This window comes from Phascolarctos cinereus, unplaced genomic scaffold, assembly GCF_003287225.1.
Source record: "Phascolarctos cinereus isolate Bilbo 61053 unplaced genomic scaffold, phaCin_HiC Scaffold_2;HRSCAF=192, whole genome shotgun sequence".
Classification (NCBI taxonomy): Eukaryota; Metazoa; Chordata; class Mammalia; order Diprotodontia; family Phascolarctidae; genus Phascolarctos; species Phascolarctos cinereus.
The window spans coordinates 130,562,911-131,139,626 of record NW_027555625.1 but is presented as its reverse complement, the minus strand read 5'-3'; the positions used below and the strand labels follow the sequence as shown (position 1 = coordinate 131,139,626).

The window sequence follows — 576,716 nt, the reverse complement described above, 5'->3', positions numbered from 1 at the left end:
CTCTGTTTGGCATTCAAAGTCCTTTATAACCTTGCCCCCTGCTACCTTTCCAGTCTTCTCACACCTTACACCCTACTATGTACTCTTCAATCCAGTGACAATGACCTCTTGGTCATTCCAGAGCAAAATACTCCATCTCTCAGTTCTGAGCATTTTCTCTGGCTGACCCGTAGGCCTGACTCGCTCTGTCTCCTCTACTCTGACTACTGACCTCCCGGGCTTCCTTTAAGTCCCAAGTGAAATCCCGCTTTTTACAGGAAGCTGTCCGTAGTCCCTCTTAATTCTAGTGTTTTCCTTCTTTTAATTATTTCCCATTTATCCTATACATAACGTGCTTTGTACATATTTTTTGCATGTTGTCTCTTCCAATAGATTGCAAGTTCCTTGAGAGCAGGGACTGCCCTTTTTTTTTTCCCTCTTTTTATATCCCAGTGATTAGCACAGTGCCTGGCACACAGTAGGTGCTTAATAAATGTTGTTTGATTGCTATTAATGCATTAATTTTATTGTAAGGGACTTACAAAAAAGGCTCAATAACCTTCTGGAGTCAGTCATCTGATCATAATTGCACGGAAGCAGGAGATAGAAAGTCTCTCTTATGCAATTATGCTGAGCTAGCTCTTAGCTCACATTTATATAATATTTTCAGTTTAGGAAGCCTCTATGAGGTTACTAGTGTGGATATTTTCATCCCTCACTTATAGATTGGGTGATTGAGGCTTAGAAAGGTTAAATGATCTGCCCAATGTCACACAGCTGATAAATGATAGAGCCAGAATTTGAACCCAGGTCCTTTTACTTCAACCTTAGTGATAACTCAGACTTTGCTCTTCCAGAATGAGGCCAACTATATCTTCCTTGCAAGGTTCTAGGAGTGGTCCTGAGGGGACAGGGGCAATTTTGTAATGCTATCACTTCAAGCCTCCCCACTGGTATGCTTCCCCTAAGATTATCAGTTGATACTAATTGAGTCAGCCAGCCTTAAGTAGCTTTTAGAAAGGGATACTGACTAAGATAATATAGGAAGAATAGTTAGTACAAAAGATCTCCCAAAAGTCTGTGACATATTGTTCTACAAATTATATGTATGAGTGTATACATATATATGTATATATTATAGAGAAGAGAGGAGGGCAGGGAAAGAAAGGGAGAGAGAAAAAAGAGAGAGGGAAGGAGGGGGGGAAGAAGAATGGAGCGAGGAAGAGAAAAAGAGGGAGAGAGGGGGGAGGAGGGGAGAGAGGGAGGGAGAGAGAAAGAAAGAGGGAGAGAGAGAGAGAGGGAGAAGGAGGGAGAGGGAGAGTGGAGAGAGAAAGAGAGAGAGAGGGAGAGAGGGGGAGGGAGGGAGAGAGGCAGAGGGAGAGGGAGAGGGAGAATCAGGGAAAAGTGGGGTTGCTCTCTTGGAGGTACAGTACTAGGACGTTGATGGGAAGATGTGAGATGCAACATCTTCCAGATCCTTTAAAGCCAAGAGTTTCTCTCTAAAGGGAAAAGGGGAGAAACCTAAGTTGAAAGTTGAGGCCTCTCCTCCCCCTCCCCCTCAAGGCAGCTCTTTCTCAGGGGAGTTCGGCTAGAACCTCCATGTGCACTCCAATTTCTGGAATGACCTTTTCTAGCTAGCCCAATGCTTTTATATAGGACCCAGGATGCATAATGAAATCCCCCAGTCAGTTAGAACAAACCTTTTGTCTGACATCATTTCACTTTGTCAAATGGCTTTCAAAGACTTTTTGCACTTAGTCCTAAGACCTATGATTTATTTATTGATGAGATGTGTTCTCACCCAGTTGAGGTGGCGGGACTAAAATGAGGTAGGGTGATTTTTTGATACCCCCCTTACCCAAATTTAATGTTTTCCCACTTCTCACTGTGCTGTTTGGATATGATCATGGGTAGCCCACAGTCATCTCAATCAAAGGCTGATGTGAGTGAAATCCTATTTGTAATCTCCAAAGTGATTCAGGCTACATGGAAAATGGCTCGAGGCAGATGTTTGGGGGGATAATTCATAAACCAGGTTTACCAGAAGGAGAGAAAGAACTGAGTGTTGTTACAGAGAGAAATATTCGGAATAAACATGTTACACAGAAAGGAACCAGCTGATATTGTCAAACTCCATTAGGATTTCTGCAAGCTGACTTTTATAAGGCTAGAACTTTGGAGACATTAGAATAATAAAATAAAATAAAGTATTATTATATATATATGTTTATATAGCACTTTTGGAGGCAGCTGTGGTATAGTGGGAAGAGTACTGAACTGGAAGTCAGATGACCCAGGATTGAATCTCGTCTCTGACACTAACTTGGATGACTTTGGGTATTTTTCTTTTCTGGGCCCCAGTTTCTTCATTTGTAACATGGAGACCGTCTCCAAGGTCCCTTCCAACTCTAAATCCTATACTTTTCAAAGCCCTTTCACATACTTGATTTATTTTGATCCTCATAACAATCCTCTGAGGCAGAAAGGTGAAGTATTCCTATCTTCATTTTATATATGAGGAAAGTGAGGCCAAGCATTCATATGTCTCGGATATAACATAATTACAGTACATAGAGTAGGAGCAAAGACTAGAACCTGGGCCTCCTAACTGCGAGGTCTGTGCTTTTTTCTTTATTCCACAATCATCTCTTCTGGTATGGTAATAATGAGGGAGCAGAAGGGGCCATGATGTTTGGAATCCGGAGTCTAATGAAAAGAAAGTAAGCAAAATGCTCCAGTCCTCCGGCTTGTGAAAGGGGCTTCGGTATGGTCAGCTGCCTTCAGTTTCCTGTTTATAGGCCACACTCATCTCTTGGACTCTGTTTAGCTGAAGATTTTCCCCTGAATAGCTACCCCACACTTGGGGGTGAAGTGATCCAAAGCCCATGTGCCTTTCATTAAGCAAAGGCAGTGGAGAGAGCTCTGAACCAGTGGGACAAAAAGTGAAGAAAATGTCTTGCTTCCCACCCCCAGCATTAACTAAAATTGTAACCTTTAATTGGCTACAGTTTTTATCCATCTGCAAAAACACATTAAGAAAGGAGAGAGGTTGGCAGCCGATTTCAGGCCTCTTCCCCTGAGTGTAACTTACCTGACTTTAACCAGATGCTGTTTATCAGCCTGACTTTGTCCCTCGTGCTCAGTGTGTAAAAGATGGAAGAAATACAAGAGATGCTTGTTATGCTCAGTGCAAACTCTCTCTTTTTTTCCCCTTCATGCTAGCACCGGATATACAAGTTCCAGAAGAGGAATATCCATCCCCAGAGTCCTAAATCAAATCTGGAATTCATATACTCTGTAAATGTGCTTTATTAAAGGCAGGAATCAAGAAAGGCTTTTGGAATTATTCTATTGGAGAGGTTGATCGTGGAGTTAGGAATCAGAGTTAAGGGATAATTTTAGCCGTGGTAGTGCATCTAGTCTGCTCCATGGAAAAATAGACTTTGGATACTTTGGCATCAGATTTTGCTTCTACTCCCCAGGATTTAAAAAGCCGCCCAGAAACAAGCTGAAGCGAGACATTCAGAGTATCAAGTCAGCTACATTTGCCCATGGATTTTATTGTAGGGTGAGGGAAATTGTTGCAGGAACACACAGGATGTGTGAAAATTCCAGATGTCAAGCTGTCAAGTTTGAAGTTAATTTTCTCCAGTCAAGACCCTTTCACTCAACACTTAGGAGTGTTTCAGTGCAGCTTTGGGACCAGTGACAGCTGCTGTGGAGGTGAATAATAATTCACAATAATAACAACTTATATTTCTATAGTGTTCTATGGTTTACAAGTTGTTCTCACCATCATCTGTGAGCTAGGTGCTATATAATATCATGCCCATTTTCTAGATGAGGAAACTGATTCAGAGAAGAAAAAAGACCTGCCTGTGGCCATAGAGCCATGTATCAGTATCAGAGCTGAGATTTGAACCTGAGTCCTCATTCATAACAATAAAGGGATTCAATGAAATCCAATCTGACAAAATTTTATTAAACGCATACAATGTCCCACAACCTGGGAGTACAAAGACAAAAATGAAGTAATTTTTACTCTTGAGGAATAGCAGCATGGCATGGCAGATAATGAGTTGGCCTGGGATCCAGAAAGACCTGGGTTCAAATCCTGCCTCTGATGCATACTGGGTAGAGAGAGACAAAACATAAGCTTGGAAAGGCCTCTTGAAATAGATGCCACTTGGCCTGATTTGGGGGTCCTAAGAGGAGAGGAGGAAAAGGATTTTAAGCATGAGGGACAGCTTGTGCCAATGAACAGAAACATGGAAGGGAATATCACGTAGCTGGAATGGCAAGTAGTCCAGTTTGGCTGGAAAGCAGAGTTGGATTAGATGACTTTTATAGGAGCCTTCCAGCGCTCAATCTTGTGATCATTACGCCGAGTTCCGTGTTCTACCCAATTCTGAAAATGAAAAGTACTTAGTCGGGGGTTAGGGCATTAAAACAAGAGTCTGATGGGGAGGCCATTGGGAAGGGAGAACAGCCCTGGAAAACACGTGAACCTTTGTGAATTGGAAACCTGCAGCATTTCTTGGATCAGTAGCAATCTTCTCAGGGGGGGTTGCTCATAATTCCTCTACTGTCACTACGCAATGCTCAGCCAGTTTTGTGTCCATATTCATTCATCCACAAACAACATGTTCCTCTTTGCTTGGCACTAGATCTATCTGAATACCACTGTAGGCCCACAGTGTTTCTAGTGAGGGGTAGGCCAAATTAGAGGAACAAAAATATTGGGACTCATAGGCTTTCATTCCTAAGAGGGCCCAAAAGTTATTAGGTCTCCCAGATAGATAGACAGAAGCTACTTGTAACCCAAGGGAATGAAAATGGGGCTCTGGGGAGAGAAACAGAAGAGTTCAGGATGATGAAGTTCCCAAAGTGAATTTGAAAAGGAGCTCCTGGAGGGCCTAGAGGGAAAAACTAGGTGGTGGAATGGATAGAGCACCTGGCCTGGAGTCAGGAAGACTTGAGTTCAAATCCAGCCTCAGACACTTACTAGCTGTGTGACCCTGGGCAAGTCATTTAACCCTGTTTGCCTCAGTTTCCTCATCTGTAAAATGAGCTGGAGATGGAAATGAAAAACTGTTCTAGTATCTTTGCCAAGAAAACTCCAGCTGGGGTCATGAAGAGTTGGACATGATGAAAAACGACTAAACAATAATAATACTCCTAATGGTTCCAGTAAGCTGCCTCCGTCCTTGTTTTCAGTCTCTTTCCAGGTCTCCTCCCTTTTTTAACCCCTTGCAGCTTGGCTCCCATTGCCTTTTTTCAGAATAGCCTTGCACCGATGATTTCTTTGGCTTTGTGCATTAGTTACCCTACTAAAACTTTTAATTTTACTTCATCATGTCACCTGTGAAGGAATGTGTATGTAGCGACCCCTTCAGTGTCTCCCAGGTGATGGCAATAAGATCATTTTCCAACATTTCCTGTCTGTTGGAAGGGATTGTTTCATTTCAAGATTTCTGACTTCAAGTGATTGGGCGCTGTGTAGTGGGGAAGTGGGTTTCGAGATCCTGTCAACTAAGACCCTGCAGGAAGTGGGGCGACTCAGAAACTTAGACCTTCAAAACCCACTTGACCAGTGAAAGCTTTATTGTTTTTGTTTTTGTTTTTAGGCAATTGGGGTTAAGTGACTTGCCCAGGGGCACACAGCTAGTAAGTGTCAAGTGTTTGGTCTGAGGCCGGATTTGAACTCAGGTACTCCTGATTTCAGGGCCGGTGTTCTATCCACTGCGCCATCTAGCTGCCCCCCAGTGAAAGCTTTAATGCGCCCTTAACAAGATGGTTTTTAAGAGTTGTCACATAAACTATTACATTCTTTGGGTTTTCTCTACTGGGGAAATGGCTCAAAGTGAAAAGATATTGGGGGAGAGGAGGAGGGCAGGTAGAAAGCACATTGGATAGAGAGCTGGGCCTGGAGTCAGGAAAACTTATCTCCCTGAGTTCAAATCCGGCCCCAGACATTTACTAGATGTATGACCTTCGGCAAGTCACTTAACCTTATTTGCCTCACTTTCCTCATCTGTAAAAATGAGCTGGAGAAGGAAAACCCCAAATAGGGTCATGAAGAGTCAGACTCAGTTGAAAACAACTGAACAACGACACGCTATAGGATGCTAGAGCTGGGCAGTATCCCTAAATCCCACAGATGGACGGGATCCCAGAAGTCATTCTGCCCCCTAGTTAGAATCCCTTCCATACCGTCCCTGACAAATGTTTATTTAGCCTTTGCTTGTAGAGATTGTTTCATTCTTTTACTTGTGTCCCTGGTGCCTAATACTGTGCTTGGTATATATAGTAGGTGCTTAACAAACACTATAGATGGATTAACTGAGCAAAGAGAAGTAATAAAGTATCAATCCGGAAAGAGATTGTGAAGGATTTTAAATGCCAAAATGGAGGAGATACATTTAATTCTACAGGCAACGGGTGCCCCTGAAGCTTTTTGAATAAGGAAGTTAATTGCATGGTCACTCAATCTGGCAGCTCTGTGAATGATGGATTGGAGAGGGGAGAATCTGGAGGCAGGAAGATTCATTAGGAAGCTATAGGCCAAGTGAGAGGTCACAAGAGCCTGAACTAGGTAGGTGGCTAGCTATATAAGGGGAGAGAAGGGAACAGATGCAAGAATGAATGACAAATTATTGATTAAGTGTTTACTGTATGCCAGATTGGGCTAAGCACTGGGGTGTTATGGAGGTAGGATTGACAGTTGGTAATTGATTAAATACATGGGGGTGAGGGAGAGTGAAGAATTAAGGGTGACTCTGGGGTTGTGAACCTGGGTGAGTAGAAGGTAATAGTGACCTTGATAGAAAGAGAGAAGCTCAGAAGAGGGATAGGATTAGGAAAAAAGATAATGACTTTGGGTTTGGACATGTTGAATTTGGGATGCCTATGGGACATCTAGGTAGAAGTCATCAGCAAGTCGGGGTAATGGCAAGAACACCAACATTTGAGTCAGGAAGGCCTGGGTTCAAGTTAGAAAGTCATTCCATTCCCAGGGGGCTTCATTTTTTCCCTATGTAAAAGGAGAAATTTGGGCTCAGAGTTCTCTTGGGTCCTTTCTAGTTCTATCCACATGACTATGAAACATAAAGATTAGCTTTCCAGAGTTTCAGGCCCCCTGAGTTCTCATGTTTTAGGAAATTTGTCCCTCACCTTGTTTATTTGTAGCTTTGGAGCTGTTTCTTTCATTGAGCCAGGATTGACCTGCTCATGTCTATAATCCAGAATTGTCTATCACACTCCAGGAAATAGGTTCTGAACAACCCAGGAAGACTGTCTCGTAGCCTGCTATGATGCTAGATGAGGGGCTGGCCCTGAAACTCCGTGTTTGTGAGTCTGGTGCGTTTTCTCCTACTTGGCCATCTTTTTCTCTCTCTTTACACATCTAAGTTATCCTGCTAAACATAAAAACAGCCCTGGCTACTTTGCATTCATATTTTGTGACTGATTTTGAATGACATTTGTTAATATTTTATGTTTCTGTAGCAAAACAGCAGGTTTCTTGTCTTCACTGTCAGTTCCTTTGCTGTTCTCTTTGCTCATCTGTGAGAGCCACCATCTCAAGAATATAGAGAAAAGTGAGGACAGAACAGGAGTGACAGGCTAGAAGAGAAGTGAGGACAGAACAGGAGTGACAGGCTAGAAGAGAAGTGAGGACAGAACAGGAGTGACAGGCTAGAAGAGAAGTGAGGACAGAACAGGAGTGATAGGCTAGAAGAGAAGTGAGGACAGAACAGGAGTGACAGGCTAGAAGGAAACAGAAGGGTGGAGGGACTGGAGGCCACGGCGAGGACCAAGAGCAAATGTAGGAAAGAATGAGGGAGAGGGAAAGATGAAAAGGCAGGACATTTTGATTGGAAAGAGTGGTGAGTCCTTTAACCACTGTGAGATGTTTCAATCATACACACAAGCTGGGCAGAACAAGGCCGGTGGAGAAATGAGAGGAACGAGTGAGTGATCAGTCATGGTGGAGACCCTGGCAATAGGACACCAGGGAAGATTCAACTGGTATCCCAGTCCACCATAGACATCTTGGGATTTGAGTCAAGCTGGCCAGAATTTCTGTCTAACTTGACAGAATTCAACTGACCCAAGGGAATAGCAGCAACAACAACAATAATAATAGAAGCTAGCTTTTATATCATGTTTTAAGTTTTGCGATGCGCTTTACATATGAGGAAAGGTTGAGGGGATAAGGAAACACCGGGAGTGGAAACAAGGGAAAAGTACATCCAGGAGCGAGGCCGATATGTCTGAATTAGGGAAGGGATACTAACAGGGCGCTCTACAGCACCCTGTAGTGTGCTGTAGAACACTATGTAGTGTGTTCATGGGAGCACATGGCCATGCGTGGTAAGTGGGGATATGCAGTGATGTAAGCAGTTCCAAAAGACACAGAAGGCTGAGTTTCATAAGGAGGATTCAGCTTTCACTCAAGTATCTCTGACTAGTTTCCTATTTCTTATGTCAAAGCCTGGGAAATGCCAGGGATTGATTAGCAAGGCTGTTTCACCCTCGCTGGGAGGCATAGAAGATTCCAGAAGAGGGCAGAGTTTTGGGTTGAGGGCCTTTCCTGAAGAAGAAGGTAAGGAATAGGATTCTAGAGTGGAGCCAGCCTGCTGCAAAAGATTGTAAACGAAAAAAATCCCAAATAAAATCAGAATTATTTTTGAGCTACCATAGTTAGGAGCCTGACTCCTGTGTGGATAATTGACTTGAAAGTGACCCTTTGACTTATTTATTATCTATTAATAAAATTTCTTTTTACTATTTTTTTTGGGGGGGCAGAGTGCTTACAGTTGTAAGATTGGACTTTCTAGTTGAGATATTTCTCAGGTTTCTGGTGAGGGATCAAGCCAAGAGGAGTGATGTCCTCCTGAATGAAGCCAGACCCCTGTTGCCCTGGGCATCTCTGACACTGGATTACATATACCTGGGTTTAACATATTTAAATGTAAGGGCAATGCTGCCATTGTGCCAGGGTTGATGGAAGTGGCCACCAGCTTCCTACCAGGTAAATTTCATGGCCTGGCTCTGGTCCTAGAAGTGGAAGCTTGGAGTGAGGATGACTACAGTCAGAAAGCAGAGGGGTGTGAGTGTTGTTCCCTAGCCTAAAAAAGACTCACTGGGAGGTATGGAACACGGGGGAGTCATACTGCCTGGAAGACACGAATGGAATTCAGTCACCCTTTCTTAGCTAGGAGAAAGAGTTGGGGCCTCTCAGGTCAGGAATTAGAAGGTCTTGACAGTGGTAACAAGGGTGCTTTTATGGGCCAGGTAGGTGGAGGTCTAGGCCTGACTAACTAGAGAACCAGAAATGTGTCATTTAGCCCATAGACATACTGGTCCTGGCTACCTCATTGTAAGAAGTATAACACATTCCAGAGGAAGCAGATGACATTGAGGAAGGCAGCAGATATCGGCTGGAACAGGAATGGCAAGAAATTTCTGAACCAAGGAGAGGAGTTCCTAGGTCATTCCATGAGCTGTGGAAACAGGAGCTGGTAGCCATGGGCGGTTACCAATTCTATATGTAAAGATCAGTACCTATATCAATGGTTATATCATCTCTATATCTATATATATATGAACATAAATTCAATAATCTGTGCATAGGATAACCCATACAGACATATGGTAGCCACTTTGACCAAGGATAACAACTTAAAACTGTAATTTACAAAAGTCTACCACAAATTGCTAAAAGACAAAACTTGTACAAATAACATCATAGAAGAGAGTGTTATAGTGGAAACAACATTGGATTGGAAGTTTGGGGACCTAGGTTCTAGTTAATTAAAGCTCTTCCACTTACTAGCAATGTGAACTTATCTGAGGCATTTTTAAACCTCAGTTTACTAATTTGTAAAATGAAGGGTTTGGTCGTGATGACTCAAAGGCTTCTTTCTAATGTATTATTCTGTGTCTGTGAAATAATCTTTTAAAAAATCTAATGCCGTTTACTTAGAGCACTTCCATGTATATCTTCTCTATCATATTTCATTTTTTTTCCCAAAGGACATCATATTACTTTTCATTACAGGATCAATACAATTCATATTCTTTATTCAAGGGTTCATAGGACCACATGTTTAGAGCTGGAATCAACCTTGGTGGTCATCAAGTTCAACTCACTCATTTTACAGATAAAGATACTGGAATTAAGTGACACACCCAAGGTTATGTGAGTTGTTTGTCTTCTGTTTAGAAGAGGACCTTGTGACATCACGAGGCAGTTGTCAACCTCTCTCTCTTCCAGAGTCATCCAAGTCCAGTGGTAAGACAAGGGTCAAGACTACTGGTGATGGCCCAGGCTGCAGTGAATGATCTTGACATCTTCGATGTCTAACCAAGCTGTAAGGGCTCTGACAGCACCTGCTTCAGCCACATTCATGGCCATTGGAACAAATTGTTCTCATCTGACCATTCTGCTGGCGGTGTGGCCACGGTACATGTTACAGCTTGTTGGGGCCACAAGTGAGAGTTTGGTGAAAGGTGGACACCAAAGGAAGATGAACAGCCCTGAAAACAGCCCTCACACCAGAGGTAGCCCAGTTACATGAACGGTAAATGAAAGGAGCAGGATTTGAATGTAGGTCCTCTGACTCCATTTTAGTGCTCTTTCCCCCTGTAACATACAGAGCAAGTGGAGTTGTGAATTAGATAACCCCACAATTAGGCATATATACACGGGCCACTTTTTATCCATTTCCTTTAAGAGTATCATTTAAAATATTTATTAAATTTTTAGTAAGATTTTTTTCTTACATTTTGAGGCCAATATTTTTAGAGAGACAGGATGATGTAAAGAGACTGGATTCAAAATGAACTAATGCTTTACTTGATTGTAAATTCATCCATGTGTGAATCACTTACCCCCCTCTGAGCCTCAGTTTCCTCATCTGTAAAATGAGGATAAGGATACTTTCAGTATTTGCCTTATAGGTAGGGCTTCTCTGAGGCTCAAGTAGGATAAAGTAGTATACGCTTTGTGACTCTTAAACCATTATCTAAATATTAGCTGTTATTGTTTTCAAAGGACTACATCTCCAATTTAATTGTGAAAGTCAATGGAAAAGTAGGATACAATATATAGAAATTAGTTTTGCAGGCAAGTTTTTGTAAATATGTCTGTTCCATAATGTATCTATTTTTTTAAAAAATGAAACTGTCTTTCTCAGTTTTCAATGCCACTGGGCAAATCTTTTTAGAGAAAGTATTTCCTTTTTTTCTGAGATTTAGGATTTCTGTTACTGGGATTATTGATGCAAGATGTGGATGATGTGTTTTATTTCTGAACAGCAAGTAGCTTCTGCTTTCTAGTCCTTAGTTTCTTCATCTGCCAAATGAGGAGGGGAAAGCAGTGGCTTGCTTGAGCTCTCCCCCAAACCCCTCCAAATACCTGTAAAAATGGCTCTAAATGAGTCGGGGGTTGGGTTAGTTGGTCTCTAAGATTCCTTTCTCCTATGACTGACTTTATCTGAGACACCAGCATCTGGATTACTGGGACTGCTCGTGATTTTTGACTGCACTTGGAATTTGCTTGGCATTTCCCACAAAGTGAAGATTAGTTTTCTAAAAGATCTATCCACAAAAGCACTCCGTTGTAGGCCCCGTGGGGATGGAGATGGAATGGTCTTTTCACGAGAGGCGTGTAGCATAATGTGATTTTCACTTCTTATAAAGAACCATCATTCACAGAAATTGCATCTCTCAACCTTTCAAAGGATTAAATGCTCCAAGACAGACAGCATCTGGTTCAAACAGCAGCAAATCAAAGGAGTAACAATATACCAAACAGCAGAGAACAATGTGCTAAAAAACCTGGATAAAGCAAGCAAAGAGATACATTTTCAGATGAGATGACTGACCATGGGATGATGATGATGGTGATGACCCAAGTCCACACTTTCCATGTGTTTTAAAATTTACAAAGCGAGCTTCCCTTGCACATCCCTCATAAGGTAAGGAGCAAATATTATCATGTTCATTTGACAGATGAGGAAACTGAGGCTCAGAGAAGCAAAATGTACTGGCCACATACAGCTAATAAGTGTTAGAGCCAAGACAATAAATATCCTTATTGCAGATCCAGTGTTTTTCTCATACCTCTTGACATTCTCTAATTTGCAAACTCCATTTAGTTCAAATGAAGTTTTATTAAATGAAGATTTTAAAAATACATTCAATGTGTAAACTACTCTACTAGGCATTGGGGGTACAAAGGAAATAATCCCTGCCCTCAAAGAGCTTACATTCTACTTGGGGGTAGGAGTATATAAAATGTGCATCCATATGCAAATAGATAATAATTTGACAGGGAATGAAGCAATAACGATATGGGGGATCAGGGAAAGCTTTCTAGAGGAGGTAGTACTTGTACGAAACCTGGCAAATAAAAATTCAAAGAATTGGACAGTTTACCTATAAGGTGGAGCAGAGTGTGCTGACGTGGGAAATGTGGTTAGAGTTCAAGTAAAAGCCGGTATCAACATCCTTCCTAATTAATACATGTAACCCTGCCGTGAATGTAATAATCTAGACATAGCCTGGTCAGGGGTGCTGTATGTCCTTTCTTTTCTTTTTTTTTCATCCTTTATTTTTGAAGAGGACCAAGGACATCATGGGGTGATGTCTTGATTTAGAATGAATTAGATTTAGATGAGGCAGAGCCGCACAAAATCATCAGCCTCACTCTCTCTTCCAGAGCCATCTAAGTCCGGTGGTAAGACAAGGGTCAAGACTGCTGGCGCTGGCCTAGGATGCAGTAGACGACCTTGGCGGCTTAGGTACCTGACCAAACTCTAAGTGCTCCACAGTGCCTGCTTCAGTGGCCTTCATCAGGGCCAGAGTATTACAGGAATCCCAGCTCTTTCATATTGGGCACTATGTCTTCTTTAATGCAATCTAGACAATAGTCATTTTTTGGGCTGCCATTTTGTTTATTTAGAGCTGTGATTTCACTTGAGTAGGGAAAACCGGTGCAGAAACTCCCTTCACCAATGCAGTTCCTATGTAATTTAGAGTCTTAGAGAATTAGTTGCTTGGGTTACTGAGAGGCTGAGTGACTTGCCCTGAACAAACAAGTTTTCCTGATTCCTGATTTCCTGATTCCTGATTCCACGGCTAGCCCTCCTCCATCCACTATGACACATTGCTGTTATTTCCATATCACCTTGTTAACTCATATTATTCTTAAGGTCTACTTAAAACTTTCCAGACTTTATAGTTAGAAGGGACCCTTGAGAATATCTGGACCAATTTCAACCTCTATTTTACAGACTCAAATTAATGAGCCTTTGAACTGTTAACTAGCCACACTTTCCCCACCTTATACTTATGAAGTTAATTTTTTTAAAACTCAAGGAAATATTTCTCTTTATTCAATTTCATCTAAATAGATTTGGTCCATTTTTACAAGATCTTCTGGGGCTACTAATACTGTAAATCAATATGTTGGCTATCCCTCCCATCTTGCTGTCATTTACAGATATGATAGTTGTTCTGTTTCTGCCTTCATTCAAATCATTGTTCAAAATGTTGCATAGCAAAGGGCCAAAAACAGATTCCTGGGATGCTCCACTAGAGACTCCATAAAGGCTGACATCAGTCCATTCATTATTCACTATTTTGGGAGATTAGTCATTCAGTTTCTAGCATCAGCCAATCAGAGATATTTTTCTTTGATAAATCAGAGATATTTTGAGGAGCAGTGATCTTCTCAAAATCATATTGGGTAGTCAATTGGTGGCCCACTCTGTCTACAGATAATTCAAATCTAGTGAATACACATTTTTACATTGCTCTCACCTTTGTCTCAAATCAATTACCAAGTCCTATCAGGTCTATCCCTGAAATATCTCTTGTATCCATCCCCAGCTTTCCAATTATACTACTACCACCCTAATTTTAGGCCCTAATGCCTCTCCTCTATAATTTTGCATATCCTCCTAACTGGTGTCCTTGACTTCAATTTCTTTTGCCTCCAATGGATCTTTCACACAGCAGTAAAAGTAATCTACTTAATCGAGAGTTCTAACTGTGTCACTCCCCTTCTCAAAAACCCTGCATGGCTCCCAATTGTTTATAGGGGAAAATACAAACTCCTTAGCCTGGCAGGCAAAGCTTTCAGGTTCCACCGTGTCTGGTTCCATCCTACCTTTGTAGTGTTTATTTCTATCATGAACTCCATTTGCCCACCAAACGTGATTACTAGCGTCTCTAATCCTGCCTTCTCCTGCCTTTGAAACTTCACCCACAATATCTTCCACATTAAGGCTGGACTTCCCTTGACCCCATTTCTTCCTATTTCTATTCTTTCCCTCCTTCAAGGCCTAGTTCAGATGCTGCCTCCGCTGTGATGTCTTCTCTGATCCCTTCCACTAGAAGTGAACTGTACCTCCTCAAATGTTTCGTGTCCCTGTGTTTGACCTCTTGTAGCTATTTTTAGCCTTTATATCTAAATCATGAACCCATTTTGACTTTATTTTGGTATATGGTGTGAGATTTTGGTCTATGCCTAGTTTCTGCCATACTCTTTTCCAGTTTTCCCAGCAGTTTTTGTCAAAGAATGAGTTCTTTTTTAAAAAAATTTTTATTTATTTATTCATTCATTCATTTATTCATTTATTTATGTATTTATTTATTGCTTTTAGGCAATTGGGGTTAAGTGACTTGCCCAGGGTCACACAGCTAGTAACTGTTATGTGTCTGAGTCCGCATTTGAATTCAGGTCCTCCTGAATCCAGGGCCAGTGCTCTATCCACTGCGCCATCTAGCTGCCCCCAAAGAATGAGTTCTTATCCCAGAAGCTGGGGTCTTTGGGCTTATCAAATAATAGATTACTATAGTCATTGACTACTGTGTCTTGTGTACCTAACTTATTCCACTTATTGACCACTCTGTTTCTTAGCCAGTACCAAGCAGTTTTGATGATTGCTGCTTTATAATACAATTTAAGATCTGGAATCTCTAGGCCACCTTCCCCTGCATTTCTTTTCATTAGTTCTCTTGATATTCTGGACCTTTTGCTATTCCAAATGAATCTTGCTGCTATTTTTTCTACCTCTATAAAATAATGTTTTGGTAGTTTGACTGGTATGGCACTGAATAAATAAATTAGCTTAGGTAGAATTATCATTTTTAATATATTAGCTCAGCCTACCTATGAGTAATTGATGTTTTTCCAGTTATTTAGATCTGACTTTATTTGTTTTGTTAGGTAGATTCCTAAATATTTTATGTCTACAGTAACTTTAAATGGGATTTCTCCTTCTATCTCTTGCTGTTGGGCTTTGTTGATAATATATAGAAATGTTGATGATTCATGTGGATTTATTTTATAGCCTGCAACTTTGCTAAAGTTGTTTATTATTTCAAGTAGTTTTTACTTGATTCTCTAGGATTCTCTAAGTTTATCATCATGTCATCTGCGAAGAGTGATAACTTTGTTTCTTTTTTGCCTATTCTAATACCTTCAATTTCTTTTTCTTCTCTTATTGCTAAAGCTAACGTCTCCAGTACAATACTGAACAACAATGTCTTGTAGCTATTTTTATAAATATCTTTCTTCCTAGCAAGACTGTAAGCTCCTCGGAGGCAGGCACTGTGCTGTTTTTTATCTTTGTATACTTAGTGTATATCAATACTTGTTATGTCAATGTCTTAAGGTTAATATCCTAAATAATGTCAATACTTCTTTTGAACTGTTTGCTGAATTACTGAACTGAATTGAGGTTAGAAAAAAAAAATGGTGGCACAGTGGATAGAGTGCCAAGCCTGGAGTCAGGAAGACTCATCTTCCTGAGGTTCAAATCTGATCTCAGACACTTTGTGTCCCAGGGCAAGACACTTAACCCTGTTGGCCTCAATTTCCTCATCTGTAAAATGAGCTGGAGAAGGAAATGGCAAACCACTCCTGTACCTATACCAAGAAAACCCCAAATGGAGTCACAAAGAGTCTGACACAACTGAAAAATGACTAAACAATATCTCTATTTTGTCCTTTGGCTTGGCATATAGAAATAAATACTGGACCAACCCAGGAAAAGACTGTTTCATAGTTGTGGGCTTCCCATAGTAGATAAAGAGAGGAACGGAAACTTGAAATAAGCTTTTGGAACAATGGCTTTGGAGTTAAAACTGGACCATTTACTCTCATTATTTGCCAGCTCTCAGTCAATCACTTAGTGATTAGATTGCAAACTCATAGTTTTCAACTCTTAGTAGATACTGTAATTATACTACAAATTTACTGTTCAATGTTTTAAAAAGTCTCGGCATTGAAACAATCCTTTGTCAAGGGAGATGGTATGACATGGCGGGAAGAGCCCTGATTTGGGAGATAAGACCCCTTGGTCTTTGTCCTAGCTCTCCCACTAATTAGTGGTGTGACCTTAAGCAAATCACTTTACTTTTCTGGGACTCAGTTTCCTCATCTGTAAAATGGAAGCTTTTGACTGGATAAAGGGTTCCCTGTCAGTAAAGACCCATAGAGGCTGTGGAGATATTACTGCAGGCAGTCTGCAAATCAATTTGTGCACCAACCATGGCCATCAGACATTTTCTCAATCACCAAATTCCAATAATACAACAGCCATGGTGTGGGGAGCTAGGGAATTTTGTGCCATTTTAAAGAGGACCTCAATCTCAAAAAGGTTGGGAAGCATCAGACAAGATGACTTCTCAACTTCTTGTCTATGTCCAGGTGCTAATCTGAGACTCAGTAGGTAGGGCATGTTTCAGAGAAGATGTAGGGCAAGCAAGACACTGAGCAAATAGACCATGCTATGATTTGTATCACTGGCACTTCCAATGGGCTTTACTTGGCTACCTCATCACTGATTTCTGTTTTATTCCTTCATGGAAACTTGGGACCTTGACTTGCTCCTTAATTTCCTAGCTTGACCTTCTGTGGCAGGAGACCTTGGCTTTATACCTATCTAGACCTTGGGCACCTCTTGGCCTACTGGGCCCTCTCCTGGACCCCATCCCTGGTTTGTGACACCTTCCACCTCTCATATTCTATGATTTAAAATGAATGGAGGAAGAAACAAGATTCAGGGCTCTTGAGGTCAGCTGGCATAAGTAAATGGAAAATTTTAAAACCTTGCAAGATCATGATCTCAGCCTGGCTCTGGAAACATGGGGGAACAGTAAGCAAGACCCTGCAGGAAGAAGCTCTTGGAGTGAGGGAGGGTTGGCACAGAGATACAGGGATCAGCTTGGGTCAGACAGAATGGTGGTGGTTGGGGGGAAGTTAGAATGACAGGATGGATGATGCCAAGAAGCCACATCCTGGCTTAGGGAAATGTCTCCAACTGCTTTCCAAAGGCTCTGGGTTTGACAGAAACCCAAACATACTCCATCTCAGGCACTTTCCCCTTTAATTTTCAAACTGATGTATATTTTGAGGGAAATTTAATCCATGTGGTTCTGATTCATGGACAAGCAACTGGGCTAAAAGCTACCTGATATCAAGGAGACTTTCAAGTCCTTGGGACAATGGGCCATAAGATATTCCTTTGAACTGAGCCCCTTGGGTACCCTTCCGTAGGTGACTTACTGAGCCAACCCCAGTCCACTGCTCTGCCCCACATGCAAAGATTATGAATGGAGCACTGGAAATGGAGCAAGGGAATGGGGGTGGTTCAGTTTCCCTCCTCCTTCCGGGGCAGTCAGAGTAGGCCAGTCCAAGTTGCGAGGGTGTATGGTTTGGCTGGACCAAAGGAACAATGCATCTCTTCATGCTTCCACTGGCCCAGTCTTTAAATTGGTACCCAGGCACAGTGGCGGTGTTCTAGAGATGGTCGGCAGGCAGGGTTCCCAGTTCCCAGGCCAGTGTTTCTTTTGGTCGCCCAAAGTTCTCCACCCTTCTTTATTATACTGTGGCAAACCTCACAGCAGGAAGATGCTGGATTCATAGGCTCTTGCTAACCAGTGCTTGGCCCCCGCAGGAATCTGTGAGGAGAGGGCAATTATTTATTCAGGATGGGCAGCACAGTGCTCTCCTTCAGATGCTCTTGGACTCCATTGGTAAGAGAGGAATAGACCCAGCTGACCTTCCTGCTGCTCCAATATCCCTGTGGTGTACCTCACTTCCAGGAATCCTGCCCATCCCCGGGGTGGGTAGTCCCATGCACGTACTTACCCACAGTTTGCTTCCAGGAGGTGGAATTATACCACTGAAAAGAATTTCCCAGCTGTCACTTTCGACACCACAGTTTCTACATTTCCTTTGTAACTGTTTATATTTTTTTAAAATATTTTTCTTCCCATCCTGTCTTACTCTTAACTCATTTCATTTTTTTAGCTTGTTGCTGGCCAGACCTATGAAGACCAGTCCAAAGAAGTGGACGGGCCTCATCATGTGTGCCAACAGTATGTAATGGAAGAAGGGCTGACTAGGAGACGAGAGGCCTGGGTTCCACTGCTGGCACTGCTACTTGCTCTCCAGGTGTCCATGGGCAATATGCCTTGGTGTAGTTTTTTCCCTATGGCAACCATGGCAGGGAGATTCTATGAAGAGCATTATCCCCATTTTACAGAGGAGCAAACTGAGGTTCTAAAAGGTTAAATAACCTGTCCATGGTCACACAGCTCATCAGTGTTTGACATGACCTAAAGTCACTTGGATGCTTATCTAAAGAGCTGGGGCTATTATCCAGAGAGAGAACAAAGTATAATGGCATGATGGGATTGGAGGCAGGGTAATCAGTGAAGATGGGCTGCTAAGTGACACCATATTACACAGAGTGCCAGGCTAGATGTCAGGAATGCTCTTTCTGGGTTAAAATCTGGACACAGACACTTACTAGTCGTGTGACCCTGGGTAAGTCACTTAGCCCTGTTTGTCTCAGTTTCCTCATCTGTAAAATGGGCTGGAGAAAGAAATAGCAAACCATTTTGGCATCTCTGCTAAGAAAACCCCAAATAAGGTCATGAAGAGTTGGACGTGATTGAAAAAATGACTGAACAACAACAATAACAACAACAAATAAGAGAAGTTTTTTAAAACCCAGAGAAGAAACAGGAAATAGCAGTATAATGGGTTGCAGGTAGAAGTTAGGAGAGCCTTACTGCTACGCTGACAGGGGTACTTTCACCCAGCCATGGGGACTAGTCAGGGTTTGTTGAGTCCTTCATATCCTTTAACAAAGGGTAAGAGCACGTTTCCCAAAATAGGCCAGAACACAGGTCCAACTGTAAGGAAAGTGCCCCAATCCAGCAGATCAGAGATCTCCCTTGTTGACTCCCATTACAGAAGAAAGAACTGGATTTGAAATAGGAGATTTGGGTTGGAATCCCAGCTCTACTGTATTTACCGTGTATGCAGGTACGTGCTGGATCCATTTCTCACTGGCTTGCTGATGAGAACCAATTGTTAAATTTCCAGTGTGAACATTCACACTTTGGAAATTGACAAACACTGCAAGTCAAGGGCTTGACTTATTGTTTGATTGATTGTCTAGATTCAAGAGAATGATGGAGAAAATATTAATCATGCAGACTAAATTTAAAAGTGTGCCATGGGTACGTTCTACTACCACCCCCTTCCTGGCCCTCAGAGCTGATTGTTAAACCTTTATCAGCACACTCTTGCATTTATATGAAATTGGGCAATTCACTTTACTTCTTAGGGTCCTCAGTTTCATCCCTAAGGTCCTTCCAGCTCCAGGCTTCTAAATTTCCAGACTGTTGGGTTAGTGAATACTCTACTAATTACTTCAAAGATCTTATTAGCGTGGACACTCTTGCCAGTGATCCAGGTCAGGCTTCATGAGTTGCTCTGACCAATGACATTCATTCTCTGATGGCCAACCTTGCAGTGAGGCTCTCTATACTTAGCTAGGCTGGTCCTTGGGTCACTGGTCGTACTTGAAGCTTTTTGTACTTGGTGGGAGGCACCAGAATTTGGGCTCTTTGAATAAAGCCTTCAGGAGCACTGTTACCTCCATGCTATACAATGAGGCATCAGAGCAGGAGCCCTAGCTCTGATATGTGCTAACTGTGTGACCTTGGACAAGTCCTTTCCCTTTCTGGGCCTCTGTAAATGAGCCAGATTGGATGATCCCTAAGGTCTCCTCTAACATTCTTTAAATCTAAGGATTTTAATGGAGGATGTTCAAAAAGCAAATCTTAATTCCTATGGCCCATTACAATTTGAGCACCTTTTACAGCATCTTCCTAAAGAATTGTTGAAGATGTCAATAAAAATATACTTTAAAAAAAAGGATTATTTATGAAATTGGGCCCAGATGAAGTTAAAATGACAAGGCAAGGTAGTGTGTTATGAAATGTCACCAGTGCATTATTTTAGAGTCCCCACTGGACACCTGGAGCTGCCTGCACTGGTAGAATAAGGATTCCTGGGTTGTTTCTCCGTTTATTTCTGAAGCTTTAGCCCAGGGTTGGGGAATCTGTGGCCTCGAGACCACATGTGACACTCTAGGTGCAACCACTGGTGGTCACACGTGAGGACCTGGAGGGTCACATGTGATCTTAAAGCGGCAGGTTCCCCACCCCTGCTTTAGCCTTTCATTTAGCAGCTTGGCCTCATTCAATTGGTACTCCTGCCAGCTGCTATATAAGTAGCATTATCCCCACTTTTAAGAAGAGATATTAAATGCCTTGTCATTGGTCACATAGTTAATCAGCGTTTGAAGTGGCCTAAGGTTGTATGGTTACTTGGTGGTAGACTATACCCAGAGAGACAACAAGGTATACTGGTATAATGGGATTGGGGGAGCGGGGTAGTAATCAGGGGAGCTCTACTGATCCTTGCGGGAGAGGGCCTACACAGTAGAGAAAGGCATTGGTCCCATAGCTGAGGAAGGAGCTGGAATTGGTTGATTTGTTAAAACCCTGGGCTGTGCAAATGCTGACTTTTGCGAAAAGACCTAATTGATTCAGCTACAAGCAGTGTAATGAAGACCCCTGGAGAGAGTGATGTTTTTGGCTCTGAATGCCACTGCCAAAGAGGGGCCAGCTCCGTTCCTCTCCAGCCCCCTGTGTACACACACACACACACACACACACACACACACACACACACACACTTCCTCTAATGAACAGGAGAGCCATGCCAATACACACAGAGACATATGGAGTGGAAGTGGAAGGAGCAGGGGCCAGGCCTCTTAACTTCCTTCAGGAGAGCTCTTGCCAGCAGGGATTACACCTTACCCTTGTTTCCTCACAAAAAGCCCCTGTGCTTGGGTAAATGGCTGGGCCCCAGGGTGGCTGGCAGCCCAGCAGTCTGCTGGTGCTGCCTAAACTTGTCTTCTTTCCTTTTTGGAACACAGTGTTTTTCTTCACTAGCTGGAGTGGTCAGAAGACCTAAGGAAAACTTTTTTTTTCTGACGATTTCCTTGTCTTTGGACCAACTGGGTCCTGCAACCTCTGACGTGGACTCACCTGAGAGAATTAGGAGGGAACCTGAAGGTGTTGTCTAGGACTTTAAAAGCATCATGTCATCATAAATTGAAAGCTAGAGGAAATTTTAGGGGTCACCTAATTCACTCTTCTCTCCTTCCTACCCCACTCCTATTTGACAAGTGAGGAAACTGAGGCTGCAAACAGGTAAATGACTCGTCCAATGACTTACCACACTGGTGGTAAATGACAGACCCAACATTTGAACCCAAGCCTCTGATTTCCATCCTTTCCACTTTTTCCACCATACCTTACTGCCTGTAATTAATGTGATGGGACAGAGTCATCACGGCCCAGCTCTGTCTTATGCTGAGACCATGATCTCATTTCCTTGACAGCCCAGTGGCCAAGCCCTGCCCAGGGGCGCACACAACTGTCCAGTAACTCCCTAGCAATTTGATTTCATTGCTGCCTGTGCCGATTCACAGTTCACGCTTGTCTTCTCCTCTCTGTAACTCGTGTCCACATCCTTCCAAAAGTTCACCCTGTGTGCTGGGTGCCTTCCTTTCCATCTCATGACACTACACACTAATAATCCTCAGTGTGGCATTTCTAGCCCTTCCCTATCTGGCTCCAGCCTACCTTTCCAGACTCAGTTCACAATTCTTTCTTTTATGTACTCTAGATTTAAGCCAAACTGGCTTACCTACTGTTCCTCAAACCTGCCATTTCCATTTCCTGTATCAGAGGGGCCTTTTTACACAGTGTCCGGCTTGCCTGGAATATATTCCCTTCCTCCTCCACCTCTTAGAAACAGAAATTTCCCTCAAAACTCATCTCAACCTCCATCTCCTAGAAATAAAGATAATGACAATAATATTGAATAATATGTTAATTAATTAACATGTTAATATAATTAACAGCAACAACAACAATTATAATATGTGCCATGCTCTATGCTAAGTGCTTTACAAATATCTCCTTTGATCTTCACAACGATCCTGGGAGGGATGTAATGTTATTACTCCCATTTTACAGATAAAGAAACTGAGGCAAGCAGAGGTAGAGTGACTTGTCTAGGATAACACAGCAAATAAATAGCTGAGGTCAGATTTGAACTTAGGTCTTCCTGACTCTATGTCCAGGGCTTTATAGGAAGCATGGCACAATTTCCTAAATACAATCTAGCCCACTTTTCCTCCAGTTTATTCCAGGCCCAAATCACTGTCCATCCATAGTGACTAGCTCTGGGTTACCTAGACAATGATGGGTTGTCTAGATCAGTGTTGTCAAGCTCAGATGGAAATGAGGGCCTCCCTGTAGGCTACATGTTGACTTAGAAAACCACATACAATTAACATTATCTATGTTATTCATTCATTCATTCATTCATTTACTTATTCATTCATTCATTCATTCATTCACTATCTATCTATCTATCTATCTATCTATCTATCTGTCTGTCTGTCTGTCTGTCTATGTATCTATCTATCTATCTATTTATTATGTGTTTTTATTCATTTTGTTAAATGTTTCCCTGTTACATTTTAATCTGGTTGGGAGTGTTCACCTTGTGTTTGATACCTCTGGTCTAGATAATAGCCACTCTTAATCCTCTTGATTTCTTTCTTTTTTTCTTTTTTCCTATATGAATAGGCTGAACTCTTTTGAGTGATTAGAAGTCTCATTTAGGAAACTCTACTGTGTGCTAGAATTTGAAATAATCAGCTCGGCATTGTACCCAGAACAAGGCCTGAGGACTGTGCCACCTGTAGGGAATCCCTTCTTTTGGACTCAAGGTTGAACATCCTCCATGACAATTGCAAAGGTTTCAGCAAGCAGGAATTTCCTGCTGTATACCTCTCTTGATATGAAAAGCCAAAGGATCACTGAACAAAGTTACTTCTGATAAGATATCTTATAAGGACTCCTCTAGGATTCTGACATGTACATGAGAGATCACTTGTTGAAGCCTTTAGGCTAGTGTTTTGTTCAACCAAATGAAGAGTCAACACATAATAATCATGGTAGAATATTTTACATTCTTCAGTTTTTAGTTAATTGTGCAACTGAAGACATGTAGGGTAACTAGGTGGCACAGTGAATAGAGTGCCAGACCTAGAGTCAGGAAGACTCATCTTTCTGAGTTCAAATCTGGCCTCAGACACTATGTAGTCCTGGGCAAGTCATTTCACCCTGTTTGCCTCAGTTTCCTCACCTGTAAAATGAGCTGGAGAAGGAAATGGCAAACCACTCGGATATCTTTACCAAGAAAACACTAAATGGTGTTACAAAGAGTCAGACACAACTGAAAATGACTGAACAACAAAAACAATAAACATGTAAGAGAGTCAGTACATCATAGTGGATAGAAACCGACTTCAGAGACAGAAAACCTGGGCTCAGGTTCCAGCTCTGACACAAACTTGCCATGTGAACCGAGGAAGGCACCTTTCAGTGCCCCAGGCAGTTTTCTAAATCTGTAAATCCCTGGAGTAAATGTCAAATCTGCATTGGTATCAGGAGTTCCTCACTACTATGGAAAATCACTAAACTATAGCTATCACAGATCCAGCTAGGTGGGGCAGATAGAGCCCTGACCTCAGGAAGATCTAAGTTCAAATGTGGCCTCAGACCACGTACTAGCTGTGTAACTCTGGACAAATCACTCAACCTCTCTCACACTCTATTTTCCTTGTGAGTAAAATGAAGATAGTAATCACACCTACCTCCCAGGGTTGTAGTAAGGCTCAAAGGAGATAATATTGTTAAAGATCTTTGCAAACTTTAAGGTGTTATGTAAATGGTAGCTATTATTGTTGAAAAATTACTGTTTATGAAAACCTGTCCATTTTCTTCTGATTCCTTCATCAAGGATTTTTTAAACTATATGTGTAGATCATTTTCATAAAGATTTTTTAGAGATGACAAAGTAGGTTTATGGGTGGGTAGATAATATTTTCTTAACCAATCTTTTTTTTAATAGCAATAATATCCATTATTCTTTCAAGTGTTCACTTTTTCCTACTTTAAGATACCTTGAAAACTTTATCCCTAAACAGCCTTGAAATTAATGCCTATTCAGAACTGACTTCTGTGTATTCTTAGTTTGGTCCAGCCATCCTTCCCATCCTTTTTTCTTCCCACTGCCATTTTTATTTTCTCATATAGCACTGGGAATTGTATTTAAGTCGAAATGTGGTCTGTCACTGATGGAGAAAAAGAATTTGTTAGAGAACCCAATATATCTTTTCCATTTTTTTAGGGGGGGTTGGGTTTGAGGGTGGGGAGAGATCTGTCCAATTTCATTCTTAAGTGCTCTTGGCTCCTGACTTAACTGAGTCTCTCACCAAGCTTCCATCAAATTTGTTTTTCTCTCTATTGCTTCTTGCTGTTTTATGAAGTAATACTGCCCATAGTCTTCCGCTCGTCTCCTCCTTAAGATTTTACAAAAAGATTTTATATTCTGAACAAATGTTGTCTTTGGCTGCAATATCTTCCCCCTTGGCAAGGAGATCATGTATTTGCTGGCTGTAGAGGTTTCTAGGTTCTTTTGGCCTTTTTGCAGTGCTGGTTGATTTATATTTAAATTTCCTTAGGAAAAGGTAATAGTCTGTGTTAATATCTGTTCTTTTATTCATTTCACTTTTTTTTGCTTCAATAATTTTTAAAAATAGGTCAGATTGGAGCTGTTTTAATTGCATGCTATATCTTCTCATTTTTAAAAAATTCTAATCTGGCACTGATTTTGACCTTTGCTCTAGTAAGTTGATGGTAAAATAGCTGATTTGGAAATGACTCCCACATTGGTGACCAGCCTTTTTCCATCTGTTAAGACAGTTTAATTTTTGGTGATTTTTATTCTATGCTTGCCATGTTTAACATCTCTAAATCCCATTCTTATAGACACTAGCCTTTGGCCTCTTTTCTTTCTTAATCCTGAGCCATATTTTCCAAGGTATTTGGATCTTTTCCTGTCATCATCTTTGCACTGAAGGCATTGACTGTTACAGTATATGTTGATTTAATTTAGAGCAAAGGTTCTTAAATTGTGGACTATGAATTTGCTTTACAGGCAGTTAGGTGGCACATTGGATAGAGTGGTAGAATTGGAATCTGGAAGACCCGAGTTCAAATGGTGCTTGAGATTCTTATTGACTGTGTGACCCTGGGCAAGTCACTTAACCTCTGTCTGCCTCAATTTCCTCACTTGTAAAATGTAGATAATAATAGTACTCACTTCCTAGGGTTGTTGTGAAGATCAAATGGGATAGCATTTGTAAAACACTTTGCAAACCTTGAAGCACTACATAAATGCTAGCTATTATTATTTTAATTTTTTTATAACTGTACTTTAACACAATTGGCTTCCTTTGTAATCCTTTGTACTTTATTTTAAGCTTTTAAAAACATTATACTGAGAAAGGTCTATAAGCTTAGCCAGATTGCCAAAGGGGTCTATGACACATCAAAATTTAGGAATCAATGATTTAAGGGGCAGCTAGGTGACACAGTGAATAGAGCTCTGGCCTTGGAGTCAGGAGGACCTGAGTTCAAATCCAGTCTCAGATACTTAGCACATACTAGCTGTATGACCCTCAGCAAGACACTTAACCCCAATCACCTCACCAAAAAGCAAAAAAAAACCCAAAAAACAAACCAAAAAAAAATCAACAAAAAAAGAATCAATGATTTAGAGGGTCTCAATGAGTTCTTCATAGAATTTTTCTTTCTCATCTTTTGTGAAAGATATTGGTGCAATTATATCTTCATGGTGTTCTTTTTGCTCATGCTCATTATGAGCACTGCAAAAGAAAATGATCAAATGTCCTATGAAATGATGTTTCTTGCTGTCTTTGGACATGTGATAACATCAGCTCTGCCAGCTCCTTTGTGTGTCTCTTCCAGGAGAATCTTCAAACCATCCTTCCATTAGCCACAACTTTCTTATATCCTCTGTTTTTATTTAAAGTGAAAATGTCAAACGTTGATATGATTCATTTCTTCCAGAAGTATGTAGTCATTTAATGCAGCCTTCATATTTAGAATGCCGATGGTTAAGTTGATGTTTATAGATAGTCTAAAAACTTGATTTCTTAGTATCTTCTACCCCATTTTCCTCCCCTCAGCCTCCGCTGATTCAAGGAAGCCACAGGGTTAAGGGCCAGTCTGTGTTTTCCTTTGTTTCATGGGTTGCCATGGCCAAAGAATTCATCACTTAGTGGTCATCCTTAAGATGGTGAACCTCTCCTTAAGTAGCTAGGCTGTGTTTAGGAAAGCAAAGTCAATCCATCACTGGGTTACCATATAGCCCAACACAGGGGAATATGAATGTGGATATACAGATAAACATGACCAGGTCAACAGATCTCTTAGAACTTCACTGTTCTACCACAAAGAGGTCTCACTTGCCTATTCTTCTGTCAACACACTCATTTCTACAGTAACAATATAAAGGTCAATTTAGGGAACATGAGCCTGGAGGCCTTGGCTTTCCTTTTTTAAAAATGTTTTTATATAATTCCAAGGCAGCCTTGGAGTAGCTGAAGTTGGTCCCCTTATTAGGCCTGTTGGCAGTAATTGCTGCCTCCCTGCTCTAAGAGTTTAACTGTGATTCTTTCCTGAGAGTGGTAATGTAGATGGTTTCATGAAGAAGGAGAGATGTGCTGAAAGACTCAGAATGGGCAAATGTTTCTCCAGTTTTCCATTGGGTAGTATAGATTTGACAGCTAAAGACCAAGAAAGCATAATATCCATTCTTAAAAAAAAATAATTGAACCTATTTTTGCTTGAATCTCCAGATATGAAGCCAAAAAAGTAAAAATCAAGTAATCGCTTCCCCTCCCTACTGCTTACTAGATGAAGTGTGGATTCCCTAGACAAGGTATGTCCTTTATCCTCCTTCCTCCACTGAGGCTTTTTTTTTTTTTGGCACTGACTCAAGCTCACAGATTCTGGTTTGTAACAATAATGAATATCACCCAAATTGCCAACTCTGCTGTAGTGGAGTCCATACATTCAGCTCTTGGACTTGCTGTAGAGATGGTTTAAAAGGAGATGCAGACTAGAGAAGAGTGTCAGAGAGGAGAGGTCTTCCTAAGGGAGATAACACCAAAAACTGTAGAGAGGATCTCCTGAGAGAGCAGACAGCAGAAGGGTGAAAGTGCTCCTCATGGGAAAAGATGTCTAGGAGTATGACATTCCCCAGGACTTGGGAATAAAAGATGGGAAATAACTACAAGGGATATCTGAGAGTAAGGACACAAAGACCCATGAGGAGACACAGATATATAAAGAGAATTTGAGTTGTATACAGACATAGGCTTTACACTTGCTCATAGGGCCAGCACCATACAGAGACAAGCAAGATAAATGGAGACTCAACAGAAGAGAAGAGATTTGGATTCTTGATGAAAGAAGGTGGGGAAGGAGATAGAAAAATGCACCCTCACTCAGATATGGAGAGAGGGTGGCAGGTTTGACCATCTTCACAACTACAAAGGGGAAGAAGTACCAGCATTGTAGAGTACTAAGGAACAACTTGACACTGTCCTTTTAGGATGTGAGTCATGCAGATTGAGAAGGTCAGAGGGAAAGTGGGTCCTAATTAGGGAGTGTTGCTTGACCTGAGGCAGAAGAGAAGAGTTTTATTGACTGCAGAACATTCAAGTGTGAGCCCATTCTATATTTTCTGTTGACTTAAAAATACAGTACCCTATAAATTATATATTCGAGATATTTTTAGTCAGAGTGCTCGTAGAGGAGGTGAGGGCTATTTTGGAAAAGGATATAAGCCAGATTCTGGTGCTCCTAGGGAAAAGCTGAAGTGCAGGCATGAGTAAAAGACAGCTTGCCAGACATTCCTTCCCTCCCACCCACCAACAAGAGTATATCTGTATTTGGGTCCACAGAGTCAAGTGCCAGGATCCAATTAATACGCAGATTACAGATGATTAAATGGTTGATTTCTAGGTACTTAGAATGGGAAATGTTGATTGCTATAGATGACCCTTAATGGGTTCACTAATGACAAGTCATGCCAGACTAATCTCATTTTTTTGAATAGTTACTAGACTAGGAAACCAAAGGAATTATGCAGACATATTGTACCTGAATTTCAGCAAGACATTTAACAATTTTTTCCACAGTGTCTTCATAGACAAGATAAAGGGATGTGGGCTGAGTAATGATACAATTAGGTGGATTCAGAATTGAGTTGACATAATGGATTGATGTCAATCTATGGGGATGTCTGTAGTAGTGTTCTATAGGTTCTTTCATTGGCTTTGTCCCAGTCAATATTTTTCATCAATGGTTTGGATAAATCCATAGATATTACTGTTTATGAAATTTGCAAATGACACAAAACTAGGGATAACTAATGCATTGGAAGACAGAATTAGGATCCAAAATAATCTCAGTAGGCTGAAACACTGAGCTGAATTTAATGAAATGAGGTGTTTTGGAGATAAGTATAACAGGTTTGGGAGAGGAATGACTAGAGAGCTACTCATATGAAAAAAAATCTCTTACCCAAATCTAAGGGATTTAGCAGATTGCAGTTCAATAGTGTGATGTAGCAGCTCACAAAGCTCATTCTATGATTGGCTACATAAGTAGAAGTATAGTCTTCTGAAAAAAGGAGAGTGACTAGAATGTGATGAGAATACCAAACTATGGCAAATGAAGAAGTAGGAATTATTGGAAGACAGGATATTTAACCAGGAGAAGAGAAAACATCAAGGGTAATAGATGAGTGGTCAAAGGATATGAGTGGGCTAAAAAGAACTTGAAGTTACGCATAATTCCTTGAGAAAAAATTTAAGCCCTAATCAGAGAAATGAAAATTAAAGCAAACCTGAGGCATCACCTCACAATACTGTTTTTTAAAAATCACTAAAAATTATAAAATTCAATACTGGCATGACTGTTAGAAAATAGGCAGAAAATATGCTGCTGATAGAGTTGTGAATTGCTGCAGTATTTTTGAAAAACAAGATGATATTATAGAAAAAAAAAATCCTGCAAAACTGTTCAGATCCTTTGTCCCAGTAAAGCAGCCACTAGAACTCTACCCTAAGGATGTTATTGACAAAATCCAAAACTATTCTTAGTGACATAATTTGTAAAAAAAAAAAAAAAAAAAAACCAACTGATACAACCCATGTGTCTGAGAAGTGGACAATGATTAACCTATTTGAGGTAGATGCGTGTAATGGAATTATTGCATTGTAAGAGTTGGAAAATATGAAGACTATAAGAAACTATAGGAAGATGTATGAAGTGACACAATGAAGATCACAGAATCAAACAGTGTATAAGCTGACAATAACTATATAAAAACAACAAGTAACAATCTGGAAAAATACACAGGAGAAGAGGAGTTCAGAATGGTTCATGGAAAGAAATAGGATGTTTGTTTTACTATTTCATTAAAAATAGTTTAGAAATTTTAAAAAAACTAAATAAAGGGATGTGCCATAAAGATCCTTTCAGGCTTTTGCAGGACATGTGGGATATATAAAAAGGCTGGGAAAACAATTAGGAAAAAAGCAGAGACAATGAACCAATTCATGCACAAGGGAGAATGAAAGATGCTTAGAGCTCTAAAACTTGGGAACCCCAAGCTCTGGAGATGTTTTTAATAATTACCAGTCATGTAATTTGTTACCTGGCTTATAGTCTAGCCTTCAGTGATTAAAATTGGGAGGTAAATAGAATGTTTACCATAAGCTGGGGTAAGATATCCACATGATAAGGGGACTCAAACACCTGGAGTGGGTAAAGGAAAGATTAAAGGGAAGATTAAATCTGAACACATTAGCTAGTTTTGTTTTGGTGGTTTTTAGTCATTTTCAGTCATTTGGACTCTTTCTGACCCCATTTGGGATTTTCTTGGCAAGGATGCTGGAGTGCTTTGTCATCTCCTTCTCCAGCTCATTTTACAGATGAGGAAACTGAGGCAAACAGGATTAAATGATTTGCCTAGGGTCACAAAGCTAGTGAGTGTCTGAGGCTGTATTTGAATTCAGTTCTTCCTGACTCTAGGCCCAGTGATCTGTGCCACCTAAGAGGATCCTCTTCTGGTTTGAAAGATGTTGGTGCCTAAGGCTAAGAATCTTATAGTAGGATCATAATAACAGCTACTATTTATATAGGGCAGCTAGGTGGTTCAGTGAATAGGGAGTCAGCCTGGAGTCAGGAAGACCTGAGTTCAAATCCGGCTTCAGACACTTAGTAGCTGTGTGATCCTGGGCAAATCACTTAACCCTGTTTGCTTCAGTTTCCTCATCTATAAAATGAGCTAGAAAATGAAATGGAAAACCACTTCAGTGTCTTTGCCAAGAAAAGCCCCAGTGGGGTCATGAAGAGTCAGACATGAATGAACAACACTAATTATATAGCGTTTTAAGGCTTATAGAGCACTTTACATGTTTTATCATATTTGAGACTCACAACATCCTTGTGAGGTAAATGCTATTATCTCCATTTTAGAGATGGGAAAACTGAGGTTGAGAAAGATAGAGTGACTTGCCCAAGGTTAGAGAGCTAGTAACTGCGAAGCAGGATTTGAATTCAAGGCTTTCTGACTAGTGCTTTCCAGGGTAGCTAGGTGCCACAGTGCATAGAGTGTTGGGTCTGGAGTCAGGAAGACTCAGCTTCCTCAGTTCAAATCTGGTCTCAGATACTTACTAGCTTTGTGACCCTGGGCAAGTCACTTAAATTTACCTCAGTTTCCTTATCTGTAAAATGAGCTAGAGAAGGAAATAGCAAACCACTCCAGCATCTTTGCCAAGAAAACTACATTTGTCCATGGGATTATGTAGAGTTGGACAACAGTGCTCTCCTCCATGGCTGCCTAGACTTCACAGTTAAGACTTCAAACAAGAAAAAAAAGATAGGAGAACTAGAGAGGAGGGTTTTTACTGTTCCAGACAAGGCTTCTACCTTTTGTAAAACAGCCAGGAGGGGAAAAAAAGTATACAAACTTATGATTTAAACTTTAAAAATCATGGGAGCACGTGCTCATCCCTTGAGAAGGGGATAGCCACAGATCCCAGCTGAGCTAGAAACTGGAGATATTGGAGATCAGGCGTCCGGCTGAACAGCATCTAATGGAACAGCATCGATGGAGTCTATGTCAGTGTCTGGCAGCAGAGCCCGCATCTGTATGAGCAGCACCTGGGAGAGACCAAATAACCAACACAATGGAGGACCATAGGTAGAAACAAGGAAAACGGCAGAGAGCAGTTTGATGTCACGGCTAGAAGAGGCCCTGAAATATTGGCATCCCTCCCCATGCGGACCTTGGCCACATATGTTCCCTATGTGTATACCATGTGTGTTCCATATGTATTCCCAATATGTGTGTATTTTTCCAACTGATGTGCCTATTTGTGGGAGAATGTGCCCCAGGTTTGGGGGGGGGATGTTAAAATGTTTCGTGCTATTTTTCCTACTATGCCATTTCAATTAATGCTTTTGATTTGAACTAATTATGCCTTCTGGCTAACCACTAAAAGTAAAAGCATTGGTAGGTAGTAGTGAGTTATGGTTTCAGGGGATGTAGACCTAAAGAGGACCTTGAACCTGGGATAGTTATTCCATGGGGGATGTCTGCCCTAAGTGATGGGGATAGGGGGTGTGGTGGTGCTTTAGACTCTATATATAAATAGTGGAAATTTATAATTTCATGTACATTTGTTTGTGTTGGGTTTTTTTTTTGTTTGGGTTCGGGGTTGGGTTTTTTTGGTGTGTGTATTTGAATGTTTATTTGTATTGATTGTCACTGTTTAGAATAAATAAACAAATTAATTAATAGATAAATGATTAAATTAATTAATTAATGAAGGAAGGAAAGAAGAGGCCATTATCTTTAGATATTTAAAAGGACTGTTACATGGAACAGGAATTAGATTTGTTCTGCTCAGTCCCAGGGGACCGAAGTAGGATTAGTGGGTGGAAATTCTAAGGAGGCAGAGTTCAGCTCATTAGAAAGGGCATATTAAGAATAGAACAGGCAGATCTCATGAGATAGGGAGTTCTAAGGAACTAGATAGAGGAATTCAGGCAGAAGCTGGATGACTCCTTATTGGGGGTAATATAATATAATGGCGGTTCTAGTTTAGAAATAGATTAGACTAGGGGTGGGGAACCTGGGGCCTCGAGGCCACTTGTGGCCGTCTAGGTCCTCAAGTGCAGCCCTTTGATTGAATCTAAACTTCACAGAACAAATCCCCTTAATAAAAGAATTTGTTCTGTAAAACTTGGACTCAGTCAAAAGGCTGTACCCAAGGACCAAGAAGGCCACATGTGGCCTCGAAGCCACAGGTTCCCCAGCCGTGGTCTAGATAACATCTGAGGAACCTTCCAACTCTGAGATTTTATGATTCTTACCAGGTCCTTTTTCCCTTCCTTTGAATTTCAGGGTGGTCTCCATTGTTGTGAATCGAGCACAAGTCCCAGCCAAGTTCAGTGATACTGACCTCCTTCCCACACATTGTGCTGTAGAGGAAGGGGACACATTTTTATCATTTTTTTTTCTCATATATCCCATAAATCTCATCTCTCTTCTCCTCACCTTAGAGAATATGACAAAGCAAGTCAAGTATTAGCAATAGCAGGGCCTGCTGACCCAGCACAGCTGACCTCATGGAGGTGGATGGGAAAACAAGCACAAAGACTTTTCTGGAAAGCATGCTTGTGATTCCATATCAGCCAGGGGTGCAATTAATATGCTGAGGAGGCTAGCATATAGCTAGAGCAAGGAATAACTAGTAGATAGCCAATAAACTGCTATTGGCCTAGAGGACTGAGGATGCCCATCCTGTTAATAGACCTAATTCTCAGCTCATGCTCAGACCAGATTCAGTCCTGGGAGAGCCTGGCCTCTAAAGAGAGGAGCTGGGCTCTTTATGCCTCCACCCTAGAGCTCTGGGGGAAAAAAATCACTAAAAGCTTAGGTTAGGCTCCTGTGTATGGGAGTTTCCCCAAAAGGAAGTAGAAAGGTGCTCAATGTATAAGGTACACCAGAGATTTCCTCCACTCAAAAGAAATGCACAAAAGATTCAAAAGCATGCACTGAGAAAGACTTACAACTTGAAATGGTAGCCCATCTCTTCTATTACAAACTTCAGGGAGGTTGATACTTAAAACATGAGTCACTTTGTAAGACTGGTGAATAGCCATTTTTTACTTTCATCTCATTTCTTCCCTGTCCAGGCAATTCCCCCAAATTCCAAGAACTCTGTCAAGCCAGGTCTTGGCAGTCAAGTTTGGGCTCATCCTTGTCGTGAGGATCACCTTCTCCAAGAAGAATGTAGTTGGAGAAAACTCTTCCTTCTGAAGGTCATCTCTGATTGAGGAATATTGGAGCTCCCAATCTTTTGAACCCAAGATACTGCCTCTAAGGCTAGAAACAAAGGATGGCCAAAGCAGAAGAGGAGGGGCCTGAGGTCCAGGCTCAGAGAAGCATAATCATCCTTACCAGGTGAGTGCAGCCACCATAGCTATGGGGGAGAAAGGATTCCTCATGCTTCACCACTGGAAGGCCCAGAGAAAGAGTTCCATGGCACATATTCAGGAGACAAAAAGAGTGAGAGCTGCAGTTGTCTCTCTTTTTAGTCCACTGAGTAGGCAGCCCTTCTTGGTTCAGTGGTCAAACTTTTTTGATGCAGCTCCCTCCACTGCTGCTTTGAAGGGCCCAAGATACAACTATATCATGCTAAAGTCTTTCGGTGTTCATCTAAGTCCCTCAAAGAGGCTGGGACACTGGGCTCAGTTCTGAGAGTGCTACATGGCATAAGCTCTATCAGTATTATAATTTTTAATGCAACTGATACCCCCAGCTTGTTGGAGGGGGGGTCCTTCTGTGAAAGATTTCCAGGGTGATATGGACAATAACCTCACAGGATGAGAAGCCATGAACAAGTAGCTACCTGTGCCATTAGAGGGAGTGCTCATACAAATGCTGTTACAGTTCTATCAAAGTAATGACATATTGATTTCCTTTGTAACTCTTTGGACTTTATTTAAAAAACATTATTCTAAGAAGGTTTAGGCTTTCAGAGGGGTCCATGACACACACACACACAAAAGGTTAAAAACTCCTTGTATAGAAGGTAAAGAGAAAGAGACCCAGGGCAGAACATTGGGAAGCGCTCCACAGTTAGGGATCATGATGAGTATGATGAGCCAGTGAAGAATACTAAGAAAGAATGATATGACAGATAAAGAGACAAATCACAAAAGATATGTGTCATAAAAATCCAGAGAGGAGAAATTGTCTACAAGGAGAAGGTGATTAACAGTGTCATATGTAGCAGACAGGTTTCAGAAGGATTAGATCTGAGAAAAGATCGCCAGATGTGGCAGTTTAGAGAATATCAGTAACTTTGGAGAATGTAGTTTTAGTTGACATGTTTTTGGATGCTGGATTGCAGGTGAAATAAGAGGGACAATCAGCAAATCAGAGATTTGTCTGAGAAAGAAAGAAAGAATGATGGTAGGGGCTAGTTTTGTTTTTTAAAGAATGGGGATATTTTGACATGTTTGAAGGTAGTATAGGAGGAGAAAGTAAGTGGGAAAAAATCTGTCAACAATGTCTGATAAAGGTCTGATATACAAGCTATGTTACCGATTCAAGCATACAAGAACAAGAGCCATTTCCCAAGAAATAAATGGTTAAACCATATGAACTGGTAGTTGTCAAAGAAAGAAATCTAAATGATGAATAGTCATATGAAAAATGCTCCAAGTCACTATTAAAGAAATGAAAATTAAGACAACTCTATGGTTCTATCTTACACATATCAGATGGCAAAAATGACTAAAAAACAGGAATGTGACAATTGTAGGAGTGGCAGGAAAAATAGATACGCTAATGCAGAACTGTGAATTGATCCACCCATTCTGGAAAGCAATTTGGAACTATTCCCTCAAAATCACTAAGCTGTGCATATCCTTTGATCCAGCAATAATACCACTATGCCCCAAAGAGATGTTAAGAAAGAGGAAAAGGAACCACATATAAAAATATTTATAGCATTTTTTTTGTTGTAACAGAACTGGAAACAAAGGTGGTGCCCATTAGCAACAAATTATAATGTATTAATGCAATAGAATATTTTTATCTATTAAAAATGACAAAGGATGGATTCAGAATGGTCCAATGAATAAATTCATGGGCTTACAGTCTGGCAAACCTGAGTGTCAATCCTTCCTGGATTAATTAGCTGGGTGACCAGGGGAAAGTCACTTAACCACTCTTAACCTAAGTTTCCTCATATGTAAAGTGGGAATAATAATAGCATCTACCTCATAAGGTCATAAGGATAAAAACACATAAGAAGTGTTTTTGCAAACCTTAAGGTACTATGTAGGTGCTAGTTATTTTTATTGCTATTATTATTCAGAGAAACCTGGAATGACTTGTACGATTTGATGCACAGTGAAATATGAAGAACCAGAACACTTTATATAGTAGCAACATTATAAAAGAAAACAATGCTGAAAGACATAAGAACTCTGGTTAGTCCAATGACCAACTACAACTGGAGTCTTGATGATAAAGTAAAGCTACCCACCTTTTGACAGAAAGGTCAGGCTCAAATACAGAAAGAGATATACATTTTTGGACCTGGCCAACATACGGACTAATTTTGCATAAATATAAGTATTTATTATTCCCCCCTCCCCAAAAAAGGAATAGAGAAGAATCTTTGTTACAGTTAGCAACCACCGTGTCTAGGTACAATTAGATCACCATGGTCCAGGATCCCAAGAGCCTCTTCATCTGCCTCTGTGTGTCTTGTTGTGCTGCTTATCTGGAGAAGGTATCTAGGATTAGGAATTGGGAGGGAGAAAAAAAAATGTTTTTGTTCATTTAAAAAATAAATTTAATTTTAAAAAAAACTTTGAAAGACTTCATTACACTGTGATCAGCACAGGGACCAACCATAATTTCATCATACCAATAATGAACCACATTACTCACCTCCTGGCAATGATATATTTATTTTTTGGACACAGCCAACACAGAAATTTATTTTGCTTAACCATGCATATTGGTTACAAGGGTTTTGCTCTTCTTTTCAGTGAAGGCTGGGGGAGGTAAAAGGGAGAAAAATAGATTTTTGTTAATTGAAAAAAGATTAAATAAAAGAAAACACCTTCTTTTTGCATCTCTCCTCTCCTGCTCTCTCCTTCTTCTTCTCTTTCTTTTCCTGCCCTCTTCTTTCCTCTCTTATCCTACCTCCTCCTTCCTCCCTTCTGTAGGAGTGTCTGTGGGGTCTCCTGTGTGCTCTTGTAGCTAAGGGTTTTGTATCTGTGTCTAGGTACGCAATGGCGAGTTCCTTAATGGTGTGGGCACATAAAACAGCAAGAGGAAATCAGTTGATGACTATCTGAGCACCTTCGGCACAACTATTGCTGTCTGCCTGATACTCCCTTCAGAAACCAAGTCCCTTTTCCTTTGGGCATGCCTACAGCAAAGATCAGAAATTGTCTCCAGACAAATAAAATCCCCTAATACTAGGATACCACATAGAAGAGAGATAGATGCTCAGTGATACTCACATGCTTTTGAGTGGAAAATGGCTCTTTCATATTCAGCTTTTATGACCTCCACTTTCAAATACAGAATTTTCACTTCAAGATAACTGTGATAAATGGCTTACACTCATATAAGGTGTCTCAAAAATCTTAGTGCAGTTTAACAGTCAAAATAATCTTTAACAGTCAAAAATCTTAGTGGAGTTTTAAGCTTTAACAACTTAAATTTCCACTAAGATTTCTGGGAGGTCCTACATCACTTTTAAGTTAACAAAGGGTTTTATATACATTCTTTTATTTGATCCTCCTAACAATTCCTATGAGATAAGTACTATAATATCCCCACTTTACAGAGGAGGAAGCTAGTCCTCAGAGAGGTTAAGTGACTCACCCAGTGTTGCACAGCTAATAAGTGTCTGAAACTGGATTGGAAATTATGGCTTTCTGAGTCTAAGTCCAACACTTTATCCACTGCACCACCAAGCTGCTTCCTAGGTTTTTTGACAGAGCATAAAGCAATTTGCTATTGGGCATTTTACATTTCATCATAGCTCTTTACTGTCTAAACAACTCCCAGTCCATGAGATCTGGTAAGATGGCCCAAGTTGGGCCCAACTTTTTCTTGGTGACTGTCTTCTCCAAGAGTGCTTGAATAGTTTCTGGGAATTTATTAAGACTTCCATTTTTCATCTAAGATCAAGGAAGAACAAATACAGAAGAGATAGCCCAAAGTCTAGGCACAGGATACCTGTGTAGGACATCCCAAGTGCCCACAATGTCATGGTGGCTGAAGTGGGAGATGGGGCAAGATGCCCCTTCCCTATCTCTCACTCACTTTAGGAGAAGTGTCTAGAAACAATCCTGATTTTGTAGCTGGAAGGGAAGAGACCCCTGACAATAGGGAATCCCTTCCCCACACTTTAAATAGCCTCTGAGTCATTAGCCCTTCTTGCTTAGCAGCTATTAAGAAGACTCTGTCATCTCAAAGTGCAAACCCTTCATTGCTTAGTTATACATAACTAAAAACAGGCCCCAAAGATCCTGCATGTGAACCAGGTAGGGCAACCCTATGTATGCTCCATGGGGTGACCTTCACACCTAAGTGTCTACAAAATAAATACAAGGTAATTATGGGGGTGGGGGTGGAAAGATCCACTAGAAGGAACAGGAAAGAACTAATATAGGACAAATGTACCATTTGTATTTTGAATAAAACTAGGAATTATAAGATGCTGAGTTAAGGGGTGAACAGAATGCAATCTAGGAAACAAGTACAGCATGTTCAAAAGGACAGATATAGGAGGTGGAAATTCATCTGTGAGGAAACCCAAGAAGGCCAGTTTGGTTGGACTAAGAGGAGTGATGGACGGTAAGGCTAGAAAGATAGGGTACAGCCAGGTTAAGAAGGGCTTTAAATGGCAAATAGAGGAATTTGTATTTGATCCTAGAGGTATTAAGAAATAAAGGAGTAACATGTTCAGATCTGTGTTTTAGGAATTGAGTTTTGTTAGCTGTGTGAGGAATAGATTGGAGTGAGGAGAAGCATGAGGCAGGAAACCAGTTAGAAGGTTATTGCAATAGTACAGGCTAGAAGGGATAAAGTCCTGAACATGGGTGGTATAAAAGGAAAGAAAGGGAAGGATATGAGAGAGATTGTGGAAGTAGAATCAAGAAATCTGACTCACTGGTTGTATCTTTGGAACAAGGGAGGGTGAGGAATCAAGGATGACAATGAGGTTACCAAACTGGGCCACTAAGAATATAGTGGTGCCCATGACAAAACCAGGAAGGCTTGGAAGAAGAATAGGTTTGAGGAGGAAGATAGTGAGTTCTGTTGAATTTGAGAAGTCTCCTAAACACGTAGTTTGAAATGTCAAATAGGCAGATGGAGTCACAGGAATGGACGACGAGAGAGAGATTAGGACTGGATATATAGATCTGGATAGAGATGATACCTACACCTCTGGGAACTTATGAGGCCAACAATAGAGAGTATATAGAGAGATGCCTAAGGACAGAGCATTGGGGGCAGGATATGGATGATGACCCAGAAAAGGAAGATTGAGGAGTAGTCATAAAGGTAGGAGGAGGACCAAAGGGGAGTAATATCACAAAAACCCAGAAAGGAAAGTGTTTCTAGGAGGAGAGGTTGGGCCACAGCATTAAATGCTAAAAAGACCCAAAAGACCCAAAGTCACTTCCATACAGTGATGAGGCATTGGAGTAGGATATTTATAGAGGGAAACTGAAATTTTGCAGGATAGTAATTAAAGTAGGAGCTCTAATATGGTGGTAGTCATAGAACTTTTCATTTAGTATGACTACTAATCAGTCAATGAACAAGTTATTTATTAAGCAACTGATAAACACCAGATGCTGTAAAATGCTGGGGATGCAAAGGCAACAGTGAAATGGTCCCTGCCCTCAGCTACAAATGTGGGTTGAGAGTCATATCCATGTGAGTACCACAAGGAGAGAGATCTCTCATCTAGAGGTAAGAGGTAATAATCTAGAAGTAGTAGGGCCACTGTTGTTCCGTTTCCAATGACCCTTCTGGGAAAGCACAAAATGATAATTACAATAATAATAAATTACACTTTCATAGTGCTTTAAGATTTATAAGGCACTTAAAATACACTGTCTCATTTTACTTTCACAATAATCCTGTGAGGTAGGTGTTGTTCTTATCCCTATTTTATAGATGAGGAAACTAAGGCTCAGATGGATAAAGTGACTTGCCCGTGGTCAATGCCCAGTTGGTGTTGGAGGCAGGTTTCCTAACTCTAAGTTCAGGATTCTTTCCACTATACCATTTACCTCCCAAGTCAGTGGGCAAGAGATTCATTGTCTTGTGGAGTTATACAACCCAGTTCTCTTCAATCAAGTAAACCCTGACATAGTTGGAGAATATCATATGGAAGAGACATCAGCCTTTTTTCTACTTGAATTTGGAGAGTAAGGGGTAGAAGCTTGAGAGAGGTAGATTTTAGCTTACCATAAGAACTTCCCAGTGACTATAGTTATCCAAAAGTGGAAAGCATTGGCTTGAGCACCCATCATTGAAGGTATTTGTGGAGACTGGAGTCATTTGTCAGGGAGGTCAGAGATGAGGTTGCTGCTCAAGGAAGAATTGGACCACATGCCCTCTATAGCCCCTTCCAACTCTAATGTTCTGTGAGTCCACAAAGCCTTACATTCTATATGCTTCCAGTAGCAGCCAAGAGAAAACAATGCGTAAAGCGGGTACTATGCCAATGGGAGAGCAACTTTCACTGAAACATTTCTCAGCATCATTAAGGCTACCGATTCAAACTGCTCTCAAGCTAAAAGAGCCATCACGAAGGTCTTAGAATGAGCAATTCAGTCCTTACATGTCCAATATAGCAGGAGTTGAGAGCAATGGTATGCAGGTAAATGTTTAACAACCAGCTGTCCAGGGGGAGGACACACAACACAAATTATAGTTTTATCTACATTAATAACATTTTCTCTATCACATTCTTAAGTCTAGACAATCAACCTCTGATTCTCTCTCTCTTTCTCTCTCTCTCTCTCTCTCTCTCTCTCTCTCTCTCTCTCTCTCTCTCTCGGGGGGGGGAGGCAGTCGGGGTTAAATGACTTGCCCAGGGTCACACAGCTAGTAAGTGTCAAGTGTCTAAGGCTGGATTTGAACTCAGGTCCTCCCAACCCCAAAGCCAGTGCTCTATTCACTGATACACCTAGCTGCCCCTTAACCTCTGATTCTTACTGTGATTTCTGAGGTGTAAATACAATGAAAATTTAACAATAGGCTCTTAGATACTGGCTCCACCCACTCCTGGCTGAGGGTACAGTCAGTTCTGTTATAATACTTGTTTCAAAAATGTGAATTTGTTCCAACAAAATTAACTTATAAAGGAACATTCTGAGCATAACTCAAATTTCAAGTTCGCTTATACAGGATTTCTTCCTTGAGAAACAGAGAGAGAACACAGAAGATTGCATCACTTCATGACAACTCACAAGCTGTAACCCTTCTATAATCAGCTTCCACAAGCAAACTTCAGGTCTTTTTCAATGTCAGGTGTCATATTCACTGTATACCTTTTGGTCTAGTAGGAACTCTGGGCTGGGGAGAGCTGGTCCACCCTTCCCCCTTCCCTCACCTTCCATGGTGGCCGGTCCTCCAGCCCAGAGCTGTGGCTCACTGAGACTCTGACCCCCAGCCCATTGTTCTCCAGAGCAGCAGCCAGAAGCCAAGGACATTGGACTATTTATTGTAACATTTATGTATTTCTTAACCATTTAACATGTATAAAACTGTACTAGTATTTTTTATTAAATTCCTAACTTTTTAAAAATGTGTCATTGACAAAATTTTTGAGTGCTGTGCCACTAACCCCATCTTTCCCATAAGCTCTGTGCTTTTTGATTGCCCAGTTTTGCATAGCTCAGGGCTTTTTTTTGCATAGCTCAACACATGTCACAGAACTGGCTGTAGGTGTAGTTTAATAGTCATAATAATTAGAGCTGACATTTATATATGACATACTATACACCAGATATTGTGCTAAGTGTTTGACTAACTCATTTGATCCTTACAATAACCATGGGGGGTAGGTGCTATTAATAGCCTAATTTTACAATGGAAGAAACTGAGGCAAACAGAGATTAAGTGACTTGTCCAGGGTCGCACAGCTAGTAGATATTTGAGGTTAGATTTGAACTCAGGTCTTCCTGACCCCAGCACTGGCCCTCTCTCCACTGCTCCACCTGCCTTCCCGTGTTTATAGGATTACAACCTAATCTTTGGTTTCCAAGAAGGCCAGAGTAAAGAAAAAAAGGGCTTAATATAATCAGCAGCCTGAGAGTTCCATGATAAACATTCCAGTACATATAATTAGGAGCACCAGCTCTATCTCTTGCTGCTTGTGTGATTTTGGGTATTTAACATCAGAGGGTCTCAGTTTCCCTCCTCCGTGAAATGAGGGAGCTGGACTACGTAATGTCAAAGGACACCTTGTAGTCTGATTCCGTGATTCTGTGATCATTTTCATCTACAAAGGGCAGTGAGAGAGGGGAGGACAGAAATGAAGAGATGAGATTTTTGCAGCCCTTCATGAGAAAGGGCTGATGTGGATCTGGCCCTAGGGAGAGCAGAGCTGCAATTGATGTTCTGATTTTTCCTACAATGAGCAATCTGTGCTATCCATGGGAACATAGCCGTTATCTTGATGCTCAAACAGGAACCACAGGTTAGATAGCTGGTGGTTGTTTTTATGAGAGCCAGGAGGGAGGTGTTATCATGGTAGTACTGTGGGACCGGGTGTTTTACTAACAGTGACAGAGAGATAATCACACCTTTTCTGGGGATGCTCCTTTTCAGGAGCAAGCATTGTGCCCCGGAATAAGTATCAGACTTGTCAGAAGGCCTCAGTCCAATCCCCAGCTCCTCTGCTTACTAGTTATATGACCTTGAATAGCCTATTTCTTCTCAGTGCTTCAGTTTCCTCATCTGTAAAATAAGGGGGGACTAGATGATATCCGTGGTCCCTTCTACTTCTAAAGGTTTGACTTGGCTAGCAGCCATGCCTACCATGGAAACAGATTAGCACTGTTTCTGCCTACAGGGAAATCCACCCAGGGAACATGAAGAGAGACCTTGAATTCTCTACCCATTCTTTACACTTCAGTCACCAAATCACAGAGTCCCAGAGTTGAGAGTGATCTCAGGCTTTACCTGGTCCAATCTGTACCTCAACAAACATTCCCTCTAGGGATACCCACCTGTTAGGCAATGGCTAAGCAAATTATGGTACATGAATATAATGGAATACTATTCTGCCCATGAAAGGGATAGTTTCAGGGAAACCTGGAAAGACTTGGATCAACTGCTACAGAATGAAGAGAGCAGAACAAGGAGAATAAAATTATGCCCTAACAATAACACTGTAACTTTTGAAAGATTTAAGAGTCCTGGCAATGAGATGACCAACCTCCATTCCAGAGAGCCAACATTGTAGTGAGCCATCCAGGTTGAAAGAGATGCGAGAAGCTTCAGAGGCAGAATGAGCCTCCTGCTTTTGGATGTAGCCAATGTGGGAGTTTGTTTTTCTTGACTCTGCATATTCATTACAAGGATTTTATATTTATTTTTTCTTTCCCTTCAATGGTGGGAGAAGAGGCAGGAGGGAGAGAAAACAAATGCTTGTGGATTAAAACAAAAACAAAGATCCCTCTACAACATACATGGCAAATGGTCATTGAGTCTTTGAAGATTTCCATTAGGAAGGAACCTACCACCTCCTAAAGCATCAATTTCACTTTTGGACAGTTTTGATCGTTAGGATGTTTTTCCTTACATCAGTCCTAGGTTTTTCTCTTTGCAGCTTCTGCCAAATGTTATTAGTTCAAACACAGATTCTTTTGCATTTCTTTTTAACCCCAGAGCTTTGCACAGTGGCTGGCACATAGTAGGCACTTAATAAATGCTTGTTGATTGACCGAATGACCTGTAACCCTTTGCACAGAACCCAAGAAATCACAGAGATGAAGAAGTATCATTCCTATGTATTCTGTCCTGAGGAGAGAGGAAAGAAAGGGAGCATCATGTGGGCATACCTATTTCAGAAGGAAATGATGACCGACAAATGAAACTTCTATTAGATCCGTCTTCAAGAGTCTGTTCCCCAAAAGATGGCATGTGACCTTGCAGAACGTTATTAGCACATGCAAGGTAGCTGCTGCGATCAGATTAAATGCTGCTGTGGAACAGGATTATAAAAAGGTGGAATTTATGTCATGTTTTGCCTACATCATAATAGCATCTGCCATTCCTATAGTGTTTTCTGGTTCACAAACCATTTTCCCCAAAACCGTGTGAAGTTGGTAGTTCCAGTATTATATTCTCATTTTACAGATAAAGAAATAGGCTCAGAGATACAAGATAACTTGCTTCTGGTCAAATAGCTAGTAAGTGTGAGAGTGAGGACTTAGAACCAGGTCTCCTGCCTCCCAGGTCTAGTGTTTTTCTGCTACCACATGGTACCTCTCAGATCTTATTTGATCCTCATCTCACCTTTTGTGAGGAAAGGAGTACAAGTATTAGTTTGCTTTTATAGATGAAGAAACAGAGGCTAAGAAAAACTTTTTTTCTTTTTTTATAGTATTTTTTTCCAATTACATGTAAAGACAGTTTTTTAGCATTCATTTAAAAAAATTTTGAGCTCCAATTTTTTCTCCCTCTTTCCCTCCTTCCTCTCCCCTATCCCTAGAACAGTAAGCAATTTGATATAGGTTATATATGTGCAATCATGTAAAACATATTTCCATATTAGCCATGTTGTGAAAGAAGAAACAGACCAAAAGGAAAACAACCATAAAAAATAAAAAGTAAGAATAGTATGCTTCTATCTGCATTCAGAGATGATCAGTTCTTTATTTGGATGTGGATAGCCTTTTCCATCATGAGTCCTTTGGAATTGTCTTGGATCATTGTATTGCTGAGAAGAGCTAAGTCACTCATGGTTTATCATCACACAGTGTTGCTGTTACTATGTACAATGTTCTCCTAGTTCTACTCACTTCACTTTGTATCAGTTCATGTAAGTCTTTCAGGTTTTTCAGAAAAATTAAATTAAAGAAGCTACAGGTTGTATTATAAAGGCCGAACCTGAATTTGAAGGGCATGGTTCTGAATTGCAACTCTGCTCCTACCTCTGTGACTTTGGGCAAATTGTTTGCCTTTTCTAGGACTCTGTTTCCTACAGTTACCTGTAAGGTGAAAACATTGGACTAGGTTCTCTTCCAGCTCAGCTCTATGCCTAGTAACAGGCAGGGCTAAAACTTGAAATTGGCTATTTTGACTCTCTGAATTTAGACCTGTTTCCACAACAGGAGACTGCCTTGTCAAAGCTTTTGAATAGCTTTGTTCAGTCACTTGTTGGACTTGCAAACAAATGGGAAACACAGGATCGAAAAGATTCTGGAGGAAACTGAGGCCAAAGATGTGAGGCCCAAGGTGACTGATCCCGGGTCATCAGTGCCAATGGGTCATGCTCTGCCACTAGACTTTGAGGATTTAGCTTCCAATGAGAAAGAAAGCACAGTGAGGAGAAACTGAGGCTATCTTTAGCTTAATCAAAAAATGGTGTTTGTAAACCCATGAGTATATGCATGCATTTGAGTACATGTGTATGTGCACCTGAGCTCTTGACTTGACATAATCTTGGCTCTTGGCATCCTGAGCTGCCTGGCCCTCCACATATCTCATAGGTGAAGCTGCATCTGTGGCAGCATTGCAAGAGAGCCAGTGAAAAATGCTTTGTTATATTCACCCTGTCGCCCTTGGCTCCAAGAAATTGCTTCCTAAATCATGGTAGAGTTATAGTGTCCCTAGCAAAACCCAAACCACTCTCCATGCCTCAGAAAGCACAGGGATATTAATCAGATGTGTGAGCATTGCAGAAGGAACTTTTTTTTAAACAAACAGGAAAACAAGCAAGTAAGCGATGAAAAAAAGAACACAGCCTCTGGTGTGCTCAGCCCAGAGCAGAGTGCACATCGGGAACTGAGCCCAGATCAGAATATCTTCACTCTTTCACAGATACGCTGATAGAGGCACCCGTTGTCTCTGAACACTTTCAACCCATATAGGCTTTATGGCAAAAAATGATAGTGAACACCTGCCGCATAGCAATGTTCTCTTTCCAGCACAGCTGAATGGGAGCAGTGGGGGTGATCCTTCATCTTAAGCAGGATTCTTGGAAGACACCTATACCTCAGGCAGATCCTTAAATCAAATTCAGCTGGGATCTGGCAGGATTTGCTGGAAAGAAGGCAGGTATGAGCATCTCACAAATATTCCCAGAGAGTGCCCCCGCCTGACTAAAGGCAGAAGAGAGATGATTATTAACCTTCCCCCCCCCCAAATTATTGTTCCAAGCAGCCATCTGACAACTGAAGCCATCTGTGGAAAGTCCTGCTATGTATAAGGCAACACAATAAGGATGCTAATAACTCATGGGATCATAAGGATTTAGAGCTGAAAACCTGGACATCATCTCGTAAAACCTCTTCACTTGATACAGGAGGAAACTGAGACCCAAAGTCAGACCGGCACTTCTATAGCACTTTTACAAAATGCTTTACTTACAACCAACCTGTGAGGTAGGTAATGTATAATTGTTGTTCAGTTGTGTCCAACTCTATGTGACCTCTGTGAACAATGGGGTTTTCTTAGCAAAGATACTGGAGTGGTTTGCCAGTTCCTTCTCCAGTGTGTCCCTATTTTGCAGATAAGGAACTAAGGCAAATAGTGGTTAAGTAACTTGCCCAGGGTCACACAGCTAGTAAGTATGCAAGGCCAGATTTGAACTCAGATTTTCCGGACTCCAGGCCTGGTGCTTTATGCACTGTACCATCTAGCTGCCCCCCAATGTATTATTACCCCATTTTAATATAAGAGGAATGAGGGCAGCTAGGTGGTGCAGTGGATAGAGTACCGGCCCTGAAGTCAGGAGGACCTGAGTTCAAATCCGGCCTCAGACCAAACACTTGACACTTACTAGCTGTGTGACCCTGGGCAAGTCACTTAACCCCAATTGCCTAAAAATAAAAAAAAAAGAAAAAGAAAAAATATAAGAGGAATGCTGAGATATAGATTATAACAATGAGCATTATTATTATGATGATAATAGCTAGCATTTTTATATAACACAAAGGTTTGCAAAGCGCTTTACAAATATTACCTCATTTGATTCTCAAAACAACCCCGGGAGGTAGGTGCTATTATTATCCCCATTTTACAGATGAGTAAATGGAGGCAAATAAAGGTTAAATGACTTGCCCAGGGTGACACAGCTAGTGTCTGAGGCAGAATTTGAATTCAACTCTTCCTGACTCCAAGTCCAGTGCTTCAGCCACTGCATCACCTAGCTTTTCCCTACTTCATGTGTTTTAACCCTTTGTCCCCTATGCCTGCGATTTTCTCCTTCCTTATTCCCGTCTCTGCTTTCCGGCGTCCTTCAGGTCCTAGCTAGAATCCCATCTTCTTTAAGAAGTCTTTCTAGACCCCCTTTAATGTTAGTAGTGTCTTCCCTCTGAGATCATTCCCAATTTATTTGGAATATCTATATCTATATATCTATATCTGTATCTATATCTATATCTATATCTATACACACACACACATATATGTATGTATGTATATGTGTATATAAAATGCACATATGCATATATCTATTGTATATATATACACCCCTATGTACTTACACATTATTATATCTATTTATCGCTTTTGTTTGTTTATGTTTGTGTGTAGTTGTTCTGCACATTGTCTGCTCCTATGAGCTCCTAAGCACAGGGACTGTTTTTTGCCCTTCTTTGTATCCCTAGCGCTTAGCACGATGCCTGCATATGGTAGTCCCTTAATAAATACTTGTTGACTTGACTGAGACACACACATAACTGAAATGATTTGTTTCCAGTCACACAGCTAGGAAGCAATGGTGCTAGAAACAAAACCCAAGTCTTCTAACTCCAAGCCCAAGGATCTTTCCACTAAACCATGCTGCCATGGAAAGATACAGAGGACATGCTGGCTAAAATCCATTGTAAAAACATCACTTTGGGGGCTTCTACTGAAATTTTTGCACAGAGAATATTGCCTGAAATTTGTGAGCTATAGACTAGAGGATTTGGACCTGTCTTTGTTACATGGAATTTTTTTTTCTTCATGATTTTGGCTAGAATGAGATTTTGCCTGTCTTAGCCATAATCCATACATACCAGACAACACGTTAATAGGCAAAAGAGAAATGGGAGAAGCATAAATAAATACTGTATTGATAAATGTTTTTAACCATACTTATGATTTCATTGGACAAGGGATCTCCTGGTAGGGAACTTTCTCTATCAGTATAGGCTGGCACATTCTCTTCAATTCCTAGTCTTAGAGCAATGTTTTTCAAACTTTTTAAAATTCATGGCATAATATTCTTTGCTAGGAGGAATTTGAGCACAATGAATGTTTAAGTTTCAGACCCATGACCTAGGCCTTGGGATTCCATTGCCTTTTCTTCCCCTCTGCCACCCTCTTCTTTCTTTATTTCCTTAAGACTGAAAATGGAGGAGGAAGCTTTGAGTTTCCATGATAGAACCATTACTGTGACCTTTACCTAGGCTAAGACCAGGAGAACAGGAGGCAAACTGCTGCTGGGGGGAGGGGCTGGGGAAAGTGGGATGTCAGGAGAAGGAACATTATTGGACTAAGGAGGGGAAATGGGCCTTCCTTAGTGTCTAGAGAAACTCACAGCACAGAAGCATGCCTGGAATACCCATAAACCCCTTTCATAGGGACTTGCCTGGCACAGTGAGATGAATTGACTTGCCAAGGGGCAAGTAGGTGATAGAGGTGTGACTTGAACCCAGGTCTTCCTGACTCCAGGGCCAATTCGCCATCAGCTGTGACATTCTGCCTTTCAAATTATGTCACTGATAACTCATAACTAATATCAGTCTCATGTCACTTCATTCAGTCGTTTTCAGTCATGTCTGACCCTTCATGACCCCATTTGGGGTTTTCTTGGCAAAGATACTGGAGCGGTTTGCTATTTCCTTCTCCAGCTCATTTTACTGATGAGGACACTAAGGTAAACAGGGTTAAGTGACTTCACCAGGGTCACACAGCTAGTCCAAGGTTGTATTTGAACTCAGGAAGTTGAGTCTTCCTGACTCCAGGCCTGGTGGTCTCTCCATTGCACCACATAGCTGCCCTAATGTCATTAATAATGTTTGATTATCAGTGATCAATGTTACATGTTTAAGTTCTAGGAGTCAGTGGCTATTTCTTCTTCTGTAAAATGAGGGAGTCATACTCAGGTGATCTCATCACTTAAAAGAACTTAAATGATCTCTAGGTTCACATTTAGTGACAAATCCTATGATCCAGTATAATAATATTGTTACAATGTTGCCTATACTAGACAATAGTTGGGCTCTCAAGATAAGTCAATAGGCATTTATTAAGAGCCTACTGTGTGCTAAGCTCTGGGGATACAAAGAAAGGCAAAAGACAGTTTCTGTCCTTGAGAATCTCAGTCTAATAAGGGAGACTATACAAACAACTGTGCATAAACAAGATATATGCGAGATAAATTAGTGACAATATCAAAAGGGAGGCATTAATATCAAGAGGGATTGGGATTGGCTAATACCCAGTTCAAGCAAATATCTAAAAAAAAACCCTGTACTTTTCAGCATTTTTACTAATGGCTTGGATGAAGATGTAAATGGCATCTTAATCAAATTTGTAGGTGATACTAAATTGAGAGGGGTAGCTAACACATTGGGATGGCAGAACTGAGATCCCACAAATCATTAAGAGGCTAAAATTATAGGCCAAATATAATGCCACAAAATTTAATAGAAATGAATTCAAATTCTTTTATGAGAGTTCAAAAATCAACCGCATAGATACAAGAAGGGGGTTGCAGTTTGACAAAAATGTATTCAAAAAAGACCTAGTAACTCCTCTCACAGGTAAGCCCAGATAGGCCTCAGAATGGTTCCTTGGACAGGCAGCACACTTGACCTTGGGATTATTGGTTAGTGTTCTTAATGCCAAGAAATTTAGGACACTCAATTCAATTCAACAAAATACTTAAGTATTTATTATGTAACAAGGCATTGTGCTAAGCTTATGGGGTACTGTACTTGATATATGTGACCCCTGAGGTCATGATTACTCTTCTGAGGGGAGAGGAAGTAAGAACAGTGTCCCAACAAAGCAGAAATATTTCATGGAGAAGGTACCTGCAACTTTGCATGGCTACACTTATGGTTCTGACCTGGTCTTCCTTTCTCCTCTCTAGCACTCATGCTCTGGCGGATGATAGAGTCATAGGTGAAATCATCTGAAGGCCAAAACTGCAGCAAAAGCCCTGTTTCTCTGTGCTTTAATGTGCTGGCCTCTGGTAGTTTAGTGCAGGAGAAAAGCTGGTGCCCTCATCAGGGCAATAGACTATCTACCCTCACTGACAGCCAGCTGTACCACTTTCCCTTTGTATTAGATTTCTGTTGCATTTAAAGTATTAGTGGCTTGAGCTTGCCAACTAAACTTGTCCTCAGATATGGTGTTTAGAACTGGACAAAAACACTCCAGGTGGGGGTCTGCTCAGAGAAAAGTACCACAGAACTGTGACTCCGGACACCAAGTTTCTATTGAGGGAGCCTAAGATGGCATCAGCATTCTTGGCACAGTGGATAGAGCACTGGGACTGGAATCAGATGAGTTCCAATCCAGCCTCAGACACTTACCAGCTATGTGTGACCCTGGGCAAGTCATTTCACCTCTGTTTACCTCCATTTCCGCAACTATAAAATGGGGATAATACCAGCACCTACCTCCCAGGGTTCTTGTGAGCATCAAAGGATATAATATTTGTAAAGCATGCTGCACAGTGCCTGGCACATGGTGGGTGACTAATAATCATTTCCTTTCTTCTTATTACCATAGTGGACTACAAATTCATTGCAGCAGCAGGGTGATGTGGGAGCCAAAAAGGTAAATGCCACTGTGGGCTCCATGAATAGAAGCTCGGTGTCCAGAGCAATGACTCTGCTGTCCTTTGCCTTGAGCATCCCACATCTGGAGTGGTTTTGTCCAGCTCTGGGCACCACACTGAAGGACAAATTTAACTGGCAAGCCTAAGACTGGACAGAAAAGGGTGAACCAGGATGATCAAAGTAAACAAAACTGTGCCTTTCAAGGGTCATTTGAGGGCAGTGAGGACCAGAAGACTTAGGGAGACATGATTGTTGTCTTTAATATTCTAAGGGTTATCAAACAGAAGAGGGTTTGGACCTTTTCTACTTTGATTCCCCAAGTTCAAAACTAGGAGAAATAGGTGAAAGATACAAGGGAGGGAGATTTTTGCTCAATATGGAGGAACTATTCCTAAGAATGAGAACTGGCCAAATAGAGTTTAGGTCATCTTGTCAGGGTGTAGGTTCCCCCTGTTGTGGGGCCACTTGTGGCCCTCTAGGCCTTCAAGTGTGGCCCTTTGATGGAATCCTTTGGATTTTGGTTTGGATTGGATTCAAAGGGCTGCACTTGAGGACTTAGAGGGCCACATGTGGCCTTGAAGCCACAGTTCCCCACCCCTGATTGTAGCCCACCAATATCTGAAGAGGAATCCCCTCTACAAGATTCCCACCAAGTGACCACCCAGCCTTTGGTTGAAGATCTCCTTCATAAAGGGGCAATCAGCAACTTTGGGACCCAGGCCAGCACAGGCTAGGAAAACTCCTATGATGCTAGGAGAGCAGGGAAAGTTTTCATAGGGTAGTAATTGATTCTTGCTGTTCTATCCTTGAAAAGGAAAAATAGAGGTTACTTCAGAAGCTGAGGTAGAATGGGCCCTCATACCTTTAACTTCTTGTATAACTTTCAAGATAAAAGAGAACCTATCTTTCCTTCTAAATGTGTCTTTCCTCCAAAATTTGCTATTTCCATTCAAGGCATCAAATCCTCCTAGTCATCCATGTTTACTTCTGAGATATGGTGATTCCATGAAGTCCCTAACCTTGGACTTCAAATATTGGCTCTGCTGTTTAACTCTTTGTGTGACCTTGGGCAAGTCTCTTAATCAATCCAGGTTTCAGTTTTCTCAACTATTGAATGAGAGAGTTGGACTAAATGACCTGTAAGGACACTTTCAGCTCTAAATTTATGATCCAATCATTTGAATCTCTGAGCCAGAGTTTTCTTAGTTATAAGGTAACTGTCATACTCTGGGGATTCCCCGCCCCCCCCTTACCCCACCCAGAATGGATCTCCCAAGTTCAAGCTACTTTGTACAGCCCTAAAACTATTTATAGGAAGGAGAAAGGAGAAGAGACTAAATATTTATTAAGCAATGAATACATGCCAGGCATTGTGCTAAGCACTTCACAAATATTATCTTATTTGTGCTCCTCACAACAACCCTAGGAGGTAGATGCTATTATTATCCTCATTTTATAGTTGAGGAAACTGAGACAGACAAAGATTAAGTGACTTGTCCAGAGTCACATGGCTAGTAAGTGTCTGAGGTCAGATTTGAACTCAGGTCTTCTTGACTCCAGGACCAGTGTGCTACCTATTGTGTCACCTAGTTCAGGAAATGGGAACCAATGTGTTTACCTTTAATATATGGCGACCAGAGTAGAAAAGTAGCAACAAAACACCTCCCTCATAAACTTAAGGTACATTCTCTCACAAATCAGCCCAGCATCAGCAAGAAAAATGGACACAAATAGAGGTCTTGAGTAGAGAGGCATACCTCTGTAGAGGTACCATGCTTATAGAGAAAACTTACCACCAGGGCATGCTTGAGGAGCAACATCTCAAATCTCTGATGCTGCAGGGCAAGGCAATGCCCTGCCAGGTGTGGCTTCACTGTAGTTTCTACCACCTCCATATTTTTTACATCAGTTGAAGTCCTTGGCTAGGGAATTGTTATGTTCTTTGGGAAGAGCAGCAGCCCTCATCGGACTTGGTACTCAAAGTAAAACTGAGACTATTCCAGGAGAGTTCTCTCTTCTTCTCTCCTCCTCAACTCAGCTCACTCCAACTCAACTCACTTTTTCCATGATCTCTGCCTTCACTCCAGTCTTGGTTTCAGTTGGAGAACTGGCCCTTCTCCTTAACAAGGGCAATCCCTCTACATAAACCCTCGATCACATCCTTTCCTGACTTCCTCAAACAAATCGTCCCCACTATCTTCTCCCCACTCCACTCCTTATCTTCACTCTCTCTCTATCTATTGGCTCTTTCCTTGATGTCATTAGAATATAGTATAGACCATCTAAGCAGAAAGAGAAAATAGATAAGGAGTTTGGGAAACAAAGCATAATTCTGGCACAGAGGCAGGTTATGATAATGGTGGGAAACTTCATTTATCAAGACATCTGCTCGAGTTCTCTCTTTGCCAAAGGAGAGCAACTAATAACTCTTTTTTCAAAAAATGGAGGAACCAAAAAGGGGAAGTTCTCTTCTGGATGTGATGCTCTAGCATCAGGATCTAGCAGGAAGGAACCAGTTGCTAGGATGAAAATGTTGGGATCCATGATGGGGGAAGAGGCCATTCCCTCCTGTAGTTGTGATAGAGGAGAGAAAATCTAGGCATAGTTGGATATGCACCCTAGATTTGGGGAAAGCAGATTTCAGAGGGTTCAGAAGAAAGGTAGGATTCTATGGAGTAAAATGCTACAAGAGAAATCAGCCCAGGAGAGATAGGAGATAATCAAGAATGAAATTCTGAAGACACAAAGAGAAACAATTCCAACAAGGAGGAAAAATGTGAAGAAATGAAAGCAAAGGTTAGATGACCACATCGTAGTCATAGTGGGGATTCCTTCTGGTTAATAGGTCGGACCAGATGGCTGCCAAGGTTTCTCTCTGCTCTCAAATCCTGTGAGCCTGCTATCTGCCTCAGTGGAGAGAGTATCCATACCAGGATTTCCCAACACCAATAAAATCACATTTGGATGCCTCCTCTTCCTTGTCCTCCCACCCCCTGCCATTCACCACAAGGGTTAATAACATCTGCAGTACTTACCTTACAAGACTGTTGTGAATATCGAATGAGGCAGCATGTCTAAAGTGCTTTGCCCATCTTACAGAGGTATATAAATGTCAGATATTATTGATGAGGCTAAGTCAATCTCCACCCCACCCTCCTTTTTTTTTTTTTGGCCATGGCCAAGAATCAAAGGAGAACTAAGGGATGATGCCCCAGGGCAGAGATTTCTCCCACAGAAGTCTTCATGTCCAACTTACCTTAGGATTCTTTTTTTAGTGTTTATGAATGGGCTCCTGACAACTTGGTTTTGGAATGGCATGGTATAAAGGCTAGAATCAGGAAGACTTGGGTTCAAATCCTGCCTCAGGTACTTACTAACTGTGTAACCCTGGAAAAGACATTTGACTCCTAGGTCTTAGTTTCATCATCGGTAAAATCTGGGGGATTGGACTTGATGATGTCCAAGGTCATCAGCTTCAAATCTGTGATCTTATGATCCTATGAGGCATCTAGGTGACACGGTGGATAGAGTGCTTAGCCTAGAGTTAGGAAGACCTGAATTCAAATACAGCCTCTGACACTTCCTAGCTGAGTGACCCTGGGGAAGTCACTTAACCTCTGATTGCCTGAGAAGACAGAACCACTGGATCCTCTGGAGAAGCACTCCAGTATCTTTGCCAAGAAAATCCCAAATGGGGTCAAAAAGGGTTGGACACAGCTGAAATGACTGAACAAGATCCTACAACAGTCTTGTGATTTCACTTTTCATCCTCCTTTCTCCATATCAATTCTACCCACAACAAGAAGAGCTAGAAGGGAGGCATTATGGAATAGGGAAATGAGCACCTTGGCCCTGGTGTCAGGAGATCTGGGTTCAAGTCCTGTCTCTAATAACTTCCTAGCTCTATGACCCTGGGCTAGTCATTCTCCTAGCCTTTGATCCTCCACCTGTAAAATGGACATAATATTTTCACTCCTCACCTCATGGAGTTATTGTGGAGAAGGTACTTGGTAAATCTCAAAGTTCTACCGAAATGTGAACCATGATTACTGAGATAAGAACCACCCAGGGCCCTGGTTCCCTGCAAACTGATAGAATACAAGAACATCAGAGTTGTAAGGAACCTGAGAAATTCTCTAATTCACCTCTCTCATTTTAAAGATGAAAAAACTGAGACCCACTGAAAGAAAGCCTTGTTACACAAGCAGGATAATCTCTGACTCCAAGTCCAGAGCTCTTTTCACTTCAAATACATTTCCTTCCATCATTCAGCTAATTCAATTCATTCATTCAGCTGATGTTGAAATGCCATCATGTATGCAGGGCCTTCCTGATATCTGGCTCTGGGGCAAATAAAATCCCATGCCTAATCTCAAGGAGCTTGCAAACTCAGGGAATCATCCAATGTTTCAACTGAAAGGCACCTCCGAGAACGTCTGGCTCCATCCCTCAGAGAAAACAAAAACCCCATCTTGCTGCTGGGGGCCTGGTCAGTGTTTCCAAAGCTGTACGTTCAGGCTCTGTCCCATTGTTCCGTCAGAAAACAGGAGCCCCACAGCAGGGGCCCTGGGTTCTGGACTGTGGTCTCAGCGGCTAGAGGAAGTGGAAACTGGAAGCTTTGACTATGGGAAAAATTGTGGTAGAGCAAGGGATGGGGAGAAAAGGAATGACATTTACACTTACCCCTGACATAGCAGGGCTTCTCTTCAAAGTGTTTTATTTAGAACTGGAAGAAAGGGGAATGGGGTTAAGGGGGTCTTGGGACCTTTCAACCTACTTTCTAAGGGGCACACATTGCTAAAGATCTGTCCAATGAATAAAAGGGTTGCCCTACTTCTATCCTTTCTCTTTGGCCCCCTCCTTTCTCTGTTTTCCTTCCCCCCCCCCCCATAGTCAAGGTCGAGGTTGTATTCTCTAAGGCGGGCAGACCAAATATTTACCCTGGCTGCCACAGTGGCCTGTCCTAGGAACAGAGAGGCCTGAAGCAGTGAGGGCAGCAGCTCAGCTGCTTGTCAGGCAGGAACCCTGGGACGGGAGCAAGATCTGGGTTGGCCAGTTCTCATCCCCAAACCCCCTCCCCCACATACACACACCCTTGCCTGGCGCCCTACAGGCTTCTGCAGTTTCCCATGGGAGGTAAACCAGCCAGCGACATTTGGGGTACCAGACTCAGGGAAGCCGCAGTGTTCCTGCTGGTGCCACGTCACGCCCCACAGCCCCAGTTCTATTTCCCCACCCCCACCCCCCTTTTAACGTTTAATGCTGACAAGTTGAATACAGGAGGAATAACAGCCATTTGTTCTGGTTATCGCTGCTGGTATTGAAGCCAGATGTGTGTGTTACTGACATTGACATGGTACATCTGGCGGGGTTTTTGGTTTCCATCGTGGCGTTTACCACATCCACCCCAGTCTGCTGGAAAAGAGGAGGCGAACATCTGGAAGTCATTGCAGCTGTCACGCTTCAAGAAGAGAGGATCTTGTACCACAGAGAAGAGAATTCAATCCGTAACTGAGCAAAATTATCCAGCTCGTCTTGTCAGTCCGGATTTCAAACACATGCAGGAAAATGCAAAGGGCACTATAGCACCCTCCCTTCATCAGGGCTACTGGGCACTGTGGCTGCTCTCTGGCTCCCCTGGACACAAGGCCCCACCATTCTCTCCCCATGGGCTCTATTAGCAGGGTCACACCCATCACTGCAGGCCCAGGGTCTTTTGTTTACTCAGTGTTATAACAGACTTCTTTCGTGCCAGCTCTCTCTTAACCACAGTTTAATGGAGGTTTTGAAATAACCACTACCTGTCCTCCTATAATTCTCTCTTTCCTCTCATACTGCTCAGTTTCCTCATCTATAAAATGAGGGGGTTGGAAAAGATGATCTCTTAAGTCCCTTCCAGCACTGTCCCTGAGAGTCTGTTTCTAGCTCTAATCTTCCACCTTCTGACTCTGACATTCACTGTTCTAAGGCTCCTTCCATCCCTAACAGCCTGTGTTCTAAGGCCCATCTAGTGCTAACATTCTGTGTTCTAAAGTTCCTTCCAACCCTAACCTTCTGTATCCTAAGGCCTCTTCCATCTCCAATGTTCTACGCTCTAGGGGCTTTCTAGCTCTGATGTTCTCTGTTCTAATGTCCTTTCTCTATTAGTCTAAGACCTCTTCTATCACTGACATTTTTGTGTTCTGAGGCCCCTTGGCTCTGACTTTCTCTGTTCTAATGTCCTTAGTTCCTGACATTCTTTGTTCTAATGTCCCTTCCAATCCTAACACTCTGTACCCTAAGGCTTCTTCCATCTCAAATATTCTACGTTCTAAGGCCCATCTGGCTCTGAAATTCTCTGTTCTAATGTCCCTTCTGTGTTCTAACATCCCTTCCAACCCTACCATTCTATATTCTAAGGCCTTGTCCAACCCTATAATTCCATATTTTAAAGCCCCTTCTATCTCTAACATTCTATGTTCTAAGGCCCACCTAGCTCTGACATTCTCCCTTCCAACCCTAATAGTCTGTATTTTAAGGCCTCTTCCATGTCTAACATTCTACACTCGAGGGGCTATCTAGCTCTGATGCTCTCTGTTCTAATGTCCCTTCTGGCACTGGTAGTTTATGTTCTAAATCCCTTTCTGGCGCTAACATTCTCTGACTTCCCTCTCCTCAGCCTAACATGCAAAGTCTCTACTGAAATTTTATAACCCTCCCTCTCGCTGCTGTTCTGACATGAACAGTTCTTTCTGGCATCTTTATCTCCTCGGTGTCCTCTGAACAACCCAGGTTCATTCCCATCTGCAAGCCTTTGTGCATGTCATTCCTTCCACTTGGAAAGCCTTTCCTACACCCTTCTGCTCATCTGAATCCTAGCTGCCTTTCCGATAACAGCCCAAGGCAGACCACATATTGCGCCTTCCCCAGCAGCTCCAACCTGCAGTAACCTCTTCCTCGACACTCACAGAGCACCAATTGTTTGTACCTATAAGTTGATTTCTATGCTGCCAGGCATAGTTACTTCACTGTTCATGTGTTTATGGGTCTGGTCCTTCTAATAAGACTGTGAGATCCATGAAAGCCAGAATCATGTTCTATACTTCTTTTGTGTAATAAAAGCTGACATTTATGGTTACAGAGAACAACGTATTGGGGAAGGTACTAGATTTGGAATCAAAAGGCTTTGTTTAACACTATTTTGTGACCTTGGGTAAGCCACTGAACCTCCTTAGGCCTCAGTTTCCCCTGTATATAGGTGGATCCTTACTACATGTAAAATATGAGGATTGAACTGGGTGAGCAAAAAGGTACCTTCTAACTCTAACTCTTCTGATTTATTATCTTATGAACTCATGAGCCCACTTTTTCTCATTTCATGCATTTTCCCATTTAATGCTCATAACAGGTAGGTAAGTGGAATGGTAATGCATTCTTCATCACTGGAGTTTAAACAAGGTTAAATGACTCCTTGTCAGGTGTATTAGCTGGACCACCTTGTGGGACCCTTCTGATTCAAAAATTCTGTATTTCTGTTATATGCATTTTACAGAGAGGAAACTGAGACATATGAAGATTACATAACTTAGCCAAGGTCACAGAGCTAGAAAGTTTGGGAACCAGGACTTGAAGCTGGGTCTTTTGATTTTTTAGCACAACAGATAGAGCCCTGGGCCTGGAGTAAAGAAGATCTGAGTTCAAATCTAGCTTCAGGTTCTTTCTTGTAGTGTGACCTTGGGCAGACTTCTGTCTGACTCAGTTTTCTAATCTGTAAAATGGGGATAATAATAACACTCACCTCCCAGGGTTTTTGTGAGGATCAAATGAGATAATACTTGCAAAGTACTTAACACAATGCCTGGCATGATAGTAGATGCTTAATAAGTGCTTATTCCCTTCTTTTTTTCAACTACAGCTCACTGTTTCTGTATCTAAAACAGTTGTTTTTTATTGTTCATCATGTCTGATTCTTCATGACAGTTTTTGGGGTTTTCTTGGCAAAGATATTGGAGTGGTTTACCATTTCTTTTTTCAGCTCATTTTACAGATGAGGAAACTGAGGCCAGCAGGATTAAGTGACTTGCCCAAGGTCACACAGCTAGTATTTGAGACCAGATCTGAACTCAGGTCTTCCTGACTCCAGTGCTCTATCCACTGTGCCACCTAGCTATACCCATAATGAAGGGTTAATAAATTCTTATTGAATGAATGAGTGAATAGATGTAATTTTCCTCATATCTTTTTTCCCCTCAATTGGTACTTCCTTTGTTTTCAGCTTTATTCTGTTAAACATGACACATTTAAATGTTCCTTTGGAGGAAAGGAAGCTGTAGGAATCTAACACATAAGTAATAATAAGAAGCCAAAGAATCCAGCAAAAATTAATTTATCTGGCCTTCTATCAACTGGAAATCTCTATTACCTACCACTTCTACTCATCCATAGTGCAACGATGATTGATTTCTACAAATATGATGTAGTGGAAAGAGGATAGCTTAGCACCATCGAGCAATCTGAGGCCTGGGTCCAATGCAGACACTAACAAGCTGAGGAACCTCAGGTGAGATATTTAATTGCTTCAGGCTTCAGGTTCTTCATCTGCAAAGCAGGGATATTAATATTTGCACACCCCATCCCCACAGGGCTGTGGTGAGGAAAGCCCTGTTTGGGAGGACTTGGGAAGACTACTGTCAGCGGTGTTAGATAATATCTCTCCCAGCTTTGTGTTGTTTGCAAATACGATAAGCATGCCATTTCTGCTTTCATTCAAGACCTAATATATATCAAACGTATTGTAACATTTAATAAGTATTTGAAACAGCACCATTGTTGTTGCTGAGTCATTTTTCAGTCGTGTCCAACTCTTCGTGATCTCATTTGGGGTTTTCTTGGCAAATATACTAGAGTGGTTTGCCACTTCCTTCTCCAGCTCACTCTACAGATGAGGAAACTGAGGCAAACAGGGTTAAGTGACTAGCTCAGGGTCACATAGCTAGTAAGTGTCCAAGGCCAGATTTGATCTCAGGAAGATGAGTTTTCCTGACTCCAGATCCAGCATTCTATCCACTGTGCCACCTAGCTGCCCTAAATAGCACATGACTAACCTTGAGAGGCTATAGACATATTTTTATTAGTATAATAATAATTGAGAAGCATCATGGTATAGTGGATAGGGCACTGGAGTTGGAGTTAGGAAGACCTGGGATCAAATCCCATACTAGGCACTTACTAGCTGTGTAACCCTGAGCAGGGCACTAACTTCTCTGTGCCTCAGTTTTCTCATTTGTAAAATGAGGGAGTTGGTGAAGGCTTCTGAAGTCTCTTCCATGCTATTCCAATTATGATCTTATAATAGGGTATCTCTCTTCTCCTTTTGCCTTGAAAAAGACTGGACAGCCTCTATGAGATTGTCTATCTATCCTCCCATCTCTGGACAATAAATGAATTAATGAGCTAGAGGATAAAGGGAAGAAGGAATGTAAAGGAGGGACAAATACTGGACAGAGTTTTAGTCATTTGAAAAGGATTAATGATATAGGCTAGCCCATAGGATCATAGATATACAGTTAGAAGGGACCTTAGAGATCATCTAGTTCAAGCGCTTCATTTTACAGATGAGGAAACTGAGGCCCAAAGAAGTTAAGAGATTTACCCCAAAGTCACATAGACAGTAAGTGGCAGAACTGGCATTGTATGACTCCAAATCCAGCATCCTTTCCATTGTTCCATTGATACCTGGGTGACCACTTAGCAGGAATGTAATAGCAGAGATTCATCTGTCCAGCAGGGGTCTGGACCCTTAGGGCCCTTTCAGGCCAGATGTTCTGTGATTCTAATGGATCAGACTTTCGGAGGATGAGAACAAAACCAAGTCGGCAAGCATCAGAGAAGGAGATATGAGGCAGGGATTGTAAGGAGTAGGTTTTGCCCCACTCCTGCCATGGGAGGGACCACGTGGGATTTTGTCTTCTGTGTTTGCTTCAATGTTTCCTACAGACCCAAAGTATCCTGTCTCCACTCCTACCATCTGCCCTCACAAAAACATGAAGGATAAGAGGCTGGAGGAAGAAGTGGACTATGGAAGGAAATTAGGAAAAAGCAGATTGATTAGAACAGAGAAAACAAGCCTGAAGGGAGAGGAGGCACAAGAGAAAGCCAACAACTCGCCCCTTCTCCCTCTTAGGAAAGTTTTACCTTTCATTGCTTTCCCTTTCTTTTTTTGCTCTAATTTGTTTTTTAATTAGCAAGCATTAATTTTTTTCTCCCTCCCACCCACTCCCTTAATTGAAAAAAGAAAAAAAGAAGAAGAAGAAAGCCTGTAACAAATATGTAGAATCAAGCGAAATAAAGTCTTTCCTTGGCAAGGTTCAAAAATGAAAGTCTTTATTTATCTTGAGTCTTTCACCCCTCTGTCAGAAGGTCTTCCATTAACTTTTCCAAGACCTCAAAAACACACACATATATGTATATATTATATATGTGCACATATGTATATGTAATATATACATAATAAAAATAAAAAACATAATATATCCATGTGTGTGTCTCATTTGATTCTCTCAACAACACTGGGAGGTTAGTGTTATTATTACCTGCATTTTACAGGGAAGGAAACTGAGGCTGAAAGAGGCTAAGTGTGAGCTTGCCTAAGGTCACCCAGCTAATTAATGTCTAAGGCAGGATTGAATGCAGGCTTTTTGGACTCTGGGTCTCTGCATTGTGCTACATAGTGCCTTCTAAGGCCAGGGAAGAGGATGAGCAAAGGCAGAAAAATACATACTGAAATGACAGAAATAGTCTTGTTTCACTGGTGCCTAGACTATGTAAAAAGCAACATTGCATGGTGGAGAGAGAGCCCTCCTCAGAGACACAGAGCCTGGATTCAAGTCTCACCTCTGATCCTTTCTGGCTTCATGACAGGAGCAAGTCACTTAACCTTTCAATGTTCCAGGCAATGTTCTAAGACTTCAAGCTATAGAGTAGGTGCTAGCCAGTACTTATAGAAAAGGTTCCCTCACCCAAGAATTCTCTGCATCAGTGAAATCTCAGGACCAGTCCTTACCCACCCTTAAGAATATGTACGTATATAGATAGATATACACATATATACACACCCATATATATATTACATGTGTATTTATACATATATAGATATATATACACATATACACATCTATATATGTAAGATGAATATATCTATATAGATGGATCTTACCTAAGCTATCTATCTTATAGTGTATACACACATATATATGTATACACGTGTGTATAAAGATAGCTATATCTATGTATGTATCTATGTATGTATGTGTTATTGTATATTTGTGTGTATATATACATTACATATGTGTGTGTATTCCTCAGCAACTAGTACAAATATTTATTGAATTGAACTAAATTCCATTTAAAAAAACAAGCTGGTATGATATGAATATGGCCAAACAAGGAATCAGGAAGACTTGAGTTCTAATAGCAGCTCTGCCAGTAGTAACTGGTTGTGTAACCCTGAGTTGTCTCTCCTCCTGTGGGCCTCAGTTTTCTAATCTGTAAAGTGAGAGGGTTGGACTGAAAGAATCTATGATCCTTCCCAGCTGTAAGGCTCTATGATTAATGGAGGAACCACTTTTGAGCCTAAATCTGCATATCATCTCTTAACTCAATCCCAAATCCCAGCCTTAATCTGCCTTCCATTCCCTGGGGTGCCTTCTCTTCTAGGTAAGCAGCAGCGCTGGCCTCTGATGGTGACTCTGTACATTAAATTCCTGACATCTTTCTGCCTGCTTCAGCACAGGGAAGTGCAACCCATCAGCTTTCGAAGAGAACAATCATCTGGAATAGGAAGATCGCAGATTAATGACCTAGAAAATCTCTCACAAATGGAAATGGTACTTAATTAAACCACATTAAATCATTATTCTTGGTCTCTGCTTTTGGCCCCTCACTATCCAGTTGAGGATTGAATGAATCCTCCAGCCTTAGGATGGTTCAATTAGAGCATTCTTAGAGACTCATAAGGCCCTGGGGTACAACTTGCCTGTCCCCTTCCCTATCCCCTCAAAGGAATGATACCAAAAACCTCAGACTCTTTTCATGAAAGGTAATGGTTATTTCTAATTTATCTCATTTTGTGATTAATTTGACAATTTGACTAACTGCCGGAGAGCTAGGACTATATCATCCTCTCTTAAAAACCTAAGAAAAATGAAATTTAAAAAAGCTATTTAATGAAGCCCATTAGTCGGGTGAGAATTAGAGGTTAAGAAATCATGCCTCAGCTAGAAGCATCTCATCTGTGCTTACTGACTTCTCCAGGAAGAGACACAGTCAGAAGGAACTCCCAGGCCCTGTTAGAATGAACCATCTCAATCAAGTTTGTCAAGCCTCAGTTTCCCTGTTATGTCCTCTTTCCTCAGCTCCCTTTGTGGACACCTCTTCTGTTGGCTTCTCCATATGTCGGTCCAATCACTCATCCAGAAGCACAACCTAACCCAGCTTTGGCAAAGAAACTCTCTTCAGATGAGAAAAGTCCAGAGAAGTGCAGCATCATGCCAAGAAGGCAGAGTAGGGGAGAGAAACATTTCCAAGGAACTCTCATTCACCCAGGCCCCTATGTTCAAACCTTTAATATTATTTTGTGACTCCTCTTGCTTTTTTACCTCTCAGAGCAGTTATTAAGTCTTATTGATTACATCTTCTCAGAATCCCTCAAATCTATTCCTTCTTCTACGTTCCTGGAGCATTGCCTCTCTCCTGGAGTATTGCCATTGTCTCCCAATAGATTTTACTGCCTCTGCTCTTTCCCCTTAACAATCTGTATATATTTCCAGACTTACCTTTCTTATGTATGAATCTGGCCACGTCACTCCTTTGCTTAAAAATCTCTGATGGCTCTTTACTGCTTAGGGAATAAAATTCAATTTCCATTTTCTTCCACAATCTGGAGCCAGCCTACATTTTTCACCTTATCTCATGTTACCTGACTCCCCCATATTCTTAAGGGTGGGTAAGGATTGGTCTTGTGATTTCATTGGTGCAAAGAACTCTCAAATGAGGGAACCTTTTCTGCAAGTACAGGCTAGCACCTACTCTATAGCTTAGAGTCTTAGAACATTGCCTGGAACATTGAAAGGTTAAGTGACTTGCTCCTGTCATGAAGCCAGAAAGGATCAGAGGTGAGACTTGAATCCAGGCTCTGTGTCTCTGAGGAGGGCTCTCTCTCCACCATGCAATGTTGCTTTTTACATAGTCTAGGCACCAGTGAAACAAGACCATTTTCTGTCCTTTCAACATGTATTTTTCTGCCTTTGCTCACCCTGGCCTTAGAAGGCAGAATGCAGAGACCCAGAGTCCAAAAAGCCTGCATTCAATCCTGCCTTAGCTGGATGACCCTCAGCAACTTGTCACACAACCTCTCCCAGCCTCAGTGTCCTCCTCTATAAAATGAAGATAATAATGGCACCAACCTCTCAGTGTTATTGAGAGGCTCAAATAAGATAACATAATATATTATATGTTATATGTGTCATATAACATATAATACATATATGTATACATAAAATAGATACTTTATATATAACATGAGGTGCTTTGCACAAGGGAATCTCTTTGTCTAGTGGCTTGGAATCATAAGAATACACCTGGAAAGACTTCCATAGGCAAATTAATGGAGTCCAAGGACAGATTAAGATGTCTTTGAGTCCCTAGTCAACAAGATGCCAACATTCATACTAACCATACTTTTCATTTATTTTAAAGAATTTAAGTATTGGCATCAGAATTTAAAGTACAGCTATTCTGAAATGATAAAAAAAAATCCCTCACTATTATATCATTTCTAGTTCTCCCTTCTCTCCCATCCCTTGCTTTCCCTCTTTTCTCATTGCCACCACCCTTTGTGGCTTAATTACTAACCCAATCTAATCTAGTCCAATCCATCAGGCATTTATTAAGCACTTATAGTCAATGCACATTAATAAAAGATAAAATGAAAAACAGGCCCTGGCCTGAAGGAGGTTATATTCTTCTACCCACATGGACAAATTAGTTTTATAATTTCTTCCCACCTCCACTCTCTTCTACCCTCAAATCAACCTTGACGAGCTGCCAGAGAATTTTCCTTATTCCTCAGTGCATTTCCTTCCTCCCTTCTTCCCTCCTTCCCTTTCTCTCTCTCTCCCTTCTTCCTTCCCTCCTTTCTTTCACTCATTCCTTCCTCCCTTTCTTCCTCTCTCTCTCCTTCCCTCTCTCCTTCCTTCTTTCCTTCCCTCCTTCCTCTATTCTTTCCTTCTTTCCTTCCTTCCTCCCTTCCTGCTTTCTTTCCTTCTGTCCTTCCTTCCTTTCTCCCTTTAAAATCTTAAAATCCAATTCAGACTCCAAGTCAAATGCTACTGTGTCCAGGAAACCTGTTTTGAACCTTAGGTAGATTAGAGAGGGACACAATCCTTAGCAAGACTCACAGGAGGCAAGATCAGGAGCAAAGGACAGAGAAGGGCATTCAAGAACATTCCATTTCCTCCTCTCTGTTAACTTTCCAAGAATTAGGGTAATTCAATCTCATTGGCCCTGTTGGCTCGTTCAGTTAAATGCATGATTCAGCCCAAACAAAGGAAGAAGTTAGGTCTTTTACCTCTCTGATGTATGGGCTATCTGTTCATTAACATTTGCTATCTGTTCGTATTTTATTTCCCTACTAGACTGTAACCTTCTTGAGGGCAGGGATTGTGTCTTATGTAAGCTCTGTATAGCCCTCAGTTCTAAGTTATTCTGCTCCTAGAATGTATAATTATATTTATTGAATGAATATATATATATGAATGAACCCAGTCCAGCTCTGTTCCCACTTTTGTTTTTTATTCTCTTCATGCTCTGAATAAATTAAAATTCCATCTTATGCTTTTGCATATGAAATTAATGGCTGTGGTGGAGGCTGGAACTCATGATAATGATCCCCATTCTTACTCCCTGTTTGTGCTGAATCATGCCCTTGAGTGACTGAGCCAGCAGGACCAGTGAGACAGTTATCTTGGGGGCCCCTCACTATACCCTGATTCCTGGAGAGTTATCAGAGAGGTTCCAAGTTGGAAACATGTGAAGGAAGTGAAATGTTTTTGTCTTCAATTCATTGTCATTTCCTCCCTTGCCCTGCCTCTTAGGAGTCTTGTCAAGGAATTCGATCTCCTTCCTAGCCTTGCCCATAGGCCTTTAGGGGTCAGTTCCCCCTCGAGTACTTCTCTGGGTAAGTATATCTGGTTTCTAAGACTGGGAAAGAGGAAGCAATAGCCACTTCAGTTTCCATAGTCCTGACCCAGGAACTCCAGATATATAAAAGAAAAATTATCTTAGTATCAATGGAAAGAAGACATTCAAGTGAACCACTTTGCTGTCCCCTCCAGACATATGGGGCCCCTACACACATGTCCAGTATTTCTATTGAATAATGGATATACATGGTCAATGAAGTTTGTCTTTAACCCTCTTCCAGCTCCGCTTTCTTCACTTTCTCCCCATGCTTGGTACCACTCTGCCTAACCTGTGTTCTAATCCCATAAGGCTTTGGGTTCAGTAGTCATGCATCCCTAGCTAAATAACTGCTATTAGCTAATAATTAACTCCTATTTATTGATCATATACTAGGTGTTCAGTATATTTTGTAACCTATAGTGTTTCCTTTTTTGCCTTAGCTGACAGAAACTTTAGAGTTTATCGATTATAAGGGTTAGGACTAGACTATTCTAAAGGTCCATCCCTCCCAGATCTAAATCTTGTGAATGCCATAGTAAGAGGATAGGATTATAGATTTAGAGCTGGAAGAGATCTTTAGTCCCTCCTAATCCTTCTACTCCACCCCCTAAATTTTACATATGAAGAAACTGAGGGTCAGGGAGATGATTTGTCCAAGGTCACACAGTCATCCAACTCAGGTGCCTGAACACACCTGTCCCTTCTGGTTGGTTTTTTTCCCATACGGCATCTTCCATTTTGTCTTTATATTGTAATGTATAAACTAACTCATCTTTTTTGGAACTAGATGGGGAATAAAAATATTATGATTCTAACCCTATTCTAGGTGTTGTGGAGGGTACCAAAAAGCATCAGACAGGGTCTCTGCTCTCCCAGTGTTCACAGTCCGATGGAGGAGTTTGGCTTTTCACATATGAAAATATAACTCACAATACCAGGCAATGTAGGATAAGTGTTATAAAGGTGACAACATGGCATTGGGGACAGACCCATGGCTCTATGTGACTCTATGTGGAAAGAGCAATGAACTTAGAATCATGGGACCTGGGTTCAGATCCTACTTATTACTTGTTAGATTCTGCTACTTATTACTTGTTAGACCTTGGAGAAATCATTGAATTTCTTTGACCTTCAGTTTCCTTGTCCCCATCTGATTCCTTGTCATGGCATGGGGGTATTTCTGAGTTCTTTAAGACTGTGCAGGCAGGGAACAAGCTCAGAAAAGTCCCAACAAGCAGGAGAGGCTTTAAGTAGGATGAGTATGGAGGTTCATCAGATGTGGCACAGGGTGATGGGGGGTTTTTTCCATATTCCTTGAACAAGAATTTCATTTCCCAAATCCAGGCATTTTCTCTGGTTGTCTCCAATGCCTGGAAGACCCTCTCTCCTCATCTTCTTTTCCTTTATTTCCTTAAAGTCCCAGCTAAAATCCTACTTTCTATGGGAAACCTCTCCCAATACTTCTTAATTCTAGTGCCTCTCTGTTGTTTATCTTCAATATATCCTGTATATAACTTGTTTGCATCTCAGTGTTTTTCTCTTGTCTTCTCCATTAAACTAAACTCTCCCCTTGAGGGCAAGGACTGTCATTTGGCTTCTTTTGTAATGTTCTTTTTAGCTTAGCACATAGTAGGCACTTTAAAAATGGTTGTTGACTTACTGACTGAAGATCATCTACTAAGTTCTTAGAGTGCTTGCAGTCTATGTTGGTGGAGGGACTATCCACCCTGACCACCTGTAGTTTCTTGGACTGATGAAGTATTTCCTCACAACCCTGTGAGGAAGGCGGTGTAAGTGTTTTTATCCCCAACATACAGAAGAAGAAATACAGGAGAGTGTGAAAGGGGATGACTTGCTTGTGCTCACACTGGCAGACGGGAAGTTTGGTGTGGTGGAAAAATCAGAGAATTTGGGGTCAAGTTCCTGCTCTGTGACTCCATAGCTGTGTGACCTTGAGCCATCTGCTTCTGCTTTCTGGGCCTCAGTTACACCATCTTTAGAATGGGGAGGGGAGGGGAGTGATAACTATCATGTTTGTTCTAAGTCTTCTCCAGGCTTAACATACTCAGTTCCTTTCATGAGTCCTCATCTAACACGGCCTTTAGGCATCTCATCATCCTCATCGCCCTTCTCTCCACGCTCTTCAATTTGCCAGTGTTCCTTCTGAAAAAATGGCACCCAGAACCCAACATAATATTTCACATATCAAGTGTGCTATGGACCACCATTCCAGAGCCAAGCTGCTACATGTCCCCTCTGAGGATGCTAAGGGTACCCTTAGGTGGGTGGGGTGTGTCTCCTGTAATGCTATTGGCTGAATTGATATCAGCTGTGTTCCACTCAGTGACTCTCATTTTATTTCCACTTAACAAATTAACATCAATTAACTTTGACAAAGAGATATTTACTTTGAAGATACAGCAATTGAAAAAAATTCAGACATTTTCCCCCAATACCTCTAGAGAGTGGGCTCAGGCTTAGCTCATTTCCTACATAACATTGGTCCCTTGAGTTTACTTCCAAACGAGGCATATCTGAAACCCAGTTACTGCTTAGCTGGGTTGAGGTTACTCCCAAAGGTCAGGCCTTGCTCCTTGGGGCATCCATCCTAGGCTGGCTGCAAAACTTGGCCTAGACTTTGACTGTGACCTCTGGGTTTCTGACGGCTCTCTCTTCTGACCTTTTGAAACCCATAAAGCCAGAGCCTCCAGATTTATCTCCTTTACTTAAAACAAAAGAAAAAATGGCAAGGCAAAAGATTGAGACCCCTTTTCACAAGGCCACATGTTGACCTTGGAGAGACACTGCCCAAGGGATCTCTTCTTACCGTCCTTACCCCAAAACAGGCTCCCCAACCTCCCACATCAGCAGCACGCTGTGCTTGTGCCAATACCTGTTACATCCATATGTTTTCTGACCCAGCCAGAGCATCGTGAGACCATCCTAACTCCCTGCCTCCACCTCTCACTCTTTTTATAGACATCATACTCCTCTTAATGGAGTCTTTGATAATGTTAGTGTTTTGGATTTTGGTGTTTTGCTTTTTTGGGTGTTTTACTGCTATGCCACATTGTTGATTTGCACTGAGCTTGCAATTCACTGAAATAATAATAGCTAATGTTTATATAGGACTTTAAGGTTTTTGAAGCACTACGTTGTTTTTTCAGTCGAGTCCAACTCTTTGTGACCCCATTTGGGGTTTTCTTGACAAAAATACTGGAGCAGCTTGCCATTTTCTTCTCCACTGAAACACTATACAGTTTACAACTTACAAACATTATCTCCTTTGATTCTCAAACGATCCTGTGCAGCAGGCACTACAGCATCTTTATTTTATAGATGAGGAAACTGAGGCTTAGAAAGATAAAATTACTTTCCTATAGTCTCATGTCTAGTAAGTATTAAAGGCAGGATTTAAACACATCTTTCTGATTCTAAATCCAGCGGGTTTTTTCTACTACATCTCTCCCCCACCCACTCCCATCTTTGTTCATATAAACTATTATATTACCTCATATCCCTGTCTTATACTTGTGAAGTTGATTTTTTTTAACCCAAGTGTAGGCCTATTTATTTATTCTTCTTAAATCTCATATTCTTAGATTTGGCCCCTTGCCCTAGCCTGCTGGGATGTTTGGGGATCCTTGGGGATCCTTATTTTGTCATTCAGTATGTTAGCTATTCCTTGTAGCTTTAAGTTTCCTGGATTTTTGATGGGTTCCCCTTCACTAGAGGGATCTTTAAGCAGAGGCTGGTTTTTCTATTTGGGATTGTTGTAGAAGGAGATTCTTGCTCAGGGATAGGCTGGATTAAATGGCTTCAGAGGCTCTTCCAACTCTGATATTCTTACTAAAAATAGCTATAATAATAGCTAGCATTTCTATGGCACTTTAAGATTTGCAAAGCACTTGACAAATATTAATTCATTTTAGCCTCACAACAACCCTGGGAGGCAGGTACTATTATTATCCTCATCTTACAGATGAGGATTTTAAGTTTTGCCCAGAGTTACCCAGCCAGTAAGTGTCTGAGGTTGAAAGTCTCCACTCTTAAAGTTTTGCTGTCTATTTCTACCCAAAAATTAATTTAGCTTTTCCTTTAAAAATTTGGATGCTATAGCATTTGGTGCATATAGATTCAGTACTGATTTACTTTATTATCTAAGGGTACCTTTTATCATAATGTAGTTTTTCCCTTCTTATCTCTTAATTAAGTTTATTTTAGGATATCTTTGATGTGTTAAATTCAATCCAATAATTCAGAATACTGTATTAGGCTAGAGGGAGTGATATGAAGTATAGAGAAGACACTATCATTGCCCTCATGAGTACACAGTCTAGTCCAGCTTAGCGTATTGTGCCCTTGCTATGGATGAATGATAAGACCTTCATCCCTGGATGCCAACTGAAAAAGAGAGAGTCTGTCCCAGTCTGGTAGTTTTAAAGACAGAGGCAATTCCAGCTGAAAAGAGCCTGTTCCTAACCACATGGTAGGCAAATGGAGAATGTCTTCTCCTAGAAGCAGATCCCTGGCATCTCCCATATGAGTGCCTCCATCTTAGGTGATCTGGGCATTACCAAAGCTATGTTACATATATGTATGTATACATTTACATGTAAATATACATAGATGTGTATATACACATGACATTTACAAAATAGATGTGAAGTAACCTTGCAGCTGGGGTATGGAGGGTGAGATGAAAAACCTCCTGTGGAATTTAGAGCTTTAACTGAGTCTTGAGAAACTGGAAATTCTAAGAAGTGAAGATGAGGAAGGAGGTCATTTCAGGCAGGAGGGACAGTCAGTACAACATCAGGAAGAGAGGAAATACAGTGTCATGCATGAGAACAGTAAGAAAACTAGTTCAGTTGGATTGTAGAGTATATAGGTGTAGTGTGTAATAAGGCTGAAATGTAAAATAGGGCCAAACTGAAAAGAATTTAAATGCCAAACAAAAGTTTATATTTGGTCCTAGAGGTAAGAAGAAGCCACTGGAGTTTACTGAGTAAGGGGGTGACATGGTCAGACCTGAACTTTAGGAAAATCACTTTAAGAAGGCACAAACAAAGGGCTATTTGGGATCTGACTAGGGAGATCAGGAAAGGAGTAGTAGAAGAGGTGGGATTTGAACTGGCCTTTAGAGAATGGGTAGGAATTACACATGGGAAGAAGGTGGAAGCGTGTAGAGAGACAAGAGAGAGGCATATGAGACAGTGCCAGAATCTGGAATTTGAGCATTGCTTGGATTGAGGAGAGACTTGAGGAAGGAAGATCACCTGGGACAGAAGAATCAAATTCACAAACCAGAAAAACTCCTGGGGATGGCTGGAATCAGATTAAAATGTAATTGGGAAATGTTCAACAAAATGAAGAATAATACAATATTGTGGTTTTCTAAGTCAATACGAGCCCTCCGACACCACTGAATCAAGCCCTGTGCAGTAGTTTTGGGCCTGAAAAGAACTGGACCCGATCTGGGAGATCTTAGGGTCCGAATTCTTTATTTTACAAATAAAGAAGCTGAGGCCAAAGGAGGTGCTGTTATTTCTCCAGGTGTTTGAAGTGGGCTTTGAACCTAGGCCCTTCTGACTTGAAGTCCAACACCCTATCCAGCATACCTGAAGCACGACCTCCTCTGTGACCTCCTGGACACGTGATCATCCACCTCCAGTGATAGGAAAGCCGCTACCTCCCAAAACAGTCCCTTCTACTTCTGGACAATGCTAATTGTCAGCAGGTGGAGCACTGGGCCTGAAGTCAGGAAGACCTGAGTTCGATTCTGACCTCAGACACTTACTAGCTGTGTGACCCTGAGCAAGTCACTTAACCTTCTTTGCCTCAGTTCCTTAGCTGTAAAATGAGCTGGAGAAAGAAATGGCAAACCAGTCCAGTATCTTTGTCAAGAAAGTCTCAAATGGGGTCACAGAGAGTAGGACATGACTGAAACCACTGACAATAATAATTGTTAGGAAGTTTGTTTTTAAATGGAGTTGAAATATACCTCTCTGCAACTCCAACCCAAGTTCTGTCCCTGGGATCAAGCATTTAAGTCTAACAAGCAAACAAATCTCTCTTCCATATAACAGCTCTTCACATGTTCTCCGAATTTTTCTCTGCTCCAAGCTCAGCACTCCTAGTACCTTCAGATACTCCGTACTTAGCATTGTCTGCCTGGCTGTGGTCACCCTTGTCTGGATTGTTGTTGTATGGTGATTTTCTAGGCAAAGATACTGGAACAGTTTGCTCCAGCTCATTTTACAGATGAGGAAAATGAGGTAAACAGGGTTAAGTGACTTGTCCAGGGTCACGTAGCTAGTAAGTGTTTGAGGCCAGATTGGAACTCAAGTCTTCCTGACTCCAAGCTTGTATTTTATCCAGTGTGCCACATAGCTGCCCATGCTTTTCTGGATGCCCTTCAGCTTATCCACATCCTTTTTAAAATGCAGCACCCATCTCTGAACACAGCACTCCAGATATGCCTTGATTAGAGTAGTGCACAAGTGGATTATCACCTCCATAGTTCTGGACCCTGTGCCTCTTTTAATGCAGCTTAAGATTGCATTAGTTTTTATGGCTGCCATACCACATTTTTAATTCACTTTAGGCTTGCAGACCACTGAAACCCTTTGATCTTTTTCACTCAAGCTGCTGTGGGGTAACACCTCCCTTATATTCGTGAAGTTGATTTCTTGAGCCCAAATGTAAGACTTTACATGTATCCTTACTGAATTTCATCTGATTAGATGTGGTCTTTATTCTGGACTGACAAGAGCTTTTTGGATCCTGTCATTCAACTTGCTAGCTTTTTTTTCCAGCTTTGCATCTGAAATCTTGAAAAGTATGCCCTCTAATGTCTTCTTTCAAGACATTGATAGAAATGCCAGACAGTATAGAAACAAGCACAGATATTTGTGAGGAAGGAAGGAAGGAAAGAAGAATGGAAGAAAGGAAAGGGAAGGAAAAAGGGAAGGAAAGGGAAGGAAAAAGGGAAGGAAAGGGAAAGAAGGAAGGAAGGAAGGAAGGAAGGAAGGAAGGAAGGAAGGAAGGAAGGAAGGAAGGAAGGAAGGAAGGAAGAAGGAAGGAAAAGGAAAAAGGGAAGAAAAGGAAAGGGATGGGAAGGGAAGGGAAGGAAGGAAAGATCAGTGTCTTGAACTTTTTTCCTTTGGAGTTTGAGGGGAAGTGTTGGTCAAGGTGGTAGCAATGATTTGACTTTCCTGGCACACACTTCAGAGTGTTTTCCTTTTCAGCTTAACTGGCTTGGCTACTCTTGGTTGGCTCTTGGTGAGGCTGTCTAGCCCCTTCTTCGTAGGAATCATTCCCTCTTCGTTGACACCAATCCGTCAATGACCACTCTTTAGGTTTGGTTACTCAATGAGCTCCAAATTGACCTAATTACCATTTACGTCTGGTTCATAATTCTTCATTCTGACCACAAGGGGTAGCATGAGAGACTTTGACAAATCCTTTGCTAAGATTCTAGGCAAACCATAGCTCCAGTATTCCTGGATCTACCATTCTAGTAACCCTATCAAAAGAAAGACAATGGAGTTAGTCTGGCGTGGCCTGTTCTTAATGAAGCTGGTTATGATCACTGCCTCCTTTTCTAGATATTCACAAACTATTCTGTTAATAATAAATCCTGGAATTTTGCCAGAAATCAAAGTCGATCTAATTAGCTTACAGTTTACAGACTAACTTCCCTTTTTGGAAAATTGGCACATTTTCCCTTCTTTAGTGCTTCATCAATACTTCTGATGGCAGTTCATCTGGGTCTGGTGACAAACTCATCAAAGGCAATTAGACGTATTCTTATTATTGCCATACTTCTCTTGGGTAACAGCTCCTGATTAATCATCTTTGTTCTGTTCGAATCCAAAGATTGTTCTCCTTGGCAGAGAATACAGAAACAAAAAGTGGTCAGGGGGAGTACGTTGGGAGGATGGCAGGGGTGGGGGAGCAGGATTGGAGAAGGGACTACGTGTTTATGTAGCACCCTCCTATGTACAATACTATACTAAGCACTTTAGCAATATTATCTCACTTGATTCTCACAATCACCCTGGGAGGCAGGTGCTGTTGTCATCCCCATTGGACGATTAAGGAAACTGAGAAGAGAGAGAGTCTGTGATTGGCCCAGTAAGTGTTTGAGGTTAGATTTGAATTTAGGTCTTTCTGAATGCAGGCTCAGTATTCTATCCACTGTGCAACCTAGCAAATTAAATCATTTGGCATTCTGTCCATATTCTGTTATTATCATGCCACCCACCCTGATGCATGGACCTAACCCTCCTTTGATCCCTTCCTTCTGTCCCCCTCCTCCCCCCCAACAAAACCCGACCCTTTTTACTGTCTTTAGCTTTCTTTGCCAGCTTTGGTTCATTCTGAAGGTTGACAATTTTGACATTCCTTTCATAAGACTCTGCCATGTTTTTATATTCCTCCTGTGTGACCTGCCCTGGCTTCCACTTTCTCTGCAGATCTTTCATGAATCTAAGCTGATCAGTAAGTTCTCTGCACATCCACATCAAAAGCTTTAGACAACTTCCCCTTGTCTTTGTTGGAATTGTTTGTTTCTCTCTTTAGTATTTCATCCTTATGAGCTGCTTATTTTATTCCTCCTAGGTTGACTTCCCCTGAAGAATTCTAATCCACAGTATTTTACATATTCTTTCTTCCTTGCTTTTAAAAAATTATTTTTTTCCTTTTTAAAATTCCAAATTTAACAAACACCAAATAAAATGAGCATTTCCCTATACATTATAGAACAGGAGGAAAGGATTATATGCAATGCTGAAAACCTCTATTATATAGAGCCTACTTTTCTTTTTAAGTATGTAATAAATTCAACATGTAACTTTAAAAGTTGTCCTGCTTGTCTATGATTCCTTTTGGGTTTCCTTCTGTTCTCTTCTCATTTGGGATGGGGGAAGGGAATCCTAGCTAAAAAAAAAAAAATAGAAAAACAAAATCCATGCAACAAATACTCGCAATCAAGCAAAACAAATTTCCACACTGATCATGTCCAAAAATGCTTGTCTCAATCTGCATCTTGTTACTACCTATTCCAGGGGTGGGGAACCTCTGTGAAGTTTAGATTCAGTCAAAGGACTGCACTTGAGGACCTAGAGGGCCACATGTGGCCTCAAACATGCAGGTTCCTCACCCCTGATATTTTCTCCAGACCCTTTTGATTTGTTCTCAACAAACCGTGGCTGTGTGACAATGCCCAACTTTCTCTCCTCTGTCACAAACTCCAGAACGACGTGGTCATTTCCCCTCAAGGGGCCCGTCATTTCTACTTCAGCAACCAATCCCTCCTACTTGGAGAGAATCAGGTTAAAAATTGCAGTTCTCCTTGCTATTTCCTCCATCCTTTGAAAGGTAAAATGATCACTTTACAGAAGAAGAAACTGAGGTTCAGAAAACAGTGACTTGGTCATCAATGGTTGGTGTCCTATCAGGGAGTGGAACCCAAGTCACCTCTATCTAACACATCATGTTGCGTCGTTGGAATTAGTCTTCTGGGGAGCTGGGGAAACCACTAATTAATATTCTTTTTGTCTAATAAAAATAGCGACTCATATTTCTACAGGGATTTATGAAGAGCTTTCCTCACAACAACCTTGAGGGGTAAGTGGTGCTGGTGTTTTCAACCCCATTTTATAGATGTGAAAATTGAGGCTCAGAGAACTCAATTCACAGAGCTATGACTGAAACCCAAGTGTTCCGACTTCAGAGTCAGAGTTTGTTTCCACTACACCACGCAGACCCTCACTATTCCATTCTCTTCTTAGAAGTGGAAATCCTTAGCCTTCGTTTGAGCACAGAACATTTCCCCAGGAAAGAAAGCTGCTGATTGTTCATCTCCTTGTCTCCTCCAAGCACCCTCTAAATCAGACCCACGTTTCCAGTGGGAACAATGTCCCCTCCTTTGCAGCTAGTCTAAGTTTTATCGTCTGGGACATTTGGGCTTAGAACAGCTTGGAGTTCACTGCAGATAGAATAAAGCTTTAAATCTCTGGCTCTTAACAGCTTCCCCACAGCCTCAGAGGTAACCACATTTTCTCAGTTGCTTCCTCTCGTCTCTCTAAATATATCTATATAATCTCTGCTCAGTGGAGCCTGACTCCATCCCTCTGTCTGCACTGCTTTGGGCTTGTTGGAAGGGGGAAGATTTGGAAAGAAAAATTAATAGACACAGGCCCATAAAAATAAAAAGCTCTTCAAAGACCAGATGAAGAAATAATTAAACAGATTAAACTAGAGGGGGGAAAGGAAGGGTAAGAAAAGAAAGGGAAGGGAAGTAGTAAAGGAGTGGGGATGGAGGAAAAGGGGATTCAGAAGGCTGAAGCTTGAGAAGTCTGAGCTCTAATTGAGACCTATATTGTATGTTATAATGGAAACAGCTTACGGTTAGGAACTTAGATTAAAGCCTTGTCTCTGATACTTTCTGGTTGTCAGAGACTTGGGAAGTCATTCCAGCACTCAGCCTCAGTTTCCTTATCTATAAAATGGAAATATTAACACTTGTGTTACTTACACCACAGTATTATATTGTGAAGCAAGTGCTATATAAATAGGAGTTACTATTACTATTACTTTTTATTATTAATTCCTATACTGTCTTGAGCAAATTGATTCTCTTTTCCTTTTCTCTTCTGCCTAGAAGGTTGGACTCCTATCTGGAATGGTAAAAAGTATTGTGAGAGCTGGAACTATATTCTTTGTTTTTTTAAAATATAAATTTTTTTTAATTTATTTTTAGTTTTCAACATTCACTTCCATAAGATTTTGAGTTCTAAATTTTCTCCCCATCTTTCCTTTCTCCCCACCCCAAGATGGCATGCAATCTGATGTAGGCTCTACATACGCATTCATATTGAACCTATTTTCACATTAGTCATGTTGTAAAGAAGAATTAGAACCAATGGGAGAAACCACAAGAAAGAAGAAACAAACAAACAAAAAAAGAGAGATCAAATAATGTGCTTCAATCTGTATTCAGACTCCATAGTTCTTTTTCTGGATGTGACAGCATTTTCCATCATGAGTCCTTTGGAGTTGTCTTGGATCCTTGCATTGCTAAGTTAGTCATCGCACAATGTGGCTGTTATTGTGTACAACGTTCTCTTGGTTCTGCTCACTTCACTCAGCATCAGTCCACACAAGTCTTTCCCGGTTTTTCTGAAGTCTTCCTGCTCATCATTTCTTAAAGCACAGTAGTATTCCATTATATTCATATACCGCAACTTGTTCAGCCATTCCCCAGTTGATGGGCGTCCCCTCAATTTCCAATTCTTTGCCACCACAAAAAGAGCTGCTATGAATATTTTTGTACATGTGGGTCCTTTTCCCATTTGTATGATCTCTTTGGGATATAGCCCTAGAAGTGCTATTGCTGGATCAAAGGGTATGCTCATTTTTATAGCCCTTTGGGCATGTTGGATCAGTTGACAACTCCACTAACAGTGCATTAGTGTTCCAATTTTCCCATATCTTCTCCAGCATTTAGCATTTACCTGTTTTATCATCTTGGCCAATCTGATAGGTGTGATGTGGTACCTCAAGAGTTGTTTTGATTTTCATTTCTTTAATCAATAGAAATTTAGAGCATTTTTTCATATGACTACAGATAGCTTTAATTTTTTTCATCTGAAAAGTGCTTGTTCATATCCTTTGACCATTTATTAGCTGAGGAATGACTTGTATTCTTATAAATTTGACTCAATTCTCTATATATTTTAGAAATGAGGCCTTTATCAGAGACACTGGTTGTAAAAATTCTTTCCCAGTTTCCTACTTCCCTCCTAATCTTGGTTGTATTGGCTTTGTTTGTGCAAAAACTTTTCAATTTGATGTAATCAAAATTATCCATTTTGTATTTCTTCATCTTCTCTATCTCTTGTTTGGTCATGAACTCTTCTGTTCTCTATAAATCTGACAGGTATACCATTCCTTGCTTTGCCAGTTTGCTTATAGTATCAGCCTGTATGATTAACCATGATGTCATTGATCATAGAAGAAAGCATTCAGAGACGGAAGTGACCTTAGAGAACAACTGGTCAAATGTCCATATTTTGCAAATGAGGAAACTGAGGCCCAGGGGCTTAAATCCCAAGATTACACAGATAGTAAGTAGCAGAGCTATGACTCAAACCTGATTATTTTGAATCCCAAATCCAGTGATATTTTTGTTACACGAAGATGCCTCGTATTACTTATCACAAAATATCAGAGTTGACCCAACCCCTTCCTGAGCTCAACTGGGCTGCCCTCAACAACATGCTTGGCAAGTGGTCAATAAGAATCTTCTTGGAAGACTTCTAATGCAGAGGAACTCACTGCATCCTAAAGCAGTTTATTCCCATCTGGGACAGCTCTCTCTGTATCCCTCTCTCCATCTCTCTGGATCCAGCCCTGAAAAGGTGTCTGGAAAGTTGCTTTTAATTCTGAAACAACATTTCATCTCTCCTCTTACCTCACCCTCCCATCTCCCCAAGGAGCTTGCTCATTCTTTTATCCATAATCTCTTCCTCTCTATTGCCTCCTTTTCTATAAACATGCTTTATAAACACCTCCTTTATCCTAAAAAAAATGCCCCCCCAAACCCTTTCCTTGCTCGTGTCATTCCTATAAACTATTGTAGTCGAGTGGGGCTTGACTAAGTATAGTGGACACGGTGGTTACCTAAACTACTATGCCAACACTGCCTCAGCCTTGTTTCCTTATCCAGTATCTCTAAGCAGTCCAATGAGTATGGATATCTAAAAGATCACTAACATTACAGACATTATTTTTCTAATTAGCTCACCTACCACTTCAGCCTAGGTTTAGGAAAATCTGCTCTCCCTTTTGAGTTAACATTCCCTCCCCCAATCCCAAACTTCACTCTTAGAGGCTTCAACACAAGTAATTGTAAATGGCCTGATGCTTTAATAGCAGTTTCAAGTAACATAGAAATGCAAATGAGCATCCAAGGAATAGGCTTTTACTTGTAGGTTATAATGGCTGGGAACATAGGGGAAGTGGTGCAGAGGAAAAGAGCATAGAACTTCTTCCATCCACTTCTCACCAGGGGAAACAGGAAATGATCCATCAGACAAGAAATAGAAGGCAGCTTCTTCACTCCTGGGAAGCAAGGGAAAGAAAGATACTTATGGACTGAAGTCTGGTAGTTTCATCAACCATTAACAGCTGCTGGTTTCCCATCAGCTGACAATGTCTCCTCTTTGAATCTTCTGCCATACCACAGATCTCAGTTCCACTGACTTTTCCCAATTTCTGTCACAGGGATAGCATCCAATCTCCCAGTCCCCAATTGGCTCATCAAAACAAAAAAAGCATGGAGGACCAGCACATACTGCAGCTGGGGTGATAGGATCACCTTCCTCTTCTCTGCGTCTCCCCATGGCTTCTCTGCATGTCAGGTTTGTGGCTTTTTCTCAGAGAAGGACACAGAAACCAGGTTTTCTAGTACAGCGTGTGTACCTCTAGCATCTCTAGAAGAAAGGCCAACTATCATCTTAATGTCTTTTTTCCTCCTGCTCATTGACAAAGTTTTAGAAAGGGTAGTGTATGCTTGCTGCCTCTATAGTCCTTCATTCCTCAATTGCTTGTCTTGTGCCTTTCATCCAAACCATTTTATTGATACCTGGTCTCTCAAAGGTTATCCATAATCTCTTAATTACTAAATCCAGTGGCTTTTTCCTGGTCCTTTTCCTTGGCCTGTCTGCAGCTTTTGGCAATGTTGACCATTCAGTCATTCTGAAAACTCTCTCCTTGTTGTAGTACAGATATCTAGTTCTTTTATATCTTCCTGACTCTCCTTCTCAGACTCTTTCACTGGTCCATCATCCTTGTTCTGTCTCCTGTGGGTCACCAAGGCTCTGTCCTAGGTACTATTCTCCCCTCTCTTTATGTACACTCTATTGGACTTCTAAAGACAGCTGTGGTATAAGGAGGTGGTTAGAGTGCTAGATTTGGAGTCAGGAAATCCTGAGTTCTAATTCTGCCTCAAATTCTCTGGAGCTGTGTGATCCTGGCCAAGTCACTTAATCTGTATGCCTCAGGTTTCTCATGGGTAAAATCTGTAAGTGTGTGTGTGTGTGTGTGTGTGTGTGTGTGTGTGTATGTGTGTGTAACAGCACTGGAGGAGGAACTGATAAATAGAAGTATGTATAGAATAATTTTACAGGTATATACCTACTTGTATCTAATGATAGCCATCTCTAGGGTGGGGGTAAGGGAAGAAAAAAATAAATTTATATGATAATTTTGTTGTATATTTGAAAGGAATAGCAAATTGTGCATAGTAGACTTGTAGTTTCATGTGTAATCATCTTTTTATGGTAATGCTTGTTTAATTTCATAAATTAAATTAATAAATAAACAATAAACAATAAATAAATTAATAAATTAAAAATAAAATTTAATAATGATTTAAAAAATAACAGCACCTACCTCACAGGGCTGTTGGGAGGATCAAAAGAGATAATATATGTACTTTGCAAACCTTAAAGTACTATATAAATGTTAGCTATCATAATCATCATCGTTATTATTAATCTACTCTTATGGGTTTAAATCATACTTTTTACACAAATGACTCCCAAATTTATATATCCAGTCACAATCTTTTTTTCTCAGCTCCAGACCTGCATTGCTAACTGATTGCTTTTACGTACGTCTCCACCTAGCTGTCTTGCCAATATCTTAACCTTGAAATATTCCAAACTGAATTCGTTATCTTCTCCAGATACTCTTTCATTCTTCCCTATTTCTACTGAGGAATCAGTAGATTCCTCCAAAGGCTCCAAATTCCAAAATCATCTTTGATTCTTCCTTCCCCCTCAATTCATTCATTTTCCAAGTCCAGTTACCCCCACAATCTCTCCTCTATCCTCCCTCTCCTCTTTGTTCATATAATCGCCACCAATCTAATTACATCCCTACTCATTTCTCACCTAGACTATTGTTATGCAGGCTTTGTAAATGGTCTCCCTGACTCTAGGCTCTCACATCTCCAATACGTCCTCTATACAGATGCCAAAATAATCTTCTCAATGTACATATCTGACTATGCGACTCTCCTGCTCAAAAGCTGGCTCCTTATTAAGATTTTATTATCATGGGATAAAATATAAGTTCAATGCCTGACATATAAGGCCCTTTCCAATCTATTGCCACTCTACTTCATAAGCCTTGTTTCAGATTGTCCCCTTTACATGCTAAAGGGAGCTGTCCTTTCTCTCCTTCTCCTCTCTAACCCATGACCTCGATCCTTTGTCCTCTTTTAAAGCTTGTCTTTTCCCACACTTACCTCAGAGAGAGTAACTTGTGGAAGTCAGAAAGGTATTAGGCATATATGTGGTGTTTTTCAGGCCACCTCAGAGAAGACAGGCAGAAGTTGGTGACTTGGGCAAAGTCTCACCTACCCTGCCCTAATTGAATGAACAAAAAGCCTTTTTAAAGTGCTTCCTATGTGCAAAGACCTGTGCTAAGGCTGGCTATCCAAATAGAAAAATAAGAGTCCCTGGTCTCAAGAAGCATATGTTCTAATTGTGGAGACAATACATATGGAAAATTTCAGCTACCAGTCATATAGAAAGGACCTATGGTACTTAGGATATCGTTGCAGAACAGATGGTAATACCTCTTCTTTAATGTCATTTCCACTGATAAAAAAATCTTATCAGTTTCTGAGGTTCAACTACTTAACAATGTCAAACACTTTCATGGGCAAGAACTTTTCCTAGGTCTTCAGTAGCTGTGGCTGCAGCACCAGCAGGAGCAGCTGTCAGGTTCCATTTCCACAAGGGTAGTTTCCCAGGGTGATAGTGGTGGGCACTATGCTAGAAGCCCTGCTTTTGCCAAGGTTCTCAGGTTCAGAGTCCTGAGCTATCTCTATCAGGATCTGAGGGGAAATACTAGTGATGGTAGTGTTTACTTCTACCTCCTCTCTCTACCTTCAGATGCTTTACTGCTTCAGCTACTATCTTTCCTGTGGATATCAGTTGGTTGGCAACTGGTGGGGATGGCTGATTTCTTCTCCTTAGGAGTGGTTTCTCCAGATGATGGCTTTGACAGCTGGTCTACAAGCAGGACCAGTAGTCTGGGGATGCTTCCACATCCAAGGCTCTTGGTCTTATATGTTTCTTGGTGGCAGTTTGATCAACAGTTGTTGCTGGTGGCAGTGAGAAAGGAGGACACCCTCTCCATAAAGATTTCTTTCCACAGTAATGGGTGTGGGGGTCGGGCTGGAAGCTGGTCCTTTGATTTGGAGGGTACTGCTATTCCAAAGGCTTGTGGGCTCAAGGTCATTGACTGTCTCCATTGCATCTGAGGGGAGATGGTCAAGGTGATGGTAGTGGTGGTGGTGGCTTGGTTTGCCTGGTAGTCAAATTATGGTTTTGATCTTCTCTGGAGTGTTTACAGAAAGACATGGACAAAAATAGGGTGAGGGGGCATGGAGGATTATGATCAGAGCAGGATGGAATTGCAATCTGAGTCAAGTTGTTGGAGCCCTTACTCCCATGAAATCATAGATCCATCCATGCATTGAAGCATCTAGAAAGATAAGAAGTCATTGCAATAACAGCCCAGTATCCCTAAAAACTCTGCCTCAGTAACCTGACCTCAAAGGAATTTTCTCATGTTTTGTGAAGGTTAACCCGTCCAGAATGCATTCTTCCCTTCTACCTCCCCACCAACGTGTCTCCTAGTTCCAGGACATTCCAGAACACCCCAGACAATCCCATGTAACTCAAGATATCCTCCATCTGAGGACTAAGGTATCTCAACATCACAAGTAATATCCCATCTGGAATAAGGGGAAGCACCATGAAGGCTAAAGTTGGAAGTTCCCCAAAAGCATCTATCTAAGATGGTGAGTAAGGGAAAACTAGGCAAATGGAAGTCACTGCAAGAACAGCTCAGATACTCAGATACTCAGTCAAAGGAGAGGGTCTTTGCAAGATTGGACAGGGAGCTCCCTTTAAAAACTTCAGTTTTGTTTCTTATTTATTGTGCAACCCTGGCCAAGTCATTCCACCTATTTCTACACTTCAGTTTCTCATCTATAAAAGGAGGGTTGGACTAGATGGTCCCTCTTGGTTCCTTCCAACTTTTAAAGCCATTGAGAAGAGGTAGTATTTACCAGGATGAAGGTTTTCTGTCTTGAGTCTCCAGAGGAAAGCACACAGGCAGCACCAGTCTGTGCCCAGAGGCAGGGAAAGGGGCACAGAAGAGAGCATCCTGACGAGTAATGACTGCCTTCTCCCTAGCGGATCTGGTTACAGGCCAGACCCATTCAAGCCATGCCATGTCTATAAAAGAGAGAGGGGGATTTTATTTTACTTTATTTTCATTTTTGTTTTATGGCTAAAATAATTGCCCATTAGTGCCAAGGCTCATTAGATGGAGACAGGTGATACAGTGCAGACAGAGAGCCCTTGGACCCAGACAAAAGGGGGCACTTCAACCTGCTGCCAGCTGAGAAGGGATAGCCTCCATATTGACTCATCATGGAAGCTGGCTCCATGCCTGACCTGAGAAAAGCCTGGGAGAGGAAATGGACATCCATTCATCCAGGAACCACTATGGCTAAAAGGCCTCCAGATTTCACACTCCCAGGTTTCAATTACCCAGTGGAAAAGGTGAGACAGTGGAGAAGGGAAAAGTCCTGATGAGACATTGACATCCTATCCCCTGAGACCAATATGGGTATCCTGGAAAATGCCATTAATAAAAAGACTAAAGGGCAGCGAGGCCTCTTTCATTTCTCAAGAAAGACTGAGAAGTCCAGCTTTCTTCTAGGGATGCCAGATATATCTGCCCATTCCCTCCATCCCACCCTTCCCAGTTCAATTTCTTCCCCCAACAGAACTGAATTCCAGGATTTGGCAAAACTGCAAAGCAAGATAACTTTATTTTCTAGGACCCTGGCTGGGTCATTTCTTATTTGTATGCCCCTACACAAGTTACTTTACCTCTCTAGGCCCATGAAATTACCTTGTAGATGCTTTGTATATACCTGCTATGTATATACTTGTATAGGGGCAGCTAGTGGCACAGTGGACAGAGTGCCAGCCTTGGAGTCAGAAAGACTTATCTTTGTGATCTCAAATCTAGCTTCAGACACTAACTAGCTGTATGACCCTGGGCAATTCACTTAACCCTATTTGCCTCAGTTCCTTCATCTGTAAAATGAGCTGGAGAAGGAAATGGCAAACCATTCCAGGAGCTTTGCCAAGAAAACCTCAAATGGGGTCAGGAAGAGTCAGACACAACTGATCGATGACAAAATATATTTGTGTGAGTATATATGAGCATACATGTTATCTCCCTTGATAGAATGTAAGATCCTTGAGGGCAATGACTTTTTCATTCTCGTCTTTGGATTCTCTGGTGCCTAGCATAGTGCCTGTAGCATAACAGGTGCTTAAGAAATGCCTGTTGATTAATGGGTCGGTTGCAAGGTCTCAGTTTTCTCCTCTCTAAAATGATGGTAATAATATCTCACTACCTTAGCCATCTTATCCACAGGTTATAAGAATATGCAACTCCATAGGATTCTTTCAAAGTTCTTCACAATCTAGCCCTGGCCTAATGTTCGTTATTATTACTCTTTACTCCTCATTATGTACTCTACAGTCCAGCCAAAGAGCAGGGTACTCTTGCTTGTTCCTCACTTAAAACTACATCTCCTGCCTTTGTACCAGCTGTCTCCTATGTCTAGAATGCAGTTCCTCTTCACTTCTGCCTCTTACAATCCCTGGTGTCCACCAAGATTTGGTTCAAGTTTGTTCCTGGATAAGAGATGAGAAAACAGACTCTATCTTTTCATTGAAGAAGAAGGTGATTATGGGCATGGAATTTGCATAAAGTATAAAATATGGTTAATGTGCTGGTTGGTTTTACTGAACTGATTTTTAGTGGGGGGTTTTTATTTTTAATATTTGTTACTAAAGAAAGCTCTCTGGTTAGGGGAGGGTATATTTAGAAATAAACATGATGTAAATGTAATATCAATTCAACTTTTTATATCAATTGTATATCAAATGCAATTATATCAATTAAACCTTTTTTTTAAACAAAAGAAATGAAATGGAAAAAGAAAAGCTCTACTGCACTTATCCACAATGATGGATGACAGTAAAGTATTAGCTTCTTCCAGATAAAGAGGCCCTGTCTCACTTAGACTGAGTAATAATAGCTATTTTATCTCTAAGATTTATCAAGCACTTGAAATCATTATTTTTTTTATAAATCTGTATACACATTTTATTGATTTGCTCCACTCACATTTCTCATCTGGGGTTATATTCTATAGTCTTCAGCCTGGTTTAAATGTGGGAGCTTCTCTGCTGCACAAAATGATAGGAACCATACACGAGAAGGAAGAAAGACAGCATTCCCTTGTAATGAAGATTGAAAATACTTAAAAATCAAAACAATCAACTCAGCCTCCAGCACACGGGACTTAATCCCCTTCTCCCCTCCTCGGTACCGCCTCCGATTCCGGGAGGGAATTAGGCTCATAGTTTGGTTCGTGTCGAGTCCTGAGTTCTAAGCTCAGATTCCTTCCTGGGCTCAAGTCCCAGGCATCCTGGCTTCTCAGGCTTCCCTGGGAAAGCAAAACCAGTCTACATAGTGACCACAGTTGACCAGCATATGCTGCTCTATAGTTACTGAACTAAGTTATCAACCTAATTCCCTCTCAGAGAATGAGGTGGTACTGGGGAGTGATTAAGTCCTAAAATTAAGTTGGTATCTTTGCGATTATACCTTTGAGTAAATATTTCCTCGTAAAAGCTGATCTGTTTGTGATTTAATGAAACTGGGGCACAGTGGGAGAACTTGGGAGAACACCACCAGTGGGAGCTAGAGCCGTTAGATGGGAACTCAAATACCCAAACCCTCCTAGGAATACTAAAGAACCATAGGGAAGTGTGAGATGTAACATACTTGGCCTTTAGGAAATAGGGGCTGATGTAATCAGTGTCACAATTACAAAGTATTTAATTTCTTATTTTATAAATTAATTTTTTTCAGTCAACACTAATCTGTCTTCTCTCCCTTCCACATACTCCCAATCCCAACTGAGAAAGAAAGAAAAACAAAACTTTTATGATAAGCATGTATTGTCATACGAAACAAATTCCCATCTTAGCCATATTAGTTACAAAATACATATCTCAATTTGTACTCTAAATCCTTCACCTCTCTCTCAGAAGGTATGTAGGAAGGAAAAAAAGGAAGGAAATTAAGTGTTTTACTATGTGCCAGGCTCTGTTCTAAGCTCTTTACAAATATCATCTCATTCAATCCTCATAAAAATCCTAAGAGGTGGCTACTATTATTATTCTCATTTTTATAGTTGAGGAAATTGAAGTAAACAGAGGCTTAAATGACTTGCCTAGGGTCACACAAGTGACTGAGGCCACATTTGAACTCAGATCTTCCTGATATGTTTCATCATTAGTGACTGATTATTCCATTGTCTTTATGGTATTGTTGTCACTGTATAAACTGTTCCCCTGGTTCTGCCTCCTTCATACTGGATCAGTTCATACATGTCTTCCCAAGGATCTCTGAAAACATTCCCTTCGTCATTTCTTACATCATAATAATATTCTCACATTTATATACTATAACTTGTTCAATCATTCCCCAACTGTTCCCCTGGTTCTGCCTCCTTCATACTGGATCAGTTCATACATGTCTTCCCAAGGATCTCTGAAAACATTCCCTTCGTCATTTCTTACATCATAATAATATTCTCACATTTATATACTATAACTTGTTCAATCATTCCCCAATTGGTAGGCACTCCCTCAGTTTTTAATTTTTGCCATCACAAAGAAAGCTACTACAAATATTTTTATACATCCTTAGTTAAAGTACTTCCTCCCTTATTCTACCTTCCCCTTCCTTTCCCCCTTTCCCTCCTGTTTCCCAGTGGAGTGAAACATGTCTCTGTACCCAGTTTTGTGTATGTATGTATGTTCTTCCCTCCTCTGACAAGTTCAGAGAAGAATGAAGTTCAAGTATCAGCTGTTTCCCCCTTCCTCCTTGTTTTATAGACCTACTTATCCCTAACCAGAGAGCCTTCCTTAGTTCAGTTACCAAAGAGCAGCATATGCTGGTCAATCGTGGTCACTATGTAGACTGGTTTTGCTTTCTCAGGGAAGCCCTGAGAAGCCAGGATGCCTGAGACTTAATCCCAGAAGACTCTGGGCTTAGCATTTAGGACTTGTTTGCTCATTCTTTTAGCCTGCTCCCTGACTTCAGACTTTATGTTAAGTCTGGGCTCTGCACACTTAATGGAGGGAATGTCTGGGCTTTCTTAGGGACTTGAGTGTTGAGTTATTCCAGGTCAGGCTGGGACCTGCAAGCTTTCAGTGCTCCCAACATGTCCCAACCCCATCTGCTCCCCTGGTCTGAATTGGTGCCAATAATAAGAGATAATTTCCCCCATCTTTCCTCTCCCTTCTTCTCCCTTCCTCCTCCCAGGGCATTCTTCTTCCTCTCCTTTTTCATTCTTTTAAAATCATCAAAACCTAACAGAACCAGTCCCAAGGCCCCCTGTCTAATTAGATTCGACCCCTGATGATGATCATTTTCCCACAGTGGAAGTAAGCAGTTTAGCCTGGTTTGGTCCCTTATGATTGCACATTCATGTTTACTTTCTTGGATTTCTCTTGACTGCTACGTTTGCACTTTAAAGTTTCCGTGTAGCTCTGGTCTTTTCATCAGGAATACTTCATTAATAATCCCTTTTTTCCCCTTGTAGGATAATACTCAGTTTTGCTGGCGAAATCATTCTTGGTTGTTAGCCTGTATGTGTTTGGCCTTTTGGTATAATGTATCCCAACCTATCATAAGCTTTATAATGGTAGTTGACAAATCATGTGTGATCCTGACTGTGCCTCTTCTGTACTTGAATGCTTTCTTTCTGGCTTCTTGCAGTATTTTTGTCTTTGGCCAGGAAGCTTGGGATTTTGGTTCTACTATTCCTGGGAATTTTTATTTGAGGGTTTCTTTCAGGAAGTGAGAGCAGATTCTTTCTATTTCCATTTTGTCCTCTGGCCCTAAGAGATCTGGTAAGTTTGATTTCTTGAAATATGATGTCTAGGCTTTTTTTTTTTTGGTCATAACTTTCAGGTATTCCAATGATTCTTAAATGATCTCTTTATTTGTTTTCTAGGTGAATTGCTTTTGCTATTATATTTTATTCTATTTTTAAAGTTTTTTTAACTTTATTTTAATATTTCTTGTTGTCTAGTAGAGTCATTATCTTCTATTTGGTCTGTTCTAATTTTCAGGGAGTTTGTTGCTTAAGTTTTGCACCTCTTGTACAAGGCTGTTAATTTTCTTTCTGATTCTTTCTTCCATAGTTCTCATTTCTTTTCTAATTTTTCCCTCTTGCACTCTCATTTGTAAGAGCAATTTTAACAATCTTTTTAATTCTTGCTTCACCTTTTCCAGAAATTCTGGCTGAATTTGTGTCCAAACTGTGTTTTTCTTAAAGTTTTTGCTTGTAGATGTTTTAGAGTCATTCTCTTCTTCTAAGTTTGTGTCCTGACCATCCCTGTCACCATAATATCTCTCTGTGGTGTGTTTTGTTTTTGGTTTGTTCATTCTTTTAGCCTACTTCCTGACTTCAGACTTTATGTTAGGTCTGGGCCCTGCACACTTATGGAGGGAATGTCTGGGCTTTCTTAGGGTCTTGAGTGTTGAGTTATTCTAAGATCTAAGGAACAGGTCAGGCTGGGGACCTGCAAGCTTTCAGTGCTCCCAGCATGTTCCAATCCAGGGCGAAGTCTGATTTCTGCTCCCCTAGTCTGAGCTCTGCAAGTTCCTAACCTGGGTATAGGTTTGAGCAACAGTAATCTGCTGCTGAATTCTGCTACTATCATTCAAGTGGAAAGCTCCGATTGTTCAGAGTGACAGAACTCCTGGCTGGTCTGAGATTCCTGACCTGGTTATTCCACTGCAGGCTTCAGACTGGTTTGGAGGCTGGAACGGAGATCTCTGTTCTACTCCTGGGGTCAGGACCACAGCTGCTGATTGCTTCTGAACTTGCTCCTTTCTCTATATACAGCCTAAAGCCTGAGTCCACTCTTCACACTGGAATGGCACCCCTAGGCAAAGGCCCCCTCCTCAGTCTGTCATGGATCTCCGATTCACAACTGGATAGTGAGTGACAAAGTTATCATTTGGCATTTATTCCTGTACCCTGAACAAAGTTGGGCCCCTTTTTGCTGGATTTGGAACCACTTCTTGCCTTCACGCACATCCTTTCCTTGCTCTGGAATACTCCATAGCCTTTCCTGGATAGATTCCTCCCCAGTGTCCACATGCCTAGTTTTTCTCCCTATGCCAACTAAGGCTGGAAAAATGATTCACTGTGATTTTTTTCTTGGATTTCCAGATGAAGACTCAGTCTGGTACATTTTCTAGATCTGTTCGAAGGAGTCGTAGACCGGAACACAGCTTTCCTTCTTCCTATTACTCTGCCCTCTTGTCTCCATTATCATGTGGCATGATTGTGATATAGTAGAAAGAGTACTAGATTTCCAGGCATAGGACCTAGGTTTGAATCCTAGATCTGCCCCATTTGGGCAAGTCATGTAATGAATGAATGGATTGTAAAGCATTTATTAAGCATTTAGTATGTTCTAGGCACTGTGCTAAAAGCTGCAGATACAAAAACAAGAAAGAAAGAAGGCCCCTGTCTTCAAGGAGCTTACATTCTAACGGAGCAGGATAATAACATAAAAGGGACCTAGAAGTGGGGAAGGGAGACCTATGGGAGAACGGTTTGGAAATGTCTAAGAAGGGATAGAATCCTGGTTCCTGAAAAGATAAGGCAAGAGCTCACCCATTAAAGCCCAGAGCCTCTCTGGTCCTCAATTTTCTCCCCTGTAATCTAGTGTCCCTTCCATTTCTAAATCTGTGATCCTGTGATCTAAACTGAACTTCACAACAACCCTTCAAGATTGGTATTATATGTGTTTTTCATACCTTCATTTTATAAATTAGGAAATTATCTCAGAGAAGTTGGATACTTTGATTAAATATTGTCAGGGAGGACTCAGGTTTTCAAAAGTCAGGCCTATAATCCTTTCTGCTCTATGATACTTTCTATCAGCTTTAGGTTTAAGATGTTTTTTTCAATGAACAAAAATACATTTTTTCCTCCCATTCCTCCCCCAGTCCTATTCTAAAAAAGAAAAGTAAAACACAACTCTTTTATCAAATATGCAGTCAAATTTAAAAATTCTTATGTGAGTCATGTATACATGTATATTTACATATTTATATATGTATATATGTATACATATATACATATACACCTACATGTACATATATATATACATATATGTGCATATATGTCTAAATCTGCACCATAAATCAATCTCCTCTGTCAGGGAAGAGGCAGGGGGAGGTTAGTATGCTTAAACATTGTTGCTCTAGTAATATGGCAGGCCATTGTTATTAAGCCTTTCAAGGTTATTTGTCTATACAATGTTGATGTATAAATTGTTCCCCTGCTTTTGCTCACTTCACTCTATATCAATTCATAGAAATCTTCTCAGATTGTTCTGAAACCATTCACTTCGTCATTTCTTATGATACAAGGGTATTTTATCTTATTCATTTACCACAATTTGCTTAAACATTCCCCAAATGATGAACACTCCTTCAGTTTCCAATTCTTTGCCCTAATGAAAGGGATTCATTTTGGGGAGAGCAGGAGCACACAAGAAAATAGAGAACTCGTTATGTTTCTGTGGTAACATCAATCTGGAAAGTAAGTAATGAATTTTTGATCCAGTGGTTCAGCCTACTCTTGTCTCCATTCCTCCTGGCTTGTTTACAGTGGAAAGACCTATTTGGAAACATGTAACCATGAGCTTTATGGAATTTTTTCCTCTTATTCCTCATTCTTCTTCTTTTTTTCTCCCCCTTTCTTCCTTCTCCTTTCCCTTCCCTACCTCTTCCATCACTTTCTCCATGGCTTCTTCCTTTTCCTCTTTGACCCTTTTTTCTTTTTCTATTTTTTTGGGGGGGACAAGGCAATTGGGGTTAAGTGACTTGCCAGGGTCACACAGCTAAGAAGTGTCAAGTGTCTGGTCTGAGACCAGATTTGAGCTCAGATCCTCCTGACTCCAAGGCCAGAGTTCTTATAACCCACATTTTAAAAAAATCTTGTGGGGGAGGGAAAAATCAATAATTTTAAGAATATAAAAAAAGTATTGAGAAAAAAAAATTGAGAATTACTGCTTTAGAGACTAGGCTGTTGCCTGTGAAGGGATGTTGGTGAGGCATATTTCTACAACTTGCAGACTTCTAGGAGCATTGGTGACATGGTACCTTTTTTTTTCCTCATAAGGATAACAAGCAAAATGCGATATATTTGTGGAATTGTCCATTATTGGCATCACAAGAGGAGGATAATGTCCCATTGTCAGAGCATCGTGTCTCATTATCAGGCCATATCTGGGTAGTTGTATTCAGTCTTAGGTCTGACTTTTTAGAAAGTATGTTGACAAGGTATAGAATGTCCAAAGAAGGACATAACAAGGATGGTAGAGGTTACCTAAACTATACCATGTAAGCTGAACAATTTTAACAATAATAATAATAATAGATACAATGTAGTGCTTTAAGATTTGCAAAGCAAATTTATATTATCTTATTTAAATGAAAGAATTGGAGATGTTTAGCTGGAGGAGAGATGTTTTAGAGGGTGTGTAATGGTGGCAGCATAGTGTAAAGGATGGACAGCTAGTCTCAAAGCTGGGAAGAGGTGGGTTAAAGTCTTGCCTTTGACATATATTAACTGTGTGAGACTGACCAAATCGCATAACCTTTCTATGCCCTAAGACATAAGACATTTCTGTGCCCTAAGTTGCAGAGATAATCAGGGAGCTGTACTTGTAGAGGAAGTTTAGTTTCTCACCAGGGGTTCCCTAAGCTGATGAAATCATAGGTCCAGCAGCTATCTCAATGCCTATGGTAGTGGTAACATGGAAGAAGGAGATGAAATGTTCTGCTTGGCCTCAGAGGGCAGAACTGAGGGTAATGGATGCAAAATGCAAAGGGGCAAATTTAGATTTGATTATAAGGATGAATCTGCTACTTTAAGCAAACGATAAGTAAAATGGTTCTCTTGAAAGGCACTGGGGTCCCCTTACTACAGGTCTTCCAGCAAAGGCTGGACAATGACCAGGAATAGAGATGGTTAGGAAGTACTAGATGGACTCTTAGGACCGTTTCATCAGGTGCCCAAAAAAGAGAAGTGATTTACTAACACAGCTGAGAAGTAGCAGATTCAGGATTCGAACCCCAGTTTTTTGACCAATAGTACATAGTTACACTATGGGAGATGTTCCAACTTCAGGGAGCTGTCTTTGGTGATTGCTCCTGACCTGACCCCCAGGTGAGGCTGGGCCCAGGTGTATCTGAACAGAGAACAGGCTCCCTGCAATTGCTGGAAATGTCCCTAGTCCTTAGGCTTCCTCATCTCACCACAGGGAATGAAGGTACTCAAAACCAGTTTTCAGATGAGCAATGAAAGGGTCAGAGTAAAAATTTATACTCGTTTTTAAAAAATAAAGTCTTAGCCAAAGGCACCAAGCTCGATCCATTGCCCCTATCCTGCATCCTCACAGGCCCCACCCTCAAAACATTCCTCCTGTGAGGTGGCCACTAGTTGGGTATGATGAAAATATCCATCTTTTCCACTGGGGCTGAGCATGTTCTATTAGCTCATTTAATTTAAAACTGGTCATGCCAATTTGCTGTTCTTTGGGAGGAGCAGAATACAACAAGGAAGAGCATCGTTGGTGATTCAGGGAAACCTTGGCCAGGACTGCAGCAGCAGCAACAGCAGCAAAGAATTAAGTGATTTCTCTGTTCTTTGTTTCTCCAAAATGTAGTTTTCCAAGCAGTTGCTGGTCTGATGCAACAGAGCCTGCTGGGCCCCATGGTGTAAATCTTCCCGACAAGGGGGCAGTTTTCCTGCTTTTTCTTGCAAAGCTAAGGGCCTGCTCTCTTGTGGGCCAATGGAGCAGGTCTTGAATTCATTAAAGTTTGGGCCACTTAGTAAAGCTGTCTCCAGCCCTTCTCCCTGGACTCTGGGCCTGCCCAACACAACTCCCTCCCATTTTATGCAGGAGTCCCAAGCCTGCATAAAGAAGGGGAGGGCAGGGGTCTTAAAAGGGACGGGAAATGAGGGAGAGGGGGAAGGAAGGGTGAAGAGAGAAAGACAAGATGAGGGAGAGGAGAGCACAGAAAACTCTCACAGAGAATTAAAAAAGAGAAGGGGAAAGTAAAGAGAGATAAGAGGAGGCCTAAACCATTTGTGGAGAGCACAGAACCCCTAAGCAAAGAGAGGGTTAGAGATAGAGAGAATGGAGAAGACAGAAAGGAGGGTGAGCAGACAGACAAAGAAGAGGGGAAAACAGGATGAGGAAGAGACTGAAAAATAGAAAATGAGGAGGAAAGGAGAGGGAGAAGGGCACTACTGTGGGTAGAAGAGAAGGAAAGGGACAGAGACAAAGATAGAAAAAGAGAAAAGGGGAGAGAAAGAGAGAGAGAGAGAGAGAGAGAGAGAGAGAGAGAGAGAGAGAGAGAGAGCGTGCGCGCAAATCCTTAACCATTTGTTGGCTCGCTTAACTAGGAGGCAGAATTGCAAGTTCGCCTAAGAGGATCCAGGATATAGAGGATTATGCATGACTCATCTCACCAAGTTGTTCAAGGAAGCAGGTTCCTGAAAAATATTCCTTTTTCTTACTGTGGAGAGAGAAAGTTCCAAGAATGAACCCCCAGGTGGCTGCAGCTTTTCTGGATTACCATGTCTATTCCTCATTTCCCTCTTCCTTCTTTCCCTCCCCTCACTCCACCCCCACTTGGGACCAGTTTAAAAAAAAAAAGCAAAACAAAAATCCTCCTTGGCCTTTCTCCATTCCCTTCTCTTCCCCTCCCCTTTCTCACCTCTTTTTCCTCCTCCCTTCAATCTGGTATAACTGATAGAATTCCTACTTTCATCCTCTGAGCCCTCTGCTTTCCCTCTCTCACGATCTTCTTCAGGAAGCCTACCCAAAGCAACTGAACTATAGGGATGCTGACATCCTTATAAGTCTGACCATGACTAGTAGCCTCTCCTCAACTCATACCACTCCACTCCTGTTTCCCTCCCCCCCCAGAAAAAAAACACCACCCACTTTAAAATAATAAGAATACTGTAGGTCTCTTGGTGTAGTTTTAATGGAATAGCAGCCCCTAGAGGACAGGGACCATGCCTTTTCTGTATTTTGTATAATAAATTCAACATATGTGCAACTAATTAACATTCTGTCTCTGACCTTTACTAGCTGTATAACCCTGGGCAAGTCCCTTAATTTCTCTGAATTCTACCTTCTTCATCTATAAAATGGGAATAATAATACCTTACAAAATGGGTCAGTATGTGTAAAGTGCTTTGTCAACCACAGAGTGCTGTATGAATGCCAGCCATTATTTATTGAGCGGCAGCAGTTTAGTGGACAAAGCCAGCCTTGAAGCCGGGAAGGCCTCTTGAAGATCCTTCGATAGTCTAACACATACTAGCTCAGTGACCACTGACAAGGCACTTAAGTTTCTCTGTTCTCTAGGCAACTCTTTACATTACAGGTAAGTTGTTGATCTGCATCGGTGGAGGGAATTTCTACATTGGAAGTACACCACACTGAAAAAGCTGGAGAAAAATCATGAAACCAGATTAACTGGGTCCACTACAAATTTATGTTATACAAACTCAACTGGGCCATCACTGCATAAAAGAAATCCTTTTACACGTCCTTAAGGAGTTAATTCACTATCCAATTTAGTTAACTCACTATGCAATTCCCTCTAAATCTTTCATCCCCCTCCCTCAGCTGAGACCCTTGCCTCATATTTCACTAAAAAAATTGAGGCCATTCTCCAAATGCTCTGTCTTTCCTGTCCTCCTCATCTTATATCACCCAAGATGCCTTCCACCACTATTGTCACCTTCATGCCTGTCTCACACTTAGGGGCTACCCCTCTGAATTCACAAATGACCCCATTCCATCCTTTCTTCTCCACCAGATTACCCCCTTTTTCATCCCTACTCTCTCATTTCTCTTCAGTCTTTCCATCTTTACTGTCTGCTTTCCTACTGCCAACAAACACACCCACAACTTCCTCACCCTCAAACAACTCTCCTTTGCTGTTTAACCCCATTAGGTTTCATTCCATAGCTTTCTTCCCTTTTATGACCAAGCTCCTTGAGAAAGCCATCTACAGCAGGTGCCTTCACTGCCTTTCCTTTCACTCTCTTCCCAACTCTTTACAACTTGGCTTCTAACCTCATCATTCAACCGAAATTGTTCTCTCCAAAGTTATCATTGTCTCTTAATTGCCAATTCTAGTGGCCTTTTTAAAATCCTCATCTTTCTTGACCTCTCTGAAGCCTTTTACACTTTTGATCACCCTCTCCTACTAAATAGTGTCTTCTTTCTATGTTTCCCTGACACTATTTCTATCCTGATTCTCTTCTTAACTGTTTGCTCTCCTTCTCAGTCTCCTTTACTGGATCTTTTTCTGACCACTAACCTTGAGTGTCCCCCAGGGCTTCACACTGAGCCCTCTTCTCTTCTCCCTCTATGCTATTTCACTTGGTGACCTTATCAGCTCCCATTTATGCGCATTATCATCTCAAAGTTGTCAATTCTGAGGGTTATTTATCCAACCCTAACCTCTGTCTTCTAACCTCAGACTCCCATCTCTGTCTATTGGACATCTCTAATTAGACATCTTAAACTTACAGACATCCAAAATGAAGTCATTATCTTCCCATCACTATCTCTACTTACAAACTTCCTTATTACTGTGGAGGGCAACACTATCCTCCCAGTTGCCTGGGCTCACAACCTAGAATTCTCACTCCTCCATCTCCCCCCTCCCCCTATATCCAATCAATTGCCAAGTCCTGTCATTTCTACCTTCCTAACATCTCTCATATATGCCTCCCTTTTCTCCTCTGACACTGGACCTTCATGGGGTAGGCCCTCATCACCTCACTGCTGGACTATTCCTAATTGCAATAACCTGCTGGTCGGTCACTCTGCTTCAAGCTTCTCCCTGCTCTAGTCCATCTTATATGCAGCTATCAAATTTAACTTCCTAAATTGCAGATCTGACCATGCCATTCCCTATTCAATAAACTTCACAGCTCCCTGTCCACACCAGAAGAAAATATAAAATGCTCTTTGGTGTTCGCAACCTGGCCCCCTTCTTACCTTAAACATTTTATTACACTTTACTCCTCACCTCACCGTATACCATGAGCTCTAGTGACACTGGCTTCTTTGGTGTTCCTTGTACAAGATGCCCCACCTCCTGACTCCAGGCATTTTCACTGGCTGCCCCGATTCTTGAGATTTTCTCCTTCATTTCTACTTCCTGGCTTCCCTGGCTTCCTTCAAGTCCCAACTAAAATCCTACCTTTACTGAGAAGCCTATTCTGATCCTTGTTAATGCTAGTCCCTCCCTCTGTTTGTTATCTCCAATTTATCCTGTATATATCTTGTTTATGCATAGTCGTTTTGGTACTGGCTTTCCCATTAGATTGTGAGCGTGTTGGAAGCAGGGACTGTCTTTTGCTTTCTTCGTATCCCCAGCACTTGGCACAGTGCCTGGCATAAAGTAAGTAGTTAAAAATAATTATTGACTTATCATTACTCTGCTGAACTATTATTGTTACTATTATTATCTACCTAATGTTGAATCTATCTCCAAGACAAATAGCTTCTAGTGCTCTCAAGCAGAGCCTGTCCCAGGCAAAATTGTGGTCCAAGTAACTGGTATTCTAACAAATTTTAACAATTGACTCTTGGGGCAGCAGGGCAGGTGAAGAGAAAGGGGAATGTACTCAAAGCGAATTTTAAAGTTTAACCTACATTGTTATTATTTTTCCATCATTTTCTTAAATATGGACAATCAACAAAACAATAAGTCAAGCTCTGACATGTACCATTTGACGATTTGGGGGACCTAAATGTTCATAGTGAAAATTCAGCAATCAGTTTTCATGAGCTAGTCTAAGCTGGTTTCAGCACACCTCTGGACTAAGCCTCTAGTTTCTGTCCCATTTCTTCCTTCTGTGATAACTCTTCTACCTCTATAGAGGCAATGAGGTGGCACAGGGCCTGGATTCAAGAAAACTGGAGTTCCAAAGTGGCCTCAGATGCTTATTACTGCTGAAAATCATGGGCAAATCACTTCACCTCTGTCTACCTCAGGTCACTCAACTGTAAAATGAAGATAATAATAGTGCTTGCCTCCCAGAGTTTTTGTGAGGATCAAATGAGATAATATTTGTAAAGTGCTCAGTACAGTGCATGGCAAAAAGCAGGCTCTTAATAAATGCTTCCTTCCTCCCTTCCCTTCCCTTCCTTCCTTCCTTCTCTTCCTTCTTTCTCTTCCATTCTTTCCTTCCATCCTTCCTTTCTCCTCTTCTTTTCTTCTCTTCCATCCCTTCCTTCCATTCTCTCCATCTTTTCCTTTCTTCCTTCTTTCCCTTCCATCCTCTCCTTCCATCCTTCCTTCACTTCTTCCTTTTCCATCTTCTTCCTTTCTCCCATCTTCCTTCCATCATCCTTCCTTCCCTTCCTTCTTCCTTCTCCCATTCTTCCTTCCATCCTTCCTTCCTTCCTTTCCTTCCTTCTCTTCCTTCTTTCTCTTCCATTCTTTCCTTCCATCCTTCCTTTCTCCTCTTCTTTTCTTCTCTTCCATCCTTTCCTTCCATTCTCCCATCTTTTCCTTTCTTCCTTCTTTCCCTCCCATCCTCTCCTTCCATCCTTCCTTCACTTCCTTCCTTTCTCCTCTTCCTTCTCTTCCTTTCCATCTTTTCCTTCCATTCATCCTTCCTTTCCTTCCATTCTTCCTTTCTCCTCTTATTTTCTTCCCTTCCATCCTTTCCTTCCATTCTTCCTTCCTTTCCTTTCTTCCTTCCCTTCCCTCCTTTCCTTCCTTCCTCCTTTCACTCCCATCCTCTCCTTCCAACCTTCCTTCACTTCCTTCCTTTCTTTTCTTCCTTTCTCCTCTTCCTTTCCTCCCATCTTTCCTTTATTTTCTTCTTTCTCTTCCTTCTTTCCCTTACATCTTTTCCTTCCATTCTTCCTTCCATTCTTTCCTACCTTCATTTCCTTTCATTCTTTCTTTCTTTTCTTCCTTTCTTTCTTTCCTTCCTTCCTAACTTCTTTTCCATTCTTTCCTTCCTTTCCTTTCCTCCCTCCCTTTCTCTCTTCCTTCCTCACTCCATCCTTTCCTTCCTTCTTCCTCTCTCATTCCTTTCTCCCTTCTTTCCTTCCTTCTTCCCTTTTCCCCTTCCTTCTTCCCTCTCTTTCTCTTTTTCTCCCTTTTTTCCTCCTGCCCTTTCAGGCAACTAATGTCCTCCTGCTTTTTTCCTTTCTACCAGAACTTTTCAGGAGAGGATTGCATAGCCGTCATTTATACTTTAATATGAACAGGAACCCATTTATCTCTTCCAGGGAGATTTGTGTTGTAACTATTATGGTCAGATTAAGGATATGACCATCCCTACTATTCAGAATATATCATACAGTTGGATTAATCTGGGTTTTTGTTTCAGGAAGAAGCTTGAGAGTCATTGAAGATGCTACTCAATTTCTTCTTATTCAGTTTTGAGCCCAGTTCATCTACCATGTAGTGTCTGCCCAAGATATATATACTAATTGACCAGGGCAATGGGTTGTCCCTCCAATTATATGTCATCAGTTGGGACAACAGGTATCCAAAGGAATGGTCTTTCCCTTGATTTCATCAAATAATAATAGCTGACCCATAAGATTATTTTTATACATGTTTGTATAGGACATTAAGATTTGCAAAGCACTTTGCATACATTATTTCACTTGATCTTTGTAACAACCCTGTGAAGTAAGTGCTATGGATGAACAAACTCAGAGGCTCAGAGAGGTTAAGTGACTTACCCGGGTTGTATAACTAGTACATGTCTGAAGGTGGAGTCAGAGACAGGTATTCTTGACTCCAAGTCCAAAGCTCTATCCTTTAGGTTATACTGTTTCTCATTTGTTGTTGTTGTTCAGTTGTTTTCAGTCATGTCTGACTCTTTATGACCCCATTTGGGGTTTCCTTGGCTAAATGGAGTGATTTGCCACTTCCTTCTCCAGCTGATTTTAGAGATGAGGAAACTGAGGAAAACATGGTTAAGCAATTTGCCCAAGGACACACAGCTAGTAAGTGTCTGAGGCCAGCTTTGAACTCAGGAACATGAGTCTTCCTGACTCCACGCCCAGCACTCTATTCACTGCACCACCTACTGGCCACTGTCTCTCATTATCCATAACTAAATCATTTCTAGGATCCATAACTCTTAAATTCCTCTCTTTCTCTCTCTTTTTCTCTCTCTTTTTCTTTCTCTCTCTGACTAAAACTTTCTATCTTTCCATCTTTCCCCTGACTTCACTATTTTTCCAATTTTTAAACATTTTTATTTAAAGTTTTGAATTCCAAAATCTATCCTCCCTCCCTTCCCCCCTCCCTGAGATGGTAAGCAATCAGATATAGGTTATACATGCGCAATTATATAAAACATTTCCGTATTGGTCATTTTGTATAAGAAGACTCGAATAAAAAGAAAGAAATGAAAGAAAGAAAGGGAAAAATAGCACGCTTCAGTCTATATTCAATCAATATCAGCTCTTTCTCTGGAGGCAAATGGTACACTTCCTCATTAGTCCTTTGGAATTGTCTTAGATCATTGTATTGCTAAGAATAGATAAGTCGTTCACAGTTCTTCATCATACAATATTGCTGTTATCGTGTACAATGTTCTCCTGGTTCTGTTCACTTCACTATGCATCAGTTCATGTAAGTCTTTCCAGGTTTTTCTGAAATCATCCTTCTTGTCATTTCTTATAGCACAATAACATTCTATTACAATCATATACCATAGCTTGTTTAGACATTCCTCAGTTGATAGACATCCCTTTGGTTTCCAATTCTTAACCACCATAAAAGAGCTGCTACAAATATTTATATTTATACTGTATATTTACAAATATACAAATATTTATGTTTCCCTTTTTTATGTCTTTGGGATATAGACTTAGCAGTGGATTGCTGGATCAAAAGGTATGTACAATTTTATAGCCCTTTGGGTACAGTTTCCAATTGCTCTCCAGAATGGTTGGATCAGCTCACAATTCCACCAACAGTGCATTAGTGTCCCAGTTTTCCCACATCCCTTCCAACAGCCAACATTTTCTATTTTTTGTCATATTAGCCACTCTGATAGATGTGAGGTGGTACCTCAGAGTTGTTTTAATTTGCATTTCTCTGATCAATAGTGATTTAGAGTATTTTTTTCATATGACTAGAGATAGCTTTGATTTCTTTGCCTGAAAACTGCTTGTTCATATCTTTTGACCATTTATCAAATGAGGCATGACTTGTATTTTTATAAATTTGTCTCAATTATCTATATATTTAAGAAATGAGGCTTCATTAGAGGAACTTGTTGCAAAAAATTTCCCCAGTTTTCTGCTTTCCTTATAGTCTTGGTTGCATTGGTTTTGTCTGTGCAAAAATGTTTAAATTTTATATAACCAAAATTATCTGTTTTATATTTTGTAATGCTTTCTATATCTTCTCTGGTCCTAAATTCTTCCCTTATCCACAAATCTGACAGATAAACTATTCCATGCTCTCTTCCTTTGCTTACAGTGTCATCCTTTACGTGTAAATCATGTACCCATTTTGACCTTATCTTGGTATACAGTGTGAGATATTGGTCTATACCTAGTTTCTGCCATGCTGTTTCTCAGTCTCCAGCAGTTTTTGTCAAATAATGATTTTTTGTTCCAAAAGCTTGGATCTTTGGGTTTATCATATACTAGATTACTGTGGTCATTTACTATAATGTGGTTTGTACCTAATCTGTTCCACTGATCCACCACTCTTTTTCTTAACCAGTACCAGACTGTTTTGATAATTACCACTTTATAATACAGTTTGAGATCTGGTACAGCTACACCACCTTCTTTTGCCTTTTTTTTTAAAAAAATTGATTCCCTTGATATCCTTGAGCTTTTGTTCTTCCAGATGAATTTTGTTACTATTTTTTCTACTGGCTTCACTATTAAACTTACTTCTTTGTCCTGTGATCTATAGTACCTCTGCCCCATCCTGTTCTCCTAGCCCATTGCTCCTATTTGAGTCTTGTTTTCTTCCTTTCATAGTTTTCACCACCTTTTGACCTGGTCAAGTATACAGTGTCTCCTCCCATCTCCTCTCCCTTTAGCTCATCTTCAGTATCTCCTTATTCACTGGCTCATTTCCTGCTCTGACAAACATCCTCAGTTCTTCACTATGCTTCCAAAACCTTCATTTGACCCTGCCTCCCCTCAACCTATCCCCTGTATCTCTCCTCCCTTTCATAGACAAACTGCTAGAAAGGGTCATCTACATCTGTAGTCTCCATTTCCTCGCCTTCCATTTAATTCTCAATACCTTGAGTCACAGTCATTACTCAACTGCAACTGTTCTCTCTAACATGAGCCATGTCCTCTTAGCTGCTAAATCCTCAATCTTCATTTGATTTGGTCTCTTTGTACATTTGATGTGTCTTGTTATCTTGTTCTTCCTTTGTAGTCTCCCCTCCCTCACCTTCTGTGACACTGCTCCATCTTGGTTCCCTTCCCACTAGTATGACCACTCTCTGATCATCAAATTAGTTTTAGAGCCCTGGAAGGTACCTTAGAGGCCATCTAATCCAACCTCTTACACGTGAAGTGGGAGTAATCAGGGGACTCTAGTGATCTGCTTGGACTAGAACACCTCTTATGGAACTGAGCAGTATGCTCTGGTCCCTTTATATGGAATCTGTGTTCTGATCCTATGCTGAAGGACATGTTGAGATGTTGTAGAAACTCCTGCTTGGTCATCAGTGAAGAGATTTGCATTGAGGATGATTGGCCACAGGATCAATGTTTCTTACTTGGTGAGCTATAGAAGGAACTGAAGAGAAATAGCTTGCTCACTTCTTTGGAACTCTCCTTTGGACTTCCAGAAAGAAAAGAGAAGAGGGGATTCCTCTCTCTCCCCACCCCCAAAAGCAGTGGCAGTGAGAACAAGTGCTTCCCTAGGTAAGTCCAAGTCTTTGACTGCCTTCTTCTGCCTTCTGTTTTCTATTCTGAACATAGGCCAACAATCAGCAAGCCTGAGAAATGGGTATTTCCAGCTGTGGGGATAACCTTATGAGTCTGAGAAGTCAAAAATTTCTGAATTGGAGTTGGGCTGACTAGCAGGAAGTGACTCCCTCAACAGCAGGGGAGAAGGAGAGAAAAGCATCACTGCTAGGGGGATATTTCAGCTGAAAGGAACAAGAAAACCCAAGCATGCCCTGGCAACACAGGAGATCTTGACCTTAGGAGTTGCTCAAGCAGTGAAATTTGAGATGAAAGTGAAGCATCTATCTCAACACTATTATATTTCGGTATTATTTTAGGAGAGTATAATGTGTATGATAGATTATTGTCCTATGTATTTATATTTTTTAATGTGTACTTAAGAGTCTTTAGTGTTTTAAGTATTTTCAGTGGTGGAGAAAATATACCACTATTCTCTTCCTAATACTCATATTTTTACACTGAGTGTCTTTTCTAGAAGGGATCTCATTACCCATTTTTTGAGGAGACCCTAGACATGAGCCGTGCCTAAGCTTTATTTTGAAGATTTTCTTGGGCTTAGCTGGAGGAAGGAGTAATTCCTTCTTGTATAGGTCAGGCCTACTAGTGGGTATGAGTCCAGAATCAGAGTCCCTCATGGGAGGAGGCCCTTAGGGCCACTGGTGACATTCTTTAGCTTGGCAAGGAGATCAGGTGTTTGTGGGCTAAGTGATGAAAAAGGGGGCAGTGAGTACAAAGAATCACACACTTTTTCTTGGTTTTTTGACTTCCTCATTATGGCAACCACTTTACATCAATTAGACTTACACAGAAATGTTTATACTTCATGTTAATGTCTATTCTCTTATCCATTTCCTATCTTTTATGTTAATCTGTTTAAATAAGTTGGAGCTGCTTTAATAGCATGACATATCTTCTTGTCATATTGACATTTTCTTTTATTCAGCATTGATTTGATCTTTGCTATAATAAAATAAATCAATACCTGATTTGGAAATGACTCTCATATAAATAGTAGATATTTTCTCTGTCAAAATATAGTCAGTCTCAGATTGTGTCATGTTATTATGGCTAGCCTCCTGGTAATGTGCCTATCTGTACTGATTTATGCTGCTCCTTGGATAGTAGAAAAAGTCTTATGCCAGATCATACTTAGACCCTTTCTCTTCATGGTCTACTGGTTTAGTCTTCAACAACCCAGAGTTACCTCCAAAATGCAATGAAACTTTGCAATATGCCATAGGGATTAACCCTAAAAGTACTATATAAATACAAGTAATTATCATTTTATGATCTGAATGGCTCAGGTAGCATGTCCCACCACTCCTGGAATTTTCTCCCACCTTACCTTTTGTCTCTTGGTTTCCCTAGCTTCCTTCAAATCTCAGCTAAAATTCCACCTTCTGCAAGAAGCCTTTACCAGTCCTTCTTCATGTTAGTGCCTTCCCTCTAATATTATCTCTAATTTGTTTGTACACAGTTGTTTCTCTCAGTTAGATCATGAGCTCCTTGAAGTCAGGCACTGTTTTTGTCTTTCTTTGTGTCTCCAATACTTATGCACAGTACCTGGAACACTGTAGGTGTTTATTAATGCTTGTTGACTTGACTTGACTGTCTAGCTAGCTAGCTAGCTATCAGTGTATCTATGTATCTATATAGCTAGCTGTCTGTTTGTACCTATGTATCTATATATGTATGTATGTATCTATATATGTATGTATGTGTCTATCTATCTATCTATCTATCTATCTATCTATCTATCTATGTTTCTAGCTAGCTAATTAGCTTGTTTGAAAGTTTTAGTGCAGTTTTATGCTATTAAGACTTAAAAATGCACTAAGACTTTTGAGATAGCCTATATAGTATTATATGCACCATGTATAGTTAGCTAGGCATATAATTTTGAGTACTGGGCTTGAAGTCAAGAAGACCCTTGTTCAAATCTTTCCTCAGACTAGCTGTGACTCCAGGTAAGTCACTTAACCCTCTTCAGCCTCAGTTTCCTTATCTGTAAAAGGGGAATGGTAACAGTGTCTACCTTTCAGGGTTGTTATGAGGATTAAATGAGGTAACATACGGAAAGCACTTTGCAAACTTTAAAGGGTTAAATAAACACTAGCTGTTGTTATGTATACGTACGTGCTGAAAAGTAATATTGATTGTAGGACACATTCTGGTGGTATTTTTAAAGTCATATCTGAGGAGAAAAATTATAGTCTCTATTCAAACCAATAAAGCATATTTGTGCTTGGACCCAAGGTACTGGACTAGATGCCTTTTAGAGCCCAGGATTGCCCAGTCGGTTCTCGTAAGGCCTACCCCACAGTTTCCACTGGGGCTGGAAAAAACAACATCCCAAACTCCAGGGCATGGTGGAAATGCTGACTGAGACTGCATTGCATGTGGCCAGCACAGCTTTATTTGTTTTGGACTTTGATGTGCATCTTGGGGTGAGGAGGGGGAAGGGGGAGGGAGAAGTGAATTTTATCATCAATATCATCATCAAACAGTATTTATTTAAAGTCTCCAGATGTGCATGGTACTGAGAAGCAAGCTCAATGTGGTCAGTCTGTAGTATTTTGAGGCCTCCACTTCAGACTAAGCACTGTTGCTCATTAACATTCATGTGATTGTGTTCACCCTCTTCCCCTCCCCAACCCACACCCCACCCAATTTCCCTTTACTTCAAGTTTTAGTCCAAAAAGAGTAGGGGGAAGGGGAAGCTTATCTAAGCATAAACCCCAGCAGCCTTTCTTAGGAATCTCACAGAGACTGTACCAGAACCCTCATTTGAATTGAGTTGGTGATCCCTGCTGTGGAGATAATGAGTTGCAAATATTTTGCTTCAGAAGGATGAGTTGGGCCTTTGAAGTTTTGTGGAGCACACCCAGAATACCACAGCCACATAGACCACAGGCCAGCTTCCCATCAGGGCCTTTGGAAATTCCTTGGGACATGAAGGGAAAGGGAGTGTGTGTCACATGTGGGGAGCAGAACGGATCCTTCCATATTTCTCCCCTCCCCCTCCCCATCCAGGCAGCCATCCTGCTACAAAATGGGAATTATGCTTCCCACCCCCATGGAAACAAGAGCATGATGGGATCTGGGTCATTTCCAGACTAGGAAAGAAACTGATCATTGACAGATATGCCTTAAAACCACAAAAATAAGCTCCAATACACATGTCTAGGGCGGAAAAGAAATCAGACTATGTCTAAAAGAAACCAGGAAACTGGTCCAATGACTATCTGGAAAGAAAGATAAAAGAAATACATACCATCTTTACTCCTTCAGATCTTCTTCTAATAAATTATTTTTGGAAACAATGTCACGTAATCATAGACTCAGACCTGGACAGAGCCTCAGCTCATCCAGTCCATCCTCCGCCTGGGCAAGAATACCCTCTGTGACATCCCTGCGTAGTGGTCATCCAGCCAGCCCTTAACACTTCTACTGATGGGGAGCTCACTACCTGTTGAGATAAACTATTCCGCTTTTAGACAGCTGTGAATTTTTAGATGTGTGATGTCAGAAAGAGAGCCTAGAAGCACTGTGTTTAAGCAACAACTTTGAAAGATGGCTCTGCTGCTTGCAGCTGTGTGGTCATGAGCCAATCACTCTACCTCTCTGACCTTCATCTTCTCGATCTATAAAATGAGGCTAATAATACCTGCTCAACTTACCTCAAAGGGCTATTGTGAGTCTCAGATGAGATCATGTTTATTAAGTGCTACAGGAGGGGAAGTTATTATTATTTTTATAACAAGATGAAATCTGTCTCCCAGTAAATTATGCCCATTGGTCCTTGTCCTGTCCTCCAAAGCCAAGAAGAACAAATCTTCCAATAAGGCTCGTCCGTTTTCTGGGTGACAACGCCTCAGACACTTAATGGACTCTTTAGAAAGAGGAGATGATGGATTGACTGTAGGTTTCTGAAAGGAGAAATCATAAAGAATGGTGAAATGACCAGTGGGGCTGGATATGTGCATATCTTGAGGACAAGGCAGAATTAGTGCTTCCTGCTGTCACTTTGCTGAGCCAGAGTGTTGGAAACAGAACAGGGCCAGGCTGGATCTCTTAGATAAGCCATGTTATGGGAAAGGGAATAACAGCAGCAGTAACCAATCAACCAACAAGCAATTATTGAGCACCTACTCTTTGCCCTGCACTATGGCTGGAGATACAGAAGTGTGCAGAATACAGCTAGCAATTACTGAACACCTACTGTGTTCTCAGGACTGAGATTGGGGATGCAGGAGGCCAAGTCTGGCAGTAACTAGCTGCGTGACTTTGGGCCTGTCAATTTCCTCCTCAGGTCCTTATTTCCCCTATTTATAATGTGAAGAGGCTGGATTAGGGTCTCTTCCAGTTCTGAAATGTTATAATTTTCTGACCTCAAGATGTTTATAACCTAATTAAGAGATAAGACTGACGTACTTTAAATAATTGTCACTGAATACATATTACAGAACCACTGACTCGCACACTGATTCACACCGGCTCTGAGCTGTGCTTCCAGCCCCCTAAGCCCCCACTGAGCTCTCTTTTCCTGTTCTGAGATGACTAGGGATTTGGAACAGTATCCTTCAGATACGGCATCTGTTAGGGCTCTCTCTGCATTGCTCCCTGAATACTAGACTTGTTTCCTTGGAGAGGGCACTTGTACCCAGCATGCATTCAATCTGGCTAGCTTCACAGATTGCAGATACGTGCCTGTGTAAGCTGCCTTCATCTTCCTTCTCCTCACAATATCTTACTTTAGGGGCAAACCCAGCCCTCTAGGGATCCACACTGGGATCCAACCACAAACAACCAGGAATCGTAACCCAGGCTGTCCTACCAACTGCACGTGGCAGGCATATCACGTTGGCCACTTCCCCTGCTTGCTACGGAATGAGTGTAATGGCAGTTGATTGATAACAGAGAAAAGTTAAGGGTCTAATTGTTTGGGATTGACTGATTGTGTGGTAATGATGATCACTGTTGAGACTCTTCATTTTCTAGGATTGTACTTGATTTATACTGTATAGTGTAGACTATAGTGCCTCCTAGGAGTGAAAGGAGGACCAATAAATGTGAGCTGGCCCTAAGAGAGCTGGAATGTGGTCCTTGGGGTAAAAGCACTTCATCTTCCTTCCAGCGCAGTTAGAAAAACCATCAGATTGGGTGGAGGGAGCGGAGAGGGTGGTAGGGATGTAGGGTGAGACTCTGTGTCCATACACACATACAGAGAGAGAGAGAGAGAGAGAGAGAGAGAGCGCATTTCATAGGATCATAAACTTAGAGATGGAAGAAATCTTAGAGATCATCTATTACAACCTGCAAATTTTACAGATGAGATATATATGGCCCAGAAAGGAGGAAATGACTTGATGTCCTGAGTCACATAGATAGCAAATGGCAGGGCTGGCATTTGAAGCCCAGTCCTTTCTCTGATGTCAAATCCAGAACTCTTTCCACTATGTCACTGGCAAATCTTGGAAGTGACGCTCTAAAGAGGTATATCCAAAGGAAATGATTAATAAATGTTTGGTGAATGAATAAATGAATGATTTAATGAATTAATTAACATAGGTGTAACCCTTTGTGGGAAAGATGGGATGAATCTGTGAATATAGAAGCTCTTTGTGGAGAACTGCCCTGCCACCCTTAGTGCCATGAATGAGATAGTAGGCATGGCGCCCAAGGAGGACCCTGGTATGAAGAGAACCTCTGGGCTTAGACAAGGAACCTGTAAATGACATTGTATTTGCATTCTGTCTGTTGGAACCTTCTACTCCATATTGGGTCATCCCTGTATGGGGAAGTTTCCCAGCTTTCTGCATAAGGGCTCTAGTGAGCTCCACAACCACCCTCACCACCCAGGAGTGATGTCACAGCCCCCGGGCACTAGACTTTCACTCTGGCAGCAGGAGTTCAGAGAAGGAAGAAATCAAAAGGGTTATACAGTGTAGGGCTAAATAGTAGAAAGAGCACTAGGTGTGATATCAGCAACACTTATTAGCCATACGACCCTGGGCAAGTCACTTAACCCCATTTGCCTCAGTTTCTTCACCTAAAAAATGAGCTGGAGAAGGAAAGGCAAACCACTCCAGGATCTTTGCCAAGAAAACCCCAAATGGGTTCATGAAGAGTTGCACATGACTGAATAACAACCTCAGTTTAATTATTTATCACCCATGTGACCTTGGAGAAGTCCCTGAACCTCTGGGTTTCATTTTTTCTCATCTGCAAAATAATAATGACTTCCATTTTTGGTAATAGCACTTTAGTTCTACCTCTTAAGAATCATAGGATCAGGCCTGGAAGGGCCCTTTAGAGGTCAGCTAATTCAACCCACCCATTTTACAGGTGAGGAAAGGAGGATTAGAGAGGTTCAGTATCTTGTCCAAATTCACACACACAGTGAGTGGCAAAGTCAGGATCTGCATCTGAGTCCACTGACTCCAAAGCTTGTTGTATAATACCACAAAGCCGCTATAACACCACAAAAGCCCTGTGAGGTAGATGTGTTCAGTTGTTTCAATTGTGTCTGACTCTTCATGACCCCATTTGGGGTTGTCTTGGCAAAGACGCGGGAGTGATTTGCCATTTCCTTCTCCAGCTCATTACCCAGATGAGAAAACTGAGGCAAATAGGGTTAAGTGACTTGCCCAGAGTCACACATCTAGTAAGTATCTGAGGCCAAATTTGAACTCAAGCCTAGTGCTCTAACCACTGTACTACCTAGCTGCACCATGAGATGGTATAACTGTTATAATCCCCATTTTACAGATAAGAAAATCCAAACTCAAATATAGGAAATCATTTGCTCTCGGTCATAGAGATAATAAGCTTCAGAGTCAGGGTTTGAACCCAGGTCTTCTTAACTCTGGATCTCACACTGTTTCCCTGATCTCAAAAATCCTTTTAAATCCAATGATCCTACGCAAGCTTCATGGAGGGTTTGAGCTTTGGAGAATGAAGAGGATTTAAATAAACAGGAAGGATGAAAGGCACATAGCTGGGAACGAGGAGGTCAGTGAGCAGAGTGGTGAGGAAAGGGGCCTGACAAGAAGGGACATTATGTGCCAGCAATCAGTGAGAAAAAAATCAGCGAAAGTGGGAGAAGACACCCTTTTCTGCCAACAAGTTGGGACAGATTTTCCTTCCTCCTCCCTCTCTTCCATCAGCTCTGCCAAGCTCAGGAAAGCCTGGGAGCTCCCCTGCAGAATTTATAGGGATCTTCCAAACTGTGTTTTGTCAACAGGAGGCCTTTTATTTTTCTATTCAGAACAAGCAGCATCTCAGATTCCCCCACCCACCTTCCCCACTGTGGGCTTTTCCTCCAGTCCCTGCCAGTTCCAGAGGGAGCCAGCCCCAACTTGCTAACCCAAGTTGAATGCAGGGCCCTTTGGGGTTTGAGGTCCAGAGAGGGAAGTGTGTTTGGCCAAAACGTCTCTCTTCCTCTCGAATTGACAAGATGTGGGCAAGTCATAGACAGCTGCGTTCAGTATTTATATTATGCTAAAGGCCAACTCAGCCTTCCTTCCTGCCAAGGTCAGTGAGTGGAGTTCCAGGCAATTCTGCTCTGTGGGTGTCTTCTGGAGAACCCGCCTAATCTCAGGGAGCTTCTGTTCCAAAAAAGCCTTCCACTCCCTCTCCTAGGCCTCTTCCCTCCCCCCAACTAGACCAGAGGACCTCTAAAGCCCCTCCCAGGTCTACGTATATGAGGCCATGATCTTGGTCATCTTTGTCTGGACAGGCTCTCACTTGTCAACATAGTCCTCCAGACGTGGCCTGACCAGGGCAGAGGACACATGTACCATCACCACCCTTGTTATGGATGTTATGTTTCTGTTAATGCAGCTTCAGAACACATTAGCTCTTCTGCCTGCCATGGTCACACTATTGATTTTAGATTGATGTTGCAGTCCATTCAAACCTCCATACCCTTTTCTTTCTTAGGGGGATGGGAGAGCATGGAAGGGAAGGAGAGATCTGACCTGTAATTTTATTGTTGCAGGCAATGCCTGTTGAGAAAACTCTCTAGACCAATGCAGACTGGCACCTACTCAGTCATTTTTAATCTTAGAGTTTCCTGGCAGTACTGAGGGGTTAAGTGACTTGCCCTGGGTCACTAAGCCATAAAGTATCAGAGGCCAGAACTGAATTCAGGACTCCCTGACTCCAAAGCCCACATTCTATCCACTAAGCTAAGCTGCCTCTCCTCCAGAGTTTCTTCAGATGAACTTACCTAGCCAAACCTTCCCCATCTGGTCTTTCTGTAGATGTTTTTTTTTTTTAAATCCAAGTTCAAGTAGTTAAGGCCCTCTGTCCCTCTCACAGCTATCTGCCTTTCCCAACATTTCAGGCTGGCAACCAGGCTGACAGAGCCTCTGAGGACCGGCATAAATAAGGGCATGGCGGGAATGAGTAAAATGTGTTTAGCATACACCGTAGATGGACATAACAAAGCCTGGGTCATGTGTTGGGGAGGAGTGGGAAATAAGGTTGGGAAGATAGAGTGCTGAGAAATAATAGAGGGCCTGGATAAGAGTGAAGTGTTCTTCTTGACAAGAGGTCTTTATCCTGCCAGAGGAGCTGGGTTAAAGTAATGATGAATCAATTGGCACAAGGAGGCTACTCACGGTCTTATAAATCCTGGGCATCAGGAGCTGCCATAGCTATTCTCAACTGGGACCAATTCAGAAGACCCTCCTGGGTGGTATTATGTTTTGGTCCCTCCCAGCCCTAGTCCACCATAGCAATCCATGGACTGCTGCCCTATCCCTGCACATCTGTGTGGATGACACTAAGCAGCACGACCAGGTGTGGGACTCAGAGCCCAAGGGGTTAGCTCTGAGCTTTTTGTAAGTGAGACCCTAAAGGCCCCCCCGCTGAATTAGCATTCCTGCCCAGGATGAAAGCTCCAGGCTGCCTGTCCAGGCCTTGCACCATTGGTCATGGCCCATAAAGGCCACACACAAGACTCAGAGAGGAGGTGGTAGTTCCCCTGATCCTGGCCTGAAACCCTAGGCTTGGATCAAAGGCTACCCCTCCCTTCCCAGCACATATGTAAGTGACACCTGATGCGGAGCTGGGCTGTTATTCTCCAGAGCACTTGGGTTTTTACTCTCTTACTGATCATTTCAAGAGGCAGTTCCATTCCCCCCATGCTCCCTACCCCCTCCTCCAGTGCCCCCAATGCCTTTGATCTCAACCTCCTATGGAACACATGTTCTCAAAGGCTGTCTCGTTGGCATAGTTCTGCCTCTTAAGGGTGGGTAGTTGGAGAAGATTTATATCAAACAAACATTTTTAAAACTGTGAAATTTGCAGTTAACTTCAGACCAGACTTTTATGAAGGAGCCTTCAGCCCTTCGCATTTATGGTGACTGACAGTTGATCCCACCCAATAACTCTAGCAGAGACATGAAGGATGTTGGCTTGGCTGCTGGAAGAGGGATTGGGGAGTGGGAATGGATTCTTCCTAACACTACTAGCTTGAGGGTTTAAGGCACAGTGGGAGGTTGGAACAGGGGCAGGCTCCTTTTTTTGTTGTTCAGTTGTTTCAGTCATGTCCAACTCTTCGTGACTTTATTGAGGTTTTCTTGGCAAAGATACTGGAGTGGTGAAGATACTCCAGCCCATTTTATAGATGAGGAAACTGAGGCAAACAGGGTTAAGTGACTTGCCCAGGGTCACATATCTGGTACATGTCTGAGGCCAGATTTGAACTCATGAAGATGAGTCTTCCTGACTTCAGGCCCAGCACTCTATCCACAGTGCCACTTAGCTGGCAGGCCTACATGGTATCATTTTGATAGCGTACGGAAAGCCCTGGTGCCCAAAACTCTCTTTTCCCATGAGCCAGCTGACTCCAAAAATTTTACTATCAGCACAGTATACTGGAAAGGATGGTGGACTCCTAGTTAGGATACCTGAGTTTGAATTCCAGTGCTGGTAGCTACTAGCCCATCCCCGTGACAAGTCACATAATTGCTCTAAGCCCCTTCATTTATAAAATAATATTTACCTTCCATGGTCGTCATGAGGAAAGCATTTTGCACTCATAAAAGCTTTATATACATAACCTCTATGGGCTTCAGTTTCCTCACTTACAGATAGATGACAGATAAAAAGCTTACTAAGCTCTTACTGTGTGCCAGGCACTGTGCTAAGTACTGAGGTAACAAATACAAGCAAACAAGACAAGCCCTACCATCGAGAAGTTCCCATTCTAATGAAGGGGACAATAAACAAATGACTCCATATAAGATATATACAGTGTAAATGGAAGGTGAGTCAATATGCATTTATTAAGCACCTGCCATGTGGCAGGCACCCATGCTAAGGACTGAAGATACAAAGAAAAGGAGAAATCAGTTTCTCTTCTAAAGTAGCCCATAGTCTAATGGGGGAAAGAAAATGAAAACCACTATGTACAAAAGATAAATACAGGATAAATTAAAGACAATCAATAGAAAGCAGGGACGAGCATTAAGGAAGACCAGGAAAGGCTCATTATAGAAGGTAGGAATTTAGCTGAGACTTGAAGAAAGCCAGGCAGGAAGGAGACAGAGATAAAGAGGGAGAAAATTCCAGGCATATGGGACAGCCAATGAAAATGCTTGGAGTCAGATGTTTTGTTCAAGGAACAGTCAAAGAGATCAGTGTCACAAGATTGAATGTACACAGAGGAAAGATGGGGGGGGGGTTATAAAGGGCTTTAAATACCCAACAGAGGATTTAATTTCGCTCCTGGAGGAGATAGGGAGCCACTGGAATTTATTGAGTAAGGGGATGACTTGGTTGGATCTACACTTTAGGAAGATCAATGTGACAGCTGAATGGAGCACGTACTGAAGGAGAGACTGAGGCAGGAAGATTTACCAATAAGGCTATTGCAATTGACCAGGAGTGAAATGATGAGGGTTTGCATCAGGATGTGGACTATATGAGTAGAAAGAAGGGGATGGGTATATACAAGAAATGTTGTGAAGGTAGAAATGACAAGACTTGGAGACAGGTAGGATAAGTGGAGTGAGTACAAGAGAGGAGTCAAGAATGACATCAAAAAAGGAGAAGAGAGATGGGAGGATAGCCAGCAGGGATGGTGGGATCAAGTGACTATTTTTTAAAGAAGGCAACCATGAATGACTGGAAGGATGGTAGTAACATGGACAAAAATAGGAAATGTAGAAAGAGAGGAAGGACGGGGAGGGGGAAGATAATGAGTTTTGTTTTGGACATACTGAGTTTTAGACAGAACCTCCAGTTTAAGATGTCAAGAAAAGCAATTGGTGATGTGGGACTGAAGTTCAGGAGAGAGACTAGGACTGAAAATAGATCCTAAAATCATCTCCAGAGAGGATCCATTGGAGCTGAGATCACCAAGTGAGACAGTATAGAAAGAGGACAGAAGAGGGCCCAGGGCATAGCTTTGGGGGGCACCCAGGGTTAGTGGGGGTGAGCTGGATGAAGATCCAGCAAAAGACACCAAGAAGGAGCACTTGGACAGGTAGGAGGAGAACCAGAAAAGAGGACTGTCACCAGAACCGAGAGAGGGGAGAATATGCAGGAGAAGAGAGTGATCCAAACTGCCAAAGGCTGCACAGAGGTCAAGAAGAATGAAGGACCGAGAAAATACCATAGATCTGACAATTAAGAGATCATTGTTTGAACAGCTTATGGTTATAAATGTGATAGACTCTCATTGTTCTATAAGAAATGATGAAGGAGATGGTTTCAGAGAAACTTGGGAAGACTTACATGAACTGATGCAGAATGAACTGAACAATTATACAATGATCATGGTAAAGACAAATATTTTGAAAGAATTATGAGCTCTGATCCATATAATCAGCAGCTATCATTTCAGAAGACTAATGATGAAATATGCTATCTACCTCTCAATAGAGAAGTAAAGGACTCAGAATGTAGAATAAGACTTTTTTTGACATGGTCAATATAAAAATTTGTTTTAACTTGACTATACATGTTTGTAATTGAGAAAAAGAGATCGTTGGTGAATTTGAAGAAAGCAGTTTTGGTTGAATGATGAGATTTTTAAAAACCACATTGGAGAGGGCTTAGAAGATAACAAAAGAAGAGGAAGTGGAGGCAGCAAATGTAGAGTGCTTTCTCAAGGATTTAGCTAAAAAGTAAAGAAGAGTTATAGGACATTCTACCTCCAATTCTTTGCACAGGCTGGCCCCTTTCCTGGAATTCTCTGTCATCCTGTCTCTGCTTCTGAGTTTCTCTGGCTTCCTTCTAGACTCGACTCAAATTGTCAAGAGGCCTTTCCCAGTCCTCTAACTGTTAGTGCTTCCTCCTTTGAAATTTCTTTCCATCTTCCCTGTGCATATCTTATTTATATCTAATTATTCGCATATTCTCTCCCGCATTAGAACGTATACTCTTCTGGGTAGAAACTGTGTTTTTTGCCTTTCTTCGTTATCCCCAGAGCTTAGCTTAGCACAGCATTCAACACATAGCAAGCATTTAATAAAATGCTTGTTAACCAGCTAAGATATCTAGACAAAGTGGTGGGTGGAGTTGGTTGGGTTAACTATGCAAATTTGGTCTACACTGGGTGACTGGCCTCCAGAAGTAAGAAGCCAGAGAGCATGAGACTTTGCCCTCCAGTACTAACTTTCCTCTCCCAAGACTAGTCAACTCTAACTATGGGACCTTCCTCAAGCTTAAGGGGCAAGCTAAAAAAAGTTATTCCTCAGGTGGATTGGCTAAGAGGAGTGTAAGATTGGAAGGAGGAACCAACGAGTTCAAGAGGAGCTTCAGTGAATTTTGAAGGCAAGAAACTGTCTTCCTCTGGGATCATAAGGGTGGTCAAACTATCATTTCCCTCCTTCCGCTCACAAAAACCCCTAAACCTTTTAGGATAGCTTTAAAAGTTGATAGGAATTTATTCTGTTTATGGTTAGGTCTCTTGAATTTCTATATACTCTTCTCTATTGCTAATTAATTCTCAAAAATAAAACATAATAAAATAAAAATTCTCAAAAATACAACCTGATGTATGTGGAGGTAGGATGGGAAAGGAGAAGAGGGAAGATGAACCTAGAAAATGGTACCTGGAGACTATGGCAGAGGAAGAGACGCAGATGTATAGCATAGTCATCAGATGGATTCCAGAATCAGAAGACCCAAGTCAAAGTCACTTCCCCTCTCAAGACCTCAGTGTTCGTGTCTGCAAAGTCAGAGGACTGCATTAAATGATATGTAGGGACCCTTCTAGCTCTAATTCTTGCTAACATACGATCCTCTAACTGAGAAATCAAAGCTGGCTCCAAGATCAGAAAGGTCTAGAATGCTTAGACTCTCTAGTTAAACTATAGGTTTAGAGATAGCTCCATTTAATGAGGACAAATTAATAAGCACAGCAGCCCAAGGCAAAGTCCCCTGGGAAACTGTTTTACTTAGAAAGCTCATGGCTGATCAATGTAAGTTACTCCGTAAAAACCTTCAGGGCACATGTTGTGACTTTTATTTTCTTTTCCTTTTCAAGGATTCATTTAATATTGATTTCAACTGGTTAAAAATCCAATTGAGGATAGGGAGGGTGCAGCACAGTATAATTATCCCGGGGCCTAAACCTACCCAGCAACCACTGGGATCTGCATGCCCTAGGGATGGTCCTGCCTGTGGGTTTTGCACTGTTCTGAGATGCAAGTGATTTGGAGAGTAGGAATGGCCTCACAGCCCTTCAAAGCTCAGCCCGTAGCCTGGAATTATGGACCTATATTTAAACATCTGGGTGGGAAGAACTTAACCTCAATAATTAATAATAGAAATTTGGTGGGAATAGGCCCAGACCGTTTATTTATTTGGCATAGAGGTTCCTGGTGCAGGAACTTCCTCCACTGAGTCAACAACGCTGTAATTTACAAAAAAAGTTGACTAGGACACTAAGTTGAATGACTTATCCAAGTCACATAGGCTGTATTTGTCAGAGGCAGGACTTAGGGTCATAGTTTCAAAGATGTAAGATGATAGATAGATAGATGACAGATGGGAGAGGAAGAGGGGTAGGTGGGAAGATTATCTTTCTAAGAATAATAACAACCTTTCACAAGTTCACAGATTTAGAGCTGTAATGGACCTTAATGGTCACCTTATCCAGTTCTCACCTTACAGATGATTTGCCCAAGCGCAGACCAATGGTTAGTGGCAGAACCAGAATTTGAACCTCCCATTCTAAATACGTGATTTTTTCCACTGTGCCAGATATTATCCATTTATCCACTTTTCAAAGCATTTTCCTTAAAACAACCTGGTGAGATAGTATCCCCATTTGTCAGATGACAAAAATGAGGTTTAGCAAGGCTGAGAAATTCCAAATGTCTCACAGCTAGCAAATTAGAGTCCAAAGTTGAAGCCAGTCTCCTGACTCCGACTGTAGTCTTCCTCCCAGCACTTAGCACTGTGCCTGGCACATAGTAGGGGCTTAATAAATGCTTATTGACTGACTTTCCACTTCATCCTAAATCCTAACTCAGAGCAGAAGGCAAACTATACATCACAACTTGGCTTGCCTTGTTGGTATAGGCAGCAAATCTGTTCTAAATCAGCTCCCCCGAACCTGATTTGTAAAAGCCAGACATGCTGTCTGAAGCTCAAAGTCTGTTCATACTGTGAAAACTGCCACCAGCCTCTGGCCTCTGAGCTCACACATGTCTCCTAGTGACAGTGACATGGCCAGGTTGAGAACAGGTCCCCACCCTGATCACTCCAAAGTTAGACATCCCTGGAAGATAGTCCTGGCACAAGAATACATCCATCTGCTTTCCTTCAGCTAAGACCTCACTCTTTCCTCTTTTCAGACATCTTTCTATCATCTGAAATCAGGTGGCATTCCCAGAGGAAGGCACAGCCTGTCAAGCTGTTAGGAATTGGTCTCCTAAGACATTTTAGCATGACCCAGAGCAGTATAGACTGCCTGAGACAGGTGAGCAAAATATTGGAAAGCCATCTAGGCTGTTTGTTACTGTGGGGATTCTGGAAGATGCTGTGCAGCCTGAATGTTCTCAGAGGGAGTGTTTTATAAATTGTTCACTGCTAATAATTGACAGCTGATTAACAAATTGACAGCTTGAGAATGGGCTGTAGAAGGAAGTGAGGGTAAAGAGTCATAGAAGACAATGTTCAGAACTGATAGGGACCTTAGAAATTATCTAGTTCATTCAATATTAGGAAAACTACCAGAATAATTGATCATATCAACAACAAAACTAACAGAAACTACATGATCATCTCAATAGATGCAGAAAAAGCTTTTGACAAAATATAACACCCATTACTATTAAAACATTAGAGAGCACAGGAATAAATGGAGTCTTCCTTAAAATAATAAGTAGCAACTACCTAAAACCTTCAGCAAGCATCATATGTACTGGAGACAAGGTAGAAGCATTTCCAATAAGATCAGGGGTGAAACATGGAGGTCCATTATCACCGCTGTTGTTCAATATGGTATTGGAAATGTTAGCTTTAGCAATAAGAGAAGAAAAAGAAATTGAAGGTATTAGAATAGGCAAAGAAGAAACAAAGCTATCATTCTTTGCAGATGATATGATGATACACAGAGAATCCTAGAGAATCAAGCAAAACACTACTTGAAATCATTAACAACTTTAACAAAGTTGCAAGCTATAAAATAAACCCACATGAATCATCCACATTTCTATATATTACCAACAAAGCCCAACAGCAAGAGATAGAAAGAGAAATTCCATTCAAAGTCACTGTAGACATTATAAAATATTTAAGGGTCTACCTCCCGAAACAAACCCAGGAACTATATGAACACAATTACAAAACACTTTTCACACAAATAAAGTCAGATCTAAATAACAGGAAAAACATCAGTTGCTCATGGGTAGGCCGAGCTAATACAATAAAAATGACAATTCTACCTAAGCTAATTTACTTATTCAGTGCCATACCAACCAAACTACCAAAAACTATTTTATAGAGCTAGAAAAAATAGTAACAAGATTCATTTGGAAGAAAACAAAGTCCAAAATATCAAGGGAACTAATGAAAAGAAATGCAGGGGAAGGTGACCTAACCATTCCAGATCTTAAATTGTATTATAAAGCAGCAGTCATCAAAACTACTTGGTACTGGTTAAAAAATAGAGTGGTCAATAAATGGAGTAAGTTAGGTACATAAGACACAGTAGTCAATAACTATAGTAATCTATTATTTGATAAACCCAAAGACCCCAGCTTCTGGGACAAGAAGTCACTGTTTGACAAAAATTTCTGGGAAAACTGGAAAACAGTATGACAGAAACTAGTCATAGACTAAAATCTCACACCACATACCAAAATAAAGTCAAAATGAGTTCATGATTTAGATATAAAGGCTGAAACTATAAGTAAACTGGGAGAGCAAGGAATAGTTTACCTATCAGATTTATGGAGAACAGAAGAATTCATGACCAAACAGGAGATAGAGAACATTATGAAATGCAAAATAGATAATTTTGATTACATTAAATTGAAAAGTTTTTGCACAAACAAAGCCAATGCAACCAAGATTGGAAGGAAAATAGAAAACTGGGAAGGAATTTTTATAACCAGTGTCTCTGATAAGGGCCTCATTTCTAAAATATATACAGAATTAAGTCAAATTTATAAGAATACAAGTCATTCTCCAATTGATAAATGGTCAAAGTATATGAACAGGCAGTTCTCAGAGGAAGAAATTAAAGCCATCTATAGTCATATGAGAAAATGCTCTAAATCACTATTAATTAGAGAAATGCCAATCAAAACAACTCTGAGGTGCCACATTGCACCTATCAGATTGGCCAACATGACAAAACAGGTAAATGAAAAATGTTGGAGAAGATGTGGGAAAATCGGAACACTGATGCACTGTTGGTGGAGTTGTGAAATAAGCCAACTATTTTGGAGAGCAATTTGGAACTAAACCCAAAGGGCTATAAAATTGTGCATACCCTTTGACTCAGCAATATCACTCCTAGGGCTATATCCCTAAGAGATCATACAAATGGGAAAAGGACCCACATGTACAAAAATATTTATAGCAGCTCTTTTTGTGGTGGCAAAGAATTGGAAATTTAGGGGATGCCCATCAATTGGAGAATGGCTGAACAAGTTTTGGTATATGAATGTAATGGAATACTATTGTGCTATAAGAAATGATGAGCAGGTAGACTTCAGAAAAGCCTGGAAAGACTTGTATGGTCTGATGCTGAGTGAAGTGAGCAGAACCAGGAGAATGTTGTACACAGTAACAGCCACATTGTGTGATGACTAATGTTGACAGACTCAGCCCTTCTCAGCAATGCAAGGATCTAAGACATCTCCAAAGGTCTCATGATGGAAAATGCTATCCACATCCAAAGAAAGAATTATGGAGTTTGAATGCAGACTGAAGCGTACTATTTGCTCTTTTTTTTCTTCTGTATAGTTTTGTTTCCTCTTTCTGGTGGTTCCTACTATAGGTTTTAATTCTTCCTTACAACATCACTAATGTGAAAATATGTTTAATAGGAATGTATACGTATAGCCTGTATCAGATCGTGCACCGTCTTGGGAAGGGAGAGGGAGAAAAACTTAAAACTCAAAAGCTTATGGAAGTGATTGTTGATAAATCAAAATAAATTAATAAAAAAATTTTTAAAAAGAAATTATCTGGTTCAATATCTCCTTGTTTTAAAGATGAGAAAAGGCTAGTTCATATTTACGTAGCAAGTGGCAGCTTGTCATAGTGGCTAAAGAAAAAAATAATAATAGTAATAAATGGTAATATTTCTGTAGCACTTACTATGTGCTAGGCACATAGGAGGCAGGTGCTATTAATATCCCCATTTTACAAATGAGAAAATTGAGGGAAAAAAAGGTGAAGTGACTTAGCTGGGGTCATACAGCTAGAAAGTATTTGAAGTCAAGTTTGAACTCATATCTTCCTGACTCCAGTCCCAGTTCTTTATCCATGGTGCTACCTAGCTGTCTCAGGACTCCTAGAACCTGTCCTGGAGTTGGGAAGTTCTGGGTTTAAGTCCATCCTCTGACACATACCGACTAGTGACTAAATTTCTCAGCCCTAGGTAATTGACTAAGTTAAGAAGCAGGTGCAGAGCTTCGTAGATAGGAGTTTCATCAAGAGTTTTCTATGCCAATAAAATCAAGAGTATAACCATATATATATGTAACATAAAACATGTTTAAAAACATAGGTTTGTAAAACATTTCATATGCCTTACCTCTTTGATCTTCACAATAGCTTTTCGTTGTAGGTATCATTGTTATCATCTCCATTTTATAGATGAGGGAGGCAAGGCTTTAAGGTTTGTAAGAGACTTGACAAAATTATCTCTCTTGATCCTCCCATGTATATCTCGAGGATTATTATCCCTAATAAACTGGGACTCAAGAAAGTTTAATAGACAGTCCCATTTCAAGAATGCCTTATGCATAGTTATATAAGCATCAGTCCCACATCACAAACAGTCTATTGGACATTTCTAATCAGATGTACTGGAGGCATCTCAAACTCACCATGTCCAAAACCCATATGCACCCAAAACTCTCTTCTCCACACTCCACTATTTCTGTCAAAGGAACCTCCATTCTTCCATTTTACTGGGTTTGTCACCTTAATATTTATTATTCTCAACTCCTCACTCGTTTTCACCTCAAAAATCTAATTAGTTGCCAAATCTTGCTTTTTCCACCTCCTCACTGTCTTTCACATCTGACCCTTTTTCTTCAGCTACCACATTAATTCAGCTGCTCATCTCCTTTCATTTAGATTATTACAACCACCTCTTAATTGGTCTCCCTATCTTAAGAATCTCCCTTCTTCAGTCTATCCAATATACTATTTTAAAAATTTTCACATTATCCATGTTGTAAAGAAGAATTAGAATCAGTGGGAGAAACCATGAGAAAGAAGAGAGAGAGAGAGAGAGAGAGAGAGAGAGAGAGAGAGAGAGCGCAAGCAAATACTATGCTTCAATCTGCATTCAGACTCCATAGTTCTTTTTCTGGATAGGAATAGCATTTTCCATAATGAGTCTTTTTATCCAACACAGTATTGCCAATTAATATTCCTTAAGTGTAGCTCTGACCATTGGACTCCCGTATTTGTTCAACTCCACTGACTTATTATTACCTCCAGGATAAAACATGAACTTCTCTAATACCCTTCATAACCTATGGCCACAAGCCGCTTCCTCCTGCACTCTAAAGCTGGCAGCCTGGCCCCTCTGTTCTACACGTAACAGCTTCATCTTCAACATCTGCACTGGCCATCCCATATGCCTGGAATACACTCACTCCTTCACTTCCCAGCATACAGTCCTTCTCTTCCTTTAAGATGCAGCATAGGAGCAGCTAGGTGGTACAATGGATAGAGCTCTGGCCTTGGAGTCAAGAGGACCTGAGTTCGAATCTGGCCTTAGACACTTGATACTTACTAGCCATGTGACCCTGGGCAAGTCACTTAACCCCAATTGCCTCACCAAAAAGAAAAAAAAGATGGAGCTTAAGCATCATATTCTGTACAAAAACTTTCCTGATTCTCCCAACTGCTAGTGCCCTTTCTTCCAACCTATCTTGTATTTAACTTCTTTAATTATATTTTCATTTATTAACTTTATACTTAGGCTAGATATACTTATATATGGACTTTGTCTCCTCCATTAGAATGTACGATGTTGCTTGGGAAGAGGGATTGTTTCATTCTTTGTACTGGTATCTCCAGTACCTGGCACATAGCAGGCACTTAATAAATGTTTGTTGATTGATTGATTGATTGATTGATTGATTGATTAAGACCCCTAGATCTTTTTCAGATGAACTATTATCTAAATCTTACTCATTCTTCATGTTCCTATGCAGCGAAAATTTTATTTAGGTGAGGCATCAATAAATGTCTATCCAACTGAATTAAATTGAATCCACTGAGCTATAACTCCTAATGCCCACAGGCTTCAAAGAATGATCATACCTTTGGGGTGGGGGGAAATCCTTTTAGGTCTACCCACAACTCCTGATATTTTTTGACGTTGTTGTAAGTTTCTTTCAAAGTTCAGTTCAAATGACTTGCCATCTCTCTAGAAACTAGCTCCTAACCTTTAAATGACCTTGTATTTATTTTGTATATAGCTGAGTGAATGAATGGATAAAAAGGCATTAATTTTATGCCTGTATTTGTATATGTTTATCTCCTTCTGCAAAATGTAAGCTCCTTGAGGGCAGAGATTGTTTCATTTTTATCTTTGTATCCCTAGTACAATGCCTGAAATATAGTTAGTGTTTAATCAGCATTTGTTGACTAATTCTGAATCTATGACCTTTATTGATTGATTAATGACTCATGCCTTGGGTGGCCCAGGCCCATGAGGAAGTGATGAAATCTGTCCTGGGGTCTATCTTATACTGTATATTGAAGAGCTTTTGTCTGCTGCCTTTAAAGATAGTCTGGGGTTTGCAAAAGCAGCCATCTGGCCAAACTTCATTTAGGGGAAACAAAAAGAGTCAGGCCCATGTGTTCGAGGATAAAAATCAGCATGAGTCCTTAAGACACTTGGTATGGTACATTGTCCTAGACTGTTAAATTTGGACCCTCTATTTTTCTTCCAGTCTTTGTAACCTCTGCCTCACCTTAGACCAGGAGTCCTGAGCCTTATTTGTGTCCTGGACTCCTTTGGCAGGTCTGAACAATCCTATGCACCCTTCTCAGGGTCTGTTTTTAAATGCATAAAATAAAATACATAGGATTCCAAAGGAAACCAATTATATTGAAATAACAGTTGTGAAAATATCTTAAAACATGTTCATGGACCATGGGTTAAGAATCCCTGCCCTAGACTATCTAAAGTGGTGGATTAAATAGGATTCTCAAACTCCATTGATCCTCTGGTGTCTCCTTAAATTTCTGGTCTGGGCCCTGATTCCTGCCTCCTAACTATGGCCCCTCCAGTGAGCTGACCCATACTTCTGGTATTGAAGCCCTGTCTCTGACCCAGCATTCTGGGGGACCCTGTCCAAGGGGAGACTGTCTAATCACTGCCTTTCCCTTCTCTCTGGCTCACAAAGCCTTAGTCTGTGCCATGCTGGAGCTTCAGCTCTAATCTATCGAAGGTCTCAACTCTACCCTGAACAGAGCTGGGAAGAACATTATAACTTTAACCATACTGCAATAACACAGACAATTTCTATCCACAACAAGTGAGAGGTCACAGAGCCTGATCCTGCCTTTTTCCCTGATGGCTTGAAAGTGAGAACAGAAGGCAAAGTCACATCCCAGCTGCTCCATTCATAATGGTGGAGGTGACAAACAGGTGTAGACATGGACAGTTTCCATGGTTGCTTTCAGGGAAAGCCAGAAAGGACTGTTAGTTCATCCAGAGAGCCAAGAAATATGAACACTGAGGGAAATGTCACATTAACCTGCAGGGTAGATGCTGTATTTCCTGCCTGAAGTGGTCACCAATTATATCTGCTGCAAATGCAAGTTGGTATCACTCCAGAAAGAAGATGAAAGGGCTTGAAGGAATACCTCTGTACCCTCCAGCTTATTAGAGAGGATGAAGGGATCTTAGACAGGATGGAAGAAATAATCCAGGAAAGAAGCCAGGGGGAAAAAATGCAAAGTGGATAGAGGAAAAGCAATGCTAAATAAATAGTGGGTGAATGGAAATATGTAACACAGTGGAGAAAAGAAGCTGCATCTTACTAGAGCTATGCACCAGACTGGAGGGGATATCATGACAGAGTTTGTGCCCTGTCTCCAGAAGCCTAGTCTCCATAGCTATGACCGCTTAACATCTCCTTCAATCTCAGCTTAGCCTAAAGTCCAGGGATCTAACACTATTAGGCAGGGAAAATGGAAGAATCTCTGGATTCATGGCTTGGGAGCAGAGCGTCAAATCAGCCTTAATGTTCCCCCTCCCACCTCATAGCCCCATTCTAGTAACTAGGCTCTTGTCCTACTCCTCATGAACAAGTCTCAGTCCTAGTGAAAGTTTCCTGTCTTGTCCCCTGTCCTCTGAGTTCCTAATTTTACTCTCCCTGCATTTTATAGCAATCATTTCTCTCATATTGGGATCCTAGTTTGTTCCTCCAATCTTCCCAGTAACCATTCTGGACAGTCACTTCAATTGATCCAACATTCACTAAATGCCTACTGTGTGCAAGGCATTTTGCTTAGTTATAGAAATACCAACCTAAATACTCCACAGGCCCAGCTTTGAAAGAGCTTACAATCCATTAGGACAGATATGAAAAAAAAAAATCACTGCGATACAAAGTCAGAGTCTTCAATATGCTGTTTATAGCTGCATAAGGCACATCATTTGACTTCTCTGTGTCTCTGTTTCCTCATCTATAAAATAAAGGGATTAAGTAGACAATTTCTAGCTGTTTGAAAAGCTCAGTACTATACCTCCCATCTCTGCACCATCTCCCATGGCTAGAATATACTCCCTCCTCACTTCCACATCCCAGAATCCTTATCTTCCTTCAAGGATCAGTTCATGTACCACCTTTTCCAACCTTACCAACCAATGCATGCTTCCTCATTCCTTATTGGTCTTTCTCCTTTATCAGATTACCTTGCATTTACTTCTCTGTGTAGCCTAATATTTGGATTATAATCAATGTTTGCTGAACTGAATTGAAATGGTCAACTACCTACTTGTCTGGATTTCCACTTATTGCTAGTGGCTGGAGCCTTTCCAGAAAGCCTCTATTCTGATGGATGATTTAGGGCATGAGATAATGATTATAACAATTCTTTGTAACTATAAAGCATTATATAAAGCTTATATAACTATATAGCTTACAGGAATATAAGCTATAATTGTTACTATTTTCTAAAGTCCTCATGGTGTTGTATATATAGGTGACTCTGGGGTCTGAGAGGCTATACCAGGGGATCTTGAGATCTGGCAGGTCCTGTAAAAGCATTGAGTTAAGACCTGGAGATGGTCTTTACATTTGGCTCCTGAGAATCAGCCTTGTAAAGTACAGAGAGATTCAATAATACCATTGTTGGGAGACCTCTAAGATGTAGAAAACATGCTCAATTAATAGAATAATGTGGAATAGTGGATAGTTCTGGACTTAGAGCCTCAAAGACTTATAAGTTATATGGCCCTGGGCAAGTCATTTAACTTCTTTGTGACTCATTTTCCTCATCCGTAATCTATGCTCCTTTGTCCTTTCTTTATCTCTCATTCCCGATATCCAAGTATTTGCAAAATCCTGTGGATTCTCCAACATTTCTTACAGCCATCTCTTTCTTTCTACTTACATTGTCACTACCCTAATTCAAGCCCTCCTCATTGTGTCTTAGATTGAGTGCTCTTGGGGAATAGGAAAATAATCAGGGTCTTCCATCTACTTTCCTCACCATTTAGGAGCAAATGCTTTCTAAATGGATGATTTTTGCAGTAAGCCAGTAAGCACACTAGTTCAACAGCCCATGCACAAAATTTATGTATTTGAAGCCGTATTTATTGAAGAACATTTAGAGTCACAAATGACCAGATCATGGACAAAGAATACATCTACTGATTCCCATGTCAGTTGGTTTGGGATTTGGGAATCCCACAGGCTCAATAAGAACAGAAGTGAGAGAAGAAGAAAAGGAAAGAAGAAAGAAGAGAGTCTGAATTATCCCATGTTCTTAGACTATAGTCTGTGAGATTTTCTTACCTGTTCATTCCCAGAGACCCAAAGGAGAGGGGGATGCCCTATTTTGGCTTATTCCGTGGAGTGGGCATGCTAAGTTATTAGCAAGTAACAAATAAAAAATGCCATTGCTTGTTCATGGTCCAAATTTATGAGTTAATTCAATTTCCCTGAGCTAGAGCCCAAACCAGGTTGTGTCACATCTATGAGCTGGATCAGCAGGCAAATACCGAGGACTAGAAAATTCTCACCTCAACTATTGCAATAGTCTCCTACTTGGTCTTCCTGCTCTGAAGGTGTCTCCCCTCTCCAATCCATCCTCGACACAGCTACCAAAATGATTTCTGTAACATCAGGTTTGATCACGCCATTTGTTATCATTGCGTCATTTCAGTTATGTCTGACTCTCCTTGACCCCATTTGGGGTTTCCTGGCAAAGATACTGGAGTGATTTGCATTTCCTTCTCCAGCTCACTTTAAAGATGAAGAAACTCAGGCAAATAAGGTTAAGTGTCTTGCCCTGAGTCATGCAGCTAGGAAGTGTCTGAGACCAGATTTGAACTCAGGTCCTCCTGGGCCAGTACCCTACCCACTGTTCCACCTAGCTGCCCTTGATCATGCCATACCTCTGTTCAAAATTCTTCAGTGGTGGGGCATCTAGGTGGCACAGTGGATAGAGCACCGGCCCTGAAGTCAGGAGGAACTGAGTTGAAATCCAGCCTCAGACCAAACACTTGACACTTACTAGCTGTGTGACCCTGGCCAAGTCACTTAACCCCAATTGCCCAAAAACAAACAAAAAGCAAACAAAAAAACAACAACAAAAATCTTCTGTGGCTCCCTATTGTGTCTAGGATAAAATGCAAATGACTAAATTTGGTTTTTAAAGCCTTTCACAATCCAGCTCCAGTCTCTCTGAGAACTTGCTCAGCATTATTCCTCTTTACATATTCAAAATTCTGAACCAATTGACTTACTTTTTGTTTTCCAAACTCATCATCAAGCTGGACCCTCCCACACAGCTGGAATATACTAACTCTTTATTTACCCATCTTAGAATCTCTAGCTTCTGTCAAAGGTCAACATCTGTATCACCTCTTACATAGGGCCCTTCCTGAGTCTCCTAGCTGCCAGTGTCCCGACCCCCCCCCCAACACACATACCAATTGCTTTGCATGTATTTTGCATATATTTGTATATGTACATCTTATTTTCCCTTTCAAATGTAAGTTCCTTGTGGTCAGGAACTGATTTTATCTTTGACTTTGTAAGCCTAATGCTTGGGACAGCATCTGGCACATGGGAACTACATTAAGTAGACATTTAATAAATGCATGTTGGTTTATTGATCTCCATTTTACAAATGAGGAAACTGAGGCTCAGAGAGGGGAAGTAATTTGCTCAAGGTCAACCAACCACCCAGGGATTAGGGCAGAGACTCTAATCTGCTTCTCCAGACCCTTTGCACCTCACTGACCACCTCCAGAAGTCCTTTATTATAAGGTGCATATTAATGATTCAGGAAGTGGAAGAGTGCTATAAGGAATTCCTCAAGCCTCCCATTAGCACACTAATGGCCTAAGTTTATCATATCAGATAATTCCACTTGTCACATTGGAAGACTGGGACAGCTTGCATGAGAGAAGAGAGAGGAATGATCGCAGACACCGGCATTACCAGGCTTTGAAGGGGACAGGGGAGACAAATTGGGGCAAGGACTGAGGAAAGGAGGTCCAAGGAGCACTGTCCCCACAGAGGGGACTCTCTGCTCCAGGCAGTGAGGGAGGTGTAGAACATGACAGCTCCAAGCCTGAGCTCTCCTTGCCCTGGATTCATTCCTCTTGTAAGAAATGTATAGAATGAGTCAACACACAGGAATTCATTTCTTTAATTGGACTGAAAGAGCCTCAGGTCTGCACTTAAAGAACCACATTGACAATGATCCATATTAACACTCTGCTGGGCCTGACTCATCTGACTCTGAGTTAGTCCCATTAGTATGACTTCTGCAGAGGAAAGGAATGCGAAAGGATGGTCCATGGTTTCTCTAATAGAGACTGCCCTAGAAAAGCTAGTCAAGGAGGACCAGCTACAGGGACAACTTGGAGTTAGAGGACACTAAGTCTCTTGTCACTGGCTTCTTCTAGGACCTGAAGCCTGTCCTACCCCCGCACAAATCTGCCTCCATGCAGGTGTCTTGTGTTCCTTCCCCCACTTTCTTTCCTGAGCACAGGTCTGGGTTGTGTATCTCCCTAAACCTTAATTCATCACGGTTTTCCCATTCTGGCTCCAATATTCCCAGACACAAATTTTATGGTTTCAGGCATATTGGATATTATCTTAGTTTTTAATGATTTTTCCTGTGGTAACTCCACTTATCTTTTGCCCTCGTTACTAGCTGTGTGACCCTGGGCAAGTCACTTAACCCCGATTGCCTACACACATACATATGTATATATACATACATGTGTATACATACACACACACACATACATACGTATGTGTGTAGGCAATCGGGGTTAAGTGACTTGCCCAGGGTCACACAGCTGTAAGTGTCAAGTGTTTGATCTGAGGCCGGATTTGAACTCAGGTCCTCCTGACTTTAGGGCTAGTGCTCTATGCACTGCACCACCTAGCTGCCCTCTACCCATTTATATTTCTACCTATTTACGTTTTTTTTGTTTTGTTTTGTTTTTTGGTAAGGCAATTAGGATTAATGACTTGCCCGGGGTCACACAGCTAGTGTCAAGTGTCTGAGACTGAATTTAGACTGAGGTCCTCCTGACTCCAAGGTGAGTGCTCTATCCACTGCGCCACCTAGCTGCACCCCCATTTATGGTTTTTTTTAATACTTTTATCAATGATTTTTGTTTTTACATCACAATATTTTCTAGAAATATTTCCCTCTTTCCTTCTGCACCCCTCTAAAATAATGAACCTTCCCTTATAATAGTTTTTCAGTTAAGAAAATACCTATTATATGGGGGCGGTCTGGTAGCGTAAACAACATTCTGCCCCTGCCATACCCCTCCCACCTTCCATCTCAGCCAAGAGGAGTACATGTCTCATTAAATAGATAATATTTGTAAAAGTGCTTAGCACAGAACCTGGAATGTAGTAGGCACTTTACAAAAGCTCATTAGCTATTCCCTGGGGATCTTCACTGGTTTTTCTATTACTTAGAGTTCCATTTCCTTCCGGTTACCTTTTCATTTATACTGTTGTAGTCATTGTATGTATTATTCTTTCAGTTTCACTACTCCACTTTCTGCTAGCCCATGCAGATCTTCCACATTTCTCTGGTTTACTCATATGTGTCATTCATTACTGTACAATAGTATTCCATCACATCCATGTAGCACAGTTTACTTCAATCATTCTTCTATTGTTGGGCACTCATTTTGTTTCCAGTTTTCACTATCACATAAAGTGCTGCCGTGAACATTTAGGTACATCTTGCACTTTTCTCTGTCCTTGACATCCTTAGGATACATTCCAAGTCATAGGATTGTTCATTCTTTCACCAATGCATAGTAAGCGCTCATCATGGACAGTGCACTGTGACAGTTGCTGAGATAGTCTCTACCCTCAAAGACCCTGCTGATGACCTGTGTGACCTTGGACAAGTCACTAGCCCTCTCCAGGCCTCAAGTTAACATCTGTAAAATAAGGTTATTTCATGAGAAGACTCCTAAGTCCCCCCCCCCACCAGTTCTAGATCCTAGGATGAGTGCAGCTGGTACCTTCTTATTAAGCCTCTTAGAAAAAGGCAAGTCACAAACTTTCTGGATCTCAGTTTCCTCATCTGTAAAATTAGAGGGTTGGATTAAATGACCTCTAAAGTCTCCACTAGCCCTAAATCTATCATTTTATGATGCCAAATTTTAAAATATCAGGGATGAGCCTTAGATAGTCTTCTGATACTGCTCAGTGTTACTGATCCATAACCATGAGGTCCTTCAGGGCCTCAGGAAGGAGATACAAAGAAAATAACCTCATTAAAAGTAAATGTTTTAAACGAAAAAACAGACTTAATCAGCCACACTCACTAGAGACTTTAATTCAAATGATGCAGTCGTGTTTAGGCAGTTAAAAGGTAGTACTGATTACTAGGTACTTTCCCATATGTCCTTGGAGAAATCTGTGTGCAAATATTTTTCTTGGGTTTAATTTAGATGGCAAAAAGGAGGCTGTCTAAAGCATCAAAGTAGCAGTCATTTGCACCTGCTTAGTTTCTGTTTCATCCCAGAACCTGAAAGCTTCTGCTTTCCCCAAAGGTAGGACCTGTGGCAAGCAGGGGGTTGAGGAAGTGGCCAGCATCATGGTGGCTTTTCCAAGCTTGCATAAAGTCACAGTTGGACTTGGGAATCCAACTCTCATCTATACCAGCAGCCTAATTTTCCTTGTCCAAAGGGAGCCTCCATTCTTACCGACTGGCCTGATCCCTGAACCTAGCTGGAGCAGAGCCTCCAATCAAAAATCCCAGGAAAATCGATCTGTTAACTAGCAGGAGTTTGCTGAGCACTAACCTAGAATCATAACATTTAGAGCTAAAGGGGACCTTAGGAGATCATCCATAAGGAGTGTGGTGGAACTAGCTGGAGAAATGATTGTTAAATTTTCAGTAGCACTGGAAGTATCCTTCAATGGCAGGGATAATTTGCTCAATTCCCTCTATTACAGTAGTAATGAGGGACTTTGATTATCCAGACATTTGTTGAAGCTCTATGCTGAGCTAATAATTTATCAAATATAATATGATATGATATGATATATGATAGGATATAATATAGTATAATACAATACAATACAATACAATACAATACAATACAATACAATACAATACAATACAATACAATATAATAATTTCCTGACTTGCCTTGGTAACTCCATCCTTCCAAAGATGGAGAACCCAACAAGGGGAACTTCTAGACTTGATTCTCAACAACATGAAGAAACTAGTTCCTTTTTGTTGTTTAGTCATTTTAGTTGTGTCTGACTCTTTGTGACTCCATTTAGGGTTTTTTTGGCAGAGATCCTGGAATGGTTTCCCATTTCCTACTCCAGGTCATTTTACAGATGAGGAAACCGAGGCAAACTGGGTTAAGTGACCTAAGTAGGGTCACACATCTAGTAAGTGTCTGAGACTAGATTTGAATTCAGAGAGATGAGTCTTCCTGACTCCAGGCCTGGCACTCTATCCACAGTGCCACCTAGCTGCCTCAGTGAGTTCCTAGGGGTAGAAATTATGAGAACTTTCACACCTGGACTATTGCAGTGGCCTTTTAGTTGGTCTCCTTGCCTCGAGTCTCTTCCCACTCCAGTCTACCCTCCACTCAGTTGTTAAAATAATTGTCCTGGGGGCAGCTAGGTGGCACAGTGGATAGAGCACCCGCCCTGAAGTCAGGAGGACCAGAGTTCAAATCCGGCCTCAGACCAAACACTTGACACTTACTAGCTGTGTGACCCTGGGCAAGTTACTTAATCTCAATTGCCTAAAAATAATAATAATCATCATCATCATCATCATCCTGAAGCACAGATCTAACTGTGTCACTCCCCATATTCCAGTAAACTCCAATGGCTCTATCTCACCTCCGGGATCAAACATAAAATCCTCTATTTGGCTATTAAGGCTCTTCATAACCCACCCCTCTCCTACCTTTCTAGTCTATTTATATCTCACTCCCCACCATGCTGGGTGACAGTGACATTGGCCTCCTTGCTTTTCCTCGGGGAAGATACACAATCTTAGATGCTGGGCAGCTTCACCAGCTGTTCCTTATGCCTAGAATTCGCTCCTTCCTCATCTCTGCCTCCTGGCTTCAAATACCTTACTTCAAGTCCCTGCTCTAGTCTCATCTTCTATGAGAAGGCTTTTCCTTTGATTACCTCTAATTTATCCTGCACATATCTTGTTTATCTATAGTTATTTTCATGATGTCACCCCCGTTAGACTTTAAGCTTCTTGAGAACAGTCCTCCTTTCCTTTTTTTTTTGTATCCCCAGCACTGAGTACAGTGCCTAGCACATAGTAGGCACTTCATAAATGTTTATTAACTGACTGTGCTATATTGCTGGTCATATGTACTCTGATATGCATGCTAAATTTAGCAGAGTGAATTTCAAAAGGTTCAGAGAAAAAATCAGTAGGAATCCCATGTCCTAAAATTCTATAGGGGAAATCAGCCTAGGAAGAATGGAAAGTGTTCAAGAAGGAAATTTGAAAGAGGCAAAGACAGGAATGACGTGGAAACGAGGGCACTTTGTACAATCTCCAGTCCTCATTTAGCTGGGATGAATTTATCCCGATCTTTTCCTTAGAGTGGGATGCAGCAGGGAAGAGGCAGAGAGGCCATTTGGTCACTTCAGTGCCTAAAGAGAGAGAGAAAACCTACCACAGAGAATGTGGGGGGCTCCAGGTACCCAAAAGCAAGCCAGACCTCTCCCACGACCCTACCCCATCCTAAATCTTCCGTCAAGCTAGCTCTAGGAGACAACACAAGGTGTGCTAAGGGTAGTTTTCAGGTGCCATGAGACACGTGCTTGCCCTCTGTTTCCCCTCAACTAATGAATGTTCAGCTCTTGTAGATGTTTATCCAGGCAGTCCTGGGGCTCCTAATTGCTGGCCACAGTGGTTGGAGTGGCTACAAGGCTCTCCCTTTGGGTCAGACGGTTGTTTCAGACAACTTGCCCCTGGACACAAACAAAAAATAGCTGAGCCGCCTTCCAAACTTTTCAGCTGTGGGGAGGTAACGGGGTAGGGGTTTCAAATAAGAGCTATGTCTACTGGGTTTTTCCAACCTGCACAAAAGCAGTCATTACAGCAAATAGATGGTTTGGCTCTTGCAAGCCTGTAATTTCAAACTCTGATGTAACGTGTTCTCAGAGCTGTTTGTGTCTCATCTCGCTCATACGATGATACAAAGCCAGGGACAGAGCTGAAAGCATGCTCTCAGCCCAGTACCAGGTCCCTGGTGATTAGCAGGCTCCTGAAGACTGGACCCTCAGATCCTAACCAAATGGGATCCTGTAATTTCTGCATTAGGTTGCCAATCCTCCGTCTTGCCCTACTTCGTAGTTGCATGCCCCCACCTGATGCTACCACTGCTAACATCCTTCCTGATTTGAAGCTCAATCCTGAATGAATAATGCAAGTTCAATAAGAGACAAAAGGGCATGACTTCACCTGGCTTACTTTTGGGAACTTCATAGTTGTTCTTGTAGCTGCTGGAGAAAGAAAATATAACAGACTCCAGATATAGGACTGCTCAGTAAGGACAGCCAGTTCAGGGGAGAATAATGATGCTAGGTGAACCATAAAGAATAGAGTGGACCCTAATCCCTAGGCCCTGGCTCAACTCAGTACACCTCCTTAGGGCATAACCTGTCAGGAGCAGTATAAGAAAATGCATTTCAAAGATTTTGTGAATGTCTATGATTTGTTGTTTATCCCTCCTTGATGGGTAATATAACCCTTACAAGGCTTCCTTATCCCAGTTCCCACTCTCACTGATGAGTCAATCCTCTGGAGAAAGGTTAAATCTCCCTCTGGGGATCTAGACATACCCCCTGAGGGGTTGAGTACATTTCTAATATCATCAGCTCTCCCTTGAATTCTTATATAGTCTCTCCAATGTTACCTGCCAGTGATTAGCTCCCAGTATCATTTAATCAGTTAATCAATTGACTTCTACAAAGCAATATTTCCTGACAAGATATAAGAAGGAAAGTATAAACATCATCCCCTATACCTGGGAGTACACTCTCCCCATACCACTTCAGTCCCTATGGAGAGAGAGCTCAAACTTAAAGCAGTTTTCACAAAGTATGTGCCCCACAAAGTTCACTCCCAAAGTGGTACAACTGAGGGATGAGTCTAGGTGTCAGTTCCTGCTGCGCTTGGCTCCCACTAGGACTCAGGACTGTATCAGCACCTCACTTGGTTAGCAAAGTCCGGACTGCACTTCTGTCACAGGTTTGTGGGGTTCACTCTCCCTGTCTTTCTCTTTCAATTTTTGAGAATACTTTTGAAGTAAGTACTAATTGTTCTTTCAAAAGTTTGATAGAATTCTCCTGTGAATCCATCAGGGCCAGGAATTATTTTTCTTTGGTACTTCCTTCACAGCTCTTTTCTGAGATTGGATTATTTAAGATCTTTATCTGGTCCTCATTTGAGTATTTTATATTTTCAAAGGTATTCTTCTCTACCTCGTGTGTTCTCAGTTTTGTTAGCACATAACTAACAATTCTTAATATGTTCTGATTATTATTATTTCTCCTGGTTTTGTAGTGATTCACCAAGCTTATTTGCTATTTTACTCATTTGATTTTCTTTCCTCTTCTTTTTAATCAGATTAGCTAAAGTTTTGTCAATTTTATTAGTCTTTCCAAAGAACCAACTTTTAGTTTTATTTATCATCTCTATGGGTTTTTGTTTCCAACTTATCTATTTTTTCCATAATTAATCTCTCCTTTTTGTGCTTGTTTTCTAATGTTTAAAAATATATACTCAGTTCATTAATCCTCTCTTTTTCTATTTTATTAATATATGCTTATAAGAATATGATTTTCCCCTGAGGACTACTTTAACTGCATCCCAGAAATTTTGATATGCTGTTCTATCATTATCATTTTCTTTCACGGATTATTTGTTTACATCATTTGTTCTTTGACCCATTCATTATTTAGGATTTCATTATTAAGTCTCTATTTGGGTCTGTGTCTTTTGTTTGTGGTTGTGAATCCATGACTTTTATTACATGATGGTTTGTAAAGAATATAGTTACTATTTCTGCATTTTACATGTGTTTGCAATGTATCTGTGCCCTAACACATGGTCAATTTTTGTAAAAGTCTCATGTGCTGAGAAGTATGTATATTCTTTTGCAGACCCACTTAGAAGCCACCATAAGTCTTTTAGCTCTAATTTCTCCAGCAATTTGTTCAGTTTCATATTTTCCTCCCTTCTTTTCCACCTCTCCTTTTCAATCTTCCTGTTCTCCTCTCCCACTCTTCTGTAGACTCTTGTCTTCTTTAGAAACCACAGCAGTCACCATCCCCTCATTTCCAGCCTTCATTTTGACCTGGGCACATCACACATTCCCCTCAATCTTCCTGCTCCTCTCTTCCCTTTCACACACCTACCCCTTTTTGCACGGCAGTCTCACCAAACACATTGATGCACATTTAGGCAGGGTACCACCAGGTTCTGTTCAAAATGCCCCAGACCTGACCCTTTGCTCTGACTTCCACCTGACTTTTGCTTTCACCCCTTTCTCCTTGTGTACCCTTAGAAATAAGTCTCTTACTGGTCTCTCTCTGTCACTCATGGACAACCTGCTGTTGCTTTACTTGACTACTGCATTTATTCATTCCTCCTGTACTTTTATTGTCTGGGGTGTTTGAGAAGTAAATAATCTTCAGGTCCGGTTTTCTTTCTAAGAATGTTTCAAATGCTCCTTATTATTGAACATACACCTCTTTTCATTTATGAGTAACCTCAGATTTGCAGAGTAATTCACCCTGGACTGCATACTAAGCTCCATTGCTTTTCATATTACATTACTCCATTCTCTCCTGCATTTTCAGGAGGGTGCAGAATAGTCTTGTGTTTTTCAAATGACATTTCCTTTGCATTTGAAGGTCTTTCTCCTAATCATTTACAGAAATTGTTTCTGAATTGAATTGTCAAATTTAATCATTATACGTCTTAGAGTTTGTAGCCTTGGGTTGGGTTTTTTTTTTCTTGGAGACAATCTAGGAATTCTTTCAATTGGTATTTCATTTTCTATGTTAAGAAGTTATAGGAAATACTCCTATATTATTTCTTGAATTATGATGCTTGGGGTAGGGGTGTGTGTGATGGTTTCCAGTTATGGTTTTCTGGGAGACCTATGACCTTTAGATTATCTCTACATATTTAGTCTTCAGGATCAGTATGTTTAGCTTGCATAGAGACACTATTCTCTTTCATTGTTACTCTTGTTTGTTTCTTTCCTTCCAGATTGTCCTTCATTTTTGTGTATTTGTATTCCCAAACAATTGTTCTTTCTTTTGTTTCTTTGTTGAAATTTACAGTCACAGCTTCACATTTTTCTATTCTATGAATTATTTTTGCTCTGCAGGCCATGAATTCTGCTCTCATGATTTTCATTTCTCTTTTAAATCACACAGGAACAGTGTGTTATGGTTCCATGTTCCCCTCAAATTCTACAGGGTCCTTTGTCTCATCAAATATTGGATTATTTTCCTTTGTTTTTCAGTATTTATTCATAGATGTCTGAACTCATTTAGCTATAATGACTTCTCCTATTAATATTTTCCCTGTTGATTTATCTGCTTATGTTCAAGGTCTTTGAGTTTTCTTCTTCCTGAAATCTCTGGTAATTTCAATCTTTCCCCCCTTCATTTTCTCCCATTGTTCACTTTCTAACTCCCTCCCCTCTGACAGTGTTTTCCCTGGGAGCTAGATCTCAAAGTGTCTCATCCTCCTCCAATTCCGGGTAATTCAGGGTTCACAAGCCTAACTCTCTGCCCCAAGTGACTTTTGGTGGTATAAAACTGGCCCTATCTGGTTGTTGGGCTCTTTCCCTCAGGCTTAGTGTAGTGCTACACAGCACCTCCATACACAATATCCTGTCCTGCTGACTGGTTCCATTACTTTTGTTCCTCAGTTTTCTGGTCCAGCATTGACAATTCAGACTCACTGATGCTATGGGGTTGATTTCTATAGTTTGGTTCTCCAAGGCTCTGTGAGGAGGGGGGAGTTATGGTGTGGGTTTGAGCTGTTTCAAGCCCAACACATAACCTGCCCCTTTTCCTCATTCCTCTGCTCTCTTACAGAGATCTTTTGAAGTACACAATGCCACCTCAGCACTGGCTTTCAACAATCCCAATAAACACCTGTAGTTTGGAGTCCAGATCTCCATGAGACTGGAAAGAGGGACGGGACCAGGATATGGGGTTGGATTTTGTTGCAAGTTAATGGGTAGATCCTTGGATTGGCTAGTGCAGCCTTGCTGCTAGTAGTATGGTGGGTGGTGGGATAAGGGGTGCTGAGTGAGCTCAAGGCCAGTATCAATTCATTTAAAAAAAATTGGGGGGGGATTTCACATGTCCTAGACTAAAGACATCAGACTTATAACCCAGCAGCTGTAAGCAATCTGCAAAATTCTCAAGTGGATTGGAACCAAATTAAAATGTAATTAGGACATGTTTTTTAAAGTTATTAAAAATACAATATATATAATGTTAATCTGTGGTTTTCTAAGTCAAAATGTGGCCCAACGGCATCCATTTCTATTTCAACTGATACCACCATCCTAGAACATGGGTCCGGTTAAAGATGTTTTATCTTTGGCATATTATTCCTGCTTTGGAGAGATTTAAGAGGTCATGGGGGAATCAGAGAAAATGTCTAGTCCTGCATCTTGTTAGATATGTTTTTTCTCTCTACCTTTCAAAGCTAATAAGGTTGTAGCCATAATCCTTCTCCGAAAAGAAAGAAATAATAAAAAGAGACAAGGATCAGAGATCTATATTCATGGGTCACATGTCAGCTCTGGGTGGAAATGAGAAGGCCTGCCTGAGGCTTACATTATATCTTCCTAACTCAAATGCAGCCAGGTGGGAATGAATGGTTAGTGCCTTGCAATTGTACACCCACTTCCAGCTCTGCAGCCATTCAAAAGTCCATTTTTTCACCACATAGTTAGTGGACTAAAATCAGTCACCAAATATCTCTCCATGCTCCAAAGTCCACAAGGGGATTGCATCAGCTGAGCATATTGCACATACTCAAAAGGACTGGGTTTGGCCAGTCTCCTGTTAAAGTAAGATAGCAGCAACATGAATAAAGAGATCATCACTTAACCTGTTGTGTGATTGAATAGAGAAGAGCAATTGAAAACTGGAAGTACCAGCTCTTTTGTTCTAGCCAGAATGCTAACCAGGATGGGTGATTTTGTTGGGACATGTATGAATAACAAATACAAGGCTGATGGCTCTACCTTTATCTAGCCCTTTTGAACTTCCCACAGTTTTATATATGTGCTGAATAAGGACCATCAAGGAAGGTAAAGGACTTCCTCCTCACCTTAGCCCCTCTCCACTCCCCCAGGCCTGTGTTGTTTAGTTGAGTGGGAACCCTAAATGGTTTGAGGAAATACAGGTTGAACATTATGAATTTATCAAGAGTTGAAAGGAATCTTCTGATTCCAAATCAGATTGTTGGCTAGGACCAAGGACTTTGAGACAGCATAAGCAGAACAATGGTACAAAAGAAAAGATTTAATTTTAGCCCAGGGCCATTTCTTGCTTATAGCCTTACTAGGGAGGCTGGTGGTTCATAGCCACCAACTAGGTATTAAAAGACCTTTAATCCTCCGGTACCAGGGAGAGGCTAAGGAGATGATGAACCTTAGCAGATGATAGCAGAGAAAAGGTCAGTAGGGGAACAGGAACCTATGGAAATAGCCAACAAAGAGAAGAGATATAATGCCCAACAAAGACAATGTGATGCCTGGCAGACAAATAAGAGACAACATTCAGGAGAGAATAGCACAATGGTATCACGAGAAGATATTGGCAGCTGTGTAGCATCAAAGGGGTGAATTGCCCCTGCCACAATGCACCCTGGACACATGTCCCTATATGTGTATCTTCCATGCATGTGCACTGGACATATGTGTTACTAGAATGAATGCTCCTTCACAAATATTCCTGGTTCATGAATGTTCTCTACATACGTGCCCTCTCACACTGGTGGTATGGCAACTGAGAGAGAATGCATCCCCACAAAAGTATGGGGGGGGTTATTTTCTTGCCCTTTGCTATGCTGTTTGATTCATTGTCTTTTGCTTTGAGCTAATCTACACGATGGCTTAGTAAAAGTTAAGTATATCATAGTAGTTTATTATGTGCTTAGGCTTTGAGTAGATGCTGACCCACAAAATAGTTCAAATTCTTTGGGGTGCCACTGTAATGGGTAAGATACCTGTATGCTACAAAAGTAGAAAGTTATCATTCTCCAATGGAACAAATCTACTTGCTGTTCCCCATATAAGAAATTATAATGATTATTAATAACCGATTAATAATGGGGAAGAGGAATCCAGGGGTTTTTTTCCTCTTTCTCTTTACTCATTCAATGAGAATAATGAGACAATGAGACATTCTCCTCAATCTTGGACCCCACCCAATTTGGAGAGTTTATTTCTGCTGAAAGAGTAAAGACAATCTAATCTAGGTGAATTCTGGCCCATTGTTCTTCTCAGGTAGGATTGGGTGGAGATTAGATCCTTTTGTCTCTGTTGCCCAGAAGTGGGAGCGGTCTGGCTTGAGTCTCTGTCCCAAGAGGGATGACATGATCAGAGTCACAGTCAGAGTTCTCCCCAACCCCTCATTAGAATAAGACCACCTCTCATTATAATATTAATTCTCTCATTAATTGTTAACCAATCAGAGTTGATTTCCACCCATCAAGGACAACCCTTTTTCCAAAGGTATTTCACCATTCAGCAGTCTCCAACATTCATCTTTGGTTTCAAGAGAATCATTGACCTCAATTTATTGATTATTTGCTAGTCATAATTAACAAACTAATTGTTAATTACCCAGAAACTATGTCTCTTGGACTTTTCACTCATTTTAATGATCTTGTACAGACTGTCCTCCTTCCTCTGCTCCTTGGAATTCATAACTTTCTTTAAGATTTAATTCAGGGGGCAGCTAGGTGGTAAAGTGGATAGAGCACCAGCCCTGGAGTCAGGAGGACCTGAGTTCAAATCTGGCCTCAGACACTTCATACTTATTAGCTGTGTGACCCTGGGCAAGTCACCCCGATTGCCTCACCAAAAAGCCAAAAAAAAAAAAGATTTAATTCAGGTCCCACTTCCTACAAGAGTTTTCTCCTACTCCCCCTCAAACTATTAATGCTCCACCTCACAAAGGACTTTGTATTTACTTTGTTCATACTTTGTATTACTTATATGTCTTCCTCTTGTATGCCTGCAGTAGAATAAAAGTGCCTTGAAGGCAGGAACTTTTCATCATTTTCTTTCTATCCCTAACACCTAGTACAGTGCCTTGCACACAGTAGGTACTTAAAAAATACTTATGATTTGAACTAAATTTCTCAGATGATCAATCTAGGAGCAACACTGGAGAGTCAGTGAGTCAGTCAACATAACATGCATTTATTAAGTACTTACTATGTGCCAGGCACTGTGCTAAGTGCTAACAGATACAAACAGAAGTAATAAAGGAAAATAATCCCTGCCCTTCACAATCTCATATTCTAATAGATGAAGACAACACATAAAAAAAAAGTTGAAAAGTTGGAGGGAAAGAAACAAAGGTACCAAGCTTGGGAGCGTGGCAGTCCAGAGAGTATTCCTAGAGAGGGATGATTTGCACTCACCACAAATGGAGGTTCTGGGAGTAGCCATCCAGTCAGAGGAAAAGGTCACAGCAATGGAGAATACTTCCAACGTGTGAATTCCAGGGCTGGAGTGAAGCTTCAGGATGAAGAACTGGCTTATGGTAGAAGAAGTCCAGAGTGCAACCTGGAAAGGAATGAGGGAATAAATGGTATAAAAGGAGGGAGGAAAGAGAAGCATAGAGACACATGCCACAGACAGCAGAGTATTGTGAGATAATTGCTAGTGTTACAGTCCCCCATCCAACCTTTGAACATATCGCTTTGCAAGATTCATTAATTTTATTTTTGTTTCCTGTTTTATTTATTCTCTACAAAATCCCTCCTCCAGTGTCACATCATGGTGTGGGAGTGACCTTGGGCTCTAGAAAGTTATACTTGTAGAGCACATACTCTGGCAGGGATCCTGGTAGAAAAGCTGTGAGTAAAGAGTGAGTCACGAACTCCATGCATTGTCTGAGGATAAAGTCTTGCTAACTTTGGAGAAGCTCATTACCAGAATGTTGGCTACCAGGTAACATATGTAGCAAGGGCTATATACACTACACGTAGTGTGGAGGTATCATTGCGTATCTCAGAATAGACATCTCTAGTACCTTCTCTCCCCCCACCCCCACTCCTGTCCTCTCCAAGGGAGATTTTACTTATTGCCAGGAGGGGAAGCAGGAGGTTGAGTCCAGAAATTTGGCAACTCTGTTTTCCTCAGAGAGAGAGTACCAGACTAGAATTATATCTATCAGCTCCCTTAAATATTATTAATCTAGGAGATACAGTTTTTGGATTCAGCTAAATTTCTGATCACTTTTTTTTAATGGGGAAGCAGGACCCCAAGCTTTATGTCCAAGGCTTCACTCCCTTCCCACAAAATACCAGTTCTACAATGAACACACACAATAGGTAGCAAAGAAACCCATTCATCCAAGTCAATAACAAAAGTCAGAGAAAGCACATACGTAATATATTTGTGTGTGTTAAAGTGCATGTGTATGTGCATGTATACACACACACATATGTATACATTAATATATACCAGATAATACGAAGTGAAGGAGCTCTCCCATTTGGAGTGAGCTAACTCAGCTCAACCAAGAAAGTCTCTTATCTCACCCAAAGGGAAAATTCCCCAAAGTCTCTAGGGTAGCAAGTTGGGGATAAAGACATGATAGATGCCAGCTCCTTTCAGCATCCTTTCCTTCAGCAACCTGAAATGGGCTTGACCTCATTCATCTTCTCTCTCTGGAAGTTGGAAGCCAGAAATGCCCAAAGCAACTGCAGAGTCCTAAGAGCTTGAAAAGACTTGAAGAGTCTGATGCTCTCCTCTCTTCCACTCTTGCCAACTCCACCTCATCCTGTAGGTGGGTGCAGAGCATTGATCTCCACCAATGAGTCCAATACCAATGGGCTTTGAGACTCAGATTATAGCTAAGTTTCTCTATATCCAGCTCTGGGTTCCTGGACTTGCCTACCTAGGGATTAATTATTTACTGGGATAACCCAAATCCCACTCTCCATGAATCAGAAGGCCTTCAAACCAAAGGCTGCTACTAGCTTTCTGACTTTTCTTGGGAATAAGAAGATCAATTCTGTATGCCCACTTTGACCAGTCCCTTGAGACATGGTAGGCTCACTGGTTACACGAATCAATGGGAAGATGTATGATGGATATAAGTAAGCTACAGCATATTCTTTCATACAAGTCCTTATTGGCAATACTTCCAAAAGACATCATCTTTTCTGGGGCTGAAAAAGGAGATGGGACAGTCATGTGGTATTAAGGAATCATAGAAAATTAGAAGCAGCAAATGGACAACATAAGCACTCTATTGGAACTTTCTCCCCACCTCTGTCCCCCAAATGTTGAAGAAAAAAAAACGACAGGAAGACTTCCATCACGTTAGCTTGAACCTCAATATATGGAAGAATAGCATAGACCAAGAAGGTATAGAGGGCACAGCCTGCTCTGGTAGAAGGAATGATGTTGATAATGATAGCTAACATTCAAATGATGCTTTAAGGTTTGCAAAATACTTTATATATGTTATCTCATTTGACCTTTACAACGATCCTATGAGTAGCTGCTACTATTATCCCCATTTTATAAATGAAGAAATTGAGGTTGGGAGAGGTCAAGTAACCCAGGGTCACACAGCAAATAAGTGGCTAAGACAGGATTTGAATTCAGGTCTTTCTCACTCAAAATCCAGCACTCCATTCCAATACAACACCTAATTGCCAGAGTACCCAGACCTATGAAATCAAAATCTCAAATTAAGACTAGATATACCTGATATTTATATCAACAATTCAGCCCTAATCTTTTTCCCAAGCTACAGTCTCATATCACCAATGGACTTTTGGATACCTCAAACTGGATGTCCTATAGACATCTTAAAAGCTCAATATGTCAAAACATAACTCATTATCTTTCCTTCCAAACCCTTCCCTCATCCCAACTTTTCTCTTACTGTCAAGGACACCACCATTCTCCCAGTCACCCAGTCCTACAACCTCAGTGTCATCCTCAATTCCTCACTCTTACCCCACATATTCAATCTGTTGTCCAAATCTTGACCTTTTACCTTCACAACATCACTTAAATATACCACCTTCTCTCTACTCACATAGCCTCTAACCTTTGTCTTCTTACATTTTTTCTGCCCTGGTACAGACCCTCATTGCCTCTCACCTGAACTATTAAAATTGCTTGATGGCTGATCTCCCTGCCTCAAGCCTATCCTTACTCTAATCCACACCCCACCCAGATGCCAAAGTTATTTTTCTGAAGTACAGATATGACATTGCAGTAAATGACCGTAGTGATTTAGTGTTTGATAAATCCAAAGATCCAAGCTTCTGGGACAAAAACTCATTATTTGAGAAAAACTGCTGGGAAAACTGGAAAACAGTATGTCAGAATCTAAGTATAGACCAACATCTCATACCATATACCAAGATAAGGTCAAAATGGGAATATGATTTAGACATAAAGGGTGATACCATAAGCAAATTAGGAGAACATGGAATAGTTTACCTGTCATATCTACGGATAAGGGAAGAATTTAAGACCAAATATGATACAGAGAGCATTACAAGTTGTAATATGAATAATTTGATTATATAAAATTTAAAAGTTTTTTTTTTCACAAACAAAGCTAATGCAACCAAAATTAGAAGGAAAGCAGAAAACTGGAAGAAAAATTCACAGCAAGTATCTCTGATAAAGGCCTCATTTCTCAAATATATAGAAAACTGAGTCAAATTTATAAGAATACAAGGCATTCCCTAATTGCTAAATGGTCAAAGGATATCAACAGGTGGTTTTCATAAGAAGAAATCAAAGCTACCTATAGTCATATAGAAAAATGCTCTAAATTACTATTGATTAGAGAAATGCAAATTAAAACAACCTTTGAAGTGAGGGCACTTCATACCCATAATCTTGGATAATATGACAAAAAAGGAAAATAATAAATTTTGAAGGGGATGTGGGAAAACTGGGACACCAGTGCACTGTTGGTAGAGTTGTAAACTGATCCAACCCTTCTAGAGAGTAATTTGGAACTATGCCCAAAGAGCAATCAAACTGTGTATACCCTTTGATCCAGCAATACCAATTCTGGGTTGGTATCCCAAAGAGATTTTTTAAAAAGGGCAGGGAGGTGCAGGGCAGAGAACCAATTCATACAAAAACATTTATAGCAGCTCTTTTCATGGTGGCTAAGAATTGGAAATTGAGGGGATGCCCATCAATTGGGGAATGGCTAAACAAGTTGTGGAATATGATTGTGATGGAATGTTATTGTGCTATAAGAAATGACAAGCAGGATGATTTCAGAAAAACCTAGAAAGACTTACATGAACTGGTAGAACATGAAGTGAGCAGAACCAGGAGAACATTATACACAGTAACAGCAATATTATTCAATGAAGAATTGTGAATGACTTAGCTATTCTCAGTAATACAATGATCCAAGATAATCCCAAAGGACTCATGATTAAAAATGTTAACTGCCTCCAGAGAAAGAACTGATGTTGGTCTGAATACAGACTGAAGCATGCTATTTTTTTCCTTCCTTCTTTTCTTTTTTCCTTCCTTCCTTTCTCCTTTCCTTCTTTCTTTTTGGATTTTCCTACACAAAATGACTAATATGGAAATGTTTTACATGTTTGCACATGTATAACCTATATCAGGTTGCTTACCATCTAAGGGAGGGGAGGGAGGGAGGGATAGAATCTGGAACTGAAAATTTAACCAAAAAAGCCAACAAATGTTAAAAAATAATTTTTACATGTAGTTGGGAAAAATAAAATATTATTTCAAAAAATAAAGTACAGATATGATACTGTCATTCCCTTACTCAGTAAATTCCAGTGGTTTCCTATTACCTCCAGGGTCAAACATAAAATGCTCTTTTTGGCATTCAAAGTCTTTAACAATCTGGCCCCCTCCTATATTCTTTGTCTTCGTACACTTTATTGCCCTCCACATTCTGTGCCTTTTCACTGGCCATTCGCCATGCCTGCTATGCACTCCTTCCTCACTTCTATCTCCTGGCTTCCATGACATGCTTTGGCACCTCCTGCCTCTCCTCTCATATTACTTCCTATTTACACTATATACATATCTTGTAGGTACAGTACATAGTTATTTGTACATCGTCTCTCCCATTAGAATGTAAGCTCCTTGAGAGCAGAGACAATATTTTTTACCTTTTACTGTATTCTCAGTGCCTAGTACAGTTCCTGGCATATAGTAAGTGCTTAATAAATACTTGAATGTTTGAAAGGAATATGTGTGCGTATATTTATATGTGTGTATACATACATACATACATATATAAGCATGGATATATATTATATATCTTTTCAAAGGTATATTCTGGATATATTTTCTTTCAAATATAGTCATAGAAAAAACTATCCCATAAAATTGTCATATTAAAATATCTGTATTTACTAAGAAAAATATTTTCAATCTTTATTTGCTTTAAAAATGTTTTATGAACTATCTTCATCACTGCTCTTTGTCCTTGTCCTTTTCACTGTCATTCTTTTGCTAATATCCCAATTATAGGTGGCATTCAGGTTTTGTATAAACCAGATGGAAACGGGGAGAAGTGAAGTCTATATTTGGACCCATATGGTATCTATATATGCAGGTTCATGGCCCTGAACACCATGCTGGCTGTCATATATTATCCCATGCAGGCTGCTAAAAATAACTCACCCATCTGCTGACTTGCCTTTCTCACTTGCCCTGAACCTAAGTGGCTGGGTACTGACAGACAGCAGGAATCTGGCAGAGAGGGACTTCCAACAGTTCTGCCATTGCTACAAATGGCCATCAGTGCCCAGGAAAGTCAGAGGAGAAAGCTTGTTTCCAGGAGACACCAGCCTTAGACGACATTGAAAGAGGAGAAGTTGACAGGTATGTACTCTGCTGTATGCAGACTACATAGAATTAAGGACTTCCCCTCCCTGCCCACTTCTGAGAATTCCCAACGTTTGCCATGCTCTCCAATCTTGATAGACTTTTTATACCCAGTGATCAAACTCCTAGAACAGGGGTTCTTAATCTACTATCCATAAGCTTTAAATATAGATAGATAGATAGATAGATAGATAGATAGATAGATAGATAGATAGATAGATAGATAGATAGATAGATAATACACACACATACACACACACATAGCTATTTTAATATAATTGGTTTCCTTTGTAATCTTACATATTTTATTTTATTAATTTCAAGACATTATTCTGAAAAGAGGCCCATAGAATTTAACAAACTACCAAAGGTATCCATGATACACACAAAAAAGGCTAAGAACCCCTGTCGTAGAGGTTTGAGGCTGCCAGATTTCACCATAACTTTTGTTCGGGGCCCCATTGGTGGGTGGGGGAAGATGGGCACAAAGTCTTTCCTAGGTTATAGCCTTAAGACTGAAACCACGGAATCTGGGAGTTGAGAGGAATCTCAGCAGCTCTAATCCAACCATTCACTCCTCTAGAAGAAAGTGGGTTTCATCATGAGTCCTCTGGAACCATGGCTGGTCGTTACGTTGATCAAAGTTCCCAAGTCTTTCAAAGTTTCTTGCCTTTACTATATTGTTATTGTATAAATAGCTCTAATTATCCGGGAGTTTTTCCATATATCAAGCTTAAATTTGTCTCTAGGGCCAAGCAGAACAAGTTTAATACCTTTTCAGCAAGACAGCCTTTCAAGTTCTAAAAGATTTGTATTGTTTCCCTGCTGAGCCTTCTCTTCTCCAGGCTGAATATTCCCAGTTCCTTCAATTCATCTTCATATGACATTGACTTGAGGCCCTTCATCATCCTGGCTACTCTCCTCTGGATGCTCCTTAGTTTATCTATGTCCTTCCTAAACAGGGGTACCCAGAACTGCTCCAGCTGCAGTCTGACCAAGACAGATGACAGAGAAGCTATCACTTCCTTTGTCCTGAAGTCCATCTCTCAAAGCAGTCCAAGATCATATTAGCTTTTTGAACTTATTGATTCATATTGAATTCTCAGTTCATTTAGATCTACAGATTCTTTTCTTTTTTTCAGAAAAACTACTGTATACTCAGGATTCTCCCATCCTATAGTTGTGAAGGGAATTTTTTTTAGCATATTTTAACAATAGCATAAGGCTTACCATTTGTTCCTATTAGATTTCATCTTTTTAGATTAATTTCAGTTGCCTAACCTATCAAGAAATTTTTAGATCCTGACTTATCTTATGTGCTGACTATCTCTCCTGTTCAAAAATCTGATAAATGTGCCATCTATGCCATTATCCAAGTCAGTGATAAAAATGCTAACTGGTACAGAGCCAAGCATGGATCCCTGGGATTCTCCACTGGAGACCTCCTGCCAAGTTTACTTCAAACCATTCTTTGAGTCCAACCATTCAATCAGTTCTGAATCCATCTGATTGTACTATTTCCTAGCCACATCTCTCCATCTTTTCTTTTAAAGGACATTTTTTTTCCAAAACAGGATCCACTTTTTCCTTCTCCTACCTGCTACCCCCTGCTTCTATTGAGAAAGCAAGAAGAGGGGCAGCTAGGTGGCACAGTGGATAGAGCACCGGCCCTGAAGTCAGGAGGACCTGAGTTCAAATCTGACCTCAGACCAAACACTTGACGCTAGCTGTGTGACCCTGGGCGAGTCACTTAACCCCAAATGCCTAAAAGAGAGAGAGAGAGAGAGAGAGAGAGAGAGAGAGAGAGAGAGAGAGAGAGAGAGAAAGCAAGAAGAACAAACCCTTTGTTATAAACATGTATAGTCAAGTAAAACAAATCTCCTCAATGGCCATGTCAAAGATACACATAAACACCTATACATACAAACTTATACACACACACACATATACATACATACATACATACATGTATGTATGTCTGTAGAAATCCACCTCTGGGCTCTGAATCCACCTCTCTTAGGAAATGGGTAGCCTGTTTCATCATGAATCCTCTGGAATCACAGGTGATCATTGGGTTTATCAGAGTTCCTAAGTCTTTCAAAGTTGTTTGCCTCTACAATATTGTTATCATTCTATAAATTGTACTACTGGCTCTGTTCATTTCACTCTACTCTCTATCTTTTTTTAAATTATTTTTTATTTTCACAAAGCTTCACCTTTTTTCCTTTCTACTTCTACACACCCACTTTGAGAAAGCAAGAAAAATAAAGCCCCTTTTACAAACATGTATAGTCAAATTCCCTTTTTGGCCATGTCCAAAAAAAAAAAAGAACATGTACTCCAAGTCCATCACCTCTATTAAGAGGTAGATAGCATGTTTCATCATTGAGTCCCCTGGAATCCTGGTTCTCTATACTTTTCTTAAGAATAACATGAAGTGCTTTATCAAATACTCTGCTAAAATCTAGATATGCCCTAACACAGGGCATCTCCCTGATCTGGTTTAGTATCACTTTCGAAAAGGAAATAAGATTAGTCCAGCATGACCAATCCTTGATGAAGCCAAGCTGACTCTGAGATCACCACTTCCTTTTCTAGTTGTTTACTTAAACATATTCTAACCCCTTCATTTTAGTGATGAGGAAACTGAGGACCAAAAGAGGGGAGACAACTTGGCCAATGTCATATAGTCACCAAGTAAAAGAGCCTGGATTTGAACTCATGGCCCCTGATACCCAGGCACTAATAGTACTCTTTCTATTATTGTAAAGTCAGGGGACTTCCCCAAATCAGCTGGATGAGCTAGCTGATGGAGTGGTAAGGGTTTATGTGAGACTAATTATATTACCCTTTCTAGGAAGTCTGGTTTCATGGAAAAAAGCTGACCTCAGAAACAAGAAGACCTGGGTTCAAGTCTTACCTCTCTCACATACGAGTTGTATGATTCATTGCAAGTCACTTCTCAGTGCTATACTAAATTCTCTAAGATGAAAAATTAAAGAGAAGATGATAATATGCAATGGTAGAATTTTCTCACCTGGGCATTCCCTAATCCAGTGAAATCACAGGTCCAGTTTCTATCGTTAGCCTTGGAAGGGTATGGGGATGCCTACTTGACAATCTTGTTGAGAAGTCTGATATGTCCAGAGCTAGCCTAGGCATTGAATGGGAATCATTTGATTGTGTCTGGCTGTGTGAACTGAAGCCATCCTTTCATGTTGGTGCTATAAAAGGGAGCCTTGAGGCATAGTAAGACTTCTTTTCATAGGAAAGAGAGAACAGAGAGCATAGGGACTTTGGTCCCTAGAGGGCTGTGCTCTACAAGGGCCATCTTGGTCACAGAGATGATAACCTCTTGGCCCAAAAGGTAGAATCAGATGGAGTTCTGAGTTCCTGTACTCCAAGTACACATACCCAGATCTGGAGAGGCAGTAGCAAAGGCACATGGCATTGCACCTGTTTCAACTAGGTGATCCCAAAAGATGGCCACCATTTGGCCAAGTGAACTGTTGGAGCACAGCTTTCTAGAGGAAGAAGGGGAAATACTAGATAGAGTCAACCTCCCTGAGGAGAAGAAGGTTAGGATACATAGTGACTGAAACATTTGTAGTCAGTTTTCAGGTCCAGTTTCCACCACTTAAAAGCCGTGTGACTATGGTCAGGGTCACAGAACCAGTTAGGTAAAATAGTGAGTAAAATGCTGGACTTGTAGTCAGGAAGACCTAAATTCAAGTCTTCCCTCAGACACTTACTAGCTGTATGACCTTGAGCAACTCACCTTGAGCAACTGTCTTCCTTTCAGTTTCCATATCTACAAAATGGGAGTAATAATAATGCCTACCACCCACAGCGGTGAGGATAAAATGAGATAATATAAGAAAAGCATTTTGCATTCATATTCCCCACCCTCCCATTCTTCTTTTGAGATAATCCCAACATAATTGAATCACACCCAGGCCTTCAGTCTAATTAGACTCTCTCTCAGAACTCTGAGTGATTACATGTATCTTTTCCCCTTATAAGAATGTAAACAGTTTATCCTAGTTTAGGCCCTTATGATTTCTCCCTTATATTTACCTTGTTGTGCTTCTCTTGAATCTTATGTTTGAATATCAGATTTTCTATTCAATTCTGGTCTTTTTCATCAGGAATGCTTACAAGTACTCTATTTCATTAAATATCCATTTTCCCCAGTAGGATTATATACAGTTTTGCTGAGTAGCTTATTTTTGGTTGTAATCCTAGCTCCTTTGCCCTCTGGAATGTCATATTTCAAGTCCTCTGTTTCTTTATAGTGGTAACTTCTAAATCTTGTGTGATTCTGATTGTGCCTCCTTGGTATTTAGATTCTTTCTTCATGGCTGCTTGAAGTATTTTTTCCTTGTTGTGGGAGCTCTGCATTTTGGCTACAATATTCCTGAGAGTTTTCATTTGGAGGCTTCTTTCAGATGACTGGTGAATTCTTTCAATTTCTTCTTCGCCTTCTAGTTCTATGATATCTGGACAATTTTCCTTTATACTTTCTTGAAATATGATGTCAACTCTCTTTTTAGTCACGAATTTCAGGTAGTCCAACAATTCTTAAGTTCTCTCTGAAATCTATTTTCCAGGTCAGTTGCTTTTCTTATGAGATATTTCACATTTTCTTCTATTTTTTCCATCTTCAGACTTTGTTTTATTATTTCTTGATGTGTCTTGGAGACATTAGCTTCCATTTGGACAATTCCAACTTTTCAGGAGTTATTTGCTTCAGTAATAGTTGTATCTCTTTTGCAAAACTGTTAATTCTCTTTTCAGAGCTTTCTTGCATAACTTTCATTTCCTTCCACATTTTTCCTTTGCCACTCTTATTTGGTTTTATAAATCTTTTGTTGTTGCTGTTGTTGTTGTTTTCATCTCTTTCTTTAACTCTTCCAAGAATTCTTGTTAGGTGCTCAACAAATAATTGATTGGTTGACTATGATTATATGTTCTAGATTCCACATTCTAGAGGACTATATGTTCTAGACATTTATCCCTCTGCATGCCTGGTCCTGGGCCCCAGCTTCTGTGTTCCTCATTCTCTGTTCCAAAGCATCATTAAGTCGTCCTCACCAGGAAAGCCACTAGGGTGGGGTTATTTATCTCTGTGTCATATTTCCCCACGAGGGAAATCACAGCAGGTACTAGATAAAAAGTCCATTAAACTACCATCTCATCTCATTGCATGAACTCTCCTATGCACTCAAGAATGTTTATCTTCCCTTCACCTGACTGGATGGCTTTAGCTCAGCTTGGGGACAGCCATGAGGAAAGTGCTGACAGCAACCTGAGTCACTCAAACAACAGGACCAGAGGCCAGCCACCCGGGTTTAAGGGGGAGAGTCAAGGAGGCAGAGAATAACAAAAGAAAAAAAGATCCCCAGGTAGAGATGCCAAATGAAACTCCACACCCTCCCTAAATGACCCTCCCAACCTTCCTACTTCAAATAGCTGCAAATATATATGCACATTACCCCCCACCCACCCAAATTCTGCCTGACCCAATTCTAGAGCACCATAAGACAAAAGAACCAAGAGAAAAGGCCAGGAAAGTAGGTCTTCTGCTTATTCATTGAGTTCTTGTCTCAGTACAGAGTTGACCTTAGGAATAGGTGAACTAAGTGACTTCACTGCCTACCAGAGCCTATACAAGTACATGGTAACTAAAAAATATTGCATGTGTGTATGTATGTGTGTGTGTGTGTGTGTGTGTGTGTATGCATATATATATATGCATATAAATATATATTTACAAGAATGCCAAGTTTTAATGGACTGCAAGTTCAAAATGAGTCAGCGATGTATTGTGGCAGCCAAAAAAGCTAATGAGACCTTAGACTATATTAGTAGAATGACAATATCCAGAAACACAGAGGAGGGAGTCCTGCTGTCCTCTGCCCTGGTTAGGCAACACTTATAAGAATAGAACACAGTGCTGTTTAAGAGAGAAGGAGGTAGAGGAGAGGGGAGGAGAAGGAAAAGAAGGGGGAGATAGAAGGGGCAGATAGAGAGTGGGAAAAGGGCAGTAGAAAGAGGAAGTGAAAGCGCACCTAAGACAAACTTTATATACTTCCCACTTTGGGCCAGAGCCAGCGTCAGAGCTTAGACACATAGGAAGTTCCAAATTGGATGACAGTAGCTTTGGTAGGCATTCAGCCAGGTATTGGGAGAGATACTTAACAGATGTCGATCCATTTGTAGGGGTTGGTGGCAGCCTCCTTCCAGGCCCAAATTCCCAGCATAGACCCAGCAGCTCAGCAAAGAAGCCACCACATACCATGTTCACCACAAAAACAGAAGGAGTTGTTGCCAAGTAAAGTGGCTCAGAGGGTGCCACCATGTTTCTGTGCTGAGCTCAGCACCATGGGCCATGCCTCCCACCACAAACCCAGCTGCAGGAGGTAAGAATAGCCACTAAGATAGGGAAAGCCACCAATCGGCCATCCAGCCAGTTGGTGAGACTCAGATGCTCCCATTCCTTCCTGGAGCCAGGGAGTAAGGGCAAGAATATTGAAAAGGATTATCAGAGACCTCCATGTCCTTTCCTTGGGAAAGTGGGGGACATGGGCATGGAATGTTACATATGCTGCCAGATGTGGTAGCTGTATCAGTTGCTTTTTGCTTCATTTCTTGTACAGAACTTAAACACACACAAAAAATACATGTCTATATACATACTGCATATACATATATATCATAACACAAAAATAAAATTGCATAGGAACTTGCGACTTTCTTTCATACCACTTGAGTCACTTGTTTTTGCTTAGCTGTTTTTCTTTGTTGGAAGGAAAGTCTCACAGGATGAGAGACTTGGAGGCAGTATAGGTAGAAACAATTGTGATGTAAAAACCAAAAAGTAGCAATAAAACTTCTATTTTTTTTTTTAGGCAATTGGGGTTAAGTGACTTGCCCAGGGTCACACAGTTAGCAAGTGACAAGTGTTTGGTCTGAGGCTGGATTTAAACTCAGGTCCTCCTAACTTCAGGGCCAGTGCTCTATCCACTTTTAGCTGCCTCTAAAAACTTCAATTATTAATAGCAGGGGAAGAACCATTGATTCTGAAATCATAGAATCTAGGTTCAAATTCTGTTTCAGATACTTACTGCCTATGGAACTTTGGATAAGTCACTTAACCTTCCTGGATCTCTTTCCCCAAATGTGAAATTAGGAGGGTAGACTAAATATCCACTGAGTTTCCTTTTAACTCTACTTCTATGATCTTGTGAACTTTAAAAAAAATAAGCAAGTAGATAGCTGGGTAGATAGATGGATGAATGGATGGATGGATGAATGAATAGGTAGATGATAGATTGATAGATGGATGGATAGATAGATTGATAGATGGATGGATGGATAGGTACATAGACAGGTAGATAAGCATAAGAGTACCTGCTGATAATAGTGATCTTGAGATTAGCCATCTTGATTCTGAGATAACCACAGTGGGTACTAGTGGGTGAATTATCCAGAAGAGCAAGGCAGGGTTAAGGGAACTCCTCTATCTAATCATTCCTTATCTTCACATGCCAGCCTCCCTGGAGGCTCCATCCATAGGGAACCGAGAAGGGCTCAGCCCCTCTGTCTACATCCCAGGACAGCTGGGCTCCCCAGTATATGATCCCTTATTTGTTTTGTGAAGTAGTTGGGATATGCCAAGAGCATAATTTGGCCCTGCCAGGGGTCCTCAATCCACAATCCAACAAAATGAGAATGGTATCTGGTTCCCATTACTATAGACAAGGTCTACCTCTGCAAGTTTCTTTTCCTAGTTTCCAGATATAAATTCAGTCCAAAGACACCTGAGCTGCAAACAAGCATTGGATGTAGGAAAATTGTTATTGGGAGTCCTATGGGGCTCCAGACTGGGCAGGAGCTAAAATAATTTGGAACCTAGTTTTACATGAGCATATTGAACTAGGTAGAATGTAAGGGCTTATAAGGGTCCAATAATAGGGAAGTCACAGTGGAAAGACCAGGTTTAGGCTCATGAATAGTCTTGACTAAGCAGAGTAGGTGACCTGGGAAAGAAATTTGGCAGTGAGAAGCTGAAGATTTCAGGCTAAGGAACCAGATGTTCCCAGCCTTAGTGGGTCAGTCATACTTCTATATGAAATACATAAATCAATTTGCTCCTAACTCAGAACTATCATGGTATCTCTGATTGAGTCTCTCCCCTAACCCAAGCATTAAATAACACTTTATGCCAATGTGTCCTATTGTAGATATGAAGAAATCAAAAATACTGGGGGTGAAAATAAGAGATATGCAGGATTTTGCTGACCAATACTTTTGACCTCAAAAACTATGACTTCTAGGTCTCCTCATAAACTTATAAAATTGGAGAGTAAGAAGAAATCTCAGAGGAAAGTAAGTAAGCTTCTACCCCACAGCATTAATGCCACTTATAATATCCCTAACAATCATCCAGTTTCTGCCTTAAACATAACCACAGTAACAAGAAATTTATTACCACTCAAGGAAGTTCAGTCCATTTTGAGACAGCTAGAATTATTGTGGAATCCTTCTTCATGTTGAGTCAAAACTTATATCCATTGGTCTCATTAGAATGGAAGCTCTTTGAGAGCAGGGACTGTATCTTTGTCTTTATGTCTCCCCAGTGCCTAGCACATAGTAGCAATTGTTGTTGTTTAATCATTTTTCAGTCATGTCCAACTCTTTGTGATATTATTTGGGGTTTTCTTGGCAGAGATACTGGAGCGGTTTGCCATTTCCTTCACCAGCTCATTTTACACATGAGGAAACTGAGGCAAATAGGATTAAGTGACTTGCCCGGGTTTACACAGCTAGGAAGTGCCTGAGGCCAGATTTGAACTCAGGAAGATGAGTCTTCCTCCTAAATCCAGGTCCAGCACTCTATCCACTGTGCCACCTAGCTGCCCCTAGCACATAGTAGTTTAATAAATGCTCGTTGATTGATTAGTTAATCCCAGTTTGAACCTCTAGGATGAAGCATTACAAATAACCACTTTTTTTTTCTAGATGATGGCTTTTCCCACACTTGAAGATGTTTGGAGTTCTGCTGCACATTTGCTTCTCCTGTTAGTGGTAAGCATCCCAGATCCTTCATTCATTCCTAACATGGCATATCCAGTCTCTATCGCCATTGTCATTGCTTCCTTCTTGATATACTCCAGCTTATCAATGTCCTTCCTAAAACACAGCGGACAAAACTTAACCCAAAGTTGCAAATGTGATCTGGCCTGGGCAGAGGTCAGCAGGACTATGGCCTTACCCTTTACCAAACACTGCTCTTTGGCCTGGAAAACCATTGACTTCTAGATAAGTGGTGGTGTGGTCTAGTCTTCAGAGATTTCTGACTATGACTAATAATAATTAGCATAACTATTGTTAGCCATAGTTAGCATAACTACAAATTAGCATAACCATTGTTAATATAATTAGCACAACTAACAATTAGCCTGCCTATTATTAACATAACTGATAATTAGCATAACTATTGTTACTTATGGTTAGCATCACTAATAGTTAACATATCTGGTGGTACTTTAAGGCTTGCAAAGTGCTTTACAAATATTTCGTTTTATCCTCACAACAACCCTCAGAGGTAGGGGATGTTATTATCCCCATTTAATAGATGAAGAAACTGAGACAGATAAGTTAAGTGACTTGCCTATGGTCACATAGCATGTAAGGAAGTATCTGGAGTCACATCGGAACTCAGATTTTCCTGCCTCCAAATCCAACACTCTATCCATTGCACCTACTAACTGCTGGACTACAGCTGGGGAAAGCCAGACCTTTTAGGAGACAGCATGACAGAGTGGAAAGACAATTAATTGAATGTGGAGTCAGAGGACCCAGGTTTGAATCCCTACACCTCAATCTCACCTATAAAATAAGGCAGGTGGATAAGACCTCAAAGTTTCTTTCCAAGTTTAGTTCTTTGCTCCCTATGAGCTCTAACGTTCTTTGTTTTGTTCATTCTTCTTTTTTCCTCTGCAATTGGAACTGTTATTTCATCAGTGTTGGGAGCTCCTGATGAATAGCATCCTCTATCAACTCAGATCAGTTCTCTGCAACAAGAGTCTTAGAGAATCACCTGGGAGCCCTGAGAGGTTGTGACTTGTCCAGGATCAAACAGTCAGCACATGACAAAAGTGGGAACTCCAACCCAGCTCTTCCTAACCATGAAACCGATTCTCCATTTACTCCACACCACTTCTTCTATTCATCGTACTTCTCTTAATTGAGCCTCAAATCAAATTAGCTATTTTTGGCTCTCACATCACATGCCTGACTCATTTTGAGCTAAACCCTCGGGTCATTCGCACATCAACTGCTTCCTAACCATGTTCCCCCCATCCTGAGTCAGGTAGACTTTCCCTTCCCTACACTAACTAGCGAGGCCAGAGCCCTGGGTTGAGTCATCCATCAACTCAGGTAACTAGACTACTACAAGTAATGGTCTATTAACTGGCCTGGAGTCTGCCTTCTGTCCCCCTCACTTAAACCTCACTTAGAAAACAGGGGAGCTGATAAAGGAAACCTCAACTTACTCTATAGAATGTGTCTGTCACTAAGAGGTCCCTTAAGAAAGAGAAATAGGCAGTCGTCAGTTCAGTCATGTGTTTGCTAGAATCAACAGTTTTCATTCTAATTCAAACCCAGACATGTTCCTCTGACACCCATGGGTGGGAACACCCAGTTGCTCTTTATTTGGCTTACAAGCATCTCTTCTGGCTGCTCAACCAGGATGTCAGCTCCCGGAGGGAAGGGACCTTGTCTGTAACTTTTATTATGTTCTGGTAGCTAGATTGTGGGGCAGCCACGTAGTGCAGTGCATAGAGTGCTGGGCTTGGAGTCAGGAAGATTCATCTTCATGAGTTCAAATCTGGCCTCAGATGCAGCTGGGTGACCCTGGGTAAGTCACTTAACTCTTTTTACCTCAGTTTCCTCATCTGTAAAATGAGTTGGAGAAGGAAATGGCAAACCACTTCAGTATCTTTACCAAAAAAGACTCCCTCCAAATGGGGTCACAATTGATAGGATTAACAACAACAACAACTAAATGTTGCAGTGAATAGAGCACTGGGTCTGAGTCAGCAAGACCTGAGTTCATACTCAGCCTCAAACACTTCCTAGCTGTGTGACCCTGGGCAAGTCTTTAACCTCAGTGTCCCTCAGTTTCCCCAAATGTAAAATAGGACTAAAAATAGAATCTATCTCCCTGGTTTACTGTGAGGATCAAATGAGATAATATTTGTAAAGCACTCACCATAAGTCCAGGTACATAGTAGCCACTTAAATGCTTATTTTCTTCTAGCAGGTTAAGATCACAGTCATTGACTAATATGAAAATGTTTTATGTGACTGCACATGTATAACCTGTGCTTGCCTTCACATCAAGGAGGGGGAGAGAGAGAGAATTTGGAACTCAAATTTTTAAAAATTAATTTTACAAATTATTTTACATATAATTGGAGGGAAAATATTATTTTTTTAAATTGTTTTTACATATAATTAGAAAAAATAAAATATTTGAAAACATTTTTTTCAAACATCACAGTCATAGGATTTAGACCCACAAGGACCCCTAGAGATCATCAACTCCTCATTTTACAGAGGAGAAAACTGAGACCCAGAGAAGCAAAATCATTTGCTCAAGGTCACGCAACTATTAAGTAGTAGAAATGGAATCTGAACCCAGATCTTTGGATGCCAAAGCCACTAATCATTGGTCATTTCTGCCACCACAGCAGACACTATAGAAGTACCAGGGGATCCCCCAGAAGTCTATGTAGGGTGGAAGGTGCCTTCAAGTCCCTTCAGATTCTCAGTTTTTGTGACTGACCTCCAGGTGCTGCAGCCATCTGTGTCAGAGGGAGAAAATGAGTAAGCACATTTCCACCTCCGCAGGTGGCTTTCTCTTCTCTCTGTCCCCTCTACCTAATCCAGGCATTGAATCACAACTGATGTGCTGGTGACATCACGATCTGTTGCCATGGCCCTGTGTGTCTCATCGAGCTGGGGACCTGATAGAGAGAACATCAGGCTGACTAATTATTAATAGTGAAGAGGAAATTGGCAGATAAATGTGCTGGAAAGCTCTTGACTGCTGGTTTCACAGGAGGAGGGAGAGGCTGGAAGTAAAAGTCTATTTTGTGAGGGAAAAGAAGCAAGGGGAAGTGATCTCCTAGTCCACCTCCTCAATTTTCAAATGAGAAGCCTTGAGGCCCAGGAGGGCTGACTCACTGCCTAGAATCACAAAGGTACTAAAGCAGTAGAATCAGGGCTGGAACCTAGATTCTCTGACTCCAAATCCATTCCTCTTTCCATTACGCCCAACAGCTTCAGAGAGGCCAGAGTTGAGTTCTGAGAATGAGGAGAAACAAAATACAATCTCATCTCTTACATTTAGTGATTGCTTTCCCCGGAGATTGAGAGACTCAGAATGATATAGACATTGAACAGCAATGTTTGACCTTCATTTTTTATTTCTTAGAGACTAGAGTTGGCTCTCAGACAATAATTCATGTATTTCTTTCATTATCCCACTTTCTGCAAAAAGCATGGCCCAGTCCTACTTAATCTTAGTGCCGTCCCTCTTAGACTACCCCCAATTTATCCCATCCATATGTTATTTGTGGGGCAATGAGGTGATGGAGTATCCACCCCAGAACTTGTAGTTAGGAAGATGAGTTCATATCTGGCCTCAGACATTTACTAGCTGTGTGACCCTGAGCAAGTCACTTAACTTTGTTTGCCTCCGTTTCCTCCTCTGTAAAATGAGCTGGAGAAGGAAATGGCAAACCACCCCAGTATCTTTGTCAAGAAAACCTCCAGTTGGATCACGAAGAATCGGACACGACTGAAACCACTGAACAACAATAATATCTTCTTGGTACGTAATTGTTTGCACATTGTCTCCTCCATTAGACTGGAAGCTCCTTGGGAGCAGGGACTGTTTTTTGCTTTATCTGTATCCCCAGAACTTGGCACAGTGCTAGGCACAGAGTAGGCATTTAATAAACGTTGCTGATTTGACTTAACTTATTAATTCTCTATCCCATTCAAAACCTTCCCTCAAAATTTCTCTCTGCTCTACAAACCCCCAACTCTGCTCCTCCCTAGTGATCTAATTCTCCTACCATAAAGCTTGTATTGAGGTCTCATTATAGGAAAGGCTTCATTCCACTTTGGGGAAGGACCTTGATTCTCTTCATTCATAGCCCCAGACCCATAACCCTGGGACAATACATGTATAAGCCAAGGTCCAGGGCTGAGACTCTGGGTTTATAAAAGACTGGGTAGCCCACCAAAATGACTCTCTTTTTGGCTTGTTTTAGATCCACCCAACATTGCCTCTGGGAAATCTCAAGAGCATAGCTTAAGGATAATTTGTTTCTAGACCAATCAATCAATCTATTACTGAGCCGAATCAACAAGCATTTATTAAGCATCTACTAGGTCCTAGACACCATCCTAAGTTCCAAAGGATATAAAGGCAATAGCAAAACAGTCCCTGACCTCCAAAGCTTACACTTTAATAAGGGAGGCAACAGTATCTATAAGTATATGTAATACCCATTAGTATGTACATAATATATGCAGGATGAGTACAAGGCAGTTTGAGCAGGGAAGGCCTTAGCCTCTAGGGCGAACCAGAGTAAGGGCCTGGGAGGTGTCCGATCAGCGCTTTAAGACAATTGCTTTGGCACCTCAGCGGTCCATAGAAGTGGAAGAAGATTTTAGGCAGAGAGATAAAAGAGGAGGCTATCACAATAGTCCAGATAAAAAGTGATGAGGGCTTGAGCTAGAATGGGAAGTTTGAATGGAGTAAAGATCTATGTGAGAAGTGTTGTGGAAGGGGCAGCCAGATGGTGCAATGGATAGAGTGCTAAGCCTGAAGTCAGGAGGACTCGAGTTCAAATGTGAGCTAAGATACTTAATAACCATATGTGTGTGTGTGTGTGAGAGAGAGAGAGAGAGAGAGAGAGAGAGAGAGAGAGAGAGAGAGAGAGAGAGAGAGAGAGATGGCATATATGGGTATATGAGGTAAGAGAGAGTAAGGAGTCAAGGATGACAATAAGTTGTGGACTTGAATGACTTGGAAGCATAATGGTACCCTCAACCACAAGAGGGTAGTTCAGAAGAGGGATGAATTCTGGGGAAAAATAATGAGTTCTATTTGGAGCATGTTAAATTTGAGATGTCTACAGAATGTCCATTTGTTGCTGCTGCTGTTCAGTCATTTTCAGTGATATTGGACTTTTCATTACCCCATTTGGGGTTTTCTTAGCAGAGATACAGGAATGGTTTGCCATTTCCTTCTCATTTTTACAGGTGAGGAAACTGAGACAAACGAGAGGAGAGGAGAGGAGAGGAGAGGAGAGGAGAGGAGAGGAGAGGAGAGGAGAGGAGAGGAGAGGAGAGGAGAGGAGAGGAGAGGAGAGGAGAGGAGAGGAGAGGAGAGGAGAGGAGAGGAGAGGAGAGTTCCTTTCAGCAAGAGAACAATCAGCTTAACTCATGGCCCATTCTGCTTCTCCCAGGCTCTAATTATGGAGGAGTTTGAGGGACAGTGAGTGGGCAGATAAGGTCCAAGAGCCGCTGGTAGAAAGGGAGTAAACTAATCTTCTAGCTCTACTTTCTCACTTGGCTTTTTTCAAGGTCAGTGAGTTTGGATTCTCAAAACCTCTAGGCTAAAAAGAAGTCAGAGTAAGCAAGACTGAGCAGGGGGAATAGCTGTCAGAGGCAAAAGTAGAGGTGTTTTAGATGAAGAGCTCTATTTTGTTGAGAAAATCTCTCCCTGATCCCACTATACTGGTTTTCCCTCTGCTTCTTCCTTAACCTACCTGAGAGACCATCAGATGTACAATGCTCATATCTTCAGCTCCTTAGGGATGAGATCACTCTCCATGCTACCCTAGGAGATCAGTCTTAGCCATAGATTCCCTCTATTAAAATTTCTAAATATTTTTAATCCCTTTCTTAATGCTCAGAGCCCACTGCCCTCAAGAATCTGTCACCCTCTGATCACTAGCCCTAAACCATTCCCAAATTCTCTGACTCTTATCTCTCTTTCCCTTCCCCCCTGCCACCACTCTGGAATGTTTTATAAGATTTATTTATAAGGGGAGAGAATAAATTCAGAAGTAACATACACCTTTCTTCCAGTCAATCAATCAACAAGCATTTATTTATTAAGCACTTGTGCTAAATTCTGGAAGAGGAAGGAAAAGCAAAAACAGCCTCTGCACTCAAGGAGCTTACATTCAAATAGGAGAGCCGCCATGTGAGTAAATAATTATATACAAGATATATACAGAGTAGATGCAAGGTAGATTTAGTGGAGAAAGCACTAGGGCAAGAAAGACCTGTTTATTCATTCACTCATCTTCACAACCTCAGTGTCTTTCCTGATTCCTCACCCTCACTCATCACGCAGGTCCCATCAATTGCCAGATCTTCTCATTTCCACCTCCCCCAACATATCTCACATACACCCCTTTATCTCTCGGATCACACAGCCATCATTCTTGTTCAGACCCTCATCTCCTCTCACCTTGACTATTACCTCTCAGCTCTTCCTACTCCAATATATCTTCAGCTGTCAAAGTGATTCTTCAAGTGTAAGTCTGTGTGTGTCCCTCACCTACTGAATAAATTCCAGCGGCTCTCTCTTACCTCTAGGATCAAATATGAACATTTAAAGCTCTTTACAGCCTGACCCTTTCCTACCTTTCCAGGCTTTTTACCCATTTTCTCCCCTATATGATCTCTACAATCCAGCCATACTAGCCTATGAATACATAGAGATTCCTTACATATGTATATAATGAGATTTCTTTCCTAGGCTCCATGAATTTGCCCTGGCTGTTCCCCATTCCTCACTTTAACTTCTTGGAATTCACATTCTTCAATATTCTGTTTTTTTCTACCTTCTGCATCAAGCCTTTCATGATTCCCCAGCTGTTAAGGCCTTGCCTATCTCCAACAGCCTTCTATTCACTTGGTATATATTATATGCATACTTTATGTTATCTCCTTCATTAGAATTATGCTTGCAGACAAACACGTTTGGTTTTTGCCTTTAAAGGTAAAAAAAAGCCTTTTGTAAAGCAAGGACTTTTTTTTTACCTTTGTAAAGGGTTTTTGCCTTTGTACCTCAAAGATTAGCACAGAACCTAGTACCTAGTTGGAACTTAATAAATGCTTGTTGCTCCATTGATGACTAATTAATTAAAACAAACAGTTGTTTCTTGTTGCAAAGATGGTTGGCAGGGTTTGGTATTCTGTTCCTCTTTCTCATATACACTTACCATGTTTATTTTATATTGTCTAAACACCATCTCTTTTAATAGATTGAAAACTCTAGACAAGAAAGGATGGTGGCTTATACAGTTAGCCCTTCCACACCTTGGAGCTTAGGAGCATGGTGCCCTCACGATCTAAGAAATACAAGTAAAATTTTTTGGTCCTCCCTTCATAACAGAGAAGAAATTGAGTATATTTATGCTATTAAAAGATAAAATATGTTGATATCATACAACCATACATATATTTTGTGCATTTCTGAGTTTCTGAAGTTTTTCTTTGCTGTCTACTGACCTTCGTGCATCATCTGTAGCTTCTGCAAAATTCCCCAAAAATTTCCATTTAATTTCTTATGCCAACCTGCGATTTATCAAAATTGTGACAGAGAAAGTCACGATGTGGAAGGGATAACTGTATCCTAGTTAAAATGATATCTTTGTTCATGGAAGGGAGCTGTGATAATTGCTTGCTGAATTGAATGAGATGAAACTTTCCAAGACTAGAATGCAGTCCTTAGTAGATATTCCTGAGAGGGGACCTGGTAGGTCACATAGTGAAAAACCTTGAATCCAGCATGTAGTTTAGACATAACTGGGTATAACTAGAATGGAGGGCTTCACTGGGAGCAGCTAGGTGGTGCCATAGTGCACAGAGCACAGGGCCTGGAATCAAGAAGACTCATCTTCCTGAGTTCAAATCTGGCCTCAGACACTAGCTTCGAGACCCTGAGCAAGTCACTTAACTCTATTTGCCTCAGTTTCCTTATCTGTAAAATGAGCTGGAGAAGGAAATGGCAAACCACTCTCGTATCTTTGCCAGGAAAACCTCAAATTGGGTCATGAAGAGTCAGACACTACTGAAAAAATGACTGAACAAGAACTAGAGTGGAGTGCCTAGGGTTTTGTCTCAGGTTGCCAAAACTTAGAGGACACAGACAGCATTTAAAAGTCCTTCAGTTGGGGCAGCTATGTGGCTCAGTGGATAGAGCATCGGCCCTGAAGTCAGGAAGACCTGAGTTCAAATCCAGCCTCAGACCAAACACTTCACGCTTACTAGCTGTGTGACCCTGGGCAAGTCACTTAACCCAAGTTGCCTAAAAAAAAAAGTCCTTAAGTAGCTTAGAAACAACAGAGCTTAATTAACAAGAATAGTTAAAATAGGAACATAATTAAATAATAGTTTAAAATAGTTTAAAATTTAATTTAATTTAAAATAAAAAAGCTAAAATAGGAAGCCACTAGATGGTACAGGCTTCACACCCCGAATAAACTCCTCCTTGGTGCATCAATCTCAGCCCTGCCCCCAGACTCCTTGACAGGATACATTTTATGTAGCTTATCCTAAGTACAAAGATTGATAGCTATGGCTCTGGGACACAGGCCTCATTTCTAGATTTAGGTTTGAATGAAATTTGCTATGAAATAAACTTAGTTGTTTCTAGTTGCATTGATAGTTGGCAAGTATACACTGGGTGTGGCCACTGAGCCAGGTGGTTCACTGCTTCATGTACTTGAGATACCCTAGAGCCACAAGATCTCAAAGCAGTTCCCTGGGAACCCTGGAGTTCCTCAAGCAGTCCAAAAAAAAAGTTGTTATGGTAGACCAGCACACACAGTAAAACCAATGGTCTCTCCATACCTCTAAAGATCAGTTTGATGACTTACACTGGTCACAGAGCTCATCATCTTGTGGCCAGCCTGCCAGTTATGAATCCTCTGAATTTAGCTAGCCTGGACCTCTAACAATAGCTACCCAAGTGCGGGGACCCCTCTGGGCCCATATTTGAAGTCTTTCCATTTGATAGGAACTGAAATAACTTTCATTCTGCTCACTTAGTCTTCAAGAGCAAAACCATGAGCAAGCCCCACTCAAATGGTTAATTTAGCTTAACATCTAATTCACTCCCCAGTTTCACAAAAGACCTCCACAGCCTGAGCGCTCTTCTTTCAAGAATTTGTTCACAACCGGGCCAGAGATTCAAAGAAAAAGCCTCTTGGAGCTTACATTTGACCAAATTAGCCAGCAAATGCTAAATTCTTTGACTGGCTCCTTCCTCTCAAGAAGGTGATGGAGTCTGGGAACAGGAGGTTGAAAGGCGCTACTTACTAGCTGTGGCTGTGACCTACCTCAGAGGTAGGCTGTGACCCACCTGCTGTGACCCACCTCTCAGAGGTAGGCTGTGTGACCCACCTGCTGAGGGTACTAAAGAAACCCTTTTCCCCAACTGGAAAACTATTCCAAATCCAGCAACCCAGGAGGCCTAGTGAGGTCAAAAGCAGCCTTTTACTCACACCCTGCCCCTCCCTCCCTGCCTCTTCCTCCTGCCACACATCCATGCCAAGCGCCAAGAATAACCCCTCACTGGGGGAAAGAGCAGGGTAAAAAAAGACTTTAATTACAGCTGCTGTTTCTGAGCTTCCCCTCCCCTCCCCCTCTCTCCTCATCCCCAACCCCACTAAGGGAGGAGACTTTTTGCCATGGCTTGCTCTGCGGCAAGGATGTCAATCAGGGGCCACTTAGAGACTAACCATCCTAAGAAGGACAGGGTCTCTTAGCAGTGTAGCTCCAAGTCTAAGGGCCACTTGTTTTTCCCAGTACCTTAGAAGGGTTAGACATTTTCCCTCTGGGAATTTCTCTTACAAAGCCTAAGATAAGTCAGAAGTAGATTCTAATACTTTAGGGGTTCAGAGGGAAGCCATTTTTTCCCCTAAGATGGGCTCCAGTTCAGATGTCCTCCCAGCACCCAGTTTCCAAAGCTCACCTGAGTTTGCTAACCCTCTGAGTTAGACAGTGCAGTACTGTTATGCCCATTTCACGGGTGAGGAAAACAACCAAGACTCAGAGAGGTAATAGTGACTCACCAAAGTCATGCCTACAAGTGAGTGGTGTTTCGTCTCTGGTTTTGTCTCTGACTCTCCCTCCTCACAGCTGAGTGGCCTCTCAGGTTTTTCCCACCATGCTGGATCTCACCCCATTATCAGATGCCATGACAAAGAACAGCCTTATATTTGCACCCTGTCATATTCTGCTTGATGGTTAGCACACAACCCACCCCACCTTCCACCAACCTCTCTCCCCACTGCAAGCTAGAGTACCAACTTTACTGAGCAAACATTTTGTTAACCTTGCCTACCCAGAGACCACAGCTGGGTTGGGTCTGTGGGGCATGATTTGGAACCCCTGACTGCCCTCTTGAACTCCAATGAGCAAATAAGATGTGATCTTCCTCTCAAAGGCTTAGCACACTTGGCATGTAATAGTAACTTAATGAATGTTTATTTGAATGTTTATTGATTTTGATTGATTGATTGATTGATTGATTAAAGAAGCCTTTTGAAGAGTATCCATCTCATGAAATAAAAGGAACAAAGATAGATATAAAGAGATTTGGACAGTGAGCCTGAGTCGGAGTGAATAACAACAACAACAATAATAATAGTTCTCTCCTTCAAATCTTTACGCCAGATGACACCTTGGACTCAGTAAGACTAGAATTCAAATTTGGCTTCCGTTCTGCATCCCTGGGTAAGTCACTTAACCATTTTATGTCTCAGTTTACTCATTATTCCTTCCAGGGTTGTTGTGAGAATAAAATGAAATAATATTTGTAAATAATTATTTTTGTTCCCTTCATTAGACTATAAGCTTCTTAAACATCATGTGTAACGTGGTGTGGAGGATATAAAGAAATATAAGTTGTATTCCCTGCCCTCAAGGAGCTTACAATCTAATCTAGAAACCACTATACACAAATGTGAAAAGATAACTGACAAAGTGAAACAATAAAGGGTATGTGTGTAGTATATTGAGAAAAGGCACTAGGTTTGAAGTTTGAAGATTTGAGTTCAAATCTCCATTTTTAAAAAAATTAATATATTTCTTTTTAGTTTTCAACATTCACTTCCACAAGATTTTGAGTTCCAAATTTTCTCCCCATCTCTTCCCTCCCCCAACCCCAAGATGGCATGCGTTCTGAATACCCCTAATCTGCCCTCCCTTCTATCTACAAAATAACATTTGTAAAATTTGTAAAATACAAAGTATTATGTAAATGCTGTTATTGTTATTTCCTGACCACTCATCCCCAGGTGAAAGTAATCACTCTTCCCTCTTCAAATTTTTCCTAGAACTTTGCTCATACAGATGCTAATGTAGCTTTGTACAGAGTATGCACCCTGTGCTTCCCGGGAAACTTTTGGAGGCGCCAAGAATAAAATGACTCCTCACTTAGAGTCTCTAGGAGTTTCCAAAGGAGCTCTGAGTACTCTGTACAAATCCACATTAAACTTTGACCTCGCTGTGGGCCTTATCACATACTACTTTGTATAACTTATGTATAAGCTCTGGGGGTCTTTTCCAATTCAGGTTCCTGGAGCATGACATCTCCCCCTCAGGGCCCCAGAAGTAACCCTAAGGGTTTGGAGTTTCTAAGCTATTGGCTTATGCCATCATTCCATTGTGTTCTACCCCATATTAATCACTAGTTATAGTTAAATTATTGGTCAGCTTAATAATGAGTACATATCCTCCCCTATACTACCTTGGTCCCTGGGCAGAGTGAGCTCAAACTTGCAATGGTTGCTATAAAGTGTTCATCCCACTAAATTCACTTTTAAATGCAATAGCTGATGGACAAAGTCACCTTGCTTGGAAACAACAACGTCTCAGCTACTGTAGAGTTGATAAATTGCTGAGCTGGGTCAAATAGGTCTGTACTTGGTGCTGAGCCAGCTCACTGGGCCCAGCTGCTACCAAAGTCTGGTCTAGTCCCTAGACCTCTGCAGGCTCATTCTTCTAATCTTTCAAAGCTCATAAAAATCCTAGCTACCTCTAATACTCTTCCCAAAGTCAGGAAAGAATATATGCACCAATGGCAGAAAAAATAGTAGGGCTATGTGAACCCCAAACCCAATGAGAAAGGGCCCGTGGCCCCCTCACACACCTGGAAGATGTGTGACTGCAAGAGGGCTCCTGCAGTCAGGAAAGAAGATGTAATTTTGCTATTTAGTGGGGTTTTTTATGCAGAGTTCTTGCCAGCTAATCAAAAAGGTTCTCTCTTCACTGGAAACAGAGATAGAATACCACTTTACTCTCTTACATCCCTGGAAAGGAGCACATCATGCTGACCATGCTAAGCACTGAGCTTTAAATGGCCAGTCCCCGTTGTTGGTGAGTCGTTTGGTCGCTTCGTGACCCTATTTTGGGTTTTCTCCGCAAAGACACTGGAATGGTTTGCTATTTCCTTCTCCAGCTCATTTTACATATGAGGAAACTGAGGCAAAGACGGTTAAGTGACTTGCCCAGGATCACACAGCTAGGAAGTATCTGAGGCCAGATTTGAACTCAGGAAGATGAATCTTTCCGATTCCAAGCCTAGTGCTCTATCTACTTTGCCACCCAGCATTTGTATCATAATTATTTTTGTCCCCTTCATTAGACTATAAGCTTCTTAAACATTATAAGCAGGGCTTGTGTTGTATCTTTGTATCCTCAGGGCCTTACACATAGAAGAGATACCTAATAAATGTTTGTTGAATTGAGCTATTAGCTATTTTTATAGGCTTTACAGAGCCTTTGTCTCATTTGAGCCTTATAACAAAGGTGTGAGATTGACAGAGCAAATATCATTATCCCCATCTTACAAGTGAAGAAAGTGAGGCTCATACAGCTGAATTGGCTTATCCTCGATCATACAGCTAGTAGGTGGCATTTGAGGGGGCAAGCCTTCACCCCAGCAGCTCTCTTTATGGTAACATGATTTTTTTTCCAGCCAGGGACTTCACCTACTGAGATTTTGTTAACAGCCTTTGTCTTCAAGAAAGTGAGTTCAGAATTCTTCCAGGTGGTAGATAAGTGGTTGGAGGAGGAGGGGAGGTGGGGGGGGGGGGGAGGCAAGATGGGAGACTTTCATCCAGGCCAAGCCTATGTGTGCCAAGAACATAGCCCCAGCATTTCTGAAACTCACAAATACTCGCAGGACCATCAAAGCCAGGGCCAGGGCCAATAACTCACTGTTTGTTGACACAGTGAAATGCTTCATCTCCAAGTTATTACCACCTGAAACATTTTTCCTATCTCTCATCTTTTCTACATCAAGAGTACAATTGCTCCATTCATCCCAGCATAAGAATCTATCACCAGGCCCACGAGCTACCTCTACCAGCAGGCGGAGCAGGATACCAATATGCCTGACCTCCTTAACAGAGGGAGAGAGAACTGAGGATGCTGCTTTTTGCTCAATAAAGCCCCAGGTGTTTCCCCTCCACAGCTAGGAGCAATCCCCTCCTACCTACTCCCCGACAGGCCAGATCAACGACTAAACTTCATTCCTATGAACAAAGCAGGAAGATTGGATAAGAATAAGGTATTTGCAATTTCTGTCTTAATTTCAGTCAATCAATATTTATTGACCTCCTATTATGTGTAACGTGGTGTGGAGGATATAAAGAAATGCAAGTTGTATTCCCTGCCCTCAAGGAGCTTACAATCTAACCAAGAAATCACTATACACAAATGTGAAAAGATAACTGACAAAGTGAAACAATAGAGGGTATGTGTGTAGTGTATGGAGAAAAGGCACTAGGTCTGAAGTCTGAAGATTTGAGTTCAAATCTCCTTTCTTTTTCTTTTAAATTAATTTATTTCTTTTCAGTTTTCAACATTCACTTCCACAAGATTTTGAGTTCCAATTTTTTCCCCATCTCGTCCCTCCCCCCAACCCAAGATGGCACGAATTCTGAATATCCTTAATCTGCCCTCCCTTCTATCTCTCCCCCCCCCCCTTCTCTTATCCCCTTCCCCTTCAATTTTCCTACAGGGCAAGATAGATTTCTATACCCCATTGCCTGTGTATCTTATTTACCAGTTGCATGTGAAAACAAAAAATTTTTTTAACCTTTGTTTTTAAAATTTTGGGTTCCAAATTTTCTCCCTTCCTCCCTTCCTCCCTCCCCACCCACCCTCATTGAGAAGCAAGCAACTCAATCCAGGTTATACGTGTATAGTCATGCAAAACACTTCCAAAGTAGTCATGTTGTGAAAAACTACATATATTTCCCTTCATCCTATCCTGCCCCACATTTATTCTATTCTCTCTTTTGACCTTGTCCCTCCTTAGAAGTGTTTGCTTCTCATTACCCCCTCCCCCAATCTGCCCTCCCTCTATCATCCTCCTGTTCTCTTGTCCCCTTTCCCCCACCATCACCATTTTCTTTAGGGTAAGATAGCAAATCTCCATTCTACATCTTACTGTAGGACCCTGGCCAAAATCATCGTCTCCAAAAATGAAGTGGCTACATTAGATATATATCATCCCTTCCATCTCTAAATCCTATGAGTGGTCTGGACAATAAGTATTATAAGAAATGACAGTGCTACATTCACTGTGGCTAGGGTATAAGGCAATATTCATAGAAAACACATCAAAGGATTTGTGTTGGAAAGGACTTCCACAGCTATAGAGTAAACCAACCCCCATATTTTACAGATAGATGACTGAGGCTCAGAGAAATAAAGTGATTTGCCTCAAGTCAAATAGTAAGTAGCAAAGTAGAGTTTGAACCCACTTTCTCTGACTGCCAAAATTCATTCTCATTCCATCATACCACACTGTCTTTAACTAAAGAGTAGTACTCCTCTGTACAGCAAGGTCATGGTCCTTGAACTTGGGGCTTTGGGAGGGACATTCATGTAGCAACTAAGGAGAGGAAGGGGATACCTACCTAGTCAGCCTGGTCATCAACAGGTTGCTAGAAATTGCAGCCAAGATGGCTTTCGTGTCCTCTAATAGGAAGTGGGATCTGAGCTATCTCCCAGAGAAAATCTCAAATTGAAAACTGATTTATACCTCTGCAGATGTTGGTTGGAGATGGGGAAAGGGGAGTGAGGGGGAAAGGAAAGAACCAGGAAAGAGTTGGTAGCTGTTTGATTTTAACAAAGAAACCCAGTGGGTCCAGGCTGAAAGGTTGGCATGGCATCATCTAAGCCAATTCAAGCATGGCATATTGGAAAGAGGAATGGTTTTAAGTCAGGAGACTAGGATCTCCAAGTCCTAGCTCTGCCATTATTAGCTTCATGACCAATCACCTCTCTGAGCCTCTGTTTTCTCATCTGTAAAATAGGGCTAAATAATACATACATTAGGTATGTCACAAGTCGTTTTAAGGAAATCACTTCATAAACTTTAAAGTTCTGTAGAACAGCAACAGCCACGTTGTACTATGATTAACGTTGATAGATTCAGCCCTTCTCAGCTACACAAGGATTTAAGACATCTCCAAAGGTCACATCCAAAGAAAGAACTATGGAATTTGAATGCAGATTGAAGCATACTATTTGCTCTTCTGTTTTGTTTTGTTTTCTCTTTCTTGTGGTTCCTCCTATTGGTTCTAATTCTTCCTTACAACATGACTAATGTGAAAATATGTTTAATAGGAATGTATCTATATAGCCCGTATCAGATTGTGCCCCATCTTGGGGAGGGTAGTGGGAAGGAAGGGGGGAGAAAAATTTAAAACTCAAAAGCTTATGGAAGTGATTGTTGATAAATCAAAATAAAGTAACGAAAAAAGTTTAAAAAAAAGTTCTGTAGAAATGGGACCTATTACAAAGAAACAGTGAATGATTACTCCGGACTTAACGCTTTGATTATAGGGTGAGAAAAAGTGGGAGGGGGAGCAAACTTGGAAATCTGTAGTCCCTAAGAGACCCCCCACCAACCCACATCAATCCCCTGTGAAAACTGGTAACATAACAGCAAAAGCCACCGCAGGGGTCCCACCCTGTATTATGACTTGTATTGTGAATGATGGCTCCTCAAAGAAGGGGGCTCCTTTTGTCTCTGTTGTTCCTTGTCCTCAAATCAATCAACTAGCCTTCCTTAAATACCTACTACGTGCCAAACACTGACATACAAAGACAAAAATGAAACCCTACCAGCTCTCAAGAAGTTTGCCTTCTATAGGAGGAGACGTGTACATACGTAAGTAGGTACAAATGAGTATATAGAAGTTATCGAATCCGCCCCATTCAGAGGGCATTCATGGGTCTGGAACAGCCCCTCATCTCTGCCACTTGACCCCTTCCCTACCCCATCGGTTGGTTATAACCCATTTATAGCCCAGAGCTCTCGTGCTGGGCGCACCCCAGCCCATTTCTGGTCCCTGCTGGGAGCATCTCTGACCACCTGCCTAGGAATTTCTACTGGCTTTTAATATGCTGAGCTTGTTGCCTGGACCAGATCTTCCCCCTCCACCCCCTCACACCCCAGGCAGGAAGCACTCCAGAGCCTGCAGAGAACACATCTGCCTAACCATAATTGAGCTTCATTCTCAGGAGTGATTTGTGTGTCAAAAATACACCGGGGCTGTAAATCAGGTGGTAGGAAACTGTCCCCCATTTCCTTACCACCACCTCCCAACCCTCTGCCCCCATCTAAAGCCACTGGCACACGTAGCTACTGGTTCCCTGATCGGGGAGGGTCGGGAGGGGAGGGAAATGCTGATTGAAGTTACTCTCTTTGCCTCCATTTTCTAGCATGAATTAGGAGCAGCAATGACTGAGTGCAGTGTTCCTAGCCTTCCTTTGGCATCTCTTCCGGGAGTGGGAGGCAGGAAGCCTTGGCCCCTCTTTCCAACTGGGGGCAGAAGTCGAGGGGGTGTCCCTAGGCCTGACTGCCGTCACCTACCAACCCCTCCCTGAATCCAACAGCAGACACTCACATCCCCTAAGCCAGGGGTTCCCAACTTGGGGTCCATGTGCCCTTGGCAGGGGAGGTGGGAAGGGACAGAGAGGAGGCAATAAGAAACTTCTGAAGGAACATGGAGGTATTTGGTAAATAACCCCACTATCCCATTGAAGTTAGTCTCTTTATTTTATTCTTTATGTGCCTGTGCATAGTAAATTCTAGAATTTATTTCCTTTCTTATTGAATAGGGAGTAAAGGAAGGTGACACTGAAAGCTGAGTACCCTGTCCTGAACTAAGAGGCTCTTCTAGTTCTCTTTAGTCTCAACTGAAAACTCTTCAAAGGAAAGGACTATTTCACCTTGACCAATCAATTGACCAATCAACAGCACTATGTGCCAGGCACCGTGCTACATATTCCCAGTGTCTTGTAAACCTTAGAACACTATGTAAATGTCAGCTATTAATATTATCGACACTCTGTCACTTAATAGCCTTGTAACCTTCCCTTCACCTGTCTGAGCCTCAGTTTCTTAATCTATAAATGGGGGTAGGGTAGTATATTTTCAGTGCATATACCTCAGGGAGCTAGGTGGCACAGTGAATAGAGCACTGGGCCTGGATTCAGAAAGACCTGAGTTCAAATCTAGCCTTAGACACTTACTAACCATGTGACCCTGAGGCAAGTCTTCCTCAGTTTCCTCAACTAAAAAATAAGAATAATAATAGCACCTAACCCACAGAGTTGTCGTGATGATCAAATGGGATAACATGTGTGCTTAGCTCAGTGCCTGGCACCTAGTAGGTGCTTAATAAATACTTGTTTCTTTGATTCCCTTAACCTTCATGAGGATTATTGTGCAGACAGGTTTCATATAAAGTTTAAAGCACCTTTAGAAATTTGAGTTATTACTGAGGACACTGCTGAAACAACATTGAAAGTGCCTGTCATTGGAGGCCACCATGACCTAGCCAGGAGAGTAGGCTATAGGCTCTTAAGATGAAAGTTTCCTTTGAGCCTGCCTGTTTCTGTACCTCCACACCCAGACTTCTAGCTTCACAGAAGCCTGGGCCTGAAATGTCAAAGGTAGATGGAGGCTTAGTGGATGAAATGGTGGATGGAGTGTCAGGCCCAGGATGGGACAGAAGGGGAAAGTACAAGAGATCTGTACTGGCTCAAGAATGGGAGAAAATTTAATTTTCTCAGTGTGGGGCTGGGTTCATGGAGATCATAACATTTTTGAGCTGAACTCCTCTCTCAGACTAAATGACTAAGGGATAGTTCTCTGGTTTCCAGCCCCACTACCTTTTCAATGCTTAGACCCTGCATTCCCCTACTCCACCCCGCTCTGGTTTTCTGTTTCCATTCCTGGCACTGGTTTCAGCTGTGGGAAGCAGGTAGGAAACCATGATTCTGAGGGTTAAATGGAGAATTATATTTAGTGCTCACAGAAAGACAAATATTGGGTTAGCAGCCAAAATGGAAAGAAAAAAAAAAGCCCAAAGCAAACAGCAGAGGCAAGGAATTCCTACCAAACAAGGTCTCTCTTCATTCCTCCAGATCCAGGTATAGGGGGCCTAGAAGGGGGCAAGACCTATTTAGCTGGGAATACTAAGCCCATGGATGTGTTTGAGAGCCATATGCTATTCCATCTCTCACTGGCCCTATGGGAGCTGAGGGCCTCTCAGACCTCCTTCCCAGAAGTTGACAAAGCCTCTGGAGGATAAAATGTGGGAAAAAGAAAAGAAAAGAAAAGAAAAGAAAGAAAAGAAAAGAAAAGAAAAGAAAAGAAAAGAAAAGAAAAGAAAAGAAAAGAAAAGAAAAGAAAAGAAAAGAAAAGAAAAGAAAAGAAAAGAAAAGAAAAGAAAAGAAAAAAGAGAAAAGAAAAGAAAAGAAAAAAGAGAAAAGAAAAGAAAAAGAAAGGAAAAGAAAAAAAAAAGTTGCCTCCCTTGATACCTGGGATTTACAAAGCTGGAGTTTGGGGGGGAGGAGCTGAAAGGGGAGAGGCACACCACAGTGGAAGATTCTTGACATTTTCAGGGTGAGTAGAAAGAGGACTGAAGGGAGAGTCAGGAAACCCCTTTTCTAGTCCCAATTGCCATCCCCATCTCTCTGGGTCTGTTTCTTCCTCCATGAAACATGAATTAGACAATGTGATCTTTAAGGCTGATTCCATAACATTGTAGGGGTCTCTTCTATGTTTCTCTACCAACTAAGAAAGCTAATGGAATGGGGTGAGTGAAACGTTCCCAACCAACAGCACTGATCTTGATTGGTCGCTGTTGTTTGTCCTTCGTTCTCAAAAAGGACCATGACATCAGGGAGGGGATGACGTGACGTGCAAGTGAATTGGATTTAAGTGAGGGAAGGCTGTGCAAAGTCACCAGCCTCACCTTCTCCTCCGGAGAGGACACTAGGTCCAGGGACCAGACATAGATCAGGACAAGTGGAGATGGTGGTGGATGCAGTGGGTGACCTTGGAGTTTTCAAGCTAAGGTCTTTAACAGTTTGACTGAGGAAAAGCCCATTCGGTGATTAAAAAGCTTGAGGAAACCAGAGGGATTCTTTGCTTTTCCCACTCCCACTCCCACCTCCTCCTCCACTTAGCTCTCTCTGTTTATGTGCTAGGTAAAGTCTGTTTTCTGGATCTTTGGAAAGGATGAAGAGAAAAGAAGCCCTTCAGAAATCCAAGTCCCCTAGGGCATGACTCTGGCTATCACCATTGGCATTGCAGAGCTCAACCCACTGGACTGTGAGTTAGTGAGGTTTCTGAGAGAAGAGGATTGAAGGAGGGAGCAGAGGACAGCAGCTGGTTTACTATAAGAGCTGAGAAGGGGTGAGAATGGGGAGAGAGGTCATGGCCAATAGTTGTGGGGGGAGGGTATAGAAAAGAGGAAAGGGCAGAGGGAGGGGTCAAAGCTGACTTCCCAGCATCCTACAGATGGAAAGCAGACAGGTCCTGTCAAAACTTGGGCCTTGCTAAATATTCATCAGAAGGATCTGCATGAGTCATTTGCATCAAACCATTGGGTTTCTTCTCTACTAAGAGGAAAAAAAAAAACTTCAGCTCAAAGGAGAATGGAACCCAGGAATTTCTGGACCTTTGGGGATAGGGATCAGGGACTGCTAATCATGAGAATAAAAGCTGAATCCCTTGCCCAGCCTTGTACCCTCCTCCACCCTCCCTCCCAAATTCAAGGGCTTGGAAGCCCATATTCCTCTGGAATATGAGAGGGAGTATGTGTAGTAGAAAGAGCACTGAATTTGGAATCAAAAGACCTAGATTCGAGTACTAATTTTGCTACTTTCTGTGTGACCATTGACAAATTAAATAATCTCTCTGAGGCTCAGTTACTCATCTGTTAAATAGAGCTAATAGTATTTGCCCCACCTACTTCACAAGGTTGCTGTGAGTAGGTCACTTTGTAAATCTAATGGATAAAGACTAGACCTCTGAATTAATTGATGTAAGGAACACCTGGATAAGGAAATTCTCTCCCAATGCGGGTTGACACCTTGGCTATTTAAGGGTCCTAGTCCTGAAATGTTAAGTGATTTGCCCAAGGCATCTAGGTGGCACAATGGATAGAGTATGGGATAGAGTGCTGGACCTGCAGTCAGGAAGGCTCATCTTGAGTTCAAATCTGGGTGCAATTTCTGGAAGTAAGGACTGGTCACTAGTGGTGTGACTCTGGGCAAGTCACTTAACCATGTTTGCTTCAGTTCCTCATCTATAAAATGAGCTGGAGAAGGAAATGGTAAACCACTCCAATATCTTTGCCAAGAAAACCCCAAATGGGGTCATGAAGAGTCGCACAGCCTGTGGATGTGCGTTAGAGATGGGATTTGAACCTACCTCTTCTTGGCTCTAAAACTGGCTTTCTATCATACTACCCCCAGGCTACCTCTTTTTAAGGCACTATTTTAAATGTGAGACATTATTAAGAGCATGAGGATATTATCAAGTCTTCATTGTCTTCTCCTGTCTCTCAAACCCTTATATCCATGTGTTTTTCTCCTCCCTTATCTTGAATAGCTTTGTCCCTAGTGGCATCTGGGCACCCCCACAGCCACTGAGCAGGAAATACCAAATGGGAAACTGGAATTTCCTGAGTGTATGATGGATGTTAACTCCAAATGGCCCCAGACTGACCTTGTCCTTATCTACTAATTCCCTGAACACTGACAACTACAAAAGCTAGAACCTTCACTGGAGAAAGGTTCTGTCAAGCACTGCCTATCTTGTTTGATGTTAGCCTGCATATAGTAAGGAAAGAGGAAACCTCAGAAAACCACTTCTCTGGTTCAAGTCAGTAGAGTCCAAGGCCATTTCTTATCATAGCTGATTCATATCATGACCTGAGAAAGCTGAGTTTTGACCTTTAGATCTTCCCCCACTGCCCATGTACAGAAACATCAAATAGCTCTAAGATAAGGGATCCCTGCTTCCCTAAAGCATAAATAGAACCAAACCTACTTGTTTTCAAACACTATGGGAGGGAACCCCAGAGAAATAGACCAAATTAGCAGAGATGGAAACATAACCAGCGGCCATTCAAGACAAGCTAAAAGAAAAGTCTACAAGGAAGTCTCTGAGAGAGGGCTTTCACTAGGTGAATTCACCAGAAGGTGTCAAGAAGGAATCAAAGTCCAAATGCTCTGAGGCATCTTTGGGACGTAGATTCCAGAGGATAAGCTGCCTAGACCAAGATGATAAAGATTAAAATTTACATTTGTATAATTGGTGTCAAATTCAAATAGAAACTGGGCCACTAATCTGTACATAAGGACCCTTGCAAGCTTCATATTGATTTAGAAAACCACATATTAGCATTATCTATGTTCCATTGTATTTTTATTTATTTTGTTAAATATTTCCCAGTTACATTTTAATTTGGTTAGCATAGGAGTGCTGCTGGCCAACAGTGTGACCCATGAGTATTTGACACCACTGCTCTAAAACCCTGGGAGGGAAGCCACAGGTAGCAATGCAGTATCCTATAGAGATTACAAATGGACCAAAAGGATTTGCTGCCTTCCAGGTTCTTAGTGGCTTTAACTCCCTGCCTTCTGACACTTTGACCAGAAAGAAAGTCTATGTCTGTAGAGTGGAAGGACATGCAAAAACTCCCCTGATTCTCCTGGGAAAGGTGAACTATATGGCATCATAGATAGAGAGCTGGGCAGAAGCCTCAGAGGCTACCTGGACCAACCCCCTCATTTTACAAATAAGGTAACGATGGCCCAGAGAGGTTAAGTAATTTGCCCAGGGTCACAGAAGTAGTAAATACCAGGCCCACTGCACCAGAATGTGTCTGGACTCAAGAGTATCTACCTTCCAAGAGTACATTCCCACCAGCAAGCATTTCCCTCATCTGTGAAACAATGGTTGGTTATATGTAATTAAGCCTTCACCAGTCAATGCTTCGCACGCTACACCCCTCCCCTCTGAAGCTGCTTTGCCCAGGCACCAATGCATTCTAACTATTAGGTGAGCATATGAACAGTAGAGTTGAGATTCCTAGAGTGAACAGTCTTTACTCCTAGAAGCAGAACAGGCCTTGGGCAAAATTGGAAAATAAACAAATTCATGGTCATGCTCCCACTGCTCCTCTCCAGGACTTTCCCCATCCAAAGGTCTGGGTCTCTCAGGCTGCCCCAGGTCCGTCCTGACCACAGAAGAAAGTGTTACAATAAATTAATTCACATTAAGGGGTTAGTGATTTAATATATTACCCCTCCCAGGAGTGGTTACATTTTTAAAGAATCCAGGGGGGAAAAAGATAATCATTAGGCCAAAGGAATGCATCTCTAATGATGGAATTTCCAGTCACTTGCAGAGGAGCCTTCTACAAAGAGTCTACATGGGTGACCGCCTACCCTGGCCACTTATAGATCTGGTCCTGCCCAGAGAGACTATTCAGGGCATTCTCTAGAGACTAGAAGCATCCTTCCTCTTGTGGGTCCAGAGTTTCCACGGCAAAAGTTGCGAGTGTGCCACACTTTGCCATAGCTATGTTCCTGAAAATCGTTTATAAAGAACATTTTTGTCCATTGACTCCCATTTTAAATGAATGAATAAATATGCTAATACCCTGGGCAAACAGGCTATTTAGACAAATTCCACTGTGACTCCTTTCAGTAAAGAAAAAAATCATAGCCTATGGGGCAATCTCTCCCATTACAGTTGCCTGAGCCTGTGATATCTTTGATGTCATTCTGCAGATATTTTCAGTGTGTGCATGTTAAATGACTATGGCCTAATCGTTAATGAGTAAACAGAGATGCTTCCCTCTATTCCCTAAGAGGGGCCAAACAGCTGAGTTGAAAAAACAATATATCAAAGACAATCCCTTGGGGGTAAGCTTTCTTTCTCCAAAGATGCTGGGGACCTGCGACATGCTTCTTGAATAGTCCGGGGAGGATAGCTCAACCCGGACAGGCAATGTAAGTGGAGGACCAAAAGAGACAAGACTTCTGGGGTAGTTAAGGGTAGGGAGTTTAAGCCCAACCAAAAAAAGTTGGGGGAGACAGACTTTATCACATCCCCCACAGTGATCATTCTATGCTTTCTCTTCTCCCTTTCTCAATTCTAGGCAGATGTCCTAGCCTCCTCTTCTGTTTTAAGATGGAGAATATGCAGTGTGAACTCCACTTTCTCCCATGCCCTTACCCTCTTTTCCCTTCTAGTCTAAGAGGAAGAGGTGGACCTTTATTCCAAAACCAACCCTTTCACCTGAGCCTTTGATCTCATCCCCTCCCATTTCCTCTGGGCTGATTGGATCTTCTCTTTCTATTGACCGCCAAGAGAACTTGGTCTTTGTCAGAGAGATGATTCTCTGACCTATTTATCCATTCCTAACCTCTCTCCTGACCTCACCTGCCTATTAGACATCCCAAACTGGACGTCCTATAGACATCTTACACTCAACATGTCCAAAACGCAGCTCATTACCTTTCCCCAGCAAAGCCCTTGACTTTATTGAACTTCTCTATGACTGCAGAGGCATCATGATCCCTCCTCAGTCCCAGTCACCTCATTTATCCAATTTGTTGCCAAATCCTGTGATTTCTACTTTTGTAAAACCTCTCATATACACTCCCTTCTCTCCTCTCATGCCGCTGCTATCTTGGTGCAGACTCTCATCACCTCAGGGCTAGACTGTTGCAGTAGCTTTCTGGTTGGTCCGCCTGCCTCAAGTTTGCCCCAACTCCAATCCACCCTTCACTCATCTGCCAAAGAGCTTTTCCTAGCGCACAGGTCTGACCCTGTCACTATCCCACACAATAAACTCCAATAGCTCCTTAAACTCCTCTGCTTAGCTTTTAAAGACCTTCACATCCTGTCCTCTTCCTAACTTTCTAGTCCTCTTACACCTTCCTCCCTTCCATATACTCTACAATCCAGCAACACTGGCCTTCTTTCTGTTTGTCACACACAACACTCCATCTCTCAATTCTGTTTCTTCCCACTGGCCTGGAATTTTCTCCCTCATCATCTCTGCCTTCTGGCATCCTTGGCTTCCTCCATCTTCGTTTTATAGACTGAGTCCAGAAAGGGTCATAGATACAGAGCTGAAAGGAACTAAAAGGTCAACTAGTCTGACCCCTTCATTATACAGATAAGGAACCTAATCCGATAGGGGGTATCGACCCAAATCATATGTCCAGTAATGACAAAGACAGAGAGACAGACAGACAGACAGATAGATAAATAGATAGATAGATAGACAGATAATTTATTAAGCACATACATACGTACATATGTACATTCAGGCATAACCTGAATGAAGAACTGGCAAAGGGGACACAGGGAGGGTCACACAGGTAGGAGAAGAACCAGGATAGAACAGTATCACATAAAACTAGAGAAAAGACAATGTATTGGAGAGGGTTATCAACAGTATCAGATGTTGCACAGAGATCAAGAAGGTTGTTGATTAGAGAAAAGGTCTTTAGATTTGGTGATTAAGAGATCATTGGTAACTTTGGAGAGAAGAGTTTCGATTGAGATGAGGCTGGATTGCAGAGAATTTAGAAGAGAAGAAGGGGAGAGGAAATGGAAGAACCTAATGTAGACAGCCTTCTCAAAGAGTTTAGCCAAGAAGTAGAGGAGAAACATTGGACAATAGCAAGCAGAAATGGTAGGATCAACAGAAGAATTTTTTCAGGATGGGGAAATCAGGGTAGCTAGGTGGCATAGTGGATAGAGAACTGGCCCTGGAGTCAGGAGAACCTGAGTTCAAATCTGGCCTCAGACACATAACACTTACTAGCTGTGTGACCCTGGGCAAGTCACTTAACCCCATTGCCCTCACCAAAAATAAATAAATAAATAAAGGATGGGGAAACCATGGGTGTGTTTGTAGGCAGCAGAGAAAGTCAGTAGATAGTTAGACATTGAGGATAAGAGAAAAAGAGTCAGGATGATAGAGTAATCTGCTACAGGAAGATGAGAGAGGATGAGATGAAGGGTGCAGGTAGAGACATTGGCTTTGGCAAGGAGAAGGACCGCTTCTTCCTCCAAAATCTGTACAAAAGAGATAGTGGGGAAGATGTCTGAAAGAAGTGAGAAGAGGAAGCTCTGGGTAAACGTCAAATATTGTTAAAATATGAGACAGGATAGCACAGACAGTAGGAGAAGAGGGAAGCTTGAGGGAAGATAAGAATGTTTGGAACAACAGCTATGGAGAGTGGAATAGCAAATTGATTATGGAGGAGAAAGCATGTGCTTTATGTTTCTCCATTATTCATGCCAGGGGAAGGCCTAATTAGGTTATATATATTAAGTGGTAACACAGATAATTTGTTTCATCATCCACTGACTATTAATATCAAGCCTAGGTATTAATCAGAGTCCACATGGGCTCTGTGGCTACTCAGCTAGCTTGAGGCAGGAAAATTGAGGTTCCAGTCTTGCCTCTGACATATGCTAGCTTTGTGACCCTAAGTAAATCACTTAACCTCTTGGTGTCCCAGGTTTGTCTCTTAGACTACAAACTATAGATTGAGTATTGATATGCATTGACAGAGTTTCCTTACTTGGGGTTCCATATGTCAATGAAGTGGGCAGCTAGGGAGTGCAGTAGATAGAGTGCCAGGCCTGAAGTCAGGAAAACTCATCTTCCTGAGTTCAAATCTGGCCTCAGACACTTCCTAGCTGTGTGACCCTGGGCAAGTCACTTAGCCTTGTTTGCCTCAGTTTCCTCATGTGTAAAATGAGCTGGAGAAGGAAATGGCAAACCACTCCAGTATCTCTGCCAAGAAAAATCAAAATGGGACCACATAGAGTTGGACAGAACTGAAACAACCGAACAACAAAATCACAGGAACAGACCAAAAAAAAATTCTTCCAGTAATGCTATAAGCCTTTGAGTCATAGAATAACACAATTTCTGAAGAACTAAAGTTGCGGGTCAGCCAAAGATCAGTTAAGAGATGGGTGTGAGTAAGCTGTAACAGTTTAGTAGGGAAGAATTGTGAAGGAGAACTGAAATATGTCATCAGAGGGATGGATGGCTAGAGGAAAAAAATAAATAAATAACAGACTAGTCACATACTGAGAGTGAGAGACAACTAAAGGGCAGCCTGTATGCTTCATCAGCCTCCATGTGATGAGAGAGCTGGAACAAGACCCACCCACCTACCCCAGAGCTCCTGAGGAGGATTTATAAAAAAATACAGATCAGAACCGCACAGGAAGAGGAGGTGTGGAGGGGCTGTGATCTGCATGGATGGAGTACAGTATCCACATCCATGAGGTCACAGGTCCATTAAAGTATTGCCATGTATTAGACTGATGATGAAAGTCACTGTGTAGAGGCAGTGTGCTATAATAATAATAATAGCTAATGTTTATGTAGTGCTTACTATGTGCCAGGCATTGTGCTAGGTGCTTTACAATTTCATCTGCATGACAACCCTGGGAGGCAGGAGCTATTATTATCCCCGTTTTACAGGTGAGGAAAACGAGGCAAAGTGACTTGCCCAGGGTCACACAGCTAGTAAGTGTATGAGGCCAAATTTGAACTCGGATTTTCCTGGCTCCAGGCACAGTGCTCTACCCACAGTGCTACCTAGCTGCCTAAGGAACAGAGGGAATGAGTAAGGAATAGAGTTCTGATCTTGGTCCCAGGAAGACCTGAATTCAAATCTCTCCTCTGATTTTTACCAGCTGTGTGATCCTCATTATGGGCTTCAAGCAGATCCCTAGGTTTTATCCACTAAGTCACAGCTGGGTTTTAATCATTGATGGAAGCAGTCCTTATACCAGGAGTTCCATTATTGTTGTTTGTTGTTGTTATTCAGTCATTTCAGTCTTGTCCTCCTCTTTGCAACTCCATTTGGGGTTTTCTTGACAAAGATACTGGAGTGGTTTGCCATTTCCTTTTACACACGAGGAAGCTGAGGCAAACAGGGTTAAGTGACTTCCCCAGGGACACACAGCTAGTGAGTGCCTGAGGCCAGATTTGAACTCAGAAAGAGGAGTCTTTCTGACTCCAGACCCAGCACTCTATCCACTGCTCCATCTAGCTGCCCCTACATAGATGAAATCCAAGAACCATGTCTGATTTTTTTCATGAAACCTTAGCATTTCTTTTAGCTGCATATGCCTGTGACAGCTCAGTAAACACTCCTTACCTTGACGTAGCATATATTAACCTCTCCTTCATCTTCAGGCTACACTCCAGCCCTGGCTATTCATCTTGCCTCATCCCAGCCCTAGAATTCATGCATTAGAAGATCCTTCTCCCCTTGAGGCCTCTCTCTGATTGGATAGCTCCTTCCAGAACTTCAATTAAGGAGAGCAGCCAGGCCTGCCACGTCTGATTGCTCTCTGTGCTGCACTCTGATCTTTCTCTGCACCAGGTACCTCCTTCATCCCCAGTTATGCATCGCCTTCCCCCAATAAAATGTGAGCTCCCCGGGGGCAGGGATTGTCTTTCTTTCTACTTGTATTTGTATTGCCAACACTTAGCACTGTACCTGGCACAAGGTAGGTACTTAATAAGTGCTAGTTAACTGACTGGTTGACTCATGTCTGGTAGGAAATCCAATTCCCCACACTTAAAAGAAAAACTTTGCAGGTGCCCTGCTAATTATATTCAGTGATCAGGGTTAGCCATGTAAAAAGAAAGGAAGGGATCCAATCTTTCTACCATTCTATTCCTTTAAGATAAGGGTAAAAAAAGAAAGAGGCATTGACAGCAATACAGATACAGATGCCATCTTTTTCCAAAAATAGCCCTGAAACCACATTGGAGCACTCTACCACTTCCATGTATAAAAGGGAAATGTTGCCTTAACCGTGGGGCTAACGTAGGACCGCAACATGAAATAATAATAATAACAACTAATATTTATATAGTGACTTACATGATAGGTACTGTGCTAAGTGCTTGACTATCATTATCTCATTCCCACAACAACTCCAGGGGGTAGGTACTATTATCCCCATTTTACAAATGAGGAAACTGAGGCAGAGGTTGAGTGACTTGCACACAACTAGGAAGCGTCCAGGGCAGCATGTTATGCATACAAATCAGTTTAAAACTATATATACACGATGATTTTGGTGGAAGGTACCGGTAGAAGCGAGGATCAGTACCCCTCCTTTGTTCTTCCCCTCTCCGCTTTGGAGCTGTCAGTCCTGGCTCCACTGTGGAGAGTGGATGACAGTCTTATACTCTTGCTGTTTTATCCCTACTTCCCCTTCAGCGGCCCTTTGGGTGTCTTCGATTAAACGGTGAAGTTTTCCCTTAAATGCACCTAATCAAAGGTCTCAGTGCTTTCAGCATTAACTAGACAGTCTCATTCTTCTTTGAAGCCCCTCTAGTCTCAGCAGTAGGTCTCAATGGGGCTTAATAAAGGATTGATGGGTCATTGACAGAGCATTTCTAGAAACTGAATAGTTGTTTATCAGAGTTGAAGGGGACCCTATATGAGGAATTAGGACTGCTGAGGGCACAGATCTCACTGCCCAGGAGCCTGAGCAGGGTAAGATAACCACAGCCCAGCATCTGTGAGTCCATGCAGTGAGGCAGCGAGGTCGTGAGATGGTTTGATTTAGCTCCATGTAAGCTATTCGGAAAGCTACAGCTGGAGGGCCTCATGAAGCAGGAAGTCTGAGGCCCCCAGGCAACCTGAGTGCCTGTCATTGGTGATGATGACTTTTCTAGGAAAAACACTGTGAAGCCATTTGGCATCCATCACCCCCCACCACTACTGCGCCCACCACCCTGCCAAAGCAGATGGCCTAAGAGAGCTCTTCCCATTAAGCTGGAGGCTGGAGGCTGGCCTAAAAGAAAGATTTCTGGAGACATCTGGGACCACAGAATGGGTCCTCTACACTGCTCCAAAATGAACATCTCAATAGCAAGTGAAACATAGCCAATACCTGGACAAGCTTGAGGGAAAGGGAAACCTAGAAGACATTTCACAAAAATCATAAAGCATCAGAGTTAGACAGGATCTCAGAGGTCATCTAGTCCAATTCCCATCCAAATCACAAATCTACTCTTTAACAGTCTCAGCAAATGGTCTTCCAGCTTTAAGTCTGCCTCTGATGGTGGAGAGCTCACTTAGTTCCTGAGATGGCCCATTCCACTTTTGGATGGCTCTAATTGTTAGGAAATTATTCCTTGTATTGAGGGAAAAAAACTATTTCCCCAAACTTCCACACATAGCTCCTAATTCTATTCTCTAGGGCCAAGCAGGACAAGTCTGAGCTCTCTAAAGACTATATGACAACCCTTTCCAATATCTTAACTAATTTTATAGATAACTTTTGTTTTTATACCACCTTCATTTCCCCAATATATGCCTCCCTCTCTATCCCTTTTTACAAAGAATAAAGAAAGAAAGAGGAGGGGGAAAAAGGCAGTTAAGCAATACACATCAACTTATCAATCAAGTTCCACATTATATTCAGTGGTTCACATCTAGACTCTCTCCCCCTCCATCTCAGCCTGGTAAAGAAGGAAAAGAGCTGTATTCTTATAACTTCTTCAAGGTCAAGCTTAGCCATGTAAACGACACAGCATTGTTTCAATTGTTGCTCTTTCTGTTTACATTTATTATGGTCATTTTGTGTGTTGTTTTTCTGGTTCTACTTCATTTTTGGCAATGGTTCAGACAAATCTTCCCATGCTTCCCTGCATTCATCAGATTCATCATTTCTTCCAGCACAGCTATATCCCATCATATTTATATATCACATCTTGTTTAACCACTCCTCAATCAATCATCATTGACTTTGTTTCCAAGTCTTTGGCGCTACAAAAAATGCTGCTATGGATATTTTGTTGTTCATGGGACCTTTCTGTTTTTTCCTTGGGATAGATGCCTAGTTTGGATCTCTGAGTCAAAGGGTATGGACATTTTAGTCACTTTCTTAGCATAATTTCAGACTGTTTCCCAGAACGGTTGGATGAATTCATAGCTCCACCAACAATGCATTAGTGTGCCTGTCTTTCCACAACCCCTTCCAATATTTACTGTTCCAATCTTTTGGCATCTTTGCTGGGCATGACATGAAATTTCCATGTTGTTTTGATTTGCATTTTTTTAATTATTAGTGATTTGGAGCAACCTTTCATAGGGTTGATAATAAGTTGCAGTTCTTCTGAGAAGTTTATTCTCATTCTTTGACTAGCAGAGTGGTCCTCCTCTTTCAAGTATTTGAAGAAGGGCATTTATGTCCTTCCCTGTCTTCCCTTCTCTAGACTAAACATGTTCTTCATCATCCCAAAACAGATGAAGAGACTGGAGACATGAGGGAAAGAATGAGGAATAGAAAGTACAAAATGAGCAGTGAAGAGAGAGTTAGTGGAATAAATGAATATTGGATTTGAAATCAGAAAACCTAGTTCAAATCCTGCCCTACCATTTTTTAAACTATGTGACTTTGGTTAACATGAGGCATGGGAAAGAGGGCTGGAGCTAGAGTCAGAAGACATGAGTTCAAATCCCAGATCCACCACTTTTTCTCTTTGGGCTTCAGTCTCCTAATCTATGAAATGAGAGTGTTGAATGAGATGCTTCTCAAGTACCTTCCAGTTTGATATCTATGATCCTATCTCAAATCACTCAATCTTTTTTTAAAAATTTCCTCATCTATAACACAGGCATATTCTAACTTCCTACCTTGCAGGGTTATTCCAGACAACAGATATTTATTAAGTACCTAATATGTGCCAGCACCATGCCAAATGCTGGGGATACAAAAAATGTTTAAAAAAAAAAAAGATAGGCCCTGCTGTCAAGACACTCCTGTATAATAAAGTAGACAAACTTCAAACAACTATGTATAGATAAGATAGAGACAGGACAAATTGAGGATAATTTCAGAGGAAAGCTCTAAGAGTAAGGAAGACTGGGAAAGGCTTCTGCAGAAGGTGAGAATTTAGCTGAGACTTGAAGGAAGTCAAAAGGATTGTGAGCATTAAATGAAAGGGTATTTTAGTAAATGTTTAACAACAAGATCTCCAGGGGGAAATGTACCCATAACACGCTTTTAAATCTAACCTGTTTTTATTAGCTTTTTCTCCTTAAATCTAGGCAATCAACAAAACAACATATCCAGCACTTATTTGTAGCTTTTGCTAATTTCCCAAGGTGTAAATGCTCACATTGAAAATTTAACAATTGACTCTCTCTAGCCTGTACAAACAAGCTGGCTCCAGCATACCTCTGTAAGTGTCACCTATTATTATTACTCCTGCTTTACAGACAGGCACAGAAGGAGACACAGGAAGATTAATTTCATTGTCCCTTATCTCCACATTTTCAAGGGGTAGAATGGCAAATAGAATTTAGATCACCTCATTCCCATTCAATGCCATGGATCAGAAGGGGCATGAAAGTGGTCACTTGGTCTAGCCCCACCTGCCTCCAGGCTGACCAAGACCTAAACCATCCAAGACAGATGGTTGTCTAATCTAATCCCTCCCCTTGGGTTCAATACCTTATGTCTCTTTAATACCTTATGTTCAGCACTTGCCTAAGGCAAGCCTGAATCCCTAGATGATTTGGGTATATAAATTAATGAGAAGCAGGGACTTTTCTCCCTAAGATTACAAGGAGTTGAGGGGAGAGGGGAGAGAAAGGGAGTTCCTTTAAGAAAATACCCCTTCGATGCTCAGTAAGCAGAGCTTAGGAGGATTTTTACAGAGTGGGATCTTCAGTGCAGGACTATAGTTTGCAGAAATTTTATCATGATCGATCATTGTTGTTATTATTATTACTATTATTATTATTATTACTGTCATCATCTTCCATTGAAGTCTCCTCTGACTCGGAGGTGACCCTGAGATTCCAAGACTATGACATCAGAACAGCATACATGGCAGGTCCTACAAAGGTAGGAAACTTCAAACCTAGTCCAAACCTCAAACTGTGTCCAAAAACTAGCCCAGCTCAGGGTCCCTACTGGAGTTGGTCACAGCGACTCAGGAAAACCATCAGCTTAGTTGTGACTTGCTTCACTGAAGGAAGTCTTCACATGAGAGGATTTCAGATTTTTTTTTTGAAGCATCATTTTAATTACCATAATAACTCCTATTATTGGTAATAACTCATTTTCTAGGATACTTGTAAAGTTTCTAAGCATTTTCACATTTATGACCTCATTTGATCATCACGGATACCTAGCAGTCTTGGAAGGTTATTATTATCACCTGGGAGGCCTTCTGGTACAGTGGGAAGAGATACATTTGAAGTCAAAAGAAACAGGTTCAGTTCCGAGCTCTGCTTCTCACTACCTGTGTGACCTTGGGAAAGTTTCTTGGCCACTCTGGGCTTCAGGTTCCTCATCTATAAATACAGGGGAAGGGATGGAGGCTAAAACGATAATCCTATGACAATTTGGCAGATGAAAAATCTGAGAGACAAAGAGTTTAAGTGACCTGCCTTAAGTCACACAGGTCTTGAGAGAATTAAGTGACTATAATAGAGGCCTTACCTAAGGAGGGGCCATCAGAATTTTACACCAAGGCAGAAAAATTCAAGGGTATTAACACCATTATTCAAGATTAACTTCCTCCCTTGCCTTGCCCAGGTCCTGGAAGTGGTTGGGGGCCTCATTTCAGGGTTCCCTTCCCTTCCCTGAAGCAGTATAGAAATATTCCAGTACTTCCTCTCACACTCCAGGGAACTTACTTCCCTTTATAGCTTGCCTTAGGGGGAAAAATTGTCAGTGTTGGCTCTAACCATGACTCTCCACACTCACAGTCCTAGGTCCTGTTTACTAAGCTGTGCCACACTTATTTTGAGCAGTGATCAGGAGAAAGTTGCTGAGAAATATGTTCTCTATAATCCAGGATTGCAACAGGCCTCTCAACTTTTCTTTTTCCCATCATCTTGCTGGCTGGCTCCTGTATCCATGTGAAGACAGGTCATTGGCCCCCACACATTTGCTTTAGTCCCATTAACGGGAGATACACCCAGTGACTCCTGCCCCTTGAGAATCCTAGCAATTGCTTTGGAGAAGAGCCCTAGGAAATAGAAGAGGGGCGTGCTTGGGACACATAGTAGCTTTTTTCCCTCTGCATCTTCAGAAACACCAGGTGCTCACTGCTGAGCTCCCAGAGATGGGTTTTCCAGAAGACCACTAGCTTCCGCTGAGCTTCCATCTGCTCGAACCTGGAAGTAAGGGAGTGGAGAAGGGAGGATGGGGAGGAAGTTAGCAAGCTGTCCTCTTATAGTGCCCCGGATCCTGTTGTTCTGGTGGCTTTCTAAGAGCTCCCTGTCTGTTCTCTCAAACTCCTGATCCTTCAGGCCCCTTTCCCTTCATGGGTGGCAAAAAAAAAAAGAAGAAGAGACTTTTGGAGTAACTTTCTAAAGAGCTGCATTGTATCATAATTTTAATCATCAATTGAGAGATTTTAGACCGGTGTCATCATGACAATTTTTTAAGGTTTACATCATTTTATTTATTTTAGATGTTAAAAGACCAAGCAGTAATTATGCATTGTCTCTGGAAGGCTCTTGTTCTAATGCTTGTCTGTAGCTCAGAAGGTGGGGGAAAGGCCCTTCAGAGGATCTATAACGTAGTGGAAAGCATGCTGAGCTTAAGAACAAAATATTTGGAGTTCAAATCTCCAACACTTACCAGCTATGTTTCCTTATATGACTCACTCCCTATCTCTGAGCTTCATCCATAAAATGAAGGGGGTTGGACTAGACCAATAATCCTAATAATAATAGTGAGCACTTATATATCATTTTAAGGATTGAAAAGTACCTTATATATGATAATTCATTTGATCCTCACAACAACCCTGAGGAGTAGGGTGCTATTATTATCCCCATTTTTTATAAATGAGGAAACTGAGGCAAATAGAAGTTGTGACCCACCCAAGACCATACAGTTACCAAGAGTCTGAGGTAGGTTTGAACTCAGGTCTTCCGAACTCCAAATCCAGCCCACTATACACTTCACTCCTTGCCACCTTTTGATCTTCAAAGACTGTACCCCAGCACATGGGTACATTGGGATCTTTGCTAGGCATGTCACATATTTTGCTTGATACTTTCTTGCCAATAAGAGAAAATTCATGAATAATCCTGTTCAACATAAATTTTACTTACCCAACATACATAATTTGGTAAGCATAGCATTCACAAAATAAATACAATTTGCCTACAAATCAAACCTTGAATTTACAAAGTGCTCGACAAAAACAGCTGCTCTCATTGAGAAGGAGCCACGCACACACGAATCTCCCCTCTTGCTCTCTGTGTTGCCAGTTTAACGGTTCAGTGTGCCATGATTCTTCGTGGTTTAAAAAAAAATACTCTGCTTTAAGCAAAAAACAAAAAGTTTGAGAACCACTGGATTAAGTGATTTCTAGGGACCTTTCCAGCTCAAAGCACTAGGACTCTGAGTTTGAGCTCTTACAGCCTTCTCCCTTTAGCACATTAGTGCAAGAAGTTTATTAGGTTAGCTAATTGTCTCCTCAGAAAGCAGGAGAGCCTGGCCCTGAGAAATACTATTGAAGAAAGAAAAGGTAGCTGGAGCACCAAGCCCTGGGGTAGCATAGAGATAAGCCAGCCAAGGAAAGGAGATTCAAAAAGGAGATTCCATATGTACAAAAATGTGTTCGGCAGCTCTTTTCATAGTGGCAAAGAATTGGAAATTGGGGCATGCCCCATTAAATGGGGAATGGCTCAACAGGTTATGGCATATGGACATGACGGAATATTATTTTATTGTAAGAAATGATGAAGGAGATGGTTTCAGAGAAATCTGGGAAGACTTGTATGAACTGATCCAAAAGTGAAGTGAGCAGAACCAGGAGAACAATTTAAATAATAACAACAATATTGTAAAGACAAATAGCTTTGAAAGACTAAGAAATTATGATCAGCATAATGACCAACAATTCCAGAGGACTCATGATGAAACATGCCATTTTCCTCTTGATAGAGAGGTGATGGTTTCAGAATGCAGTTTGAAACATTTTTTTTTGACATAGCCAATGAAGAAATTTGTTTTGCTTGACTGTAAGTATTTGTGACAGTGTTTGTTTTTCTTGCTTTCTAAGGGTGTGGGGAGAGAGAATGAAGATCTGAAAATAAAATAAAATGGAATCTTTTTTTAAAAGTCTAAAAAAGAAAAAGGAGATTCAACCGAAGAATACCAGAGTAGACTCTGTGCTTTAGGTGATGAGGGAGGGGATTGGCATGAGAGTTCTGCACCTGAGTGCTAGCAACAGGAGGTCATCTAGTTCAAACCCTTCATTTTCCAGAGATGAAACTCATGCTCAAAATGGTGAAGTGGCTGATCTGGAAATCTGAACCCAGGACTTTCAGATCTAGCTCTTGTACTACCACACATGCTGCAGCCTGGTGTTTCCATTGTTCCTAATAAATGACACTTTTCTATGTTAATGAGACACATTAACAGCATAGGAAGAAACCAGGTCCTTTACTTTGACTAAAGAAGCCAGAGACATATAGTTAAAGAGAGGCACCTGCCTCACAGAACCTCTTTACACCTCCAAGATAAAGACACCAAAAAGATTCCTGCCAAGTCTTTCCAAGGGAACACAAAAGAGAAACCAAGGAAGACAGAGGACTAGATTGGTCTGGAGAACTGTGGGAATTAATTGTTCACACAATAGAGGAAGCTATTTCTAAGATTGCAGATTTCAAGTTGAAAGGGACCTTGGAGGTCATCAAGTCCCACCCCTTCCTTTTCCAAATGAGGAAACTGAAGCTCAGGCAGGTGAACTGACTCAGACTCGTCCAGGGTCAAAGAGCTAGTCTTGTTGTTTGTTGTTTGTCCTTCATTCTCGAAGAGGAGCAAGACATAATGAAGGTGATGCCATGATTTCCGAGTGAATTGGACGTAAGTGAGTAAGGGCTGTGCAAGGTCACCAGCCTCACTTTCTCCTCCAGAGCTATCTGGGTCCAGTGGCAAGATACAGATCAGAAAGACTAGAGATGGCCCCTGCTAGTAAATAGCAGAGGAAGGCTCGGAACCTAAGTCCACTAACTCCAAATCCGGTCTGGGAGGTGGACCAGAGTCAAGAAACAAGAGAACAAAAACCAGAAACTTACAAACAGCCAAGGAGGAGAAAGTAAGGAAAAGAGAAGGGGGAGAGAGAACAGAAAACAAAAAGGGAAAGGAAAAGAGAGGAAAATCAAGGCATTATGAGATATAAAAAGATGCAAAAGATAGTCCCCAGAAAGAACACAAGAGGAGGGGGGAAAAGAGGGAGAGAAATAGCCAATGCTGACAGCACCAATCACTTACCACTAAAGGCACAGCCAGTGCAATGATCAATCTGGGCCCCTAGTGGGTGGAGATATGCACATATCAGTCTATGTGTCACTGTGGATGTAAAAATGTAGTTAGCCGTGTGAGCATATGCGATGGTCTCTGCTGAATCATCCTCTGTGTGTGCAACCACGAGGTCAGCCAGCCGATGAATCATTTCATGTGTGTAGCAATGAGAGTCACTTGTGTATCTGCACACACCTACCCAGACACAAGGTCTCCATCTGCTGAATGAGCTCCAAACATAGCAAGTGCCAAGTCCCCCACAGAAGTGGCAGAGCAATCCCATGGGGAAATGATCTTGAGAGAGCACAACACTTCATTCACACCACAGATCATATCCCAACTCTGAGCATGTGCCAGACAACACCATCTGGCCCCTCGCTCCTTCCCAAGCAACCTCCCTGTGGAGAGGCAGCACCAAACTGGGGAGTCCTTCTCAGACCCTCACCGGGATCTTTGATGGACACATTCTTAGAATGTCAGAACTGAAAATAATTTTAAAGACCATCTAGTTGCATATCCTCTCAATTTTGTGGAAGAAAGGAGTTAAGACCTAGAGAGGGGAAATGATTTACCCAAAGTCACACAGTTAGTAGTGAGGCTTAAACCAGACATCAGAATCAACTGATACTCAGCCCATTCCTCTACACTCATGACAGAGTCACAGTTCACATCTTTCCCTGTCAGTCATAAGAGATTCTCAACACCTTCTTAAAACTTCTCCTGATCCTTCCCATGGTGCTAATCACAGCTGCCGCAACTCTAGGGTCTCTGAAATCAGTTGGTCCCACCAGGGAAAGCTAATGGTATATCAATGGAGTCCAGAGACCCTGATAACTTTGCCTATATGAACCTAACATCCCTCCCTCTCCATAGCCTCTCTTTATCCCCTAATAAGGAAGTTCTTCACTTTCTTTGTGTTGTGGATGCCTTTAGCAGTCTGGTGAAGCCTATGGACCTGTTCTCAGAATAATGTCTTTAAATGCATGAACTAAAATATATAAAATTACAAAGGAAATCAATTATATTGAAATGCAGTTATAAAAAAAATTTTTTTTAAGTTCACAGATCCCAGGTTAAGAATCTTTACCTTCTTGAGGATACATGTAGACATCTAAGTCCTCGGATGCGGCCCTTTGACTGGGTCCAGGTTTTACAGAACAAATCCTTTTATTAAGGGGATTTGTTCTGTGAAGTTTGGATTCAGTCAGGGGGCTACACATGAAGGCCTAGGGAGTCACATTTGGCCTCGAGGCTTCAGGTTCCCCAACTCTGAGTTAGGGGGAAAAAAAGAATCTTTGCCTTAAGATAACATGATTTCTAGGACGAAATCCTAGGTCTTTTTTTGTCTTGCTATCTATAATACATGTAACACTTTAGTAAGAAAATTAATGTACAGTGAAAATAACACAGGATTTATTTGACCTTAGGTTCAGATTCCAGGTCTGCTTCATATAACCTGTATAACCTTGAACAAATGATTTCTTCTTTCTGTGCCTCAGTTTCCTCATCTGAAAAATGAGAGGTATGATCCCTAAAGTCCACTCTTAGCTTTTAATCCTACCATCTTTAATTATAATCAGAACTATCTACTAATAACTTTTATGTCAGGGACAGCACTCAGGGCATATAGCAGGAAATCTGCTTCCAAATCAACTTTGCAATTCATTACATGAAAAGAATACAAGAAATAATTTAGACAAATTCATTGAGTCAGAGGGAGGAAAGTCCTCAAAACTTCAGTACCCTGGGGAGCAAAGCCTTGCTTGCCCCACCCTAGTTATAGCTCTGGTAATAGTTAACTCTCCATGAATCAGAGGTTTTGGGGGGTTTTTTGTTTTGCCTTTTGCCAAGTCTGTGAACTGTCTAGGCCTTTTCTTTCTCTCTTTTCTACTACCAGCCTTCAGACCATTTCATTGCACAAAGTCATCTGCACCATGAAAAAAAAAAGATGAAACTCAAGTTGCCTTTTAATTTATTTAGCAACAATAGGAAAAAAGGATTTGGTGGGAGAAGAAATGAAAATGATTACCATATTGTTCCAAATATGTTCTGCCCTTTTGTCCTCCAAATCTGGTGTATATAAAACCTGAGGGTGGCTTATAATTGGGTTCTTTGTCAGTGTATACTTGTAATTTTTTCTGCCTTTCAAAGAGATCACAAATTTAAGAGTATGACCTTTATTTCAGAGCAGTCTATATTTGGACCAAGACAATAATTAACATATACTTTAGGGATTATCTGTGGATTTCAATTACCCATGCCATCTTTGCCTCCCATTACTTCCAGATGGTGAAGTGGTGACTAAGACTTCAAAGAGGTAATTTTATCAGCTATTATATTTATTTGGTATTAATTAAGTCCTCATTAATTAAGCACATCGCTGCTAGAGAACATCCAGTAGGTACAGTCCCTAGATCCCTGACCTCTGCCCTAGGAGAGCAGAGATGTATTATTTCATTATCCAGGCTTCAGCATAGCCCTTTTCAGTGACTTGGGTGACTACAGACATACAAGAGGCCACAACCACAGTTAAGATGTGAGAAAAGGGGGCAGAGAGGGCAAGAGACATTCAAACAGCTAGTGTTTACTGCAACAATAGCATCAGTGAATTCCTTCTTTGGTAGGGATCCTTGATTTCATCCTGGTGGTTATTAGTCCACCCCTTAACGTAGTTTTCCCATTGTATCCTGACCAGCCCAAATGCCAGCACCCTTTACAGGCCTTCCACTATCACTCAATGAACAAATATTTATTGAACAGCTATTATTAATTCATAGATATAGAGCTAGGAGAAATCTTAGAACTCAACTACTCCAATCTTCTCACTTAACCAGTTAGGAAACAGAGGCCCGGTAAGGCACCATTGTATACGGATGGACAGACTAAACAAAAGGATGAACTTAGAAACTGTGCCACTTCAATTATCTCCTCCCCAAAATCCACTTTACAGTAAGGCAGAGCTGAAATTTGTAGACTCTGTCTGGGATGGCAATTCAGTATAGTAGATTCTGAAGTAAAAGGAAAAAAGTGTTTGATAGATACATTTTAAGTTTAATCTGCATTATTAACATTTTATCCATCACTTTACTAAGCCTAGATGGTCAACAGAACAGTAAATCAAACCCTGGTTTGCTGATTTCTAAGGTGTAAATGTTTACACTGAATATTTTACAATCAGCTCTTCCACACTGGCTGTACCATATTCCTAGAGTTTTTTGACTTCCTATTAGCACTAACATTAGTTTCACTTTTGGATGTACCCAACTCAGTCATAACTAGCAGGACCATAGAATAATTGAAGGGCCTAAAGACCCAGTTCATACTTGCTGAGATTGAAGATTTCAAGGGAGACATCCCTGGCCCCTCTGTTGGAATCACAACAAGCAAATCAAAGATCCAGAATCAGGCAGAGGAGTAGGTGCCACAAAAACCGTAAGTGAAAGGTGGAAAAGGAGTCACATAAGGTCTAAGAGACCTTGCTGGGGGGGGGGGGGTGAGGTCTGACTTTAAACTGCAGTGGATCAGTAGGGGCTCATAATTCAACACTGAGTTAGATAAAGAGGTTAGCTTTATCTTCCTCTCCATTTTTCTCCCACGTCCAGGTGAGCTAAGCCTTTTCAGACCAAGCATCCTCATCTTCAGCTTGGTCATTTTTGGAATCTTCCCCTGCCTCCCCCAGTTGTTGTCAAATCAACACATCCATGTGTGTCAATGGACTGTTCTATAGTTCCACTTATTATCTTTGTGATTTCCGTACTCTTATGTCTTTCCCCGGCAACCACTCCCCTCTAAACATTGTCTCTCTGGTTAGAATTTGCAGTCCTTCAAAGCAGAGACGTCTTGTTTTTGTGTTTGCCTATTCAGTGCTTAGAATGGTGCTTAGCACACAGTAAGTGCTTAATAAATTATTTTCATTCGTTCATTTATTCACTCATTTCCTGATCTCAGTTGGCCTTTGGGCTGCAGATGCATGCCTTTTATAGCAGGCTGTATAGATCTGGATCCGCCTTCCAATTTCTTCTAAAGTCTTTCAGCTAGAGAGCTCCTACCATCACCTCCCTCATTGTTCTCTGCGACAACAGCTTGAGACCTATGACCTCAGATACTTGAGGGCTTTCCATCTGGCTCTTGATATCTCAGGAGATGGGAAAAGGTAGTTCTTGAAGAATATAAATGCAATCTTGATTACCATAAACAAAAGGATTGACAGGGAGACTTTAAATGACTGGCAGGGAGAAATCAGTATCTACTAGGGTCCCTTCCATGTAGACTAGGCTAGTTTGTTCCCCATACCCCCAATAGTAAGGGATGCTGTCCCTGAGACTTCATTGGTTTAGAGGGTGAAGGTTCAAGCAGCTAATGTGATTTTCCAGCTCCTGAGGCACTGCCACACAGGCTAGGCTAGTTTCTCCTAAGGCCCTGCCATGCAGGCTGGACTAGTTTTTTTGTTTTTGTTTTTCCTAAAAGGCAGAAAACATATCCCTGAAATTTGATTGGTGCAGGAAGCTAAGGCTCCAGCCATTGATACTGATTCTGGGTTGCCCAAGGCATAAAAATACCAGCCCATGTGGAATCAGCACTCTTCAGACCTTATGGATTTCCCACCGCCATGCAAGTCAACACATTCTTCTAACTGGATGAGTTTCCATATGGAGACCTAAAACCAGGCTGTATCACTTGTTGGTATCTTTTCCACGCTATTGTGAAGTAAACTTCTTTTGTCAAATGTTGCATGGTCTGTGAGTGTCTCATTTTGCTCCATTCCCAAAATGAACCACCAAAATGGCCCAAGGCAAACCTGCCACCACCCAGAAAAGCAACATGGCTTAATAGGAAGCATATTGTGTGGGGAGTAGGAAGACCTGGGTTTGAATTCTAACTCTACAACTTAATGTCTAAGAGATTTGTCCCCCAAAGTTGGAGCTTGTATTCACACACAAAGTCCAACATGACCTGGTCCCCTTCTGTCTGTTTACACTACGTACTGTATGATCCAGTGACACCAGTTTGTTCCTTGTATAAGACCCTGCATCTCTGAACTCTGGGTATTTTCACTAGCTGTCCCCCATGCCTGGAATACTTCTCCTCATCTCAGCTTCCTGACTTCCCTCAAGTCTTTGCTAAAATCTCTCCTTCTGCAGGAAATCTTTCCTGATCTCCCTCCCTTAATGCTGATGCCTTTCCTCTATGGATTATCTCCATTTTATCTTGTATGTATCTGGTTCATACATAATTGTTTGCAGGTTATCTCCCCCATTATCCCATGAGCTCCTTGAAAGCAGGGACTGTTTTTGTATTTCTTCTTATTCCTACTATTTAACACAGTGCATGGTACATAACAGGCACTTAAAAAATGCTTATTGACTAACTTTGTCTCACACATACACACACACACACACACACACACACACACACACACACACACACACACACCCCAGCTTAGTATTTAATTTGTATATATTCTGCATTTGCTTCTCTGTGAACATATTGTAGACTATAATTTCCTTGAGGGCAGGGCATGGTTTATTTTGATGTGTTTTCCCAGTGTACAGTGCCTGGCACGCAAGGGGCACTTGATATATGCTTGTAGAATGATTGATCGATGTATCTGCAGAGAGCAGTTTTCAGTGCTGTGGGAAAAGAGAAATCCTTCAAAGACAGGAAATACCACTTAATTTCAGTCACTGGAGCTGCCCCTGGAAGGGGAATGACTGAGAGGCCCATCATTTCAGGCAAGGAGGAAAAAGACCTAGCCATGGAGGCCAAGACCACTGTTAGCACTATGGAAAGGGGCCCAGATGGCCTAAGGCCTCCTAATTGAGTGCATTCCGCCTTTGATTTTCCCAGAAGACTGCTTAATCATCCATATAAGCCACTGAACTGACCCCTTCCTCAGGCCTACTCAGCTTTGGGTCCCTAGAGACAACAGTACACGTCACTCAGCACTAGAAATGGCACCTCATTAGATCAGGGCCTTGCTGCATAGCTCCACAGCAGCCCATGGAATCAGTGAAAAAAATTTAAATTCTGAACCTCCAAGCAAAACTTTTCCAAGGTCCCACCTTCTGGGTCCCCCTTCTTCGAAGTACATTACATCCAGAAGCACCCCAGGCCACACACCCAGGATGTGCCCTGTTTGTTTTGTTTCATTTTGTTTTGAGGGGGCAAGCATCCCAGTCATTGCTTAGCATCAAGATGGTTGAGAGGAATAGTTAGTTTGATATTGTTTCTTTTGGGGGAGTAGAGGAGGGAGGCAGTAAGGGAAGAAGGGCCTATACAGACCATTAGGAATTAAGAGAACTGGAAATCTGAAAATCTGAAACAGAAAACATGGTGAAAGAAAAAGGCTATTTTTTATTACAACAGTTTCTATAGGATGTCAGTATTATAAGCAGCTAGGTGGTACAGTGGATAGAATACTAAGCCTAAAGTCAGGAAGACCTGAATTCAAATCCAGCCTCAGACGCTTACTAGCTGTGTGACTTTGGGCAAGTCACTTAGCCTCTATCTGCCTCAGTTTCCTCATTTGTAAATTGGGCATAATAGCAGCATTTGCCTCTCAGGGCTGTTGTGAGGATCAAATGAGGTGATATTTGTAATGCTTGCACAGTGTCTGGTACACAATTAAGTGCTATATAAATGTGAACTATTATTTTTTTAAAAGTCTTTAACAAAAGTACAAAAGTTTCAAAAACTTACACTTGAAATTCAAGTGAAATAAGGGTCTAAGAAACCTTTGGTAGTCCCCTCCTCAGTATCTCTCCTTTTTAGATTCTATGATACCCCATCATTCTAGTTCAATTCAACCATCATTTGTTAAGTGCCTACTATTTTCCAGACACAGTGCTAGACACTATGGGGATGCTAGAAAGTATAATTAGAAGTCCAATTTGTGTTGCATTTCAAAATTTACAAAGCTCTTTCCTTACAGCCACCCTGCTGGGTTAGTAATAAAGATGGGGAAACAAAGGCTCAGGAAAGCTGTGACTTGCCCATATTCACACCACCAGTAAGTATCAGAACCAGGTCTCAAATCCAAATCTCTTATTTCTAAATCCAAGGCTCAGTTCAATCTCATTGGAGTAGAGATATTCCTATAGGTATGAAACATTTAAATAATAATACAGGAAAGAATAAAGCAGTACATGGTTAAGTGTCAAAGAAATGATTCAGAATACCAGTGTTATAGGAATTCAAAGGACAGAGAGAGACAGACAGACAGAGCAGCAGCAGCAGCAGTGAGAGTCAAAGGAATCAGCAAACTTTGGAGAAGAGACGCTTGAGTTGAGCTTTAAAAGATGAATGAGATTCAGATACACTAATAAGAGGAGGGAAGAAGCCATTCTGGACAAAATGCAAGCAAATAAAAATATGCCACACATACCAGATTATGACCATGGTCATGCTACTTAACCTTGCAATGTTCCAAGTAACTCTCCAAGAGAGCTCTTCTTAAAGTGGGGTCCACAGATCCCCAAGGGTTCTGTGGATTTCAGGTGGGTCCATGAATTTGGTTGGGAAAACCCTGACTCTAAGAATTTAATTGCAAAACAGTTGCTAATCTATGCTGGTAGAGGGAGTTTCCTCATGGGGATCTCCTTAGACTGCTGTAATCAGAGGTCCAGAAAAAATAAAATAAAATAACAGGAAGTAATTGCACAATGAAGACAACAATAACAACTAGAGAAAGTGGGAAAGGTCTCATATAGGAAATGACCTCTGCACAATTTTTTTTTTGAAGGAAGGTGGTGATTCTAGGAGGAAAGGGGAGAGAGCGCTTTCTAGACATGGGAGAGCCTCTGAACAAAGGCATAAAGGTAGGAGATAAAATGTCATTTATGGGGAACAGCTAGCAGGGCAGTTTGGAATGAAGAGTGTATGAAGGGAGGCAATAAGAAATAAGATTGGAAAGGTAGCTGGGAGCTATATTGTGAAGGGATTTAAATGCCAGGCTGAAGGGTTTTTATTTTATCGCAGGGGTCTCTGCTGATTTTTGAATAGAGCAAAGATAGTTGGATCTTCAGTCAGTCTGCCAATAAACAGGTATTTAAGTGCCTACTAACAGGTGCCAAGCATGTTGCTAAGTACTAGGAATACAAAAGACAAAAGGTAAAAGACAATCCCTGCAGTCAGGGAGCTCACAGTCTAATGAGTGAGACAACAAGCAAATGTATACAAACAAGCTACGTACAGGGAAAAAATTAGGAAAAAAATTAGAAAGGCATACTTGTTTCATTAATAGCAATTTGGTAGCTTCATGGAGGATGGATCTTATGTGTTTATCAAGGGCAGGGATGGGAAGAGACTGGAAGCAAGAAGACTAATTAAGAGATAATTATAACAGTCTAAGTAAAAGGTGATGAGAGCCAGGAGTAGGATAGAAGCTGAATGTGTGGAGAGGAAGGAATAGATGCAGGAGATGTTTTGAAACTACAACTAACAACATCTGGCAACATGTTAGATACGGAACCAAAGAGGGGAGACTCAAGCGTGATCTCAAGGGTGACTGGAAGGCTGGTGATACTTCAGTAGAAATAGCAGTTTGGAAAAAGAGGTAGGGCTCTGGGGTGGGGTGGGGGAGATGAAGGAAGAGAAAAAATAATGGGTTTTGTTTTGGACCCATTAAGTCTGAGATACCTATTGCAGACATTGAAAGTGTTCTTTATGGTACCCAGCCCCAGTTCTTTCTTGGCCCCAGAATAACATGTATGGCCCTAGAAGAGGTGAATGGGCTAGCTGTAACTGAGGGCTTTTGCAGGGGATTACTGGGGGGAAAGTTTGGGACTTGCTTATAGAGGAACTTCCAAGTCTGGCAGTGTTTAGACCCCAGCCTAAGGAGCAGTGATATTTTGACCCAGGCACTTGTATTGTAACTGGTGCTTTCTCATGTGATCCACCCCAGGGGTATGCTGGAGCCAGCTCTCAGGAGCTGATTATTAAAAATTTCAGTGTGAGCAGATTTCAGAAACCAGCCAATGCTACAAATCAAGACCTGATTTATTGTTTTATTGATCATTTAGAATGAAGAAAGTGATGGAGAAAATGTAAATAAGGAAGATTTTTCCCCTCTGGAGAGCTGGTTGTTAAACATTTACCAGCATACCCTATAATACTATATTATACGCTCATAGGATTTCTAGGTATAAGGTACTTTAGAGACCACCAAATCTAATTCCCTTATTTTACAGAGGAACTGAGGCTCAGAGGCAATAAGTGACCTACCCAAAGTCACACAGATAGTGAACAGCAGAGCTTGGTTTGAGCTCTGGTCCTCTGGATCCAAATTCATGTTTGCCTCTTCAAGACCATTACTTTCTGTTAGTTTCACGGGCATGGGTGCTTCTCCATGGAAGCAAATCACAGCCCATTCCATGATTTCCCATCCTACACATAATCATTATACCAAATTATACTGCACACACATTTGCCCTGCTCCTCTTTCAGTTAATGATGATTGTAAATATGGCCCCAGGGTCGCATAACTGTGCCTAGCCACAGAGGTAGTCAAGCCCAGCAGTCATAGCAAGCCTTCCCTGCGGTGCCTTCCCTCTTTCTTCTTTCTTCTGCCTTCAAGTTGCAGCTCTTTCTTGGCCCTGGGACTGACAGCCATAACAAATCAAGCTGTATTTTGATGAGGGGAACAAATATCCATATAGGAGACTGTGATGAAACCATCAACCTGATTTCCCAGAGGAGCCCAGCAACCTCATCCACTTCGAGTTCATCTCTGTGGGGACTATCAGAGAGGGTACCTTCTAATGGAGACTCATTTAAGTCACCTTTTTTTTTAAGCCTACCCCCAACCTCTCCTGAGCAGTTAGGTAGTGCAGTGGAGAGTGCCAGGTCTGGAGTCAGGAGGACTCATCTTCCTGAGTTCAAATCTGGCCTCAGACACTTCATAGCTGTGTGACCCTGGGCAAGTCACTTAACCCTGTTGGCCTCAGTTTTTCATCTGTAAAATGAGCTGGAGAAGGAAATAGCAAACCTCTCCAGTTTCTGTCTGAATGATGGAAACCTCTCCAAGCCTGGATGCTGCTGGTACTGGGGTGGGGCAGATACTGCACCAGCAGGGGGCATGTCCCCAGTACAACCAACTAACTCCTCAGTGAGTTGGGGCAGGGAAGTGTGGTCCAGGTGACCTTCCACACTGTCCCTTCCCTACTCTCTCCATCATTTTTCCTCTATTTTAGGGAAATAAATAGTCACAAATCTATAACCATAAAAACAGTGGTATAGTAGGAAGAACTCTGGACTTAGGGCTGAGGCCAGCTTTCTAATCCTATCTAGTCACCTTCTCTGTGTCTCAGTTTACTCAGATTTCAAATGGGACTATAATAACATAATAAATTATATATTGTTATAATATTTTTATAATTGTAATTTATGATGACAATAACTACAATAACCTCAATGGAGTATTACTAGGCCTTAGCAAGATAATATAGGGTAGTACAATGGAATGGGGAGGCAGCTAGGTGGCTCAGTAGATAGAGTGCTGGGCCTGGAGTCAAGAAGACCTGAGTTCAGATCCAACCTCAGACACTGACTAGCTGTGTGATCCTGGGTAAGTCATTAATCTCTGCTTGCCTTAATCCACTGGAGAAGGAAATAGCAAACAACTCCATTTTCTTCACCAAGAAAACCTCATGGAAAGCATGGTCTATGGGGGCACAAAGAGTCTGATGTGACTGAACAGCAAAAACAATGGGGTGAAATACTTTGCTTGAAGCCAGAAGAGACTTGGAGCCGAATCCTGCCTCTACTCTTCATGAGCTACGTGACAAGAAAGGCAGTCCCTTCTTTACAGGAGAGTTGTGAGAATCAAATCGAACAACGTATGTAAAGCAGTTGGCAGGCCTCGAATGCTACGGGAATATCAGCTGTTATTATTAAAGTGTGCTAAAAGGCTTTTAGAAACACACAGCATTCCACATGTGTAAGACATTATTATTATAAATAATTCTAAAAGTGTCTGGCTGGAAGAGGCTTATGGAGGTCATTTAATCTTTTCCTCTGCCTCCAGGCAAATGAGGTTTTTTAAAAGATTTCCTCAGAGGAAGAGGGAATAAGCATTTATAGAGCACCTACTATGAGCTAGGCACTGTGCTAAGTGCTTTAGAAACTTTCTCGTTGTGATCCTCACAGCAACCCTGGGATCTAGGTACTGTTATTGTCCCCATTTTATAGTTGAGGGAACCAAGACAGACAAAGTTTAGTGACTTGCCCAGTCATAAGACTAGTAAGAGGTCACATTTGAATTCAGGTCTTCCTAACTCCAGGGGCAGCTAGGTGATGAAGTAGATAGAGCACCAAGCCTGGAGTCGGGAAGACCTGAGTTCAAATGTGACCTCAGGTACGTATTAGCTGTGTGACTGTAGACATGTCACTTAACCCTGTTTGCCTCAGTTTCCTCATCTGTAAAACGAACTGGAGAAGGAAATGGCAAATCACTCCAGTATCTTTGAGCAAGAAAACCTTCATATAGAGTCATGAAAAGTCTGAAATGACTGAACACCTCCTAACTCCATGCCTAGTGCTTTATCCACTGTGCCCTCCAACTGCCTCTGGGTACAACCCCCAGCCCCAGAGCATGGTGATAGAGCTTTTAGAACCCTAGGAGCCCTTGTCTGCACCAGTCTTCGACACTCAATCATATACTGACTCATATTATTAATTTTTAACAGGATATTCACATGCCTCTTAGCTCCCCAGTGAGGTTTAAGATAAAGTTAGGAGACTTAGTTTTTCATCTGGACTATGCTACTCCCTAGCAGTGTGACCTCATAAAAGTCACTTAACCCCTGAGCCTCAGTTTCTCCTCTAATGTTAAATGGAGGGTAAGAATACTTGCATTCCATTCTAAACATTCAAATATTATAGAACTGTGAGGTATAACTTATCCTAAAGCCCCCAAATGCACAGCCTTCTTACACAATTGTCCATCTTCTTTGTGCCTCAGTTTCCTCATGCATAAAATGAAGGGATTAGGCTAGATCACTCCTAAAGTCCCTTCCAACCTCTGGTTCCCATGATCCCCTAGAATAGTTTCCCGTGGTAGCCCATCCTAAATGATCTGTGTTCATCCAGCTTGCAGTTACACAAACAGAAACTGTCTAGAACAAAAACTTTGGAGGGAGGGGCCATGTGTTTATTTCAGAAGTTAGCTTAAAAATAACCCCTCCTTGGGCAGAGCTATGGTTAGTTGCTGAGTGCCAGGGAGCACATCCAAAAAGCAGATTGCAAAGTGCAGTATTTAAATAAAGACAGGAGACATCCATCAATCATCCTGCTTTGAAGCTGACTTTCAGAGCTCATGGGGGCCAGGAAGGGGAGTGATGGGAGCATTTTCTATGCTTTTTGTTTGGGGGCTTCCTTGGGGAGGATGGGGGAGGAGGGCATTGTATGGGTGTGTGTGTGTGTGTGTGTGTGTGTGTGTGTGTGTGTGTGTGTGTGTGTTTTAATTTTCATCCTTTATCTAGAACTGAGCAGTTTTTAGAGCCAAAGTCCAGAAGCCCCAGGCGACCTCTCTAGAGTTTGTTTGCAAACACTGGGAACTTCCCCCAGGCCGGAATTTGCTGGCAAGGCTGAGGCATTTGAGATGTAATTTACAGGCCTCCTCTCCCCAGCCAGCCTGTTGTACCATCTGTTCAGCAGGACACTGCTTTCCAAAGACCCAGGTCAGTCTTCTTGTAATTCTACCTGGGGAGAAAAGCAGTTTTGATGACCCACCTAGATCAAAGATAAAAACCCAAAGTGTTTACTGTATCATCTTTCCCTCCCTCTAGGGCCTAAACTGTATCTTTCTCCCTGGCTGTAAAACTGAACTTTGAATGAATATGCCTGTTGGCACCTCTGGGCCCCCAGGAACCCAGCTGCTGTATTTGCCCAGCAACAATGGGGAGGAGCCAGCTGATGGGGTGGGTGCCCATAGTAAGAGTAATGCCAGCCAGCCTAGCTTTGCACAGCCCTTGTCTGTCCCCATGCACCTGTTAGACTCTTGTCTTAGACTTTCTATCTCGCCTTTGTGTTTCTCCCAGAGCTTGGCACGTAGAACACTTGATTGACTGAAGGATGGACGGATGGAAGGGATACCGTTATTTCTTGGAGAAGCCAAGCTAATCTCCATGATGCCAGGCCACAGCAAGTCACTGATGCCTCTTTTCCACCCTCCCCACTGGGAAAATGATAGGCCAACAAGAAAATAACCAATGTTTGCCTGTCAGGGAGCCTAATTCAATAAACACTGATTAATATAGATCACAGGATTTAAAGCTGGGAGAGAACTGTGGTTCACAGATAAGAAATTACTTGTCCAAGATCACAAAGCTCCTAAGTGGTGAGGCTTAACCCAAGATCTTCTCACTTTGCCAGGAAAAAACAAGAACCCTAGATCTGGAGTGAGAAGACAGTGGAAAGAACAACAGCTTTGGAATCCAATAATAATAATAATAATAATAATAATAATAATAATAATAATAATAATAATGACTAGTATTTATATGGTGCTTTAAGATTTACAAAGTGCTTTACAAATATTACCTCATTTTTATCCTGACAATAACCCTGGGAGATAGATGCTATTATTATCCTTATTTTGTTGTTACTGTTTCAGTTTTGTCTGACTCTTAATGATCCCATTTTGGGGTTTTCTTGGCAAAGATACTAGAGTGGTTTACCATTTCCCTCTCTAGCTCATTTTACAGATGAGGAAATTGAGGCAAATAGGGTTAAGTGACTTGCCCAGGGTCACAAAGCTAGTAAGTGTCTGGGGCCAGATTTGTACTCAAGCAGATGAGTCTTCCTGAACTCTATCCACTGTGCCATCTAGCTGTCCATCCCCATTTTGTAGATAAGGAAATTGAGGCACACAGAAGTTAAATGAGTAACCCAGAGTCATAAAAAGTTATAAAAAACTGAGGCCAAATTCTAATGTAGGTCTTCTTGACTCCCAAGTTCAACATTCTGTCCACTGTGTCTATCACCTGCCTAATGGGATTGGATAGGATTTGAAACTGGAACCTCTGACACCAAATTCTAAAGAGACTGCTCAAACAGTCCAAGTAAGATTGAGAAATACAGCTGGTTATAGCCCAGTTGTGTGTGGCCATTCAAAATTATCTTGCATTCACTTTGCGTGGACTTATTATCTATGTGTGTACACATAGGCTTATATGTACATGTACATATACACTCATATGCACACATATATGCATGTATATAAATAAGTAAATATGAAATATATATATAGTCCCACCCTAGTAGTAGAATGTAAGTATCCTTGAAAATAGGGACTATTTCATTTTCATATCTATGTCTCCAAAGTCCTACATGGTACCTGCCACATAGTAGATGCTTAATAAATAGTACTCATATACTCCAAAATATACAAACCTTTTACTCAGAAATAGCTGATCACTGATCAGAGTGTAATTTCATATATCACTTGCATATAACTCCTACAATATCCAAACACTGAAATTCTTTCAAGTTCTCCTTTCCTTTAAATACTTTCTTTTGACCCTTGTTAAATTGGTGTTGTTGTGGATGTAGGTACAGGTGTTCCTCCATGGATAAAGATCACAATCCATCCACATCATCCCATCCTATGCATTCAAGTCCTTTTTTTTTTTTAGAAATTATTTCTGCTTGGAAGTTCAGAGAGGGACACAGACAAGCAGATCAATTTAGTGCTATTGAGCCACATTTAATATATCTACTTTTAAAAAATCAAGTAGCATAGAATAGAGATTCAAAGTTTCATATATAACCCTTTTTTCTGTTCTCTTTGATATATGGGAATATTCACGTTTGTTGATGTTTGTCAAATTCATAATATAAGAGAAATTTTTAAAAACCAATAACTTCTACTTAAGACTAGTGAGTGCTGATAATGAACTGACCACTAGATACAGCATTCCATTTAATGAGCATTTATTAAACACTCTGCTGTATGCAGATGTATGTAGGCACTGAAGGGAGATACAAAGGATAGATAGTAGCTTGGGCCAACATCCTCCAGAACTTATATCCTAATAATGCGCTAATGTTAGCTATGTCGTTGAGGTCACTACATTCCTCTCAGTCACCCAAATTCACAACTTAGGGGTCTCATCCTCAACTCTTCATTCTCACTCCCCACATCTAATTTATTGCCAAGTCCTGTGGATTCTACCTTCACATCTGTCATATATACTTCCTTCTTTCTTCTGACACTGCCACTGCTATGGTACAGACCCTCATTACCTCACACCTAGACTATTGCAATAGCCTTCTGGTTGGTCTGCCTGCCACAAGTCTCTCTCCATTCCAGCCCATCCTCCACTTAGCTGACATGTTGATTTTCATAAAATGCAGATCTGACCACATAATCCCCTCTTTCAATAAACTCCGGTGGTTCCCTATTTCCTCCAAGATCAATACCTCACCCCTATATAAAAAATAAGCTCCAAATGGGTGCTTGACTTTGATATGAAAGGTCACATAATAAACAACTTAGAGAAAAATGAAAAAATTACCTGTCAGATCTATGGCCTAGGAATGATGTTTGCCAGGTTCAAAGGAGGATTTTTCCGATGTCATTTCCTGAAATAGGATTCTTTCCCACTTGGAAGGTCCAAAAAATGTCTGTGAAGAAACCTGTTTATCTTTGTTTATCCCATTTATTGGAGTTCACAGTCTTTGTCAGTAATTGTTTGGCTTTGACCAGCTCACTTCACTTCTATATCTTAATTTTCTCAGCTAAGGAGAGCTAGAGGAGATGATTTGTAAGGTACCTCCAAGGGCATTATGGTAAATGTTTAACAACCAAAAAATGTACATAGGATGCACTTTTAAGTTTATCCTCCATTGTTAACATTTCTCCATCACTTTCTTAAGTCCAGATAATCAACAAAACAATAAAGCAAGCCTTGGTTTGCCAATTTTCAAAGTGTAAATAAATATTTGCACTGAAACTTTAACAATAGACTCTTGAGCTGGCTCCAGCACACCCCGGTACCTCCCAGCTCTAACATCCTATTACAGTTCTGGTGCGGTGGGGAGCAGGTGCCTGACCTTTGATTTCACTGGTAGAAGGAATTCTTCCACTGAATGAGATGAGGATCAGCAGCTTGTCTATAGCTTCATCTGAGGCGATGTATGTCAAAGGTAGGTCTTCCAGAGTCCAAGGCCCTCACTCTCCTTCAACCCTCTTGCTCTCATTGTGTGATGCTAAAATAAGGCTAAGATATGGCCCTTTTAAGAAATCAGATTGCATTATTGAAAAAAAGCAGTGGTTAGTGATTGAATTGGGGACAGCTAGGAACAGAGAGAGTTACATTACCAGTGTATCTTCTTTTTTATGAAATGGTTCAGAGTTATTCTGGAAAGAAACAGCATGGTAGAAACAATATACTCATGTTCCTACCAAGTAAGCTAGTTTTTCCCTAAAAGGCAATGAAACCATCCTAGAGATTTATTTGACATAGATTCCTCTTCACCTAAGTAAAGAGCTCAGTGCATAAGGAATCAGTCAGGGGTCCCTCAAGCCTGATACATGCTTCTTCTGCCATGGCAAATCCAAGGTGGTAAAGTTGTGCCTAACTAAATAAACATTGTATCTTCGCTGAATAACTTTGCCATGCTATTGTTACATAAACCTCCTTTTGTTAACTATTAGTTGGTCTATAAGAGCCTCATTTAATAATAACAATAATAATAACTGCTATTTAAATAGCAGTTTAAGGTGTGCAAAACACCTTACGTACAATAATTCACAACAACACTATGAGCTAGGTACTATTATAATTATTCCCATTTTATAGATGAAGAAACTGACTCACAGAGAAGTCAAGTGACTTGTCCAGGGTCACACATCTAAATAAGCTTCCGAAGCAGAATTTGAACTGAGGTCTCCCTGACTCCAAGGTCTGCACTCCATCCACTGTACCACCTAGCTGCCTTTCATTTCATTCCAGGCCTGATTCCTAAACGCTAGACCTGCCTAGAAGTTTTGACTGTAGTCAGCAGAATTGGATCATAATGATCTCACAGCTGACCCTTTCATTGAAGTCAGAGAAGGATACTGCTAAAGAAAGGGAGCCCCAGGTGATTGGATGACCTAACACAGGGGCTTTGTACCCTGAGCATGGCAGCCATGCTTCTGACAGCCTGGCCCTTTCCTGCTTTTCCAGTCTTGACTTCTTACTTTTACTCTCTTCCAAGCACACCACGTCACAGCCATGCCAGCCTACTTGTCTTTCCTTACACATGACAGGCATATCATCTTCTCTCTGTGTGCTTATCTCTATAATGCTCTTCCTCCTCACCTCACCTCCCTGACTTCCTTTAAGTCTCAACTCAAATTCCACCTTCCATGGGAGGTCGTTTCCCTGTTCCCCTGCTTTCCCCTCTAAGATTACCTCCCAGCTACTCAGTCTGTATTTTATATGTAACCAGTTATTTACATGTTGTCTCCTCCATAAAACGTGAGTTTTCTGAGAGCAGGGATGGTTTTTGCCTTTCTTTGTATCCTTATTGCTTAGCACAGTATCTGGCACATCTTAATCACATAATAAATTCTCTTTGATTGAATGATGTAACCTAGGGTTAGTTTTTCCCTAAAAGGCAAGGAAACCATCCTTAAGAAGTGATTGGGTAACAGCAACACTGTGTGATAATCAACTATGATTAACTTCGTTCCTCTCAGCAATACAATGATCCAAGACAATTCCAAAAGATTGAGATGGAAAATGCAATACACATCCAGAGAAAAAAAACTAATGGAGTCTGAATGCAAATCGAAGCATATTATTTTCACTTTCCTTATTTTTCAGGTTTTTTTTCCTTTGTTCTGTCTCTTCTTTCACAACATGACTAATATGGAAATATGTTTTACATGATAGCACATATATAACCTATATCAAATTGCTTATTGTCTTTGGGAGGAGGGAGGGGGGAGGGAGAAAATATGGAACTCAAAATTTTAATTTAAAAAAGAATGTTGAAAATTGTCTTTACATGTAATTGGGAAAAGTAAAATACTATTTTAAAAAAATGTTTTAAATGACTTGATTGATCAGAGAGACTAAGGCTTATAACAGTGATATAGCTCATTGCATACCTGAATACAAAAACCTAGTCCCCAAGAAGTCTAGGGGATTTCAAGTGAGACACATGTTTCTTAGTGAGCAGCCGGCATGGAGCCACCATGTGGAGGCATGCAAAGTGTTCCCAACTGAATCAATGCTGTATCTTTGCTGACTCTTCTTTCCATGCTATTATTAAGCAAATCTCCTTTTGTTAAATATTAGTTAGTCTGAGTGTCTCATTTCATTGCAATCCTGAGCCTGAACCACCAGACCAGCCTGAGGCAAACCTAGCTTAGAACTCAGGATACTTAATGCCTAGACTTGGAGAGGGTGAGATGGCTAAGATGAGGGAGAAATTAAAAACCAAGTGGGAACAGTTATTGCTTAGCAGTGAATAACATAAATGTGTTAAAGAGGTAATTAGCACCTGCATTTTAAAGAGAAGAATGTTAGCAGCAACTTGGCCAGAAGCCTGAAGATAACCTGAGAAAGTCCTAGGAGAAAGATAAATAATTAGCAAAGATGAGCTTAAAATAGTTGTTAGTGACAAAATACTTGATTATAATTAGAATTTTTTTTCTTTTAACATTTGCTCTAATTACTGTATGGTTTGGTTTATAGCGAGAAAGTGAAACTAACTTATAGGCACAGTAGAGTGCCCATTCCTGGAGTCAGAGGGCCTCAGTTCAAATCCTGCTATTGATGTTTACTATTTGTGTGACCCCGATCAAGTCATTTAACTTCCCTGGGCCCCATTTTCTGTATTTGTAAAATGCAAATATTACTAGATGATGTCTAAGGGCCTTTCTAACACTAGATCTATGATCCAATGTATTATTGTCTAAATATTCTATAAGGGTTTGTGTATAAATATGGTTGAATATACTGAGGGGGTTGCTTCTTTTAACTATATGCAACTGAAGCAAGTCTACTTACCATGCCATTTTGTTGTTCAATTGTTTCCAATACTTTGTGACCCCATTTTGGGGTTTTCTTGGCAAAGATATTGGAGTGGTTTGGTTTATCACTGTCTTCTCCAGTTTATTTTACAGATGAAGAAACTAAGGCAAATACAGTTAAGTGACTTGCCCAGGGTCATACAGCTAGTAAGTGTCTGCGGCTGGATTTGAACTCAGGTCTTCCTGATTCTAAGCCCAGGGCTCTATTCATTGAGCCACCTAGCTGCCCTCACCATGCTTGGGCTACCCTAATAAAGCACTATCTGGTGACAGCTATAGCCAGTGAAAACATAATGCCTTAGAATACCTCAAAGTCTCTACAAAACAGTGCCCCACAACCTCAAACTCTTTTTAGTGAAGACCACTTACTGTTAATATGAGCTTAGACAAGTCACTTCCCTTCATGGTATCAATTTCTTCATCTGTAAAATGAGAAGGTTGGACTAGATAATCTCTAAGGTCCTTTCAGTTCTTAATCCTGTGTTGCAATATTTTATGCCATTATGTCATGGGTTGAGGTTGGGACATTTGTTCTGGTCTTTCAATAATATCCAGACAACTCCTATATCCAAATATATCTCCAAGTTAACTTGCACTTAGGTCCATAGAATTTGGACTGGAAGGTGCCTTGGAGGTCATTTAATTCAACTCCCTTATTTAAATCTATCTATCTATTAATCTATCTGTCTATCTATCTAGACACATAATATACACACGCACACACACATATATATGTAACATGTTTTATCAATGCCTTTTGTCTTTATATCATAGTCATTCATCACACACACACACACATACACACTACATACCCATTGAACCTCTGCCTTAAGACTGAAAAAAAAAAGCAAAAACAGCTAATAAAGAAACATATAGTGTTTGTGTATATGTATACGAAACATTGAAAATATATGCAATACTCTGTGCATGTAGTTGTTGCCTACTTCTCTGCCTGGAGGAAGAGGTACATGTATTATCTTGTCATTGACAACCCCCTCATTTTATAGATAAAGAAAATGAGACCCAAGTAATTTACCTGAGGTAAAGCTGGGATTCAACTCCAGGTCTTCTCACTTCATACCTTTCCATGACACCATAATGCCCTACCCTTTTAGGTAACAACGAACTTGTGGAAGTAAGTCAAAGGCTACAAATAGAAAAGGAGAGAAAAGGAAAAAGAAAAATCAATAAGCAGATAGCAACAAGAACAGAATTGAGCAAGAAGGAATGAAGCCAAGTGTAATAGCTTAACCTTCATCTGGATTGACTCCCTTGGGGACAGAAGTCTGGATGGTATCAAGTCTTGAAATGGTCTCAATGGATGGAAGGCTCTGGGGGAGGGAGAGGATGTCAGTAGGAAGGTGGGGGTGGGGGGTGCATATTTAAGAGAGTCCCAAGGATGTTTAGTGAATATGAAATCAAGTAAGGTAGGGAATGGATGATTTGGAGAAAGTAGGAATGCCCTTGGGGTCTCACTCATTGGGCATTAGCTTGCTGGAGAAGAAGGAATCTGCAGGGAGTTTGAAATTCAAGAAAAATGTGGGAGTTGGATACTTATCCATGACAGTGAAAGGTAGTTCACCTCTTATTCCTTGCTTTTTGCCACTTAATTAGTCAATCTCTTTTTCTAATCTTACCCATTTCTTAACCACATGTTATTCTTGGAAATGTGCTGCCCCTCTACCTTGTATCTCTCCATTGTTCTCTAAGTCATCTTCAACTCTGATTTTAGGGAAAATTGCAGAGAAAGATATAAAACTATACAGCATCATCTGGGGAGCTTTTGTGTTAGAGGATGGACTATGGTATGAGGGAGCAGCTTGGTAGCACTAAAAGCCATGTCCAACTGCCCAAATGAAAGCCATCCCATTCTCTTTCCATGTGGGAGAGATCTTTTGTGGAGGATCTGTGGGAACATACAACCATGTATAGTACACCTTAAGAAGGTAAGGATGTCTACTGACAAAGGGAACACCCCCATCGATGAGATCACCCATCCATTCAATTATTGAAGGGAAAGATGGTGTGGTAAGCAGAGAGAAAAAGAGAGAGTGGAGGAAAGATAACTGTCCATTTCTATAATGCTTTAAGTTTTACAAACACTTACACACACACACAGACACACACACACACACACCCTGGGGGGTAGGTGGAGTAAGTATTATTCTTATCTAACAGATAAGCAAACTGAGGCTCAGAGGGGTGGTCACTTGCCTCCAGCTGTATAGCTAACAAATGCGGGAGACAAGACTCAAAACCAGGACTCCTGATTCTAAATCTAGTGCTCTTTCCATCTTGTCTGAGAGGAATGTGACTTATCTGGAATAACCAGAAAGTAGGAGAGTGTTCACACACATCAAAAGCCAAGGTTTCCTTGGGTAGAGAAGACTTGGATGTTCAAGTAATGGCACCTGGATAGATGGTGCTGAATACCCCTAGAGGACTGTAAAGCTGAGAACAGAGTAAGAACAGTCAAGTACTTGGTAAATCTATTCTCTCCCCATGTAAAGACGAACAAGAACGGGGCTTAAACTGAGTAAGAATTCACTCAGCTCTGCCTCTTATTTTGAGTGGGTATGAAATGACAGAATCAGAGACAGAGACAGAGAGATCTCAAATGGTCTAAAGATGAAGGAACCTACTACCTTCTTCCCTATGTTAAAACCCCAAGGCATCATGGGGAAAAGGCCCCTTGAGCTGCCATCCTGAAGAGCACAGAGCCTCAGGTCTAGGACTAGGAAGCTATAAAGAAGGCAATAGAGACACAGGGCTCTCAGAATCACTTCTAGTCAAGACTGGCTACCTAGCAACTGTGCTTTCCCCCTTTTCTTCCACACTCACCATGACTCAGGCCATGTTGCTCTTTTATGGTATATGTTCCCTCTTCAAAGTATCTCATTTTAACCAGTTGTCATCTCTTTTAAAGAGATGGGAAAGGGCGGGGGAGAGGCATGACAATGGCCCTGTGGAGGTCTATGAATGAAGCCATAGTAATAATAATAATAGCTGATATTTACAGATGGCTGTAAGATTTACAAAGAGCTTGATATGTACTTTCTTTGACAACAGGTAACTTCACCTTTGCTATACCCTCCATCCTTTCCCATTCAGGCCCAGAGGGAAGGGGATTTAGGGAGCTGAAGCTAAAAAACCCAGATTCCTATGTTTGGGGATCCTGGCTTAACCCTTTGACCTGAGCTCAAAGAATGATCCAGACATTAACTAAAATCCCACCCCCACACCAGCAGAACCAGGAAGCTCCAGAGGAGACTGTAAGTTTCTCTGGCCCCTCAGTGGACCTGGGAAAGCCTGTGATTAGGGAAGCAAACACCAGGATAGAGGTGGTAGAAGAGCCTCCTATCCTGGGAGGTGGAGCTGACTAAATTCTCCCTCCCCTTCTCCCTTCACCCTTCACCCCCAGCCTGAACCAAATAACAAAGTTAGGTTGATACTAGGACTTCTTCATAATCTTGAAAATGCATGGGGCTCAAATGAGAGTGCAAAGCATTTAATGGAGCAGAGGTTCAGCCCAGAAGGTCAGCGATGGCTCAGGAGGCGAGACTGGGGACGTTACAGAAAAGTGGCCATTTTATTCTATCCTTCTCAGAGACCATAGCCTCTGCTGGCTTTCCTCCTTGCTCCCTCCCAAATTAGCCCAGCCAGTAGGGCCACAGAAGCTCCAACAAGGAGTACCACACCCCAAGCTGATTTTTCATGCTGGGGCCCCTTGAAGGACCCCCTGGCTAAAGTCAAACTCAAGCCCCAGTCCTGCCAGGCCCTGAGCAGGGAAGGCTACCACGGCTTTTCTTTTTTGCTGAGGTACTGGCTGTTCGAGGGCTGATTCACCTGGGAAACAGCAGCTGAGTAACTTGATTCCGTCACCCTCCCTGAGACGCACGAACACGATGAGTATCTCTTGATATAGTTGATATGTCACCATGAGAGCAGTGAAAGGCATTTTATCAGGGTTTCAGAAATGGACTGGTCATGATTCTGGGGGCTGGGCCCCAACTTCTTCCTGCACCTACCAACTCCCTGACTCCCCCTCTCTTTCCTTGGGTGAGTAATAGGAACCAGTGGACAGAGATGAAGCTTCTCACACTGCCATCCACATTTCTTTTTCAATCTGGCTTTCCCCAAGTGGCTAGGCTTTCTCTGTTTGGGTCCCTACTACACTCTGCCCCTCCATGGACTTGTCCTTTACCCTGTTCCCTCCCACCCTCCTAGGGTGTTGGTTGGAGGAAAAGAGAGAATTCACTAAATCAAAGTGGTTTCCCCAGCAACAGAAAGGGAAGTAGGTTTACTTACTCCAGGTAAATCATGCATGAGCTGGGACTGAAAAATACTGCAAACAAGTTCATGTTACTAAAGGCTTCGCTGAACCTCTCAGCTCCACTTCTGGGCTAGAGTCCCAGGGGATAGGGTTGCAACTTTCCTGTTTCTCGGGCCTCCCTATCTGGAGCCCCTCCTTTGCAAAGGATTCCTTTCAGTACCTGGGTTTAATTCCTTCTTCTATATTCTTTCTTGTTTCCTAAAACAAGCTAACTCTGTGTTAGAGCAAAAGGACTAGTCATCTGACTTCAGCAACATCATTGGGCTGTTTCCCTTTGCTGTCCCTAGGATGTTCTTTTCATTTCTGCCTGTTGAAATTCTTCCCATTCCTTCAAATGCCACCTCCTCCATGAAGCCTCCCCAGATCTCCCAGTAGCAAATAATCTTTTCTTCCTTAGGTGCAACATAGCACTCTGTTGTGCACTTAGCATGTTCTAATTGGCAATAAAGTGACTTATGTATGTGTTGAGTAGTAGTTAAGTCACTTAACCTCTGAATATTCTAGAACAGCCTCCCCAGACATTTTGGTCTCAGGACCCCTTTACACTTGTAAAAATTGTTGAGGATTCCTCCAAAGTGGTTTATAGCTATCAATATTTACCATGTTAGAAATTAAAACTGATATATTTTTAAAATATTTATTAACACATTTTAAAGTAATAATAAACCTATTACATGTTAACATAAATCATACATTTTTGCAAAATGTAACTATATTTTCCAAAACAAAAAAATAATGAGAAGAGTGCTATCATTTTATATATTGTTGCAAATCTCTTTAAAATCTGACTTAAGAGAAGACAGCTGGATCCTTATATCTGTTTCTGTATTCAATCTATTTTATATGTTGTTTTGGTTGAAGAACATGAAGAGAATCTGGCCTCACACAGTTATGTACTTGAAAAAGGGAGGAGTATTTTAATAAGCAAATAAAGCTGGGGGGGGGGGCAGCTAGGTGGTCCAGTGAACAGAGCTCCAGCCTTGGAGTCAGAAAGACCGGAGTTCAAATCCAGCCTCAGACACTTGACACTTACTAGCTGTGTAACCCTGGGCAAGTCACTCAACTCTGATTGCCTCACCAAAAAGAAAAAAGAAAAAAAAATAAGCAAATGAAGTCCAGGCGTTGTTATGAAAATCATATTGACCTTGGGGACTGTTGTAGACCCCCAAGAACCCAAGGACCGTACTTTAAGAACTGCTATTCTAGACAACTTTTTAAGGCTGTAAGTTGAAGAGAAGATGCCCACCTGCATCAGTAAAGGAATTTTTCTTACCTGGAAGATCCCTATACTAATGAAATCACGGGTCCAGTCTCTTCCCTATGTATGTCATTTTTCCCTAAGAGATTATAAGCTCTTTGAAACATGGTCTTGTCATCTTTGTGTGTCCTCCAGGCCCTCATTCAGTGGTCTGTACATAGTATGCATTTAATAAGCCTGTATTGTTAAAATCCTGGGGAGGGCAGTAAATGTTTAACAACCAGCTTTCCCAAAAGCAAACTCAAATAATCTTGTGTTTAATCTACATTATTAACATTTTCTCCGTTACATTTTTAAGTCTAGAAAATCAACAAAACAATAAACCAAGCCCTTATATATATAGTTTGCCAATTTCTGAGGTATACATGCATGGCTGAAAATTTAACGATTAACTCTTCCCTGTACAAACTGACTCCAGACCCCTATACAACCAAACCAGAAACTAGTTACGTTGTGAAAGCCCCAATGCCAGGGAATCAGAGAAACTTGGGAGCTAAGTGGCTATTATCTGGTCCAACATCTTCACTTACAGGGAAGGAAAATGGAACTCAGAGAGGGTATTTACCTGCAACTGCGAAGTGATATGTTATATCAGAAAAATGCTGGACTTGGACTCAGAAGGCCTGAGATGGAAATCCATCTCTGACATTTATTAGCTTTACGCCCCTTCTCTTCTCTGAGCCTTAGTTTCTTCATCTGTCACATAGGCTTCACAATATTTGCACTACCTACTCATAGGGCCACTGGGATAAAGGTGCTTTGAGGTAGCCAGGTGGCACACAACACCTTTGTGACCCTGGACAAATCACTTAACCTCAGTTAGCCTTGGTCTCCTCAAATGTAAAATAGTGATAATTATAGCACCTGTCTCACAGGGTTGTTGTAAGAATGAAATGGGACATTTGTAAAGTGCTTGATACAGTGCTTGGCACATAGTAGGTACTTAATAAATGCTTTTCCCCTTCCCCTTCCCTAAACCATTATAGTATATGAATTGTTACTGTTAATACAGAATGCCTGAGAATGTTGGCAAAAGGACAGACAGCTGCTAATTATACCCTGGATTATTTAGGAAGCAACAGGAGCTAGGATTAGAAGTATTGTAGGGGAAACTTAGGTATGTGGAAGGGCTGGCATGTTAATGAGACCTTTGAAGGCTTGGAGACCCAGTAAGTTTGTATGAGTGAATCAGGGTGTATTTGGGAGAAGAGAGGCTCAGGATTATGGAGCAGAGAGAGAGTGAGTCTACATTTGGAGACAGAGACAGAGAGACAGATACAGACAGAGACAGAGAGGGAGGGAGGAAAAGGGAGAGAGGAAAAAGGAGAGAAAAGAAGGGAGGGGAGAGAGAAGAGAAGAGAGAGGAGAGAGGAGAGAGTCAGAATGAAGTAAGGCTAGGATCTTCAATTCCAGAAGGTACTGGTATAGGTTTATAGGTGCATGCTACTGGGAACTGAGCTGTGCTCAATTCAAAACAATTCAATTCTACAAACATTTATTACTATCTACTATGTGCTGGTCACTGGACTAGGCACTAGGGATACAAAGCAATAAAATGAAGTGGTCCCTGCCCTCAAGAAATTTACATTCTACTGGGTGATTACAATGTGGACACAGATAAGTACATAATGCAAAATTATTTCAAATATAAAGGAGCCCTAGCAACTAAGGGAATCAGGAAAGACCTCAACGGAGTGGGAGGAGGAGAAAGTGCATTCCAGACACGGAAGACAGGCTGGGCAAAGGCAAGGAGATAGGAGAGAGAATGTTTTGTAGAGCAAACAGTTAGTGGGTCCATTTGACTGGAATGCAGTGTACATGAGAAAAAGTGATATGAAACCAGCCTGGGGGAACAGGATTGTGAAGAGCCTTAACACGCCAGGATGACGATTCTGCTTCCTGCAGGATTTTCTGTTTTTTAGTAGAAGTAATAGGTAGGCATTTGAAAGAGTCTTGAAAGGGGGAATGACATGGTCAAATCTATTCCCAGAGATTATTTTGATTACTGAGTACAAGATGGATTGAAGAGGGGAGAAAAGGGAAGCAAAAAGACCAGTTAGGAAGAGGATGGATCCATGTTACAGGTGGTGGTGTAGATCCTGATCTTTCCCGTCATGCAACAGTACCAATACCAGGGAGCCATGATGAGAAAGCCTGATAAGGCTTTGTATTGTATGCATAGCACTCTCTATCCTTGAGTCTCCAAACAGGAGGAAGACACGCCCAAATAGAGCATAAAAAGACGTAGAGTGTGAGATCATCCTAAATAAGATCTCCCGACACCCAAGCCAGTGCCTTTTCCCTAGTCCTTACTCTACAACATGCTGCTACATTCCTAAATTCCCTTAACAAATCTGGGGGAATGTCTAGAGAGTCTCTGTAGCCCTGGCTCCAATTGGAATCTAGTGTAAATAAATTTGAGTCAATACAAACAGTGAAAGGACAATTTGTTTTGATAAATGGATTGACTCTCAGCAGAGATCAAATGACCAAAGACCTAGAGCTGGGAGAAACCTAAAACTATCAAGCAATCTTAATAGACATTTAAAGTATTAACTGATTGCTGCATGACCAGTCCCGTGTTTGATGCTTTGATGTACAAAAAAGGTAAAGCAGTCCCTGCCTACAGAAAGCTTACAATTTAATTGTATATCTAGGATTTTTATTTCATATATTTCCTATAGGGGGTGGCATCTGAGCTGTGTCTTGAAGGAAGAAGTATTATAAGAGATAGATGTGAAAGAGTAATTCTAGGCATGGGGGAACACCTTACATGGGCATGGTGGCAGGAGGTGGAATATTGTGTATGGGGAACAGCCAGTCTAAATGATAAAGAGTGCATAAAATAGGAGTTGGCAAAAGGAAAGGGGGATGGCAGAGGATGAAATGGATAGATAGTATCATGGAAACAATAAACATGAACTTGGACAGACTTTGAGAGATAGTGGAGGATAGAAGGGCCTGGTGTGCTATGGTCTTTGGGGGCACGAAAACAACTGAACAACAACAACAAAACAGGAGTAGTATGAAATAAAACTGAAAAAGTAGGTGAGAGTCAGATGGTGGAGGACTCTCAATAATAAGCTGCGAAGTGTGTGTTATCTCTAGAAGCAAGAGGGAGCCACTGAAAATGTCAGTTAGGGGTGTTTGTCATGATAAAGCCATGTTTTAGGAATTTTAATTTGGCAGTGGTGTGGAAGATGGATTAGAGAAGAGAAAAATGAAACAAGAAAGCCAATTAAGAGGCTATCTCAATAGTCCAGAGGAAAACTAATGAGGGCCTGAACTAGAGTAGAAGCTATGTGAGTAGAGAGAAAGAGACAAATGCAAGAAATGTTATGGAGGCAGAACCAAGGAGACTTGGCAGTTGATTGGATATAAGGGAGGTGAGGGAGAAGAAAAAGCCAAGGATGACTACACGGTGGCAACTCTGGGTAACTGAGAGGGTGACAGCACCTTTAGCATTAATGGATAAGTTTTTAAGAGGGATGGATGGTGGGGAAGGGAGTAAACAGAAGATGAGTTCAAGCTTTCGTCATTCTTTCTAGTCTAAAGGTTCTTCATCTTTTTTTACGTCATGGCCCCCTTGACAATCTGGTGAAGCCTATGGACTTCTTCTTGGAATAACGTTTTTAAATAATTGAAGGAAATGCTAAATTTCAGTTAGAGGTTAGTGAAAATAAAGATGAATTTTTTCCCATCCAAGTTCACGGACCCTTTGAAGTACCCCTATTCTAGTCAATTTGTGGGATGTCCCCAGATCCTTTGTCCCTCCAACATCAGGGTGACTATCAGAGGTTGAAGAGGGTCATGGGTTTTTAAGGAGGGAGCAAGCTGTTGTTAAGATGTATCTGATTGGTTTTCCCATCCCTGGTGTCACAAGCAAGGAAGTGCTAGACATTTGACAGTGACCTCCCACATATACAAGGATAGGGCATGAAAGTTTCTAGAAAAGGGTTGAGAGAAGGTGTTAGGCAAGAGGAAGGGGCAGGTCTGGAGCAGAGGTGGCCTGTAGCTCACGAATCTTATGGATTTCATAGAGGGCTCCCAAAACAGAAAAGCTGTTTAGACTTTTGCCCTATGTGATCTCGGGAAAGTCATTTAACTTCCCTAAGACCCAGTTAACTCATCTGTAAAACAGGAGAATTAGAAGTGATGTCTGAGGTCACTTGAAGATCTCAGCCTTTGATCCCGGGATGTCAGGCTGTATAACTGTCAATGAGAATGCTTTGACACTTAGACTTGGAACGAACACAATACAGCAGACCATCTTCAAAGGACCCCTCAGCAAAAGCAGGCAAGCCAGCCAGAAGACCTTCACACCACCTCCTGAAGCAGCTTTGCTTTTGCTCTCTAAGCAAATTTCCTCCCCTCTTTGAGACTTGACTTCTTCATATGTAAAACAAAAGAGTTGAACCAAATGATTTTAAAAGTCCCTAAAAAACAAAATTATGTGAATAAACTAATTTGTGGCTGAAGTATCAGGTGTAAGACAAGGGTTTGGTCACAGGAACATAGATTGAGAGCTGAACGGGACCTTGGAGAGCAGATCATCCACTCTCCTCATTTTAAAGATGAAGAAATTGGGACCCAGAGATAAGTGCCCAAGGTCATACAAGTCATTGGAAGAGCCAGGATTGTAAACCCAGTCTTGAGCCCAAAGCTCGATCCAATGGATATTTCTACCATACTAAATAGGGTCATCACCACTGACAATGATCACAGTCATACCATGAAGGAAAACTTTGTGGATGACAGCTTATGAGTGAACCAATTAAACCCAAGATTCAATTCAAATCAAATCAATGCAACAAGCATTTATTGAGAGCTTACTATGTGCCAGGCACTGTGGCAGGCATTAGGGAGAGAAAAAAAATAATATTAATAATGATAATAATAATAACTAACATTTATACGGCACCTATGATGTACCAGATATCATACTAAACACTTTACAAATATTATCTCATTTCATCCTCACAAAAACCCTAGGAGGTAGGTACTATTATTATCCTATTTTACAGTTGAAGAAACCAAGGTAAATGAGTTAAGTGACTTGCCCCAGGTCATACAGCTGGTATCTCAGGCTGGATTTGAATTCAGGTCTTCCTGACTCCAGGCCCAGAGCTCTATCTCTTGTGCCACCAAGACAGAAATCTACCAGTCCTTACTCTCAAAAAGCTGGTGTGCTAGTTGCTGAGCATCTACCATACTTTATATGGTGAGGTTTATTTTGCTTTGTTAGATCAGTATAGAAAACTTTTGATAAGGGAACTCCCTCTACCCATGGCAATGCAGCACACACTCTGCAGTTTACAATCTTGGGGAGTTGTCCAGGGCCCTGAGAGGTTAAATAACTGACTGAGGGTCATCCAGTGAATCAGAGACACAACTGGAACCCAGGCCTTCCTGAAGCCATTTTCTCCATTTCTTAGAGGTATTAAGCCTTTCATCTCTGGAACTTCTGCTCTGAGCACCCACCTGCCCCTTAGTGGGGTCCCAACCATGCTTCACTTGATTCCCCATGCCTGGGCCATCTTCTCATCAACTGCTTTGCCAGGATAAAAATATATTCATCATTCTTGCTTCCCCTTATAAGTCTAGAACCATGATCTGATCAGCTCTTCCATTGCTCCTGGGAGGCTGTATGTCATTCTACTGCCTTATGACCCTCCTCTCTTGATGAGTCATTTCAGTCATGTCCAACTCTTTATGACCCCATTTGGGGTTTTCTTGGCAGAAATACTGGGGCGGTTTGCCATTTTCTTCTCCATCTCATTTGACAGATGAGGAAACTGAAGCAAAGAGAGTTAAATGACTTGCTTAGGGTCACACAGCTAGTAAGTATCTGATGTCAGACTTAAACTCATAAATATGAATCTTCCTTACTCCAGGCCTAACACTCTATCCACTGCACCACTTAGCTGTCCTATGGCCCTCCCTCGTCACAATCGCTCTAATTTTCCAGAACAAAGTTTTCCTTCCCAGCCACCATTCCTCTATTGTGTTGTCTCTCCCAATGAGAATAGGAGCTTCTTCGGGGCACAAAGTAAGCATAATAAATGCGATTTCATTCATTCATTTTTTTCACATGCCACACTGCCTTTCACCGAGAGGCATAATGAGGATTATTAATAATAATTCTTTTTACCAGGCCAGGTATTTCATTTGCATTCCTCTACTAGTGCAAATCAGGGCCTGCTTTGTAACTTAGTGTCTTAGGGACTTAGCCAATATGGGTCAGAGGTGGGATTTGAACCCAGCTCTACATAATTCTGTTCCTAGTTCTCTATTCCATACACAACATTGCCTTACATTAATAATAATGACTGATATTTATATAGCATTTTAAGGTTTACAGAATTTTTCACCTATGTTTTCTTGACCTTAAATGTAAGGGAACTCATGACACATGATAAACCCAAGGTAGGGAATGATCTACAAAATAAATAACCTCCACGATGTCATCAGCCAACTGAGCAAACACTCTACTTGCTGGGTAAAATGAACAATGCAGAGGAACTTGTCAATACAAATTGTGTTATGCCACACTACCATTCCGTCCCTCCCCCATGACCCTATGTTTTTCTTCAATGGGTAAGCCAAGTTTCAGGTCTTGCTAGAGGGAGTAGGGTCACAAGAGAGGACAAATAGGAGAGGTGAAACCTAATTAAAACCTAACACTTGCTGGTGGAAAAGGGAAGGGTCATAAGTCGTAGTAAATCCATGGTATTGTACCGCGAAGTATACATGCAATGGAATTCAATGCATTGGGAAAAAACCACCAACTTTAGAGTCAGAGCACCTGAGTTAGAATCCTGGTTTGGCTCTTAGCTGTGACCTTGGGGCAGTCGCTGAGACTGGGTCTCAGTGGCTTCATCCGTAAAAGGAAAGGAGTTGGATTAGATCTCTAAGCTCCCTTCCAGTTCTAATCTATATGATCCTATAATTGCAAAACCCATATATAATAAAATAAATAACTCAGAAAGTAGTTCTTTAGGATAGGTAAAACAGATGTGGAAACTAAGGCAAGACATTCATCTCAGCGAACTGAAATGCTAAGGGTCTTTGACATCAAATCGGAAGATGGTCTATTTAGTACTTACTTTACTGGAAAGAGCACTGGATCCTGAGTTTGAATTCAAGCTCTGATCCTTCCTGGTTAAGTGACCTTGGGCAAGTCATATAAGCCTCTTTTCTTCTCTGTAAAATAATAATGTTGGACGAGGTGACCAATAGGTCCCACCCTGCTCTAAATTCTGTGCAGCTATAGTCCTACCACCTGGATCTTATCTGACCTCTCCATCTATGATCCTAGCCCAGCTATAGACTATTGTCACGTACTTGGCCAGTATGGCCTGTACTGTTTTAATGAGTTGACAACAGATTTGTCTGAGTTATAAATGTATGCTGATATTGTACCTTAGATTTTCAAAGTACAGCATTGTTCCTTTCAAAGCAAGTTCATATCTATTATCTCATTTTATATAATTTATGCTTTTACATCTATTCTCTCACTTTATCCTCCCAACAACACTGTGAGGGAGCCAAGTGCAGGTTTCAGTGACATTTTATGGATAAGAAAACAAGAACAGAGCGGTTCCACAACCTGTCCAAGGTCACTCAGTTAGTCTGCTCACCCCTCTTCTGGTCTCTGTCCAGCTTGATCTATACTAAGGACAAACATATTGCCTGACAGATAATGTACCTCCTTACTTCCAGCCAGGTCAGCACAACCAGAATTATTTAAGTAATTCAAGCCCCCAAACTGGACTTGCTTTTGCCTGAATTACTCAGACAGCCAAAAGGAAAAAGCAGAAATCTTACTGTCTCTGTGCCTTCTCCTCATGCCTGGAATGCACTCGCTCCTCACCTCTGCCTATTAGAGTCCTGCTCTTCCTTCAAGACAGAGCTGAAACACCACCTTCCACCTGCAGCCTTTCCTGATTCTCCCATTCCTGCTCCCCTGTTGCAGGTGCTCTCTCTTCCAAACTCCCCTGGTGCTAGCTACCATATCTGCAAGGTACTATATGTATACTACTATATAGTAGTCATATAGTGCTCTCCCAAACTACTCTGTTATTAGCTACTATATCTGTATGGTATACTACATATATACACTATTTTGTAATGATCATATTATAGTTACATAGTGCTCTCCCAAATTACTCTGCTATTTAAACACTTTTATTAACTATTTAAAACTATTTTTATTAACTATGATTTTACTACTATATGTATATTACTACATAACTATTACATAATAGTTATATGGGGCACTTAGGGGGAGCAGCATATAGAGTGCCGGGCCAGGAGTCAGGAAGACTCATCTCCTGAGTTCAAATCTGGCCTCAGACACTTACTAGCTGTATGATCCTGTGTAAATCGCTTCATCCTGTTTGCCTCAGTTTCCTTATCTGTCAAATGAGCCAGAGAAAAAAATGGCAAACCACTCCAATATCTTTGCCAAGAAAACCCCAAATGGGGTCACGAAGAGTTGGACACAACTGAAACAACTGAACAACAGCAAAATAGTTATATGGCATTCACTCTCCCCAACCCTACCCCCTCCCAGTATTTCACTACTGTTACATTTATTTGATTTGCAGTTATTCGGTATATATTCAGAAATCTACTTGTTGTTTCCCCTCATTAGAATGCATCATTCTTTGCAGGACCTAGCACGGCATAGAATAGGTGCCTAATAGATGCTTGTTAATTGTTGGTCCTCACGTGAGAGCCACACAATCAATCCGTCACTGGTTCTGTCCTTGAATCCCTTCCAGCTTAGTAGGACCTGCCATAGCTTGTGCATCCCTTGGGAATCCTGGATCACTCCCCAATGATGCAAAGAAGCATCAGAAGAAGTTTAGTGAAGGTTCACCTCGTATTCACCAGAGAGTTGTCCACTGTCTACCTCATTCGTGCATAAACCTGTCAGGAGACTTAGCCACTAGTCTATCAACATCACCGCCCAGGCATAGTCACACAAAAATATACGCATACCTCATTCTCCTATGTACACACATTCAGAAATCATCCTTCCCCTGGTTCTGAGTCACCTAAACACAGTCCTGCGCCACCCTCCCTTGGACCGGTGAGGGGTTATTTAGCAGGCTATGTTTATAGCATGCCAATCCAAATAGCCACAGGGAGGGCCCTACTGGGGTCCATAAGCCCTGTCTGCAACCTCAGATCAGATTAGCAAAGAGGTAGCAGAAGAGACAGGAAAGGTTTGGCAACCTGCCATGACTTGGGTCAAAATAGGAATAGTCTATAGTGGAGAGAGGAGCTCACACCTAGTTCTAAGGGGATGGTATTCTCCCTCAAATGAGCAGTTCTATTTTGGGCCCCTTAGTGTCTAGTGCTGTGCTCTCATTTTGGTTCAGAGGCGCATTTGGAAACACCAGCCTAGGAGCTCCATGGGAGTACGAGGCTGCTACTTCAGAGGGCTGGTCAGTTTGGCCTGTGGCCCGTGGTTTATCCTGTCCTCTTTTTTTGTCATTTTAAGAGAAAATGAGGAAGGAGAAGTGGGACCATGCCCCGCCTCACCCCCTAGAAACTCTATATAATACTAATTCACAGCCAGCACAGCTATAAATTACTTCTCCCATCTTAGACAGCAATATGAAACTATACCGTGAAAGTTACAAAAAACATTCACGTCCCTTTGACCCAGAAAACCATGTTGAGGTCTGTTCCCCAAGATGGCTATTAATGGCAAGAAAGAACCTATCCTAACAAAAATACTCATAGCAGAACTATTTGCAACAGCAGAAAATTTGAAGCAAATGATGTGCCAACAATGGGAAATGGCTAAATCCCCTGTGATACAGGAACACTGAAGGAGCAGACTGCGTTGCTGGGAATAATAATGAAGAATGCACAGAAATATGGAAAGACAAACAAAGTGCTCCAGAGTGAGAAAAAAAATAACCAAAAGAATGATATATGCTCTGACTGATAATAATAATGATAGCTAACATTTACATATAAATATAGCAAAATTTATATAGTAAAAACATAGTGCTTACCATGTTCAGACACTGTGGCTAAGTGTATTTCAGTTTTAAGCTCATCTGATCACCCAACAGTCCTGAGAGGTAGGAGCTATTATTATCCCCATTTTACAGTTGAGGCAGAAGCTAAGTGCCTTGCCCAGGGTCATACAGCTAGTGTGTGGGGCTAGATTTGAACTCTGATTTTCCTGACCCCAGTCCCAGCACTCTGCCTACCACACCACCAGGATGAGTACAACTATGTATATGAAGGAGATATCAAACAGAAGCAAAGCTCACAGTAAATACAATAGAGACCACGGTACTGACTTGCTCACGTTAATAGACGTAGTCATTTAATATTTTAACAACCTTTAAATAATAGAAGGGTATATTTGCATCATTCCTAGCCAGCTTTTGTCTTGTTTTTGTTTAATTGTTTTGAGTTTTTTTTTTCCTTCTTGGGTTGATTCCCCTTGGCATTTTGTTATTTTGGCTTTTTGCTCTTATTAATTTAACTAGGTAGCAAGACTTGGAGTCAGAAAGCCCTGAGTTCAAATCCTGCCCCAGACATTTACTAGCTGTGTGACCCTGGGCAAGTCACTTAACCTCTACCTGCCTCAATTTCCTTATCTGTCAAATGGGGATAAAACGGCACCTGCCTCCCAGAGTTGTTTTGAAGATCAAAAGAGATACTTTTTGCAAAGCACTTTGCAAACTTTAAAGTGCTATGTAAATACTAGCTATTATTATGATTAATAAATTGGCTATATGTGGTCTTATAAGTTGATGCTTGCTGTTTTTCATACGAGGCGACATCATGTGGTGGATGGCATACTCAGGAGCATCAAAAACGTGCGTTCTTACTATACCGGTAAACCGCAGGCAAATCACTTAATCTCTCAGAGCCTCAGGCACCTCTGTAAGATTTGTCTACTGTTCTATTAAGTCGTGCAGAGCTGTGGCCTACTGTTGGAGCCAGGCCTGACTGACAATGGCCCTCTTAGATCCTGTACACAGACCTCCTCCTCTCTCCAATGCCATCTGGGAGCATGTCTGTTTCGCAGAGCGAGCTGTTGTCTCTGGGACATCTACCAAATCTAAAACCCACTGACGTGTGGGTGGACCTTTTATACCCCTAGGTGACCAGGAAGCCACAACATGTACCCAGAGGCCACCAGAAACAGCATCAAGGGAGGCCCCAGCCTGAGCAGGGGTTAATCAAGTCCCAGCTTTATGGTCCTTAGGGAAAATCTAGCCTAATTCACGTTGGCCAAGGGCGTTGCGAGACCTGCTGGTAGACACTGGTCCTATCACATTTACATTGGTGGAGGAATTTCCCACCCCAAAGAAATCGTCAATCCTTGACTGTGAGGGTGAGTGCTGAAAGAAATTAGAACAAAAGCGATCAATGTTTTAAAATTGTAATTACCATCCAAAAGAGGAGGAAAAAAAAGCATCAGCTTGTTGAGAATTTGCCTGCTCTGCTTAGCTAACATTATTCCATTTTATGGAGGTGTTGAATTTTATTCTCCTGCGTCCTTCCTCAGTCAGAACTCTCTCCTCTCAGCTTCAAGTTTCCCTGCCTTTAAAATGTCCAGGACTCCACGTCACCCCCAGACCCTCTCACTCTCCAGGTTTTCTCTTCTCTCCTAAAAGAACATGACTAGAGTTCTCAGATTACATTCCCCAATTTAAAGGATTTAGAGCTAGAAGAGATGTTACTTAGTCCACCCTCTTCATTAATAGGTGAGGAATCTGAGATCCAGAATGATTATGTGACTTGCCCAGGGTCACACAGCTAGTAAGAAATATTTCGAATCAGTGTGGCACAGCACATAAAATGCTGAGCAGGAAGACCTGGGTTCAGATCCTATCCCTGACACTTAACAGCTGTATGACCATGGGCACTTTAATTCCCTAGCCTCAGTTTCTCTCCCTATAAAATAGGAGCCAGGGTACCTACCTCACAGCATAACTGAGATTCTAATAAAATGTTCAGGATAGGACCTCTCCAAACTGTATCCTGCTGGCAAAGCTGCTGTTCCTGTATTCTGTGAAGAAGGAAGTCTTCTCTGCCTTCAGGTTGAGCTGCTAGGCCTCTGAGAGAATAGCAGCCTAATGGCATGCAAATTGAAATTAGCTCCCATAAAGATGTATTATGCATGGAATTTCTATTAAATTTCATTTGGAAATCCATCATCCATCACCCATGCAGAGCCTGGTGTCTGAGTCAGCGGTTTCTTCTCCGCTGGAGCCTGATCGTAGATTCATCTCCCTCCCTTGTTGAACCTGAGCAGCTCAGTTGACTTCGAGCTTAAGCTGGTAGAGTCTGCAACCACCTCCACAGTCTTGAAGGCTGGTCCAGCCCTCATTAGCAGTGCCTGATCTTTAGCATGGGCAATGGAGGGGCAACTTCTACAATCAGATCTGCCTCCAGATTTCCAGAGCCATATTCTGGAGCGGCCAGCTGCCAAGAGAAACTGGATACCTTATAAAGATGGCTCCAAGCCCACTTCAGAAGAAACAGAAAGGAAGGGAGGAAGAGAAGAGAACTAGCTTTCCATAGCACCTACTATAGAGTACCAAGCTCTCTCAAATATTATCTCATTTGACCCATAGGATCCCACAGGATAACATCTGATCCAAGAAGACATGATTCATAGAGTAATTGAAGAGGTAAGGCTCTGGATAGGAGAATGTTGGCCATTTGTGCAAATATCCATCAAAGTGAGTCTATAACACAGAGCTTTCTCAGGTGGGCAATAATTCCTGAGAGCTTAACTCTTTCCCAGGAGGCAGCAGGTGAAGTGAAAGGTGTAGATTTAGAACTAGAGGACCTGTGTTTGCATCATAGCTCTGCTGCTGACTTACCTGTATGACCTTGGATAAGTGACGTTATCTGGACCTCAGTTTCAGTCAGTGGGTCAGTCAATGAGCATTTATTAAACCCTTATTACGATCATGGTCCCAACCCTCAAGGAGCTAGCAGTCTCAGAGCATAGGTACTATCATTAGGGTAGAGTGAGATGGGGGGAAGATAGAGCAAGAGAGGTCTCCTAAAGAAGGCAGGATTTAAGCTGATTTTTGAAGGAAGCCAGGAGAACTAAGAGGCAGAAGGGAATAGGGAAAGGGTTCCAGGCATGGGGGAACAGCCAATACAAAAAACAGGGAGTTCTCTTTACTGCAATTTTATTTTTTTTTCAATATTAATATAAATTTATTTATTTTTAGTTTTCAATATTCACTTCCACAAGTTTTTGAGTTCCCAATTTCTCACCCCTCCCCCCACCCCAAGATGGCATGCATTCTGAATACCCTTCCCCTGGTCTGCCTACTCTTCTATCTCTCCCCCCTCCCTTCTCTTATCCCCTTCCCCTTCTATTTTCCTGTAGAACAGGATAGACTTCTGTACCCCATTTCCTGTATTTCTTATTTCCCAGTTGCATGTGAAAACATTTTTTTTAAAACATGTGTTTTTAAAACTTTGAGTTCCAAATTTTCTCCCTTCCTCCCTCCCCACCCACCTCATTGAAAAGGCAAGCAACTCAATATAGGTTGTACATGTGCAGTTATGCAAAACACTTTCTTAGTAGACATGTTGTGAAAAACTAACTCTATTTCCCTTAATCCTATCCTGCCCTCCCATTTAATCTATTCTTTCTTTTGACCCTGTCCCTCCTCAGAAGTATTTGCTTCTGATTACCCTCTTTCCCAATCTGCCCTCCTCTCTATCACCCCCCTGCTCTCTTGTCCCCTTCTCCCCCTATTTTCCTGTAGGGTAAGACAGATTCCCGTACCCAATTGAGTGTGTATGTTATTCTCTCCTTAAGCCAAATCCTATGAGAATAAGATTCCCTCATTCCCTCTCACCTTCCCCTGTTTCCCCTCCACTGTGAGAGACTTTTCTTTTCTGTTTTTTTTTGTGAGATAATTTACCCCATTCTACCTCTCCCTTTCTTCTCTGAGTATCATCCTCTCTCATCCCTTAATTTTATTCTCCAGATGTGACCCCTTAATCTTCAACTCACCCTGTGCCCTCTGTCTATCTCTCTATATATACATACATACAATTTTTTTCCTTCAACTACCCTAATACTGACAAAGTTCTCATGAGTTACAAATATCATCTTTCCATTCTACTGCAAATTTCTTGAGGCCCCTTCTAATTCTTATGATCTGTTGGGGAAGGAAGAACACCTTTGGGAGAGGGAGAGTTTCACAGGAAGATAGGGGTGCCAAACTAGGAGCACGTGAACCTTTAGTGGGGTATGAGAAGCTAAACAAGAGGGCACAGGGAATATTTGACAAATGACTATGTTACTCTAATGAAATTAATCTCTAATTTTATTCTTTATGTGTATGTGCAAGGTAAAGTCTAAAATCAATTTCCTTTCATAATGAATGAGGGTGTGAGGCTTAATAAAAGCCCAGGGACTGAAAATGGTTGGGAAGCCCTGAAATAAGGGATCTGCAGTGTGCCCCCACATAGCTGCAGTTCCCTCTGAAACGCAGTTGGTGCGTTTGCCCTTTCTTGGCCTAGCAGCAAGGATGGTAGTGTAACACCTTTCCAGGAGACAGATTTTATGAATGACATGAAAGCAAGGGAGAACACCTTGATGAGGTGTAGTGGGTGAAGAATAGCAAGGAGGAGGTTCAGCCAAATGGGAGAATGGGAGAATGGGAGTTAAGTATGGTAAGACTGGAAAGGGAGGTTGGGGCCAGGTTGTGAAGGGCTTCAAAAGCTAAATAGAGGAGCTAATATTTGATTCTTGAGATAATATGGAGCCATTAGAGTTTATTGAACAAGGGAGTGACATGGCTGGACTTGCACTTTATGAAAAATACTTTAGCAGATGTGTGGATTGGAGAGAGAGACCAATTAGAAGGCTATTGCAATAGTACAGGCAAGAATGTTAGGGCCAGAAGGGGCCTTAGAGATGATCTATCCCAACGCCCTTATTTTACACAGGAGAAATATGCAGGGGAAGGGAATTGTCCAATATGGCTACCTTTACCATCTCTATATTCTCCCATCCTTCAAGGTCCAGCTCAAATGCCAACTCCTCCATAAAGCCTTCTGGATGGCCAAGCCTGAAGTCGGCCCCCTCCCTTCAATTCTCATGGTGCTCTGTGTCAAATTACTCTTAGGCATTTGCCACAATTTCTTTTATTTATCTGTTTGTTATATTTAAGTGTGAGAAGTTCCTCATCAGAATTGTAGGCTACCGGGTGAATTTTTTTGCCAAATCCAACATTCATTCAACAAACACTTATTAAGCACTTACTTGGGCAAAGCATTGTTCCGGGCACTGGAGAAGATTCAAAGCAATTCATTAAACCTAAGTCAGGTTGGGGCTATAATTGTATTCAGTAGATACCAGTCTGCAGGGAGGAAGAGTGGCGCATAGAAAAAAATGGAATTGAGAGAAATGTCTATGTCCCCTCTTGGATCCCAAAGCTCTTTGTGAGCAGGGTCCTTATCCTCCCACCATTGCATCAGTCTTACTGTTTAAGCGCATCATCATCATCATCACAGTTATCATTTGTATAATGCTTTAAAGTTTGCAAAGCAATTTACAAATATTACTTAAATTGATCCTCATAAAATCCCTGGGAGATAGATGCTATTGTTTTAATATTTATTTTACAGATGAGGAAACTGAGACAAACAGAGGTTAAATGACCTGCCCAGTGTTACACAGGTAGTGAGTGTCTGAGACTGGATTTGAACTCAGGTCTTCTAACTTCAGACTCAGTAGTCTGTACATTGTACCACCTAGCTGCCCTTATAAGTGCTTGATGAATAGATGAATGAATGCAAAACGGGTGGCAATTAAAATAAGTGCTATAGCTGGTCCTTGAAGGAGTTGGTGATAGGACGTTCCATGTATATGATGTGACCTGAACTGAGAGAAGCTTGGAGGTGAATATGTCTTCCATTTGGAATGTCTTATTTGCTCCTTGCTGCTCATTCAAACTCTACCCAACCTTTGAGACCAATGTAAGTCTCATCTTCTCCCTGGCCACCCCAGTCCACAGTGATATCTCCTTCCTCTAAACCGCTAAAGTACTTAATATCACAACTCCTCTCTTGGCACTTACTCATATCCTTGATAAGATCTCTTGTACTTTTGTGTTTTTTATTTTGATGTGTTATGTCTTTTCTCCTAACCAGACCATAAAATGATAAAAGGCAGGGATTGTGTCCAATTCACCTCTGTATCAACCACTGGACCCTATACATCCTGGGTGCTCAACAGATGTTAATTGATTGATCTTCATGTCGATTCCCATATTCAGTGAGGTCAGTTGTTGCAGCTGGGGGCTCTATGGTCGTATACCACGAATGGAGAGGCTAAGTGTTAAAATCCTTGTGGGGCTAGTGCTAGAGCCATTGCTGTGAGTTTTCATTCTGATTGGGATACAGCATACTATATTCAGAATCACAGGATCTCAGAGTTGGAAGGGACCACAAAGGTCATCTAGTTTAAGTCTTACCTGGATGGGAAACCCCTTGACATCTCAGACAAATGGTCTTCCACCTTCTCTTGAAGACTTCCAGCAACAGGGAGCTTATTACCTCATTAGGTTTTGTTGTTGATCAGTCATTTCAGTCATGTCCACCTCTTTGTGACCCCATTTGGGGTTTTCTTGGCAAAGATACTAGAGTGGTTTGCCATTTTCTTCCCCAGCTCATTTTATAGATAAAGAAACTGAGGCAAACAGAGTTAAGAGAGGGCCACATAGCTAGTAAGTGTCTGAGGCCAGAGTTGAACTCATAAAGATGAGTCTTCCTGATTCCAAGCCTAGAGTTCTATCCATTGTACCACATAGCTGCCCCTTATTAGGTAACTCATTATATTTTTGAACAACTCCTAACTGTTAGAAAGTTCTTTCCGTATATTAGCCAAAATCTGCTTTCTTATAAAATCCATGAATTGCTCCCAGTTTTGCCCCACAGGACAAAACAAAACAAATCTAATGTCTCTGCTATTATGATAGACCTTTAAATACTTGAAGACAACTATTGTATCTTCCCAACTATCCTCCAGGACAAAATATTCCCACTTCCTTCCACTTATCCTGATTCTCATGTGATATTGTCTTCAGTCCCCTTAACAATCTAGTCAAAAGACTTCAGCCTCTTAATATCCTTCCTAAAACACAGCATCCAAAAGTGAAGCCAGTTTTCCAGATGTGGTCTGACCACAGCAGAACACAACATGGCTATGACCCTGTCCTCCCCCTCCCCCTACACCTTGTTCTGGACATTATGTTCTTTCTAATGTAGCCTAAGATTATGCTAGCTTTTTTGGCTTCCGTTTCAACCTGCTCCTTCATTACATTCAGCATTCATTCATTTACCCATTCAACAAATATTTATTACTCTCCTAATGTGTTCAGAGTGCCATGGCCTTATGTTGAGCTTGCAGTCCCCTAAGACCTGCAGATTTTAAGAGGCTTCAAATTTAATAATTACTTTCAGCTCCTGGTATGGTTTGCAAATTATCTAGAATCAAAGATGAAATTCAATAGGGATAAATGTAAAATCTTACACATTAGTTCAAAAAATCAACTTCAAAAGTTCATAATGGGAAAGGCCTTATTGGACAGTCATTTCTCTGAAAAAAGGTCTCAGGATTTTAGTGAACTGCAATCCAATATGAATTAGCAGTGTACCGGGACTGGAGTCAGGAAGACTCATCTTTGTGAGTTCAAATCTAGCCTCAGCCACTTACTAACTGTGTGACCCTGGACAAGTCACTTAACCTGTTTGCCTCAGTTTCCTCATGTGTAAAAAGAGCTGGAGAAGGAAATGGCAAACCACTCCAGTATGTTTGCCAAGAAAACCCTAAATGGAGTCACAAAGTGTTGGATATAACTCAAAGGACTGAACCAAAAAAACAAAAAACAAAAAACCGAAGGCCGAAAAGGTGAAGTAATTTGTCAAGGGAACAGGAGCATAAACTACAAGAACTGAGATTTGAACCCAAATCCCTTGACTTCAAATTCAGTATCCTTTCCACTACATCACACAATCTGAAGAACAGGGAATTAGTATCTGTGAATTAGTATCACTGATGCAACGGATGCTGCATCCTATGGAGAAGTTGCCTTGACAACCCATCCTTTAAGGTGTTAGTAAGAAAAAGGGAGAGAGAGTGAATAGAAACAGAAAAGGTCCTTGGGTAGCAGGCAGCAAGTGTGGGTTTCCTCCTCCTCCTTGTATCCTTTCAAAGCAATGATCCTCATTTTAGGACCATGCCCCACCCCACCCCCCACCCCCAGCCTCAATGAGGAAGAAGCAGCCGTCAGGTAACGCCAAAGCTGCGTGGTTTCAGCGACACTGGCGGCAACCTCCCCATGCTAAATACAGCGGGCTCCTCGGAGCTGTCTAGACAGGAAGCGAGGCTGACATGAGGACAAGAACACTCCTCTCTCTAGGCAGTCAGGCAGGCGGGCAGTGACCCCCACGGCAGCCCCAGAAAACAATTCTTCTTAGTAATTGGGGGAAGGGAAAGAGCAAACAATTCCATTTGCCCGCGTTTGAGTCTCTCAGTGGATCGGGAGTTGAGTACCAACAATGGACGAAGAACAGGGAAGGTGCAATTATGCCTTCCTTTCAGATTCGTATGGCCAGCCAGTGGGCAGGACCCAGAAGATCCAGGAATAAGAGAAGCTACAGCCTGGAAGCCAAGGAAATGCTGGGAGGCTCAGAGGGAGAAGCAGCAAAGGGTGCTTCCCCAACCCCAAGACGCCTGGTGAAGCCTGTGCACCCCTCCTCAGAATCATGTTTTTAAATGCATAAAATAAGATGCATGATATGATAAAGGAAACAACTTATGTTGAAATGATTATCAAAATATATATGCATATTTTGTGTATATTCACATATAAAAATAAAATAGAATATTATAAATCTAAATCAATTCACAGACCCCGTGAAATCTACCTACAACCTACTTGGAGGTCCACGGACCCCAAGTTAAGAACCCCTGACTTAGCATCAATAGATAAAGAAAAAGAATCACCATTTCGCAAATGGGTCTGTCAACTCTGGCTAAAGAAAGGAATGTAGCAAATAGATTGTTCTCACTGCTTCCACTAAGGTGTAGACACTACTCATGGATTTAAAAGGTCTCCTCTACATCATTATCCTGGGGGACACAAATAAGGTTATATCCACAATAATAAGAGCCCATTGAATAGAGTAAGAACCAGCACTGGGGATTGAAGAATAAATGGTATGAACCTCCTTAGAGAGCTATAAAGAATATTAAATCTGAACTGAACTGGAGTTCCCCCTCTTCCACTTACTAGTTGTGTGGCATTATTACTTAAGCTTGCTGAGCCTCAGTTTATATCTATAAAGTGGGAATAATCATATTTCTACTAACTACCTCCCCCTATTGTTGTGAGGGAAGAGCTTGGTAAGCTTTCAAGAACTGTGGAGGTATGAGCTATTGTTATTGTTGATGATGAGGCAAAATTAAAGAGATCAGAATTTTCTGTGACACTTGCTATTCTGTCCTAGATCATTCTTTATCAAGGTTTCTCATTCCTCATTCTAGACTAGTAATTCTGATCCCCTGGATATGTGGCACAAAATACGTTGGACTGAAGGGACAGAGATGGGGACACCCAGAGGCAGCTGCTAAGAAGCCAACACCAGAGAGAGGAATAAGAAGAGCCAATCAGAGAAGAAGTTCACTTGAAGTGTGCCAGGTGTAGACCTGCCTTCATCTTCATTGTACCATGGGTGGCTTTCATGTGAGTCTCTGACTGTCAAAGTTCACCCCAGTCTTGTACAGTTATGCTAAATGAAGGGCAGCCCATACTCCAGAGATGCTGACCCAAGTCCCCAGTGTTCTGAGGTTGTCCCCTGAGATGAAAAGTGCCATTGTGGATAAGATCCATGATCTATTGCATTGGGAAGAAGAGATAATCCTCCAACTCCGGAGGAGGTTCAACACAGAAGGCACAGCAGTGGTCGTGTCCCTTGACAATATCTCAGTGATGGCCTGTAGTGGATAGGCCATCAGCATTAGTAGAGAGGTAATAGTGTTGGGATGGTAGCCATCGGCTTGGGCGGAAAATTAGGCGACAGTCATGTTGTGGATGCAGGAGAACATAGCATGGGACCAACTAAGGACTGTGATGTACTGGGATGGTTAGCCAAAGCACTTTCTAAGATTGAAGTACACCCCATCTAAATTTTAGCACCCTAAGACAAAGCCCCAGTTGCACCACCCTAGTTATGGAACTTCTTATTCTTGCTCCTCTGAGGAATTCTAGGTCCCTCTTTGTGAGCTTTATTTTCCAGTGGGATCCAGAAAAACAGCCTTTCTCCAGCTCATTTTGCAGATGAGGAAACTGAGGCAGCCTTTTTCTATGCCATACCAACAAAACAGACAGAAACACTTTCCACGTTACCAGGTATTACCAAGCTACATCATTAAAATGTCTTTTTTAAGACCAAGAAACAGCATAGTACACTGGGAATAGTGTAGGCTTTTAAATCAAGGGGCCCAGGGTTGAAATCCCACCTCTGATCCTTACAACCTATGTGACATCGGATAAATCACTTAACCTCCCAGGATAGTTTTTTTCATCTATAAATTAAGAAGGTTGGACTGCGTGAACTTTGAAGTCTCCTCCAGCTTTGGGGCTATGATCCCCCTTTGTGCTTTATCATGATAGAGAGGTGCCTCTCTCATGCTATGCTAAAGGAAAACACCCTCTGCATAGCCTATTAATCTGGAAAAGTTTAGAGTTAAGCCTGGTGATAGAGTGTGTCTGTGTCGTCCGCCACACAGGCTAGCAAATCTGAGTGGCTTGTCGCCAGAAAGCTGGCTACCAGATACATCAATAAAATTTCTGGCCACAGCAATTCTTGAAGACAGTCTCCTAAAGCATGAAGGGGTTATGATCTACAGTCAACATCAACAGGAGTAACCACAGCGTGTTCCAGATTGGGGCTATAAGCTGGCAAATGCTAGGAGTGTGCTAAAATGCAAATTAAGGTAGCCTGCCAAGGACTAGACTGAACACAACAGGAGGAGTTCTCAAAGCTGCCGAAGGTGAGATGTCAGATCCTCAGTGCTAAATAAATTGGTCCTCAGCTGATATAAAAGCTGCTAGAAATGGACAACGAAAGAGGACGTGGAAAAGAAGAAGCAAGCTACTTACCCTCAAGGAAACTCACCCTCTCCTCATCCCAGAAGTCCAAAGCATTACTATGCACTTCATAGGAAGGAAATCTGTTTTCTTAATTAAATAATACATACATGACTAAGATGGTATAACAAAAGGAAATTTATTTTAGTGTTTTATAACAGAGGTATGCTTAACTTTTCACAATAGCTATGTTCCTAAAAAGTTACATGCAGAGCAATTATTTATAAACTGTCATGTTTTGTAGGGAAGGTCAATGTTTATTATTGTTGTTGTTATTAAAAGCATTTATTAAGAGCTTACTATATGCCAGGCATTGCGCTAAGGGTTGGTGATTAAATATAAGCCAAAAAAAGTCCCTATCTTCAAGGAGTTTATATTCTAATGGGGAAAGGCAAATAGCATAAAAAGCAGCTGAAAATGGGGAGGGGATGAGGAGAGAGAATCGCTTAGTAGAGGCAAAGCTCCTGGTGTGAAAGTAGAAAAGTAGAGGAATTAAGACAGGAGACAAGTGAGTATGGCCTGGGCACCTCATGGAATGGTCATCCAAGCCAGGAATTCACCAATAGAAAAAGAGGGCCACAGAATGGAGGTAGCTCTAGGGTGAGAGGACTATTTACAGGAGCACTCCTTTTGTAAAGTAAAGAATATTTTTACTAAGTGAATACACAGAGGTACAGATACATACACACTACCCACATACATCCTACCACCACCATTACTAGTGTATCTATTTGGTAATTTAGTTATATATACATATATGGATATATATATATATATATATATATATATATATGTATATGTGTGTGTATGTATATATGTACGTATATCTATGTATATGTGTGTGTGTGTGTGTGTGTGTATAGTTATAGCTATGTATGTGTGTGCGTGAGTATAAAGAGAAACACAGAGTTGGAGGGAGGAGGAGGAGGAAAGGAGAGAAAGAGAGAGAGAGATTGAGAAAGCCTAAAGTGGGTTCCAACTTGTACTTGACTAGAGTTTCCTTAAATATAAAATTCCTTAGACATCTGTCAAATCACCACTTATTGACTGGAGATTGTACTAAAGAAATATGAGAACTAAGCCAACATGAGAAAAATAAGGCTAGAAGGGGACTTTGAGATCATCTAATCCATCCCCCTCATTTTATTTATGAGGACAAGAAGACCCAGAACAGTGATGTGACTTGCCCAATGATACACAAGAAAAAAGCCAAGACTGGAATCTCAGGCTTCTGATTCTAGATCCAGTCCTCTTTCCTCCATAACATCCTTGAGTTTTACTCAAAGATCTATGAATAGTTTTCTATGGGTCTAATCCTTTAATTCTTTTGACCACTACCCATCTTCTGTCTTCTTGGATATGGAGAAAGTGAGCTTCTCTGAGGGTAGATAGCTTGTCTTCTATACCGTCTTTGGTTGTCCACTTTGGGCAGCTTCCGTTTCCACTGGGAACCATTTTCTTTTAGCACTGGACATCTGACATCTCACCTTCAACAGCTTTGAGAATGCCTTCTATTCTGTTCAATCTAGCCTTTGGCAGGCAATCTTTTTTTTTTTAACCGCAGATGATTTTATACAAAATATACAAATTGTCTATACCTCCCTCCTCCTACCTGATATCACCTTTCTTCTTTTCCCTAGAATTTTCTGCATCTAGGATCTTCTATTTCAGTTTAGAAACTTACAGTCTCCTTGCTGATTGAGGCAGCTAATAGACAGTAGATAGAGTGGACTTGGAGTCAGGAAGGCATAAATTCAAAACTCACTTTAGACACTTACTACCTGTGTGACCCTCTCTAAACATGTCACTTAACCTCTGTTTACCTCATCCGTAAAATGGAGCTAATAATGGCTCCTACCTCTTAGGGTTATTATGATTATAAAATGAGATATTTATAAAGCTCTTTGCAAATCTTAAAATGCTATATAAATGACTCTGCCCCTGGTCTTGGGGATTATGCTCACCTGACAAGGCCCCCCCTACACCTCCCCATAAAACACCTGAACATCCTCAGTCCTGGAGTTTCATTGACCCCAGAGCTGCCCGAGCTATCCCAAAGCACAGACCCAGGCATGCCAATGAAAGCTTGGTGTAACCACGCACCAAATACTGAGAACAGCCTATCACAAGACCATTGTGGATTTTTTTTATCCTTCTCTGGCTTGAAGACCACCATGCCTAAGGCTCTCTGGCAATGTCCCTGGTCACCTATTTTGCCTGCCCTTTCCTAGGCTTGCTCTTAGGAAGGTGGGCCTCAACAATAGTGTGAGGGAGTCATTGGGTTAATGTAGTGTCTTTCTCTTGCTCTATGCTCCAGTTCTTGAATGTCTCCAGTCAAGCCTCGTGGTCTTCCCAAAGGAAGGGGCCTCTTGTATTCAGTAATGACTAACAGCTCTGATTCTTCTGCAGACCCTCAAGAGTGCTTTCTAAATTGTAAGAGAATCATCTTCAGACTGCCTCTGAAGGCCCATCTCTTCTAGAAAGCCTTCTCAGAGGGACCCTACAGCAAACAAGGAACAATTTTCCTGATTCAGCAGGCCTGAACTTAGAACTTCTGTAGGTGTTCCACTCCAACTTTCCAACAGAAGTATCCATTTATCCTATCCATTTATCCTTCTATAAATGGTACCGAAGGCTCACACTTTGTCATAGAAAGGCAGTTCAGTGTTGGTGGAAAGAATCCTGGACCTGAAACCAAAGGACATGGCTGCGTTTGATTGACAATTTCCTCTTCTATAAAATTTATTGGTACTGCCTACCTCCCAGGGCTGTTGTGATGGAAACACTTTTGTAAACCTTCAGGCACTACAGAAATAGGAGCAAGGATGATTTTTATTTATGCAATGTTCTGTAAGTTCCTGTACAGATTTCCTTAGAAGAATGAAAGATCCCTAAGATATTTTGCTTTGTATCTCCAGCACCTCAAATAATGCCTTTGCACATAGTAAGGTTCCTAATAAATGTTTACTGAATTAAATTGAATCTAGTCTTCCCAGTCACCCAAGGCTCAAAATCTCATTATCATCTTAGACTCCTTGCTTGTGCTCACTTCATATACAGAATGTTTCATCATCATCATCGTCATCATCATCATCATCATATACCAATAATAGTCAGTATATGGATAGTATCTACTACGTACTGGGTATTGCACTAAGCACTTTACAAATATCTCACTTGATCCTCGTAACAACCCTGGGGGATAGGTGGTATTTTTTTTATAGCAATTGGGGTTAAGTGACTTGCCCAGGGTCACACAGCTAGTAAGTGTGAAGTGTTTGGTCTGAGGCCAGATTTGAACTCGGGTCCTCCCAACTTCAGGGCCGGTGCTGTATCCACTGCACCACCTTGCTGCCCCAGTAGGTGTTATTTTCATCCCCATTTTACAGTGGAGGAAACTAAGGCAGACAGGTTAAGTAATCTGGCCAAAGTCACAAAACAAACAAATGTCTGATGCTGGATTTGAGCTCAGGTGTTCCAGCACTCCATCCACTGAGTTACCCAGTTGTCTCCAAGAAGGTAGAAACAAGTCTTATTGTTTCTACCTTCACATCTCTCATACATACCCCCTTCTTTCCACCCATAGAGGTGCCACCTAGGTGAAGGCCTTTGTTACCTCACACTTACACATTGGTAAACCCTCAGTCACTACAGAAATAGGAGCAATGACAATTTTTATTAATTCAACGATCTGTAAGTTCCTATTGGGGCACAAGGGGTATTCAGGGAGGACTAGCCCCTCTAGTGTAAGGGCTTGTCGAGCCCTTTTCGGGGCTGATCATGCACTTTTGGTGTCCGCCTGTCACCCAACTCCCATCTGTGGCACCAAGAAGCCACCGCATGGACGGCGGCCACGTCTCAGTAAAACTGTCTCAGCAGACGGGCTAAACAAGGCTGAAGGTAGCCAACAGGCCTCAAACCCTTTGGTAAGGTAGGGGGACATCTGACCCCAAGCACCTGAAGACTTCTTCCGGCAGAATTTGTTCCCACAGCTATGAAGGCAGCTGAAGTAGGTGCTGTGGAGCAGCTAGAGATCGGTCAGACATGGAAGATGCCATGGCGATCATCAGTCGAGTTGACTTTTGTCTTGTCACTGGACTTCGATGGCTCTGGAAGACAGAGAGAGACAGAGAAGCTGACGACTGCTCAGTTCTACCTCTCTTAAATCCAATTCATGCACAAGTCAAGACATCTCCCCGTGCTGTCATTGGTCCTCTTCAGAAGGAAGGACAAACAGGGGGCAGCTAGCTGGTGTGGTGGATAGAGCTCTGGCCTTGGAGTCAGGAGGACCTGAGTTCAAATCCGGCCTCAGACACTTGACAGTTACTAGCTGTGTGACCCTGGGCAAGTCACTTAATCCCCCACTACCTAGCAAAAAAAGAAAAAAAAAAGACAAACAGCTATAATAATGGAGAAGAAAGAAGAAGAACAAGAAGTTCCTATCCAGATTTCCTCAGTAGAATGAAAAATCTGTAGGTGCAGGGTCTGTTTTCCTTTTGTCTTTAGCACCTTGAATTATGCCTTTGCACCTAGTATGCCCTTCATTAGCTTCCTAATTGGGTCTTCCTGCCTCAAGTCTCTTCCTTCTCCAATCTACCCTTCACACAGATGCCTCAGTGATTTTCCTAAACTCAGGTCTGACCATGTCTCCCCTCTCCTCAATAAACTTCTATGACTACCTATTACCTGTAGAATCAAATACAAAATCTTCTAGTTGGCTCTTAAAGCCCTCCACAACCTGGTCCTTTCTTAGCCTCTCCTGTCTCCCAACACTTTACTCCCCTCCATGTATTCCACAATCAGGTCTCACTGGCCATCTTCCTATTCCTTGCCCATGATACTCCACCTCCTCACTCCTTGCCTTTTCATTGGCATTCCCAAAGTGAATGCTGGCTTCCTTCAAGACTCATCTCAAAGCCTACCTTCAACAGGAGACCTTTCCTGGCAGTAACCCCAATCCCCCATGCTAGGGTCTTCCCTGTGAAATTATTTACTACTTACTGTGTATGTATTTTACAAAATACACCTAGTTGTTTGCATATTGTCTCCCCATTGAGATCCATGAGTAGAGGAACTCTGTTTTTGCATTTCTTTGAGTATTTTACTTACTTTGTATCTCCAGCACCTAGCATGGGGCCAAGCACATGGTAAGTGCTTAATAAATGCTCATTGACTGATGGTCTGAAGAAGAGTGAGGAGGGCCCATTCTCTTGCTCACTGTCCCTTTTCTCTTCCAAGCCTTGTCTCTGCAAGTTTGGGGGAAAGAAACATACATTCCTTTAGTCATAACAATGACAACTAGTCCCTTAAATTATCTCACACCTCCCCTGTGAGAGAATAACACCAAACTGACCATTAGAAGATCTGGCCTGGAACTTAGGAGTGTAGATTGAGAAATAGAAGGGACCCCAGAGGCTTCCTTGTCTAGTCATTACAGGTCCCAGCTCTGATGCTAACTAGCTTCGTGACCTTGGACTAGTCACCTCTGCTCTCTGGGCTTTTTTATTCCCATCTGTCATATAAAAGATTAGAACTTGAAGCTATCTAACGTCCCTTCAAGGCCTGACAAATAATCAGAGTGTTTAAGAAAAGACGAACAGGCAGACTTCAGAAAAGCCTGGAAAGACTTGTATGGTCTGATGCTGAGTGAAGTCAGCAGAACCAGACGAACGTTGTACACAGTAACAACCACATTGTGCAATGACTAATATTGATAAACTTAACCCTTCCCAGATCTAAGATATCTCCAAAGGCCTCGTGATGGAAAATGCTCTCCACATTCAAAGAAAGAACTATGGAGTTTGAATGCAGATCAAAGCATACTTTTTGCTATTTTTTTCTTCTATTGTGTTTTGTTTCCTCTTTCTTGTGGTTCCTCCTTTGGTTCTAATTCTTACTTACAACATCACTAATATGAAAATATGTTTAATAGGAATGTATATGTATAGCCTATATCAGATTATGTGCTATCTTGGGGAGGATGGTGGGAGGAAGGGGGAGTAAAATTTTAAACTCAAAAGCTTATGGAAGTGATTGTTGATAATTCAAAATAAATTAATTAAACTTTTTAAAAAATTGGTCTTAAAAAAATAACAAGAATGTTACAGCTCAAGGCAGAGCTGAAAGGGAAGATTGGTGGGCCCCTGGTGGCATTGGAATATTGCTCTTCACCTTGGGTCATTTTTGACCAGATGCCTTGAGCCTCCACTTCGATATCCATGCTGGTTGACTTTGGGCCAATAGCTACAGGCCACAGAGAGTGGAAAGTAGATTTTTCTGTCATTAAGACGTGCACTTATTAAAGTCACATTAAAGGGTGTCCCTCATTGCATTTTCATTTGGGTCACATGCTGCCTCTGGTTCGTACCCAAGGCAGCTGCTTCTCTTACCTCACCCTTGTCTCGGCTGCAGATGGAAGGGTTGACCTAGAGATGCCCTAGTCCATCCCACTTATTGTTAGCACTGCAACCAGGGGAACCCAGCAGCACCCAGGGAAGCCAGGAAATGCCTGGCACAAGGGATGGAGCTGTCCTCCCAGAACAACATCCAGCTAGGGAATTTAAAGGGAAGGGCAATGACTATTACAAATGCGTGTAAGACTACTGCCAGTCTTGCTCCCTTTGGGCAGAATTGGCTTATTAGGGGAGAAAGTAACTGTCACAAGAAAGCCTCTGGTGCATTAGAAGAAACACAGACTATAGGGATATCCAGGCTAGTCTGTCTTTATGTGGGCATTTTTGCATGCTTTCCTGCTGCCCTGACCTTCCAGGAAGGGAGTAAGTGTAGGAGGAAAGGAACTGTAATGTGTCAATTTCTCTCCCAACAGAAGCACCCCCAGGTGTACTAAGTACTGTGGCAGTGTTTGCTACCTGTCCAGGATTACTGGATTAATCTCCCAGACAGACAAATCTGTGATGATCCATATCAGGGAGGTGCTGGTGAATGTTGATTGGCTTTTGACCATTGTACATGGTAACAGCAAGATGGTACAGTGATCAACTGTGAATGGTTTAGTTATTCTCAGCAACACAATGATCTAAGACAATTTCAAAGGACTTCATAAGAAAAATGCTGTCTACCTCTAGTGAAAAAACTGAGGAGTCTGAATGCAAATTGAAGCATACTATTTTTATTTTCTCTATTTATCTTGTTGTTTTGGTCTGCATTTCATTTTGCAACATAGAAACATTTTGCATGACTGCAGATGTATAATCTGTATCAAATTGCCTCCCTTCTTAAGGAGGGAGAAGACGAGAGCAGGAGGGAAAGAATTTGGAATCCAAAATCTATTAAAAACCAATGTTAAAAAAATTTTTACATATAACTGAGAAAAAAGGAAAATAAAAAAGTTAAATATTAGAAATAAGAAATGAAGAATTTTTCTGATTGGCTCTTCAAAAAAGTACGGGACATACTTTTAAGTTTAATCTTCATTATTAACATTTTATCATCACTTTTCTTAAGTCTAAACAATCAACAAAACAATAAACCAAGCCCTGATCTGTAGTTTTTGCCAATTTTTTAAGTGGAAATGCTCACACTGAAAATTTGATAATTTTCTTTCCAAGCCAGTCTAAGCCAGCTCCAACATACCCCGACCCATAATACAGAGACAGTTTAGGTTGCACATCTATAAATGTGATTGATCTGAGGCTCTACTTCACTCTCCCCAGGCTTGTTTCTGGGAGCCCAAGACCTAGGCATCATTTTAGCCCTCAGAGACTCACAGAGGTGGGAGGAAAAACAGATGTGACTAGAATCACAATCGACAAGCAACAGATCCAGTCCTGGTGTTTATATTCCTAGTTCAGAGCTGTTTTTCCACTAGGGCCTTAATGATTTATCAGATACCCAATTTTTAGTTGTTGGTAATCAGATGGGCAGGTGGCAGGAGGTGAGGGGAGGGAGGAAGTGGGGAGCTGTTGAGTAGTATGATGGAGCTATCAGGGTATTCAAGGACATGTTCAGAGACGACTAGGAGTTTCCCCATCACTCCCAAGAACTCCATTGATCTGTATTCCCTGTCCAAGTGACTTGATGACAAGTAGGGTACAAGTTACAGGTATCTCCTCCCTCTCATAGAAGGGAGACGCCTGTTCCAAGAATTTTCACCTGTTCTATGGAAAGTAGCTTCACCTTCCAACAGTCTGACACTATTGAGGTATTCTGAATGGAGTAGATTTTTAGGATTATAGGATCTAAAGCTAGAAAGAAAGAAAACAAGTATTTATTAAGCACCCACCCATGTGCCAGGCACTATCCTAAGCACTTATTATCTTTTGTGATCCTCACAACAATCATGGAAGGTAGGAGCTATTATTATACCTATTTTCAGTTGAGGAAACTGAGGCAGACAAAGGTTTAGTGATTTGCCCCAGGTCTACACAGCCAGTAAGTGCCTGAGGCAGGATTCAAATTCAGACCTTCCTTATTCCAGGTCCAGTGTTCCATCTACTTCACCACCTAGTTGTCTCCAAGTATCACCTAGTTCAACCTTATTTTACAAATGAGGAAGTTAGGACCCGGAAAGGGGGGAAATAACTGTTCCAGAGTTATGCCAGTAGTATGGAGAAGAGCTAGGTTTCAAACTCAGATCCCCAACTTAAATCTAATGTTTTTATTCATGGTTTGCCAGAAGACAGCTAAGAGGAGCGTGCTCTTTTGGTACTCTGAGCTGCATAGACTGCTCGGTACAAAAATGTCTATGCAATCATAGTCAAAAGTCAAATGGGCTGACTTGGGAGCTATGACTTCCTCATCACAGGATGTCTTAAGGATAGGCTGAAGAAGCACTTATCAGGTATCCTATAGAGGAAATTCCTTTTCAGATACAGGTTGGACTAGATAGCTCTGAGGACCCTTCCAGCTTTGAGATTCTGCAATTCTTCCTGACCCCAGACCCTCTACAAATAGAAATTGCCTACAGCAACCATTATCAGAGTATTTGCTGGGCTGCTCTGTCAGACTCCACCCACGATGATGTGACAGCCTCTGGAATTCAGCACCAGATGACCCTGGGTGCCAGCAGTTTCCACCAGCCACCAACAGTGTACTAGGAGGTTGGTCACTTCAGCAACCCCAGGAACAGCTCCCCACCCAGGCCCAGGGGCTTGGGCTCAGCAGGCTGACTGCTGCTTTGACAGCACACACCATGGTGTGACTGTCTGGCCCAATTGTTGCCTGTAGACAATGGAGAACCATGTGACAGGTCTTAATGAGTCCCTTCTGGGATCCCACAATAGCTAAGTGGCAAAGACTGGTTGAATAGCTCTCTTTCTTCTCAGCTCCTGATGGAAGCTGTTCTGCTCCCTCCTCTCTCATTCTTCTCCCTGGGTGTCTCTCTCCTTTTCTTTTCTCTCTTGCCATCTTTCCATTGACTTTCATTCTCCCTCTTTCCAACTGTCTCTCCCACATCTTAGTTCTCACTTCATTCCCTGCCAATGACCAATCAAAGATAGAAATTTACTTTTGCCAAGTGGAGAACCACCCTCTCAGCTCACCCTTGTATGAAGCATCTGTTCAACAGCCATCCAGGTCCCCCACAGAAGTGGCTGTTTTTAAATCATCTTTTCCCTGCCACCAAAGGAGAAGGCTTCTGTTCTCTATTGCTAGCCTTATTTCATACTACCCCTCTGAGCTACCCGCCTGTCCCCACCCTCACCCCCTCTTCTGAACTTGTGCAAGCAATCCCACATCTGGAATACAGTCAGGAGCCTTGCAAACTTTGAAGCATGAAATGCTTTGATGATTATTATTATCATTATTCCTAAAAACTCCAGCTCAGGTATTATCCCACATAGGTCACATTTATAGGCCCCTTTAAGGTTTCTTCATCCAAAAGCCTTCTCTGGTCCCCAAAGAGAAAATGATCTCTTCTTTCTCAAATGTACTTAGGACAAGTTACTCTTAGTTGCCAAATGCAATGGCCTTTTCTCAGTCCTCATTCTCCTTGACCCCTCTGCAGCCTTTAACACTGTTGATCACTCTTTCCTCCTTGCTAATCTCTTCTCTCTAGGTTTTCTGGACACCACTCTGTCCTGGTTCCCCTACCTATCTGACTGCTCCTTTCAGTCTCCTTTGCTGGATTCCCCTCCAGATCACATGCCTCTCTAACCATAGATGTCCCTCAGGGATCTGTCCTGGGCCCTCTTCTCTTCTCTCCCTGTACTACTTCATTGTGTGTTCTTATCAGCAACTGTAGATTTAATTACTGTCTCTATGCTGATGATTCTCAAATCTTCCTATCCTGCTGCATTCCCATCCCTCATCTCCAGCTGCCTTTCAGACATCTCAAACAGGATGTCCAGTAGACATTTTAAATTAGTATGTTCAAAACAGAACTCGTTATTACCTCCCCCAACCCTCCCCTGCTCCTGCCTTCCCCATTACTGTAAAGGGCAACACCATCCTCCATGTCCATCAGGCTCCCAACCTAGGAGTCATCCTGGATTCCTCACTATCTATCACCCTCCATATCAAAGCTATTTCCAAAGCCTGTCATCTTATCTTAACTAAGGCCTAGACTCTGAAATCTCAGAAATTATCCATTGATCTATAATCCACAAATTTGAGGAAGAAAAAATGTTTGGGGAATAAAGAAATTGGGGTCATCACCAGTCATACCTTCTCCTTAATATCATCACTATTTTACTTCCCATCTCAATAAAGATAACTGAACAACTAATCATTAGTCAAAACCCAATTTTCAGGGCCTCAGTTTAAAAGGCCTTCTTCTTACTCAAGAAACATATTTGGTTTGATTGTTCTTTCATTAAGAAGACAAAGAAAGCTCCCATCCTAGAAGTAAGAAAGTCAGCACAAATGGAAAACTATGAAGTCAGAAAAGCTGGGTAGTAAAACAACCCCAGCTCCTTTTTGTTTGACCTTGAGTAAGTCATGCACCTTTCCTATGACTATTTCTTCTTTATCTGTAACTGAGGGAATGATCTAGAGCCCTTGACTTCTGGATGGGGTGTAGCTGAACCTTCCACATTTTCTTAATCTCTCCCTTCAAAGATATAAGAAAAATACAAGTACAAATATCCCCCAACATCTCAGGGTATAATCTTCTGGGCTTAGACTTAGCACAGTTTCTACATTGCATTAGTTCCACCATGTTCACATCGAGAAGCCCCATAGCAGGACTACTAGATGAATCCTCATCCCAGCTACTGCTGAGCTAGGTCCCAAAGGTAACTCTCTTCTAAATTCTTAGGGCATCAGTACTGAGCTGGCCACAAAACCCAGCATTGACTCGACTCCCAAGGTTTCTGAGGGGCTAGGACACCTGATCACTCTAAACTCACAAGATGGCAGTCTCCAATCCCTTTGGCTAAAACAAAAGAACAGAAGACAAGGCATGCAAGGAACCCAAGGCCAAAGAATCAGATCGGCCAAGACCTTTTGATGCCACCCCCAGTTCCCATGTTGCATCTACAGCCAGTAGAAGAGGCTGCTGACATGGTTAGCAGACCACAAGTAGTTGCAGAATGTCTATACTTGCACCTGGGCCTTTCCAAGGTACCTCCATTACACCATCATGACAACTTCCCAGAAGTAGCTGACTCCCAGCCTCTTCTGCATGGAGAATCTGCATTAGAGCCACACAGTCTTTGTTACACTAATACAACATGTCCGTTATAAACCATACATAAAAGGTGATGGACTAAATATGCAGAATTAGACATACATTTTTGAATGCAGCCAAGGCAGGGATTTGTTTGGCTTAACTATATATCTTTGTTACAAGGATTTTCTTTTTCTTTTCCAATAAAGTTGGAGTGGGGGAGGGAGAGAGATTAGCAAGATAGAAAATAAATGCTGGGTAATTTTTTTAAATGAAATTTAATTTAAAAAAATAAATAAAGCATAGACAAAATAGGATGAAATAAACCTGAAATAAACAATGCTTTTAATATTTAAATTGTATTTATTAATGGTACAAAGACCTTTTTGTTCTCACTATGTTACCATATCATATATTGAATGTTGTATCATATTATGTCATATTGTATTATGTTATATAACAATACAAAACATATTTATAATAACATTATACTGTGAGACAATAATTATGTACAAATAATATATTATATATTATATTATGTTATGTTATATATGAATAATACATGCACTAATAATAAATATACAGAATAAATGGGAAATAACAGAAAGAAGGCACTAGAAATAATAGGGTTGGAAAAGGCTTCCTGTAGAAGGTGAGATCTTAGTTAGAACTTAAAGAAAGCCAGGGAAGGCAAAATAGAAAGAGATGAGGAGGGAAAGTATTCTAGGCATGAGAGACAGCCAGAGAAAATGTCCAGAGATGAGAGATGGAGTGTCTTGTTCATGAAACATCCAGGAAGCCAGTGTCCCTAGATGGAAGAGTATGTATCAGAGAGTTGGGTATAAGAAGGCTGGAAAGGCTGGAGGGGACTGGGTTATAAAGGGTTGAAAGCCAAACAGAGGATTTTATGTTTGATCCTAGAGGCTACAGCGAACCAATAGGCTGAGGGTAATGGCATGATTCAGGCCCCAACTTTAGGAAAAACACCTGAATAGAGGATAGATTGGAGAGGGGAGATTCAGGGAGACCCACCAGCAAGGTGTTCTAGCAGTCCAGGCACGAGGTGGTGAGGGCCAGCATCAGAGTGGTGGCCTTGTCAGAGGACAGAAGGAGGAGTCAGCAGAGAGATTGGGGCAGGATAGGTAGATATGAGAATCATCAGCATAGAAATAATAATTAAATCCAAGGAAGCTGATGAAATCACCAAATGAAGTAGTATAGAGGAGAAGGGAAGAGGAACCAGGACAGAACCCAGAGGGGCACTTATAGTTATAGGGTATCATTTGGAGGAGGATTCAATAAAAGAGACTGAGGACTGTTTAGATAGGTAGGAGGAGAATCAGGAGAGACTGGTTGGTGAACTGAGAACCTGAAGAATGAGGAATGAGAAAAGGGCCATTGGATTTCACAAGAGATCATTGGTAACTTTATTCATTGCTCAACAAACCTTGAAGCATCATAGCATAGTTGAAAGAGCACTGGGTTTGAATCATCCTGTGTGACCTTTAACAAGTCGCTTTACCTGAGTTCAATTGCTCACTTACACAATGAGGTGTAATTATACTTGACACTACCTCAGCCCCAGGCTTGTAAAGGATAAAAAGCTATATAAGTGGGAGATATAATCATTAGTATGAATATACACGAAGTGCTTTGTGAATCTTAAAGCTCTATATAAATGTAAACTATTATCTATTAAGTTCTTATTACATACAGTGGTGTACTAGGCCAAGAAGGAAATATAAAGAATGAATCAATGAATGAAAAAAGCATTTATTAAGTGTACTTAGTATATTCCAGGCATGGTGTTAAGCACTGAGAATAGAAATAGAAAAAGTAGCTTCTGCCCTCAAAGAGCTTATATTTATTCTAATAGGGAGAAATATAGAATGGAGGGATGGTCAGTTTTGGTCTGGGAAATCACAGGAATGGTGAATTGATACATAGAGTTGAAGGACATGCCCTTTCTAAAAGCTATCTAATATCTAGTATTTATTTGATTCCTACTGTGCTGATAACAAAAGGACCAAGTGGGGGGGGGGCCGGGGGGGGGAGGTAGAGTTGGGGGAAAGGATGTGGTATTCTTGTAGGGCAAATGGCAAGATGACTAAAGTAAACAGCTGGATGGAATGTGAAGCATGGTCTGGTCTGGAGCCAGCTAGACACAGGGAGTTCCAATTTACCAATCAAGATGGCTCATCCCCAGGCAAAGATTAATGAGAGAGTCTCCACTCTCATGGAGCTTGTCACCAACTGGCTGAAAGGCAACATTTACAAATAATGCTTTAATATTTCTAGGATTCATAATGTCATTGAGTGGGGTGCTTTCTCTACTAAAGTAAATTCCAACACTTCAAAGCTTTAGTAGATAGTCTTCATGAATTTGCTGTGTCCAAAATATTCATACTGTAGAGATTTACTCTCTGGCAATGTCTCTCTGACCTTAGCTCATTGGACTTCAGTTAGCAGACTGTCTGTCAGCTGCCCCTCCTCAAAGCCTTTCTCTAATTTTTTTTTAAGTTAACAAGCCTTTATTTTTCTCCCACCCACCTCTCTCTCTCAGGTGGGAAGAAGAAAACCCTTGCAAGAAACACACATGATCAGGGGCAACTACGTAGTGTAATGCATACAGCACTGCCCCTGGAGTCGAGAGGACTTGAGTTCAAATGTGACTTCAGACACTTGACACTAGCTGTGTGACCCTAGGCAAGTCATTTAACCCCAATTGCCTCACCAAAAAGAAAGAAAGAAATACACGTAGTCAAGCAAAGCAATTCCTACATTGGCCATGTATACCTCATTCTACATTTTGAAACCATCACCTACGTGTCAGGGGGTGGGTAGAATGCTTCAATATCCACCCTTTGGAATTGTGGTTGGTCATTGCATCGATCAATCTTTCAGTTGTCTGTCTTGACACTACCTTTGTCTTTGTATAAATTGTTCTCCTGGTTCTGCTCACTTCATTCTGCATCAGTTGACACAAGTCTTCCTAGGTTTCTTTGAATCCATCCCTTTCATCATTTCTTAGAGCAAACTAGTATTCCATTACATTCATTCATGGGCAGCTAGGTGCCTCAAGTGGTAATATTCATCTTCCCAAGTACAAATCCAGCCTCAGATATGTAATAGTTGTGAGACCCTGGGCAAGTCACTTAAAAGCTTCAGTTTCCTCATCTGTAAAATGGGCTGGAGAAGGAAATGCCAAACCACTCCAGTATCTTTGCCAAGAAAATCCCAAAAGGCAGACTTGATTGAAACAACTGAACAACAACTTTTATCATCATCATCATCATCACCATCATCATCATCATCATAGTTAACACAGTACAGTGATTATTATGTGCCAAAACTGTGCTAAGTACTTTACAATTATCTCATTTGATTCTCATAACAATCCTACGAGATAGGTGCTATTATTATCCCCACTTTATAGATGAGGAAACTGAGGAAGAAAGCAATGAAGTGACTTGCCCAGGGTCACATAGCTAGTAAATGTCTGAGGCAGCATTTGAACTCAGGTCTTCTTGTCTCTAGACCCAGCAATCTATCCACCACACCACCTAACTGCCCCATATGTCATACTGTGTTCAGGAGACACCCTTAATTTCTGCTTCTTAGCCTTTCCAAAAAAGGGCTGTTATAAATATTTTTTAATTGAAGCCATTTCAGCTCAGAAAGAACCTGCTACAGCTTATGCTCTGGGCAGAAACTAGGAGAGCCTAGGGTCACTTCTACACCAGGATACGCATAGACTGTCCCTACCATCAAAGAGCTTACCTTTATTCTGTTCTAGGGATACACATAGAAGATTGATGGGCGGAGAGTTTGGGTCTGAGAAAGCAACAGGTGTGGAGGGAGGGAAGGGGGAAAGTATGGGGAGTCAATGGAGGTTAACAGACAAATCTGATACAAATGAAAACATACCTGGGGAGAAAGTACAAAATGCCTTGAGGTCAGACGGAGGAGTTTTACATAAGGATTCCTTAAAGAATAAAAAGCTAAGGTGAATATGGAGTAAGGAGTAGGGACTACTATCAGAACTCAGAGCTAACCATCTTATGATGAGGAAACTGAGGCTAGTTGACTTATCCAACATCACACAGTGACCATAGCTAGAATTTATGAATTAGAGGCAGGATTTGAACCATAAACACAATGCCTTCCTTATTAAAAAGGGATTGCCAAGGATTTTTTGAAGAGAGGCAGCCATAGGGTATTCAGTAATTCCTGGCTCCTCTATGGACTAACTTCTGCGACCTGTGCCTCAAGTTCCCCATCTGTCAAATGGGGATAACAATAGTTACACCCCCACCTCACAGGATTGTTTTGAGGAAAGAGCTTTCAATTTACAAAGCCCTGTATAAATGTGAGCTGTTATTAATTAGGTTTGGCAGAAGCTGTCTGAGAGGAGGGAAGTGAGGGAAAGGGCAGGAGCGGGTACACATAACATTGTAGACACTCAATAAATCTGGAGCTTTGTAATATTACTTTAAAACCTGGCTGTGAGACATGAGCGGGGGGGAGGGGAAATAGGAATACAGAAACAAAATGAAGACACTTGCCAAAAAGCGTTTAGGAATTACCAATCTGTCTATTTCTTTCTTCATCTTCCCTCCCTCCCCTTTTTCTTTTGGGGCTAGTGAGAAAAGGTTGTTCGCTTTCTCTCTCTCTCTCTCTCTCTCTCTCTCTCTCTCTCTCTCTCTCTCTCTCTCTCTCTCTCTCTCTCTCTCTCTCTCTCTCTCTCTCCCTCTCCTATCCCCTCTCTCCCCTTATTATAAGTACATACATAAGTAGGAAGCAGCGTAAAATGTAAAGCGCTTCAGTTTGGGAGTTGGAAGAGTCCCCTCTGACTCTTAATTAGCTGTGTGACCCTAAACAAGTCTCAACCTCTGTGAACCTCAGTTTCTTTACCTATAAAATGGGGATAGGAAGGTTTGCAAAGAAAACATTTTGTAAACAACGAAGCACCATGAAATGCGAGTTGTTGCTATCGCTGAGAAGTCTGAGTGCTCAGAAAAGGTCTAGTTTAACAGAAAATACTATGGATTCATAAAACTAACTAGAGTTAAAAGGGATCTTTCAGTTTTTACTGTTCAGTTGATTTTTTCAGTTGTGTCCAACTCTTCATGACCCCATATTGGGGTTTTTTTTGGCAAAGATACTAGAGTGGTTTGCCATTTCCTTCTCCAGCTCATTTTTACAGATGAGGAAACTGAGGCAGACAGGATTAAGTGACTTGCCCAGGGTCACACAGCTAGTAAGTGCTTGCTCAGGTCTTCCTGACTCCAGGTTGGGTGTGCTATGCACTTTGGTACCTAGCTCTGGGAAAGCAAGTGACTTTATCAAGGTCACACCATTGTAAAGAACAGAGTCAGGATTTTACTGTAGTCCTACCCACCACCACCCCACCTCTTGCTCTAGGGCCCACTCCAGCATAACTCTCAGTATTATCTTTAGGACAAGTCTATGGGAATAAACCTGCTATTTTCTTTTCTTTTTGGTAAATAGTATTTTATTTTTTCCAATTACATATAAAGATAGTTTTCAACATCCATGTTTTCTAAGATTTTGAGTTTTAATTTTTTTCTCCCTCCTTCCCTCCCATCCCCTCTCCCCAAGATGGCAAGCAATCTGATATAGGTTATACACGTGCAATCATATAAACATATTTCCACATTAGTCATGTTGTGAAAGAAGAAACAGAACAAAAGAGAAAAGCCACACAGACACCAAAAAAAAAAAACAAATAAAAATAGTATTCTTGGATCTGCATTCAGATTCCATAGTTCTTTCTCTGGATGTGGATAGCATTTTCCATCACGAATCTTTGGGAATTGTCTTGGATCATTATATTGCTGAGAAGAAAGCCTGCTATTTTCTCCAGAAGATCTTCCTTCTCACTCAATGACTTTTAGTCCACACTCTCAAAGAGCCAATGCATTGGCCCATCAAGTCCAGGCCAGCCCAGCTCAGCCCAATCCAGCAGATGAAGGAAGAGCCAATGTCCACTTAACTCCAAGGGTAGCCCACTATATATAGGTATAGATAGGTCCTTTTCCTTTTTCTTTGGTCTCTTTGGGATACTTCTTGCTTCAGCAAGAAGGCTGAGGGGAGCATTGGACTTTTTCCTTGTTGTTCTAATCTTTGTCTCCTGAGACAACTTCTTTAGAGATTATATGAAGTAATTGAGAGATCATTGGTCTAGAGCTGAGAGGAACCTCAGAGGCCATTGAGTCGGACACCCTCATTTTATATATGGAGAAAATGAGGCTCAGTGACTTGACCAAGGTCACACAGATAATAATCAGGGACAGGGTTTGAATGATCCCTCTTTTATAGAGTCCAAATAAAAGTCTACCTCATAGAGTCCACCTAAAATAGAAACAAGAAGAGGGATTCTATCCAAGTCTAGAGTTTCTTGAAGGCAGGTAAACTTTGTATTTCCCTTAGTTCCTAACACACCTGGTCTGGTGAGCTTAATAAATACTAATTGTATTTGTAGCTATAGTCTTATTTTGCAAAACAGTTCCTCCGATCATCAAGACTATGTATTATAAGGCAATCTGAAAGATCTGGGGCAGCAGGGTTATAAAGCAGCTGCTTAGTGTTTAAAGGGTCCTTAATATATTTAGCATCCAAGGACTTGGGTTCAGATTTTGACTACCCTACTTACTATGGGTATGTGACTTTAGGCAAGACACTTGCCTCCCTCTAGTCCTCAGTTTCTTCATCTGCAAAATGAAGGGGTTGAGATCTGATTATTTCTTTTTTTAAAAAAAATACCATTTATTTATTTTTGACATTCATTTTTTAAAACTTTTGAGTCCTAAACTTTTCCCTTCTACCCCTCCCCCACCCATTGTGAAGGCAAGAAATTTTATATCAACTATCCATGTGAAATCATGCAAAATATATTTCTATATTGACCATGTTGTGAAAGTAAGAGAGAGAGAGAGAGAAGAAAGAAAGAAAGAAAGAAAGAAAGAAAGAAAGAAAGAAAGAAAGAAAGAAAGAAAAAAGAAAAAAGAAGAAAAGAAAGAAAGAAAGAAAGAAAGAAAGAAAGAAAGAAAGAAAGAAAGAAAGAAAGAAAGAAAGAAAGAAAGAAAGAAAGAAAGAAAAGTTATCTTCATTCAGACTATATCAGCTGTTTCTCTGGAAGGGGATAGAATTTTTCATCATAAGTTCTTTGGAATTGTCTTGGATCATTGATAGCCAAGAATAGCTAAGTCATTCACAGCTGACCAGCCTTACAATATTGCTGTTACTGTGTACAATGTTCTTCTGGTTTTGCTCACTTCACTTTGCATCAGTTCATATTAAGTCTTCACAGCCTTTTCTGAAAGCATCCTGCTCATCATTTCTCATAGCAGAATAGTATTCTATCACAACTTGTTCAGCAACTCCCCAACGGACATATACCCCCTCACTTTCCAATTCTTTGCCACCACCAAAAGAGATGCTACAAATATTTTTGTACATATAGGTCCTTTTCTTTTTTCTTTGGTCTCTTTGGGATATGGACCTAGTAGTAGTATTGCTGAGTGGAAGGGTATACACAGTTTTATAGCCCTTTGGGCATAGTTCCAAATCGCTCTCCAGAGTAGCTGCATCAGTTGACAACTCCACCAACAATGCATTAGTGTCCCTGCTTTTCCATATCCCCTCCAATATTTGTTATTTCCATTTTTTGTCATATTAGCCAAGAGATGAGATGCCTTCTAATGTTCATTTCCAGCTCTATTATAGTTAATGATAATCAATGGCACACTCAACCACAAAGGGCTTTTCTAACAGCCCAGTGGATAGTGCAGAGAGCATTATCCCCATTTTGCAGATGAGGAAACAGACTTGGATAAGTAAAATAGCCTGCCCAAGGTCACTGGGCTTGGATAACCTTCCATTATACCACCCACCTATGATAATATCAGCTCTCTCCTTCTATAACGGTAACTAATATTTAGATAAAGACTTTGCCACTCTTCTCTTACAACAACTATGAACCATTGCAGGGATTATTTCCCCCATTCTACAGATAAGGAAGACTGAGTCTCTGAGTACCAACGTGACCAGCCCCAAGATCACAGAGAACCAAAACTCAAACCTACCTCTCCTAAGTCCAGGGCTTCCTTTGCTCTATGACATGCTGCCTTGGAACACGGAGGCAGCCATAACCAAAAGAAGAATGCTTAAATTTGTGAGAACAGCAGAGCCCTATAGTCTGAATCAACCCATTTATTTATTGTCCTGATGTATTTCATAGCAATTCCCTGCCTGTCATCAATACTCTGTTTCTGCTGCCACTGACACATACGATAATCTGATCTGGAAGAAAAAAAAGGGAGTGCAGTATCTGTAGAAACAAACATCATCAAATATCCTGGCTCCCTTCCCAGGGCTTCAATAAAAATGCAGGAAGGAAGAAGGCACAGAGCTGAGCTCACGTCAGCAAGTCTGGGCTGAGTCTCCACTAAATCATTAAGAGAGTACTTTCAAGCCTCGTTTCTGATCTCCAGGATGCCTGCGCAAGAGGGGAGAGGGGGAGGGTACCCTTCCAACGCAAGGAAAGTATTGGTGGCAAACCAGGGGTTGGAGTATGTACTGAATACTTGTGTTCCCAAATTGATCTCCGTCCGCCCCCGCCTCTCCATTCAGGCTTTTTACTATGGGTTTGAGCAGGCACTTTAGTGAAATTCATTTGCTTTCAAAACCTTGGCTCTCGAGTTATGGTAATAAGCGTAGCCAGAGGTATGGCAACCTGTAAGGCATATTATACCCCTGGGGAGGCGGAGGTGGGGGGGGGTTGAACCCTCTTCTGTAGGCAAAAAGCAGAGCCAGACAAATAAGCTGTTGGTGGGGTTAGTGGGCATATGTAGATACAGAAGGAAAAGATTAGAATTCACTAGCTCCCCAAACCTGATGCTTTCTTCAGTCAGAGGACCATATTCCCCTCTTCCCATCTCTTCCCCGGGGCAGTTTGAATGACAGACAGGGAGGGAGACCAAATGAGGGGCAAGGAGCTGAAGAATGAAAAATAACCCGGCCGAAAACCCAGTGGAAAAGCACATTAGATTTGCGTGATTCTTTCCATCTTAATTCTCAGTGGCCCGGTTAGTAACAGAGATACGGTTTCTTAAAATACACTTTTGGTCCTATTTGATGGAGTCTCCTTAAGGTTCTTTCTTTAAAAGATATTTTTTTAAAAAGGGAGTGGGGGAGAGCTTTCTATCTTCCTATTCTAATGCATACCGTAACTGCAGTAAGAAATACAGATTCACAATTCTCTGACAAAGCCTCCAAAGGGGAATAGTCAAATTTGAACATGATAGAGAGAGACCAGGTGTCTCAGTTAGATCTGCTTCTCCCATAAACCTAGTGACACCCAAAAACAAAGGGCAGTCCAGGTCCTCAAGTGTCAGATTTCAACCTTCCCCTGCTACCCCCAAAACACAGATGCAACCATTCCCTTGGGCTAGGTCTTTGTTATCAAAATGATTCAAAATGATTGAATTAGTTTATAAAGGGGAGGGGGCGGGGTGAGAAGGGGAGCTCTTTGTTTTTGTTTTCAATGAACCAGACTGTTGTGAATTTAGTTTAGTGTGGTTTGATTATTTTTCACAATTTAAGATTAAAATGAGGAAGGGAAATTAGTATAGGTCACTGTATTTACCTTCCTTCCCACTACTAGCCAGGAATAGCCCCCGCTTTTCCATGACCTCCAAAAGCTGACAGCAAATTTAAAACCAACTCACTGGTGTTGTGTGGATTTCCTTTATACTTCCTAAGGAATGAATTTACTTTGGCTAGATAGAACAGCTAGCAAGGCCAAACAGGTGGCCTGGCAGACCCCAAAGTAAGCTATTCAACTACAGGATCAGACCTTAGCAAAAGAAATCCAGGAACACCTGGGAGCTTTATCTAGGTTGCTTCCAGTGCCTAGCACAGTGCTCTGTATATGCATGACTACTTAGTGAATGTTTATTTAGTCGAACTGCTTCCTTTCCACATGCTCTAAGAAATGTCTCATTCAGCTGCCTTCCTATGAAAGAGCCTGCAGTGTCCCTTCACCTAGGCAAGGAGACACCTTGGCAGCATGCTATTTAGTAGCTGGGTCCCCATCATCTGCACTTCACCTCTGTCTCCTCTTTCCATGGGAGAGAGGCTGACACAGAGGCGCCCACTGACACAGGGATTGGCACACTTCCAAATTTCCTATTGAGAACTGTAGTTCACTTAGCCAAGCAGAACATGACCAGGCTCCAGTAAATGCTGAGAAGCAATTCACTTCCATTCAACAAATATATGTCAAGTGTCTAGAGCCGGGACAAGTCACTGCCCTAGGGACTAACAGGAATGCAAAGAAAATTAAGGCTACTACTGTCAAGGGGCTTACAATCTACTCCACGGAGTATTTGGTAAACCTTATAGCACTAGGTAGAAGCCAGCTATTTTGTCTTAGACTAGGGGATAAGTCAAGTACACAAATAACCATTATACAAGGCAAAATGAGAGAGATGATGCTGGCCTCCTAGCTCCCTTCCTCCACCCCCATACTCTTCCCTGGTCAGTCTATGTCTGGAGTATTTTGTCCAACTTTTGGTGCCACTTTTTTAGAAAAGACATTGGACAATTAGAGTATGTTCAACGGAAAGCAACCAGAATAGTGAGGGAACTGTAGACCATTTAATATGGGTAAAATTGAAACACTTGGAGATATTTGGCCTAGAGAAGTAAAAACTTAACAGAAACTAGCAACTATCTTCAAGTAATTGAAAGACTATCCCTCTTAGAACCACAAGTCTCACTTGCAGCAGCCTGCTTCTGCTCTGGAAATGCCCCCTTTTCTACCTTTTCTGGAAACTTCCATACCCCATCCTTGCATTCCTCACTTAGTGCTCAAGTCACTACTTAACATATTTCTACTTGTGCCATCAGAGACAGGATGCTAAGCAGACGGTCCTAAGCAAGATCCTAACCCTTCTCTAAAAAACCCATAACCTTTAGCATCCCCATCAACCTGTCCTGTTGTGAAGATGATGGGACCCCATCCATCCTACACATAGAGTAGGAAGCATGATGGAGAACCTGGCAAAGTTGGGTGTACCAAGTCCAAGGGCAGCCTCACCAAAAGACCATTGATGACCCACTTCCTCTTCTTGCCATAATCTGAAGATCATTACATACTATGTAGCAGTAACCTCCCTGGTTTGTAACCTTTACCTTGTTGCCTCTAAACTCCATGTTCCTTATACCAGGTTTTTCATTTTAAGCCCAAAGCTTCACTTTGTGTTAGTTACAACATTATTATTCCTTTTTTTTAGAAACCTGAAGTCTCACAATTACTGATATGGAATGGGACAGGCTCTCATGGGGATAACTCATAAAATTGTACGTAAAGGTGTTTTGCTCTACAGTGGTGGATTTCACAAACCACATCCCAGATCCTTGAAGCCCTGACATATAAATATGGCAGAAGGAAATGGAAAAAGAAAACAAGCGGCTAAAATGGATGCTCTCATTCATTTTCACTTTTGTTTGGCCAGCAATGGTTGGTAATGGAGGTTCATTCCTATCCACGCTTGAGGAGGATGGGGACAGAGGGCTAACCTTAAGGAAGCCTTTCCTGCTCCCCCAAAGATCCTATAAAGAAGGGAATTTTTCTTCCTTTCTGGCTCCAGGGTCTCTTCTCTGTCTGCTAGCTCTTGCTCTGTTTTTTTGATTGATTTCAAGCCTACCAGGACTCACTCTGGCAAAGTCAATACCATGAAGGTAGTACCTCCCTGCCATAGTGGGAGAGAGACAGAACTCCCATCTCCAGGGTTTCAGAGCTCATACTGGGTAGAAATGGGGTCAGTACTGGGAGCAGGCAGGTCTCAGTTCTGATGCTGCCCAAGTTTGGGGGTTTACTACAAAATGGTGGAAATGTGTAGAGATTCTGGGTGGCAGGTGTGGATGGGGATGGGCAACTGGCTTTGCCCTATGATGGATTGTTCTTGGGTCTCTGGTAGCAGGTGGGCTGCAAAGCCTTTTGCCTCAGGCAGGCCCCTGCAGTTCAGGAGAGGACAGCCTGTTACCATCTGGCGGCCATTTGGTAGCCACTCAGTGAGTGGAGCTAGCAGTTCTCAGCCCAGCTTTAATGTGTTGAGGGTTTCTTGTTTTGCTTTGTATATTTTTAAATAAAGGAACCACTCCTACACTTTCTCATGCCAACAGCAGAAGTTTGAATGAACCCTTAGAGCCATCTGGGAGTGGGAAAAGGAAGCAATGAGATAGATGGAGTGTCATAAGCTCTATGTCCCGCTTACTTGGCTCACTAGGGGGGAAGTGTAGAGTAATGGAAAGAGTTTTGGAGCAAAAGATCTGAGTCTAGGTCTCTGCCTTAACATTTGACTAGCCGGGTGATACTGGACAAATCATTTAACTTCCCTGATACTCAGTTTGTCATCTGTGAAATGGGACTCATACTTGCACCTATCTAGTTCACATGGTTGTTGTAAGTATAGACCTTTGTAAACCTTCAAGACCTAGAAAACTATGAGCTATGATTACTCCTCACTAAGCTAATTGTAGACCTGCTCTTAGAACTCTGCTTCCATAGAACACTGCCTTGCCAAAACACACTATAGTCTCCATCATAAAGTGGGAGAAAAATAAACCAATATACCAAAACTTAAGAAATTATAATTCTTTCCCTCATTGACTGAAAGTTCCAGTTCTGCCTTGGGATCAGTAAGTGTGGAAGACATCCTTTACTCCAACAGAATGTGATTTTACCCCCTCCTCTCAACCCCCGTTGATAGCAATTTGTCCGAAAAAAAAGTCTTGGGAGGGGGCAGTGTTAATGGACAACAAACTTAATATGAGGCAGCAATATGGCAGCCGTACAACTGAATGCCATTTTGTGCTGTAGCAAAGGAGGCAGAGATACCTAGAATGAAGAGGTTCTTCTGTCCTCTCCCTTAGTCAGACACATCTGGATATTCAGTCCTTGGTGCCACATTTTAGGAAGGACATTAATAAACTCGAGAAAATGCAAAGGAGGGCCTCCAGAGTGGTGAAGACACTAGAGTCTATGCCATACAAGGAACTGAGGATATGTAGCCTAGAGAAGAGAAGGTTCAGGGTATACACCTGAAAGGTTCTCCTTTTACTCTAGATCAAGGCAGGGTGATCATCTACCGGGTGCATTGTAGCGGGGATTCTCACTCAAGTAGGAGTTGAGCTACCCAGTTACTAAGGTCCCTTCCAGCACTGGAATGGGATGAATCTGTGGTCAAAAAATTCATCACTTAGTAAGCAATCATTAGTGACAAGACTCTCCAAACTCAGCAAGGCTCATCCTTGAACAGTCTATCTCCAGGCCCACACTCAAGAGAGGTTGGACTTGAACCCAGATCTTCCTAACCCAAAGACCAGCTTTCTACTCACTATCTACTGAAGACTTTGGAGTGACATGCTCAGACCTGTGAATAAACGATTATTTGGACAGAGGAGGAGAGACTGAAGCAGGAAGACCATTTATTAAATAGTATAGGAGAGAAAAAATAGGATCTAAATTAAGATAATTGCAGTGGGCAATACTGATTGGGGGGTGGGGATGGACAAGATATTGTAGAATCAACAAGATTTTGGCAACCAATTGGATATTAAGGCTGAGGGAGAAGGAAGAGTCTTGACTCCAATGTCCAAAGCCTTTAACCACCATTCTTTTTCCCATTCCTTCCCCTTGTCTCTAAAGTGCTGGTGAGGTGAATGGCCCCCAACTGGTTATCAGGTCCTATAGCGTGAGAAGCTTTTGTCTCTTCACCTCCCTCAGACATCAAAGTAGCAGAGCAAGAAGTCTACAGATCCTTTCTGACCCTCCTAGCTCTTTGTTATCTCTAAGGAAAGATTACATTTCTATGTGGACAGGCAACATGCCAAAAGTCCTCAGCCCTGGAGGCTGGCAGACCTCTTCCAGGGGCCTGTTAGTACAGAGAGACAGGGCACAGATAGTCCTATAGAGTATCTACCTGCCGCCAGGTTCCTGTACTCCCTCCAGGGACTGAAGCTGTGGGTCTTGATTTCAGAAAAGGAAGGGGAGAGATGCTGAACTAGGCTGAGCTGGGTTGGAATGGTAATAAAAATAACATCTTCCATCCTTTTAAAATATATTTAATTTTTTTTCTCTCTGTTGCTCCATGACACAAAAACATCAACCCTTTTCCAGTTACGGTTTTTGACTGCAAATCATGGAACACTACAATCTCCAAAGAATCAAAATGATGGTTGATCCAAAGGACAATGAAGGGATACATAGTGGGTGTCCATGGAATCATAACAGAGCAGTGATATACCATAAAAGATAGCAACCAGTAATGTATAATTGGAAAAGAAATGGGCCAGCCATAGAGTATGAACAGGAGCTTACAGATAAGTCAGTCTTAGTGCTAGAACAATACCCATGGAATGCTAAAAAGATCTGGGAAAATGCCTGCAGTACTTTAGGGGAACATGGGTAAAAATTACAACGCAGATGTACTACTGGAAGACATAACCACAGAAATTAAATAATGAGTAAGTAAATAGATTGATTGATTTTTAAAAGCATTTGTTAAACATTTACCACATGCAAAGCAGTAGAGATACAAATAGAAAAGTCGGACAGTCCCTTATTTTGAGGAGCTCACATTCATATGATGGGTTCAGTTAAGAACTAACGTGATTTTTATGATAAACTTGATAATCATCCCAACAAAACAACGACACTGCCTCCTGACTCTGCTCCTATGGGCCCCTTCTCAAATTGGTGAGTTCTTCCCAGAACCACCCTTTTTGGGGATGGGCCCCAGGCCAGCCATCCCTGAAACTCTGGTGTCATCAATACTGGCTCAAGGGTAACTACCCCTCTTTTTCAGGTCTCCTTTTATTTGTTGTCTTCCTTTGATAAAATGTAAGCCACTTGAGGGCAGGGTCTTTCTCTTTGCTTGTATTTGTACCCCCAGAGCTTAGCATATTGCCTGGCACACAGTAAGTGCTTAATAAATGCTTGTTAACTTATAGTATTGAAATAATCAAACAAAATAAAGAATGAAATCCTACACAAAATTACAAATTACGAACTCTTCATAATTGACTAAAAGAAAATATATGCTTCAAGGATCTATGATTTTATCTGCATGAGAGAGTCTAGCTATGGGAACTCATCTATGACTTAATAAATAAGCCTTAGGGAAGTTCCTTAGACACATAAAAATCAGCACCTAATTGGAGTGCATAAAACTAGTAAGGGTGAGAGGTAGCATTCAAACTCAGGTCCTCATGACTTCAAACCTTGTCTGTTACCACACTCTTTGAAGGAAACTGTTTTGAGTTTATTTATCCCATGTTCTATTTATTGGATTTCACAATTTCTGCCACTAATCCCTGACCTTAATGAGGAGTATGCATGACTGTGAGCACATTTAGGTCAGGGACTATATTTTGCTTTTCTCTGTATACCCAGCACAGTTTCTGATACATAACAGGCCCCTAATAAATGGTTATTAACTGACTTGACTATGTACATGCAAAATATGTAGATATATATGCATGTGTGTGTATGTATACACACACAAACACATATACATTTGATAGACAGGGTAGGTGGCAGGTACATTTTTTTGCAAAGAACTAGAAAAAAGAAAGTACTCATCAATTACAGAATGGCTGAATAAATTGTGATATATTAATATAATGGAATGTTGTGCCATATAAAATAATATGTAATGGATTCAGAGAAAACTAGAAAAACTTATATGAACTGATGCAAAGTGAAGGGAACAGAACCAGAACAATTTACTTAATGACCACAACAATGTAAAAGAAAACAACTTTGAAAGACTCCAAAGCTCAAATCAAAGTAGTGGTCAATCACGAATTTAGAAAACTGATGATGAAGCATGCTTCCCACCTCTTGGCAGAAGGACTAGAGTCAAGTAGGCAACATGTATTAAGAGCTTACTATGTGCCAAGCAATGTGCTAAGCATTGAAGATAAAAATACAAGTAAAAGACATTCCCTGCCCTCAAGGAGCTTACATTCTAATGAAGAAGACAACACATAAAAAGAGCTGAAAAAAGGTGGGGAGGAGGTTAACTTCATGGGCGTGGTGGGAAAAGTCTGGGGAGTCAGAAACATAGGTTGGGGAGGGGGGGTAGGAATGAAGTATAGGCCTATCCCCAAAATGGAGAGCCTGGAAGAAATTCACTAATGGGAGAAGAGGAGGGTGAATGAAAAGGATCTAGGTGCTCAGGGAAGTTCCAGGGTGAGTGGGCTGGCCATGGTGGCAAAGTCCAGATAGTCAGACTAGAGATGCAGAAATATATATATATATATATATATATATATATATATATATATATATATATCTATGTATGTATGTATGTATGTATGTATACACACACACACACACACACATATACACTTACAGATAAACCAGTCTTGGTTTATTTCAAATATTATCATTATTTCTTGTTATTTATATAGTACTTCGAGGTTTGCAAAATGCTATGCAAATATTATTTCATTTGATTCTCACAACAACCCTGAGAGGTAGGTGCTTTTATTATCTCCATTTTACAAATGAGGAAACTGAGGCAGGCAGAAGTTAAGTAACTCAGGCCAGATTTTAACTCAGATATTCCTGACTCCAGGCCCAGTGTTCTATCCACTATCTCAATTAGCTATCTCAATTATACTTATTGGTTACAAGAAAGAACTTCTGGGAGATGGCTGAGAGGGTAGAGTTAGTGGGCAATGAGGATGACTTAAAAATAATACAAAGAAAAGAAAATCAATGAAACTTTTTTTTAATTCACAGAAGAGAAGAATGTTCATAAGGGGATCCAGACAAAGCAAGACAGTATTACTGCTATCATGTTAAGCTTAATAAATACTTTTAAAAATTATAACAGGAGATTATATTTTCATATCCAGTTCTCTCTTCTGTTCTTTGTTTATTAAAATATTTGTTTTGATAAGTTTATGCTATAATAGATATAACATAATAACAATATAAATAAATAAAATAATAAAAATAATGTTATATAATAATAAAGACTTTTTTAAAGAGTGAATCTGGGGTTGCCAAAAAGTCATCCCCAACCTCAACATAATCTTTTTTTCTGTTCTTTCTTGTTTGCTGAAATATTCATTTCTTGATGTTTGTAAAGTTCATAATAATAAAGAAAATTGCCAAAAAGCAACTGAGAGTTGCCAAAGAAGCAAACCCCCCAACACTTCAGTGAATCCTACTTTCAATTCAATTCAATCAATTCAATTCAGAAAACACATTAAATGCCTACTATGTGCTAGGTGTTTAGGACACAAAAACAAAACAGTCTTTATCCTTAAGGAGCTTATATTCTATTAGAAGGGAAACAGTATATACATTAAAAACTAAATTTAATGCATATATACAATTGTATATGAATATATAGACATATATACACACAAATTTAATGCAAATAATCCAAAAGAGGAGAGGACACAAATCCAAAATAAAGGACAATTTATTAATAATAACACTAGAGTTCCAGAGGGCACAATAGAAGGATAAGACAGAATAGGAGAAGCATAGGAATATTAAAACTAGTAGATTAAGGAAAAGTTGTGAATAGAGTTCAATAAAATGAAATTCAATAAAAATTAATACAAGACTATACTTGGGTACAGAAAAGTCCAACTTCTCAAAAATAAGATGGTTAAATGGTTAAGCAGAAACTTGGTTAGATGAATCAACAGCAATATGGCAGTTTAAAAAGCTCCTGCAACTTTAGGTTGCAGGTCAATACTTCCATGCTATTCTGCCCTCATTGGAACTCATCTGAAATGTTGTGTTTCATTCTAGGTTAGACATTACAGTTTAAGAAGCATACTAATAAGCTTTAGAGTGTCCAGAAGAGGGCAACCAGGATGATTAAGGGACTTAAGTCTATGTCATATGAGGATCTACTGAAGAAACTGGAGATATTGAAGCTAAAGAAGAGAACCTAGGGGAAGAGGAGGAGGAGGGAGAGACATCATGGTTATCTTCAAGTATTTGAAGGGGTTGCATGTATAGGAGGGATTCGACTTGTTCCATTTGATAACCGGAAGTTGCAAAGAGACAATTTAGGCCTGGTTTTAGGAAAAACTTCCTAACTGTCCAAAAGTAGAAATGTCCAAAAAAAGCAGTACTGTCCAAAAATAGAATTGGCTAACTCAGAGATGGTGGGTTCCCCTCCTTGGTGGTCTTCAAGCACAGGCTGAATGGCTACTGGTTGGGTATGTTATGATGGAGGTTCCTTTCATGTATGGGGTGGATTAGATGGCCACCAAGGTGCCTCCCAGATCTTCTCAAATTCTGTGATTCTGTCACACGGATAGACATCAGAGAGCAGAGAATAGTGGGCAGGGCAGAGAAGGCAGCTTGGTTTTTGGCAACTTGTGACTCAGAATCACTGGGATTCTGAGTGGAGCCATAAGGCAATAGATTGACATGCCTTCTATAATAGTCATGATAGTGCTAATTTTATTATCAATCATGGGATCATAAATCTAGAGCTGAAAGAGATCTCAGAGGCTACCTGCTACAACCCTCTTGTTTTCCAGGTGAGGAAACTGAGGCCTGTCCAAGGTCAGTCAAGTAGTAGAGGTGAGATATGCACCACATTCCTTGGAATCCAGAGCCAATTCTCTTTCCACTGTACCACCCTGCTTCCTAAACCTCCAGGTAAGGAGTGGAAAGCAGAATGGGAGGGAACTAGTAAAAAATGGTGGTGATTCTTTTGTCTCACCTGATAGTTGAGGCCAGTGAGGCCTCAGGACCTAGCTGATTATAGAGGGGTAAAGTATGTTTAGGGTACACACCTTCTAGACCTCATAGCTCTGCCCCAGACCTCAACACAATGGTAAAGAGATCATTCCCCCAGGGTTAGGGGTCTTAGAAGGGTCTTCAGTCTAGAGACTGATATAGACATTTGTGGTGCTACTCTGAGGACTTGGACTCCCTTGGAAGGAAAACAAACTTTGGATTGCTAAAATCCCTTGTTTCCTTTAAAACTCCGTTCAAGTAACACCTGCATGAACACTTTTTTTTAAAATTATTTTTCCATATGCTTTTGAGTTGAAAATTTTTTCTCCCTTTTTCTCCTCCCCCCCCACCCTCCCCAAGACGGGGCACAATCTGACATAGGCTTTACATTTACATACCCATTAAACATATTTTCACATTAGTGAAGTTGTAAGTAAAAATTAAAACCAATAGGAGGAACCATCAGAAAGATGAAACAAAATTCAACTGAAGTTTTGTAAAAATAAGTGAGAGCGATTCGACTTCCATAGTTCTTTCTTTGGATGTGGACAGCATTTTCCATCCTGAGGCCTCTGGAGATGTCTTAGAACCTTGTAATGCTGAGAAGGGTTCAGATTAACATTCTTAGTCATTGCATAACGTGGCTGCTATTGTATACAAAGTCCCCTTGGTTCTGCTCACTTCTCTCAGCATCAGACCATATAAGTCTTCCCAGGTTTTTCTGAAGTCAGCCTGTTCATTTCTTATAGAACAATAATATTCCATTACATTCATATACCACAACTTGCTCAGCCATTCCCCAATTGATGGGCATCCTCTCAATTTCCAATTCTTTGCACAAAAAGAGCTGCTATGAATATTTTTGTACATGTGGGTCCCTTTCCCATTTGTTTGATCTCTTTCAGATATAGCCCTAGAAGTGCTATTGCTGGATCAAAGGGTATGCACATTTTTGTAGCCCTTTGGGCATAGTTCCAAATTGTTCTCCAAAATGGTTGGATCATTTCACAACTCCACCAACAACGTATTAGCGTTCCAATTTTCCCACATCCTCTCCAACATTTATCATTTTCCTGTTTTGTCATGTTGGCCAATCTAATAGGTGTGATGTGGTACCTCAGAGTTGTTTTGATTTGCATTTCTCTAATCAATAATGATTTAGAGCATTTTTTCATATGACTATAGATGGCTTTAATTTCTTCATCTGAGAACTGCCTGTTCATATCCTTTGACCATTTATCAGTTGGGGAATGGCTTGTGTTCTTATAAATTTGTCTTAATTCTCTATATATTTTAGAAATGAGGCCTTTATCAGAAAGACTGGTTGTAAAAATTCTTTCCCAATTTTCTACCTTCCTTCTAATCTTAGTTGCATTGGCTTTGTTTGTGCATAAACTTTTCAATTTAATGTAATCAAAATTATCCATTTTGCTTTTCATAATGTTCTCTATCTCCTGTTTGGTCATGAATTCTCCTGTTCTCCATAGATCTGATAGGTAAACTATTCCTTGTCATGAACGCTTTCTTGATACTTTTAGCTTCCAGTGCCCTCACACTCAGACCTCCTTACCTTGGCATCAGAGTCCCTCTCTTCCTTTAAGATAAGCTCAAGCACCATTTTTTCCCTAAAGGCTTTCTTTATTCATCTGCTAGTGCCCTCCTTCTCAAGCTATCTTGTATTGACTTTGCATATACTTATATTTATTAACTTTGTATTTAAGCCATATGTATTTTTATATGTACTTGCTTCTCCCCATTCCTCATTAAAATATAAGAAACTTTTAAGTAGAGATATTTCATTTTTTGTACTAGCATCCCCAGCACACAGTGACTAATGTGTTAAAGGCACTTAATAAATACTTGTGGATTTATTAGTTGATGGTTTTAGGCCTAGCACAGAGGAAATGGCTCTCATCTATTCTCCCAGTCAATGAAATTCCTCCCCATAACCGATAATAACCCAAGGCAATTATTCTGTCAACGGTTGATAAGACTCAAACACCTGCCTTAAACTCTGGATAGTATATTATCATAAGTGGCAATGGGTGCAGCTACATTCTCCATAGAGAAAAGTCACAAAAATCTCCAAGGTTCACCATCCTGTAAGCTTATCAATTTGATCTGCTATTTCTGCTGAACAACTCCCTATGTGCATGTATTTTTATAAAGTCAACAAAATAATAGCATTAACATCTTATTTGTTCTATGTCCCTTCCCAAACCTTTTTCCATCTATTGGGCTTTATTGTCATTGTCTATGGTTCTGGTTCTGCTTTCTTTGCTCTGGATCATTTTGTATACATCATTTCATATTTTTATTTTTATGTATGTAGAGATTGGGAGTAGCTAGGTGGCATAGTGGATAGAGCATTGGGCTTGGAATAAGGAAGATTCCTCTTCATGAGTTCAAAGCTGGCCTCAGACACTTACCAGCTGTGTGATCCTGGACAAGTCACTTAACCCTGTTTGTCTCAGTTTCCTCATCTGTAAAATGAGCTGAAGAAGGAAATGGCAAACCATGCCAATATCTTTGTCAAGAAAATCCCAAATGGGGTCATGGAAGAATCAGACACGACTGAAAATGACCGAACGATGACAAATGTAGAGATTTATTTTAATGTGTTGTTGCTTAGTGGTTCTTTCAGTTGTGTTCGACTCTTCATGACCCTTTTTGGAGTTATACATATATATACATACATATATATATATATATATAATAGGCATTTTAATGTATACAGGTATTGTTTTCACATGACAAATTAAAAAAATGATGTGAAGTAACTTACCCAAGGTGACACAGCTACGAAAACTGTGAAGCAGTTGAGCTGGGATTCAGGGATTTAAACCCAGATCTTCACTTTTCCCACCGAACCTTGTTTTCTCTCTTAATAAGTCAATTCTCCATTTTTTCAGGAGCAATTTATACAGTCTTTGGGTGATTCCAGTCCCTTGTTTTGAATCTTCCTTATTCCTTCTTGCCATCTTTCTTTTGATTTTTTTCGCTAAGAGTTAGGGAAGACAGAAAAAACAATCTATTTGCATTAGAATAGCGGGTCTAGCTAAGAAGGGCTCATTCTTTAGAGAATGTTCAGATTTGCCCTTCCTAATGGCAATATAAGAATATTACAAAATATAAGCAATATTGTCTGCCTGTTTCCAGTCCATCAAGGGTCTTCTGCTTATCTAAGGAGCCAGAAAGACTAAAAGACTCATGAGGCAGGGAGCCGGAACTGAGTTCAAATATGTATGGATCCATATGCCCCTCCCTCAGTCTTTTGTGCTTTTCCTTCCTTGTGGCTAATGAGGCAAGAATTGCTGTGAGCTACTAGATAAGGGGAGAGGTAGTGATAGCTGCCCTATCTCCTACCTGACCACCATATGTCTGTGAACACACGAAGAATTTACTTCTCTTGTGTTTATACTGAGCAAATGAGCCATCTGAGAGGGGTGTGCCAGGCAACCACTGGGGCTAAGAAATACATCAAAGCTACTGGAGGTCCAAAGGACAGCTATAGGCAGGAACAGCAGCAATTAAGTCCGGTGATGAGCCAGTGTAGCAGCCAAATGACCCACTTGACTTTGCCCAGTAGTAGATTGACCCATCACCCTATAAAGTGCCAGACCTATAAAGTGAACGAGGGAAAGAGCTCATCTATCAACAACTCCTGGCCCCCAAAATGGACTTGGGATGGACTCTGAGAAAGGTAAAAGACTCTCTCAGGGCAAGGAGTCATGTGGTACCCCTTGGCCCCACATGATGCCTATGTGAATGCCTCACTACCTTTTACTTTTAAAATAAACCCATTTCCCCCAGGGACATTATGTGAACATGAGGGGAGAGGAAGCCTCCTGATTTGGGGGTACTTTTATAACTAATATTCTTATTATATCTTCTCAGTAAAAGCCCTTTTGTAAAAGCAAATAAACATCAGCTAGTTGATTGATCTAGGGGAGAATACTGGATGAGGAATTATGAGCGAGCGACAGTAATCCCAATTCCTTAAGGTTACCCCTAGAATCTAACTGTTACTTCAGTGTGAATTAAGACAGTAAGCACAGGAGGATGATACACCATTCTAGCAAAAAGCCTTGGTGCTGAGATTTTAAAGTTAAAAAACTAAAATGAGCCTTAGGATGATCTGTGGGTTTTATTGATCCCCTGGCTGGGTGAGGCCTTCACTGCAAAGTAAAGAAGCATTAGATTTTTCTGCTTTCATGCAAACCAAAGGCATATTCCCAGTCTCTTTTACAGGCTTAGGACACTCTAAAAATGGTCCCAAATCTAAAGAAAAAATAATATTTCATTTGTATTTAAAACCTTGTGAAATGCTCTGCTTTCTAAATATTGATCAAAAAATTAGATATAGCAGCATGCCTATACCCAACAAGAAGGAAGTTAATCAATCATCTGTGTTCATTCAGCATTCAAACACTTATTGAATGAATGAATAAATGAATGAATGAAAGAATTAGGATGAAAAATAATAGCTTGTGATACAAGCAAGGCCAATAGAGAGCCCATGAGTCAGGAATTCCTGGGCTCTCAGGTGCTTCCTCTGACACACGGTGACCATATGACCCTGGGCATATGTAACCCTTCAGTGGCCCCCAGGCAGCCTCTTAAGACTATAAATTGTTAGGCAACTGATTTACATTGGTAGAGGGAGTTTTCTCATCAGGATTCCCCAAACCAATGAAAGCACAAGAATGGTCCAAAAAACTCCCTTAGTTCACATTTTGACGGGCACTTCCCCTCACCAATCCAGGGAAGAACATAGAGCAGGCTTTATTTCCCCTGTTTTATATATGAGGAGACTTCAATATTTCAATAATTCGTGATTTCATCAATGGTGAGTGATTTCTCCAGACTCAAAACACAGAATACAATTCCCTATGACTTGGTAGAAAGTTTCGGAGAGTTAGTATGGATAAACAATGCATAATCCTACACTCACCCTAGTGATGAGCCTCTCTGAACTTGGTAATTGGCTAGAGTAGGTTGGTCCCTAGATAATAAATCTATATTCTAGCATGGGGCCTGACTTCAACATCTTTTTAGCTTTGTAGGACCTACAAGAGCTTACTATGCAAACCACAATGGGGGTATCAGAATAGGATTTTAAATAAGGATACTGATCCTCACAGAGATGAAATGACTTGGTTAAGATCACACTGCAAGTAAATGACAGGGCTAATATTTGAATTCAGCTCTCCTGACTTCACATGTGGGGCTTTTTCTGCTATACCATATTTCCTCTTGGAGTTGATGGAAAAGAAATGCAGCGTTTGTCCTAAATCTCTCGCTGCTTTCAGGATCAGAGGAAAATAATTTCTGTTCTTCTAGCTTCGGTTTCCTCCCCTTTAAAAGATTTATTCTACTCCTCTTCTTTCCCCACCACCTTTCCACCATTATTATTGTCAACAGTAATATATGTATTTATTGAGCATCTACTGAACACAAAACGTTGTCCTTCACTGCGAATAAAAAGAGTTGGTCCTTGCCCTAAAAGGGTTTAGCATCTAGTTTGAAGATTGAAGATGCATCCATAAAAATAATAATAATAATAATAATAATGATAATGACACACTGTGTTAACTGTGAAATGAGTACATATAAATGTAGCAATCTGGAGGAAGAGAAAGGATGAGAAGATGCCCCACATGTCTTGTGACCCTCCCTTCTCCCATTTTCATAAGTGAAAATGAATTAAGTCTAGTTAACTAATTTGCTATCAACTGATAATCATGGAAGAAGTATACTTGTGTGGGCTCATGAGCTATCCAATTAGAAATATACCTTTAATCCCGTAAGGCTAACACTAGAGCCTTGAGGGATTAAGATGGTAGCTCCAGAGCCTACATATGCTATATGTAAACTGAGTGAGTTGGTCTAGATAATTTTTGAGCATCCTACCAAGTCTACATTCTATGACTGAATTTTTAAGATAATTATATTGCTTTTTTTGTTTGTTTTTACATTACAAAAATTTCTCCTGGTATCATTTCTTCTTCCCCTTCTAGAGATCCATGCCATATAAGTATTTTTTTAAGGAAAAAGAGAAAGAAGGGAAAAAAATTTTGAAGTTTGAAAACGTATGAACTGTTCCATAACCAGGGATCTCCTTACTCTGCAAAGGAGTTGAATAGGGGATGTCTTCTCATACCTCCTTGGGAGCCATGCTTGTTCTTTATCATTTTGCACACTCACTTGTTTTGGGGTTGTTTTTCCCATTTACACTGTGGTGTCACTCTGTATATTGTTTTCTTGGCTCTGTTTATTTCACTCTGCAGTAGTTCCTATAAGTCTGTATTCATCATATGTTGTTTCTTATAGTACAGTAATATTACATTATATTCATAAATCACAGTTGGTTCAGTCAGTGCCTAATTGAAAGGTATCTACTTTGTTTCTAGTTCTTTGCTACCACAAAAAGTACTTCTAAAAATGTTTTGGTGTATATGGACATTTTCTTCTTTTCAGTAATCTCCTAAAGACATAAATCTAGCTGTGGATTCTCTGGGTCAAAGAGTGTGGACTTTTAGTCACTTTGCGTAATTCCAGATTGCCTTCCAAAATGGTGGTAGATTCCTAGCTCCACCTACAATGCATTAGGTTTTCCCACAACCTTGGTTCTTGCCACCTTTTGTCATCTTTGCCAGTTTTCTAGGTGTGAGGTAGAATCTTAGTGTTGTTTTGATTTACCTTTCTCTTATTTGGAGAATTCTTCCATTATGGTTGTTAATAGTTTTACAATTCTTCTTTTTAGAATTATTTGTTCATAACCTTTGACCATTTTTCTATTAGAGAATGTCGTCTGCTTTCTCTCTCTCTCTCTCTCTCCATATACACATATGTGTGTATGCATACACATACATGTATATTTTATGTATATATTCATATGTCTATTTGTTGTCTATATACACACATACATGTAAATGTAAATGTATATGTATATCTATATATCTTGGATACCAATCTGATACATTTACTACAAAGATTTTTTCCTATTCAACTACTTCCCTTCTTATTCTATAAATTTTGTTTGTATAATAGCTTTTCAATTTCATATAATCAAAATTATCTATTTTATCTTTTGTAATTGCCTCTATCTTTTGTTTGATTAAGAATACATCTACCCAAAATTGTGAGAGGCATATGATCTGCTTCTCTTCTAATTTTTTTATAGTACCATCTCTATTAAGGTCAAATAACCATTTTTAAATTTTACTTAAGAATATAGCATGAGATGTTGGTCTAAACCTAATTTCTGCCAGACTGTTTTCCATTTTTCCTCATCTTTTTTTTTTCAAATAAATTACTTTCCAAAGTAATTTATGTTTAGAAGTTTATTGAACATTGAGTTATTGAGTTCCGTTGTTTCTGAATCTCCCTTGTCTGGTCTGTTCCATTGAGCTACTTCTGTATTTCTTAACCAATACCAAACGGTTTTAATGGCCACCATTTTCTAGCATAATTTGAGGTCTGGAAGTACTATTCTTCCTTCTTTACTACATTATTCATTACCTGATTCTCTTGATCTTCTAGATCTTTTGTTTCCACAAATGAATTCTGTTATTATTTTATCAAGTTCTATAAAGTATGCCTTTGCTAATTGATTGGTATAGTATTGAAATTGTAAACTGACTTTGGTAGGATTGTGATTTTTATTATATGGGCACAGCCCTGCCTGAGCACTGAATCATCCTCCTATTATTTAAGCTGATCTTTATATTTTTAAGGAGCACTTTGTAATTGAATCTACACAAGTATTTTGCATAACTTTAGCAGATTGGTCCACAGATACTTCATGCATTTTGTAGTTATAATCATAATAATAGCTATCATTTGTGAGTGCTCTAAGGTTTACTAAGCACTTTACAAATATTATTTCATGTGATACCTAAATCACCCTTAAAATAGTTGCTATTATTATCCCCATTTTACGGATAGGAAACTGAGGCAGACAGAAATTGAGTGACTTACCCAGGATCACACAGTTGTTAAGTGTCTGAGGTTAGATTTGAAGTCAGGTCTTTCTGACTCTAGGTCCACAACTCTTTCAACTGCCACCCCTTTGTTTATTTTATTACAGTCATTGTGAATTCTGTAACTAAATTTACCAAACATTTGTTAAAGTACCTGCTATGTGACAGTATTGTGCTATACATTGGAAATAATAATGATAAAGACCTTGCTCTCAAGGAACTCATAATTTTAAAAGATAAACATAAATAACTAAGGTAAAGGCACAAGGATTAGTATGAAAAGTACAAAAGAAATGTCTAGGTATCTGTGCTCTAAGAAATGATCCTTTCACCTTGGCAGTGGAGAAAGTTATAGGGCATGAAGGAAAGACTTCAAAGAACTTTTAAAAAAGCACCTGCATTGAGTCTCTGTGTGTGTGTGTGTGTGTGTGTGTGTGTGTGTGTGTGCACACGTTCAATCCTAAGCCCCACATTTTTTTTTAAGTTTTGGGAGAATGTGGCATTTATTTTATACTTTTTTTTTCACTTTTTGGTGAGGCAATCAGGTTTAAGCGATTTGCCCAGGATCACACAACTAGTAACTGTCAAGTGTCTGAGGAGGATTTGAACTCAGGTCCACAGCTCTATCCGTTGTGCCACCCAGGTACCCCTATTTTATACCTTTTTAAAAGTTTTTCTATAGTATTTTATTTTTTACAATTACATGAAAGATAGTTTTCAACATTCATTTTTTATAAGATTTTGAATTTCAAATTTTTCTTCCTCCCCTCTCCTCTTCCCAAAATGGCAAGCAAATCTGATATAAGTTATACATGTGCAATCACTGCATTGAGTCTTGAAAGAAGGGAGAACTTCAAGAGGCAGGGATGTAGGTTGGAAAGGGGAATGTGGTCCATGCCAGTATGAAGTACTCCTGTGAATCCTGATACCCAGATTGGAGAAGGCAGGGCTAGAACAGAGAAAGGAAATAATCTAGTTTGGGGACAGCGTAGAATATAAAAGAGGAATATGGAGAGGTAGGATCAAGGGATTTGGAGCTAGAAGGAACCTTAGAGATGGTCTAATGCAGCAGGTCCTTGAACTTGGCTTTTAAAAAAATTTGTAATTTTACTTCAAGATAATTATTTTCCTTTGAAATCCTGTGTTTTATTTTACACATTTAAAAACATTATTCCGGTTGGAAGTGGTGGCAGCTCCTGCCTGTAATCCCAGCTATTGGAAGAGACTGAAGCTGACATCCTGTGTTGGGGAACTCTGAGTTGTAACAGGGTTAAAATGAGGGGTGTGCTGGTAAATGTTCAACAACCAGCTCTGCAAAAGAAGATTGCTATTTTATGTTTAATCTGCGTTATTGACATTTTCTCCATCACTTTCTTAAGTCTAGGCAATCAACAAAACAATAAATCAAGCCCTGATTTATAGCATTTGACAAGCCAATCTGTGTCCAGTGTCCAAAATATAGCACAATTATTGGGGGGGTGGGGAGTCCTGTTATAACTACCAGGCTGCTTAAAGATGGGCAAATCTTCCAAGGTTGGAAAAAACGAGGAGGTTAGAACATCCATGCCAACCAGTATTGTGAGCGGTCACTACACTTGCAGCCTGGGCAAGGCAGGGAGACCTGGACTGAAAAAAAAAATCTAGGAAGGGGTCCTTAGGTTTCAAAAAGGTGCTTGACATACACATAATACCGTTAGAACTCCTGGTCTAATCCAACCTTTTCATTTTTCAGATGAAGAAAATGAGGTAAAATGACTTGCCTAAGGCTACAGAGGAAAAGAGTAGTAGAATCAGGATTTGAACCCAGCTCCTTTGACCCAGATTCAGGGCCCTCCTCGTTACACCATAACTGGCAGTTAGAACCAGATTGTGAGGCTCCTTGAATGCCAGAACTAGTTGCTTTAACTTTATTCTTTTTAATAGGTAAAGTGCGGACCAGTAAAGTTTTTTTGGTAGAGTAAGGACGTGATAAGAGCAGTGCACTGGGGAGGTTACTTTGGCAGCAGTGTGAAGGATGCATTGGGGATTTGGGGAGGTTAACATTAAACGTCCAGAGAAGGTAATAAAAGCCTGAACTAAGATGATGAAGGAGTAATGCGTGTCCAAATGAAGAATGGACGGGGATCTTTTCCACTAAATGCTCCTAGAGGAACGACTTTTCCGATCTGACTCAGAAACCTTGCACGACACTGTCCCATATGGAATGTGCAGACCTCTTATCTAACAAGAGCACAGCTGCTGTCTGAGAGCCTAGCGGGGCAACCCAGCTTTGGTTTTCCCTTCTGCAGCAGTGGTAAAGGAACTACAAGGCCCAGCAGGCAGCTGCAGGGGGAGGAGGAGGAGATGGAGGTGGGGACTAGAGTATCGTCTGAGTGAGTGAAGCAGTGAGTGAGCCTTCCAGGCGCATAGCCTTAAAAGCGCTCCAGTTGGATAAGCGGGCACCCGCTGAAGCTGCAGCAAGAGCAGCCTTGAGAGTAGGCAGGGGTTGAGCAAAAGCTTAGACCCGAGCTCAGCCGCAGCACGCCAAGAACCCCAGGGAAGCGTACCTGGATCGCCTTAAGACAGCGTCCAGTAAAGACCCAGAGAGTCCAGGCTTAGCATATTGAGAGGACTTCGTCTCTCCCCGCCACCCCCAACCCCAAAGAGCCGTTGCAGCTGGAGAAACAACTGTGACTGAAGACTTTACCTCCAGTCCTGGGGATACATTGCTAGTGCTCACATATACACTCGGATCTGTACCGCAGCAGTAGCCGCCGCCACCACCGTCACAGCCTGGACGAGCTGCGGAGCCGGAGCCCCTGCGGGGAGATGGAGCCCGGGCTGCAGAAGGTGTGAGCCGTCCGCAGCCCAGGCTCTCCGGAGGAGGGGGATCAGGGGGTCCAGAGACCCCAGGAGGCGGAGGGGAGAGCCCTCCGCCCTCCCCCCCTCCGGCGGGCACCCGCTTCGACCCCATTGTTCCCGCCGGGGCTGGAGGCGCCGTGTAGGGGCCGCTCCCGGGACTTGTGCACCCGCTGCGGGGCTCTTCTGGCCCCGCGGGGAAGGGTTCTGTCCCTGGGACGGCTAGCCCACTTAAGGGACCTGGACTCCCAACCACTGGAGCTGCGGCCGACTCTCCTCTAGGGGAAAAGCAGCCCAGACAGAGGTAAGAGTGGCTGGGGCCCCTCCAGATACGAGGCCGCCTCTCCTTAGCTCGAGATCCCCCAGCCAGGAAGATCCCCTTCTCTCCGCTTGCACCATCCTCCTGACGCTAGCTTAACGACCTGTAACCCTTTGGAGCTTAAGCTGTTTGCTGTGCTCTGGAGGTCTCCCCTCTCCTCACCCCTCGCTCCCCCCTTTTGTCTCCCCTTCTCTCCCTTCTCCCGCTCGCAGTTGTGCGCCCCTACCCCCTCCGCGCCTCCCTTCCAGCCCGGCTCCTCCCGCCGCCCAACTTCTCCTCAAACTAGCGCCCGGGGTTCTGGGAGACTGCGGGGTCTGCAGCCTCCAGGCCGGGGGAAAGGAAAGGGCCAGGGGGCGAAGGCAGCCGGCGGCACAGGGGTCCGAGAACGAGGGGAGAATTGTGCCTGAATCTTGAGTGTGCTGCATTCCACTCCACCCCTCGTGGTGACTCACCCCAATACTGCAGCAGGTAGCTTTGGTCCGACCACTGGATCGGACCGATTTCTAATCCCTTTTTTCCCACTCCCAGTAAAGTCCGGGCCCCGATGTGTATGGGGGTGGGGGGATGGGGAGAGGTGGTTGGATAGCTTTTCTTCGTTTAGTTTTTAGGGAGGTGGCGAAAGGTGGCGTCACTAAATGGCAAAGAGTCCGTTTTAGGGGAGGGCGAGGAAGGTATTTCCTTTAGTGGAGGGGGTTATCTTTTCCTACGTAGTATTCCTTAGGGGCGAAGGGAGGGAAGTTGAGGGAAATTGGAAGGAGCCCAATGGACGAATAAACCCTTGTGTGGGTTGGGGGTGGATGAGGGTGGGAGGAGGGAGGAGGAGCGTTCAACTCAACTAATCTATCTGGATGTGGGAGATGAGAATGTTTTGTCCAGTGCTGTTCACTTTGCAGTAGTGAACCTTACTCTTCTTTCTGGCAAAGATCTGGCCTGGATTAATTTGCCCTCTGGCCCCTGTGTGATTTTCTGGAGAGGCGGGCTGGCTAAAAAAGGGGGGGGGGACCGGAAACTCAGTTTCCAGAGTGACACCTTTGTATAGTTTGGCAATCCGTGTTGGCTTCATCCCATCCCCCTTTCCTCTCTCACTCAACTGGGGTGGGGGTGGGGGAGTTAGGGAGTGGGGGGTTGAAACCAGTCTGCTTCTGCTGGGACCCAAAGCGATTGGCCCATTTACAAAATGTTGCTGTGGTCTCTTTCTCGCTCCCCCCACTTTTAAATTTTTTTAGTTTTCCAGATGTTGCACCAGTGAACCCCATCTGGTTCCATTTCACCCAATACAGGCAACATTGCAAACACAGCGCCTAGCATTTGTCTGTTACTTTTTATTCCTCTCCCCACCCCAAAAATGCTAAGATCCTTCACTTTCCTAAGGGGCCAGGAGCATTTCCTGCACCTAAGAGATGGATGGGAGTAGGAAGAGAGAGGAAGGTTAACTTGGACCCCAGGTTATTGGAACTTCTCTTCATCTTGGGCGGTAAAAATAAATGGGAATAGGAGCTTTGGAGGAGGGGGACGGAGGTGCTGGAGAGATATTTGGGTAAACCACTCTCGAGTGGTAGACTTCATTCCCTTAGGGAACGACTCCACTGGGACTCAAAGCTGATGGCGGACCGAACTCTCTAAAGCCCCAATATTTCGCTTTTGTGCTTTGAATGAAAAGAAAACGGGAAAGGTGTCCTGCCCTGTTGGAGCTTGGATTTTGGGGGGATGAGGAGGAACTCTAGGAAGGGGGAGCAATTGGCCAGAGCTCTTGGACTGCTGTTCCTTGGGCTTTCTGGGAAGGCCGGTTGCCCCTTTCCCATCGAGGGAGCCCCAGGGGGCCGTCCCCCAGCGGTGGCAGTCATGCGTTGCTTTTTCCACTCTTCCTCTGGAAGGCTGGTATGCGGCGGCGGCGGCGGGCGCTGGGGGCGTGTGAATGGGGCCAGGTTGAGGTGTTTGCTCTCGCTGCCCCAAGCCTAGTTGGTGTCTGTGTTTTTTAAAGAGTTTGGATTGCAGCCCCCGGAAACTAAAGTGACTCTGCCCTACCTGGCATTTAAATAACGGTTGCCGGTTGAAAAGCAGAGGGAGGGTGTGTATGCGTGTGTGTTGAGTGTGTGTCCATTCCTTAAACTAGGAAAGCTCCTTATGGTCCAAAGTTTAGTGGGGGAGGGAGAGAGAGGGAGTCAAACTTCCCTCCTCCCCTCCCTTCTGTCTCTCTTTCAAATTGAAAACACTTCTCTGGTTTCCTTCTCTGGGCGGTAGTTTTGGAGGTTGTAATGAAATCGCACTTTCTCTAGACATGGTAATTAAGGTGACTGTTTCCTCAGCAGATGTGCCCTGCTCCCAGCACCTCCGGACCCAGGCTTTTTTTGGTATACCGACTGCCCTGCAGCCTCAGGACAGTTGGGCGGGTTGGTGCTCTCCCCCTCCTGTTCCCGCCTGTCTCCCCACCCTCACATCCCCCTTCCTCAGCCTTTTTCCACCCCACCCTTCGAGGATGATTTTACAGCCCCTACGAAGTCCAGTTCTGGGACTTAATTAGCCCACTGGCCAGGGCTTGGGTCTCTCTCTTTACTTTCGGGGAACGGATGAACAGCCTTTGCTGCGAACTTGCCCTTATGGCCTCCCTAATGACTTGTTTACATATTTCCTCCCGGTTAGGGCTGAAGTTTGTCGGGAGCAGCTCCAGCCCCGATCCTTCTAGCACCCGGTCAGTATTCAGTGTACTGGAGAAGCCGGACGCCACTGCGGACTTGGCTCCCGCCCGGGGTTGTTAAGCAGCTAGCGGCTGACTAGCTCCTCGAAATATCTGTTACGTTGACTCTTAGTCATAGCTAGAGCTAAGTGTTATGTCAGTTTTTAATAGAGATCGTCCAGATTCTCCGGCCACTCCCCATACACGCTCCCTCTCAGCATGCTTCGGCTTGGGCGGGGTGGGGGGGAGAGTAGGAGGGTAGATATAATGCACGTTTTGGAGGGAAATGAGCATTGTCCCCTGGATATTTTTCACTTACGTTAAAAAGTTTCAACAATGAGCGCTTTGAAAGTGCGGCTGCAATTATAGAATCACAGAACATATAGAATGTTCGAGCTGGAAGGGACCTCAGCTTAGGGGTCGTCCAGTCCAACCCCCTCGTTTAGCTAGTGAAACGCCTGGAGTAAAGACACTGTCAGAAGCGTAGAAGAACCCAGGAGTGTTGGTTGATGCCATTGTCCTGCAGATCCTCGAGGAAAAGGATTAGAATACATCTAGCAAGCCCTGCGCCTGGGAGGGAAATTTTCCGGTCCATACGACCACCAGCCTTTGTCCCTGGTTGCTAATGAGCCCGGGAGAAAAATGAGGGTGGGGGCTTTAGTGCTCTCCATTTGGGAGGAAGGGGATAGTTGCCCGAGAGAAGACGTTCATTTGGGTACTTAAATTATGTTTATGTATTTTTTAAATTTTACATTTACTCATCTTTCCAGTTAAAAAAAATCAGCCTATGTTAACGATGGTACTGCCTGCATATATGTAACTCCAGTGTACTCTTTCCATCCAATGACTGTACATGCCAGTATTTTTACATAAGTATTGTCCTACAGAAAGTACTTCTGCTTTTCCCACTTTGCCTTATTTTTCATAGGCTTTTCCATATTTCTCTTTATATTTGTCAATCTTTATGATGTTGGTACTGCTAGGGGACCAGTGTTTGTTGTCTCAGAACCAGCCAAGATCAGTTCTGAAAGGCTCATCCCCAGAGGACTGGCTATCAGCAGAAGTATTTTTTTCCAGCTTCAGCAATTCATGACAACCAAGGGGGGTTTGTGGTGTGGATAGAAGGGGCACCCACCATCAGTGAATCATATATCCTTTAAGTGTTGTGGTAGATAGAAGATTGGGCCTATCAGACACTAGCTGTGTGACCCTGGGTAAGTCACTCTAATCTATCTCTGTTTGCCTCATTCCACTGGAGAAGGAAATGGCAAAGCAAATCTAGTAGCCTTGCCAAGAAAGCCCCATGGATAGTATTGGCATCCTATGGTCCCTGGAGTCAAGCAGAGTTGGATAAGACTGAACAACAAATAGTTATTAATTACTCCATTACTCACATTTCTACAGAGCACTTTCCTCACAACCACCATGGACAGGTGGGTAGATACTGCAAAAATTAATATTCTCCATTTTATAGATGAGGAAACTGGTACTCGGGGAAGTTAAATACCTACCAGAGTCACAAAGCTAGTAAGTGAACAGAGAAGGGACTCCACCAAAGACCAGCTGGGGGGTCATCCATCGCATCCCAGGCCATTGCCAGTTGTCCTGACTTTTGTATTGCCATTGGACTTTCCCAAGAAGCTGACAACTTATTCACACGCAAGTCAAGCTATCACCCTATGATGTCATTGGTCCTTTTCAAAATGAAGGATGAACAATATAACCAGCCCTTTCCACCAGGGCTGCAGCTTCTCATTAGTGTACTACAACAGTCTATTTATCTATCCTCCACAACCAAACAGTAACATTTAGATTTATTTCCAGTTTTCGCTGTTATAAATAAGGTCAGGAAGACCTGAGTGTAAATCCTGCAGCCATCACTTACTAATGGTGTGACCCTGGGCAAGTAAGTCAATTGACCCCTTTTTGCCTCAGTTTCTTCATTCCTTAAATAAGGACCTTAATTAATAGTCCCTACCTCCTAGGGTTGTGAGGATCAAATAAGAAAGTAATTATAAAGCACTTAGCACAGTGCCTGAAATGTTATAAACACTATATAAATATTATTATTATTATTATTATTAATATACTTAATTTGGAAGAGCCCTAGATGTTGGAAAGGAATTCAGGGGGTCATCTTTCTAGACCCACCTACACCTGAGCTGGAATCCCTGACAAATGACCATTCAGCTTGAAGACCCATGCCCTCCCCCCCACACACACACACTTGTTTTACCCATTTTTTTAAATAAAACACTGCACTAAAGCCAATGCTTCAGATAAAGGGTATGTTTGGGGCCACTGATAACTGTTGAGGGTCACAGACTATTGAAGCATAGGATCTGGGCTGAAAAGAATCTTGGAATGCAGATGGGCAAACCCCCACGTTTTTTTAAAAGGGGAAACTGAGGCCTAGAGAGTTAAGTAACTTTCTCAAAGTCATACAGGAAGGTAGTATAAATAGCAGAACCTGTATCTGAGCTGAGAACTCCTAACTCCAAGTCCAATGTTTCTCTCACATTTCAATCTCTATGGGTCATGTGGGTCTGGGGGCTTCCTTAGAAAAGTTAAGGAGCATCTTTTCTGTATTTCAAACAATGCATCTTGAGAAAAGGAAGCAGACAGAACCAACTCAAGAAGCTTGTTCTGGAAGGGCCTGAGCTGACTTGAGATGAGTTCACTTACTCTTGGGGAATTCATCTTACATTTCTCTTCCCAAGAGCTGTGTAAGCGATCCAAATGTAGTATATATACTGTTTATATAGTACAGGTATTCCTGGGCTATATATACTTGTTTATATAATACAGGTTGTCCTGGGTTATAGGTAATATATTATAGGTAATCCCTATAATTTTAGATCAGATTCTACAACAGGGGTGGGGAACCTGCAGCCTTGAGGCCACACATGGACTGCCAGGTTCTCAAGTTCGGCCTTCTGACTAAATTCAAACTTCAAATCCCAAACAAATTTGCTCTGTGAAGTTTGGATTCAGTCAAAGGGGTGCACTTGAGGACCTAGAGGGCCACATGTGGGCTCAAGGCTGCAGTTCCCCCCTCCCCCGTTCTAGGGATTCCAAAGACGACTTAACACCCAACTTTGCTGAGATACTTGTTTTTTCAAACTGTCATCTACTTTGGACACAAATGTTTTGGCTTCTCCTCCAATGCTGCAATATTTTATATTTAGTATATTTGTATATAGTATTGTGTGTGTGTGTGTATGTGTGTGTGTATAAATATACAGATTTGTCTTTTTTTAAGAATTTCAGTAAGAACTATAGCAGTGGTATAGTGAATAGAATCAGAAAGACTTGGGTTCGAGTTCTGCCTTTGCTATGTATTAGCTATGTGACCCTGGACAATGCCCCTAAGCTACTCTCTTAGATAAGTAGGAAACCAAGTGCCAGTCTTCACCAGTAAAGAGATTTGGTCACCATGATCTCCCTTGTCCAGTTGTCTCAGTATGCCTGGCGATGTATTTTGTTATTGTTGCCGCTTACACATTTTCAGTCATGTCTGACTCTGTGACCCCATTTGGGGTTTTCTTGGCAAAGATACTGGTTTGCCCATTCCTTCCCCAGCTCATTTGACAGATGAGAAAACTGAGGCAGACAAGGTTAAGTGTTTTGCCCAGGGTCACCCAGCTACTAAGTCCCTGAGGCTGGGTTTGAACTCAGGTCTTCCTGCCTCTAGGCCCAGTGCTCTATCCACTGTGCCAACTAGCTGCCCTATAGTTAATCTCCCTACAATTAATAAAATTGCTTATTTGTTTTGGGAAAAAAAATAGTAACTCTAGCTGGGCAGATAGGTGGTACTATGGATGAGCCTGGCTTCAGGAAGACCCTAGTTCAAATCCAGCCTCAGATAATACCTAGCTGTGTGACCTTGGGTAAGTCAGTTAGCCTCTTTTGGCCTCAATTATCTTATCTGTAAAATGGGGATCATAATAACCCCTAACACCCAGGATTGTTGTGAGGATCAAATGAGGTAATAGTGGTAAAGCACTTAGCATAGTACCTGGCACATAGTAAGCCCTCAATAAATGTTAATTGTTGTTGTTGTTGTTACCTGCCCAGATATATTCTAAACAGTTTTATCCCAGATCTTGTTCTTTATGGGAAAATTACTTCATTTGGCCCTAGAATATGGCAGGGCATATTGTGTTTCTTTTATTATCGCTCCTATTTTTATATACCTATTTTATCCCACACCTCATTGTGGTATAGAGGTGACCTTGCATTAAAGACTGTTCCAGAGGCACACAAGTCCTACCAAGCTGGAAAGGCTTCAAAAGGCCCAGTGATGGATTATTGGCCTGTTGTCCATGGACCAACCTTGCTAAATTCAAAGGGACTTACCATCAGGATGTTGGCTACCAGATAGATATTTTTTTTTCTGCCGTATCAATTCAGGAGGCAAGTCAGGAGTTTGGTACAGTGGAAAGAATGCTTGAGTCAAGGATCTGGGTTCAAATTCTGCCTTTGAAGCTTCCCACTTTGGGGACTGAGGGATTATGGCTGCCAAATTCCCTTGTAACTCTTGCTTCTGTGAAGTCACTTAAGCTTCCTGGCCCTAATTTCCCTCATTTGTAAGATGAGGGGGTTCATCTTGATGGCATCTAATGCCCCTTCTAGCTCTAAACTGATGATTCTATGAAAACCAGGTATGAAAGGGTTGTGATCTGTGTTGGAAGAAAAAGTATCCACACTGAGAAAATCAAAGATCCTTGAAGCATTGATAGAAGTATTTCTTCCCAAGGACATTTGGACCCTGTTTGTACAAAGATGGAAGAAAAATATTAGGATTTCCCTTGGGTTAAACAAAAATTTTGCAAGCTGAACTGCATAATCTCTTTCAAATGTTTGTTAAATGTTCACATCAACCACTCCCTAAACTAAGTTTTTTTTCCCCCATTCACTTTTGAGAAAGGTGACCATTTTTCATAAGATCATGGGAACAAAGATTTAGAGCCAGAAAGGACCTTCCTTAACAGGTCATCTAGTCTACCCTCTTCATTTTACAGATGAGGAAACTGAGGCCCAAAAGGGCAAAGTGAAGTCCCTTCTAGCTGTAGATATATGATTCTCTGACTTGTCTGAAGTCCTGCAGCTAGGAAGTGACAGAACCAGAATTTGAACTCAGGACCTGTGACTTCATATCCAGTGCTCTTTTCACTTTTGTCTTGTGCGCAGGAAGGTTGGTAGCACTGAATCCAGGAGGTCACTCTTTTGATGCCTCTTGTCCTGAAGGACTATGGAAGCTGAGAGAATTTCTTTGTGGTATCTAGCTTGCTAGACTAGGATTATGGCTGAGTAAATTTGGAATTTTGGATTGTGCTACCCTTTAGCATTCTATCCCTTGCAGACAAAGTGACTTGAGGCCACTTCCTCTCACTGGCCATCTTCCCTTAATAGAGTAGTTCATGCTTTCTGCCAGCACCCACTGGTAGTCCCAGAGCCTCCTTCAAGAGCGTCATTATAATATTGTGCAATTTCAGATCTGGAAGAACATGAGACCATCTGTCTGTTTTTCTGGTCTAGACCCCATATTTGACTTGAGGAAATGGAAGGCCAGAGAGGAGGAATGATTTTGTTGGGTAACTTTGGCAAACCAAAACCAGGATTAGAATCCAGATTTCCATAGTCCCCATCCACTACATTACTTAAGAATAACCCAAGATGGGGCAGCTAGGTGGTGCAGTGGACAGAGCGTCGGCCCTGGATTCAGAAGGACCTGAGTTCAAATGCGGCCTCAGACACATAACACTTATTAGCTGTGTGACCTTGGGCAAGTCACTTAACCCCATTGCCTAGCCAAAACCCCACCCCCCCAAAAAAAAGAATAACCCAAGAGTGGTGTCTTGATGGTGTCCAATCCTTTCTCAGATGTTTCACAAGGATCCTCAGTCAACTCAAATTTCTTTTACTGAGATGTGACCTTCAACTGGCATAGAATTGTAGATTGAAGAGATAGAAGAATCCTCAATAGATTATCAGTTTCCCCTCTTCCCTTCCCCCTTTTTGATATAATACCTCATTTCCTACTCATTGTTCTGGGTCCTTTGGGCTAATCAAAATCTGAATTAAGAACCTTGGGGAAAACAGCGAGAATTGTGGGAACTGAAAATAACAACCCCTTGATCTGTATTGGATGTCTCTTAGTGACAAAGCCTTTCCTCCATGGGTGGGTAAGCCAGTTTTAGGTTGTTTCTTTGGAAAGTATCTACAAACAACCCCAGAGGAAGCTCTGTACAAGGCATGCAGATCTTCCAAATGGGTTGTAAGAATTCATTAGTTAATGTGAAGTGGACAAGATGGCATGAAGGAGATGGTGAAAGTTTCCAGGGGACTTTAAAGTGAAGACAGTGTGTTAGAAAGAGTGCTAGACTCAGAATTTGGAGGAATCTGATTCAGTATCTGTGCTCTGACACTTAACACTTGTGGATCCTGGTAAATCACTTAACCTCAATAGCCTCATCTCTAAAATGGGAATGATAATATTCATACTACCTACTTCATGAGTTTGTTGTGAGGATCAAATGAAATGACATGTAAAACATTTTACTGACTTTAAATGCTTTATTAGTTATTACCAAGGTTGCATTATGAGAATCTTTATAGCTGTTCTTTCACAACTACTATCTCTGGATGTTAGTGGTAGAATGCATGTGTCTGCTGAACCGTGCAATATTTGAAGGTGGTGAAGGGCAATAAGAAGCAATGCAGAACAAGTCTAATGGATTTAATATATAATCTCTTTGAGATTAATGGTCTAAATTATTTTAACAGACCAGCATCCTATTTTTACAGATAAAGAAACTGAGGCCCAGAAAGGCCAAGTGATTTCTCTCTCCATGGTCACCCAGTTTGTTTCCTCCTATCTCCATTTTTAAAGTTGAATTTGGGAAAGATGGAACTTGGGCTCTTTCTGAGAAAAAGGCTTGAAATAGACACTCTTTTTTGTCCCCTCTCTGCCTTCCTCACCTCAAAGATGATAGGCGATACAGGGGACCCCGTGGTCATCCCTTGGACTCATCCAAATTGGCCTGACCGTTGTAAGGAGGAAGGAATAATTTGAGATATAACTTTGAAGTGCCTAATAAATAGGGAATAAACCTCAGAGTCTCGACAGCCTACATTCAAGTCTAGCCTTTGACATTGCTAGCTATGTGACCATGAGCAGGTCACTTAATCTCTTAGGTCCAGGCAGTCCTCTAAGACTGTGAATTTCAAAGTAACTGCTGATGTGTACTGGGAAAGGGAGTTACCTCATTGGGGAGCTCCCTGAACCCATGAAACCATAGTATCCGAAAAGACACAAAAACCTGGGGGGGAGGGATAGCATTCTTGTAGCTGACTACGTTTGGAAGGTCAGGCGCTCTCTCCTATGTCTAAAATGGAATATCAGTAAGTGAGCTGCTTCCTAAATGCCTGGAACATACACAGCTTCGACTGGGATCAGGAAAGGGAGAATCAGAGGGAAGAGTTCTGTTCAATGATTCTCAGTTGTTTACTGTCATGACACAGCCCCTTAGCTGAAACAGGCTGAAGTTGTGGTGAAGAGTGGGGACAGATGTGTGTGTGTGTGTGTGTGTGTGTGTGTGTGTGTGTGTGAACACGAGCCCGCTCACCCACTCCTGCGCTCGCTCAAGAGAACATGTGCCCAAAGCCAAGAATTCATGGAGTCTGCTGCCAGCCAGCACTGACTCACTTGCAGGGGGCCCAGCCTGGCTCAGGGGGAGAAGCAAGGTCGATGCATTACAGTAGGGCATGCTCCAGAGAAGGGGATTCTCTAAATAATTTAGATGGCTTCTCAGAGCATTTAAGATGAAAGCCACCTGATTATATACATGTATCTGTGTGTGTGTGTGTATGTGTCTGCCTTCATGTCTTCATAGTAGAAGACCGGAATTCAAATCCTGCCTCAGACTTAATAGCTTATGTGACCCTGGGCAAGTCACATAACTTTTGCCTGCCTCAGTTTCCTTGTCTGTAAAATGGGGATAACAATAGCATTCACCTTTCAGGATGGTTCAACTCAATTGAGATAACATATGTGAAGTACTTTGCTAATTTTAAATACTTTTTAAATGTTAAATAAGATATTTATGTATAACTATATCTCCCTATATATGTATATATACAAATAAATATATAGCTATATCCTGCAGATAGATAGATAGATAGATAGATAGATAGATAGATAGATAGATAGATAGAATCTGCCCAGTACCCAGGAGGCCTATTGTTTAGTAAATATTTAACCACAATGAGTTGACCCCAGAGGAGTATATGGCCTTGCTTTTGTCTTCACTACTTGGAGAATTATAGAAAGGAAGTCATAGAGGTGGTATGCTATTGGCCAAGAGCCAACGATGAGCCATTCTTGAGTCATGGCCTTATTACACAGGCCTCCCCACTAAGCAGACAGCAGGGTAGAGTGGAAAGAGCACTGGATTTACGCTTAGAAGACTTAAGTCCAAGTAGTGGCAGTAGCACCTTGAGAATATCATTTCCCTCCTGAGCCTCAGTTTCCTCATTTATAAAATGAGGGAGCTGGACTAAGTGACTTCCAAAGACCCTTCTAGTTCCTATGTTTTTCCCTAATCATAAGTCTTGAGTTCATCCTGTAGTTCCATGATAACATCTAAGAAAGTTGTCCTTAGTAGCTAGAAAGGTTTGAGACTCTTCTAGTAAGTGAGGGCTAGTAGTTTCTCCCTTATTCATAGGATCATAGAATCTTAAAGCCAAAAGAAATTTTTAGGCCTGTAAGGAATCTAACCCAATTTTTTTTTTCATTTTACGAGGAAACTGAGGCTAAAAGTGGTAAGTTTACTTCAAAGGATCTCAGGATTTAGGACTGGAAGGAAATGTAGAGATAACCTATTTCTACTCCCTCATTTTGGAGATAGGGAACTGAGGCTTAGAAAAACTAAAATGACTTGCCTAAGATTACACAGATAGTTAAATTAAAACCCAGGACTTTAAAAAAAAATTTTAAGGCAATTGGTGTTAAGTGGCTTGTCCAGGGTCACACAGCTAGTAAGTGTCAAGTGTTTGGTCTGAGGCCAGATTTGAACTCAGGTCCTCCTGACTTCAGGGCCAGGGCTCTATCTACTTCGCTACCTAGCTGCCCCAACCCAGGACTTTTAACCACCCAACTAGTGCTCTTTTCTCTGCACCATACTCTCTCCACTCATCACCACCAGGGGAATTGGTATTCTAAATAAATTTTGGTAGTCATTGTAATTTTTTTGGGGGGGTGAGGCAGTTGGGGTTAAGTGACTTGCCCAGGGTCATACAGCTAGTACATGACAAGTGTCTGAGGCCGGATTTGGACTTAGGTCCTCCTGACTTCAAAGCCAGTGCTCTATCCACTGCACCACCCAGCTGCCCCTGTAGTCATTGTAATATTGCAAATATATTTTATCCTCAACAACCCTGGGAGGTAAATACTATTATTATCCCCATTTTACAAATGAGGAGACAGGCAAACAGAAGTTAAGTGACTTGCCCAGAGTCACACACCTGATAAGTATCTAAGGCTAGATTTGAATTCTGTACATTCTGACTCCAGGTCTAGTAGTCTACCTAGCTACCCCTCTATCATGTCCTCTCCATGCACCACCACCAATGGAATTGGCTTTCTGAGTGAATTGTTGTAATAATAATAATTTTAAAAGATAGCTTTTATATTGAGCTTTAAGATTTTTAGAGCACTGTACAAATATTATCTCATTTGATCCTCACAACAACCCTGGGAAGTAGATGCTATTATAGGCAGATATAAGTTAGATGAGTTGTCCAGGGTCACATAGCTTAAAGTTTCTGAGGCTGGATTTGAACTCGGTTCTTCCCATGGACTCCAGGTTCAGTGATTTCTTCCTGACTGTATGCCCAGAATTTTATCCAATTCACCGTGTAGTAATTGGGATCATCATTAGGATACCTGCGATACTCTTCCACTCTCCTCCCTTCCCCTTAAAAAGCTTGTATAAAGCTTTTGACCAAGTGATACTTCCCTCAGCAAAGCTAGGAGGTCACTATGTAACCCTGGATTTCCTGGCATTCTAGCCTTAGAGGCAACTTTGTGGCAAAATTTTGAGGCCTTGGTTTTGTATTCAAAGCAGAACATCAAATACAGTATATATACTGCACACACGGGTGGCTAGGTGGTGCACCGGATAGAGTGCTGGCCGTGGAGTCAGGAAGACCTGAGTTCAAATCCAGCCTTGGACACTTCTTAGCTATGTGATCCTGGGCAAGTCACTTAACCCTGTTTGCCTCAGTTTCCTCATCTGTAAAATGAGCTGAAGATGGAAATGGCAATCCACTGCAGTATCGTTGCCAAGATAAATCCCAAATGGGGTCACAAAGAGTCAGATGTGACTGAAAGGACTGAACAACAATTATATATATAGTATATATGTGGGATTATATGTATGTATACTGTATACCGTGTGTGTGTGTGTGTGTGTGTGTGTGTGTATACACACTTATATAAATAGCCATATTGTATATATAGTTACATACTGTGTTCAGAATGGCATGGTGGTGCACACCTTAATCTTAGCCACTGGAGAGGCTGAGGCTGTCAGATCTCTGGAGCTCAGGAGTTTTGAGCTGCAGTAGGCTATTCAGAGGCCATGCCAAACTAAGTTCAGCACCCATATTTTGAGCCCCTGGGAGCAGGGCTCAAATATTGCCCAAGGAGGGCTGAACAAGCCCACATCAGAAATGAAATGAGTCAAAGCCCCCATGCCAGTCAGTAGTGGAATGGTCGCATAAGCAGCCTCTACACTTCTAAGAGGGAAGACCCAGTCTTCAAAAAAAAAGTCAGATGCCCAGAATCTAGTACCAGGATGGGGATAACTACCCTAATCCTCCATGCCTTTACAAGTTATCCCTTTATGCATAGCTTGGAGAAAATGATAACATAGTGTAGGGGACCCTCGCCCCCACCCACCCTTACTATTTTCTTCTCCACCTAATGTTACCTCATCTCTTTCTGATTTTCCTTTCCCCAGGGACACCTTGAGAAGGCGGGTCAAGCCCAAGGATCGGGTAGAGTCCCCATGGAGGTGTGGAGCCTTGTCACCGATCTGTAACTGCAGAACTGGGATGTGGAGCTGGAAGGGTCTCCTTTTCTGGGCTGTGCTGGTCACAGCCACACTCTGCACTGCCAGACCAGCCCCAACCTTGCCTGAACAAGGTAAGGGAAAGAAGGGCCTGGGACCAGCCAGGAAAGACTTGGGAGCCTTTGGTCTCCAACATGAGTGCTCAGGGATGTAGAACCTCAGCATTTAGCCTCTGATTATGACCTAGGGAGTGTTGGGGAGAGATCCTCAGATTTATAGAGGAGGAGCAATCTCAGGGCTGAGAAGAGGTCTTGTTTTCTTTGGGAGAAAATCTTGTGGCATCTGAGCTACAGCCTCTTTGAGTGATGTCTCACTGGGGCTGGAGACCTTGGTGAACTGTGTGGTGGTACGAGGTTGTGGGAGGGAGCCCTGTGTTCTTCATGAGCCTGCCTCTCGAGGAAGATGGTTTTGGTTGATGATTTCAGAGCCCACTTCCTTATCTAAGAGATGTGAAAACATTTTAAAGTTCTGCATAAGATCAGAGTATCCTGATTGTCAGACTTGCAAATGAATGAATGATATGAATGCTTATTTAGCACTTGGCTCAGATCAGGTGGGATTTTGCCCAGCCCAGTTTCCTTCTCTTTCTGTGGTGTGGAGGCTTTTTTGGGAACCAATTTGCCCAAAGGAAAGGCCTTGATAAAGAGAACAGCATTTGTGGCTGGGCAATTGGTATTAGATGGTAATTGGTGTCCCAGGGCTACAGATTCCTCACTCATAGGCACACTTGCTAACTATCTTGGGACACATACAAGTCTGAAGGACCTCTGAAGGACCAAGAGTCTCCATAACCCAATGTGAGTAATGGGCTCTATGGAACTAGTATTGATCTGCAGTGAGTCAAAAGAGAGTGGACTTAAAAAAAAATACAAGAAAGAAAGAAAAGGCCAGGGAACTGCTGAGGAATGGAAATTAACTTGTAGAGATTCTGGGAGCAGACACTGAAGCTAGCAGCTCTCAGAATTCTTTAGAACTAAGATTCAGGTATGTTCACTACCAGTAGGTCTGTTTGTGACCCTCTGGCTGCTTGTCATGGCACAGAAAATTGGAAAACAGTTGAGAAAGGATTTGGTTAGCTCAGGTATGTGCATGAACCGACCAGTGCTTTGGGACAGGCTATCAATCTCATGATGTTGAGGCTTCTGACAAGTGCACCAATTAAGCATATGCTCCTTTCATCTAATAATGCTCTGGAACACATATAACACATCCTTGCCAAGTGCGTGTATTGGGCACCTACATATGGTGCTTTGCAAGACTCTGTACAATGATGCTCAGACCCCTGATGTCAGGGGGCTTACAGCCTAAGACAACACTGAAGAAAACAGATATAAATAATATATATGATAAAATATATATAATAATATATATATAACATCAAGTGTATCAGTCAAATACAGTGCATATATACTGTGTCCAGAATGGAAGTAATAGCATTTAATGGAAGGTAAACAGAGAGGGAGTCTTAGTAGACTTTATCTGTTTAAAAGAGGAGGAGTCATCAAAAAGATCATTACTTCTTTTTGTTAGAGATGGGGTTTTATTTGTTTGAATGATGGCAAAAAAGTGAACTGAATGTGTGTTTGTGTGGTGGGGTAAGAGATGAAAAGGGGAGCCTGGGGACATTTCAGCGTTTTCTCCCTTGGAATGCTCCTGGTACTTTGTCCCTACGTCCCTTATATGATCTTCATGCATAGGTTCTATGCCCTACCTCCCATTTCCCTTACTTAATTGTAAGTTTTTCAAGCAAAAAACCCCTGTATGTTGTATAGCAGGCTATGGGTACATAGCTAGGAATTTGCTCGCTTGTTGGTTTGAATAGGATGTCTCTCTCAAGAAGGGTCAGAAACTAGAGTTGGAAGATTATCCAAAACAGAGGCTCTTAGTAGAATTATATGGAAGGAGCAGAGGAAGGGTATCTAGTCAAAGTCTCTGAAGTAGACCACACTGTTGGGACATAGGCTCTCCTTCTACAATCAGGCTTGAAGTTTGCACTGATAATCGACAGGGTCATTCAGGTGGTGCCCTATAGTATTTACTTGAGAGGGTACAGTTACAAAAGAAAGTATTCAAATTCTGCTCCCTGGAAACTAGAGGGCTGAGGACATACTATCTCCAGTGCTTAGAACAGTGCCTGGCACATAGTAGGTACTTAATAAATGCTAGTTGACTGACTCAGAGCTACCCAGTTGTAGTTTGCGTACGATGGGTTGTCAACTGACAGAAATCATCTATCATGGGTCAAAATCTATCATATGACTAAAAAGGCAATACTGTTACAGGTCTAGAATCAATCATGTATGCTCTAGTTGATCTCTTGTACTTGGCATTTTAAAAAATCACCCTCAGAAGTATCAAGGTGGGGAAGGTCAGTGAGCTGGTAAACATTTATTAAAAGCCTACTGTGTGCCAGGCACTGTGCTAAGCTCTCAAAATACAAAGAAAGGCATAAAATAATCCCCGCTTTCAAAGAGCTGACGATCTAATGGGGGAGACAAAATGCAAATAAGTATGTACAAACAAGATATATACAGGATAAATTGCAAAGAAGACATATTCTATCCTATGGAGGCGATAGCCCCATTAACATTCTACCCTGATCTTTTCTGGGTGCCTCCTTTTAGGAAGGACATTGATGAGCTAGAGTGTCCAGAGGAGGTTGATCATAATGATGAAAAGGGCCTGAGATCATGACATAGAAAGATCAGTTGAAGGGAACTGGAGGTATTTCACCTCAAAAAGAGAGGATTTATAGAGGAATTTGTAGCTGTCTTTGAATATTCAAAGGGCTGTCATGTAGGAGGGATTAGACTTATTCTCTGGCCACAGAGGGCAGACCAGAAGCAATGGGTAGAATGTAGAAAGAAGCAGATTTAAGCTTAATGTAATTATTAGGAACTTTTTCTAACAATGAGAGCTATCCAAAAAGTGGAATGGACTACCTCATTATAAGTTTTCAAGTAAATACTGTATGACCACTTGTCTGAGATATTAAAAAAGTATTCTATTTTAGGTATGAGTCAAATGAGGTATGATAACTTCTGAGGTCTAACCTAAAGGTCTATGATTTTCAGTATCTTGGCCAAGTACACATAAAATGAGTGGTGTTCATTTATATTATTAGAAATTTCAGAATATTTGAAGAGTTAAATAAAGAGATAAGTATTCATAGCCATTACCCTGATGAAATAAACATCCATAAATTTTTCTGCAGTATCAAATTCTAAACTACTGGAGGAAAGGCCAATATGACAGTAGCTATCTCCAGTTTAGACTTCCTCGTAGAGACCTTAATAAACAATGTCTGTTTTGTTAACAAAATCATGGTTTTGGAAAAATTACAAAAGCATTTACAAGCAAGATCAAACAACTTAAAAGAAGCATAAGCCATTAATAAAACAAAATCAAATAAACATACAAAATAAGTACTAAAATAGACTATAAACACCTTAGCATTTAACAAAATGCAGTAGAACCAAATGAAAGCTCCAACAAGTAAAAAATGGTTTTGTTCTATGTCTCCTTCCAAACCTGTCTGAAGTTCTCTTACTTCTGGCTTTTATTTCTTAAAATACATATATGTGTATGTATCTCTTAAAAAGAAAATGTTATGTAGACATGTAGTTGCAGGCAACATATGTAGACTAATCTTGTCTTTGCTAAGTTTCTCTTACATCGCTTTCCATGCTTCCTAGTATGTTTCATTTATCAAAACATAGCAAACTTAAAAGCAATATTATTGGATTTTTCAAGTAAAAGTATGAACTGAAACAATCTCAAACATTTCTGGCTTATGTAAATAAAAGGGAAAATGAAAATTGTTGTGTAGCAGCTTTCAGAATAAGCTATTGTTCCCAATGTTGTTTCCAATTATAAAACACTTATGACTAGATAGCAAACAATCAGGTCTTTATGAATAAATAATTTGTATTATTGTTAGACTGAATAAAACTGATCTGAAAATGGATTTTTTAAATCAGTGATGTGTTTTTGGTACCATTAGTCCTAATCAGCTAAAAAAAAACATTCTAAAGATTTTACTGCAAAGGTTCTGTTGAAGAGCCTTCTAAAGCGAAGGATGCTGGTGCTGCTACATTTTTGAGGACTCCTGTCTTAAAGAGATGGGGCTACTCTGGCCCTTCCTAGCTGGAGATGTTGGATTCTGAATATAGACAGAGATGCAGGAACACAACTATGCCACAAGAATATGAACGTGTAGTTTGGGCCAGTTCATTTTGGTGACTTTTTAATGGATCTAAGAATTTCAATCACATGAGGTGCTTACTCCCTCTCATGCTATGCAACTCTTGTCCACATCTAAGTATAAATCCTCCATATCAGATCTACCCAACATATTGAAAATCTTCCTGAAAGTTTTTTAATGGTTATTAGAACATAACATTTTATTGAAGGGACCCTATGTACTGAGGAGTGTCCATAACTTTCCCTCAAGGAGAGTGGGTGGTTCTTAAGGAGATAAAAAGATATGGAGGTAAATTAATAGCAGCTAGATGGCCAGGGATAGTTCAGTGGGCCTAGAGTCAGAAAGACCTGAGTTCAAATTCAACCTCAGACATTAACTGTCTCTGTGACCTTGGGCAAGTCATTTAACCCTTCAGTTATTTTTTCCGTCTGTAAAATGAGCTGGAGAAGGAAATGGCAAACCATTCCAATATCTTTGCCAAGAAAACCCTAAATGGGGTCACAAAGGGTGGACACAGCTAAACAACAACAACATAGTGGCAAGAATATTGAGCTTAGTATCAGGGGACCTGAATTCAAATCCTGGCTCTGCCATTGACTGTGGATGAGGCATTTAACTTCTTCTTTAAGGGGTAGGCATGTGCTCAGAGGAGCTGGGTAAGCTCCCTTCCCTGCTGAACAAGGTGTGAATTTCCTGGATGAGGCTTGGAATTTCCTTGTTCTGGATCCCCATTGCCAAATTGAAGAGGCCTTTGTTTTTGCACAGACTCAAACTCAGAGCTTAGTAATGGTGGTAAAAGGTGATAATCACCTATTTGGTGCTGTGTTAAAGATAGAGTGCGCAGCCTTGAGCTGACCCTTGGGTTTGGCTTTTAAAAGGTAGGGCGTGTGTGGGGGGGGGGGGGATCAGAGGAGAAAGAGAACCAGAAGAGGTTCAGAAGGCCATGCAGATACTCAGAAATGGTGGGAATCCTCTAGGCCAAAGTATGGATCTGCCAAGGTTCAGCCCGGCAGGAAATCATGCACACCCGAGAGCAAACAGACCTATTCCAGTCATTGGTCCTATAAAATGTGAACTGTGTAGAGGTTAGGGCCAAAGAAGTTAGGTGTGACCTGAAAGAGGGGAGGGTTTCCGGCTGCCCTAAGGAAGATGGAGAATTTTCCCAAGCGTCAGTGGGTCAAATATAAGCTCATTCTCCATGTTGTGAGGTTAAAAAAACCTGTCCAGTATCCATTGTCTTCTGTTAGCCTAAATTCTTACAAGGTCATATTTGTAACGTTGCTAAGGGAAACTGTGGATGGGAACCCAAGTCTGCAACATGACAGAGATTCATGCCCTCAAAGCCAACCCCTTAGAAGGATCAGGGGCCAGAGCCCACTTGATACACCAAAGGGCTGGACTGAATGATCTCTTTAATGTCTCTTCCAGGGCTAATGTTCTATGATGTGCAAAGTATTTGTCCAAATTCAAAAACAAAGAGCCACAAAAAAAGCCTCAAGCCCCCGAAATACAAGAGTTGGGAGGCTCCCTCTTTAAAAAAAAAAAAGGTTCCATTTCTGAGCATTTTGTTGGTATTGGAAGCCCCTCCCCCAGTATAAAGCAGAGGCTGGCTAGCTAGCAGTTCACAAATGTTCCTGGGGGAGTGGGGAGGGGTTAGAGTTGCCTGTATTCACTTTCTGGCTGTTGTTGGAAAGTTTAATAAGGATTCCAGGAAAGCCTTCCCTCCCTGCTTCTCACTCTCCCTCCCTCCCTCCCTCTTACCTCCTCTCTCTGACGCTAAGCATGTTTTACCAGAGCCTATGCCCTTATGTTCCAAAGAGGAGACCTGAAGGAAGGATTAGTGAGTGGATAGGGGAGTACAGGTCGTGGGGAGGGGAGAAAAAGGAGGGCAGGGCATTTGAGTGAGGAGAGACTGCTTCTCTTCTCTTAGGAACAAACATTAGGCCTTGGGGAAACAAAATGGGAGTGAATTCAGAGTTGCTAGCAAGCCAGCATCATAGTACCAAGATTTCAGGTTCTACCCTGTTCCTTACAGAATAACATGGGCAACCCCTCAGGACCTCTATTACCCAGATGTGGGCAGGAGTTAGGGAGGGGGTCAGCAAATGAGACAGGCTGGCTCAGGGTACTTTGCTTCTTATGCTCAGAAACCTGCAACCAATAAAAGGATTTATTGGGGGAGGGGGAGAGGAGGGTGTATAGCTCCGCCCACCTACCCTGATTGAAGGAATCTGGTGGCTGGTTGAAGGAGCTGGGGCAGGGGGAGGAAAAGTTGCCATTAGATGGAAAAGCTGACCGCTTCCATTCCTGACTGCCGTCCCCTTGAATGCTGTGGACCACAAAGCAGGTCTTTGTCTATATATTTCAGCACAAACCTGCCATGACAGGGAGAGGCTGGGTTGCCCGGTGCCAAAACCATCACCCTCCAACCCCAAGCTTATAACAACCCCTGCTTCCTTAGGCCAAGCTTCCCCTTCTTTCCCAGGGGTCTTTCAAGCTGCCTTCACCTCAACGAATGTAAGAAGGGCCTTTTGAAGAGAGTTAATTGGATTCTAGTGCAATATTAAAGATGAGGAGGTTAGGAAGGGGAGAGCTGTTGTCTAACTCCTAGACTGTCCTGGAGCCCCAAGTCTCATTCCCTGATGCCCTCTGTACTCCAATCTTTGAACTGTAAGCTCCAAGGGCTATTTTGAGGGCTGTTTCTGACTGGGGTGGGCCAGACAGAACCCAATCCTACGGCTATTCTGAGGAAATTTCTGCAGCCCCACTCCCTTGCCCCACCTAGGAAGCTTCTGCCTGGGAAAGAGCTTGTTTTCTTCCATTTCATATTGGGTGGTGAAAGAAGTTCCAGCCTATGCCACAAGGTCAGTGAAAGTACTTGGGGCAAAAGGTGATGTTGAATAACATATCTGAAAGCAAAAATGAATTTGGGGCTGGGGAGGAAAAAAAAAGATCTGGGAGGTGGGAGTGGGAACTGGATGCTAAGCTGCTGGTTTTCCTCCAACCCAGGTCTCCCTGCCTGGAGAGGGGGTGGCTAGTGCGTCTTGGAAGGGGTGGGTTTTTCCTTGTGTCTGTAGGAGAGAGAAGAGGTCAGGAGGACCCAGATCATGGCAGGCAAGTGAAAGGCAAGCCTCCAGTCTCTCTGCTTGTCCACACTGGGGCAGTGCAGCAGAGCCCCTCCAGGCCTGTATTTCTGGCTTTTGCCTCTGCATTGCTATACCATTCATTAGCTTCACCAATTTTCCACTCAAGCTTTGCCAGCCAGTCAGCTCCTCTGAGCTGAGGAGGCGGGGAAGAATTTCTCAGGGCAATCCTTCAGGGAGGAAAGAAAGGAACAAACTGTTAGAAGGCTTTTTTTTTTCCCCTTCCAGAATCAGGGTGAAGGGAAGACTAGCTCATCTCCTTCTGCCTTTAGGGGCTTAGACTTGGGTGGCTGGGGAAAACTGCACCAGTTGAATTAAGGGCCACTGTCCTCTGGGAAGGCTAGTCAGCAGTTCTTGGAGCTTGTAACCCTTGCATAAAGGTCATGGGGTGCAGCCCAGCTCAGGCAGAGGGCTTGTTCCTGGCCAGGCCGGAAACAATGAGTGATGGCTTGTGTCTGGTGCATGATGGATAGCCTCACTCCAGGGAAGGAGAGGCGGAGAGGTGAGTTTGGGGAGCCATTATCCGGCAAGGCTGAGCCCTGGGGTCAGAGAGTGCAGCCAGCAGCTGGGCCCTGTTTTGCTTTTACAATGAAAAATTCTCCTGGGCCTTTGGGGCCCTAGTTCACTTCCATGGACTCCACCTCCTTCTCCTCCCTCTCCTTGGGGCCTCAAAATGAGACAAATGCTTCCCCTGTCCCCACAAGCTTCCCATGATGGTCCTGGTGCCCTGGATGATCCAGCTACCCTGTCTCTCCTAGTCTCCTTGTATTTCAGCTGCTGCTATTTCTCCTGATTCTTCTGGGAAGATGGAATGTTCCTCATACATATATATATCACAAAAAATCTTATTCCCAGTGGTGGTGGCCAAGTAAATTAAGCAGAGCCTTGTGCCTTGTTAGTGACTGCTCCTCCAACTTTAAAATGTTGTGTTCTTGCCTCCAGAATTCACCTCTCCTGCCTTCACCACTACCACTGATCCAGGATTTATGAAGTCAGATTTGTTGTTCAGTCACGTCTTGTGGACCATACTGTCCCTGGGAGTTTCTTGACAAAGATACTAGTGTGGTTTACCATTTCATTCTCAGCAAACAGGGTTAAGTGACTTGCCCAGGGTCACACAGCTAGTAAGTATCTGAGGCAGAAACTCAGGTCTTCCTGACTCCAGGCTCAGTGCTGTATCCACTGAGCCACCTAGCTGCCTCTAAGAAAGATTTAGATATTGCCAAATGAAATAACGCTATCTTAATTTACAGAGCAGTGCCCATAAGCAGAAAGTGCCAGGGTTAAGGGGTGAGGGGAGCCAACCCGCTGTTTTTGGAGTACAAGAAAAGACTAGCTCTTGCAGAGCTTGAAACTTAATGCCTTTTCCCTGTCTAGCATGTTATGGCTCTGCTGTGCCTCCTGGGATAGGTTGGGTAAGAGGAAGTGACCGTTGGGGCAGCCAGCTCTACCATTTGAGCAATTGTTTCTGTGTTTCTCAGGCATCCAATGTGTAGGAATATGGAACCCTAGATTGAGTAATCATGAAATCTGCAAAGAGAAAGATAGACTTGGTGGTAATGGGCCAGGAGGGTAAGGGTGAAAAAAACAGTTACATATTTAATGAACAAAGTTTAAGCCAAAGTATAGCTTCATATTCTTCTCCTAGGACCTAGGCATTTCTCTCACCAGACATTTTTCTCATTCATTCATTCATTCAACACCTACCAGATGCAAAATAGTACTTTGGAGAACACAGAGATGCTGGTACTAGTAGTTATTGATTGGACAAATGGTGACAAATGCTGTGTTTGTCCCAGTAATTCCATGGAGACCCACTGCCCCATGTCCTGTGGCTCTAACATCCCAAGGAATCTGCCTGTGGGGGGGGGTTTTTGTGTGTTTGGGTGAGGGTGAAGGAGGCTATTCGGGAGTGTCCAGTTCCTGATATGACATTCTATTCTTTGCAGGATGAAGTTGTGCTGAGGGGACAGGTCTTTTTGAGTTGTCTTGTGGAGAACTTTTCCCTATCTTAATGTAATCACCAAGAGAACAAAGGCTTCATTGAAGTTGGCTGCTCCACTGGAGCCAGAGACTGAGTTTAGGGAATTTAGGATCTTCTTCAAGGGTCGCAGCTCCCAAAGCAGCCTTAACACCTGAGCATTCTTTGTTTGAATCAATTCAGTAAATATTTTATTAAGCCCCTACTGTATACAGAACACTATGCTGGAGCTTGGGAAGATATAAAGTGCAGATATATCAGATTCCAGGATATCATGGCACCCTTGCTTAGGCTGTAAAATCTGTCTACTTTGTGAGAAAGGACCAAGTCTGAAGAAAAGGAAATAAAGAAAGATCCTCTTAGACCTCATACTAAGTCTGTATCAATGGGGTCACTCCCACTTTTCAGCCAAACACAGATTAAGAGAATATAAAACACCTCCAGAACAGGGATTGAGCCATTGGCCACCTAGCACACAGTGTCTTACCCACAGTAGGTGTCCAATTAATGTGTATTAAGTGAAACTTAACTCACCCACAGAAAAAATATCAGCAAAATGTTAATATATAAGTTTATTTTAAAAGTAATTTAATTTTATTTTAAAAAGAGAAATAGAAAAGCTGATAGCTTTCTTGGTTGTTGTTTTTTTAAATTAAGGACAAGAATCAAACAAAATTTGATTTAGAAAATACAACAACAACAAAGGTCAGTTTCTTATGACAAAAGGAGGTAGAAAGGAATGAAGAAAATGGGGGAAAGAGAAGGGAGATTCTAGAAGAATAGAAGAAACAAGAGATAAGAAGGACTGGTGGGGGAGGCTCACTATCTGGGAGGTGATAATGTTGGAGATAAAATGCTTTGAGAACTTGGGCTCTAGGCACAGAGTAAGTTACTCCCGGTTTTTCACTACCCTTTGAAATTCTGATTAGTTAGCTAGTAGACTTTCCTGCAGCCTAGTCAACATGTATTTATTAAGTCCTAACTATGTGCAGTCACTGTGCTAAGGGGTGTAGATACAAAGAAAGGCAAAAATAGTCTTTGCCCTCCAGGAACTTATCATCTAATGGGGGAGGCAATATGCAAATAACTATGTTCAAATAAGATATATACTGTATAAATAGAAAATAATCTCAGAGTGAATGCATTAACAGCATTCAGGATGGGAAAAGGCTACTTGTAGAAGAAGGTGGGATTGTAGCTGACATTTGAAGGAAACCAGGAGGCAGAGATAAGGAGGGATGAGAATTCGGGTGTGGAAGATAGACAGTTGAAATGCACAGACAGGAGATGGGGTATATTGTGTGAGAACAGCAAGGATGTCAGTCACTAGATCTTAAGGTAAATAGAAGGCAGTAAAGAGTGCTATGGAGTGACACAGTCAGACCTGAGCTTTAGGGAGATCACTTTGATAGCTGAGTAGAAAATGGACTGGAGTGAACTGAGAAATCACTGATATTTTACCTCTAAACTTTAATTTTCTGTGAAATTCTGAAGGTTTACAGATATGTGACAGAATGATTTAGGTTAAGCAGTATGATGTAGTTAAAATTAATCAACAAGCAGCAATTTTTGTGGTGGCTAAGAATTGGAAATTGAGGGGATGCCTATCAATTGGGGAATGGCTGAACAAGTTGTGGTACGTGATTGTAATGGAATTGTATTGTGCTATAAGCAGGGGGATGATTTTAGAAAAACCTGGAAAGAGTCACATGAACTGATGCAAAGTGAAGTGAACAGAACCAGGAGAACGTTGTACACAGTAACAGCAATACTGTACAGCAGTCAACTGTGAATGACTTGGCTATTCTTAGCAGAACAATGATCCAAGACAATCTCAAAGGACTAATGATGAAACATGCTATTTGCCTCCAGGAAAAGAACTGATATTATCTAAGTACAGACTAAAGCATACCATTTTTCACTTTCTTTCATTCTTTTTTTTGTCCAAGTCTTATACAAAATGACCAATATGGAAATATTTTATTTGATTGAATGTGTATGACCTATGTCAGGTTGCTTACAGTTTCAGGAAGTAGAGAGGGCAGGGAGGGAGGGATAGAATTTGGAACTCAAAAGTCCAGCATTCAAATTCTACCTTGGACACTTAAGATATGATCATGGACAATTTCCTCAGAGCCTCATTTCCTTTATCTGTAAAATGAGGATGAATTACAGAATTTGAGTTGAAAGATATCCCATCAGTCATCTAGTCCAATCCCCACCCAAAGGAATCTCCTACCATATCATACTCAGCAAGTGGTTGGTCATTCAGTCTCTGCTTGAAGACCTCTTGAGAAGGAAGAATCTACCACATCCCAAGACAAGCACATCAAGCCTAAATTAGTCAATTTCCAACTTTCATTCATTCCTCCTGGTTCTGCCTTCTCTGGAGCCAAATAGAACAAATTTAACCCTCCTCCATATGTTCTTGTTCCATCTCTACATGACCTCATAGACTTTATCCCTAGGGTTTTCTTAGCAAAAATACTGGAGTGGTTTGCCATTTCCCTCTCCAGTGTGTCCCCATTTTATAGCCAAGGAACTGAGGCAAGTAGGGGTTAAGTGACTTGCCCAGGGTCACACAGCTAGTAAGTGTCTGAGGCTAAATTTGAACTCAGATCTTCCTAATTACAGGTCTTGTGTTCTATCCACTGCACTACCTAGTTGCCCTTCCTCCATGACACCCCTTCAAATATAGCACTTCAACACAGGTATCATCTGTGTTGCTGCCACGCTCCCCCTCCCACCACTACCAATCTTCTCATCTCCAGGCTAAGCATGCCCAGTTCCTTCAGCCAGTTCTCATAATCATCTTTATCCCTCCTAATACAGCCCATGATCACATTACCTTTTTTCCCCTGACTGTAATATCTCACTGCTGATTCCTACTGAGCTTGCAGTCCACTAAACCCCTCCCCATCCCATCCTTTTTTTAGAACAACTGCTGTCTATCCACACCTCCCTATTTTATATTAGTGGAATTGATTGTTTATACCCAAGTGCAAGATTTTACATTTATCCCTAAAGAACTTCATCTAATTAAATTCAGCCCCAATGGTCTTGCTTGCCATCATCTGGATGTCTTAGCTATACTTTCCAGACTTGTGTCACCTGCAAATTTGATGACTATAACATTTATGCTTTTATTCATGTTATTGGTAAAAATGTTAAATAGCATGAGGCCAAATACAGATCCTTGGGGCGTTTCACCAGAAACTTCCTGCCAGGCTGACATTGCACCATAAATAACTGCTCTTCAGTTCTGAATCCCTCCAATTGTGTTATCTTCTAGTCCATGTCTCTCCGTTTTCTCCTCAAGAATAGTATGACATTTTTTCAAAAGCTTTGCTAAAATATAGGTAAATGCTATCCATAGCATTTTTCTTATCAGTTTAGTAATCTTGATCCCCCCCCCAAAAAAAGCAAATGAGGTTAGTCTGCCATTTCTTGTTTTTGATGAAGCCACGCTGGCCCTTTGTAATCACTGCTTCCTTTTCTAGACTTTCTCCAACGATCCTAATGAAATGTTGGAGAATTTTCCCAGGAATCAAAGTCAAACTCACTAGCCTATAGTCTGTTTTCTTCCCTTTTTAAAAAAACTGGGAAATTTTGAAAAGTTGTCCTCTGATCTTGTAATACCTCTCCCTTTTCCCTGTCATCTTTCAAATGTCACTGACAGGGGCTCAAGGTCACATCTGACCCAAGGAAGTAGTTCATCTAGTCCAGGTGGCTTGACTTCATCGAAAGGCAGCTAAGTACTGTCTTAATTTCTCACAGGTGACTTGAATTCATCAAGGATAGCTAAGTACTGTCTTTAATATCTCCAGTACTTAAATGTTTGCATTGTTATTAGAAGAATATGGTCAGTTTATTCACTTTTTTATTTTTATTTATCTAGCAGTGGAGTGCTAGACCCAGCTAATACCAGGACTGGTTGATTTTCAGTGTTAACATTTATACCTTAGAAATGAACACTACAATCAGGCCTCTGTTGATTTTTCTAGTCTTAAGAAAGTGATGGGGCGAGAGCTAGGCAGCCCTGGCCCTGAAGTCAGGAGGACCTGAATTCAAATCTGCCCTCAGACCAAACACTTGATACTTACTAGCTGTGTGATCCTGGGCAAGTCACTTAACCCCAATTGCCTTAAAAAGAAAAGAAAAGAAAAGAAAGTGATGGAGAAAATGTTAATAATTTAGATTAAACTTAAATTATGTCCTGCACACACATACCCCTATCTTCCAGGGCTGGTTGTTAAACATTTACCAGAATACCTCTACCTGAATGTCACATGGTCAAGTTTAGAGCTAGAGGAGACAAGTATCTAGTGTCTGAACTAACACCTTTTTATAGATGAGTAAAATTAACTCCCTTTGATATTCAAAAGTTTACCTTTATCTTTTGAGTATTTAAGATCACTACAATGCTTAAAGATTACATTTAAAACCAGCATTAATCTAGAAACTGTGGAACATTTTCCAGCTCATTCCAGTTCTTTGGTCAAGTGGGATCCTAGTGAGAACCACATATAGTAGCTACTATAAAAGAACATTAAAAACTACTTCAGGAATAAATGTGTTCACCACTATTCACAGCTGTTAGAGGTTCTTATCATTTTCAGAGGCATCATTTGAACAAACTAATAACTCACCTTTATATAGTGCTTTTACAGCTTACGAAGTGCTTGCATATTTTTCATTTGCTCCTCCTAACAACCTTGTAAAGTAGATAGGATAGGTATCATTCCCATCTTAAAAATGAGTAAAAAATGAAGCTTAGAAGATAAGTAATTTGCTTAAGGTCACATCAATAGCTGGTAAAAGGCAGAATCAAGACTCTAGCCGTTTCCTGACTCATAGTTCAATGCATTTTCAAAGAAATTAGTCAGACAGAAAACATCCAGCACCTACTGTGTGCCAGGCACTGTGCTGAGGATTCAAGCAAAGACAAAAGACATTTCCTGCCCTCAAGGGGCTCATAGTCTAATGGGGGAGACAATACACAGACAACTATGAAAAGACAAGTTATATTCAGGATAATTTGGAAATAATAGAGAGAAGGCACTAGAAATAAGGGGAAATCAGGAAAGATTTCTTGTAAATTGTGGGACTTTATCAGGGACTTGAAGGAAGCCAAGAGGTGATGAGAAGAGAGAGAATTCCAGGTATGGAGGACAGTCAGTGAAATCAGGCTGCCTCATTTTAGCTGTGGGAGACGGACAAAAGGACAAGAATTCTCACCATCAACACTTATTGAGTATTGGGTGGGGGCTTCTTTATGGCTAAAGAGCTACATGACCAAAGCAATCTTATTTTAGGGAGCACTTCCTTACCTTCTCTGTTTTTCTATTTACATGGAAATGCCTGTTTTACTGGCTGTTTGTTTTTAAAAGAAAAAATGTTTTTGTTAATGAGAGTATTGATTTGTGATGGCATGGCTAGAAATATATGACCAAAGCAATATCATCTCATTTTAGGGAAGATGAAATTAAGTTGACAGCTAGTTCCTTACCTGCGTACTAGACAGAGATTGATGCCAGCTTAGGGGTTTCTGAGTGATGCCTATTGTTCAATCAAGATTTAAAATCATCTAAGAGCTATTACACAGTAGATAAATGGTCAAAGAATATGAATAAGCAGTTTCATAAAGAAGAAATGCAAGCTATCAATAATCACAGTAATCACAAGCAGGATCAGAATCACTGATATTAAGAGAAATGAAAATCAAAACAACCCTGTTTCCACCTCATTCTCAAAGATGACAGAAAAAGAAAAAGGCAGTTGTTGGGGGGAGTGCCATACTAGTTCACTGTTGGTAGAGATGTGAATTGTTCTAGCCATTCTGGAAAATGATTTGAAACTACCCAAAAAGTGGCTAACCTGTGCATACATAGATTTAAATCCAGTGAAACCACTTTGAGGTCTACACCCCAAAGAGATCAAAGAGGGAAAAGACTTATATGTACAAATTTTTTTATAGCAGCTCTTTTTGTTGTAGCAAAGATCTGGAAGTAAAGGGGGACAGCCATCAACTGGGAAATGGCTAAATTATGGTACATGGATGTAATGGAATAGTTACACCACAAGAAATGACGAAAGGAATGCATTCAGAGAAACCTGGGAAAACTTGCATGAACTGATATAGAACAAAGGGAGCAGAACCAGAACAATTTATACAATGACTACAGCATTGTAAAGGAAAAACAAGTTCGAAAGACTCTGTTCAATACAATGACCAATCACTACTCCAGAGGACCAGTGATGAAGCATGTTACCCATCTGCTGACAGAAAGGTGACAGACTTAAGTTACAGAATGAGAAAGTATTTAAAGGCATGAACAATGCATGGATTTGTTTTGCTTGATTGCTTGTTCGTTACAAGAGAGATATTTTATTTTCTTTAACTTAGGGGAGGTAATTTTAAAAGGGAGGGGGGGGTTAATTATAGAGATGGCAATTTTTAAAGAAAGGAAAAAAGAAAGGAAAGGTGGCCATCAAAGCATTAAAAAAAAAACCTAACATCAGAAGGAAGTTCAGAGGGAGACACAGAGAGGCAGGAAATTAACATGTTAAGATCATGTATACCTTTTAAAAAGCAAGCTGTATGGAACAGAATTTCAAGGTTTCATAGACAGTCCTCTTTTTCTCTTCTTTGTGCATGGAAATGTTCGTCAAGTTCAGATTAACAAAAAATAAAAAGCCATATAAATGGAAAACTAGAAAGGACCCTAGATTTCACCTGGTCTTAAGTCCTTCCTTTTTTAGATCCTGAGACCCAATGGATTAAATTAACTCATAGAGCCCATTGGTATCAGTGCCTAGAACAGAATCCAGTTCTCCTTATCTCCAACACATGTTTATTCCAGTATGCCATGTTATCATGACATGTCCTCAAATAGCTGCTTTTAGAATCTCAAAACTTTAAGAGATTTCAGAAGTCATCTAAATCCAACCCTGAGTTATATCCTTCCCAATAATTAGCTGTCCAGCCTCCATTTAAAAACCTCCAGTGACAGGAAACTTACTACCTCATCATGGTGGTCTATTCCACTTTCAGACAGCTCTAATTACTAGAAAGTTATTTCCTATTATCAGACAAATCTGCCTCAGGAATTTTCACCTTTTGCCCACAGATTTGCCCTTAGACAAAACCAGTGCAATCCTGTTTCCCTATACCTGAAGACAGCTATCATGTTTTCCTAAGTCTTTTCCTTCTCTCAAGCCATATACATCTCTACTTCTTTCAATGCATTCATTATCATATGATGAGCTCCCTTACCATACTGGTTGTGTATCTCAGGCCCATTAGATTCTAAGCTCCTCCATTAGATTCTAAGTTCACTGAGGGCAGAGACTAGCTTTCTTTTTATTGATTGTATCTCCATTGATTAGCACAGTGCCTGGCACAGAGCAGGCACTTAATAAATGTTGATTGGATTAGATTAGTTCACTCCAGGTTCTCTTTCTCACTCCTAAAATGTGGTGCCCAGAGATGGTCTAAACAAGGCAGGTTGAGGACACCTTCCTTTGCTCTGGATTATATGATTCCGCTGACTCAGCCTGAAGTGACAGTAGGAAAGCATTGTGACTTGGTGTGAATTTACTTTTGGACTTTCTTGGGGAGCCCTAAGTTCAAAAGTCCCAACCTCACTTCTGACATTTGCCAGAGATGTGACTGAAGGTAAGTTACTTAACCCCTTCAAGGCTCAGACAATCCTCTAAACAGATCTACTAAGTTATAAAGATAGTTGGTTATCCTATCTGAGCAAAGTACAGTTGATATAAATTTACATTTGCAATTTTTGGCTGCCCCATTACAAAGTTGACTCGTACTGAGTTTGCAGACCACAAAAACTCCTAGGTCATAGGTTTATCAATGTAGAATTGGAAGGAACCTCCTAAACCATCTAACCCCACTACTCTAACCCTTCCCTCCATTTTACAGATGAGGAAACTGAGGCCCAAAGGGGTTAGTTGACTTGCCAAAGATCACACCAGTAATATATGGCACAGTCAAGATTCAAATCCTGGTATCCAGACCTTTAAGCCACCATTCTGGGTGTCATCTCAGGGATCACTCCAACCTTTCTATATGCTATTGTCTAGTCATGTGTCTTTTATCTTGTATTTGTGGAGGTAGCTAAGTAGCACTGAAGAGACTGCTAAATTTGCAGTCAGGAAGACCTGAGTTCAAATCTTGCCTCAGATACTTAGTAGCTTTGTTACCTTTGGCTAGTCATTTAATTCCTTTGGCCTTCAGTTTCCTGATCAGTAAAGTGGGGATAATAACACCTATCTCAGTAAGTTGTTGTAAGGATTAAATGAGATTACATGTAAAAAGCAAATATTAGAGTTGTGTACATTAGCAGTTATTGTACAGTTGATTTTTTTAACCCAGGTATAAAGTTTTACATTTATTCATATAAAATTCCATTTAATTAGATTCAGCCAATTATTTTAACCCACTGAGCTAATTTTAGATCTTGATTCTATTACTCAGTATATTAGCTATCCCTTCCATCTCTGGGTCACCTGAAAATTGATCCACATACAATTTATAACCTTCTTCCAAGTCACTGACAAAAACTGATCACCAAGTGATTTAAGGAAAGTTCATAATATTGTTATTTAAATGGGTTTGATTGGGCCTGGAACCTGGATGTAAGTAAGCCCCCTTAAGATACCATCACACATCCCTGGAAAAAAAAAAAACAGGTACCAGTCAGGAAGCAAGGTGGTGCATTGCTGAAAATGAGTGTTATTTGCTCAGAGGAACCATACCATTTTCCAAACTCACAGGCAACCAAGGATCAAGAGAGAGTAAGCTTTCATGGGAATTCTAGAGGAGAGATGAAAATGCAATCCATCCTTCATACCAAAGTAATATTCCTAATAGACAGGCCATTTTTATTGTGTTTTAAAACTTTGGGTGCTATTCCATCACCTATAGGAGAAAGTGAAAACTCTGGTATATAAGGCCTTCCATCATCAGACTGCAATTTACTTTTCTAGCCTTATCTCACACTATATTTCCTTTTACATATTCTTGTCCTGCTCTTCCTGTCTCCCTGCATTTGTACCAGATATCCCCCATGCCTAGAACACACTCCTTCTAAAGAGTCAGCATTTATGAAGTGTCTACTGCATGCCAGGTACTGTTCTGCACATCTTACTCTTGAAAGCCTTCTCTTCCTTCAAGGCCCCACCACCTTCCTCCATTAAACCTTTCCTAATTCCTTCCACCCCCAGCTAAGATCCCTCCTCAAATCCCTCTCTTCTATGCTTCCTGTGCATTTATCACATTATAATTAGAACTGTCTCTAGATCCCCTCTTTCATATTCCATCCCCTCCTTAGATTATAAGACTTTGAGGAAAGGGACTTCATTTTGTCATCATTTTATTTTCACTGTTGAGCAGTGTTTTTGCAGAAAATAAGCCCTTTAGTAAATGTTGGATTGAAGTGAAAATAGTTTCCATCCCACTTAGACCTACCTCTACCATACTACCTCAGAACAGAAGGTTTGTGATGCAGTGGATAGAGCACTGGACTTAAAGTCAGCAAGGCCTGAGTTCAAATTTGGTCTCAGACTCTATTAGCTGTGTGACTGTGTACAAATTACTTAACCGCCCTGTGCCTTTAGGTAAAAATGAAGATAATAATAGTACTTTCCTCCTGGGGTGTTGTGAGATATTTAAGAAATGTGCTTTACAGACCTTAAAAATACTATCCAAACTATTAGTAAGAGGAAGATTCCAATAACTATATACTTTAACAAAATCGCGATTTCTTTAAAAACAAAAAGCAGATCATGTAATCTTCCATGTGAAGAAATTTGAAAAGCAGGCTGCTTGTGTCGTATCTGTGTCTGGAATAGCTGTGGAGTGAAGAGATGGGAGTGGGTGGGGACGAGTACTGAGAATGTCCAGGTCCTGTCGTTCCTTTTCTCTCAGGTAGATAGCAGATAGGAGTCACTCCCTACAGGCCAAACTTGGGGCTTCCAGGTACCACATTAGTCTCTGAGCTTTGGAGTAGGATTCTGATGCTTGGCCACGGGAATTTCTCATCTTTGGCCTGCTCCGGCCCAATTTCTTACTCCCAAACATCTCTAGGGGGAAGGGGAGGGAGCCAGGTTAGCCTGTGAGTGAAGAGAGCCGGGCTCCTGGTAGGGGGAAGGGCAGCTCTACATTCCATTCTTTGAAGGAACCTGACCAGGCTTTAGGGTCAGAGAACTGCAGTGAGTAGGAACTGCAGTATTACCATTCTCCTGTTGATTCATCTCCCATTTTTCCCTCCCCCCACCCTTAATGATCTTTCCATTACAGAACCCAGACCAGGAAGTTCATGACAGGTCGCAGCTGCAGACGCATGGCTGGGAGACCTCAGCTGGGCCAATAATGGTGGGAGGGTCCTCTAGCCACACACCCCTTCCCACCCCCATTCCTCTGGGCCTCACATTCCACCTCCCCCCCACCCCCAACTTCTCAACTAGTTTAAGGAATATTTCCCCTGATGTGACCTAAGGGAAGTAAGAGATCTTGCCGTTTGTAATAAGAAGCTTTACTTAAGTTGGTAGCCTATTGTATTCATCTTAGAAAGTGAGATTTTTGTTTTTGTTTTTTTTCTGCAGCTGTGGGAGAGGGCAGGCAAGCTGGCTGCCTAGAACTTTTTACTCCAATCCATTCACAAAATTGACCCTTGTACGATGCCTTGTTAGATGCCATCTGGGTTGCACAGTGGATAGAGGACTGGGCCTGGACTCGGGAAGACCTGAGTTCAAATGAAGACTTAGACACTTAAGTCACTTAATTTGTCTGCCTCAGTTTCCACAACTGTAAAATGGGGATAACAGCACCTACCTCACAGGGTTGTTGTGAAGCTCAAATGAGGTAACATTTGTGAAGCCCTTAGCGGGGCACATAGTGGGTACTTAATAAACGCTTGTTTCCATCCAATTGTTAATCTTGATAGGGAAGACAAGTGATTGAGGTGAGAGAATTTGGTTGCTTTCTCCAAATACTTAGCTTACTGATTGAGGTTTTGGCATATTCCTCAGTGCCTCTGGAAGTAACTGGTTTTGAAATCCGATCCAATGCCACACGCATTTATTAAGCACTTACTGTTTGCAAGGCTGAGGAAGAGCAGAATTGCAAGTCCCACTTTTATAAGTACATACTGGTTCTGTGACCCTGGGCAAATAATCCCTTCAGCCTCTCAGTACTCTAGACACTCTTAAGATTGTAAATTGAAGGGAAGATCTGAATTGGTAGGGGGAGTTTCATTATCTAGGAATTTGTTCCTGTATCAACAAATTATAGTTTCCGTGACCATCCCTATTTGCAAAACACCATGATAGTTGCTAGGAAGACTAAACAAAAATAATCCGCCCTCTAGAAATTTGCATGTGGGGACTTGGGGGGAGAAAATAAACAACATGTACATCTCAGAATTAATGCCTTAGCAGCTATGGAAGTTTTTTTTCCTATTTTCCGCAGTATGTTATCAACATTCAGCCTAGGAGAAAGAAGAATGAAGCTGTAGTCCTCATTTGCTCACTAGTTGTGTGGCCTACAGCAAACCACTTAGCCCCAATTTCCTCATCTGAATAATGCGGATAATAATATCTGTGTGTGTATTTCATTGAGTTGGAAGAATCAAATGAGATCAGATACGTAAAAGACATAATGTTTTGTGATGTAAGGCATTATTACTCTCTTAAAGTCTCCTCCAATATCCTAAGCGGCTGCAGCCACACAGGGATTACTGGTTTCAGAAGCATTCCTTTTGACTTTTTTTTTTCTGAAGGTGCAAAGGCAGGGATATCCATTTGGTGCCAGACTTGATAGTGACAAAGATAGGTTGGTAGGCATATCAACCTATTTGAACCATCTAGTGAGTAAACTTACCTCCTGGAGCAGTCTTGTCCCTCTGGGATCATAGGTATTTACAGACCAAGCAGGCTTTATCCAGCCAAACCCATCCCTCATCCTGGTGAGGTGGGAAGACCAGGAACGAAGTAGACTGTGATCTTGGTTTGGGGAGGCTGGGCATGAGGACAGCATTGTTTTACAGTTTGTCTGAAGTGAACCTGGGAGATTGTGACTGTGTGGAGAGGGTCGTTTTGGGGGGAGAGTCTTTTAAAACTTGTTATTAGGTGGGCACATTCCTCTGCTAATCACTTAATTACAGTCCCTTGCCCACAACTGGAGGGAACCACACTCATTTGTGGGAAGGGGAGGAGGAAAGGTATGGATGAGGAAGGGGAAAGGCCACCAGCATAGAATGTTATTAGAAGCAGGCCTCAGAGGCCACCACCCCAATTTATAAAATTCCTCTACCCCACGATTCTTCCTCACTAACTCTCCTCTTCTTTTTCTACCTCCTCACAAGGCTTACCACTTCTTGTCCTTCCAACCCCAACCAAAGTACTGGCTGTTTTCCCAAATGGGGGTCACTGTGCCTCTCCTTTCTCTCCCACCCCCATTTCCTCTTTATCCTCCTGGGCTTTTAAGCAGACTGCATGCTCCATATGAGTCAACAGTGTGACATGGCAGACCAAAAAAAAAAACCACCAACAACAAAAACCTAATTTTATATTAGGTTGAATTAAAAGAGGAGACATAGTGTACAGAACCGTAGTCGTGGTGACAGTCTCACTGTACTCAGCCCTGGTCAGAATGCATCTGGAATATTATGTTCAGTTCAGGGAACCTAACTTTGGGAAGGACATTGATAATCTGGAGAGCCCCCATTGGAGGGCAACTAGGATGGGAAGGGGCTTGAGTTCATGTCCAATGAGAACTTGGGACGGACAGCTTCGACTAGAAAGCTAGGGGGTAGGGGTGGGGAACCTGTGGGCTGTCTGCTTTGTATAGGAAGGACTATCTTACAGAAGAGTTAGAAGGAAGTTTAGACTTATTCTAAGTGACTCCAGAAAGTCAGGTTTGGGCTCTGGGAGGAAATACTAGTGTCTCGAAATTCATTAGAGCGATCCCCAGTAGATGTGACAGCCTATTGAGATTGCCCCTCACTGGTGTGTGTTTGGTGGGGGGTGGGGGGCGGGGGGTGTCAGAGCAAGAACTGGATGTCCACTTGCCAGGAAACTGGGAAGGGTTTGGCCAGGGAGCACCTTCCCAACTCTTGAGATGTTGGGGTCCTATGATTCCCTGCACCCCAGCAGCAGGAGCTCAGACTGTTTCCTCTCTCACAGCCGGCTTAAAGGAACTTAGAGGAAGAGGAGGAGAGGAGGGAGGGCACCGGGAACCTTAAAGCCCCCAGACCATTTGCTGCCTGGGCCCAGGCCCTGTGCTAAATTACAGTGACGAGGTGAGACGCACAAAAGACAGAAATCTTTTTTTAATAAAAACAAAACAAAACCCCAGACCCTGACCCCCCCACCCCCAAGCCCCTGGGCTGCTGAATGGCGAGGGCTTCCTGTCAGGATTAGCAGGGCTGCTGGGCATGTGTGTGCTGCCTTTTCTCTTCAGGAAATACCTTTAGTAAGCCCTGGTGGGGTCGCCATGGCAACGAGAGAGAGGACCTGCTGACAGAGGCCATTCAGCCGCCATTGTTCCCCCAGCCCCTTTGTTGGGAGCTTTATTGCTAGCCCTCTGGCAAACACAGCAGTTTGCACCGTTTTGTCGGGCTGAATGTGGAGTTTTTACATTTTAATGGGATCCTCTGGCAGCCGCCCATTTGCATGCAAAATGCTTCTTCCTCCTTTCCCTCCTTCCATTAAAAAAAAAAAAGCCTATCTAACTCCAAATCCCCCAGGCCTGGAGAGGCTAATGAGTGCTGCAGAACTTAGGGGTATCAGCCCCCTTCCCCCTGGTCCCCCCTTTCCCCACCCCTTTGCTCCCCATTTCCTGGGCATTCCTTCCCTCTATGGGGAGGGAGAGAAACAGTCATGAAATTATGGCTCTCTGGGACTGCCCACTCCCCCAGACCCCTCTACGCGGGGAAGTTCTCACTAGGGGCTTTGGTGATTTCACCCCATCTGGTCTGGCCTTTGCCAGACCAAAGTAAGTTTTCAGTTCCATTTCAAAGCCAAAATAAAGTAATAAAAAACGTCTACAGAGGGTTCCCGGAGCCCTGCTGCGCTGCTCTGTCTTCCTTTTGAGCTCCTTTCAAAGCCACCCTGAGTTCCTCCCCTACCCACAATTGCCCCCTCATTTAGCCGGAGAGTTTGTGCCAGGATTGTAAACACCCCTAGACCACCAGTCTCCACCCCCTCCCACTTAGGCCTTTCCCCGTCAAGTTTCTTCTTATAACTAGAAATACTCAATCAAGAATAGTTATTAGGAGGTGAATGACATCCTTGGCCCCACCCTCTTGGTACTGATTGAAGAAGTACAGATTTTTTCTGATCCTGTGGGCCTTTTCCTAGCACTCAGCAGCATAATGGTGCCCCCATGAAGCCCAGTGATTAACAACGGAGTAGATCATTACTGAGGCATGTGCCCACCTAATAGCAATAATAGCAGAAATAGTGACCGACATCCCCACAACTGTAGAGATGAGACAGAATATACAAATACGTAGAAAACAATTACTTAGGGATCCCTGACTTCATTGATGTAGCTACTCCCCGGGTGCCTTTGTAGATGGGTTTCCTGAGCTATGTGTCAGAAAGAGTTAATCACCAGGTGACTAACCCCCTGGGGCTCGACTTCCCTGAAGTTATCTTGACTGGTCCACCCAGAGCAGATACACGAGTCTTTTATTGGGCCCATCACTGGGTTTAGACTCAGGGCCTTTCCAGCTTGGGTGGAACCTGCCTCAGTTTACATATGCCGTGCTGGCACAGCCTTGGAGGCAAGCCTCCTTGTGGAAGAGTTCTTTAATGAAGAAATATGTAAGTGAATGATTATAGTAAAAATTATGTGAGTTAATGTAGAAATGAGAGTAAGAAAGGGGATGGAAAGACTTTGAAAAGTCCCCAGCTAAAATCCCTTCTATGAGGGATAGAAATCCTTTTATGATCCTTTACCAATCACCTTTAACTCTAGTGACATCCCTCACTTGATTACCTCCGATTTATCCTGTGTATGTCTTACTTCTACATGTTGTCTTTTTCATTAGAACGTTAAGTTCCCTGAAAACAAAGACTATCCTTTTCCCTTCTTTATATCTCCAGCACTCCATATGGTGCCTGGCACCTAGAAGGTGCTTAATAGATACTGATTGACAGACTAGAAAGTTGATTTTCATAGTGGTTTGTGTTAGCCATGGATTTTATAAGAATGTGAGCACTCTGAGGGCCGAAGAGGCTTTTATGTTTTTCTTTGTCTCCCACCAGTGACTGTCACACACACAGAAGCTACATAATTTGTTGAATGAATAAATTATTATTAGAGAAGATCGATTTTTTAAAAAAGTATTCCTGTATATATGGGGGATGTATGGGTAGATGAGGAGGATTAGTAAATAGATTGACTTATTACTGTGGGTGGGGCTGTGCTGGAGATTATAGATGGAGAAAGGAATTTGGAAAGGTGTAAGGGAGAGATGTGGAGGGGCAGCTAGTTGATAAAAACCCTCAAAGTCTAGGCTTGAATAATTTAGATTTAGTTTATGTTACATTTGATATGAACCATACATAGTTTAACATAATTTAAAGTTTAGCCTGGTTTAATGGAAAGAATATTTGGGGTCAGAAGACCTGGGTTAGAGTCCTAGCTTAACTACTTACTAGTTATAGTGATCTTGGCAGAGAAGCAGGGTACAAATATTGAGAGCACTGGACTTAGGAGTCAGAAAGCTTAGGTTCGAATCCTACCTACAACTGGCAGCGTATCCATGAGCAAGTCACATACCTTCTATGGGCCTCAGTCTCATCTGAAAATGAGGGGATTGGATTAAATGAGTTCTTGGGGATCCTCTTCCAGCTCTAAATCTGTGATTTTAGATACTCTTTAAGGCACCTTCCAATGCTGACATTATATGATTCCACAATTTACTTAACTAATTTGTGCCTCAGTTTCCTCATTTGTAAAATGGGAGCAATGCTCTTTATTCTTGCCCCATAGGGCAGTTGTGGGGATCAAATTCAATAATACACATGCATACATACATATATCACTTTGTGTGTGCGTATGTATAAAATTTAGTTGGATATGTATTAGCTTTATCTCCCAAAACTAGAGTGTAAAACACTTGAGGGATGGGGTCCTTGTCTTCTTCTCCTTCCTTCCCTTGTATCTATTGCATTACCGCAATAATATTCTTATTCTTTGATATGATAGGAGGTAGTCAAGGGAGGATAGTGAATTCTTTTGTCCCAATAATTCTCAGAATCTACCTACTAAATTATGGTGGGGGTCATGATCTGGAGTGAGGCAGACAAGGAAATCACAGCTCTTGAAATATCAAAGAGGAAATCTGAGCATTTTAACGATAGGCGGGAAGGAAGAGAGTAGGAGGTTAAAACACACTAGAGCCAGAGAGCAGATAAGTGAAGATTCTTATGAGGTGAATAAGAGATGGAAGGCAGAGCCCAGACATAGCCATCCACGTGAGTTAACTTTTGAGAGGAGGAAGGGCATCTCAAAGTAGGGAAGGAAGACGGGTTCTGGAGAGAGTGGTGATGCTGCTTCTGCCAAATGTTCTTAACCTTCTCCGTGAAATAAAACAGATCATTAGAGGTCATCAGCTGTAAGCTGTAATCGAGGCTCAGAACTTGAGCAGAAAGAAGGTTTCAAATAGCTGATTTGGGGAGTGAGCCAAGGAGTCAATAAAAGCAGCCATGGTAGTCCTGTCAGTCTATGGCTAAAACAGATTGTAATTGGAGCGGGTCAGGTCTGCCCTGTGCATTGTAGCCTTAACAGTGTTTTATGCAGCACTGGTACCTCTCACTAGAGACAGAGCCTGGGGCTGATCTTCAGCCCAGGACTGGGAGTCAGGTGATCTGGATTCTAATCCTACCACTTAGCTGCTCAACCTATCATTCCAGCCTCACTGGACATTACACCCCTTCCCTTACTCTGCAGTCTGGACAAACTGACCTGCTCTATCCTCACTCAAGATGTGACTTCATATTCCATCTCCCGTTTGCATTCCTTTTCGATGGCCTTCCCACGTGCCTAGAATGCACTGCCTCCTTCCCATCACGTCCCTCTCTTCCTATAAAATGCCCCTCATAGCGGGCAGCTAGGTGGAGCAGTGGATAGAGCACCGGCCCTGGACTCAGGAGGACCTGACTTCAAATCTGGCCTCAGACACATAACACTTACTAGCTGTGTGACCCTGGGCAAGTCACTTAACCCCCATTGCCTATCCCAAAATAAATAAAATAAAACGCCCCTCATGCACTATCTTCCACATGAAGCGTTTCTTGTGCCCCAGTCCCTTCCTCGTATTTAGTTACTTTGTGTGCGTGTGTTTACTTATTGCACCTGGTATGGTGCCTGTTAAGTAGTAAGTGCTTAATAAATACTTAATAAATGACATCAAGCAAATCACTTAAATTCTCTGTCTCCCAGTTATACAAACATTTAGGTGTAAGAAAATTTAGGACAGCACTGACTAAAGAGGAATGTTTATTCTACCTTGTAAGGTTGTTATGTGTACCAAAAGATTGTGAAAGTGCTTAGAAAATTTAAATATATTCATCAGTCCCTGGGGCATAGGACTCCGAGGCCCTAAAGGGAACAGTGCTCCTAGGAGTTTACCTTGGAATCTAGAGCCGGCCAGAAGACTATATGTGTGGGTTAAGCAGATGATCAATGGTCTGTTTGTCTAAAGCTGGGGGGTGGAAATCAAGAAATGGAAAGTGTGTGGGCTGAGAGGAGGTTGTGGTCTCTCTCAGAAGAGGTAATACTTTTTAATTTAACATCCTTCCCCAATCCTCAAAGTTGCCACCCAGCCCGACTTTAAGCCATGCCCTCCTTTCTCCCCCACCTTCCAACTTGGAGAGACTTTGTAAACAAACAAGATAGGTAGTAGGATCCGAATACAAACTGTTCTGCCTCGGACAATCAATTAACAAGCATTTATTAAGTATTTACTTACCTTGTGTTAGGCACTGAGAAACCAGAGAAACCAAAAACGGCCGGTTTCCTTCAAAAACGTATATGTTCTAGTGAAGATAGCATCAATGACAGTGAGTTGAACTGCATCTGGATTGGTAAACGAGAAAGAGAAGCAGCTATGTAATTTCCAAGATGAACCTTTTATTGTCTGATCATAATATATTTTACATCCTTTTCTAAATCACGAGACAGCTAGGTGGTGAAGTGGATAGAGTGCCAGGCCTGGAGTCAGAAAGACTTGTCTGAGATCAAATCTGGCCTCAGACACTCTCTGTTACCCTGGGCAAGTCATTTCCCCATTTGCCTCAGTTTCCTCATCTGTCAAATGACCTGGAGAAAGAAATGGCAAACTACTCCACTATCTCTGCCAAGAAAACCCCAAATGGTGACAGAGTCAGACACGATTCAACAAACCTCTGCCTCGTTTTTCCCTTTCAGGAATGGGAAAGTCTTTATTAGCTGTAGTAGCCAAGGGGACGAAGAGACCACTAGCACAAAGAATAAGACCAACATTGTAAACACTTAAACTGACTTGTTGTTCAGTCATTTCAGTTGTGACCCCATTTGGGGTTTTCTTGGCAAAGATACTGGGGTGGTTTGCCATTTCCTTCTCCAGCTCATTTGACAGATGAGGAAACTGAGGCAAACAGGGTTAAGTGACTTGCCCAGGGCCACACAGCTAGTAAGTGTCTGAAGTTGGATTTGAATTCAGGAAGATGAGTCTTCCTGACTCCAGGCCTGGCCCTCTATCCACTGCACCACCTAACTGCCCCATCCACTAACTAGCTTCCTAATAAAGAACAAGGCACTTTACCTTCCCTCTGAGGCTCAGCTGAAGGGATTAGACCAGATGATTAAGGCTCTTTCCAGCTCTAAAATTATTTTGGGCTACAGCAGCTCATGAGGACCATTTATTAAGGCAAGGAGGGGTTGCATTCAGGATTGGTGGAGGAAGCACTCACACTGGTGAAATCACAGCTTTGAAGGAAGGAGGAGGGAGTGGTGTTCTGGAATATTTCCTAAGTATGTGAAAGTTCTGTGGTTTTATCAGAATGGGGAACCACAACCTATTTATGATTTAATACAGTTCTTTTAGCAGCTGGATGATGCCCATGTGATTCCTTTCTCAGAAAGATGTTTTTAAATAATTGAAGGAAAAGTGAAATTTCAGTTAAAGATTACTGAAAATAACAATGCATTTTTTTTCTCCATTCAAGTTCACAGACTCCCGGAAATCTTATGGTTCTTTAGGCCCCATTTTAAGAATTCTTGGATTAGGGCAGCTAGGTGGCACAGTGTATAGAGCTCTGGCGTTGGAGTCAGGAGGACCAGAGTTCAAATCCAGCCTCAGACATATAACACTTACTAGCTGTGTGACTGGGCAAGTCACTTAACCCCAATTGCCTCACAGAAATAAAATTAAAAAAAAAAAAAGAATTCCTGGTTTAGTAGAGTCAGTCCTAAGGAGTTGTCTGAGGCACTTAAAGATAAAGGGACTTCGCCAAAATCCCGAAATTAGTGCAAGTATTTGAACTCAGGTCTGTCTGACTCCAAACCTAGCAGTCTACAGAACTCTATAGTCTGCCTCATGCCTTCCAGAATATTATGTGCTGAGATTTATGTAAAAAATGGAATTTACATTAATTAGTGAAGCTATATCCCAAGTATTCCATCAAATTGGCTCTATTAGGAACAGAGCTAGTGTGTTAATTTTTCAAAATTTGTGATACTTACAATAGCTAACATTTACATAGCACATAAAGATTTGCAAAGCAATTTACCAGTATTGTCTCATTTACTCCTCAAAACACCCCTGGAGATTGGGGCTATCATTATCTCATTTTTACAGATGAGTTAACTGAGGCAAGCAGGCACTAAGTGACTTACTCAGGGTCATACAGCTAGCTAGTAAGAATCTCAGGTAGGATTTGAACTTCGACTCCAGGCCTGGCATTCTATCCACTGTGCCACCTAGCTACTTCTAAGGTATATTCATCCATGTTCATTGTTGATGTGTTACATGGGAGAAGGTGTCTTAACAGGAAGTGACTTGGGTTCAAATTCTCCCATTGCCACTTACCACCTGTGTGATTTTGACCAAATCATTCTGGGCCACAGTTTCCTCAGCTGAAAAAGAAAGGTGTTGAGCTAGGTCTGAGGTTCTATCTAGTCCTAAGTCTATGGTGCTAATGAATGCACCATGGTCATATTCTTTACCCTGGAGCTCAGAATTTCTTTATATAAAGGTGCTATCCTTTTCCCCATAGCACTTGTTGAAGACGCTCTTATTTCTTACTGCTCCCAACATGAGCCCCTGTCTATTGTAGTCGGTCATGTTCTTCTTGTGTCCCTATGGCGATGCCATCCTCATAAGCACCTATGTGGATCTACTGAGATGATTCCTTCTACCTGGACAGCCTCTACCATTCAAAGTTCCACATTCTCTTTAAGACACCTCTTTAATTCTACCTCCTCTATTAAAAATTCTTGTATTATTTTCCATTTGTTCCTCATTCAAGTATGTTTTTCTTTGTTGCATGAGCAATGAGGAGACATATGGTGGGTGTGATCATTCTGTAACATATAACTAAATGAAAGATTTCCAAGAAGACATGAAAAACATGTCGTGAGGGAAATGTATAATAGGAAGAAAAGATGGGCTGGCCTTGTGGTGAGGGTGAAGGATAACAGAGCAAGAGCCCTCCACTGATATCCTCAAGAAGTCAGGAGAAAGCAAGGAAGGCTCCCCCCCATCCCTACCCCTTGGTAAACTTATGGGAAGACATGGACGTGGTGGACAGACATGGATGGGTTTTGGTTTCCCTCATTAGAGGGAGCATCCAGATCAATGGATGGAAAGAAAACTGACCCTAGACCTGGAGTTTTAAACTTTTTTTTTTGTGGTATGGGCCCTTTTAGTAGTCTAATGAAACCCTAAGGACCCCTTCCCAGAATAATGTCTCTAAATGCAGGAAATAAAATACATAGGATTACAAAGGGAATGAATTATGAAATAGAATTATCAAAATATTTTTTAAAAACATGGATCCTAGGTTAAGAACTCCTGCTCTAGATTCAGAGAATCTGGGTTCAAATGTTACCTTTGATACCTACTATCACCTATGGGCAGGCAATTTCATTTCCCTGGGACTAAGGTTTTCTCATCTTTACAGTTTGACTGTATAACCTGTGATATCCGTTGAAATTCCAATCCCATGAAATCTCAGATCCGTTTGAGTATATTTCAGGTGGTTTTTAAGTGGTGTTTCTTTGAAGTCAAAGAGACCATGTCCATTCATTTGACCTTTTTACAATGCTTAGCCACATAGGCACTTATATGATGTACTCTTTTCTTTTGCCACTAGAATAGTAAGGTCTAGATGTGTCTGAACCTTTCTGTCTCTGTCTCTCTCTCCCCCACTTGAGAGAAGGAGCCTCCCCCAAGACACTCCCACCAGGCACACACTGCCTGCCCCACCTCAAAACATACAATACATTTAGGTGATAAAAGAGATAAAAGTTTGTGAAGAATAGCTTGGACCTGTTGCCTTATTAAATCTTGGACCAGAGTACTGTCCAGAGTATGGTGTGGGAAGGTCCTGCCACCAGCAAAATGCTGCACCTGTTGGCTTGTTTTAGGTTACAGAGCAGTAGTATGTGGGGGAAATGGGAAAGAGATGGGATTAAAAGTAGCTTAATTTGTATGTAATCAAGAATAGAAATAAATCTTTTCCCTGATTTAGGACAAACTGGGAAAGGAGTCTAACCTAGAGATCTGCTGTCTTCACCAGCTATTGAGAATCACTGAGAAGTGTGTTGCTGTCCTTATTAATCTTCAGCCCACTTACAAGATGGCCTTCTACCAAATCTTTTACAGAAAGTAGAAGAGCAGGGAAGTTGGTGGAGGTAAATGTGAGAAGGAAATAAAGAAGGTCCCTGTTAGAAGATATTGACCATACAGGTATTTATCTTGGTTGTCCCAGGTCCTGCTTCCGGACTTAAGTTCTTTAAGGGTTTAGGCTGGTCCCAGCACCTTAGCCAGCCATTGTTCTCTCACCATTGTGTTTTTTTCCTGGTGCTTGAGGAAGCATTGACTTGAGTAGGTGAATGTGAGAGCAATCCGAACTCTTAACTAAGTACTTAACTAAGTATGGCAGCCATTTCAGTAAGGCAGACTTTTGAGTCCTTCCTTTCCTTCCTTCCTTTCCTTCCTTCCTTTCCTTCCTTCCTTCCTTCCCTGTCTTCTGTTTTTATCCTACTACCCCTACCCCAACCCATGATTACTTTCCATTCCAGCCAAACTAGGCTATACATTATTCCTCATTCTGAACCTGCCCTATCTCCTTGTCTTTGCCTGTAGTGTCCCCCATATGTACGGAATGGACTCCTTCCCGCCACCATCTCCACTTTTTAAAATCCCTCCTTTCAGGATCCAAATCAAGTACCCTCACCATGAAGACTTCCTTGATCCCTGTCCCCAGCTAAAAATGACCTATTTCTCTTTACATTTATCGTAAGACTTTGTACAGACCTACACCTTTTATTCATTCCTTTTTGTAGTAGTTACATTTATATATCCTGACCTTTCCCATCTCTTATTAGGTTGTTAGCTGCTTAAGGACCTGCCTCGGTTATTTACTAACTATGTGCTCCTGAGAGAATCAACCCTATCTCTCTGCCTCAGTTTCCTTATTTATAAAATTGGGATAATAATAGCACCTACCTCACATAGGGTTGATGTACAGCTCAAATGACATAATAGATATAAAATGCTTTGTAAACGTTATAGGGTGTTATATTTGTTAGCTGTTGCTTCATCTTTATACCCCTAAATGCCCAAATACAGTTCTTTGTAATAATAAAGGCTCAAATTGACCTTGTGTCCTAAAGTCCACAACTCAAGCGTCTTCTCTTTTTCCTTACAGTAATAATAATGACAGTACTAGAGCGATGGCATCCAACTCAAACAGAAACAAGGGCCACTAAGCTGTATAGAAGGAGCTGCATATTGACATAGAAAACCACATATTAAAATTATTTATATTCTATTGCATTTTTATTAATTTTGTTCAATATTTCCCAATTGCATTTTTGCATTGCAGATGTTTGACACCTCTGTACTAGAAAATCAAAGAAGCTTAGAGGTTGTTTGTTCCAAACCTATTCCTTTACAATGTCCCCAATACCTAGACTTCCCTGGGAGATCCTCTGTGATGTCTGTCTACCACAACAGCCCATTCTACTTTCAGGCAGTGCTGATCATTAAGATGATTTTCTTCATATCGTGTCAGTCCAAAATTTCCCTTCTTATAACTTCCACTCATTGCTCCTAATTCTGCTCTCTGCTAAGTCCTATGACAGCTCTTCAAATACCTGAAGGCAGTTTATGATGTCTCCTGTCATCTTATTTCTTATTTTCTTTTCTTTTTTTTCTTTTGGCAGTTGGGGTTAAGTGACTTGCCTAAGGTCACACAGCTAGTAAGTGTCTGAGGCCGGATTTGAACTCAGGTCCTCCTGACCCCAGGGCTGGTGCTCTATCTACTGTGCCACCTAGCTGCCCCCCTGCCCCCATATGGCCTTATTTCAAGTAACCTCACTATGCTGGGTGCCTCCTTTTGAGGCACTGTAGCTTGTCAATAATTGTCACTTGGTTCTCCTAATATAAGTCATCTCCCAACTAATCAGGCTCTCCCCTCAAAATGGGGCTGGGATTTTGGTTTCAACCTAGGCTGACCTTCAGCCTGTCTCTCTTTCACTCCACTTTTCTTAGCTGTAGTAAGCTCACTTCCACACTACAACTCATCTCTTGCTAACACTTGGTTGCTGACATAGAAGGGCAAAGTTGGGTGCCTAGAAGGCCGTGGTTGGTCATGGTTGATGTGGGAGGTGGGTGAAGATAAGCTAAGTATTCTTGACTTACCTCCCAGCACTGCACACTGAGACAAACAGACAGCTGGACAGTGGTGACTACTGATGGGTTTGGGCCAATGAATCAATAAGCTTGACATGATATGTAGTCTCCAAATCAATCCTCCTTCGATAGGTGAATAGAAAGATGGACACACAGTTGAACAAACAGAGCCATTGGCTTTGCAACATTTGCATCTTTATCTCTATTTTACAAACTGAGAAACCAAGGCACAAAAAGATTCATCTACTTACCTTAGATCACAGAGAAAAAATTATAAAAAGCACTAAAAACTGTCTTCAACCCTCAGTTGTCATTAGTACCACTAAGTTATGCTGTTGTCAGATGTGAAATTCAGTTCAAAGAAGCATTTATTGGGAAAATTATTAACCATCTACTATATATCTAGCACTATGCAGGGTGTGAGGAGGAATAAAAAGTAGATATAAAAGAAATAATATGCCTCAATTAACATTATCTCTTTTTTGGTTGGTTGGTTTGTTTTTGGCTCAGCAGTGGGATTAAGTGACTTGCCCAGGGTCACACAACTCGTGAGTATTATGTCTCTGAAGCCAGATTTGAACTCAGATCCTCCTGACTCCAAGGCCGGTGCGTCATCCACTGCGCCACCTAGCTGCCCCCTTTTCTGAAACAGTACAAATACATTTGATGGTTAAGTAATAGGGTAATCAATCAATAAGCATTTATTAAGCACTTACTGTGTGCCAGACTCTGTGCTAAGCTCTGGGAATACAAATACAAACAGAAAGAAAGACAGTTCCTACCCTCAGGAAGCTTACGCTCTAATGAGAGGTCAATACTAGTACCCACGAGGGGAGGACATGATAGAGAAATTCCAGAGCCAAGAGTGAAGGCAAGAGGAATAAAGACATGGCTTGCCTGGCCATTTTCCTTAAAATGGAGGTTCTGGGAAGAACCAGCCAATCAGAAGAAGAAGCCATAGGGGCAGACAGTACTTCCAGTGTGAGAAGTCCAGGGGCAGAGTGAACTTCCAAGGTAGAGAAAGTCCAGAGAGTCAGAATTCAGGTACTGGATATGTACAGAAAGAGCAAAAAACAATTCCTGCCCTCAAGAAGCTTGCATCTTAGCAGAAGAGGAAGAGAGAAGATAACATATAAGTATGAATCCAGACACACAATATAAATACAGAGTAGGGGTTGAGGAGTGGGAACCAGGAAAGGCTTCCTAGAGGACGTGGTACTTGACTTGAATCTTAAATGAAGCTAGAGGAAGGCAGGTAGGTGGTGCAGTGGATAGAGCACCGGCCCGGGAGTCAGGAGGACCAGAGGTAAAATTTATCCTCAGACACTTACTAGCTATGTGACCCTGGGCCAGTCACTTAACCCTGATTACCTCCAAAAATAAAAAAAGAAAGCCAGAGTAGAAATTATGAAGGAGAACATTCCAGTCATGGGAAACATAGCAATAAAAGATGAAGTATCATTTTTAAGGAAGATCAAATAGACCAGTATGGCTAAATCATAATATACATGGAGGCAGCAGAATGAAAGAAAATTAGAAAGGGTCAGATTGGGAAGAGCTTTAGATGCTAATCAAAGGACTTTATATTTGAATGTGAAGGTAATACAGAACCACTGGAGTTTCATCAAGAGGACATGATATAGCATATGATTAAGTTCCAAAGTGTGTTAGACAGAGGTGGTTTGGTACAGTGGAAAGAACCTTGAACTCCGAGTTAGGAGACCAGAGTTCTGGTCTTGGCCCTGCTGCTCAACATCTATGACCTTGGTCAAGTCATTTCCATTTTTCCAGGTTTCTGTTTCCTCCTCTGTATAATGAAAGAGGTTGAACCATGTGACAACTTCCAGCTCTTGGATCAGGCTTCATGGAGCTGGGACTTTAGCTGGGCTGTGCAGGACGGGCCAAAAATCAGATGGGCAGAGAAGAGGGAAGAGACAACAGTAGTAACAAGCATGAGTAATGCAATGGCTCAGTTACTGGACTGAGAATGTGGCATGTTGTTGGGAAGGGTCAGCGAGAAGACATTTGGCTGGAACATAGCAAGGGACAGAAAGAATGCTGACTTGGTAAAGTAGATTGAGATTAGAGACAGCCTTGAGTGCCAGAGCAAGGAGTTTTCATTTGACCATAGTATGATCCATGTGTGTTCTTGAGCAAGACAGTAATAAGATAAAAGCACTTTAGGGAGAGTAATCTGACTGCAGTATGCGGGGCCAATGGAAGCCGGTAAAACTGAAGGAGGAGTGAGATGGTGAAGGGCCTATACTTGGGAAGAGACAGTGGGAACAGAGAAAAGGAGACAGATTCCAGAAACATTTGGACGGAAACTTGGAGCAGCAAAAACACAGAGGGAAGAAAAACTGGGCCTGGAGGCCTGTGCATATCAGACAGAGGAGTTTTGTTTGCAGACTGCTCTGGGGACAGGTGGGAAGCATTTTGTCTTCAGTCCAAGTTGTAATGAGGCAAAGACTGTCTCAGCAGGGCCCTGTCTTCTTTCTTTTTTCCCTCCTGGGGAAAATGCCATTTGCTTTCCTTGGCACCTCTTGTCCTTGGGACCTGTTGAAGTCAAATATGTGATGCCAGAGGCTAAGAATTTGAGTTCGCTGTTTGTCCAAAGGCTGGTAACTTGGTAAGGATCAAGAGAGGCAAAATATTTAATCAGTGAGGTCATTGGAGGGAAATGAGACTTGATCAATAAAAGTGTTTGCTATTTTCCATGAAGTGTGGCTGACCTCTCAATTGCTTCTTATTGCCCCAAGGTGGGCTGTTTAAAATATAAAGAATAGCATCTTTTTAAAACCACAGAAATTTATTTTAAATCATTTATGTGGTCTATTTCACCTTGGTATTTTACTCAATAGGATTGGTGAAGGTTGGGGGTCATGCTGTCAGATCTGTAGGATAGCTGTCTTTAGGCCAGAGGTTTTCTAACAGATGTTTCTCTTGACCCTCCCCCCTTCAGAAAGAGGTTTAAAATGCATCATTTTCTTGAGGGGTAGGGGAGGAAGAGGATAGGAACATGATTATGTAATTGTGATATATGTATGTCCAACTACTTATATCAACACAAGCTGTCTCAACCACTGCTCCTTATTAAGGGGAGGGGGTCTATTTTAAATGAGCAATGCCAAACGTGAACATTTCAGTTTTGTACAAACTCTAGTACAGTATGTGGTGGTGGAAAAAAACACTAGATATGATAGGCAGAAGACTCAGTTTTTAATAATGGATCTGACACCATTTAGGTGAATCACTTGGTTTTCCTCTTCTGTTAAATAGAGGGATGGGGAAGACATTAGGTAGTGGACTTGATCCCCAAGGTCTCTTTTCAACCAAAAACAACAACAGCCTTTACAACAGCCTTTTAGAAGTGTTCCTTGACCCCTTGTTGAAGGAGGAAGGTATTGGGTTCTCAGTGTTCAGTGGCTTAGTCTGAACTCCTCAGACCATGGTGTGAAGAGTTTGGGACCACTGGAATCTGTCCCTGACTCTGTCCACAAATGCCATAGCATAGAGAGTTGTGACGCGTGCTATAGTAGAAACACCCAGGAAGCAGGTTCTTCAGCTCCTGTGTGAATTGGGAGGAATAGTATACTGAGTTCCAAACTTATAGTGGGGTGGTAGACAGGAGGATGAGGAATCTGTGCTTATAGCATTGGTGGAAGGAAATCAGCACTGCCATTTCCACATTGAAGAAAGGGGGTCATGGGGTATCAGAGAGATGTCAGAGGACTAGTCACGTCCTTTTCTTGGTATGTCTATACATCTGTATGTAGTGAAGGGCAGGAGTTGCTAGTTGTTAGAAGAAGGCTGTAGGAACTCATGAGGGGGCGTTCTTGAACCTCCCCTGCCAGGACCAGCCTTTTGAGCAATCAGCTCCGTTCTGTTGCCTTCGAGGAGAGGAGGCCCTGTGGGGTGTGTGTATGTGGGGGTGGGCTGGGGTAGCTTCAGAGAGGAAGCCTGAATGATAGGATGAGGAGAAAGGACCTTTGTGTACAACAGCCTCATGCTGGCAGGGCAAGTGTGGGGCTTTGTGGCAGCTGCTAGCCTCTGTTTCTAATATTGTAGAACGATAGGAATCCTTGGGCCCCGACACCTGTTAGCTGGAGGTTCTCCTAAGCTGACCTCTCCCTGGGCTGTCACTCTCACATAAATGCGTGCCTTCTTGTGCCAGATCCCGCACTCTATGAATTATTTAAGCATTCTCCCAGGCCTCCCCCTCCCCCTGTAACAAGCTGTCTTCTTCAGATTTGGGGGGGGCAGTGCTTTTCTTTGGAGCAAAGTGTGTTCAGTTGCCATTAGGGAATGGGAGAAGAACAAGGTAGCGCTGGAAAGGGAATTGGGGCTGGCCTCCAAGAAGTGACTGCTCTTGGCAGCCAGCCAGCCAGTAAGTGCGGGGAGACAAGATACCCTGACTGCAGAGGGATGTTGGGGCGGGCAGGAGGAAGGGCCTGGAATAGCTAACCTTTTCCCTTAGGACTGAGGGAAATGAAACGTGAAATGAAATGCTTAATGCTGCCGCAGCTGCTTTCTAACTTTTGCTTTTTTCTTCCTGTATTCTATGAGAGTCGGTTGGGAAAGAGGTGGAGAAGGGGATTCTGGGCCAGTCCCCACAGTCAGCAGCCACCCTTTTGATTTTATGGTCCCCGAGCTAGTGATGCTTTGGATGCCATGGCTCATACTCAGCTAGTGTAATGCCCTTTGTCTCTTCCCTCTTCCCTGTCTCTCCCTCCTCTTCTCCATCCCTCCTGCCTCTGCGGGTTGCGCGTGGCCCCAGCTCTGCCCTGGGGAGGCCCCGTGGAAGTGGAGTCCTCTCTGGCGCACCCTGGTGACCTGTTGCAGCTTCGCTGTCGGCTAAGGGAGGATGTTCAAAGCATCAACTGGCTGCGGGACGGGGTGCAGCTGGTGGAGAGCAACCGTACCCGCATCACGGGGGAGGAGGTAGAGGTGCGGGATGCCGTCCCCTCGGATTCCGGGCTCTACGCCTGTGTGACCAACAGCCCCTCAGGCAGCGACATCACCTACTTCTCCGTCAATGTTTCAGGTTGGTAGCATTGCACCTCCCCACCTCTCCAGTAGCCTCATGGGGAGGTGATGCTCCCCTACTCTTTCATGGTTTCCCGTGCCCCTCCCCACTCTGCTTCGGAGCCGCTGCTCACTAACCTCTGCTGCCCGCCTGCCCACCGCCTGGCTTAGCTCTCAGGTGATGAGAGCCCTAGGGAGAAGACCCAGGGGCCACAAGATCTCCCCTCTCTTCCCTAGAGCATTAGCAGACTGCACCTACACAGTGAGCACCTCCTTGTCACGGCATGCCCAGACCTCCAGGATCTGCTCACTGGACAGCTGACGTCCTTCAGCTTTGGTACACATAGCACAATCACCCCATCTCACGGGAGCTGTATGAGTGACAGTGCAGAGGAACCTGGCCATATGCATTGAGAATACCTGTGACCGTTTTCCTCCTGAGCTGTTGCAGGCAACTGGAGGGCTCTGTGGCATTGGCCTCTTTAAAGACCACAGTTCTGCCATTGTCGAGGTTTGAGAGTGGAATTTTCACCTAAGCAGGGCTCTAGGGGCATGACGAGGACTTCTGTGAAGCATTCGTGAATCGCAGGAATGTAGGCTCGCAGCAGGCATCATTGAAAACATGCTCCTACCTAGGGATCCATGTGTCCTAATATCTCCTCTCAGAAGCACTAGGAGGGGTTGAGAAAGTATCTGACATAAACTTGGATGGTAATTGACAAATGAAACCGACCCCCTGGGTGGGGCTGGAAGGTCTGTTCCTGCTCAGGATGAACTTGTTGGAAAGTGGTACTGTCAGAGGCATTGGTATGAAGCAGGGTTTTTTTGTTAAAGAAAGGCAGGTCCCTGGCTCCAGGGAAGGGTACTACTTACTTAACTGTGTTGTCACAGTGGTCTTAGTATAAGCAATCCCAAAAGGGATTCAGGCTCTCTGGCAGCCACTGCTATGTCCCAGGCTAAGATTGGAGAGGAGGAGAGAGGTTGATGTACACCACCATGTTCATTAAAAGGCAGTAGCTGTAGCCTGTGTAACTGATGATGGTGAGATTTTCTGGACAGATTTAGGATGGAGGCAGGGACAGGGCATGGGATGAATTTGAGTGAGGGGGTGGGAGTGGGCGTGTAACTATTAAACAGTTGCTATTACGTTACATTGGAAGTTAGTCCGTGAGGGTAAGTGGCTTTTGGGGGTCATCTATATTTATGTCAAATAGGGAGGGCTACTCCCTAGACAACTGTGGAGTTGTTATTAGTACTAGTATGGTTTAGAGAACCTGGGACACACCCTTCTTCCTTGGAAATAACTCCAAATGCTTCTTCCTCTTCCTTCACAGATGCTCTACCTTCCTCAGAAGATGATGATGATGATGATGACTCCTCATCAGAGGAGAAAGAGTCAGATAACACTAAGCCAAACCGTACGCGTGAGACACTGTTTCCTACCTTATTACCTGTGGGGGGCTTGGGGCAGGTCTGGGTGTGGAGATGGGAAGGGTTAGAGAGTTGTACCTTCAGATTGGGAGTCTCCATAGCCTCTGTGGAAAGGCTGGAGGGTACTAAGTCCTTCAAAAGCGCACAGTTAGTTATCTAGACACATGGCAGGTAAGGGTGGTGGGCTTCAATGGTACATGGCTGTAAAATAATTCCATGAATGATCCATCTGGGAATAGTTCACTTGGGGCTAAGTGGGCAGTGCCAGTCACTTTTCCCAGATAGTGTGCCTGGCATCAGGGTCATTCCTGGGAGATGTGTCACACAGCACTGACCCAATACTCCTGTTTTCTGGTCTGGCTGATTCCCTTCTACTTCTTTTGGTTCACCCTTGGCCTTGGCAGCCGTGGCTCCATACTGGACATCACCAGAAAAGATGGAAAAGAAATTGCACGCGGTACCAGCAGCTAAAACAGTGAAGTTCAAATGCCCTTCAAATGGCACCCCTAATCCCACTCTGCGTTGGCTGAAGAATGGCAAAGAATTCAAACCTGACCATCGGATTGGGGGCTACAAGGTGTGGCTATGTGGGGGGTTATTGGGAAGATGAATAGGGGACGCAGGGACAAGAGCTGAAAAGGGGACTACTGAGACAGCCAACAAGCCTTTATTAAGGGCCTACTATGTGCCAGGCCCTATGCTAAGTGCTACGGATCCAAAGAAAGGCAAAAGACAATCCTTGCTCTCAAAGAGTAAAGAATTCAGTAACTAACAGAGGAGACAACATGAAAACAACTATGTACAGACAAGATAGATGCAGGATAAACTGGAGAGAGATCACAGGAAAAAGGCTTCTTGTAAAAGGTGAGGTTTTAGCTGGGACTTGAAGGAAGCCCGGAAAGCTGGGAAATGGAGATGAGGAAGAAGAGAATTATAGAGAGGGGGGACCATCTTTTGCAAGGAATAGCAGGAGACTCAGTGTCACTAGATCACAGGGTCTATGGAGGGCAGTAAGATGTAAGACAATTGGAAAGACAGGAATGGACCAGGTGAGGAAGAGCTGTTAAAGCCAAACAGAGGACTTCATATTTGATTCCAGAGGTGAGAGGGAAGCACTGTTGTTTAGAGAATGGAATGGGGGGCGGGGCAAGGGGCAGGGGAACATAGTCAGACCTTGGCTTTGGGAAGATCATTTTTACAGCTGGACTGGAGTGGAGAGAGAGGGAAACCGACCAGAAGCCTATTGCAATAGTCTAGGCATGAGTGATGAGGACCAGCACCTGGCTGGTGACACTTCCAGGGGAGAGAAGGGATCACACAAGAGAGATTAGAAGTGGAGGCATTAGCTCTTTACAGCTGCAGCACAGGGTTCCTACCTACCTTCCAGTAAGGCTCTTCCTGAGGGTAGGAAATACTAACTGGAGCATTTCACTCCTCTCACTGTTGCTTAGGGTGTGTAGAACCCAGAAAACAGGACCCCATTTCAACAAAAACCTTTGTGTCAGGACACAGAAAACATTTGTGCCCCCATCACAACAGTGATTGTTTCTTTGTAGTGGATAGAGAACTGGACTTGGAGTCAGGAAAACTAGCCGTATGACCTGGGGCAAGTCACTTAATCTGTTTGCCTCAGTTTCCTCGTCTGTAAAATAGGGATGATGATAGCACCTACCTCCTAGGGTTGTTGTGAGAAATCACGTTAAATAACATGTAAATCACTTTGCAAACCTTGAAGAACCATATAAATTATTTTTTCCCCTGGGTTAGAGGGAGGAACTATTAATGTAGTGGTTAGTTTCATCCTCTGTGTACGGCCTCTCAGCGGTTCACTCTTACATCCTTTCAGGTCCGCTATGCCACCTGGAGCATCATAATGGACTCAGTGGTGCCATCTGATAAAGGCAACTACACCTGCATCGTAGAGAATGAATATGGCAGCATTAACCACACTTACCAGCTGGATGTTGTGGGTAAGGAGAATAAAAAGAATGAGGGACAGGGTTGTGAACTAGACCCTTTGAGGAAAGGGTCAAGGATTCAGGAGCTTGAGGGAAAGAAGGCTGGAGGTAGAGGGGTGGTTTCCATGTTTATCAAGGCTTATTGTAAGTGACGTGAGGGCAGAGACTGCATCTTCTTCATCTTCCAGGCTCTTCCAGGGTCTAGCAGAGTTTCCTACCCATAGCAGGTTCTCCATGACTATTTAGTGGTGGTGGTAAGCTGTTATTTCTCACTTCCACTGAAGATAGTAAAGGAAGTAAAAGGGATGTAGACATAGGAAATAGATATGTACAGGAAACAATGTGGGGTAGGGGCTTGGGGTGTGAGTCATGGATGGGTTAAGATACTTCCTTGTGAGGGTTTTCTTGATATCAAATTTCCAGAAATGAAACATCCAACAAGCAGGTATTTCAAAGTTTAGGAGTCTTAGAAACTGTGGTTTTCCTGAGGGCTGGTGGGAGTGAGACCTTTTCTGACTCCCTGAATCCTTGAATCAGGAGGCTGTGAAAAGGCTCTCTCTGTTCGTTGCTTTTAAGTTACCCTCTGGGAGTCTGGTAGAGATCAGTGAGTGAGTCAGGAACGATGTCAAAGCTACAACTCTTTTTGCTTTCTTATGAGACTTGAATTGCTTTGAGATATGACTAGTGTTTACCTGCCTCTTTTTCCCCTTCCTCTCTCTAGAGCGGTCACCTCACCGGCCCATCCTGCAGGCTGGATTGCCTGCCAATAAAACAGTGGCTTTGGGCAGCAATGTGGAGTTTATGTGCAAGGTGTACAGTGACCCCCAGCCTCACATCCAGTGGCTAAAGCACATCGAAGTGAATGGGAGTAAGATTGGCCCAGACAACCTGCCATATGTGCAAATTCTAAAGGTAAAACTGGTCCCAGGACTTGGAACCACTTTTCATGGGCATTATGGTCTAGGAAGGAGTCAAGTCCCCTTACTGTTCTTGAGCCCAGATTCCTTTCCCTCTCAGCACCGTCAGTCCTATTTTGGGGATAAAATCCACTTCCCAGGAATTTGCAGTAGGGGAGGTGAGGGAGGGGCAGGACTAAAAGTGGGAGGTGGGCTAGGGAGAGTAACTTTTCTGTGGCTTGAGAGCCAGCCACTCACACGGCATTTTGGTTCCATCTTTAGACTGGGCCTTTGGACAGGGCTTCTCCATGACCTTTCCCTATTCTCCCTTCCACACTGAAGTTACTTTCTGGGAGTTAGGGTTGGAGCAAGCGTGCAGTCAGAAAGAGCATCTACTTCAGGCTAGCAAAATACTACATGTAAATGGTCAACCACAGAAATGCTGTCTCTTCCCTTTGCGCCTAAGTACTGACTTCCTTAGTCCCCATCACATCCCCTTTCCCTTCTCTGCCTCCTCCCCCAACCAGATGCGCTTCACCCCTAAAAATCTGCTTCTCCATTAATCATAGGGAAGAGATTGTCCAAGTTTCCATAATGGATCTTGCAATAGGAAGCCGCCAGAAGTCAAAAACATTCATATTATTATCCTTGAGCTACACGTACCTCATCCTTCTGCAGCCCATCTGTCCTAGGCTTAAGCCTGACCTTGCCATTGGTTCTGAAACTGGTCCTGCATATAAACGGGACTGTGGATGTGCACTTAAGCCATCCATCTCTTTCTGCTGTCCCCTATCCAGTCCCAGAATTTATATAATACCTATAGATATAAATATATACACACATATGTGTATATATCTATATCTATACATACATATGTGTGTATGTATGTACGTAATGGGCAGTTAGATGGCACAGTGGATAGAGTGACAGGCCTGAAGTCAGGAAGACTCATCTTCAGACACTTATTAGCTGTGTGACCCTGGGCAAGTCACTTAGCCCTATTTGCAAGAAATGACAAATCACTCCAGTACCTTTGCCAAGAAAACTCCAAATGGGGTTATAGAGACATGATTGAAAAACACCTGAAATACATACACACATTACACACGTACATTTATACACACATATATGTGCATATAGGAACACACATGTATGCACATATGGAATATAGAATAAAGCAGGAATATCTGATTTGGGGGGTAGCTAGTGTTTCATTTTTGAGGGATTTTTATGTTCATTTTTTTCAGACAGATTCTCTTGATCTTTGAGGGAAACTGATCCTATTGTGTAAAAATTAGAAAAGATGACAAATTTCATTTAATCACCCCTTTCCCTTAGCGCCTCGCACCTGCCTGGCATCCACCCGGGGGCTAAGCATGGCAGTGCGCACATGTCTGCCCAATTGACTGGTATGTAATTGGTTTATTCCAGCATTCGGGGATTAATAGCTCAGATGCGGAAGTGCTGACCCTGTTCAATGTGACAGAGGCCCACAGCGGGGAGTATGTGTGTAAGGTTTCCAATTATATTGGTGAAGCTCGCCAGTCTGCGTGGCTCACTGTCACCAGACCTGTGGCAAAAGGTAACCGGGAGATGGGGCCATCCTATGCCGGGAATTTGTTTGAGGCCCAAGCCACTGGGGCAAATGGAAAAGCCAGCCCCAACCTCTCCCTGTTTTCCTACTGTGTTTCTGGTACCCAGAGCCATGGAAAAATGCCTGGCATGGGCGGCTGGTTTGGTTTGGTGTTATGTTGGTTTCTACTGGTCCTTTTGCCTTATGTGTTGTTCCTTTGCTGTGTGTGTGTGTGTGTGTGTATGCACGTATACATGTGGGTGTATGTGTTCCTGTGTGTGCTTTCTTGGTGTGTTACGAATGACACTAAAAGCAGTGTGGTGTAAAGGAAAGGGCGCTGGACTTGGAAGTCAGAAGATCTGGTTTGGATCCTAGTTTACGAACTGTGACCAGGGGCAAGTCATTTTAAAAAAAACTCACTGAGCCTCAGTTTCCTCATCTGTAAAATGGGTGTGATATATAGCTATGGTACCTACCCCATAGGACTTTCCTGAAGCTCAGATGGCACTTTACTAACCTTAAAAAATTATGATATAAATATCAAGACCAGAGTTTAAGGGACATGCCAGAGGATGAGATCAGGCACTACCATCTCAACCCAGCCTCCGTGAGCTGTCTATGAATCCAGTTACCCTTCTTTCCTAAGGCGTGTGCCTTCTCACCCTGTCTCTCCATTAAACCAAACAGCCTCCTGCCGCCTACCAGGCCCCATTTCTCCATGCCGCCCATTGCCAGCATGCTTGGATGGGCCAGGGGGTGCCAGCATCTGGTGAAGGGTTATAACTAGCCGTCTTCTCCATAGGTCTGCCAGAGTTCTACCTCAGGGTCTCTCTCTCTCTCTCTCTCTCTCTCTCTCTCTCTCTCTCTCTCTATCTCTCTCTATCTCTCTATCTCTCCCTATCTCTCTCTCTCTCTCTCTCTCTCTCTCTCTCTCTCTCTCTATCTCTCTATCTCTCCCTATCTCTCTCTCTCTCTCTCTCTCTCTCTCTCTCTCTATCTCTCTATCTCTCCCTATCTCTCTATCTCTCCCTATCTCTCTCTCTCTCTCTCTCTCTCTCTCTCTCTCTCTCTCTCTCTATCTCTCTATCTCTCCCTATCTCTCTCTCTCTCTCTCTCTATCTCTCTCTATCTCTCTATCTCTCCCTATCTCTCTCTCTCTCTATCTCTCCCTCTCTCTCTCTCTCTCCCTCTCTCTCTCTCTCTCTCTCTCTCTATCTCTCTCTCTCTCCTATCTCTCTCTCTCTCTCTCTCTCTCTCTCTCTCTCTCTCTCTCTCTCTCTCTCCCTCTCTCTCTCTCTCTCTCTCTATCTCTCTCTCTCTCCCTATCTCTCTCTCTCTCTATCTCTCTATCTCTCCCTATCTCTCTCTCTCTCTCTCTCTCTCTCTCTCTCTCTCTCTCTATCTCTCTCTCTCTATCTCTCTCTATCTCTCCCTATCTCTCTCTTCTCTCTCTCTCTCTCTCTCTCTCTCTCTCTCTCTCTCTCTCTCTCTGCCTCTCTCTCTCTCTGTCTCTCTCGATCAGGGCTCACTGCTGCCTGGGATTTTTTTCTGTTTTGCAAAAACAAAATACTGGGGAGCATTTTTCATCTTCCTCTTCTGCCTTCCCTTTTTCTTTCCTTTCCTTCTCCCACCATCTCATTGTCCTGGAGGTCTCATGCTCTGTGCTTGCCCATTTTGCTCCTGTTGTCTCTTTTAGACGGCCGGTGTTAATACCACTGACAAAGAGATGGAAGTGCTTCACTTAAGGAATGTCTCCTTTGAGGACGCGGGGGAGTATACATGCTTGGCGGGTAACTCTATCGGACTCTCCCATCACTCTGCATGGCTGACCGTTCTGGAAGGTATATACTGTACTACTTCTCCTCTCGATGTCCTGCCCCTACCACGGGCACGGGGGGAGCATGCATTGCAGGTCTTGGAGAAGCCTAGAGCCTTAGGAAGACAGAGGAAGGTGGGGGGAGAGGAACGACAATGGAACTAGGCCTTGCACCAGGCCCTGCCTTGGCAGTACCCTACCAACACCACCACCCCTGGCTCTCTCCAGCTGTGAGAATTCAGCCCTCTGCTGAGAGAGGAGCTTTCCTGTTTCTCAAGAGTAAGGAATCTCTTATCCACATATCCACAGCTGGCTCTCTCCTTGGCCAAGACAATGCATGCTTGTACTCTGAATTTAACCTGTGGCTGGATGCCCTTCCAGAATAGACTCCTTCCCTTCTCATGTCTGATACATCCCCCTTCCCCCTACCAAAAAAAAAAAAAAACACCCTTTGGGACTGAGAATCCCTCAGATATGTCCAATTTCCTTTTCCCCCCAAACCTAAGTGGTTTAGAGGAAGAACCACTACATTCCAGGGACATGCTTCTATCCCAATCTTCTCTGCCAGTTCCTATATGCATACCGATTTCAGCGGTCTTAAGCATGACCTCTCTCAGACAGACTGTACCCATTTTCCCTATTTGAGCCAAATGTGACCTGATATTAGACAGGAAGGGAAGGAGCCTATTCAAGGTGGTGGGATGGTTTATGTCCCGGGGAATGGAATCACTGCTGCCTTTGGAAGTCTCTTGCTTTGGGGATTCTCGAGGCTTTTTATTTTTACTGTCATTGCTGCTGCTGCTGCCAACACCTTTATTTCCTTCTATGCTAGTACCACAGGCCCAGCAAAGACTGCTAATACCCACCTAGAAGCAGGGAAGAGTTCGGTGTTTATTGTTGTGACTGTCCTTGTTCTGTCCGTCCTACCTATGTCCCTCCCAATCCATTGTTTCTGTCCCTTGACCTGGAGGAAAAAAAACAAACTCTTCTCCCTGTTATCTGCTTCACTTTGGTGAAAGTTTGTTCCAGGCTCTGTCCTGTTGAACCAAGGCTGGGGATCCTGACTTTCTAGGGGAAAGTTCTCCAAGGGTGTCTATTTCTGTGATGCAATGGTTTATTTGGAGGGGAGGTATAGAGAGGCATGAACCATTGGACAGGGGGTGGGGGGGGTATATAAAAATGCTCCATTGTCTGTGTCCATGCTGAGAAGAGAAAAGAGTTGTTAGACTGACTGAAAATGGTGAAGTGCAGTTTGAGAAGAGTATGGAGAGGGAAAAGCATGACCTTCCCACCTCTCCTCCTTTGGTTGTGGGAGATGGGAGTTTTGAAGTGGACCACAGGCAAGGGTGGGGGGAATCCTTTCCAGAACATTTTCTAGAGTTTATTTTTAAGTCTACATACATGAGTTTGGCCATAAGTTGAGGATGTAAACATTTTTTATTTTGGTTTGATGTAACATAAAGGTAATAGTATATAGTAGGGATGAAAGATGGGGGATTAGATCTATATTCAGCAGCAGAGCCAAGACATGTGCCTGTGTCCTTTTCCCTTCCCCTTCTGTTTCCTGAAGGACAGTGGTAGGCAAACAGGGCAGCTGAGCTTGGAGTGGTTCCCCCTCCCTGGGTGTGGGGCATGGAGCACAAAGCAGTTATATCCATGATGATAGTCTTTGGGGAGTCTCACAAGTTGGGTGGCGCCTAATCTATTAGTGACTGGGGCCAGGGTCTGACCAGCCTCCATTCTGCTCTATAAGCCCCCCTGGGGGGTGAAGGGAAATAGGGAAGGGTCATTTTTTTCTTATGGAGTTGGGGCCCTAGGAGGCTGGTACCCCCCAGTGCCTGCTGACACCCTGTTCACACCGACTCAGCCCTGGAGGAGAGACCAGCAGTGATGACTTCGCCTCTATATCTGGAGATCATCATCTATTGCACGGGGGCTTTCCTCATCTCCTGCATGGTGGGGTCTGTCATCATCTACAAGATGAAGAGTGGTACCAAAAAGAGCGACTTCCACAGCCAAATGGCTGTGCACAAGCTGGCCAAGAGCATCCCCCTGCGCAGACAGGTAACAGAAAGTAGATGGGGGGTTCACATTCTCTCCCGCCTGTACCCAGCACCCTCTCAGTTTCCTCCATCACTTCCTGAATCCTCTAATCCTGTGCCCTAAACTTACCATTTCCTAGTTTTGCCTCCCTACTTGTGAGGCCAAGTCAACTAAGCTTTTAGAGTTAAAACTCTCTCCCCGAGGAGATGCAGCTTCTCTACCCACTGCTTTCCCCACTAATTTCCCTTCCAAAGCCCCAACTCCAAGCCTTTGATTCAGCTGAATTGGGTGGATTAAGTGTTGTCTGGGCCTGGGCATACAGATCAGTGAGTCCATGATGACTCTGAAGGTCACCTCTAAAAGGGTTCCCAGTTGTGTATGTGGAAGACCCCATCAGGGACAAGTCCCGAGGTGCGAGTATGCAAGCATGCAACCCAAGATCTTTTTCTCATTTACAAAAATTTTATGGGAATTTTATAGGAGAAGTCTGAAAGGGAAGGCTTTTGAACTGGGTTATAACTCTGGGAAGAAGAAATGTTTTAAGGGTTAGGACTCTCTCATTTGGGCCAAAAGGCTATTTACAGGGACTAAGTCCCCTCCTGAGGTATAAAGGCACAATTGCTATTAAGCTAATAGAATAGACTGGTATAAAATCTTATAACTGTAAGGGATCTTAGAGATTACTGAAACCCTAACTCTTCATTCTAGATAAGAACCTGAGCTCATAGAGGTTAAATAATTTGTACAAGGTCACCCTGCTAGTCTGGAGAAGCTCTAGGTATAAATTTGGAGTCCCAGGACTCTTTCCCACTCTCCTATGCCACCTTAGAGATGGATAACAGGTAGACAAAATACTGATGAGAAATTCTGGCTCTAAGTAGGAAATAACTTCTTCATCCTCCACATGCAGAACTATCCAGCCTCTTATCCCCTTTCTACTTCCTATAAGGGTAACCCCACTCTTTTTTATAGGTGTCTGCTGATTCCAGTGCCTCCATGAACTCAGGAGTCTTGCTGGTTCGGCCTTCACGCCTCTCTTCCAGTGGGACCCCTATGCTAGCAGGTGTCTCTGAGTACGAACTTCCTGAAGATCCCCGCTGGGAACTGCCCCGGGACAGGTAATCCTCCATCCTTAACTTCTTATAAAGGTTCCTTGGTCCCTTCTCCTAGGACTTACTTCAGAAGGTTAAAAAAAAAATGTCCACAGGAAGTTTTCTCTATTCATTGCTCTCCATTAGATAAAAGCAATGGATGGTGACCTCCTCTGAGGAACTGTACCATAACAATCCTCTCACCCCCCCACTGTCTGTTCTCCAACAGGTTGGTTCTGGGCAAACCACTGGGAGAAGGCTGCTTTGGACAAGTAGTACTGGCAGAGGCTATTGGGTTGGACAAGGATAAACCCAACCGGGTAACCAAGGTGGCAGTGAAGATGCTGAAATGTAAGTAACACTGCACTAAAGCTGCTGCTTTCTGTTTCCCCTGGTGTGTTTTTCTGAGCGGAGCTGTAAGCCTCAGGCCAAGAGAAACACTCCAGCTTATCGGCTGCATTTTCCCCCCTACCCACACACAGTGTACTGACTTGATAGCCTCTGTTCCAGACATATTCTGGGATGTTTCCCTGGTAGGAGGTGTTCATTTGCTACTGGCCTAGGCTATTGTCAGATTACTTAAGATCCTACTGTCTCCTCAACAGCCCCATCTTACCCACATCCACAGGCCTCCACTGCAAAACCACAGGATGTCATGCATAGGGAAGAAAAGTGGAAAGGGGTAAAAAGAAGTAAATCCTGGGGGAAAGGAGTTCCTCAAGGATTGATGAGTACTTTTTTAGCCCACTAGGCACCTTGCTCTGCTCTTATACTCTAAAGTAAATGACTACTACATGTCTTTCTGGTTTATGTCTAAAGCGGATGCAACAGAGAAGGATCTATCAGATCTGATCTCAGAAATGGAGATGATGAAGATGATTGGGAAACACAAGAACATTATCAACCTACTAGGGGCCTGCACACAGGATGGTATGACCTGAGGCTTGTCAGAACAGGCTAGGGGAAGCATCTATGTGGGCATATCCATAATAAGCTGTCTCAGCCATTCCTGGGGCAAAAAAAGAAGTGGAGACAATACTGCCTAGCCAGCCTAAAACCAGCATGATGCAGATGGCTGGTTAAGCATGCATGAGAGAGAGGGACAGAAGGAGGGGGAGAGAGAAAGAGAAAGAGAGAGAGAGAGAATGGAAAGGGCAGGGGAAGAGAGGAGAGGGGTTTATTAATCATTTGTGGGCATTAGCCATTCATGGGGCTTGGAGAAGCAAAGATCTCTTGACCTATCTAGGGTTATTATTTTGGGGGGGGTGACCTGGAGAGGTGTGCTGCTTCCAGTTCTCATCCGTTAAGTGCAGCTGCATTTCCCCAGCGTATACTGTTACTCATGCATGAGGATTTTGTCCCAGTTTGCTTCATGGGTGTCCAGAACCATTCTAATTCTTCTTTGAAGGGTAGTACTTCAGAGTGGCTTGAACTCCCAAAACAAAGCAGGGCAGTGTTGACTTCTATGGAAGTTCTGGAGGGTTTTGGGGGGGAAGAACAGTTGACAATTCTTCTAGCCCCTTCTTCTTTGTGCCTACCAGGTCCTCTGTATGTCATTGTGGAATATGCCTCCAAGGGCAACCTTCGTGAGTACCTGCAGGCCAGGCGGCCACCTGGGCTTGAATACTGTTACAACCCCAGCCATGCCCCAGAAGAGCAACTCTCCTCAAAGGACCTAGTGTCTTGTGCCTACCAGGTGGCCAGGGGCATGGAGTATCTTGCCTCCAAGAAGGTGTGGAATCTCAGGCTAAATGGGCTATGTGTAAGGGTAGAGGGTGGGCAGGGGAGTGACTTTCTCTAGGTTCTGATTTGAGACTATCAACCAGCCTACCTAAGTTTCAAGTATGAATTTAATCCTCCAATCAAATAAGAATCCATTAATTCTCTCAGGCTATAACTTATTAGGCACCAACTAAATACACTGTACCAAAACACTCTGAAGAGATAAAAGGGCAGGAGAAGGCACCGTTCATGGTCCCAAGGAGCATGTGATATAATTGGGAGATAAGGTTGATGTGTGTATATGTGTATATTTGCATTACTAAGAATCAGTGCAACTAAGTAGTGCAATGGATAGAACACTGGGCGTGGAATCAGAAAGCCTATCTTTCTAATTCAAATCCAACCTTGGACACTTACTAGCTGTGTGATCCTGGGCAAGTCACTTAACCCTTGTTGCCTCAGTTTCCTCATTTGTAAAATGAGCTAGAGAAAGAAATGGCAAACCACTCCAGTATCTTTGCAAAGAAAACCCTAAATGGGGTCACAGAGAGTCGGACATGACTGAGATAACTCAACAATAACATTACTAAGGATCATAAAATAGTAATATTAGAATTGGAAGGGACCTGGGAATCAGCTAGTCCAACCCCTTCTTTTTGTAGATGAAGACATTCTCAGACCTAAAGTGGTTAAATGACTTTCCTCAGATGACACAGCTAGCTAGCAAAAAGCCAAGATTTGAACCTAAGTCTTTCTGACTTCAAATTCAATACTATTTCCACCATAAAAACACATGAACACATAGACAACAAAATGAAACTGTACTACTTACACAAAACCTAAACATTTGTGGGAAGGTTAAAGATGAAGGCTAGGACTGCTAGAATGAATAGAAAACCTACAATTAGACAGCATCATTTTCATAAAGATGGCAGTTTGTTTGGTTTTCAGTGTTTAATTTTACAACAAAAAAACCAACAGCAAATTTATATATACATTTTTCTGAAATTTGATATATTCAATTTTAGTTTTTTTGCATATTTGTCTTAAAATTTTTTTCAACCAAATCCACCTTCTCTTCCCACTCCCTTTCCCCAGTGTTTTTTTTTTGTGTAATAGTGTATATATGGTACTCCTAATTCTATTTTTTGTCAACTTGTTCCTGATATTTGCATATTTTTATATTCTTTATATTTGTCTTTTTATAGTAACATCATAAATCACTGCACTGTTATTTAAAATAGCCACAATCTACCTAGCCAGTTCCCATCTGTTGGCCGTTCAGGCTGGGTAAAGAACTCTGGACCACTGGACTTAGAATCAAGAGATGTATAATTTCAGGCCTTGCCCTAAAATTTAACAGCTGTGTTACCATGAGCAAATCACGTTGCTTCTAAGAATCTGTTTCCTCATCTGCAAAACAGGAATAACAACAGTACTTACCTCACATGGTTGTTTTGACGAACAAATGAGCACTCTCTATTAGTGACTATCTGTAAAATGGTGGTAATAATAACTATACTTGCCAGGACTGCCAAAAGATGTGAACCATTCTATGACTCTTGTTGTATGTTGCCAGATCATGTTCCAGAAAAGTAGTCCCAGTTAGTGTGTCAAACCTCTTTCTTCACCAACACTGAGATTTCACACACTTCTTGCTAAATTAGTGGATTCACTAGTGGCATCCTTTTACTTTAATTTGCATTTCTTTAATTATTAGTGAGGTTAGACATGTCTCTAAGAGGTTATTCACTGTAGTCCCATTTGTCTGTTCAGTCTTTCACCATTCATTCATTTAAGACTGTATATTGCCTTTGTTGGCTTGTATTAGTTCAGTGTAAAGTCTGAAGGGCTGAGTAGTTTTGGAAAAGCAAAGGACAGGTTATGGCTGAGTAGGGGGAGGATATTCTAGGTATGACACTATGTATAATGTTTTAGAAGAGGGGTGGGGATATATGAAGAAGAGGTTGGCTAGATGAAGTATGAGTGGGAGTACACAGAGCTGAGGGAAGCAGTTTATAAAGCTGATAACTATTAAAGCCTCCCCTCTCTGCTCCCACCTTTAGTGCATCCACCGGGATCTGGCAGCCCGGAATGTCTTGGTGACTGAAGACAATGTGATGAAAATTGCAGACTTTGGTCTTGCTCGGGACATCCATCACATTGACTACTACAAAAAAACAACCAATGTAAGTGAAAACACCCCTTTCCCACCTGTACACCAACTAGCCTGTTTTTCCCCCTCTAAGGTTCTTCTTCCTGTCATCTCCCTTGAAAAACTCCACCCCTTCTATTCAACCTTCTCAGTAGACCTACATAACTGTCATCTTAGTTAAGACCTCCCCAGAGCAGGTTGCATTTCCCAGATGGTATGGTGGGAAGCACTGTGGATATTCACTCTAGTCTCAGGACATCTCTGCTGCCTCACATCTATATATCCCTGATTTCACTTAAGTTACTTCATGCTTACTGTACTACATGTAGGGTCGGCTGCCTGTCAAGTGGATGGCTCCTGAAGCACTGTTTGACCGGATCTATACACACCAGAGTGATGTGTGAGTTGGAAGTAGTTGCTAGAATGCGGTCTGCAGAGGTATGAGCACAGGGAGGTCTTAACCTAAGAACTAATAAGGAACTCCCCTGAATCTTGAGTAGACTCTGGGGCTGGGGGCAAGCCTGGTGGGGAATAACATGCATCTGCTCACTTTGGGACTGGGCAGCCACGTCAAGTCTGGAAGAAATACCTATCCTCAGAAACCTACTAGGTTTGGAATGATGCATATGTGGTACTTTAGAGTAACAGGTTCTGGATGGCACTGCCCACTACTTAGTTCTGTGCCTATACAGACCCACTGAATCTGTGCTGATATACAGGTGGTCATTTGGGGTGCTGCTGTGGGAAATTTTCACTCTGGGAGGCTCCCCTTACCCTGGTGTGCCTGTAGAGGAGCTTTTCAAGCTGCTGAAGGAGGGTCATCGAATGGACAAGCCCAGCAATTGCACCAATGAACTGTGAGCACAAGGGCCAAAATGGGGGAGCTGCGGGAGGAGGAGAATGAAAATACATGGGGGAAAGGAGAAGCTGGTGGGTCATAATAGGGTTGCTGCAGAGAAAGCCCTTTTCTTTCTAGTCATTCTTTCTCTTCCACCCAACCCACCTGATCTTATCACCTGGTTACCTCCCATTCCCAACCCTTGCCCCAGGTACATGATGATGCGGGACTGTTGGCATGCAATTCCCTCTCAGAGGCCTACCTTCAAGCAGCTTGTAGAGGACCTGGATCGAATTGTGGCTCTGACCTCTAACCAGGTACAACTGTCTCCTCTTGGGCTACAGGAACATCCTAAGACCAGCAGCCCAGATGAATGGCTTCTATCCAAGGTTGAAAAAGCTTCCTCTCTAGCTCTTCAATTTTCCAAACCTTTGTAATTCCCCCACTCCCCCCTTCTTTTCTTAATTTTTCCTTGGATTTGTCTTACCTCCTTAAGGAGAGGAAAAGTCCATGCCTCCCCTACCCTATGCTCATTGAAATTTCTTTTTCCTTGTAATAGGAGTACTTGGACTTATCAGTGCCCCTGGACCAGTATTCACCCAGCTTTCCAGACACCCGCAGTTCTACTTGCTCCTCTGGAGAGGATTCAGTCTTCTCCCATGACCCACTGCCTGAGGAGCCCTGCTTGCCCCGACATCCGGCCCCACTGGCCAATGGGGGACTAAAACGGCGCTGACATTCCCCCACAACGAACTCCACAAACTGATATCCTTATCCTGGTTGGGCTCATCTCCCTTCCTTTTTTCCTTCTCCCCGCCCACAGGAGTAGGCTGCCCACAACTCAAGGCCTTCCCTTTATTGCCCATCTCTAGATATGCCATTGAGCTGATTTCCCTTCCAGAAATTAATGTCAGCCCCTTCTTCTGGGAAAAAGGGAAATAGAGGTACTTCCAGTTGGCTACTTCATTCCCCTTAACGTTGGACCAGGACCTCTCCCTGCCTGGAAGGGAGGGAGAATGGGGAGTGGGCATGGAAGTGGAGGCTTACTGGGCTCTCTCTGGTACTGTTTTTATTTTAACCTACTAGCCTCCCACATGTTGGCGACAGGTGCCTTGTCCTCAGGCTGCAGCATGGGGAGGTCAGTCAGTCAGTGCCTCAGGCCCCCATTGAAGGTGACCTCAGCTCCAGAAGGGTGGTACTAGTGGCTTATTAATTCCAATACTAATTTGCTTTGCTGACCAAACACACCTGGTACCAGAGGATGGTGGGGCAAAGGCTGGGGGCAGTCTGTGGCCCTGGGGCCCAGCCCCATCCTGGGGCTTTGTATATAACTATGAAGAAAACACAAAGTGTATAAATCTGAGTATATATTTACATGTCTTTTTAAAAGGGTTGTTACCAGAGATATACCCATTGGGTAGGGCGCTCCTAGTGGCTGGGAGACATCAGTTGCTATATATTGAAAAAAAAGAAAAAAGGAAAAAAAGGAAAAAAGTTTTAAAAAAAGGTCATATATTTTTTTGCTACTTTTGCTGTTTTATTTTTTTAAATTATGTTCTAAATCTATTTTCAGTTTAGGTCCCTCAATAAAAATTGCTGCTGCTTCAGTTTTATATGGGTTGTATGAAAAGGGAGAGAGGAATTTTGGGAATTAACTGAGAAAATGAGATTAAATATATACTGGGGCTGTACTGTCTTTGTAAAGGGCATATGCCCTATAGTTCCTATTTACCTTTTCATTCAATTAAGTTTAATTCAACAAAAATATATTAAATGCCTACTATATGTGCAAGGCACTGTTAGGCACTGAGGACATCAAGAAAAATCCATTCTTTGTCTTCTGAATCTTCTCAGAGGCTGCCAAGGGCTCTGGTCCTTCTGGGATGGTCTAGGGATAGTAGACAGGAGTGGACAGGAGTCTTCTGCCAGTGCGCCTGCCCATGGGGTTGGGCACCAGGCCCAGGCCAAAGCAGCCCTTCACAACAGATTATTTCCTTATAGGAAGCTGTTCATTCGGGCACATGCTGGCTGCTACCCTGTGGGAAGGGGGGGGGGGAAGTGAGCTACAGACCATCCAGAACAGTTCCCTGGGCAGGTCTCAAGGAGTGGTCCCTGAGGCTCAGGGCGGTATCCACACCTTCCCAGGCCCTGGGGCTCACCATTCCTCAATCCACACCACAAATGGTTCTCTCTATGTCATACATACCAAGTACCCAGACTACATCCAAGCCTCTCCCTTGGCAACATCACAGATTGATCACTGCCTTCCCAACGCTCTTCCTATTTAAGGGGAGAAGGGGGTGGGTAGAGCCACCCCTCCATAGGGGTGGAGATCCTCTGGATGTTTCTGTCCATTTAGAATTGTGCTTTCTGCTGCCACCTGCCGGGCTATTTCCTGTACTGCTAGCCAAGCCTCTCTCCTTTCCAGTGGCCTGCTCTCTGCACCTCTTAAGGCTCCCCCACCTCCAGACTTTCTAGATTTCCCACCCCCTGAATGTAATGGCAAGTTCAGGATATTGCTCATCCCTTTGATTTCTGTGGGGAAAATGGAAACAGCTGCTTTGATGTTTTATCTCTGAGTTGGTCATTTTGTCATAGCTCAATGCTGACACTTGTGCAGTTGTTTCTCTGTTATCCTTGATTCCTCTCTTATCTGTAAAACTGTCAACCTCACTGCAATTTGGTTGTGTGTGTTTGTGTTTAAAAGAAGCATGATCTAGTGAACAAAGCCAGGAAATTAATCTCAGCTATATTACTATTTACTAAGGGACTTTAGACTGGTCCCTTTCTTCAGTTTTCCCATCTGTAAAATAGTGATAATAATCTCTGCCTTGGCCCTACCTCACAGGAATGTTGTGTGAATGGATGGAAGAAAGTCTATCAAGTGCTTTATGCTCCTTGGGGAGAGGTGCTGGAGAAAATACAAGGCACTATTACTATAAAATTGATGTCCTTGCTGTTATTACTTAAATCACCCATGAATTCCCCAGAGGACTGAACTGGCTGTCAAATGAAAGACAGTTCGATTGAGCTGATAGGAAATGAAATGGTAGCTTCACTTAGATGATCAGATTGGGCCTCGTGGGGCATAGAACACAGTTTATCTAATGAAGACATTAGTTAAAAGAGAAGCTTGTCAAGGTGCTGAATCTGTTTAGTCTACCGAGGGTTAAAAGATGTGAGTCTAGGATCACAGCAGCACTGTGCTGTGTGTATAAGTTAATCAATACCAAATTGGGCCTTTCCAGTCTCTTCTAATTGCCACAACACAGGGATCCTTTGTCCCTTGGTACTGCTAATGCAACCTATTGATCTCAGGTAAGTAAAATTCAGCATCAAATGAAGCAAGAAGTCAATTTCATCAATAATAATAAAGTTGAAGTGTTTACTAACTACAACTGTATGAAGTCAGCAAGCTAAAATCTCATTCACATTAGGCAAATTGGCTGTCTGAGCCTGCAACCTAACTGAGCTTACAGATGTGTAACAGAGTGGGAAATCTTTAACCCATGGTTTAGCATTACATGTAACTTAACACTATCTATGTGATAGGAACTATAATGATTAAAATATAGAGTGGAAGTATGAATGTGGCAAATGCAGATTCCTAAACAGAAACAGCTACTGAAAATCTCACCTACTTTAGCTATCCTAATTAACTCTCCTCCCCAAGTCCCACATCCTTCCTCCCCACTCCCCCTGCTATGGGACAGGCATGGCCAAATGTAAGGGTTATAGGATCCTTTTTATAGAGTATGCCTATAAACTATGATCTAAGAGAATACCGGGAGTGGATAATACTAGATAAAGAATATCACAGACAAGCCTGGCTATATCCATCTATCTGTAATTAGGGGAAAAAAAAGAAAGATCTGTCCTCAGCTCTTCTTTCCTAGAAATAATGGCGGTATGGGCAGATATAAACCCAACAGTAAAGAGAAGACTGCTTCTATAGTAATAGTTACAGCCATTCTGGAGCCACTTCCCTTATTAAATGATAGATGTCTTAGCTCATCAGAATAATAAATTTTACTTAAAATACAGCCAGCTTGTCTAATAAGAGATTAAATATAGCCTGTCCTTGGCTTTCTAAGATCCAAATCATGAAACTTGTGAAGATAAGTTGTGCTGAGAGAAGAGAATGGTTTCTTAAAGTCCAGATGCAACAAAAAAGTTAAAAGTGGGCTGCTGGTCAGAACCAGCCAAGGGCTCCCCTTTGGCTTAATCATTCCCACTCTGCCCTGGGAAAGGATAGAAAGAGAATTCTAGCATATCCTACTAGCACCTATGAATTGCTGGACAGGAACAGGAACGAGCAAGTTAACTGGCTGATCTTTCTCCCACGTTTAACCTTTAAAATGCAAACTAAGTAAACTTAAAAAAAAAAAAGGAACACCTCACCACTTCAGAAATGTAGAAGTTTATTGTGAATCACCTTGCTAGGCTAATGGCAAAACTCCATAGAATGTTGTATTAGCACAGCAGGGGATTCTCAATGCTCAAAAATTAAGAGTTGATTAGAAGTACAATATGGAGATCATCCCCTGCTGAAAGAGGAACCAGTTTAAAGTGCAAATTATTTCTAGTTTTGAAATAATAATGTAAGGTACTCATTTAGGTGGTCCCAGCCAGTCTGAAGAACAAAATTTAAGTTTCACTTGGTTTTTAAATGGTACCCAACTAACTGCCTCCAATTTCCAGGAAATAAAAATAACTAAATGTTACCAGCAAGCCTGGTAACATTTTTCATCTCCCAGATCTCTGAACATCTATTGCCTCTCTAAAACTAAGAGAGCTATTGGTCATCTCTGTGGTGATTTTCCAGCAAAGGAAGTCACCACTAAAAAAAAGTTTTTAAATGTAAGTATCTGAACATAATATTTGTTATTGGGTAACACAGACAAGGACAATTAGACCTAAACAACCTCCACGACTAACAAAAAAAGTCTGATTTATGAAAGACTTAAAAGATCAGGGAGAAAAAAAAACCCACCCAACCCAAACAGTTAAGCCACAAACCCTAATTATGTTTCCTAGCAAAATGATGGCTAATGAAAATCATATGTGCTAGCATAGTGGCAGCTCCTTCCCAGCCTATCCTGCAGCCACTGCAGGCCCAAAAGGAGATGTCGGGCAGAACAGCCAGTCCTCAACCAAGCCCTACTGGCTGCCAATGTGTTTTACCTCCTCACTCCCTCTACGAGGCTTTCACTTCTCTCCATCTGAGCAGCACCCTTTCCTCTGGCTTATAAGTTAATTGGTTTTAAGAGCTTTGCTCCCCATGCAAAAAACACCATGAGTAAGTAGCATCAGCATTTCAATTTAAGGATAGGAAATGTGCATATCAAGCCACTAGCAAATCAAAGGTCTGACTAAGAAAGAAGGGATCTGGCTGGTAAAGTCCTTGCTGTGCTTCCAAAGGCCCCAGCTAAGGTGTCATGCTACAGGAGGCTAAGGTCATAAAACACCAAAGCACGAGCCTTCTATACAAAAGATTTTTCCTTTCAGGGGCGCTGCACAAACTGCAGATGTCCAAAGACATGACCACTGCAAAAGCTACATATTACACAATTTAGTCAATAATAAACAGGTGTCTTTACACATTTACGCTTTGTGGAGTTCACTTACAGTAGGAATGAATAGTGGCAGAGAAGAAAAGGACTTTCTGAAGAATATGAACTTAGATTCACTGCTAACATCACCTGGGGTAGGTTTCAGGACCTCAAGGAGTACTGCCACAGTGACGAAATGGTTATATTCCGAAGAGGATATAGACAGCCAGCCTGGAGTTCCTTTACCTACTGAGGTAGGGAGATGGAGTGGGTAAATGGATTACAGCATCATCTTCAAGTGGCCTTAGACTCCATTTGCATTAGCTTTGCTGCTTTGGGATGAGGTTTGTGATTTGACCTGAAGAGTATAGAGCAAAATAAAATAATATAACTTTAGAACTAAGCCATAGTTTCAATGTGAATGCTCTAAGAGCCACAGGTTAATTTCCTTAGGTCAAGTCAGGTCAAACCATTCTGATTTTACAATCTAGTATCAAGGTGTGTCTTACAAATAAATCAACAAGCATTTATGTACCTACTATGTGCTCGGTGGGGCGTGGAGGATAAGAGGGACTGAGGAAGATTACACTGTAAAAATACCAAAAGAGACTTACCACCTGAGGCATCTATGTGCTTGAATTACCAATACTTGGACATTATCCCTCTATGTGTGTCCAGAGTTTCCATCACCAGCCCAGAAGTATACTGACCTTCAAGGGAGGGACTGCTACTTTGTCTTCTCTCTGCTCCTATCACTAGCCTCTGTTGTTTCTTCACTGTTTGTCCTGTGCTGTAGTCCCCACTTCTTATTCTAGTTGGGAAGTTTAATCATTGGTGGAGGAGAGAGTACCCAAGTGACTTTTACACTAAAGGTCTCTGAAAAATTGGGGGCTGAAAAATTGGGGGCGGGGGAGGCAGAATGCACTTAATGCCAAGATTTAGATTGTTTTCCCAATATTTCTTGACATAAAGGTCCTGTGTAAGATTCACTACATGTGGAAACAATTTCTAATTGGCAGAAGAAAATAAGGATCTGCCTATATTGTAATTAGTCTCTAGACTTAGCATGTTTAAGTTTGATACTTGATTGCATTTGTGGATAGTTTACTTAAAAAGGTCAAAACTGTAGTGGTTACAGGATGACTACACTTCAGCCTACAACATCCTGTTTAGAAGCAAAGAAGGATTATGCAGTGTTTCACAACTGTTCTAATCCTAGACTATATAAGTGCCCCTGAAAATAAACAAACAAACAAACAAAAAAACCAAATAAGCCCTTTCCCTCTGATGAAAATGCTTACTCTGGAAGAAGAAAGAGATTCTTCAGGTAATGAAACAGGTGGCGGTGGTGTAACAGGTGGTGGTTTTTTAAATTCTACAATCTGAAACAACAAAATCAGATGTCATGTTAATGAATTTAACAATAATTCAATTCAGAATACAAATGTCGAGATTGTAGAAGATGCTGTGTTAAGTCATACACACATTGTGACTACCAGGATGCTATAATAGGCATTTTTTTTATTCTGGTAGTGTCAAAAGATAAAACCTGGAAGCAAATTAAACAAAGCTGAAATGTGCTGCTTTCATAAAAATGAACCAAACTCTTCCTTATTAAAGAAAATAACTGTTGGGTTAGCATTCCAATTTATTCAAAAGGCTTTTTACATAAAGAAAAAAAACCCTGCCAAACTGTCTAACCTTTGTTCCCTGAAGTTGAGGTGCAAAGTCCACCAACACCTCTTTAGATTCATGTAAAGAGGGTGGTATTTCTTTAGGAGCTTCTGCTTTTGGAAACTAAGGAAAGGTAAGTTTGGTGTTGTATTTTATGCTCACCATAATAAGTCTACTGTCCTAGAAGTCCAAAGAAACACTTCAGCAATAGTCAAAGCCTTTTAACACTATTAAATTCCCCAGTTCCTCCAACTACACCCTTTATGAGCATGAGAGATGAGACAGAGAAATATAAATTTAAATTTAGGTTTGTGTACACTATATAAATCAAATTACATACCAATATTTACAATTATTAGGCATTAAAAGGACACTAACAGCTCTAATTCTATACTTGTTTCAAAAAGAAACCATTCTCAATTACTCATATGTCTCTAAAATTTCAGCAGTATTGGTCCATCTTGATCAAAGAGAAATTTGAGGAGTTGTCTGTTTTTTTAACAGGTTTCAGATGAATGAGATAATATTTGTAAAAGCACTTAGCAGTGTGTCTGGCTATATAAATACTTATTCTCTCCTCCACTTTATTTGACAACTGAGGGTCACTGTAGTCAGTGATAAGCATTAAGATACATAATGGACAATACAATTCATTTGAGTATTTTAATCAATATTCTAATACACATACTTTCCCTTCAAGAGCTAAGCAAGGGAAAATAAAACATGCTATCTACAAGAATACCAATAAATGAAATCACATAAGAATTCATATTTATACCTATCCTACTAATACTGATTATTTGACAAAGTATAAGGTAAGTTAGCACAGTGAGGACTAGAGGGCAAAAGGAGACAGAATGGGTCTCTCAATTCTAATTCATTAAAAGTCTATATACCAACAAATATTGAATGTCTTATAAGCCACCTTCTAGGAAGATTAATCAGACTGAAAAATACTCATCATTATATTTTGGAAAACTTGTTTTTGAGTACTTTGGAAGAAAGGTGCTATATAAATCCAAAGTAATGGTAATGTGAATTTGTTGCCACAGTCCTCTAAGTCTGTTATAGGATAGAAAGTCTTAATTTATAACTAAGGAAAGCTGATGCTGAAGATGGACAAGAAAATATAAGATAATCAAGGTATCTATGAGCATATCTTCCTACCCCGATGCTCATAGTTTTAGCTCCTCTTTTACCATACCCTAGGGAAGGAGTCCCTAAGGTACAGGGGCAAAAATAAACCATTTCTTCCAGTCCAGAGCATTTTTAAGAAACCAAGTCTGGTCCTGAACATCTGTGGCTTAGATGCCCTCTTGGGGGTGCTGAAGCATTCCCAAGGTGGTTTAATGATTCATGTCTGCTCTAAAATAAATTCAGAAATTTGAACGAGTCCCTAGCTCACCTAGAAACATCCTCCAGATAAGACTCAGAATTGGATCTTATTTCAGGGGGTCCCTCTAGAAATGGTTTTGTTAAACTTAGACCTGCCTCTGATATGTGTAAGAGGGTGGGAAGGAAGGCAAAGGGGCTTGAATATGGACAATTACCTGTGTTGTAAATTCCATATTACATCTAACAGCAGTATTTGATGTTTAAGTGATTTCCCCTGGTTCACAAGAGTTAGCAAAATTGAGATTAGAACTTTTGGCTCCTCATTCTTAGCTATTTAGTATTTGAAGCCATGCAGCAGCATCCCTTTCTCACCAGTGAAAATTATACATCAGGCAAGAAAAGGCATCAGAGCATAGAGAGCTAAAAGTTTGATTCTCTAATGAGATCACACTAGAAACACTGTACTTCATTCAGTCTTGTATTCCTCAATACTATGAAGGTAAGTTTAAGAGAACACTGCAAATGGCGATGAAAATTATTAAGGAACAGGGATACAGAAAAATAAAAAGAACTTTAGCTCAATGCATCACTTTTTAAAGGATTCAAATTTAGTAATTTATAGACACTGAGATCCAGTGACACTAGCCTCTACACCATTCATCACCCAAAACACTCCATCTCCTGACAGCATTTTCCTCTGCCTCCTCACCTCCACCTCCTGATTTCCCAGATTTCCTTCAGTCTCAGCTAAAGTTCCACCTTCTGCAAGAAGTCTTTCCTAGTCCTCCTAATTCTTGGTGCCTCCCCTCTGAGACGAACCCCAATTTATCTTGTAGACATCCTGTATATGTTTGTTCTTTCTTGTCTGTATGTTGACACCTTCGTTAGACTGTAAGCTCTTTGAGAGCAAGGACTATTTGTTTCTTGCCTTTTACTTGTGCCTGGCACATAATGGGTACCTAATAAATGCTAGTTGACTGACAGAAATAGAGAATAAGCTCTAATAGATTCAACCAAGATGGAAAAGCTTTGAACATAGCCCTGTGTGGCTAAAGTAACATATTAAAAAGATTATACACTATGACACTGATGGATCATACCAGGAATGTGGGTTTGGTTCAATATTAGAAAAATATATAATGAGTCATAATAACTTTAAAAATCACATGATTATATTAATAGATGTAGAAAAAGTTCAAAAAATACAATAGTCCTTTCTGTTTAAAAAAACAACACTAAAAAACAGGAATATAAATGAACTTTTCTTGAATGTGGTAAATATACCTACCTAAAGCCAAGAGGTAGCATATGTAATGAAGAAATGCTAGAAGGCTTTCCAATGAGAAACTTAAAATGTTCATTATCAGTACTATTATTTGAATGCACCAGAAATGGTAGCTATGGCAAGAACAAGAAAAATAAATTAAGGGAATAAGCAAACGCAAGGAAGAAACAAAATTAATGGTCTTTGCAGATGATATGAAGGTCCACATAAGGAAACCTAAAGAAAAACTAAAAACTTACAGGTCAAGGAGAAAATATTGCAAGCAGCCAGAAACAAACAATTCAAGTATTGTAGAAACACAATCAGAATAACACAAAACTTAGCAGCTTCTACATTAAAGGAGCGGAGGGCTTGGAATATGATATTCTGTCGGTCAAAGGAACTAGGACTGCAACCAAGAATCACCTACCCAGCAAAACTGAGTATAATCCTTTAGGGGAAAAAATGAAAATTCAGTGAAATAGAGGACTTTCAAGCATTCCTGATGAAAAGATCAGAACTGAATAGATAATTTGACTTTCAAATACGAGACTCAAGAGAAGCATGAAAAGGTAAACAGGAAAGAGAAATCAAAGTTGAACTGTTTACATTCCTACATGGAAAAATTGTATTTGTAACTCATGAGACCTTTCTCAGTATTAGGGTAGTTGAAGGGTATATATATATACATACACATCTATATCTATCTATATCTATCTATCTATATCTATCTATCTATCTATCTATCTATCTATCTATATATATATATATATAGACAGAGGGCACAGGGTGAGTTGAATATGAAGGGATGACATCTAAAAAATAAAATTGAGGGGTGAGAGAGGATTGTGATGGACGAAGGAGAAAGGGAGAGATAGAATGGGGTAAATTATCTCACATAAAAGAGGCAAAAAAAAGCTTTTACAATGGAGGAGAAGAGTGGGAAGGTGAGAGGGAATGAGTGAATCTTACTCTCAACAGATTTGGCTTAAGGAGGGAATAACACACACACTCAATTGGGTTTGGACATCTATCTTACCCTACAGGAAAATAGGGGGGAAGGGGATAAGAGAGAGGGGAATGATAGAAGGGAGGGCAGATTGGGGGAGGAAGTAATCAGAAGTAAACACTTTTGAGAAGGGACAAGGTTAAAGGAGAGAATAAACAGCATACGATGGAAGGAAATATAGTTAGTCTTTCACAACATGACTTATGGAAGTGTTTTGCATGACTACGCTTGTATAACTATATCAAACTGCTTGCCTTCTCAATGAGGGTGGGTGGGGAGGAAGGAGGGAGAGAATTTGAAACACAAAGTTTTAAAAACAAATGTTAAAAATTGTCTTTACATGCAACTGGAAAATAAGATATACAGGCAATGGGGTATAGAAATCTATCCTTCCCTACAGGAAAATAGAAGGGATAAAAGATAAGAGAAGGGGGGTGGTAATGGAAGGGAGGGCAAATTGGGGAAAGGTGTAATCAGAATGCACACCATCTTGGGGTGGGAGGAGGGGAGAGATAGGGAGTAAATTTGGAACTCAAAATCTTGTGAAAGTGAATGCTGAAAACTAAAATAACTTAATTAATAAATAATTAATTAAAAAGAAAAAAAATTAATTGAAACAATAACTCCAGCAAAAAAGGGCTGTAAAATTAATACACATAAATTATCAACTTTTTGTATATTACCAATAAAACCCAATAGGAAGAGATAAAAGAGAAATACCATTCAAAATTACTTCAAAAGATGAAAAATAATTACAATCTACCTACCAAGAGGCATAGGAAAAAATATGACTACAACTACAAACACTCTTGAGAGAAAAAAAGACTGCGACAGTAGGTGGTACAGTGGATAAAACATTGGCCCTGGGGTCAGGAGGACCTGAGTTCAAATCTGGCCTCAGACACTTGACACTTCCTCACTGTGTGACCCTGGGCAAGTCACTTAACCCCAACTGCCTCACCAAAAACCAAAAAAAAAAAAAAGGGAAAACGAGGGGGAAAAGACTTTAAGAAATCAGAGATATTAATTGTTCATATTTAGATTATGCCAATATAACAAAAATGATAATACTATCTGAATTTACTTCTTTAGTGCCATACCAAACTGCCAAAGGTTTACTTTATAGAGCTAAAAACAAAATTCATCTAGAGAAACAGAAGTTCAAGAATCTCAAGGGAAATAATAATAATAAAAAATTGGGAAGAAAGGGGTTCTAGCAGTAACAGGCCTCAAATTATACTATAAAAGCAATAATCAACAGTATTTGGTTAAAAAAAATTTTAAAGTTGGTCATTGAAAAAGATTAGGTGTACAACACATGGAGGCAAACAAATATAGAAGTAGAATCCAATCAATAAACCCAAAGACCCTACTTACCAGGGTAAGGATTCACTATTGGACAAAATTAGAAAGCAATCTGGCAAAAAACAGGGTTAGGCCAATGTTATAGACTACATATCACATTAAGGTCCAAGTGAAAACATGACAAACATAAAAAGTCACGTTATGAATAAATTAAAGATAAAGGAAAGGAGATATCTTTCTCCACTGTAGATAGATGAAGAAATCTCAATAAAACAAGGTAAAGAGAGAATTATAAGAGATAAAATAGACAATTTTGATTACAAAAAAGCTAAAAATATTGGGGCAGGTAGGTGGCACAGTAGACAGAGCTCCAGCCTTGGAATCAGGAGAACCTGGGTTCAAATCTGGCCTCAGACATTTGACACTTACTAGCTATGTGACCCTGGGCAAGTCACTTAACCCCAATTGCCTCACCAAAAAAAAGTTTTAAAATAGCTACACAACAAAAACAGAAAAAAAAACTAAAGAACAATTTCTCTAATAAATATTGACATAAATTTTTTAAATAAAAATAAAACTTTAAATAAAATGTAAGAAGATTATAGCAATATATCACAAACCTCTTATAGTATGACCAAGTTGGATTTATGACAGGAATGCAAGGCTGGTTCTATAATTATATCAATAGATGCAGAAACAGCTTTTGACAAAATATAACTCCCATTTCCATTAAAAACACTAGAAAGCATAAGAATAAAGGAAGCTTTTCTTATTTTTAAAATTTTTTTTTATTTTTAGGCAAGTGTTTGGTCTGAGGCTGAATTTGAACTCAGATCCTCTTGACTTCAGGGCTGGTGTTCTATACACTGCGCCACCTTGCTGCCCCTAGAAGCTTCTCTTAAAATGATAAGTACTATCTATCTAAAACCAAGAGCAAGCATTATCTATAATGAGGATAAACTAGAAGCCTTTCCAAAAGATCAGCAGGAAACAAGAATATACATTATCCCCATTATTATTCGATACTGTACTAGAAATGCTAGCTATAGCAATAAGAAAAAGAAATCAAAAGAATAAGCACAGGCAGTGGGGAAAGAAAATTGTCACTTTTTGCAGACGATATGATGGTATACTTAGAGAACTTTAGAGAGTCAACTAAAAAACTATTTGAAACAATTAATAACTTTAGCAAAATTGCAGGATATAAAACAAACCCATACAAATCATCAGCATTTCTAAATCTTACCAACAAAACCCAGCAGGAAGATATAGAAAGAAAAATTCCATTTAAAATAACTTCAGACAATCTAAAATTTTGGGCAGTCTATCTGCCAAGACAAATGATGGGGTGTTTTGGCTCTAGCCCTAGGATCATGTCTCTGGAAGACTCCCAATTTCTCAGTAGGCCCCTATTCTGTGAGAAAGTTTTCTCTTATTGTAGAACACATTCTCTTATCAGAACAGACAGAGGCATGCCTGGTCCAAGGATTTTTGTCCCTGGCTGGCCCAAGGATTCTCTCTTGTGCCAGATCCCCAAGGTCCAAGCCTCTGACAACTCCCTCAATGTCTGGTGTACTTCCTATACTTTCCCATCCCTAGCTCCCAAAGATACCTGGACCTCTAGATTACCTAATTAGCATCTCTGCCATTCCTTTACCATGCCCCTTTCCCATATAAGCCCCAGCACCATCCTCACTCTCTCACAGGTTCCCTAAGAATTCATTCCAGGCAACTCTGCCTTGGTATTCTCAGGGTCCCAGCACCCCCAAACCTCATCACACACAAAGGAACTATATGAACACAATTATAAAACACTTCACACCAATAAAGACAGATCTAAACAACTGGAGAAGTGTTAATTGCTCATGGGTAGGCTGAGCCAATATAATAAAAATAACACCTAAATTAATCTACTTATTCAGTACCATACCAAACTACCAACAAATTACTTTATAGATCTAGAAAAAATAATAAAATTCATCTGGAGGAACAAGAATATCAAAGCTCAAGAATATCTAAGGTCAAAAGGGAATCAACGAAAAAAAAAAGATGAAGGAAGGCAGCCCAGCAGTATCAGATCACAAACTGTATTACAAAGCGGTAACCATCAAAACAACATGTTACTGTGCAACCAAAATTAAAAGGAAAGCAGAAAACTGGGGAGAAATTTGCAACAAATATCTCTGATAAAGGCCTCATTTCTCAAATATATAAGAGAGCTGAGTCAAATTTATAAAAATACAAGTTATATGGAAAGACTTGAATGAACTGATACTGAGTGAAGTAAGTAGAACCAGGAGAACGTTGTACACAGTAACAGCCATAATGTTTAATGACTAACTTTGATAGACTCATCTCTTCTTAGCAATGCGAGGAACCAAGACAGCTGCAAAGGACTCATGATGGAAAATACTGTTCACATCCAGAAAAAGAACTATGGAGTCTGAATGCAGATTGAAGAATATCATTTGCTCTCTCTTTTTCTTTCTTTTTTTTTTTTGCTTCTTCTTTCTTGTGGCTTCTCCCATTGGTTCTAATTATTCTTTACAACATGACTAATGTGAAAACAGGTTCAATATGAATGTATATGTAGAGCCTATATCAAATTGCATGCCATCTTGGGGTGGGGAGAGAGGAGAGATGGGGAAAAAATTTGGAACTCAAAATCTTATGGAAGTGAATGTTGAAAACTAAAAATAAAGAAATAAATACATTTAAAAAATCAAAAAAATACAAGTTATTCCCCAATTACTTACTCATTCCCCAATTAATAAATGGTCAAAGGATATGAACAGGCAGTTTTCAGACAAAGAAATCAAAGCTATCTATGGTCATATGAAAAATGCTCTAAATCACTTTCGATTAGAGAAATGCAAATTAAAATAACCCTTAGGTATCACCTCACACCTATCAGATTGGCTAATATGACAGAAAAGGAAAATTATGAATGTTGGAGAGGACGTGGGAAAACTGGGACACTAATGTACTGTTGGTGGAGCTGTGAACTGATCTAACCATTCTGCAAAGTAATCTGGAACTATGTGCAAAGGGCTATAAAGTTCTGCATATCTTTGGATTCAGTAATACCACTGCTAGGTCTATATCCTGAAGATATCCCCAAAAAACAAAAACCCGAAAAGGACCCTATCTGTACAAAAATATTTATAGCAACTCTTTTTGTGGTGGCTGAGAATTGGAAATTGAAGTGATGTCCATCAATTGGGGAATGGCTAAACAAGGTGTAGTATATGATTTTGATGGAATACTATTGTGCTATAAGAAATGACAAGCAGGATGATTTCATAAAAACCTGGAAAGACTTACATGAACTGACACAATGTGAAGTGAACAGAACCAGGAGAACATTGTACACAGTAACAGCAACACTGTATGAAGAAGAACTATAAATGACTTAGCTATTCTCAGCAATACAATGATCTAAGACAATCCCAAAGCACTAATGATGAAGCATACCATCTGCTTCCAGAGAAAGAACTGATACTGTCTGAAGCATGCTATTTTTCACTTTCTTTCTTTTCATTGTTTTTCTTTTATTCAAATTTTCTTGTACAAAATATCTAATACAGAAATGTTTTACAAGATTGCACATGTATAACCTTTATCTGATTGCTTACCTTTTCAGGGAGGGGGAAGGAAGGAAGGAGAAACAGAATTTGGAATTCAAAACTTTAAAAAAATGTTAAATTACTTTAACATGTAATTAGGAGGGAAAAACTAAATATATACTTTTTTAATCTGGTACTAGATAAGAAAAGGGCAGATAGGTGGTACAGTGGATAGCGTGCCAAGCCTGGAGTCAGAAAGACTCATCTTTGTGAGTTCAAAGCCAGTCTCAGATACTTATTATCTGTGTGAACCTGGGCAAGTCACTTAACCCTGTTCGCCTCAGTTTCCTCATCTGTCAAATGAGCTGGTGAAGGAAATGGCAAACCACTCCAGTATCTTTGCCAAGAAAACTCCAAATGGGGTCATGAAGAGGCAGACATGACTGAACAATTGGATAAGAAATTGAGAGGTTGATCAATGAAACAGATTAGGCACACAATCAATATTCAGAAGCAAATGAACACAGTAACCCAGTGTTTGATAAACCTAAAGATCCCAGCTACTGGGGCAAGAACTCAATTTGACAAGAGTTGCTGGGAAAACTGGAAAGTAGTCTGGCAGAAACTATGCACAGAACAATATGTCACAACATGTACCAAGATAAGTTCAAAATGCGTACATGACTTAAACATACAAGGTGATTATCCTAAGAAGTTAGGGAAGCATGGAAAAAAATTACTTGTCAGATCTATGGAAAAAGAGAAGAATGCATGACCAAACAAGAGATAAAGAGGATCAAAGAAGGTAAAATGGGTAATTATGATTACATTAAATTAAAAAGGGTTTACACAAACAAAACCAGCACAGCCAGTATCAGAAAGAAAGCAAGAAATTGGGGGGAAATTTTATAGCAAGTTTCTCTGAAAAGGTTTCATTTCTCAAATATATGGAGAACTGACCCAAATTTACAAAAAACAAGAGCCATTTCCCAATTGATAAATGGCCAAAAGATACGAACAGGCAGTTTTCAAAGGTAGAAATAAAAACTATCAATAGTCATATAAAAATGCTATAAATATTAAAGAAATAAATGCAAATTAAAACAACTCTGAAGTACCACCTCCCACCCATCAGATTGGCTAAGAAAACAGTAAAGGAAAACAATAGATTCTGGAAGGAATATGGAAAAATGGGGACACTAATGCACTGGTAGAGCTGTGAACTAATCCAATCATTCTAGAGAGCAATTTGGAATTGTGTCCAAAGGGCTATAAAATTGTGCATATCCTTTGACCCAGCAATTTTGCTACAAGGGCTATATCCCAAACGAGACATAAAAATAAAAAAGGAAAAGGAAAAGGAAAAGGACCTATCTGTACAAAAATATTTATAGCAGCCCTTTTTGTGGTGGCAAAGAACTGGAAACTGAGGAATGACTGAATAAATTATGGCATATGAATGTAATGGAATACTATTGCATTGTAAGAGATGATGATGAGAAAGGTTTTAGAGAAACTTAGGAAGAATTATATGAACTAACATGACATGAAGTAAACAGAAGCAAGAGAACGTAGTACACTGCAACGAAAATGTTGTAAAGATAATCAACTGTGAAATAGCTACTCTGATCAATACAATGATCCATGACAATTCCAAAGGACTCATGATGAAACATGCTATCCAGTTCCAGTAGACAACTGATGGACTCAGTGTCCAGACTGAAGCATATTTTCTTTTTTCCTCTTATTTTTCTGGAGCATGGCTAATGTGGAAATGTGTTTTACATGAGTTTATATATGTAGTGGGTATTTTATTTCTTGCCTTCTCAATGGGTGGTGGAGAGGCTGGAAGAAGAGAGAGAATTTGGAACTAATATTAAAAGTAAGATTAAAAAAGAAAAGAAAATCTTCCACACAAACAAAATCAATGCTGTTCAAATTAAGAGGAAAATAGTTTAACTGGGAAAAAATCTTTAGAATAAGTTTTTCTGATAAAGATTTGATATTCAAATACAAAGGAAAGTGATTCAAGTATACAAAATCAAAAGCCACTTCCTAATAGATAAATGGTCAAAAGATATGAACAGACAGTTCTCAAGGGAAGAATTCTAAGCTACCAACAAGCACATGAAAAAATGCTCCAAATCACTAAAAGATAAAATGCAAATTAAAGCAACTCTAAGATTCTTTTCACACCCATCAGATTAGCAAAGATGACAAAACAAGAAAATTGTTGTGGAGCTGTCAGAGGACAGGCATAATAATGCAATGCTGTTGGAATTATGAATTGGTCCTGCCATTCTGCAAAGCAATTTGGAATTATCCCCAAAATGTCATTAAACTATGTATACTCCTTGACTTACTGGTACCACTATTGGACATGTACCCCAAAAGAGATCAAAGAAAGTAGAAAAGGACTTAATATGTGCAAATATCTATCTATCTATCTATCTATTTATTTTTATATATATATATATATTTATTTATTTATAGTAGATCTTTCTGTTGTAGCGAAGAACTAGAAATAAAGTAGAATATTCATCTGTTGGGGAATGGCTGAAGAAATCATTGTACATGAATTAATAGATATTATTACACCATAAGAAATGACAAAAAGAATGGATTCAGAGAAACCTGGAAAGACTTGTATGAACTGATGCAGAGGGGGGCAAAACCAGAATAATTTATACAGTGATTACAACATTACAATGAAAAAACCTTCAAAGATTTAAGAACTCTGATCAATATAACAATGACCAACAATTAACTCAGAACATAAATGATGAAGCATGCTAATAACTTCTTGAAAGAGATGATACATTCATGATGCAGAAAGACACATTTTTAGATATGACCAATATATGAATATGTTTTACTCGACTATGTTTATTTGTAACAAGGAAAGGTTGTTTTTTTCTTTTGTTTTGTCTTCTGAGGAGAAGGAGAAGGATTTGGGAAAAAGAGAGGCTAGTAATTCTGATACCAAAAAAGAAAAGAAGATAAGGAAGAAAAAAGGATCCCTGAAGTATTTTGAAAGAATTGGGGCATCTAGGTGGCACAGTGGATAGAGAACTGGCCCTGGAGTCAGGAGGACCTGACTTCAAATTTGGCCTCAGACACATAACACTCACTAGCTGTGTGACTCTGGGCATGTCACTTAACCCCAATTGCCTCACAAAAAAAAAAAGGAAGAATTCATACTTTTTCAATGAAATTACTCTCTCCAATGAAGTAGACCCCAACCCATCCATGCCTGCCCATTATGTGCAACTTTTGCCTATGTATTCCCAAAAGTTTGCCACATGCAGGTCTACTTAACATGCAGAAGGCCTTCTTTGCTTTCTCTAGACCTTGAGATATACTCTAATTATCCAACTTTCATCCCTTGTTCTTGCCATATGACCTATCCATTTTCTCTACCATACAATTCCTCAATGAATTCTTTTCTTCCTACTCTTTGAAGCCCTTCATTGGTTTTACGTTGCAGCCTGCTCACATTACCATGTGCCTCTCCACTGCCCACTGTGTGATACTAATTTTTAGTTCCTTGGAAGCAGTGATTTTCTATATATCCACACGGGTAAAGTGTTAATACTAAAAAGATGGGCCTTAACTTTCATCAGAATCTTGGAATCAGTAAAAGAGCTTTGTAATTTCTTGAAAATAATACAGCCCACTCTCCTCCTCCAGTTCTAGGTCCAACTCTTTATCCATCTGTATCATCTTTCCTTAATAATACATACTGCTGGAAAAGCTCTAAAGGGTGTCAGTCCAAATGCATATTGAAATCTGGGCAACAAATGTTCTTCATCCACTTGGCTTTCTTATGTGGATGGACTGGCCAAACTGCTTTGAGTGATTACAAGAGCCAGGAGGCTCTGCGCCTCAATTTAATCAGCATGATGTCATTCACAAACAGTAGCATCTGGAGGACCTCACTCTCCACAAGAAATCCTTCTTTGACCTAGACTCTGCACTAGATTTCCACTGCAGTAGTAAATACCACTGTTATCAAGTATATATAAATGAAATAAGAATCAAGTGAGAACAGAGCTATTCATGCTGGCCTAACAGAGAGAAATCAGCACTAAAATGAAGTTAAGTGAAAGAGAAACTTAACAAAGAAATATCCTAATAGAAATCTAAATACGAGAAGAAAAAGAAAGTAATGACAAGCTGTTGGCTAGAGATTATTTAAAACAGGCCAAACCCCAAAGAGTATTTGTTTAATAGGAGCTAACTGTACTGGATACAGGTAGAGACAAGTATGCCCATGGATAAGTCTTGGTTATGACAGAAACACAGATCCTCTATAAATCAAATTACTCACCTCAATGCTTGAGGAATCTCAATAGGCTTTGGCTTCACATCTACCAGATAGAAGGTACGGGACAACAACAACAGAGAAGGAGGGACATTCTCTTTCAGATGCAGGTCCTGCCACTGAAGGATGGGAAAGGAATGAAAAAATAGAAAGAGCTCTGAAAAGGGCCCAAGGAAGCTGTTCCTTCCCTCTATAAGCTTCTCTTTCAGCTGTTCAAAGAACCCAGTGACCTGCTCATTCCTAAGGCCTTACAGGCACTTTGTATTTCTGATATGCTAAGGTCCTTCATTCCTTCTTTAGCAATCACAAAATTAACTGTGAAAACCTTAGAGATCTAGTTAAAACCATTCATTTTACAAGTGTGGAAAATGAAACTTAAGAGAGGCTAAATAACTTCACACAGATAGTTAAGTGATGATAAAACCAAAGTTAGAATCCAAGTCACTTGAATCCCACAGTCTATGTTCTTTGCAACACATCAGGCTACCTCTCTAACTAGTGGAATAAAAGAAGTTACTAATGTGGCAGGTGAAAAATGAAATAACTGAGGAAACAAAGGCTCAAGCTTCTGAGCCTATCAATTTATTAAGCAATGCATGTCAACTGCTCAACAAATAGAGACCAGTAGCCTTCCTCAGCTTTGGCACTGATTTCCAATTGGAGAAAAGATTAGGGACTTTCTAAATTGGGAAGGGGAGAGTAAACAGGTACAATTTTCTGAAATTAAAAAAAAAAAGAGCTGTCCCACCCTCCAAACAATCAAAGGAACATGGAAACAATAACTGATTGATCAGCATAGAGCCAGTTTTCAGATAAGACATATGGGTTGCTTAAGATACATAATTGTGAGAAAATTTGCATCAATCTTAGGATCTAACTGGGTTTCTGGTCAGCATCACCTAGGTCTTTAGTTAAGGGTCTCTAAGCAGCAGGTAGAGGTGGTCCAGCGTTCCAGCCACACGGGGATAGATTCAAACAATGCAACAAAGTCCTCTCACAATTTCCACAATTGAATAGTTTAGAACTAGACCCATAATTGAATAGAAAACTGTGCTAGCTCCAGATGAGATTCACAAGATGGAGTCAGTGTGGTGCATTCAATTCCCACCACCACTTGCTGCTCCAATCCCCTCAATTCCCTCACTAAGAAAGGCACTGTCAGAACAAGACTGCAAATGGTCATAATCTAAGGTTCCTTCAACCTCTCAAAGCACTGAATAAATACTTCATTTTTTTAATGGCTATTTATTACTGTTTTTTATTTATTTATTTATTTTGATTTTTTTTTTCCACATGCTTTTGAGTTGAAAATTTTTTCTCCCTTTTTCTCCCCCCCACCCTCCCCAAGACGGCACACAATCTGACATAGGCTTTACATTTACATACCCATTAAACATATTTTCACATTAGTGAAGTTGTAAGTAAAAATTAAAACCAATAGGAAGAACCACCAGAAAGATGTAACGAAACTCAACTGAAGGTAAAAATAAGTGAGAGCGATTTGACTTCCATAGTTCTTTCTTTGGATGTGGATAGCATTTTCCATACCGAGGCCTCTGGAGATGTCTTAGATCCTCGTAATGCTGAGAAGAGTTCAGTTTAACATTCTTAGTCATTGCATAACGTGGCTGCTATTGTATACAAAGTCCTCTTGGTTCTGCTCACTTCACTCAGCATCAGACCATATAAGTCTTCCCAGGTTTTTCTGAAGTCAGCCTGTTCATCATTTCTTATAGCACAACAGTTGAATAAATACTTTAAAATGTGATCAGCAGATCTGCTTATCACCTAAAAAAGGAATGAGCTACTGGTGCTAGGTAAGTTCAGGGAGGCAGACTCTGAAAGCAATCTGCCCTGGATATGGGTTAAAAATTGAAAAATGACAACTGTCTCTATGTCCCAGTGCTACTATCAGTACCCTTCTATATGTCGTTTTGATACTATAGCCAGGGCTGGCCCTAAAGAAAGGAAGCCATGCTAGTATAATAAATCAATAAACACTTGTTAAGTGCCTCATACATGCCAGACTTTATTCTAGGTGCTAAAGATACAAAGACAAAAGTAAAAAAGCTTTCAGGGAGCTTATATTTTATCCAAGGAGACACATATATCTAGTTACAGATAAAATAGATACAAAGTGATTTTCAGAGAAAGAGCAACAACAGCTGGGGAGATCTAGAAAGGCTTCATGTAGAAGATGGTACTTGAGCCTAGCCTTAAAGGAAATCCCATAGGAATTTTAAGTAATAGAGGGGAAGGGGGAAAATATATTACAGGTGTGGGGGGGTGGCCAATGTACAGAGACAAGAACAAGCACTGTTTGTAAGGAAGAGTAAAGAAGGGCAAGTTGGCTGGATCATAGGGATAATGTGTAATAAGGTTAGAAAAGTGGATTGGGGCCAAGTTGTAATGAGCTTTCAATGCTAAACAGAAGAGTTTACATTTGCTTCTAAGTCACAGGGAGCCATTGGAATTTACTGAGTAAAAGTATACAATATGCTTAGGCCTTCACTTAAGAAAATTCACTTTGGTGGTCCCTTTTCCCTCCTCCACCAAATTCTATAGACTAAGAGGGTCTGCTGAAGTTACTAAAATTCTCATTAATCAGGAATAATGGATCAAGTAAAGACTTTAGCTTAAGCCCCTGGGTTAAAGTGCAAATATGCTACACATAGATGGGCTTCCTCACATTGCAGATTTTGTCTCTTCTTCTAATCAAGCTGGAGGATATCCTGACTTTCCAGATGTCCTACTGCAAACCAACTGCTTCTTAGTGGGGAATTGAAATAATTGGAAATGTAATTAGTTTGAAAATTGAAGCTTACGATACAGTGGGAAAAGTTCTGGCTTTCAAGTAGTACCTGGGTTGAAATAATACCTCTGATACTTACTGTATGTGAGAGCTTGGGTAAGTCATTTAACATCCTAGGTCCTCAGTTTCCTCATGTGTAAAATGAGGGGTTCACACTAGATGGCCCCTGAGGTCACCTTTCAGCTCTAAAGTTACAATCCTATGATGCAAGGGCAGCCACACCTGTAACTATACAATGAGGAACCTCTGAAAAGAGCCCAAGGAAGCGGCTACTTGCCTGTGTGAGCTGTTCTCTCAATTGCTTCTCAGTGAGCCCCAGTGACCTCATCCCTCGGGCTCTACAAGCACTCTGCAGTTCAGATACGCTCAGGGAATTCACCCCCTCTTTGGCAATTACCTAAAAAGAACAGAAGGGTTAACAGAAGTCCTTGAGTTCCAAGCTCACCTAAGCAGAACTGTCCAGAGGGTATGACAAATAGGGTTATTGCCCCCAAGCTTGTAGTTTGTGGGAGCGATTGCAGTCATCAAGAAAATTGTAGTGGTAGATGGGGGGGGTAAGATAAGGGGAAAGGAGTGTCCTCCCTTTCCCCAGGATATTAAAAGGAACTGAGGCATTCAAATGAATCCATCACCAAGTTAAAAATTCCCCTCTCCTCAGACAGTACTTGAGGTAGTATGGTGCCTTCTGATGACACCCCTTTGCCTTTTTGGCTCTCCAGGGCTGTTCTTGATGTTTAGTTTCATCTGGGAGAAGGTATTTACCCATAATCTGGCATCTAAACTTCAGAACTAACCTCAAACAAGATTTGACATGTACTCCCTTAGTGCAAATGATGGTTTTGACAAATCACTGCTCATATGGTGAAACTAAGGAGAAGCTGTGCTGGGGAGATCCTTGGTATTTCTAGGAAACCTGCCCCTTCTGATCACCTTTCTTTTAGAGCATTATCAACATTTCTTACATCTTTTTTAAGTAGCCTGCCTGGTTCTTGTAACCAAGGCAGTGTCTTCCCCAGCGTTTTGGTTTTTATCCCCCTAAAACAACCAAACTGTGCTCAGTCACTCTTCCTGTGGTACCAAATCCACTAGCAGAAAACAGATTTGGTTAACAGCAGCATGGCAGGAGAAGAGTGAGGTGGCGAATTTTCCCTGTCAGTGTGATATCAGGATCCCACTTCCCATTCCTACAAGTAGGCCCCTACCAGCTCTAAGTTAGTCTTAGCTAAGATAATGGAATTAGTGACAGCTTGACATACCCTTTAGAGAGAGTTCAGGGAGGGGCAGCTAGGTGGCACAGTGGATGGAGCACTGGTCCTGGAGTCTGGAGGACCTAAGTTCAAATCTGGCCTCAGACACTTCACACTAGCTGTAGCACCCAGGCAAGTCACTTAACCCTAACTGCTTCACAAGAAAAAAAGAGAGAGAGAGAGAGAGAGAGAGAGAGAGAGAGAGAGAGAGAGAGAGAGAGAGAGAGAGAGAGAGAAAATAACAAGTAGCTAATGATTTTAAGTGAGAGTCAAAGGAGTGACTGGGTCCAGGGGGAAGGTGGGGGAGGAGGTTCTTCATCCACCTTGGCAGAAAACCTGCTATTAAATGAGCACTTGATGCAAATACTTCATTACTAGGCTAGCCCAAGATAAAGAAAATTCTTTGCTAACTCCCTGAAACTACAGTTAGGCTCTTACTTCATCATCTGCTTTTATAGACTTCAGTTTCATCAGAAGCTGAAAGCGGAGCAGGTTGTTGGTTCCAAGGGTCTGAAGTTCTAGAAGTTTACACAGAGCAACCAACTGGGGTCGGTCTAAATGTTCCAGAGTTAGGTCATACTCAAATAGTTTGGAAAACTGAACAATCTCCTTTGTGCTAGGTGTATGACCTGTCTGGACCTAGGCAATGGAAAAAAGGAGGCATTAAAATGTGCTTACTACTTATTTGAGCTTCCCCCAGAGTACCCTCTGTTTTAATGTCATATTTTCTAGGAGAATCTCCAAAGCACTTACTGATAGTATCTGACGGCGTTATGCTCATTTTACAAATTAAACCCCACCACCCCACCAACAGGCAGAAAGAAGTAAATAAACTTGCCTGAGATTAGTGGAAGAATCATGAGTAAACCTCAAGTTCATTTCTGTTCTATTCATAAATCTAAAAACTTTTATGAATATTGTCTGGCATATAGGTCACATAAATACTGACATTTCTGTTATTGAGTGAAAGATACCACAGACTGTATTATGTTATAAAGGGGAAACATATACTATTTCATATGCTAAGGCAGGTTTATTAAAGATCTATTAACCTAGCTTATTTATTTTTGCTGCACTCTGGAATGTATTCATTAGCATACCAAATGATGACCAATAAATTTCATTTGTTCATATGAATATGTATACATATATTTCTTTCACTTGATCATACTCATATTATCTGTGTATCCACCACCGTTTTCATATCCCTTCCCACCTGAAGTTATTTGTGTAAAAGGCTGACACCTGTTTTACATAGGATGAAAACTGTGTAGAGGCATCTCCTAATTTGGAGCCTTTTCCCAACTTGGTTCTGCTCCTCCTTGCCATCTCTGTAACAGTTTCTTGGAGAAATTTTGCTAGTTCCAACTTTGCTGCCATTTTCTTTTTCTGTTTTTCTTCCTTAATGGTAGAAAAGGGAAAGAAAATAAATTAATCTTTTCTCTTTTGAGTCTTAACAAACAAGGCTGGGATAACAGGGATTATCAGTTCTAACTGGTCACTGCTACTTCCAACTTAATATATTCGTTTTTTAGAAGTTTAATTTAAAAAGCTATTAGGGAGAACCAGTTCAGACAAAAGGTAAAACTTCATTTTATAATTTGTCACTTTAGTCTTACAACTTTATTTCTATCTTTATTCATTAAGTAATAGTTGAAATGTATAACCCAGGGGTGGGGAACCTGTGGCCTTGAGGCCACATGTGGCCACCTAGGTCCTCAAGTGTGGTTTTTACAGTTTGGATTCTGTCAAAGGGCTGCACTTGAGAACCTAGAGGGCCACATGCGGTGCCAAGGCCACAGGTTCTCCACCCCTGGTATAACCTATAGCAAATTGCCTGCCATCTTAGAGAGGGAGGAGAGGAGATAGGGAGGAAGAAAAATTTGGAACTCAAAATCTTATAAAAAATAAATGCTGAAAACTATTTTTACATGTAATTGGAAAAAACAAAATACTAAAAGTAGTTAATGCTCACCACTATGCCTATTAAGTCCAAAGGGCACCCTTAAATGAATGCCATGGGTTAGAATGAATTGTAATAGATGGAAATTATAGAGAATGATTTTAGTTCAATTTTATGAAAAACCTTTTAACAATGAGAGCTATTCTAAAGTACAGAGGACTATCTCATAAAGGACCACAAGTTCCTTCTTACTGAAGATATTTAAGTAGAAGCTCGAAAACCACTTGTTGAAGATACAATAGAAGGGAAACCTAAATATGTTGGGGTTCTTCCAATTCTGAGATGCCAGGATTCTGTTTAGCACAGAACTCATCAAGGCAATCATTAATACCTCTAAACCTGACAAAACCAATCAGGGTTTCTGTCGGACTAATCCCTTATAAGTCTTAGATTTGAATGTTTTACTTCCCACGTTGTAACCAAATACTGACGCTGACTGAACAGAGTAATGCTATGAGCATTTAACATAGAAAAGGGAATCCTAGAAAAGAAAAAATCTATGGCTCCTCAATTCATTCCTTAATATCTATATTCAGCTCTGAATATATATGGTTTCACTCCTTTTTAGTGGTTGGTTAGCTTTAAGGCTTAACTCAGAGTAACTATAACATTCTAAGTATGTATTATACAAATATGATAGGTGAGTGGCCTCAAAGGTCCCTTTCACCTCTAGATCCATGATCCTATGACTCTTCCAGGAATATGAAACAAATGTGGCTGGTGAGGCATTTCTTAGTGCAAAGGACTCTTGGGTCCTATGGAGCAGCAGCACATTCAGTTTTCTGGCCTCAAAAGAGAAAGCCCAGAGGAGTTCACAACAGAATCTGTCGACAGATTTTATCTGGAAAGTACAAGTACAAAAATGAGGGCAGAAAACCAGCCAGGAAGTAAGTGGAAGTGTAACGGAAGCTTAAGAGTTTACAAGCTGTATAAGAAAAAGGTGGCAATATGGAGAGACTGTCATTATTTATTAACCATATTTTTGGGCTGCTACTACCTAGGTTGAGGTTCATAGGCTCTGCATCCTTCAATTCAGGCTCAAAAGATGCAGCAACTTTGCTCCCCAAGGTTTTGTCTACTAGGAAAAGCACACTATTAATAAATTAAATGAAGGAAAGTGAATTAAATCTCCCCTCAACAAGCTTAATATTCTTTATCAATAGTGGATAGGCATCTTTAACACATCACTTAAACTACAGTAAGACTATGAATTGCAATAAATACTGGTTACGATCATAAAATATTTCCATGCTCTAATGCAAAAAAAAAAAAGATAAAGGATTTATTCCAGTTTGAATGATCTTTTAACTAGGTGGTTTTTTTTTAAACTTCAATTCAGTATATTAACATTATTTGAGTTGGTACTCAGTGAATAAGGTAGTTCATTCTAGTTTTGGTTTATGATTCCAGAGGTTTGTTCCTGGTAGACCAAAGATTTCTGGAGGATAGAATCAGATATGCCCTTCAGTTTAATCCTGAGCATTGTGCCTCAAAAATATAAAACTACTAACAATTCCTCACTCATCTCCTATTTCATATCCTCTCTTCCTATGAAAAAATTCTATATATTTATCATCTGAAACATATGGCTTTTGGTTTTATTGTCATTAGAAAACTGACAGGCCTAGATATTAAACTGGGTAATTTGTACAGTTACACAGTTATTTTCCCTTCTTCAAGTCAGGATGATTCTTTTAAAAGGTAAGATTTTACCTTGATTTTATAACAGAAAAGCAAGTCTGTTTCTAAGAAAATGAACTGGGGGCAACATTCATATCAATTACTTCTACAGCAGTTCCTTCAATTTTGCTATATCCCTGATATATTACTAGAAGCCTACATTATCCACAACAGATTATGATTCTATTACGGGACAATCCCCCTAAATGTCAGCAGGTATATGTATCAAGCTAGGTTCCCAAATAAATCTACAAGGAGACTTCACTTTCAACCTTCATGCAATCATTCCCAGAAAAGTCTACAACAAACACAATAAAGGCTCTCTCTTTTGATGGGTTCCCAATGAAAGATTCACCTGGCAACAGTTCAACCTATTCATTCTTTTAAATGACATAATAAAAGTCGAATGTTATTTTGTTTTTTAGGGGAAAAACAAGTTAAAGTACAGATATACACACCTTTTTGGATTCACTTTCAAAAGTTGATGGCAACATGTCTGGAAAGAGTTTCAGAAATACTGGTAACAGGAATTCCATGAAGGGCACAATTATGAACACGATAAATGGAACCAGGCGGAAGAGATCAGCACAAGTTCTCAGCAGCTAAAGAATTAAAAGCATATGTAATGTTCACTCTTTTAAGACATATCAGAAAGTTGCTTTGGGTTCCTAATGCATTAAAACCCAAGACAGATTTTCTGCTGCTGCTTCCAAAACAGACAGGATATTTCCCTTCCCTAAGGCTCTGTATGGATATTTATTATATACTGTCAAGGAAAACTTCTATATTAATCAAAACATGTTAATGGGATCTCAGTGCTTTCATCTGAGACAGAAACCTCTACTCTAATAATGCAGTGTGTTTCAATATTAGTTCTGAAAACATGTATATACTTGAGATACTACTAGGTTTGCACTTAGAAGGACAATTCTTATCTGAAGTCCTTCAACACCTTAGAAAGGTTGGAAAGCAAATGTACCTTTTCTTCAGCTAAATAGTTGGAAGCACAGGTTAAGTGACTTGCCCAAAGCTATACAGCAAGTCAGTAAAGAACTCAAGAGTCTTAGTCCTTTCTTTTCACTAGTAAAAAAAAAATCCCTTTGAAATTTTAACATGTTAGTTGTCCTCAAAATTTAGTTCTCAAATAGTTAGTTTCAACTTCACCCTTCCTCTTGCCTACCCTTCGTCTCTCTCGTCTGGTCAGCACCTGTCCATGTAATAGTCTCCATACCATCCTGGCAGCAACTTTGGTGTCGATCCAAAGCAAGTAAAATCCATTGTAATAATGTTTAAGTTCATCCACAATTTTTTGTCTCAAAGATTGCTTAACTTCCTCAGTCTTAATCCCTGTTTCTTTTGGGGTTTGGGGGCTTGCTGTTACTGATTTTTCCATAGTTTGTTTAGGTTTATCTGGGAAATCTTGAAGCCAGCATGTGGATATATGTAGTTTTCGTATTGCCTTAGTTTGTAAATAAGGTAGTTTGCTGCTTGATTGAATAGGATACAAGAATTTTTTGCTCCCATAGTTCTTCACATAGGTTTGATTTAAATGGGAGTCTGCCAGTTGAAGAAATGAAACTGATGGGGAATATCGAGGGTAGGTAGGGTGGACAAAAAGGTGAGGACCTCTAGAAAAAAAGGAACACTGCTGAGTTAAGCATATACTTTTACAAATTTAACAATTTTTTAAAGCTTGTATATTCTTTAGGCACAGTTTATTTTTCCACTTAAAATGAAATCAAGACTTTTAACCCCATAATTTCAGAATAAACAACATAAAATAACTGGTTATTATTCTAATTTGTGGCAGCATATTTTCATGCTAAATTAAACAATCCATCAGCAATGTGAATAAGAAATCAAATTTAACTTGAGTAAGAGAAACTGCTGATTGGGGAAAAAAATCTTCACATCAAATATTTCTGATAAGGGCCTGACTTTCAAAATATTATAGGGGATTTATACAAATATATAAGGATCATATAATTGTAGCTGGAAGGACCCATAGAAGTCATCTAGTTGAATCCCCTTACTTTATAGAAGAGGAAACTAGAGCCCAAAGAGATTATATGACTTGCCCAAAGTCACCTAGATAGTAAGTGATAGTACTGGGATTCAAACCCAGTTCCTTTGACTTCAAATCCAGCCCTCTTCCCTCGGCACCATGCTGAATAAAACTGAGATTCATCCCCAAATAAAAGGTCTTAAGTGACCAAGAGATATGAACAGTTTTCAAAAGAAATATAAATGATCAACAACTATGTGAAAACATGCTCCACACTAATAATAAGAAAAACGCACACTAAAATAACTCTAAGGCTTTAACCTCATGCCCATCAAATTGGCAAAGATTATAAAAGACAGAAGACCCAGAAGAAGACAAACACACAAACACACTACTAATGAACTATGAATATAGATCCAACCATTCTGGAAAACAATTTGGAACTATACCAGATAAAAGACTAAATTGTCTATACCTTTCGACCTACCATACTACTACTATGCACATACCCTAAGGAAGACAAAGACAATGGGAAAGGTACCATATATATAAAAATATTTATGGCAATACTTTATATGGTAGTAAAAAATGAGAAACAAATTGAGTGCTAATCAACTGAAGACTACATGAACAAATTATGGCATATGAATGGAATATTACTGAGCTGTAAGAAACAACACACATGAGAAATTCAGAGAAAGAGGAAGATTTGTATGATGATACAGAACAAAATAAGCAGAATCAAGATAACAATACATACTATGATCACAAAAATGTCAAGGATAACACTAAAGGACAAAAGAACTCATCATCAACCCAATGACCAACCTTGACTGCAAAAAAATGATAATAATATATACCTCCAACCTCTTAGTAAACAGGTGATGGACTACAAATGCATAATAAGGCATATTCGGTCAAGTATGGTCAGAGTATTCATTTTGCTTAACTATATTTCTTGGTTATAAGGGAGGTTTCTTTAAGGAAAATATTAAGAAATGACAACAATGTAGAAAAACAGAACTTTAAAAAAAAGATGTTAATGTATAAGTCCATTTCTAGGAATAAATTGCTATCATAGCAATTAAAAGCTCTGAAGATGACTGGTATTAATAGTAATATATTTTCCAACAGGAACCACATTCAAAAAGTTTTGCCATCTTATGACCCCACCAAAAAACAGGTAAAATTATAGTGTTGGTAGCTACTTTTCTAGTAATATAAACATTGTTTTAATGAAACACCTTGGTTTCTCTCTAGTGATTAACCAATCACACAAAAGCATTAATTACTTAGTATCACGCCAGGAACTTCCTCAAGTAATAAGCACCTACAGAATGCCCTTTACTTTAAGGTTCCTGGAGAGCTTTATGAACATGAATCAGAATAAGCCAAGACAGATGGTACATTCCAGCAATATATAACATCCCACATCTCAAGTTAGACTAATATATGTGGTTGCTTAAAAATAAAAATGAAACCAGTACCAGCAAAGAAACTTCTCATGTGATAGCCCATCTTTGCTGCTATTCTTTTTATAAGTACAAAATACTGAGAGGCAGCTCAGTTTAGTGCAAAGATTTCTATAGAGTAAGTGATTGGGTTTGAATTCTGGCTCTGACACTTGTTGGATGACTATGAGCAAGTCACTTAACCTTGCTGATACCCAACTTCCTCAACTGCAAAATAAGGATTGTTACGAAGAAAAAGATTGGTAAACCTTAAAGTGCCATAGAAATATGAAATGTTATAACTGGCCAATTCCCAGTAACCTAAAAATACCATGTAGCATTTGCTGTGTAACCACAAACATTAATTACAATTATATCACTGTAAGATCATTTACAACTATAGCACACCTATAATACATAAATCTTCATATAATATATAACAGAATGGTTAAAGCTTGAAAGGAGTTTACTGACCATCTAATCAAATTCTCTTGATTAGATATTTTTGAGCACTCATTTCAAAGGAATTAGAAAGCTTCATTTGAGTGATTTCAAGTAAATATGTGTCAATTTTCTAAAACATGAAAATATTGGGAAAATCCTACGAAATGGGGAAAAGCACTAACTACTGGGGTCTAGTCCTGGCTTTGCCACTAACTTACTATTTAACCTTGGACAGAATGCTTCATCTCAGAGCATAAGTATGTAAAATGGAACTCAAAGATCCCCAAATTTACACCCCACTCTTAAATTCCATAAAATATTTCCTCTAGAAAATAAGAAGTATGTCAATAGGGAGTAAAAATTTCCAGGTCTTACCTTGTTCTAGCAATAGCAAAGAGCACATTTCGGCCATAAAAAGCCATATTTATATTGGTTTCAACTGGTCAACAAAGGGACCTAGATAAAAGGAGTAGGATATGGTTTAGTATTTAAGAAGTCAACAATTACAAATTGATATTTAAATTAGCAACTATTGCAAAGCTAAAACTGTTTGCATATTCTTTTCAATGTTCCTATCATAAGTACACTTGTCTCTGGCCTTGACAGGGCTGTTTTTTGAGATACTAACAAAGCCTGGAGAAGGCAATTTTAGTGCAGCTGGAAAAGCACCAGGTTTATAGATTCACAAATCTAAGTTTAAGTCCCTGTTCTGCTACTATCTGTGTAACCTTAGAAAAGCCACTTAACCTCTAATGCTGTTTTCTCATCTGCAAAATCAGTTGATAGGATTGATAAACCTTAAATAAAAGGCTATATATATGTCAACTTTTATTACTTGAGACAATCATGATGATCTAGTGACCAACAATGTTTTGATTCCTTGTTAGTGGGCCTCCTGTATTAACTTGCTTGCTCAATTACCAAATTTCCCAAGTAGCTGAACAATGCACAGGTTTCCTGGTTGGCCATAAATATATACATAGAGTAAAATTCCCTGGATGTCAATTAAATTTAATAAATATTTATTAAATGCCTACTATGTGCACTGCGCTAAGCGCTGAATTTGTCATTTCAACCTTCTGCTCTGTAAATTACCCTTCCCCAATCATAGAAAATCAAAAGTGGCATTCTTTTTATTTATGCAGTATTAAAGATCTACACAGCTCTTTCCGGTACCTCAAAATAAAAAAGCCTAGTCTCCAATCCGGTGATTAGGCAGTTAAGGGAAACCAAGCCACAGTTTGTTGCATTTTAATTAATACAGCAGTTTTAATTAAGAATGCCTTGGACTACTGATTTTTTTTTTAACACCGGACTATCCCTGTATACACTCCCAGCAAGACCAGGGCTAGGAGTGCAGCCAGAGAATGAAATGTATCCCCTTTAAGAGCCACTTCTGGCTAGCATCCTTTCAACCCACGACTGGCAGCTTTCCACAGAGGTTCATTCAAATGCTCCTCTAAGATCAGAGTGAGCAAGGAGACATGAGGTCAGGAAGGTGATAACCCTCCGCTGGCAGAGGTGTGTGTGTTGCGGGGGAGGGCAAGTCACTTCCAAGGTTCTGGGGTCAATTAAGCTGCACAGGTGGTGGCAAGTCGTGCCCTGCATGTGAGGGAGGTAGGGAGGAGAAGGGAGTTGGGCTAGCTCAGGGGTGGGAACCTGAGGCCTCGAGGCCACTTGTGGCGCTCTGGGTCCTCAGGTGCGGCCATTTGACTGAATCTAAACTTCACAGAGCAAATTTGTTTGGGATTTGTTCTGTGGTTTGGATTAAGTCAAAGGCCTCGAGGCCGCAGGTTCCCCACCCCAGGGCTAGCTATTGCGGTTCCCCACTACGAGATGTGCAGCTATGGGGAGGGGAGCAGGAAGAGGATGGGGCACTTCATCCATCTTGCAGTTTAATCCGAGTGCTAGGTGGATTACCTCCGGTTGTGGCAGCCTCATGACTCTGGTGCAATGGATGTCCACAGCCCGTCAGAGGTGGGTGGGCGTGGTTCTGTGCGTGGGGTGGGCTCTGGGTTTTGCCGGGAGGGAAAGGACGAAGGCAGGGACCCACAGGCGTGGAGGGGTCGGGAGGCGTGTAAAATGGAGGTTTGAATTCACGGCTCAGAGGAGAGCGAGCGCAGCTGGCTGCAGGGCCGGAGTCAGAAGAGTCAGGCGAAGGCGAAGAGAGCTGGGCGCTAGCTTCGGGAAGAAAGGCGGGCGGGAGGGCGGGCCAAGGCCAGCCTCGGCGGAACCGCTCCGATCCCCTCACAGGCACAAACCCGCGGCCTTCCCCGCCCCGACCTCTTCCGCCCGGCCCTTCCGAACGGCTGCCTCACTCCGCCCACTGCCTTCCCAGCCCTCCCCGCGCTAGAGGGGCCTGAGGCCAGAGGCTACGCAACGATGCTTCGCCCGGACCGTCCCGCCTCCTCCGCCATCTGTATGGTTCTATCTCCACCTCTTCCCGAGGCCGTTGTGATGACTGACAGCTTCACGGACCAATGAGCACGCAGAGCCTCTAGCGGGTTAGGCCCCTAGCTCAGCTCATGTAGACGCCCAGGAGAGGAGTCTGGCCTAGTTCCCGCCCAGTGAATGATTTCCGGGACTGGACAGCTGAGGGGAGGTGCAGAGGGAGGGAGAGGAAGAGGGAGGTGTCAGGTGCATCAGGCTGTGAAGGCTTCAGGGTACTGCCAGTCTCCAGCCCTATCCAGTGGGAACGCTGGATGAATCCTGCCCCTCGCCGTACTGCTAGCGTAACTTACGCAAGTCGCCTTGGCAACCACCGTGGCGTCGGGCATGACATCACTTTTGTAAGTCTCATTCTTGGCTATTCAGACACATGAGGAAAAGTTCTTGTGTCCCCTTTCCAGGCTTCAGGCCTGTTCTTTAGAGAGGGCTTAATTCGAACCTTGAGTGCCTCTAAAAAAAGGTGTTTTGCAAGACTTTTGTGATAGTCCATGAAGCATCCACGTGCTCCCAGACAATTGCTTATTTATATCTGTACTCACTTCCATCCCTTGATAATCTTTAGACTCTAGGTGAGGGGTGGGGAACCTGCTCTAGATGCTATGGTCATTTCGACGAGGCACTGTCCACCCTTGAATCCTTTAGCCCCGCTTTCCCCCGATGTTTACAATCTACTGATCCTCAACCCAGTGTTGCTAGAGGTAATCATGAAATAGTGTTGATTAAATCCACCACAAATTCATGCTGACTGCAACTGAGCCTACAACCAGCGTCCTCACAAAGTTAACTGTCTCCTCCATTTATGCCCTTGATCGGGTCCATTGACTGATTCATTTATTCAATGGTCATTCATTAAGCACTGTGCTAAGCCTCAGATATACAAAGACAGAAAAGAATCACTCACTAAAGTCTTATTAATCAAAGAGAGCAGGTAGCATATATGCACTTTCTGCTGGGAGCCAGAAGACCAGGGTTTTAACTTACTTCTTAATGAGCCTCAATTTCTTCATTTGTAAAGTGGAAATGAAAACATCTATCCTGCCTCCTTTACAAAGTTTTTTTGTGAGGATATCATAAGATTTCATGGAGAAAATTCCACAAAATAACTTAAACAGCTGAAAAGTACCCCACAATGTTAGGCAATCATCATCATCATCATCACTACTACCATTTATGTAAACGATTTACATATATTATCTCACTTTACTCTCACAGCAACTCTGGAAGGTAGGTGATATTTTTATCTTTATTTTACAGGTGAAGAAACAAAGGCCCAGAGAGGTTAAATGATTTGCCTTGGGACACACAGATAGTGTTTGAATTCAGTACTTTCTGACTTAAGGCCTAGAGCTTTATATACTGTGCCACCTAGCTTTTATTAGCTTGATAATTACTGCAAGACACAACATTTTATTTAAATTATTTTTTACAGATATTGGGTTCTATTGAATATTTATTTTGAGCCTTGGCACTGAAATATCAACATTGACTGAATCAACAATACTTCACTCAGCACTCAGGTTTCTTTGTGCCTATAACAACCTGAATAGATAAATACCATTCCTACTTTCCAATCCCCTACTAACTTATAATTATGCAAACCAAATAGAATCATAAGATCTTGAAGCTGAAAGGAATTTCAGGACACGTCAAGAAATTTTCAGTACTTCCCAAATATACAAATTTCAGGATACAATATAAAAAGCACTTATATAAATCGTAGCCCTGAAGATGGTGTAATGGTAGCTTACCATTGTGTGGTACCTTTTAGTTATTCAAGTTATTGCATGGAATTCTCTTCATCTAACCTTAGCTTGAAGACCTCCAATAGTCCATTTCATTTGTCATACCTTTCATTAGTAGAAAATTATTTCTTATATCAAGTTGAATTATGTTTCTCTGCCATTTCCCTTCATTTCTTCTAGTTCTGCCTTCTAGAACCAAGTAAAACAAGTCTTAGGTTTTCTTTTTTCCAACTAAGCAACTCAAGTTCTCTCACCCAATTCTTGTATAGCATGGCTTCAAGTTCTAATACCATCCTAACTGCCTTCATCTAGACATGCTCCAGCTAGTCCACATACAGCCAAAAACAGAACATAATACTCCAGATATGGCCTGACCAAGCCAGAATACAATAACAGAGATATTTCCTTCCTTGTTCTGGATTAAATGTTCCCATTAATGCATCTTAAAAGTACCTTAGCATTTTTTGACTGTCACATCACACTGTTGACTCATACCGAGTTTGCAATTCACTATAAGGAGTTGGATTTGGGGATGGGAGGAGTTCATCTCCTTAAGGATTTTGCTTCATTCATAATAGTAGCTTGTAACTAGCATTTATATAATGCTTTAAAGTTTACAAATTTTGTGTGACTCCATCCTCACAACAAACATGAGAGGGAGATGCTATTATTATCCCCATTTGACAGTAGCAGAAACTGAGGCAAACAAGTTAGGTGATTTGCCCAGAGTCATGCAGCTAGTAAATGTCTAAGGCTAGATTTGAACTCAGGTCTTTCTGACTCCAGGTCCAATATTCTATCCACTGTACTACCTAGCTGCTCTATTCATCATTCTGTCTCTTTCATTTTAAGTTTCTCTCTGTCTACTCTCTCATTCTCTCTTGTCTACAGACATGATCAAAACTCTCCAATCTTAAGAAAACCTGCACTTGACCTTTCCCTCCCCAGAAGATTTTTCCTATTTGTTTCCTTCTTTTCTTGGCTAAAATTCTGCCAGGGTTGGGGAACCTGCAGCCTAGAGGCCACATGTGGCCCCCAGGTCCTTGAGTGTGGCCTTTTGACTGAGTCCAAATCCTTGTATTAAGAGGATTTGTTCTGTGAAGTTTGGATTCAGTCAAAGGGCCACACTTGAGGACTTAGAGGGCCACAGGTGGCCTCAATGCAGCAGGTTCCCCACCCCTGTTCTAGACCTTCACTTTATTGCTACCCATTTATCTATACCTTGTATTCTGCCTTCTGTCTCCATTAGTCTATTGAAACTGCTCTTTCAGAGGTTACCAACTATCTAGACTACTAACTCTGATGTTTTTTCTTAGTCATCGTCTTTGACATTTGACCACTTATTCCTTTGCTTCTATGACACTACTTTTTCATCATTCTCAGCATTTAGCACAATGCCTGCCTGGCACATATAGGTACTTAATAAACACTTGCTGACTGACTGATTGATTCTCTTCCTACCAGTGTAACCACACCTATGACTCTGAATCTCAGCTGCCAAAAATCAAACTTCATTAGCCCTAGCTGTCCCATCTATCATCTTCATTTACCTCAGTCTTACCCCACCCCCACATCCCACTCCAGATCCTCCTACTTCTTCCATTGTGCCCTCTGGAAAGCCTTCCTAATTAACAAATTTCCTGTCACCATATATTACTTCCTTTCTTGCATCTTCCATCTTTAGGCACTCATTGAGGCCTGGCTCACACTTAATAACATTGCAACTCTGACTACCATTTCCAGTAATAGTTGTATGTACAATATTATGTAATACACAATTATGTAAACACAATAAGTTTTATTGTGTTTAGGTAAAAGGAAGACAGTATTGATGATGAGGTCATGAGATGCACAAGTCTTCAGTAGTAAGTGACTACTGCTGTTGTTTCCAATTCCAGTCCTCCCAAGGACTTCCTGCCATGTCTGGTAGTCTGAGCCTACTCTAGGATTAAAGTCAGAATTATAAGTTTATCCTTTTTGGGGACATTGATGAAAAGGGTCTCTAGGTCTTCCTAATTTTTCTTTGACCTCATCAGGGTTTGTTATGGTGGGAGCATTTTCCTATAAGTGGCAATCACATTGTCATGAGCCTGTCATTTACTCCTTTTGGTAGGCATATAAGTTTGTTGACTAGATTAGTTTTGATTGCAAAACCTACACCAGCTTCACTGTGACCACTCTGGCCTTCATTTGCCAGCTTTGTTTCACTCAAGGCTGCTATTTGGTTGTGATACCTACTGAGTTCTCTTGCAGTAAGAGGTGTTGGTCTTTCAGGTCTATTGGATTTTGTGTTTATAAGTGTGCACACATTCTATGTATCAATGGTGAGTAGAATCATCTTTGCAGAAGTTTTTGTACATTTTTTGTTTCATCCACAGGGTAGGATCCCACCTGCTGCAGTAATCAGGCCAGGGTTGGTAAGCAGACAATATTTAGGGTATCTTTTCTTGCCCCTTCTTCACACCAGAAGGTGAGCAGTGTGATCTTTAAAAGGCTGCTTAGACACCCAGGGGGCTGCTGAATCCCACTGCTGCTTCCAGTGAGAAGACAGCCCTAGGGCCTGGGCCACCTATATGCAGGGTTGTGACTACAGCTCCCAGCGTAACCGCACCTGCTGCTTTATTACTTGCCTGTTGCCACAGGACTTTGAGAGAGGTAAAAATGGTAAAATGGTACGGGTGATATCTTTTGATTTGTGCATAAATTGGATTTAAGTGAGGCAGAGTTGCACGAAGTCATTGGCCTCACTCTGTCTTCCAGAGTGATCACAGTCCAGTGGTAGGACAAAGTCAAGAGGACTGGTGATAGCTCTAGATGCAGTGGATAACCTAGGCGTCTTTGATGTCAAACCAAGCTCTAAGAGCTCCACAGCACCTGCTTCAGCTACCTTCATGGCTGTCGAGACAAATTGTTCTCATCCACCCATTCTGCCAGGGGAAATCTTCACATGTTTGAGGTAGACATACCACACCCCTAACTCACCGATGGGTTTGAGACCCTTTGGTTACTCTTAATCTGGTTTAGCCCATCTGCCAAAATGGTTTACCAGTGTGTGGCCACTGTTCATGCTATGGCTTCTTGGAGCCACAGGTGAGAGTTAGATGGATCAGGTGGACACCAGAGGTGGAAAGCAACCCTCACATCAGAGGTAGTAGTCTTCCCTGAGCACATCCCCCCCAACAGATAGATACAGAGATAGATATAGATATAGATATATCTTTCTCTATAATATTTCATGTATATCTCCTTTTCTCCATTCACACAACCACCACTGCCTCTTCCCCCCTCTAATCCATCCTCCACTTAGCTGCCAAAGTGATTTTCCTTAAGCATAAATTGACTATGTTACCCCTTTACTCAATAAACTCTAATGCTACCCAAGGCATCTAGGACCAAACATAAATTCTACTCTTTGTCATTTGAAGTTCTTTGGCCCTTTCCTATCATTCTATACTTGCAGTTCCTCACACATGGTGTTCCATCTCCCATCCCTATGCTCTTGCTGTCTGTCTCACGTGCCTGGAATGTTTTCCCTCTTCACCTCCAATTCTTACCTCTTCTTATGCAGACTGGTGGACCCCTACTCCCTAGGGTTTGCCATACCAGTGTCAGATATTATATAGAAACCAAGTTGCCTTTGGCCTTATTGCAGCTCAGTACACCTAAATTCAAGTGATCCACCAGCTTCAGCTTCTCCCATAGCGGGGATGACAGGTATATAATATGCCACCATACAAAGCGCATCTACTGATAGATAGAGAGATAGATAGATAGATAGATAGATAGATAGATAGATAGATAGATAGATATGTTCTTTCCCCAATTATAAAGTAGACTCCTTGAGGGCAAGGACAGTTTTACTTTTTATGTAAATATATGTGATTGGAATATGTAACTATAAAGATGTAGCTAGCTCACAGGTGTCATGGATAGATATCCAGGGTCTGGCCCACCCCTTTTCAAGAAAGAATGCAATTTCTACCTTTACGGGGAGCAGAAGGTGGTCCATGGCTGGCAGATTGCACCTTCTTTCTTCTATTTCCAAGAGGTGTATTAGAATTACATCTATATACTACACTTCAAATATTGGTAGTCTAAGGTGTATAATACTTTGAGGTCCAGAATACTTTCCTTGATTTCTCTAAGGAAATGTAACACTCAGTTTACATTCTGCAGCTTATCTCCCTCCCACCAAATACTGGTTACATAAAAAAAAATCACAAATAATATGACTAACCACATTTATCCAAGCAAACAGTAAATAGATGTAGGAAAGTTAAATAGAATAGACCAAATAATATACAAAAGTAAACAGCCCCTTTAGTTTGGTGCATGATAAAGTCTCAACTCAAACCAGGAGAGAGAATCACCAAACAGAAATTCTCTCTCTGCAATTTCTAGAGTTATAAGCACTGGAAGTCTAGGAATATGATTAAGAACCAGCTTCCTTTACATATCTGTAGCTCTGAGAGGTACTAATAGCCATTCAAAAGTTCATACTGGTCTCTTGTGACCATCTCTTTTCAAGTACTTTTCTGAAGTCTTCCCCAGCAGTCCAAAGAAATCCCTTCTCTATTCATGTACAATGTTTTGGCTCACACAATGTTTTGAATCAGTATTTTTACAGCCAATCAGGATTTACATGCCTTTACATATATGCAATATAGCATATATGTAGCCTGTCCCTCAGAAAATCCACCCCAGGCTTGGGAAGGAAGAAGTTTATATTAGTCTACCCCATTTCTAACACAGCACCTTGGGCATAGGGAGAGTTAAATAAGTGTTTGTGGAATTGAATTGGTGAAAAAGCATTGAACTTGAGAGTACAAAAACTTGGTTTCAAGTTTGATCTCTGACACTAGACTTGGCCAAGTCATGCCACTTCTCTAAATTTCCATTTCTTCATCCATAAAAGGGGCTTAATAACACTTATAATACCAACCTCAAAGAGTGAGGAAAACACTTTGTCAGAAACACAAATGTGAACTAATGTTATTAGTAGTATGATTTGGGAACTCTAAAGATTCTTAATTGTCAAATCTGATGGTCTTAGTCCTCATTTTTCTTGACCTACCTGCTACATTGACACTGCTGTCCACTCTCTTCCTGAACACGTTCTCCTCTCAGATTTTTGTGACACTACTCTTGTAGTTCTCCTACCTGTCTGACCATTCCTTTTCAGTCTCTTTTGCTAGCTCATCAGCTACAGCATGTCCTCCTCAGTGTGAATGTTCCCTCCAAAGTTCTGTCCTAAGCTCTCCACTCTTTTCCCTTAACAACTTTCTCTTTTCAACTTTGTTAGCTCCGATTGATTTAATTATCAATTCTATGCAAATAACTCACAGAGATGCATGTCTAGCTCTAGTCTTGCCCCTGATATTCTGTCCCACTTTGACAACTGCTTGTTAGATATTTCAGTGTATGTCCTGGAGATATATCAAACTCAACTTCTCTAAATCAGAACTCCTTATCTTTCCTCATAAACTCTCTCCTCTTCCAAACTCCACTTATTCCTGTTGAAGGTACCACCATCCTGCCAATCTCCCAAGTGTGTATAACCTCAGCATTATCTTGGACCCCAACATATTCAGTCAGTTGCCAAATCTTGCCATTTGTACCTTCACATCTCTCACATCTGACCCTTTCTTTTACCTCACACAGCTACCATCTTAAGTTCAAGCCCTCATCACCTCTCACTTAGCTTATTGAAGCAGTCTCCTAGTTGGTCTCCTTGCCTCCTGCCTTTCCCCACTGTAGGACATCCTTCACTGTTAAGGTGATTTTCCTTAAGCATAGCTCTAACCAGGTGATTCCCCTACTCAGTCAACTGCAGGGGCTGTATTTTTTTGTATAAAATATAAATTCCACTGTTTAATTTTTAAAGCCCTTCACAACCTGTCTTCAAACTATTCCCAGCCTCATTGGACATCACCCCAGACACATACACATTTGGCATTACAGTCAACCAGGCCTTCTCTCTGTTTGTCACACATGCCACTCTCTACCTTTGCCTTAATCATTCCCCATGCTGGATTCATTTCCTTCTTACCTCTGCCTCAGTGTCCCTTCTGTTTTTTAAGAAACATGTCAAATATCAAGCCATTCCTGATTCCCCCCAATGTCTAGGGCTCTCCCTCCCAAATCACCTTGTATTTAATTGCTTTAATTTAATTGTACTTAATCATTTTACATTTCTGCTGTATATATTTATGTATCTATTTGTTATATCCTACCCCATTAGAATTTAAGCTCTTTGTAAGTAGGTATTTTTCATTCTTTATATTTGAACACCCAGTGCTTAGCACAGTGCCTGGAATATATTAGGCACTTAAATGCTTACTGATTGATTAACTGATTGATTAAACACTGAAAAACTCTTCACTAAAATAATTCATTAAAGTGGCCATGACAGACCTCCGAAGCCTATGGAGGTTCTGAAACACTAAATCCTGCAATATAACCCTGAGGTATCAGCAAGACAAGGTAAAAGAAATGCCAGTGTCATTGACACTTTAAGTCTTCTCCTACACCTTATCTGGCCCCACATTTCCCTTTCAAAGGAACATATTTCTTTTGATTCATAGCTCTTGCTCATCTGGGTCTTTATAAGAAAGAAACATGGCGGGTGCTAAAATTCATTCAGAAAAGCAAAACATTTGCCAATTAGATGGCCTATTAAGTAACTGGCCTTCTGATCTTGACCACTAGAGGTCCTTTCATTCATGCCCAATATGCCAGGCAAGGAGAATCAATTTACTAGGAGTTTCCAAAGTTGTATTTTCCTGAGTACCCTATGACCTTTCCCTGCCCCCTCCCTCAGCCAATTCTTGTTGTTGAGCTTGGAAAACAAAACAAAACACTAAGTCTCCCTCTCAGCCATGTTGGAAGTGCAGCAGCCACTCCTCACCAGATCCCATTACTGCTCTGCATGGGAGCTCTGTTTCCAGCCTGGGCTGGTTCATCCTTCCTTAGGCCACCTAGAGTACCTCCACTCCTGGGGTTTTTCATATTGTTGCTGGATTATTGCAGATACTTGATTGGCCTAGTTTACTGAAGCTCAGAGTTTTAAAGCTGAAGGTTATTGTGAGGATCAAAATGGGATAATGTTTGTAAAGCATTCAGCACAGTGCCTGTCAAATAGTATTGTTGTTGTTGTTTAGTCATGCCAGACTCTTTGTAACCCCATTTGGGGTTTTCTTGACAAAGATATTGGAGTGGTTTGCCATTTCCTTTTCCAGGTTATTTTACAAATGAGGAAACTGAGGCAAACAGGGAAGACTCATCCTCCTGATTCTAAGCCCAGTGTTCTATCCACTGCACCATCTAGCTGCCCCTTTCTCTTATTTATGGGACAGTACACCCCATTTTTTTTGAGAGATGTTTTGTGCTATTCTTACTATATTATCCTAGTAAATTTTATTTTCTTCAATCAGTAAAAATCCACCTTCTATCCCTTCTTCTTCCTCATCTGAGAAAGAAAATAAAATAAAACCCCTTTTTATAAACATGTATAGTCAAGGAAAAACATTTTTCTTCATTGACCATCTCTCTCTTCCTCTTCCTCTCCATAGATATATAGATATAAATACACATACACACATATATAATACACACACACACACACACATATATATATATATATATATATATATACATATATGAATATACATGTCTCATTCTGCCCTCTAAGTTCTTCACCTCTCTATCAGGAGGGAGGTAGTCCCTTTTCTCTTACTTTTTTAGTCTTTTTACTTGGTTTTACTATTTCTTGTTTTCTCATGAAGCCATTAACTTCTATTTGGTCCATTCTAATTTTCAGGGAGTTAATTGCCTGGGTAAGGTTTTGTACCTCTTATACTATGAGATTAATTCCTTTTCTAATTATTTCTTCGATAGGTCTCATTTCTTTTACAGTTTTCCTTCTAGTGTTCTAACTTCATTTATAAAAACATTTTTGACTCTTTAAAAAAAAAACTTTTGCTTCATCTCTTCCAGGAATTCTAGTTGAACTTGTCCCTGAGCTGTGTTTTTCTTTGAGACTTTGCTCATAGATGTTTTGGATTCATTCCCTTTTTCTAGTTTTGTGTCTTAAATGTTCCCACCATTGTCAGTATAATAGCTTTTTATGGTGAGAATATTTTCATGTTTGCTCATTCTTCTAACCTACTTCATGACTCTGGACTCCTGATTTTGTTAGGGCTGGGCTCTGCATGCTTCTGGAGGGACTGTCAGGGCTGCTCGTGCTGCTGCTTTCTTGGGATACATTGTGTTATTTCAGGATCTCTGGGATAGCTCAGCCTGGAGATCTGCAAGATTTCAGTGCTCCCAAAATGGCCTGATCTAGGACTGTCTGATTGTTATCTCACTGGTAAGAGCTCTACAAGTTTGTGACCTGGGTTTGGGTTGAACAATACACTGTGATTTTTCTCCACTTGGAGTTCCAGCTATACTTAGGCACTATCAGCCAACTAGAAAATTCTCCTGTCTCAGGGTGACAGAACTTAAACTTCCCTTTGTTCTAGGATTCCTGCCCTGGTTATTCCTTTGTAGGCTTCAAATTGGGCTGGAAACTGGCACTGAGAACCAGATCTGCTCCTGTGATCAGAGCCACACAGCAAATACTTGCTTCTGAACCTACTCTTTGCTCAGAACACAGCTCAGCTCAGGGCTCATGACCACTTCTCAGTCTGGAATGCCATCCCAGGCACAGGTGCCCTCATGAGTCTACCCTGGATCTGTAACCTTGATCCGGGTAGTGAGCAACAGAGCTGCCAGTTCGCACCTGTTCCAGCATCCTACTCAAGTTAGGCCCCTTTACTTTAGATCTGGGACTTCTTGTCCCTGTGAACAACCTCTTCTTGGGTTAGAATGCTCTACACAGTACATTCCTGGCTAGACTCTGTCCCCAGTATCTGTAGACCTCTATATCTCCCTATGTTGACCTAGGCTGGAAAAATATCTCAGTGATTTTCCTCCCAGCTTTCTTAATCATGATTCTGTCTGGTGAGGATTGTAAATTATTGCATTTAAAGCTCTTTAACCTTAAACATGATAAAAGCCTAAATAAAATTATCTCTGTGCTTCCTATTAATTTATAGGCAAAAGACTACCTCCACACAACCTCCATTCCCAAATTCCTGTTTTGCAACTCTCCTTCTAAGAAGCTGGGTTATACCTTTTATCTTCTTCTATCCTAAAAAAGTACTTTTATAGCAAATAAATTTGTGTATATGTATTTAGAGGAATTACCAGTTGAGAGACCATGTGTTGTATGCAGTACATAGAAAGCTGGCCCAGAAAGACCAGGGTTTAGGTCCTGCCTCTGACATACACTGGCTGTGTGACTCTGGCAAGTCATTTAATTTCTCAATGTTCTAGTCAACTCTCTAAAGACCACACATTGCAAAAACAGGTACAGATTTGTATTGGTAGAAGGAGTTCCTCTCTAGGAGCTTACGGTACTAAAGAAATTACACATTTAATCAACCTCCCTCTCCAGACTATCAGTTAGCATTTTCTTAGCCCCAATATTCTCTGTGGTACCAATGATTAAAGGTTAAAGACTATACATAATATTAATCATGCTGGAATAGTGCCAGGCATTCAAATCCAAAAGGACCACAAGCAATAAGCAGACCAAAAGCAACCACTAATCTGCCTTGAATCATAAGAATACTTTTTAAAGACCCTTAATCTTTGGTACAATAAAGCATATTGGAGTTCCAAAAATACTGATAAGAGAAACTTAGAGTCATTGATGGAATTTTTGTAATAGTAGTGATCACTCCTCATCTTAATTCTTACAGAAGTCTAAGGTTTAAAGGGGTTGAGCTCTTCTGAAGACCAGTGCTTTATAAATCTAAATACATCAACACTTCATTGATATGAATATATCCTTCACATGTCGATCTAAAGTCATCTGTTTTCTCACTAGGTGCAAGAATTAAGATTCTTATCTTTACCCCTACATAAATCCTTCCTAGGAAGATCTATCCAATGCAATGGAGACATTCTCCTAGGTGTTTGACTATTTCACAGATACTAAATATTACATTAATAACTTACTTTTGCTACATGAATAGACCACTTCTATTTCTGGACTTACATGTCCTTGATGATAACATCAAACAAATAATGAGTACTTCTCCTAAAGTAAGACAGTGACTGGGAGAAAACTTTTCAATTTAATTTGTTTGAGTGGTGTTCAGGTGTTCAATTGTAGCCCAGGAATTCTTGCAACAGCAGCAAAGATAGAGCAGTACATGTCCTCAAAGATGGTCAGCTTTGTTGTTCTCAACACTCAGAGGACACCAATACTACTAGTTTTCTTATGCACATGCAGTGCTTGTGGTCCTTTTGGACTACCTTTGGAGTTCAGATGCTTCAAGGCCCACTAATTGTGGTCAATGTGCAGGGTTTTATTGACTCATCACAAAGAGAAGAAAAATTTTTGTGCTATAATTTTCATAGAGTAGAGAGGGAAGAAGAGCATTTAAGGATGGGTAGTAGAACAGAAACTCTCACACAGCAACTGGTCTGACAGGGTCTGACAGAAAAAGCAGTAGAGGGCACTGACAGCTCAGGCACATTGAGAAACAAACTGGAAAGAAGCTACGTGATCTGCATGGAACTCTCTGAACTCTGAGCTCCCCAAGCAGTCCAGGATATAGTAGAGATGCTGACGTACTCCACATTACCCATAAGCCTCTGAGTCAATAGTTACAGCAGGAAGAGAGTCAGTAGAGGCCTAGATCCCTAGAAGAGATGTTTGTAGGCCTTCCTGAAAAGAGAAAGGAGGTGCAGTCTTTGCCATCTAACGATTACAGTCTGGAAAACCACTCCATTGCAAGGAGGGGGGTAGATGCAGAGGAAAGATTGTCCCTTCAGGGTCAAATCCCGAGTAAACACTAGCCAGATCACAAAAGCATTTTTGAGTTATGTTCTATGACAGGTGCTGGAGCGAAGACATAGTTCAAGAAGGCACTGGGATTCTGTTTAATCCCCCAAAGCTCTTAACTGTGCACGTTTGTAAGCTGACAGTCATCTTCAGTGCTACACTGAAAGAATGAGTCTACATTGATACAATGTTTTTCATCTCTCACCTGCTCAGTATTCGTTATTATCAAAGAATAGGTAATAGCTACAATGTGTCCTAAGGAAACACAACCTTTAAAAAGTCAGTCTTTGATCCTCTATGAGAAGCAGGAATGCTAAATAACCTTTTCCCTTCTACTTCTCTGAAACACTAACTCTGCATCTTTTTCATGTTGTTTTTATTTTCTGCTTCCTCTCTTACATCACTCCTCTCCCTTGCCTGTAGCCCTCACCTCACATCTTTATTTTCGGTCCCGTTTCCCGTTTATTCCCTCCCTTCCCAACCTCACACGCTTCTTTCTCTCTCCTTCCCACCCCCCCCCCACCCCATCCCTCTCTACTCGCCTCTTCCTCCTTTTTTTTCTCTCTTTCCTTCCCTCCCGCCCCATTATGAACTACACTTCCCAATAGGCATCGCACCCCTCGGCCAATGAACGCGTGAGGATTTGGCGGCGGTGGCGGCGTTGCCCGAGAGAAGTGGGGGGTGCTTTGTGCGCGGCGGCGGCGGCGGCGGCCGGAGCGAGCTAGCGAGCGAGCGAGCTAGCGACGACGACGACGGCGAAGGCGAAGAAGACGACCAGGACGGGGGGGCGTAGAAGAAGACCGCGGCGGAAGAGCGAGAAAGCGAGCGAGCAAGTCCCCGAGACCCTCTGCAGCCGCCGCCAGCCCCGCCGCTCGCCCCGGGCTCTTCTTCGGCAGCAGCGGCTGCGCAGCCACCCCACCCCCCCTTTTTCCTCCCCCTCCCTTCCCCCTCCCCTCCCGCAGCTCCTCTGCCCCTCCCCCACTCCCGTCCGGGCCGCGGCCCCACGGTTCGGGCCGCGATGGCAGCGGCACCCGGCGTGGAGGAAATTTAGGCCGGGGATTCATGCGGCCTGGCCTGGCTCCGACTCCTCCCCCCTCGGCCTCGGCTGTGCCCCGCGCTCCGGCCCCCCTCCGGGCCCCCGTGTCTCTCCTGTGATCGCACTGACACGGCCGGGGGGTTAGAATGGAACAGACTGAAGGTAAAGTGGCGCCGCGTGCGAGGCGGGGCGGGCACCCACCCACGCCCACACCTACCCGGGGCTGGCTGACCCCGAGTAGGGTTGGGGGGGCAGGGAAGGGAGAAAGGGAAAGAAACGGAGAGGAGAAGCCCGTGGGGAGGAGTGGATTGGCTTGGAGGCTGTTGGTGGGGGCTGGGAGCGGGAGGATGGAGAGAGGAGGTCGAGTGGGGCTGGGCTGGGCCAGGGGAGAAGAGGTGGGATGGGGGCGGGGAGAGGGAGGGGGCTGGGAGGAGGGGGGAGGAAAAAGAGAGGGGAGGGCAGGGAAATGGAGGGGCCCTTCGCGAGTAGTATTCGAGGTTGGGGAAGGGAAGAGGCGTCGGAGGGCTTACGTGGGAGGGAGGAAGGAATGGAAGTGGAGGGAAGGCTGGTTACGAGAAGGGATTGAGGGAGTGGGCATAAAGGGATGGGGAGTCTGGCATCTGGGGGGCGGGGGTAGAAGAGGTGGGGTGGAGGAGAGGGAAGGAAATTAAGTGAACGATGAGGAATTGATAAACCCTGAGCGTGGGAGGAAATGATGGGGTTTGGGGACTGATGAAGTGTTAGGAAGGGAAAGCCTTTTGTTCCTATTTTTGTGTATTCCCTGCCGTTTCTGTCAAGGCCAGAAAGGCTAATAGTTATAGATAGTGCTGTTTTCCTTTCTGGAGTGAGGTGGTATAGGTTTTATTGTGTGAGATGGGGGCTGTGTTTTTGCTTTCCACGTTTTAGCGGTGGGTGGGGGTAGAGGGTGGGTAGAAGCCAGGACATAATTTGATGGGTCTTGTGAGGGAAGTGAAGACTGTTCAGATTTAAAGGGGGTAGGGGCAGCCATGTTTGCTCCCAGACACTGCAGTGTAAATAAATTTCCCCCTCCCCCCAAATACCATTATTAATCTGGATGGTGCCAGTTGAGGTCATTAACCCCTATTCCCCTTCTGCATGTCAACTCTTTTCCTTGTCTCTTGGGTCTTTCAAAATAATCCATAACCAGCAAAGTAGGTGGTAATATTCTCCCTCTTGTGTGTTCTGCTTCTCTTCCCTTTGCTTTTTTCCCCTTTTCCTTTCATTTTAGGTTTCAAACAAGACATTGGAGTGGGGAGAACTGCTGCAAACATTAACCCTTTTTTGTAAATCTGAAAAGAAATGTAAGCATAGAATTTTAGTCAAAAGGTCTTTTTATAGTGACAATACAGATATACTCCCCTCAAAGATTATGAAGTTTTTAAGTGCTAACAATTGCATATGCTTTAGGAACGATAGAATTAGCCATGTTTTCTGCAATTCTTAAACAAGGAAATGGAGTGGGTTACTTTACTTGGTCTAAGGCTGTTGGAAAAGTACAAGTGGTGTGTTTAGCATAGGAAGACCTGTTTGTATGTTATCTATCCACTTAATTTTAAATCTAGGAAAATAGCAATATATGTGTTTCACATTGTGTTTTTGAAAGGTATTTTGCTGTTCGTAGGTTCAAGGTATGTTAAAGAAAGTACTCCTTTCACAAAAACCATTGCTCTTCCTCCTCTCTAGCCCCCACCCTTTCTACTTGCTTTTATGTAGATAACCCAGTGTAATCCCCAAATGCCAGTACAATGCAGTGATGTATGAAGTAAGCATACAGTTCCTAGAGCCTCATTGAGACGCCAATTATATTTAAGTGGGAACTTTAGGTTACTCTAAATAGAACTGCAGTAACTTTTCTGAATTGATGCAAATATAACTACTTGTGATATTGACAGTGGTCACTTATTCTAATAGTTCATATTTGGATAAATTAGTCTGAGTTCAGTGTTATGATTGTTAAAAAGTTAACAAGTGGAAACCATAGATTATAGATTTAGAGTTGAAAGTGACCTTAGAAGCCATGGAGGCCAACCTCATCGTTATACTGGTGAGGAAACTGAGGCATAGAGAAATTAAATGGTTTGGCCAATCACACAAGTATCTGAGGCAGAATTTGAATTCAGGTCTCCTTGACTCCAAGTCCAGTATTCTATCCACTACACCACCTAAGATTTTAGAAGTAGAAGATATTTTAGACATTATCTAGTGCATCTTCTGTTTTTTTTTCCTCACAGGTAGAAAATGGTCTGGAAAGGTTAAGTGATTTGTCCAAGATCTCCCAGTTAGTTGTGGCAGGGCCAAAATTTGAATTCACATGTTCTGATTTCTAGTGTAGTGTTTTTTTCTGTTCTGTCAACTTATCTAGCTTGGGTTTTTTCCCCCTTCTCCTAAAGGATTGAAAGGGAATGTATTAGGGCTTAATAAATGTGGACTTGTTGAATTGAAACAGTATGTTAAAGGTGGTGCTCTTTGTCATTTCAGCAGCGAGAGATTCTAGCATTGACATGAAGGCCTAATATAAAATAAAACATAGATACTTTATATAAATACTTTTATTATAAAATAAAACCAATATTAATTTAAAAACTTGGAGTATTTTGTTGCTTAAAATGCCTGAGTAATCATACTTAGGATTAAGATTTAGAAAAAGTTGTAGAATTAGTTAATATGCTTTTAAAAAACTTATTTGCATAAAATTTTTTCTTTCATGTCTACTGTATTTACATATCAAGTGCTAAATTGTGGGGTATAGAGTTTAAATAGGAGACAGTGTGGTATGGTAGGGGGAAAAAAATAACTGGGATTGGAATCAGGAGACGTGGGTTAGAGACCAGCTGCCTGTACCTGATGACTCTGTGACCTTAGGTAAGTCACTAAATTTTTCTGAATCTTTGTTTCTACATCTGTAAAATGGGAGTAATACTTGATACTGTACTCCAGGGATTTTGGCAAGGATCAATGGGAAGAATGTATATAAAGTACTTGGTAACTGTGAAGCAATATATAAATGAATTGCTATTTTTTCTAAATGATACTAGGACCTCATAGAAATTATTCTCTTCTCCCAAATCCTGACCTTCCTAATTTTAACTTTCTCACTTCAGTTATTTGCACCTCTGTCTTCCTGGTTGTCCGTACTCAAAATTGAAAGTTATCTTTGACTCTCACCTCTTCCTCCACATAAGTTGCTAAAAACATCTGTCTAATCCATCCCTTCCCTTCCATTTTCACACTACCACCGGTTGATACCCTTGTTACTGTGCTGTTGTTATAGCATTATTCCCTTGGCTCTGTCTTTTACACTGCTGCTTGAGTAGTTTTCCTATTACACATGTATTTCCTAATCTGCCCTTATTCCTTAGCCCGGCATTTTTAGACCTTTCCTTTTATGCATCTCATATACCTTTCAACAACAAATATTTATTAAGTATCAACAATATCTGAGATAACTGTGCTAGACTGGGGGTTACAAAAATAAATAAGATATAATAGTCTTTGTCCTCAAGGAGCTTATAATTTAATCAGGGAGACGAGTTAGGAAAAAATAACTATAATGCAAAATACAATAGAAATATGTAGAATAGATACAAAGATGTAGAGATGTAGAATCACTGTCAGTAGGACTTGGCAGCACACTTTGGAGATGAGTAGAAGGAATAGGAGATAGAAGAAGGAATCAAAGATATCTCAGTTTTGAACTAAGCTGACTGGAAGAAATTTTCAGATATGGGGAAATTAGAAGGTATATTTGCTTATCATTAAGAGAATTTCAAAACTTGGTTGCGACTTAAAGACATAGAGCTGCTTAGAACATGAGAGGTTGTGACTTCCATATGGTCACGCTACGAGTATGTATCAGAAGTGGGACTTGAACCCAGGCCTTTCTGGCTTTGAGGCCACTATGCCATGCTGCTTCTCCACATAGTATTTAGTACATTTGTGGAATATGGATTGGAATAGAGAAAAAACTACATGGTGGACATGGAACTTAAGCAAGGAAACCATTTGGATGGTCAAGAAGGAGAAACATTGGAGCTAATAGCCTGTGGAAAAATAAGGTGGTATGAAACAAAAAGTGACCTCTGAGGGCCACAATGAGAAGAACACTCTGGACGATGTGAGTTTGTTTGGGGAAACAGTGAGAGGTGAAGTTGGAAGGCATTTATAATGTACAACACTGAATTAGGAGTCCCCTCTTCTAGATCATTACTTAACAGTTATGTGACCCAGGACAATTCCTTCCCAAGTCTCAGTTTCTTCCTTTATAAAAGTGAAATAATAGTACATGAGCTTCCTGCTTAACAGGGTTGTTTGTAATGGTGAGCTTAAGTACTTTGGAAACTAGAAAGAGCTGTATAAATATCAGCTTTTTTTGTATTATAGGTAGGGGTAAAGTGATTGGAGCATATCATCAAATTCTGGGTTTTATTCTTTCCAGACCCACAGATTGTGTTTCTTATTTTCTCAGTTCCTCATTTTACTCAGCAATAAAACAGGAAAAAGTGAGCTGGATTCTGAGTGCTGTTTGAGAGGGACACTTTTTAATGGTAGTTATCAAAAAGATTAATATCCATTGAGGCCTCTTCTAGAAGCAGTTCATGGTAACCCTATTGAAGTCTAACATGTAAATTAACGTTTTGCAATTATAAAATGTTAGGAACACACGAGAAAAGGCGAGTGAAAAGAACTGCAGGGTTGGCTTGGAAAAAAATTATCATTATTTTGGTATCAATACCCTATTCAGGAAATGTCAGTATTAGTACCTTCTTCTAGGCAAAAGGGTACCCCTGCCAGCATTCCAATCCCTTTGACAAGTGTATATCTCCATAATATTGGAGAATAACTTAGGTTACCCTATTTGTGTACATAGTAGTACCTAGTGATAAGTACATTTTTATTCAGAGAACATTTTTGCATTGTCTCTTTACCAGTGAAGAGTTTAAGTATAAATGATCAGGCATGAGGGAGGTTTTATCAGCAGGTGGTATCACAATTATCCATGCAATAATAGGAAGCTTGGCATAGAAGATAGAGATCTTGTTTCTGAGTCAAGAAGACCTGGGTTGAAGTCCTCCCCTGCCACATACTAGTGACAGGTGCCTGGGCAAGTCATTTAACTTCTCAGGTCCTCAGGCATTTCTCTAAGACTGTGATGGTAGAGCATTAATAGAGGGAGTTTCCTCTAAGAATGAAAGTTCAACCCCAAAAAAATTTGTACTGGAAAAAAGTTAAGAAATGATCCTGGCCCTGATATTGTCTAAAAGTATTGTAGTTCTCTTCAAGTTGGTCACGATGCTTCCAGTGTCTCTTCTTTCAGGCTGTCTGTTACATAGCTGCCAAAATGATATTCACGTATATGTCTGAACAGGCTGTTTTTCTGATCAGTACCTTTTAGTTCAGGTGTTCTTGACTTAGGGCCCTCAGACATTTTTTTAAAAATATTTTGGTAACCACTATTTCAACATAACTGGTTTCCTTTGTAATTTTATCTTTTATTTTATACATTTAAAGACAGTTTTCTAATAAGGGGTTCCATAGACTTTCCATGACACAAAAATGGTTAAGAACTTTGCTTTAGTGGCTGTCTGTTGCCTGTTAGATAAAATAATATTGGATAAAATAAATTAAAATATTGGATAAAATCCTTCCCTTGGTAAATAAGACAACCAAACAACAGTTCCAGTCTTCTTTTCACACTACTCCTTTTCAGATACTACATTCTAGTGAAACTAAACAACTACCTTTTTCTGTCTTGAATTATTCTGCATGTGTGCCCTCTAACAGATTTCTTCCACATCTTCCGTTGTTGAAATCTTTCATTTTCCTCAAGGCCTAGCTCAGGTGCTGTCTCCTCTAGGAAGCATTGCTTTCCTCCTAGGATTTAGAACTGGAAATGATCCTAGAGTTCATCTAGTTTAACCTCTTTATTTTACAGGTGTCGAAATTGAGGCCCAGAGATGGGAAATCATTTACCTCTAGAATTTGAATCCAAATAATTATGCTGTTTCCCAAAACTGCTAAGTAAAGCAGTGCTGAAATAGTAATGAGGACTCTTAACTCAATTTAATTTGTATACATGTTGGCATCCACTTCCTCTCTCCTTTCCTCCTCCCCAGATAAGATTGTCAGCCTCTTGAGATCAGGCACTGTCTTATTTTCATCATATAATCTCAATGCCTCATGTTGTCTTGCTCGCAGTAGGTGTTCAATGAATGTTTGTTGAAAGAATACTAATCAATACCTAGGTTATTTTATGGCATTATTTTACAAAGAAAAGGTTAAGGAAAATAACTCAAGTTTCTGAATTTAAAATTTTCTTGACTGTTATGAACACATTTCCACCAATTTTTTTTTGAAAAAAAATTAATACATTTTTATTCATAAATAGAAATTATTAAGAATAATTTTGCTTGCATTTAATATCCACTCATGAAAAGAATTGAGATTCAGTTTTGTGTTTGGCCTTTTTCCTTATAAGGTTGTTAATATCTTCTGAAAATAGAAAATAATAGCTGAAAGCTCATTATTTTTATATTGCATATTCTTCAGAATTTTCTAAATTTACGTATGGATATTTTTTAAAATGAGCCTCTAAAATGAGTTGTATGGTTTTACCATAATCAAGGTATGGTAACATTATTTAACATTACAGTTTGAAAATAGCATTTGTGTTTGTTGCTGTAAAAGTCTTGAACTAGGTAATGTTGAGGTTAATGTTGTATTTGAGTACTTTGGCGTTTAGGAATACTTAAGCACTTTTCAAGCCTTAAATCACTATATAAATGTCAACTATTATTGATAAAGGGTAACTAAGATGACTTATGGCCTTATAAATAATAGTTAATATTAGCTAAATTTGACTGCAAATAGGGAAGAATGATTTTTTACACTCAAGCTACTTTTTATATTTATAAACTGAGAACTTTATTTCCTAAAATTACCAGTTATAAACAAGAATTTCATTCACCTTGGGTATGTAGGTGGCACAGTAGATAAAGCCCTGGATCTGGAGTTGGATCTGCTTCTGTGGCCTGATGCTTGTTTAATTATGCATCATTATGCATTGGCTGGTTGGCCTGGTAGAATAACACACAGAGATATGAAGAATCTGTGACTCTGGGTTTCAGATACTATAAAATAAATGGATTTCATAATTTTATAGCCAGTTTTCAGAGGTGGGATTAATAGAGTTACCTATATGGAGAAGAACATATACTGCATGTTCATTCTATGCATAGAATCCGTATTCTAATAGAACCCCAGACTGGAAGATTATTACTGAATGATATGAGAGTAAAATATTGTCTTTTTGGAAACAAACTAGTGTAGTAAAAGGAATCCTGGATTTGGAAGCGGAAGACCTGGGTTGGAATTCTAACTTTGCCATTTTTACCTGTTTGAACTTGGCCAAGTACTTGTCTTCTCAATTTCCTCATTTGTAAAATGAAATTGGTTTAAATCAGAGTGTCAAACTCAAATAGAAGCAGGGACCCTAATCTGTATGTAAGGATTCCTGTTGGCCATATGCTGACTTGGTTTTGAAATGTAGTATTATCTATGTTTTTTTGTATTTTTATTTATTTTATTAAATATTTCCCAATTGTATTTTAATGTGGTTTGGGCTGCTTTCATAGTATTGTGGGTTGCGTGTGGCCCTTGTGTTAGAAACTTCTGGGTTAAATCAGGGCTTCTTAAGCTTTTTCTGCTCATGACCCCTTTAGCACTTCTTAAACAGTGGAACATGACCCAATATAGTTGCGACTCAGTTTAAGAAGCACTGAATGACCTGTAGCTATAAAACCCTGATTTTTTTATAATATGATACAAACAGTGCCTAAATAGAATTATACTATTTTTTTGTATCACTGTTCAGTATTAATTCTAGTGCATTTCCTTATAAAAATAATGATTCTCTGATTCAGATTTTAAAATAAAATCTAATAGTTGTAGTTTTTGTGTAGAAAATGGCTTTTTTGATTCTTCTTAACCTGACATCAGAAAGTCATTAAATAGAAATTAAGCCATGACTCTCTATCAGCATAGTTTGTAAAAAGAATTAGTAGCTATGGTATTTTTTGAGCCTTTTCCCACAGATGGTTTTTAGGTCTCACAGTCTCTTTGGATAGGTGTAGAGAACTTTTAAAATAAGAGAATCTAATTTGAATACCCTTACTTTTCTTATTTTCCCAATGCCATAAATTTTAAATAATTATTTATGTTTGCTATCTGGCAGAGAGTTGAATTCTAAGTCCCTTTCCCCTGTAGTAGGGGAACTTGGGAACAGTTTCCATTACATAGTGTGGGTTGTTTGAAAGCCATAGGCTCATCTCCATTTTCATCTGTAGCCTTGCTCTCACCTCATCGTTTTCCTTTCTTTTCTTTTCTTTTTTAATATTGGTTTTATTTGTTACCTTCAACATCTAGAAGCTTTGTAATACAGTAAACTGCTTGCTATGATGTACCTGTTAACTGGATAACCTTGGTCATTATCTAGATGAAGGGTGGGGAACCTGTGGCCTTGAAACCACTTGTGGCCTTCTAGCTCCTTGGGTGCAGCCTTTTGACTGAGTCCAAATTTTACAGAACAAATCCTTTTATTAAGGGGTGCAGGTTCCCCACCCCTGATCTAGACTAAAGTAAAAATGTACTAGCTTGGTTTTTTTTCCCCTCAAGAATGGTTAAAAATGACTTTAAAGTTTTAAAGTGAAGATGTATATTAAATTTTCTTATATTTAGTAATAGTCATTGGAGTTGATATTGTTATACTTGATAGTTGATAATACAAATTAGAAAATGTAGAAATAAATAAACATAGATTAGATAATTTCCTTGAAGGCAGGAATTCTATTGTTTTTGTGTTTGTATCACTTGTACCTAGCACAGTTTCTTAACACCCCAAGTGTTTTTAAAATGTTTGTCAGTTGAATTAATTTTGCATTAATATATGTATATTTTGCAGTATAAGGAAGGGGTAGAATCCTTTGGCTTTCTTATGGCTACTTTGTTGTTGCCTCTTCACTTAGCTTTGAACGTTTAAAGTTGAACCTATAGAGAAGAGCAGAGAATATCCCAGTGTGCCTCCCCCCATTTAATATAAGATTATTTGAATTTACAAAAGAGATCATTTGGGGAGACTATTATTTGTATAAAGTATTTACCACTCTCTTCAAGACTTTATAAATTAAAGAACAGCTAGCAATGTAAAGTGCATTTCGATTGATAAAAGATGTGTTATGTGTGGTTCATTTGTATAATCCATTAGAATTGTAAACTCCTTAAGGTTAGTAGTATATTATTCTTTCCTCAGTAGCTACTCAATGCCTTGCACATGATTTAGAGTTGTAAAGGACTTGAAAGGAATAGTCTCCAAAGTGGGGGGGGCGGCGGCGTGTGTTTGTGTATACTCCAGAGTGTGTGTAACATAATTCTTTGGAATATGCAGAGAAAATATTAGAATTGTGAGCAGGGAAGTCATTCAGTCTGCTTGTAGCCATCACATGCCACTTTTGTTCTCTTTCATCTGTTGGCTTCTACCGCAATCAGTGGCACATGCTTCTTCCCAGGCAAACATTTTCCACCTGGTATCAGACATGCCCCTGCCCTTCTTACTTCACCTTTGCCACAGCAATAGGACATACCTCTCTTTAAGTCCCCTAACCCAGGCAAAAAAGGTTTTTTTTGTGTACTGTTAATAAAATATTGTTTATTTTGTAATTTTAATTGCTAGTTTTGTGTATCATTATAATCTATATAACAGTAGTAATGTATAATTTATAGATAAATATATATTGGGATATACGAGTAAAACGTTTGGAGATAACTGCTTTATAGGTCATCTGTGTTTGTTGTACTGGTAAACAAACCCTTCTAAACCAACCCATCCATAGTACTTCTTACCAGTCAAGCAGCTTAGTGCAGCATGGTATTGAGCAATTTTTCCTCAGTGCCAGATTGAAGAAGCACTCACTTGAGTACTACTCTCAGTGTGAAAGCAAAAGTGTGCTTTACACGTCTTAGCTTGGAAATGCTGTGTGGAAATATATACAAGCCATTCCCAGGAATTATTTTCATTATTGTTTAAAAGCTTCTATTTGGAGGTAGTTAGGTGGGGCAGTGGATAGAGCACTGACTGTCCAGTCAGGAGGATCTGAGTTCAAATGTGGCTTCAGACAATTACTAGCTATGTGACCTTGAGTAGGTCACTTAACCCCAATCATGTCTCCCCCCCCAAAAAAAAAGCTTGTTTTCAAGAAATATTTATTACTCCCAGGTGCTAATTGTGTTCAAAAAAGAACAAAACCCAAAACTGTGCTTCTTAAGATAGTAATTCAGGTCCCCATATTCAGGGAATTTTCAGTTTAGTGAGAAAGACAAGGTCTGTCTCTGAAAACCATAATCAAAGTAGAACATAAGTAAATAAGAGGTGTACAAAGTGTTATGAGAGTTCCTAGGAAAGAGAGAATTTCCAGGATTAGAGGAATGAAGGTAGATTTCATGGATGAAATAGCATTTATTTGAGTAAGGCCTTGAAGGGTGGATAGGATTTCAACAGGAATGTGGTGGGTTGGGCACTGAGCCGTTTCCAGGGAAACAACACAAAACAAAGATATAAAGTTAGGCCAAACATTGTATATATGTGTTTATATGTTGATGAATTGTCCATTTTGATTGGAATCTCTGGTGCTGGGAAAAAATATTTTAAGGTTGCAAAGTTTGATTGGAGTCAGTTTGTAGAGGATCTTTGGATCATAAATTGAGAGTTGGAACACATTGTCGAGGTTATCTTGTTGAGGCTCCCATTTTACAGAAAAGTAACCTTTAGACATGTCCCAGCTCTTATAGGTAAATAGCAGAGCTAGGATTTGAAGTTAGCATCTAGGTCCAAATCCAAGACTCTTTTCTCCCTCACAACGCTGCAAAACCTTTGGCATTCTTTGGATTACCATTTCCAAGCCTACTTGAGTGCTACCAAAAACCACTGGGGGAAGTGACACAACCATGTTTCATAGGATTGATCATAGCATTTAGAACTGAAAGAGACCTTAGAAATCATCTGATGTGGTCCCTTCTTTCTGCAGAAGAGGAATCTATAGAGGTGACGTGCCTTGTTTGAGGTCATTCAGGTAGGAAGTAACAGAGGAAAGGTGGAAACTAAGTACTCTCACTCCAGAACCTATGGATTTTCTCATTATACTACACTGTTTCTGGATTGTTTATAGCTGAATGATGTTGTATTTGAGTTGACCTTTGCTGTTGACTATTGGAAAGTCAATCTTAAAGTGTCTCCACATGGCAATCCCTTGTCTATCATGGCATCAAGAACAAAGGGAAAAGTTATTTAGAACCATTGGGTAGGGCAAATAATGGTTGATTTTCAATTTTTTGTGTGTGTTGGTAGAATTAGTTTTTAGTGATATCATTTTGGGAAGAATAAATAAGGATTATGAGGCACCCTAAAACTGTTTGTAGCTTAATGGCATTGTAGTCAAGTAAAGATAATTTTGACTTGAATTTCACAAACAAATTTGTGGTTGTATTAAATGAGTCTAATTTCTGTATTTTGTTGTACTGAAATGCCTCAAATAATTATAGCAACGTCTAATATGGCATTATCTAAATGTCCTTGCCTTTCCTCCTTCCTTTTAACATTTGTGAAATGGTAAATATTCCCTAAAATGTGAAATATGACAGTTTCAGGAAATAGTCTAGGTTTTTCTCTGTCAAGTTAGGCAAATTGTAGGACAGAAATAAAGATACATTGATAACGTTTTGTAATGCAAGAGAGAAAACTGAACTCATGCTTTTAGGAGGGGATAGGGTATGAATTTTATATAGAAGTTTGATCAAGATATGCAATTGAGGTCATAAGGGTTTTTAATGCAAATTTTTACATATAGAATTTGTATGGGAAACCATAAATATGTAAACATACCTTTTGTAGACTAAATAAATAAAATGTGTTTAGATATGGTTATGATTAATGAAATACAAATTCATTTTTAAAGTATCTCTAACTTCTCAGTAGTAACTTTTTGTCGTTATGTGTATTCTCAAAGGATATTAATACTTTTTCTATGAGCACATGAGAGTTCACAGCACATTTTAACATCAAAAAGAGGAGCTTACCAGATTTGTTCTTAGTCTTCTTCCCCTTTTTGATGGGATTTATTAATATTTCTGGGATTGTGGGAAATTTACTTATTTGTGACTAAAAACTAATGTAATTTTTTTCGAGTTTATATATAGATGAAAATGTGTGTATACATCTCACTTTCCCTGGTCACCTCTTTTAAAACTAAGTTACAGATCAGTTGCTAATCTTCATTACAGGAGGTAATTTCTATATCAGAAGTTACTTATAACAGTAAAAATCACAACACCCTCTGAGCTGCAAATAAAATACACACATACTTATTCACATATCTTTGAGGTAGTTTCTTCACATATAATCCTCAAAATTTGGAATGAATTCTATGTATAATGAAAAATTGAAAATTTTCTTTTAATTAAACTCTTGCCTCATTGCTCCTGTAGTTTTTGTTATAGCAGCTATTATGTATATTTCCTTTAATATGTTTCCATGTGCTCTAGTACTTCATTATAAGTGTTAAATCCATAAGGAATTTTCCTTATCAGTACTGAATAGCTACTAGAAGTGCTGAGCTTGAAATCAGTGGGTCTGAGCTAGAATCTAGGCCCATAAACTTGGGCCCACGTGCTGGCTGGGGGAATTGTTTCATGTCTTTGAACTTCAGTTTCCTCGTCTGTAAACTGGGAATAATAACCCTGGCACCCGTCTACCTCAGAGGGTTGTGAGTAAGATAGCTTCATAAACCTTAAAGTCATGTATGTAGAAACTCACGTTGCTGTCATGAAATAAGTGAAAAATAGACACAACAGTGGCTTCCAGGAGCACATCATCTTTAAAGTTTTTAATTTTTAAAAAAGTTTATAATTTTTTTATCCAAAATCCATAAGGATTACTTACACATGAAATAGCTTTAAGTTTACCCCAACCTTTAGGCTATTTCTTAGGGTTAGTCTTGGCTCAGGTCTCACCTTGCAATATAGACAAGGAACTAAAAGAGAAATGATAGTTGCCATACGTATCACATTTGTAAGGATCAAATTCCATAATATACATTAAGCTTTTTGTAACCATAAATCAATAAATAGTTGAAGCCTATAATTAGTGGTTAAAATCATTAAATTATTTAAAATAGTTTAAGATATTTCTGTTTTGTTACATAGAAAACCAACAAGTTTTCAATTAGAAATATTTCTACCTATGGTTGGACATTGTCAGAATTATCTAAAACAAAGTGAGTTCCTAGGAAATAGGTTACTTTCTATATTTCATCTGTTTTTATAAGCAAGATTTGCCCATTCATGTAGTCCTATTTTAGGTATTATAAATCCTTTCCCAACAATTGATTGCCACCTGTAGTGATTGATATTACTGACTTGAAGAACCTGCCTAAACTGTGGACTGAAATGTAGATTATGAATTTTGTGATTCCCCCCCCCCCCCAAGCTTGAATGCAGATCAGATAATACCTTGAGCCATTTTGGAACTTATTCACCATGGTTTTCTGAGATTAAACAGTTGTAGGATCTCACTTACTGATGAATAGTTTTGATGTATTTCTGCTTCTTTTATCTTTGCTATATTGGTGCATCCTGTAATACCACAGTTGATATCAATTTGTCCCTTTGGAATTTACTGTAAAGATTAATGTTAATCCACTGCTAAGTGGCACAGTGGATAGAATGCCAAACCCATAGTCAGGAAGACCTGAGTTCACTTATGGCCTCAGATAACTTGCTCTCTGTGTGATCCTGTGCACTTAACTGCTATCTGTCTCAGAAAAATTGTAAAATTTTGGGTGATAACTAACACCCGCTTCTAAGCATTTTTGTGAGGATCAAATAAGATAATTTATATAGAAGTGTTTTGCAGACCTTAAAACTATATAGATGCTAGTTTCTTGTTGCTGTTACTATTATTATTATATGAATGCAGTGGACTTTATGCTGTTGTTCAGTTGTGTCTAATGTAGCATGCCAAAGCTGTCCATGGAGTCTTCCTGGCAAAGATACTGGAGTGGTTTGCCATTTCTTTCTCCAGTGGATTAAGGCAGACAGAGGTTAAGTGTTACATAGTGCCAAGTGTTACATAGCTAGTAAGTATCTGAGGCTAAATTTGAACTCAGATCTTCCTGACTCCAGACCCTGCTCTCTATCCACTGAGGTGCCTAGCTTCCTCCTATTAGGAGTTTAGAGGATTCTAATTCTGTTTTTATTTTCTTCGCTTCCACAAGTTTTTAAGTTCCAAATTTCTCACCACTCTCCGCACCCCAAGATGGCATGCATTCTGAATACCCCTTCCCCTGGTCTGCCTTCTCTTCTATCTCTCCCCCCTCCCTTCTCTTATCCCCTTCCCCTTCAATTTTCCTGTAGAACAGGATAAACTTCTGAACCCCATTTCCTGTATTTCTTATTTCCCAGTTGCATGTGAAAACATTTTTTTTAAATCATGTGTTTTTAAAACTTTGAGTTCCAAATTTTCTCCCTTCCTCCCTCCCCACCCACCCTCATTGAAAAGGCAAGCAACTCAATATAGGTTGTACATGTGCAGTTATGCAAAACACTTCCTTATTAGACATGTTGTGAAAAACTAACTCTATTTCCCTTAATCCAATCCTGCCCTCCCATCTATTCTATTCTTTCTTTTGACCCTGTCCTTCCTCAGAAGTATTTACTTCTGATTACCCCCTTTCCCAATCTGCCCTCCTCTCTATCACCCCCCTGCTCTCTTGTCCCCTTCTCCCCCTATTTTCCTGTAGGGTAAGACAGATTTCCATACCCAATTGAATGTGTATGTTATTCCTCCTTAAGCCAAATCCTATGAGAATAAGATTCCCTCATTCCCTCTCACCTTCCCCTGTTTCCCCTCCACTGTGAGAGACTTTTCTGTTTTTTTGTGAGATAATTTACCCCATTCTACCTCTCCTTTCTTCTCCGAGTATCATCCTCTCTCATCATCTAATTTTATTCTCCAGATATGACCCCTTAATCTTCAACTCACCCTGTGCCCTCTATCTATCTATATATACATACATACAATTTTTTCCTTCAACTACCCTAATACTGACAAAGTCTCATGAGTTACAAATATCATCTTTCCATGCAGGAATGTAAACAGTTCAATCTTAATAAGTCTCTTATGATTTCTCTTTCCTGTTTACCTCTTCATGTTCCACTTGAGTCCTGTATTTGAAAGTCAAATTTTCTATTTAGCTCTGGTCTTTTCATCAGGAATGCTTGAAAGTCCTCTATTTCACTGAATGACCATTTTTTCCCCTGAAGGATTATACTCAGTTTTGCTGGGTAGGTGATTCTTGGTTGTAATCCTATCTCCTTTGCCCTCCGGAATATTATATTCCATGCCCTGCGGTCCTTTAATGTAGAAGCTGCTAAATCTTTGTTTATCCTGATTGTGTTTCCACAGTACTTGAATTGTTTCCTTCTGGCAGCTTGTAATATTTTCTCCTTGACCTGGGAACTCTGGAATTTGGCTACAATATTCCTAGGAGTTTTCCTTTGGGGATCTCTTTCAGGAGGAGATGGGTGGATTCTTTCAGTTTCTATTTTGCCCTCTGGTTCTACTATATCAGGGCAGTTTTCCTTGATAATTTCTTGAAAGATGATGTCTAGGCTCTTTTTTTGATCATGGCTTTCAGATAGTCCAATAATTTTTAAATTCTCTCTCCTGGATCTATTTTCCAGGTCAGTTGTTTTTCCAATGAGATATTTCACATTGTTTTCTAATTTTTCATTCTTTTGGATTTGTTTACATGTCTGATTTCTCATAAAGTCACTATCTTCCAATTGCTCTATTCTTATTTTTAAGGAAGTATTTTCTACTGAGCTTTTGGACTTCCTTTTCCATTTGGCCAATTTTTCTTTTTAGGGCATTTTTCTCCTCATTGGCTTTTTGGACCTCTTTTGCCATTTGGGTTAGGCTTTTTTTAAGGTGTTATTTTCTTCAGTATTTTTTTGGGTCTCCTTTAGCAAGCTGTTGACTTGTTTTTCATGATTTTCTTGCATCACTCTCATTTCTCTTCCCAGTTTTTCCTCTACTTCCCTTACTTGCTTCTCAAAATCCCTTTTGAGCTCTTCCAAGGCCTGGGACTGATTCATATTTTTCTTGGAGGCTTTGGATGTAGGAGCTTTGACTTTGTTGTCTTCTTCTGGTTGTATATTTTGATCTCCTCTTTCACCAAAGTAAGATAATATAGTCTGACTCTTTTTGCGCTGCTTTGCTCATGATCCCAGCCAATTACGTGAGTTTTAAACTCTTTGGTAAGGTAAGAGTCTGCTTCCAATGTGGAGAGTGTACTGTCCCAAGCTTCAGGGGTTTGTGTGGCTGTTTTCAGAGATACTTGTAGGGACCTGTAAATTTTCAGTTCTTCCAAGGTGGTATGATAAGGGGCGAGGGGTTTACTCCTTTCCTGGCCTGTGACCACAAGTATTCCTTTCTGTCCTGTAACTGTGAGGAGGGGTTCCTCTCTACAGCCACCACAAGCTCCACCACGCCAGCGCTCCTCCTCACCCCAGCACTGCCGCCCAGAACTGTGATCCAGATGCACACATGGGCAAAGCAAGAGATTTCTGCCTCAGCACTGGCAAAGAGATTCCTGCAGTCCTTCTCTGATCAGCCACTGGATTCCCCCTTAGTCTGTGGGCCGGAAGCTCGGGAAGCAGCTAGCGGGCCCCCCCCCCTCCTGCCCACACTCTTGAGGAATGAAGCTGAAACCCCACCTTCCTCTCTGAGCACTGACAGAAACAGACTTTTCCCACTGACCTTCTAAGTTGTCTTTGGCATTAGTGGATTGAGGAGTCTGGAAACCTCCACAGCTGCCCGCAATTCAGTCCTCTGAGGCCTGCTCCAGGTTTGCTGCGGCCTGCGCTCCCAGCCCGGCTCGATACACCTTTCTGATCAGTCATCCAGGTTGTCTTGAGCTGGAAATCTGTTTCACTCTGTCTTTTTGTGGGTTCTGCTGCTTCAGAATTTGTTTAGAGCCATTTTTTATGAGTATTTGGAGGGGTTTGGAGGAGAGCTCAAGCAAGTCACTGCTTTCACTCCACCATCTTGGCTCCACCCCCGAGGATTCTAATTCTGGCTTTATCACCTATTCTTACTGTGATGTTGGTCAAATTACTTAAATTCTTGTAATCTGTTTCTTCATTTGTAAAATGAAAATGTTGGACCTTTGAAATCCCTCTCACTTCTAAATCTCCAGCATTATAATCTCACAATAAATGATAAACTATTGGAATGAGAGGTAACTGAGCACATGATTCATGAAATTTGTTGGGATTAAATAACTTGAGGTCCAACTTCTAATTTTGTTGTGTGTGAAAATGGTTTGTTTAGAGTGATACTATATGTGAAAGTGACTTTCCTCATAAACTCATATAAAAATTTCTTTCCCCTACAGGATCTTGAAAAGTTAGAAAGGACCTTAGAAGCTTAATAAATTCTATCTAGGTGATAAAAATAATTAGAGAATTGCTAAAACAAAAATTGGTAAAATGTGTTATTGTCATCAATAGTTATATTTTGTAGTAATCTTTTGAGTTGTTAGCCTCATTTTTTTCCACATTAGGCAAGTGAAGGCAGAGGTTATATAATTAGCACAGTTATTTGTGTGCCATTGGCAAAATTGAGATGAAAATTGCCAACTCCTTACTATCCAGTCTGTTGTTTTGCCTTTTGAGCCATGTATCTTCTCAGTGTACAAACATAAGCATTTTTATTGACATAAATTTTTTTTAAAATTGAAATTCATTTGAGTTGCTTGTGAGTAACAGAAACAGAATGTGATTCTCTCTATTTGTGTATAATAAAATAGATGACATAACTTTTTTGTTGTTGTTAACATACTAACGTGGTAGATGTGCAGAAGGCATTTGTTCCCAGCCTGGAAATTCTGTTCCTGTTTTAATTTCCTTCAATAGCTTACCATTTTAAAGAAATAGAAAAACAAATCTTTACATTCAGTAGCCATATAATCTTTCTCCTTCTGCAACTGGAATTTCATACTGAATCACAGAATATGAGTTGGAAGGGGTGTCAAAGGCTATCTAGTCCGATTTGTATCTTAAGAATCCCTGTACAATAACCCTGACAAGTACTCATGTAAGCCTTTACTTTAAAAACCTTTAATGGGGACTTAGGGGAGGGGGCGCAGAAGCTCTCCTGGGGAAATGGATTACTTCTTGTGGCATCCCATTATATTTTGGATAACTCTTATTATAAATGAATATTTTCCTTTATGTCAATCTGAATTTGCTTCTTTGCCATTTCTACCCATTACTTCTAGTTCTGTCCTCTGGAGCCAAGCAAAAAAAGTCTCCTCCTACTCTTTTTCACTTTACCCTTTTAAAAACTTGAGAATATTACCAGTTCCTTCAGCCAATCTTCCTAAAACATGAGTCCTTCACTTCCTGGTCTCCAGTCTCTGGATGATCTCTATTTTAATTTCTAGGTAATATTTAACACTCAGAACCAAAATAAAGTTATTAATTGGAAAATATAGGTGTTTTACATATAAGTCTTTTTCCATGAAAGTTCCATTAAAATGCCTCATCATAGTATGGAAGTGACCCTGAGTCATCAAAAACTTTGCCAGTGGAGTGTAACTGGCACTTTATTAGTCTTTGAGTGTTCATGATTCATGATGGATTGTATGTCTGTATTCCCAGGACTAACTTAGCCAGAAGTATTCAGGTATGTAGAATAGGTGGTTACTTACTTATAAATGACTCAGTTGTAAAGCCCTTCCCTTTTTCTGTAACTGCTATTAAATAGACACAGTGAAATAACTGGTTTGCCGAAATATTACTTTATACAGTTCTCCCTACTAGCAGTTTCAGAACTGGTTGTTTTTACAGGACTATTTAAGGGACGCATTGTATGTCACCTATACCAGTGGATACCACTTTTTCTTTGAGATAAGATGAAGCTATTTAAAAATTGGTAGTTTATATTCTAGATGATGCAATCTCAATTTAAATAAAGTTTTTTTCTTCTCTTGTATATTTTGTAGACGTGCAAATGAGGGTAAATAAGATGTGGGGAAAGCTGTGAACTTTTCTTAGGAAAGGTGTTATGTGACTCTTTGCTGATGGTTGGAGATTGTAGAATTAGTATGTATTTTTCCAAGGTAGCAAATAGCGTATTAGTCTTAAATTTGTGAATTACTATAGATTGAAAAGGAAATGGGCTTACTGCTTATTATCTTTGAAACTTCTGTAAAAGCATATATGTTTAAAAATAAATTTTGCCTTTTGTACTTCCAGATATTTATGTCCTTTTCCATGTGCAAAGCTTTGTATACATCCTAAGTTATCATATCTGCTTGTTCAGTTGTGTCTGACTCTTTGTGACCCTGTGGACCATGGTATGCCAGTATTATCCATGGGGTTTTCTTGGCAAAGATACTGGAGTGGTTTATCCTTTCTTTCTCCAGTAGATTAAGGCAAACAGAGGTTAAGTGATTTTCTCAGGGTGTTGAATATCTGAGGCTGAATTTGAACTCAGGTCTTCCTGACTCCAGGCCTAGTGCTCTGTGCACTGAGCCACCTAGCTGCCTCCCCATATCCATTAAGGAAACACAAAAATCTTCTGAGAAAACATCAGCAGTGATTTTGCACTTAATTATGGTAACAGTTCAATTCAGCAAGCAAGAACCTACTTAGGTGCCAAGGCACTGTGCTAGGAACTAGGAATACCAAGACAAAGTGAAACAGTCCCTGACCTCAAGAAGCTTACATTTTATTTGGAGGAAAAACAGTGAACAGTGTATGGATATATATGTGTGTGTGTGTGTGTGTGTGTGTGTGTGTGTGTGTGTACACATGTATAAAAAAATTTAAAAGTAATTTACAGAAGGGGTTACATGTCTAATATGAAGGGCAGTTTCTAAAAAATAGGACAGGGGTTCCAAAGGGCAGGAAAGAATGGGATAGGGATACCTACCAATTAAATCAGTTTTAATTTTGTTTCCTATTTGTGTTGTCTACTTATTTTAGTTTTAAATCTTTTGTTGGATTAATGATCACACCAGCCTTAAAATCACTTACCTCTTATACAAAGATTTATGGAAATAATTAGGTCAGCAAAATTCCAAATTTGATTTGGTAACACATGGTTGACTCTTATGAAATGAGTTGGTAAACTTTAATTGTTTCTAGTATATCAGCTTAGACAAGTACAAAGCATCAACTCAGCTGCTTAGGACTTTTCAAAAAGTGGCCAACTAGAATTCTTCCAATTTTAGATAATGAAGCAGGGTGTTTTGGGATTATTTTGTGCCTAATCAGTTTTGCAACATATGTTTAAACATTAGGTATCAGTGGCAACTTATCACCAACTTGTTCTGTACCCTCTTCTGAAACTAGTTGGACTTTTTTTTTTTAATAAACAGCATTATTTCATATATAGATCTTTCCTTCTTTCATTTTCTTCATCATGTATAACATTCTTACAAAGTATCACATTTGGTTAGTGATTGTAATAATATTAATTTTTATTGTCACTTTTCATCCAGATTTACATCTGTGAGAATAAGTTTTAAAAGCAAGTATATTTTCTTATTTATCTCCACTTGGTCTGAAAAAATACAAACTGTATTTTTGGTATAACTTTTGAGCCTTCATATTCATGTTTTCCTTTTAATTTTCATGGTATAACATCCTTTATTAGCAGACACACTGATTGCTAAGGGTCTTGAAGATTAAATTATACAATAACCTAAAGCGACAGGTGTGTATTAGAAAGTTCCTGTTACATGGCTATATAATGAAATGTTTCATTTTGCTATAGAAAATACTAGAAAATATTTGATTTATGTAAGCATTCATGACAATTCTCCCTTGGATATTAAAATAATTTATCTAGACTTTATGTAATGTTATAATGTCATTTCTTGAGTCTGAAATTGTATTCTCAGTTGAGTTGATTGTATGTCATACACAGGTTTTTAATTAGTTTATGAATAAAAAAACAGTAATATGTTTGCTGTATTCTTATCAGTCTATATTTCTATACTTGTCAAGTAATGGTAATGATAAATCATATTCTATATTTAAATGTTACAACAAAAGCATTGTTTGTAGTTGGACTATATAAGACAGTATATTATCTTTTTATATTGTATCTCATTTTTCAATTATTAAGCATTTTTTCTTTCCCCCTACTCAACCCCTCCAATTTGAAAGAAAAAAATAGTAAAACTTTTGCAACAAATATGCATAGTCAAAACAGATTTCTACGTTGTCCGTATTCAAATATGTATTTCTCATTTGGCATCTTGAATCTATGACCTCTCTGTCCAGGAGATGGATAGCATAGATCATCATCAGACTTCTGGAATCCTGATTGGTCATTACATTGACCAGAGAACTTAAGTCTTTCAAAGTTGTTTATCTTTACACTATTGTTATTGTATAAATTCTCCTAATTCTACTCATTTCATGATTCATCAACTCATATAATCTTCCAAGGTTTCTATGAACCCATTCCCTTTATTCATTCTTATGGTGTAGTAGTACTCCATTATTACGTAATACGCAATAATTGACACACAATACAAAAATTTATTTAGCTATTCCCCAATTGATAGGCACCCCCTTAGTTTCTAGTTATTTGCCTCTACAAAAAGAGCTGCTATAAATATTTTTGTACTTGGGGATCCTTTCCCTTTTCTTTTGATTTCTTTGGGACATAAGCCTAATATTGCTATTGATGGGTTGAAGAACATGCGCACAGTTCAGTGGCTTTTGGGGCATAGTTCCAAATTGCTTTGCAGAATGGTTTTCCTAATTTACAGTTTCACCAATAACATATTAATGTGCCTGTTTTCCTTCAGCCCTCTGTACAATTCTCATTTTCTTGCTTTGTCATCTTTGCCAGCCTGATGGATGCAGATGGAGCCTCCAGGTTCACTGCTTTGCATTTTTCTAATTATTAGTGATTTGGTGCATTTTTTTCATGTAGTTTAGTTTAGATGTCTTCCTTTGAGAACTGCTGGGCATTGAATGTATTGTCAGTAGTTTTTTTAAAAATAAATTCATTATCAATAATATTAGAGTTATAATATTAAGCTTCATATTTGCTAAATCCAAGAGAAGATTTATGGCAATATTTGGGATTGTCCAGAAAAAAATGTAGGTACAGTCGAACTCACACATCTATAAAGTGGTACATACATACATGCATGCATGCATGCGAATTCCATAATTCTGAGCAAAATTGAAGTAAATCTCATTTTTATCAATCTCTTGTTAGTGAGAACTCTGCTTTCAGAGAAAAATTAATAATTATATGAAAAGTAATTAAAATAAATTTCTTTTATCCTCTCCACCATCTCATACCCATCAAATGACTGGCTGTGTTCTACTGTCCTACATTTTGCTTCATACTTAAGCTGAATATGAAAGGAAATTGAACTCCAGAAAGTTTTCAAGCCTTAATCTTAATCTTTTACAAAGAGAAAAGAACAACTGAAGCCAAATTCATGCAACTTGACCCAATTAAATTTTTTTAATTGTACTAGTGTCAAATTAATAGTTTCATATATTTTGTCCCTTATTATCAAAACCTAGACTATTAATCTATAATCTGTTTAAAATTCCTTTGGATACTGGAAGTAAGAGTAAGTTTACTGTAGATGTCAAGACTGAGTCATTTACATAATGACTTTATTTAAAGATATTTGTATGTTTTTGAAGAAAGGAGTTAGATAGAAAAGGGAATTATTTTCTAACTTCCCCTTTTAAAAAAGTGGAGTAGCCCAATCAAAGCTCTTCTGTTTTACACTAGAAATGTTGGAGCTTTGTATTAATTTCTCACCAGCTGAGTAGTGAGAGCTAAAAACCTTGAGGGTCTTAGACTGTCATTAAAAAAAAAAACCAACTCTTAAAGGGTTTCTAAAAGTTGGGGATAAGGTCAGTTTTATAAGAGTAACAAAAAAAAACCTAAGTTTAGAAAAAATGTATTTTTTGTACATGATAAAAACATTTATTCAGTTATGATATTACAAAATGCCCTCTCTTAAATAGCAGATCATTTTGTCTGTTAATGAGCTGTAGTATTAAAGGCCCCAGTAACAAGTAGAATAGAGATCTATTCTTGGAGTTTACATATTTAGAATATTGATCACTGATAATCTTAGGGTAAGTTTAGGAATAAAGAAGAATGCTGTATATAACTTTAGAGCAATAGCCCTCCCTCTGTCAGTTTGTGTCCCCTTGTGACTTCCTTCTACCCTCTATGATGTTTTTAAAAGGTTTCATTGATGTTCTTTTCATAGATTACAGTCTCTTAATAAATTTTATTTAGAGTTGATTGGAAGAGAATGCTTTAAGTTTATCACCTTTCTTTTGATGGTTAAACTAATGATGAATGAAAGCAAATGTATGACTGATCTTGTGTAGGTTTCCCGTGATTTTTGCACGTTACTTAGAAAGGAAGAGCATCAGTGGCCACAGGAAGCTTTAGACCAGTAAGAATCTTTCCGTAAAAGCTTTATTCATATATTTAAAAGTCACTAGCTTGTGTGTTGGAAACCATATTTCCCTGTAGAGTATTGCGCTGAGAAGGATAAATGTTATTTTGAGCCTTTTAGAGTTCACTCTTTATTTGTATGTAAAAGGGCTAAATTTAAGGGATAATATGAACACTTTCAACTAAGTGATTGGTTTTCTCTTATTAAGAAAGGAGGACAAAGAGAGAAATCCTCTCTTTACGTTTCAGAAGATGAAAGTAAAAATCATCAGCCTCTATTTTCCTTAAAATTTTTAATTGTTGAAATATCTAATGCATATTTATTTCTTCCTTATTAAAAAAGGACAATCATATGTATGTTTCTGTTTTAATTGCTCAGAAAGTTTCATTTTCATTTGACAAGTCAAGACCATTCTTAATTTACAAATAAAACTTCTGTTAACATATTTTGAGTTTATTATATGCCAATGAAGAAACATACCAATGTCATAAAAGAAACTATCTTGTTTTAAAACAGTGATCAAAAAAAAACCAAACTGATCAATAAATCTCTAAAACATCACATGAAAATTTAGAGATGAGAGTTTAGCTTGAATTTTTTAAGCAAATAAAGTTTATAGTTTAGCCTAGAAATTAAGTTAGCAATTCTTTTTCAAATGATTGGTTACCTTTGAAAGTACCTTTAAATCTGCTAGCTAACCCAGATAAGGTTTGCTATTATAAAACATTTGATTTTGCTTATGAGAATGTGTTATGTCTCCATTTTTTTTTGGAGTGGCATTAGACTCAATCAAATGGCAAAGGTTTTTAGCATAAAAAGCTGTTTTCTCTCCAACCTCAAGTGACCAAAAAACCCATAAATGCACAAAGAACTCAACAAAATCTAGCAAAATTGTGAAAGTTGACATTTCAGTGTTTTGACTAGACAAAGTATTTTTCCTTCTTTTCTCAAACTTCAATAAACATGAACATTTCCACATACAAAGAAGTATAGAAAATGAGGATTGTATATGAAACTCTGAATTTCTCTTACATATAGTTTGAGTATATATTGAATTTAATAATTTAGCATCAGCACTGCCTTGTCATTGTCCCTTTCTGTTTCATTGATCCTTTTACTTTTCTTTTTTTCTTCTTTATTCCTTGGCTCTTCCTTTTTCCTTTCCCCTTCCCATTATTTATCACTGCTTTTTATTTATTCCTGTTGGGACAGTTTTCTGCTCAAAATCCTTCCCCAAACTCCATAAAAACTCTCCCATGTAACAAGTGTAGTTAAGGAGAATGTCACACATTGGGTGTTATCTGAAAATATACTCTTGGGGGCAGCTAGGTGGTACAGTAGATAGAGCTCCGGCCTTGGAGACAGGAGGACGTGAGTTCAGATCTGACCTCAAACCACACATTTGATGCTAGCTGTGTGACTCTGGGCAAGTCACTTAACCCCAGTTGCCTCACCAAAAAAAGCAAAAAAGAAAAAAAAAAGAAAGAAAATATATGTCTTATTTTGTACTTAAAGTTTATCGCCTTGGCCAAGAGTTGAGAAGTGTGCCTTTCATCATTAGTCTTGTGTGATCGTGATTGATCAGTTCTTAAGTTTTTTAACAACTGTTTTTCTTTTCAGTGTTATAGTCATTGAATAAATTGTTCTCCTGATATTGCTCACTTTACTCTGCATCTTTTTGTATATCTTCTTGAGTTACTGTGAATCCATCCCTTTTGTCATTTCTTACAGTACAATAATGTTCCATTACATTCGTGTACCATAATTTGTTCAGCCAACCCCCAATAGATAGGCACTCTCTTTTTTGCAGTTCTTTGCTACATTAAAAGGTATTGCTCTAAATATTTTTGTAAATATGGGCCTTTTCTTTCTTTGTTTAATCTCTTTAGTGTCTTTTAAGGCATAATTCCAGATTGCTTTTCCATAGCGATTGTACCAATTCACACTTCCACTACCAGAACGTTACTGGGCTTGTCCTCTCATATTCCCTTCAACAGTTGTTTTTTACTTTTTAAAATCATCTTTGCTGATCTGGCAGATAGGAGAGGGATCCTCAAAGTTGTTTTAATTTTCGTTTCTCTTAGTGTTAATGATTCTTAGCATTTTTCATATGGCTACAGATAGCTTGCATTTCTTTTAAAATTAATTTTAATAAAAATAATTTATTTTGAACTTAAGCACAGTTTAAAGACATAATATTGTCTATATTTAAGTTATTTTTTAAAAGATTAAAAAATGATGTCAAAGAAAACCGCTAAAATATATAGACAGCTAGTGGCACCATGGATTGAGTGCTGAGCCTATGGTCAGGAAAGCTTGTGTTCAAATCCAGCCTCAGGCACTAGCTGTGTGACCCTGGGCAATTCACTTAACTTGTTTGCTTCAGTTTCCTCAGCTGTAAAATGGGGATAGCACATGCCTCACAGAGTTGTTGTTATTGTTTGTCCTTTGTTCTTGAAGAGGACCGTGACATCAGGGATGTAATGCCAAGACATGCGAGTGAATGGGGTTTAGGCAAGGGAAGGCCGTGCAAAATCCCCAGCCTTACTTTCTCCTGTTGTAAAGATCAAAAGACAATGTTTGTAAAGTGCTCCACATAGTACCTGACACACAGTGCACACTTTGTACATGCTTATTCCTTTCTCCTTCCCAGTTGATCTCCCTGGGGCTAACTTTATGTAATAAATAGACTTTGAGTCTAGGTATTCTTACCTCACTCACTATAAGCAGATATTTGTGCTATAACAAGAATGTTAAAACTAACATTTCCTGAGTGATAGAAAATTATGCTTTTGTCTCAGAAATGATTTGCTTCTAGGCAGCAATGGTTGAAATTTATATATATAGCTGCAAGTACACAGTGAGTCTTGTCTGTATTTTTTAAGTTGGAATTATGTTTGTACATTTAAAAAAATCTTATGTGGGGGGCAGGTAGGTGTCACAGTGGATAGAGTATTGGCCCTGGAGTCAGAAGGATGTGAGTTCAGATCCAAACACTTGACCCTTACTAGCTGTGTGACCCTGGGCAAGTCACTTAACTCCATTGCTTAGCCCCCCCAAATTAAGAAGAAATTTAAAAATCTTATGTGATAAGGTTTCATTTCTGGCTAAAAATAACAGATTCTAGAACTGAGAAATGCCAACTACAGTTTTTAGCTCTTCGAGTTTTCATTAGCTAAAATGTTTAATTAAGTTCTTTGTTGTTTTTTAAACAGATGAGTAGTTGGCTTTAAGTTTTATGTTTGTTGTACCAAGTGTTATTTGCTTTTTTTGTTTCTTTATAATGAGAAATATATACAAGATCTTGGTATCAGTTAATCCAGACTTTAGTGAATAGGAGGCAAATGTTTTTCATTTCCTTTTTGGTGTTAAAAAGGTGTGGTCAAGTTCTTAGAAGCAGGTTGATTGTATGGGATTTTATCTCAACCCCTTCCCTTCATCTTCATTTTTAAAAACAGATGTAGAAAGGAACATAACCATATAAAAGAGCCTCGTTCTATTCGCCTTTTTCAGATATTTAATGTTCTCTCAAGACCCAAAGGAATGGAATTACTTATGAATATAAGTATATATAATACATTATAATATATGGATATAAATATTGATTTGCAGCCTGGTCTTCAAACTCCGTGTTTCAGTCAGGCATCTGTTTGAGAATAATATTTGGTAGAATTTCTTGTCACACCTTGAATTAAAGATTGCATAAGCACGTCTTCACTGAATTTTGGTTTTACAAATTGGCTTATGAACTATCTTTAAAACAAAGACCAAAACCTCTTAACCATTCGTGATTTTCTTTTCATAACCTTTTAGTGTTGTTTCTGTAGAACTCGACAGAATGGGGGGGGGGGAAACAACCTTGAGTTTCAAGTACCAGCGTGGTTGGCTCATTATTGTAGATTCTACCCTCAAGCACTGCATGCACTCCACTCTTATTGCTATGGAAACACACAGACAGACCATGGGGTTTATCATAAACCTTGAGAAATGTTCACTATAACAGGCCTCAGAAAAAAAAATATGTATCTCCTATTCATCTTTGTGTAAAGGAAGGCCACTCTTCTTTTTTCTGTGAAACTTATAGTGTTATATTATACATAGACAACCTCAGTGAACATAGTTTCTTAATGCAATACATTCTGTTTGTTGGAATTACTTTGGGACATTCTGATTTCTTTTCATGCTGATGTAGTTGAAATAGAACATGAAAACACCATCTTTAGAGAGCTTCCAGGTTGTGAAATTTAAATATTAGACTGTAAATTCTGGCTAAAAGTTGATGTGTATGGAAAGGTCTTGGTTGGGTTAAAAGAACCTGGTAATATTTTAGGACCCTAAGACTTTTAGGTGTTGCTTTTTTTTTTCTTTGTTTTTAATTCAGTGGCATTACATTTATTCCCCAGGAGTTGAAGGAAAAAAAAATCCTTCTTCCACTTTGGTCAATATTTCACAGAACAATTTTTTTAAATTTTTAACATATGTTTTTAAAACTTTGGGTTACAAATTTTCTCCCTTCCTGCCTCCCCCTACCCTCATTAAAAAGGCAGGCATTTCCATACATGTTATAGATGTGTGGTCATGCAAAACACTTCCATAGTAGTCCTGTTGTAAAAAACTAAGTATATTTCCCTTCATCCTATCCTACCCCCCATTTATTCTATTCTCTCTTTTGACCCTGTCCCTCCTCAGAAGTGTTTGCTTTTGATTATCCCCTCCCCCTGTCTGCCCTCCCTTCTCTCAACCCCCTGCTCACTTGTCTCCTTCCCACCCTATTTTCCTGTAGGGTAAGGTAGATTTCCATACCCCATTGTGTGTGTTATTCCCTCCTTAATCCAAATCCTATGAGAATAAGGTTCGCTCATTCCCTCTCACCATCCCCCATTTCCCCTCCACTGTAAAAGCCTTTTCTTGTCTGTTTCATGTGAGATAATTTATCCCATTCTACTTCACAGAACAAATTTTTTAAAAATATATTTAATTGGTGCAGAGGAAGGGAAGGCCAGTAAAAATTATTACAAAATTTCATTTCCTACCATCCTATCCCAAAGAAAGACATAACAGTCTCAGACAGAAAAGGAATAAGGTTAGGCAAATGATACAGGCAAAAGCATCCAAATTCAGGTATACTGAAATGAATGACAGGTACCTCACTGTACCATGAGAATGCTCATCTTCCTTCCCCTTCTGCTTGTTGCTTCTTTTTAATTTAGAAGTGAAATAAGTAAATACAGAATTCCAGAGGGGAGGAGAGTCCCACTAGTGATACAGTAAATCTTCCAGTGGTCAGCCATTATCTTCGCCAAATTTTCCGTTGGTCTGCTCTCTGAAGTAGCTATAGCTGTTCTTTCCTATAGCTTATCTCTCTAAAGTGACTGTAATACACATCTCCCTAAAGCAGGGGTGGAGAACCTGAGGCCTAAAGGACTACCTTCATAAATAAATAAATCCCCTGTGTAAACTTTTACAGTGAATCTAGGTGGGTACCTAGAGAGTACCTTAAATTGTAATCATTCTTATGAGAACTATATTTAGAGAAAAAATTTAAGCATCATAAGTTGAAAAAAAGTTTTAGTTTCTCCTGTATTAGCTGGTATTTAATAACACTTTTAGTTTTACAAACATCTCATTTTTTTAAAGCATTTTATTTTTTATTTATTTATTTTTAGGCAGTTGGGGTTAAGTGACTTGCCCAGGGTCACACAGCTAGTAAGTGTCAAGTATTTGGTGTGAGGCCAGATTTGAACTCAGGTCCTCCTGACTTCAAGGATGGTGCTCTATCTACTGTACCACCTAGCTGCCCCACAAATACCTCATTTGAACCTCACACAAAACTTTTAAACTTTTCTCGTTTGACAGCTGAAGAAAGTGATGCTTATGGAGATTAAGGAACTTGTTGATAGACTAAGACACAGTTACCTTACACACCACAGGAAAATGTAGAGTAACAGCATGATTCAGTTTAACAAACATTTATCCCCTGCTAAGCACCTAGCACTTCTAGAGTACTATCCTAGGTGCTAGGACTATGAAAACAAGAATGAATCAGTCCTTGTCTTTAAGGAGCTAACCTTTCTATGGGAGAAACAGCATGTACATTGCATACAAAATGTATGCAATATAATTTTGGAGAGGCATACTAGCAGCTGAAGGGGATCTTGGTAGAAAAGGTAGAAAAAGAGGCTGAGAGATCCTTGGCTAGAGCCAAATTGGTGAGCCCTTCAAATGCCAAACAAAGAAGTGTATATTTGAACCTAGAATAATAGGGAGCAAATGGAGCTTTTTGAGCAGAGGAGTAATATGGTTTGACCTATGTTTTAGGAAGATCATTGGTAGCTAATTTGTAGGATGGTTTGGAGAGGAGGGAGACTAGAGTCAGGGAGACCAGTTAGGAGGTCTACTGCAGTAGAGGAATTGGGGCCTGAACTCAGAGTGGTGCTTGTGTAAGTGGAGAGAAGGGATAGGATGTGAGAGATTTGGGGGATCAACTAGACTTGAAATCTGATTGGATATTTGGATTGATGGAGAATTAAAAGTTAGGGATGACAGTAAGGTTGTGAATCTGGTTGACAGGTAGGATGATTATAGCCTCAATATAAGAAGGCAAATTGGAAATAGATAAGGTTTGGGATAGGAGATAATGAATTCAAGATGGCTATGGGATATCTGATTGGAAATGTCCAGTACATAGTTGGTAGTATAGAACTGGAGCACAAGAAAGGCAGAGGTGAGGAAGGGCATGTGTTTTGGGCATAGAGAATAACTTTTCAAGTGTGGAGGCTGATGATGGAATATCAAATTTGGGGAATAGCAAAGAGGCCAGTTGGATTAGAATATAGACTATATTAATGGGAACAATGTCAAATATGTTTTGGGGGGGTTTTGTTTGTTTTTTTGGTGACTTGCCCAGGGTCACATGGCCAGTATGTGTCAGTTGTCTGAGGCCAGATTTGAACTCAGGTCCTCCTGACTGCAGGGCCGGTGCTCTATCCACTGCGCAGCCTAGCTGCCCCAACAATGTAAACTGTGGAAAGGCAGGCTGGAGTCAGTTTATAAAGGAATTTACATGATAGGCTGAGGACTTTGTATTTTATCCTATAAGCAGTAGGGAAACAATAGAGACAAAAGAATGCTATACAGCAAAATTCCGCTAGGTGTTAATTCCTTGAGAATGAGAATGATTCCTCTAATGAATTTGCTACGGCAAATATTTTGAGGTATACATTTGACATTCCATAGGGATTGAATGACTATCTTAATAAAATTAATCTTGAGTCGATTACTTGTTCTGTATCTAAAACCATAAATAAAGATATTACATTCTTCTTGAATATGAGTGCTCTGTCTGTCCTAAAGTTACTTTATTAGTCAACAAGCATTTATTAAAATATTTTGTATTTTTTAAAAATCAAGGTATATAAGTTGCTTGAGTGCATGAACTGTTTGGTTTTTTTGTTTTTGTTTTTTTCTCTTAGGTCTTTGGCAAGAGCCTATCATATAGCATTAGAAATAGTAGGCACTTATTTTAACTTAATTTTAAAATAGTTCAAAGTTATAGGCTTTAATTGATGGTATTTAACTTTCCCATGATTTCCCAAATTTATATTTTCAGCTCCTATCTTGGGAAGTCCAGCCTTGAAACTTTCCGCAGCCTTCTGGACATCTCTGCTTAGATGCCTTATCATTATTTAAACAAAACAGAACTTATCATGTTTCTACCCACTAAGGCCTACCCTTCACTATACTTCCTGTCTCTATTGAAATCTCTGCTCTCCTTGTAGTCATATATCTTTATAACCTCAGAGCTATCCTTGATAATTCCCTCTCTCTCTAACCAAGCCCCCATCCATTCAGTTGCCCACCTTGTCAGCTCTACCTCCATAACTTCTCTTACATCCATCCTTTTTATTTTATGCACAGAGTTACTACCTTCTTTTAGACCAGAGGTTCCCAAACTTACTTGGTCTATTGCTCCCTTTCAAAAAAAAATTTACTCAGCACCTGCCTTCAACAGTTTCTTTAACAGTTTTTTTTTACATTTGCCTCATTTCAAAAAATATAAAATATATATTTTTTAAATGCTGCATCTTAAATTTAATAATTTATTGTAAATTTGTGGGTTTTTTCCTGCATTGAAATATTGTGTCATGTTACCGTATAGTATCAGATTGTCAGCAGATCATGACATGCACATATTCCTGCCCATGCATGCTGGACTTCCTGACAATGCATAATGTGGCAATACAGAACATGCTCGGCTATCAACACTTGTTTGTTAAGACCTGTCAGTGGACTTGACCACTGATAGACTATAATTTGCATTTTGTGTGTTTATTTGGAAAATAATGTAATCGCTACAATTTTAACCCTGTTACACAACAGATGAAATATGTATGAATGGTTTTTCAAAATTTTCTCATCTTCTCTTCTTTCCTTATGCTTCCACTGCCCCCTTATTTTTATTCAACTGCCCTCAAGTGTGCCTGAGGCTGCTATCCCCCCCCCCGGGAAGTTCCAGCACTCCTAAGGGCAATATCACCCACTTTGGGAACCTCTGTTAGACTTTTACCTTTTGAGTTGGTTATTCTAATAATCTCTTCATTTGTCTCTTAATTCCTGTCTCTTCTCTTCTTGAGCTATACTCTTAACTTCCAAAATAAATTTTCTTTAGGCACTTGAATTAAAAGTATTCTTTTATTTTATTTTATCTTTACTTTTCATAATCTTTGTCTTCCTTCAATGCTTACATCAGGTGTCACTCCCTTGATTTTTCTTCCCCAATATTTACTAATCTTTATATATGTTATATCTTCTACCAATAGGATATAAGCTCCTTGAGGGCAGGAAATAATTCATTTTTCTCTCTATCCCTAGGGCCTAGTACATATCAAGTGCTTAGTGTTAATACTTGTCAGCCTTTGTAACAAAAATTATAAATAATATAGTCACCTGTTTTTCTACTTACACTGGGTAAAAAAAGGTCAATAGTATTATTTGTTAAATTTGTATTTTAAATGCAAAAAAAAAATTAGAAGAGACAGTATTAATAGGCAGTCTTCAGAGTTATCTTAAGGACAATAGCGTGGGAAATGGTATGTAATTCCTATTTCAACCATTTATGGATTCCAATTCAGCAAACATTGCTTAAGCATATTTCGTGATACAAGACACTGGTTTTTGGGGATACAGAGATGAAAAGAGACACCATTTCTACCTTTGAGAAATTCACTGCAGTGGAGTAGATGAATACATAAAGGACTACATTACAATTAAGAATGATTAAAGGTGTAAAAAAAAATTCAAAAAAAGGAGGAATTGCTTTTAGTTGGGGGATCAAGAAAGGCTTTACGAAGGAAGAGGAGGAAGGTTTTAGTGCGTAGAGATGCAGTGGAAGCCTCTTACAAGAATGCACAAAGGCTTGTTTTGGTTGGAATGTGAAGTGTGAAGGGGACAGTCTCTAAAACAAGACTGGGAAGGCAACTTGGGACCAAATGGTGGAGACTTAGGAGTGGTAGCCCAAGGAGTTGATGTTTTATTCAATAGAGGAGTGATTTGATCAGACCTGTGTATCAGAACAGTTATTTTGGAGCAGTGAAGCATGATTTGGAGAAGGGAGAGCCTAGAGCCTGGAGTCCATGAAAACATACAAGAAGTCTGTGAACTTGGATGGGAAAAAATTATATCATTATTTACTAACTTCTTACTGAAATTTAGTATTTACTTCAACAATAACTAACTAACTAACTAACGTAATTTAGAGAGGAGTCTATAAACTTCACTGGACTCCCAGAGGCGTCCAGGACAAAAAGAGTTAAAACCCCTGGCCCAGAGAGAGACAGATAGGTTAGGATTTTTTTTTTTTTCAGTAGACTGTACAAGTGAAAGGTTTTGAGGATACTGGACAAAGGGGAAGGGGATAGGAATGCAAAAGATAAATGGGAAAGATGTTGTAGATGTAGTCTTTAGAGGACTTGAAAGTTATTTTGTTTTTGAGGGTGGTGGGGGAAGGGGGAGTCAAAATGACAAGCATTCAGCCTGGGAGATTGATTTTGCCATCAACTGAAAAAAATGGAAGTTGAGGAGGAATTGTTTAGAGACCATGAGGTAGCTGGAAAGGGCATTTTAATCAAATCCTGGCTCTGACTCTATTTACTAGATGAGACTAAATGATCTTGGGCAAAGTTAATTAAGCTCATTTAACCTAAATTTCCTACTGTGTAATGTGGATAATACCTTAATTATCTGCTTCATTGGGTTGTTAAGTTGTATAAATTGTTTTGTTAACCAGAAAGTATGTATGTATATTATTGGTGGTATCTCTCTTGTGTATACATAAATGTTGGCCTATTTTTCTCACTCATTAGAATGTGAGCTCCTAGAGGGCAGGGGCTGTCTTCAACCTTTCTTTGTATCTTTGTTGCTTAGTGCAATGCCTGGTACAAACAATAAGTGTTTTGTTGACTGAGTGCTAGTGATTGTTTCATGTATGTTAGTCTTTTGTACCCAACTAGATTATAAATTTCTTGAGGGCAAAGAACCATGTCCTTTTAAATCTATCTCTCACAGCAGCTGTGCTTATGGCAGCACCTGATAAATACTTGTTGATTTATTATTGTCTCTGCCTTGAAACATCTTTTGAATACTAATTTATATACTTAGTGCTTCCTGATTGCCTTCATTTGTATTTCTAGAATGCCCCTTTTGCCATTATCTGAGGGGACTTTATAGCTCCTCTTATTGAAAAAAATATTCATGATATATAGGCTTGAGACTTCGAAATATTCATTATAACCTACAGCTTTTTTTCTTGCTTCTGAACTATATTCTTTTTTTTTTACATCTTTCCTTTTGCCTGCCTACCTTTACAATGATGTCACCAAGTATTAAAATTATTATATTAATTTGAAGAGTCTTATTAAGATCTTTATAAAAGGTTCCTACAGCAGGAATTGGCATATAAGCTGCTATTATTTTAATGGTGGTCTTTTTTGCCAGTGCTTAGCAATGGCCATTGTAATACAAGATGACCAAGTGCCCCATAAGATTGTTTCTTGTTGCTTGATAAAAAAATGAACTCTCTTCCACTAACTTCTATGCTTGCTTCTACAAGGTCTATGAACCTTTTTCAGTTGAGCTGCAAATTCCTTTCGTCTTTTGGTTCCATATCGATATTGATATTATTCAGGTTTTCCATTTGGCATTTGGAGTACTATTAGTTAATGTTTTTTGGCTGTCTTTTTAAAAGTGTTGTTCTTGGCCCCCTCAGCACCTTTTTTCTGTCACTCTGCCACTGTTGCTAAAGAAGACTGTGTAAGACTGATGACCATTTTCTATTTTTCTTTATTTTATGGGTTGCCAAGGCCAAAGAACCCACCTAGTAGCCAGCCTATTTAGGTGATAATCCTCTCAATACTTAGTTAGGCTGGTGTTAAAATAGATTTAATTGTTGTTGGAATAGTACTTGAAGTTTTTCCAGCACAGTAGAACCTGCTGGAGCACTCCACTGACATAGCCTTGGAGAAACCAGGGTCACCTCCCTTACCACAATAAGGTTTTGTAACGTGCCTCTGCTGCTACTGTAAATTCTGCTTATTACTCAGACATGTTCATAAGCTCATATTGGATAGGTAAGAACATTATGGCAGTTGAAAGCAGGGTGCACAACGACCAACCATACTTTCAAAGGACTTATTATGAAATATGCTATTCACCTCCAGATAGAAAGCTTGTGGACTCAGAGTGCAGATTAAATCATCTTTTCTTTTCTTTTCTCTCCTCCTTTTTTTTTTTAAAGGCAATTGGGGTTAAGTGACTTGCCCAGGGTCACACAGCTAGTAAGTGTCAAGTGTTTGGTCTGAGGCCACATTTGAACTCAGGTCCTCCTGACTTCAGGGTCAGTGTTCTATCCACTGCACCACCTAGCTGCCCCATCTCCTCCTTTTTTTGAATACGGCTAATGATGGAATTTATTTTGCATGACTACACATATTTGTATTGTGGTGTGATTTTGTTTTGTTTTTTGCCTTCTCAACAGATGGGGGAGATGAGGAGGGAGAGAAAATTCAGAACTGAAAATTAAATAATAAAGTAGGGCGAATGACACTATGATTTTTAAAAAGTTATAATTTTAGAAAAAATCTTGAGTGTTAACATAATTCTTCAATATTTAAGACCTGTAAGTTCATTATTGTGGTTGAATCTAGTGATGCAGTCTATGAGCTAATAAATGGTCTTAAGAGAGTTGCTGTAATTGAAATCCCCATCTCTCTTTGTCTACCTACTTGATGATCCCTTTCTGAATTTAGCTAGGTTGGTCGTTAAGCAACTAGCATACAGTTTCTTATAACTCCTATACTTTTATCACCCTCTCCCTGCCTTCAGGTAATAAGCATTTATTTATTCTTCATTCACCCTCATTGGGAGGGGAGAAAACCCCCTGTAACAAGTATGCATAGTCAAGCAAAATACAGTTCCACATTGGCCATGTTAAAAAAAAATGTGGGTCTTATCTTACTTAGTCCCATCACCTCTCTCTCAAAATATGGATAGTATTCTTCATCATTAGTTCTCTGGAATCATGGTTGAGCACTGAATTTTAATCATAGTTCTTAAAAGTTTCAAAGTTGTTTATTTTTTATAGTATAAATAGCTTTCATGGTTCTGCTAATTTTATTCTGTTCATACAAGACTTCTGAGTTTCTTTGAAATTTCCTCTTTCTTGGAAGATTATATACCTCTCACAGCTATGAGCAGGAGATATATTCTTAACGAACAAGGAATAGAAGTGATTACAAAAGAGAAAATAGAGAACTTTGATTAAATGAAACTGAAAAATTGAACAAATAAAATCAGCATACTTGTGCTAAGAAGAGAAGTCTAATGGGAAAAAAATATTTATATCAATTTCTCTGATGAGGGTTTGATATCCATGATACATAAACAATTAAACCAAAGACATTTCCCACTAGATAAGTAGTCAAAGGATAGGAACAAACAGTTCTCAAAAGAATTGTAAACTATTAACACCTATGGGAAGGAATGCTTCACATCATTAATGATGAGAGAAATGCAAATTAAAACAACCCTGAGGTTTTACCTGACACCTTACAATTTGGCAAAGATGAAGAAGATGGCAGTAGTTGGTATTGGAGGTTTTATGGAAAGAAAGACATGCTGGTGCATTACTGGTAGAGCTGTGAATTGATACAGCTATTTTGGAAAGCAAATTAAAATTATGCAAATAAAATCACTAAATTATCCATATCCTTTGAACTAGAGATTTCATTACTAGACTTATATCCCCAGGAGGCCATTGATAAGATGAAAGTCTTTCATGCACCCTAAATTATTTATAGCAGCACTTTTTGTGATAGCAAAGAATTGGAAAGACAGTTGATACCCATCAATTGGGGAACAGATAAATTCTGCTGTATTAATGTAATAGAATATTACTGTGCTATAAAAAGCGGTGAATGTGATGAACACAGAGAAGCATAGAAATATTTATATGAACTGAAGCAGAATGAAGTAAGCAGAACCAAGAAAATCATATACACAGTGACTACAAGCATGTAAATGGAAAGAATAGACACACACAGAAAATAATCAGAAGTGAATGTTGAAAAATTATAAAGAGCAAGCATGCCTTCAAAGAAGAGATATGAGAAAACACTCCCATTCTCCCCCTTTGTAGATGTGGGAGGTACACAGGTGTTGTACATTACATTCATTTTCAGGCTTCTTTGATGTATTCTATTATGCTGATTTTTTTCCTCTTTTCATTTTTTGTCTTTAAAAAAATATTTGTTATTGGATGGCTTTTGTGGGAGTAGGGATACTGGGGAAACTATGGTGATGCCAAAAAAAAAAAGCCAACAATAAAAACTTAATTTAAAAAAGAAACTGTCCCTTTCACGTAATTTCTTATAGTATCAAAATATTCTATTGCATTAATATGTATAATTTGTTCAGCCATTCCTCAGTTAGTGATTCTCATTCTCTTTATGTACCAAAAGATAGCTTTAATGATATGTTGAACCTCAAGGGTAAAATGATATGGGGGTAATGATAAGAAAACTATCTTCATTAAACATATGCACATTTAACTCTTCCCTGGATCACTTTCATGTCAGTATTTTCATAATTTTGAGGGAGTGTCAGTTATAATAATAATTTCTTAATTTGTATAGCCCTTATGGTTTTTAAAGAACCATAACATAGACTATTCTCTTTTTGATCTTTACCTCAAGGTAAAGCAAGGGGAAGTGTTAACATTATAAATGAGAAAGCTGAGTTTCAGAGTTTATAGTGAGTTTACCCACAATTGGTGGCAAAGCTAGGGCTAAAAACTAGGTCTTCTGTTTCTTATTCCATAAGTTTATCCCATTAGGCTTTTTTATCTATACCATGCTGACCTTAATTATTATCTAGTTAGAAAAAGAGCTTTCTTTTATATATGAATCAGCAGTATTTCTTCTCCAGTGGCAGTTATTTTAAATGTCAGAGCAGCCAAGTAGATAGCTAATTTCAAACTCTTCTTCTAACCCTAAAATTCCTTTTGATTTAAATCAGATTAATTTAGATAGCTGTTAGGTTAAAAAAGACTTTACTCACAGTAACTCTCTGATATATGTAGTATACATATTAACCGCACTTTACAAAAAGAGAAAACTAAGACTTAGAGATGAAATGACAAATCTTTAAAATGTCAGAATTGTTGCTGAAACCTGTCATCTGACTTCCAAAGTAGTTTCCTTTCCACTATACATAATGGTACCTCTTAAGAGTGTGATTCCTTTTTTTTGGGGGGGGGAAGCCATCTTTTATTTTTAATTGGAACATTAAAGTCTTTACCTTATAAAGGTATTTCCATATACCCTGTCTGCATTTTATGTAAGCTCAGAAATGAAGAGCATGCATTTTATGTAAGCTCAGAAATGAAGAGCATAATTCTTGATAGGAATAGGGATGGGACCTGGGATTTAATTAGTGTGGAAAACAGTGTGGGATACAGAATCTCCAGTTAAGACATTTTCTGTACAACTTTCAGTTTTAAGAGTTATGTGGAGCTAAGAGGTTGTGACTTGCCCAGGGCATACAGCCAGTAGTTTTCAGAGGTTGTAAGAGCTCTCAAGTTCTGCCTTTCAGTAGGAGAATAGAGATTGGGATAGGGAAGAAGACCTGTGATTTCTTTGGTAGAGAGAACTCCCTAGGTGAGGGAACTCCCTTTAGTAATTTTGGTGATGACTTCTCTGCAACTTATATAGTTTCAGAGAGTTGCCTAGACCACTGAGATATTGTGACTTGCCCAGGGTCACGCTGCTGGTATGTGCTAGTGGTGAAATTTAAATCCAGGCTTCCTGGATTCCAGGTTGGTTCTCTACTTTGCCATATTCTAGTAAGTACTACTGGAGGCAGTTGTTTTTTTCTGAAAATTGTAACTTGAATTCCTAGAATCTCTGCAGTGGTATTAGCATATGAATGAATAAAACACAAATATTTACTAGCACAGCTGTAGTATTTTAACTTGGTAAAGGTATGGGGTGATTTTAAAATTGCTAATTAGAAATAGAAATTCTTTTCCTGAAAATAAGAAAATCTGTACCTTTAGATTCCTATGTTATAGTTACCTGATATATATTTTAGTATAGAGATCTCTTTGTAAATAGAACATATTGTGTTGATAATATGTTGTTAAAATACTTTCTCTATGGACAGTTCTATATATGCATACTGTCTTCCACTAAATTCCATCTAAAGTTTTGTGCCAGATGTAATGTAGTATATCTTCCACTAAATTCCATCTAAAGTTTTGTGCCAGATGTAATGTAGTAAAACTGCACAAGAGAAGAGCTGGAAAAAATTGCTTTAGAAATCTAATGATTAAAAACTCTTCATCCTGCTGAATTTTAATTTTAAAAGATGTTATTAAATGAAGCGGTAATTATTACTTTAAGTTATTGTAACTGTAGAACTGATATGTATGTTCATATGTGGGTAATTCCATCCATAGTTAAGTGATTGTTGTTCAGTCATTTCAGTCTTGTCTGAATCTTTGTGACCTCAGTTGGGGTTTTCTTGGCAAAGATACTAGAGTGGTTTGCCATTTGCTTCTCTGGCTCATTTTACAAATGAGGAAACTGAGGCAAACAGGGTTAAGTGACTAACGTGTCTGAGGCTGAATTTGAACTTAGCAAGGTGGAATCTTCTAGATGGCACTCTATCCACTGCGCCACCTAGCTGCCATAATTGTTTGATATCTCTTGGTTTGTCATCATTTCATTTTAAAAGAAGTCACAAAATGTCCCAAATAAAATTAGTTTTAATTTATTTTATATCCTTTTAAAATCGATTTTAATGATTTTTAAAATTTGTGCATCATTTTGAAGGGGAAAATGTTGTCAAAAACAGATCACTTTGAGAGTGTTAGCTTCAAAGGTTAGCATTATATAGGTAAAGTTAGTTCTGTAACTTGCCCTCCATTCTTTGACAGATGCAGAAATGCAAATCTTCTTAAATCAGTAAATTATTTCTGCTTTTGGAAGAAACACCAAATATAGCAAATACATTTCTGTCAAGGTACCATGATGAAATACTTATTCGATAGGAGTCCTAGGAAGCAGAATGTGAGGTCCTTTTAGAATTGCACCTGAAAGACAGTGACTCCAATTAAATTCCTACCTTGACCCAGGATTACTATTTTAATAATATGATTCTTTGCTATTTCTTTAGCTTATTCCTATTTTGCTGTACAAATATTATGGGAAAAGTTATTCTTACCAGGAAAAGCTAGGAAGGCCTAACTGGAGAAAGTAGTATGTGAATTAGACTTGTAAAATGGGTAGTAGTTCAACATATGAATAATAGAAGACTATGTGAATGAATGGCTCTCTTTCCTATGTGAAATCGCATATAACTTAGTAGTAGCTGTTATTTGACAATTTTAGACTTGAGGATTAGCTATTAGAGATCTTTTTTTGGTATGTTCTCAGGAAAAGTTGATGTAAACAGTGATTTTCATGAAAGAAAAGTAACTAGTAAGTTGTGTAACTTTCCTGTACATTTTTTACACTGTACAAATGAACCATCCGCTGTACATGTAAATTAGTTTCCATGATTGATGTTGTTTAGTAGTTATACCTTACCCACTTGTGGCTTTTAATTTCTGTTGTGTTTTTGTTTTGTTTTCTGTTGAATTATTTTAATTATCTGTTCTTTACAACCTCTTCCCCCAAATTGGTTCCTTTTCCCCTTTCTCAATCTGCCTTTCTATCTTGGTAATATATCTTTTAGCTTAGTTCTAGCCCTGAAATTGGTAGGTAGAATGAATAAAGTTGTTATTTCTTCACAATTAGTGCTTTAAAACTGCCTTCAGGTGGTACTCAGTTGGTAGATGAAAGCTTTACCTTGTCATAGGTTTTCTGGGAAACATTTTTTTAAAAACTTGATTGCTAGTTTTTGTTTTTACATCACCTGCATTTCCTAATATATCCCTCTCCATTCATCCTACCAGAAAACTGTATCTTATAATAAAGGGAAAAAAAACCACTGAGCAACAAATCTTCCTAGTCTGATGTTACATGCAAAGTTCCATACTTATAGTCCCCTCCCCTCTACTGGGATGGTAGGGGGAAGGGGAAGGATCGTATCCAGTTTCATAATCTTTTCTTTGGAGCTAAGCTTGGTCATTATAATTTATTTTTTCTTAAATTTTATTGATATCTTTGATTTTTACATCTCCTGAATTTTCCCTGTATCCCTTTCCCTCTTAGTCCTGGGTCATTGGAATTTCATAGCATTCAGTTTTGTTATTCTTTGTGTTTACATTTGCTTTAGTTTATATGAATTTTTCTGTGCATCCTTATATTCATCATATTCATAGTTTCTTAGCTCAGTAGTATTCCCTTACATTTATGTGTCACAGTGTTTATCCATACCCCAGTCAATATACATTTACTTTGTTTCCTGTTCTCTGCTACTGTTAAAAAAAAAGTGGCATAAGTATTTTGTTGTACGTGGGACCTTTTTTTTTTTTGCCATTAATAATCTTAGTGTACAAGCCTAACAATGGTGTGTGGTTGTTCTTTCACTTACATTTTTTTTAGCTATTATTAGCATATAACTACTATGTAACTAAAATACCATATAGCGTATTTAATGTATTGTTTTCTTGGTTTTGCCTACTTTGATTAACTGTGTCTCTGTATAAATTGTTTTCCTTTATAATTCTGTGTATTTAAAAACAATACTGAGAACGGATCTGTAGTTTTAAAAGGACTGCCAAAAGAGGTCCATGACACAAAAGAGGTTAAGAACACTTGCTTTAGAATAATAGATTTCTTTGGCCTCAAAAGCTCTGAAAGACCATTTACTAATTTATAGAGGGTTTACAGTCTCTGGTAGGAGTTCATACACTTGATGGAATCAGTCATTCAAGCAAGCATTTATTGAGATGTGACTGTATGTTAGGAACTCTATACTAAAGCCATGAAAGTCTGAAATCATGGACAGTAGAATGTCAAAGTAGGTATTTTTAACTATAAATTTAATAATTTCGAATACAAATAGTGATGAAAAAACAAAATTTTATAAACTCACATAATCACAATTAGTATATTTTAAGGGCTATATACTTTAACAAAATAATAACAGCTTATTCTGTCTCTTTCCTGTCCTTTCTGTTTGTATTGAGAAAATCAAATTCTGTTTTGTAATTTGATTCTATTCTGTATCACTGCTGACATTTTGTATAATTTGTATAAATCATATTTCTTTGTCTTTGGATTAAGTTCATTGTCTCAGTGTTCCTGAGTGAAGTTTAAAAATTCAGTTTCCCTGTAAATGACTTTAATTTTAAAAAATCTGTTATGTCTGTCTAGTGGTAACTGACTGTCCTTGTACAATTAGAGGAAATCTGTTATCTACATGCCACAGTTATACTTGCAGGTGAACTAAGTCAATCAGAATTTCCTAGATGCAAGATTTCCAGCCAGTTGTATTGTTCCCTATGTGTATGATGCATCTGATTTTGTAACCAATTGGATTGTCCCATCCATGATGCTGCCTTCTATTTTTTGGATGCTTCTTCTTTTGTCTGTAAAAATGATATGTCAGTCTTCATTAGGGCTGAGACCTTGTTTATTGGCAAATTTGAGCTTTGCTAACAGATTGATTGTGCTTGGAGCTTGTGCCTCAGTTTACCTTAATTTCAGTTGTGGCAGTATTTATGTAGAAAGTCTTGTTTTCATTTAATCAAAGAGAATGTATATGCTGTTCAGTTGTGTTTGCTTTGCATTTTCTACCTCCCATATTTCTTTATACCTTATTTTTCATTTTTTAATGGGCTATTGTTAGTTCATTACATTAGCATGGGAAGTGGTTTTTTTTAAAAAGGTATTTCTCAACCACTGGATATAAATGAAGTTCCCACTTTTTTGCTGTTATGAATAGTTCTGAATTATGGGGCTTTTGCTTTGATTATATTAGTAGTGGATAGAGTGCTTAAAGCCAAGAAGACTTGAGTTCAAATCTCACTCTTAACATATAATGGCTTTGTGACACTGGACAAGTCACTTAATCTTTCAGTTCTATAGACAACTCTCTAAGACTATAATTTGCTGAAAAATGCTGGCCAGCACTGATAGAGTTCCTTCATCTAGGAGCTCCCTAGATTAGTGAAATCATAGGTTCTAGCCTTAATCTTTCAATATTTGCTCCAGATAGCAGGATAACTGCTCAAATGATATGATCAATTTGTAGTTTTTGTGTGTGTATTATTACTAGATGGCTTTCCAAAAAAGACCACTGAGTGCCTCTGTCCCTACATGCCACCAACATTGAAGTTTGTTAATTATTTTTCCAGTTTGAAGAGTATAGGGTAGTATTATCTCAAAGTTGTTTGAATTTTCATTTTTTCTGATTATAGAGTTTGAACAATTTTTAAATAATTATTCATAATTTGTGTTTTCTCTCTTAAAAATTGTTGCATTATGTGAAGCATTCATCCATTGAGGAGTTATTATCAGTTCTCTACACACATGCGTGCGCACACACACACACATACACACACACACATACCTCCAAATTATTTCTTTTTGATTTTATTTCCCTGTATCATTTTAATTATATATGTATTATATACATGCATCTATAATATGTATATTTACTTTGTCTTATGAAGAAATCGAAAAATATTTCTTCTTTCCACAACTGAAATTTTTTTAAAAAAATTAAAATTGGATGAAATAAGTATATTTGTTTAAATCTAGATTTATTCAGCACTATGTAAAGTGTTTCACCTAAGCCAATTTTTTTCCTGTACTTCATTCCAGTTTTCTTAAAGATTTTTATTGGAAATTGGGTTTATCAAACAATCTCTCGTGTACACTGATTCTACTTTGAGATTCTCTTTTTTGGTTGATTTATTTTTTTCCATTTTTCAATACAAGGTAGCTTTTATAATTATAAATTTATAGTATGTTTTGAAGTTAGCAAATTCTTATTTTCATAAACTATTGTTTTTTCATAATATTATAACTTTTGTTATTTTGTTTACCATTGTAGTAAATCTGTGGATCAATTTTAAGTATTAGCACTTTTGATGCATTTGTTATCCCAGTCATTTCCAAAGGTTATCTCTTCCGTTCATTTCTTCTATCATTTCTGTGAAAACATTTTGCCTTTATAAACTCTTGATAGCTTAATAAGGAAGAGAATAAGCATTTATATATCGTCTATGTATTGTGCCAGGAACTATGATGATTAAGTGCTTTATGAAGATTATCTCATTTGATCTTCTTAGCAACCCTGTAAAGTAGGTGCTGCCTTTATCTCCATCTTGTACTTGAGGAAACTGAGGCAAACAGAGAAATCTAACAAGTGTCTAAGACTGGATTTGAACTCAGGTCTTCTGGACTCCAGACTCACAGCTCTATATACACTATGCCACCTAGCTGTCCCACTATCCAAATATGAAAATATTTTATAGCTTTTGTCATTATTTGCATTTTCTTTTAATTTATAGGAATAGAAATTGAATCTATGATTTCATTGGCATAGGGAACTCTTTGATGAGGAAACTCCCTGTACTAGTGCAGGTCAGCACTTTCTCTGAAACTTAATAGAGAGTTGCCTTGAGTTACACAGCCAGTATATCAGAGGTAGACCTTAAATTTTAGCCCAGTCTTGTGGGCTCTGAGGTCAGTTCGATTTACTGTGCCACACTGCCTATCTTGGTTTTTAGTGACTGTATAGAAAAGTTCATCGTATGTATGTTTACATAACCTTTTGCCAGTCATTTATTTTCTCAGTTTTTCCATTATTGGTCACTCAGATTTAAAAAGTTGTGAATATAATGATTTCAGTGAGCCAAGTAGTAACTTTACTGTAGTGACTAATCAGCAGATGTTTACTGCTTTCCTACTTTGTTCAAGGTACTGTGCTTAGTATTGTGGAGGTGGAAAACCATAAACCCTTATACAACTAAAAGAACTGTAGGGTGAAACTAAGAGTTTAACATACTCAGTATGAATTTAATAAAATGTATTGCAATTCATAGCCAAATAATCAAGTCACTTTGCATCTCTAGTAACCATTGCTATTTTGTATCTCCTTATCTTTGTCTTTTTGTCTTTCACATTTTCCTCTTCCCTGCCTTTCTCCTTAAGCCAAATAAAATGGAGTTGTATCTTTTAAAATTTATTGTGTTTATTGATTAAAGTTCATGGCCCATGTATAGTTTTAAAAACTGCTGAGTTATATATTTTATACTTTTATCCCTGCAGAGAACCCACGAAAAATTCTCAAATTTAAGTCAATGAACACACCCTCCTCTCCCCTCCCCAATAATATTTTTAAATGCATGAAATAAAATACGTAAAGTTACAAAGGAAAGCCAAGGTTAGTGCATTTTTTTAAAAGATGAATTTTTTTTCCTATCCAAGTTCACAGACCCCGTAAAATCAATTTGTACATGGTTCTGAATTAAAGAACCTTTGATCTAAGGTTCAGAACTTGTTTTAGGTGCTGTGGGGCACATAAATATAAGACAAAGTCAAGTCTTCTCCCAAAATAGCTTACAGTTTAGTTTTTGAGACAGAGATAGAATATAGAAAACAATTAGAAAATAACTGTTAAAATGTTTGATTTTAACTATTATTGCAGCAGGAACACAAAATTGAAAGAGATTAGTATGGATTGGAGTAGTTCTAAAAGCTATGTGAAACCAAGAGGGACTTGGGGCAAGCCTTGAAGGATGGGTAGAAATTAAATAGGGGAAAGGAGGGTAATCCCTGGAGAGTAGCATGAGAAAACAGCAGGAATTAACATAATATTTGAGAAGCTAGTAACATATGCCTGAAGGGAACAGACAGTACATTTTAGGGAGAATCAGGAAATGAGATAGGAAAGACATAAGTTCTAGACTTATGTCTAATCATAAGACATAGTAGATTAACGCTAGATTGTAGATCAGAAGAGGAGATTATATCAGATAATCTCGTAGCCTTAAATTTCTATAAATTTATAAGATATCAGCCAAAATCTTGGTTTAGACATGAAGAATAAAAGTAAAAATGTTAAAGTCATCCACACAGAGATCGAAGCCATGAAAAAAAGATGGAATCATCAAGAGAATGAGGGATCTGAAATAAGTCCTTGGGGCTTAGGATAAGAGCCTTGAGGGGTCATACTTCTGGTTATTAAAGAATGGAAATTCATTTCAGCAGGCATGTACTGGAAGACATCAAGTATCTAGAAAAACAAGTAATTAGAGACCCAGGAGAACCAGGAAAGAAGTGTCACAGGACATCAAGAGAGAAATAAGAGGATTAAACAGTCAAATGCTACAGAGAGATCAGAGAATAAGGAGTGAAAAAATAGTATTTATCAGTAAGGAGATGATTTATCAATGGTCTTTACAAAATCAGTTTAAATATCGTGGTTAGGGCAGAAGTTATATTATTAGAATTAAGAAAATGCATATGCCTAAGACCTACTAGTACTGAATATAAGTTGCATCTTTAAAGTAGCAACAGGAAGGTATGACATGGGATACATGTTAGCCGGGTTAAGCAGAAAGTACTTTAAAAAAAAGTCCTCATCATGCTCCATGGCATAAGGAAAAGGAAGGACTCTTTGAACAGGGAAAGATTGAAGATAATTAGAGAAGGGATAATTTAGTGAATAAGGTTCTAGAGGCATTTATAGGATCATAGCTTTAGAGCTAGAATGGACCTTAGAGGTAATTTAGTCCAAGCCCTGTTATTGTTTGGTGCAGTTAGCAAAGTAATCATATGGGCTTAATGTAAGGTAATGCATTTGTCTTGTGGCTTGAGAGTAAGATGATTAAAAACTTAATGTTGAAATAAGAATTTTAAACATTGGTGTTCTGTCATAGCTGCTCAGCCATTTCACAAAATCATCCCATGAGACATTTTGGGGCACTTGAATATGAAAAATCTTTTGCCAGAGTTGTAAAGGCATAAAGTATTGGCAGTAAAGGGGAAAATTTGTAAAGCCACCTGAACCCTGCGTAGTTACAAATTCTTGTCTAACATGGATCATAACCTAGACTGTGGTAGTCCCTAACTAGGCAAGTAGATGTGGATAAATGGATATACTTTTCTGGGAGGTTGGGAAGGGGGAGAACTTTGCAAATATTTTAAAACTTCTCTCAAAATTGTTAAGAGTTGCAAACACCTAAGTTTGCAAGATTAAAATTTATAAGCAGGTCATTTCCAGAGCAACACTGACTCCCTAAGACTCATAGACAATGAAGAGTCCACTGTGGTTTAGAAATTAGTTGCAGAATGCCTATTCTATGCTTTTACAGCTCCTTAACCCCTATCCTGGGACATAAACTAATTCTTTTTTTTTTCTTGTGGACTTTTAGGCCCTATGAGAGAAAGGGAAAGTTAAGGATGCTGGAGCAGAACAATGGATTTCTCTTTCTCTTTCATGCAAGGGATCATGGGAAACACAATTCAGCAACCACCTCAACTCATTGACTCAGCCAACATCCGTCAGGAGGATGCCTTTGATAATAGCAGTGATATTGTTGAAGATGGTGGCCAGACACCATATGAAACCAGCCTGCAGCAAGGCTTTCAGTACCCACCTACCACAGAGGAACTTCCTCCTATTACAAATGGCTATCCACCCTCAATCAGCATGTATGAACCTCAAGCCAAATACCAGACATATAGTCAGTATCCCAATGGGTCAGCCAATGGTTTTGGTGCAGTTAGAACTTTAGCCCCACTGACTATTACCATACTGAAATTTCAAACACAAGACCACATGAAGTTCTGGAAAAACCTTCCCCTCAACAGCCACCACCTCCTCCTTCGGTACCACAAACTGTGATTCCAAAGAAGACTGGCTCACCAGAAATTAAATTAAAAATAACCAAAACTATCCAGAATGGCAGGGAATTGTTTGAGTCCTCCCTCTGTGGAGACCTTTTAAATGAAGTACAGGCAAGTGAGTACGCAAAATCAAAACATGAAGGCAGAAAAGAAAAGAGGAAAAAAAGTAACAAGCATGACTCTTCTAGATCAGAAGAGCGCAAGTCGCACAAAATTCCCAAATTAGAACCAGAGGAGCAAAATGTAAGTGGATCTAACTTTTTGTAATATTTCATATATTCACTGGGACTTATTTTCCTTGAAGAATAATACTGCTGATTTTTGGTTTCTTCTGGAATTTGTTGAAATGTGAAGTGCTACGTAAAAAGTGTCATATTAAGTATCTTGCTTGTTATGCAGCTTCATTGTAAATAGGCTTACTTATTTTGATGGACTTTTGTTGTAGGCTCCAGATTATTCAAGCTGAAATTAAAAAGACAAAACAGTGGTGAATAGTGCCATTTCCTCATTTTTAGACCATCTCAGAATTTTCAGCAACATTTGAAATGTGCAAGAATGGGGGAATCTGTCTTAACATTTGGCTTTCTTTGATTATATGCTTGATAAATTGTTAAATAAATAAATACCAAATTCATTTGCAGAATTGGGTGAGCTGATAAGATATCAACTAAATATTAATACATTTTGATTAAAACTTTGGGTTAAAATTCTTTTTGCCAAATAACATCATTCATGCTGCTAAATAACTTGGCATTTGGGTGTTTTTCAGTATAAATGTACTACGAACAAAAAAAAAAGATAACGAAGCAACTTTGGAGTAGATAGCCTCTAAAGTCTCTTCCAGCTCCAAGTATATGATCCTTTGAGCCTAATCAGAATTAAGAGTTTATTTTTGTTACTGTATGACTATCTTTTCATGGAGTATGAGTTTAAGTGGTTGGTTAGTTGCTTTGGTTGACCTACATTGATTTAGGAAAATGTCCATATTTGTTATGGCAACTATGATGGTTGCCTGCCTTAACATACCAAAATATATGAGCGTGACAGTTTCTAATCTAATCTAATGTCTAAGTCTGTAACGTTTTATTCATGGAAATGATTATTTATTATAGGTTTATTTTGTTCTTGATAGAAAAGTTTTTTCCTTCACTGAATTAAAATTAGAACCCCTCTAAGTTTGGGTATGGGTCTAGAATCTCAACTAAATGACTAGCAAACAAGCATTTTTAAAAATTGTGTTGATAAATTTTGTTTCAAAGCATCATACAAACTCTAGCAAACTCAACAATTCAGTCCTTAATATGTATAATGCCCCCCAAATAGTTTAGTAAAATAACACAAGGATAATTGCAACCTGTAAGTGCAGCCTTACTCTTTAGTAGTTAACTTTTTGTTTACCAGTTTTTAGTAGTTAGTAGTAGTTTAGTAGTTAGGGGTGTTTTTAGTAGTTTAGTTTTGGCAGTTCACAAGTATGTATTTTTGTTCTCCCACCATATTCCTCAATTTTTCCCTAGCTGTCTTATCTTGTGACTTCAGCTTTCTTATCTGTAAAGTGAGAATTTGAAATTCTGTGATTCCATAAGGCTAGGGGGTGAACTTAAGTATCAGGATAAAGTTACTGTTTACTAAGTATTATATTTTTTATACTTTTTGCATGATCAGAAGCTAGGGAAAGAGTATAGTGATTAGAATCACAAACTGTTAGAACTAGAAGAAACCTTTGAAATCATCTAACTCTCCCCTCCCATTTTACATATAGGCAAACTAAGTCCAAGAGCTATAAGAGTTTGCAGTATTTACACTGCGATAAGATTTCCAAGTCTGTCCTTTCCTATTGCATTCTGATTTCCATCTTGTCTCATTTATTCTTATAATGTTAATTATAAAATTTTTTTTAATGCTGATAGATTTTTTTTAAGTATGCTGGTCCATTTTCCTGCCTTAGTAACTGCAGTGTGCAAAAAAAATTCTTTTTCAGGGTGTTTTAATTTCTCAAGGTCATCATTCTGAATATTAGTTGATATTATGGTTTTACTGCTGTGTAGATGTAGAAGGTATTAGGGAAGTGGGTCAAATGATACTGGATCAACTTACCCTGAAAGCTGTTTTTATTATTAATCACAGAGACTTAAAAAAATTTCTTTTCCAGTTCCAAATTCTCTACCTTCCCCCTCCCCTACCCCCTACTCAATGACAAGGCAAAAAACCAAAACCTATTACAAATATGTATAGTCATTCAAAACAAATTTCTGCATTAGCCTTTCTCCTCACCCACCCCGCTAAAAAAAAGGGCAAGAAGAAAATATGCTTCAGTCTGCACTCTGCATCCATCAGTTCTCTATCTGGAGGTGGATAGCATGTTTTATAGTGAGTCCTTTGGAATTGTTGTGGGTAATTGTGTTGATCAGTTACTAAATCTTTCAAAGTTGGTTATCTTTACAATATTGCTGTTACTATATAGACTGTTCTCCTAGTTCTGTTCACTTAACTTTGTGTGAGTTCCTACAGGTCTTCCCAGATTTGTCTGAAACCACCCACTTTGTCATTTCCTATAGCACAACAGTATGGTATCACAGTTATATACCATGATTTATTCAGTCATTCCTCAATAGATGGGCATTCCCTTAGTTACTAATTTTTTGCTATCACAAATAGAGCTGCTATAAATATTTTTGTACATATGAGCCCTTTTCCTCTTTCTTTGTTCTCTTTAGAGTAAAGCCCTAGAAGGAGTATTGCTGGCTCAGAGTGTATGCATCCTTTAAAAACTTTTTGGGCATAGTTCCATACAGTGCATTAGTGTACTTGTCTTCCCCACATCCCTTCTAGCATTTGTCATTTTCCCTTTTTTGTCATCTCATCCAATCTGATGGGTGTGAGGTGGCACCTCAGAGTTATTTTAATTTTCATTTTTCTAATTATTAGTGGGGCAGCTAGGTGGCACAGTGGATAGAATGTCAGGCCTAGAGTCCTGAAGTTCAAATCCTTAAGACCTGAATTCAAATCAAGCCTCAGACACTTCCTAGCTGTGATGCTGAGCAAGTCACTTAACCCTGTTTGCCTCAGTCTCCTCATCTGTAAAATGAGCTGGAGAGGGAAACAACAAACCACTTCAGTATCTTTGCCAAGAAAACTCCAAATGGGGTCATGAAGGGTCAGACTTGACTTGACACAACTGAATAACAAATTGTTAGCTATCTAAAGTGCTTTTTTCATGTGGCTATTAATACCTTTTCTTCCTTTGAAAACTGCCTATCCATATCTTTTGACCATTTATCAATTGAGGAATAGCTCTTATTCTTATAAATTCGACTCAGTTAACTCTTATAGAAATGTGACCTTTATGAGAGAAACCTGCTACAAAGAGTTTTTTCCCCTCAATTTCTTTTCTTCCAGTTTTAGCTACATGGGTTTTGTTTGTACAAAAACTTTTTAATTTGATATAATCAAAAACATCCATTTTACCTCCTCTGAACTTCTCTCTCTTCTTTGGCCATAAACTCTTCACCTATCTATAGATCCAGTCCAATCCAATAAACATGTATTAAGTGCCTACTATGTTCCAGACGCTGTGTTAAGTGCTGAGGAAATGATCAATGAAAAAAAAAAAGTCTGCCCTGAAGAAGCTTCCAGCTAATGAGGAAAGAAAGGGTGGGAGGGACACTGGGGAGCAGCCTATGCAAAGTAGAATGAGCTGAGTCAAGTCTGCTTTCTGCCCTCTATAAAGGAAAGCATTGGGAGGAGTTTGGTACTCTTATCTTCCAGCCCTCTAGTCAGAGGGGAGAGGAGGCTGAGACAGGTGGTGTCAGTCAAGGCTCAAGTTAGCAGCATGGTGGTAATTTCTTCCCTGCTCCATCAATTTGCTTTATCATCTTTTATGTCTTAAGTTGTGTGCTAATTTTGACCTTATCTTGGTATATAGTATAAGATGTTGGTCTATGCCCATTTCTGCCAGATTTTTCTGCCAGTTTTCCTAACAGTTTTTGTCATCTAGTGAATTTGTGCCCCAATCACTGGGATCTTTGGGTTTATCAAACACTAGATTACTGTGTTTGTTTGCTTCTTTCTCTATATTGTGTACTTAATCTGTTCCACTGATCAACCTCTCTATTTCTTATCCCAGTACCAAATTGTTTTGATGATTATAGCTTTATATTGTAGTTTGAGATCTGATAACTTCTAGTGTCTTTACAGTTTTTATATTAATGCCCTTTATATTCTTAATGATTTGTTCCTCCAGGTAAATTTTATTATTTTTTTCTAGCTCTATAAAGTAATTCTTTGTTAGTTTGATTGGTATGGCCCTGAACAAGTAAATTAATTTTGGTGATGTCATTTTTATTAAATTGGCTAGAGCTACCCATGAATAGTTACTATTTCTGTAGTTATATTTAGATCTGTCATTATTTGTATAAATTGTTTTGTAATTGTGTCCATAGAGTTCCGGTGTATGTCTTGGAAGGAAGATTCCCAAGTATTTTATACTGTCTGTAGTTATTTTAAATGGAATTTCTCTGTCTCTTTTCCTGTATTTTGTTGGCGATATATAGACATGTTGATGACTTGTGCGAGTTTCTTTTATAATCTGCAACTTTGCTGAAGTTAGTTGTTTTCAGTTCAATTTTTAGTTGACTTTCTAGGGTTCTGAAGATAAACTGTCATATCATCTGCAAAGTTGATGGTTGTGTTTCCTCTTTGCACGTTCTTAGTCCTTCTGTTTCTTTTTCTTGTCTTACTGCTGTAACTAGCGTTTTTAGTGCAATATTGAATAGTAATGATGATGGACTTCATTGCTTCACCCCTGATCTTACTGCCTTATACTAGCTTATCCATCCCCATGACAGAAAAGTGCTGCTTCTTGGTTTTTGATAAATGCTACGTAATCATTTTAAGGAAAGCTGTAGTTTTCCTGTACCTTCTAGTGTTTTTAACATTAACAAGTGTCATATTTTGTCGAAAGCTTTTATTGCATCTGTTGAAATAATCCCATGGTTTTTGTTTTTGTTATTGATATGGTGGTCGGTTATGTTTATAGTTTATCAATTCAGCCTGGTCATACTGTATGACCTTTGTAATAGATTACTGTAATCTCCTTGTTAGTGTTTTGTTTAAAATTTTTGCATCAGTATTTATTATGGAAATTGGTCTATGGATTTCTTTCTCTATTTTGACTTTCCCTGGTTTTAGTTATCAAGACCATATTTGTGTCATAGAAGGAATTTTATAGGGCTGCTTTTTTACCTATTTTTTTTCCCAAAAGTTTATGTAGCATTGGAATTAATTGTTCTTTAAATGTTTGGTTAAAATCACTTGTAAATCCATCTGGTTCTATGGTGTTTCTTTTTTTCCCTAGGGAGCTCATTAATGGCTTGTTCAGTATCTAAGATGGAGTTATTTAAGTATTCTATGTCCTTTCTATTAATCTGGGGCAATTTATATTTTTGTAAATATTCATCCGTTTCATTTAGATTATCAATTTTATTGATATGTAGTTGGGCAAAATAGCCTCCAATTGCTTTTGTTTCCTCTTCATTTGGTTATGAATTCTCCATTTTCATTTTTTGATACTAGTAAAATGGTTCCCTTCCTTTTTTTTTTTTAAATCAAATTAGCCAATGTTTTATCTTGTTTCTTATGTTTTTTTTTTAAACCAGCTACTGGTTTTATTTATTAATAAAATGAATTTTTTTTTTTACTTTCAGTTTTGTTAATCTCTCCTTTGATTTTCAAGATTTCTACTTTGATGTTTAATTGTTTTTTTTTTTATTTTTTGGAGGGAGGAGGAAGGCAGTTGGGCTTAGGTAACTTGCTCAGGGTCACACAGCTAGTAAAGTGTCTGATTTGAACTCAGGTCCTCCTGACTGTAGGGCTGGTGCTCTATCCACTGCATCACCTAGCTGCCCCTTAACTGGGGTTTTTAATTTATTGTTTTTCTAGTTTTTTTTAATTGTATGCCAAATTCATTGATCTGCTCTTTCTCTTTTTCATTGATATAAGTGTTTAGAGATACAAAATTTCCCCTAAGTACTGTTTTGGCTGCATCCCACAAATTTTGGTATCTTGTCTCTTTAGAATCATTATCTTTAATGAAATTATTGATTGTTTCTGTGATTTGTTCTTTGACCAACTCATTCTTTAGGATTAGGTTATTTAGTTTCCAATTCATTTTTATTCTGTGCCTCAAAGTCCCTTTATTGAATGGAATTTTTATTACATTATGTTCAGGAAAAGATGCATTTAATATTTGTTTTTTTATTTATTTTTGAGGTTTTATGCCCTAATACATGAACTAGATATATTGTCTATATTCCCAGAGAGCTATCATTTCTAAAATTCTATTCAGCTTCTTGTTATTCTTTCTTATTTATTTTATGGTTAGATTTATCTAGGTCTCGAGGTATAAGTTGAAGTCCTCCATTAATATAGTTTTATTGTCTCTTTCATTTTGAAATTCATTTACTTTTTTCTTTAAAGAATTTGTATGCTATGAAGTTTGATGCATGCGTGTGTCTGTAGACAGTATTGATATTAATTCTCTGTCTATGGTACCTTTTAGCAAAATGTAATTTCTCTGTTTATCACTTTTATTTAGGTGTGTTTTGGTATTTTCTTTGTCTGAGATCATAACTGCTACCTCTGTCTTTTTTACTTCAACTGAAGCATAATAGATTCTGCTCCAGCCCCTTATTTTAATTAACTCTGTGTTTCTTTCGATTTCAAGTGTGTTCCCTGTAAACAACATATTGTTGGATTCTGAATCCATTCTGCTATCTCCTTCCATTTTATGAGTGAGTTCATCCCATTCACATTGACAATTATGATTACTTCTGTATTTCCCACCATCCTCTTTTCTTATACTTATCCTTCTCTTTTTTACCGGCCTTGTTTAAGAGACTGCTTTGATTCTGACCAATGCTTCCTTTCATCTACCTTCTTTCTTATTTCCCTTCTCTTTCTCTTAGTGCCTTTCCCTCCTACTTCCCTGTTGGGTAAGTTGGGTAAAGTGAATTTCTAAACTTAGCTGTATGGGCATGTATATCCTTCCATCCTTAAACCAGTTCAGAATGAGATTCAAGTGTTGCCTACTCCCTAACTCTAGTCCCCCCTCCGTTATATAAATTCCTCCTAGTGTAATTCATTTATGTGAGATAATTTTCCTCCTTATTCTACTCTTTCACAATCTCTCCCATCTCCTGGCTCATTCCCTACTGCCTACAAACACATCTTCCCCCATCCTGAAAAAACTCTCACATCTTTCTTATATCTCTTCTATCATCCTATATCTCTTTTGCCCTTTGTAGCTAAAATCAACAAGGCCATCTACAATAGGTGCTTCCACTTACTCTCTTTTTTTTTTGTGAGGCAGTCAGGGTTAAGTGACTTGCCCAGGGTCACACAACCAGTAAGTGTCATTTTATTTTTTCATTCTTTTGCTTTTATTTTATTATTTCTTTTAAACATTCTTAATTTTGTAAGATTTTGAGTTCTAAATCTTTCTCCTCCCTTCCCTCTCCCCTCCCTAAGAGGGCATGTGATGTGATATAGGATATACATGTACAATAAACATATTTCCACACTGGTCATATTGTGAAAGAAGAATCAGAACAAAAGGGAAAAACCATGAGAAAGGAAGGGAAAAAAAAGAAGACTGTATGCTTTGCTCTGCATTCAGACTCCGTAGCTCTTTCTCTGGATGTGGATAGCATTTTCCATTGTGAGTCTTTTGAAATTGTCTTAGGTCATTGCATTGCTGAGAAGAACTAAGTTTGTCATAATTAATCATTGTACAATGTTGCTGTGGCTGTGTACAGTGTTCTCCTGGTTCTGCTCACTTCACTCAGCATCAATTCATTCAAGTCTTTACAAAATTCTTCTGCTCATCATTTCTTAAGGAACAATAGTAATCCGTTCTATTCACATACCACAGCTTGTTCAGTCATTCCCCAGTTGATGGGCATCCTCTCAGTTCCAATTCTTGGTCACCACAGAAAGAGCTGCTATGAATATTTTTGTACATGTGGGTCCTTTTCCAATTTTTATAATCTCTTTGGAATACAAACCTAGAAGTGGGTCAAGGGGGATGCAGTTTTACAGCCCTTTGGGCATAGTTCCAAATTGCTCTCCGAAATGCATTAGTATTCCAATTTTCCAACATCTTCTCCAATAGTTATAATTTTCCTGTGTTGTCATGTTAATCAATCTGCTAGGTATGATATGGTACCTCTGAATTGTTTTAATTTGCATTTTTCTAATCAGTAATGATTTAGAGAATTTTTTCATATGACTATAATAACTAATTTCTTCATCTGAAAATTGCCTGTTCATATCCTTTGACCATTTATCAATTGGAGAATGACTTGTATTCTTATAAATTTGACTCAGTTCTAGATTATATATTTTGGAAATGAAGCCTTTATCAGAGATACTGGCTATAAAAATTGTTTCCTAGATTTCTGCCCTTCTGATCTTGGTTGCAATGGCTTTGTTTGGGCAAAATCTTTTTAATGTAATATAATAAAAATTATCCATTTGCATTTCCTAATGTTCTCTGTCTCTTGTTTGGTCATAAATTCTTTCATTCTCCATAGATCTGACAGGTTAAACAATTTTTACTCTCCTAATTTGCTTATAGTATCACCCTTTATGTGTACCCATTTTGACCTTATCTTGGTATACAGTGTAAGATGGTTGGTCTGTGCCTAGTTTCTGCCATACTGTTTTCCAGTTTTCCCAGCAGTTTTTGCCAAATAGTGAGTTCTTATCCCAGAAGCTAGAGTCTTTGGGTTTATCAAACAGTAGATTACTGTGGTCATTGACTTCTGTGTCTTGTGTACCTAACCTATTCCACTGATCCACCACTTTGTTTCTTAAAGCCAGTACCAAGTACTTTTGATGATCCCTGTTATGTAATACAGTTTTAGATCTGATACAGCTAGGCCACCTTCCCCTGCATTTCTTTTCATTAATTCCCTTAATATTCTGGACCTTTTGCTTTTCCAGATGAATTTTGTTATTTTTTCTAGCTCTATAAAATTTTTTTAGTAGTTTGGTATGGCACTGAATAAATAAATTAGTTTAGGTAGAATTGTCATTTTTATTATATTAGCTTGGCCTACCCATGAACAACTGATATTTTTCCAGTTATTTAGATCTGACTGTGTGAAAAGTATTTTGTAATTGTGTTCATATAGTTCCTGGGTTTCTCTTGGCAGGTATGCTTCCAAATATTTTATATTGTCTACAGTTAATTTATTAATTTATTTAGTGAGGCAGTTGGGGTTAAGTGACTTGCGCAGGGTCGAGTGTCCGAGGACAGATTTGAACTCAGGTCCTCCTACCCTCCAGGAATGGTGCTCTATTCACTCTACCACCTAGCTGTCCCTCCTACAGTTACTTTAAATAGAATTTTTCTATCTCTTGCTGCTGGACTTTGTTAGTAATATATAGAAATGCCAGTGATTTGTATGGGTTTATTTTCTGTCCTGAAACTTTGCTAAAGTTAATTATTTCAAGTAATTTTTTAATTGATTCTCTAAGTATACCGTCATATCATCTGCAAAGAGTGATTGCTTTGTTTCTTCATTGCCTATTTTAATTCCTTCAATTTCTTTTTATTCACTTATTGCTAAATCTAACATTTTTACTACAACATTGAATAATAGTGGTGATAAGGGATATCCTTATTTCACCCCTGATCTTACTGGAAGTTCTTCTAGCTTATCCGTATTACATATAATGCTTGCTGATGGTTTCAGATAGATGCTGCTTACCATTTTAAGGAAAACTCCATTTATTCCAGTGCTCTCTAGTGTTTTCAATAGGAATGGGTGTTGTATTTTGTCAAAAGCTTTTTCTGCATGAGATAATCGCAAATATGATTTCCTGTTAATTTTTTTTTTATTGATATGGTCAGTTATGCTGATAGTTTTCCTAATATTGAACCAGCCCTGCATTTCTGGTATAAAGCCCAGTTGGTCATAAGGTATTATCCTCATGATAAGTTGCTGTAATCTCTTTGCTAATATTTTATTTAAAATATTTACATCTGTATTCATTAGGGAAATTGGTATATGATTTCCTTTCTCTGTTTTTTCTCCTCCTGGTTTAGGTATCAGCGCCATATTTATATCATAAAAAGAATTTGGCAAGACTCCATCTGTTTTTCTGTTTTATTATTTCTTGATGTCTTAATGGAGTTGTTAGCTTCAGTTTGCCAATTCTGTTTTTTTAAGGAGTTATTTTCCTTAGTGATGTTTTGTATCTCTTTTACCATTTGGCTAAATCTTTTTGGTTTTTGCTAGGCAGTGGGGTTAAGTGACTTGTCCAGGGTCACACAGCTAGTAAATGTCAAGCGTCTAAGGCCAGATTTGAACTCAGGTCCTCCTGACTCCAGGGCCAGCACTCTATCCACTGCACTACCTAGCTGCCTCCAGTTATTTTCTGTAGCAGTATTTTTACCTCTTTTTACAAAACTGTTGATTTTCTTTTTATAACTTTCTTGTGTAACTCATTTTTTCCCCATTTTTCCTTCTACTGCTTTTCTTTCATTTTAAAAATATTAACTCTTTTTAATCTCTTCAACTCATTTATAAGAATTCTTTTTGGGATTATGTTTAGTCTGCATTTTTCTGCGAGGCTTTTCAAGTAATTGTAGTCTTCTGTGTTTGTATCTCTGTCTTCCATGCTACCATAGTAGCTCTTTATAATCAGGTTCACTTTTTTTTCTTTTTTCACTTTTTACTCATTCTTCCATCCTACTTCTTGACTTTGGTCTTTTTGTTAGTGTAGTTCTCTGCTCACTTCTGGACAGATTTATCTGGCCTCAGCTCCTGTTTTTTTATGTCCTTCTGCTGTTTTCACAGATCAGTCAAGGGGCATGCACATTTTCTTTGTTTCCAGGGTAGTTTGATTGGAGGAGAGATTTGGTTTTTGCCCTTTGAGTTCTGCAGGGTTCTGGCCTAAATTTGGTTCTGTTGGGTTGTATGGGATTGAGTTTCATTAGACTACTACTGGACTCAATTACCATTAGCCTGCTGGGAAAAATTCTGTTGGTTCAGAATGACTGAACTACTGGATCCCTCTTTGGTCTTGGTCTCTTGCCTTGGTTATTCCGCTGCAGCCTTATGTACAAGGTTAAAGGTTAAAGCTGAGTCTCCCCTCAGTTCTTGAGCTGAGAGCTGCTCATCTAAGGTTTTGGACTTGTTCTTGCTCTGTCCATAACTAATGTCCCTCTCACTTTCTACTGCTCCTCTCTGCCCAAAAATTGTGACTAGGTTTCTGTCAATGAGCACTAGAATGCTCCCCACCACTGCTAATATACTTTTGTCCAGCTCCTCATTCCAGTGTCAACAGTTCTCTATGTCTTTCTTACTAAGTTGCCCTGGGGTGGAAAAATGACTTGGCTTTTCTGATCAGGATTAGAATTTGGTCTGGTGTGTTTTCTAGATTGTTGTGGAGGAGGAGGTGTTACTGGGTGAGCTGGACTAAAATGCTGACTTTCACATGTCATCTTGACCTTGCCCCCCATTATTATTAACAATAATTTATAATTATTAATTACAACTTATCAATTATTAATAATAATATGATTATTATCTTGTTCTCATCTTTGTCTCTTGGGGTCAGGTAGAAATTGGGACAAGTTGATATTTAGTTATTTTATATTTAATGTTGCATGAACTACTACAAGGGTGGATATAAAATAACTGCATTTTGTAGTTGAAATAGAAGTATTAGGATAGAGACTCCCTGACAACACTCCAATTCCAATAGAGGATAGGATAACAGGGATTACAAATACTTCATCTTGTTATTGTAATTATTGTGTATGGCATTATTAGTATCTTCTAAAATAGGTTACTGATTATTTTATTGTCATAGCTTTCTTTCCCTTAAAACCTAAAGAAAATGTTCTAGTTGGTTATGTTTTGGTTAATTGAGTTTTTATGATACTTAGGTGGTAGTTGTAGACTTGAAGTGAGTTTATATACCTTTTAATCTATATATAAAAGCAAATTGACCAGATAATATACTCCTACCTGCAAAGAGAATCAGTTCTAAATCTGGCGCTCCTGAAGATTTTGCTTATCTTTCACAGAGCCATCACTGAGCAAAGAAGCAGGCAAAGGGTTATTAGCCTCATGGTTCAGTGATTAAAGATGTCCTATTAAATATGACTACAGTGAGGAGCCATTGCCCTATGGTGATCTAAATACAGATGTACTTCTTTAATGAAGTAGATGTATTTCTGTGAAGTTATGTATATTTAATATTTTAAATGCCCTAGGGGGAGCTGGTTATTCATAGGGAACTCATGTTCAGTTCCTTTCTATAGTAAACAATCACCTCCTAATTTATGTGTTTTATAAATTTATATTGTATATAATTTTTCTTAAAGTGAAGGTCACATGTGCCCCTTTATCTAGAACAATGGTCTTGTAGCTTTTTGATGTTATGAAGCCCTTTTGCCCTGATTCATGCCTGAGTATTGTAACCTTTCTACTCTCTCCTCCCTCTTGGATTGGTGGTATTATAGTGTACTTGTATTGGAGTAGGTCTAAAGGTAATAGAGCTGACACCAATTAAATGTTTTACCACCATAAAATTTCTTCTAGGAGATGCTTGGAGGAATCCTGGTGTTTCTTAGAAATCAGTTTGAAAGGTGTTAGAAAAGTCTGAAACAAACAAACAAAAATCTACAGGAGTGTGTGAAGGAAAGCTTTTTATTATGCTTGTCCTGAGAAATGGGCACACTGCATCCTAGTGGCATGTGTGCCCCAATAGGAAAGACGAGCTGACTTTTAAATGGTTAGTAAAATCCATACTCCTCCCGGTTGAGCTGGGATTGGACCAGCTCATTGAGATTACACTCTTCCTGAACTGCCCATCCCATGTTACTCCTTGTCATGTTAATCCCTCCTGGTCATGTGTCCCATGTTAAAAAATGGCGGCTATCTCCACCCTCGGGGTATGTCAGCTAATATTCAATAAGCTTATTAAGCAAGCGCAGTGGGAGAAAAGCCTTTGCCCTGTCCTTGACCCCAACAGATTGCAACTGGTTTAGCCTCTAGGGCTCTGTCCTAAGGAAGTAGTGATTTTTCAGAGTGTTTAGGACACTTTCTGATTGGTTGAGGGACTATCCACAAGATCTTGGAAGCCCTCCTCAGAATTCCCGTGTTCTGCTGTGTAAATCTTTCTCACAAAGGGGCAGCTAGATGGCACAATGGATAGAGCGCTGGCCCTGGAGTCAGGGGGGCCTGAGTTCAAATGCAGCCTCAGACTCATGATACTCACTAGCTGTATGACCCTAAGCAAGTCACTTAACCCCAATTGTGTAACCCCCCCAAAAAAAACCCCACCAAGTTGTCGGTGTGTGATCAACATGCTAACCTCTGAAGTAACATTCGGCTTTTGTACTTTAAACTTATCTCTATCAAGTATTTATTTAATTCTTAGCCACTTGGCACTGAAAATGTGACTGTTCTTTGGTACCAAAAGTGAAAGCTATGTCCAAACATCTAGATCAGTGATGTCAAACTCAAATAGAAACAGATCCTCTGGTAGCCAAAGATCGACTTAGAAAACCACAAATTAGCATTATCTATGTTTAATTGCATTTTTAATTTATTTTTGTTAAAACATTTCCCAACTGCATTTTAATCTGGTTTGAGCCTGTTGCTGGCGATAGATATCTTAGGGCTGTGTGTTAGACACCTCCAATCTAGGCAAACAGATCTGTGGGGTCACTACTAAAACTATATTTCAGAAAACTGCTTTTACTAATAGAAAAGGAGAGTTCCTCATTAAATTGGGAGTGTATGGAAACTTCTGCCCTTTCTCCTCCCCCCCCTCCCTTTACAGGTATTTGAGAGAGGCTGTCTTTAATCATTGGTTTCTCATTCCACATTTCATCGGACTTAATCACTGATTGAATTTTTTATCTGCTATTTAAAATTTTTTTTTTATTTATCAGCAATCACTTCCATATTCTTTTGAGTTTAAAATTTTTCTCCCCTTTCCTCCCCCCCACCCTCCCTAAGACAGCGCACAATCTCATACAGGCTATACATTTACATTCCTATTAAACATATTTTCATATTAGTGAAGTTGTAAGTAAAAATTAAAACCAACAGGAGGAGCCATTCGAAAGAGAAAATAAAGCTCAACAGAAGAGGGAAAAAATGGTAGCGATTCAACTTCCATAGTTCTTTCTTTGGATGTGGATAGCATTTTCCATCATGAGGCCTCTGGGGATGTCGTAGATCCTTGTATTGCTGAGAAGGGTTCAGTTTATCAATATTGGTCATCGTACAACATGGCTGTCATTGTGTACAACGTTCTTTTGGTTCTGCTCACTTCACTCAGCATCTGCTATTTTTGATTTGTGAAAAATCAAGTCAGCTAGCCTAATTCTAGTCAGAGTACTAAATGTAATTTTAGCATCTCATAATGCTTTCTAAAATTCAGATTTTTTGTATTTTCTCAGTGCAAAAAGTAAAGATGCTTTTTTGTTGTTCTTTAAAGAACATAGTTTAAGGCCCCTGAAGTTCACTTAGCAGTTAATGATGGAAAATTTAACATTCTGCTGCTAGACCCTGTCCACACTGGTAAATCTAACAAAACTATTTTTAACACAGATGAGAATAATCTTAATTTTTTTTGTTTTTTTAAAGAGAAACATTGAATATACTTTACCTGTAGTGTTATATATTCCTTTTTCTGTTACTTCAGAAACTTAAGGTTATTCTTCTCTAGAGACTGTCTGCTTTCATTGTGGATCACGAAAAAGACTGTCACGTCAGCCTATTATGACCGTGGCTGTGCCACATCACCATAAAATTATTAAAATACTTAATATTGTTAAGTGGTTAAAACAGGGGAGCTAAAGACCACTGAAATGTGAGAGAATGAAAGTATATGTTTTAGATTTTATATTTTAAATGTATATTCCCTGAAAGATATGGGCAAATTAAGATGAATTGAACATTGCCAATAGGAGTTGGATCGAGGTAGCCTTTTTTACTGTTCCACTCATAGGAATGCCACCTGTCATTGTCAATAAAGGTGTCTTTCTACCCATATCGCTTTTTATATAGCTTTTTATACTTCGGACAAATGAATCATGGAAATGAAATGAAGTGAAATGTGGAACTCCTTTACATTTTTCACCATTCTTATCTCATGTATTTTCTAGTGGCATTTGAGACTGCTGACCTCTGTCCTTTTAGAAATGATCCTCTTGATCAGTTTCTGTGTAATTTCTCCTTCTAATTCTGGTACTTACTGTCTATATGATGGAGGCAACTCATTTTATCCTTCTTTGTTTCTGTGTCTTCATCTATGAATTGGGAATAATAATCATCCATTCAACCAATATTAATTAGGTGATTGTTTGCAGTGCACTTACACTAAGTGCTGGGGAATATACAAAGTTTAGCTGAGATATTTATTCATCTCCCTCATGAAGTTGTTTAACATTGAGATAAGACACAAAAGCAACTATAAAACATAGTATTACATGATTAGAAGGCTACTAAAACAAAGTATGACAGACCCACGTGAGAAGGTAATATTTGCACTAAACTACTTTACAGAGTGGTGTAAAACTTTATAATGTTGTTATTACTATTGTCATTCAAGTCTTTCTCCTTTTTCTCTTTTCTGTTTATATACTGCCCCCTACTTTTGCAAAGAAAGGAGGGAGGAATATTTTCTCATCTCATCTTCTGGACCAAGCTTGGTATATATCATAGCCAATGATCTTGTGACCACATTGGTTTCCATATTTGCCAAGCTGGCCAGCTACTTCAGCTCCCCTTCTTCCTCATCTGACTTCTGCATCTCTGTGTTGGCCCTTCCCTACTGACTCAGTGATGCAAGCTGAAAAAGCTCATGTTTGTGGCAGAAAAAAAGAGTTGCTTTTAAGTGATCATTTTATGTTTAGTTCTGTGTTACTGCAGTTTGCTGCCAGTTTTTCCATGCTCACTATGAGAAGCATTGTAGTGTAATGAATGGTTGGACCTGGAGTCAAGAATTGGGTTGCACATTATTAAATTTCATGTTACAGTTATTTCCATCTCCATTGTTGTGGTCATTATGTGCATCATTTTTCTGGTTCTGCTTACTTCACCCTATCAGTTCATAATAATGAATAATAGTAATAATAATAATAAACCTAACATACAGCACTTGAAGGTTTAAAAAGTGCTTTACAAATATTATCTCATTTGATCCGCACAACATACCTATTGGGCAGGTGTTATTATTATCCCCATTATATAGATGAGGGAAGATGCAGATGAAGGTTAAGTGACTTGGCCAGTGTCACACAGCAAGTAAGTGTGTGATGCTGAATTTGAATTTAGGTTTTTTTGACCTCAGGTCTAGAGTTCTATCCAGTGTGCCACATAGCTGCCTTATTTCATATTATATAAGTCTTCCCAGTCTTCTCCAAGTTTTTCATATAGGTCATTCCATATGATGCAGTAATATTCCATTATATTCACGTACCATGGTTTGTTCAGTGACTCATTCAACAGGCATCTACTTTATTTCTAGTGCTTTGCTGCCACAAAAAGTACCACTATGAATATTTTGGTACATACATTACCTTTGTTTCTGACTTGGGTTGATTTGGCCTCCCTTGACCTGTGTCTAATAGTGGGCTCTCTAAGCCCAAAGGTAGAGATCTAGAACTGGAAGGAATCTCAGAAACCATCTTGGTCAAATCCCTTATTTTATAGATGAGAAAACTAAGGCCCAGGGAAAGTAAGTAACTTGCCCAAAGTCATACAAATAGTAAACGTCAGTCAGTAAATCAACAAGTCAAGTCAGCAAGTATTTATTAAGCATTTACTGTGTGTCAGACACAGTGCTACATATAGAAGCCGGAAGAAAGATAGTCCCTGCCCTCAGGGAACTTACATTTCTGATGGGGAAGACAACACATAAAAGGGCATTGAAAAGCAAGGAAAGAGATGGAGGTACCAGCAGTGAGGGGATTGTAGAGAAACTCCAGGAGAATCAAGAATGTAATACAAGTGTACTTGCATTTATTTAAGTGACAAGTATTAGATACTAGCTTTAATACCAGGCCTTGATGCAAAGACAGTAAAAAAAAATTTTGTCCTCAAGGAGCATATATTCTAATGGTGGGGGGAGAGAAAATGTAAATAACTAGGTACAAACAAAGGGGTTAGATGGAGGGTAGAAAGGAGAGGTATTTAGGAGCTAGAGGGATTGGAAAAGGCCTAGACTTTGAGCTGAGTCTTTAAGGAAACCTGGGAAACTAAGAGGCAGAAGTGAAGGTGCAAAGTTTTCCAGACATGGAGGGTGTGCTTTTCAAAGGGAGATGGAATGTTGTACTGAAGGAACTACAAGTAGAACAGTGCAGCTGGATCATAGAGTAGTGGAGGAATGAAATATAAGAAGACTAGAAAGGTTGAAAGGGGTCAGGTTATGAAGGGGTTTAAATGCCCAACAGAAGGCTTTATATTTGATCCTGGAAGTAATAGGGAGCCACTGGATCTCATTGGGCAAAGGATTCAAAAGCCTAATCCTAGGCTTGAGAAGAATCACCTTGACACCTGAGTAGAAGATGGATTAAAGTGGGGAGAGATTTGAGGTAGGAAGACCAGTTAGAAGGCTTAACACACTAGTTTAGGCAAGAGGTAATGAGGACCTGACTAAAGTTCTGACTGTCTGAGGGGGAAAAAAAAGGAGATGCATATGAAAGATCTTGTGAAAGAAGAAATGACAAAATTTAGCAATGGAATGGATGTGAGGGATGAGTAGTAGTGAAAAGTGAAGGATAAGATTACAGTTGCAAGCCTGGATGGTTGGGAGGATAGTAACGTCCTAGATAATAATGGGGAAGTTTGGAAGATGGGAGGGTTTTGGGGGGAAAATAGTGAGTACTGTTTTGGACATGATGAGTTTGAGATGCTTATGGGACATCCAGTTTCAGATGTCCATGAGGCAGTTGGAGATACAGGACTATAGCTTGAGGGAGAGATGGGTTGAATAAATTGATCTGGGAGTCATCTACATATAGAAAATAATTGAACCCATAGGACCCGATGAGATCACCAAATGAAGTAGGGTAAAAAGAGAAGAGCGCTGAGGACAGACCATTGAGGTACTCCCATGGTTAGTGGGTTTGACCTAGATGAAAATGTAGCAAAGAAAACTGAGGTGGAATGATTGGGTGGATAGGAGAACCAGGAAAGATCAGTGCCTTGAAAATCTAGAGAGGAGAAGGTGATCAGTAGCATTAAATGTAACAGAGGAGTCAAGACTGTTGATCGAGAAGAGGCCAATAGATTTGGCTGTTAAAAGATCACTGGTTATTTTGGAAAGGGCAGTTTCTCTTATTGAAAGATGAAGTCTGAAGCCATACTACAGAACGTTTACAATCTAATGAGAGAAGAATTGGAGGCAGTAGACAACTTTTCTTAATGAGTTAAGCCAGGAAAGAGGAAGAGAAATATTAGATGACAGCTAGTGAAGACAGTAGGATCAAATGGGAGGTTTTGTTTTGTTTTGTTTTGTTTTAAAGAACAGCAAAGGGATAGCTAGGTGGCACAGTGGATAGAGCACTGGCTCTGGAGTCAAGAGGACCTGAGTTCAAATCCCACCTCAGACACATGATACTCACTAACTGTGTGATTCTGGGCAAGTTACTTAATTCCAATTGCCTCACCCAAAAAAAAAAACCAACAGGAAAAAACATTGGAATCTTTGTAGGCACAGGGAAAGAACGAGTAGATAAAAGATTTAAGTTGGGAGAATGGGGAGGATAGTGGGAGCAATTTGCTGGAGAAGTTGGAATGGGGATAGGATCAAGGGCATATATAGGGGTTGGGTTGGGCAAGGAGAAGTGTCACCCCTTTGTTTGAGACTGGAGTGAAGGAGGGGAAAATGTCTCAATAATGTGAGATCAATAAGAGGAGGGGAGAAAGGGGAAGCTGTTAGCAGTGTCTGACACATGGTCTCAATTTTTCCATGAAGTAAGAAATAATGTCTTCAGCTTAAGGGGGAGGGGGGTGCCCTGGGATGTTTTGAGAGGTGGAATTTGAACCTAGATCCTCTGATTCCGAGGTATGTATATTTTAGTCACTTTTCAAGCATAATGTCAAATTGCTTTCCTGAGTGGTTTTACCAATTCACAGCTCTACTAGCAATCTGTTAACATAATTTTCTTGCCACAGTTTCACCAAAATTGCCTATTCCCAACTTTTGTCTGTTTTACCAGTTTGCTAGGTTTGAAGTGAAACCTCAGAGATATTTTTATTTATATTTTATTATTAGTGATATGGTACAGTCTTTCACATAGCCAATAATAATTTCCTTTTTTTATTTTAAGAACTATTTATTCATGTCCTTTGATCACTTATCCATTAGACAACAGCTCTTGGTCTTATGCATTTGTGTTAGTTCGCGATATGTCTTGACTACAAAACCCTTATCCAGGGGTGTTTGATGCAAGTAATTTCTCCCTATTCATTGACTTTCTAACTGTATTTCCTCAGTTCCTATCCCCTTTCTTATTAATCTTCTTTAAAAATCTACTCAAAGTAGCCCTCTTACCTTCATTATCTAAAGGATAAAGCTTGACTTTTTCCTAACTTTATAGCCTACTCTTTTACAGAAACCCCTGGTATATTTACTCACTCTTCATTAAGCCAAGTGTTTATAATTTGAATAAATGATTGATTGATTGTTTTGAATCTACTAGACCACCTAACATAGTGTTTTGAACATAGCAAATGTTTTGAACATTCGGCAAATACTTGTTAAACAAGTTGTTTTGGGAAAATTCATGCCAGTGTTATAGGTCCATATTGCTATGTCAAACTCTTATTGTAGTTATATTTTGAATGATACAGTTGGATTTATAATATATCTAAATTCTTGTAAACTATGCTATAATGTAGTCTTTTTATTCCTATCTAATTGACCCCTCACCTTTTCTCAATCCTTTCACACCTCTATTCCCCCCTTCCATTCAACTGAAGATCTCACCTACTTAACTGAGAAAATTAAGGTCACTCTCATTAACTTCCTTTTATCCCCTTTTCTTCCTCTTAATATCCCTTTGCATAATCCCTCACTCATTCCATTTTTTAGTCTCTGTTAATGAGGTAGCACTTACCATGTTCCAAACACTGTACTAAGATCTGGAAAACAAATAGAAAATAAACAATCCTTGCCCTCAAGGAGCACATATTCTAATTGTGGTAGATAACACATAAAATAAGGTTTCATATTTATGGAGTAATGGCATAGCAAATGGTCCCCTACCAGGAATATAGTGTGCCCCTCATCCCAGCCCCTCCCGTCTTGTCCAACTGATTGTCCCTTCAATATTCTCCACCCCACTTCCTCCAATCTTTATTTATTGGTTCCTTCTCTTCTGTCTTCAGCCATGCCCAGATCTCTCCCCCATCCTTAAAAATAAGTCACTACACTCTAGCATCCCAACAAACGATCATTCTGTATCGCTCTTTTCCTTTCTCAGCCAAACTCCAAGAAAAAAGGCTATCTGTATTTGTTATCCTTGTTTCCCCTTTCACTTCTCAACCCTTTTCAGTTTGGTTTCCCACCTTATCACGCAACTGAAATGGCTCTCTCCAGTTGGTTTCTTAATTGCCATATCTTTTGCCAGTTTTTTTTTTCTGTCTTCTAAATCTCAATCACTGATGCATTTGACATTGTTTCCTATCCTCTCTTCCTGGGTACTTTGCTCTCTAAGTTTTTATGACACTGTTTTCTTCTGGTTCTCCTACCTGTCTGACCACTTTCCAGTGTCCTTTTCTACTGGGAGTGAACCTTAATGCTCTGTGCTGGGACCTCTCCTTTCCACTATATATTCTCTCAATGACCTCATGTAGCTCTCCCATGGGTTTAATCTGTCTGCAGATTACTCCCAGATCTATGTAAGCAGTCTTAGTCCTCTACTGCATCACAGACTGTTTATTGGACTCTTCTGCCTGGATATCCCAGAAGCATCTCAAACTCATTATGGCCAAAGCAGAATTCATTATCTTTCCCCTAAACCTACCTACCCTGTTTTTCAAACTTTTTTATTTCTGTCAGAGATACCACCATTCTTCCAATCTCCCAGGTTTTTAACTGTTCAGATGCCAAATCTTGTCTCATCTACCTTCATATCTGACACCCTGCTTTTTTCTTCTCCCACTGACACTATCTTAATTCAAGCTCTCTTCATCTCTGCCTAAATTATTGCAGTGGACTTCTTATTGGTCTCCCAAACTCAGATCTCTCCCTAATGCGTATATACAGTTGCTAAAGCAAATTTCTTCAAGCACAGGACTGACTATGTCATTCCTCTATAAACTCCAGCAGCTCTCTAGTGTATCTAAGATAAAATATAGATTCCTTTTGCTTTTAAAGACCTTTGTAACCTGGTTCCAGCTTACCTATCCAGCCTCATTTTATGTTATTATTTCTCTCCCTGCTCTCAGAGGCTCAGACAAACTGGCTTTCTTTCTGTTCTTAGACAAGACACTCCACCTTTTGTTTCTCTGCCTGTGCTCCCCTCTCATCTTTGCTCCTCACAGAATCCTTCTGTCCCTTCCAGCAGAAGCTCAAACCCAATTTCTTCCATGCATAGTCTTTCCTGATGCCACCTAACTGCTGGTGTCCACTATCCTTAACTATTTTGAATTTAAGGATAAGGATAGAAATTGAACCTAAGATTACATTGATGTGAGGGATTCTGTCCTACATTAGGACAGAATCTTCTTTGCTTAGAGTTGCCTAGAGCACTGAGAGGTTAAATGACTTACCCAAGGCTAAACAAGTAGGATGTTTCACAGGCACAGCTTGAACTCAGATCTTCCTGGTTTGGAGACCAGCTCTATCCACAGTGCTACACATGGCCTTCATTTTGCATTTATTCTGAATATATTTACTGTGCACTTGTGTACTTTGTGATTTTTTCCCCCTAGTCTATTATTCACTTACCTTGCATTCTTTTTTTATTTTGCCTTCCTTTCCTCTCTTCGTCTAGCCCCTCCCCACCCACTGAGAAGGCAAACAATATGAAATCAATTATACATGTAAAATCATGAAAAACATATTGGCTTTGTCACATTTTCTCCTCTATAAGAGAATGTACTTTCTTTGAGAATAGGGATTGTGTCTTTTTTTTTTTTTTTGCATTTTTATCCCCATTGCCTGGAATAGAGCCTGGCATATAGTAGACATTCAATAAATGCTTGTTGATTGAGTAATGTAATGCATACCAGTAGGGCAGAGACTTTTAGATTACAGCGCCGTTGGCAATAATTTTAGTTTGTGTAAATTAAACTTAAATTCTGAAAAGAAGGTTGTGGGAACAAGAAGAATTCTCCTTGTGTCTTTTATTCTACCTCAAGTGGATTTCCATGCTAGAGCTGCAAAGTGGACCAAAAAATAGGTGCTGGCTTGGAGCCAAAACCACAACAGGTGATTGGTGAAATGAAGCCATTGACTCACACACCTGCCACCTTAATATGATGTATGTGTGAAATTTGAAAAATTGTATTAATGAGAATGTAATTGTCTTCTGAAATTGGGTGTTTTTGTTTTATTGAATATGTTTTGAATAGCAACTAGTGCTACATTTTTTTTAACTGGGCTAGTATTTGATTTTGCTCTCAACAAATTGCTGTGACCCAAAGAAACATGGACTGTGTAGGTTATTCTGGGGTACTTTTGTATGAAACTATCATGTTAAACCCTTTTGTCATTTATCCCTTTTTGTTATAATGTGAGCAACTTGAAGGAATTGAATGAAAATTTTTGAGTTTGTCATCTTTTTTTGGTGTTATGTATAATTTCATAAGATCTGCTGTTATTTTCAAAGCATCTCAATGAAATTCCATTCCTTCTATAAATTAAAGTTTAGTTTCTAATATATTTAATGGTAGAAGAAGAGAAAATATGACTCTTAGGGTTGGTTTGAAATGAGACAAATTTCAAAACTTAAAGCATCATCTTTATGTTATATTTTCTTTGCTTTTCTGCTGTAAAGACAGTACTATTTTCCTTGAGTTATTTTAATTTAATCTTATTTTTAAGTGGCCCAGCTCCCACTGGCTCTCTTGCCCCCCCCCAAAAAAAATTCCCTTTTCTGGTTTGTTACCATTTTCTCTTTAGGGTTTTATTTATTTGTTCCTCTGTCTTGCTTTTATCTGGTTATGTATACATTCTTCCTCTTTTTTCCTCTTTGTCACGTAGATTCCTCATCCTCTCCTCCCCTTTAGCTGTTCCTCTTCATTAGTTTTTTAATTTGTTTTTGCATCCCTTTCCAAAAAGGATTTCTCTCACTCTCTTTATTATCCATCCTCTCTGTTTATTCTAAAGCCTCAGTTTTGATTTATGACCCTTATAATCATCTAGTCTGTCTTTTCTCTGTATTCTTTATACAATCAAAGCTTCCAGGGTAGCCATTTGAGGGCTCTTCCCTTAGCTACCACTTCTGCCACTGCCTTGAAGTGCTTACTTAACCAACGCATTCCCATTTCCATCTCCCAGAACAATGTCAGTCATTGTATGTGTCAGAGAGGAAAATGCCCCATGGTAGGGTCACACTCCTCCCACTGACATGTATCCTTTCTTTTGATCATTTTTCCTATATTTGCCAGGAAGTCTACTTCTTGTGCCTCTGCTCTCCTACTCCTCCAGGTACCAGTTGCCCTGGGGGTTCCTCTTACCCCCATCCCAGGACTAGCAGACTTTTCAGGCACCAAATACTTCAGACCTTCTCCAGTTTGAGGTCCTTATCTCCCCTCACCCATAGGAGTATTCATCAGTGGAAACCCATCTCCAAAATAAGGCCTTCTCACTTTCAATTCTACCCTCTCCTCACTCCTATAGGCTCTTCTCTTTCTAAGATCACAGAAGTAACCTTCTCCTCATTGCTAGCCCTTGATTTGACCACAAATACTAGCCCTTAATTTAACCCCAAAACATCCCTCACTTTACTCTATCTACCTACTCCACCCTCCCATGAATGTAGTCCCACAAAAGAAGAATTTACCTTATAGGAAAGGTGTCACAAGTTTCTGTCCATAATGCCCTCTGTTCCCCTCTTAACTGTTACCTCTACTAAATTTGTCTTCATCTCTATCTCCCTGTATACCTTTAGAAAGAAGTCTCTTACTAGTCTTTCTGTTGTCACTCTGTTCCTGTTGCTGTCTTCATTTATTCACTCCTATTGCAATTCTGTTGTTTGAGAAGCAAATGATTTCTTCAGTTTGAATTTTCTTTCTAAAAATATTTCAGACTCTTTTATTATTGAATATCCATCTTTTGTCCTGTATGGTTAAGCTCAGATGCTCTACAGAACACATTATTCCATTCCCTCCCCGTTATTCTGGTAGGTATGGAATAGTCTTGTGTTATTCAAATATCCTTTCCTTTAGATTTGAAAGTCTTTTCCTGGTGGCTTGTAGAACTTGATGTTTCTGAATTGAATGGTTAAATTTAATTACTATGTGTTTTGGAGTTTGTAGCCTTGAGTTTTTCCTGGAAGTCATCTGTGAATTGTTTCAATTGAGATTTCATTTTCTATGTTTAGAAGTTCTGGGCAGTTCTTTTCTATTCTTTTTTTCATTATGGTGTTAAGATTTTTTTGTCCTTCTGGGAGACCTGTGATCCTTAGGTTGACCTTATGCATTTTGCGTTCAAGATCTGTGTGTTTTGCTTGCATGAGATAACATTTTCTTTTAATGTTTTTGTTCTTTGCTTCTGTTCTTCTGGGTTGTTCTTCACTTCTGTGTATTTGCATTCCCAATCTATGGTTCTGTCTTTTCTTTTCCTTTGGTGAGGCTTGTCTTTGCAGATAAAAGTTTTTCTGTTCTGCTCATTTTTTTGCTGTGCAGGAAATAAATTCTGCTCTCATAATTCACATTTCTCTTTAAAACCACTGAGGAACAGTATGTTGTAATTCCACATTCTCCTCAAATTCCACAGGGTCCTCTGTCTCATGAAATGTTGAATCTTTTCCCTTTGTTTTGCAGTAGAGATGCTGAAACTCATTTACTAGATCTGAAGGCCATATTTCTTTCTGTTATTATTCCTCCTGTTGATGTATCTGTTTATGTTCAAGTTCTTTGAGATTTCTTCTTCCTGAAATCTTCTTCCTCTTCTTCCCTGATTTTTCTTATCACTCACTTTTTGACTCTCTCCCCTCTGATTGTAGTTTCCTTGAGGGCTGGATCTGAAAGCATCTCAGCTTCCTTCCACACTGGTCAGGTCACAGTTCATCAGGCTAGGTCTCTGCCCCAGCTGACTTTTGAATGGTGACAACTGGTCCCACCTGAGTACTGTGCTCTTCACTCAGGTTTGGTCCACCAAATCTGTGTTGCACAACCCCCCACATGCACAGTGTTCTGTCCTGGTGACCTGTCCCGCTCACTTTGTTCCTTAGTTCTTTGGCCTGGCACCAGCAGTTCAGAGTCTGCTGATACTCGCAGTTCAGAGCCTATTTTCCCTGACCAGTTGTAAGGATTGAAGAAAATGATCTAGAATACTTACAAATGCTTACATCATCTTAAGGCAGAAGTGGTGTTCTTGTTTTCCAGGTTTGTATTTCCTAGTACATAATTTTCTTTTTATTCTCTTTTTGCTAATGGGTTAGTATGCCTTTTTCTCTCCTCCATTCTCATTATGTATGCTATTTACTTTAGCTATTTTGTTCTGTTTGCTAAAACTTTAATTTTTTTTTGTTGTTGTTGTTACTTACCCTACAGAGACCAAATGAGAGGGTTAACATTCTATCTGAAAAACCAAGAGAAGATTCTATGGTATTAGAAGAAACACCGGTGAGTTGACTAATGAAAATGGTATTTGTTTGTCTCCACCCTTCACCACCACCTGCATCCCTCCAAATGCTTTTTTAAAACAAAAAATCATAATTAACCCATTTAAATGTTATAGTTGCAAATCTCATTTATAAAATTACATTGAAATAAAATTTGGAACTCTTAAGAAATAGATATTTTCTTTTTTTGTGTATCAAATTTATTGATACATTTTGTTTTGACATAGTAAATTTTTCCCTTCAAACACCCAAATTTTCTTTAAAAGTATATTCTTTGGACATTGTATATCAAGTTACACAAAATAGCGTGACAGTGTGTGACTTAATAGTGTGACTGTGACTAATGGCACCTGTCAGTTTTAGGTGTATACAATTTTCTGGACTCCTCCCTTCCTTCCAAAGGAGAGGGGGAATGCAGGTGTAAAACAGTGTCAGTATTATTGGATTCAGTTGATGTATTGGTTTTGTTGAATCACTTTTTATAAAAGTTCTTTGTTAGAAAAGATGATCTTGGGGCAGCTAGGTGGCGCAGTGGATAAGGCACTGGCCCTGAAGTCAGGAGGACCTAAGTTCAAATCCAGCCTCAGACCAAACACTTGACACTAGCTGTGTGACCTTGGGCAAGTCACTTAACCCCAATTGCCAAAAATTCAAAAAGAAATAAAAAGAAGAGATGATCTTAGCGGGGACAGGATGGGATGTATTTGGAAATGAAAGACAAAAGATAGCAATAAAAATTTTATTTTTTTAAGCTTTTATTATTTTATTTTTCCCCAGTAATATGTAAAAACAATTTTTTTAATTGGTATAGGTTATATGTGTGTAGTCATGCAAAAGATATTCATAATAGTCATGTTGTGAAAGAAAACATAGACAAGAAAAAAATAAGTAAAATAAAGAAAGTAAAAAAAAATATGCTTCAGTCTGTATTCAGACACTATCAGTTCTTTCTCTGGGGATGGACAGCATTTTTCAACATGAGGCCTTCAGAGTTGTCTTGGATTATTGTATTGCTGAGAACAGCTAAGTCATTCACAGCTGATTGTCTTACAATGTTGCTGTTACTTTGTACACAATATATTTCACTTTGCATCAGCTCATGCAAGTCTTTCCAGGTTTTTCTGAGAGCATCCTGCTCATCATTTCTTGTAGAACAATAGTATTTCATCATAATCACACACCACAACTTGCTCAGCCATTTCCCAATTGATGGGCGTCCCCTCAACCTCTAATTCTTTACCTCCAGAAAAAAGCTGTTATAAATATTTTTGTACATATAGGTTCTTTACCTTTTTGTTTTTTATCTCTTTTGGGATACAGACCTAGTAGTGGTACAATAAAATTTTAGAGGTGGGTACTTTCACTGAATTTTTTTTTCTACCCCGCATAACTATTTGTCTTCTTTCTCTTGGTCATTTGTATAGACTCTAAAGATGCCCTTTGACCATTCTGGGAATGATTTTCTGGTTATTTTCATTCATTTAGTCAACACACATGTGTTGAGCATCATCTTTGAACTAGGTTAACAAATACTGAGGGCAATATGAAAAAACAGTGAAAAAAAGAATCTCTATTGAAGAAACTTAGAATCTAATCTTTTTTTCTTTTTTGGAGTGTTAATAGCAAATGTTGAAGGAAAAGAAACCTAATATCTATAAAACCCTAAAAAAAGCACAATTCATATTTATTCAGTTTTCTTTTTATACTTCACACACAGTTTAACTTTTGTTATCATTGTGGTGAAATTTCTTTCCTGTAGGTTCAACAGTACCTACCTTCCCTTCCAGCGGAAGTGAGCACTGGTGTGAAGTTCCAAGTTGGTGACCTCGTCTGGTCTAAAGTGGGAACCTATCCTTGGTGGCCTTGTATGGTTTCAAGTGATCCCCAACTTGAGGTTCATACCAAAATTAATACAAGAGGTAAGAACCAATAAGCAAATATTAGATGCAATCATTTAAATACAAATTAACATTAAGTGCTTTCTCCTTCTCTTTCATACTGTAAAAGTGTGTAATATCTATTACTAGTACCCCTATACTTAGTCTATAGCTCTGTTTGTTTTTGTTTCATTCCAAGTTTGATCTGACCCTTTTGGATCAAAGGGACAATGAGTAGTCCATACCTAATCTTAAAAAGGATTTAGAATAGGATCACATGACTGCTCATGTTTGGAATCTCATGTGTAATATACGCGTGCCCAAACCCCAGTGCCTTTCATCATTTTAAATTCTGAAGCACAGTTTTTAAAATGTGTAAATTTGCACATTTCAGTCAGGAGTCAGAGATATCATAGAGATAAAAATGGTAAGGTTTGGCAACTGCTTCGACATGTGAGATGAGGAATCAAAGACGATACCAAACTTAGAAACATCAGACACTGTCAGGATTGTGATACCTTTGATAGAAATAGGAAAAGTCTGGAAGAGAGAAGGTTTTGGGGAAAATGATAATGAGTTAAATTTTGGATATATGGAGTTTAAAATGTCTCTAAGACATCCAGTTTGAATTATCCAATAGGCAAATTGGGAGTTGTGATCAAAACTTAGGGAAGATGCTGGAGCTGGGTATGTAGATCTTAGAATCACCTGCATATAAATGATAATTAAACCCATAGGAGCCATGAGGTTATGAAGAGGGGGAGTGTGTAAGGGGAGAAGAAAAGAGAGCTTTCAGGAAAACCTCAGGGAACATCCACAGTTGGGATGCATGACATAGATAATGAACTATCAGAGGAGACTGAAAAAGCATGGTCAGACAGGTAAGAAGAGAAGCAGGAGAAAGTAATCATAGAAACCCAGAGAAGAGAGAGAATATTGAAGAGAGAGGTTAGACAGTACTGTCAAATGGAACAGATAGGTCAAGAAAGATTGAAATGGAGAAGAGATCCTCAGATTTGGCAGTTAAAAGATTAGTGGTAACTTCGGAGAGAGTAATTTCAGTTGAGTGATAAGATTAGAAACCAGTTGAGGAGTGAGTGGAGATGAGGGGAAGTAGAGGCAGCGAATGTTGACAGCTTTTTCAGAATTTGGCTGAGTAAAGGAGGAGAGGTGTAGGAAAATAACTTGAGGAACATTAACAGTTTATGAGTATTTTTGAGTGATGGGGAAGAATTTTGCATGCTTGTTGAAAGCAGTAGAGAAAGAACCAGGGAGAAGTGAAGATTCTAGAGGGAAGATGACTGAGGATGCAGTCTGATAGTGAAGATGGGAGGCAGTGAGATCACATATAGTACAAATATAGAGGGGGTGGCTTTAGTAGTAAGAAGGGCCTCTTTGTCAAAGACTGGCGGAAAGAGAGAGTAAGAAATGATAGGGTTTTGAGATGAAGAAAACAGGCAAAATGAAGCTCACATAGAGTGCTCTGAAAGTAAGGGGCAAGGTCCTCCTTCAAGTGGGAGGGCATAGGGGCAGCTAGGTGGCGCAGTGAATAGAGCAACAGCCCTGGATTCAGGAGGACCTGAGTTCAAATCCGGCCTCACACACATAATGCTTACTAGCTGTGTGACCCTGGGCAAGTCACTTAACCCCATTGCCTAGCAAAACAAACAAACAAAAACAAGTGGAAGGGCATTGTGGGATGTTTGAGGAAAGAAAAAAAGGTTTAAAACACTTTTGTAGGGGGGCAGCTAGGTGGTGCCATGGGTACAGCACCAGCACTGGAATCAGGAGGACCTGAGTTCAAATACAGCCTCAAGACCAAACACTTGACAGTTCCTAGCTGTGTGACCCTGGGCAAGTCATTTAACCTTGATTGCTTCACCAAAACAAAAAATACTTTTGTAGGGAGCGTAATAGGGAAGCAGTTAGGGAAGATTCAGAGGTCTCTAGCTGCTCTGAAAGCCCAGTTGTGATTAGATTAAAATGAATTTGTAATGTGCCCAGTTGTCATTGCTGAAATACTTCTTCCATGCATAGGAGTGGCTATGGAAGATGGTAGGATTAATCCAGACCTGAGGTCTGGCAAGATAAGGCAAGGTAACATGGGATTCAAGAGGAGAAGATAATGTAGAGTTGAAATGACTAACTATTGGGTTGAAGTTGGAGAGAAAGGAAAGTAAGATCAGAACAGGGATAATGGCCTGAGAAAGTGCTAAGGAATGGGGGTGGGGGTGGGGAGTTTAGAGGTATCAATAATGGGATAAGAACCGGTTTAAGAGGGTGAAGCATAGGTAGAATAGTAGGGTAATTGCAGAGTTTCTAATTAGGGAGATGGAACACTTGAGGATGATGGCAGGATCTAGTCTATGACTATTCTCATCTGAGGAGTGAAGTAATAAGTTGTGGGATTTAAAATTGAAGAAATGGGAGAATAGGGAGTTTGAGAGAGCATCTAAATGAATATTAAAATTCTTGAGGAAAGAAGGAAGAATGACCTGGAGGTCTTTATATTACAGCTATCACAATTTTATTTAGGTGAAAAATTTTAATTGAATGGTCTTCAAAGGAGGAGTAGTTGGTGAGTGATTGAAGTAAAGGGAGAGTGTGGAAGTGACAGTGGAGATCAAGGAGTACTATGACTCCTCAGTGTGTTGGGGATGTGAGAGAAAAGTACAACTATTTCTGGAGAGGAAATTTGGGGAATATGATTTTGGCAAAGAGGAGCCAGTTCTCAGTGAAGGCTAACTCATGGAAGGAGTAGAGACAGAAATCCAGTGTGAAGGGGAATTTATTCATTATGGAAGGGGAAATCCAGAGGACACAGTGGGAGGGGTGAGCAGGTTTTGAGTAAGAGATGAATTGGCTAGGCTTGATGGGGATATAGATGAGAGATAAAGAGGAAAGGGACTGAGGCAGTTTTTTCCTAAATAGTTGGTGATTGATAAATACAAGGAATGAGAAGAGAAACAGGGGAAGACATAAGGGTAGTAATGGGAGGCAGATGAGTACAGAAGCTCAGAGTCTCCAAGGAGTATTACATAGGAAGCTGGGTAGATCTGCTCCCCTCTTTGGGTGGGGCAGGGAAAGGAGGGGAATTTTGAAGACAAGTTGGTATGTAAGGAGGTTATTTATTCTACTAAATGATTTTAACCTTATAAGTATCTCTCTTTCACCATGCCTAAAGAAAGTAATATAAGATATTCTTGTTATATGGAAGCCAAATGATATAACTGCAAAGATCATTGGATTGAGTCAGGCATCTTGAGTTCTGATTCTGGTTTTACTACTCATTTGGTTGTTCTTCAGTCATTTTCAGCCATATCTAAATCTTTATGACCCGTTTAGGGTTTTCTTGACAAAGATAGTGGAGGGGTTTGCCATTTCTTTCTCCAGCTCATTTTACAGATGAGGAAACTGAGGCAAATAGGGTTAAGTCCTGGGTCACACAGCTAGTAAGTGTCTGAGGCTAGATTTGAATGTAGGAAGATGAGTCTTCCTGACTCCAGACCCAGCACTCTATCCACTGCACCACTTGGCTGCTGTTAAAAAAAAAATAATTTTTTTTTCAACTGTAAAATGATGGGATTGGACTAGATAATTTTTCAAAGATCTCTTTCACCTCTAAAATTACATGATTAATGTTGTTCTTGGGGAAGAGGCTAGCCCTAAGGATTGATGTTAGTCTAGTACTAATACCATCCTAGATTTAAAGTTGGAAGGGATCTCAGAGGTCACGGAGTATAAACCTTTCATTCCACAGACGAGGAAGCGGAGGCCAGCAGAGGGTGAATGACTTGCCCAGAGTGTCACTGTCAGTAAATGTCTGAGGCAGGATTGGAGCCCAGGTGTTCCTGATTCCAAGTCTCGTGTTCTCTCTGTTATGCCGTGCTGCCTCTCAGCCTGCTCCAGAGATGAATTTTTTAGCTATTCTTGGTCAGACCCTTAATGATTACTCCATCCAAGAATAAACAGGTTTGATTACCATCCAAACTCAGACAAACTTATCAGTGTCAAAAAGTCGGTTTTCAGTGAGAAATTAACTACTGTGGTGATCAGAATACTGGTGTATTAGACTAGCCAACCTGAGAGAAGAACTTTGGGAAATTCCTTTGAGATCAAATGGTGAGTCACTAAATCACATGATTTAAAGAGGTCTATTCCCCAAAGCAAGGTGACGTATGCCTATAATGTAGCTAACTATTAACTGTTATCAGGGTGCTAGACCTGACAGTGAAGTTTCTCAAGATGACCCTTTGGGTTTTTTTAGTTTACCTTATTTTCTCCCTTATTCCCATCCTTTTTACTTTTGAAAAAATGCTGGTTTGTATAGCTTCAATCTTAACGTTGAATAAGAATTGCTGTACTGTGTTTTCTGCCATTACTTCATTCCTACTTCTGTAGCTAGGTTGCCCAGTGGGTAGAGCACTGGGCCTAGAGTCTGGAAAACATGAGTTTAAATCCAGCCTCAGATACTTACTAGCTGTGCAACCCTAAGCAAATCACGTAACCTCTATTTACCTTAGTTTCCTCAGCTCTAAAAAGGAGATAATAATAGCACCCACTTCCCATGGTTGTTTTAGGATGAAATGAGAGATTTGCCAAACACTTTGCAAATCCTCAAGTGCTTTGCTAATTATTCTTCCTTCTTTTCCTGCAGCAGCCGCTGCTACTCTGACTTTTGAAACATGGTTCTTTGTCCTGCTGTCATAGCTTACTGATTGAAGATAAAAACAACAGAATCCATCTAAGGAAAGAGATCTGAAATTCCCCAGTAGCCATAATGTAGACACTTTTTTAGCAGAGATATTAAGAAATCGGGAGGTAAGGGTAAGGCTCTCTAAGGGACTCATTCTATGGCAAAGCACAAAATAATTTATATTCACCCTTGGGTTTCTAGAGCTCCACTTAAAATTTACATCCTCATAGAATTTTGCCTCTGAAGTCCTCTCCTTGTCTAGAAAGTGGTTCTCCCTTCTCCTTCTCCCTGCCCCCATTCATGTATAGTTTTCAAGTTTCATCACTTTATTGAATCCTGACACTCCCCTCCAACTTGAGCTGCTGGCTCTGTCAGAATAAGGCAGAGCCAAATCTAGCTTTGGCCTCATCTGCACAGTCTAAGGAGGCTGATTCACCCAGTTTTTGGTATCAAGTAATGAGTGGCACCCCCAGAACAGAAGAACATGGTACCTGTTTTGGCAGAACACTTGCAATGCTCTCATGCCTATAAAGAAACTGAACATCCTAAAACTGTACATGGGAAAAGTGTCATATGATTCTTTGAATATAATTTTTTATAGAATTCTGATGATAGTAATCATCATGATAGTTTCTATTTATGTAGTACTTTGTGGTTTCTGGAACATCTTGCTACAAAATAACTTGTGAGGTAAGTAGTGGAAGTATTTTATTATCATCATTTCACCAATGAGGCACAGCAGAGTGGCTAAGAGCACAGGCCTTGGTGGAGTCAAGACACTTGTGTTCAGGACCAGACCCTGACACTTATTAATAAGCCTTGTGATCCTGGGCAAGCTGAATACCCTCTAAATTCAGTTTCCTTATCTGTAAAATGGATGGATAACAACTCATAGGGTTGTTGTGAAAAAAAAAGTGTCTGAATAGCTTTCAAAGCACTGTGTAAATGTGAGTTGTTGCTGTTATTATAAAGAAACTGAGGCTGAAAGATTGAATGATTTATTCAAAGTCATATGGCTAGCAAGTATAAAAATTGGGCCTCAAGCCCAAGTTTTTCTCCTGTGATTTCTGTGTTCTTTTAGCAGTAGCTCACTGCTTCTTAGTGGTGGCAGAGATGCCCATAAACAAATTATATGCCTTTATATTATATTATGTTGCCTTTAACTTAAATGTATTTACATAATTTGTCTTTTTAAATGTTTGAATATTGATCTCTCATCATAATCATCGTCAAAAATATTTGACTATCCTGAGGAGTCATAGAGGGCATTATGTTTTTCACACCCAAAGGCAGATCCTTTAAAAATATAATATGTAAACATATAAAGTATTCCTGCTATTAAATTGCAGGCTGCTTATTAAAAGTGTTGTCATTCACAATTTAGTAAGTTTTTTTAAGTTTAAAGCTAGTTGCTTTTAATCTTGCAATATCCGTCTAAAATGAAGAATATACATGTATATGTACCAATTATCTCTTTAAATATGTTCTATTTAGTGTATAATCAACTCTTTCATTCAGTTCATCAGACATTAAGTACCTGCTTTAGTGCAAGGCACTATTCATTGGCTAATTACCTACTTTGTAGACTAGTCAGACTTTTGGGTTATATAGTTTCACTACCAGCATTTTGGCCAAGGAACAAGAAAGAAGTAAACTTTAAATCAAGCAAATGGGCTGTTTGTTACCATCTCTGGAATATAAGATTTGATGGAAAAGGAAATGGAACTGTTGGCTAAAGTAAAAAAAAAAAACCGGAAGTCAAATACCTAGTACTTCTGTCACGTTCAGTTTTTCAATGTTCTCAGAACTTTCCTAGGACTAGGACATTATAGTTATAAGTTGGTACCTGAATAAACAACTATTTGCTGTAGCAGAAGTGCCTTAAGGTTCACTATATGCTTACAGTTAGAGATATAGTGAAACCCATACATCTTCTTAAGGCTACTAACTGGCTTTCATTGCCAGAAGGTTGTACTCTCTAGGCCACACTTTGTGGTCGTAACAGTTTTAAGATGTTGTTCATTACTTCTCTACCCCTGGCAGAGGCATGAGCTATATTCCTCTCTTCTTTCCTGTGGCTGAACAGTTTAAGCTGACCCTGCAGTATCATTAAGGTCAGGATGCAGAAGTCAGAGCTTCTTTGAACCTGTGTGAATTGTAGACTCTAGGCTGGGTGGTGTTCAGTGTTCCCCTGCACTAAGTGAACCATGCAAAAACTGCTCAGTGTTGTTTTGGTTGTTATTTTATTAATCTAGTGATGACTTTCTTATTCTTTTACTTAATTGTTGGGTTTTTTCCTCTTTGTGAAATTTGAATTGGTTTCAAAATTTTCCTCAAGATACTAGACTAATAAAGAGAAAAGGCTAATAAAACTGAAAATGAGAAAAGTCCCTGGTGGTCTTTCTTGTATTATTTGAAATTTATCTTAATTCATAAGCTAATAAACACATTTTTCTAAAGTCAGGAGTAAAATGTTACATTTGAATCTCCCCATCTAGATTATATTGGACAGGGCAGATGACTTGAAGATGACTGGGGTGGAATGTGAAATACTGGGTGGGCCAAGTGATGCATTCACCAATGAGGACAGTATGAGCCAAGGGCAGGACAGGCTTGGGAACTGGAACTCCATCAACTGATCAGTACATTAGCAGACGGGAATAAATGATGTGAAGATGGTTAGTGGTATGAGGGGTGGCCTGTGCTGATGCATAGAGAGGTGGGAGCATGGAGTTATAACAGAGAAGAAAAATGATACAGTGGACTTGACACTTAGAAGTACTGGGTACTTCTGACTTCAGAACTTCTGGTGCTGACATTTATTAGCTCAGTGACCAGAGGAAATCACTCAGTCTTTTGGAGCTTCAGTTTCCTTTTCTGAACGGTGGGGACAATGTTTATACTTAGTATTTTGTTTATAAACCATAAAACGCAATAATAATGAAAAAGTATTAGAGGCAGCTGGTGGCTCAGTAGATATAACACTGGGCCTGGAGTCTGGAAGACGTGAGTTCAAATCCAGCTTCAGACTCTTCCTAGCTATGTGACCCTGGGCAAGTCACTTAGCCTCTGATTGCCTGACAAAATGGATCCACTGAAGAAGGAAATGGCAAACCTACTTCAGTATCTTTGTCAAGAAAATGCCAAATGGGGTCACAAAGGGTCAGATGACAATAAATTAAATTATCATTACTTTGAAATTGTTTTCTAATTTTTCAAGATTTTTCCATTATTGAGGACAAATTAAGAGTTAGGCGTTTGTTAGTCATAGATCTGAATAATAGAAAAATAAATTTCCTTTTACCATAGTAACAAAAAATTCAATGATTAATACAATTTTCTTTAATTCAGAATCTTAGTATGCAAACATTTAATCAATAGGTATGACATACTCAGTATGTATAATAGTAGTATAACTTTATGTAATATAATATAGTTTGTAAAACTTTGTGTATGTGATGGATAGTTGTAGAATTAAGACTCTGGAAAACCTTGACTATTCACCATGATTTGCACATGAATTTTTATGGATGAACATCTACGTGTTTTTTGTTTCAAATTGTTGATAAGAGGTTCTGTTTTCAGGGGCCCGGGAATACCATGTCCAATTTTTCAGCAACCAACCAGAGCGAGCATGGGTCCACGAAAAGCGGGTACGAGAGTACAAAGGACACAAACAATACGAACAGTTACTAGCTGAAGCAACTAAACAAGCCAGCAATCACTCTGAGAAACAAAAGGTATATGTCTGAATTCAGTGTGTCAGTTGAATATGTTTAAAACATTTAATGATTCATTGGAATTTCTCTTGGTGAATTCAACCAGTATTAGTTTTATTTCTCTGCTTTTGATGTCCATCAAATACGACTTTTAATATGCTGTTATTATAATAACAAGTGCAGTTTTAACAAGGGCTCACAGATGTTATCTTAGTTACCTGCTTAATTCCAGTAAATGAATTTTTGGCGAGTCAGAAATTTGTGAGCATAAATTAACCAGGTACTGGTAAAGTGTGACATGCTTGCTAGAACTAGTTATGTTTTGTATCCTCTTGACTTCCTTCCATAAGTTTGTTTACCGAGTCTGTCTTTAGCTTGTAAACATTTTATGCGAAAAGTGAAATTTCTGAATTATTAAACATGGTGCATTTTTTTGTGTGTTACCAGTGTGCAGTCTTTTGTCCACTTGCCTATGAACATGTGATCACTGCTAAGAAAACAAATATCTTAAATCTTCTTAACATATCTATTTAACTTAATTTTATTAAGAATTTTATTAACAGAACTAAGCTGAATTTCATATTGTATGATTTGAAGAAATTGGACCTAAATGCTAAATCTAATGCAGTGATATTTTAGGTGAGAAATTAGTCTTGAGTTTCTTTTTAAATTTCATCAAACTAATAGTTGGGAATGAGTCATACATAGTCAGATTTCTCTTTGTTTTATTTAGAAAGAGAAGGCCTAGCATATTAGAAAATCTCATAGGTAGATTTTCAGAATTTACTAGCATTCATAAAAATACTTGCATTCAAGACACATTTTTAGGCACCTATTTTGTGCTCTTGCTGAACTAGGTCCTTAAGAAGATGCCAAGTTGTAGGGATTGTATTCTGTTAGGGATATTAGGAGGTTCAGAGGTTGAAAAGATCACTTCCATTTCTGATTTCAAGAGGGAGAGATTAGAATTAGAGACTAGAGATAAAAATTTGGAGTCATTCACATAAATTGATAGCAAAAGTTATGAGAGTGAAGTTCAGCAAATAGGAGGATAATACATAGAGAAGAAGAGGCATCTTTGGTAACATTGGCATTTTTGCTAGACATGATAGTACTCTCCTTTAATCTCTTCTACTGCTGAGGCTGGTATACCACTTTAGCTCAGACCAGGAGATCACCAGGCTGTGTAAGAGGCAACCAGCCCACATCAGAAATAGAACAGGTCAGACTTTCTCTGCTAAGTAGCAGTGCCGTCAAGCTTGGAAGTGGCCTGTATATTTCCAGCCTGGATGAGATAAGGAAATCTATCTCAAAGAGTTTCTTCCTTCCTCCCTCCCCCCCCCCCCAAATTACAATTTGAAGCTATAGAAGAAGAGTTAGAAGAGTTCTTCTTCCATAACAAAGAGCTAGAGAGGTTAGTGGTACAATGGAAAGTGTTAGATTTGGAGTCTTAAGACTCCTGTTTAAATCTCAACTCTTCCACTTTATATCTCTGATAATGGATTACTAACTTTCTTATCTGTAACTACAGGGCTAGGTAACCTCCAAGGTCTCTTTCAGTTTCAGGATTTGTAATCCTAAAGTAGGAGAATCAAGATGGTGCAGTGTCAGAGAACCCAAAAACATAGAGAAGCAGCAAATAGTTATTAAATGCTTCAATACTCCAAAGAAGTCAGTGAGAATGAACCAAAGGCCATGTGATTTTATGACTTTTTATTCATTGGTGACCTTAGAGTTGTTTTAGTTAAGTTGAGATAAAGATTGTACCTTGAAATCATAATTTCATTGCTATAGGGAACTTTCAAATGAATAAACTGTCTCTACCAATGCAAATCAGCACCTTCTTTGCACTTTATAGTCTTAGCAAGCCTCCTAAGGAATTAAGAAGTTAAATGACTTGCCGAACACAACCTGTATGTGTCAGAGGTAGGATTTGAACCCAAGATTTCCTAGATGGCTTTCTGTCCACTATACCAGATTATGTCTCTAATAAAGTAACAGAGATTCCCCTTTCCACCCACCCCCAGGGGGAAAAAGGATTTTCTTGAAGAAGAAATATCAGCATTGAATGTAAACTATTTTTAGTGTTAAAGGAGGGGAGAAATGCTAGATAGAAGACCAAGGGAAGGTGTTTTGGAGGGCATGTTGCTTTCTGTAGGCAGAGATCAAACCAGTGGACAAGGAAGGATTGAAGAGGGATGATGGTGGAACAATATCCTAGAAAAACCCATGAATTTATAGGATCTAGAGCTAGAGAAGATTTTAGAAGTCATCTAGTTTAGTCCCCTTATGTTACTGATGAAGAAAATGAAGTTCAAAGAGGTTGAAGGGTGAAGAATGAATGAAGTGTCAGAGTTACTGTAGAATGTGGAAAGGTGTTCTGGAGGTAGGTTGGTGACCAGCAACAAGGACAGAGACAGAGAGAATGATATAATCTGATGGCCCGAACTTCAAAGGAGGTAAAATGATTGTAGTTGGGGTAAGACAGTGGCCTGGAAGTAGTCAAAGGGAACAAGGGGTAAGTCAATCAACAAATATTTATCAAGTGCCTACTCTGTCCCAGGTTGATGTCCACATACTACTGCCCATGTTCCATTAGAAGTCAAACATGTACACAGTGCTACAAATTAAAATGTGATTAAGCAAAATAGAGATCCAGAGAAGTGCTCTAGAAAAATTCAGTGAAGGAAAGAAGGTGGCAGGGAGAGGAGACCAGGGGAGGAATCACTGAAGTAGTGTCATAATAGCTGAAACTTTAATAAAGACAAATATTCTTAGGGTAGAAAATGAATAGTACTCTCAATAGCCTGGTCAGATTTTCAGATATCAATCAATAAACATTTTTTGTGGACCAACTTGGTGCCAGGTACTATGCTAGGTGCTGATAGAATACGTATAAGAGAGGAAACGGGCGGGGGGGAGAGATAATAATAATAATAATCACTCATATTTACGTAGTGCTTTAGGATTCAAGTGAGACTTTGCATACATTATATCATTTGTTCCCTACAACTGCTCTGAGAGATGGGAAATGCTTAGTGGTCCAGTTTATCTAGAATGTGAAGTCTATAAAGGGGAATCATGTATGAAATAAAACTGTAAATATAGGTTGGAGTCAGATTATGAAAAGTTTTGAGTGCCAGACTAGGGTTTCACTTTTATCTATAGGCAATTGAGAAGCCCTAAAGGTTTTCATTTTTGCTTTTACATCATCTATGTATTTATTTATTTATTTATTTGTTGTTTTCAGCATTCACTTCCATACGATTTTGAGTTCCAAATTTTCTCCTCATCTTTCCCCTCCCCCCAGCCCCAGGACAGCATGCAATTTGATATAGGCTCTACATATATATTCATATTGAATATGTTTTCACTTTAGTCATATGGTAAAAAAGAATTAGAACCAATAGGAGAAACCAAAAAAAAAAAGAGCGCAAGTGATGTGCTTCACTCTGCATTCAGATTTCGTATTCTTTTTCTGGATGTGTACAGCATTTTCCATCATGAGTCCTTTGGAGTTGTCTTGAATCCTTTCATCACTAAGAAGAGATGAGTCTATCAAAGTTAGTCATCAAACATTGTGGCTGTTACTGTGTACAATGTTGTTCCTGGTTCTGCTCATTTCACTCGGCATCAGTTCATTTAAGTCTTTCAGGGTTTTGCTGAAGTCTGCCTGCTCATCATTTCTTATAGCACAATAGTATTCCATTACATTCATATACAGCTTGTTCAGCCATTCCCCAACTGATGTGCATCCCCTAAATTTCCAGTTCTTGGCCACTACAAAAAGAGCTGCTACAAATATTTTTGTACATATAGGTCCTTATCCCATTTTTGTGATCCCTTGAGAATACAGACCTAGAAGTGGTATTCCTGGGTTAAAGGGTATGCACCCTTTGTTTTATAGCTTTTTGGTCATAGTTCCAAATTGCTCTCCAGAATGGTTGAATCTGGGGCAGCAAGGTGGTGCAGTGGATAGAGCTCCGGCTTTGGAGTCAGGAGGACCTGAGTTCAAATATGGCCTCAGACACTTGACACTGACTAGCTGTGGGACCCTGGGCAAGTCACTTAACCCCAATTACCACACACACAAAACACACCTGAATTTACAGAATGGTTGGATCTATTCCTAAAGGTTTTTAAATAGGGGAAATGGCATGATCTAGTTTCTGTACTCTTGCATTATGTAGAGTACTGTGTTGTACCTCTTACCTACTTCTTTTAGTTGCTCTTTATATCCTTTCTAAGCGATGCCAGCTCCATATAGTATATCCCTTTAATACAGAAGTCATATCACAGTCCTCTTCTGTCTTCCACCAAAACAGTTGCTATAATAACAACTCTGCTTCTTTTGATTATCTCTAAATACATAAAACCATGTTTATCCTCTCATTTTGCTGAACTTACATTTCAGCCTTTCACTATCTCTTTCCCCATTTGTATATGATTAGTCAATCAATCATATATTTATTAAACCCACAGTATTAGGCACTAGAAATACAAAGACAGAAAATGAAGCAGTCTTTGCTCTGAGGAAGCTATTGATGCTGTTGATGTAGACAATTTACATATATGCAAGTACATACAAAATAAATACAAGATATTACTAGCAGGTGGAGTGGTCAGGAAAGACCACGTAAGAAATGATCCTTGAGCTACATCTTGAAGAAAGTAAGGGATTCTCTGAGGCAGAACAGTAAGGAGAGGATGAATATATACTCATAAAGGATATCATTACAAGCAAGGCATTAAGATGAAAGAAGAGGGGCAGGCAGGTGGCCCAGTAGATAGACAGCTGGGTCGGGAGTCAGGAAGACCTGAGTTCAAATCTGGCCTCAGACACTTATTAGCTGTGGAACCCTGGGCAAGTCACTTAACCTCTGTTTGTCTTAATCCACTGGGAAGGGAAATGCCAAACTACTCCATAATCTTTGCTAAGAAATCCCCATGAATAGTAGTGGTTTGCTGTGGTCCACAGGGTCACAAAGAGTTGGATGCTACTGAACAGCAGTAGCAATATTTAGAACTAGAAGAGATCTCATGGTTATCTCTTCCAGTTCCCTTATTTTACAGATGAGGAAACGGAGCCCCCCCCAAAAAAAAAAAAAAAGAAAATGGACTTGCCCAAGGTCAGCTAGGTACTAAGTAGCTGAGACTCAGGTCTCTAACTCCAAATTGCACCATAGTGATTCATCATTCACAGTGTTAATAACATGCCTTAAGCCCCACCATTACTAAATATTGTATCTCATTTGAATATGTTTACATTACTTTATCTACTTTTTCAGAAATGCCTCAACCATAACCTGTCTTTTTTGTTGCAGCTCTCTTTAGGTCCTTGGAGTGAACTAAGAGGCTGAAAGCTGGGATTTAGGGGAGTAGGGGGAGAGTCTAGCCCAGAGCGCTGCTTAAGTATGCTGTTTGCCAGCTAATTTGATATGTAGCCAGATGAAATTCATTGTTAGGAGAAAAGGAAGCAGGAGCTTTTGAACTAAAACTTGTTTTTCTCCAAAGATTTTCTTTGGCAGATTATCATATTGGGAACTTTTCATGGCCCTGAAATACTATTTAGTTGAATTTGTCCTAGATCCATGGTTTAAACACTTTTTCGTTCTGGAAGAATAAAGGCTTTCATGTAACCCTATTGCTCATTTCTCTACTTTTCCTCCAATTAGTACTTCACCAAAAAAAACCCAACAAATATTCCTTGTCTTTGTCGTGGAGGTTTTATCACCACAAAGCAACTGGTTTTTGCTTTCCATCAGCTGTCTAAGGAAGCTAAGTCTAGAGATACCATTAGGGTCTTAGTTTCAGCTTCTTTAAGAAGACTTGATTTCCTTATTATTCTACAGATTTAAACACTTTAGATATAAAGCTCAAACAGAATTTCCTTTTGGATTTAGTCATATTAAAAATGTTACTTTTTAAGCCCAAAGGTTGTAATTTTTTTTAAAAAATCATTCTTAATTTAATATTTTAAAAATCACCATGGCATGATGATCGATAGAATGCCTGAGTTCTAAGGCTACCTCTGATACAACTGTGTAAAACATGCTCACGTGTCCCCTGTTTTTAAGAAACCTTCAACTATCCCCTGAAGCAATTGTTCTTCCTCCTTCTCAACCAAAAGCTGTCCTGTGCTAGCTACCTGTACATCTCCGTCTAGTCTTCTGCATTTTTGAATTTGGCTTCTGTCCTCGTTAATCAACTGAAATTTTTCTTTTCAAAGTTACCATTGATCTTTTAATCAACAAATATGATGTTCTTTTCTCATTCCTTTTACTTTTGAACTATCTACACCTCTCTACACCATTTGACACTGTTGACTACCCTCTCTACAACTCTCTCCTACTTCTACCTGTTTCACCACTGTTTCGGTCTCCTTTGCTTGCTTGTTTTCTGCCACCACAGTGTCTCTCACTTCCAGTCCCTTCTGTCTCACACAGCTACTACCTTTACCTAAAAGACCCTTATCACTTCTCACCTAGATTATTGTAGCCCCCTCCAAGGGTCTCCCTGCCTTAAATTTCCCACCACTCCAGACAATCCTATGTGATGTTGCTCAAATAATTTTCCTTAAGCATAACTCTGACTATATGACTCTTCTATTCTGTGAAGTCCAAAGGCTTTCTATTGCATGTAGGATAAAAATCTAATGTCCTGTAACCTGTTTAGTTTTTATAGCTCTATACAACCTGGCCCCAGTCTTTCCAGCCTCATTGGATAGTAACCTCCAGTCTTCATTCTGCAGTCCAGCCAAACTGACCTTCTCTCTGTTCCTTACACTTCTCCTTCCTTCTCTGTGCTTTTGCGAAGGCCATCCATTCGTTCTTGGACTGTAGTCCCTCCTTAATTCTATCTCAGAGTCCCACTCTTTTATGATGCACCTCAAGCACTGTCTTCGACATGAAACCTTCCTAATACTCCTAACCTTCCCTCTTAGTCTGCCTTATATTTAAGTACTTTGTATTTATTAATTTTATATTCATGTTGTATATGTGTGTTTTTTGTCTTCCCCATTGGAGTGCATGCTCATTTCAAGTAAAGATTTCTTTGCACTTGTATCCCCAGTGCCTAGTAGCGTGCCTGACATATGGCAAGCACTTAATAAATACTTCTTAATTGATTGCTTGATATGTACAGACAGCAGCCCTTTAGGATTTATCTGAATAGTCTGTCCACTTTGCCTAGATTCCTCTCCTTCTTTAACCTTGCATCTTGGAACCTCCAGCTCCTTTTAAACACTCAGCTCAAGTCCCAACTCCTTTACAAAGATTTTCCTGATTCCCATAATTGTTACTGATTCTAATCACCCCCTGTTGGGGATAGATAGATTAAGCATTTATTAAGTGCCATAATATATATTAAGCCATGTATCCCATGTTTACTTATTTGTGAACATGTTGTATTCCCTTAGTACAGGGGAGTTCTTAACCTGTTTCGCGTCTGTGTATTCCTTTGGCATTCTGATGACACCTATGGACCTCTTCTCAGAATAATATTTGCTTACATTCATAGTTGAATCAAAAGCTATATTTCAGTGATAGGTTAGTGAAAATAAAGGCGTGATTTTTTTTTCCATTCATGATCATAGTCCTCCTGAAATCTATCCATGGCTCACTCTCATCCCTGGGTTGAAAACCTCTGCTTAGTAGAATATAGAATGTGAGGTCCCTGAGGTCAAGGACTATCTCACTGTTGTATTTGTATGCACAGTGCTGCTGACAAAGAAGTTACCATCTTTTGTTCCTTGTCCTAATTCCTTTCTTCGATCAGTAAGAGAACTAGAATTCTGTCCTTTGCAAAGCATGATTTTTATTTTGATATTCATCCGGCCACCTACAATCATTGTCTTCTTTTATTCATCTTTTCTCTTTCGTTATTACTATACAGTCAAATGGTATTAAAACTGCCTTTGTTAGAGACTTTTCCATTGGGGAAATGGAAAATAAAGTGGTAAATGTTTATCTAACTTCACATCAGGATTTTTTTTATGCACACACATATACATTGTGTGTGTGTGTGTGTGTATGTGTATGTGTGTACACTCTTTCACTTGTTTTTGGCTCAGTAATCTAAGAAGACTAATAGTTAGGATTCTAATTTTGTTACCTAGGAGTTACATGCTTTTAAAACTTATAACCAGATTTGGATCATCTAAGATATGACTGACTGATTCAGTATGTTCGTTTCTGTTCTAAAGATTCGGAAACCCCGACCTCAGAGGGAGAGGGCCCAGTGGGATATTGGCATTGCCCATGCAGAAAAAGCTTTGAAGATGACCCGAGAAGAAAGAATAGAACAATATACTTTTATCTATGTTGACAAACAGCCTGAGGAAGTTTTATCCCAAGCGAAAAAGAGTGCTGCCTCCAAAGCAGAAGTGAAAAAGAACCGGAGACCTAAAGCAGTGCTGAACACTCAGCCAGAACAGAGCAATGCAGGGGAGGCAGCCTCCTCACTGTCAAGTACTGAGATCCGCAGACACAGCCAGAGACGGCATACAAGTGTGGAAGAGGAAGAGCCACCCCCTGTTAAAATAGCATGGAAGACAGCAGCAGCGAGGAAATCTTTACCAGCTTCCATTACGATGCACAAAGGCAGCCTGGATCTGCAGAAGTGCAACATGTCTCCAGTTGTGAAAATTGAACAAGTATTTGCTCTTCAGAATGCTGCGGGAGATGGGAAATTCATTGATCAGTTTGTTTATTCAACAAAGGTATCCTCCAAAGTCTATAGCTTTTGTTTTTGTTTGTGGGAGTTTTTTTTGTTGTTGGTTTGTTTGATACTGGGGTTTTGTTTTTGGTTTTTTGGTTTTTTGTTTATAGACGTTTGAAATGCAGTTTAGTCTTTTTGGGCCTAAGGAGGTTTAGACAAAAGTCTAGAATTTCCTCGGAGGAGGGCTTGGTTTTGTTTTGTTTTGTTTTTTTCTTTTTCAAGATTCCCATATGCAATAAATTAATGTTGAGATTTGTGGCCAAGATAGAGCTTAGTTCTCTGCATTCATGGAAAAGGCTGGGTCCTTTGTCTGCTTTGGGACCTGTGTGGTTGTCATAATAGTCGCATAGGAATATTTCTATGAGATCGTGTATTACTGATTATAAAAATGAAAAATTCTTTTAAAGCCAAATTAATACCAGTATTAGATTTTGATTTTGATCCCCTGTTCACAAAATGTTTAGTAGTCAGTCATTTTGGTTGGCTTCTTTGGGTCAGAGATGGGCAGGAAATATTTACTTACTGCAGTTTACAAGTAAATGCATGTGTAAGAAGTTCTTGGACTATGTTTATTCTAGAACTCTTAATTCTGTAGTTGCTAAAATATAAGTGATACAGGAGAGGGAGCCTTCAGTCAAGCCACATCTTCATGTGGCTTCATATTCAGCTAGTCTTACTTGTTTGGTAGTTGCCATCCTATAGCCTTGAAACAATTCATCTCTTCAGAACTTATGGCCCAAGCCTAAATCTGAATTGGTAGATAGATTTGGCAATAATGCATGGATATGTGTTTTAAATTGTTTTGTTATTTTACAGGAATACCTGAATATAATTGTACCTCTATACAGTAGATCTATTCCTTAAAACTTTTATATAATTTAAATCCTAATTTAAATATATCACTTAAAAGAAATTTGGAATAAGGTATCAAAAAAAAAGAACATTTTCAGTAAAATGATCACCCCTTAATTTATGTTTTGTTGAGGATTTTGAATGTCAGGTTTTCTTAAAATAAGACTTGCCTATACAAATATGCCCTCTGTCCACAACTTGCAGGCACTCATCAACTTTGTCTATTGGTAGCTATGAGATTTTTGGGAGGACACCCATAAAAGGGCTTTTTTGATCTGAGTAAGACTTTTGTACTTCCCATGCCGATACCTACCGGATGAAAGTGACAGACTCTTTTCATTTTAATGTATGGGGAGAGCATGTATACTGAAGGATATTTTATTTGACTTTTATTAGGAAACTAGGGACTTTTGATTCAATTTTGATTTTATTCATCATATAACTGATGTTTTTCTTCTCTCTCTGCCTTAGCCATGAAATAAAAATATAGTTACTCTGGCTGACTTTGTATTAAGAGAATTAGAGTTAATAAGATACCTAGAATGAGGGATGGCATAGTATTATAAAATGATTGTGATTATTATTCTAAAACACAGTTGCAATTGATTCCATTTGTCTGGTAATCATCCAGTTTCTAATCTGGCTTATTTTAAAGGGAGTTGGTAACAAAACGGAAATAAGTGTCAGGGGACAAGACAAACTTATCATTTCTACACCAAACCAGAGAAATGAAAAAGCAGCTCAGAATGTATCATCTCCTGAAACAACATCTGGGTCGACAGGTAAGTATAAATGAATGGAGAGTATACTGAGATTATTAATATTCACTTCCCTGAGCCAACTCCTGAGTCTGGGTTGACTCAAGCCTGCAACTTCAGTCCTCTGTGAAATGATATAAACACCAATTTTGTTAGCCCGTCTTTCTAGGACGTCACGGCCAAAATTTATATAACACCTTAAGATTTACAAAGTGCATTACATCAAAGACCATGGAGTGTTGTGTAGGATCAGATGATGAGATTGTATATGTAAAATACTTTATAAACCTTAAAACACTTTCTAGATGCTGGCTATCGTATACTGTCTCGTGATCCTCATGACTACTTTGGGTGAGGTAGGTACTTTAGTCATTATTCCCATTTCACAGGATAAATAAATTGAAGCTCAGAGGTTAAGTGACATTTCCCATGGTCATAAAAATTAGTCTCAGGAACAACTAGGTGTCGCAGTGGATAGAGCACCGGCCCTGGAGTCAGGAGAACCTGAGTCAAATCCGGCCTCGGACGCATAACATTCACTAGCTGTGTGACTCTGGGCAAGTCACTTAACCCTAACTGCCTCGCAATAAGAAAATTAAAAAAAAAATTAGTCTCTGCAGGAGATGAGATTCAGACCCAGTCTCCCGTAACTCTGAAAGGGCCATACTATGCCTGCTTTCTAAAACTGGGTGTGCCATTAAAAGTCATGCCTTTATCTAAAGTTATGACATAGAAGGAAGAGCTGAGTAAAGAAAAGAAATGGATAGAAAAACCAGAGTGAAATTTTGCGTTTGTATCATTTCAGACTATTTTTTGCAGCAGTCCAGTGTAGTAGTGGATGCTTGAATGAATGTAGTAGATTTCAAAGTTAATGTCTGTGTTTGGACATGTTAATATTACATGACATTTTCAAAATTATTAATGTTGTCATCAGAGTTGACACACTTAGGTGGCGTAGTGGATAGAGCAATGGACCTGGAGTCAGGAAGACCTGAGTTCAAGTCCAGCTTCAGACACTTACTAGCTGTATGCCACTGGACAAGTCATTTAACTTTTGTTTGCCTCAGTTTCCTTATCTGTAAAATGGGGGTAATAAATAATAGCACCTATCTCCCAGTGGTTGTGAGGATCAAATGAGACAGTGGTTGTAAAGTGCTTAGCCCACTGCCTTGGCATGTAAATATTAGCTATTGTTATCACCATTTATAAGTGAGATAATATTTGTGAAGGATAATAAATGAAATTAAAAAATTTGTTGTGAGGATCAAATGAGATAATAATTGTAAAGCACTTTGCACAGTGCCTAGCACATTGTTTAGTTGTTCATTTGTGTCCAACTCTTCATGACCCTATGGACCAAAGCATTCCAGTGTTGTCTATAGCGTTTTCTTGGCAAAGATGCTGGAGTGGTTTGCCAATTCCTTCTGCTCATTTTACAGACAGGAAAAGGCAAACAGGGTTCAATGACTTACCTAGGGTTACACAGCTAATACGTGTCTAAGGCTGGATTTGAACTCAGGTCTTCCTGACTCCAGGCCCACTACTCTATCCAGTACACCACCTAGCTGCCCAGATTGAGGCAAACAAAGGTTAAATGATTTTCCCAGGGTCAGCTAATAAGTGTCTGAGGCCAGATTTGTCAGGTCTTCTTGACTTTGGCACTGCAATTTATGCACTGAACCACCTAGCTTCCTCTTAACACATAAGTACTACATAAATGTTATATGCTATCATCATCTTCATCATCATCATTCTATATAAATCTAGATTGTTTGGGTTCCAATAGCTTTTATATTTAGGAAGCTATAATTTTTAGGGGTAGAGGGAGTTTCCTCACTGGGCAGTTCTCTATACCAGTGAAATCATAGGTCCAGGCTCTTCTTAATCCTTCTCTGTTTGGGATACTTCTACTTATATTAATCTGTTGGCAGTTTGTCAGAATAAAGATAGAAATTAAGATTGAGAGCCTTGCATGAAACATTTAAGCAGCTTTTATCAGAGTACAGTTAGATGAGTTTAACCTCAGCCTGAACATAAAGTTTATTTTCACCTAAAGGTTGTTTTTTCCTCCTTCCTTCCCCCAATGAGATTTTTACTTAAACTCATTATTTCTTTATCTTGTTGAAGGTAGGTCATTATAAAAGTGTAGTATTGGGGCAGCTAGGTGGTGCAGTGGATAGAGCTCCAGCCTTGGAGTCAGGAGTACCTGAGTTCAAATTTGGCCTTGGACCAAACACTTGACACTTACTAGCTGTGTGACCCTGGGCAAGTCACTTAACTCTGATTGCCTCACCCCCCCCAAAAAAAAGCCTAATATTATGGTTATAACCAGGAAAAGGTCAATCTATTTATTTTCTTCTTATTCATAAATGATTTAAGTAGAAGAGAGTTACTGTCACTGGAGGGTTTTTTGGGTTTTTTTCTACTGCATGATTGGCAGGTTTAATGTAACTGTATTCTCATTTCTGCCCTGCAAAAGTAAGAAAATGCCCCCATTAAAATTGCTTTGTAAAATATAAGCACAAAGTTTCTTGACATAGTTAAAGAGAAAATGTTAGCATCGACTGCATTTAAAAGTTTTAAGGCATAATTTTAAAAAAAATACAAGAACAATTAATTTCTTAATGCATTTTAGAAGAGCCTGAGAGTAGGATGCTAAGAGTCTTTGGATCTTCCAAATACAGGCGGTTCCAACAAACAAATGCCAGACATGTGAATCTCCTTTATATTGAAATGAGCATGGATGCATTAACACTTCTTCCTGCTAGCCAATCTCAGTTCTTATGGGCTACTTTCATTTTCCCACCCCATGGAAATTAGGACTTTCATTTTAAAATGGGTGCTTTCAGCATGACTTGTATGGGTTTTAGCTTTGGCTGCTTATCATCTTTTGTTCTGTCCTATCAGTAGTTACTCTAATTCATGTCCGTTTCTCCAAAGCCCTTGATGCTTTACTACACTCTCTTGATTGCAAAATTAGAAAAAAGTATTTCCTCTCGATAGTTGTAATCTCTTAGTTTGTATTTTCTCAAATATCCTAAGTAGAGATCCTCAACCTTTTTTTTCTTTTTTTTTTCAGTGTACTGGGTACACACATAAAAGTATTATATTACCACTTTGTCTTATGAATTGAATTAATGTTTGTTTATTCAAACCATACTTTCCAAAGCTATTTTCAAAGACCAAAGTTATTAGTTCTTCTCTTCTGGAATATTAACAGCTAATCCTTAAGAGCTATTTATATAGTTGAGTAATGGTATAGAAAATCCAAACTTTTTTTATTTGGTATTTTATTTTTTTCCCCAGTTACATGTAAAAAATATTTTTTTTAATGTTTGTTTTTAAAACTTGGAGTTCCAAATTCTCTCCCTTCCTCCCTCCTCACCCCCCCCCCATTGAGAAGGCAAGCAATTTGATATATGTTATACATTTGTAGTCATGCAAAACACTTCCATAATGGTCATGTTGTGAAAGACTAACTATATTTCCCTCCATCCTATCCTGGGCCCCCCCACACACACCTCCATTTATTCTATTCTTTATTTTCACCCTGTCCGTCCTCAAAAGTGTCTGCTTCTAATTACCCCTTCCCCCAGTCTGCTCTCCCTTTTATCGCCCCTTCTTCTCTTATCCCCTTTCCCTCTACTTTCCTATAGGGTAAGATAGAAAAAATCTAAACTTTAGTCTATACCTGATGAAAGAATCATTTTCATCAGAATTCTCCCATCCCCTCCCAAAAAAATGTAGAAGTGAATAGAGGGAAAGGATTATTCATTCTTCATCTTTCTCTTTATCCCAAGTAGGTATTGTCGGTGGGAACACTAAAGAAGAAGTTCTGAAAAATCTGTTCTCAGATTGGTTCACTAGATGGTCAGGAATGTAAAGACAGACTGTACTTTTCTCTAGGTGAAGCTGACACCCAAGACAAGGAAAAAAATCAAAATATGATGGTTGGGAAGTTGAGGGAGAGGGGAGAATTCGCTAGTCACAGCTTGAGAACAAAGCATAACTGTATACAAAACAGCCAAACAATAGTTGATGCCACATAGGATTGAAAAGCAAAAGGAGATCTTAACATCTCTCAACCGCTAGTCAAGGGGGTAAAGGAAATAAAGGAAGAGGAAATATGAAGAAACTTAGTAACGGAGAAGCTCTGATGCCTTCCTGCTTTAGAAAAAAAAGGTTAAGGATCAGTGAGTCTGTCATGAGTCAAAAGGGATTCTTTTTAAGAGGAAATAAGGTGGTGTTTTTTCCCTCCCATTAAGGGCAAATGGGAGCCAGTAGGATGGTTGAGCTTTACACAGCTAATGAAATAGCCTTTGAACTTAAAAGTTGGAAAACTACTACAATGGAGGTATTACTTTCCAGAGGATCACAAAATAAAATCTTTCCAGGTGGAATTTTTTCACTTGTAGGGCTTTTAAAGGTATGTTCTCCAGTCTTGGTTTGCACTTGGTAAGGAAAGGGAATAAGCATTAGCACCTACTATCTACCAGGCACTGTGCTAAGCACTTTACAGATACTGTCCCAAGCACTTTACAGATACTGTCCCATTTGATCCTCACCATAGCCCTAAGAGGTCGGTGCTGTTACCCATTTTACAGTTGAGGAATCTTAGGCAGAGTGGCTTGCCCAGGATCACACAACTAGGAAGTATCTGGGACAGAATTTGAACTTGGGTGTTCTGATTCCAGGCCCAGGGCTCTGTCCACGGCACCACATAGCTGCCCCACTTGCAAAAAAAAAAAAAATTCCCCACATGCGTTTTACTTAAATTAACACATGCTTTTTAACTTAAAGTCTCAGTATCTCCTGATGTTTTTGAAATTTTAAACTTATGTTGTCCAAAAAGTCTTATACAGAAGGAAAGTTAGCAACATAGATACCCAATAAATGATTGATTTATCATACTATATAAACATCTATCACTTCCTTTTCAGTTTATACTTCATAAATGATAAGAAACTAAAGAGGACTCTTTAGAAGTTTAATAATAGAAGTCTTGAGCCAAATTTTAATCTTTGCTTAAAATTTTTTAACTATATATTTTTTCAAATCTGAATTTAACCACCATCAAAAAAAAGAATATTTCTGTATATGAAGTAGAATAGAAAATGAGGATTATGTATAAAAACATATGTCCCTAGTATATACAACTTTTTTTAAAGTATTTAGTAAGTTCAGTACCTTACTCATAATATCTTGTCTGTGTTTCTTTCATTTGCCTTCCTTTATTTCATGCAAGGGGCTAGGAATGGGGGAGACAAGCTATTTCTAGTTCTCCCTTCCCTTTTCAGCCCTTTCTCTTCCCAATTAAAAGGGAAAAACACAATTAGCATAAGAATAGTCAATCAAAACAGATCTACACATTTGCCCTGTCCAAAAATGTATGTCTCATTCTGCACCATGGGTTCATCACCCATCATACTTTATCATTCATCCTCTGGAGCCATGATTGGTTGTTGTATTGATCAGAGTTTTTAAAACTTTCCAAGTTGTGAAAAGCAACCATATTACATATAAATATTTTTATATCATCTTACTACTGTCATATAAAACAAATTTACCCAACTAATTAAATAAAGGGAAGAAGGCATTATAACATCTGGGAAGAATGGGAAAGATTTCATGGATATCATAGTAGAGCAGAACCTTAAAGGGAGATGGGGATTCTAAAAGGTAGAGAAAAGAAGGGAGTGATTTCCAGCATGGGGGGCCGGAGAGTGAATGTTGAGCTCAAGAAACAGCTAGTTAAAGTTTTAAATTTTGAGGAATCTTTAATTTTTTTTTCAATATCTTTTAAGGTTCCATAGAAAAGAAGCAGCAGAGAAGATCAATTAGAACTCGTTCTGAATCTGAGAAATCCACTGAGGTTGTGCCAAAGAAGAAGATCAAAAAGGAGCAGGTTGGCTTCCTACATGTAGAGAGTTAAAACATTGTATTTGTAAATGTTGTGGCTTATATTAGTATCTTCCCCTTCTTTTTTCTTTCTGTCTTTTCTTTTCTTTTTTCTTTCTTTAAAAACAAAAAACAAAAAACTTCTCCCCCATTGGGTTTCCTTTCTAGACTGTTGTTCATGTTACATGCTGGTTAGTGCCAGTGCCCATTGCTAAGGCAGCCATTCCTGTGATCCTGCTTCAGGCACTTTCACAGAACCAGTCAGGCTTCAGGAAACGGGAATCCTATGGTGCAAGACGCTTGAATGAACCTGACACATTTACTTTGAGATTTCTGTTATGAGCAAAATGATTTCATGTTTTCAGTGATTTTTGTTTGGTGGAACCTCCATTGAGTTCCTTCCATTTTTTTTCTTTTGATTTTTGGTTTAAGCTGCTGGTTTGTATTATGTTTTTATTTTTAAAACAAATCAAATTAATTTAACTATAAGAGTTAAATATATTTAAGAGTCAAATAATCATAGGTAATCTGATTTTTTTTTGTTGGCAAAACAGATTTTTTGGAATGTTTTTTTCCTTCAGTGGAACAGCACTCACCTGTAATTGGGGTGTCAGATAAATAATACTTTATTATTTAAAAACAAAACAAAAAATCATTCTGAGCTAAGGGAGGTGATTAAACTAATTTTATGAGTATATATAATCTTATCAGGTTATATACATTAAGTGTTTAATTACTTTTTCAAGGAAGTTTCTGGAAACTGTTGCTGCTTTTTCTTAGATGCCCAGTGAAAAAAAAGGTTTTTCTTTTTCTAAATAAAAAGAGTATCCATTTTGATAATTGTCTTGGCAGAAGGCATTCTAAATGGAACTAATTCAGATGAGCTTTGTGTTTTTTTTAACCACTTGATGTTGAGTGTTGATTTTCTTGTTTTTAAGTGATTCCTTTTGTATTTTTAAACTTCTTAACTTGAATGAAAGTGACAGTGTGGGTGCTTTATGCTATCATTGAGCATATGAAACAATTTTTCCCGGAAAGTATGTAACTAAAACTTCGTGATGCACTAACCGATTACACACTTATCATACAGAACTTCATACTTAGGAAATTATATTCCAAAAAATCTTTCTAAGCTCTTGCAAATCTACAGTATTTATTACCAAAATAAAGTTGTAATCTTGCAACTGGTTCCCAAATTCAGTCTGTGACCAGTCAGTTTAAAATTATAAGCAGAATGAATACAAATAATGGGACAAACAAAATGTTAATGCCACTGTGTTATAGTTAGTAGTAGAACAATACCAGTGATTGTTTAGAAGATTTTATATTTGTATTACTAATTGTATCCTATAAAAGCGCTTCTGTTGTATGTTTTTTTACCTGTTGTAAAAAAATAAAATTTTTTTAAAAAGAATTTAGAACAATCCTTAAATATTTACAAAACGTGTTTCAACATGCATACTTAACACATCTTAAGGAAACATAAACTGCAATCCTTAGCCCAAAACAGGAACTCCCCAAACAGCTTCCCTTCTTTAATTCTGATGGTTCAATCACCAAATTATCACGTGTTTTACATATACATTGGCAGAATAACTTCTAATCTCGCTCTCCTAATGTAGGATCAAGAACACTGTTCATAAGACACTCAAGAAAGTGCTTTTGCAATATCACAAACTTATTTTCTTAAGTTTGTACTAGCAGCAAAAGTATTGAGCTTCCAGCTGTATGGAGCCCTGTAGCACTCTCTACAGAGAGGGTCCTGATTCCCAGCAACTTAGCTGTGAGTGCAGGCGCGGAAGGGTCTTAAAGTGGCGTGAGTTACATTAACCTGAGTATCATAGTAAGTAAAAATTTATCCTAACGTATTTGGGGCGGGAGGGGTTTATAGCAACATCGGGGCTGGTTGCAGAAACAACCCCCTCTCTTGCCTCCTGGACACCGAGGAAAGTATTCTTGTTGTCTTCATACACCAAGGGAATGGTGGGAAAAGGACTTCGATAGAGAGCATGTGGCTGTGTGTTGTCACTTGGTATTCAGCATAGGCAGCTAGGATTTAAACCCCGCCCCCCCACCCTGGGACAGAGAGCTTGACCTGAAGATGGGACTGACTTCCGATTTCAGATACACTAACCACTCATCATAACTTAGATTGGTGAAAGTGTTATTTTTCCTTTATGTTAATTAAAAGAGAAAGATGTCTTTATTAATTCCTTGTTTTCCTGTCTAAACAGGTTGAAACAGTTCCGCAAACTGCAGTGAAGACAGGATTACAGAAAGGTGAGTTATATACCGTAATGTTACTTTGAATTTCCCTGATTTAAACCAGTTTTGAAAGAATTACTTATTTGTACTCCTTGTACTTTCGTCTGTCTTTGTAATTCATTGTTGTTGCTCTTCAGTCAATTTGTGTGGAATTGCAGTATCCCCCTCCCTTCCCAGTGTGTGTGTGACTTTATCATATTGCTCTAATCTGTACCTCCACGTGTGAAGTCTTGTTTATTATGATAAATTGGAGAACACTATGCAGATTTGATCCAATTTTCACCTTTTCTCCATGTTTCTGGGGTTTCATTGGTTTATAACTAGGGATGTGACGAATCCACTTTTTTGGTATTCGACTGAATACTGAATAGTAGCTATTAATGTTCGTCAAACATGGACTATGACAAATCAGATGAGACAACCAGATTGAAAAATCTTGCCACATTTACTTTTACAGTGCTATAAAATCCTTTTTAAAAATTAAAATTATTCATAGATTATTTATGGCCACTATTAGATGACCATATGCAAATCTATTTGAGATATGCATTAAATTTTTATAACTTTAAATTTATATATTTTAAACTTACAATTTGATTTCAGTACAAATTTGTAGAGTGATTAGTTTTTAGTACTTTTTTTGGTGAGATCATTCAAACTGCATTTAATACTTGTAGTTTACTCTGGGCAAATTGCATTTTAAAAAACACCAGCCTCTCTGCATTCTCTGGGAGAAGTCTGCAGCGATGGTCTCCGTGGAGATCCTCAGCAGAACTGAACAGCCTCTCGGAGGGAACACTGCTTGGCGGAGCTCCAAGAAAAGACATCGCGATCGCTGCGAGATTAGGAGGCCTGATTGCGTTGTGTTTCCACCATTCCACAGGGTCGGCGGACCGGGGAGTGCAGGGCTCTGTCAGATACAGTGACAGCTCCGTCTCCGCAGCGGTTGAGGAAACTGTGGACTGAGATTCCTGTACAATTTCATCCCAGAAACTCCAGACTTGTAGTCTCCATGCAAGATTTCTTTGACAGCGGCTTGATGAACAGTTTTCTTTGTTTTCGGTTTTGATTTCACCATCATCGTTATTGGCATTCTTCTGACTGGTTTCTTCTACAAGACTCTAAACGACTGCTTTAACATTCAAGTGATTTTTCACCAGAGCTGGATGGGTACAGCTTAAATCCTGGGTCCAGCGTACAAGCCAACGTTTAACTTTATACTGATCAATTTCGACATGGACTGTTGTTTTTGTTTTTGGGGTGTTTTTTTTTTAAATAAAGCATCATTAATGCACATCTTCAGGGTTTGTGCCAAACAGCCCAAACTGTATACATTACAATCATTAAAGGCTCTTTTTTTTTTTAAGTGTTAGTGCCGTTATCATGGAGAACAGCATGGCAGCTGTCATTGGCGGTTTGCCATTTTTCTAGCATTTTCAGAAACTCATCGGAAATGGCGGTACCTGTGTGTTTCCCTTCGAAAGCTTCTCAGTACAGCACTGTTGTTCCTCTGTTAAAAGTCCTTTTTAATCCAGTGATGTATTAGGCCAAGGAAACATTCTGTGGTGGTACTCTGGGTCCACACACCAGCAAATGAAGGAAATAGATTGTGCAGTTTTTGTTTTTTTGTTTTTTATCAGCGTTTATCCTGGCAGGCACCCTCATTTATAGATGTCAGGAAACACTGTTTGAGTGGAAACATTTATAGAGTGGGATTAATAACAAGGTTCCAGTAATCTGAGCAGTCTAACATGGCCCACATCCTCCATCACAGAACATGGCTATGTGTCAAGTGCTACATCTCACCCAGCCTGTTAACGGATCTTCATGGCCTCAGGAGACTCGTTTCTCCATGGTCTCTTCTGGACTGCACACTTCCTTCCATACTTTGCTGGGCTGATTTAGATGTGTATTTGTTGTATGGAAATGTTGGGGGCAAAACAAAACATAAATCTTGGGTTTCAGTATTAACCCTCTCCTTGGTTCCTTGGTACTCATCGTGCCTGACCTACACATGTTTCATCGTGGCTGTTTTTTGTAGCATTAGGCCATGAGAAGTGTTGCTTTGTAGGGGTACTTTTTTGTGTTTTTCTTTTTGTTTGTTTGGTTGGGTTTTTTGTTTTTGCACTCTTGTTTTGGCTGGATTTGTATTATACACAGTTTAAAAAAAAGTTCCACACTATTCTCAGCTTTTTTCATACTCATTCCTTCTTGCATAAATTCCACAGAGGCCTCTCTTCCAACTCTTCGTGATTTGGCCACATTTGAGCACTGACTCTGCATTCACAGCCCTCAGCAACGTGCCATCTAGATGGCATTACGTGCAGAGAGGTGCTGCAGCGCTTGTTAATGGTCAGAATAAATGCCATATCACCAAGGAAGGCTCAGATGAACAATTACCTGAACATTCAAAATTTGTCTGGGGGGCAGTATTAAACTGAATACAAAAATTGGGGGAAAATGGCACTATCCGTGTACGAATCGAATACAAATCAAAGATTTGTCACATCCCTAATAAAAACAAGATGGAGATGTCTCTACAAACATATTTGTGAGCTGCACAATGTGTTGGGTTTTATGTCTTTCCCCCGCCAAATTGAATCGTTCTTTCGATTGCTCCAAATCTATCAGCCGTCCTGCAGTTTTGATAGAATTGGTGTTCAGAATGGAACTTGGGCACTGTTGAATGAAATGAGCCTTAGTTCAGGAGCACTGAATTAAATGGCTTAATGGTGCAATTGTAATTAAATCATTTTATACCAGGCAGGTCAGAAGCTTGTGGAGTTCTGATTCATGACTTCAGCATTACAAAGAGAGCTGTGCTTTTTCACACTAAAGATGAGTTTGGGGAAAAAAAAATATTCTCCCGCAGCAAAGAAAAATTTAAGCGATATTTTAGGATTAATTTCAGTGTGTTGTGTTAAGGTGCCAGCGAGATTTCAGATTCCTGTAAACCTCTAAAGAAAAGGAGTCGCGCCTCAACTGATGTAGAAATGACTAGTTCAGCGTACAGAGACACGTCTGACTCCGATTCTAGAGGACTTAATGATTTGCAAGTAAGTATATTTAGAATTTTGGGTGGCAGTCCTGGTCTGAACTGTGCTTGACAGAAGAATGGCAATGTCAAGACTGCAAGTAATGGATATGATTATAATGGCCCAGACAGCCCTCAAGATTTTGTGGGGATTCTTGAAAAGCTAGAAATGACTAAACTCTAATTTTTGTTGTGGAGCAAGGGGAAGGGGAAGGTGCACGACTTGTACTAATCTCTTAGCTGAAAAGAGAACATAAGTTAACAAGCAGCTTTGGCTCTTTCAAGGGTTCTTGTATCCAGAATTGCATGACCAGAACCACAGGCTTAGCCAAAGGTTTTTATACATTTTTAAAGAACACCTTTTATGCAAGGCTCACTAGATTTTTTTCAGAGCTCCTGACTTGGGAGATGGACTTTTCATTTATAGGTATGCTGTATTTTCCATATAGGTAAGCTTTGGAAAGCAATTAGATAGTCCTGCTGCTGCTGATGCTGATGCCTCTGATGTGCAGTCAGTGGACTCAAGTCTGTCAAGAAGAGGAACTGGAACCAATAAGAAAGACACTGTGTGTCAGGTAGGATGATGGGCCTACAACTGTTTCTTTAGTGTACCTTTACTGGGACTAGACTCTAGATTTTAAAATAATAATTGTTTGGAGAGGAGAATTCCGTATATGATCAGATCACTTTGAAGCTGATGGAAAAAAGTTGTCCCTGGCATTTATCTTTCCCACTTTGGTATGAAAAATGCTTTCTGAAAACATAAAATTGATAAATAAAAAGGTGCTATAAGTGCCATAAACCTAAGTTGAAGCAGATTACATCAAAGGTCAGGATTTCAGGATAAATTCTTGAAGTTGGATCTTCTTTGTTGGACCTCCTTTCCACTTCTACATTATATTTGCATAGTTGCTTGGCAGCAAGTAGATTTCGAGAAAAGAACATTTGGGAGCATTACCAGTAGTTAGTCTATTTCCACATTATCTTGACATAACGGTTTTTTTACAGTGTCCTTCAGAATGTAGAATGAAGATATATCCCTTTTAAGTCTCTATATTTTCGCTTACTGATGTCTAAACAGGTCATCACCTACATCATTATTCTCCAACCAGCCCAAATCATGTTTCCCATTCTATATTTCTGCGTTATGCAGCTGCTCTTTCTTGATGAATTAGGGGGTAGGGAGCTGAGATAGGAACAGGACATACAGAGGAGTCAGGTTTTGTTTCAGTTTTTAGGTTTTAAGAAGCAGATTGATGTGGTGGAAAGAAGACTTTTTTCAGAGTCAGAGGTGCAAGGTTTACAGCTTGCTTCTGTCTCTTCTGTCCATGACGATGGGAAAAATATTTTACCTCCCTGTAGCTCAGCTTTTCTACCTGTAAAGCTGCCGTATTTGGACTAGATGTTTTCCAAGATTCTGTCACACAATCTGTTGATTCTAAAAAATGACCTATTGGAAGTAAGAGTTCCCCCCAAGTAGCAAAAATTTCCTATGAACCACTGGTTGAGAAATACTAATTTATAATGTTTCTGTTTACTATATTCTAGATCTGTGAAGGCTATGGTGACTCTCTGGTTGTTTGTGACGGGGAATGCTGTAAACACTTTCATCTAGATTGCCTGGGACTGTCATCTCTCCCTAATGGAAGGTTCCTCTGCACCGAATGTAAAACTGGTAAATTTACTTATTTTTTGTGGAGAAAGTAAGGATAGGAAATCTTAGTACTTTTCGTGATGTCTACCAGTCTTATTGGTGGTATATTTGCAACGTCCTTCCTGACAGGTCAAAGAAAAAATGTCACCATATTAAGTCCCAGTGACCACATTTCACTTTGACGTATTGCATTGTCAATTTCATGATTCCCATTATATTTTTCTTAATATGTAATGTCCTAAATTTGCTGGACAGAGGTTGTAACAAGTATCTAAGCTTTGTTACTCCTACTAGCATGTAATATGAAATAGTATGAATTATATGAAATATGAAGTGGAGTCATATGAAATAAATTTAGGTCCTGTAAATAGAATTGATGGATTGAGAGTTCACAAATAATGTGATGGTGGTGATAAATTCTTGCTTAGTAGAACTACATAAAGCTAAAGTGTTTTTTACTTGGCTTGGTGTCACCCCTAACTTCTTGTATGTGAGTGTCTGAAGAAAAAGGAAGAAATTCACCCTGTACACATTTCTGCATATTTGAAATTTGGAAAAAATTTACATCTGTTTAAATTCTTCACTTAAGTTTACCTTAACTACTTGGTTCTCCTAAATTTAGTATTTAGAGTAAGCTTATAGGGTTTTTCTTAAAGCATAATTATATATACACATAGAGATAGAGAAAGAAAGAATAACTACTATGTGCTTAGAACTGTGTGGAATACAGACAAGTTTAATTTACCTCAAGATCTTATAATACAGTAGAAAGATAAGTTATACATGACTTAATCTCATACTTTAAAAAAATAATATTTTTATTGATGTCTTTTGTTTTTAAATCACCTTTGTTCCCAAATATGTCGTGCCCCCTCCCTAACTAGCAAAGTACCGTTTGTTTAAAAAAAAGAAAATTATATTTAAAATGAGAGAAAAGGCAGCTCAGCAAAACCAACCACATTATCCTTTGTGTCTAGCAGTAAAAGCCACATTCTGTACTCGTGATCGCCCACCTCTGTAAGGAGGGGAAGAGGTACTCAACTCTTCTCTGAAACCAAGCTTGATGATTATAATTAAAAAGAGTTCACTTTGATTTTCTTGTTCTTTCTATATACATTGTGGCAGTTAGGAAGTATATTGTTTTCCTGATTCTTAAACCTCATTTTACTAGATGGTCCTTAAGCTTTGCATATCCTTGCATATCCTCTTCTAACGTTGGACTTTATCAAACTTACAAGATTTAGAAAATCTTGGGAATAGAAGAGACCTCAGAGGTCAACCAGAACAAGAAATCTCCTTTATAAAATAGTTTTCAAGCCATTAATTTAAAACCTCTGGTCAGGGGCAGCTAGGTGGTACAGTGAACACCAGCCCAGAAGTCAGGAGGACCTGAGTTCAAATCTAGCCTCAGATACTTGATATCTACTAGCTGTGTGACCCTGGGCAAGTCACTTAACCCCGTTGCCTACCAAAAACAAACAAACAAACAGAAAAAAAAACACCTCTGGTCAGGAGGGAACCTGGAGCCTGCTCCCTCCCATAGTACTCTTAGATAGCCCTAATTGTTAGAAGGAACTTTTGCCTTACTTCTAACCTAAAGTTACCTCTTTGCTGCCCATTGCTCCTAGTGCTTCCTTCTGGGTCCATGGCCAAGTCTGAAGCTTCACCCATCTCAGAGACAGTTATCATGTCCAGTCCTTCCCGGGCCCCCGATCCTCACATAGCACAGTCTACAGCCCTCTCATCCTTCTGGCTGCCTTCTTCTAGATGCATCCCAGCTTGGCGCTGCACTTCCCAAAACATATCTCCCCTAGCTGAGCCACAGTACTCTGCATATCTGATCAGGGCAGAATACAGTGGGATACTCATCTCCTTACTCACGGGCACTGTACATCCCATAACATAGCCCAAGATGATGTACGTTTTCTGAGCAGTTGTATCCCACTGTTGACTCATTGAAGTTCCACAAAAATGCCCTGTTAATTTTCAGACTTATAATCTCAGCTCCCTCATCTTGTTATCATGAAGTTGATTATTCTTTTCTTTTTTTTAGTATTTTGTTTTTTCCCAGTTATATGTAAAAACAATTTTAACATTCATTTTTAAAACTTTTGAGTTCCAAATTCTCCCTTCCTCCCTCCTCCCCCTCTCATCGAGAAGGCAAGCAATTCAATATAGGTTAAACATGTGTAGTCATGCAAAACTCTTCCATAATAGTCATGTTGTGAAAGACTAATTGTATTTCCCTCCATCCTATTCCCCCTCCTGTTTATTGTATTTTCTCTGTCCTTTTTACACTGCCTCTCCTTAAAAGTGTTTTGCTTCTGACTACCCCCTTCTCCAGTCTGCCCTCCCTTCTATCACCCCCTCCCCATCTCTTATCCCCTTCCCCCCCTTCTTTCCTGTAGGGTAAAACAGATTTCTATAACCCAATTGAGTGTGTATGCTATTCTCTCTTTGAGCCAATTATGATGAGAGTAAGGTTCAGTCACTCCCTCTTTTCTCCTCCCTTGTAAAAGCTTTTTCTTGCCTCTTTTGTGTGCATTAATGAAGTTGATGGGGGGGGGGGAAGCTAGGCAATGGGGTTAAGTGACTTGCCCAAGGTCACACAGCTAGTAGATATCAAGTGTCTGAGGCTGCATTTGGACTCAAGTCCTCCTGACTCCAGGGCAGAAATTTATTTTTCTTAAACCTAGTTTAAGACTTTATTTATCTCTGTTGAATTAATTCTTACTTGATTCTATCCAGTGTTTTACTCTGTCATCCGTCCATCATGTCTCCATTTTTTTTCTTGTTGGCTATTTGCACCTTTGCTTTTATCTAAAATATACAAATAATTCTGTGATCTCATAAATTCAGGAGCCCCCACGAGCAATGCAGATTACAGACTACAGATCACATTTGTGCCTGCCTAACTTGTGTAACTCTGGTTCATGTCCTCCAAAAAATTCCCCACAGGAGGTCAGTAGTCAATAAATATTTATTAAGCTCTTACTGTGTATCAGACACTATGCTAAGCACTGGGGATACAAAGGAAGACATTCACCTCTGTCCTCAAGAAGCTCATAATCTAATGGAGGAAGACAACACTTTAAAAGAAGTTGAAAAGCAAGCTGGCGTGGGGGTGAGGAAGGTGTGAAGAGATTTGGTAGAGTTGATTTCATTTTACAGAATGATGAGTTTCTGGAGATCATGAAATTGAGGAGGTCACATGGTTGGAAAATGATGAGGTGAATCCCCTGAGTGCCCACCTCCAACAGAAGGTCTTGGAGTAGCTCCCAGAGTAGTTCCCAGTAGCTCATCCAACGTGGCTTTTATGTAGATCATTGACAAAGATATTAAATAGCATAGGACAAAATACAGGTCCCTGGGCACTCCCAAGTTGACATCAAACTATTAATAACTCCACTGAACTTTATTGAATTTATTTATTTAATTTAATTAATAATTCAATGTATTTAATTGCTGGATCCAGCAATTAAACCACTTCCAAGTCTACCTGAATACTGTTATTTAGCCCCTATCCATGTTTTCCACCAAAATTGCACAAGGGCCGCCAACAAATGTGTTAATAAAATCTAGATTAACTAACATTACCCTGATTTACCCTTTCATTCATCCTATTAAAAAAAGGTTAAAAAATGAAAAATAATTTATTTAGAGCTGTGTGTCAAACACTGCTAAATAATAGAGTGACATAGGAAAGCCAGATATTCTACATGCTCAAGAAGCATGGTGTGGTGGGGCAGCTAGGAGGCTCAGTGGATAGAGCACCGGCCCAGGGTTCAGGAGGGCCTGAGTTCAAATGTGGCCTCAAGACACTTAACACTTACTAGCTGTGTGATCCTAGAGGGGCAAGTCACTTAACGCCATTGCCTAGCCCAACCAAAAAAAAAGGCATAGTGTGATCTTGAGACAACATATCCTCTAGGGTATGCTAATGATTTTATCAACAAAGAAGACAGGAAAAACCATTGTTTCATTCAGTGGTGATTTCAGGGAAGATTTTTCATTTGCAATAGGCTTGTAGAATTTCTTTTTTTTTTTTATTTTTAGTTTTCAACATTCACTTCCATAAGCTTTTGAGTTTTAAATTTTGTCCCCCTCTTTCCCCTAGAAGTGCGATCTGATAGAAGCTCTACATATATGTTCCTGTTAAACATATTTTCACATTAGACATGTTGTAAAGAAGAATTAGAACCAATAGGAGGAACCATGAGAAAGAAGAAACAAAACAAAACAGAAGAAAGAAAAAAGAGCAAATAATATGCTTCGACATGCGTAGAATTTTTTTTTAAATACATATGAGGGTTCAGTTGCAGTACAGATAGAAAGGCCCAGTTTTCTTTAGAATGTGATGGTGAGCAGATGGTAAGGTACCGTGGGCTGAAAGACCCAGTGATAGGATAGATGATAAGGCCCAGTGATTCAAAGGGCTCCTCAACAGGGTAGATGATGTGACTTCTTATTGATGAAGCCCATTGAACTCAGTCAGACACTCGCCATCCCACCCTCACATCTGAGTGACAATCCTGGATTTGTGATAAATGGCAGTTTTGAGGCTGGCAGCGGAATTCCTACCTCATCTGAATTGTAGATTTTGTGTGTAAGCTTTGTCTCTTGAATTTCATTGTGAGATATTTATGGGAATAAACTATGTCCTGTACCTTGAGATCTCAAAAAGACCTTAAACATCATCAAGTCTTAACCTCATTTTACAGATAACTTCGTATATTTTGTATCTTGCACAGTCGACAGTGCAAGTAAATGCAACAAAACCAAGTGAAGATCAAAAAATCATTATAAACAATAAAGACATTAAGCACCTATGTATAAGGTGCTCAGCTAGACACCATAGAAAGGCAGATAAGTATGATACAGATTATGCTCTCTTTTAAAAGTTTACAAGCTAATAAGGAAGAAAATACACAAACATAAATAAACACAGCATAAAGGAGAATGTGTTAGGTACAAAGGTGACATCTAGGCAGAGTTCCACAAGAAATTTGAGAGAGAGATAAGTTGGGCGATGGGAAGCTGGTGAGCAGGGGAAGGGAGGAGTGTACAGGGAAAACTTTATAAGAGGAATAAAAAGGGAAGACTTTCAACAGGCTAGGTAATGGCAGAGTGAGAAGTTTATTCCAGGTACAGGGGACTGCATGAGCAAAAGGTATGGAGAGAGAGAGAGAGAGTGCAGAATGGGAACCAGGAGTAATTCAGTTTGGAATTGGAAGACAAAGTGGTATGCTAAGCACATCCCCTCCCCACCCTTTTTTCTTCAATTATGTACCTAGATTGTTATGTGGTAGTTTATTTTGATAGGGATTGGGAAATTTTGGTGTGTATCTCTGTTGGATTGTTTCAGTGGTTGACTATTTGAGAGGTATGTATTCACTGGGGACAGAGGAGGGAATGTCAGTAAAGCTGGTTGGTAAAACAAAAAAAGGTGAAAAGCACAGATTTTTCTCTCTTGCCTTCTTCTTGCAAAAAATACTGTCAAGACAATATTCATGTTAGAAAACAACCATTGCACAACCAGAAGGAATTGTAGTACAGGATTATTCTAGAGAATTCATTATGATGCAAGTCCACAAAATATTGTTATTATGAGCATCTACCAGATGTGTGGAAATAATTTGTTTTTTGGTTTTTTTAAACATACAGCCCCTTCTTTGTAATGTTATTTGTTTAAATGGAATATAACATAAACCTTGCCTCTTTGGGTATTTTCTAGGGCACCATACTTGCTTCTCTTGTAAGGTTCCTGGTAAAGATGTGAAGCGTTGTTCTGTCACTGCCTGTGGTAAATTTTACCATGAGACCTGTGTTCGAAAATTTGCTACTACTGTCTTTGAGTCTAGAGGATTCCGCTGTCCTCAGCACTGCTGCTCTACTTGTTCCATGGAGAAAGATATCCACAAAGCAAGCAAAGGTGAAGCAAAGTTAATGGAAACGAGAACCTGTAAACACAGACTATATACATGAGTTCAGTACCCATCTCTTTGTATAACCCTCTGTTATCTGTGCCACAGAGGACATAGGTTATATTTGGGGTGTAGAGTTCGTATTTGGGAAATCCTTTTGTGCTTTTAAAGTCCTGCTTATTTTGCGTAATCAGTAGGTATTTATTAAGTACCTTTTAAGCACCATGTACTGTGCTGAGCATTGCGGAGCCTCAAAGAGCTTACTATCTATCATGAGAGACAAACATGTATCTATATAAGTGTATACAAAGTCAGCACAAGGTAACTTTGAAGGGAGGAACTAGGAACTGGGAACATCATTAGAGGTTTCACATAGAAGTTTTGCTTGAGCTGCGTCTCAAAGGAATTAAAGGTTAATAAGAGGTAGAGATGAAGTGTTGCAGACATGGGGAACAGCCATTGCAAAGGCATGGAAATATAGATGGGAGTGTTGTGTGTGAGCATGAGCAAGCAGGCAGATTGGGATGGATTGAAGACTGAGGAGTATAATATAGAGAAGAGCTGGGAAGTAGGGGGAGCCTGTTTGCTTCTAGTGATCCTACTTGGATGTAACAGAGAACCACTGTTTTTATTGGGTAGAGATGTGACATGGTCAGACCTGAGCTTTGAGGGAAAACACTTAGGCAATTCTATATAGAATAGATTGTAGAGGAAAGAGTTGTGGCAGTTAGGTCAATTAAGAAGCTGTTATAATAGCCCATGCAAGAGGCCATGAGGTCTGAAATAGGGTAGTAGCTTTATATAAGTAAAGAGAAGGGAAAGGATAGAAATTTAGTGGAGTTAGAAATGGTGAGATTTGGCAACTGACTGGATACATGAAACAAGGGAGGGAAAAGTTGAGGATGACATAAGATTGTAAAACTGACTTGGGGAATGATAGTGTCCTTGATAGCAATAGAGAAGTTCAGAAGAGGATTGAGTTTGGGGGGGAAATAGTAAGTTCTGTGTTGGACATGTTGAATTTAAAAGGCTGATGAGACATCCATGTGGAGATAAATAGCAGGCAGTTAGAGATGTGAGACTGGAGCTCAAGAGGAAAACTAGAGTAAAATGTGTAGATCTGGAAGTCATATGCCTACAGATGACAAACCCATGATAATTTACGGGGAGGGAGGGAAAGGAGGAAGAAAGAGAGAGAGATTAGAGGATAACCAAGAGACAATAGTGCCATAACAACCAGGTCAAGAGAGAGTATAGAGTGTCAGATGCTGTAGAGAATTGAAGAAGGGTGAAGAATTGAGAAAAGGCCATCAGATTTGGCAATTAAGAAATCATTGGAACATTGGAGAGAGCAGTTTCATTTGAGTGACATTGGAAACCATAAATCTGATAGAATATGCTTCTGCTATGTCATTCCCATAATGTTCCTGTTCTCCACATACATCACTTCTGAAAAGGGAGTGTCTTCCTCTATCATTCAGGGTGCCCACAGAACTTCCTTTTTTTTCTGTAAATACTAACAAGAGAAGCTCAAGAGTTCCCTGCCTAGTTTGGCATTGGTAACTACTACTTCTTGCCAAACACACAGCTCTAGCAATGAGGTGGTAAACTGGGGATGTCTTCTGGCTTAGGCTTAATTTCTACCTGTAGCACCTACCCTGTGGATTATACAATAAAATTCAGGTAGTAGTGGAGCTCTTTGCATAACAACTCTTCCCTTGCTTCATGGGGATCAGGAACACTGATTTGATTTTCAGATGAAATGATTGTTATCTTACCCCAGCCCTATGACCATTTGGTTAGAGTAAAAAGTCCCTTTCCCAAAGGATTGCTCCTTGTTGGTCACTTTCAATTTACTTTCCATAGGCTGTATCTTCAGTTTCAAAAGCAATTATGTCCTGCAGCAGTTTTCATAAAATGATTGGTTAAGACTTAGAACATTCCATTTGCCTAAGGAGTACTACATTCAGACCTTAGGAAAAGTTCAGTAGGGAAAGATTCCTAGTAATTCTTTTTTCTGTTCGTCTGCCCTTTTATTAACTCATATAACAAGCAGCAAACTGTTTTATGACCCTCTTACATCTGTAAAGAAATTTAATTTCATCACAGATTCTAGAATGCATTCTTGTTATCAAAGTTGTCATAACATTCTAAAGACATGTTTTGAAAAAGTCAATAAAGCAAAAACATGTCAAAACAGCCAAAATATGTGAGACTTGGCTGCTCATACAAGTGTCTACTTTTACATTATGAGTCCTCTTCTTTTCAGTTTTCCATATTTTTTAGTTTATCCACACATAGAATTGTTCATACTGGAGGTACCTGTACTGTGTATGTTTCACAGAATTAATTGGTATACTTTACGGACAGGCTAATAAAAACAGCTATTTTTTTTATCTGAATTTAGCAAAAATTCTGTGGTTAGACTAGGTAAATTACTTCACAGGAGCCTTATCATCCAAGTTGTCTCATAAAATTTTTCCCTCTTTGTATTCCTTTTTTAATCAGGTCGCATGATGAGATGTTTAAGATGCCCAATTGCCTATCATTCAGGAGATGGCTGCGTAGCTGCAGGAAGCCTGTTTGTGTCCTCCTATGTTCTCATCTGTAGTAATCATTCCAAGAGGAGCAGTCATTCTTCCTCCACTGTAAATGTAGGCTTTTGTTTCGTTTGTGCAAGAGGTGAGCACTAATATGGTTACTTTTCTTTCTCAGTTGATGCTACTGGTATATGTGTCTTTTAAAATCATCTCTTTGAGTTGCAAGTGACCATAGAGATCATTCAGGCTAACCTCATAAATTATGCAAGAATTCCTTTTGCATAATATCTCTGACACATGGTGATCCAGACCGTCATTTCCTATAATAGGAACTCTCTGCCTCATGAAGCTGGAGATTCCAGTTTTGGGCTAGCCACATTGTTAGAAAGCTCTTGAGTACACTGAGCTGAAATTTTAATTGGTCTAAGTTCTTTCCTGTAGGGCAATTAAAAAAAAACTAATTCCTTGTCTACCTGGTAGCCCTTCAGATAGTAAGTTTCTTTTTACCTAGAGCCCTATGGTTATAAAATTTTCATTTGGAAGACAAGACTAGTAAATTTGTTTTCAGTTATTTGTATTGTTTCATTGTATTGTTTTGGTCCATCATTGAGGCCTTATGGAACATAGACAACGCAGCAAATGTGGTACTAGTTAAGATCTAGCACTGCAAGCTTTCTCAGTTTTCAGCTATTTCAGTCTAAATATGCCAAGAGGTTATATTGCCCTTTTTATTAACTCGGAAGCAATGCATCATCTTCTAGGTGGTGAATTTGACCGTTTTCAGTTGGTTATGGTACGGGGGGCATCCAGCTGCAATATTTGTTATACTATATAATATTTGTAAAGAATAGATACTTTAGGAATCAACAAATGCTAATTGTCCAGAGAAATTTTTTGATGCCAGGTGACCCTTTGTTTTTTCCTTAACTTTCCTTAGTTAATGAAGTATATGTGAAGGTTTTAACTCTTGTCAGACCTGTTACTCTCTTAGAAACTTATAGAAAGTTAATACTTTTCTTTTTTGCACCAAGGTGATCTTTTATTTTGGTTAATGTATGTTGTTTTGTTTTCTACCAGACCTGTGATTTCAGTGGTGTTGGGAAGTCCTGGTTAGGAAATTCCTTCTGTCAGTGCAGATGTACATCTGCTCTACAGCTTAGAGCGTTTGAGATTTTAAGAGGTTAAATAACTTGCTTGGGTCATGTAATATGTATCAGGAGGAACTTGAACTCAGGTCTTCCTGAATCTAGATCAGCTCATAGGCTTATAGATCTAGACTTAGAGTAGAAGTCATCAGATCTAACCTCATTTCATAGATGAGGAAACTGAGGCCTAGGAAAAGTAAGTAACTTGCCTAGAGTCACACAGACAGTAAGTAGCAGAGCTAGTGATCTAAATCCGATGTCCTTTGCACTGTATTACTACACTGTCACCTCTAACCTACAACAGAAAAAAAAAGTCACTTTTGCCAAAATGTGTGTGTGTGTGTGTGTGTGTGCGCGTGTGCGCGCGCGCATGTTATCGTGGGATGAGGACTCTAGTCAGGTTTGCTTTTGTGGTTATCTTTGCTCTAAACAGCTTAGGAAAGGTCATCCATAACTAGTAGAAATTACATACTGTGTCCAGAGTTATTCTTTTTGCCATTTATATAGTAGCAAATTCAGTTCCCTTGTACACTGTCTTCTTAATGTGGCAGAGCTGTGTGACTCTCATGAAAGTATGTGGGCTACAATGTGCCCACCATTAGAAGAAGAAACATAGTGTGCTACTTTACTACTTCAAGGACAGGTGGATATTACAGCACGACATTGCTTAGCGGAACAAAGACTATGCACTAAAAGTTTGTACTAAGATTGTATTTGACCCATATTGTAGCATTAAAAAATTTTTTTGATCTGGCAGAACAAATAGATAAGCACAAAAATATGTTCTTGTTTTTTTTCCTACCCTCCCCCTCTCCACTCAGTGAACCTCACAAGAAAATAACTTATTATAAAATGCTTAGCTTTGGAGAATTTTAAAGCAACAGATTTGTGGCAGTGATAAAATTTCATTATCTCCCATAGTGAATCTATTTACTGCTTTCTGGAGGATATCCTGAAAGATCAGCATTCCCAGCGACTTAATTTAACTGACAGTGCATGAGCCTCTACCCCAATATATCTACATCAGACATTTTGCAGCTAAAGTTTGTAACTGCTATGTTGTTTTATTTTGGGGGCCTATTTTGTATTGGTACTTTTGTACTCTGGTATATTAGCTAAAACTTGTTCCTGGACATTTTATGTGATAATTGGTAGAGGGCCATCATTTACTTTGAAATAGTTTTCAGGCATAGCAAATTTAAGGGCGTGGGGACAATTTGGAAAGAGTTTAGGACTCTTTATAGTCATTTAGTGTAAAGTATTATATTTTGGGCTTTTGTATTTTATACAGATTAGATTACTCAGTTAAGTCTGACTAATCACAATGACAGCATATTTATGGGAAATATGAAGGTAACCTCCTAGAGCCAAGGCATGTTTGCATCTTTTATGTTTTCATCATAAAGAAGCTAACATAGTGCTTAGCATTTTGTTTTGCAAAATTTGTTGTTTTGACTTTTTCACACCCTCTCTATGGGTAGATGGCTCCCCACTTTACAGATAAAGAAATAAAGGCAGAGATAGTAAACCAAGTGAAAGTAAGAAAACTTAAATATGTGTTGTTGTATTAGGGCCTATTATTCAGTTACTCAATATGGCTATCAAGTGTAGGTAAATTGTGAAAATTTTACTTTTATTCATATTGAATAAAAATTTAGTTTATAATTTAAACACTATAGCTTCTACATTTTGTGCATTATACAGGAAAAAGCCTTTAACTTCCCATCCATTATTTGGCAGACATTGTTCTTACCAAGTTAACTATTGGGAGTTGAGATTGGGAAAGGATTTTTGTAGTGACAGCAAAATGAAGCACGAGAAGCTTTCGGAGGTGAAAATGTCATTTTTCTCTCAGCATTGATACATTAAAGTCATCATTTTAAAGAGATTTACATTTGACTAAATAGCAGTGTTTAAATACTGACACTAGGAAACAACATGAAACGACAGACTTTTTAGGTCTGGGAAAGACCTTGGAGGTTATCTAATGAACCCCTTAGTTCATATAGATAAGAACATAGTTGAGTTTAGCCTGGCTTGTAGAAGGTCACACAAAAGGGAGGAGCCAACAAGAAACTAGAGCCTGGGTCACCTGGCTCCTCCTCCAGTGCCCATTCTGCTGCCTCCTTTACTTTGTTTTCTTTCAGTAAGTTTTCTTTTTATAGTTCAAAGTCCTGTTAAACTGTTTAGAATGTTTAAAAACCAGGACTCTGATTTCTTCATGTCCCACATCCAAGGAATTCCATGTAGTTTTTAGAGGGATGGGGAGGGACTTAGGATCTTATTCAATATGTAGAGACTTCTTTATCTCTCCATTGATTTTTGGCAAAGAATCATGCCTCAGCTGGTTAGATAATCATATTTTTATATGCTAAGACAAAATTTGTTTCTCAGCATCTACCTTTTGCTAACAGGATAGCCCATGCTTAAAATTTCGTTGTTATATTTTTAGTAATGACAGTAGTGACATTGGGGAGGTTTAGGTTCTTTGCATTATTAAGTTCATGAAAATTGTCACGATGTTACATAATTTTGAGGATCATGTGTTAGTGACTATTTTGAGTTCAGTTTCAGGCATCTGAGCAGGTGAAATGCTCTGATCTGTCATAATGCAAGGCTGGTGAAGATGATGACAATCCAATCCCCCAAGACAGAGAATGTAATTTTGAAGTATGTGACCCCCATTAACCACAGTTGGTAAAGCAAAATCCATCATCATCACCAAGGCTATGTAAAATAAATGGCATCTATGATTTTGTTATATGATTTTAGATCTCTGTTAAGCAGCCAGTAGCCAAGGTAAGCAGAAATCCTTTCTGATTACAGGCTAGATAGCGATAGTTTTAGGAGTAGAATATTTTAGAGAGAGAAGAGAGAGAATGAACTTAACCATTGTTTGGTTTTTTTAAGGCTTACAGAATTTGTTGTGTCATCTACTAAGAAATTATTCCTGTAATAAATTTGAAGATTACGCTGTGGGCCTAGATGCCTTCCCTTGAACTGATAGATTCACATTCGAGAGAGAGCTGATACACGCTTGACAATGGGAAATAGTGAAATAGGTTTCTGTCACCTTACAACAGTTGTTCATGGCTTCTTAATCATATGCAATTTTAATAGAGAGCAGGGTTGTGAATGAGGAAAAGGTGTTAAGATTTTGACTAAAGATTTCTCACTGGGTAGACAGGATTCTTACTTGGACAATCTGGAAAAGAATAAGTTCAGTTATTTCTTGGGCCTATTCTGTTAAAAAAAATTCTTATTTTCAATTTTTGAATTAAGGGCTTAAAAAGTGGTCTGTTTTGGTTAAATTATGAGTTATGGTAGTATTTTAAATGAAGTCATAAAAATTAAGAAATGTGGCTGTTCTAAAGGACAGTAACTAGTTTCATTGTGTCTTTTAAATGTAGTTCAGCTCTTCAAAACTAAGTATTGGTCATCTGGGTCTTTATTTTCTCTTTTTGTATATAGGCTTCTACTTAAAGTAGAAGCAGTAAGTCATTCAAACTCCCATTAGTAGCAATAGAAATTTTTCTGTCAGATCTTTCTTTTTCTTCATATTATCTTTTCTTTCAAACTTTAAAACATAGTTGCATAATAGGTATTGATTTATTTTATTTTTTCCTTATGGAATCATGGGTAGTTTCATTGCAACTCATCTCTTTCTGTTTGTTTCGTATAGGGCTGATAGTTCAGGATCATTCAGACCCCATGTTCAGTTCATATGCCTATAAGTCCCACTACCTACTGAATGAATCAAATCGTGCTGAGTTGAAATTACCTATGATTCCTTCTTCGTCAGCTTCCAAAAAGAAATGTGAGAAAGGTAATAATTAAAATAGTTTCTCTCTTCTTTTATTTTTGCTTTTTCTATCTTTTTTCTTTAAATAAAGGAAAAATGTATGCCTGTCAAGCTTCATCTGTTGTTTTTGGTAAATTTTGCCTTGGTTGTTGTGAGTGTGTATTCATATGACTGGCAGAAGTTATTAAAAAAGGGCTTAAAATAATTGCATCCGTACAAATTTCTATCCGTTCTTCTTCCTGAGAGTCAGTTTTTTGATATACTGCCTCACTTACCAGTAGGTTCAATTTGTTAAGCTAGAAGTTTACTTAATGTAGAATGTCATCCTGAGGCTGCTACCTTTCCCTTCTGTGCATATAAAACTTCTGTTTATGTTAAAGGAAGGTGAATACATTTTGAAATATTTATTGCAACTCCTGACTTAATTAATACATAGATAAACCCATACCACTGATCATAAATACTGATAATGAAATTTGTTTTCCTTAGGCTGATATTAGGATCTTAGGTTTAGGGTTAGAAGGGTCTTCTAGTCCAACCTATTCATTTTGCAGATAAAGAAACTGATACTCTTATAGGTCAAATGATTTGCCATAGGTTATATAGGTGGTAAGTGGCCAGGCTGGGATTAGAACACAGATCCTCTGAATTCATAGCCAGTCTTTTTACTATTCTTGCTGCTTCTCTAACGTTAAAATAAACTGACCTTTCCTGAGCACATGGGGAAAACAGCCCAGAAATAGGTTGGGTATGAAAGGGGGAGCCCACCTGGAATATAAACAGTTGGTTATGGATAAATCATCCATGGATAAGCTGGAGTCAGTTGACTTTTTATATTCTTTCAGTTGAGTTAATCTGAGAAATGAAGTCTTACTCTTTAATTTATCCTACATCTAATGAAAGAGGAAGAAAATTTAGCAATGGTATTTCTGTGGGAAGTTGGTATTTCAACTGTCAATTCTAAAACAAATTAATTCAATAGGTAAATAGATTGCCTCTAGCTATGCTTATTTCCATTATCATCAGTTGCTCTTGCCAGCCCCCCATTAAAAACAAAACAAAAAACCCAGAGAATACCTTAGCTTGCCCCATTTCAAAATGAAGTGATAAAGCATCACTAAAAGGAAATGTGACATGCAAAATGATCACTCTGTATTTTGAAGAGGAGAGTACTTTGGGAGCTGTGAAGAATTACTTTGGAATTGTTTGTGGAATTTTTTTCCTAAGTCAGTTTGTACCTTGTTTAGTGAAGTTACTTTCAATGAAACCCAGGACATAGATGTGCACACTACTTTGTTAACAAGATGTGTACTGCTACCTCTCCCTCTCTTTCCCCTTAGACAGTCTGAAGCATTTGGGGAGATGGTATCCCGATTGATGTTTCTCTAAAATTAGAAGATTACAATTTCTGCTTACTTTGTTTTCAATACTAATCCTGACATAAATAAAAATTATTTTGAGCCCTGTGTTTGCTTAGTTGGATAGTTTATTACTAATAAATCATAAGGAAACTTTTCTTGTTTAGCACAGAGATGGTCTTTTTTGTGTTTTTTCTTTTTGTTTTGTTTTTCTCATGTATTGGCATCTTATTATGGTGATTTTCAATAATTATGCTAGGTCTGTATTTCCTCTGAAAGAAAGATTAAATTTTTAAATAGTCAGCTTGATTCTCTCATCCAGAGTATCAAAGACAAGTCGTGATTGGCTCTGTCTGTTGGAGGGAGGAAGGAAGATTTGAATGCTACTGTTTCTGTGTAAAACATAGAGGGATTCCCTACTTTAGTGATAACACTCCAGTTTACAGTTTCCAGAACTGGAGAATGAGCTGATTGTTCAAGTTGGAAGTAAAGGTAGAAAATACCAGATAATTGGGTGTGAGGCTTTTAGCAGAGGAAATATAGTAAATAACTTATGTTATCAGTTAAAAGGAGGATGAGAATATTCAAAAGGTTGGATGATATGATTTTTTTTAAAGCTGTTTCATAGCTTGCCTAGATTTTCCACAGTGGGACTCAGGGTCCCACTATAACTCAATGGATAATAGTGTTCAATAAATGTTGTCATAAATGCAATTACAGTATGAGTTTTTGTTCATCCATTGAAGGTGAAATTTATTTACCTTTCCATCAGTGTCCACTTTGAAGGCATATAAGAATATACAAACCAAAAAAAGCAAATCATTTTTATTTCAGATTTCATTTATTACACTTGGTTTGTTTTTCACCCTAAGAAAATTTTGTGCCCTTACAGGGGTCTTCTGACTGGCAGTAGGTGAGAGACAATTCCTTCTGTTACCACTTCATTCCACATTGTTTTTCAGTATATTTGTACTCTTAAAAAAATGGGTGACCTTCTTCACTGTCAGCAACAACAACAAAAAAAGAACAGTGTTGCCATCACAAATTTGAGGAAGATAGCCTCCTTTTTGATTTTTTGTGTTTTAAAAAATGGAAGCAGAAAACGGCTGTGAAGCAACAAAGAGGCTACTTTTCATACCCCTTAACTTTTTGTGAAGGGATTCCGTTACCCATAGTACTGGTTTAGAATGGGAAAATAAGAAGAAGGCTAGAACAGCGAAAAAGAAACTTCTCAAATTTGCCCAGTCTGAATGTTTTTTGTTACCATTTGGCTGTATTTTCATCTGTTTGGCTTGGTGCTAAACAGGCACATTAAATCCTAGGTATTGCAGGCAATATGTATCATTTTTGATGGGTTTTGCTTCCTAATCCTAGTGGCAAAGAGAGAGTCTCTGTTCTGGGGAAGAACTGCAGTACCCAGGCCTGCTTGTTTTCTCTTTTGAACCGTTAATATGACAGTGACCTGATCCCTTTCTTTACTTTGTCTAACATAAGGCAAATACAATGAAATTAAAAGAAAATCCTCATTGTTCTTCTTTCCTTTTGTCAGTTATTAAGACTGTTTCTTTGTTTCAAGGTGGAAAACTGTTGTGCTGTGAATCGTGCCCAGCTTCCTTCCACCCGGAATGTCTCAGCATAGAGATGCCAGAGGGCTGCTGGAACTGTAATGACTGTAAAGCTGGGAAGAAACTCCATTACAAGCAGATTGTTTGGGTCAAGTTGGGAAACTACAGGCAAGTTTCTAAGGGCAGAGAAATTCTGCCACTTTTCAGACTTAGATTTTTAACCTGGCCAGATTTATTGATTAGAGTTCCTAAACACAACATAAACATGAGTTGTATTCAGCATTTTAATTTTTTATTTTTAAGGTCTAAGAGAGCTGCCTTTTTGAAGTAAATTCTCTTGCTAGTTTTAGGGATGGAGACAGTTAAGCGAAAAGGGGAGGACTTCATTTTATTGCTGAATAGGGATTTCTGCTGTTTCCAGGTCAAGAAGTTCCTGATCTGTTAGGAGAACTGTTTATAAAAATCTGTTTGTGTTCATAACCCTCTTGAATCTAAATGTAAATCAATTCTAACTGGAGACCCTAAAGGTTGAGGTTTGTTGTGTGTGAAGAAGAGTATTTAGAATTTGATGAGCGTAGGTATCTTTCCAAAAAAAGTTTTAGTCTTTCTAAAGAGAAAGAGAGAAATAGGTAGGATTTTCCTCTATTGTACAAGACTCCCTCCAAAATCTGACTTTATGTGCTTTTCAGAACTGATAAATAACCAGAGCATATAAATTGAAACCCCATGATACATTGCACCTCTCTATAGGATTCGAGATTTAGAGCTGGAAGGGAATCTTAAAGTTCATAAGTTCTAAACGCTTCAATTTACAGTTGAAGAAACTGCTGCCCAGAGGGATGACATGACTTACCTAAGGTCTCACAGGTATTATTAAATGACAAGTCTGGGATTTAAATCTATATTCTCTGGCTCCAGTCCCAGTGATCTTTTCACTGTGCCATGCTTTTAAGATCTATGTTTATCATTTTGTTAAAGGATTAAATGCCTTTGGCCATTGCAGAGTATCACAAGATAAATTTTATGACTAAGATTTCACCAAGAGTGACACAATTCTAATTGTTTTTTTCTTTTTTAAAAAATTATTTACCTAAAAAAAATTACTTAGCTAAATCAAGTAGGAAGCAAAAGAGAATACTAGAATTCCAATTTTTTTTTCAAACTAACTGAGACATAATTATAAAGTCATTTTTAATGAGGCTCATTTCTTTTCCTGTATTTGCTTAAATTATAGGCCCATCTTCTAACTTACTTAGCTTTATAAAGCTCATAAATGTGATGTTCAGTGGAGATCAATCATAAGGCACTTAGAATACCCCCCCCCAAAAAAAAAGAACTTTTGAAGGAAACTCGGGGCATTGCCTCCTGGTCGGGATCATTGCCAATATGTTTTTCTATCCAGGCAAATTCTTCTTGTATGTTTTGGGAAAACTTCAACACTTCATCCTCAACTAGCTCTTTATGTATTTTTTTTTTTGCTAGTCTGACCCAACTAGACCACATGAAGCTGTTTGTTGTGAGTAAGCAAGTTATTCCAATCCGGAGTCTCCTAGGGAATAAAAAGGGAGGTATATGGCAAATCCTGAGAGATCAGTGATCCAGTTCCTCTTGGGAGTCTGACTGTCCCTAGTGACTCTTGCAACCTAGCAAATAGTTATATTCCTGAAAATGTTTAGAAGTATCTAGAATATCCATTTCACAAGCTGCTTCAAGGGTAAACTAAATAGTGACTTCATGAACTATTATTTTCTTAAATTAGGCACCCGTTCTTAATTGTAATTTTTAACTAGTAGGAGAAGTTCCAAAGTAGTCATTGAATGTCTATGCAGGTTCTGCACTGTGTGTTGAGGAATGCAGCCTTGTCACCAGCTCAGTAGAGTGTTCTCCAGGGTACTTGGTCGAGGCTTTTTAAACACATGGCCAGATAAAGAAGACAGATGCCCAAAAAATTGTTTTGTGTGTTTGCAGTTGATTTTCATGATCTCATGTAAGTAGCCATATGAGAGAGCCTGAGGTTGGACTTCCTTAGCTTCTTCCATTTGTTTCTTGACTTTCTAGTTGCTGGAAGCTGTCAAATGCTTCACAGGTGATTTTGTTTAATTGTTGCTAGAGTGCTCAGTCTTTTGTTGCATGAGGCATTTTTGCCTTTATTTTATTCCAGACTCCAGTTTGTTGAGATTTAAGAAGAACCATGAGTGAGACCACTTAATGTTGAATTAGATTCTGAAGTACAGTTTAGTGCAAAACATTGCACATTTGGCCAAAAGATGTATGTCCTCAAGTGACTGAAGATTCAGAAAATGTCTTGGAAGGAAGAGTACTATTGAAGAAATTGGCCTTGCCACACCTTTCACTGGCAGCAACTTATTCTCAAAATGAATCCATGAATGTGTCATGTTCAGTTGTGTTGTGAGGGAGCAAGGTAGTTAAACTGTTTTTCTAGGAGAAAGCCGGACTTATTATCTGGAGTTGAAATGATACTGAACATATAAGAAATAACTTTTCAATCTGTGTCCTCTCCTTGTTCATGATAAAAAATGATACAGTTCAGTTTTACAGAATTTCATAGTTTAAGGAAGATTAAAGACCAGTAAAACCTTTTATGCTTTTAGGACCTAAACAACATTTATGAATTATATAACTTTTCTTTTTTTTTCCCCCTAGGAGAGGCAGCGTGGCGTAGTGGATAGAGAGCTGGCCTCGGAGCCAGGAAGACCTGGGTTCAAGTCCCGCCTCTGACACATACTGGCTGTGTGACCCTCGGCAAGTCACTTAACCTCTCAGTGCTCTAGGCAACTCTCTAAGACTCTAAGTTGCAGAGAAGGTGCCGACCTGCATTGGGAGAGGGAGTTTCCTCATCTGGGAGTTCCCTATACTAATGAAATCACAGGTCCAGTCCATATCCCTGTCCCTTTTTTCTTCCACCAAGCTTGAAGTAATAATTATGTGGTTTCTCTTCTCATGTCCCATGTATTTTGTCTAAAATGGATTTTGTTTCTAGGTGGTGGCCAGCAGAGATCTGCAATCCCAGGTCCGTGCCTCTTAATATCCAAGGCCTTAAACATGACTTGGGGGACTTCCCTGTGTTCTTCTTTGGTTCTCATGACTACTATTGGGTGCACCAGGGCAGAGTGTTCCCATATGTTGAAGGAGACAAAAGCTTTGCTGAGGGGCAAACTAGTATTAACAAGACCTTCAAAAAAGGTAAATTGGGTAATATTTACAATAGCTTAAAACTGAGGCCCTAGGAGTTGATGTGCTAACCAGCATCCCCTCATTTGCATAACAGTAACATTAATCTCATTAGAAGTCAGAATTGTAAAAACTGTTATCTTTGTTTTTACATTGCCTACATTTTCCTGTATCATTTTTCTTCCCCCTTTTCAGAGAGCCGTCATATATAATAAAAAATTATTAAAATGAGAAAGAAGTCAACAAAAATGATCAACACACTGAAAAAAACCTGACATTTTATGCAGTGTTCCTCACTGTGGACCCCCTGCCTATGCAGAACACTGTGGGGAGGTATCCTCCCCGTGACAGTAGTGTCTCTTACAGTGTCTCTTCTTTGAGATCATGCTTGGCTGTTTTTTTTTAAATAATCTCACAAGACTCATTTTTTATTGTGTTATAAAGGTTTTTCTTTTCCATGTGCATTGTGGGCTTGTTGGCATTGTTTTGTATGTTGTTTTCCTGATTCTTCTTACATTACTTTGCATCAGTTCATGTAAGGCTTTCTGTGCTTCTCTGTTTTCATCGTATTTGTCATTTATACCACAGTCTGTTTAGCCGTTTTCCATTTGATAAGCATCTACTTTGTTTCAAGTTCTTTGCTACCATCAAGGTACTACTATCAATATTTTGTTGTACTTAAAGCTCTTTTTGTTAATAACCTCCTTGGTGTATAAGCCTACTAATGGAATCTCTGGGTCAAAGCCTATGAACATTTTAATTACTTTATTTGCATGATTCCAAATTGTTTTCCAGAATAGTTGTACCAATTCACAGCTCCACCAATGTGTTAGTTTGCCTATCTTTCCACAAACACACCAAAATTAATTATTCTCTTCTTTTGTCATCTTTGCCGGTTCTTGAGGTGTGAGGTGAAACTTCAGGGTTATTTTCCATTTCTCTTATTAGTGCTTTGGAACATTCTTTCATGTGGTTGCTAATAAGAATTGTTTGTTCACATCACTTCACACCACTATTATGAAGAATTCTTTTATGAAAAATGTATCAAATAATAGGTTCAAAATAATAAATTCACAATGGATACATTGTCTGAATATTATGTGTTATTAAATATTAAATATATCATTAAAAACTATAAGAAAAGCAGATAATATACATTTTACAGCTATGCGTCAGGAATGAATCTTTAATCAAAGAGGTAGATGTAGTTACCCAAAAAACCCAGATTATTTTAATTACATTAAATAAATTTTGCACTAATTAAATTAACACAGGGAAAAAGGAAGAAGTCAGCTGGCAAAAAAAAAAACCAACTGTTTCAGATATCTTTGGTAAAGAGTTTGATATCATACATATATTATGTGTGTAGGTATACACACAGATAAACAGGACCAAACAAGAACTAATTTTTTTTTACAATATCATATTCCCTCCCTTCTTAAGTTTGTCATTTTGTTAGAAACACATTGAAGTGCCCTTCACAAGCATGAATCTTAAATGCATTTGAATGCCATTTTACCATATTGCAATAGCCTATGCTCTCTGTTATTTCTCCATACCCTGTTGACAATAGTATACATTCGGGGCAGCTAGGTGGTACAGTGGTTAGAGCACTGGCCCTGAAGTCATGAGGACCTGTGCGCAAATCCGGCCTCAGACCAAACGCTTGACACTTACTAGCTGTGTGACCCTGGGCAAGTCACTTAACCCCAGTTGCGTTAAAAAAAGAAAGAAAGAAAAAGAAAAAAAAAGAAAATAGCATATATTCCAAAGGTCATTTCCAAGGGGTCCTGGTTCTATTTCTCAAAAGAAACTCTTCACACTAAGTGGAATAGTAGTAATTATCAGTGGAGCTCTTCCGTCTAACTCTTACAACCTGGGTCTCCCTGAGAATCATGTGCTAACTGAAGTAGGACTCAAATCAGCTGTGATCCAAAGTATTGGACATCTAGTCTTTAGACATAGTCCATGACTCACATTCCTAATTTGTATGTATACCCTTTGTTCATTATGACTTGGAAATTTCCAGAGTCTAATCTTTAAGGGGGAAAAAAAGGAAAGGGGAAAAAATTAGCCTCCAAGCAGTGAAAGGACAGTGTAAAAACCCCACTTAACACCTTCTGTTTATGTACATTTTTTGTTTGATATTGTACAGCACTTGAGGAAGCTGCAAAACGTTTCCAAGAGCTGAAAGCACAAAGAGAAAGTAAAGAAGCCTTGGAGCTGGAAAGAAATTCAAGAAAACCCCCACCCTACAAGCACATTAAAGTGAGTGTTTCCCCTTGAGCAAATTGACTTCTTGCCAGACAGACACTGTTTTCATAGTGATCACACGGACTCTGTCTTGTGACAATTTCTGCTAATTGTCACTTGGTCTCATGTGTTAATTTTAAGCACTTTAATGGCAACTCTCTCTGCTCCTTTTAACATCAAATGAGAGCCACAAACTGCACTGATGGACCATTGTAATGAGGATTAAGTCTTTGAAAATACAAAAGCCTTCCAGGATACCTAGAATGTGACACATCATATGTGAAACCTAATTTCTCACTTCACCAGTTAGCCTGCATTCACATAGTAACAACATTGTCTTGTTTTTATATAGCATCTTGGTTCCAAAAAGCCGAAAGCACTTTCATGTAAATTATTTTGTTTGAGCTCATAAAATTCCATTTAACTAGGAAGGAACACAAGTTACCCTTGATTTATAAGTGAGCGCTCAAGATTTAATAAGAGCCTTTCCCAGAGTTACAAAGCAAGTCAGTAGCAGACATAAGACCAGCCCTAAAATCATCTCTTTTCCAGCACTTTGACCACCCATTGATTCTCACTTTCGGTTTTGTTTGCCAGGCCAACAAAGTGATAGGGAAGGTTCAGATCCAAGTGGCTGACCTGTCTGAGATCCCTCGCTGTAATTGCAAACCTGCTGATGAAAACCCCTGTGGCCTGGAGTCAGAGTGCTTGAACCGCATGTTGCAATATGAGTGTCACCCCCAAGTGTGCCCAGCTGGGGACCGGTGCCAGAACCAGTGCTTCACCAAAAGACTCTATCCTGATGCAGAAGTCATCAAGACAGAGAGACGAGGCTGGGGCCTGAGGGCCAAGAGGAGCATCAAGAAGGTGGCTTCATTTAGAATAAAATGCATGTAACTGGAATTGATATGAACTTGGGCTGTCTTGGTAGACCAAGAATGAATCAACTAATTAATCCAGAGTTAAAAGCTGGGAGTTTATAAAGTTTTTGAGATTTACTTAGTTTACAGATTTAGCGCCCCCTAGATCCATACCCCATTCTTGGTACACAATGAACACTTAATAATTGCTCTTTGACTGGCAAAGAGGTTTGCTTGTGAGCAATCCTGAGTTCTCAGAAGATGTGCTTATGGGGTGCAAGCTCTGACAGGTTCTACTAAAGTGAAAAGGTTTTAAGTACAAGTCTGGTGACAGACTGCCTTTCTAGGACCCATTTGGCTGGAGTCAAAGAAGATGTATTCCCTACAGGGTTGCTCAGACCAAGTCTTTAAGACCGGCTCCTAAGTTGTGAAGGAGTTTTAATTCGTATTGGTGGGAAAAATATCCATATATAAAGATCATGTATATTTTGAAGTCTTAGTGGCAAAGAAGGAGAAGTGGGAAGTTGGTAATTGATACTTCAGTTATAGCATAGAAAGTTGCTGGTCTTTCTCTTTATCTCTTGAAATACTTTCCATTTGTAAAGGAAAGAGAATTAAAGATGGTTGGTTTTACAAATCTTAATTTGATTCTTAATACCCAAAGCAATGTTATTGAACAGACTATTTTTATCTGAAGACCAGTGTAGCTGAATGTGAAGAGCCTCATCACCAGAAAGTTAGCTAACTAGTGATGAATATTTTTTCAGCCATTACTACTCCAGAAAACTGTCAATAGAAAAAATGATCTGTAACTAGTTGGGGGGTTGGAAGAAAACACACAGAACCAGTCTGAGTCATTCACTCATCTAACACTTGTACGATGCTCATCAAAGACAATTAGTTTTAAAAAGTAGCCAAAGGCCAGTTTTTAAAATGGCCCTTTACCAGCTTGCCCAAGATTAGTAACTGTTTAGGTGGCGCAGTGGGTAGAGCACCGGCCCTGGAGTCAGGAGGACCTGAGTTCAAATGTGGCCTCAGACCAAACACTTGACACTTACTAGCTGTGTGACCCTGGGCAAGTCACTTAACCCCAATTGCGTAAAAGTAAAAAAAAAAAAAGATTAGTAACTGTTTGTGATCAAGAGGGCACACACACATTTTGCTAGCAACTCCAAGGGGAAAGGTACACTTCTTTTAAGTCCCTGTGGTTCTCAATATCCTTTGTTACCAATGTGTAAATTGCTTTCTTTGGTAACACAGCATCATGGACTTGGAGCTAGAAGGTGCCTTTGAAGTCATCAATTCAACACAGACACAAGCCTGGACAGGTGAAGTTACATACCAAAGGCACATAGATATTAATTGGCAGAACCTGGATTTCAAGCTAGGTCTTCAGACTCCAGACCCAACATACTTTCCACTGTACAATGTCTGTCTCTACCAGAGTCCTCCTTAGCCAAATGTTATCAGCTGGTTCTACAAAAACATAATATCAAGCAAAACATCAATATACATAGTTTAATTAGGTATAGTATTACAAACAGAAGTACAAAATTTGAACTAATACATTTTTAAATAAAAAAAGAGTGGAGGGGCAGCTAGGTGGCGCAGTGAATAGAGCTCTGGCCTTAGAGTCAGGAGGACCTGAGTTCAAATCTGGCCTCAGACACGTACTAGCTGTGTGACCTTGGGCAAGTCACTTAACTCCGATTGCCACAGCAAAAACAAAAAGAGAGTGGAAAGATAAGACATAGCAGGTGGAGGTAGGCAGAGGGAAAACAGTCCATTGGGATCTCGGGATCTATAGTCCTGTGCTGTACAGGGATGGAAATTCTCCCGAATCTATAGGACCAAAGGAGTGAGAGAGCTATTCCTTCATCTGCCTAGCAACTGTTTTCAGATGGGCTAAATTTAACTTCTCTCAACTCATCAGTGACTACTAGTGTGTCCTGCACATGGAGGCAGTTTGGTAGTGTAGCACATCGAGGTTTGGACCTGGAGTCAGGAAGATCTAAATTCAAATCCAGCCGCAAACACTAGCAGTGTGATCCTGGGCAAATCACTTAAACCTCTCTCTGCCTCAGTTTCCTTACCTGTAACATGGAAAGAATAATAATAATAGCACCTGCCTCCTAAGAGAATGATAAAATGAGATATTGTTTGTAAAGTGCTTTGCAAACCTTAAAGCACTTTACAAATGCTGTAGCTTCTGCTGCTCATGATGCTGAGCATTTGACAAAGACAGTTATCAAAACAGCAGGATTTGTTGGGGAAGATGTTATGTGGAATATGCCAATATTTATCTCAGTAGTGGAGGTTCTTTTTTTTTAATAGTTTAAATTAAATGGACTCTAGCAAGTTAATACTTTACCAAAACCAGGAAATATGAACTGTATTATAGACTGTCATTGGCTATAGAAACACTCTGATGCTAGGGATTAAGGAAGGGGCTGGTAAAAATGTGATCATGGTTATGGGAAGATACTTGAAAAATAATGTTTTTGTTGTTTTTAAGATGGAATGGTTGGCAGATTTTTTTCTCATATAAATGTGAACATAAAAGAGAAAGAAAGATTATGTTGATTATAAGAACTAGTATTCTCATTTATTTGGAGATAAAACAGGTCATGTTACCCCTAAACTAAACCTTAGCTTTATTTGCTGAAAATTTCAGTGAATTGCCTATGAAATTGATATAATACTTAATTCTTTGGTTGTGCCTTTGTAAAGCAGTGCCCACTGTATTTGTCTGGTAAAAAAGGAATGATTACTTTGGGTGGGGAAGAGAAGCACTTTGTTACCTCCTGTAGTTTTGGAATAATGAATAATAACAGCAGCTCATCGTTCTATAGCACTTGTATCCCAATAGCTATGTACTCTCTGCAGTATTGTCGTGCCCATTTTACAGTTAAGGAAACTGCGGTTCATTGATTTGCTTATAATCACTTACATAGCTGGTAAATATACTTGTCCTCACACCCATGACTCCTGACTCTAAATCCTTCAGTCGCTCCAGGGACATGTTTGAAAAATAGCTAGATTGAAATCCATTCACAACTGAAAGTTGTGCAAACTAAAGTTTATTCCATTTTATTCATTATTTCGGTGCTCTTTATGTCTTTTGATTTTCAGTGATGCCATGAGTATTTTATGAGCACCACTATAATGTACTTTTTGTGTGTTTTTTATTCTGGGTAGGGTGAATTCGTAAATGAGTATGTTGGTGAGTTAATTGATGAAGAAGAATGCAGATTGCGAATCAAACGTGCCCATGAGAACAGCATAACTAATTTTTATATGTTAACGGTTACCAAGGTAAAAAATGTCTTCTTTCTCATGAAACAAGAGGGTTTTAACATTAAGTCCAGCATTGAGGTCGTTCAATCATAAGAATGAGCCCACATTATTTAATTATGCAGCCAAATTATGTCTTTGGTGATTGAAAATAGGACCAGAATGCTAAGTACTATAATTTTGTACCTGTATACATATTAAACAAGGGTTCAATAGACTGATTTTTGAGATCCTGAATATTTTAAGCAGCTGTTAAAGTTTTATTTTTTTTAAAAAGCAACAATTCTAAAGTACAGTATGTAGTTTTTAAGTTTATTAAAGGAGCAGCAGGGTAATAATGATAAATTATAGTAAAATACTATTCTGGTAAGTATAATCATACCTTATATTTCTGTAATACTTTAACCTTTTAAAAAGTATCTCACATTATCTCCAAACACAATCTGATCTAGATATCTTCCTTTTACAAGATGAGGCATGGCAGGATTAAATGATATGTCCAAGTTCACACTAAAAATCAGTGGCAAAATCAGAGACTAGAACCCAGCCTGGTAAGAGAGGAGAAATCCCGATTTGAAAACCTAGAAAATATTTTTTAAAAGAATTTTTAAAGAACTCTTGTGATAGTTAAGCTTTTAAGTAATAGAGAATCTAAAATGTAAATCAATTTTTGCCAGATAGTGTCGCTTTGATTTTTAGAGGCTGCTTACTCAGCACTCCAAAGATTATCCGAATTGTGCACATTACAAATCCAGGGAGTTCAAATCATCAGTGTAAGTATAGGCTGAGCAGTACTACCCTGCCTGTAGCCTTTGTCTCCCAGGTTCGCTCTTTCACTGTGCTTTAACTCTGCTACCAGGCAGTGTTGGCACAGTCTCCAAGACATAAAGTCTTCTTCACACATATACCTCTTCCTCCCCCTCTCCCCCCACAACCTCAGTTCAAAAATACCCCCAAAGAAGATTTTTGAGATTTTAATTTTCCAGATACCATCATAAATTGTCATCTGACTATTTTCTCAAGTTCCTCTTCTCTTTTCTACTTGAGGTTCCCAGATACCCAATTCTCTAATAGCAAATACTGCTTAAAAAAATTTTTTTTTTGCTGTAGATTGTTCTCTAGTTAAAGGAGGCCTTCATATCTTATTCTTGGTCCAGTTGAATTTCCAAAACATCTTTGAATATTATAGGTATATTTGATTTTCTAAGTGCTAGGCTTTTAAAAAAACACTAAGCTGAGCTATCACTATTTCAAAATTACCTTTGCCGTAAGGACAATAGGCTAAAGTTACTTTCCAGCGGGGATATGAATTACTGCACTTTTAGATTGCTTAAATCTGAAATGTTAGTGAAGACCACAGAACAGACAGGTTGGGAAGTGTCTGCTACAAGAGAACCTCTTACTGTATTTGGTGCTTCTAAAAGAGTCCCGGGGCAGCTAGGTGGTGCAGTGAATAGAGCTGTGGCCTTGGAGTCAGGAGGACCTGAGTTCAAATCTAGCGTCAGACACGTAACACTTACTAGCTGTGTGACCCTGGGCAAGTCGCTTAACCCCAATTGCCTCACCAAAAAGCAAAAAAAAAAAAAGAAAAAGAAAAAAGAAACAATTTATAAAGAGGCCCATAATGATCTCAAGTAAAAGATAATTTTCTTTTTCGCTTAAGGACCGTATAATCGATGCTGGCCCAAAAGGGAATTATTCTCGCTTTATGAACCATAGTTGCAATCCAAATTGTGAAACTCAAAAGTGGACAGTGAATGGGGATGTTCGTGTTGGACTTTTTGCTCTTTGTGATATTCCTGCAGGTAAAGCAGCCCTTCTCTTTTTCTTTCTTTTTTTTTCCTTTCCTGTCTTTTCCTTTTTTTCCTTCCTTCTTTTTCATTACAACTCAGTCTTCCTTTTAGAGGGGGGAAAGCCATAAAAAATTTTGTTTTCAGCTTGGGAACTCCCCAGGTATCTGTAAAGTATCCCTTATTCTGAATTTAGCATCCTTTCAAAGTGCAGTTATAAAAATTGAAACATGCACATCCTGAATAAGACAACACAGTGAGTCTCAGGACAGGTTTTGAGATGCAGTGCTTACTCATATTCTCATGGAATTGTTTAAGTAATTAGGGCCCGTATCTGTAGCCATATATTTAAGATTTTAATTACTGTACTTTTTTTAAGTCCTAAAGGCAATTAGCCTGTGTTAACTTTGACTAAATTTGTTTCCTTAAAAGACTGATCTCTTCCAAATTATTTAGTGTTATTTATATATATATATATATATATAGCATCTTTAAACAGAACTGTTCCTTTCATTGAGCCCATTCTTTCAAGTATCATAGTGATGAAACTTAGTTTTCAATTTTTTAAATTTCTGGAAGAAATGAACAAGACACACACTTTGGCCCAAGATGTGAGAGTTTTAAAAATATGTTCATATTATTAAGAATCATATAAATTCTGGCTAATGAAAGTTAGGGAGACCCTAGTTTAAATTCCTGCTTGATGGAAATATGTGATAGCCATACTTATTCAACTCCTGATCTGACTGGGAGATCGTGTGGCTGTAGCTAGTACCAATTAATTCAAAATAACCTCCAGTGATTCAGTGCTGTGTAGTTTCATGGCCATAGGATTGTTTGATGAATAGGGAGACGGCATTGGAACAGAAAATAAACTAAATTAATTTTTTCTGGAGCATGGATTTTTGATTCCTTGGTCATGGCCACATTGTTTCCAGCTGTTTTTGAGTAGAGGATGTCACTTCTTTTTACAGGATTTATATTTGCTGCCAGCTATGTGTAGGCATGGATGTTTCCCTTGTTTTCTTTTTCCACTGGTGTTTTTAATGTGGTGAGACTTGAAGAGGAAGAATAGCCTTTACATCCAAGTTGTGTCTCTTTTTTCGTTATGAATGGGTGTCTGATGACATTTCTTCTCTCAAGAATGTCTTGCATGTGGATGATTGCTTTCTTTGTTTCAGGGGTAGAGCTAACGTTCAATTACAATCTGGATTGCCTGGGCAATGGCAGAACAGAGTGTCACTGTGGAGCAGACAACTGCAGCGGCTTTCTAGGAGTGCGACCAAAGGTCAGTTGTACAGGGAAGAAAGATTTCCTGGAGGATAATGCTCCCACTCCCAGCAGACAGAAAAGAGGGCTGGTGAGAGCAGGCTTCTTTTAGCCATCTCAGGAGACCCTAATTTGGGGATACCCAGTTTGTTTTGAGAGTACTGACTACATCGGTAAAAGTTCTCATTCATTGTTCACTTCTGACCTTTCAGTAAAGTTCTTTGAATTAAGGGTTGGAATTGTAATTGTATGGTATTTTTTTGACTGTCTTAGCTGAGTTTGCAAATTCATGAAAATTTTCCCCCTTTTTGCATCAGAATTGTTGTTGGGGGTGTTCCATGTTGGTGAGGCAGTGTTGCATAGAGAAGGATAGAGATTCCAGTTTGGAAAGACCTAAATTCAAATTCCACCTCTGACAACTACTAGTGTCACTGTGGACAGATTACCTATTTTCTCTGAGCCTCATTCTCATCATTGTGTCATGTACTTGCTGTTCCAAAGTGCTTTCTTTAAAAATTACTTTAATGCAAGATTATCCACTTTAATTCAAAGAAGGAAGGAGGTGCTTATCTTACCAGATTGAGTAGGAAATCATGTTAGCCACGAAAAAAGTGAACCAGACTAGTAAAAGAAGCAACACCAGATAAAGATCACCCCAAAAAAAGTGAAACTCACAAAAGCCAGTAAGAATAAATTACTGTAGTTTCATTTTCTTAAAACAATAAACAATCATAATTTTCTCTAGGTATTCAAATAACTTACTAATTTAAACAAATGTGGAACTGCAGTGAGATTTTGTTTGTTTTCTTTTTACTTTCCATCTGAAGCTTCCTCCATTGTCTCTGGTCATTACAGTGTGATTTTTTTTTCTCACCAGACGGCATTTGCGTCAGCAAATGAAGAAAAAGCAAAAAATGCTAAGTTGAAGCAGAAGAAACGGAAAATCAAAACAGAACAGAAGCAGATGCATGAGGATTATTGTTTTCAGTGTGGAGATGGAGGAGAGCTGGTCATGTGTGACAAAAAAGACTGTCCAAAAGCATACCACCTCCTATGCCTTAACCTGACGCAGCCACCATATGGTGAGAATTGGCATTTGCTTGCCTGCTGTTAGGTGTGTTTACATTTGAATGTAGGACATGTTCACCTTTCCTGAGGCTAACCAAGCCTTAGGTAAGTAGATGTTGGGTCAGATGTGGATCCAGAGAGCACCTGGGTTCAAGTCTCTGTTCTGTTTCTTGCTGCCCACATGACCTTGGGCATATCATTAGGCTCAGAAAGGTTATTTCCTCTTCTGGAAAACAAAGGGGTTGGAGTAGGTGACCTCTAAGGTGCCTTCCCACTCCAAACCTATAACTGTGAGTATCGTGGAGTCAGTGAATCAGTAAATAAGCATTTATTAAGCCCCCACTGTGTGCTAAGCATTGGGGATACAGAAAAAAATGAAAGACAGCTCAAGGAACTTACAATCCAGTAAAGGAAGACAACACAAAAAAAGGAAGCTGAAAAGGAGTGGGGAGAGAAAGTACCTGGCTCAGGGGCATGATGAAGTCCAAAGGAGTACAGCCCTGGTAGGAAGTGAAAAGATGGTTGGCCCAGGCACCCTCCTTAGATGGAGGTTTGGAAAGAACTTCACCCTCCATTCAGAGGAATCCCAGGAGCAGAGGGTGCTGTGGAGGTGTGAGTCCCAAGACAGAAGTAATCTTGTATCTAGGGGTTAGGAGGATCAAGAAGGCCAAAGGAGAGCAGCTGGGTGGGAGTGAAAAGCAAACAAAACTGTTGATGGTATAAATGAAATTACTCTTTGCTTTGCTGTGGATTTGAATGCTCTGTGGACAAACATATCTAATTATTTTTTTGATCACACCATAGGACTAAAGTCTTTGGAGAGTAATAAGGCATGCCCATATTTATTTATTTGGGGGGGGGGGTTTGGTGAGGTGATTGGGGTTAAGTGACTTGCCCAGAGTCACACAGCTAGTGTTATATGTCTGAGGCCAGATTTGAAGTCAGGTCCTCCTGACTCCAGGGCCGGTCCTCTATCCACTGCACCACCTTGCTGCGCTACCCCCCCGCCCCCGGCATGCCCATATTTAAATGTTTCTCCATGGTTCTCTTTGTTGGCTTAAGCTCTGTACTGTTCCGTTGTACCCCACCTGGCCTCCAATGAGAAGGAAGGTGGGGGGCTTGTTAACATTTCAAGTGAGTTTAACATGTATAATCAAAACGAATGTGAAATTGAATTTTCTTCTTCCTCTTTGCCTTAGGAAAGTGGGAATGTCCCTGGCATCAGTGTGACACGTGCAGCAACTCCGCAGTTTCTTTCTGTGAGTTCTGTCCATGTTCATTTTGTAAAGATCATGAGAAAGAGGCTTTGGTGCCCTCTGCACTGGAAGGCCGTCTCTGCTGCTCTAAACATAACCCTAAATCTCCTGTGGCACCAGAGTACTGGAACAAGATAAGATGCAAATTGGAATCACAAGATCCTGGAGATGACGTGAAGGAATAAATTTACAGCGTTTTATTTTTATTTTTTATTTTAATTCTTTTTTTTTAAGAAAGATAAAGGTAAAAAATAAATAGGTGATGAAATGGATAAAGAAGAAACTGTCATAATGTACTTGGTTTATCACCTGAGCTGGCTTTGTAATTGGAATGGAGGAATTATGTGATCCTGGCAGCCAAGGTAGACAGTGATACCTGGATTTTGATTGATTTGTGATCGGGGGTGGAGGGTGGGGTGATTAAATTCTTTGTGTGTTTTCCTTGCCCTTAAATGTGCTTCTGCAGCTGAAAAACAGATATACCTTGGCCTTTAAAAAAGAAAAATTAGAAAATACATTTATGTTAGTAAGCCGGAATTTCAAGTTTAAAACGTTTCTGAGTGTAGAAGGTTAAAAGTAGTCACCACTCCTTTATTTTGCTTTTAAGGAATCTTGAAAAATATGACTTAGATAGTTTAATCAGTGTGTTTAAAGAAAAAGTTGGGGGTGGGGGGGTGGGGGGAGTAGGAACTCCACTTCTTTTCTGGAATACTCCAGAAAAGGGTATAATAGTCTTTACATACATTTTTATGAAAAATTAATGTAGACTAACTCCTTTGTGGCGCTTTAGAATTCTCTGGTGGTCTTGGAAGTTGGGGTGTGGGAGTGGTCAATCTGGATGTAAACAAAATGCCTCTTCCTGTTGAGTGTACCTCTCTGGGCTCCAAGACAAGGTGGGCTCTATGAGCATTATTTAAGTTATTAATATGAATATAATAGTTTATTTTTTAAAAATTACAGGATGACTCTACTCACTGGTTTTTAAACGCTTTTTTTGTTAATGCTAACTTTTCACAAATGACGTGTCTATATGGGTATGAAGAGGCAGGAAGAATAGCTATCCTTACCATACTGCCACACTGAGGTAGGCCATTAAAGAGAGAGGAATAGCATCCAACTCACCAAGCCTTGTGCTGGGGCCGGCGCTATTGTATGCAGGTGTAAGCTCAACTGGAGAGGAATCTTGGGCTTTTCTTTTTCCTTTCTGCCTCTTCCTCGCCTTAACTAAGCATTCCTTTTGTTCACTGACTAGTCCAGCCTTGTTTTCTTGGTGGAAAATACACAGATGTGCTTTGATTTGTGTTTTAAATAGCTCTTCTTAGTTGTGATGGATGAAGTTAAAAGGCAATATTGAAACAGTGTTCATTGATTGTTATCTTGGTACTTAACATTGCCCCTGCTGTTAGGAAACAAGTAGCTCTTCTAACTCCACAGGGTATGAACCAGTAACATAAATGCACTTGCTCTTTACCAATCATCTGGGAAAAGCTCCCAGGGAAGTCAGTGTTAACAAAAGGCGTTGGCTGTGATTCAGAATTTACTAGTACACCAAGACATGTATCTTACTCTTGGAATTCATTTATTTTTAGTTCTTTAGGAATACATTTCCCAGTATTGGGGGGGGGGGGAACGGGACTACTAACACAAGATATGGCAATGTCATTGTGTTGAGCGTCTTGTGTTCATTTCTTCTCTGAGTTTTGACTGAATAGAAAGAACTGCAGATACGTGGTAGCATCCCCTTCCTTCCGAAGACCCAATAAGGAATCCAGAAAAGAAATTGGATCCATCTCATCTCTTCCATACTTGGGGCAATCGTACTATTATATGTATTCCCTTTTCTATATCAATTTTAGAGCATTCCTAACTGAAACAAAATGGAAAGTAAGAAGGAAAATGCAGTTTTGTGCCTCTGTGTGCATATACGGGTGCACGGACACGTACATGTATACTGGATTAAAAAAAAAAAGAACACTATGATTACCTTAAGCACTTGAACTACCAACTCCCTGAAAGGACTTACTGGGCCTCCTATAATTGTTTTTTCTTTTTTTGTTAAGGGAATTAATTACTCCAGTAAAACCCGATTCCCTGCATTTTGCCACAGTGGCAAGAGCTAAATGGAAAATGCTATCTGTGTCGCTAGTTGTGGTCACTACTAATGTAAATGACAGCTTATCAAAACACACTAAATTTTTCTTCCTTAGCATTTGTGTATTTTGATATCCTTTTAACATTATTTAATAATATTTAGGCATCATACTTTTAATTTTGTATATGTATGATATATTTGCTTTTTTTAAAAAAAAAAGTTATAAATATGAAGATTTAATTTAGTATTCCAAACATAACTCTTCTCTTGCAACAGCATCCAACAGGAAATCTAATGTTTGCTTTGTGTAATAATGTGTTTGGCTTCAGTACTACTTAGTAATATTCTGTTGAATTTTACAGGGTAAGCCAGGGTGTGCTGAATACTGCAAAAACCTCATATTGAAGTATTTGTATTTGTTGGGTTGTTTTTTTAAAATAGTGTCTCATTGTTGGCTGTTTCTCTCTTTGAGTAACACAGCTGTACCAAGATTTCTTTGTTGGAATAATTAATGGAAAGGCATAGGCTGTTAGATAGCTTAGCACAACAGAAACGTTGGACCATAAATAACAGCTTTTTCCACTGAGCACCTGAATGTTTGAAGGACTTTAAAAAAATGGATTTGGTTTAGTAGTGCCAGTGCCAAGAGGATGTCTCATTTTTTCCTGTCATATATTTTTTATTGCACCTTTAGAATGTGAGATTGTGGAAAAGGTGAGTGTGTAAGTGTACCCTTGCACCCAGACTATTCACTGTAATGTTTTGAATGAGCTGAGGGTCACTTTCAAATTTGTAGTCAGTGGCATAAATTTTGTCGTTGTTGTTGTTGTTGTTGTTGTTGTTGTTGTTGTTGTTCCTTTTCACAAAGAAATGAATGAGGCAAACCCGCTAAGTTCCAGCATTTCCTCTATTATTCTCTGCTTTACCTCGTGCTAATTATTTTGAAGGAGGATACATTTTGTAGTTGTTGGCATGAAGCTCACATCTGAATCAGTTGTGGTTGAAGGTGAAATACTGAAGACCCTCCCCAGGACAATGTGAAGTGGGATAGAATGGAATAGACTTGGACCAGTTTCAGGGAACAGAAGAACTGGCTGTCAAGCTTGACTTATATAGTAAGAGTTGGTTAATATGAGGATAAATATTCATTCTTAGCACTGATGCCAGTGCAGCTGTGGAAAGCAGAAAAGTGAACTTTGTGGCTCTTTAAACTGATAAGAATGGAGTTACAGGAAGGAGGAGGTGATTTTTTTACAGCATATTTTCAGTTTATCTTCAATGTGCATCAGAGTTTTTAAAGAAATGATCTGGTTTGAGTTTTAAAGCTGAATGTCATTATTACTTGGATTGTTGTAGGACCACCTCTGAGAGGATACATATTCAAACCACACACAAAAAAAGATGGTATGCACATCTTCCCCCAATCTCTTTACCCTCATCTTCACAGAGAAGAAAATTATCACTGTGTGCCCATAAACACTGACCACAGCTAAAGCTACTCAGGAATTGGAACTTCAAGCATTCTAACTAGCCAGAGGACTATGACTAGAGGGTAGTTGAGTGCTTGACAGTTTTTTTGTCCTGGTGGACAGAGTAGTTTCTTGCTCTGTGTTTGAACCACATTCAAACTTATTTGCAAATACCTTGGTCTGTAGTTTGTGTAACAGAAGTTGCTATCTATAAAGTTATAATCTCTGTGCTGCCCAGCAGAGGTCAGTTATCTTTAAAAAATAAAGCCCTTTCTTTGCACTTTCAAAACTAGAGTGTTGCTGCCACATATCATGTTCTAATGTGGTATAAAAACAAAAGAATTCAAATGAGACAGTTCTTACCACTTGAGAAGTGCTTAGCCACTTACGTGTTTTCATTAGGGGTTTTATCAGATGGATAGTAGGAACAGATTTCCTCCAGAGGAGGGCCTTGTCCAGTTGAATTACTTCTCATTCTGTTGGTAGGTCTGATAACATAAGAGCTGGTACATGATGAGATCAGGTGAGATATTTTCCTTTGTCCAGACCTTTCCAAAAAAAGGTCATTGTGGTCTTTTTTTTAAACAGAAACTAAAATGAAACTCACTTCTGTTTTCAGGTAAAATAGGAAGTAGACACATTTTTGCTGTAAATTGGCAAATATTGAAAAGATTAAAAATTTGTATATACAGCAACTTTGCAAGCAAACTTTTACCTGGAAAGATATGGGGATGGGAGGTGAAAAAAGGCAGTGGGGATGATGTTTACCACAGGTACGAAGGGTACGAAGTAGTCACTTTAACACTGAGACCTCTGCCTCATTGAATTCAGGTTTTCAAATGTACATACTTGAAGCCCTTCAGATGCTCCTTTTACCGCTTTTTTATTTATAAATAGTAGAAAGCATTGTTTTGTGCACTGCATTGAGAATTAGTAGCAGAGTCTCTTACCCTCCTTAACTTGGGTGAACTTATGGTAGTGCAAATGGGATTTTCAGAGCAGACATCTCTGTTTTACGTAGGCACTTAGGAAGAGACTACTACATAAGAAACCAGCAGCATTTTATGACAATTTCCTATGTTTGTTCTTTATTTCCAATATTGTGTCAATTCTGTTCCACCCCTCCCCCCTTTTCCCTTTAATGTGTCTGTGTAACAAAAATTTTGCACTTAACATTGTACTCCTAAAATGCTGGATATAATCAGTTGTGTTTCAGAAACTTATTTCCATTTTCTATCATAGTCCCTTACAGAGTGACAGACTTGGGTAAAGCTTGTTATATGTTTGTGCTTAAAGGAAGGGAGAAAGAATTTTGGTGAACTACAGTGGCCTCTATAATGGAGATCCTTAAAATCATTCCCATGTAAACAAAAGTAAGGTAAAATAATGTCTTAATTGCCAAAGCCATTCACTCAATCTTTCATGTTTTCATGTGGTTTTTATTGAACATATCTGTTCATCAGAATAGGAATGCCCACCGTTTCTAAACTTCTGACTGGAAAGAAAGAGTATATTAGGGTTATTTTGGAGCATAGCTCAAGGGGCCTAGCGTTGGACCTTTATAAGGAATTCTTAGGAGTTTAGAAATGGACTTGGATGATATTTACTTTAACTTGTCATTGATCTTGATTGGTATATCTCATTTGTAGTGTTATTCATATAAAAATTACATCGCCACTGAAACCAAGGTGATAGTGGTTACAACTGGCTAGTGATGAGATATTTTTCTTTGCATAAGGGCATATGCATATTCGAGATTGGTGTGAGGATTTAAGCCCTTTTGTACCCATTTTGAATGATGTTGCACAATAAAAACAGATACCTAAAAGACTCCATTTTCATTTCCATGTGGTCTTTATCTGTAATAATGATCTTTGTAGATTTGTTTTCTGTAGACTTTATCTGTAACAAACTTTGTAGATTCTGTGAAATGTTCTTTTAATGAAATCACTTGAGTCTTTAATAGGAAACCATCAATATTCACTAAAGTCAATCTCTTATGAGTTTCTGTGACTTGGATGGAAGCTTTTAACACTAACAAATTAGTGTTAACTTTCCCTGGGGATGTTCCACTGGGGCATTACTGTATTACGACATGACTTGATGTTGCTGCATTGACTTTGAGATATACAATATTTGGGGAGTTTTGTTGTTTGGCCTATGTTCTATTGCATAGTGTGAAACATGTAAAACTTGGTTTAATTGTATATAGATAGCTTACTGTTGACTAGTGTATTTAGAATTGCCTGTAATATTTAATCTTCTTACTGAATTGAATGTGTGTGATGGTAGGAACATATAATTTTTGTACATTATATTTACTGGGATGTTGCCTTTTTTATTTTACAAATACTTTGGAATTCAGATGCTTTTTTGCTTCTGTGAGGATTAATTTGAAAAGGTTTTTAAATGACATTCCACTGATTTACAGATTTTGCTTGAGGTTTACTTCAATAAATTGTTCTGAATGTTCCAAGTTAAGAATTGGGCTTTGTCTTTACTATTAATTCCATGTTATAGTTTCACTGGGAAGGAAAAAAGATACCACGCGGCCCTGAATGTTCTGGCTCTGCAGGCAAGATTTTGGCATGACCCGCAGCAATCCAGAAAAACTATGAAGTAGATTTTCTGAAAAGGTGTTCAGAGGGGCTGGGAAAGGAATGCTTGAGTGTAGTAAAAGTAACGCGGTTGTGAGGCTGGCATGAACACGGCAGCTAGAACTCGTGGGCACTAGGGCTGGGAAGAACCTCAGTGATGATGTCACCTAACGCCGAATTTCACAGACGACCCGCCTAGTCTGGCGTGCCTCGGGGTGGGACTACCCAATTCTGTCCTCTCCTAACGGTGCTGGAACCCAGGAGGCAAAGAACTCCGTGAGGAGGTGGAAGGAAACCGTGAGGATGCCCCACCCCCAGCCCCACGGCTGCTGCAGATCCTCTCTCCTATTTTTATCGGGGGGGGGGGGAAGGGGGGTCTGGCTGCCGGGCTGGCCGGGGAAGGCTGGAGCTGGGTGATGCTGTTGGCCCTGCCCGCCATTCCCGAAGGGGCCGCCAGGGTGTGCTCGCGCGCTGCCAGCTCCCCTCCTGGAGGGGGCGGGGCCTCCGCCTGCCACGTCAGCGGCAGCGGCAGCACCTCGGCTCGGTTCCCTGGGGAAGGTGATGGCGGCGGCGGCGGCGGCGGCTCTGGGGGCCGAAGTTGGCGTGAGGATCGTGCTCTTTACTGCCTTTGTGTGAGCCCGAGGGCGGCCTGGACGCAGAGCCCCTGCCCCTCCCACTGCGGCCCGGCGGGGAGGGGGGGAGGGGGCTCCCGAGCCGGGGGGCGGGGCCGGGGAGGGGTGGGCTTCCTTCGTCGCTTCCTCAGTCCGCCTCACTGGCCCTGGTGTCTTTTGGTCCTCCCTTCCCTCCTCCAGGGTGATAGAGCTTCTCCCGCCCTTCCAGAGGCTCATCCAACCCGAAGAGATGTGGCTGTACCGCAACCCCTACGTGGAGAACGACCACTTCCCCACCAAGCTGCTGTTTGTGGGTCCCTGGCTGGGGCGTGGGGGGATGGGCCGCGGGCCTAGCAGGGGGTCCGACGGCCCTCGAGCCCCTCCCCCTGCCCCCTTTCCCCACCTTGCCTCCCGAGCGCCCCGAGCTTTGCTGTATCCCAGTGCAGGTCCAGGACGCAGGGGCCTTTTTGTGAGCTGATAAGTTGGCCCGGGTTAGAGCTTAGCAGAATGGCCGTCTTTGTATACTTGGGAGGTACCAAAAAGTTCTAGTTCGAGCCCAGCGAGCGAAAACTCGTGCACAGTATGATTATCTGGGAGGGGAAACGGGCCCACAGTTGATGTATGGGAGGCTTTGTCCCGCGCAGCCCCCCTTCCCATACCATTGTCGCAGTAAGCAGCTTTAGCTTTTTTATGTTCCCTTCCAGTTGATTGTGTTTCTGTGTCCCCTCTCTCTCATCCTTCTGGTTAAATGTCTTAAGAAAGCAGATGGAGCAGACACCAAGCAGGCGTGCCTGGGTAAGAGGTGTAATTGTGCCCAGAGTGTCGAGGGGAGGGAGGGAGTGGCTGGACAGATGAGCCTTGGGAGTCTGTGCCCATGCCGCCGGGCCGTCTATTAAGGAAGCCATTTACTAGAGAACCCCACTTGGATCTGTCCGTGTCAGGGGGACAGTATGCTAATGGCTAACTAACATTGGTGTTAAGAGTTTACATGCTTCTTGGGCAGCTAGGTGGCGCAGTGGACAGAGCACTGGCCTTGAAATCAGGAAGGACCTGAGTTCAAAATTGGCCTCAGACCAAACACTTGACACTTACTAGCAGTGTGACCCTGGCTGGGCAAGTCACTTAACCCCAATTGCCAAAAAAAAAAAACCCACAAAGATTTACGTACTTCTCCTTTGATCCATATAATAACCTTGTAAAGTAGATAATTCAGGTATTACTATTGTCCTTAGAAAAACTGAAGCTTAAGGAGGTTAAATGATTTGCCCAAAATGACAAAACCAGCAAATGGTAGAACCAAGACTTGAACCAAGGTTTTTTGACTGAAAATCCAAATGTTTTTCCATTATACCATATGCCATGCCACAGATAGAAAGGCTTATTTGGGAGCACTGCCTCCAAGATGACTTGTACAGTTATCTTCTAAGTGACCCTATCCTTAGGAAGAGAAAGATGGTTGTTACTCCTTTTTGGAGGATTCTGGCTATTTTGAAAGCCATATAGCTCATGTGTTACCCAAACACTATTCATACCTTTCCCTGAGGTTAGGCATCACAATGATACTTTTCCATTTGTAGCTGCCAGTCTTGCCCTTGCTTTAAATGGAGTCTTCACCAATACAATAAAGCTGATCGTGGGAAGGTAAGGGGGTCAGGCTCACCCAGACCTTTTATTTGACACAACTGTTGGTGGCATTCGACCACTTCTCATATCTATTAAGCTATGAATTTATTTCTTCATTCTATCCACATTTTCTCTTTTCTGTTCTTCCCTTCCATCTTTCTTCTTTCCACCATGTACCTTAGACCTACAATAGTATATATGGGTACTGCTTAGCCCTGCTGACAGGTTTCCTTTTCTTAATCTGGGAGTGGCTGATGAGGCTACTGAATTGGCGCCAGTCCATCAAGGCATGTTGTCTGTTTGAAATAAAGATTTCATCAGTAAGATTTTGCTTTTTCAGTAATGGTGATGCTGTGCCTTGATTGTCTAAACTCCATTGCCTACTCTTACCTAGAAATGACAGCATTTGTTTAGAAGACAGCTGACCCTGAGTCATTGGTATCATCAGTTACCATGAAATAGATCAGGGTTTAACAGGACTGAACTTAAATCAGTGACCCTGGCCTCAGGACGATGTTCAAACCAATTCTCTTAACTGACCACCAGTCTCAAGTAGCCCACAGATTTTCTGTTCCTTCTAGGCCTCGCCCTGATTTCTTCTATCGTTGCTTCCCAGATGGACAAGCCAATTCTGAACTGATATGCACAGGGGATGAGGAGGTGGTCACTGAGGGCCGAAAGAGCTTCCCCAGTGGGCATTCTTCTTGTATGACCATCAAGTGAATTCTTTTCTCATTTTATGTTTGTGATTGGAACACTAAGAAGTTGACATCATTGGAGAGTGGGTAGTAGCTAGTGCATTTTTAAAAAATTTGTACTTGAATACTAGACACCTTACCTTTTTACCCTAGACCTTCACATACTTTGAGCCCCTTTGAATTTGAGGATAAGAATTGAAAATAGTAAGCATGATCAATAATGAGTTAGCTCACCAGTTCCTATCAAGATATTTCTGAGGTTGTCTGCATGAAATAGTAGAATCATCACGTGTTTGCAAATAATTTATCATTTCCTGAATTGACTATACATTCCTTAGGCAGTCAAGTTAGAGCTGTTGTTGCCTTTGAGATCATTTATTTTTAATTGCTTCCTTTCCCTAGTCTCTATTCTGTACCACACTTGTGCTGTATGAAGGAGGAAGATTTATATAGACTTGGGGTTGTCAGTGAAGGCCAACAGCAACTTTTTGGGGTTGCAAATGATTCCTGGGCTACAATCTAAAGAGTAATGAATTAGCTTCCTAGAAGAAGCACTCATGTACTGGCTTTCTCCATTCCAGTTGCATTTGCTGGACTGGCCTTCACCTCCTTCTACCTAGCAGGGAAGTTACACTGCTTCACTCCTCAAGGTCGTGGAAAATCCTGGCGGCTCTGTGCCTTCCTATCACCTCTCCTCTTTGCAGCTGTCATTGCTCTTTCCCGAACCTGTGATTACAAACACCATTGGCAAGGTAGGGTCTTGGGGGTAAGATGTGTCCTTCTCTAAGAGGGAAAAAGAGAGAGACTTGTTTAGGCACTTTCCAGATTTACTCCTTGAAACGTCTTTTATATGGAGGAGGCAAAGTTGCCAAAACTAAAATGATCATGCAAGTTTTCTTTACAAAGATTTGAAATCGGGAATGGTTCAAGATCACTAATGGTAATAGGAGACTTTTGTATAGAAAAAGGAAATGGCCTCCAAGAGGCAGTTAATCCCTAAGAGGTAATGTGTTCAATGGAAATCACTCAGGACTATAAAATTGAGGTAGAAGACTCAAGCTGTTATTCTTAACTGTGATCTTCGGCAAGGTACTTCACCTGCAAATAGTACTTCCACTATCTAGATTATCGAGATGACAGAAAGTGCTTTGGAAACTACAGTGTAGAAATTTTAGTAATCGTTATAAACTTCAAGTATTCAAACTAATTGAAAGGAAAAACTTTGTAGTTAGAAGTCAGGATTACAGAGAAGCCAGTAGTTTAGACTTGGTTAACAGTGGTTGCTAGGAGGCAAAAAAACCCATGTTTGCAGAGATTTTTTTTCCTCCAAAATAGGTAAATGTGACTGAGATGTCAGAGAAATTATATTATCAGTTTTATAATTAAATCTTTTTCATGTGGTGTTCAGAGGTAAATATAAACTCAACTATATAACTACAAATTATTAAATTGGGGGCTCCAAATTAAGGGATTTTTTTTTTGTATTCACTAAAGATCTAATTTGTATTGAAGTTATGATGACTAGTAGGGTGATTTTTAGCTTTTTGAAGAAACTAGTAACACTTGAGAAATCCAGATGTCATTATGTAGTTCAGAGAAGCCCTAAAAAGATAAGAGCAAGGATGGTAGAGTTCTCTTTAAATGGGTATTCAGTTGACAGGCTGTAACTCTTATTTGGGTGAGACAGAGGTTTTGTGTTTTTTTTCCTTCTTCAGACGTGCTGGTTGGGTCCATGATTGGCCTGAGTTTTGCCTACCTCTGCTACAGGCAGTATTATCCTTCCCTGACTGATGCTGAATGTCATAAGCCATTCCACTGCAAACATGTACTTCCTACCACACAGAAGTTTATTGTTCCCCATTATAGACTTGATGTTTAGCAACTTAGCCTACCTCACAAAAGAACAATGAGAGCATCCCCTCCTGTCTTTGACCTATCTTACTCAGAAGACGTGGGTTTCAGGCCCTTCTTTTTACCTCTTAAATGCCACAAGTGAAGATATGGGCAAAACTGAATTCCGTCTTCCTACCAGATATATGTGTAACAATTCCTTTCTACTACTGGATCATAGACAGTCTGTCGTTGGGGAAGACCTTTTGAAAAAATAGAAGAATCAAGTTCATTGTGATAAAGGTGTTTTTGCTTAGTTGTCTCAGGCGTGATCACGGCTTCAAGGTTACTGCAGGATACCACGATGATGGCAGTCCAGGCTTTGGGGGCCTGTGGACCGGCTTGGGTGGCCACTCACTCCTTGGCAACGGGAGGAGGTATCCCTTCTGATGAGGAGGCTACTGGCTTGGAGAGAGAGATTATGATGGCTGCAAGGAATGATTTAGATCCATACAATATGCTAGTCCCAAAGGCAGCTCCAGGGACTAAGGAGGAACCCAACCTGGTCCCTTCCATCAAACTGACAGGTGACTAGCAGGCTGTATCTGTGAAGAGGACGGCAGTGCAGTCATCTGGTTATAGCTTCACAAAGGCGAGACAAAGCATCCTAACTGTGGAATCCATTACAAGCTGGTACCCCACCCCACCAGTTGAGCCACTGAACCTTTGGATTTACTTGAGATGTGTTGCAGTGTTTTCTTTCCTCCAGTAAAAGACTAGCCATTTCCCTGACTCTCCCATTTGAAAAAAAAAAAGGCTTTTTTTGGGTTTGTTTTTATGAAATAGTACCCGAGAGACAAATAAAAAGTATAGTTTAGAGCAAGGAGCGATGTCCTCATGAAATTATTGCAAGTCTGAATTACAGAACTTTTTGTTAAAAGGCAGTAATATATACTTCAAGTTATTCAGATGGTTGTCAGCCAGCTTCTGACTCTGATAGACATCCTGACTCTATTAGGTTCACTAGGGCTGGCTAGATGGGAATATTTTCAAAATCAGTTAATCAGTATACACTTGTTAAGCACCTACTGTGTGCCAGGCACTGTGCTAAGCATTGAATATTTTAAGACTTTAAGGCACAGTTCTTGTGACCTTCCTATATGGTTATACGTACCTGCTCTAACCTTCAAGCAGAAAAACAAAATGCTTGTTATATGTACCTAGAGTTGAAACATCAGAAAACAAGACCCTTTATAGCCTAGAGTCCCTACAAAGGGAAGAACCAAACTCATCTCCCCATTTTTCTTGGCATTATTACCTGAATACTTGAATAGGAAATTTCCAAATATAATTTAGATCACTGTTCTGCATTAAGGTCCTCAGCAGAGCTACTGGTTTTCATGTGAAGATTTTTTAGTGCTGTAGACATAATTTATTATACAAGCATAAAGGTTTGAAGAAACTTAATAGTATTAGAATTTTAATGAGTTTGAAGCATTCATCCACTGCCTCAACTCGGCTGCATCTATCTGCCTTTCTTTCCCATGAGTTCTCTTCATGAGGGACCAAAGAGTGATACTTGGAGCCAAAACTTTCTTCTGTATGTTTTATCAACTTGGCCATTTAAATTATTTGTTCCTCAAAAACAGGAGTGGATTTGGAGTTAGAGGACCTGGGTTCAGATACCAGCTCTACCTATTTCAGGCAAATTGACTTAGTCCTCCATAGGACTCAATTTCCTCATTTGTAAAATGAAGGGATTGGACTAGATGACAGCTAAAGTTCCTTCCAGCTCAATGTGTAATTTTGTGTTTCTGCCTAATGAAAGACTAAGGAAGGAGACAAAGAGAATATTTTTGTAATAAAAATATTTGTTACCACTGAAGGGAAGAAGTTGCTCATCATCAGTTATCAGTTAACTTTATAGATGTGCTTTGCTTCCTTTTCCCTTTCCCCAGACAAGGGTATAGTTAAATGAACCATATAAGCTGTTCTTTCTGAAGTAATTTTATGGGACCCTCAGATATGTATTTCTTCCTGTTTGTTATGTTTCTTAAAGTATGTATGCATTTTCTTACCAGAAAGTGCCATTTTCAATGTATCTGTGCCCCCAATAAACCTGATTTTAAAGTTCTTGTTCTTGGACCTCAGTGTTTGACAAGAGATAGGTTTGGGGGCAGTTATCTTTGGGAACTGCTTCTGTTTAATTCAGATGTCTGATTTTGTTCTTAAGATTGCTCTGCCACCTCTACCCACTTTTTTGCAAAAAAGTGGGGGGTTCTGTATTTGGAGCCCAACTAACTATGTTGGTTGTTTTGCTTAATTTTTTTCTGCTCTTTTATTCATTATTAGGGTCGAATAGGGAAAGGGGAGAGAGATACATTAGGAAATATAGGCAGTATAAAACAAGGTGTCAGCACAAATGCTTAAATTGCCCTACTTTAAGTTGCATAATAGGATTTCTTAAGCCAAGGTTTGTGAATAGATATCAGGGAATCTGAATTTAGGTGTGGGGGGGGGGAGTTGCATCTTTATTTTTCCTTAACCTCTAAAAAAACCCGTTTAAAAACGTTATTCTGAGAAGGGTTACAAAAACTTCACCAGATTGTCAAAGTGGGTCATGACAGTAAAAAGATTAAGTGTCTTGTCTTACTGTCTATGTTCACAACTAGTGTGACTTGGGACAGCAAAAGAAACCAAGCAACTGGGTAAAAAAAATAAGCAAAAACAGTTGTTAACTAGACCAAAATGCTTAGTGTGACTGAAATTTTTACTTTTCAGCTAATAGTTCCAGTGTCATATAGCCTTAACCACAGATAAATGGTAGTGTCCTATGTTAATGTGATTAAGGTTCTTTGAAGGCACTGACCTTTTCACTGTCAAGAGGTTAAAGAAGAGCCAAGTCCAGGAGAACATAAGATCTACATTTAAGACAGGGACTGCCTTAAATTTTTATTTTGGAAACCCACTGCCTTAGCACGTAGTTGACACCTTTTTAGAAAGCCTGGCTGAGTCCTTAATCTTTTCTGATAATGCCACTGGATACTGAGAACTGAAGTACTGAATATCAGTTGGTGCCAATATTTTTAAGTACAGGCAGTTTTCAAGCTTACAGTGAATTGTTACTAGAAAAGGCATTTGATTGCTCTAAGTCACTGTTGATTAGATAAATGCAAATCAAAACAACTCTGAGGTACATCACACCTATCAGATTGGCTAACATGACAAAATAGGAAAATTAATATAAACACTGGGGAAGATGTGGGAAAATTGGAACACTAATGCATGGTTGGTGGAGTTGTGAACTGATCCAACCATTCTGGAGAGCAATTTGGAACTACGCCCAAAGGGCTACAAAAATGTGCATACCTTTTAACCCAGCAATACCACTTCTAGGTCTGTACCTCAAAGAGAGAAAAATGAGAAAAGAACCCATGTGTACAAAAATATCTATTGCAGCTCTTTTTGTAGTGGCCAAGAATTGCAAATTGAGGGGATGCCCATCAATTGGGGAATGGCTGAACAAGCTGTGATATACGAATGTAATAGAATACTATTGTGCTGCAAGAAATGATGAGCAGGCAGACTTCAGAAAAACCTGGAAAGCTCATATAAATGAATTGATGCTGAGTGAAGTGAGTCCTTCAACCAGAAGAACATTGTACACAGTAACAGCCGCATTGTGCGATGACTAACTTTCATAGACTTAGCTCTTCTCAGCAATGCAAGGACCTAGGACAACTCCAAAAGACTCACAATGGAAAATGCTATCTACATCCAGAGTAAGAACTATGGAGTCTAAATGCATATAGAAGCATCTTATTTGCTTTGTTTTTCTTTGTTGTTTTGTTTTATTGCTTCATTCTCATGGTTCTTCCCATCAGTTCTAATTCTTCTTTATATAATGACTAATGGGAAAATATGCTTAATATGAATGTATAAGTAGAGCCTGTATCAAATTGTACACTGTCTTGGGGAGGGGAAAAATTTTTAAACTCAGAACCTTATAGAAGTGAATGTTAAAAACTAAAAATTAATTAATTTTTAAAAATTAAAAGCAATTTTCCTCCACTGTTCAAAGTTTAAAAAAAAGGCATTTGGTAAAAGTTATTTTCCCTGAGAAAAGTTAAAATTGGGTGTTATATTCCTAATGCCACTCTTTTAGAGAAATGACCATAGATGCTTAATATTTAACAAGCCAAGAAATATTGGTACATTGTGGAGCATAAAACTTCCTAATGCATATGCAAGGCAGTACAATAACAAACCATATTGTACAAACTGGAAATCTAACACACTGCAGCAGAGTTCAAATGGTCAAGAGGTTTAAGCTATTTCCTCTGAATGGCTACAAGTTTACATTACCTACATAAAGATTTATAGTAAATGCCTATTTTTTCTGTCATAAAAGAATAATTTACTTTTAAAAATACAGTTTCACCAAGAAAAACATCAGTCTTCCCCCTAATTCCGCCCTGTTTTTTGCAAGTATGAACAAAGCAGTACACACAAACTTTTGTAGAAAATCTGAGTAAATGTCCTTTTTGATTGAGAATTGCCCACAACTCATAAATTCCAGATTTAATGTTTTTGAGAATGTTCTGTCCTGAGATTAAAAATGCAATTATAAACCAAGGATGTAACTTTCTTTATTGAGAAGCAGATTAAACCCGGTAAAATAAGCAGCTAGGTCTGGAAGTAACGTTTTATTTCAGAATTCAATTAAGAATTTTATATAGGTTCACATTATAAAAAACAAACATTTCAAAAGTGCCCCAAATTGAAAAGCCAATCAGGACTGTTAGTCATTCCATGCAGCAAACAGTTGCTTTTGCTAAAAAGGGCAGTGCTAATTCTATTGCCAGGAATATGCGCAAAATGTCACTGCACTAGGGAGGATTTTAGAACAGACTAAATAAGCTTTTCAGGCTTGGTCAAGAGATTGCAAGTGATGAATTTTAAGTAGTGCAAATAATATACAAATAAAAGTTAGGTCAAAGGCTAATGACATCCAACAGATACACACCATACATACCATGATACATCACAGGTAGGTGGGACAAAGGACAAAGCTCTTTTACAAACAAACATTCCTCCTCACTAATACTCAACACTTTTAGTACAGAGACTGGTTATATCTCAGCTACCCTATTTATACTTTTTCCATCTTTGGTTAGAAAGGATCAACATTTCTTGTCCTTTGGTTCATCAACTGTGACCTACTTCTCTGCACCCAGAGGCACAGCCGCATCAGAGGCAGCAGCTGTTTAATGCACAACTGATTCTTCCTGGGGTTGCCAAAGTTTAGTTCAAACTCTTCACATTTTACATAATAAACATAATAGACAACATCCCATGTAACAAATTTCTAAGTTCCTTGGTCAGTATTTGCTTGCAATCAAGGGAACAAGAAAAGGCCAGGTTCTGTCTTGCTCTCTTCATTCAGTCAGTGAGATGAGCGTAGGATGGCCTTTTGCCAGGGAACTTTCTCACTTCCTAGCATTTCTATGTCAAGGCTACTGCTACCCTAAAGATATAATGCGAAATGATTCTAGTACAGTGATACAATAAATTAACTTTAAAATGAAGCCTTTCTGCTTCTAGTCCTTGAGAAATGGAGTGGGACAGTCTTCAAAGGAGTAAAGACTAGTGAAACTTCCAAGTTTTACTCCCATACAGGATAGCGATATCCAAGCCATGAAGCGAAAAGCATTCATTCCTAACTGTGCAGTTACCTTTAAAAAAAAAAAAGTGGCTCACTGGCAGTGGTCCTATCATACAAATTTCACTTGCCTTCGCATAAGTGCCAAGCCATTCCAGGCCCAGCTGGCAGTGTGTATATATATGCTGCCATGGCTATCATTTTGGGCCCTGGAGGCCCTACCATTCAGGATGAGTTACATGAATGCTGCCCCAAATCACCGGTTCTGCCAATATACCCAGCCAAGAGCCCTTCTAATAAGCACTCAGGAGAGTGGAGATAGAACAAAATGGCAGTTTACAAACAGCATCTTAACATGCTTGTAGAGGGCAAACAATACCACCCTCACCCAACTGGGTTTGGCAAGAGATTTTACAAAGGTTCTGTTTCACTGAAATGGTTCAGTAGCCTAATAGAGATCATCAATTACAGTGTGTTTGTGCATTCTCAAAGAAAGGAAATTATTTAGGCTTTTTTAACTTCACCCTCTATATTACATCAGCTAGTACTACTGGGGATGTTATTTTAAATGACCATCAAACTGTATCCCGAGCTTCCCAACACGAGGTATAATATGGAAAGGAAGTTTCTAAGACAGAGGTATCAAACAGGCCAGAGTAAGGCCTGAGCCAGATTAGTATGTAACTGAGAAACATTTAACAGAATAAATAAAAATACAACAGAATGTTAATTTGTGGTTTTCTAAGTCAATATAGGTGGCAGGGATCCTTTTCTATTTAAGACTGAAACTACTCGTCTAAGACATCTGACATCTTTGGACATAAGTACCTGATTTAATACTAGTTCAGAAGCCCCTTTCCTTGGTGGAGTTCTGGCTACCAAAAACTATTCCATGACAATGCCACTCAGACTCAGGGTGCATATGCACTGAAACTCTGAATACTAGTTATCTCATTACTACCCAAAACTAGGTGCTATCTCTCAGTATCTACACTCATCCTGCCAGCTGTTAGGCTGAAGTCACAAACAACAAGGGATTTTTCCAAACAGTTCAAGAGGAAGTTCTCTACTTACTCAAAACCCAATACTGATAAGTCTATTTTGCAGCCTACATTCTGTCATCAACAGATAAGAGACTGAGAACTGAAGATGCCCTTAACACTGGCTATGTGAAAGGACAATCATTTTCACATGAAACCAGTGATAAAAGTATACACAACACTTCCAGAGGAAGTTGATTCTCTCTCCCCGTGGCAGGCAGAGGGCAGGCCACGTTCAAGAAGGTGGCAGAGGCAATGGAAAAGGTGAGTTTTCTAGAGAAGCAATCTTCAGTGTTCATCTAAAGAAAAGAGGAAAAAAAGGTCACTGCATAGCAGTAATTTGCAGAAACAAGGTACAAACCATGAATCTGAAAAGTTTAAATCACCACAAGTTTCTTTACTGGCTTCAAAGTGTTGTAAACTATGAAATCCCAAGTCAAGATCCTAAAAATGACATTTCAACAAAATCACTAACACAATACACAGATTGCTTTTGACCTAACAGTCCCCCCTGAAAACCAAAAGCCTAGATCTTGGTGATAGAGGTGGCTCTAACTACTTAATACTCTGGAGTTTCTTATATAAAGAACTAGGAGACAATTGAAAGCTTACGTTAAGCAGCCACAGATAAGGTAGAGATGGTGTTTTTCACTGGGTAGGCTGATCCAAGAAGATTCCCTGGGTTTGGTAGATTTCTTTAAGAACCAATAAAACTGTATCTTCAGATTCCCTAGTGAGGTAAGCAATGATATCCACACCATTAAAAATATTTCATAAAAAATGTCAGACCTTAGTTCCTAGAGAATAATGGTATAATGGACCTGGACATATCATGGTTCAGGTTGCCATCTCTTCCAAAATAATTCTAACTTTGTGTCTGATAATGTCTTAAATGGTGACTTTTTAAAAGATTTTTATAATCTAGCTAAACAAAATGCCTTCTAAACTGAGTTAATGAAGCTGCATTTTTAATATAAACAATTTTACTAAATATTTATTCAACACTTAGTATGTGCAGAGTACTATACTGGGATATTAAAAGGTTTCAGTAAGGTATAATCCTTTCCTCTTAAAGTTTTGTCTAGTAGCTACTACTACAAATTCATCCATCAATTTTTATCTAGTTTTCCATAACAGTGATGGATTTAGTTCATCCATACCCTCACTAGTTCTTCCTGTGACCATCAAATAGCATGCATTTATAAGACAGTGAAGCTAAATTATCAATTCAGGGAACCTATGACCCTGGTACCATTTAATATAATTTTTAAAAATAACCGCTAACTAGGCAATACTATTCTATAACCTAACCTGAATGAAGAAAAATCAGTTCAGTTATATAAGTATCCATTATCTGGTTCTTCTGTATTTAACTCATATTGCCCAGGAAACCCTTTTTTTATTGTCTAGACAGTAAAAAACGCAAACAAGGACAAGAAAGCCCTTAGTTTACCAATAGCAGAGATGGCTTTGCAGTGCGAATAAATATTCGTTAAAGCTTTCAATAGGTTTCTCCTGTAATACATAGTCAATGCGTTGGCCCCCATTCAGCATTCCAACATTGATAGAAGCAGCTTCTTCTTTATCTGCCACAGGTGAGTCTCCTGCTTGAACATCTAGATATCAGGAACCGACGTAAGAGCAATCAAATTTCTATTTTTCTTTTCTTGCTCTAAACTTCCTGTTTATTATTAAATTGTTGTTCCCCATACAAAGGAATAGCTTCCTTTTCTCAGTCTCTCCCTTAAAGCTTCATCTCCAGTCCCACTGGTTTCATTTAAATCAGGAGTCACCAATGTACAGCCTGACGCCTGTTTTTCTATGGCTCATAAGCTAAGAATGTTGGGTTGTTGTTTTTTTAATGTTCATTTAATAAAGTGTAAAAAAAGCTCGTGGGCCACACAAAACCAGATGATAGGCCCCTGGCACGTGGGTCATAATTTGCTGACCATAGCATTCTTTCCACTCAAGCCATTTCAGTGGCTGTTTTTGAGTGGACTTCCTAGTTCACAAAATAAGTCTGAACACTGCCAAACTGCAGTGAGAAAGGAAAGACTAAAGCCAAAAGGCTGTGGGATTAACAAGGAATAGACAAACACCTAGACTATCTCAGATTTAGCCTATGGAACTGGAGTGTAAGAAAAACCACAGGAAAAGAGGCAGAGAAAACTATGTAATGAGTCCCAAAGAAACTCTTCTTTGAAGGTTAAACAAGAGCTTTCAAGAGTCTCATCCCAAGACTTCCTAGGCAAGAAATAGTTGGGATTTTATTTATTACAGCATGCTTATTATTTCCTGGACACTGGTACCACATACTGTCTATAACTTGTGGCCATGAAGGCCTACAGAAGCCACCAAACAGGAGTGAAGAAAAAAGCCCAAGGCCTGTGGGTAACAGAAGGATTCCCCAGTCTAATGCAGAAACCATTTATACAGCTCCACCAACCACTGGGCTTCTCTGGAACTGCTTCAGGCTCAGGCTCAGTTTCATCTGCAGCAGCTGCTTCTGTAGCCTGAAGGGCTGGGTATGGAGCTCTGGTAAAAGACTTCCAGGCCATTCGCAGGGAACTCAGCACATTGTTCTTTAGATCCATGCTCATCCGGGTCAAGCCTTCTCTCAGTTCTAAAACATACATTGGTAAAAGAATTTTAAGGAGTCAAGTATTCAGCACAAAGCTGAAGAGAACAGTCCAGAAGCTATGTCTATTGACATGGTCTAAACCACCACTTCTAAACCTCCCTGATTCTTAACTCAGCCTTACCCAAATGCATCCTTTTCCTGCCTTTATGATGCGGGATCAGCATAGGCTCAAATTCCACCCCTGGAACCACCATTGGCTCAATCCTATATGCCACAGGATCAAACTGCATAGAAAAGCAATAGCTAGACTTACTTCTGCCAGAGAAAGACAAGAAGAGACAAGCAGTCACAAGCTCACTACAGAAAGGTAAAAAAAGAGAAATTAAGTCTTTTCCAGGCCAGTAATTTCAGTAGAATGATGTAGGAAAGAAGCAAACCAAACAGGCTAACACCCTGTTTTCTAGTTGCTTCTACTACTACTGTCACAACCAGGTTCCAATTCACCATTTCAATCTTATTATATATTTATACCCTATTCACATATTCCATTGTTTAGACAAACTGGCCTTCTTGCTGTTTCTCCCACATGACAATCTATCTCCTGTCTCCTTGCTTGGAATGTATGTTTTCTTCACTTCCATCTCTTAAAAATTTCTTGTTTCCTTCAAAACTCAGTTGTAGTGCCACCTACATTTGAATGGTACCTGCTTTCCTTTATCTCCCCTCACTCTAAACGACCATGGATTTATTCTGCATATATTTAAGTACATGTTGACTCTTCCAATAGAATGTAAGCTCCATGAGGACAGAGAGATTTTAGTCTCTGTATCCCAAGTACCTAACACATAGCAGATGCCTATAAAATGAATGGTGATTGACTGAGGTAAAGCCATAACCACACAGTACTTACAGGGTGATAAATATTGAAGAAACCTTTGCATGTTGGAAGTTTGTAGTTAGGATCAATTCTTTTCAGTCCTCGGACAGTAAGAAACATTCCAATAGGAGATCCAAAGGCAAAAAAGATGTCTGGTTTATAAATTAGCCTAGGATATTTCACAGAAGCCTGGGGGAAGTAGGAAGAGGAGGGAAAACACCATTCACAAATTATGTCTTTGTTTCTAGAACACTCATTCTTCAAAATGCCCCCCAAAAAGAAGCTTGTTTTACCTGTCCAATGCTAATATCCAAGTACTCCTCATTTCCAGCACCACCAGTACTATTACAATCTTTGGATTTTTCTGAAAGTACAGGTAAATTCCCACCCAAAGCCGACTGCTGATTCTGTTTGTTAACACTCTGAGGAATTTAAAACAAACAAACAAAAAAACTCAAATTCTTTAGAGGTGCCTTGCAAGAGAATCAGCCAAAGAATTAAACAATTTACTTCTGACTTTTAAAAGGCAATGGAGCAAGAAGGAAACTACTGTTGAAATGGTGGCCAGTAAAGCTAAAAAAGGGAAAAGATCCTTAGAAAACAAGATGGGACAACAGCTGCCTGACTGCAATGCTGTAACATCTCTATACACACTCCAAAGTGTTATACAAATTGGAACAGCCAAATGGGCTAGAGTTGGTAAAATATTAGCCAACTAACTAACTACGAAAAACAGATAAAGAAAAATAAAGAAATGGGATAGATAAAGGAGAAAAACAGATAAAAGAAAACTGGATGGGAAATGTGCACTTAACTAGGAAATTTTCTGAACTATTTTAACTGCCAGATCAGAGTTGACAATGTGTTTCACTGGCATGAGAAATGGAACAAGAAAATAAAGCCAAATAAAAAACTGAAAGACTGAATCAAACCCATTTCTGAGGGATTGGATCATTCAACAGCTGAAGAAATCCAAGACTGGGAGAAGTTCAGGGAAGGTTAGTATTCTGGGAACAGTAACAGGTTTAGTAGATGTGGATAAGGTACAAAAGACTGACTTCCATATAGAATCAAAAACCAAAATATCACATCCCTGCCCACCTACCCTGAGTGAATGTGCCACTGGGCAGAAATGTCTGACAACCTGACAGAGATACATCATCAAACAAAACAAAGAATTTTAACCCAACATAAGTTTATTACCTGTATATTTTCCCCATTCTTAAAATAGTTCAGTATCTTCTTTCTTGGTCCCAAAGGAATTCCCATTTCCTGAAGATCTCTCTCTGTACACAAAGCCTAGGCATAGAGAATGAAATGCCTTACTTCTAGGTAAATATGACAAGACAAATGTTGGGCCTCCTGAAGAGAACAGAGCCAGGCTTCCTACAAGGCTTAGCATTTTTCCTTCTATTTTATATTCACATTCTGCATTGCTCTGGCTCCCCAATATCACAGTTTCATTTAAAAGCTTACAAAAGAAATATAAAAAGAACTTTAAAAGTCTAAGATGTCAATGTTATAATGATACAAATATCACTACTTTGCTCTAGAAGATGTACCCTATTCTTGTGGAGGCAGTAGAAGGTAGACACTTGGTGATGCTACAAAGTAGAGAAAACACATTCTGACTTCCACCTTCATCATCTAAGTAAGGGCTGGATTGTCATATTCTTGCCTGATTACTATCCACAGAAAATAATAACCAGAATATAACATATAAATTTGGCTTTAACAAAGCATTATTTATTATCAGAAATATCTGCTAAAAAAGAACATGACTTCACATTTATGAAAGACATTTTAGCAACTAGCTCTTCTTAAAGTGAAAAAAAAATGTTAGGAAAAAAACTCACTGATGTACATGTGTATTATTTGCACTTGAGCTTTCTTCTGATCATCCGTAAGAGCAGAGAAATAGCTCTGAGTTCTTGGAGATTAGGCCAGCATTGTACAAACTCTGCCAAATCCTAATAAATTAAGATTCGAGCAAGGTCCTATTCATAGGCTGAGTATCTGTCTTCCAAGAACTAATTTGTCAGCAGAAGGCCGGCCTCTAGAAGATTACTTTTTTTGGCCCACAGCATCTCATTAAGACTGTCTCCCCAAAGCACTGAGGGGATGTAATCTATACTGGACAGGAATATCCGAAATGATGAAATTGTGGTTCTTTTGAAATACTTAAGCACATAAAAATATCAGTTCTTAAAAAGAAATATTAGAATACTAAAAACTTTTTGTTATTCAAGAGTCAATCATTAAACCTGCCATGGTAAAAATGTTATTTCACTTACTAGATTGATTCTTGCTGTCATAGTATTTCTTTACAACAATAAAGTTGTGCACATCCTTTTATGCCTACATATGTCACCTGTTTTAGACTTTAAACTTCCACAGAATACTGATCATAACAACATTAAACTATATCGCACTATGTATATGTAAGCACTCAACAAATCCTGAAAGATAACAAAGACGATATGACAAAGTTCCTAAGGGCAAGTACTATATTCTGTACTCAGCCAAACATACTACAGACATTCTATAAGGATTACTCAAAGACACTGACAAGTAACAAAAATATTGAGGTAACACAATACAAGATAATAACAACTACTTTGTCAATAGATAGATTTTACCAGAGCTGCTTTATCTATTTTCTCCTTCTTAAAGAGATTACAGAATTCAGAGAGCTGAAGTTTCTTCAAATCTTCTTCTAGGTCTAGTGTATCTCCCTGATCCAAGACAACCCTTGGAATAACCTGGAAATTACAGAATAAAGTAAATAGCTGAGAGACAATAAAACTGTAGTCAAATACTAGTTACTTCTATACTATCAAAAGTAAAGAAAATATCCTTTCAATTAATTAATAAACCAATCTTTCAGGGAATATACTCTATTGGGGTGGGATGGGGTGGGGGAAGATGGAGAGGATGTTGTTTCTGTCTTTATTGAGAAATGTCTGTTTTATTAAAAACAAAATGTAGGGAATCATTTTTAAATATGAAGACATCACATTTTATAAAAATTAAACTACAGAGTTCTCATTTACTGATACTTATATTGTTATTAATATTTTAATGATCTTATTTGTTGGTTAATAAAATATCATTTGTTAATATAATTTTATTAACATCATAAAGAGGCCTATCAGATTCAGGTACCTTAATATGAACAAAACAGATATGAAAAGCTAGATTTATATAAAACACAAATTGTAATGCAATTATTCTATTTTTAAAATAATTTAGCATTATCAACAAACACTTATTAAGCACCTACAATGCACTAGGTTCTGGGAAAACAAAAAAGCAGACACAGTAATTGCTGTGTCTTCACAGGGTTTATGGTTTAGTTTAGGGAAACATTAAAAATAACCAATACAACATAACATAATCTGTGCTAAGGTGCCAGATGGATGGTAAGAACAATAGTAGGCGATTTACTTTACAAAACAGCTTGTATCGGTATTTTTTTAAAAAAACAGGAAGCTCTCCTAGTGCATTTAAAATATGAACTAATTTATAAATAATCCATTTACATAATACTCAGTTTCCTCATATATAAATTTTGGGGAATGAATACTAGATGACATCTAAATTCCCTTATATAACTCCAAAATCTTAGAACTGACTGGTTAAGCCCATAAATTTGCATATTAACCAAAGCCCACGTTTAGTTACTTAATAATTCTGCTACACATTGTAAAATACCTCTGCCACCAAAGGATACTAGATACAGTAAATCCTGTATTTATGTTTACTGAAACTGAAATGCACTTAAACTGGATCGGACTGACTGAACTCAATTCAGAAACCAGATTTTAAATGCCAAAGTTTATTACTAATTAAACCACTAAAGAAGTAATTTACCTTTTCACTGTCATTTTCCTCCAAAGGATCTTTCTGGTTTGTTAGGAGATCAAACAATATAAGTGATCCTGTAAAAATAAAAGGGAAGAAAGCAGGAAAAATCCAACCAGTAGTAACACTTCCTAGTTTGTTATTTTTTTCCCAAAAGACAAAAACAAGATAATGATCTGCTGCAAATAAATCTGAAAAATCCTTTCCCCTCTATTCCAATGCCAACTCCAAATACTTCACACAGGCCTGCAGCTGTACACTATAGAACCTGATATGGACCCAAAGGAGAACACTCTCCCAAGCACTGGAAGGCAACACAGTGGTGTGAAAAATGGTATTAAGTTTGGGATCCAAGCCCTGGGTTCCAGTCTGTGGCCTTACTAGCTGTGTGACTTTGGCCAGTCACTTATGCACTTGAAGCTCAGTTTCCAGTCCATACCCTCTGCAGCTTGTCTGTGCACAGTTGCTGGCACATTGTTTCCCCTGTTACATTGGGAGCCCAAGAGCAGGGACTGTCTTTTCTTTGTATCCCCGGTGCTTAGCACAGTGTCTGGCACACAGCAGGCACTTAATATATGTTTATGGACTAATTTTTCTCAACTGTAAATTGGTCTCAGTACTTGCACAATTTATCTCACAGGGTTGTGAGAATAAAATGAGATCATGCATATAGGAAATCTTGTGAACATATAAATGTGAGCCTTTACTGTTATTGTTACCTAAACTATGTCCAGCTATGGATACACCCCCTTTGAAATTAGGGTTCCTCTGCAGAAAAAGTTTGTATATTCGGTTCATTTCAGAAGCAACTGTGTCCACGATAGTCTGACAGTAGGTGGGGCTATTGTAAAAGAAGACATCCAGGATTGTGTCATTGGTGAAGTGCCGAAGGCGGTTGATGCTGGGTAGTGTAATTCTCCTCAGATCTCTGAAAACAGGAGAGAGATTTTACCTGGAGACCCAAATAAAAGTGCTATAGCCAATTCCATGTTATCTTCCAGAAACACATTAGTTTTGAGTACTTAAAGATGAGAAGGGTTTGTCTAAAGGCATGCCATTTCCCATGTCTCAGAAAGTGATTTATCTACCAAGTTTTGGTATCTATCAATTTTTTGGTAGGTAAGGAAGGTAGGTAGGTAGGGAAGAGGAAAGGAAAAGGTAGTATCTTCCTTGAGAAGGGTTTCAAAATTCTATCAGCCAACAAAAGGAAAGGCTGGGCTCACTGGGATGAGACATAACCTCTAGGAGCTATGCTCTGAAAGCCAAGAGAAGGCTACTCATGGGAGGAGCAGAGACAAAGACATAAGCCAGTCTTAGCTTCCCATTTAGGAAAAGTCCATTTTAGGGTTTCCAGAATGATCAACATAAGAACTTAAGAAAGAACATGAGTTATCTATCCAGAAAAAGCATCACAACAGTAATTAGCATGTACAAAAATAACAGATATGAAGGACTGAAAGAACATAGGATTGGGAAGGCTAATTTTCACTCGGCAAGGGTGAAAAAGTAATGCCCTCTCTTCTCTTCACACTTCTGAAAAAAAAAATTCACCTCTTGGTGGTCTGGTGTATTCACTGCTCCTCCTGTAAAGGACTTCCTTCTTCCCACAGTTCACAACGGATGTCCTGACCTTACCTAACTTCTCTGGTACCATGTCTTACTAAGGGGCACTTAAAACATACAGTTTTTAACTAGAAAAGCCTTGACTGTCAGATTATCAATGACAGCTCTAATGTTTTCAAGGTTGAGAATTTCTTACTTTCTTAAAAGCTGAACATATATTACTAAGACGTATGGAAATAAAGGAAAATGGAAAAATGCAAGACTATGTGTGCTGAAGGAGGGAAGCCTTGTTTGGCAATGTTGTTGCAGAGCCAATGTAGCTGCAGGGATGTGTAGTGATGATACAATCCAAAATATTCCAACATGGTACACTTAACTCCCTTTCACCCAATAAGAATTTTGCTTAATCTGGAGGGGAGGGGGTTTGAATTTAAGCATCTGACCCTCAAGAAAGAAACACAGGTGTCTAGATTTCTTGGTAGTCTAAGATTTCCACAATGGACTTCTACTGATGTCAGAAACATCCCTAGATACTTCGATGAACAGGAACAAGCCCTACCACAAAGCTTCAATGAGTACATAATCACAGCTGGCTATCTCAAAGGTTTAAGGTTTTACTCACACATCCACACCAGTAGAATGCAAAGGGCTATGCCAGTTAACAGGAAGAAACTCTACCCGGCCAATCTGTTGTTGTTCTTGAGCTTTCTTAAAGTGTGTCTGTAGCAGGTTCAAGGAAACGCCACGGAAATCATTAACTGGGAGGGAAAAAATTTCATTCTGAATCAATAATTTAACTATATCTTCTTCTAATACTTTTTTGACTTTATGACACCACATCTTCACAACAGCTAACTAACTTCCCTTAACAGGAAATGGGGGGGGGGACAAAGGAGGGAGAAGAGAAAATTAGGGATGAAGGAGAATTTATCAGTTTATTTATTTATCTTTAGGCAGTTGGGGTTAAGTGACTTGCCCAGGGTCACACAGCTAGTAAGTGTCAAGTATTTCGTCTGAGGCCGTATTTGAACTCAGGTCCTCCTGACTTCAGGGCTGGTGCTCTCCGCCACCTAGCTGCTCCAGAATTTATCAATTTAAATAATCATCATAACCTACAAATAATTTCATTAAAAAATGTTGGTTTCAAACTTATTTCTGTTCTGTCAGGAAGCTTCTCACAAAAAGCTCATGGCTAGCTGTCAGTAGGCCATACCATCAAACTCTTTTAAAAGTTTTCTAGTTATTTACAAACAATCACACTTATCATTCTGAGTAAGGAGAATCAGGAAAACAAATATACACAATGCTACAACTTAAAAGGAAAAAACATCAAATTAAATGTTTCAAACTTATGATGATCAAGCTTCCCCCCCCTGAAAAAAAGCCCAGGTATGAAAAAATATTACTCCCCACACTTCACCCCTGCCTTCCTTGCAGATGTTGGAGAGCATAGCTGTGGAATACTATATATTAATGTCAGACTTTTTAATATGTTGGTTAGTTTTACAGAACTCGTTTTTCCTTTCTTTCTCTTTTTTTTAATCCTTTATTACAAAGGGATAGTTTTTTGAGAGGGATACAGTATGAAATGTACATGATGTAAAAATTTAAGCTATCAAAATTTTCTTTAAAATCATTTTAAGTGAAAAATAATACATAACTGTTAGAAAATACTTGTTACATAAAATATATCTTCCATAAGACAATTCCAGCTCATGGTCACACTGCTTAAGATAGTTGGTTTAAATGTTGATTGCCTAATTGGATATTCTGACTTTCTTTCAAAAAGAACTACTTTTAAAAAACAAAGTTTGTTAGGTGAATCTATCAAAAACCTCACCCTACAAAGAGTTTCATTAAGGCTTTTCTTTATTATCTTGATCTTTAGCAACCCTTACCATCCTCTTGACATTTATGGCATTTCAGATAGAAAAAACAGATTTCTATAAGTACTGGCCCACATCATGTACTAATTAAGAGATTATCTATTATCCATGTGTTATCCTTAGAGATTCAATAGCATTTTACTTCTAAGTTAAGAAGCTTGGCTGTTCAGCAGTCTTCTTTAACTCTTCCAAATCTGATTATACCACCAAGGTTATTGTCACAGCCTGCAGGCACATCTTCTGAACACTGTTTAGGAAATCCAATCATATACATATTTTGCAAACTTACCACACTGTACGATGCTTCTGAATCGAAGGTCACAAGCTGGTCCAATTCCATGGACCACAAAAACCAGATGATCTATTTGTAAGGGTTCTCCTAGAAATTAAATCAAAAGACCACTCTACGTGACTAACAGATTATGAAAACTAGCAATATTCTAATTTGAATGGGCAAGATAACAAATGATAAACATTATATGGAACTATGCTAAAACAAAGTTCTTAGTGCCTAACGCAAAAGAATTATTTAACTTTGTTTCTAATAAACTGTTCTTAGAAGAAGTCTATGAAAATCTTTTCTGATAAATTTATCCAGCAGATCAGCATCCAAATTCTCAGCAGTTTCAGTAAAAGTCCAATATCAGGACTTTATCCACAAGGATATAACTCTATAATATAGTTCTGCCAATTCTAAAACAAGAAGAAAGAGACTTCCAGTTTGAATATGTTGCGAAATAAGAAACCAACCATGGACATAGTCAATAACCATCTAGATTAAGTATCATCTGGAACACACCAAACATGTAGTATGAAAAAGTCACTTCCTGGAAATAAGGCTGTTACTGCTTTCAATGTTAATTCTATACAGTTATGGAAAAAGAGGTAAACTTGGAAATCAAGTGACCTAGTGTCAAATCCTGATGCTTACAAGAAGTATGACACTGGGTAAATCACTTACCTTCTCTATGTCTCTCAAATAAAATTAGGATAACTGGGAAGAATTTTGCAAACCTTAAAAAACACCATATAAATGTGAGATATTACTATTATATATGACTAATTAGCTCTTAATGAAGAATACAGCAAAGAAGAAACATTCTTAGTAAATAAAAGCAGATGACAGAAGCATAGTCTTTAATAAACCCAACAATTCCAACTATGGGGGCAAGGCCTCACTATCTGACCAAAAAAAGCTAGGATAATGAGAAAAGCAGTCTAGCAGAAACTGGGTTTAGACCAACATCTATAATCTGTTTGTGTGTCAAGATATATCTCAAGTGGATAAATGATTTAGATATTAAAAGTCACATCATACACAAATTAGAAGCAACAAAAATGAATAACTACTCCAAGTATGAATAGAGTAAGAATTCACAACCAAACAACAATAGAAATGAACTCAAAAGATACATGGAAATTTTTTACATAAAACTGTATATCTGTTATGTACAATTTGCTTTTCTTTTAAAGTATATAAAAATTTCTATGAATTACATTTAAAGCTCTCAAGTTTGTCTGTGATTCCTTCTGGCCTGCCTTCTGTTCTGTGCCAGCCTCTACCTTCTTTCTTTTCTTTTAATTTTTTTGGTAAACCAATCCCTATTTCCCCTCCCTTCTCCATTACTCTTCCTCAAAGAAGAAAGAAAACAGGGGGCAACTAGGTGGTGCAATAGATAGAGCACCAGCCCTGAAGTCAGGAGGACCTGAGTTCAAAACTGGCCTCAGACCAAACACTTGACACTTACTAGCTGTGTGACCCTGGGCAAGTCACTTAACCCCAATTGCCTAAAAGTAAAAAAAGAAGAAGAAGAAGAAGAAAGAAAACCAAAACCTTTGTAACATATATGAAGAGTCAACAAAACAAACAAATGTCTACATTTGGCTATGTCCAAAAACATACTCCTCCTTCTGCAACCTGAGTCCATCAGTTCTCTGCCAAGGGGAAGGAACATGTTTCATCATTAGTCCTCTGGAACTATGGTTGATCACTGCATTGATCAGGGCTCTTAATGCTTTCAAAGTTGTTTGCTTTTACAGTATTGTTGTTATTGTTTAAATTGTTTTTCTGCCATTGTATAAACTATTCTCCTGGTTCAACTCAGTTCACTCTGCATCAGTTTATAAAAGTCTTCCCAGGTTCCTCTGAAATTGTCCCTTTTGTCATGTGTTATGGCACAATATATTCCATTATATTCATATACTGTAACTTGTCTAGCCATTCCTCAAGCTGTGGGCACTGCCTTACCTTCCAGTTCTCTGCTTCAAAAAAGGACTGCTATAAATATTTTTTTTACATATGATCCTTTCCTTCTGTCTTTGATCTCTTTTGGGTATATTAGCCTAATAGTGGTATTTCTGGATCAAAGGATTTTGTTGTTTAGTCATTTTTCAGTTGTGTGCAGATCTTTGTGACTCCATTTGGAGTTTTTTTTGGCAAAGATACTAGAGGGGTTTACCATTTCCTTCTCCAGATCAGGAACTGTGGCAAACAGGATTAAGTAACTTGCCCAGGGTTACACAGCTAGTAAGTATCTGAGACCAGATGTGAACTCAGGAAGAGGAGTCTTCTTGACTCCAGACTCAGCACTCTATCCACTGCACCACCTAGCTCCAGATCAAAGGATGTAACAATTTAATGTAGTGTTGATTTGGTAACTTTTGGCACAGTTTCAAATTGGTTTGGACCAATTCACAGCTCTTCCAAGAGTGCATTAATGCGCCCATTTTCCCATAAGTCCTCTAACAACTGAAAATGGACAGTTTTTATTACATAACATTGAAAAGTTTTTTGCACATAAAATTACAATTAGAAGGGAAATAGTTAACTGGAAAAAACTCTTTGCAATAAATTTCTCAACTAAAGGTTTTATATCCAAGTTATATACAGAACTGATTCAAATATATACAAAGAACAGTCATTCCCAAACAGATAAACGGTCAAAGGATAACAAGGCAGTTTTCAAAGGAAGATATCCAAGCTATCAATAGACATATGAGAAAATGCTCCAGATCACTTGTAATTAGAGAAATACACATTAAAACGACTTTGGGCTTCTACCTTACACTCATCAGATTGGCAAAAATTACAATTGTTAGAGGAGATATGGGAAAATAGGCATGATAATACATGACTGGTGAAGCTGTAAATTGTTTTAGTCAATCTGGAAATCAATTTGGAACTATGGCCAAAAAGTCACTAAAGTTTTTGTTGGTTTTTTTCCACTGAAAAAAACAATGAGGCCATTAACCAAGAGTTCCTTCTTCCTCTTTCTGCCTTATCTCATGTCACTTAAATGCCTTCTGCCATTATCTCTTCCTTCAACTCTGCATCACATGAAGAGATGGCCCTTTTCCTTGACAAGACAAATCCCTCCACATGTACAAATGATCCCATTCTATTCCATCTTCTCCAGCAGACTACTCTTTCTATCATCTCTCTCACTGATCTTTAATCTCCTATCATTTCTCTCACTAATCTTTAATCTCTGTCTACTGGCTACTTCTCCATTGCCTACAAACATGACCACATCTCCCCTATCCTCAAAAACCCTCACTTTAACCATTCATCCCTGGTAGCTGCTTCCACCTCCTTTCCTCTTTCTTAACTCTGCAGTATGGCTTCTGGCCCCATCCTTCAACTGAAACTGTTGTCTCCAAAGATACCAAGAAAAAGATCTCTTAATTGCTAAATCTAACCGATTTTTAAAAATTCTCCACCTCTGCAACCTTGACACTGTTGAGCACCCTCTTCTCCTTGATATTCTCTTCTCTCTAGGTTTTTGTAACACTGCCCTTTTCTGGGTTCTCCTCCTATCTGTCCTGCCAATCCTTCTTAGTCTCTTTTGCTAGATTTAAATCAAGTCATAAACAATGATCATAGGTATTCTCTAGGGCTGACCTAAGCCCACTTCTCTTGTCTCTTTAAATACTACTCCATTGATGATATCATCATATCTATGCTGATGATTCTCAGATCTATTTTTCCAACTCTACCCTCTCTCCTGACCTCCACTCTTGCTTCTCGAACTTCCTAGCAGATATCTCAAACTGAATGTCCTAAAGACACCTGAAATTCAATATGTTCAAAACTGAACTCATTCTCTTTCCCGAGTACTCTCCCTTCCTAACTTTCCTATTATTGTCAAGGGCACCACCAGAAGACTTGTATGAACCGATACAGAGTGAAGTGAGATGAACCTAGAGAACAATCTATGCAAGAAAAATAACATAATAAAGAAAAACAACTAAAAAAGTCTTGAGAACTCAATCAATACAATAACCAACCATAATTCCAGATGGCCAGTGATAAAACATTCTATCCCACCTCCTAACAGTGAGGTGATGAACTCAATGTGAAAAATTAAATATGCATCTTCAGATGTGCCAATATGTAGATTTGTTTTACTTGATTATGCATATTTGATACAAAGATTTTGTTTTCCTTCTTTCAAATTGCTGGAAGAAAAGAAGCTATTTTATAAAAAGAAAAAGGCCACTGAATCATTTTTTTAAATACAAAAAAGAAAAAAAAAGTCAACAGGAAACACAGACAAGCTGTGGATAACTCTGACGATAAATGTTAAATTTTTTGTATAGATTGATGGAGAATCTTGACCACATAAGTGGTAAAGATTCACAGCTACATTTGCAATATACTCTTTTCCTGTACTTAGTATATGGAAACACTGATCTTATCTGGTATTTTTAAGTTCAGGGGGAAAAAAAGCAAATGCTGATCTTTTATCAGAATAAATCCATATGCCGGAAGGCTATTTTTAAAAACTTTAACCTGAACACCAAGGAAATCTAAGCCTACATAAAGAGGTCACAATTTAGAAAATGGATAGAAAACAGAAATGCTGTTTTGGGAGATATGAAAAAGATTTATTTAGCAAAAGTTACCACAAGGAATATCAACGGAGATGTTCTCAACTCCTCTCTTAACGGTTCTGGGACGTCCTTGTTCAGCAGGTATAGATCCCCATTCATCTGATCTTGCCACTAGGTGGTAATGGACCATCAGCTTAAACAAAAATATCAAACCAATAAGCAAAATCTATAGTGAAGTCATCCCTCTGAGGACTTCTAGCAAAGGAGGAAACCATAATTTCTAACATATCATAAACACACACTTCTGAATCAGAAACAAGAATTGATAAGTAGCTACTGTACCTTGAGACAAGAACCTTGAGATTTTGCAAAGGGCAAATTTGTCAGGATGTTTTTAAGAAAGAAGAGTTATTTATTTGTTTTTTGGTGAGATGATCAGGGTTAAGTAACTTGCCCAGAGTCACACAGCTAGTGAGTATTATGTGTCTAAAGCATTTGAACTCAGGTCCTCCTGACTCCAGGGCAGGTGCTCTATCCACTGCGCCACCTAGCTGTCCCCAGAAGAGTTATTTTTTGTAATATTCTTGAACTATTACTCTTTTAAAAGTTAGATTAAACTTCATATTCTTCCAGTTGACACTAGTAATTTTATATCAATCTCAACAGTATTATCTTATATTATTTTACGATTTTAATTTCTATAAATTAATACTACAAACCAAAGAATAAGCAATTATCTCCAGAAAACCCGTTAAGATTTCCACAATAGTCTAGGAACTGGTGGAGAGGGCTCTGAGAATCTCCATAACGTTCTGCCCTTGGCATATTAGTACAATTAGTTTATCAAGTTAGTTAATTGCATTTGGGAAAGGCAGGGAAAGCCTGGCCCTAAGTAAATGAGATACAGATCTGAAGAAAGCAGAAGCAGAGTCAGGGGAAATTATTGGAAAAAAGAATAAGGATACTTACCTGGGCCTTGGTAGATACATAAGAGATATATACTCTACTTAATTCATTGTCAGTAGTTAAGTAATGTGTTTCCATATTAATGAAATAAGTCAAACAAGTAGAAACTCATTCCCTTATTTTGGCTGAAGGAGTGACAGGCATGTAATTAAAAGAGATACAATTGTCACACTCCTGCATTCATCTAAAAAATATGTTACTTTCACTGGCTTGCAACATGTAGAAGGCATACCCAAACAGGGTTTTGTAGTACTCTGTACATATTGACTTCCTAACTCATTCCAGCAACATTTCTCTGTAAAACATTTCCTTTATCACAAGATAGATGGAGACAAATGATCTTAATCAAATTCTTAAGGAAATGTATATTCTTGATAAAAAAAAAATTATTGAAGAATAAACTAAACTGAATCCTGAGAGAGAAAAAAAAGCAAGAAACTGCATTCTCTTTACTAAATCAATTCAAATTTACATCATAGCAGAGGAAGTCTTTGATTACCTTTGGATTGTGTAATATAATGATTTCTCTGTTTGGAGATTCAAGTTTCTTCTTCCATTCATCCAGAGTTACAGCAAGCATGTAGGTTTCCTTAGAAGAAAAGACATTTCATTAGAGTCTTCCAATAGCATTTCAAATAAAAACAACTTATGCACAAGAACCTTGCTAGAGTAGAGTCCAATTTACTGAGCACCCTTAATTTCAAAATAACTTAATTACAGGGTACTATGGCACAAGGGAGGAAAACAGATAAAGAATCTATTCTACAGTGTTAAACTACAACAAACATTAAGAATGACCATATAATAAGACAAATGCAGAACATTTTCTAAAGTCTTTTAAAAATGAAAAAATAAAAATTTTTTTTCAAATTTAACTTAAAAAAGAAAAGAATGCCACGGATCCATGATTCTGGTACCACACCATGATTTTTGGAATTGATACAAAATCAGACAACTCAGGATGCAAAGATATTAAAAAGGGAGTAAAAGGAAGACAAAATCTAAAGAAAATGGTTACATGTGAAGCAGCTTAATTACCTCTGTTTTTATTTATTTAATTTTTTTTTTGATGAAGCAATTGGGGTTAAGTGACTTGCCCAGAGTCACACAGCTGATGTGTGTTATGTGTCTGAGGCCGAATTTGAACTCAGGTCCTCCTGACTCCAGGGCCAGTGCTCTATCCACTGCACCACCTAGCTGCACCAGTTACCTCTAATTGTTGACTGAAGCTCTCTGAATAGGGAACATATTTATTGTCTTTGTCTCCTTTGTAAAACCAGGTACAGCGTCTCACTTCTGATGCTAGCTCATCCCAGTACACAGCATACCGCATCCTCTCTCCCAAATGTACATCGTATCGGCCCCCATCGGTGGGAACAACCCTTCCATTACAATCTTTATCTAATAGGAAAATGGGGAGAAGAGAAACACATTTGACAACAGAAAATAAAAATACAACATAATTCTACATTAAATTCTGGATGACATTGCAAACTGATGGCACCGTCAGCTTCCGTAAGAACTTTCCAAATTTCCCTGTAACCACACTTGAATTCTACGAGGTACAGACAAACTATTATCCAAACACTGCATATGAGAACAGGGAGTGGCCTCTTCTGTTCACAGGATAATCATCTATAAGAAATCTGTTTATTTTAAACTATCTAAGCATAAAGGGTTCCCTTCTGAATTTTCTGCTTGAGTATACAAATTAAATTTGTGACTGCTATGAGTACATGATTTTTACCCTATTTAATAGGACATTATACTCGAGGCCATTTTTACCCTATTCTATAGAATCCAAAATTGATTTGTTTCAAACGGCACAGAGGCTAGAAAACCCAGTTTTCTAATAACCAAAGAAGCCCCTATTTATAAATAATAGCCTTATATTCAAAGATAAGATAAACTGAAACAAATTGGGAAGATATATTTTTTAAATAAACTGGCTGAAATTCTAAAAGATATGATTTTCAAATAATGCAAATAAAAGCTTTAAACAAGACAGCCATGCCTCTCTTTTCCACAGCACAACCAAAAAACAGGAAGGAAATAAAGTTTCTGAGCAGCAACAATAAATGTCACAAAACCTATAACCTAAAGTTCATACATTTTACTAACCTAGCCCCTCAAGTCCTTACTCACAGTCTATTTACCCTTATTTATATTCAGTTCTACGCTTGGTTATATTATTTCCAAGACAAGAACAAATGAGAAGCAATCTATTAGAAGGAAGAAAAATGGCTGTTAAGAGACAGGTACAGTAACAGCAGCAGCAAAAAGCAAAGGCTGAAAACAAAGGAGGAACAAAATGTACAAAAACAATACTCTACAAAAAATAAGAATTACATTTAAAAAATGATTAAAGCTTCATCCCTCAATAGCCCCTGAGAGAATAATTATATTACAATGCAGCACAGTAAATAATGCTAATAACTTCTTCTAAGTCTCTAAATTTTAGGATTCTATGATGACCCTTAGTCATCATAAAAAGCTAAAACAAATCTAGCACACTCAATTCAGGGAGGCAGAAAAATACATAAAAACATTTTTTAAAAGATTACCATCAAGATGGTTCCTCCTATTGGTTATAATTTTTACTTACAACTTCACTAATGTGAAAATATGTTTAATGGGTATGTAAACGTAAAGCCTATATCAGATTGTGTGCTGTCTTGGGGAGGGTGGGGGGGAGGAAGGGGGAGAAAAATTTTCAACTCAAAAGCATATGGAAGTGATTGTTGATAAATCAAAATAAATTAATAAAATTTTAAAAAAAGATTACCATCAAGAACAAATTAAAATAAAAACCATTTAAGTACTCAGAAGTGTTCATTTCAAAATTCTTCCACTGACAATGATTTGTTCCCTAAGAATTCTGGATAGCCATGATTTATTGTTAGCTAGGTTTACCAAAAGGTACTCATTTCAAGCTTGTAGCTTTTATATAATAGACGGCATTTATATGTCTTAAGGTTTTCAAAGCACTTTACATATCTGAGGATTTCATCTCATCCTCACAACATTCTGTAAGGTTGGTACTATTATTATCCTCATTTTACAGGACAAGGAAGAGAGGTTAAGTGATTTTCCCAGAATCACACAAGCTAGTAAATGCCTGTGGCACTATGGAATCTCAGGTCTTCCTTACTACAAGTACAAACACTATCTGCTGAACCATCTAGTTGCCTAACGTGAAAATGCTGTAACATTCTCAACTTATTTTGAAAAATATAGGATTTGAGGGGCAGCTAGGTGGCACAGTGGATAGAACACTGGCCCTGGAGTCAGGAGGATCTGAGTTCAAATCCAGTCTCAGACACTTGACAGTTACTAGCTGTGTGACCTTGGGCAACTCACTTAACCCCATTGCCTAGCAAAGAAAGAAAAATATAGGATTTGTTAATATTACTTATTATGAGTTCTATTTTATTTATGGCTTAAGTAGATGAAAAGAAACTTTAAACTTGGGAAATCAGAAGAACTGAGTTCACAATACAACTCAGTTCCTTATGACCTAAGTGACTGTAGGCAAATCATCTAACTTCACTGGGCTTGTTTCCTCACCTATAAAACTGGGATATTAACATAAGATATGAGGAAAATGCTTCGTAAACCATTGTTGTTTTTATCAATATTTTATTAGGGATTTAGGTAAAGCTATAGAGGGAGTACTTATATCAACTCAGCAGATGGCACAAAACTGGGAAAGACAGCTAACAAATAATTACATGATTGAGAACTTTATAAAAGTTCTTTTGAGGATGAGATGATAGACTGGATCTAATACAATAAAAACTGAGAGGGATACAATTAGGTTCAAAAAATCAACTGTAAAAACACAAAACTGAAGATGCGTGGCTAGACAATTCTGGTGCAAAAGACTTTTGAATTCCAATATTATTTATTACACAAACTCAATGTAAGTCGATATGACATGATGGCCTCCATAAAAATTAATGATTTTATGCTGCAATAACAGAATAATACTGCTTGGAACAAGGGAAGTAATAGTCCTGGTTTAGATCTGACCTTGTCAGGTCACATCTGTAGTACTATGTTCTGTTTTGGGTACCACACTTTAGGAAAGACATTGATGAACTAGAACATGTGGAGAGTAGGATAACCAGAATAATGAAAGTAAAAACAATACCACTGGAGGATCAGTGGAAGGAAGTGGAGCTGTTTAGCCTAAAGGTGATTTGAAGAGGCCAGTGATGTTGTTTTAAAGTACTTGCAGGGCTACTGTGTAGAAAAAGGATGAAATTTGTTTCATTTGGGCCTAAACGACAAAACTAGCAAAAATAGGTATAAGAAGTTGCAAAGAGGCAAATTTAGGGTGAATATTAAGAAAAACTTCATAGCCATTAGAATTTTCCAAGATTAGAATTAGATTGCTTTAAGATGTTCAGAATTCAGGTCTTTAAAAATAGATTAGAAGACAACTCCTCAGAGATGTTGTAAGGGGAACTTCTAGTTCAGGTACAAGTTAAGACTAAATGACTTCTGAGGTCTCTTCCAACTCTGAGATTCTGTGATCTTATGACTCTAAACTGAAAAGTAGCAAATAAACATGAATTATTATTCTCTACCAAAAGCCATTATGTTCTGCCTACCAGAACCATAGGCTTCTTCCAGCCGCTGTGAATCTTCAGCGTTGAAAGGAATCCACGTCTCTTTAGAATCTATTATCTTGCAGTAAAACCAGTGAGGAGATACTGGCTCATACAAACTGGCAGCATCCATGTCTATTATCTCAAAGGAGCTAGATGAATTTGATGATGGGGAAAGATCTGACTGGGACAACTGTTCTTCTTGCTGTCCCACAGCTGACATTGTGTTCTCTAAAAGACAAGTAAAAGAAAAAAGACTCAAGGAAATAATTTCACATTTGCTACTGGAATTGGCAATACAAAAGATATGGCCATCGTATGGTAGGAAGGAGTTTATCTTTGCAAAAGGACAACGCATAGGTACAAAATCTAACAGGGCCCCAAGAACTGAAACCAACTTACAGGTTACCTGCTTCTTCCTGACTTTAAACAAAATATTTGTAGTATGCCAATTAACTGCCTAGAGGTAGAGTCCCCACTCTTCCTCAGAAAGGCAAAGCAAAATAACAAACATTTATTAAGCACTTACTATATTTATTAATGTATTTTTATTTACTAAGCACTTACTAGCACTGTGTGCTAAGTGCTGGGGATACAAATTCAAGCAAAAAGAACAGTTTCTGCCCGCAAGGAGCTTACATTCTAAGGGAAGAAGACAACACCCAAAAGGTAAAAAAGGGGAGAAGATCAAATTGAGAAATAGGGGAAAGCGGTATCCACCATGGGGCATGAAGTTGAAGTCTGAAAAAAAGATGGATGAACCATGTAGAAGCACAATTTGTTAGACAATTAGATAAATTATGTGGAGCCAGGATCCTAAGCAAGGCAAGGCCAAGAATGGGCTGCAACAAAATATTTAACACCAAAATTTCATTCCTAGTCTGTTCAAGAAACTTAAGGCGAGTGCCAAACCAGAATTTCTTCCAAGCAAATCAATGTGAGCTGGAAGGGACCTCAGAAGTCATGTCCTAGGGGGCGGAGCCAAGATGGCAGAGTGAAAGCAGTGACTTGCTTAAGCTCTCCCCCAAATCCCTCCAAATATTCATATAAAATGGCTCTAAACAAATTCTGAAGCAGCAGAACCCACAAAAAGACAGAGTGAAACAAATTTCCAGCCCAAGACAACCTGGATGATTGATCAGAAAGGTGTATCGCGATGGGCTGTGAGCACAGCGCAGTGCAGCGTGGGAGCGCAGGCCGCAGCAAACCTGGAGCAGGCCTCAGAGGACTGAATCACGGGCAGCTGTGGAGGTCTCCAGACTCCTCAACCCACTAATGCCAAAGACATCTTAGAAGGTCAGTGGAAAAGTCTGTTTCTGTCGGTGATGAGAAAGGAAGGTGGGGTCTCAGCTTTATTTCCCAAGAGCTGGATGGGGGGGGGGGCAGCTGCTTCCCGAGCTTCCGGCCCACAGACTGAGGCGGAATCCAGTGGATGATCAAAGAGGGATTGCAGGGATCTCTTTGCCAGTGCTGAGGCAGGAATCTCTTGCTTTGCCCTGTTTGGATCTGGGTCACAGTTCTGGGGGCAGTGCTGGGGTGAGGAGGACGCTGGCGTGGTGGAGCTTGAGTGGCTGTGGAGAGGAACCCCTCCTCACAGTTACAGGACAGAAAGGAATACTTGTGGTCACAGGCCAGGAAAGAAGTAAACACTAAACACCTCGCCCCTTATCATACCACCTTGCAAGAACTGAAAATTTACAGGTACTTACAGGTATCTCTGAAAACAGCTGTACAAACCCCTGAAGCTTGGGACAGTACATTCTCCACATTGGAAGCAGACTCTTACCTTAACAAAGAGTTTAAAACTCAAGTAATTGGCTGGGATCATGAGCAAGCAGCGCAAAAAGAGTCAGACTATATTATCTTACTTTGGTGAAAAGAAGATCAAAATATACAACCAGAAGAAGACAACAAAGTCAAAGCTCCTACATCCAAAGCCTCCAAGAAAAATATGAATCAGTCCCAGGCCTTGGAAGAGCTCAAAAGGGATTTTGAGAAGCAAGTAAGGGAAGTAGAGGAAAAACTGGGAAGAGAAATGAGAGTGATGCAAGAAAATCATGAAAAACAAGTCAACAGCTTGCTAAAGGAGACCCAAAAAAATACTGAAGAAAATAACACCTTAAAAAATAGCCTAACCCAAATGGCAAAAGAGGTCCAAAAAGCCAATGAGGAGAAAAATCCCCAAAAAGAAAAAATGGGCAAAAGGAAAAAGAAGGCCAAAAAATTACTGAAGAAAATACTTCCTGAAAAATTAGGATACAGCAATTGGAAGCTAGTGACTTTATGAGAAATCAAGACACTGTAAAACAAATCCAAAAGAATGAAAAATTAGAAAACAATGTGAAATATCTCATTGGAAAAACAACTGACCTGGAAAATAGATCCAGGAGAGAGAATTTAAAAATTATTGGACTATCTGAAAGCCATGATCAAAAAAAGAGCCTAGACATCATCTTTCAGAAATTATCAAGGAAAACTGCCCTGATATAGTAGAACCAGAGGGCAAAATAGAAATTGAAAGAATCCACAGATCTCCTCCTGAAAGAGATCCCCAAAGGAAAACTCCTAGGAATATAGCCAAATTCCAGAGTTCCCAGGTCAAGGAGAAAATATTACAAGCTGCCAGAAGGAAACAATTCAAGTACTGTGGAAACACAATCAGGATAACACAAGATTTAGCAGCTTCTACATTAAAGGACCGCAGGGCATGGAATATAATATTCCGGAGGGCAAAGGAGATAGGATTACAACCAAGAATCACCTACCCAGCAAAACTGAGTATAATCCTTCAGGGGAAAAAATGGTCATTCAGTGAAATAGAGGACTTTCAAGCATTTGATGAAAAGACCAGAGCTGAATAGAAAATTTGACTTTCAAATACAGGACTCAAGTGGAACATGAAGAGGTAAACAGGAAAGAGAAATCATAAGAGACTTATTAAGATTGAACTGTTTACATTCCTGCATGGAAAGATGATATTTATAACTCATGAGACCTTTGTCAGTATTAGGGTAGTTGGAGGAAAAAAATTATATTATGTATAGATAGATAGATAGATAGATAGATAGATAGATAGATAGATAGATAGATAGATAGCACAGGGTGAGTTGAACATTAAGGGGTCATATCTGGAAAATAAAATTAAGGGATGAGGAGGATTATACTCGAGAAGAAGAAAGGGAGAGGTAGAATGGGGTAAATTATCTCACAAAAAAAAAAACAGAAAAGTCTCTTACAGTGGAGGGGAAAGCAGGGGAAGGTGAGAGGGAATGAGTAATCTTATTCTCATAGGATTTGGCTTAAGGAGGGAATAACATACACATTCAATTGGGTATGGAAATCTGTCTTACCCTACAGAAAATAGGGGGAGAAGGGGACAAGAGAGCAGGGGGATGATAGAGAGGAGGGCAGATTGGAAAGGGGTAATCAGAAGTAAATACTTCTGAGGAGGACAGGGTCAAAAGAAAGAATAGAATAAATGGGAGGGCAGAATAGGATTAAGGGAAATAGAGTTAGTTTTTCACAACATGTCTACTATGGAAGTGTTTTGCATAACTGTACATGTACAACCTATATTGAGTTGCTTGCCTTTTCAATGAGGGTGGGTGGGGAGGGAGGAAGAGAGAAAATTTGAAACCTAAAGTTTTAAAAACATGTTTTAAAAAAAGTTTTCACATGCTACTGGGAAATAAGAAATACAGGAAAGGTACAGAAGTCTATCCTGCCCTACAGGAAAATAGAAGGGAAGGGGATAAGGGAAGGGGGGAGAGAAAGAAAAGAGGACAGACTAGGGGAAGGGATATTCAGAATGCATGCCATCTTGGGGGGGTGAGACGGGGTGAAAATTTGAAACTCAAAAACTTATGGAAATGAATGTTTCAAACTACAAATGAATAAATTTATATGTTAAAAAAAAAGTCATGTCCTAAAAGCTCAAGTTTTAAGCCTGCCCTCCAGGTATGCTTTTATTTAATACACAGGTGTCCTAGTAGGAGTTTTCTGCATTTTCAATATATCATTTTGAACAAGGCAAATGTATCTAGTGAGCAGACCAATTCCGAAAAATTTGAACTTGCCTGTGGCCACTGGAGATCGTCTGAAAGAAAAGATGTATTAGATCTAGTGGGGTAGGTATAGATTCCACCATACCTTCTTTTCCCTCTCTTCCCCCTTTCACAGCAGAAACACTCTGAAAAGGTAACCATTTTAGAAACCAAGGCCACCATCTCAAGGGAATCATTCACAACAATCGTTCACATTTATAAATTGCTTTATTTATAAATTACGGAGTGCACTTGTCACGCAGAGGACTGTATTTTATCTTCACCCTAGCCTAGCTAGGCAGGCTAGGGCAAAGTGCCACTATCTCCATTTTGCATTTTGAGGAAAACTGAGGTTCGGAGCTGAGGGCCTTGCCCAAGGATTTCGTGGCTAGGAAGTAATGGGGGCCCGGAATTTGAAGCCGGGTCCTGGGACTTCCCGTGCAGCGCTCCTTCCACTGAGGCAGCATCTCGACCCTCAGGGCGAGAATGGGGAAGTGGAGGGAGAAGTCACAGGACATTGAGCCCCCGACACCGCCCACGAGGGTCCTGCCCTCCTCACCCCCACCCCCGCCCCCCCTCGGGCTGACCTCGGGGGTCGCGAGGTCACCTTCGTTTCCCCCCGGCGGGCCTCGCTCATGGCCCTGCCCACTGGACCCCACCCCACTCCTCCAGGGACCGCAATGGTGTCGGTGACAACGACAGGAGAGCAGCGGGGGGAGGGGGAGGCCGGGAGCTGCACCACGATGGTCCCCAGGCCCCGCGGACCGACCCGCCCAGCCTCGGGCCTGCGCTCCCATCCCGCCGCCTTCACCCCGACCCAGCCCCGCTGCAGCCCACCCCGACCCCCGCGGCCCGCTCGGACCTCCCGGGATTCTCACCTTCTCCGCCTCAGTCCCGAGCCTGGGCCGGCCCGGCCTGTCAGCGCCGCGGCCCCTCCCCCCAGGCAGGGCGGGGCCCCAGGGGAGAAGGGAGGGCGATGCGCGCGAGGAACCGGGCCCACCCCCGCCCCCGCTCCGGGCGCAGCCTTTGCTCCACTCCCCACCCTCCTGCCCCTCCCCTGACCCAAGCCACCAAGCGGCTAGAGTAGGGAGGGGGGAGAGAAGGGAGGGGACTTCGGGGCGCACGACACGTGTCGCGAGACTTGAGGGGGCGCTCGCGGGGGAAGTGGTGGAGAGGAGCAGTGCTGCGGGCATGTGGAGAGAGCGAGGCAGAAGGGAGAGGAGGAGGAGGGGGAAGGGAAAAAGGGAGCAGGAGCAGCCGTGAGGTCTCATGGGGGGTGGGTGCAGCGTAATCCCAAACCCACATTCACTCCGAGA

General features: G+C 40.1%; 5 protein-coding genes, 2 long non-coding RNA genes and 1 pseudogene across 27 annotated transcripts; 5 read left to right on the top strand and 3 right to left on the bottom strand.

Moving 5' to 3' along the window:
• Positions 1–31,296: 31,296 nt before the first annotated feature.
• Positions 31,297–36,469, bottom strand: LOC110207560 (uncharacterized). The gene is made up of 4 exons (XR_002324212.1): positions 36,368–36,469; positions 36,137–36,210; positions 32,770–32,877; positions 31,297–31,554 (listed from the first exon to the last, which is right to left on the bottom strand). It is a non-coding gene; the product is annotated as an uncharacterized LOC110207560 (long non-coding RNA).
• Positions 36,470–40,181: 3,712 nt separating this feature from the next.
• LOC110207528 (uncharacterized) lies at positions 40,182–46,061 on the top strand. Its single transcript, XR_002324208.2, has 3 exons — positions 40,182–40,334; positions 45,616–45,745; positions 45,851–46,061. It is a non-coding gene; the product is annotated as an uncharacterized LOC110207528 (long non-coding RNA).
• A 231,768-nt stretch (positions 46,062–277,829) lies between these two features.
• FGFR1 (fibroblast growth factor receptor 1) lies at positions 277,830–347,837 on the top strand. Of its 10 annotated transcripts, XM_078149576.1 has the most exons (19): positions 277,830–278,585; positions 292,302–292,486; positions 330,454–330,720; positions 332,036–332,125; positions 332,537–332,709; positions 333,979–334,102; positions 334,812–335,002; positions 338,256–338,400; positions 340,243–340,446; positions 341,392–341,536; positions 341,739–341,860; positions 342,329–342,439; positions 343,051–343,241; positions 345,298–345,420; positions 345,716–345,786; positions 346,106–346,243; positions 346,436–346,541; positions 346,784–346,986; positions 347,209–347,837. In XM_078149576.1, the coding sequence occupies exons 2-18, from the start codon at positions 292,396–292,398 to the stop codon at positions 346,958–346,960; spliced, it is 2,469 nt and encodes an 822-aa protein (XP_078005702.1). In that variant the 5' UTR covers positions 277,830–278,585; positions 292,302–292,395; the 3' UTR covers positions 346,961–346,986; positions 347,209–347,837. The 10 variants fall into 10 exon arrangements, with proteins under 10 accessions (XP_078005702.1, XP_078005704.1, XP_078005703.1 ...); XM_078149578.1 differs by having other exon boundaries at positions 332,036–332,119; positions 340,243–340,439; positions 341,391–341,536; positions 346,784–347,837; XM_078149577.1 differs by having other exon boundaries at positions 332,036–332,119; positions 346,784–347,837.
• Positions 339,794–380,385, bottom strand: LETM2 (leucine zipper and EF-hand containing transmembrane protein 2). 7 transcript variants are annotated; one of them, XR_013484591.1, is made up of 10 exons: positions 378,231–378,311; positions 374,414–374,557; positions 371,558–371,713; positions 370,751–370,951; positions 369,343–369,462; positions 353,078–353,158; positions 351,927–352,134; positions 347,209–348,260; positions 345,292–346,986; positions 339,794–340,427 (listed from the first exon to the last, which is right to left on the bottom strand). XR_013484591.1 is itself a non-coding variant. In XM_078149584.1 (7 exons), the coding sequence occupies exons 2-7, from the start codon at positions 374,489–374,491 to the stop codon at positions 352,081–352,083; spliced, it is 690 nt and encodes a 229-aa protein (XP_078005710.1). In that variant the 5' UTR covers positions 374,492–374,557; positions 378,231–378,311; the 3' UTR covers positions 350,629–352,080. The 7 variants fall into 7 exon arrangements, 3 of the variants coding, with proteins under 3 accessions (XP_078005710.1, XP_078005711.1, XP_078005712.1); XR_013484589.1 differs by having other exon boundaries at positions 345,292–348,260; positions 378,231–378,313; XR_013484590.1 differs by having other exon boundaries at positions 345,292–347,676.
• A 99-nt stretch (positions 380,386–380,484) lies between these two features.
• NSD3 (nuclear receptor binding SET domain protein 3) lies at positions 380,485–533,211 on the top strand. The gene is given in 25 exon segments (XM_020985237.2): positions 380,485–380,644; positions 441,460–441,810; positions 441,813–442,177; positions 467,695–467,766; positions 469,525–469,684; positions 477,924–478,078; positions 486,261–486,776; positions 488,283–488,409; positions 494,190–494,290; positions 496,518–496,563; positions 499,474–499,604; positions 500,032–500,157; positions 501,131–501,257; positions 506,971–507,168; positions 509,669–509,842; positions 514,528–514,671; positions 517,582–517,738; positions 520,572–520,774; positions 522,918–523,030; positions 523,613–523,882; positions 527,074–527,190; positions 528,833–528,974; positions 530,141–530,247; positions 531,106–531,310; positions 532,496–533,211. Coding segments are annotated over 24 exon segments (4,305 nt in total). The 5' UTR covers positions 380,485–380,644; positions 441,460–441,503; the 3' UTR covers positions 532,738–533,211.
• A 5,686-nt stretch (positions 533,212–538,897) lies between these two features.
• Positions 538,898–545,605, top strand: PLPP5 (phospholipid phosphatase 5). 2 transcript variants are annotated; one of them, XM_078149587.1, is made up of 7 exons: positions 538,898–539,007; positions 539,523–539,631; positions 540,026–540,116; positions 540,899–540,962; positions 541,526–541,650; positions 542,224–542,394; positions 543,358–545,605. In XM_078149587.1, the coding sequence occupies exons 2-7, from the start codon at positions 539,572–539,574 to the stop codon at positions 543,519–543,521; spliced, it is 675 nt and encodes a 224-aa protein (XP_078005713.1). In that variant the 5' UTR covers positions 538,898–539,007; positions 539,523–539,571; the 3' UTR covers positions 543,522–545,605. The 2 variants fall into 2 exon arrangements, with proteins under 2 accessions (XP_078005713.1, XP_020840913.2); XM_020985254.2 differs by lacking the exon at positions 538,898–539,007 and adding an exon at positions 539,190–539,342.
• On the top strand, positions 543,549–545,605 carry LOC110207534 (cytochrome c oxidase subunit 5B, mitochondrial-like; annotated as a pseudogene).
• A 2,491-nt stretch (positions 545,606–548,096) lies between these two features.
• On the bottom strand, positions 548,097–576,424 carry DDHD2 (DDHD domain containing 2). Of its 5 annotated transcripts, none has more exons than XM_020985256.2 (18): positions 576,279–576,423; positions 571,361–571,588; positions 567,955–568,145; positions 567,244–567,333; positions 565,851–565,971; positions 561,235–561,324; positions 559,682–559,817; positions 558,216–558,424; positions 557,506–557,573; positions 556,272–556,394; positions 554,836–554,931; positions 553,926–554,054; positions 553,666–553,821; positions 552,937–553,039; positions 552,621–552,797; positions 551,628–551,778; positions 550,787–550,904; positions 548,097–550,473 (listed from the first exon to the last, which is right to left on the bottom strand). In XM_020985256.2, the coding sequence occupies exons 2-17, from the start codon at positions 571,578–571,580 to the stop codon at positions 550,823–550,825; spliced, it is 2,142 nt and encodes a 713-aa protein (XP_020840915.1). In that variant the 5' UTR covers positions 571,581–571,588; positions 576,279–576,423; the 3' UTR covers positions 548,097–550,473; positions 550,787–550,822. The 5 variants fall into 5 exon arrangements, with proteins under 5 accessions (XP_020840915.1, XP_020840914.1, XP_020840916.1 ...); XM_020985255.2 differs by having other exon boundaries at positions 551,628–551,790; positions 576,279–576,421; XM_020985257.2 differs by lacking the exon at positions 561,235–561,324 and having other exon boundaries at positions 551,628–551,790; positions 576,279–576,422.
• Positions 576,425–576,716: the final 292 nt, after the last annotated feature.

Excerpts from the sequence above, each read along its gene's own strand:
- LETM2 (XM_078149584.1), bottom strand. The coding sequence starts at position 374,491 with ATGGAATTCCTGTTACCAGTATTTCTGAAACTCTTTCCAGACATGTTG. Across the intron at positions 369,463-370,750 it reads CTATAAAAGCAGATGATGAA|GTAATTGCCAAAGAGGGGGT; the intron begins GTAAGAGCCTAA and ends TGTTCTTTTTAG. Across the intron at positions 352,135-353,077 it reads AATCTCTTTCTTCTTCCAGA|GTCAAATCACAAACCTCATC; the intron begins GTAAGCATTTTC and ends TATACTCTTCAG.
- DDHD2 (XM_020985255.2), bottom strand. The coding sequence starts at position 571,580 with ATGTCAGCTGTGGGACAGCAAGAAGAACAGTTGTCCCAGTCAGATCTT. Across the intron at positions 553,040-553,665 it reads TCTTCAATATTTATCACCCT|TTTGATCCTGTGGCATATAG; the intron begins GTAAGTACTGTG and ends TTTTCTATGCAG. Across the intron at positions 551,791-552,620 it reads AGTTCCAGAGAAGCCCAGTG|ATGTTCAAGCAGGAGACTCA; the intron begins GTTGGTGGAGCT and ends CCTGATATCTAG.
- FGFR1 (XM_078149576.1), top strand. The coding sequence starts at position 292,396 with ATGTGGAGCTGGAAGGGTCTCCTTTTCTGGGCTGTGCTGGTCACAGCC. Across the intron at positions 341,537-341,738 it reads TGGGAACTGCCCCGGGACAG|GTTGGTTCTGGGCAAACCAC; the intron begins GTAATCCTCCAT and ends GTTCTCCAACAG. Across the intron at positions 345,787-346,105 it reads TATACACACCAGAGTGATGT|GTGGTCATTTGGGGTGCTGC; the intron begins GTGAGTTGGAAG and ends GCTGATATACAG.
- PLPP5 (XM_020985254.2), top strand. The coding sequence starts at position 539,272 with ATGGCGGCGGCGGCGGCGGCGGCTCTGGGGGCCGAAGTTGGCGTGAGG. Across the intron at positions 540,117-540,898 it reads CACCAAGCAGGCGTGCCTGG|CTGCCAGTCTTGCCCTTGCT; the intron begins GTAAGAGGTGTA and ends TTCCATTTGTAG. Across the intron at positions 541,651-542,223 it reads CCCCAGTGGGCATTCTTCTT|TTGCATTTGCTGGACTGGCC; the intron begins GTATGACCATCA and ends TCTCCATTCCAG.